Genomic DNA, 567,615 nt, shown 5'->3' on the forward strand with positions numbered 1-567,615 from the left:
TCAGGAAGTTTTTCCTGATGTCCAGCTGGAATCTGGCTTCCTTTAACTTGAGCCCATTCTTCCGTGTCCTGCACTCTGGGAGGATCGAGAAGAGATCCTGGCCCTCCTCTGTGTGACAACCTTTTAAGTATTTGAAGAGTGCTATCCTGTCTCCCCTCAATCTTCTCTTCTCCAGGCTAAACACTTTCCTTACCCTTTAAAATCCTAAAATAAAACCTTCCCCTTAATAAGGCAGGTGGGTGGTGTCGTTTTTTTTAAAAAAAATCTTATTAAAACACTTGAGTCATGCTATTATTTAAGATTAGGTGTAGCCAAAGTTGTTTATGGTCATTTCAAGGAACCTGTTAGATCAGAGAATGTGGGGAGAGAGATAGGGCTGCTACATCCGCCATCTCAGTTGGCTGGGGTTGATGGAGGTTGTAATCCAACATGCATCAGGCGGGCCACACATTCCCCACCCCCTGTATTACATACTTAACTAGGTTCAGTTCCTTAAATAAAACTCATACACCAACTACTCTTTAATTCTCCCTATTAGCTCTTGCACAATGACACAAGAAGCAGCACGAAGTTCTCCCTCTGGTCCACCAGTCATTCACAAAGGACCCCTTAGAATGCTGAAGTCTTCCTTCTGGTCAGTTATTTGAGAACTCAGGAATATAGCCAGGACGTCAAATTGCCTACATCTTCCCCCTTCATCATTTTTCTTAAATCTTCAAGTTAACATAAATCACTAGAGAATGTACATAATTCACAAAATAAAGGAATTCACTAATTAAAAACCTTAAGTCTATAACCAATATGCTTATTGATACATAATGAAAATAAAAATACAAGTTATACAACATACCAAAGGTGAGTGTGTGAGTATTTGTCATTTTGTGTGTATACATCAGAAATATATATATATAGGCAACTGAACATGGTTGGAATTTTATGAGGTTTGCAGTGCTTCAACATAGGAAATAAATTGAAACCATGGTGCCATAATATCACTTTTTCAATTAGGAATCCTTGCTTGTTCATTTCCTCTTCATTTATTTCATAAAAATTACACACAATTTTCCTCCCAAAAATGTTTCAGGGCAAAAAGATATGCAAAACATCTAATGCATCAAAAGCAACTTTTTTAGAAGTGCAATAAAAACAAGAGGCATAAGAATTATTTCAACCACCTTCTTTTAAAAAAACAAAGATTTTAATTTAAAAGGTCTTGAAGCTGCTTCTTAAGGCTAACTGCCTCCCGCTATCACTTTGGCCAAAAGACGTTCCAGAGAACCACATCCCAGGTTTTCCTCTCCTGGATTATTTATTTGTGATATTTATATATTGCTTTTTTCTGCCTCTTCCAGACCTTTAGGCTCTTCAGCTTCTCTCCAACTGACCCCTGACAATTTAAAGCTGCCCCTTTTACACCATTTCAATCTGGACCCTCTGACCAATGACCTGGAATCCCTGGATCTCTGCCAGCTCATTGGCCTATAGCTATGAGCCAATAAGAGCGTGTAGAATGTTCGCAAATGACCTATCAGAACAAGGACTTTTGAATCCTCCTGTCTGGTATATAAACTGGCAGGTTGAACTGTGGTGATATCAAAGCTCATGCCCTCTAGATGTGTTGGGCTGCAAATGCCATCCCCAGCCAGCATGACTTGGGGATAATGGGAGTTGTAGTCCATCACTTCTGGAAAGCACAAGGTTGGGGAATCCTACACTAAGATCATAAACCTTTCTTTGGTAGCAACAATTAAGGGTTTACTGGCTGCTGGTGAGTTGCCCACAGTGGGCCTCAGTCACATAGTAACTAGCCTCAGACTAATCTTTTCACCTCTCTCACACATAAGCTTTTATCATTGTAGCAATGCTACATTACAGATTTACTGATACATTTGGAGACCTGGCTTGGCAGCGGTTCGTATGAAAAGGAGCTGGATATCTTTGTGGATTATGAGCCTGCAGGGCAATGCTAATTTTGGCCTGCTAAGGGGTGACATGATAGAGGTGTACAAAATTATACAGAACGTGGATAGGGCAACGTTTCTCTCTCTCTCAGAATACTAGAACCCAGGGTCATCCCATGAAGCTGATGGGTGGGAGATCCAGGACAGATAAAAGGAAGGACAGATAAAAGGAGGGCTTTCTCCGCTGTGGCACCCCGGTTGTGGAATGAGCTCCCCAGAGAGGTCCGCCTGGCGCCTACACTGTACTTTCGTCGCCAGCTGAAGACCTTTTTATTCACTCAGTATTTTAACACTTAATTTTAACTTAAATTTAAATTATACTGTTTAACTCTGTATTTTAACCTTATATCAATTTTGCTGTGTGGTTTTATCCTGGTTGTGCTTTTTATATTGTATTTTGTATTTGTATTTTTAACTTGTTGGTTGTTTTATGATGGTTTTAATTTTTGTGAACCGCCCAGAGAGCTTCGGCTATTGGGCGGTATAAAAATGTAATAAATAAATAAATAAATAAATAAATAAGGACGTCTTCACACAGCACAGAGTTAAACTATGGAACTCACTGCCACAAGATGTAGTAATTGTTCTTTTAACATGTTGGTTGTTTTATTATGGTTTTAATTTTTGTGAACCGCCCAGAGAGCTTTGGCTATTGGGCGGTATAAAAATGCAATAAATAAATAAATAAATGAATAGTGATGGCCACTGATTTGGATGGCTTCAAAAGGGGGTTGGATCAATTCCTGGAGGCAAAAGCGACCAATGGCTTCTAGCCCTGATGGTTGTGTGCTACCTCCAGTATTCGAGGCAGTAAGCCTGTGTGCACCAGTTGCTGGGGAACATGGGTGGGAGGGTGCTGTTGCACCGTGTCGTGCCTTGTTGGACCCTGGCTGACGGCTGGTTGGCTGCTGTGTGAACAGAGTGCTGGACTAGATGGGCCCTTGGTCTGATCCAGCATCAGGGCACGTCTGATGTTCTTAAGTTGAGTGTCCAGACCATGGGAAGTAATTGTTTTGCTCTCTTCTGAAATAGTCTGCATTTGGAGTACCGTGTCCACAGAGAGTATTAAATGAATAAAAAGTAATTCTCTCCCTCCTCATCACATTTTTTCCCCATTTTAACCAGAGTGACTGCTTCCGGCCCTCTTCATATGGATACTGTAATTTTCATCCTTTACCAAAATGTACCCCAAATGGAAAATGAGTAAAGCGATTGCGCCACCTACTGCCAACTAAAGCAATAGCCCAGCCATGCATGTCAATGTACTTTAGGCTGCCATCCTATATAACAGCCTTCCCAAGCTGGGGCCCTCTGGATGTTTGGGACTTCAGCTCCCATTAGCCCCAGCCAGCATAGTCAATCATAGAATAGCAGAGTTGGAAGGGGCCTACCAGGTCATCAAGTCCAACCCCCTGCTCAATGCAGGAATCCACCCTAATGGATTGAATCCACCCTCAATGGTCAAGAATGTCGGGAGTTGTATTCCAAAACATCTGCAGGGTTGGGGGAAGGCTGCTATGACTCAGAGCAAGTCCCATAGAAGTTGGTGGCACTTCTGAGTATTTATTTATTTATTTAATTTATTTATTACATTTATATAACGCCCCACAGCCGAAGCTCTCTGGGCGGTTTACAACAATTAAAAATCGTAAACATTAAAAGTATACAAAAATTTAAAAAACAGTATAAAAACAACAGTATCCATTTAAAAAACAACAATTCTGGAGTCCATTAAATTTAAAAACAAACTTAATGTTGTTAAATGCTGTTAAAATGCCTGGGAGAAGAGAAAAGTCTTGACCTGGCGCCGAAAAGATAACAACGTTGGCACCAGGCGAGCCTCATCGGGAAGATCATTCCACAGTCGGGGGGCCACCACTGAAAAGGCCCTCTGCCTTGTTGCCATCCTCTGAGCTTCCCTCGGAGTAGGCACTCGGAGGAGGACCTTAGATGTTGAGCGCAGTGTACGGGTAGGTTCATGTCGGGAGAGGCGTTCCATCAGGTATTGCGGTCCCAAGCCATGTAGGGCTTTATAGGTTAAGACCAGCACCTTGAATTGGGCTCAGAAACATATAGGCTGTTAATGGTGCAAAGAAAGACTTCAGCTGATGGAATTTCTACCTGCTACACCACTGTTAGCGACTCAGCAATACAACCTTGGAGAGAAAAATGTGGCGACGGTCATTGCAGGCTGTGGCATTCATGCACCCTGCCTGCAACATAGGGGATGAGATAAATTCCTGGAGGAGAAGTCTATCCATGGCTACTAGGTCTTGATGGCTATGTGCTACCTGCAGTGTCAAAGGCAGTAAGCCTGTGTGCACCAGCTGCTGGGGAACATGGGTGGGAGGGTGCTGTGGCACTCATGAGATTGCTAGTGGGTTTCTCATTGACAGCTGGTCGGCCGTTGTGTGAACACAGAGTGCTGCACTAGATGGACTTTTGGTCTGATCCATCACGGCTCTTCATATAGTCTTACGTGTCAGTCAGTGAAAGTTTCTGAGCCCTGGTTTGATTCAGTCTTATGGTGGCCATGAAGTTCTCAGCCTAATTAAATATTTTGGGATTGCTGATTCATTTAGCTTTGACTTATCAATGTAAACACTTAAAATGCCCATCAAATATATGAATTTATTCCTCCTCTTCTTACTACTAATACTAATAATACAACACCTTTTTTTAAAATCCAACCAAAGAACTAGACAACTAGCATCAATGGTCTTGATACAGTAATCAAACTTCAGACCTTATTGCCAATTTTGTTCTGGCTGAGGTAATTGAATTTGGGGTGAGGGTTGCAGCCTTGCTTGCAAAAAATACATATATATATCTTGATTTCACAGAGGGTCCTGAGTGTTGCAATTGAACAACTAACTAATAAAGTAGCAATACACTTTATTTTGTATTGACAGACTGCTTTGTGTGTGCGTTTTTAACTTGACACTTTAAATGTTTGCAGTGCTAACTCCCAAAGGGAAATAAAATAACAACAACCCTTCAGAAATATCTAGCAATGGTACGAGTTGATAGGTTAAACTTAGGAAATGCTCATAAGCTAGGGTGACCCTATGAAAAGGAGGACAGGGCTCCTGTATCTTTAACAGTTGCATAGAAAAGGGAATTTCAGCAGGTGTCATTTGTATATATGCGGAACCTGGTGCAATTCCCTCTTCATCACAACTGTTAAAGCTGCCCTCTTTTAAATCTGGTCACTCTAGCATAGCTCCTGCACTTTAACTGTTGTGCTGAAGAGGGAATTTCACCAGGTTCTCCATATATACAAATGACACCTGCAGAAATCCCTTTTTCAATACAACTGTTAAAGATACAGGAGCCCTGTCCTCCTTTTCATAGGGTCACCCTATCCTAAGAACATTAAGGGAGGGAATGCAGAATGGCAGGCCAGAAGCAGGCCGGCTTCCTCCTCCCCGTCGCCATGGTTACCAGCACTAGGCCGCAAGCCTGAGAAGGAAGCGAGAGAAAAAGGAGGGGGGGTGGCGTTTTGCATTTCCGGTTCCGGTTGTGGGTCCGTCCGGGTCTGGGGGTCTGTAGGACAAGCCAGGGGGGTGAGTAGTCATTGATGGGGGCGGCGTGGGAGCGTTTCTTTGCCCCCTTCCCTTTGGGGCGCAGTAGGCCGCGCGCATCCTCGGCCTCGATTAGTAGCTGCTGCCCGTGGGGGGGGGGGTAGGACAAGCTGCTCTAGTTTTTATCGTAGACAAAAAATGATGCTTTTGTTTTTTAATGAGACCGTTGCCCTCCTTTCATGGAGAGAGGAAATTAAGGGTACCCCCCATTGGGTGGGTTTCGGATCCCCCCTAATTTTGTCTACTACTGACATTGAGGGAGAAGATGAGGGGCAGCTCTCAATATTTTACTATTCAGCAGCAAGAAAGAGAATATTATTATTATTTATTGCATTTGTATAGCCGAAGCTCTCTGTGCTATCCTTAAGTAGCTCCCATCAAATGAAAGAGGACAGATTTGGGTGTGTGTGTGTCCCTTGTGTAATAATAATAATAATAATAATAATAATAATAATAATAATTGTATAATTATCATAATTTGGTTAGATTTCTACCCTTCAAACAGCTTTTTTTCTGGGTGTCTTGTACTACTTATTTAGTTATTGCATTTCTATACAGAAATGTAGACGAGGCTCTTTGAAGCAGCAATAAAATAACATTTTTACAGCAAAGCTAAAAGTTCTATTTGTAACGGTTGCTCTGCAGTTTTAATTTCCCACTGGCTTTATAGTGCTTTCGAATGTCCAAAGCAGTTCATGTACATAATCTTATTAATAGAGCCACATTTCCAGGTGGATATGTCAGGCTCCTATACGTACAGGTGTGTAATCCAGAAGTGATAATAGTGCAATGTCTTTAAAAATTATTTTGGGTTAAAAAAAATAGTCGTCATAAAGATGTCGTGCTCCTGTTGCAGTATACTGAACCTTATAAGCACTTTTTGAGTTGTGGCAGTGTTATTATCAGCCCCAGTTTGCAGGTGGGAAGACAGGCTGAGAGTGAGTGGCTTGCCCAAGGCAACCCAGTGGGTTTGTGGCAGAGGTGAGATTCGAACTCAGGGCTTCCTAGTCTATAGCTCAGATGCTGGACCCAAGTGGATGGGATAAAGGTTCTCTAAAGGCAGAGAGGAAATGTCCTTAATTATTTTCTTCCAGTGAAGGGTTCTGTAAAAGGATCTTCTCATTTTAACCTTGACCCCTTAGAGGAAAAGTTTGAAGGCCTCCTCTGAAGCTACCCTTTATTGATGAGGGGAGGTGGTGAAGAGTGTTGAAACTCCTGACAATGTTCCCAGGAAGGTGAGGGGATGGAGAATCCTTCATATGGGGCCCTGGGGAGATATTAATTCCTCTAGGCAGAAATTCAACTATAACTAAATGGATCTTAGTCATCGCAATTGATAAATCACGGCTCGCCGCAGCATCCTTGAATTATCCCCATATCGCAGACAGGGAAGCTGAGGTCAAAAGAAATTGTGGCTTGTTTAAGGCTTCCAGTTTGAGTTTATGTCAAAGAGAGGATTTGAACCAGGACTTGCTTGCATGGCTAGGCACTACAATAGCCCTTAATGTTTTTGGTGACATATACTTAGTTCTGTATATGTAGGGTGACCCTATGGAAAGGAGGGCCGGGCTCCTGCATCTTTGACAGTTGTATAGAAAAGAGGATTTCAGCAGGTGTCATTTGTAGGCATACAGCCCCTGGTGAAATTCCCTCTTCATCACCACAGTTAAAGCTGCAGGATCTCTGCTTTCTGACCAGATACTAAAGAGGGCAGGGCTCCTGCAGTTTTAACTGTTGCGATGAAGAGGGAATTTCACCAGGGGCTGCATGAATACAAACGACAACTGCTGAAATTCCGTTTTTTATACAACTGTTAAAGATACAGGAGCCCGGTCCTCCTTTCCATAGGGTCACCCTAGTATGTGTGTGTGTGTGTATGGGGCGGGGGGAAGGGTTCCCTCTTTAAAAGCAGGTATCCAGCTGAAAGTCTCTGTATGGGCCAGAAGCCAATGACCTCCATTTTCTTGACATAGAAACAGCTACACCTAAGATGTCCCACCACTTGAAATTCGTCGCCCGGACAGTGATGGTCCCTAACGGCAATGTAGAAGCCGCCTACAAAGTCCTCAACAGGTAAGGGGGGCTTGCTTTGGTCCTACTCCGCCCCAGAAGCAGCTGCAATGTTTCTGTGAGTTCTGCTCTTAATTGCTGGCTGCGATTTGAGCTGCCGTGTGCGCTTATGTTCCTCCCGTTGGTGCAAAGCAATCTACAGGAACTTGTGTGACCGTGGCTTGCGATCTGTCATGCTGTCTTGCGGAAGCATGGCTGTAACATTGCCCACTGCCAGCCGAGTATCATAAACGGGAGCATTTTCTGCTTTTGTCGGCAAAGTTTCTGTAAGACTTGGAACTAGAGATGTAAAATTTCCAGAAATTTTGAAGCCATGGGAAAAAAACCGTCCGTCCGTCCGTCCCCCGGTTTTTTCGGGGGGAAACGGAAGTTTTCGGAAAAAATGAAATAATGCAATATTCACACTTTTTACAGATTGAAAGTCACTTTGTTACTTTAGGAACATACAATGTAATTATATCCAAGTTGGTTTGACATAAAATTATTACATTTGGTATATTAAAAGTAGTGTATTCAAACAATTATTACAAATTTAATTTACTTTTTTTTAAACTTTTTTTGGTAACAAATGGAGCTACAAGCTCCTGAACTGTTAGGAACACCTGAACTGAAAGGAACCTCTTTGGTTCTGCCAGTTTATGAGGAGCAGGCAAAAAAATCAATTTTAAAAAACGAACAACTGAAGAAACCTCCAACATTAGTAACAAAGAAAATTATGTCTTCGCTAGTCCTTCAGTGTCAAGACATAAAGTCCCCATTCCCATAAAAAGAACTGAGAAAAATGGGGGGTGGGGACCAAGATTCAACGAATATGCATGAAATTTAATCAGACTCATTTTCTGACCTATAGCTATCAGTATTAGTTTCAGTCTCTGCTTCTGTGGCAGTGCTGCCCCCTAGAGGCAGAAATGCATCTTGCTCTTGCATTTGAGCGTTGTAGTCTCAGTTTGCAGCCTAGGACTTGCTTGTCCTTGGTGCACAGACATTGTAATAATCTGATACTGTACAGTTTTTAGAAATCATTTGGAGAAGTAAATATCTGAACACCTTGTCTTAAACATTTTATTCATCATGCTAAAATAAAACATCCCGTAATCCATTTTTTTTGTTTTTGTTTTTTTCAATTTTTCCAATTTTTTTGAAAAAAAAAAGTTTTGGAAAAAATTGTTTTTTTCCCAAATTTTCCCGTTTTTTTCCCGGGCCTTCACATCTCTACTTGGAACGCTTTTAGGATGGTCTCGATTTGTTGTTGTTGTTTACCTGTACAAAAGGCTTCAGTTCTGTTCTTCCGAAGCAACGTCTGTGGTTGCATGAGTATGCAAGCTTTTGAGTCGAAAAGAATCCTTTGGCAGATTGTAATTGGCACACATCGCCTTGGTTGCAGAATTTGAGAGTGGGGGGCATCCTTGGGGGCGGGGAAAGCACAAAAGTCTGTAGAGAAGTCTTCCTCAAGGCCTCCTTAATTCTAAATGCATCCCATAGAAGCAGTTCTGTTCATAATGTGTTTAGAATTGGGGTGTTAATGTTGTCTTAGGGCATGGAAGCTCAACCTTAGGCTTGTGGGTCAAATGTGGAACACTTGGTGTCTGAATTTGGCCCTCCGGAGTCCCCCTGATGGCCACGCCCACTCCCTCTAGCCCCACCCCTTTCTTCCAACCACCAGTCAATCGGTGATTTCCTGCCTTTTGCGCAGTTTTTCCCCCTATCCTAAAAGGTTGAAATGCCCCCTCCAAAGGCTTAATTACTGGCAGTGACAGCTTTAAGCTAAAATATGTGGGTATTTTGGCTCCTCCCCTTTGGCCACACCCACCACTGGAATGCGGCCCCCGAGAGCTTCTCCAACAAGGTTTAACACCCCTGTTCTAGGGTAAGCGGCCTGCAGGGGTCGGCACCTTCTGGCCTTTGAAATAGGACCCCCTGTTTGAGGTAGAGGTCTAGGGATGTGAAGCCTGGTGCGGGGGGAATAGAAAAAATTGGGGGCAGGTGTGTTTGTGTGTGTGTGTGTGTGAACTGGTTTTTCCCCAGTTTTCTCCACTGTATGCCTTCACCTCTGCTTTTCGTCTGAAGTTTTGTGTGACACGCCATGCTTAACTGGATGTTATAATCATAAGGGCAACACACACACACACGCACATCATTTATTTCTTGGCCTCTGGAGGCTTTGCTGAAGTGACTTTTGGGGTGGATCTTGAGGTTTTGAGTGACGTTTTGAGTGAAGAGCCTTGGCGCATCTGGGGCGTCGTTGCGGAACGAGCCAGAGGAGACGGCTAAGGAGCTGTTAGCAGTTCAGCATGTGCGGGGAATGCAAGAAAGGCGACGAGAGAACGAGGGTGGGGCAGAAACTATGGACTAGAAACTTGAGGCTGGATAAAAGTCCCTGTGTGTGCCAGCATCAACTTGAGCCTGCTTTTGAAAGCACCATTAAATGTTGACTGGTGCTGGTTACAGGGAGCACACAACGCCCCTGTTACAACAGCTCCACTGGCTTCCAGTCTGTTTCCAGGCACAATTCAAAGTGCTGGTTATGACCTAGAAAGCCCTATATGGCTCGGGTCCAGGTTATCTGAAAGACCATGTTCTCCCTTATGACCCTGCCCGTGCCCTGAGTTCTTCAAGGGAGGCCCTTCTCTCGGTCTCACCACCATCACAGGCACGCCTGGTGGGAACGTGGGAAAGGGCCTTCTCGGTGGCTGCTCCAGTGCTCCGGAACTCTCTTCCCAGGGAAGCTAGACCGGCTCCCTCCTTGGTGTGCTTCCAGAGGCAGGCAAACACCATTTTTGTTCCGGCAGTCCTTTGGCGAATAGTCTGGACCTCTGTTTTCCCCCCCCCAAGTTATTTGTATTCTAAATGTTTTAATGTTGCAACAGGTTTAATTATATCTTTGACTTTTGTATATGTTTTTAATTGTATCTGTTTTAATTTTGTAAAACCGCCTTGAGTCCCAGTATTGGGGAAAAGGTGGAATAATAATAATAATAATAATAATAATAATAATAATAATAATAATAATAATAATAATGATGATGATGGAGGAGGTTGTGGGCTTTCCCACACTAGAGGCCTTCAAGAGGCAGCTGGACAAGCATCTGTCAGGGATGCTTTAGGGTGGATTCCTGCATTGAGCAGGGGGTTGGACTGGATGGCCTTGTAGGCCCCTTCCAACTCTGCTATTCTATGATTGTATGACTGTTAGACCTAGGGAGGTGGTGAGCTCTTTCACACTAGAGGCCTTCAAGAGGCAGCTGGAGAGCCATCTGTCAGGGATGCTTTAGGGTGGATTCCTGGGTTGGACTCGATGGCCTTAGAGGCCCCTTCCAACTCTAGTATTCTATGATTCTATGAATTAACATTGTTGTTTAGGGCAAGGATAGGATTGTGTGTGTGTGTGTGTGTGTGTGTGTGTGTGAGATGGGACGGACAGGGTGGGAGGGAGAGAAAATACTTCTTAGTGTTTAAGCATCCAAATTGCTAGGAATTTTTTTTTCCTGCCTGGCCGGAAAACGCTGCACGATGTGAGTCGATTGAAATGAAAGCCGCAGCGGAGGGATGTAAAAATCCCTGCCGTGACAGCCCTGGGCGGCAGGCAAGCGAAACTTCTTTTGTTCTTAAGGGACCCGTGTTTTGGGCCTCCTTTATCTGTGACGCATCAGGGGTTTCCCCAGCAAGGCACCAAATGGCGAACCCGCGGGATCGGGTCTGGTCATTAATGGAGCAGATGACCCCCTGGGATGGAGAGGGGGAGACGCTACCATGTGAGGACCTGCTACGAACAGCAGCTATCAGCTGCGACTGGCATCTTCTGTCTCCCTCCCTTTATGTACTCCTGGCTGTTTGACCAACGCTTCTGCTGATTGCTTTAAAAATAGCTCCAACGGCACTTGTGTGCGTTTGTGTGTGTGATTCGCTGAGTCCTCCTCACGTTCTGTCCAAACGCCTGCGTGTCGCCAACAAGCCAAAACATGTGTCTCTCTCACAGCCCCGGCCCATGAGACCGTAAGCAAGGATGCGCACGAAGTTGCATAACTCCATTCCGAGAAACCAGCCGCGTCCGGATTGGCTCTGCCACTGGGTGGGGAAATGCCAGAGCTGCGTCTCGTTGGGTGCCGGGTGCTGGTGGGCGGCGCTCGGAGTCCATTCAGGACTTCCCCCCCCCCTTCACACATGCGTTGCAGGCTGACACACCAGGCCCCATGCGCTCAGGCAGATGCCGGGAATGGTTTTGGACTCGGTTAAAGAGAAACCCACACCTTTTTAAAAACACACACACACAAGTTTGCTTTTCTTTTTCAGTTACATTAGAGTTACCTCTCGCAAGTCCACCCCTGGAGAGCCTTTCTCTTGTAGGCTGTCGAATAGTTTTAGGCTTGACCAAACACCCATGTTTACTCCCTGGTCCTTGTGTCAGATCCGGCAGTGTTGGAAGGAGAGCGCTCGGTTGCTTGTTCTTCTCATTCTGAGGGTTTGTATGCTGCGTTTCAGGTGCTTGAGTGCTCTCTGCAGTATCTTTTTCTCAGTCATCCTCACCACAGCCCTGCAAGGTAGGCCGATAGTCTCTCGGTGCTGCAGGTTGAGGGAGGCGAGTGCCTTCCTTGAGGCTATCTATTGCTCAGGGCTGTGACTGGATTGAGATTTGAACTCAGAGCTCTCTTTCTGTCGGCGTCCAACTCCAAGCCTGCTCCAAGCTTCTAGGCCTTTTTAGCCACAGAGATTTTTTTTCCTTCTGTGTTTTTTCAATAACTCCAGCCCCCCTCTTCCTCATCTGCCCCGTCCTATTCTCATGCAATCATTTTGAGAGAAAACTGGGGGGGGGGAACCCCCAAAACCCACACATGGAAATACCCTTGCTGTTTTTATGTAGAATGTCCTTGCATCTCCACATTGGGTGAACAGTCACTGCAATAATATATCCTTTCAAGGAAAATTGGTGGTGGTGGGAGGAATGCGTATTCTGCTTTTCACTCTTCGGTCTGAACTAATAGCCAAATTTGATACAAGGAAAAAAATGTGGCTGGGTCTACGCAGACCTTTTGCTTTGATAGTGGTAGTTTTCTTACAGTGGTTCCTTTAATGCAGCCTCGTTGCCTTTGCTGTGGGCCTCATCTACACCAAGCAGGAATATTGCATTATGAAAGTGGTATATAAAAGGCAGGAGCCACACCAAGCAGGATATAGCGGTATGAAAGCGGTCTATGGTATACGGCTTGGGACCACAATACCTGATGGAACGCCTCTCCCGACATGAACCTCCCCGTACACTCTGCTCAACATCCAAGGTCCTCCTCCGGGTGCCTACTCCAAGGGAAGCTCGGAGGATGGCAACAAGAGAGAGGGCCTTTTCTGTGGTGGCCCCCCAATTGTGGAACAATCTCCTTGACGAGGCTCGCCTGGCACCAACATTGTTATCTTTTTGGCGCCAGGTTAAGACTTTTCTCTTCTCCCAGGCATTTAGCAAGCCTGGGTTTGTTTTTGTATGTTTCTGTGTATGTTTTTGTGATTTTTAAATTGTTGTATATTGTTTTTAAGTGTTTTTATCCCATGTGAACTGCCCAGAGAGCCTATGGGGCGGTATACAAATGTAATAAATAATCGTAATCATAGAATCATAGAATAGTAGAGTTGGAAGGGGCCTATAAGGCCATGGAGTCCAACCCCCTGCTCAATGCAGGAATCCACCCTAAAGCATCCCTGACAGATAGCTGTGCTTTAGGGTGGAATAATAATAATAATAATAATAATAATAATAATAATAATAATAATAATGATGTGAACCGCCCAGAGAGCTTCGGCTATTGGGCGGTATAAAAATGTAATAAATAAATAAATAAATAAATAATAAATAAATGATGATGTGTCAATGGGCCCCAACAGTTGTCAGTGCACTTCAATGCCGCTATAAAGCAGTCGTGTGTTTCCTGTCTTTTATATACCGCTTTCATAGTGCAATATCCTGCTTGGTGTAGATGAGGCTGTGGTCTTCCATGGGTGCCCTGACCCTGCCACCAAATTCCACCCTGGTTGCAAGCAGCAGTGGGGAAAGAGAAATCTATAGCAGGGTCACGGGTGTGTGTGTCTGTACACATTACGTGCATCTGTGAACTCCGACCCTGCCTCCCATGTAGCCCTTGGGTCCAAAAAAGTTCTGCCCCCATGTTTAAGCCCTGCCCAACTGGCTGTGCTTTTTAAAAGCATGGAACCAGGTAGGCGTGGGAGTTATTATTATTATTATTTATTTATTTATTTATTTAGCACCATCAATGTACATGGTGCTGTACAGAGTAAAACAGTAAATAGCGAGACCCTGCCGCATAGGCTTACATTCTAATAAAACCATAATAAAACAATAAGGAGGGGAAGAGAAAGCAAACAGGCACAGGGTAGGGTAAACAGGCACTGGGTAGGGTAAAACTAACACAGGCAAGTGAACCAATGTGCACTGGGATGCAGTACGAGCAGGTGGCTGTCTTGATTCTGGCCACTTCAAGACTGTGACTCTTTTCCTTGTTCTCTTCAGGATCCTAACCATGGACGGCATCATTGACGAGGCCAAGCGGCGGCGCTATTACGAGAAACCCTGCCGCCGGAGGCAGCGCGTGGCGTATGAGACATGCCGGAGGATCTATAACACCGAAATGGGGCGCAAGATCAACTTCCTCATGCGGAAGAATCGTGCGGATCCTTGGCTCGGCTGCTAAGCTTTGAAGGCTTCCCGGAGAGCAGACGTCTGCAAAATTGACTTTTGCGTTTTGTCCCATTTAGATGGCTTTCTGAACAATGCTGGCTGGTGTAAGTGGAGGAGATGGCACTCCGGTTTTTCCCTTTCAATGAGATCTCTAGGTCTGGTTACCCATCTTTTCTTTAGATTTGAAAATGGGTGAAGTCATTCAAAATAATTTCCTGCAGCATTTGTCAATAGCAAGCTTAATTCACAACCTCGTGACCCTACATGTTCAGCAAAATCACTTCGTAGTCTACCCTGGATCAAACTATTTCTATTTGTCGGTGCTGAATGCTTCTTAAATTACGTTGAGGGGCAGCTCTGAACGATTACATCAGGCATATATATACTATTGTTTAGATTTCTGCATGCAGGTATGTTTGTTTCCATGCATTTTTTTTTAAAAGAGTTCCATTCCTCCCCACTTGTAGTCTGAGGTGGTACAATCCGGGAAAGACACGACCGTGTAATTTTGCCCATTAACTTGAGGTGTCCAACTTTCACCAGTCTATAGGATTTCTGGAGGCCAATAAACGTTTTAAAACAATTACTGTGTTAATAGTGGCTTACTCTGTCCTTGCAAAGCTGCCACATGCCATCACCTGCTGGTCTTACGAAAGAAGGGATGTTCTAGCTTAATAGGTCAGGCTGATGCTAAGTACGCTTATAGGCCCAAAGATCTCCTCTAACAGCTCGATAAGAGTGGCATAAAAAGAGCCGTGCTGGAAGACCCTCAACCTGTTTCCCGCTGATCGAAATTCCACAGGTGTAGCTCTCCATCATTGGTTCAGGAAAAAAAAATGCATTTTTGGGGGGGCATTTCTAACAAGCCCCATCTGCATTCACTAAGAATTTGGGGGAGCACAATTTTTAGACCCCCCCAAAGCCTATTTTATACAAGACACTCTCTCGCTGGAAAACTACATTGAAAACAAAGTGACCAGCTTCGGGGTGGGATATGGGTGTGTATATCTTGCCGTGCGCTATTTAACGTTCCTGAATATTGTGCAAAAGCTTTGTGAGATGTCTGGATTTTAAAGACAAGTGGGCTGCACTCCAAGGTGGTTGTAACCTGCTCTTTTAGCACCACCCCTCCGATAGTAGAATAATCGCTGGCGTCCATTTGAGGACTGTCGTAACCAGCACTCAGCTTCGACCCCCTCCGCTGGCACTAGGATGATAACAACATTGCCCTATGCTGAAGAGCTGTCATTAGCTTCTACCTCTAGCCGGCAATATTAACAGTGGGCTACCTTAGAGGATTATTGCAAGCCATTGCCTCTCAGCACCTCTCCCCTATCCTGTAAGGTGAAGATAATACCCATGGGTTACAGGCCAGTTTGTAATACGGGATTAATCATGGGCTACACTTACAGGAAGCCAGATTCTGGCTGGACATCAGGATTCCTGGATGTTAGAGCAGCACGACAACGGAACCCATGACCTAGGGAATGCCACACTAGAGGCCTTCAAGAGGCAAGTGGACAGCCATCTGTCAGGGTTGCTTTAAGGTGGATTCCTACATTGAGCAGGGGGTTGGACTCAATGGCCTTAGAGGCCCCTTCCAACTCTGCTATTGGCTTAGGTCATTCATAGAATCATAGAATAGCAGAGTTGGAAGGGGCCTACAAGGCCATCGAGTCCAACCCCCTGCTCAATGTAGGAATCCCCCTTCAAGCATCCCTGACAGATGGCTGTCCAGCTGCCTCTTGAAGGCCTCTAGTATGGGAGAGCCCACAACCTCCCTAGGGAACTGGTTCCATTGTCGTACTGCTCTAACAGTCAGGAAGTTTTTCCTGGTGTCCAGCCGGAATCTGGCTTCCTTTAACTTGAGCCCGTTATTCCGTGTCCTGCACTCCGGGAGGATCGAGAAGAGATCCTGGCCCTCCGCTGTGTGACAACCTTTCAAATATTTGAAGAGTGCTCTCATGTCTATACAGACTATACATTCATATAGTCTATTCTCCTGACTCTCCAGGGCTTCAGACAGGTCTTTCTGAGGTCAACCTGGGTGTTGACCCTAGGACTTCCTGCATGTAAAGTGGGTCCTTTACCTCTGAACTTTGATTTCCTTCCTTAAAGTTCACCGGCCAACATTTTAGGACTGTTGTAAGCTGCTGTCTTCCAGCCTCGGTTTACAACACAGGATACAATAATGGTGAACTATGTGTCAGGGCTGTGGTGCGTTGCTCATGCACAGCACACCACACCACCCCCATCGTGCAATGTAGGGATAATATCTGTCGGCTAGATCTGCATTGGCAAAAACAAAACTAAACGTGATTAAAAACATTGACATGTTCACATGCACAATAAGGCCCAAGTTGTAAAGAGCAGGGATTAGTCCAGGAATGGGGAGTGTGTGGCTTGCTAGATATTGTTTGACTACAACCCCCACAATCCTTCAATGTTACATGATGCTGATGATGGGAGTTGCTGTCCAACCAAATCCGCAAGGCCAAACGTTCCCCATCCCTGGATGAGTCAGACAACCTTTCTCAGTCTTCGGTCCCCAGATGGTGCTGGAATACAACCTACGTTCTCGGTTGCTCAGTGGAAGAATCCAGCGGTGGCACCAGAGAAAAAAATTCGGGCAGGGGGGGGGGCACAGAAGGAGCCAAGTAGATTTCTAGGTGGGCGAGATGTTTTCCCATGTGTTAAGACCTCTGAAAGAAAAATTTCACATGAAAACTTCCATCCTAAACGTATTATTTCTGAAATAAATATTGGGGGGGGGGGGGGAGAAAGGGTGCTTTAGGCCTCCACCACAGAAGGGGAATTTTTAATTTTGGAAAAATATTAATTTGTGGCTAGAGTTTTCTTTTTACTAGTATTTCTTCGATTGTAAGACGCCATCGATTGTAAGACGCACACTAATTTCAGTACCAACAGAAAAAAAAAAACCTAAGACACACCTGCGATTAAGACGCACCCCGTTTTTAGAGATGTTTATATGGGGGAAAAATGTGTCTTAGAATCGAAGAAATAGAGTATTAAAAAGTAAAGTAAAATTACTTTTTAATTTTACTATTAAAAAGTAAATTAAAAAGTGAATTCTTCCTCCTGCATGTCTGGGGTTTCCCCTTTTCCTCTCAGTGGCTCCAACTCCATACAAGGCAGATGTTCCATAGGAAGCAGGTCAACAGTGGGGGATGATGGGTGTTGTAATCAGCCACAGTGTCACACACTCCCATAATGAGCCTGGAGCTTGTCATGCAGCTGCCTTCTGCACACTTTGGGCTCCCAGCTGCGCTACAACTCCCATTGTCCCCAGCCAGCATGATCAGGGATGATGGGCGTTGTAGTCCAGCACCATTTTTGAGAAATAGCGTTGGGAAAGGGCTGGAAACGACACCTTTTTCAAACGCCTATTTGAATACGGGGGTGTGGAGAGGCGCTTGGGAAGGGCAGCGCTTCCGCCCAATCAGAGCGCCGTCCTGCCGTCTCCATGGTTTCCTAGGGGGCAACTGACATTTCACCTTCACAAACATGGCGTCCAACGACACCACCTCCGGGTTTAAGGAGAGACGCTCTAGATAGAACAAGCCCCCCCGCTTTACTCTATGGTGAGCGCGACTTCCGGTTCCTCTCTTTCCTCCCGTTTCCTCCCACACTCGCTGCCTCCCTCCTTCGCTCGCCCTTTCCCTCAGTTTCCGCTTCCGCTCCGCGCGCCGACGACGTTCCGTCTCCGTCAGTGGCTGCCTCTGGCGCGGCCTTTCCTTGCCTGGCTGAGGAGGGAGGGCCGCTCGGCCGCCCGCCCGGTGAGTGGGCCACGGGGGGTGTGGGGGAGCGAGGGAAGGAGGGGGGGCGCGATTTGGGGAGGGGGGGGCTGAAAAAGGGGGCGTGGCCTTTTCTCTGGGGGGGAGAGCTGGGGGGCCTCCCTCCGAGCAGCCTCCTAGATCACCTTCCCCTCACGTGGTGCCCCCTAGATTTGTTGGACTACCGCTCCCATTATCCCCAGCGCGCATGGCCATTGGGGCTGGTGGGAGCTGTAGACCAACAGGGCACCACGTTGGGGAAAGGCTGTAAAGCACACACTGGACGGTGTGTGTGTGTATGTGTGTATTGTTGCTGCTGCTACTATTATTGTATTATTATTATCATCCTCATCCTCATCATATCAACACCACCCTCTTCCCAATCTAACCAAAAAACAATGGACTAAAATGCACTCTGGACTTTGTGTGTGTGTGTATTGTTGTTGCTGCTACTATTATTGTATTATTATTATCATCATCCTCATCATCATCCTCATCATATCTACACCACCCTCTTCCCAATCTAACCAAAATACAATGGACTAAAATGCACTCTGGACTTTGTGTGTGTGTGTGTATTGTTGTTGCTGCTACTATTATTGTATTATTATTATCATCATCATCATCATCATCTTCATCATATCTACACCATCCTCTTCCCAATCTAACCTAAATACGATGGACTAAAATGCACACTGGACTTCGTGTTTTTGTGTATTGTTATTTTTGCTGCTACTAATATCATTATTTACCTTGATCATATCTACATCATCCTCTCCCCAACCCTACCAAGGTACTATGGTCTAAAACGCACACTGGACTTTGTGTGTGTGTGTATTGTTGCTGCTGTTGTTGTTATTATTATTATTATTTACCTTGATCATATCTACACCATCCTCTTCCCAGTCCAACCAAAATACTATTGTCTAAAACGCACACTGAACTCTGTGTGTGTGTGTGTTTTGTTGTTGTTGTTGTTGTTGTTGTTGTTATTATCTTGATCATATCTACACCATCCTCTTCCCAATCCAACCAAAATACAGTGGTCTAAAATTTATTTATTTATTGCATTTTTATACCGCCCAACAGCCGAAGCTCTCTGGGCGGTTCACAAAAATTGCACACTGGACGTTGTGTTTTTGTGTATTGTTATTTTTGCTGCTATTAATATTATCATTGCTTATATCATTGTAGCTACAGCATCCTCTCCCCAACCCTACCAAAGTACTATGGTCTAAAACACACACTGGACTTTGTGTGTTTTTGCGTTGTTGTCACTGCTGCTACTATTATTGTCATTATTATTTTTATTTACCTTGACCTCATCGGCAACATCCTCTCTCCAACCCTATCAAAATACTATGCTCTAAAACACACTCACCTGGTGTGTGTGTGTGTGTGTGTGTGTGTGTATTTTTGCTGCTGCTGCTTTTATTATCCTTATTTTTATTATTTACCGTATCTCCTACATCCTCTCCCCCACCTTGCCAAAATACTATGCTCTAAAACATGCACTGGTCTAGTGCATATGTGTGAGTTTGTATTCTCATTCTCTTCCTCCTCGTTATTCTTTCCCTCCTTATTTTATTATGTATTTTTGTCGTATTTCTATACCGCCCAATTTCTAACGGTCCCTGGCCTGTTTACAAAAAGGTTAAAACCTTAAAATGCAATATGATAATGTCATATTCGCACAGCACTTAGTTAAGCTATGGGATTCACTACCACAAGATGTAGTGATGGCCACCAATTTGGAGGGCTTGAAAAGAGGGTTGGATAAAGTCCTGGAGAAGAAGGCCATCCATGGCTACGGGCTGCCTCCAATAGGCAACTGGTGTAGGCTATGTACACAAATTGCTGGGGAACATGGGTGGGAGGATGCTATTGTACTCAGTTCCTACTGGGTCGACAGCTGGCTGGCCACTGTGTGAACAGAGTGCTAGACCAGATGGGTCCTTGGCCTAATCCAGCATGATGACTCTTAAGTTCTTAATATATATAAAAAATACAAAACCAAGAATAAAAATCCCAGGACCATATTTTCAACTTCACATCCCTAGCTAGCTCCACCTTCCCCCAAACGTTACGTCCTGAGTCTGGACTGTTTTTCTTAATGCAAAAAGCAGCTCTTCAAGATACGCAGGCCCCAAGCCCCCTCGGATGCTCAGAACCAGTTGTATGGCTCCCTGGATCTCAGCCAAAGGCCCTGTTCAGAAGTCACCTTAAACCACAGCTTTAACCAAGGTGAATAAGGCAAAAAACAACATTGTATTCACCTTGGTTACAGCTGTGGTTTAAGATCTTCTGAATGAGGCCGTAGATCTCTTCTCGATCCTCCCAGAGTGCAGGGCACGGAATAACGGGCTCAAGTTAAAGGAAGCCAGATTCCAGCTAGACATCAGGAAAAACTTCCTGACTGTTAGAGCAGTACGACAATGGAACCAGTGACCTAGGGAGGTTGTGGGCTCTCCCACACTAGAGGCCTTCAAGAGGCAGCTGGACAACCCTCTGTCAGGGATGCTTTAGGGTGGATTCCTGCATTGAGCAGGGGGTTGGACTCGATGGCCTTGTACGCCCCTTCCAACTCTGCTATTCTATGATTCTATGAAATTAGACCGTTTTGACCAGTCATCCGATAGGTTAAGCGTGTTCTGCTTGAAGAAGCTCCTTATGATACTTATCATGATACTGCACCCCACTGCAATGAGCTTTGGGCTGGGGAGATTTTCCCCAGATCCAGTTGCTTGTGTTTCCGGAGGCAGGCCTAAAAGGTGTGGGTGGGCAATAGAGGCAGAGGCCAGCAACAGATGAGGAGAAAAGCACACTGTTTATGAGGATCTGTCTGCATGCTTTGTTCATGGCTGTAGTTACGATGATTGGATAATAAAAGGCAGAACCCTGTTCTTTTCCTTCCCTCTTGTAAGCTTGGCTCCTGTTGGCTCCTGATGACTTAATGACAGCGCATTGATGGCTGTCTTTTTTTCCTTCCAGGCCAAGTCATCCTCTCCTGAAGATGGCGCTCTCCAAGAGGGAGGTGGACGAGTTGAAGCCATGGGTGGAGAAGACGGTGAAACGGGTCCTTGGCTTCTCGGAGCCCACCGTGGTCACCGCCGCGCTGAACTGCGTGGGGAAGGGGATGGATAAGAAGAAAGCAGCTGGTAGGTCTCTGATGGCATCGCTAAAAGGGGTTGGGTGGGAGATGGGTTCTTATGCAGCTTTTTAATGGCTCACTCCACTGCTTGGTAACTCGTATGTCTGAATATACAAAGCTGTCAGATCCTTACTGGCTGGGGATGCCTCTCTAGGATCACAGCCCTCTCCTGCCTCCTCATCCTTCTAACTGGAAGTGTTGCTGGAGATTGAATCCGAGACTGCCTGCGCGCAGAGCAGGTGTTCTGACCCACAGCTGTGGGCTCCTCCCCTTCCGACTTGTGGGGCAGCCACTAAAAATGTGTGTCCCGTCTTATCCAGCCTTGACTGGCGGTCTGCAAACTCTAGCGCCAGTGTAGGCAACCCGGTGCCCTCCACAGGTTTGGGATTACAGGCCCCAGCCAGTGTGGCCGATGATCAGGGCGGTATTGTCCAAAGCATCTGGAGAGCACCAGGGAGGGCTCCTGAGGGAACACCCTTGTCAGTTCTTTGAAGGGGTTTGTGTGTTATGCCAAGTGCAAGCAGTCAAAGCAAGGTGCCATCAAGAGCTGTTTGAAGGATCTTGGAATTGTCGTAGATCACAAGCTGAATAGGAGCCAACAGTGCGATATGGCTGCAAGAAAGGCAAATGCTATTTGGGGCTGCATTAATAGAAGTAGAGCTTCCAAAACGCGTGAGGTCCTGGTTCCTCTCTATTCGGCCCCGGTTAGGCCTCAACTAGAGTATTGCGTCCAGTTCTGGGCTCCACAATTCAAGAAGGATGCAGACAAGCTGGAGCGTGTTCAGAGGAGGGCAACCAGGATGATCAGGGGTCTGGAAACAAAGCCCTATGAAGAGAGACTGAAAGAACTGGGCATGTTTAGCCTGGAGAAGAGAAGACTGAGGGGAGACATGATAGCACTCTTCAAATACTTAAAAGGTTGTCGCAGAGGAGGGCCAGGATCTCTTCTCGATCCTCCCAGAGTGCAGGACATGGAATAACGGGCTCAAGTGACAGGAAGCCAGATTCCAGCTGGACATCAGGAAAAACTTCCTGACTGTTAGAGCAGTACAAGAATGGAATCAGTTACCTAGGGAAGTTGTGGGCTCTCCCACCTAGAGGTCTTCAAGGCAGCTGGACAACCATCTGTCAGGGATGCTTTAGGGTGGATTCCTGCATTGAGCAGGGGGTTGGACTCCATGGCCTTGTAGGCCCCTTCCAACTCTGCTATTCTATGATTGTATAAGTACAGTTTCCCACCCATCACAGAATAGAAATGTTCTGAGAAAGTAGTCTACTTAAAGCGGCAGTTCCTATTTCAAGCAGGGGGAGGCTGTTATCAGAATCTGCAATTCTGTTTGGTTGCTTTCTGCAAGTCATAGGGACCATTCAGACGACACTGAGGGCTCTGTGGTTAGCTTAACCATGCTTCTCTGTGGTTAGCACTAACCACAAGCCCTACGCTCACACATGACACCGTTAACCCTGTCCAGTTCCTGGTTTCCTTAACCACAAAACCGTTAGATGAGCGCCTGAGTCCTTCGATTGCTCTGCCCTGTATCCCATCAGCCCTTGCACTAAGAGAGCCGGTAGTTGTGCGATTTAGGCCACTCTATACTGCTAGCTCTATGATTTCAGCTTCTTAAACACAGCTGCACCAGCCAAAGTGCCTCTAACCCTGCTGCAGAACAGGGTTAGTGAAGCTGACCACAATGTGGTTAGCAGAGGCACCTGGTTAAGGAAAATGCAAGTCAGACGACACCGTTAACCCTGCCACTTAACCAGAAACCCTTAACCAGCAGGGTTAACGGTGTCGCCTGAACGAGGCCATAGTGTTCACGGACAGTAGTTATAGCTTGTTTGGGTGGAATTCCTCTACTCCCATCCTCCTTCTCCCCTCCTCAGATCACCTTAAACCCTTCCTGGACGACTCCACTCTGCGCTTCGTCGATAAGCTCTTTGAAGCGGTCGAGGAAGGCCGGAGCTCACGGCACTCGAAGTCCAACAGTGACCGGAACCGGAAGAGGGAACTCAAGGTGAGCTAGACTCTTGATCGGATTTGGCTGCTGTAGTATAAAAGTCAGTTGAGTTTTCCCGATTGTGCGTATGGCAATGTTGCTTCACTATGTTTTCTTCCTCCAGAGAGGGCTGCGGGCTGTAATGCCTAAAAGTTCAAGAGAAAAGGGCGTTTTCTCAGCTAAAAGAAAAAAAAAAGCGTTTACCTGGAATTCTTTTCTTAGGGTTCTTCCCGTACCCTGCTTCCTCTTCACCTCAATCCCCAAACCTTGAAGTGTCAGAAAACATAGGGGAATGTCTAGGAGAAATCACAGAATTAGTCTTGGATGTTTGGGGCTGCCCTATTTAATTTTATTTGTTACATTTATATACCGCCCCATAGTCGAAGCTCTCTGGGCGGTTTACAGAGATTGACTGCACCAGTCCCCAAATTGACTGCACCAATCCCCAGATTGCTACGGGCTGTAATGTGGGCAGGAGGAGACTGGGGTAGGGTGGAGGAACTGACGGACAGGATCCGCGTGCACAAGAGGTGCGTGTAGATAGACCTGCTTCAGAAGATAGTATTTCTCCCCCCCCCCCCCCCTTTGGGGTGTGGTGCTTAAACATTTTGGTTGGATTTACTGGAAGCACCCCGATGAACTATTTTATCCTTAGCTGGGACAAAGTGGTCCTTCCTGTCGATTATCTTGAATCATCCGGATGGGTGTCGTGAAGTTGAGCAGGAACACAGCTCCCGTTGCTTCTCGCTGCATTTTTACCCAGCGGCCCTCAGTCTTGAGTTGCGTAAGCTGCTGTCCCTTTTCCTTAGGCTGTAAGGTCATCCTAATCTGTAAACGGATTGATTTCATGTGGATGAGTTAAACGTGTTTTCTGCAAGATTCCCCCACCCCACCCCACCTTGCTTTCTTCCGCTGGGCTCGAGTTGATTTGGAAAAGGCAATGTGGAGTGAGGGCTTTCAATATTGGGCTCTGGAACAGCCGGGCCGGGAAGGGGGTTGTCCTGGCCTTCTGATGCTTCGGCCCACAGTTGCTCTTGCTTGGCATTCACATCCCTCCTGGCAAAAATACCTTGAATGTTTTGTTTCTCAAACTTCTTGAAATGCCAGGACATTTCCCTGTCATCATAAGAGCGGCCTCGTGCTCCCCCCAATGGCCAACCAGCTACCTGTGGGATGCCTACACATGAGTGTAATAGCTCTTCACTGCTCATGTTCCCTAGCAAATGGCAATTGGGAAGTGTGCTTGCTGGCTCTGATAGCGTATAGCCATGAGGACTAGTAGCCATTGAATACTCTGTGAACTTGTCTAATCCCTCTTTAAAATCGTCCAAGTTGGCAGCCATCACCACGTCTTGTGCCAGCAAATCCCACAGTTTAGCTTTGTGAAGAAGCCCTTCCTTTTGTCTGTCCCAAATCTCGCACAAGTCAGCTTCATGGGATGACTCCCATGTTCTAGTATTTTGGGAAAGGGAGAAAAAATGTCTCCCTGTCCGCATTCTCCACACCAGGCATCATTTTGTTTTCTACATCAGAGCAGCATCCGTTAAAAAGAGGAGCCATAAAGCTCCCTGCTTTTAAGGTGCGTTAGCGAAGGCTCTTTTCCCGCCCTCCACTCACCCAGCCTGATTCCAGCTAATATCTGTCATCTTATTAACAGCCACACCTTTATCCCCCAAAATGGCTCCAGTCCAGAACTGTAATCCCGTACCATCCAGCGTCACATCAACCCAAAGTTTTCATTCTGGTGCTGTGCTGAGCAGAGAGTCTGTTTCTGTTTTGCAACATTGCTATGGAGACAGGCCTAAAATGAGGCTCATTGTTCCTGGGAGGGGTACAGGTTTGTGATAACCTTGCATAGCCCAGGCTTAAAAGGTTGTCACACAGAGGAGGGCCAGGTTCTTTTCTCGATCCTCCCAGAGTTCAGGACACGGAATAATGGACTCAAGTGACAGGAAGCCAGATTCCGGCTGGACATCAGGAAAAATGTTCTGATGGTTAGAGCAGTAGGACAGAACATCAGGAAGAGCTTCCTGACTGTTAGAGTAGTATGACAATGGAAGCAGTATGATCTAGGGAGGTGGTTGGCTCTCCCACACAGGAGGCATTCAAGAGGCAGCTGGGCAGCCCCCTGTCAGGGAGACTTGAAGGGGAATTCCTGCATTGAGCAGGGGGTTGGACTTGATGGCCTTAGAGGACCTTCCAACTCTACTATTCTATGATTCTATGGCACCAATTAATGCTGCCTGCTGTATAAAAGTTGGGCCTCATAGTGTGGGTCACAAACGTGGCCACCTCTTCTCCACAGAATGTTGTTTGCCTTCTGGCTGGGTTGGCAGCAGAGTGGATAAAAATCAATGATTTTTTTTTATTTAAATTGGATTTTTTTAAATAAAATGCTTTTGAGCAAAAATCTATCTAAAGATAGTTTTCTGTTTAAGATACATTATAGTCCAAAGGTTATTCATCATGAAATAATAATTTGTTTTTAATTATGTAGCATGAGGCTGTATATTCATGCCATGTTTAAATTTTTGGGTAAATGAATTCCATTCATCCATTCACCATGTCATGCTCTTCCAGAGGTTTCTGTAAGATTATTGGGCAGTTTTTCTATCTAGAAGATATTATTATCACAGCTGCTTGGTTTTGCAGTTCTCAAAACTGTGAATTTGTGTCTGCAGAGATCACAATCCCATTGTGCCTTTGCAAATCTATGTACACAGAATCAACCCCTTACCTCTTAAGTGCTAAGTTTTGAAAAATTCAATGAATAGAGTGCACTTTTTTTGGGGGGGAAGTCACATGATTAAATTGAGTCTTTCTGAGTACTGATTTAAATCATGATTTAAATCAAATCCACCCTGGTTGGCAGCCAGTGAAGCACAGGCCAGGAATTGAAATCTTTGCTCCTCTGAAACAAGAAATCATCTTTATTTGTGGTCCCCATCTCGGACAGTTGGAATAACCTCACAGAAATAGATTGTGTTGGTGGGTGAGGCGCTCATTGGCTCCAAATGCTTGAAATGCTGGGAATTTTTATTCTGAGAAACAGGCCTGTAACGGCACGTCAAGGTTTCAAAGGCTATGTAAATTTATGAAGTTCCCTACCCAGTTGGCTATCGCTCCCGTCTTCGCTTCGGACAGCATTCCCCAAGCTAGGGCCCTCCAAATGTTTTGGACTACAACTCCTACACTCCCCCAGCCATATATCCAGAAACAATATGGGTATATTCCGCTTCTGATGACTACATCTCTATCTAAGAATCCCTTCCTACTGCTGTAGTCAAAAAGGTTTGGCTTCATGTAAAGGATTCACACCCATTTATAAAAACTGCATAACCTCCTAGGGCAAAATTGTCTTCACATGCTCCAAATTAGGACTTAATTGCCGGGTGGATTTGATTTAAATCTCGATTTAAATCACTACTCAGAAAGACTCAATTTAATCATGTGATTCCCCCCCAAAAAAGTGCACTCTTCCTTGCTATAAGCTTAATATATATTTTACACAATTCAGAGTTACCAAAGACTCATTCTTGCTGGTATAATCTTAATATTTACAACCAGATGAAGGTTTCATTTTTAGAATAACAATTTTTCAGATTAGTTTTACACTTACATAAAAAAATAATACTGATTTGGTTATGCTATTAGAAACACATCATAGATAGATAATTATGAAATTATTGCGAGGTGAACAATCTCCAGTTTAATAGGTTAATCGTTCATATTTGGACAACTTTTCTGCTGTACTTTATTGGAAGGAGAAAAATCAATAATCACCTGAACGGATTAACGGAATTCATTTACCCAAAAATTTAAACATTGCCTGATTATACAGCCTCATGCTACATAATTAAAAACGAATCCTTATTTCATGATGTGAATAACCTTTGGACTATAATGCATCTTAAATAGAAAACTATTTTTAGATAGATTTTTCCTCAAAAAGCTTTTTATTAAAAAAAAATCAGATTTAAATCAAATAAATCAATTTATTTTTAAAAAAACAACACATTGATTTTTATCCACCCTGCTTAATTGCAACATAGACCCCCCCGCCCCCAAATACTCATACTGCTTTTCTCTTCCAAATTTATTTATTTATTTATTACATTAAATACCGCCCCACAGCCAAAGCTCTCTGGGCGGTTTACAACAGTTAAAAATGGTAAACGTTAAAAAGTATACAAAATTTTAAAACCATTAAAAAATAAATAAAAGTAGTATAAAAACAACAGTATCCATTTAAAAACAACAATTCTGGATTCCATTAAAATCAAACTTACTCCTGCATCTTCCCTTGGAGTGAGGATCCTGGGGGCACCATGAAAGGGTGCTGTCTCGTACCTCCTCTGTTGGACCATCTCTCTCCTCTTAACTGGAAACCTCTTGTGCGGAAATAGCTCCCTGCGGAGAACAGTTCAGCAACTAAATTGTCACACCTTTTATGCTATGGGCAGGCCTTTTCTCTTGAACTCGTAGGTATGCCACGATGCGCCCTGTTTGTGTACGAGGAACTGCCCTTGTAAGGTTTGAGTAGTGAAGAAGGGAGCTCAGCTAACTCTTGCTGACGGTTTGTATGTACATATATATTTTGTTTCTCTTTGCACGTAGCACTCTCTTCCCACAAGCGGGGCTGCATCCTTCCCCAAGACACGGCAGGTAGGAGCTTGCGTTCCTTGGCTGAGCGCAGTGGGGTAGACCGGACGGGGTTTGGAGGGGGCGTGTGGGGCCAGCGGAGAGGCAGACCACTGGACGGGGTGAGAAGAAACATGTTCCGTTTACAGAGGCACTCCAGAACCGCGAATGCGCGTCAAGGGCAGCGTGCGCGTCGTCGGAAGCGACGTTCGCGAGTGGCGAAAAGCTGCTTCCGGAGCCCTGTAAGGACGTGCATTCGTGGGCCCGGGTGCTTCTAGAAATGATTTTTTTCTTCTTCTGGCACCTCCGTGAGATCCCGGCTGGTTGTTTAGTCTGAAGATTGGTGCTGTGCGCTTTTTGTGCTTCCGGTGCGCCTAGGGCTCCCTTTCCCCAGAACAGTGCGCTCCTTGTCCATGTGCTGAGGGGGTCTGTAGCGCCACTGCTCCCATGTGGGCTAGTATGGTGTCGAAACGCCCCTCCTCTTAAACCTCCCCTCCCCAAAAAAATATTTGCTGACAAATTGACTTTTTCCATTGGCTTTTAGTTGCATTCATTTGCCAGTTTTGACCTATCAGGGAATATTAATTTGCATCAAAGCTCGCTCCCTGCAATCCTCCCCCAACTTAAAAAAAAAAATCCACTCACAAATGTTCCCGGTTCTGCTTTAGCTAAACTGTGGTATCTTTTGAAAAACAACAACGTTTTTAATGCATTCCTATTGGCTCTGAAATACTTTCGCAGGGACCGGAAGCCACGGCAGCTTTAATTTAAAATCTCACACCCATTTTAAATTCAGGCTGCCCCTTTACCAAGCGGTTCTGTGCCGACAGCGATGGGTTTCAAATTGAGGGTCTGCATTGTGTTAGCATCTGTCTTCCGGCTCCTTTAGCGCCTTCCCGCTGCAGTCTCGCCTCTGCGCTCATGAGGACCAGAAACTTGTTTTGTTTGAAAACGGCTCTGATGCCTCAAGAAATTCCGGATTGGTTGTCGCACCTGATTCTACTTTTAAACTCTTCATTGGTTTTATTATATTTTTAGTCTTCCCAATAATCGTTGTTCTCTGGGCAGATTATAAACATGGCCGTTCTTTGCTGAAAACTATCAGGGGCTTTACAAGGTTTTTTTCGTTTTACTTACATGTGTGTACAGGGAGGGGGAAAATGAAATGCATTGTAGAAAACACCCTTTTTGGTGGAAGCACCCTGAAACACGTCTGCCTCCTCCTTGCCTTTTCTGTACTGATTGTGGGATCACTGTTTTCCTAATCAAGTTTTATTCATTGACGTTGAACACTATTAAAGGATAGCAGTGAGAGCGGGGAGCAGGCAAACCAGTGCCCTCCAAATGTTTTGGACTGCAACTCCCATGGGCCCCATCCAGCGTGCCCGGGGATTCTGGGAGTTGGGGTCCAAAACATCGGCAGGGCCAAGAGTCAGAATAGGACCAGGGAAGACCTGGGTTCAAGTCCCCATTCAGCCCATAGAATCATAGAATAGTTGAGCTGGAAGGGGCCTATAAGGGCCATCGAGGGAATCCAGTCTTTCTTGACCTACCCTACCTCGCAGGGTGGTTGTGTGCAGATAAAAATAGGGTGGGAGAAAGCCATATCCCCTGAGCTCCCAGAGGAAGGATGGGATGAAAATGTAATAAATAATACTGTAATGTGGAATCCACATAGTATTGGCTGAGGGGTTCCGGGGTTTGGACTACAACTCCCAGAATCCCCCACCAGGTTGGGGAAGGCTCCCGCAGATTTTTCCTACTGGTTACATGTGGCCTCAGAAGGTGGATATTTTACTGACCACTTCAGACACCTGGGGTGCTCTGAAGACGGTTGGATTCAGGGACCTCATTGGGATGGGCGCTCCTTCTGTTTCTTCTCCACCTGCAAATTTATCCATAAAAAGATTTCCATGGAAAGACATTCAGTCTCAGTGCGCTCGTCACTCCCCCAGTCCCCAAAGGATGCGCACCCTCTTTTCACTGATGTGTGTTTCCACCTGCTCGCAGGAAGGATAGTAAAAGGCACGTCGTAGTCTTGAAAACGTGGCCCCCTGGAATTGCTCCCGCTGGTTTTCTGACTTCAGGGCGGTCCGTTCGCCCTGCGCTTTTGAGACGTACCGGCGCCTGGCTCTTCCCGCGCTCCCTGCCCAAGCTTTCCCCCCCGTTCTGTTCACTCAGGATGTCTTTGGCGATGACTCCGAGATTTCCAAGGACTCTTCAGGGGTCAAGAAGCGGCGCATCCCTCGCTTTGAAGAAGTGGAGGAGGAGCCCGAGGTGATCCCCGGCCCGCCCACCGAAAGCCCGGGGATGCTGACCAAATTGCAGGTGAGTCAAACTGGGGGAAAGCGCCGGGTTCCATCAGGCAGAGTCAGGTTCGAGTTCTGGCCTGGCCGCAGAGCTCAGCCCAACCTGCCTCAAAGGGTCGTGGCCACGGAGGTTAAACAGCATGTGGGCAGGAGGAAGAGAATCGTGGTGGCTGTCGTGAGCAATTCAGAGAGAGAGCAGGGGGGGGGGGAATACCTCCTGGTGGGTTTCAGTCTGTGGGGACCACCTTTTCCAAGGGCTGACTTCTTTTATTAGGTGTTAGGTTTTGGGAGTTGCGTGTGCTTTACGCCTGGATTGCAGGCCCGGGCCTGAGGTCCAGGAATTCATTCCCTGCTCGGAAGGGCCGTAGGGCAGCTTTCCTGTTCTAGTATTTTCACACATTTGAAAGGAATGGTTCTGTCCCTTGTAAGACCTTGGGAGTGGGGCGAAATAGGCAGGCCTGCGGAAGGAAGGTCTGCTTGTCAAGACGGAAACTAGAGGTGAGGCCACCGGCGGCCAAATCGGGATGCTGTGATCACCACATGACTAAACCTATTATTCTTGGCCTGAAATTTCCCCTGTCTGGTTTCATGGCCAGATTTGAACAGATCTGCTCTTTTGCTTGGTGTAGTTTGGCTTGCTGACGGTTCTGCTGTAAGTCTAACCCAGCCTTCCTCAACCTGCGGCGCTCCAGATGTGTTGGACTGCATCTCCCAGAATGCCCCAGCCAGCAGAGCTGGCTGGGGCATTCTGGGAGTTGTAGTCCAACACATCTGGAGCGCCCTAGGTTGAGGAAGGCTGGTCTAACCGGTTTACCAAGCCAGCTCCTTTCTAGGTTGGGACGTTTATTTATTCACAAGAGCACTTCGAGGCTGCTTTTTGGCCCTAAACAAAGCCCGCATCCGACGTGGTTTACAACACATAAGAACATCAGAAGTGCCCTGATGCTGGATCAGACCAAGGGTCCATCCAGTCCAGTCCAGCCCTCTGTTCACACAGCGACCAACCAGCCATCGGCCAGCGATGAACAAGCAGGACATGGTGCAACAGCACCCTCCCGCCCATGTTCCCCAGCAACTGGTGCACACAGGCTTACTGCCTTGAATACTATAACAATGTAATCATTAAACCCTTTAGAACATTATACACAACTTTTAAACATAAGAGCAAAGATTAAAAGCAGAGAAATTGACATTTCAATATTGTAATTCTTGCCAGATGAAATAAAAAAAAAGTGTTTGTTGCCCACCTAAAAACATCAGGGATGGGGCTGGCCTTGTCTTCCCCAATTTGATGCCCCCTAGCTATGTAAGCCTGCAGCTCCCATAATCCCCAGCCAGCATGGCCCACAGTTGTAGTCCAATGTTTCTGGAGGTTGGCAGGTTAGGGAAGGCTGGGGAATAACTTCTTTCAGGATGGTGCTACCACAGAGAAGGCCCTGTCTCAAGTTCCCACTCACTCGACCTCTTGGGTGGTGGGATGCAAAGCAGAGACTCCAGAGAGGAACATAAACTTTGGGGCAGGTTGTTTCTCTCTCTGCATACCTTTTGGTGGCCGTGGGCAAAAAATTGTTAAACAGAAGTCTTCATGCAAGCGCTGTTCATGCAAACGCGGCTGGCAGGAATTCAGAGCATGTGGCCGGTGACTTGCTCTCGAGCCTAAATTGTATGTCTGTAGTGGAGCGGGATTTGGGTGTCATTTAGTCTAACCCAGCAGGGCCAAGGTTTGTTTGGGACGAAGGGGAGACCTTCTGGAAAGAACCCGAACCTGATTTTAACTTCTCTTCTCTTCAGATCAAGCAAATGATGGAAGCGGCGACGCGGCAAATTGAGGAGAGGAAAAAACAGCTGAGTTTCATCAGCCCCCCTCCGCCTCAGGTACAGCCTCCAGCACAAGTGGCAAAACCCCTTCAGTTGGAAACTTCCGAAACGATTCCACACACCCCTCTCTTTCGGGCGGCGTGAACCACAGTACCAGTTGCTCTACAGAGCAGGGTCCCTGCTGAGGTTCAGTTCCCCCAAAGAACTGCTAGCACTCCAACTCGAGCACGGATCGAGAGATACAGAAGAGTTAGCGGATGTTAGAGGGGTGTTTCCGATGGTGTTCTGAAGAACTGTGGGAGACAGGCAGGGATTCTTTGTTGCACGAATGGCAGGAGCCATTCCCAATCTTACCTTCTTTGAAGCTGGGAGAAGGGCTTCAGTTCCATCCACCTTTCTTCCTTGCTTGTTTGCTTGAAGGTTTGTCTAACCCTGATGAAAGACGCTTCTGCCGCACTCCCTGCCAGGTGCCTTGCAAACGGGAGAAACCCACAACTGTCCTCAAAGAGAAACAGACACCTGGGCCTAGCTCCTAGGAGGGAAAGAGTGCAAGCTTTCGTCTTTTTTCAGGATGTACACCTTGCTCCCTATGTTGGGTTCTCGCTTTGAGCATTCATATTTGTTCATTCATTCATTCATTTTAAAGTCCTGTTCCTTAGCTAAAAACTCCCCAGACCAGTTTACATGCAATCACTTAAGACGGTCCCTGCCCACAGGCTTAAAATCTTCAAAAGACACGACACGCAAGGAAAAAAGGACGGGGAGGGCAGAGGAAAATAGCATACGGTCTTTCAGGATGTACACCTTGCTCCCTATGTTGGGTTCTTGCTTTGAGCATTCATATTTATTCATTCATTCATTTAAATGTCCTGTTCCTTAGCTAAAAAGTCCCCAGACCAGTTTACATGCAATCACTTAAGACGGTCCCTGCCCACAGGCTTAAAATCTTCAAAAGACACGACACGCAAGGAAAAAAGGACGGGGAGGGCAGAGGAAAATAGCATACGGTCTTTCAGGATGTACACCTTGGTCCCTATGTTGGGTTCTTGCTTTGAGCATTCATATTCATTCATTCATTTAAAAGTCCTGTTCCTTAGCTAAAAACTCCCGGGACCAGTTTACATGCAATCACTTAAGACGGTCCCTGCCCGCAGGCTTAAAATCTTAAAAAGACACGACACGCAAGGAAAAAAGGACGGGGAGGGCAGAGGAAAATAGCATACGGTCTTTCAGGATGTACACCTTGGTCCCTATGTTGGGTTCTTGCTTTGAGCATTCATATTCATTCATTCATTTAAAAGTCCTGTTCCTTAGCTAAAAACTCCCGGGACCAGTTTACATGCAATCACTTAAGACGGTCCCTGCCCGCAGGCTTAAAATCTTCAAAAGACACGACACGCAAGGAAAAAAGGACGGGGAGGGCAGAGGAAAATAGCATACGGTCTTTCAGGATGTACACCTTGCTCCCTATGTTGGGTTCTTGCTTTGAACATTCATATTTATTCAGTCATTCATTTAAATGTCCTGTTCCTTAGCTAAAAACTCCCGGGACCAGTTTACATGCAATCACTTAAATAAGATGGTCCCTGCCCGCAGGCTTAAAATCTTCAAAAGACACGACACGCAAGGAAAAAAGGACGGGGAGGGCAGAGGAAAATAGCACACGGTCTTTCAGCAGGGCTGGTGGAATGCCCTCACTTCCCATCTCATCTCCCTTGGTGCAGAAAACTCACTGTGTGCATTGTTGGACAGGATTTTATTCATTACCCTGTTCTTCACGGCTGTTGGTTCCAGCATGGTTTTCAAGAACCGCAGATAAAAGGCTAGAAAGTTCTCTGGATTGCAGGAGTAGGGCTCTGGTGCCTTTCTGCTCTGTCTGTGAGTCCTTTCCCCGGCTGTGCGCCCTGCCCCAACCTACGGCGTCTCCCTCTCCTCGGCTGCACCTTGTGCCTGAGGGCAGCTGGGCTTTGTGGGACGCTCCGGAGCCGCCTTGTAACTCCCGGCGGTGACCCGAGCGTTCCTCTCCTCCTCCTCAGCCTAAAGCTCCGACGACCACCCAGCCAGAGCGCCTCCCTATCGGCAACACCATCCAGCCCTCGCAGGCTGCCACCTTTATGAACGACGCCATCGAAAAGGCCCGGAAAGCAGCTGAGTTACAGGCCCGGATCCAGGCTCAGCTGGCTTTGAAACCCGGGCTCATTGGCAACGCCAACATGGTTGGCTTAGCCAACCTGCACGCCATGGGCATCGCACCGCCGTGAGTATCGGAACACGCTGGCAGGGGGCGGGGGCGGGCGTCCTTTAGCTGCCGCTCTGCAAGAGAACGCCGATGACGTTCCGCCGGACGGTTTGTTCTCCCGGGGCAGAGACGGCTCCTGGGGCCGGAGGCATCCAGTCACCAAGGGAGGCTCCCCCCTTTGAAAACATGGTAAGCAAAGTAGTTGTTTAACCTGTTTTAGTAAGGCTGGCCTGCCCAGGGCGGGGTGGGGTGGGGAGGCAGCCGAGGTACCTAGTATCCATGGGACCAGCAGTCCTGTTAGAGCAGGGGTCCAGGACCTCGTCGAATCAGAATAGTTGAGTTGGAAGGGGCCTCTAAGGCCATCGAGTCCAACTCTCTGCTCAATGCAGGACTCCATCATAAAGCATCCCTGACAGGTGGTGTCCAGCTGCCTCTTGAAGGCCTCTAGTGCAGGGGAGCCCACCACCTCCCTAGGTCATGGGTTCCATTGTCGTACCTCTCTAACAGTCAGGCAGTTTTTCCTGATGTTTTGTTGTGCTGCTCTAACCGTCAGGACATTTTTCCTGATGTCCAGCCGTAATCTGGGTTCCTGTAACTTAGGCCCATTAATCCGTGTTCTGCACTCTGGGAGGATCATAGAATCATAGAATAGCAGAGTTGGAAGGGGCCTACAAGGCCATCGAGTCCAACCCCCTGCTCAATGCAGGAATCCACCCTAAAGCACCCTAATGATCGAGAAGCGATCCTGGCCCTCCTCTGTGTGACAACCTTTTAAGTCTTTGAAGAGTGCTATCATGTCTCCCCTCAGTCTTCTCTTCTCCATCCTAAACAGGCCCAGTTCTTTCAGTCTCTCTTCATAGGGCTTTGTTTCCAGACCCCTGTTCATCCTCGTTGCTCTCCTCTGAACATGCTCCAGCTTGTCAGCATCCTTCGAGCCCCTGGGCCAAATTGCATTTTGTGGCACCCTCACCCACTAGTGGGTGGGGCCAGAGGAAAAAAGGAGCGGGGTCAAAATACAAAAATCCCCAGCATATTTTAGCTGAAAGCTCTAGCTGCCTGTAGTGAAGCATCAGAATGGGCATTTCAACCTCTTAGACTTGGTGGGGGTGGGGGGGAAGGAGAGCCAGGAAACTCTCAAATGATTGGTGGCTTGGAGAAATGGGGTGGAGCTAGGGGCAGGGGGCGGGATTCAGTCTACCCCCAGCAACCCAGAGAGGAACTTACCCACTATCCTTTCTTCAGGGCCATTAATTTGCAAATTCACTGTAGCTCATAGAATCATAACATAGTAGAGTTGGAAGGGGCCTTTAAGGCCATCTAGTCCAACCCCCTGCTCAATGCAGGAATCTACCCTAAAGCATCCCTGACAGATGGTTGTCCAGCTGCCTCTTGAAGGCCTCCAGTGTGGGAGAGCCCACAACCTCCCTAGGTAACTGGTTCCATTGTGGTACTGCTCTAACAGCCAGGAAGTTTTTCCTGATGCCCAGCCGGAATCTGGCTTCCTGACTGTCCTGGAGCGAATACTGTGCTCTTGTCATTTAGTGGCTACTCAGCCACTTTGCGCGATGCGTTAACCCTGTTTTGTGGGCGTAGGCAGGAGGCGAAAAGGCCTGGACGCCCTTGCTGTATAGATTTTCCTCCAAAAGGTCTGCCCCCGGCGGGCTGGGGGCGCTCCCCGAGAACTGCGTTGTAACCAAAGTTGTGTTGGGGATGTCTTGGCCCAGGAAAGTGGAGCTGAAGGACCAAACCAAGCCAACGCCGCTGATTCTGGACGAACAGGGGCGTACGGTTGATGCCACCGGCAAGGAAATTGAGCTGACGCACCGCATGCCCACCCTCAAGGCCAACATCCGGGCCGTCAAGAGGGAGCAGTTTAAGCAGCAGCTCAAAGAGAAGCCCTCCGAGGACCTGGAGTCGAACACGTACTTCGACCCCCGTGTCTCCATCACCCCAGCTCAGCGGCAGAAGAGGACCTTCAAGTTCCACGACAAAGGCAAATTCGAAAAAATCGCCCAGAGGTTGCGGACAAAGGTACGGCGCTTTTGAGCCTCCCCCCCTGCCCCCCCCCCCCCCCGGGAATGGTACAGATAGAGAGGTTCAGCTCCAAGCTGTTACCCCATTTATGGTTGGGAAGGTGCCCTTCGTTAACTTGCTGTGTTAGGAGACAACGTCTGTTTAAGACCAACCCAAAAGGAGCAACGACCTCCCAGCTTACACGTTCTGCCGGGTCTGGTCACCTGTGGGCAATCCCTGTTCACCGCAGGTGACCAGGCGATTGTCTCTTTATAAGCCCAGTGCTGAAAAGGGAAGGAACAAGCCCATCCGTTCCCGCACCTCCCACTTAGGACCTTCAGTGTCCTCGCTTTGCCTGCTAGAAACCCCACCCGAGGGCATTGCACCTCTCTGGAAGTTTGCTTTTCCAAGTTTTCCCCCTCCCTCCTTGTGCCTGAAAATGCTTCTGTCGTTGTCAGGCCCAGTTAGAGAAACTGCAGGCAGAGATCTCGCAAGCGGCCAAGAAGACCGGAATTCACACCTCTACCAAATTGGCTCTGATCACCCCTAAAAAGGAGTTGAAAGAAGGGGACATTCCTGAGGTGGAATGGTGGGATTCCTATATCATCCCCAACGGCATCGATTTGTAAGTTGCTGCGCGTGTCTGTTTGCGCGTTCTTGCCTAGAAACGTTTTAGGAACATAAGACGTGCCCTGCTGGATCAGACCGAGGGTCCATCTCATCCGGCACTCTATTCACACAGTGGCCAATCATACGTTGAGTAGGGACCCACAAACAGGACACAGTACAACAGCACCCTCCCGCCCATGTTCCCCAGCAACTGGTGCATACAGGCTTACTGCCTCGGATACTGGAGGATACCTAGCCATTAGAGCTAGCAGCCCTGGATGGCCTTCTCCTCCAGGAGAATTTATCCAACCCCCTTTTAAAGCCATCCAATCTTGTGGCAGTGAATTCCGTAGTTTAACCATGCACTGTGTGAAGAAGTCCCTCCTTTTATTTGTCCTGGATCTCCCACGAATCAGTTTCACGGTTTTTGCCTTTACGAATCCGATTGGTCATTTCAGGGGCCTGTCTCTTTATTTCTGGCATCTGCGTGCCATTCTTCATCAAAGAACTCGAGGGCAGGTTTGCCTTCCCAAATACTCAGATAAAAGATAGCCAATGACAACAGAATGCAACAGCAAAATTAGTGTTTTTTTGGGGGGGGGGGGTCCTTTTTATTTCTTCAGTTTTGTTCTTCAAGGTGTGTTGTTGTGTTCTTAGATCTTTTCCGCGGCTGGTTTGTTCTGTTTTCGTTAGAGGTTTTAGATTATCGTGTTGCATTTTAGGGCTTTTATTTTTGCAAGCCGCCCACAGAGCTTTGGCTGATAGGGGTGGCGTTGGCACGTAACAAATAAAATTGGCCAGAAAAGCACAAAGCAGAGCGAGGAGCTTCCTAGAGGAGGATACGAATTTTTTCATTTTCATTTTCATTTTCTTTTATGTTGTGAGCCGCCTTGGGCGGATCATGCTTTAGCCCTGAAAGGCGATAACACAAATATTTGAATAAAATACAGTTTTTAAATGGAGTGAGCAGTTTGCCTCTTCATCTCGACTCTCTCTGTGAGAGGCATGAACAGCAGGAGGATTGGGAAGAGCGGACGGAAATACCCCCTGAGGCGGCACCCAAATTCTTCCTTCCTTTTTTTTTTTTTTTAGAAAAGCTGCGGAATTGCTTAAAAGAGAAGACTACTTTGGCATCACGAATCTGGTGGAGCACCCGGCTCAGTTAAACCCACCAGGTAACATTTTATTATTTTTATTATTATTATTATTACATTTATATCCCACCTTTTTTCCTCCAAGGAACCCAAGGCGGCGTACGTAATCCTCCTCTCCGTTTTATCCTCACAACAACAACCCTGTGGGGTGGGCTGGGCTGAGCGTCTGTGACTGGCCCAAAGTCACCCAGTGGGCTTCCATGGGCCGAGTGGGGACTAGAACCCGGATCTCCTGGCTCTTAGTCCAACACTCTTGCCACTACACTACATTCTGGTTTTGGCTCTGGAGCAGGGAAGGTGCTTGGCTGAGAGTTGGGAACAGCGGCCCTAGAGTGAAACTGCAGCTCAGTTCACTGGTGCTCCAATGAGGAGTTGAGCAGAGCAGCGAGAGAACCCAGCCCCTCTGTCTGCCGCATGTACACACACGTGCGCACGCAGTAGCCTTTGCCAGCCTGCTGCACTCCAAATGTGTTAGGATGCGGTTCCCCAAATCCCAACATGCTACGCAGTCCCACGCACCTGGAGGGCAACTCGTATGCTCTCACGCTTGATGTTTTCGTCAGGATTCTGAGAACGTCCTGCGGTTAAAATGCCCCAGGCCCGTGCGTGGACCTTGAAGGACCCAGTGGCTATCGGAAACGTGCAGTTGGGGGACAAAGGAAGCTGATGTGCTTAAAAAAGGCTCCTGACCAGAAAGCTGTAGGCAGAACACTAAATATTCTGCACTAACTCCCCACCCCACCGGAATTGCAAGCAATGTAAATCGCATAAATGAAACACACACTTACAGGAAGTGAGAGGGAGCAATGAAGAGTGTATACGCCCCATCCCAATAAGAAGCAATTTTGCTTCCATCTGACTGCATTGCTGCTACTTGAGTTAATTTATCATAGACTCATAGAATAGCCGAGTTGGAAGGGGCCTACTACAAGGCCATCCAGTCCAACCCCCTGCTCAATGCAGGAATCCACCCTAAAGCATCCCTGACAGATGGTTGTCCAGCTGCCTCTTGAAGGTTGAGAGCCTACAACCTCCCTAGGTAACTGGTTCCATTGTCGTACTGCTCTAACAGTCAGGAAGTTTTTCCTGATGTCCAGCCGGAATCTGGCTTCCTGTCACTTGAGCCCATTATTCCACATCCTGCACTCTGGGAGGATCGAGAAGAGATCCTGGCCCTCCTCTGTGTGACAACCTTTCAAATATTTGAAGAGTGCTATCATGTCTCCCCTCAATCTTCTCTTCTCCAGGCTAAACATGAAAGGAAAGTGGTTCATAGAATCATAGAATAGTAGAGTTGGAAGGGGCCTATAAGGCCATCGAGTCCAACCCCCTGCTCAATGCAGGAATCCACCCTAAAGCCTCCCTGACAGGTGGTTGTCCAGCTGCCTCTTGAAGGCCTCTAGTGTGGGAGAGCCCACAACCTCCCTAGGTCATGGATTCCATTGTCATACTGCTCTAACAGTGAGAAAGTTTTTCCTGATGTCCAGCTGGAATCTGGCTTCCTTTAACTTGAGCCCGTTATTCCGTGTCCTGCACTCTGGGAGGATCGAGAAGAGATCCTGGCCCTCCTCTGTGGGACAACCTTTTAAGTCTTTGAAGAGTGCTCTCATGTCTCCCCTCCATCTTCTCTTCTCCAGGCTAAACCTGCCCAGTTCTTTCAGTCTCTCTTCATAGGGCTTTGTTTCCAGACCCCTGCTCATCCTGGTTGCCCTCCTCTGAACATGCTCTCTCTCTTCCTCTCCCTCTGCCGCCCCCCCCCCCCCAATCCTCAGTGGACAGTGACATGCCGGTGACTCTGGGGGTGTATCTAACCAAAAAAGAACAGAAGAAACTGCGGCGTCAGACCCGCCGGGAAGCCCAGAAGGAGCTGCAGGAGAAAGTGAGGCTTGGCCTCATGCCGCCCCCTGAGCCAAAAGGTGAGGACTTGGCAGCAGACGGGTGGTTTGAAAAAGAAAAGGAAAAGAAACCCCCACCCGCACGTTTGGCCGGCTGCTCGAAATGTCGTTTTCTTTTCCTCCGCAGTACGAATTTCGAACCTGATGCGAGTTCTGGGAACGGAAGCTGTTCAGGACCCGACCAAAGTAGAGGCCCACGTCCGAGCACAGATGGCGAAGAGGCAGAAGTAGGTCTCCTGTGTATTTGTTGAATAATTTTATAGTACCCTCCTTTGAGTAACAGCCACTCTTTTGTTGGTTTGTTTATTTATATCCTGCCCCTTCCTCCATGAAGCACGGATCTCATGGGAGCAGGCAGTGTGGTGTAGTGGGTGGTGTATCACTGCCCACTGGGTGCCCCTGGGCCAGACAGCTTAACTTCCTCGGCGGGCGATTGTGCCAGCTTCTGAGTTTCCCACCAGGCGGCTGTATTTGATCCAGTAGGGGCGGAGAAAGTGCATCTCTGGGTTACAGTACTTGGCAAAGTTCCTTTTGTAGGATAAAAACAAAGCCCCATGAGGAGAGATGGAAAGAACTGGGCATGTTTAGCCTGGAGGAGAGAAGACTGAGGGGACACGTGATAGCACTCTTCAAATACGTAAAAGGTTGTCACCCAGAGGAGGGTCAGGATCTCTTCTCCATCATCCCAGAGTGCAGGACACGGAATAATGGGCTCAAGTGACAGGAAGCCAGATTCCGGCTGGACATCAGGAAAACCTTTCTGACAGTTAGAGCAGTATGACAAAACATCAGGAAAAACTTCCTGACTGTTAGAGCAGCATGACAATGGAACCCGTGACCTAGGGAGATGGTGGGCTCTCCCACCCTAGAGGCCTTCAAGAGGCAGCTGGACAACCACCTGTCAGGGATGCTTGAAGGTGGATTCCTGCATTGAGCAGGGGGTTGGACTGGATGGCCTCAGAGACCCCTTCCAACTCTACGATTCTGATACCACAGTTGTACATCTCTCTGCTGTCATCAGGTTGTGGCCTTTTTCCTGGCAAGGATTCAGCCAGTAAGAAATAACCAAAGTAATAAGCTAGCCATGCAGGCTGTGGGGAGAAGCCACTCCAAATGTAAGATAGGGCATGGAGCTGGACTAGTGACGTGCAAATATTGCTCCGGCTCTCCTCTGCACGGCACATACACAAATACGGAATAAAAGGAAGCAATAGCAAGCTACTTGGCTGAAAAGCGGGAGATGTATAATAAGTCCTAAAATGGGGAAACGCTTAGAGAAAGCTGGATGGGAATACAAATGTGAGGAATGTCCCGCTACAGCTTGGCTTGCTTAGGCTTGGGACCAGTCATTCCACCGAGGCGTCAGCGTTTCCCTCTCGAGGTTTATGAAAACATTGTCTTTTCTGGAAGTCCCATAAGCGTCCCTGCCGCTTTTAACGCATGCGCTTTTGTCTTGCTCCCCGCAGAGCTCACGAAGAGGCGAATGCCGCACGGAAGCTCACGGTGGAACAGAGGAAAGCGAAAAAGGTGAAAAAGCTTAAAGAAGATATTTCACAGGGGGTCCACATAGCCGTTTATAGGTGAGTGGTTAAAAGGCCTGATGGCTCTATGCTACCTCCAGCATCAGGGATGTTATGGCTCTACCAGTTGCTGGGGAACATGGGTGGGAGGGTGCTGTTTCTCCTGTCCTGCTTGTGGGCTTTTCACTGGCACCTGGTTGACCACTGCGTGAACAGAGTGCCAGACTGGATGGACCTTTGGTCTGATTGAGCGTCAGGACGCTTTTTATGTCCTCCATCCCCAAACTCAAAGGCCATTCTAGGATAGCTGAGCCGGAAGGGGCCTATAAAAGGCCGTCGGGTCCAACCCCCCTGCTCAGTGCAGGAATAATGCCTCTTCCTCCTGCCTCCTTTGTGCTCTCTTTCCTAACCCCCCCCCCTCTCCTCCCACTCCTCAGAGTCCGAAATTTAAGCAACCCGGCAAAGAAATTCAAAATCGAAGCAAACGCCGGGGAGCTGTACCTAACCGGAGTGGTGGTTCTACATAAAGATGTCAACGTGGTGGTGGTCGAAGGAGGTGAGGTGGCCGGAGCGGGGCGGGAGCAGGCTTGGTTTCGCTGTGAATCTCTTGCGTGTCGTTCGAACCCGGGCTCCTTCAACGGAAAGGGTTGGCCGTCGATCCAGTCCTGCAGGGATGGGCGATCTGCAGCCCCCGGTCTGATTCCAAAACTCCTCTGCAAGCAGTCGTTTCAGGCAGGGTGGATTTGATTTAAATCAATTTGATTTAAATCACGATTTAAATCACTACTCAGAAAGACTCGATTTAATCATGTGACTCCCCCCCCCCCAAAAGTGCACTCTATTCATTGAATTTTTCGAAACTTAGCACTTAAAGAGGTTGATTCTGTGTACGTAGATTTGCAAAGGCGCAATGGGACTGTGATCTCTGCAGACACAAATCCACAGTTTGGAGAACTGTAAAACCAAGCAGCTGTGATCATATCTTCTAGATAGAAAAACTGACCAATAATCTTACAGAAACCTCTGGAAGAGCATGACATGGTGAATGGATTAATGGAATTCATTTACCCAAAAATTTAAACACGGCAGGAATATACAGCCTCATGCTACATCATTAAAAACTAATCCTTATTTCATGATGAATAACCTTTGGACTATCATGTACCGTATTTCTTCGATTCTAAGATGCCATCGATTGTAAGACGCACCCTAATTTCAGTACCACCAACAGAAAAAAAGCTTTGATTCTAAGAAATAATCAACGCACCTGCGATTCGAAGACGCATCCCGTTTTTAGAGATGTTTATATGGGGGGAAAAGTGTGTCTTAGAATCGAAGAAATACGGTATCTTAAATAGAAAACTATCTCTAGATAGATGTTTCCTCCAAAAGCATTTAATAAAAAAAATGATTTTTTTGATTTTTTTTTTTAAAAAAAACATTGATTTTTATCCACTCTGGTTTCAGGCCTCTGTCATGAGTGACCTGTCCTCCTGGCCAGGAGAGAAGGAGATGGCCCACGCACGTTTGGCTCTGACCCTGCTGGAAGCCCACCGCTTCCACGCAGTCCCCGACGGGTTACCCCAGAGGGAATGCAGAGCAAAACCTAGAAGTGGGGTAGAGGGAGGCCCTCAGCTCATGCAACCCCCAAATGATCACGTGGAATTCATAGCTGCAGGAGACTGCAGTAGGTGGCAAGCTAAGCCAGAGAGCTTCGGCTATGGGGCAGTATATAAATTAAATAAATAAATAAATAAATAAAATAAAATAAGCGTTTTTTAAAAAAAGAACGATGTGATAATTTCCAGAGAAGAGGCGCAGCGTGTGGTCGCGATTCAGCGGCAGCTTGTGGGGGAAAAGGGCAAACACAGAGTTGAGTGAGCAGCGCTACCTTCTAAGTGTGTAAGGAACTCAAATGACCCAGGGGCTGGAGCATCTCCCCTAGGAGGGACGGTGACAACAGCTGGGATTGTTCAGGTGGGCAAAAAGGAGGCTGAGGGGAGACACGGAGGAGGTGTACAAAAATGCGCCTGGTGTGACTACTAGTCCTGAAGGCTAATAGTCCTTTTACAACTTCATTGGCTGCCAGTCCAGGACCGGGCCTGATTCAAAGTGCTGGTATTGACATTCAAAGCCCTAAACGGTTTGGGGCCAGGTTATTTGAAGGAACGCCTCCTCCTATATGTACCTGCCCGGACCTTAAGATCATCCTCAGGGGTCCTTCTCCGTGAGCCCCTGCCAAAGGAAGTGAGGCAGGTGGCTACTAGGAGGAGGGCCTTCTCTGCTGTGGCACCCTGGCTGTGGAATGAGCTCCCCAGAAAGGTCCATCTGGCACTTACACTGTACTCTTTTCGTCGCCAGCTGAAGCCCTTTTTATTCTCTCAGTATTTTAACACTTAATTTTAGCTTAAATCTAAATTTTACTGTTCTAACTCTGTATTTTAATCTTATATCAATTTTGCTGCGTGATTTTATCCTGGTTGTGCTTTTGATACTGTATTTTGTATTTGTGTTTTTAGACTGTTGGTTGTTTTATTATGGTTTTAATTTTTGTGAACCGCCCAGAGAGCTTCGGCTATTGGGCGGTATAAAAATGTAATAAATAAATAAATAAATAAATATGTGCTACCTTCCAGTATCGGAGGCCGTAAGCCTGTGTGCACCAGTTGCTGGGGAACATGGGTGGGAGGGTTGCACCGTGTCCTGGTTGACAGCTGGTCGGCCCCTGTGTGAACAGAGTGCTGGACTAGATGGACCCTGGGTGTGATCCAGCATCAGGGCTCTTCTGATGTTCTGAAGTGTCCGCTTCCGCTCCCGTATTAAAAAGCACATTTTCTAGTTGTGAAGATAACGCTTGGGAGAGTTTAGCCGATGCTGCTTCCTTTCTTTGCTGCTTTTTTTTACTATAAACCAGCCTTCCCCAACCTGGTGTCCTCCTGGTGTGTTGGGCGGCAACTCCCATCATCCCCCAGCCAGGGATGATGGGAGTTGTGATCCAGCACGCCGGGTTGGGGAAGGCTTTTAATCGCTTGTATCATTGCAATAGCGCTTTGGGGGGGGGCCTTCACAATCAAAACGACTCCTTATCTTTTTCTTCCTCCCCCGTTGCCTGGTTTAGGCCCTAAAGCACAGAAGAAATTCAAGCGGCTCATGCTGCATCGAATAAAGTGGGATGAGCAGACATCGAATACGAAGGGAGACGGTAAGAAATGTGTGTGTCCTCACGCGACGCTGAAATAAACGCTGGTGGACCGCTGCTCCAGTCGCTCAAAGCGGTTCAGGCACAAATTGAAATGCTCAATCATTATCATCATTCAAACTAAATACACCGAAAACAAAATTAGTCAAAATCTTCCAGGATGCTCGTTGAAAGGGTGTAGAAAGAGTTTTTCTAGGTCCGAATGAGGGGAGCTTTTTTGTAACCTCAAGCAGGGAATTCCAGAGTTCAGGAGCCACAGCTGGGAAGCCCCTGCTCCTAACTGCGGGCGTTTTAATCTGGCATAAGGATCGAACAGCGAATGGCACCTTGGGACTTGAATCCTAGTCCGCAGTTTCCGTGGTCTTAAGCGATGGACCTCCCTTTCAAAGGAGGTCCTTATTTCACTTCTCCAGAGGCTGGTGAAAGACTTCCCTTTTTAGGGAGGTATTTAATACTTAATGTTTAACTTGCCATTTTAATCTATCTCTGCTTTAAAACACACACACACACACACTTGATTGTAGTTGTATTTTGAATTTCTGCTGCTGTTTTAATGTTTATTGGATTCCTTTGCTCGTGTGGCGCAGAGCGGTAAAGCAGCAGTTTCTGCAGCTGAAACTCTCCCCACGGCCTGAGTTCGATCCCAGCGGAAGCTGGTTTCAGGCAGCCGGCTCGGGTCGACTCAGCCTTCCATCCTCCCGAGGTCGGTAAAATGAGTACCTAGTTAGCTGGGGGAAAGGTAATAACGGCTGGGGAAGGCAACGGCAAACCACCCCGCTATAAGGCCTGCCAAGAAAACGTCAGTGAAAGCGGGCGACCCTCCAAGAGTCAGTAATGACTCAGTGCTTGCACGAGAGGTTCCTTTCCTTTCCTAAGGATGTTTTACATGTGTAATCTGTAAGCCTCCTTAAACTCCAAGGAGAAACTGTAGGGTATAAATGTTTTAAGATAAAATATATATATATGGGGGAAACAGAGGAAAAGGGTTTTTTTTAGATATCAACATTTTGGCCTTAAAGCTGCCTTACCCTAAACTGATGCCCTCCCAGCATTCCTGAGCATTGGCCATGCTGGCAGAGGCTGATGGGAGTTGAAGTCCAAAATACCGGGAGAGCATCAGGCGTGAGATGGCAGGATTTGGGCAGCGTAAAGGTTGCTTCTTTTTAATGGAACCGTTTGAAAGGTGTTTATTTAGGGTGTTTTTAGATAGAAAAAACCTTCCAGCATTCCCCATCCAGCCTGGGAGGTGTTAGGACTTTCCCCCCTTTCGAATCACGCATAGGATTGTGTGCTTAGTGATCGATTTGAAATCTCCCTTCCCAGTGGAGCGCCTGTTTTTATACGATTGGCTTTTGAGAATCCTCTCCCCTTCAGCTCCAGTCTTTTAGCCGTAAGCACCCATTTCCTTTCATTTATCTTTCTTCAGATGATGACGAATCCGATGAGGAATCTGTGAAGAAGTCAAACAAATGTTCTCTGGTTTGGGAGGTAAGTTAAATATCCGATTTAGCGGGGCTGTTTTCACTTTAGCTACTGGACCGCACTGATAATTAAGGTCTTGGCCTGGTGCTTGATCATTTTGGTGTCTCTTCTTTTGCACTTTTTCCTACCCTCTCCTCGAGGTGGGACAACCTGAAGTAAATGTGACAATCCAGATGTGAGTGCACCACAGGATTGTCGAGGTGTTGAGTGTTCTCTTAGGGATCTCTTTCCTTGAACTCTGTCGTGTGGAGGGTCATAGGAACTGAATTGCTTTAAGTTCTTGGTGTGGACAAAGCTACTGTGCGTTAATAAGTTGGCAGCCATCCTTTGCATTTCACCATACACTGAATTCTCTCTCTCTCTCTCTCTCTCTCTCTGTCTTTTCAGGGCACGGCAAAAGAGCGCAGCTTTGGAGAGATGAAATTCAAGCAGTGCCCCACCGAAAATATGGCACGGGAGCACTTTAAAAAACACGGAGCGGAGCACTACTGGGATCTGGCTCTGAGCGAGTCGGTGTTGGAATCCACGGACTGAAAGCCTTTCCTGAGCCCGTTTCCAGCAATTTTCAGCGTTCAATTTTGAGAGCAAAGAACTCAGCTGAAACATTGGACTTAGAGCTCCCACCCCCACCCCCTTTCTTCCCTCAAGGTCCCCACAGTATAATGCATATGATTAAAAGAAATATTTTTCAAAAACAGATCAAAACCACAAAGGTTTTTTTTTTTGGTTTTCCTCTTATTTTTGAACGGAAACAGTTTGTGGATTTTGATGTGTGCTCTTTCGCTTTCCTGTTATGCTCTCCGGAAAGAATTCATCTTTGAGGCCACGGAAAAGCAACGAGAGAAGTCTGTTTCCAGCCACGGCGTCTTTCCTCTCCAAACCTACCGGCCTCTAAAGATACACCACTGTCTTCTTGCTTTATTTTTTCCAGTTCTGTAGGGTTGTTCGGACACTTAAGGCAACTCAGCAAGGCGCCTCCGGGACAGGGAGAAGGAAGGAGTAGAGAGAGGAGCAGAGTGCGTGTGGGGTCACCGACTCCCGACGGACACGAGGGAGCGGTTCGCAACGTTGGAAAATTGTACAGCAGTTTAGGAGCTGGGGATTTAGCCCGCATCCTACATTTACATAATAAACTTTTTTTTTTGTAAGAAGTTGAAAAATGAACAACCCTGTTTCTTTACTGGGTGTTTTGAACAGTCTGCTCGCTCTCTGCATTAAGTGTGAGTTTGAGCTTCAAGGTTTGGCATTGAATGGAAATGAACAGCAGTAGGTGAGAATGTAAAAATGTACTCCCGCTGTCAAGGCCAGAGGTCCATCTATTTCAGCATCCTGCTTCTCATGGGGGCTGGTTAGATGCCTCTAGGAAGCCCACAAGCAGTGCCCCAAAGGCGACAGTGCTGTCCTGCTTCTGTTCCCCTTGCACAACAGATATGCAGAAAGAGCGTGTCTAAACGCGGAGGTTCTGCTTTCTGTCACAGCTCCTAGTCATTGGTAGACCTCTCTACCAATGACATCAATTTCTCTCATCCCCCTGTATGCCAGTGGTTCTCACCACAAACCTTGTGGAGTTGGCCCAGTTCGCACGTAACAACAACCCATGGGTTGTCGCGGCCATGCAGAAGCAAGCGAGCACAGTGCTTCCTGCTCCACTTTCACTTTGAAGCAGCTTTCTTCGACAACCCAGGAATGCTTTGTTCCTGGGTTGTTTGATGCATGTAACATCTGAACTCGGATCTCTGCATTGTTGAGGGACAGACAGCCCAAGAGTTTGGAACCCATTGTTGGGTTAAAACTCTTGGGTTGTTTGTCTCTCAACAACCCAGAGGTCCAGGTTGAGACGTCGCATCAAACAACACAGGAATGAGGCATTCCTGGGTTGTTAATGAAACTGATTCAGAGTAGAAGTCGTGAGTGGGCAGGAAAGCACTCACTCACTGCATGTGACCCTGGCAACTGATGGGTGGTTTAACCCATGAATTGGTGTAATGTGAAAACCAGATAAGTGACTTCCTTAATTTCATGTATTTGTTTTCAAATGTTGATTCTCCTTTCCGTGAATCATGCCCAAGGCGGCTAACAACAAGACGTACAAAAATAAGAGTAAAACTTTTGTTTGAAAATACCAGCAAAAACCCTGATCAAATTCAAGAATGAAACCTGCAAGTGTGGATTAAACCTAACAAAGCCGATAAAAATATTGGCAAGACAGAAGTAGAGAAGTAAAAATGCCCTAAGCTAGTTCTGTATTGCCTGAAGGTCTCTCTGTTTTGCCTTGGCTGCAATTCACAGCCTGTGAATTCCATGGGTGATCCCAGTTGAGTTCTAATAATATAAAAGAGAAGTTTTCTTTCGCCTTTTCCCACATAATCTATAATTCTACGAGTAATTCTTAGTAAGGGTTCATCAAGAGCAGTTACTCATTTAATAGCTGCCTCAATTCTATGAGTTGGAGGTGGTTTTTTTTGCAGTAATAACGGAGTGGTTATTACTGCACAGGTAGCAGGAATTGGACAGGCAAAACTACCCTCTAGTAGGGTGGGCAGAAGATACTGGCCTTGTTCAGATGACAAGCTAAGCCACAGTGGCTAAGCATTTTGAGCTAAACATTCTGGCTTAGCATGTTGTGTGAACCATGGTTTAGTGTGTCATGTGAACCATTCCTAACCAGGCTGGCTACAGAACCACAGTTTAAACATGCTTACCATTTGCTGCAAAAGGGTTTGCGGCCTAACTATGGCTTAGCGTGTTGTCTGAACAGGCCCAATCCTGCCTGCATAACTAGTGAGCACTCCTAATAGTTAGACTTATTTATTATCATTTAAAATGCCCAGTAATTGATGTCCTCCAGGCAGATTACAAAAGAAAAAAAATACTAGACAGCACAGGAATGAAAGTAACATTTTATTGATTGATTAGATCTGTACCCTGCCTTTATACCCAAAAAGTGATTTTAAGGCAGCTTTAAAGACTAGCCTTTTCCGGCAGGCCTATCCAGATCAATGTCAAATCAAGAATTTTTAAGATGTATTGATTCCTGTTCTAATGTTGTTCCTCGCCTCGATCCAAAGGGAGAGGTGGGTAAGAATTATTATTATTATTATTATTATTATTAAAAAGTGATACTTAAGGTGGCTTATTTACAGCATTTTATACCGTCCTTTCCTTCAAAAGGTTCCTAGAGCAGCTTACAAAGAATATTAGCGTGATGATCCCTGCCTTCAGGTTTTTGATGTAAATTTAGACACGACACGCAAGGAATAAAGGAGAGGGGATGTGTCAATAAAAAAGGCTATTTGAAGAGTTGGTGACAGTTCTATAAATATGTAAAGGCATCCATAAAATCTTTAAAAACACCCACCCTAAACTGCCTGGGAGAGAAGGGAGGCCAGAATATTCTCCTGCTCTACATTTTGGTGCCTATCTGGTAAAATGTTCCCTAATTGGTATGGTGCTCTACACATGTAATTTAAAAAAAAGAAAAGATTTTAGCCCCCTAGTCAACATGTCTTTTGAAGTCTAACTGGGATGACGCAGGAGGTATTTTGACTCTGATGCCCACCCGCATGTATGTATACGCATGAACTTTAAAGAGCCTTGTGACGGCCAGTTCACAGACTGAGGGAGGCGATGCTGGTTTTGCAACTCAGTAGTTTGATATACTGGAGAACTGGTTATCGCAGAGTAAATTAATGCAGAGTTCAGGGGGCAGATAGATGCAAGTTGTCAGGCTTTATTGGGGTTAGGTGAAGTGGAGTGTCCATTTGAGGGTTTTGAGGGCCCTTTGGCATTGGTCAGCATCAGATCGTGCTCATTTTCCTTCTCACGGTTGTTCCCGCTTGCTTGACAAGCAGAGAAAGTCAGTGAGCAAATAGGCAGTTTCCATCTGTGAAATGGGCCTGTTAGAAATGCTATTTGAAATAATGATTCAAGGACAATGGTGAAAGCACTCTGTTCCTTTTATTGATACAGAATTGCAAGTCTGGGTGTCCAGCAAAGTAGGCACACCCTCCAAGCACATGTTAAGACATCTTATACCCTACACCCGGCCGAAGAGGTCCCTCCCCGTCTCGTGATTGGTGAGAGACTTGTGGGGTTACAGCCTATCCCGGCACGCAGCTTTGTCCCGCCTTTGATTACTTGCTTTTTCATTTCATTTAATATTCCACCCATCTCTATTTACTTATGCCCAAATATAGGTTTGATTTATCTGGGCCTACCCACTTTATTGCTCTTGATCATCCCTCCACCCATCAGGTAACCACAAAAGTCATAAGTTCAAAAACAACAGATGTATGTTTCAGTTTTGTCACTTCTTCTGACCACTAGTCTAACCACAAGTTCCGTATTATTCTCTTTTACTTCAACTGAATAGTCTAACGGCTAAAACACCTGTCTGAGCAGTTTCCTGTCCCTTAACCATCTTTCAGTAAAGATAACAGTACTTTAGCCTGGCTGCTATTCAGCTACATATTTTTAATTATATTATATTTGATATATATATTTTAGCATAGCATTAATGAAAAAGTAACATATCTCTTTATTTCTCACAAATCCCTCCTCTTTATTCATCCTGTGTTATCTTTTTCACCACAGTATATAAAGATGTATTCTTGACTGGACCACATGTTCTTAGACCATTTCTTATCTCTATGCACACACTCTCACTGTTAAAGAATGCCATGGCGTTGTCCTAAGTCGTTTTATTTTTCGTTGCGAGGATTATTATGCCTCGTTATCTCAGGAATATCTCTGATCTGAGTTTACAAAGACAGCCATGCTGATTGACCAGATGTCGTTCCATGGAGGGGGCTCTTCAGCAATCTCCTTCTACTGGACACCTGTCTTTAGTGCTCACAGGGGGCTTTCCAACTTCCTCCTGGCAGCTTGCTTCGTCTTTTAACCTCTTGATCAGATTTGGACAACTCTCAGTCTCTGGTACAGATGGGTCATCTGGATCACTTCCATGGCATCCAAGGTTCAGCTTTTCACATATGTTGCTTGGACTTTTTAGATTTGGGCTATCAGTCTGTGTAGGCTTAGAACACAACAGATTATTTCTTCCTTGATAGAGACAGTCTTACAGCTATAGATTCTCCAAACATTTCTATATGTGTTGGACAGTCAAATACTTGCCAGTTGTTCAAGTGCTTTGAACAATTACAGTGGTCAGTCAGGAACAAGGGTCTAAACTCTCTTGCTTCCAGCTCATAACTTCAGTTGTTTTAGTTTGGTATCAGGCAGCAGACCTGTGGCTTCTAGGTCTGGTGCTGTGAAAACCTGTGAAGAAATCTTCTTGCACACTCATTAGTTTGGGATTTCTCATCAAACAATCTTATGGTTCTAATTATAAATCACTCTGTCTTCTATTCAGTCTATTTTAAGACAGGAAAGAATTAAAACTAGTTTCTTAGATTCAAGGTGGTACTAAAAAAAATCACTTTATACAAAGGTCTCTCTCCCCCCTTGGCAATGTAAGGGAAAAGACTCAGAACAATGCTTGTTTAGATTGTCACAACTGATCCTTCTTCCCTGCCCTCCCAACATGCCCAGATGGGTGAGTGAACCCATCAACCTTGCAAACTTTACCATCACATGATTCTCTTAGCAATGAATCTTGAAACTTTCTTGTCACATACTCCACCATCCTCAACCAATACCTGTTAACCACTCCCTCCCCGGTTTCCCTTTTTGGCGCTTGACATTCTTTCCAATGGGCATGCTTCCTACCTCTTATTTCTCTTCCTGGTTTTCCATTGAGCTGTGGGGAAGGAGAAACAAGAGGTATGTGTGTGTGTCAAGCGCCTGGTGATTTAACCAGCGGCTAGGGCCTGTCCCCAACCCTGAGCAACCGACCCCACCCAAATAGGCAAATGGGACCCCTCTCTCCCACCTGGGAGCAGGGGGTCTATTTTATTCATTTTAAATCACTTAGAAATCACCCAAGGGTGGCATTTTGGGAAAGGAAAATGAGGAATCTTGGAAGAAGGACGGGAGAGAAGAGATTGGGCGAAGGGGTATGGGGAAATCAGTTATTTTACAATAACAAAGGTAGTTAAGGTAACTGAACATTCAAGTCTCTCTACAGCATTAGTAAATTCAATTACTTTTAAAAACTCTATACATATTACATAATTCTTAATTAAGTCTCAGGATGCAATTGGCTTAACACCATAAGATATCCACACACTATTTTTCCATCTTTCTTTGACAACTATATTTTTGAAATTAAGATTCTTTCAAACAATTTCTCAATGAGAGGGCTATTTGGCCCTTGGGCCTCCCACAGCTGTCTTGAAATTCTTAGGTTTACAAATTAGTCTAGCTACGTAGCAAATTGAAAAGGAACATTGAACGTTAGTGTGGATATTTATAGATAAGCCCTTTGCTTTATCAAAAATAATCTATTTTATGCTTCATACCTGGGACAGAACAAACACAACCTCTATTAGGGAGGCTGTGGTCTCTCCCTCATTAGAGGTATTCAAGAGGCAGCTGGACAACCATCTGTCAGAGATGCTTTAGGGTGAATTCCTGCACTGAGCAGGGGGTTGGACTCGATGGCCTTGTAGGCCCCTTCCAACTCTGCTATTCTATGATTCTCTATTACAAGTATCTACTTCCTCTTTTCTGTCAGCTTGACAAAACTACAACATTTCCTGTTTGCAATCTGGTGTTATCAAGGCAACCTCACTCTTGCCTGGGAGTGGTTTTTAAGTTTCAACTTTTCAATCATGTGGATCTCAGATATGTTGCTCTCAACAAAGAAAACAAGATACCTGGATTCAAGGTAATAGATTTATCTGGATTCTCCATGCAATATCTATTCAATCTCTGATTTGATAAAAAAAAAAACTTTCTACATACAAAGCAGATGCAGTACCTGCTCCCAGACAAGGCGGAAACTTGCCACTGGCTGCTGTTGAACAATCACACCGCAGCCATTTCAATAAATCATTCTCTACAAGTTGGTAAGCTCAATGTAGGGGTTTGGGTTGTTTTATTTCAACTTCAGTTTCACTTTAACCCCGTTAAATGCTAACACTCCAAACTGGAGGGTGTAGTTTTTGGGGTTCGGGATTACTCATCTCTAGGCTCTGGGGCTTGTGTCTCAGGACAGTATTTACTTTGACCCCACTTCTCTGCCCCAGCCACCACTGGTTTTGGAAATGGCTTTTCTTTTTAAGGTCCATCTCCTTGGCTTCTTTGAGGCCCCTCTTTCCTCGCATATCTTCCCAGCACCTGGGCAGGATCTACACCACTGCTCCAAAGAGCCTCAAGGTGCCCCCCCCCCAGTTCTGACAACTGCTGGGGTCCAGAACACGCTGCATATACAGTTTTCAAATGAACGTTTTCAAAGTGCTTCAAAACGCCTTAAAAGCAGCAGTGCAGATTTCTCTAAAATTTCACTGAAAGGCTCATTCAGGAGCAAATCAGTTATTTGCTTGATAGCACATTTCATCCAGATCTGTTCTTAGATGTACTTTCATCTTTAAACCGCTTTGTATCTAGTCAGGGCTGGTGCCAGACTAATTTGCGCCTTAGGCAAAGTGAGCTACTGGCACCCCACCCCCCAATTGGTAACTTTGATTTTTAAGAACAGATGTTTTATAGAAAAAATAAATAAAAAGCACAAAATTTAAAACATAAGAACATAAGAAGAGCCATGCTAGATCAGACCAAGGGTCCATCCAGCAGCACTTCTGTTCACACAGTGGCCAACCAGCTATCAGCCAGGGATGAACAAGCAGGACACAGTGCAACAGCACCCTCCTACCCATGTTCCCCAGCAACTGGTGCACACAGGCCTGTTGTCTTGAATATTAGAGATAGCACACAACCATCAGGGCTAGTAGGTATTGATATATTATTATTATTACTTCCAGGAATTTATTCAACTTGCTTTTGAAGCTATCCAAATTGGTGGCTATCAATACATCTTGTGGTAGTGAGTTCTATCCTGGATCTCCCACCACTCAGCTTCATGGGATGACTCCACTGTGTTCTAATATTTTTTTTTAGAGAGAGAGAGAAATGTCTCTCTATCCATATTTTCTATACCATGCGTCATTTTATACACCTCTATGCTATCTCTCCTCAGCCTCCCCTTTCCCTTTTCCCTTTTCTAAACTAAACAATCCCAGGTGATGCAACCTTCCCTCGTAAGGGAGATGCTCCAGACCCTTCATCATTTTAGTTGCCCTTCTTTGCATTTTTGACAGGAAACATATCAGGGGAGCAGGCATTTCCTTAGTGGTGTCTGCTTCTCCTTGAACACTTTAGAAGGGAAAAAGGGGTGGCTCTGCATTTTCCTCCTACTCCATTTCCCTCCTTAAAAACAAAAAGAGTCATGGTGACTTTCCCTCACTTCCAAGAAAAGAATCTAACTCCTCAAAGTCTTGCTCTTAGGGAGACCGGCAAGGGCAGGGGGTGTCGGGTAACACCAGTCCCCTCGCCCTCGATCTGCGAAGGGGATGTCTCCTCGGGAGCTAGTCCCCAAGACCTGCACAGCCCCTGCTCCCAAGGAGACCAGCCCAGGCGCAGAGGGTAAGCGTCCCCTGCCATCCTGCTTTTTGTGCGTGAACACACGGTGCTTTACGTGGCTGCTTTAGATCATTCTATCTTTCAACTTTCTGTAATTTCTTAGCCACGTCTTGCCAATTCTTGGTGACAAAATTGATTTTTTTAAAAAAAGAATATTGTCTCATTCTTTCTCTCGAACGCTGGAGAAATTTTGGGTTTTAGGTGTGGCTTTTTTTTTATTCTTCTTTTCACAAATCTGACAACTGGAGGTCTGCTTCTGTTAAAACAAGTTCTCCAGTGGGGAAGGGTTTTCTAGCTAGACCATAAGGCCTAAGTAATCTCTGTTCAAAATTCTAATTATCAGCTGAATTCTAAAGCTGGTAAGCTCTGACTGGAGCTTGATTTGGGGCAGCAAAATTTTAGCACAGGAAACAATTTACAGGGAGCATTTTTCTCACTTTTTCTATCATGACTCTTTGGATCTTGGCCAAGGACTCCTAAAGGACAAGTCCAAATAGAAAGCTTGCATTTGCTTTTCAAAGTCTTTTCAAGCTCACTGTTCAAGTAGCCCATCACATTTGGTTGGGCCACCTGTCCAGCAAATAACCTAGCACTTTTGTTTCTGGGAGTTGACATGTTGGCTTGAAGTCTTTTTACCTCTGGCCGTCTAACCACAACTGCTGCTAGTACAGGAAAAGGAGATAAATAATGTTTCAAGTGTGTGAGCCTGTCTGTTTCAAATATAACTTCGGCAGGTCACGGTAATGTAAGTTACTTTTGTGTTGGCTCAAAGTCACTAATCTCTTTAATTTTAACTTAGATGCCATCTTATAAATTTTACATGTTTTCTTTATAATGTTTTTACTATTTCTGGGCAGTCTGATTTTAACTTGGTGAATCTAACTGCAATGTTCTTATAACCACAATCAAGCCACATACAGGCCTCTTGCATATGGCAATTTCCAGGTTTTGACACAGGCACACCTGGAGTTTCTATTCTATTCTTTCTCTTCTATTTTTCTCCCTCCTCTTCTGCCCCCCCTTTTGTTCATGGTGCATTTGACACTATGTTACCAGCTTGGTTAGGCAGAATTACATAAGGAGGAGGCAAGCAATTTAACGGTTCCTATTTTAAATTCAGGATTTTAAATTCAGGAGTCTTTGGTATTTTGACTTGCTTCTTCTTCCTGTGGATTTTTAGGGGTATCAACTGCTCCTTATTATCCTTAGTCATCCAACAAGAGGCATACGTTTTCTTGTGATCCTGGAGTTTTATTGTTAACATAGAAGTTTAAAGTCTGACACCCAGGCTTCATCAGACCCATATTTTGGCCAGAAAACACTAGGGGGTTCTATGGTTTTCTTTGGCCATTCCAAACAACAATATTTAATCATCTTCTTCCTATCTTTTCCTTTTGTACAAGATAAATATTCCCAGGACATTAGCATCCTCCCCAACGGACTATCGAGAGGAATGTCGTGGGCCTGGAGAAGACTCATCGTTACATGGTCCTTTCTCCTTTTTAGGCACCTTATTTCCCATGGTAAAACCCCGGACCCTGGACTAAGCAACTCCTGCAAATAGTCCACTCAGGGTGTGGATACTTCTTGGGGCTAAGTGCGAACCGCCAACTGTCTCCCAAGTGGGGCTAAGCGCGAACTACTAAGTGCGAACCGCCAACTGTCTCCCAAAGAATGGGGCTAAGCGCGAACCACTAAATACGAACCGCCAAATGTCTCCCAAGTGGGGCTAAGCGCGAACCACCAAACGTCTCCCAAGGTGTGGAAGTGTCACCCAACAGTCAATCTTTCAATCGCTTCGTCTCTCTCCAGCCATACTTCTCGCGAAGAAATGGAACCGCGGATCCGAGACTCCACATTCGCTTCGTGCCTCTTGGGCACGTCTCAAACATCATTCAGGACTCTCCACTCCCATCCACCCACCATCCCGACCACCAAGGTAATACTTAATAGTCAATTTTCTTACCTTGGTTCGTGCACGAAGTTGCCTGGTCGATCCAGTGCCTACACCTGAATCCCTAAGTGGTTTCACCAGTCCAAATGTTCCAGGATTTTGCCAGTCAGACCACTGACCCTCGGTGTTGGCCAGAGGGGCTGCCAAAACTTCAGCAGGACGCGTCTTCCCTGTGTCTGGCACCGATGGCCAGCAGCCACGATGGCTTGATCCCGGACGAGCCCCCAAATTGTTAGAAATGCTATTTGAAATAATGATTCAAGGACAATGGTGAAAGCACTCTGTTCCTTTTATTGATACAGAATTGCAAGTCTGGGTGTCCAGCAAAGTAGGCACACCCTCCAAGCACATGTTAAGACATCTTATACCCTACACCCGGCCGAAGAGGTCCCTCCCCGTCTCGTGATTGGTGAGAGACTTGTGGGGTTACAGCCTATCCCGGCACGCAGCTTTGTCCCGCCTTTGATTACTTGCTTTTTCATTTCATTTAATATTCCACCCATCTCTATTTACTTATGCCCAAATATAGGTTTGATTTATCTGGGCCTACCCACTTTATTGCTCTTGATCATCCCTCCACCCATCAGGTAACCACAAAAGTCATAAGTTCAAAAACAACAGATGTATGTTTCAGTTTTGTCACTTCTTCTGACCACTAGTCTAACCACAAGTTCCGTATTATTCTCTTTTACTTCAACTGAATAGTCTAACGGCTAAAACACCTGTCTGAGCAGTTTCCTGTCCCTTAACCATCTTTCAGTAAAGATAACAGTACTTTAGCCTGGCTGCTATTCAGCTACATATTTTTAATTATATTATATTTGATATATATATTTTAGCATAGCATTAATGAAAAAGTAACATATCTCTTTATTTCTCACAGGCCCTATGTCTGACTTGGTTTATGCTATGTGGGCTTTAATACAAGGAAATGAGGACTTTAATCTCAGGCCTCGGGTCATTTTCCAGTCCTGTGGCCAGAACAGCAGTAAAGCCAGAGATGCATGTTTCCATGCTAAATCTTGTCTCAATTATTAGATTAACATTGCAGACAACCTGTAACGAGTCCTGCCTTTTGACGTAAGGCTAAAAGTTATTTTAATTCGTTGTATAATGTGAGGATTAGAAAATAAAGTATTTGTAGGCACCATGGCAAAGCTTGGCCTGAACACAGCCAAGGCTGACAGTGTGGACAAGGTGAAGCTTCTCAAGGAATTCTGGGAAAGTGGCCAAGGTGGAGCGCAAAGGCTTCTGGGAATGCGCATTGGCCAACAACCGCGAAGCCAAGTCTCGCGCTTGCGCAGTCATGACGGGCTGGAGACCAGCCTTATATATATTATTTATAACGTTTTCGCGCTGAGCTTCGACTGGAGAACATTGCGCATGCGCCAATCCTCGTTTCCGAAGAGGGCCGCCTCCGGCGCGCATGCGCTCCGGGCCCTCTCGCCGCCTGAGGCAAGACGCGCCTCTTACAAAATGGCGGCTTCGCGTTTATAAGGTCGCTCGCAGCTACGCTGTTTAAAGACTGGAGCCTCTCACGAAGGAGCGGGAAAGTTTTAGACCGGTGGAAAGCAGCGACGGTTGAACCGCCATTTACCTCAGGGTTATAAGGGGGCGGGGTGTGCAACGGCGAAAGGGCCGCCACACCCCTCTCCGTCCCTCCGGGCCGCCCCTTCTCGCTTTCCATTGGCTGCGTCGCGCCCCTGCCGCCCCGTCATTGAGCGTTCCTCGGCTGCTTGCAACTCCCTCATTGGTAGCCTGGCGAGCGCGCGCGGAGGCATCCACCAATGACCACTCGACGAGGGATGAACTTTTGACCTCCCCACACTGCGCTCTTTTGCGCCTGACGTAGAAGGCTCCTCCCCATTTCCTACTTGGTCACGTGGGGAGGGACCAAGCTGGCTGCTCTTGCTCTCTAATGTGCTTTTAGGTTATTAAGAAATAATAATAATAATAATAATAATAATAATAATAATAATAATAATAATAATAATAATAATAATAATGTGGGTCCTTTGACTGCATGGAGCATTTTGCACAGAGAAATAGTTTGCATAAGCAAACAGTGCGCACAGAACACAGGGAGACGTGTTGCACACGCCTCGGGAGCCAGCGGGGATTCTTCCTAGCCTCGTGGCTGGAAACTATTGCAAAAGTGCGGACGAAGATCGAGTGAGCCGCGCTTGCACGTGGCCGTGGCGCTGCACAATACCCCAGAAGCGGTGCTGCCACAGAAAAAGTGGCAGAGTTCGGACGACACGCTAACCAACGGTTGTTTCCCGTTCTGTCCTTATTATTACCCCCTTCCCAGTTGATTAGCGTGTCGTCTGAACTCAGCCAGTGTGCGCGTGGAAGGGGGAGAGGGCCTTAAAAGGCGCACGAGAGCGTCGACTCCGCCTGGTGCCAAGGAACCGGTTGCACCGTAGGGGGGATGGGTGAAGGTGGCTCCCTGGGGGGAGCCGCTCGCGGCGGGGAAAGGGCAGAGCTTGGGGGGGGGTCACTGGTTGCGTCTAAGGGAAGCAGGGAGGGCGAAAGCGCCTGCTCCTCTTTGTCATGGAACTGCCAAAAGCACAGCGACCCTGCTGAGCAACTGGCTGGCAACCCTAGATACCACCCCCACCCTAGTTGCTGTGCATTAAACACTACTGCTGTGCCACATACCACTAAGCAGCGGCCAGCCACCTTTCCATGGACCCAGCTCCTGCTACCAACTGTCGCTGATGAGGCCATCAGAGGCAGAGGAAGCAGCAGCCCTTCCACGGTGTCCATGACCTGCTGAACTTTACAGTGCAGAATCTAGTGCCTCAATTTACTTTTTTTTCCTCCTCCCTCCCGATCCCCTTTCCTTTTGTGTCATGTTTTTTTTTGTTTAGATTGTAAACCTGTGGGCAGGGACTCTCTTAAGAATTATTTTTGCAAGCTGCCTTGAGAGCCTTCTATGGCTGAAGGGCGGGTTACAAGTCCTATAATAAATAAAATAAAGCGGGCCTGGTTTCTAGAAAACACGCAAAGCAAACAAGCAACGTGGCAAAGATAATCCATTGGATGGGCTTCGTTTGCCATGAAAAAGCGGTACAGAACCGTTGCTAGTCCATAGTATAGGGGTGGCGTTGCTCCGCCTGGCGCGACCACCCCCAACCCTTTCCCGGCTTTGCACAACTTCGGAACCGTGTGTGTGTGTGTGTGTGTATATATATGCTATGTATATATAATATATATATACACACTTTCTATAAGTATATATATATAAAGAGTGTATAGATATCTATCTGTATATATATATATATATATATATATATATATATATATGCTATAGCATAATAATAATAATAATAATAATAATAATAATAATAATAATAATAATAATAATAATATATTTATTTCTTACCCGCCTCTCCCTTTGGATCGAGGCGGGGAACAACAGGAACACTGCAGGCGGTGACCAACAGGAATCAATACATCTTAAAAATTCATGATATATATATCTAGAGAGAGAGAGAGAGAGCATTGCGTGGGACAATATATCCCAATTTTTTTAAAAAAATTACATTGCTAGAAAAAACATTTTAAAGAAAAAAAATTCCACTTTCACTTATTATTTATTGTTGTTGTTATTTGATTGCCATCTTGCAGGCAAAGCCCCGCCTCCCTCCTCTTCCTGCTCCTGGACTTTTCCCCCTCTTGCCAACCCCAGCACCTTGAGCGAGCGAGCGCGCGGCGGCGGCGGCGGCCTTGCCAGGTGCGCCTGCGCGGGCCCACCGCCCCGCGCCTGCGCGTGGAGGGAGGCAGCGAGCGAGCGAGCGAGGGAGGTAGGTTGAGGCGGCTGCGCGCGCACCCTCCTCCTCCTCCTCGCCTCCTCCCCCTCCCCCTCCCCCCTCTCTCCCCTCAGCGGCGTTGCTTGTGCGACCGAAGGGGAGGGAAGATGGCGGCCGGCGGCGGCAGTGGCGGCGGCAAGGCCTCGTCGTCGTCCTCCTCCTCGTCGTCGTCTTCGTCGTCGTCGTCCGCGGCGGCGGCGGCCGCCTCGTCCGCTTCGGCCTCGTCGGCCCCGCTGGAGGCGTCGCTGGACAGGAAGCTGCAGGCGGTGACCAACACCATGGAGTCCATCCAGGGCCTGTCGTCGTGGTGCCTGGAGAACAAGCGGCACCACGGCACCATCGTCCACCACTGGATCAAGTGGATGCGCAGATGTGAGTCCCCGCGGGGCCGGGCTGGAGGGAGGGCGGAGGGAGGGAGGGAGGGAGGGAAGGCGCCCCGAGGGGGCTGCAGGAGGGCAGGGGAGGCGAGGAGGGGGTGGGGCGCGCCCCCCCTGACACTCGCCTCCCGGGCCCGTAGTCAACGCCACCCCCCCACACACACACCCACACACACACACACCCCGGTGCCCGGCAGCTGGGTCAGGCTGGGACTACAGCTCCCATCGTCAGCGGCCATGAAGAGACATGGGAGGGAAGGAGGGAGGATAAGCCCCGCCGTCCCCAGCCCAACTTGGTACCACTGTTTCAAAAGAATTCCAGTGAATGGGAAGGGGGACAGCTCCCATCATCCCCAGCTCAGCTTGGCGCCGCTGTTTGAAAAGAGTTTAAAGGAAAGGGAAGGAGGATGGCTCCCATCGCCCCCACTCCAGCAGGGAATAAAATATATGGGGAGGAGGATAGCTCCCATCGTCCCCAGTCCAGCAGGGAATAAAATACATGGGGAGGAGGATAGCTCCCATCGTCCCCAGTCCAGCAGGGAATAAAATACATGGGGAGGAGGATAGCTCCCATCGTCCCCAGTCCAGCAGGGAATAAAATACATGGGGAGGAGGATAGCTCCCATCGTCCCCAGTCCAGCAGGGAATAAAATATATGGGAAGGAGGATAGCTCCCATCGTCCCCAGTCAGCAGGGAATAAAATATATGGGGAGGAGGATAGCTCCCATCGTCCCCAGTCCAGCAGGGAATAAAATACATGGGGAGGAGGATAGCTCCCATCGTCCCCAGTCCAGCAGGGAATAAAATACATGGGGAGGAGGATAGCTCCCATCGTCCCCAGTCCAGCAGGGAATAAAATACATGGGGAGGAGGATAGCTCCCATCGTCCCCAGTCCAGCAGGGAATAAAATATATGGGAAGGAGGATAGCTCCCATCGTCCCCAGTCCAGCAGGGAATAAAATATATGGGAAGGAGGATAGCTCCCATCGTCCCCAGTCCAGCAGGGAATAAAATACATGGGGAGGAGGATAGCTCCCATCGTCCCCAGTCCAGCAGGGAATAAAATACATGGGGAGGAGGATAGCTCCCATCGTCCCCAGTCCAGCAGGGAATAAAATACATGGGGAGGAGAATAGCTCCCATCGTCCCCAGTCCAGCAGGGAATAAAATACATGGGGAGGAGAATAGCTCCCATCGTCCCCAGTCCAGCAGGGAATAAAATACATGGGGAGGAGGATAGCTCCCATCGTCCCCAGTCCAGCAGGGAATAAAATATATGGGAAGGAGGATAGCTCCCATCGTCCCCAGTCCAGCAGGGAATAAAATACATGGGGAGGAGGATAGCTCCCATCGTCCCCAGTCCAGCAGGGAATAAAATACATGGGGAGGAGGATAGCTCCCATCGTCCCCAGTCCAGCAGGGAATAAAATACATGGGGAGGAGGATAGCTCCCATCGTCCCCAGTCCAGCAGGGAATAAAATACATGGGGAGGAGGATAGCTCCCATCGTCCCCAGTCCAGCAGGGAATAAAATACATGGGGAGGAGGATAGCTCCCATCGTCCCCAGTCCAGCAAGGAATAAAATATATGGGGAGGAGGATAGCTCCCATCGTCCCCAGTCCAGCAAGGAATAAAATATATGGGAAGGAGGATGGCTCCCATCATCCCCAGTTCAGCAGGGAATAAAATATATGGGATGGAGGATAGCTCCCATCATCCCCAGCTCAGCTTGGCATCACTGTTTGAAAAGAGTTTAAATGAGTGGGAAGGAGGATAGTCCCCATCGTCCCCAGCTCAACTTGGCGCCATTGAAAATAATTTAAATGAATGGGAAGGAGAATGGCTCCCATCGTCCCCAGCTCAACTTGGTACTACTCTTTTATAGGAATAAAATAGATAGAAGTAATAAGTCCCACTGTCATTCGCAGCAAAACTATTTCATATAAATAAACTAGATAGAATAATAACACCCATCATCCCCTGCCCACTATGGCACAACTATTTCATATAAATAAGATAAATACATAAAATTAATCATGATGTCTCTCCCCATCGTCTTCATCATTGGCCATGCTGGCTGGGGGTGGTGGGAGTTGTGGTTCCAACGCGTCTGGAGGGTTCTGGGTTTGGGGAAGGCCGTTCTACAGGTCTTGTTTGAAAGTGTTGAAAGGCCTGGTACACTTCCCTTGGGTGATTTTTCTGTTCAGCAAGCCTTGCAGGGAAGGTTGAGGAGGGCGGGCGGGTGCAATCACCTGCCACTTGTTGGTGTGTGTGTGTTTGTGCATAAAAAGTTTATAGATAATATATCTATACATAGATAAAGATTTTGGCATTTATATCTGGTCCATCTCAAAGTGTTCAAAGACGTGCAGTGATAATTCCGACAGCCCTTCAGTGTAGCCTGAAAACAGGCCTTATCTTATTATCTGTATGCAGGTTTTAATTGGCATTTAATGTATAATGCATTTATGCTTACGCTGCGCGTGTCTGTTTCAAGTGATCTTTGCAACAGCCCTGCAAGGAGGCTGAGGGTCACTTATGAGTCTTTTTGATAAGAATTACTACTATGGTGATGTTTGGGATTTATAGATATAAGGTGTTTGGGGTTGATACAGTGTACAAATCTGTTCTTCTGCTTATATTGCATGCATGTACTTTGGTGGTCCTTGCAACCATCTTGTAACTTTAAAGAGGCCAGGTGGGATCACCTGTTTAGCATTTTTATATAGCTCATTTCAAAGTGTTGACAGGCAACATATCCTCTCTATTGTGTGTATTTTATCTCTGTGATCCTAGTAGCAACGCATGCAGAAGCAATCGGTTTATCTGTGGTAGTGATGCTTAAAGCTGCTATCGTCTGCCTGTGTTATTTGGGAGTAACTTCAGTCAAACTCTGTGTGGGCTTAACTTCTTTGAGAGCCTGCGCTGTGTGACTACCAGTAACATCTAATGTATTTGAATGATTTTGCTGCTGTTAATCTTAGTGATCCGTGCAGTAGCCAGAAAGTGTGTGTTTGGAGAGGTGGCCCTAATATACTTGCATTTATATAGTACATTTCAGGCGGTCAAAACCCTTTGCATATATAGGCAAAACGTGGTGTGTGTCTTGTGTGCCCAGGTTTTTATAATAATGCTTTTCATGTGTTTGAAGCAATTCATATGCCTTACTAGGTCATTGTAAGAATTACTGAATTAATGGGAATGTTACTGTTCTGATACTGTAGACGTGGGACGGGGTAGGGGAGGCTGAGTTTACTAAGCGTCTGATTAATGCCTCTTGTCTTGGTGGTTTGAATTGAGAGCTTGTGGGCTTGTCGCAATAACGTGAGATAACAAAGCTTGGAGTAATTAGGAAAAGCACTACAGAAATCCTATGTCATGTTATCTGCTTAGGCTACATTGAGAGAACTGGGCTGCAAAGGTCTCCTTTATGTTGAAACAGGGTTGAATCTGGATTTCGCGCCTGATCCAGCATCCGCGGCTGGAGCATCACATTGCCTGTGAGGGCAACTGGTAGCCACATTCTATTAGAGCAGTGGTTCTCAACCTGGGGCACTCCAGATGTGTTGGACTGCATCTCCCAGAATGCCCCAGCCAGCAGAGCTGGCTGGGGCATTCTGGGAGTTGTAGTCCAACACATCTGGAGTGCCCCAGGTTGAGAACCACTGTATTAGAGCGAAGATGAGCAGTCTGTACCCCTCCCCCAGTTGTTGTTGGACTCTGACTCCCAGCCAGCTTGGCCAGTAGTCCACAACATCTGGAGGACCAGATGCGTTATAGCAAAGTTCACAGGGCCCAGTAATGCTTTTATGAGGATCGGCCAGTGTTGATAACGGAGTATGCAAACTTTTGCATTAAACTGGGCTCTTCCTCAGGCTGTATGCCCGTGGTTTTGGTGTCTTGCTTGTGGTTTCTTTGTAAAAAGGAAATTGTCAGCAATGTTTCCGTGTGGGGCCGTGCTGTTTAAGCTGTTGTTTGCAGGTTGTTCCAGTAAGCTATAATGAGACAGGGAACAGCAACCTGGTGCTTTTCAATGCCCATAAGCTCCAGCTACCATGGCCCATAGTTGGGGATTATGTGAGTTATGGTCCAACATCTGGAGGGCACCTGCCTGATAGTTGGAGTTGTTGTTCTTTATTATTGATAATAGCCTTGCAAAGCTGTTTGCTTTTTACAGGTTGGGGGACTGAGGCTGAGACTGGTGTAGGCCCAGATTCACTCAGAGTGTATGAATTCACACTCTGTTATTGAAATGCCCTGCCTCTCTGGCCTTCAGTGTGTGACTCTTCCTGCTCGTCCCCTCCATCCTTCGGTTTTCCTCCTTTATTGGCAGATTGCAGTCAGTTTTAAGAAAAGGGTTCCTTCCGCATCATCTCCGTACAATGAAATGCGTATGGCAGATGTGGACAGCTTCTCAACAAAAAATGGTTCCATTCCAGTTGATAAAAAGTTAATGCTTTGTATCGCTGTGCATTGCCCTGAGTGTATGGACAGAGTGATGCTAAATCAGCTTTATAAACTAAGAGAAAACCTCATAGCTTGTGGCTGTAGTGGTGTTTTTAAAAGGAAATTTAATTCCCCCTTGTAAAATCCAAAGATTGAATGGCGTGCACCTTTCTGCTGGAACGGGCTGGCAGGTAGATATCCGTTTTCCTCTCTCTTTCTTTTGGTTTTTGCAATTAATTGTTTGGAAGGGAAATGTTGGAAGCTAAGGTGGCCTTGCACAGCTGTGCCATTAAAAAGGTTTACTTGCCATCTGTCCATACATGCCAATTTTAGCCATTTGTGGCCTTTAAAAAAAATCCTGTAAATCTTCCCCACTTGCCTTGAGGCAGGTCTATTCTCACCACAGGCTGTTGGGCAAGTGGCAATTTACAAGCCTGTATTAAATCTTTAAAAGGCAGGAAGGGGGTCCTTGTTAACAAGCATATTTCTGCCTCTCTCACTGGGTGAATCCCTTGACCTTGTTAAAGTCCTCGGTATATATGTGGTTTTCAAGAAATTGTGTATGCAATTACCTTGATTTCTCAGGGGCCTTTCGAGTTACCTTTTTCCGTTTTTCCTCCCACCCTGTTGTAATAATCTGCCTCCTTGGATAATGCTGTGGAATTACTGGGCAACTTAAAATGTAGGTTGCGTGCCAAAGCGAGGCTTCTTGTTACTATGCATAGCCCTTAAAGTTCACAGAGGTCTTTGAGCAGGGTGGCAGAATCTCAAGCCCGGGGTGGGGTGGGGTGGGTAAATTTGTGGCCTCACCCACTTTTCCCAGACCACTAATCATTTGATGGATTCCTGGCTCTCTTGCAGTTTTCCCTTATTCTAAATGGTTGAAATGCTTTTGCTAAGGTTTAGTTACTGGCAAGAAGAACTTTCTGCTAAAATATGCTGGCCCTGTGCACCTCCGCCAAAATGCAGCGCCTGAAAGCTTCTCTGAAATGGAATTCATCCCTTGGGCTGAAAGACGTTTTTGCACCCCTGTCCTTGAGTCTGCATGACGGTGGGGTGGATACCATGATGTTTATGATCTGAACCTGCAGCTGAGCTGAAACTTGTTCCTGTGGGGCAAATATTGCCTAACTTGTAATTTAAACGCTTCTGCAAACAAGTTGCCAGGGAAATCCTAAAAGTGTTACCGGTGCAGTCAATCCTGTATTTTAACTTAGTAGGAATTGTTGAACTTAAGTGTGGCCTCTGGAGTTGAAATTAAGAATTGGCAAGGTGATGACATTACAGTGGAGCGGCTTTTGTTGGTTTTGGGAATATGCAAACCCAAGTTATGCATGGGGGCGTTTTGTTATCCATGAATACAGTTGATGATGTCAAATGTCAACAACTCACGGACATTGTACCTCTTTTCCATGGATCAGCTTCTGAACTTGCACCTGATAATATGCTTTGTTCTTTCCTTCTTGTGATTTTTAAATTCCTGCTTGATTCCCTCTTGATCCGGAGTTGGAGGGTGGATTATCTGAGAATGTTAGAGGTCTGCTGATGTCTTTCATTCGTGATAGCTTGGCCCCAAGGCTCTCGTTCTAAACCTGTCTTTCTGTGTGAGAGGCTTGTGCACTAGCGATGGACAATATTTGCACTATTAGGTATTGCGGCATTTAGCAACTGTGGTGGAATACAGAAAATGTGGTTGCATGTAACAAAATTCTTGTGCAGAGAAATGAAAATGGCTTTATCGAAGCTTCAAGGCATGGCCAAGGAACTGCTCAGGAAGGTTTTGTGTTCTTTGAAATGAACTGCTTCTAAGGAATGTTTGTTTAGTGAAAAGACTGCTGCTGTGCATAATATGGGAGCCTCCATCAAGTGTTTGGTCTAGACTAGCCTTCTCTAACCTGGTGCCCTCCAGCTGTATTAGACTACAGCTCCCAGCATCCCCCACCCAGCTAGTGTTGTAGTCCAACACATCAGGAAGATACTAGGTTGGGGAAAGGCTACTCAAGAAGATAACCTTTCAATTTTCTCATGTGCTGCTTATGTGCAGATTCATAGTGAGGATCATTTCTTATCAGTAGTTGCTGAAGGGGGAAGCCCCGCCTGCCTGCCTGCTTGGCTCTGTTGTTCTCTGTACTACAAGTGTGCTTGACACATGGCATGTTTAGACATCCTAGCTAAGCGGTGCAGTGCCATAAAACCTCTGCTCTACCTGAAGAGCATCCAAAATACCAGCCAGGACATACCTCCTATCCAGGGTTGGGTTGAAAGGTGTGAGGACGGGGAGATGGGGGAGAGGTGGCAAAGGGACAGTTTGGGGGTATAATGGCGGTTGCAAGACGGATGGCATTGAGTCCTTCAGCTAACTGAAAGAAGTGGTGCTGGAGGTCATGTAGTTTAGAATCGTAAGACCTGCGTACGTTTTGAAATGGCAGGCTGGGAAGAGAGCAACTTTGCCCAGGGAAAATTTACAATTCTGGGAGAAAAGCAAGCGAAATCTATCCATTCTACGTTTCGCTACTTTGAAAATGCTTTTTTTTTTGGTGCGTTTCTAGTCCTACATGCATTTGTGTCCTCTCCTTTCGTTTCTCGCCGCTTAGCTCCGCCAGAGAGAGGCGTTCGTTGGTACGGTGGGTGAGGAAGGGAAATGTGTCACTGTGAGGTGTTGAATAGTCTGGAATACAGGTGCTTCAGCTTTTGGGCAGCCACTGGGTATCCAAGTGTTAAAAGAGAATAGTGGGGTTGTTGTTTGTGATTGGTTTGGCTGCTTTTACCAGCAAGAGCGAGTGAGCTTGGGAGCACACTGGTGTAGTCAAGTGGTTATGGCTGCAATTCTATGCACGCTTAGTTCAGAGTAAGTCCCCGTTGGACCCAGTGGGCTTTTCTTCCAAATAAACAAGCACAGGGTTTGCGCTCCATGAATGTGAGCCTTGCAGAGGGTTGGACTCGATGGCCTTCTAGGCCCCTTCCAACTCTAACATTCCATGATTGGAGACTCGCCACAGCTGTGAACTGAACTCTCAAAATGGCGTTAAGCAAACCACTCTGCTCCCTGCACCAAAATCCTCCAGTGTCGGCACAGTACTGACGTACCTTGAAGGGTTATTACAAGGATTACTGGCCTAATCAGTATTAAATGCTCTGGATCTTTGGATCACGTGCTCTAAATGTCTCCTCAAGGTGTAAGGAAGCGCTTTGCCGCCCGTCTTTTCCCATGTTGGTTGTGTGTTTGTCACACGATGAGGCAGAAATGGCACGGTTCTTTGTGTCCATGCACCTCTGGTTGTTTATAGCCTATCCTACTTGAAAAGCTCCTCATAATGTTGTTATCACATCAAGGTAAAGGGTTGCCTCACTCAAAGCCCCTTGTCTAATCTACAAAGAGAGACGTTTGGAAACTTCATGCCAGGTAGAGTTGTGAATATAATGCACTGATTTCCATGTTCCTCTTACAAGAGGGGAGAGGCGTGGAGGCCAGCCTGCAGCCTTCTCCAACCTGGTGTCCTCCAGATGTGTTGGGCTACCACTTCCATCATCCCCAGTCATCATGGCCTTGGAATGATGGGAGTTGTAGTCCAACACATCTGGAGGGCGCTGGGTTGAGGAAGGCTCACCAGGTAGAGTATGAAAGTGGATGCCATTAGTTGGAATGTTCCGTTCAGTTAGCTGAGCTCAGAGTTGATCAGTTTGTTTTTCTCTGTGTCTTCAGGGGCTTGATTCTCTGTCAGTGTCTGAAACCACCTCGTTTATGAACACAGGGTGAAGCCTCCCTGCGAGTCTGCTTGGGGCACAGTCAGGATGAGGGTTGGTGGTGGGGGATAGGAATTTTCCAAAAGCTTGTTTCCCCTTAAAGCAGCTATAAAAGCTAATTGCTGATATCCTCATTTGTCATGAGCCACTGGGTGGTGGATTAACCATGGCTGCGTTCGGACAACACAATAGTCAATGGTGGATTAATAGTCAACTCCACAGTTGAATATCGAGGGGATACTCTCCACACGACATGATTATAATCAACCGTGGTGTGGATTAAGGACAGCGTTGGGCTGGCTGTTAGTCAACAGTGTGTTTGATTGACATATCCCCGCTCTCTCTACCCCCCTCAGTCCTCCCTGGTATCCCATCAGCCATTGAGAGTTCTGCTGGCAGGACTAGAGTAACAGGCTTCTCAGCCCCATGGCAAGAATGAAATGGTTTATATGCTGCCAGTCCCATCCCTCTCCAAGACATAGAATCATAGAATGGTAGAGTTGGAAGGGGCCTCTAAGGCCATCAAGTCCAACCCCCTGCTTAATGCAGGAATCCACCTTAAAGCATCCCTGGCAGATGGCTGTCCAGAAGGCCACTAGGGTGGGAGAGTGCACGACCTCCCTAGGTCATGGGTTCCATTGTCATACTGCTCTAACAGTCAGGAAGATTTTCCTGATGTCTTGCTCTACATCTAAAAGCATGGAATTACAGACAGATTGGTATATCTCCCCGGGCCAAGAACAGTCAGGTCAGGGGAATTCAGGGTGGGCTACATGGCCTTATGGCATACTTTAAAGTAGCCTGGGGTTGAGGATTCTAGGGAAATGCCAAAAACCCCAACCCGCCGGAGGTACTCTACTCTCAAACGATATGGGACCCCTCTACATTAAGCGAAGTCCCGTTGTTTACCTGGTGCTGTTGTACTTCCTGTTTCTTTGGCGCGATGGATATGGGAGGAGAGGAGCAATGAGGCAGAAGGTCCTGCTGCTTCCGGGGACGCCTTTAAACAGCAGACACAGTTGAATCGAGGGAACGCCTCCCTCCTTGGCACCAAGGCTGAGTCTTGTTTTCATATGTATCCTTGCAGCCCCCAGGAAAGCCAGGACTTATTTCAAAGTAGAAGTAAGATTGTGCTGTAACGTTGCAACCCTCAGCACACTCACTTGGGAGTTACTTCCATTGAACACAATGGGACTTACTTCTGAGTAGCACATGGGGGTCAGATCTGTCTCCCTTTGTTGTATGGAGAAATTTTATCCTCTTCTCCCTCCATTTAACATCCTTTGTCTCTTCCTTAGCAACTTCATAGTGCAATGCCAGCTTTCAATGCTGCCGATTTCACGCCATTAAGTGTTTATTGCAGCTTTTCTCTGATCTATTTTAAAACAGAATAGGGCGGGGGGACCTTGGGAGATGTCCTGTTTGTTTACAGTGTCATTTAATTGACCCGGAAACTTTTGTGGGTGGCCAGAAATGAGCGTGCTAACAAGGGTGGAGTCATATGGGCAGCCCATATGACACTCTTTCTAGGGCAGGTGGACTCTGAAGTGTTTTCATAGAATCATAGAATAGCAGAGTTGGAAGGGGCCTACAAGGCCATCGAGTCCAACCCCCTGCTCAATGCAGGAATCCACCCTAAGGCATCCCTGACAGATGGTTCTTCTTGGTCCAGCTAAGACAGACATAACAACAGAAGATTAGAGATGTGGGGAGGAATTCCCCTTAGGTCGCCTTGACAATGACACTGATGAGGGCCCATCTTACCTTGTTTGTAGTTGGTTCTGAGAGATTATTTTGGTTCAACTTCTTTGTCTTAAGAAGTTCAGGTGAGAAAGGAGACTCCCTCTTGACGCATGGCAGGGCTGCGCAGAGGGGCTAAATTCGAATTCCTTTTGGGCTCCTTGTGTTTCCTGCATTGCCTTATAAACAGTGTGTGTGTGTGTGTAGGTAATTTGTCTTGTATTAGCATTAAAAGGTGTGCGTGGCTTGAGTTCGATCCGTATCAACAGATGGCCTCCAGAGTGTGTCTGTCCAGCAAATGGATGTGGAGTTTGGTGTTTGTGAACCAGTTTCTATACATGTTGCCAAAGAATAATTGTGTTTTGCTCCAAGGAGCTGAAAGTTCTTCAAATGAAGTAACAGGGTAGTAATTCAAATTCAAAGATGAGTTGTTCAGGGGCCAGTTCTGGGCAGGTTCAGATTCTCAGAGAGTGTCTTCATGGCACCAGGTTGGTGCTGCATCCCTCAGAAACTCCACGCTTTCCTTCCCCTGGGTTGGCGTTGGGTAATCCTGACTCAGAGAAGGGAGCGCGGGGTTTCTGGGTGGCCATCTGGGAACTGGAGCTGCCCCCGTCCCTTCCTGGTGGAAAGTGACCAATCATAGGTTGCTTTCCACTGGCCACATCTCCGCTGTGACTCTGGAGTAAGGCTTTGGGGCTGGCTTGATGCCGTCTTGTGCGTCCTCGCCTCGCTCCGTAGAAAAAAGTCAGGGTAAGTCCTTGACTTTTTTTTCTCCGCGGCTTCAGCGGAAAGCCCCGGGATGGGTGCGCGATTGCAGTGGCGTTGTATAATCGACACAGCACACCCACCCAGGGGGGTTTCTGAGCATTTAGAAAGCCCCTCAGGCATATGCTAGTTGTGTCTAGGAACATTTCCCATCCCCAGAAAGGAGCGGCAAGGACAGGCACTGAGTAGGGAGAACGTTTAGAACAAGAGTGGAAACACCGTTCCAGCCCTTGCAGATTGGTGCTGATTAAATAGTGACCCATGATGGCAGCCTGCCTGAAGGATCCAAAAACTGAGAAGACAAGTATACTTCCCCCCTCTTGATTTTGAAGCTCTGTCTGAGACTTTGTGAGGGTGCCTGGTGCCGCTTATTTCTGGTGGGAAGAAATGCTAAGTAAATAAGTAGCACCCTTGACAAAGCATGTGCTTCTCCTGTGAAGCAAAGAGAGGAGCAGGAGGACAAAAGAATCCTTTTGGGGGGAAACTTGGAAAAGGCGATGCAGTTCCCTTCGCAGCAGAGAGGAATCTTGTCCAGAATGTTCCCTTGCGTGGACGGTGTCCCCTCTTTGAATTCGACAATTTCTTCAGCCAGCGAGACGAAAGAGAACCCAAAGGCTGTAATTCCACGCACGGGTACTAGGGAGTATTTCCCACAGAAGTCTGTGAGACTTCTGAGGAAACGTGCATTGGATCGTGCTGTAAAAGGATGTTCAAGGTTATTTTTGAAAGGAGCGGTGCTTTGTTTTCGACAGCTCAGAAGACTCTCGAGCACATTAATGTGCATTTTGAGAGGCGTTAGAGCAGGAATAGATAACTATTTTGGGCCTGTGGGCACATTTGGCGATGTGATAAAAAGGACAAGTAACCTGCCCAAAAGACTGTTCTAGGCAGAGGTAACATCTGAGACACAAGATCCTAGACAACTCCTTTGAACCCACAGTTTACAATGCCAACAGAAACCTATTTCACAGAAGGTCAAGGTTCCCCCCCCTTCCCCGCTCCTCTGCCAGCCAACTCATTCTCCCTATCTCTTTTTCACTCACACTCTGGATCAACACCCATAGATGCATTACACACACACACACACACACACACACACACACGCACACACACACTTACTTTCATTTCCAAAGAATATATCTGAGTCCCATCATGTAACCCAGAGGCATTCATGGGAAATGAAGATAGCAGCAACTAGAGGTCTTCACTTTGCCTTGAAGTCATTTCAGCTGCCAGTAAGGGCACCTTGGCAGGCACCAAGAAAAGAATTCAGTGTCTGTTGCTTACCCCTGCCTACACGGGGGATTGTGTGTTTCTTGAGCAGCGACTGGGTAGGAGCACAACATATTTGCACATCTCTCTTAACAGATCCATAAGCACTCAACGATGAGGCCTTCCCAGTGAATCAGGTCACTGAACGGGAAGAATGAGGTGTTGAGTCCATGCTATGGGTTGAGTTGCTTCTTGCTGGTTATGGAACTGGGTATTGAGTGAAGCAACCTGGACCGGCAGGGTGGGCGTGGGAGGTGCCTACCTAGCAGCCAAGCATGTCTATCCAGTGAGGTCTCTAGAGTTGGTAGCTGGACCTGGAAGCTCAAGCAAGTTGGTGGTTCTTAGAGGTTCCTCAGGACATGCTTTCCACATTGGATTGTCTGATGAGGAGCCCTTCTATTTCTGCCACTGAGGCCATGTCTGTTGAAAAGCATTGAGGTGTCCCTCCACTTAAGCATTGTGATGGCCCTTGGTGAACTCTGTGTATGTCCTGGAATGTGCCTAATGCCCGTCCATTAGCACCTTTCTGCAGTTGGCAGAGGAAGATCAGTAACTCTGGACAGGCTGCCTTTGTCCACCGTTGCTGGTCTCATTGAGCAACCTCTGATGCCAAAGAACCCACACACCCTCCCGGGTTAGTAAGCATACAGTCAGAAAGCGGCAATGGTAACCTTTGAATGAGAGGTGCAGCTCAGTGAAGGAAGCCTTTTAACTGCACTGGCTGCCTATTTGCTACCGGGCCAGGTTTAAAGTTCTTGTACTTGTATACAAAGCCCTGAACAAGTTGGGACCAGGATACCTGAGAGAGCGCCTTCTCCCTTACCAACCTGCCCGGTCACTGAGGTCATCCGAGGGCCTGCTCCTGGTGGTTCCACATAGATCCATCCTCCGATTGGAATCCACCAGGGGAAGAGCCTTCAGCGTGGTGGCCCCCCTCCTGTGGAACTCCCTGCCTCTGGAGGTCAGGCAGGCGCCAACCTTGTACTCCTTTCGGCTCCTTCTGAAAACATCTTTATTCCGAGAAGCCTTTCCTTAATATGCAGCCTTGAATCTCTGTTTTTGCTTCTTTTAAATTTTGTTTTAACTGTTTTATTCTGTTTTCATTTTCATTTTATTTTGTACACCGCTCCGAAATTTTTCAATGGGGAGTGGTATATAAACATTCTAAATAAATAAATAAATAAATCTTCAAAAGAGCTTTTTGAGGCTCAGCATGGGGCTGTTTGGCTAGTAATGAGGGGTTGTTGGGTTGGGTGCACGATGGGGCAGGCACACTTCAGTAATGACTTTGCTTAACATAATGGGAGGCATCTTTGTAAAACTTCACTAATCAAATTAACTTTTCCCTTGATTCTGCTACTGCCTCAAGTTGATTTAAGTCAATTATTTGAATTGGTCTTTCCCCCCCTTTGTGATTTAAATCAGTCCACCCAGCCTAACACATTGTCTCCACAAAATTCTGTTTGTACTCACAGATCTTGATTCAACAAGCCTGCTGTTTGGTTTGGTTTGGAAAGCATTTATAGTCAATTTGTTGATGAATCAGTGGTAATTGCAAAATATGCTGGTAGGCAAGGCTGCCCCGTTAGAAAATGGAATAATGATGTTCTTTACAGTGTGGTGGTTGTTTTTATGACTTCTTATGAATTAAAATAGAGACTTCTCTTTGTGTTTAATGAGTTGCTGTTTTAGAACATAGCTAGGCCTTGGGAGCTGATAATTGCTTCCTTTTTTGTTTGCAGGGAGAGATGAATGATAACTTCAGTCTTGATGTGTTAAGACAAAATTATTTAGCAGCAAGGCATGATGAGAGAGCAGTTTTGGAAAAAACCTCAGGTGTCTCATTACCTGAACATTAGAATCATAGAATAGTAAGAGTTGGAAGGGGCCTTTAAGGCCATCGAGTCCAACCCCCCCCCCCCCCCCGCTCAGTGCAGGAATTAGATGACAGGGCCTAGAAACTTGAAATGTTCAGCCCTGTTGAAGGACCTAACTTTTTTTTCTTTTTGGGAAGAAAAAAATGATGAAATGAAATAGTATAGTTAGGGTATGTCAGCCTTGAAAAATAACGAATCACCAGTGGCCAATAAACATGCCTGACTGCTTGATATGCCACAAATTATTTCTGTGTGTGTATAGACAGGCTACTAACCATTTTATTGACTTTTAGTCTTGCGGGTCCTTATTGGCAAAGCTGATATGTGTCTGTGGTTGCTTTCAAGGGCCAGTGTTAATGCCCACTTGGTGAAATGTTCAAGCAGTTTTCCTGAGTATTTTCCAGTCCTAAGCCAGGCTTTCATTGTTGATGTTATTCTTTGCAGGTTGTGATAATCAAAATATCGACTCCTTCAGTTCAAGGATTTGGTTCTCAATGAGGAGGCAAAGTTTTTCCTATATCACATCAGATTGTAAGCAGGGAATCACGTGATGGAATGCTAGTATGTCAGGGAGAAGGGTCCTACCCTAGTTTCCTATGTGCAGGGAATTGATAGGGGGTCCTACCCTCAGTTCCTATGAGGCCACCAGTAAGGGAGGAAGCAGCAACCAGGCACCTCTCCATCGTGCCTGGGTCCAGCTCCAACTGAGAGCCCCCTCCCTTCTGCTACCAACTGTCTCTGCAGAGGCCACCAGTGAGGGAGGAAGCAGCAGCCAGGCACCTCTCCATCATGCCTGGGTCCATCTCCAGCTGAGTGCCCCCTCCCTGCTGAACTTTGCAACTAAGATTGTAGTGCCTGAATTTGCTTTCTTTTCTCCCCTCCTCCTCCCTCCCAATCCCCTTTCCTTTTGTGTCATGTCTTTTAGATTGTAAGCCTGTGGGCAGGGACTGTCAAGAAATACTTTTGTAAGCCGCCGTGAGAGCCTTTTTTGGCTGAATGGCGGCATAAAAATGCTTAAATAAATAAATATTTTTTTCTGTGCACAAGAGCATTCCGTCATGGGAGTCTCCATCAGAAATCTGATGTGGTACAGCCCAAGCACAGCTTTCAGTCCTTGGTTGTGAGGGTCTGCAACTTAGTGCAAACCTCAGAATGAATGGAGGCAATTAGAGAATCACAGGATTGGAAGAGATCTTGAAGATCTGGTCTAACCCTCTGCTCATTGGACTAGCTTGGAAAAAAGGAGGGTAAGGGGAGACATAATAGAAGTGTACAAAATTGTGCCTGGTGTGGAGAATGTGGCTGGGGAAACATTTTTCTCCGTCTCCCATAATGCTAGAACCCAATGAAGCTGATGGGTGGGTGATTTAGGACAGGTAAAAGGAAGGCCTTCTTCACACAGTGCATAGTTAAACTATGGAATTCACTACTACAAGATTTAGTGATGGCTACCAGTTTGGAAGGCATTATTTATTTTATTTATTCACTCATTTATTTATTCTAGCACTTTTATTCTGCCCCTTAGCAAAAAAAAGGCTCTTAAGGTGGCTTAACAAAAATATTTCTTAAGACAGCCACAGGTTTACAATCTAAAAAAAAACAAAAAAACATAACACAAAAGGAAAGGAGATTGGGAGGGAGGAGGAAAAAAGAAGAAGCAAATTCAGGCACTAGATTCTTAGTTGCAAAGAAAAGTGGGTTGAATAAATTCCTGGAGGAGAAAGCTATCAACAGCTACTAATCCTGATGGCTATGTGCTACCTCCGGTAGAAGAAGCAGTAAGCCTGTATATACCAGTTGCTGGGGGACATGGGTGGGAGGGTGCTGTTGCACCATGTCCTGCTCTTGGTTTCCTCGTCAATTGTTTTGCCTCTGTGTGGAAGAACGCTGGACTAGATGGACCCTTGGTCTGGACCAATTTAGGCAGCTGCAGCATCTCCGGCAGATGGCCACCCAGCCTCTGCTTTAAATACCCCCAAGCAAAGGAGAGCCCGCCACTTCTTCAGGAATGTCTCTTGCCATTAAGAAGTTTCTTCTAATGTTTAGCCGAAATTTGCCTCCCTGGTTCAAGCCCTTCCTCTGGAGCAACAGAGATCAAGTCTTGCTATTGGTATATAAAGCCCTAAATGACTTGGGACCCAAGTAATTGAGGGAGTGCCTGTCCCTTTCATAGAATCATAGAATCATAGAATAGCAGAGTTGGAAGGGGCCTACAAGGCCATCGAGTCCAACCCCCTGCTCAATGCAGGAATCCACCCTAAAGCATCCCTGACAGATGGTTGTCCAGCTGCCTCTTGAATGCCTCTAGTGTGGGAGAGCCCACAACCTCCCTAGGTAGCTGATTCCACTGTCGCACTGCTCTAACAGTCAGGAAGTTTTTCCTGATGTCCAGCCGGAATCTGGCTTCCTTTAACTTGAGCCCGTTATTCCGTGTCCTGCACTCTGGGAGAATCGAGAAGAGATCCTGGCCCTCCTCTGTGTGACAACCTTTTAAGTATTTGAAGAGTGCTATCATGTCTCCCCTCCATCTTCTCTTCTCCAGGCTAAACATGCCCAGTTCTTTCAGTCTCTCTTCATAGGGCTTTGTTTCCAGACCCCTGATCATCCTGGTTGCCCTCCTCTGAACACGCTCCAGCTTGTCTGCGTCCTTCTTGAATTGTGGAGCCCAGAACTGGACGCAATACTCTAGATGAGGCCTAACCAGGGCCGAATAGAGAGGAACCAGTACCTCACGTGATTTGGAAGCTATACTTCTATTAATGCAGCCCAAAATAGCATTTGCCTTTCTTGCAGCCCTATCGCACCGTTGGCTCATATTCAGCTTGTGATCTTTGTCCACCCACCCATGCCTTACGATTGATGGTAGCTTGGGGCGGATGCCTTGCTTGTCCCACCAATAGCAGAGGCTAGGAAAAGGCATTTTCACTTGTCCGGGTGTTTGGAATCACGTTGTTTCAGTGCGCTCCTAGTGAGAGTTGTCAGTGCTGTTTTATTGTGCTTTAATATACTGTGCTTTTAAGGATGTTTATATTTTGACGTTGTAGTTGTTTGGGCATTTTGTGTTGTTAGAAGCCCAGTTTTCTAGAAGTGGAAGAAGGGCAGGATACAAACATATTGAATCAATAAAATAAGTCTCCTCCGCCTTTTGCTTCACGGCCCTTCAGATATCACATCCCTCTTTAATTTTGGCTTCTCTAGCCTATTTATTTATTTACTGCGTTTCTAAACCCCCCAAAAGCCGGAGTTCTCTACAAACAGCCAGCTCTTTTAACCGTCCCTCATAGGACTTGCTTTCCAGGCCTATTGCCTTCCTTTGAACTTGCTCCTTAATGAATCAGCGCCTGGTACATTGTACCCCGTGATACATACTGAGAAGTTGGGCCAGTTCTGTTCTGCCTTTCTGAAGGCTCGATCCTGTGAATGATAGCAGAGATGGACACCGCCCCCGCCCCCCTTTTCAAGCAAATAGGCTCTTGCTGCAGGCTCCCCCTTTTTTGTGAGGTCAGAAGAGCCTCTTCTCCGTCCAGTCCCCGTGGGGCAGCTGCTAGTGACACCGCTAGCTTTGCGCCTTTGCAAACAGCCAGCCCTGCTGGTGTCGTGAGTGGGGCCAAGCTGTTGTCGTCGTAATTTTATTTATTTATTTATTTCATTTTTATACCACCCGATAGCCGAAGCTCTCTGGGCGGTTCACACAAATTAAAAAAAGCAACATTCGAAATATAAAACAAACAGTATAAAGACACGATATAAAATACAATATAAAAAACACAACCAGGATAAAATGGCTTTATATTTGATTTCTCGCTCTCCTTTATTCCTCATATTGAGGCAGTAGCTAAATCCTGTCGTTTCTTCCTGTATAATATTGCCAGGATCCAACCATTTTTGTCTGTCTCTTCTGCCAAGACTCTCGTTCACGCACTGGTCATCTCTCGGTTGGACTACTGCAACCTTCTTCTCTCTGGCCTTCCTTCGTCTCACATCAGTCCGCTGGTCTCTGTCCACCACTCTGCCGCTAAGATCATCTTCTTGGCCCGCCGCTCTGACCATGTCACTCCACTTTTGAAATCTCTTCATTGGCTTCCAATTCACTCCAGAATCCAATACAAACTTCTCCTGTTGACCTTCAAAGCTTTTCACGGTCTAGCTCCTGCCTACCTCTCCTCTCTCATCTCACACTATCGCCCCGCTCGTGCTCTCCGCTCCTCTGATGCCATGCTTCTCGCCTGCCCAAGGACCTCTACTTCCCTTACTCGGCTTCGTCCTTTTTCTTCTGCTGCCCCTTACGCCTGGAACGCTCTTCCAGAACACTTGAGAACTACAAACTCAATCACAGCTTTCAAAATTCAGCTGAAAACCTTTCTGTTCCCTATAGCTTTTAAATATTGAGTTTGTTCTGACTCTATACTGTTTAGCTTCACCCTACCCAGTGCCTGTTTACACTTCCCTGTGCCTGTTTGCATTTTCTTTCCCTCCTTATTGTTTACTACAACTTTATTAGATTGTAAGCCTATGCGGCAGGGTCTTGCTATTGACTGTGTAATCTGTACAGCACCATGTACATTGATGGTGCTATATAAATAAATAAATAATAATAATAATAATAATAATAATATCAGCAGCAGTGCAGAAATACAATTTTAAAATACAAATTTAAAACAGCAAAGTTAAAATTAAATTTATAAACTGTTAAAATACTGGGAGAATAAAAAGGTCTTCGCCTGGCATCTGAAAGAATATAGTGTAGGTGCCAGGCGAACCTCCTTAGGGAGCTCATTCCACAGCCGGGGTGCCATAGCAGAGAAGGCCCTGCTCCTGGTAGCCACCTGCCTCACTTCCTTTGGCAGGGGCTACCAGGAGGAAGGCCCTGCTGGATCAGACCACGGGTCCATCTAGTCCAGCACTCTGTTCACACAGGGGCCGACCCGCTTTTGACCCGAAACCCACAAGCAGGACACAGGTGCAACAGCACCCTCCCGCCCATGTTCCCCAGCAACTGGTGCACACAGGCTTACTGCCTCCGTTCCTGGAGGCGGCACATAGCCACGTGCTACCTCCAATCCCTTTGGTATGGTCTTGCAACAGCTAGACAGAGTTTTTAATCCAGAATTTCTGACACCATGTCATTGAGCTACAAGTTTGAAGCGGGGTAGTAGTTCGAAGTCAAATGGTTTCCCTCTGGAGACAAATGTTTTGTATTCCTTGTTTAGAAAAACAACCCATGTATTGTCGTCATCATCTCTATACTGCTCCACAGTCGAAGCTTTCTAATCATATTGTCTTTAAGTGTCTATAACGGTTGCAGTGATTTAGAGTTGGTTTTTTAGTGATTTAAAGTTGGATTTTTTCAAGAGAAGGGTTCACAGTGAAGGAACTCCAAGGTAACTTGACCCGGAAAGGGATCTTGGGGTCATGATCGATTGCTCTGTGAAAACCTTGATCCAGCGTGCAGTGGCTATGAAGACAAATTCCTTGCTAGGGATCATTAGAAAATAAATGGAACATATCTCAACGCCTTTCCACACATCTGGGGCATGGCCACACTTGGAATACTGTGTACAATTCTGTCTGCTGCAACTGAAAAGGGATATTTTAGAGCTGGAAAAAGTGCACACGCAAAAAAGACGGCCCCGTTTCTTCTGTACAAGGAAAGGTTACAATTTGGATGGCTTTAAAAGGGGATTAAATGAATTCATAGAGGAGAAGGCTGTCGATGGCTACTAGTCCTGATGGCCCTATGCTACCTCCAGGATCAGAGGCAGTAAGCCTGTAGACACCAGTTGCTGGGGAACATGGGCAGGAGGGTGCTGTTGCACTCCTGTCCTGCATGTGGGTTTCCTGTGACCAGGTGTTTGGCCACTGTGGGAACAGAATGCTGATCTGCCACCGCTCTTAAGTTTTTAATATTTCACTCTTTCGTCGGTGCAGGCACATATAGCCTTGAAGCTGGGCCTCTTAACAGAGATACCTTTCTAGATGGACAGAAAGACATGTGTGACTAGTGCCTCTCTTCCTGATACATCTTTATTCCCTTTTGCTATGAGAAATCTGATGTTCTGTTCACCCGTTCCTTTTAGGATGTTTTTTAGGTTGTTTTAACACTATGTTTTAAATCAGTATTTTATAATTAGAATCGTAGAATAGCAGAGTTGGAAGGGGCCTACAAGGCCATTGAGTCCAACCCCCGGCTCAATGCAGGAATCCATCCCTGTCAGCATCCCTGACAGATGGTTGTCCAGCTGCCTCTTGAATGCCTCTAGTGTGGGAGAGCCCACAACCTCCCTAGTTAACTGATTCCATTGTCGTACCGCTCTAACAGTCAGGAAGTTTTTCCTGATGTCCAGCTGGAATCTGGCTTCCTGTCACTTGAGCCCATTATTCCGTGTCCTGCACTCTGGGAGGATCGAGAAGAGATCCTGGCCCTCCTCCGTGGGACAACCTTTTAAGTATTTGAAGAGTGCTATCATGTCTCCCCTCAATCTTCTCTTCTCCAGGCTAAACATGCCCAGTTCTTCCAGTCTCTCTTCATAGGGCTTTGTTTCCAGACCCCTGATCATCCTGGTTGCCCTCCTCTGAACACGCTCCAGCTTGTCTGCGTCCTTCTTGAATTGTGGAGCCCAGAAGTGGACGCAATACTCTAGATGAGGCTTAACCAGGGCCGAATAGAGAGGAACCAGTACCTCCCGTGATTTGGAAGCTCTACTTCTATTAATGCAACCCAAAATAGCATTTGCCTTTCTTGCAGCCGTATCGCACTGTTGGCTCATATTCAGCTTGCAATCTACAACAATTCCAAGATCCTTCTCATTTGTAGTATTGCTGAGCCAAGTATCCCTCATCTTGTAACAACTTGCTGTTGTTCCCTGCCTCTCGTTGGATCAGAAATATTTTTTAAAAATTATTATTGTTATTATTATTATTATTAAGCATTTTAGCATCTCGGTGCTACACACATCTACGCTCACGATGAAGTTCTGCATCTCCTTCAGTTGTATCTGTAGCTCAGAATGAAACTCTTGCAGAACTGGGGTTTCCTTGTGAATTGAAATTGTGGGCAAATTTACTTTGGTAAGGAACTATTTCTCAGTGGTAGACCGTGCCAGCGTCAAGGCTAGACATCGTTGGGCCCCTGGAGTTGATACTCGTCATTACCGTTGATCTGCTTGTTAGCCTACCTCTTGCTTGGGCCTAGACTATGGTGGTAGTGTGAAGGGGAGCACTCAGTACTTGTCCAGGAAGTTAGTGATAACAGTGATGAGGAGCAATGCGAGCTGATGACAATGGAGGTGAGAAGATGATGATAATAATAATAATAATAATAATAATAATAATAATAATAATAATATTTATTTCTTACCCGCCTCTCCCTTTGGATCGAGGCGGGAAACAACATTAGAACAGGAATCAACACATCTTAAAAATTCATGATTTTACATTGCTCTGGATAGGCCTGCCGGAAAAGGCTAGTCTTTAAAGCTGCCTTAAAATCACACCGAGAGTTAATTTTACGAAGGTAGACTCACTGAGGGCCCTCAAAAACCTGCAGGCAGCACTGACGACAGGGCCCATCCATGGCGTGGTGTAATGTCCCCTGGTCCAACCTCTGACATCTCTCGGTAAAGGATACCTGTAGCAGGTGTGGCTTGGAGGAACTTTCTCTGCTTGAGACCCTGGAGCTGTTGCCAGTCAGCGTTGACAATGCTGGGCTTAAAGAGGCAAATACTCTGACCCAGTATATCCCCTTGGCTGTGGTTTCGCTAGATAGTAGGTAGGGACAGTGGGAATCTCGTTCATCCATTCATGCGCGTCACTAACTGGGAATTCTGGGATGGGTCGGGGTTTTTTTATATATATATCTTGCAAGAAAACTCAAGGGCCATTTGAGAATTCAGCCCATTCAACCCTTTCCTAGATGTTACTGGAGAAGAGAGATAACCCAATGGTCTGAGCTCATATAAGGCAGCTTGCTGAGTTCTCTTCATTGGTAGGCCTGGGGCATTTTTGTAATGGTCTTTGGGACCTCTGTGAACTTAGGCAAGTTTGCTTTAAAGAGATTGCACAAAGAGATGCCTAAAGTGTGCTGATGAGTAGTTAAGGCCATGAGTTGGAGGACTATTTCTTTCGTTCCCTGTGCCTGGCTAAGAGCGCAGGCATGTGACGGTAGGAAATTTCTTCCTAGGTTTGGCATTAGGTGATCTGGTTGGTTTGCCTTTAGACTTGGAGGCTGTGTGTGTGTGTGTGTGTGTGTGTGTGTGTGTGTGTGTGAGAGAGAGAGAGAGAGAGAGAGAGAGAGAGAGAATGAATGGGCTGGCATTAAGTGATTTAATAGGGAAGATCTCTAATGTTTTTGGAATGGCTAGAGTGGTTTCCATTGCATTGCGATGCTTAATAATACTGTGGTGGATGCCGCTGCTCCATTTGCTACTCAGGTGTCTAAACCCAAGACCGTTTTACGGTGCCGTTTTGCATGCGTTCCGTGTGCGAGAGAGAAAGCCGACTAGTTCTGAAAGCTACGGGCGCAAACTCGTATCACATTTCAAGTGCTTTACGCAGCATTTTAGCCTGCTTCTTCTGTTACTGTAACTAGATCTGGGCCCACAACAAACAATTGTTTCTCGTCGCTCCCCTCTGAAACAATACACACGGGGCCCACCAGAAATGTCCGCGCAGCAGCGCTCACTTTGTCAGGGTTTGTACGGGCGAAGCGCTTTCTCCGGCTGTCTGCCCTCTGTTCCCACTACTACCGGATTCTGTTGCACCGTACCGATCTGTTGAGCACCTGGCTTAAATCAGTGCTGGTGATTGCTCTTCAGAAACAAGACGTGATTGTCATGCTTATATATTTGGAAGCCATTGCATCCACCCCAGGATGCACTTGGAGCTGCCCTTGAAAGTGTCAGCTGACGCAGGTGGCAGCAGCTAGTGTGCGGATGGCGGTTTGGGAAGTGAAGGAGGTGCGCCCTCATCGCTGGGGAAACATGGGAGATCTTCACCTGTGAGGGTGATGCTACATAGTTGCCAGCACACCTGGAGTTGCGGCAGACAGCTTCTCCGTTGTGCAGCTTGGCAGGATATACGACGGTCAGCAGCCCCGTAACCCTTTGCCTGCCTCTGTCTTTCCCCACTCTGTAGCATATAGCCACCCAGCTGCAGAGAAGCCACAGGCGTGCTGGGAGAGAGAGGATTAAGTAGCCTCACCTACTTGCCCCTTGCAAATCGCACCCTCCCTCCACCGTTTCACCTCCCTTTGGAAGTGGGGTTACTAAATATTAGGTCTGCTGTCAGACGTCTTCTAAAAATACTTGCACTCCCTAGCTGAAGGATCCCAAACAGAGTGAAGGCGGATTTCTTTTGAGCCACTGGCGAGCCACTGCCAGTCTGCATAGACATTACAGGGCTAGATGGACCAATGGGCTGACTTGGTATGAGGGAAGTCCTTGCAGGCTTCCTAAGCTGTCCACAACCCATCAGCAGCTATCCCAATATCTGCCCTGGCTTCCTTGGGCATTTTGGAGACTCTTGAAGAGGCTGGTTGTAGCCTATGCAGCCCTAAATCAGAGAAGCTCTGAGGATGGCAGCAAGGGAGAGGACCTTTTCAGTGGTGGCCCCCCCAATTATGGAATGATCTCCCCGACGAGGCTCGCCTGGTGCCAACATTGTTATCTTTTCGGCGCCAGGTCAAGACCTTTCTCTTCTCCCAGGCAGTTAACAACATGGGCTGAGTTTGTTCGTTTCTAACTGACCCCAGAATAGCTGTTTTCACAAGGATACTGTTGCTTTTATGCTTATGTTTTTTAAAAATTTTGTATATCTGTTTTTAATGTTTGCTGTTTTAAACTTTTGTAAACCGCCCAGAGAGCTTCGGCTATGGGGCGGTACATAAATGCAATAAATAAATAAATTAAATAAATCACCCGTCCCCAACCTGGCATCCTCTGGCTGAGTTTGACTGCAACTCCCATAATTCCCAGCCAGAATAGAATCATAGAATAGCAGAGTTGGAAGGGGCCTACAAGGCCATCGAGTCCAACCCCCTGCTCAATGCAGGAATCCACCCTAAACCATCCCTGACAGATGGTTGTCCAGCCTCTTGAAGGCCTCTAGTGTGGGAGAGCCCACAACCTCCCTAGGTAACTGATTCCATTGTTGTACTGCTCTAACAGTCAGGAAGTTTTTCCTGATGTCCAGCTGGAATCTGGCTTCCTTTAATTTGAGCCCGTTATTCCGTGTCCTGCACTCTGGGAGGATCGAGAAGAGATCCTGGCCCTCTAGCCATTGGCCATGCTGTCTGGAAGTCACGGGAGTCGTAGTTCGACACCTGTGGAAGGTCCCTGGTTGCGAAAGGTGCTCCTCAGTGTTCAGGCCCTACATTTCCTGACTACTGTCAGGCTGGTCTCCTGAGAGAATGGATTTCCTGATCGTGTCTTTCCGGGGTAGAACAGCAAAGACCCCACCCAGGGGCTGTGGATGGTGGATGCTGTCCAGTTTGAAGCTCCCATCCTCCACACCTATGGCAGGATGCTTCTGTGTAGGAAAGGATAAGCGGGACCTCCTTCTCACATGTGGATTCGTTTTAAATCCTCCAGTTACTCCCAAGTTGGTTTTCTGTTGCATGTTTTGATATCTAAAGCCTGCTCCGGTTGAGCACTTTGGCCTGTGCAGTTGCAGGATATAGATATCGGGGGGGGGGGGGGGGGAGGGCGGGAATAAGAGCTTGTTAAATCTCATTGTTGGCTCTGACTTGCTGGGGCGGAGGAGGATTTAAAATGTAAATAGGAGCATGGGCTGCAGAGTCTCATTGAGCTGAATAGAACTGGACGCAATGCAAATTATTTCAGTATGAACAGCTTTGGTGGCAGACAGCGATGGGAAGTCATCTGCTTTTCCTGATGATGTGCAACTGTAAAACTGAGATGAGAGTCTGAATCAGCCATCCAAGGAGCCGTCAGCTCTCCGAAAATGATCTGTGCTTCCTACTAGATGGGAGGTCGTTGAGCTGCCCCCGCTCAGGCTGAGGCTGCCTAGAGAGCCTTCTTCCCAACATCTTCGCTTCTACTTTGCTCAAGCAAAACTCCCTGGGGTGCTGTGGCTGAACCAAACCCTCTGTCTGTAAAGCAGGCTTCGTTGCGACTTCTGTTCTCCCTAGCTGCCAGATTGGCCCTGCTGGTCTGTGGCTCAGGACTTTGTGCATTGACTGGTGTCTCCTGTTCTCTCTAGCTGCCTTTCCTCATCGGCTGAACCTTTTTTACCTGGCCAACGACGTCATACAGAACTGCAAAAGGAAAAACGCCATTGTGTTCCGGGACACGTTTGCTGAAGTGCTTCCTGAAGCCGCCGCTTTGGTGAAGTAAGTTACTGATTTACCACATTTGTCGTACAACGTTGCATTGTGGTGTGTCTCTCATTTGTTTGTTTGTCTTTGCTCCTTACCAGTCCAGGAAGAAGTGTGCAGGCAGGTTAGAATCATAGAATAGCCGAGTTGGAAGGGGCCTACAAGACCATCGAGTCCAACCCCCTGCTCAATGCAGGAATCCACCCTAAAGCATCCCTGACAGGTTGCTGTCCAGCTGCTTCTTGAAGGCCTCTAGTGTGGGAGAGCCCACCACCTCCCTAGGTAACTGATTCCATTGTCGTACTGCTCTAAAAGTCAGGAAGTTTTTCCTGACGTCCAGCTGGAATCTGGCTTCCTTTAACTTGAGCCCGTTATTCTGCGTCCTGCACCCTGGGAGGATCGAGAAGAGATCCTGGCCCTCCTCTGTGTGACAACCGTTTAAGTATTTGAAGAGTGCTATCATGTCTCCCTTCAATCTTCTCTTCTCCAGGCTAAACATGCCCAGTTCTTTCAGTCTCTCTTCATAGGGCTTTGTTTCCAGACCCCTGATCATCCTCCTTGCCCTCCTCTGAACATGCTCCAGCTTGTCTGCGTCCTTCTTGAATTGTGGAGCCCAGAACTGGACACAATGCTCTAGATGAGGCCTAACCAGGGCCGAATAGAGAGGAACCAGTACCTCACGTGATTTGGAAGCTCTACTTCTATTAATGCAGCCCAAAATAGCATTTGCCTTTCTTGCAGCCATATCGCACTGTTGGCTCATATTCAGCTTGTGATCTACAACAATTCCAAGATCCTTCTTGTTTGTAGAATTTCTGAGCCAAGTATCCCCCATCTTGTAACTGTGCATTTGGTTTCTATTTCCTAGATGTAGAACTTGGCATTTATCCCTATTCAATTTCATCCTGTTGTTTTCAGCCCAGAGCTTCAGCCTATCAAGATCACTTTGAAGTTTGCTTCTGTCTTCCGGGGTATTAGCTATCCCACCCAATTTTGTGTCATCTGCAAATTTGATAAGCGTTCCCTGCACCTCCTCGTCCAAATCGTTAATAAAAATGTTGAAGAGCACTGGGCCCAGGCTCCGTGACGAAGATCAAGGTAGATCTTCACTCGGAGTTTGCTCCTCGGAGGGAAAGCTTTGTGTCTCGAAAGAACCCGTCCCTTTTTCTTCCTTTGTGAATTAAGCCTGGGCTTGCATTAGATGGGCCTCATGAGGCTTAAATGCAGGTCTCGGTCCAATTAGGATCCCTCAGAAGATTCACTGCCGGCTCCCTCACTGGCTTTTGGTTGTTTGTGAAATGTAGTTGACTTCCGTTCACGTTTTATGTTTGAGCGAATTTCGCAAAAGCAAGGGAAGCCTCTCATTTTGAGCCCGTGGTAGAATTCTTGCTGTCAATCTCCTTTCCCCACCCTGGCTCTTGCCAGCTGTTTGGACTTCAACCCCCATCAGCCCCAGACAAAATATCCAATGGCCAGGAATGCTGGAAGTTGTAGTCCAAAAGTCTGGAGGGCACCAGGTTGGGCAAGGCTGTTACAAACTGTTCTTAGGGAGGTTTTTTGGCTTTTCTCAGGAAAGTATCTCATGTTTCAAGTGTAGCTCGACTGAGTAGAGTTAACATTGTTGACAAGCGCCACTATTTCTCATGGTGGGGTTTTAAGTTTTCTGTGGACACTTAAAGCCTGCAATGTTTTGTTCTTTCTTTGCTTTCGGAATGTCATGCGCACGTGTCATAGTATGCATAATCTTAGAAGAGGCATGCCTTCCTATGCGAGAGAGAAGGGGGGGAATGCCTCTTAAGGATGGTGACTGCCGTTCACAATTGTGATAAGTACTTGCATTCTAAAATCTTTTGCCTTCTGCCTGATTAGCAAAGGCACTTTTTTTTGTAATCAAGTTGTTTTTTAAATATCTATTTAACCATTTAAACTTTGCAGCAGCCCTATTTATACCCAAACACTAAAGTTCCTGCAGCAGACCTAAAGCTCTATGCACTCCAGCTTTTTGTCTCCAACGTAGGTCAGCTCACAGGCAAAGCAGGAGAACCCATGGGTTTGAGGACCTCTACCTATAATCTATCTTTTTCAGTGCTGCCTAATTCTAGTGATCACCACGGTATCCTGTGACAAGGAATTCCACAGGCCAATGATGTTGTGTGATACTCATGCCTTGTCCATCCTGAACTGTTGCTAGTGAATTTCCTCATAAATGTTTGATTCCTAGTATTAGAGAGAGAGAGAGAGAGAGAGAGAGAGAGAGAGGATAATTTCATTTCCTTGATGTTTATAACTTCTACCCACTTAGTCAGCATTCCCCAACTTGGTGTGCTCCCCAGATGTTTTGGACTACAAAACCCATCTTCCTTGGCCAGAAATGCAGGGAGTTGGAGTCCAGAGCATTGGAGCGCTGCAGGTTTGGGAAGGCTCCAGTTTGGTCTCCCCACCTCAGTCATAAGCTCAGTTCAGGCAACACGTTAGTCAACACAGTGCTGAGTTTCTAGGGGGTCCTCCCCATGCAGCATGTTCTAACTCCACCGTTGTGTGACTGTGGGCTTCCGTGGAGTTGAGTAAAATCCATCGTGACGTTTGATTGACAGTTCCTCCACCCTCTCTCCTCCCTGGGTCCTCCCGATGGTATCCCATCAGGCATTGCTGCTCTCCTAGAACAGCACTCGCTCTTTTCGCCACTCTTGTCAGGGAACTCTGAAGCCAGTGGGAAACATCCACTCAACACAACGGCTGTGCAGGAACTCTCCTCTGCACAGCATGGATATTCAGCATGGAGTGTTTTCCAAAAAAACTCCACCGCTGCGTGGAGTTTTCCAGCCAGAAAACTCCACGGTAGTGTAAAAACTCCTCCGTAGCGTTCTAAAACCCCCATTGAGAAACGAGTTGTCTGAACTGAATCGTCATTTTCTAAAGAACACTCTAAAACCTGACCCTGTTAAGACACGTTCTGTGGGGGAAATGCTCCAGTCTTCGCATGAGTTTAGTTTATTTATTTATTTAATTACATTTATATACCGCCCCACAGCCGAAGCTCTCTGGGCGGTTTACAACATTTAAAAATAGTAAACATTGTCCTTTTCCAAGCTCCCTCAGCCTGCTGCTTTCCAGATGTTTTGGACTACAACTCCCAGGGTTCCTGGTCTTGGGCCTTGCTGGCTGGGGCTGATGGGAGCTGAAATTCAGAACATCTGGACGACACCAGGCTGGGGGAAAGCTATCTACTGCAGTTCATTTTTCATGGCAGCTAGATCTCATTTAGTAGTGAGCCATGAGTTGCAATTGCATTGTGAGATTAAATCGAGGCTAAGGCTGGTGTGTCTTAATAGTCCTCCAGAGTAGAGGATTTGGGGGAGTGTACTCTTCCGAAACCCCTGTGGCACCTGTGGAATTGGTACACAGGGGAACCAAAGCCTGCTTGTCAAGTCAGGATTTAAGAAGCAAGAACAGGAGAGCCAAATAACAGAGGAGAGCACCCGGCTGCTCTTCTCCTAGTTTGCAGAATCTGTTGCTCTTCAGTCAGTAGAAGTGTATGCTGGTCAGTTGCAATACTTAGATTGAGTTTTGTTTTTTGCCACTTTGAAGTTTAGGGAAAGCAGTTTGGAAATGCACAGTTTCCAGGCGAAGTAGAAAGTGTTGCTTATTACCTTTAAAGCCGTACATGGTTTGGGTCCAGGCTACCTGCGGGATCGCCTTCTCCCGTACAATCCGCCCCGCACACTCAGGTCCTCTGGGAAGAATCTACTTCAGTCAGCAAAGACTAGGCTGACAACCATTACCCAGAGGACCTTCTCTTTTGCCACTCCCAGACTGTGGAATGGCCTGCCGGGAGCGATCTGCCAACAAAACAGTCTTTCTGAATTTAAGCACGCTATAATGATGGATCTCTTCTGGCAGGCCTACCCAGTTGAATTTTAAGATGCCTTTTAATAATGTGCTGCTTTTAATAATGTATTAGTTTTAAATGTTTTAATTAGTTATATGTATTTTATGGTGTTTGTGTTGTACCCCGCCTTGATCTAGAGGGAGAGGCGGATAACAAATGTATTATTATTATTATTGAGGAGCCCTGGTCTGGCACCTCTTGGTAGGCTCATAATTATTTTTTTCTGGGCTTTGTGCCATGGAAAAGACCCAGCTGTTTGTATTTTAGTCATTTGCCAGAATCTGTGCTGGTGACTGTCCCCACCTTGGGCAGTTTATCAAAATGTTTGTGCCGGGTGACCTGGGCGACATTTGTGTTGCTTTCAGTCTTGAAAGCGATGGTAAGGTGGGATCCATCTTTTAAAAATAAAAATAAAATCTGCCCCTCTTGAGTTCTGGCATCTTTGTATGTGCATAGAGGGCGGATTTATGCAACACCAACAAAATCTGTGTTTCTGTATGTCTTTTGCAGAGATCCATCTGTCTCCAAATCTATAGAAAGGATTTTTAAAATCTGGGAGGACCGAAATGTGTATCCAGAGGAAACCATTGTATTACTAAAAGAAGCTTTAAGTAAGTTGCCTTATTCTTTTCATATTTGTGCACTTACGGTGATAACGTACGTGTGTGTGTGTGTGTGTGTGAGTGAGAGAGAGAGAGAGAGAGAGAGAGACTTTAATCTCAGACCTAAGTTTTATTCATTAACATTAAATCAGTCCTTCCCAATTGGTGCCATCTAGATGCGTTGGACTACAAGCCCCAGCATCCCTTCCAAACAGGAAATCATCGGGGTTGTAGACCAGTATTTTTGGAAAGCTGCTTTGTACCCATTAGCTGCTTTCTCTCTATAGTTCCTTCTGCACTGTAGTCAGTAAATGAACATGGGCTGTAGTTTTGTAGGGAAGAGAATTCCAAACTCTCTACAATAGTTTGCGATAGTTGTACTGCTTGGCTTTAAGGCCTGTCCTGTTTAAAGAGCAGGCCTTAAAGATACTTAAAAGTGAGGGATTGAATTCCACTGTTTCCAGTTCTCCCTCCGTCCTTTTTCCAAATTTGTGCCCAAGGCTGTTGCGTTGAAGAAGAGGTGGGGCAAAACTTCCGTTTCCTATAACTTTCCTATCGGATACTGTACATTTTAACTCGGGCAGTTGCTCACACAGGACTAAACTTCACCCCTGTTTCTGCAGCTGATGGTAACTAAGGTTGTGCAAGCCACTGCCCCATGTTGAGCGTAAGTTCAAGCTAAGATGTCACAGAGGTCAATGCTGCAGTTAAATGCTCGGTTGTGAGGAGGACAATTTATATTCCGACATTGTACATTGGAAAACACCTTTAAATGTGGCTTTGATGATTTAACACTGGTGATAGCGATTGCAGAAGGAATTCAGCTCTCAAAGTTCCAGTTCAGCGTTACCAAATTTAAGTGTTTAAAAGCTGAAAGTCCATCCGTTACAAAAGTGACAAATTGTACAACTGTAAGGATTCCTCTTTCGTCCAAACTTCAGGATGTTGGTCCATAGAGTGAACTCCTTGTGCTCAGAAGCCTCACAAGGGATAAATCCTGCCTCACAAATTTGTTTTTTTTTAAAAAAAAAAATTGGGGGTGTTGGTGTTATCCTGCTCTGTTCCACTTGTAATGCCAGCTCTGGAGTCGTGCTCCAGTATACAAATTTCCCTTGGCAACAGCAGGGTAAGGTGTGACGGTCTCTGCAGATTCACTTAGTTCATAGTGGGTTAAGCAGGCCAAGGAAGTAGAAGAAGTTTTGGGGAGGAGACGGTGTCTGTTCAAAAGGCGCGTGAGACTTCCATGTTTACTTTATATGCGCTTGGTTACAAGGGAGTCTCAAATGGGCCATTTAAGATACCCAGTTAACACGGACGTAAAGCTCTCTTAAGCCAGATGAAAGTAGCTTAAACTACGGCCTGCAAACTCAATCGATGTTTAACTCTGTCCCTTGAGATTGCCAACTCCGTCCTTGCCATGTAAAGCCGGAACGGAATCCTTGACAGCCGAGGGTTGTCTTGAAGTGTAAGCTCCGTTTTGATTTAGGTCTCCCGCTGCTTGCTTGTCAGACCTTTGCCAGGCGCACCTTCAAGCCGATTTCTTTTGGCCTCCCTTACCGTGACTAGAGGGAGAGAGAGGGAGCCCCGTAATACCTGACTGCAAAACCAAACCACCCACCCCCCAAAAAATGAAAATGTTTTCCAGGTTCCACTTTCAAAACACAGAAGCAGCAGAAAGAAACTCAGAGCAAACAATCAACTAAGTCATGGAAGAAATCGCAAAGTAAGGAAATCCCACATGTCTGAACTTGCTATGTTTTGAAACTCCTTTGAGGAACGGAAGGGGTGTGCAAGACACCCGCACCAAAAACCCATCGCCTCAGAATCTGGAAGCTCACGGGGCCTCGTCTTCAGGCTTGCAATGTCCGTCTCTAACTGTGCCGCTGCTTGAACGTGTGCGGGGTGCCTGAGAATGTCTAAGTGAGCAGAAGGCATGTAGCAACGAGAGGTGGTCAGTGGAGGAAGGCTTTGGGGACCTGGCGTTAGGATATTGAGAGATGTAGCGTCGGCAGGCGTGACCAGGCTCTGTTTAAGCTTGGCCTATAAGACTTGAAGCCAAGGACTTCCATCCGTCAGCAGCAGATTAGACTAACTAAACCATCACACTCTTAAGTTCAGCGCAGGGAGAGCGAGAAAGAGGGCGAGAACACAGATAATGAACTGGCTTTGGCATTCTCGTGAGAAGCTTATCTAACCGCCTTTGCCGGGTGCGAGTCCCCCGCACAGCAGTGCTGCTTACAGTCAAGTCTCGAATGGCTAAGAGAAGACGGTGATGGGACACGCCAGACTGGAAAGGCTTCTGTCGCTCTGATTCGGGTGGCGCTGGGGAGCGGGGCTTCAGTCCACGTGGGAAACGGAGAACCCGGGTCCCTCGCAGAATCCGTTGTGTCGCTCCGCCAGGAGAAGAGGCTTGATGGATGCTGTAAATCAGCCTTCCCCCACCTGGCATCCTTCAGATGCGTTGGGTTACAGTTCCCTTCAATCCTGCCAGCGGGACTGGGGGTATTGGGAGCCGTACTGTAGCTCATCTGGAGGGCGTTCGGAGGTGGTCATATCGTCCTAACTCCCGCACACAAGTTAACAGCTGGCGAGAAATGAACTGTAAACTGTTAGAGGCTCCCATGAAACGTAAGCCGGCGGAGATCTGCCTGCTGCTTCTCTGCGTGATGCAGCGCTCGGCATTTCTGCCCTGTTTCTGCCTCGCTTTGTGGTTGGCACATCAAGCCGTTCCGAAGGCAGAGCTGCGGCAGAATGCCCTGCCCTTGGAGGAGGGTGCCTGTTGCACTTCCTCACGAGTCACCGCTCTGTTCTGGTCTATTTCCCGTTAGAAGAGCAGCTCACGCAGAGACAAAATGGGGGCATGGAATTCCGACTCGAGAAGATAAATGTCAGGAGGGCATAAGAGCACCAGGTAGTACCTCAGTTCTGAGACGTTTGTTGGGGGAAGTCAGTCATGGAGGATGCAGCAATGCAGTCTTGGCGGAGCGCAGCTGGACTGGGTGCGTCAGCCTTTCCTCATGTGTGAAATGTCCCGTTAAGATTTGAGTGGAGGGAAACCGAGCCACCTGTGGCAGGATTGCAGTAAAGTTGGGCGTGCGTGTTTGCACACTTGCGCGTGCTTTGTGCATCTTCCGTGCCCGAACGGGTGTCATGTCACGTCTCTGCATGTGGGAATGGGGCAAAGGGGTGGGTGGGGATGTTCTCTTCCGAAGTCTTGCTGCTGTTGGGGGAGGGGGGGTTACGCTCTTCTCAGCGGCCACCCTCCTAACCTTGTCCGTTCTTCGTTCCTGCAGCCTCTACAAACCCAAAAGCTGCTTTGAAGTCCAAGATCGTTGCAGAATTCCGAGTAAGTCCGTGTGCTTCCGCTTCCCACAGATTAAACCTGACACGTGTAGCCTCGGAATCGTTCCCTCCGTTTACGGGGAGCCAAACTTGCTCCAGTCTCCGGTAAACTCGCCGTCCTGTAAGACAAGCGGAAGGTAGCTTTAAACGTGCAGGCCTTGACCTTATAGTCTCTTGAGAGGCGAATTTTCTAGCTGGGTGCTGGGCGTCCCTTCCGGTATCCCATGTCATACTTGGACATAAAGCTTCTGCCTGTGGGCAGTGTGGGGGTGAATGTGGCATGGCAGGAAGAGCCCCCACCCCCCGATATTTTTGAGCAGGGATTCTACCTCTGAAGCATCCCTGACCTGTGTAGCTATGAAAGCTGAATTGGGCAAGCCCTTGTTTTATCCGAGGGAGATGCTTGCTTCACTGCTACAGCTAGGACGAGAGAAGACTATCGTCACCATTGCTTCCATATGAGGTGCTTGGAATAGGTTTTGTTACTTGCAGCGGTAGAATAATCCTGCAAAAATGTGCTTTCCAGCCTTGACTTTAGACTAGGAAGGCACCTTTCATCCACCCTCTTCCCGTTGTGTGCTCAGATGCAATGTCATAGTGGAAATAAATATTTTTTAAAAAACCAAAAGATAAAATACGAAATGAAGAGAATATCAGAAGGGAAGGAAAAGGAGTTTGTGCCCAAGCCAGACTTCACAAAAGGCTATTTGTTGTGGGACGTACAATATCCAACAACAAATAGCCTTTGAAATACAGCTCCCTTCCCACGTTAGCCGGTTGAAATACAACTCTGCTTAAAGCTGTAGGGCAGCCTTATCCCTTAAGGATAAGATGTGGTGGACTACAACTCCCATCGCCCCTGTCCGGTTGGGGTAAGGCTGCTGCCAGGCGTAATTATATCTGCTGGAGCCTTGTTAAGAGGTTAAACAGTGATGGGGCAATAAACAGAATGCATTGAATCCTGAGCTTATTTCGTTGCCTTTCTTTTCCTTTCTTTTTTTTGCAAATTGAGCTGGATTTATTTCACTTGCCTCTACTCTTGAGGAGCACTCACGCTTCCCATGTTTGGTAGCAGCATTGTGGGTGTTAGCTTAGAAGGAAGGAAAGGAACCTCTCGTGCAAGCACTGAGTCATTACTGACTCTTGGAGGGACGCCAGCTTTCACTGACGTTTTCTTGGCAGGCCTTATAGCGGGGTGGTTTGCCGTTGCCTTCCCCGGCCGTGATTGCCTTTCCCCCAGCTAACTGGGTACTCATTTTACTGACCTCGGGAGGATGGAAGGCTGAGTCGACCTGAGCCAGCTGCCTGAAACCAGCTTCCGCTGGGATCGAACTCAGGCCGTGGGGAGAGTTTCAGCTGCACAAACTGCTGCTTTACCGCTCTGCGTCAACACATAGCTGTTTTAGTGTGGTGTTGCTATAGTGGGTGAGCTAGCTGTCAAGGTAGGGGAGGGAGGCTACTATAGAAAAAGATGCAAAGTTGGTCAACGTCTGACATATCTATGCACCAGTTCCCCTTGGCCGTCTGTTTCAAGGCAAGTGAGATTTCCTCTCTTCTCCTGCCCCCGAAAAGCTTGATTTTGTAAATTCGCTGCTGCCACAACGTGGAATGTGCTGAACGGCGTGTCCAATGGGTCTGTTCCTCTCTCACCCAGCCGCAGTCCCTCGTCGACGAACTCCTGTTCTACAAGCGTTCGGAGGACCAGATAGAACTGAAGGAAAAGCAGCTCTCCACCATGCGGGTGGACGTGTGCAGTACCGAGACGCTGAAATGCTTAAAAGGTACGGCTGAACAGGGCGGCACGGCAGATTTCCCCTCGCAAGAGGGAGGAGAAGGCAGAGGTCACGTATGTCTTTCTGTCCAACTGGACTCCTTTTAGAGGCCAACGTCAAAAGATAATTTAAAAGACAGCAGGGTTTTCCAAGGGTGTAATGCGTCTGCCTTAACAAAGGCATGAGAATTTAAGAATGCAAGAGCCGTGCTGGATCAGACCAAGGGTCCATGTGGTCCAGCATTCTGTTCCCACAGTGGCCGACCAGATGACCCAATGGGAAGCCCACAAGCAGGATGTGAGCACCGTGGCAACCCCCTGCCCGTGTTTGCCAGCCGCCGGTATTGAGAGGCCCGATCCTGGAAGTAATATACAACCCTCGTGACTAATAGCCATTGCTAGCTTTACTCTATTAATTTGTCTAATCCCCTTGTAAAGCTGCCCTAGTTGGTGGGCATTGCTGCGTCTTCAGGTAATGAATTCCGTAGTTCAACTCATCTTCATGAGAGAATCATAGAATAGCAGAGTTGGAAGGGGCCTATAAGGCCATCGAGTCCAACCCCCTGCTCAAGGCAGGAATCCACCTTCAAGCAGGACCTTGGGTTTAGCATTACGAGAGAACGTAAGAGCCCTGCTGGTTCAGACCGTGGGTCCGTCTAGTCCAGCACTCTGTTAACATAATGGCCAACCAGCTGTCAGCCTCACAAGCAGGACCTGAGTGCAACAGCAGCCTCCCACCCATGTTCCCCAGCAACTGGTGTAGATAGGCTTACTGCCTATATATTATTATTACATTTATTTGTATCCTGCCTTTTGCCCAATGCTGGGCCTCAAGGCGGCCTTACAAAGTTTAAAACATACATTGGGGGGGGGGGGAATGTTTAAAATACACGACAAAATTATAAGTCATTAACATAGATGGAGGGCCAGATTATTCTCCAAAGGCCTGCTGGAACAAAAAAGTTTTCGCCTGCTTCCGAAAGCCCATCAAGGAGGGAGCCAGGGAAGAGAGTTCCAGAGCACCGGAGCAGCCACCGAGAAGGCCCTCTCCCATGTTCCCACCAAGCGCGCCTGTGAAGATGGTGGGACTGAAAGAAGGGCTTCTCCAGAAGATCTCAAAGCACAAGCAGGCTCATAAGGGAGAATACCGTCTTTCAAATAACCTGGACCCGAGCCATATAGGGCTTTATAGGTCATAACCAGCACTTTGAATATACACTAGGAGAGCCCTGGCATTTGTTTATATATTTATTTAATTTCTATACCGCCCAATAGCTGAAGCTCTCTGGGCAGGTCACAAAAATTAAAACCACAAAGGTGCAGCATAAAAATATATAAACGCAGAAGCTTCAATCCACAATCTAAAAATACAACCAGAATGGAACCTGGCCGCAATGCCGAGATTTAAAATTCAGATTTAAAGCAGCTGAAAGACTAGGACCCTAAAATACCGGGGAAATAAAATGGTCTTCCCCTGGCGCCAAAAGGAGTACAGCGCAGACGTCAGCAGAAACTGTCCAGGGACCTCATTCCACGGCTGGGGTGCCATAGCAGAGAAGGCCCTTCCTCCTGGTAACCACCCTGCCATGGACTCTTCCACAATTTTTTAAAGAATAACCCATTAGGGAGGAGCATCATTGGTTCCTTCGGCAGCCATAGCAAAGGACCTGTGCACTTGCAGAGAGGTTTGGATTTTTAATCGAACGAACGAATAACTTGGATTTGCAGGCAGTCTCCTCCTCACCCAGAGAGCTTTTCAGATGCTCGTCTTTGTAGGGAGTTAGGTCTCTTTTGGCCTCCTCCCCTCCCCCCCCCTTTGAAATATTCCCTTTCCCTTTCAGACAAAACGGGAGGGAAGAAGTTCTCCAAGGAGTTTGAGGAAGCGAGCGCCAAGCTCGAGGAATTCGTCAACAGCTTGGACAAGCAGGTGAAGAGCGGCCCTTCCTTGACGGAAGTGCTGGAGAACGCCGGGATATTCTACGAGGCGCAGTACAAGGAGGTCAAGGTGGTGGCAAACGTGAGTACCAAGAGGCTGCCCCGCTTAGTCAAGCCCAGATGCGCAACCTTTGGGGCCCCCGAGGGCCACGTCGGAGGGAGCGCACGCGAGCGCCAACCTGCACACTCAAGGCTTTCCCTTGCTAGCGAGGAAACCCCTTCCTTCTGTCCCGTCTTTGAGGAGAGATTGGGGGGCGGGGGTCAGGAAGGGATTCCCGCGCTAGCAAGGGAAACCCCAGGCAAGGCTGCCACATTGCTTTTCAGCAGCAGCATTTTTGACGGGGTGCCAAAAACGTCCCCCTTCTTGCTCCCCTGAGAGGGGTGGGAACAGGGCAGGGAAATGTGTGGGGCTTCCTCTCTTTCCCCTCCGTAACAGGTTTTGAAGACCTCTTTGTCGAGACACGGTCTTAACCCGTGGTACTTGGCGGTCCGTGCTTGCCGCTGGCACGGTTTTTATTCTTTCATCGCCATATTTATTTATTTTAAACGTTTCTTGGCCGCCTTTCAGGGCAGAGGCCCTCCCAAGGCGGCTTACAACAATAAAATACATTAAACGTTAAAAGCAATAAAAACACGACCCAAATAAAATCGCAACTCATACAATAAAACCAGCAATAAAACTCCCAGGATCAACAATAGCAGTTCTCGTCATTGGAAGGCCATGGTAAAACGAAATGTTTTTAAGGCCTTCTGGAAAGCCTGTAAGGAGGGTGCGTGGCGGACCTCGGGTGGAAGTTTGTCCCAGAGGTTTGGGGGCCACCGCAGAGAAGGCCCTCTCTTGTTTGGACTCTCGTTTTTGGGCACCGCTCACTCTTCCCTGTTTTTCTTGGTTAGGCTTACAAAACATTTGCCAATAGAGTGAACAACCTCAAGAAGAAGCTGGATCAGCTGAAGGCGACGCTTCCTGATCCCGAGGAATCCCCCGTCCCCTCGCCAAGCATGGACGCTCCCTCCCCAACTGGCTCAGAGTCCCCCTTCCCCGGAATGGGGGACGAGGGCAACTCCCCTGCGCCAGAAGTAGAGAGGGAAAAGTCTCCGGAGCCCGCGACGGACAATCGCGACGTGGAGGACATGGAGCTGTCTGACGTGGAGGAGGACCCCCCGAAGATTATCGGTACGTTGCCTGGAGGGAGGCAGCCCTTGGGGACCTCCATTAGGCAGCTTGAAGGTGGCAACGGTCGCCCTGAGCTATTCCTTTCCAGGATGGGGATGCAGACCCTTCCTTGCCTGTGGGAAAGGGTCCCGTCCTGCTCATTTCATAAAATAGAAAATGTAGACGCTTAAATCCACAACCTAAAAATACAACCGGGATAAAACCTAGCAGCGGTGCGGAGATTTGAAATTCCGATTCAAAACAGCAGAGCCAAAAGACCAGGATGCTAAAACACCGGGGAAATAAAAGAAAGGGACTTGTATCCCGTGAGGGGATGCGGTTTTGCTTTTGGGATTAGGTCGCTGGTCTTCTGAAAGAGCCGTTGCCTTCCATTTCACGTGGTTGTAGCGGCATTTGCATGTCATCTGTATTCATAAGAACATAAAACAGAGCCCTGTTGGATCAGACCGAGGGTCCGTGTAGTCCAGCACTCTGTTCACACAGTGGTCAAGCGGCTGTCAGCCAGGTTGACCAACAAAGCAGGACACGGTTGCAGCAGCACCCTCCCACCCATGTTCCCCAGCAATTGGTGCATATACTGCCTCTGATATTGGAGGTAGCACATAGCCATCAGGGCTAGTAGCCACAAACAGCCTCCTCCTCCAGGAATTTATCCAACCCCCTTTGAAAGCCATCCAAATGGGTGGCCGCACCACCACATCTTGTGGGAGCGAGTTCCACAGTTTAACTCTGCTCTGTGTGAAGAAGTCCTTCCTTTGATCTGTCCGGAACCTCCCTTCGATTAGCTTCATGGGATGACGCCAAGTTCTAGTATTAAGGGAGAAGGAGAAAAACGTCTCGCGATCCACATTCTCCACACCAGGCATCATTTTGTCCACCTCTATCCTGTCTCCCCTCCGCCTCCTTCCCCCCCCCTCCAAGCTAAACAGTCCCAGCTGTTGGAACCTTATTTTATTATTTATTTATTTATTTATTTATTTAAGGATTTTTATGCCGCCATTCAGCCAAAAAAGGCTCTCACGGCGGCTTACAAAAGTATTTCTTGACAGTCCCTGCCCACAGGCTTACAATCTAAAAGACATGACACAAAAGGAAAGGGGATTGGGAGGGAGGAGGAGGAGGAGGGGGGAAAGGAAAGCAAATTCAGGCACTACAATCTTAGTTGCAAAGTTCCCTGGATCATTTCAGTTGCCCTCTTCCTGCACTGTTCTTCCGTGAATGGCCCGCTCTTCTCAGACACATGTGCGCACCCTCTTTTTTCATCACATTGGCTCTGCCTCTATAGCAGCTGATTATATTGACCCTACCAAGGAATCTCTTGACAACAGCCTCCTCCAACCTGGTGCCCTGCAGATGTGTTGGATTGCAGAGGGGTTGGAGTGCCTTCTGGAGGGGGCTCCGTTTCAGGAGAGGCTGCTCTGTTGCGAGTGCTTCCCGCTTGTGAAGGGTGCAGCCAGAGCTCAGCCCAGCGATTGCGGAATAGCCAACGCGGTTCCCGTCAGAGGGCCTGGGGGCAGCCGTTTCTAACTGGATGCCTGGCCGTGCAGTTTAGTGCAAAAGCAACTCCTGAATCCAGTAAATTATATGGCGAAGATGGGCGCTGCAGTCCCATGCATCTGGAGGGTACCAGGTTGGGGAAGGCCTGATGTGAACGAACTGGATCCTTCAGGGAGGAGACCAATCCAAAGTGAGGGGGTGGTCATACTCCTCTGAGTACGGGCAGCGTAGAAGCTAGAAGTTCACGAAGAACTTTCTTGTGAACAGAAAGGCTAGCGCAGTGGGGAAATTGCCTCAACTGTGGCTCGCTTGATGCAGATGTCAAACTTAAAACCAGGGTTAACTCCGCATCCCAGCCCGCTTTGAACCCTGGTTAAAATATTTAGGTGTGACGCACCGCAGCGGCTTACTTTCCTTAACCACAGTTGAGTTAAGGAAATGCTGGCATTACAGGAAACACACGAAACTGGGGTGGTGTGGGTGTCCTGAGTGGGACTCTGAGACCAAAAGAGGCTGAACTTGGTCCCTCCTCGAAAGCTAAACGGGGATTTAAAGGGTGCGGTTTGTTTTTGCGCTCCAGGACATTACTGCTGAACTGAGTAACTCTCCTTTCCTCCTTGCCTCTTTTGAACTAGTGGAAGAGAGAAAGGAGAAGCCGGCTGCTTTGACGCCAGCCCCCCCAAAGATGGCCGAGAGCGTCCCCAAAATGTCTCCTCCTCCGCCTGCAGCAGCAACAGCAGCCGGTGCAACGACCCCGGTGGGAGCAGTGACGCTGGCTCCGAGCCCCCTCACTCCTCCGCCCCCTAAGCCAGCCAACCCAGCGCCCCTCCCCCAGTCGCCGGCCCTTGCGTTGCCAAACCTTGCAAACGTAGATTTGGCCAAGATCAGCTCCATTCTCAGCAGTTTAACTTCGGTTATGAAGAACACAGGTGAGAGTGGCATGTTTTCTCTTTGCGTCATTTTTTTTCCTGTTTGATATCATTCTGGCCTTGCTAATTAGAATCGTAGAAGAGTAGAGTTGGAAAGGGCCCCTAAGGGGATCAAATCAAATAACGGGAAAGGAAGCCAGATTCCAGCTGGACATCAGGAAAAACTTCCTGACTCTTAGAGCAGTACAACAATGGAACCAGTTACCTAGGGAGGTTGTGGCCTCTCCCACACTAGAGGCCTTCAAGAGGCAGCTGGACAACCGTCTGTCAGGGATGCTTTAGGGTGGATTCCTGCATTGCGCAGGGGGTTGGACTCGATGGCCTTCTAGGCCCCTTCCAACTCTGCTATTCTATGATTCTATGATACCCCCTGCCTCTAGTGTGGGAGAGCCCACCACCTCCCTAGGTCACTGGTTCCATTGTCGTGCTGCTCTAACAGTCAGGACGTTTTACCTGTTGCCCTGATGGATTCTGGCTTCCTACAACTTGAGCCCATTACTCTGTGCCCTGTGCCCAGGGATGATTGAGAAGACATCCTGGCCTTGCGAGGGCCGAAGATTTCCACAAGCCTAGAATTCTTCTTTAGTCGCCTATCTGGGACCAGAGATTCCCGCAGGCGTTCCCCAATCTACTTCTTAAAGCATGGCTTTGTACCCTTGAGGGCTAGAAACTTGGGAGTTCTCAGGAATGAAAGCTTACACTCTGAGGAAGCTGGATCCTGCACCTAGTGCTGCTTCTTCGGGTTTTCTGCACTTCCATGGAAATGCAGCCCAGCTCCTCCTAACAGTATTTGGCACCTGCTTCCTCACTGTGATAATTTTTTTTTTTTAATGGTGCATGAGCTTGGAACGTGTGGCTAGGGGACGTAAGCGTTCTGTAGGCCGCGCTGCGTTTGGCTGCCAGTCCAGCAAAAATATCGCCGCTGTAGGCACGCTCCCTCTAGTTTGGCATCACTTAGCTTTTCATGCATCGGAAGCATGTCACGTTGTAGCAGACTGGAGCACACCTGCTTTGGGTTTAAGAGAGAGAGGCAAAGGTCCTGTCCAGCTGACACTTCAGGCTCTGGGGTTCGCGAAACTGTGGTTCACTGGGTATTATTATTATTATTATTATTATTATTATTATTATTATTATTATTATTTCTTACCCGCCTCTCCCTTTGGATTGAGGCCGTGAACAACATTAGTACAGGAATCAACACATCTTTAAAATTCTTGATTTTACATTCATCTGGGTAGGCCTGCCGGAAAAGGCTATTCTTCAAAGACTTCGCACTAACCGCAAGCCGTGTTGTCGCACACAACACTTTAAGCCACGGTTGTTATTTATTATTATTGCATTTATATCCCAGCTTTTTTCCCTGCGAGGAACTCAAGGCGGCGTACATAACCCTCCTCCTCTCCGCTTTATCCTCGCAACAACAACCTTGTGAGGTAGGCTGGGCTGAGAGGCTGTGACCGGCCCAAAGTCACCCAGTGGGTTTCCGTGGCCGAGCGGGGACTTGAACCCGAATCTCCCGACTCCCAGTCTGGCGCTCTAGCCACTACGCCACACTGGTTAGAGCCTGCTGTAGATGGTTCGACTATGCTTAGTGAGTGAGCAGGTTTTAGCACAACGCACCGCAGAAGACACCTTAAACCCTGCTGCTTCACCAATAGCCTTAACCAGCAGGGTTTAAGGTGTCTTCTGAACGGGCCCATTGTTGCCTTACTTGCCTTCTGATCCTGAAAACGTCACGTCCACGTCTCCTCCCTCCTAGAAACTTCGCCCCCTCTGATCCGTTACCCCTCTGCGTGTCCCTTCTTTGGGCTGGGTTTTGCAGCCTTCAGCTGAGTGCCAAAGGTTGGCTCTTCTGCCCAGCGGGTTCCTTCTGCACATGCCTAACCTGTACAACCTTTTCTCCCCTCTCCCTCCCTCCCTCCCTCCCTCCCTCCCTCCTCAGGTGTCAGTCCTGCCTCGAGACCTTCTCCCGGGACCCCGACAAGCCCAATGAGTCTTACGGGTGGCTTGAAGACCCCGGCTACAGGGCCCCTGTCCGCACCTCCAAACCCTTTGGCCAATATCCTTTCCAAAGTGGAGATCACCCCGGAGAGTATCCTGTCTGTGCTCTCCAAGACCCAGTCCCAATCTGGGCCGGGCTTGCAAGGTAAATAAACGGGCCGCTGGAGGTGGTGCCGGTTGTCAGGTTAGCTGCTTGAAGCTGTGCCAAGTATCAGCAGACTTGCTAGAATAAACAAGCTGAGCTGGCTGGCACAGGCTGTTCTCCTGAAGAAGAGCCCCAGGCTTAAAATGGAGCAGAGTTTCGCTTTGTGCCAAGCTGGAAAGTTGCCAGCTTGATTCCCCCCCCCACCTCCACCCCCGGTGTTTCGAAACTACCCTCCAGGGCTGCACACAAGACAGAAGCCACGTTGCGGCAAAGCGCCCCTGGGGCTCTGCAGGTTGAGGCTTCGGGCACAGCCGCAGAGCCATTGAAGGGTGGCAGAATATGCTGATAAAAACAGCGAGATAAAATGGGGCCCGGATTTGCTGGAAGAGCGTCGAAAGCTGCGCGTTGGTGCTCTTTGGCAGCGGTTCCCTCGCTGCCTGACTTAAGCTGTTCCTTTCCCACTTCAGGTTTGTCCTCGTTCCTTCAGAGCGTTGCCGGGAACTCTGCCCAGCCCAGTGAGATGGCATCCCAGAGCACATCTCCCTCGCCTGCCAACACGACCGCGGCTCCTTCTGGGAAGGGCAGGAATGTTTCGTCTAACCTGCCATCCTTCGTACCCCAGAGTTTTGGTTATTCGCCAAATTCCTCCTCCTCTGCCGAGGTTTCCTCCACATCGGTCAACAAGGTCCCTGCTGGGCATAGCACGGGGCTCCCCGGCACCAGTTTTAAGCCTCCGACCAACTCCTTGGGGTTCGCCGGCGCCCAGGCCAGCAGCCCTTCCCTGCAGCCAGCGGAGAACCCAATGAATCAGTCTTCCGAGATCTCGGAGACCAAGCTGGAGGCTGAGCCCACATCTCCCAGTCTGGAGATGAAGATACACAACTTCTTAAAGGGGAACCCGGGGTTCAGCGGCTTAAATCTCAATATCCCGATCTTGAGCAACTTGGGATCTGGCATGCTGCCCGAAAGCCATTCGGCGTCGGCGGATTTCAACCGCGGGCCCACGAGCACTTCCATGGACAGCATAGACGGGACGCCCGTCCGCGACGAACGGAGCGGGACGCCCACCCAGGACGAGATGATGGACAAGCCCTCGTCCAGCAACCTCGACACCATGTCGCTGCTCTCGAAGATCATCAGCCCCGGCTCGTCTACTCCAAGCAGTACGAGGTCGCCTCTTCAGAGCCGGGACGACGGCTACCCCCAAGAACTGTCGAATTCGGTGTACAGGTCTTTCAGCCTAAGCCGTGACTCCCCGGCCAGCATGTATAAACAGTCCTCCGACGGCATTGAGTTACCGTCCTCCTTAATGGACTCCCCTCAGGAGAAGTTCTATCCGGACACCTCCTTCCAGGAGGACGAGGATTACCGTGACTTCGATTACTCCGGCCCTCCGCCATCGGCCTTGGTGAACCTGGAGAAGCAGCCGGCCAAATCCATCCTGAAATCCGGTAAGCTCCCCGAGTCTCTGGAGTACCAGCCGGTTATGTCCAGCTACAGTCAACGCGCTCCGGGCTTTGGCTTGAAATCGCCCTTCCCGCAGTCCATGAGGCCTCTCCACGACCCGAGCGAAAGCAGTGATCCCTTGTCCCCTCCCGGCGTGTACGGAAGCTACAACTTACGAGCGAGCGACTCCGGCTCGGACGCCTCCCCCACGCCGAGCAAGAACGACGTCTTTTTCCCGCCCGATTCCAATCACAACAGCTTGTCCAAATCCATGCCCCACTCCGGCCTGTCGCAGAAGCAGTACCCGGATTCTCCTCACTTGGTTCCCCACCGGTCACTTTTCTCCCCCCAGAACGCGCTGATGTCCCCGGCCAGCAGGCTCCCGACGTCCAACGCGGAGAAGCCCGTCGTGTCTTCCATCTCGGCCACGTCCACCATCGAGTTCAAGAACATGCTGAAGAACGCGTCGCGCAAGCCCTCCGAGGAGAACAAGCATTTCGGCCAGGGCCCGAAAGGCAACGCCGGCGATGGCGCCGGCCTGGGCCAGGCTGGGCTCTCCGCGGGAGGAGAGCAACAGAAGCAGCAGCAAGAGGAGCATTACCGGATCGAGACCCGGGTGTCGTCGTCTTGCCTAGACTTGCCCGACAGCACCGAGGAGAAGGGAGCCCCCATAGAAACCCTGGGCTACCACAACGCGTCCAGTCGGGGGATGTCTGGCGAGCCCATTCAGACGGTAGAGTCCATCAGAGTCCTCGGGAAAGGAAATAGAGGCCACGGGCGGGAGACCAACAGAGCAGGGTGGTTTGAGTTGAGCAGCGCGGGGAGCACCTTCGACAACGGCCCTTCGAGCGCAGCGGAGATGCCGGCCGTGGGAACCGGGAGCGGCGGCGGCGGGAGCAGCGGTGTGTCAGGCTTCCAGCCCCAGTACAAGGACCGCGTGCCGCCGTTTCAGGAGAACGTCAACAACTTCCGGGCCGGGAGCTTCAGCGCCGCCTTCGACCGCCACGTCCCGCCGCCTCCCCTCGAGCACGGGACTTCCTTCCCCAGGGACCAAATGGGCCCGCCTCCCGCAGCGCCTCAGCCTCTGCCGCCAAAGGATCTGGGTCCCCTCTTCCCTCGGGACCACTCGGTCCCCCCTCCGCGGATGCCGTCGGTGGACCACGCCGGCCCTTTCTCGAAGGAAGCCTCCTCCCCACGCCCCTTGCCTCACGGCGTCCCTCCCCCCCCCGCCCCCCTCCTTCCCCACCCAGCCGCCCCCTCCGCTTCCCGTGGAGCACGGCAGCGGTCCCTTCTCCAGCCCCCCGCCCCCGCCCGGGGACCGCGGCCTCCCGTTTCCGGCTCCCCCCCTGGCCTCGGAGCATGGGGCGGTCCACCAAGGGACGGTGAAAGAGCGTTTCAGCCTGCCGCCGGGAGCAGCCCGGGACCAAGCAGCCCAGCCGCAGCGCGATCACGGCGGCGGCCAGTCGCTCGGCCGAGCTCGCGAGAGCATTGGCCTGGCCGCCCTGTCGAGGGATCCGCTCGTGGCCGCCCTTAACATCGGCCCCTCGGTCCCCCCTCACCGAGACGGCACAAACCGAGGCGGGTTGGGGTTGAGGACCCCGAGGCCGGATTTCCGACCCAGGGAGCTTTTCTTAAACAGGGACCCCTTTAACAGCTTAAAACGGCCTCGCCCCCCCTTTGCCCGGGGCCCCCCCTTCTTCGCACCAAAACGCCCCTTCTTCCCTCCCAGGTACTGAATGAAGGTGTTCCGGAACGTTCTAGAGAGCAGTGGGGGAGTGGCGCTTTCACTTCCATTTTATTCTTCCCCCTCCCCCCCTGCCCCTTAAAGGGGCCCCGCAACTTTTTTCGTTGTCAATTAAGGTATGTTCTATACTACAATATATATACAACCTATATATATATATTGTTCTGTTGGTTTCATGGGTTTCGTTTGTATTTTTTAGCCGTCAGCCTCAATTATAAGGGAGAGTAAGTTGAAGGGGTGGTTTTCGTTTGGTTTTTTGCAAAATAATTTAAAAAACTAATCGTAAGGTGGTTGTTGAAATAAAAATAATAATAATCAGTAGCTACAAAAACTTCACCGAACGCAGGATTTTTTAAAAAGCCAAGTTGGGACTCCTTCAAACCTATTAAGGAAGATTTTTTTAAAAAGGTCCACGGCTTCCCATTCCTGCCGCCTCTTTTTTCCCCCTTTTCTCTGTCACAAATCTTCCCATTCCTTTCCTCAGCGGCATGTGTTGCTTCTTCTCTGATGCGTTTCTTTTCTGGTTTTCCCGTGGGTCGAGCCAGCCGTAGGCGGAGGAAGGTTGGGTAGGGTGTTTCCCCTCTTTCCTTCTTTTCTTTTTGCACTGCTTTCAGGTTCATAAAAGTTCTCGTGCATTTCTCAGTTGGGGTGAGGACCAGAAAGCTGTGGTAGCGTAATTTGACTTCGCCTGGCCCACTTCTTCCCCGCCCGCATGTTCTGCCTCTGTGCCCTCCCTCCTGAAGCCAGCTCTGAGTTGCCTCTCTCAACGCAACTGTGGCCATAGACAAACTTTTCGTGGAAACTGGAATTCTCTCAATAGCTACACACACACACACACATGCCCTCTTTTCGGCTACCAGAAAGCTGCATTTTTAAGTTCGGAATATTTTGCCGTGCTGCACATTTCTTAAAAGTAATATTGCATAACGTGTGCACGCGCGTTTTAAAGCGAAAATCGTCGTAAAAATACATAGATGCGCCACTTTTATACGTCGGATGGATTTCAAAGGTCCTGGATTTATGTCGGTTGTCTTTTCGTTAAATCCAACATTTCCCCCTAGGCGTTGCAGAAGAGGCAATCTTAAAAGGCCAAGGCTTCCCGAATGATGCTGGACTCCTGCTTCTCCGTTCCCCTAGTTGACGGTTAAGTTTGGTTCGCCGCATAATTTCGTTTTGGAGAATGCCAAAGCCTAACCCAAGTTCCACAGCAATCAGCACATGTCCATTAAGATTTCACTCTGTCCCTCTTCCTCAAAACCGATGTACCCCAGGTGTGTTGTACTACAATTCCCATCACCCCAGCCAGCACGCTCACTGCCCAGGCTGGTGTGAGTTGATGGGAATTGAAGTCCAGCTTCTCCGGAGGCCACCCAGTTGGGCAAGGTGGCTACATAAATGTATGTGAGACGATTTGTGATTAATGCCCCCTCTCTAAAATTTAAAGTCTCCAAAGGTCCTTGAGGATGGCGGGGTGCCCCCCTGATAAACCAGTTTAACAGCATAGGGCGTCTCCTTGGCTTGACCCAGTGTGCTTGCTGTAGAGCGCGAACACGTTTGCCTGCGTGGCACAAGAAAGCCAGCACCGTGGCTACTTTGTACAGCTTCCTTTCCCCCACTTAATTGCATGACTTCTGTAATTCTTGATACGTGTTTCTTTAGACATCTGGGAGGGTTAGTTTCAGCAGCTGGGGCGGGAGAGAAGAAAAGGAAAATAACTTCTTACGCGCCACACAAGTCATCAAAGGTGTGATCTACCAAAGACTTCTCCCACGTCAGCCCCTGTTGAAACTTTTCAGTGGGACTTGCACAGGAGATCTTTCTGGTGGAGTACGCCCTCACCTTGCACCGATATTTTCATTTTCATTTATTTTATTTTTAAAAGACAGGCTTCGGAATGCAAAGGATTGAAACCAATATTGAACAGACAAAGCCTGTTTGCTTTCATTTGTTTGCTTCCTTTCTAGGATACAGAATGTGAAATTTCTTATTTCTGCTGCTCTCTTAGCGGCGATTTTGTTCTTTTTAAAAAGAAAGGGGGGGGGGAAAGGAAAGAAAAATCCGGAGGTAACGAAAACACCCAATTGCTACTGCTGCTCAAGATTGCCACGTAAAATCGGAAAATGGCTTTTTGCAATCAGATCTGGAGTGCCATTTGGGCATCTTCCAAGCCAAGAACTGAAAAAAAGAACGTAACTTGTAAAAAGGCAAAAATATTTTAACGGTGAAGTTCCATGTCTTTTCCCCCACTCCCCTGTTCTTTTTTATACCTGATTTTGTGCTTTTACTTTAAAATGTTCACAGTTAACTAATGGCAGCAATGTACATATGTGTGTAAAAAAAAAAAAATAGAAAGAAAAACAAAAAAGCCAGTTAGTTTGTTGGGCAGGAAGGGATCTTCCTGTCTGAATTTTTTTTCCCCTTCCCTTTACTTTGCTGTTACTTTTGTATTTCACCTGATAAAGAGAGAGAAAAATGGAAAGAAATAAACGTGTATTTTTTAAGGAAAACATTAGTGTCTCTTATGAAGGACAGAATTTCCTAAGAGAGGAAAGCAAACCGCACGCCGCTTTCCAGCTGTTTTGGAAACGCAGAGGCAGGGTTTAAAGTATTACACTTGGTACAACTCTCGATGGTCATGGATGACAGAAATAATTTCTAACGAAGGTTTTATTGGGTCGTTTGAAAAGGCCATCCCTGCGGGGTGACGGGCCAGTCTTCTCAATAGGCGTTCTCCCCACCCCACCCCACCCACCCCAAAAATCCCCATAGATCAGCCTTCCCTGGCCTGGTGACCTGGACTACAACTCCCGTCATGCTGTCTTGGGAAAGATGGGAGCTGTAGTCCAACAGAGCTGGAGGTCTCCAGGCTAGGGAAGGCTGCTACAGATGCACATTTTGGCCTTTCTAGATTAGCATAGCCCAGGAAAATAGTTCTTCTCTCGTTTGGGCTCACGCAGCATGTTTACAGAGTAGACTTCGCCCGTGGAACGCTGTCCGGGTTGGGAAAACCAGGTTTCAGACAACGTGAGCAAACCCAGAACCCGCTGCCCTTGAAAAGAGGGAGCAGCCGCCCGGGCGAAAACCCACGGGGATGACGCAGAAGTGGGCAGCGGCAGGGCTGCCATTTTGAAGACACTGTAAATAATTGGTGTGCTTTTTATTTTTTGTGCCTGTTTAAAAGAGCAAAAAAAGTTGAATATTTGTTGGCTTGGATTTATTTTCAAGTGTTTTCTTGTGCAGGGCGGGGGCGGGGTGGGGGTGGGGGAGAACCGGAGTCGCTTTGGGGCAATGCAGCCTCCAGCCGCTGCAGACCGTCTCTTGAATTGTACATTAATCCATTGAATAAAATAACTAGTTTGAATGTTTTGATATTCTTCTTGTAAATAAAGCCCTCTTTTAAGTGTGCAATAGGTGTATAAGGTTGAGAATACGCCTGAAGAGCCGGACCCAGCTTGTCCCTGCTTCGCAGCCTGCAGTCAAAGCCGGAAGATCGCTTCGCTGTCAACCGAGCGACCAGCCGGAGGAGATGTGGAGGGGCCTGCTGCTTAAAGGGGTGGGGTGGGGGGAGACGCGCCGTCCGTTTTCAAAGGCCTGCAGGCGACGTTTTGCGGAAGTGTTGACTGTTCTCGATTGTGCATCTTTCTCTTTGGAAGGCGGCCTCCGGATGGAAGCCTTTTTGAAGTGCAGCACTTCGATGGTTGAGATCCCAGCCGCTGCCTGCCTGCCTGCCGCCCTGCCTTCCCTTATTTTTGTATTGCATACTAATAAAGTGTTCTTGACTTGGTGTGGCCTCCATTTCTAGGCGAAAAGGGCTCGGAACCATTTCCTCACCTTCCCACAGCTTCAACGGGCCGGTCGGCCTGGCGTTGATCCGATGGGGCCAGGCCGGGGGGCGGGGGTTTCCAATGTGCCGTGGGGTGATAATAGAAGGACTGTAGGAGCAATGAGGCCGTACACCTTCGCCACTCCTACTCTGCAGTATCTGATAATGCTGAAACAAATTGAAATTGAGTGGAGGGGTGTGGGGTTTTGGGGGGGGGGGGTTCAATTGTTTGTCCAGACTGTAAACAAGTTCACTGGCCTGTTTTTCTCCCCGTTCCACTTTTCTTTTGTGTTTTTCATAAAAGGTTGTCACACAGAGGAGGGCCAGGATCTCTTCTCGATCCTCCCAGAGTGCAGGATGCGGAATAACAAGCCACATTCCAGCTGGACATCAGGAAAAACTTCCTGACTGTTAGAGCAGTACGACAATGGAACCAGTTACCTAGGGCGGTGGTGGGCTCTCCCACCCTAGGGGCAGCTGGACAACGCTCTGTCAGGGATGCTTTAGGGTGGATTCCTGCATTGAGCAGGGAGTTGGACTCGATGGCCTTGTAGGCCCCTTCCAACTCTGCTATTCTATGATTCTAATGTTACGGCTGTTAGAACACTCTGGCTTAAAGTGGCGGCTGGGACATTTTTTAGAAAGCTTATTGGAGATGCTGGGGGCTCTCTTCCCAGGTGTGTGCTCTTGCTGGAACCAGACGGGCACTCAAAGCTAGCTGAGCCCGCCCATGGCCGCTGCTGCTGTGTGTTGACGTTTGAAGCTTGTGGCTCAAACTGAGCGAGAAACGCGGGGAAAAGTAGCCCTGAATCCTACTTTCCCTGGTGGAACTGAAAAACTCCTAGTGTAGGATCGTTGGCTTTCGTTGATATCTCCCCTGACGTCAACGAGGCGAGAGTTTTCTTTTCGCCCCTCGAGACGCGAGGCAGGCGCCGAATTGAGTCACGTCCACGCGTGCCGTTTTGCGTGTGGCCTAAGCCCCACCGCTTCATGCAGTAGGTGCAGTTCTGTGTGTAGCATGTGTGTGTGTGTATGTGGAAGTGTATGCTTGTGTGTTTCCATTTATTTATTTATTTATTTATTTATTACATTTTTATACCGTCCAATAGCCGAAGCGCTCTGGGCGGTTCACAAGCTCTCTGGGCGGTTTCCTTTCTGCCCACAGGCACTGAAGTAGCCCTTACTCTGTGCAGCCCTTCTAAGTGAGTTCATGGCTGTTGGCAGAGAAAGGGGGGAAAAGGCATATATTCAAAATATCAGAGCTTAAGTCATTTCTCCGTTTGCATCTAATGGGACAAACGGCCTTCAATTTATCACCCTGGCAAAACAAATGCTTCATGTCTTTAGGCACCATATTGGTTGACTTCCCCTCCACCCTACTTTTATGTTTTGAGAGTTGTCGCAGGTCTCGGGCGTCGCGATACACCAAATAGGTCTGTCTCCTGTGTAAGTGTGCATTAGATGGGCCTGGGAAGGTTGCCCTGGGAATTCCTTTCAGGGGGAAGGGAGGCCTGGATTTCCCCGCCTGTGCTGCTGACTTCAGCATCTTGGCTTGTAAAGGCAGCAGTCCTTCTCACCAGGTTTGCAGCAGGAGGACGGTCAAGAAGTTGAGTGTTGACTTTTTTCCCCCCCCTTTTAAGCAGTGCACTGTCAAGCAGAAAGACCTTATCTGGAACGTTAAGTAAGTGACCCCACCAACATGCCCTCTCTTACGGCTCGAGGGCATCGAAATGCTGCGGGTCGGGTAGTTCTGTCGTTGCAGGGAAAGCTCCAGCAGTGGGCGGGAGAGGCAAACGCCGTCCGTGAACTTTGGTTTGAGCCGTGTTGGGAGTTTGGCTCTGAGCAAGCAGCACTTTTGCCTCCGTTGGCAATGGCTGCTAAAGGAGCTTTGCTGGGATTCCAAAGGCCGTCCAAAGCTCCCCTGCTCATGGCCTCTTCCCTTCCAAAGGTTAGGGTGGTCACAACGAGACTAGGGACGTGTCAGTGGGTGGCCACCTAACTTCACTGGACCAGCAGATTGCCTAGGGCTTGACTAAACGTCCGCAGCTGATGATGGAGCGGCCAGCAAGGACAAGTCCCTTGTAGAGCTGGCCAAGCAGAAACCAGCATCCATTGGAGGCCTGCATACAATTCCACACCAAGGCTAGCACTGGGACCTGACTTGTATATGGCTAACGTTTCCCCCCTGTGGGCTAAGCATTTCGGCTCCATCCCACTGGCACTCAAATGCTCTCCCTGCTGTGCTTTCAAAAATTATTTTGTCTATTTTTGATCTGTCGTTCGGGCCCGATTGGATCCCGGTTCAATCTTGGGACAGTGTAAAACCATTGGGCAACATTTCCTGTACCTAACGGCTGCCCGGCCTCAAGCATGGCTCTCCTATAATGTGTTGTCCCATGAAGCTGAATGGTGAGAGATTCAGGGCAGATTAAAAGGAAGTTCTTTATGCAGCATGTAATTAAATACTGGGCCTCATTAACAGGAGGAGGAGGAGGATATAAATGGTTACTAATTCTGGTAGCTCTATGCTGTCTCTGTACCAGTTGCTGAGAGACCAATTGTTCTCATGCCCTGCTTTGGGGGGGGGGGGTGTTCCCTGCAGGCAGCTGGTTGGACATCGTGTGAACAGAACGCTAGATGTCATGAACCTTTGGCTTGATCCGGCGTGGCTGCTCTAAGTGTCCTGGCCCCTGTGCGGTGACTGCCACGTCATACTGGAGGGGGCAGATTAGATGGGCCTTTGGCATGATCCATATTATGGTTCTTACGGTCATAAGACAAGGAGATCTGGGTTGTATTGCCTCAAGGGGCAAGTTGAGGAGACTCACATGCTCAGTTGCATCTCCCATCACCAAGCAGAAAAGCTGTCAGCCTCATGGGCTTCCTCTGGAACCCTGGGTCTACTTCTCAATGGCTTTCCACTCCATGGGCTCATTGCTTGTGCAGCCGGCCCACCTTGATCAAAAATGCTTCATGCCCCTTTTATCAAGGCAGCTGGTGAAGTTTTTTTTAAAGTGATAGCAATATCCAACAACCTTTTTTTTTTAAAGCCACTAAACTTCTAACCTTACCTACTCAGGACTAAATCCCATTGAATGATTTACTTTTAAGTAGGCATGCATCGGATTGCACTAAGCAAAAGCGTCTGTGCGCCTTTTTGCAGTTGGAGTTTCTCCAGAACGTATAGCAGGAAAAAGAACTGACCGTTGCGCGTCTCCGGAAGGCTGCTACACGTGGCAGTAATATTAAGCTTGCCGGAAGGGGAGGGTATTCAGGTACTGGTCACTGTGTCCTGATGCTGAGTTGCATGCACATCGAAAGGGCACACATGTGCTAGGCCTTGAGCACTCTTTAGAGGACTGTTCTTGGGTGTGTTGATGAGAAAGTAGCAAGTGACTCCTATGGTGTGGGGTGGGCATGTGGTCCTCTAAATGTCGGTGCACTGCAAATCCCATTGCCCTAGCCATCACAGTCGCTCATGATGGGAGTTGCAATCCAATATCTGAAAGACCACATGTTTACTATTCCTGATTTAGAGGGCTTTTAACCACTGAATTGGTGTGGTGACCATTGCTGAGAAATCCCCATAAGATCTTTCCATCTTTTGCCTTGGTTTGCAAGGAAGCGGGCCGGAGTGGGTGGTGGCAGCGAGATTGATAGTATGTATTTGTAATGCCCTGAAGTGTTTTGTGGGTTGTGTGACGGTGCAGCCTCCAGCTTGTCGCACAAACATCTCTGACTATGTTTAGTTATTATTATTTACAATATTTATATACCGCTCAGTTATCAAACAGATTCCAGAGCGGTGAACATAGGTATAAACAATAAAGAAGATAAAAAGCAAATTAAAATTGTTCAATTTAAAAACAAAGGGCCCGGAGAAACAGTGGCTGGTCAGTTAAGGAAGGCTTCTCGAAACAGTTGTTTTCAAGATGCACCGGAAGCAGTGTAGTGTTGGTGCTTGCCTGACCTCCAGAGGCAGAGAGTTCCACAGAGGAGGGGCCACCACACGCAAGGCTCTGCTCCTGGTGGGTTCCAGTCGGTCCACGTGGAACCACCAGGAGCATACCCTCCAACGACCTCAGTGATGCTCTCCGGTAACCTGGTCCCAACTTGCTGACTTGGACCCTGTTCAGACAACACACTAAGGCACCAATGGTAAAGCATCTTAAGCGAAACGTTATGGCTTCGTATGGTGTGCGACCCATTCCTAACCACTGTGGCTACATAACCATAGTTTAAACATGCTCACTAACGATTTGCTGCAGAAGAGTTAGACTAGCCATGGCTCAGTGCGTTGTCTGAACAGGCCCTTGCTCTCATAAGAATCTCCTTACCAGACCGAGGTGAAGGTGGTGACGAGAGAGAGAAAGTGTTGGAAGGAGAAAAGCCCTGGGGAAAATTGCGATGTGGGCCTTGTGGTTGAGATGCTGCTGACGCTCTGCGAGTGGGGTGTGTTTTGTGATAACTTCTGTTCTCAAGCCATTACTATGATGCTATAAGCTCACTAAATCATTGACTTGACCCGTGTGTGTGTGTGTGTGAGATGGAAATCGATTGAACAAGATCGGATTTAAGCGAGGGTCGTGGGAGCGATGCTGGGCCTGTAAGAGTGAGTCGTAAGCTTTGCTTCTGTGGCAAATCTCTTGACAATGGGAGACTGAGTCGGGTGCGTTGATGTCTGTGGCATCTCTAGCTAAGGAACCTGGTCCACTGTGGGGGGGGGGTTTGTTATTTTTTTGCGGGGGATAGGGAGGTGTTGCACTTTTAAGAAAGCTCTGCCCCTTTCTGGAAACTGGGCCCATTCCACACAGTGAGTGCACCCATGTTCCAGTATCAGAGACCGCATGCTTATGTACACTTTTTGCTGGGGAACATGGGCGGGAGGGTGCTGTTGCACTAACGTCCTGCTTGTGGGTTGCCCATTGGCAGCTGGTCAGCCAATATTTATTTATTTATTTATTTAATTTCTATACCACCCAATAGCAGAAGCTCTCTGGGCGGTTCTAGATAGATCCTTGATCTAATCCAGCAGGGCTCTTATGCTCCAATTTTGTGGAAGAGCAGATTCCCCCATTCAAATGAGATTCATTCATCCTGCTTGCGTGCAACCTCTTTTTTGGGGGTGGGTGGGAAGGCTACAAATCGTGCAAGCCGACCAAATGTGTGTGCTGCAAGAGACCAGCCCTGGTTCTCTTCCATGTGAATTGGAGCACCAGCTCCCTGGTTTGCTTGAAAGGGAGCAGCCCCAGCCGAGTTGTTTTGACGCTGTTTTTAAGTAGGCACATGCCCTCGGCCTAGATTGGCTGGCTTCCTTTGATCGCGTGAACAGAATCTTTAAAAGGCTCTTTGCAAGACTGGCGACTCTCGCATCCTATCATCACGCGATGCCTGCTTTTGCATTTTCTTTTGGGGTGTGTGTGTGTGTTTTTACACTTACCAACACTGGGGATAATTGCATTGCCTTTTGCCAAGGTAACAACCAGGCTTCTGTTTTAATGGCATGCTGTACCTCTCTCATTGCAATTTCTTCCTTGACATATGGGTACCTCCCTCCACTGCAATTCTTGCTGGCCCATCGTTTCTTGCAGCAGCAGAATTTATTTATTTATTAATTATATTTATATACTGCCCCATAGCTGAAGCTCTCTGGGCGGTTTACAGAAGGGATTTAGCAGTTGCTGCGCTTAAACAGGCCGGTGTGGCTCAAACCTGGCATGAGGAAGAGAAGATTCACAGCAGAGTTGAAAGGCCTGCCCTTGGCTATATGCAAATCAAATCCCACCACCGCCAAAAAGTAAAACCAGCAAAGAGCTTTTACTGCCACATTGCCTGGCTACCCCTCTGGAAATCATTAACAAAAAAGAGTGACCCATGTTAGGCCTGTAGGGTTTTTTTAAAAGAGTCGAACAGGGTTTGGCAGATGTTCTAACATTTCCTGGTGTCTGGGATCAAACAGGTTTCGCAGGGATTGGAAACCGCAACCCCCTGCCAAATCTGCTTAACCAGAGGTGAAAGATGTGTGTGGGCATGTTACTAAGAGCAACCTTTCTTTCCATCTGCTTTCATCGCTTTGAAAGGATTAAAAATAATAGTCACTCTATCTTTTTTTCAGCCTGAAAACATTTGTTATGATGGACGTGTTAGCAGCCTTCCTCAACCTGGGGCGCTCCAGATGTGTTGGACTGCATCTCCCAGAATGCCCCAGCCATGGGGCATTCTGGGAGATGCAGTCCAACACATCTGGAGCGCCCCAGGTTGAGGAAGGCTGTGTTAATGTCTCCATAACTGGCTTAGGAAAGTTAGCAACCCAAACTGGTTATTGTTTTTTTCAAGCAAAGGGATTTGAGTTTTCTGTAGACAGCCCAGTTAATGGTTTCTAATGGAAGTCATACCATGGGCCAGTTCAGACGACACGCTAAGCCATGGTTAAAACAGCTAACCCTTTTGCAGTAAATGTTTGGTGAGCGTGTTTAAACTGTGGTTATGTAGCCACCATGGTTAGGAATGGTTCACATGACACACTAAACCATGGTTCACACGACATGCTAAGCCATAATGTTTAGCTCAAAATGCTTAGATAAGCAAAAGAGCTATCCAGGCCCCTTAAAGTAGGGTGACCAACTGTCAGGATTTCCCCGGATTTGTCCTGGTATTTGTTCTTTCCATGGTGTCAGGGGGGATTTTCTATAATTTTCAATAATGTCCTGGAATGACACACCTTCCTCTTTAAGGCTGCCATTAGCATGGCAGGAGGGAATGACATGCTCTCTTGAGGCACATCATTCCCTCACCCCGAGCTCCAATTGAGGCCTTAAAGGGGAAAGTGGGTCGTTCGTGGACATTATAGAAAAGGCCCCAATTGGAGTGGATGGTGGTGGTGCAGAATGAAATCCTTTCCCCTCCTCCACTCCAATCGGGTTCTTTAAGGTGGCGGGGGAATCACGTACTTTCTGCAGGACTCAGAAAGCTGCTTCCCCACACACACACACTAGGTGTCCTCTTTTTTGGTTTCCCAAATATGGTCACCCTACTTAAAGTGAAGACAATAAAGTAAGAGAAAGGGTCAAATCGTATCACTATCCGTGTTCACATATACTACAAAAGTGGATAAGTATTATAAAAGCTTTTTAATACATTAATAAGTTTCACTAGTGCAGAAAAAAGTATATTGCCACTGTAGGGCTGTGTAGTCTGACATTTAAAAACACATCAACAAATACTAGGAACCCATTCAAAGACTCAAAGTCAAGGATTTTTTTTTTTAAAAAAAAACACCAAATGCGTTTTGACCCTAAAGGAGGGTCTTCAGAGATACTAGGTAGTTATTTACAACTTGCCAATGCCGCTAGATGTAACCTTGCTTTTTAAAAAGTAGGTATTGGGCTAGTATATTTCAGCCAGTATCCCAGGTTTGGGATACAGCTTCCTGTCCCAGCTGCCAAGGTGGTATTCTATCTGCAAGGAGCCTCTTTATTAAGTTCTGTAGCGAATGCTGGCCCTAATTTCGCTGGTTTTTTCACATGTATTTCTTTTGTTATTAAAAGGTATTTGGGAAACTTAAGTGGAAAATGTAAATAAGTGATCCTGACCTTGTTTTCTTTACTCACCTTTTCCAAAAATTGACAGATAGGTGTATTTTATTTTTCTTCTCATCTGGGGCTTTTTGAAGCTGGGAGTGTGGGGTTGTCAGGTGTCCTATTTTACAGGGGACAGTCCTTTATTGGAAGGTGTCCCACTGTTGGATGGGCTGAGGGGTTTAAAGATAAGTATAAGGCGGGAGAGCAGGGCCTTGAAGTTCCCTTTCCACAGTTGGCGCCTGGACAGGAGACTGAGCAGACCCACAGCTCACCTGGTCAGACTTCATTATGGCGACATGTATTGCTTTTTATTTACTTTTTAGTTATTTTTTCTACATTTCCGCCTGCACACACACACACTTGCAAATACAAATGTCATTCAAATTGTGTCCTCTTTTTGGTGATGCGCCAGCAACCATCGTATGGGTACCAATACACAGAGGCAGTAACCTTGCCTGGTAAGCCTGTACTTTTTAGATGGGAGCAAGTTTCGTTAACCACATTTGGTTTTACATCTGAAGACAGGGCTGCAGGGCCCTGCTCCTCTGATGTATGTTTACCCAAGGGCAAGCCCCACTGAATGCAGTAGGGCTTCCAAGTAAGCAAGCTGTCACTATATGTGCAAACATTTCAATAAAACTTAAAATAATCCTAAAAGCCAGGTCAGTGCTTCAAGTTTTGTATTGTTATTTTTAAAATTGTAATTATAAGGCATTCTTAAGACAGAGCAAACAAACCACAACTTCTGAGTAATTTTAGTACCCTATTTGTCAAGATGGTGATATCAAATCTCTAGCATTAGGGGCAGTATGACCCTGAATACCAGTTGCAGGATGTGTGCATGTCCCACCCATGGACTTCCCATTACGATATCTGGTTTGCCACGTGTGAACAGAATCTTGGAATAGATAGATGGATTCCATCCATCTATCTAATGCTAGATTATCCAGCATTACGTTCTTACGAAATGTGTGGAACCTGGAGCCAGGTTTATTGGATTTGGCCATTCAAACCGGAAAAAGACAACAAAATCTGAATAATTTTTGTGGGGTGGGGGTGGGGCAAAGGGATACATTTTAATTTTAATTTACAGTATTCCTTCCCCCGGCAAAAGGAGCAAAATGCAATACAGTCCTAGTAAGCCCTTTGTAAATCACATTGGTTCCAGCAGAAGAGATACAAGTCCTATGCTTCATTTGCCCACTGAAAAGTAAATGGAATTTAGAAATGCTTCACTTGGGATGGATTTATCAATTGCGTGTTGATACACCATTAATATTAGATACAATTGGAGTGTGGATTGCAGCAACAAATTGTATGGATTGATATTTATTTATTTATTGCATTTATATACTGCCCCATAGCCGAAGCTCTTTGGGCGGTTTACAAAAGTTTAAAACAGTAAACATTAGGAACAAATATACAAAGTTTAAAAACATAAGAAGCATAAAAACAGCAGTATCCTTATTGATGTCTTAAAAGAAGGGGGAAAGATAGCAAATGGCTAGGATATGCGTTGAAGGGTCTCCCTGATTACTTTTTAAAGTGTGATTATACTGAATGAGCTGCCCTTTCTTTGCTGTCTCTTGTATGTGAGCACTGGTAATCTGGTTTATTGGATTTTCTGGAGCTGGGTGGGGGTGGGGAGATAATCGCCTTTCACAGAAAGACTTCTGTCCCTTTAAGAGCTGCAAAAACAGGCAGACCTTCCTAGCTTTCCCAGCACGGGGCACGCAATGTTGGAAGCAGCTACACCTGTTGAATTTATACCTTGATTTACTTGGTTGTGTGTGTGTTCCCCCCCCCCCCCCCGCCCTCAAACGAGTCTGTATGCAATCCTCTCCCTTTGTGTAATTTCTGAGCGGCTCTGCTCCCCCGCCCCACTCCCTCCAAGCATCGCCTGCCACCATGGCTGCTGGGTTGCCAACTTTTCAACTGGCCCCTGTAGCTCTGCGGCTTGGCAGGATTGCGTGGTAGTGGCGGGTGGGTGGGTGCGTGGGTGCTTTTTCATCTCCCTGCTCTGGAAAAGCCTTGGCCGGCTGCTTCCTGCACATCCCAGCAGCGGGTTTTTAAAAGGCACAAGAGCAGTTCTGTATCTGGTCAGTTGGCAACCATACACGCATGCAATCTAAACATTACTCCCCCCCCCCCAGTTTTGCATGGGAAGCGGGGGCTTTTGGAGGTGGTGGTGGGGGGTGAGACTGCATCTTGGGTCATGCAGCCACTGCGGCGCTCTAAACCGGGGGGCGGAACTTAATGTGCCCGGGTTTTTGTTGCAGGAGGGAAGAACAAAAGGACGGGACCGCTTCCAGAGGAGGAGGAGGTGGAAGCCCATTGGCCGGCCCCGCGACCAATCCGCACTCTCTTCCTCTTTGCAGAGCCGGCCAATCAGCGCGCGCCCCGCCCACGCAGCCTGCTCCTGCCTTTGGAGTCGCAGCCAGCTTGCAGGTCAGGAGGGATGCGAGGTGGGCAGCGCTTCCGCACGTGGGAATTGACGGCTGGACACGTGTCTTTCCTAAAAGATGAGGATTCTTTGGCCCTGGAGGAAGATCTGGGCTGGGAAGAGCCATCTCTGCAGGACCTACAGGGTCTGTTTTCACTTCTTTTAAAAATTCTTGTCTATATCTTTTTTTGGGGTGTGTGTGTGTGTGTGTGTGTGTGTGTGTGTGTGTGCAGATATCCCATCCTTCTGGCGGCCTTTGCCTTTCTCTCTGGTCGCTCCTCGGTTTTGTACTGGGTGCAAGGCTCCTGTTGGATTCAGTATCCAACAGGCATTCAACAGGTGAGGAGCTCTGTGCCTGGGCAGGTCAAGAAGGCCTGTCCCTTACTCGCGAGCAACTGCAGCCTTTCCCCATGCACACGACTTTCCTTTCTTCGCACTCAAAGGTCCACCCCCCCAATCTATTTACTGTTTTACTCTGTACAGCACCATGTGCATTGATGGTGCTATATAAATAAATAAATAATAATAATAATAATAATAATAATCTTTTAAAGTTCACCTTCAGTTTATTTAGCCAGTACAGCAGACAACATCTTCTAACATTTATTGCTTTATAACGGCACTCCCATGCCTGTAACGCGCCATTACCCAAACCTGGGGCACGCGCACTTGTGGGAAATCGAGGCAAAAGCCCAAAGTGTCCGCCTTCTCAGGATGCTCCTGTTGTATCTCTGTGGGCCTGTTCAGAAGACGTCTTAAACCATGGCTTTAACCAGGGTGGTTAAGCCAGAAAGCCGGGCTGTGTTCAGAAGACACCTTAAACCATGGCTTTAACCACAGCAAATAAGGCTTTTTTGCTTTATTCACTGTGGTTAAAGCCATGGTTTAAGGTGTCTTCTGAACTCAGCCTGGCTTTCTGGCTTAACCACTGTGGTTAAAGCCGTGGTTTAAGGTGTCTTCTGAAGGGGGCCTGTATGATTCAGTATCCTGGTCTCATCTTCATTGGGCGGTAGGTTATTTTGTTCACATTATTTCCATATGTTTTACATTTCTAGTCGTTTATAAAAAGGGTTCTTATTACATAGTTTTTAGAAAGGCTAAATATATAAATACTTTATTTTAAATTCTAAAAGAAAATATTTTATCATCCAATGCAGTTTAATTTTTTCCCGTTTTTGGGGAAAAAAGAAAATCAGTCCTGGGGGTGGGTGGGGGGAAGATGGAAAAGAAATGGCTTTTTCTGAATTAGTCCTGTTTTTCTCAGGCTTTCACGTATCTAGTTGCAGTATTTATTTATTATCCAACCCACTGCATTGAGCAGGGGGTTGGACTCGATGGCCTTGTAGGTCCCTTCCAACTCTGCTATTCTATGATTCTATGATTTATTACATTTATATACCGCCCCATAGCTGAAGCTTTCTGGGGAGTTTACAAAGGTTAAAAACAGTGAACATTAATAACAAATATACAAAAATTTAAAACCCTCAAAAGGATAAAAACAACAATATCTGTTTAAAACAACTATTCTGTGGTCAGTTAAAAACTCAGCATATGTTAACTGCAGGGAGAAGAGAAAAGTCTTGATCTGGCGCCGGAAAGATAACAGTGTCGGTGCCAGGTGAGCCTCGTCGGGGAGATCATTCCATAATTTAGGGGCCACCACCGAAAAGGCCCTCTCCCTTGTTGCCATCCTCCGAGCTTCCTTCGGAGTAGGCACTCGGAGGAGGACCTTAGATGTTGAGCGTAGTGTTCGGGTAGGTTCATGTCGGGAGAGGCGTTCCGTCAGGTATTGTGGTCCCAAGCCATGTAAACCTTTATAGATTAAAACCAGCACCTTGAATTGGGCTCGGAAACGTACAGGCAGCCCATGCAAGCGGGCCAGAATCGGTCTCTCAGTATCCTTTCCTACCTCTTCCCCGACCGTTGAATTTTTATTAAACTGTTTGGTGTCTTGTCTCTTAGGCAGGTGCTCTCCCCTCCTACATCGACGAGCGTTTGGCCCTTTATGAGAGGCTCAGATCCGCCGCTGCGGAGCGCTGCGCTGAGCGAACCCGTAAAGAGAAGCGTCCGATTTGGATTTCCCTGCCAGGCAGCAAACAAATTGAAGGAGAGGCCTGGGCATCCACGCCGTACCAGGTGGCCTTGCAGATCAGGTGAGTGTTTTAGCGTTCGTCCCGCGCTTTCTCTCTTCCAAGGGGTTTCCTCTCGAGCGTTGTTGGCAAAATATTTGGGGCGAAGCGGGGGGGCTGTTGGCCGTGGTGGAAAAGTGTTGGACGCTCACAATGGCGGGATCTGAGGTCCTGCCTTCTCCTTGGGGGGGGTAGTCAATTCGGAGTTTTCAGGATACTCCAGGATTGGCGGATGATTGGTCACGATCCGGTGTCCGTGGGCTGAATTCTGTTTTGGAAGAGCGCTTGTAGCGGTGGGCGGGGCCGAAGGTGAAGGGGTGGAGCAAAACCCACCAAAAACTTCCAGCATAGTTGAGCTTAAAGCTCTTTACTGGCAGTAACTAAGACTTACAGGAGTTACTTGAACCATTTCGGTTGCGGATAGAGGAAGTGCAAAAGCTGGGAGACCAAATACACGTCATAGAATAGTAGAGTCGGAAGGGGTCTCTAAGGCCATCGAGTCCAACCCCCAGCTCAATGCAGGAATCCACCCTAAAGCATCCCTGACAGATGCTTGTCCAGCTGCCTCTTGAAGGCCTCTTGTGTGGGAGAGCCCACCACCTCCTTAGGTAACTGGTTCCATTGTTGTACTTCTCTAACAGTCAGGAAGTTTTTCCTGATGTCCATACTTTTACTATGCAAACCTAAACAGATTCAATCAATGAATACATCCAGAAGGGCAGAACTTCTTTCAGCACAAGGGCCAAATTCCATTTGAGAGAATAGAATAGTAGAGTTGGAAGCGGCCTACAAGGCCATCGAGTCCAGCCCCCTGCTCAATGCAGGAATCCACACTAAAGCATCCCTGACAGATGGCGCACCAGCTGCCTCATGAAAGCCTCTGGTGTGGGAGAGCTCACAACCTCCTTAGGTGGTAATCAAGGTGTGGATCCCCTTACCCAGAAGACATAGTGAAACTATGGAAGTTGCTACCATTTTGCGCACCAATTTGGATGGCTTTAAAAGGGGGTTGGATAAATTCCTGGAGGCGAAGGCTATCCATGGCTACTAGCCCTGATGGTTATATGCTATCTCCAGTATTCGAGGCAGTAAGCCTGTGTACACCAGTTGCTGGGGAACATGGGTGGGAGGGTGCTATTGCACCATGTCCTGCTTTTTGGGTTCGTGGTCGACAGCTGGTTGGCCATTGTGTGAACAGAGTCCTGGACTAGATGGATCCTCGGTCTGATCCAACAGGGCTCTTCTGATGTTCTTACCCTGTTCAGATGACACCCTAAGCCCTGTGCTTAAACATTTTTGAGCTAAACACTATGCGTGCTGTGTGAACCATTCCTATCTGTGTTGGCTACATAACCATGGTTTAAACTTGCTCACCAGCCATTTGCTGCAAAAGGGTTAGTGGCCTAGCCATGGTGTAGTGTGTTGTCTGAACAGGCGGGATGTTGTTATTGTGTGCTGCAAACGTCTCCTTCTGTTTGGGGGGCTGTTTCCGATCCGTGATGCGTCCTGACTTTCCTCTGCTGTCTCAGCCAGAGTCTGGCCAAGCGGGCAGTGACGGCACGGGTGAACGGGCACTTGCATGACCTGGACCGCCCGCTGGAGGCCGACGCCACCGTGGAATTCGTGGATTTTGATTCTCAGGCGGGGCAAGCGGTGAGTCTTAATTCACCTGCATCCGCTCATTTGGCAGCGGGGGACAGGGCTTTGCACGAATCTTCGATGGTGTGGAGTTAGCAGGGGGACGCTTCGTCGTCCCAGAACGCAGGGGTTTTAAGGCAGTCCTCCAAAGAAATCTGTCAACATCCTCAGGGCTGGTGCGTCAATTGCGCCCATCCTGGTGTCTGATTCGGCCACAGTTGCGCGTCCTGGTTGGACTACTGCAATGTGGTCCATCTGGGGCTGCCTTTGAAGAGTGTTTGAAAATGTCAGCTGGTCCAGAATGCTGCAGCCACACTGTCGACCCGGCTGGTGACAAAGAGCAACGCAGCTCCCTTGTTTGAACACCTTCAGTGGCTACTGGTCTGTTTCCGGGCAAAATTCAAAATGCCTGCTATTAGCTCTAAAATTCAATATGTCTTAAATTCATAGTGTCTATTAGCTCTAAAGCCCTCTGGGGCTTGGGTTCAGGCTACCTGAAAAATCTCCTCCTTAGTAGTAATCTAGTCATAATAAAGCTTTATGGTTTCAATCAATGGTTACCACAAGCATAATTAAAACAATGCTACCCAGGGGACCTTTTCTTCTGCTGCTCCCAGATTGTGGAATGCCCTGCTGGAGGAGATTCATCAACTTAACAGTCTTTAAGCATTTAAGAAAGCTATAAAGACTGATCTCTTCCGGCAGGCCTATCCAGGGGGATTTTAGGATGTGTTTAGAATGTTTTTAGGATGATTTAACAATGTATATTATGTTCTTAATTCAGTTTTATGTATTTTATATTTACTGTTGTTGCCTGCCTCGATCAAATGGAGAGGCGAGTAAGAATTATTATTATTATTATTATTATTATTATTATTATTATTAAAACAAATCATACAGGCAACGTCAGAAATTTTGCTCTATACATTTGGGCTGTAAGATCGAAGTTGGCCAGAGCCGATATGACAGTCTTGTTATTGCATGGAAACAAAAAGTATATCCTTTCTGAATCGGGCCGGCTGGACTTATTCACAAAAAACCTGATCTAAATTCTTATGATGAAGGTGAAGGTGAAAGAAGAAAGTGCAAAAGCTGGGTTGCAGTTAAACCTCAAAAAAACACCCAAGATTATGGCAACCAGCTTGATTGATAACTGGCAAATAGAGGGAGAAAACGTGGAGGCAGTGACAGACTTTGTATTTCTGGGCGCAAAGATTACTGCAGACGCTGACTGCAGCCAGGAAATCAGAAGACGTTGACTTCTTGGGAGGAGAGCAATGACAAATCTTGATAAAATAGTTAAGAGCAGAGACACCACGCTGACAACAAAGGTCCGCATAGTTAAAGCAATAGTATTCCCCGTAGTACCCTATGGCTGCGAGAGCTGGACCATAAGGAAAGCGGAGCGAAGGAAGATAGAGGCTTTTGAACTGTGGCGTTGGAGGAAAATTCTGCGAGTGCCTTGGACTGCAAGAAGATCAAACCAGTCCATACTCCAGGAAATAAAGCCAGACTGCTCACTTGAGGGAATGATACTAAAGGCAAAACCGCCCAGAGAGCTTGTGAACCGCCCAGAGAGCTTCGGCTATTGGGCGGAATAAAAATGTAATAAATAAATAAATAAATAAATATTGCTGAGGGGAGTTCTTTGAGGGCTTCTTCCTGGGCGCCATCCGTCATCCGCCATCTTGGTTTGTGGCAGCTGTTGCCCACGGACCGCCCCTGATGTGTGTTTTTTAATCTCTTGCCAAGGATCCAGGAATGCCCTTCTAACCAGGCCTCGCCATCCCATAACCTCTCCCCCCATCTCTTCCCCAGCTCTTCTGGCATTCCAGTGCCCACATCCTTGGGGCCGCTGCTGAGCGTTTCTACGGCGCCCTCCTGTGTCACGGCCCCAGCACTGAAAATGGCTTCTTCTATGACATGTACCTGGATCAGAAAAGGTAAGCTGGACGCGCGGTGCTCGTGGCAGCAATCGAACATTACTAATGTTTCGTTTTTATGAATTAATAATTATTTATTTATTTGCTCATTGATTGATTTAAAGTAGTTCTTGCCCACTTTTCAGGACAGCGTTCAAAAATACAACCCGGAACCGATACAATATTAAAAGCGATAAAAACACAAGAAAATGGTAGGAACGCAATCAAATTAGCAATAATAAAACAGCAATAATAATAATAATAACAACAACAACCCGAGAGCTACCAAAAATACATAATAAAAGTTAACAGTGTAACAACAGATATATGTCGGAAATGTCATCAATTCCAAGAAACAATAGACCATGTAACGAAGGTGTAAAATCCTGCCAGGAATGGACTATACAGACAGGCACAGTACAGCTACAAAAATAATTCACTAACAACTGGCCATCAAATCCAACCTCATCAAACAACCTGCATTTGTATAAGGATGCAACCCTATGCATCCTTATACAAAACAATCTTGGAAAATGCAGACCATGAAATATACTGGGACAGAACAGGACAAGACAATACCTTGTAATCATTCAAACATAACAGCTATAGACAAAAAAGAAAAACGCACGTACCTCATTGACATAGCAATACCTAATGACAAAAATGTGGTAGAAAAGGAAGAGGAAAAGGGGGGAAATATACACCACTGGCTCTTGAAATTAAAGCACTATGGCGGCAGGGAAAGGTCACAATTATTCCGTTAGTCACATCTGTTACCGGCATCGCAGCAAAAATATATACAGAAAACATTTAGAAACTGGGCCTACCAAAATACACCCACACCAACATCCAGAAAGCAGTTGTACTTAAAACAATCTCCTGATATTCATGACCGTGTCTCGGTATGTCTTTCAGATATCTCAGCTTGGTTGCTTCATTGTTGTTTGAAACTTAATATGGCAAAGACTGAATTGCTTTGTTTTTCCTCCTAAACCTTCTCCTCATCTCTCATTCTCTCTTACTGTCAATGATGTTACGCTTACTCCAGTCAAGGAAGCTCGTAGTCTTGGCTTTATATCTGACTCCTCGCTCTCCTTTATTCCTCATATTGAGGCAGTAGCTAAATCCTTTTGCTTTTTCCTGTATAATATTGCCAGGATTCGATCCTTTTTGTCTGTCTCTTCTGCCAAGACTCTTGTTCATGCATTGGTTATTTCTCGGTTGGACTACTGCAACCTTCTTCTCACTGGCCTTCCTTCTTCTCACATCAGTCCGTTGGTTTCTGTTCACCACTCTGCTGCTCTGATCATCTTCTTGGCTCGCCGCTCTGACCATGTTACTCCACTTCTGAAATCTCTTCATTGGCTTCCAATTCACCTCAGAGTCCAATATAAACTTCTCCTGTTGACCTACAAAGCTTTTCACGGTCTAGCTCCTTCCTGTCTCTCCTCTCTCATCTCACCCTATTGCCCCGCTCGTGCTCTCCGCTCCTCTGATGCCATGTTTCTCACCTGCCCAAGGGTCTCTCCTTCCCTTGCTCGGCTTCGTCCATTTTCTTCCGCTGCCCGTTACGCCTGGAACGCTCTTCCAGAACATTTGCGAACTACAAGTTCAATCGCAGTTTTTAAAGCTCAGCTCAAAACTTTTCTTTTTTCTAAAGCTTTTAAAACTTGATTTTGATCTGACTTTTACACTGTTAGTTTTACTCCACCCTGTGCCTGTTTGGTGCATTCTCTTCCCCTTCTTATTATTTTATTATGATTCTTTTAGAATGTAAGCCTACTCGGCAGGATTTTGCTATTTTATTGTTTTACTCTGTACAGCACCATGTACACTGATGGTGCTATATAAATAAATAAATAATAATAATAATAACATGCTCAATAGTCAGGAAATTCCTGAATCAGTAAAAGACAGCATTACTTGGAAAAGCCCGCCACGTCCATCTGGAAAAAACGCCACGTCTGAGAAAAGAGAGATGGCGATGATAAATGTGTGTGTTGTTTTCTACTGCAAAAGCAATCCCAAAGCAACTTACATGCACAAATGCATAAACGTGTAATTAATATAACCGGGGGGGGGGGACCCACATTGGTTTTGACTCATTTGTGTTGGGGAAAGGGTGTAGACATCGGATTTGCATGTGCACAATTCTAGGTTCAATTCCCGGCATTCCCAGGTAGGCTGATAAAGAATCTACAGCCTGGAAACCCTTGGCAGCAGCAAGGTTTCAGCTGAAGGAGAAAGAACTGGGCATGTTTAGCCTGGAGAAGAGAAGATTGAGGGGAGACATGAGAGCACTCCTCAAATACTTAAAATGTTGTCACACAGAGGAGGGCCAGGATCTCTTCTCGATCCTCCCAGAGTGCAGGACAAAGAATAACGGGCTCAAGTTAAAGGAAGCCAGATTCCGGCTGGACATCAGGAAAAACTTCCTGACTGTTAGAGCAGTACGACAATGGAACCAATAACCTAGGGAGGCTGTGGGCTCTCCCACCCTAGAGGCCTTCAAGAGGCAGCTGGACAACCATCTGTCAGGGATGCTTTAGGGTGGATTCCTGCATTGAGCAGGGGATTGGACTGGATGGCCTTGTAGGCCCCTTCCAACTCTGCTATTCTATGATTCTATGAATTCGATGGGCTGAGGGTGTCGGTTTCCTTCTCTAAGTTGTCTTTTGCTGAAAAAGAGAATACCAGGATAAAAATGCAAGAGGTCTCTTCTTGCGTTGGGCATGTCTGTTATATCTTTACCACCCGCTAGGTGTCCTCGCTGGCTAAGTGATCATTTGAGCATACCGCGGTGGCCAAAATTATGGACACTTTTTGAAATTTTCTCGTTTTGCAACTTTTCAGGCTTATAGAAAACGTGCTGTGTCACGAAATTCAAATGTTTATTGAATTGAAAGAGAATTTAATGCTGAATTCAATACAAAAAACAACAACCCCAGAATGCAACTATCTGCAGTACAAAAAAACTTATGCTTGCTTTAGTCTAAAAACAAACACAGGCGTGATTGAGTGAAGAGGCGGATTGGAATTGCAAACCCTACTGGCCAATCACGGTCCTCGTTCTGGGGACCAATCACACGGCGGTAGCTGCGATACGTCATGTTTCAAGTTGGGGGAAGTCAGTTTTGTGGTTTGTTAGCGGTAAAGCAGCAGTTTCTGCAGCCGAAACTCTCCCCACGGCCTGAGTTCGATCCCAGCGGAAGCTGGTTTCAGGCAGCCAACTCGGGTTGACTTAGCCTTCCATCCTCCCGAGGTCGGTAAAATGAGTACCCAGCTAGCTGGTGGAAAGGTAATCACGGCCAGGGAAGGCAACGGCAAACCACCCCGCTATAAGGCCTGCCAAGAAAACGTCAGCGAAAGCGGGCGTCCCTCCAAGAGTCAGTAATGACTCAGTGCTTGCACGAGAGGTTCCTTTCCTTTTTCCTTCTGTAAGTGAAGTGCAATTGGAGATTGTGTGAATATTTGAAGTATTTCTCAAAAGTGTACGTACGTACATCGTAAATAGAACAATGGCACCAAAGAAAAGAGTTGATTGGACCTCCAGGAAAAGAAGCAGGGTTGTTGCATTGCATGAATCAGGTCTTTCAATTGAGATATAAACATTTGAATTTCGTGAAACAGAACCTTTTCTATAAGCATGCAAAGTTGCAAAACATGAAAATTTCCCAAAGTGTCCACAATTTTGGCCACCGCTGTAGATGTTTGCTAGGGGTCTTGGAGGAATCTGTTTGGGGGTTGCAGATCAGCAGGGGGTTGCCAGCTGGGCTCCCCGGATGCCAGCTCACGGATCCCTGAGTTGGACCGACTCGGTTTCCCGCCTTGTGGATGTGGGCGCAAATTGTGATTTGCGCAAATTTGCGGCTGGCAATGTTTACGGAAGTCACTATTGGCAGAACATCGTGGCCGTAAACAGCGCACTTGCGCAAAATCGGGCCTTTGCGCCTGGATTTTTATGCAAATTGCACTGCGCACGGCCACGATTTTGCGGAACTCGTGATTTCCCTAAATATTCCCAACCGCGAATTTGCGCGAATCGTGGTAAAAAAATCAGATGAGAATTCTTGCCAGGCGCCTGCAGAGCCGTCCACACTGCAACCCTTCCTTGCAGGCCCAAATTTCTAATTGGACGTTTTGGTGTCAACAGACAGGAAAGCAAACCAACCCGTAATGGTGCGTTGGGTGATGCCATTACGTTGTGTCCGGCGGATGGCTCCCCGCGGGCTGGGCTGTCCGTCTCTTTCTCTCTCGGCTGCCTTTCGCTGCTTTCCCCTGCTGTCTCCGCATTTGACCGAGAGCTTTTCCCCCTTCCCTCTCAGGACTGTGTCTGGGAAGGACCTGCCAGCGTTGGAGGAGATTTGCCGGGCGATCATTGCAGAGAATCTCCCCTTCGAGCGGCTGGAGGTGTCCCGGGAGGATCTGACGGAGCTCTTCAAGGTGACGAAACCTTAGACCAGACTCTCCCCAGGCGTGGCTGGGGACCACGGGAGTTTAGCCCAAGCTGTCTGGACAGCATCTGCTTGGGGAAAGGGTTGCCTTAGACCAGTGGTTCCCAATTAGCTAAGTACTGCGGACCCCTTGTTTTTCAAATGCCAAGCCATGGACCCCCTACTTTTGGGGAAAAAAAATTGTTATCTCTATGGTAGTTACCTGTCCGAAGCAATTTTTTTGAGAAAATAAGGGGTAGCCCCTCATAAGCAAAGGATTTTAAGTATACTAAAAAACAGACCATAAAATTTGTGTTATTTGTGATATTACCATGCAAAAATGACAATGATTTAGGACTATAAAGATGAATTTTATTTTACTAACGTCTAGTTTACAATTGAACAAATTATGACCTGTCGAGCAGCTCCTAAACCTAAATGTGATGGGAGAAATCGTGCCTCTTTTTGTCCCGAACAATCGCTTCCACATCTGCTTCAATATTTCCTACTTTTAATCTCAAATCTGGATCAACGTCGAGCCGATTTCTGTGCTTGTTCTTCGTATAACAAAACGTCAAAAACGTTTGTTCCCAAAGATATGTGGAACAAAAGGGAACTAGATGTTTCAAAGCTTTTTCATCTAACTTCTTATAATCAGGAAAAACCTTCACCCAGAATTGGTCCAGTCTGTATTCTTTGAAAAACGATTTCAGTGAACCATCACAAGTCACGTCAACGAGTGCATCTTGTTCTTCCGCAGAGAGAGTTGTTCGTTTGTACATCGCCACGTTCAAAAGGATTCCTTCTCCATGAGTTTTCAGGGTTAGGTGCAAGGAAGTCATCTCTGAAGCTAGTTGCTAAATCAGGCAGGCGCTCAGTGATGTTATATTTTACTTCTGGTAGGAATTCGTCATCAGTGGACTCCAGAAATGAATGGTGAATATGTGAATGGTGCCGTGGACCCCCGGGGTGGGTTACGTGGACCCCCTGGGGTCCGCGGACCACCAATTGGAAACCATGGCCTTAGACTGTGGACATGTGGACTGTGGACACCCAACTTTGTATTTTTTTCTTCTTTATGCAGTCCATCCTCTGTTGAGTGATGAAATTGAGAAAAGCTTAAAAATAGGACTGTGCAAGGTTCGGAATTCCGGAGCGTTGGCGGCCGTTTTACGGAGAATCCGCCATTTTGCGCACAGCCCTAGTAGCCCCCGAAGAAAGGCCCTAAAGCTCCCAGCATGCTTTGTGAAGGAGGGAGGGCCTTACTGGAGTCTGGAGACAACGGGTGCTTACGGCCTTGTCACTGCTGATGCCTGCCGATCGCCCGCCTGCGCAACTGGGGCCGCGTGAGTCCCTGCATGGTTTGCCGCAGGGTCTGTGAGCGCCCTGCAGCTGCCCGCTGGGTGTCCCCTCGTTCTTTCTGCTCCTTGTCCATGCTGGGCCCCTGAAAGTGCACAGACAGGGTCTTGCGGTCAAGGGCCGTAAACGAAACAGCCAGTTCCGCAAAATGAGAAGCCGCGAACCTCAGTGTGTCCGTCCCTCCCTAGCAAAGCAGGCTGGGAGTTGCAGGTCCTCTCTTCGGCGGACACTAGGGCTGTGCGCGGAATGGCGGGTTCTCCGTAAAACGGCCGCTGCTGCCGCTTCGGTAGGCCGAAGCTGAAGCCGAAGCGTGTACGGCTGTACTTTAAATGTATTTAGCTAAACCGAGGGGCTTTTGCCTCGCTCGGGAACGCGGTTGAGCTTCAGTCGCATCTTCCAGATATACGAGTTCAAGAAAGCGTTGACATAGTATTTGAAGCGATGGGGAAATGCTGCGTCTTCTCTTCTGAGCGAAGCCCACAGTTGTTAAGGTGACCGTTGATGGGTTGGCTTGTTTCAATTTTTGCCCACGTTTTCAAAGATTGAAATGCCTCCCCTGCGGCTGCGTTACTGGCAATAAAATCTTTTAGCTAAAAGATGCTGGTATTTCCAGTGTTTCAGCCCAAGCGTCGGAATATGTGCCCCACCTCACCCCAACCCCCAGGGCAAAAAAATATTCAACACTCCCCGCTTAAAGTGTTTTCTGCACGGGTTACCGTCTATCCTGCTGGAATTTCCATGCCTGGAAGGGTTATGCACATTTGAATTACAATACCTGACAACAGGTTGTTCAGGCTTTTTTTGCTTTGAAGGTTGACCTAGTTCCTCAAATGAGCACCGATTATTTAGTTTAATAAGGGTTTTTTGGGGCTTTGCAGCCACAGGATGTGGTGATGTCCACAGGCGTAGATGGCTGGCGAGAGGCATTCTGGAAATTTCCGGAGGCCGAGATCACGCTATTAGTCGTGACGGCGAAATAGAGCCTCCGCTCTCAGGAGCGGTATATCTTAAATACTTGGCCACTTACAAGCCGATTGGTAAAGCAACACTATCGTAAAACGACGAGCCATTAAGACAGTTTCTACAGAAAGCAAAACAACGTCATTAAGGGTCATTAAAATGAGAACGGCAGATAAAATCTCATCACGGCTTTGAGGACTGTGGGACACAGGATGCTGTGTGAAACAGGCCTTGGCTGTGATCCATCAGGCTTCGTCTTCCGTCCCTGTTCCCCCAGCCAAACCCCAGATGTGGCACCTAGGATGTTTTTTGCATTCTGCCGCAAATTCGACGCTGCTGGACTCTTAACATGGGCCTTGATAGCTGCTCCGCTTATTTGGGGAAAGCGAGCGTTTCCCTAAGAGGAAGGCAAGATTGAGCACCTTCAGTTCAGACGCCCCTGAAAATAATTTGTGGAGGTTTGAGGGCTCGTAGGAAGACCTGTTGGAAGCTTTTCCATGGTGTTATCTGTTGGGTGTTGAGAAACAACTCCATAATAATAATAATAATAATAATAATAATAATAATAATAATAATAACATATTTCTAACTCCATAAATGATCGTTGGACGAAATCAGTCTGATCCTACCCCGGCCTTTCCCAACCTGGAGGCTTCCAAACGGCTCAGACTACCACTCCCAGCATCCCCAGCCAGCGTGGCTGAACGATGGGAGTTGTAATCCAACACATCCGGGGGACTCCAGCTTGGGAGAGGATGCATTCCCCCGTTTTCTCTGGATGTCCCTTGCCTCTCGGGGTGGGATTCCCTGGGCGGACTGAGAGCCCTGTAGCTGCCTTCGCAGTCCGTGACCCCCAGGATCGCCCCGACGTGAAGATGCTTTTGCCGGGGGGTGTTGTGAGGCCCCGTGAGTCACCTGACGCAGACGTATCGAACCCCAGGGCCTGAACGCCGTGCGACGGTTTTTCCTTGCCGTTTGCACGTTTAAGGAGAGCAGCGTTCCATCTCCAGGAAACGGGATCGTCCTGATCAGTGACTCACGGCTTCTTTTCAAGACCTTCCGAGAAACCTGTTATGGGGTGGGGCATCCGTTTCGACGTCTTCGCCATTGGTGGGCCGAATCACAAAGACCTCTCTCTTTCGTTCTCCCTCCAGCACAACCAATTCAAACTGCAGATCATCCAGGAGAAAGTCACGTCTCCGACCGCCACTGTGTACAGGTGAGACCTGCTCTTTTTCGGCTCACCTGCGACTCACAGAACCTCCCCTGAAGTTCCCTCTTCTCTGCATCTGAGCTTCTATCTCAGGTGATTTCCAGGGAGAATTCTGCGTGGTCCTGTTTGAGAGACAGGCTGGGATGGAGCTCTCCCCCCCCCCTTGCAGTCTTACGGGCCAGGTTTTATTTCGGAAATTTCCCTCTCTAAACCTTTTGGGCGGGGTGTGGCGGGTGTACAATCTGCCTTCCCTTCTGCTTTGTGGCTTGGCTCACTTCCTAGAGTTACCTGAAGCGATGATTTACGGTTCACGTCCTAGATTTTCGGCTCACTTCCTAGAGTTACCTGAAGCGATGATTTACGGTTCACGTCCTAGATTTTCGGCTCACTTCCTAGAGTTACCTGAAGCGATGATTTACGGTTCACGTCCTAGATTTTCGGCTCACTTCCTAGAGTTACCTGAAGCGATGATTTACAGTTGCATTGATTTACGGTTTAATTTCTATCTCATCTTTCTGCCGGAGGCCTTGCTGGGTTGGCTCAGCAAAGACGTTTCTCCATTTTTGGCCAGGAGTCGGGCCTAAATGACCCTTTTCGCCTTCTATGGGATGACCTCGAAAGACCCGGGGAGGAAGGAGAGAGACCATTCGTTGCAGGAGTTCTCTCCTAGCCCTTAAAGCCATTTGCGATATATCTGAGCCGATGCTGCCAGTGTGGCATTGAGTTTCTCTGTGTGTGCATGCTCATGAGGGTTAGCGACTTGTCTAGTTAAGAACATCAGAAGAGCCCTGATGCTGGATCAGTCCGAGGGTCCATCCCGTCCAGCGCTCTGTTCACACAGTGGCCAATCATATGTTGAGTAGGAATCCACAAGCAGGAGACGGTGCAACAGCACCCTCCCGCCCATGTTCCCCAGCAACTGGTGCACACAGGCTTACTGCCTCGAATACTGGAGGTCGCACACAACCATCAGGGCTAGTAGCCATGGCTAGCCTTCTCCTCCAGGAATTGATCCAACCCCCTTTTCAAGCCATCCCAATGGGTGGCCATCACCACATCTTGTGGCAGTGAGTTCCATGGTTTAACTCTGCGCTGTGTGAAGAAGTCCTTCCTTTTATTTGTCCTGAATCTCCCACCCATCAGCTTCATGGGATGGCCCTGTTGGGTTCTAGTATTATGGGAGAGGGAGAAAAAGGTCTCCCGATCCACGTTCTCCGCGGCAGGCATCAAAAGTTTTGCACACCTGCTCAGCTCGCTCCTTTGTCCTCCTTGTTGTAAATGACAGCTCTGATTCCCGTGCCGCTTTACGCTGCTGGGTTCCACGCTAGCTGCTGTACCACGGCAGTGTGATCGCAGCCACGTGGGTTTCCGTAGCCCCTGGCGATATTTCTCCCAGCAGAACCCTTGGGGCCGACGCGGGGGGGGGGGGTCGTGCGCGCCCCATGTGTGAGCGACTTTGCTCCCCCGGCCGTCTAGCCGGCCCACCATCCCTGCTGGTCTTCTTCTTTCCAGATGCGGGCCCTTCATCGACCTCTGCCGCGGGCCCCACGTCAGGCACACGGGGGAGATCCGCGCACTGAAGCTGCTAAAGGTGAGTGGGAGGTGCTTCGGAGCGGGGATGCAGCGGCCAAGTTTGCCCCGTTTCGAACACAGGGCAGGGGAAATGGGGAGCAAAACACCCCTAAATACTGGGGCACACAGAGAGATCTCCCGGAGGCTCCGGCGACCGGCTTCTTTCTGGCCCAGGCGATGCTGCCCAGGTCCTAAATTTCTCCCCCCCCCCAACCCCCTTTGCCCTTCCCTTCGCAGAACTCCTCTGCCTCTTGGCAAGGAGACCCCTCCAGGGAATCGCTGCAGCGCATCTACGGCATCTCCTTCCCCAGCCCCAAGCAGCTGGCTGAGTGGGAACGCGCCCAAGAGGACGCCGTACTGCGGGACCATCGGCGGATTGGCAAGGTGGGGGGAGAATTGGCCTGCGTTTAGTCTTGGATGTAATCTTTCCACCGCGTCCTCCACACAGACAGCCACTCTCTCTTCCTCCTCTTTTTTTCTTTACTCTTTCCGGCTTCTCTCTCTGCTTTTTCTCTCTTCCCCTCTCTCCACAAAGCCCTGTCCTCTAAACATTGGTGGGCTGCCCAGTGTCCAGCAGGCCGTCTAGCCCCTGGCGATGGCTGGGATTTATTCTAGGGGGTTTCACGTCGCCGGTGGACATGAGTCAGCACCCTCCCGCCCATGTTCCCCAGCAACTGGTCCACACGCAGGCTTACTGCCTCGAATACTCATGATCGGGGGTCTGGAAACAAAGCTTTTTATTATGTATAGTTTTTATTATTTGTTTTATTTTCCCCCATGCCGGTTGGCCTTTCCCCTCCCTGTTTGTTCGTTACTGTGATTTTAGAATGCAAGCCGTATAGCAGGGTGTTTTGTATTCTGTTTTATTTTGTTCTGTACAGCACCATGAAAATTGATGGCGCTATATAAATAAATAATAATAAAGCCCTATGAAGAGAGACTGAAAGAACTGGGCCTGTTTAGCCTGGAGAAGAGAAGATGGAGGGGAGACATGAGAGCACTCTTCAAATACTTGAAAAGTTGTCAAACAGAGGAGGGCCAGGATCTCTTCTCGATCCTCCCAAAGTGCAGGATCGAGCCCAATGCAGCCCAAAATAGCATTGGCCTTTCTTGCAGCCATATCGCACTGCTGGCTCATATTCAGCTTGTGATCTACAACAATTCCAAGATCCTTCTCGTTTGTAGTACATTTATTGTGACAGAGCTTTGCATGGGGCTAGAATCCGCTGCCGTGGGCTAACCGGTTGCACCTGCTGGTGGGGGATTTGCTTTGCCATATCTTATCCCGAAGGCCTGAGAATTGCTTCTCGGTTCGTAAACATCACACTTGCCAGAATAAACCCCCAGGAAAGGTGGTTGCTTTTTTTTTCCGTGAAAGGATGCTGCCCAGACCTTCCCCACTCCTGGCTTCTGAGATGTCGCTGCAAACACCTCTCGACTTTGAGGGCTAGAAACTTGGTGCGTGTGCCTGTGTTTTAAGTGAAAGCTGAGACATGTTAGAACGCTAAACTGAAGTTAGCGTAGATCCCCGCTGTGTGTTTTTTATGCGCTCTGTGTCCGGAATCGGAATTCCCAGCCAAGCGCCGTTCAATATCAATGACTCATCGGCTCCCGTCTTTTTTTTCCTTTCCCCTACCAGCACCAAGAGCTTTTCTTCTTCCACGATCTGAGTCCTGGGAGCTGCTTCTTCCTCCCCAAAGGTGCCCACATCTACACCACCCTCGTGGATTTTATTAAGGTGAGCCTTGGTTCCCGGGGCATTGGGTTTTGGGGCTGGGGGGCAGGGCGGTATTTGGAAGTCGAAAACAATGGCTCATCCCAGGTCACCTCCCCCTTTCTTCCTGCAACCTACGGAATTATCCTGCTATTGCTTTTCCTGCAAATGTACAGAATTGCAGATGTTTCATAGAATCATAGAATAGCAGAGTTGGAAGGGTCCTCTAAGGCCATCCAGTCCAACCCCCTGCTCAGTGCAGGAATCCACCTTCAAGCATCCCTGACAGATGGTTGTCCAGCTGCCTCTTGAAGGCTTCCAGTGTGGGAGAGCCCACGATTTGAGTCACGACTCAGAAAGACTCGATTTAATCATGTGACTCCCCCCCCCCCCCACAAAAGTGCACTCTATTCATTGAGTTTTTTGAAACTTAGCATTTATTTATTTATTTATTGCATTTCTATACCGCCCAATAGCCGAAGCTCTCTGGGCGGTTTACAAAATTAAGACAATTGAAATATAAAACAACAGTATAAAACCATAATATCAAGTACAATATAAAAAGCACAACCAAGATAAAAATAGCAGCAATGCAAAGAATACAAATTTAAAATACAAATTTAAAACACCCAAGTTAAAATGATAGTCTGTTAAAATACTGAGAAAATAAAAAGGTCTTCACCTGGCGTCTAAAAGAATATAATGTAGGTGCCAAGCGAACCTCCTTAGGGAGCAAACTTAAGGAGTAAAGGGTTGATTTTGTGTACGTAGATTTGCAAAGGCACCATGGGACTGTGATCTCTGCAGACACAAATCCACAGTTTGGAGAACTGTAAAACCAAGCAGCTGTGATCATATCTTCTAGATAGATTGATGGTGCTATATAAATAAATAATAATAATAATAGAAAAACCGCCCAATAATCTTACAGAAACCTCTGGAATGGATTAATGGAATTCATTTACCCCAGAATTTAAACACAGCCTCATGCTACATAATTAAAAACGAATCCTTATTCCATGACGAATAACCTTTGGACTACAATGTATCTTAAATAGAAAACTGTCTTTAGATTAAAAAAAAATTATTAAAAAAATCCAATTAAAATTTAAAAAATCCAATTTAAATTAAAAAAATCTAATTTTTTTTAGATTTTTTTTTTAAAAAATCATTATTTTTATCCACCCTGGTTTCAGTAGATTTTAGACCGGGAGCTGTTTTTTAATTAAGAGATGCAGGGGGAAAACTCTGTTACCGTCCGTCTCTTCGCGAGGAAACATTTCTCTAGAGCAGCTAGGGTTTGGGAGGCTAAAACCTGACAAAGAGAAAGTTTGTAGCCTTGATAGGAGACCAGGAACTTGTCTTAGGTTGCACAACTTGCGCTGTTCTAGTCAAATTCACCCGCTAAATGCAGGCCTAAGAGATAAGAACTGCAGGCTTTATGTCAATTACTGGGAGGTTAAAAGTGGTCGTGTGTTCAACCGATTATCAGGGGTTCTAAAAGTAAGGATGGGGGATTTTTTATAAAACGATTTTGAACGTGTTTGTTCTATAAGAGGATGCACTCATGTCCTGCTTCTGGGTTCCCTGTAGACAGCCGGTTGTCCCCCATGTGAACAGAACGCTGGTTTAGATGGACGCTTGACTTTCTCAAGAAGGACGTAGACAAGCTGGAGGGGGTTCAGAGGAGGGCAACTAGGATGATCAGGGGTCTGGAAACAAAGCCCTATGAAGAGAGACTGAAAGAACTGGGCATGTTTAGCCCGGAGAAGAGAAGACTGAGGGGAAACATGAGAGCACTCTTCAAATACTTGAAAGGTTGTCCCGCAGAGGAGGGGCAGGATCGCTTCTCGATCCTCCCAGAGTGCAGGACACGGAATCATGGGCTCAAGTGACAGGAAGCCAGATTCCGGCTGGACATCAGGAAAAATGTCCTGACTGTTAGAGCAGTATGACAATGGAATCAATGACCTAGGGAGGTTGTGGGCTCTCCCACTCTGGAGGCCTTCAAGAGGGAGCTGGACAGTCATCTGCCAGGGATGCTTTAGGGTGGATTCCTGCATTGAGCAGGGGGTTGGACTTGATGGCCTTGTAGGCCCCTTCCAACTCTACTGTTCTCTGATTCTATGAGTGCAGCAGTTCTTATGTTCCCAACAACAAACCTGTCTTGCTCCCGTCCTGGCAAATCACCCCGCTTGGTGTGGCTCTTCCTCATTCTCCTCTTTCCTCCAGAGTGAATATCTGAAGCGTGGATTTTCCGAGGTGATCACCCCCAACATTTTCAACGCCAAGCTTTGGGAAGCCTCCGGTCACTGGCAACACTACGCAGAGAGCATGTTCACCTTCCGGGTGGAGGACGAGGCCTTCGCCCTCAAACCCATGAACTGCCCCGGCCACTGGTGAGTCGTTGAGGGAGTTTTGAGGCCCAGTCGATGTGCCTTGAAGGACACAAGCAGGTCACACTCACGCTGGAAGGTGGCCACTAGCTTAGCCGGCTTTGAAAGGTGGGTCGAGTCATCCTTGGTGGACAGAGAGCTCCAGTGGCAGCTGTGTGCTGTCGAGCCTCCATGTTCCGTCGCAGTCTACCACTGAATGTCAGCCGCAGGGGACGTGCAACCCAGGGAGGCTGTCCACTTCTTGCCCTGATCATTGGCTGCCTGGAGTCACCTGGTTGGCTGCCGTGGAAAGCTGAATCGCGGAACCACACGGATCTGTTTCAGCAAGGCCCTGCTTCCATTGTTAGACGTGTCTGCCGGTAATGATTACCCATGAGAGAGAGGTTGGAATCTTCAGGCCGTGCTATTTTGGGCTGTATTAATAGAAGTCTAGCTTCCAAATCACGTGAGGTCCTGGTTCCTCTCTATTCGGCCCTGGTTAGGCCTCATCTAGAGTATTGCGTCCAGTTCTGGGCTCCACAATTCAAGAAGGACGCAGACAAGCTGGAGCGTGTTCAGAGGAGGGCAACCAGGGTGATCAGGGGTCTGGTAACAAAGCCCTATGAAGAGAGACTGAAAGAACTGGGCATGTTTAGCCTGGGGAAGAGAAGATTCAGGGGAGACATGATAGCACTCTTCAAATACTTAAAAGGTTGTCACACAGAGGAGGGCCAGGATCTCTTCTCGATCCTCCCAGAGTGCAGGACACGGAATAACGGGCTCAAGTTAAAGGAAGCCAGATTCCAGCTGGATATCAGGAAAAACTTCCTGACTGGTAGAGCAGTATGACAATGGAATCAGTTGCCTGGTGAGGTTGTGGGCTCTCCCACACTAGAGGCCTTCAAGAGGCAGCTGGACAACCATCTGTCAGGGATGCTTTAGGGTGGATTCCTGCATTGAGCAGGGGGTTGGATTCGATGGCCTTGGAGGCCCCTTCCAACTCTGCTATTCTGTGATTCTATGATTAGCGTTTTGGTGCTTTTGAAACATTTCAATTCACTGTTAAAAGAACTCTTCTTAAATGGTATTAATACATGTGTGCATTCTTCCCCTATATGGCTTGGGACCAAACTACCTTCTCCCACAAAAATATCCCTGGGTTTTAAGACCTTCTGGAGAGGTGCTTCTCGGAAAAGACCACCTTGAGCGCCCCCCTTCCACTCCCTTGCCTCTTAACGCCCCCCTAAGCAATCCCACCCACCCCAAGGGGGCGGTACCACCCACTTTGGGAACCACTGTTTTAGAGTATCGAAATTTTTAGCTAAGTCTTTGCAGATACGTTCTACACAATGCATGAAGGGTTTGGGTAGTGACCCCTTTTATGATGCTCAATTATTTTTATTGTAAACTGTTCTTTTTTATAACTTGTGTATAATGGCTAACTGCTTGTAACACAATAAACTGACTGACTGACTGACCAGTGGAACTAATTATATTCCAGGCTACGCTGTGTATCGCTTTAACGCCACGTTGACGTAGGAGAGTAAACTATGAAATAAAAAGGGAAGGGGGATAAATGCTCCGGCCCAAATTATGAAGATGGTCAAAATAATGAAGAAAAGGAGGGCGTTGCCGTCATTAGTCAGGAGTTTTAAAATATTTAAATACTTAAAACGTTTTTTATATGGTAAAAAATTGTATTTTGTATTTGTGTTTTTAAATTGTTGGTTGTTTTATTATGCTCTTCATGGTATTAATTGTTGTGAACCGCCCAGAGAGCTTCGGCTATTGGGCGGTATAGAAATGGAATGAAATAAATAAATAAATAAATTTTGGAAAACAGCAACCATGAAAGCTGAGATTTGCATCTCGACAACAATGAGGACTAGGAGCATTGTTAACAGAGAGAGACAGAATCATAGAATAGCAGAGTTGGAAGGGGCCTACAAGGCCATTGAGTCCAACCCCCTGCTCAATGCAGGAATCCACCCTAAAGCATCCCTGACAGATGGCTGTCCAGCTGCCTCTTGAAGGCCTCAAGTGTGGGAGAGCCCACAACCTCCCTAGGTCACTGGTTCCATTGTCGTACTGCTCTAACAGTCAGGAAGTTTTTCCTGATGTCCAGCTGGAATCTGGCTTCCTTTAACTTGAGCCCATTATTCCGTGTCCTGCACTCTGGGAGGATCGAGAAGAGCTCCTGCCCCTCCTCTGTGTGACAACCTTTTCAGTATTTGAAGAGTGCTGTCATGCCTCCCCTCAATCTTCTCTTCTCCAGGCTAAACATGCCCAGTTCTTTCAGTCTCTCCTCATAGGGCTTTGTTTCCAGACCCCTGATCATCCTGGTTGCCCTCCTCTGAACACGCTCCAGCTTGTCTGCGTCCTTCTTGAATTGTGGAGCTCAGAACTGGACGCAATACTCTCGATGAGGCCTAACCAGGGCCGAATAGAGAGGAACCTGGACCTCACGTGATTTGGTCAGGAAGTTGAATTCGGTGCCTGAGTACAATAATACGAGTGGGTTTTTCCCCTGCGGTCAACCTTGGCACCCAGAGCTTTAGCTTCTCAGTAACCCCATTCTCTTTCCTTCTCGGTAGTCTTATGTTCGGCCACCGTCCCCGATCCTGGAGGGAGCTGCCCCTCCGGCTGGCCGACTTCGGCGTCCTGCATCGTAACGAGCCCTCGGGAGCCTTGACCGGGCTGACGCGGGTCCGTCGGTTCCAGCAAGACGACGCCCACATCTTCTGCTCCATGGATCAGGTGAGGGACAGGGTGCCAGCATGACTGAACCGAGAGGGCTCTACCTCTTCCCTCCTGCTCAGAAATGCCGCCTCCCTGGCAGCTTTCTAGGGCTGTGTTGGCATAAGTAGGGCATCGTTTCGAAAGGGGAGTTGTCCGCACGAACTGGGAAGTTACATTCTGTTCTGAACCTTCTCCGTCTCTTCTGTCTCCATCCCCGACTCAGCTGGAAGGCGAAATCGGAAGCTGTCTGGACTTCCTTCAAGCCGTATACTCCGTCTTTGGATTCACGTTCCGCTTCTTCCTCTCCACCCGCCCCGAAAAATTTCTGGGGGAGCCTCATCTTTGGGATCGGGCTGAGCAGGTAAGGATATAGCCGGTTGAAATGCAGCTCAGCACTCCAAATTGAGACCCTGACTGCTATCTTAAATATTTGTCGCTTCAAGGATGGGCCTTGCGAGAGACCCTTGCTGTCTGTTGCTCCACCGTGACCCTAGCCCAGTCTTGACTACTGCGGTACACTCTGCATGGGACTGCCCTTGAAGGCTGAGCTCATACTCTTTATACCTGTCCAGTTACCCTGGCTTCTAATTGGCTTCTGGGCCCAATTTAAAGTGTTGGCTAATTTCCTTTTATGTCTTATGGGGACATCTCTGCCCCGTGGCATGCTGAGATAATCTGGCACGTTTCATCCATCCCTGTGGTGCCTTGGATACTTGACTGTAGCAGGGCCTTCTTGGTGCTGGCATCACGTTCCTAGAATTCCCTCCTGGGGCTTTCAATATAGTTTGTATTTTGTCGAGAGTTTGGCATTAAAGGAGTCAGCTGAACCTTTGCTTTCGAATCCATTTTTTAAAAATTCATCCCACGTGTATTATTATTATTTTTACTATGTGATTCATTGAGGGGCGGCAGATAAACTGCTTCAGGCAAAATAACGATTTATTTTCTTGATTACGTTTATATCCCAATTTCCCCCTGAAGAAACAGTGCCCAAGGAAAGCAGGCTGTAAATATTGAATGCAGAATGCCGGGGTTCACTTCGTTAGTTATTTGAGTGGCTTGCCGCATTAAGTAAGGTTTGCTGCATTGGCCCTGGTGGCTGGGGTTGATGGGAGATGTAATCCAACACACCCTCTCCCTCCTTTCCTTTTCTCTCTCTCTCTCTCTCTCTCACACACACACAATATCCCAAAACTGGCAAAGTAGAGCAAACAACAGAGCTTGAAATCCTATTTCCTTCTCTGCCCGCCAGTCTGCGGTTCATCCCTCTCCGCGCGGGAGGGGATCCATTCTGTGCATCTCATCAAATCTTTGTGAGCCAGGGCCTGGCCTCAGCGCTCTTTGCTGGGCAGAGAGAGGTTTGGCTTGCTCTCGCCTCGCCCCAGAGGTTGGGCCGAATGTTGACTTCCTGCGCCCTCCGACGGGAAGCGACCGGCGCGAGGAGCCGGATGGCGGCGAGGAGATTCCGCCTGGCGTCACCTCGTCTTCCTTTTGTCTTCCAGCTGCTGGAGAAGAGCCTCCAGGACTTCGGTCTGCCATGGGAAGTCAACCCCGGCGATGGAGCCTTCTACGGGCCAAAGGTCAGTGGGGTACCCTCCTTGCTAGGAACACAGCCAGCTGCCTGAGATTGGTTCCTCTCTATTCTGCCCTGGTTAGGCCTCATCTAGAGTATTGCGTCCAGTTCTGGGCTCCACAATTCAAGAAGGACACAGAAGCTGGAGCATGTTCAGAGGAGGGCAACCAGGATGATCAGGGGTCTGGAAACAAAGCCCTATGAAGAGAGACTGAAAGAACTGGGCATGTTTAGCCTGGAGAAGAGAAGATTGAGGGGAGACCTGAGAGCACTCTTCAAAGACTTAAAAGGTTGTCACACAGAGGAGGGGTCAGGATCTCTTCTCGATCTTCCCGGAGTGCAGGACACGGAATAATGGACTCAAGTTAAAGGAAGCCGGATTCCGGCTGGACATCAGGAAAAACTTCCTGACTGTTAGAGCAGTACGACGATGGAATCAGTTACCCAGGGAGGTTGTGAGCTCTCCCACACTAGAGGCAGCTGGACAAGCATCTGTCAGGGATGCTTTAGGGTGGATTCCTGCATTGAGCAGGGGGTTGGACTTGATGGCCTTGTAGGCCCCTTCCAACTCTGCTATTCTATGATTCTATGAGTCGCGCCGTGGGTCCTCCTAGCCCAATATCAGCAACTCTGACTGGCAGCCATGTGTCGTGTTTCTCAGAACACTCCTGCTTTCGATGGGAGGCAAATGACGAGGCTTGCTGAGTAATCCACAAGGCTTTTATTAAGCAACAAACGTCTCTGCTACCTGAAGAGAGTCTAACCTCTTGGAAACGTCCCCCTAGGCAAAACAATGCAAACTAGGAGGCAGGTTCTGGTGTAGTCGAACCGACTTTCTCACACCTTCCTTCCATGCTGTGCGTTCCAGCTTCCAACGGACCCTAGCATCAGCTAGCTTGTTGGGGTGCTCTCCTCCGGAAGAAAGCTCACTTCCCACTGAGTGTGTGCCATCGAGTCCAACCCCCTGCTCAGTGCAGGAATCCACCTTCAAGCATCCCTGACAGATGGTTGTCCAGCTGCCTCTTGAAGGCCTCTAGTGTGGGAGAGCCCACTACCTCCCTAGGTCACTGATTCCGTTGTCGTACTGCTCTAACAGTCAGGAAGTTTTTCCTGATGGCCAGCTGGAATCTGGCTTCCTGTCACTTGAGCCCGTTATTCCGTGTCCTGCACTCTGGGAGGATCGAGAAGAGATCCTGGCCCTCCTCTGTGTGACAACCTTTTAAGTCTTTGAAGAGTGCTCTCATGTCTCCCCTCCATCTTCTCTTCTCCAGGCTAAACATGCCCAGTTCTTTCAGTCTCTCTTCATAGGGCTTTGTTTCCAGACCCCTGATCCTCCCGGTTGCCCTCCTCTGAACACGCTCCAGCTTGTCTGCCTCCTTCTTGAAGTGTCAGGCCCAGAACAGGACGCGGTACTTCCCATGAGGTGTGAGCAGTGTGGAACCCTTGCTTTCCGTGGCTTAGAAACGATGAAGCTCTTCATGCAGCCTGGAATCGCATTTGCCCTGTTGGCAGCTGCATCACCCTGCTGGCTCCTCCTCGTCCGCAATCCTGAGACCTTTCCCCAGAGTACACAGTCACTGCAGACGATAAACAGCTAGATGGACTGACAGGCTTACGCAGAGTAACGGATACGTGAATCATGTGCTCCGTGGCCCCGTTGCAAAATATTTTTTTAAAAAAATCATTTGTCATCCTTCCAATGTCCCGTGGAACTTTTACCCAACACATGCAAAGTTTCATAGCCAGGCGCACCTGGAGCCGGACGTTCCTGGACGTGTTTATCTTTTGCCTCTTTTTTTTTTTGGTCACGGTCACAAGACAGTGAAGAGAGACGAGGGGATGCTGTTCAGTTGACCCTTAAAAAAATAACTGCACGCAGTCTGCAGAACCCACAACCTGTTTGCTTGGTTTGTCAGGCTGCATCGGAGTGACACGTTGTACATCCTGTTCTGTCAAAAGGTTTGCTATATTGGTAGCAGCAAGCACAGTCTCTTTTCCTCTTCAGGCTGCTGCTTGCCCCTTGGCAGCACCATAGAATCCTAGAATCGTAGAGATGGAAGGGGCCTACAAGGCCATCCAGTCCAACCCCCTGCTCAATGCAGGAATCCACCCTAAAGCATCCCTGACAGGTGGTTGTCCAGCTGCCTCTTGAAGGCCTCCAGTGTGGGAGAGCCCACCACCTCCCTAAGCAATTGGTTCCATTGTCATACTGCTCTAACAGTCAGGAGGTTTTTCCTGATGTCCAGCCGGAATCTGGCTTCCTGTCACTTGAGCCCGTTATTCCACGTCCTACACTCTGGGAGGATCGAGAAGAGATCCTGACAACCTTTCAAGTATTTGAAGAGTGCTATCCTGTCTCCCCTCAATCTTCTCTTCTCCAGGCTAAACATGAAAGGGAAGTGGTTCATAGAATAATAGAATAGTAGAGTTGGAAGGGGTGTATAAGGCCATCGAGTCCAACCCTCTGCTCAATGCAGAAATCCACCCTAAAGCATCCCTGACAGATGGTTGTCCAGCTGCCTCTTGAAGGCCTCTAGTGTGGGAGAGCCCACCACCTCCCTAGGTCACTGGTTCCATTGTCGTACTGCTCTAACAGTCAGGAAGTTTTTCCTTATGTCCAGCCGGAATCTGGCTTCCTTTCACTTGAGCCCATTATTCCGTGTCCTGCACTTTGGGACGATCGAGAAGAGATCCTGATCCCTCCTCTATGTGACCACCTTTCAAGGACTTGAAGAGGGCTGTCGTGTCTCCCCTCAATGCCACCTCCAGTCCTTGGTCGCTTTGCCACGCAGGACAAGGTGGCTCTGAATTGGGGGAAGAATACTGTGGCTCAGTGCAGACCACGCGTTTCTCAACGGTAGTTTTGGAAGTCCACAGTGGAGTTTTTACACCACCGTTGAGAAACGTGCTGTCCAGCTGGAAAACACGCCACACAGAATATCCACGCTGTGCAGAGGAGAGTTCCTGCATAACTACTGTGTTGTGTGACTGGCTCTGTGGAGTTTCCCGTTGCGTTGAGTGGACTTTTCCCACCGGCTACAGAGATTCCTGGCAAGAGCGGTGAAAGGAGCACGTGCCGCTCTAGGAGAGCTGCTGGGATTGCCTTTTCACAGCAATGGCTGATGGGATACCATCGGGAGGACCAGGGGAACAGAGAGGGCGGAGGAACTGTCGATCAAACGTCACGATGGATTTTGCTCAACTCCACGGTAGCCCACAGCCACGCAACGGTGGAGCCAGAACATGTGTGAGGGGTACCTCCGAAAAACTCCACCGCTGAGTGCAGTTTTCGCACTGCGTTGACTGAACTTGTTGTCTGAACTCAGCCTGTATGTTAAGGCTGGCCGGATCCTGCCAAGAGCAGTCTTTGAATTCTAGACTGATGGAAGTTGAAAGATTTCGGTTCGTTCTGGTTGAGTGTGAGCCTCACTTTGAGGTCCACTTCTTTCCTTCTTTCCCTCTCTCTTTTTTAAATGGCCATGAGTTTCGGGTTCTACGCTGCTTTCAATTGTATGGCTTTATACCCTGGGATCAGGAAGGTCGTATGATCTCTGCTTGTGCCTCTTGGCCTTCATGGCCAGCTTGAGCTACGTTTGTATGCCTGAAAGTCACCGAGGCTGCCTTGCAAAGGCTCCTTATTGAATAGGAATACTCCGGAGCAGGTTACGAATTTAATTCGCATGAATTAAAGTTTGCGGCCTTTCTGTAATGTTACGTACGCCCCATTGAGTACCCTTCTGGAGGAACGACGGTGTATGCAAATTTAAAAATAAGACACTCCTGTGCAGATCTCAAGTGAATACGCGATAAGCACAATGACTCCTCAACACCTGTGGTTGGTGGTCGTGGGGAAGAGAGCATTGTTCTGGGTTGAGTCCTACAGACAAAGAATCAAATTTACTGATAAATTCTAGCTCGGCGATTCTACGCCAGGCTGTGCGTGTACGCAAATGTACGTGGGTTGCTACTTTTCTCCTTTCATGTCTCTTAGGTGGAAAGTTTTGACCAGAGTGCTGAGCACCTGCCACCTTGGTGGTGTCACACGCAGGATTGACCGTAGGAGTCTGGTGTCCCTCAGGCAAGATTCGGTCCTGAGGTTCGCACTGTTGGTGTTTCCTGGTTTCTTTTACAGAGCCAGTGAGAATGACAGAGTAGCCCAAATAATCCTGGTGTCCCATAGATCTCTTTCTCTCCGCCCTCCACCTCCTCCGGCAGGGTTTCCTGTGACTTTAACAGCAGTGTGGCAGGCAGGAATCCCGCAGGCGGAGTTTTCTCTGGAAGAGATGCAATGGAGGAGGAAGCTTCACCAGGAGAGTTTTGGCCTGACATTTAGCAGTTTAAAGACTCAGGCAACCTGCCAGGCTTGTAGGCCAGTTGCGCTGGTGACAGAATGCCGGACAAAATGGGTTTGATCCAGCTTCCGGGCTCTTCGGTCGTTCTTACGTTTAACGGCAGCCGTGGGCCAAAGAACTCGAGGCGTGTGTCCCTGACGCGTCTTCTCCACCTCTGCCATCCAGGTTGACATTCAGATCAAAGACGCGTTGGGCCGGTACCACCAGTGTGCCACGATTCAGCTGGATTTCCAGATGCCCATCCGGTTCGACCTTTCCTTCGTGAGGTGAGCTCTGTTCTATTATTTATTTATTTATTTATTTGTTACATTTATATACCGCCCCATAGCCGAAGCTCTCTGGGCGGTTTACAACAGTTAAAAGCAGTAAACATTAAAAGTATGCAACATTTAAAAACATAAAAACAACAGTTCTGGGGGTCCGTTAAAAAACAAACTTAGCGTTGTTAAATGCTGTTAAAATGCCTGGGAGAAGAGAAAAGTCTTGACCTGGCGCTGAAAAGATAACGTTGGCGCCAGGCGAGCCTCATCGGGAAGATCATTCCACAGTTGGGGGGCCACCACTGAGAAGGCCCTCTCCCTTGTTGCCATCCTCCGAGCTTCCCTCATAGTAGGTACTCGGAGGAGGACCTTAGATGTTGAGCACAGTGTACGGGTAGGTTCATGTCGGTTCTAAAACTGCCAGTGGGCAAATAAGTTGCTTTCGCACCAAACCCGGCCACCCTTCCGGCTGGTCCACTTCCTGCCCAGAAAGGCGACCAAGAAATCTTTTCAATAAAATAAATACTGGAGCTGATGGGCAGCCAGCCACCCAGGGCTTCGGAGAGGTTTGTTCCCCTGTCCCATGTCGCGATGCCGGGAATCGAACCCGGGACCTTCCGGTTCCGAGCTGCTCCCAAAACTTGTGTGTTGCTCCAGGCGGACAGCACCCGGGACCTTTCCGTACGTCCTGCGTCTGGAGCTCGGAGGAGTTGTGCGAAGGATTAGTGATGAATAGGTAGGCGTTGTGTTTTTTGTATCGAGACACTTGAATCTCGGTGACCCGCTCCTTCGTGAATATGTCCAGGGGCAGAGGAGCGTCAGCGACAGACGGGCAGCTGAAACTTGCTCTCAGCATTATTCCCGAGTGGGTTGTGTTTTGGTTTTATGACCGTGCGAATGGCAATAATGTAAAACGATATGCAGAGTTTGACACGGGGGTGGGGAACCTCCGAATTCCATTCCGGAGAAGGGCTCGGGGGCCGCATTCCTGCGGTGGGCGGGGCCAAAGGGGGCGGAGCCTAGAATCCCAGGACGTTTGACTTTCCTGCTCTTGCTGCCGGTAGCTAAAACTTAAGAGAGGCATTTTAACACTTTATAGAGTGGGCAGAAAGCGCCAAAAGTTCCGTAGGAAAGGGGAACGCAAGAAGGTTGGATTGGGACCCCGAGGTAGGGTAGGTTCTGCTCCGCCCAGGACCTGAGGTTCTATACCCCTCCGGTGTAACAAAAGCAGTCGTATTTATGAGAAATAAAACAAAATAATCAATTTGGACTAATCAAAAGCTAGTGAAGTTGAAGTGCAACTTGGATTTTATTTTTTACATTCTGGCACGTTGGCCTTCCTCAAATACATCTGGGTGTGTTTGACTACAGATCCCATTTTCCCCAGCCTGCGTGGCCATCGGCTCGTCTTGCACAGGACGCGGCCATTCTCTGCCTTTGTAACGTGCCGCTCCGTCCTCCGCAGCGGCCTGGCGTGTTTTTTTTTAACGCAATGCATCGTGGGAAATCCACGGGCCGCCTCTGCTCTTCTCAGCCGCAAAGCGTGGCTACGGGGCCGTGATAAAGCGCTCGGCGGCGCGTGCTGGATGAATGGGTGACTTATTTTTTGCCTCCGGAGGACCGACGCAAATGCCGCCAGGCGATTCCGTCAGAGACGTCTAGCGCACATCTTTGAGCTGAAGTTTCCCGTCTTTGCTCTCTCTTTCCTTCCTTCGCCCCAGATTTTCGTAACCGTTCCCTGCAGCCCGTGTGACCACAGAACGAGAAAAGAGGAACTGCTGAGGAATGTGGAGAAAGCTGTGTTTGCACGCTGGTTTTCTGGGGATCAGATGGTGGGGGGTTGACTGAAATCTCTACGGCACCTGGAAGGCCAGGCCTGGGCGGTGTCAGACCTGAGCTGGGGAGGAGGCTTCCCCCAGGGATCTAGAGGCAGGCTAACCCTGTCTTTGGGATAGGGAGCTGGGTTTCTGCAGAATTTGAGAGATCTCCCTCTTAGAAGTGTCCAGATGTGTAGCAACTGCTTTCCAGATGCTTTCAGAGTGCTGGAATTCATTGTCATTCCTTTTTCAAAGTTTTCTCTTTTTTCTGTTCTGGAAGGATAACGTTTGACTGATTTTTTATATATATATCCTTCAGTTTCACAGCTTCCCGAAGCAATTTTCAACTGATATTGCAAAACAAGGGTATTAATACCTTTCAGGGCATCCCCCCTCCCCAATTCTCAAAGGGTTGAAATCGCTTTCCCAAGGGTTTAAGCTACGCCACGCGGGTATTTTGGCCCCGTCCACCGCTCAGATCTGCGGCGAGGGCTTCGAGGGCGTCTCTGGAATTGAATGTGGCCCTTGGACTCCAAAGAGGTTTCAAGACTTTCAAAAATGTACAGAACAAAACTTCACGACAAAATTGTAACTCAAATCGCAGGACCGCAAAAGCGCAAGTGTAAGGTTACGACGGTCCGGTGCATGTTCTGTGTGGTTTGGGACTCCGATCCTGGGATTTTTTTTTATTTTAAGAACATACGAACATAAGCAGAGCCCTGCTGGATCAGACCGAGGGTCCATCTAGTACAGCACTCAGTGGCCAACCAGCTGTCAGTCAGGGACCCACAAGCAGGACACGGTGCAACAGCACCCTCCCACCCATGTTCCCCAGCAACTGGTGCACACAAGCTCACTGCCTCGAATACTGGAGATACGTAGCACACAACCATCAGGGCTAGTAGCCATGGATAGCCTTCTCCTCCAGGAATTTATCCAACCCCCTTTTAAAGCCATCCAAATTGGTGGCCATCATTATATCTTGTGGCAGTGAGTTCCATAATTTAACTCTGCGCTGTGTGAAGAAGTACTTCCTTTTATTTGTCTTGGATCTCCCACCCATCAGCTTCATGGGGTTTCTATGAATCTGACCTGACTGCCTTTTTCCAAATCAGGTAGATTCTGCAGAGTTATGGACCGGTTTTTCACTATTCTGGGGGAGGGCAGCAGCGAGATTTACGTTAAGAACATCAGAAGAGCCCTGATGCTGGATCAGACCAAGGGTCCATCTAGTCCAGCACTCTGTTCACACAGTGGCCATGCAGCCATCGGCCAGGGATGAACAAGCAAGACATGGTGCAACAGCACCCTCCCGCCCATGTTCCCCAGCAACTTTTAAAAATCAAGTCTGGGACTTTTAGAAGCCCTTTTATAGCTGGCCACACGGCTTGTTTATCCAGCTCAGTATTGTCTGTTCTGACTTACAGCAACTCTCTGCTGTCTCAACCCGAGAGAAGAATTTTCTATTGCCGGTGCCTGCTTTTAACTCGAGACAGAGTCCCAGCTTTTTACAAACAACTTCCTAGCCCTTATGGTGGTGAAGGAATGCTTCAAGGCATGTGGGAGAAGGCCTGGTGAAACCAAAGGGGTGGAGGCATTTATCAGAATGGCCGGGGGGGGGGGGGGGGGGAGGCAGGAACCTTTCCCGCTAGCAGAAGCAGGCTAGATCGTCTAGATCACGCAAGGACAAGGCAAAGTTTTCGTTGTTCGCCCAGGCTGAGGAACCGGCCTCTCTTAGTACAGAAACACTCTGGCCCCTAAGGATGGCGGGAAGACCGGCTGGACATCAGGAAAAACTTCCTGACTTTTAGAGCAGTCTGACAACGGAACCAGTTACCTAGGGAGGTGGTGGGCTCTCCCACACTCAAGGCCTTCAAGAGGCAGCTGGACAAACATCTGTCAGGGATGCTTTAGGGTGGATTCCTGCATTGAGCAGGGGGTTGGAGTCGATGGCCTTGTAGGCCCCTTCCAACTCTGCTATTCTATGATTCTATGATTCTGTATGTTCAAATGCCCACTGTCTGTCTCCCACGCAGCAAAGATGGCGGAACGCCGGAGAGACCCGTGATGATCCACCGGGCGGTACTTGGCTCCGTTGAAAGGATGATGGCTGTGCTGGCTGAGAACTACGGTGGGAAGTGGTGAGTGGATTTTGGGCCTTGCTTTGGATCCGTTGAGAAGGACAGCACACCTGGCTAAGGGGCTGGAGCAGCTCCCATGGGAAGAAAGGCTTCCTTAGGGATGGCGCAGGCTCAGCGATTTCTTGCCGGCTCGGCTCCCTGGACTGGGGTACGCGGGCGGCTGCACTTACACAACTGTCATTGTCTTATGAGATGTTATAAACCACCCAGAGACCTTGGGCTATTGGGCAGTATCGTAGTAGTAGTAGTAGTAGTAGTAATAATAATAATAATGATGTTGATGACGACAAGACAATACTCTGCAACCGACCAGACGTAACAGTTATAGACAAAACAGAAAAGCACACTTACCTCATTGACATAGCAATACCTAATGACAAAAATGTTATGGAAAAGAGAGAAAAATATACACCAAATAATAATAAGGAGAGCTACTGCAACCTTTTTAGGAGGGGAAAAGCCATGCAAAAGTTGGGAAACCACAGAATGATCAGCGGTTGAGGGGAACTGGGCCATCCAGAGTGTGATTTTGATGTTGGCTTTCAAAGCGGCCAGTCTTGAAAGAGAAAAACTACGCAACAGTGGGGGACAATGATCATCTCCAGAAAGCAGCGGCTAAGTGGGCTTGGCATGCCGGTCAATTGACCACCAGTTATTTGACCACGTTGACCTTGGACCATGGCCTTGCCGCCTCATTAGCTCAGCTCCTTTTAAAAAACTGATTTAGGGCGCAATCCGGGGCAAGTTTAGACAGAAAAAGAAAACCCTACAACTCGCTGCAATCCCCAGCCAGCCACGCAGTGGGACTTTTCTTTTTCCTGTCTAAACACAGATTGTGCCTTCCTTCTTTTTTAATAGTTGCTTTGGGTTTGCTTCATTTCTGCTTTTTTTTTTTAAAAAAAAAATCAATTTAAAATGCTTTTTGCAATTGTAATCTGACCCCAGCGTTCCAGGATCAAAGCCGCACTGAAGAATTCAGCTGCCTGGTTCCTGTTTTTTTCATAAAGACCTTTGCTTAACGTTGTTAAATCTTCGAACGGTGACTCGTTCGTGTCTTTTTTTAAGGCAGCTAATTGTGACAATAACAATTGCATCATTTTGCTTTTATGATCAGCCGGTTGATGATTCATCTGCCTTTCTCGGTGTTGCAGTTCGGCTGCGATTTTACAATGTTTGAATGTTTACGTTGAGTGGATCGTTTGACGGCAGGCAACCGCTCCTTCGCCCCCAACCCTAAGGGCTAAGCTTGCGTCCCTCCTGAGGAGAGAGCTACCCTGTCCGGTGTTCCTTGGGAAAGGGAAAGACTTTTGGAGTTTTAGAAGGGTTTGGAGGCGATGAAGATGCTTTGACTGTAGGAATGAAGAAAGTTGCCCTATAATGTCAACACTGGCTGGCAGCAATGTCCTTTTCTCTACAAATAAAGATACTAGTCCTCATGGTCCTGAATGGTTTAAACAGGGACATCAGAAGCTGCCTTATACTGAGTGAACATAAGAACGTAAGAAGAGCCCTGCTGGGTCAGACCCTAGGTCCATCTAGCCCAGCACTCTGATCACACAGGGGCCAACCAGCTCTTGACCAGCGATCAACAAAGCAGGACATGGTACAACAGCACCCCCCGCCCATTTTCCCCAGCAACTGGTGCGCACAGGCTTACTGCCTTTGATTCTGGAGGTAACGCGTAGCCACCAGGGCTAGTAGCCGTTGATAGCCTTCTCTCTGAATTCATCCAACCCCCTTTTAAAGCCATTCAAATTGGTGGCCGTTACCACATCTCGTGGCAGTGAATTCCATAGTTGAACTATGTGCTGCGTGATGAAGCCCTTCCTCTTAGCAGTCCTGGATCTCGCACACATCAGCTTCCTGGGATGACCCCGGATTCTAGCATTATGGGAGAGGGGTAAAAATGTCTCCCTATCCACGTTCTCCGCACCAGGCATCATTTTGTACACTTCTAGCATGTCAGCCTTCTTTTTTCCAAGCTAAACAATCCCATCTTCCCTCCTAGGGGAGATGCTCCAGCCCCTGGATCGTTTGAGTGCCCTTTGTTCATTTAGCCCAATAGTGTGGGCACTGATTGGCAGCAATTGCTCTCTAGGGTTACAGGCCAGACCTTTTCCTGCCCTACCTGGAGATGCCAGGGATCAAACCTCAGACCTTCTGCACGCAACGCCGGGGGTTTAGCACGGAGCTACAGCCTCTGTAGCTACGTGCAAAGTTTTTTGGGGGGTGGATCACCCCAGGAACTGCAGGAGGAGAAGCAAGACCTGAGCTGTATTGAGGGTGTTCTGGAAGTCTAGAAGTCTAGCTTCCAAATAACGTGAGGTACTGGTTCCTCTCTATTCGGCCCTGGTTAGGCCTCATCTAGAGTATTGCGTCCAGTTCTGGGCTCCACAATTCAAGAAGGACGCAGACAAGCTGGAGCGTGTTCAGAGGAGGGCAACCAGGATGATCAGGGGTCTGGAAACAAAGCCCTATGAAGAGAGACTGAAAGAACTGGGCCTGTTTAGCCTGGAGAAGAGAAGATGGAGGGGAGACATGAGAGCACTCCTCAAACACTTGAAAGGTTGTCACACAGAGGAGGGCCAGGATCTCTTCTCGATCCTCCCAGAGTGCAGGACATGGAATAATGGGCTCAAGTGACAGGAAGCCAGTTTCCAGCTGGACATCAGGAAAAGCTTCCTCATTGTTAGAACAGTACGACAATGAAACCAGTTACCTAGGGAGGTTGTGGGCTCTCCCACACTAGAGGCCTTCAAGAGGCAGCTGGACAAGCATCTGTCAGGGATGCTTTAGGGTGGATTCCTGCATTGAGCAGGGGGTTGGACTCGATGGCCTCAGAGGCCCCTTCCAACTCTACTATTCTATGATTCTATGGATTGTATCCGGTGGGTTCTACCCAAATGTTAGTCTAATTCTAGCCTCATTCTTTGCAAAGGGTCTATTCTAACTGGGACCAACGTTGCTTCCATTGCAGGCCCTTCTGGCTGTCCCCGTTCCAAATCATGGTGATCCCAGTTAGCCCAGATGTGGAGGGCTACGCTCATGAGGTGAGATCGATGAAGCGCTAATGATATTTGGAGTGGTTCTGACTGCCTTCTTGTCGCACACAGCCCTTTGGGCGTGCATGCTGAAGTTTGGCAGGGGCACAGAAGGAGTGGAGGAGGTGGTCCTAGACACACAACTCCGCTCCCTGAAGATTTCAGCTCATTAAAAGAAAAATTCTTGTCCTCATGGATGAAAAATGCTGCGCTGAAATCTCGCAACCCGAGTGAATTTTCCCAACAGATGTGGAAAGAGCTTGAGTGCTCTGGAGTAGAGAAGACTGAGGGGAGTTATGATAGCACTCTCTTCAAGTCCTTGGAAGGTTGTCACATAGAGGAGGGCCAGGGTCTCTTCTCGATCCTCCCAGAGTGCAGGACATGGAATAACAGGCTCAAGTTACGGGTAGCCAGATTCCCATTGGACATCAGGAAAAAATTCCTGACAGTTAGAGCAGTATGACAAAACATCAGGAAAAACTTCCTGACTGTTAGAGCAGTACGACAATGGAGGCAATTATCTAGGGAGGTCATGGGCTCTCCCACACGAGAGGCCTTCAAGAGGCAGCTGGACAACCATCTGTCAGGGATGCTTTAAGGGGGAATTCCTGCACTGAGCAGGGGGGTGGACTTGATGGCCTTATAGGCCCCTTCTAACTCTACTGTTCTATGATTCATGTTGATAGTTTCCCATCTACGCCCCTAGTACAATGATGCCAAAGTGTTTTTGTGTTTTGTTCTTAGTTTAGTAAATTTATGCAAGGTGACGGAATTCATGCTCGTTGGGATAATTTGCATCATTCGGGTTGTTTCGGTGAGAATCCTTGATTGCCTTGGCAAAGAATTTTAATGTGTGCTTACACTTTTATATTGATTTTAAAAAACAGTTTAGTAGGGTACATGGTCCCCCCAGCCCCAAGCATCCTGGGGCTAGTTGCTTCTAGCAGTGGTTGCAGTAGTCTGAAGCCCCTCTGTTCGTGTTTCAGGTCCACCGGTTCTTCTGCCAGACGGGGTTCATGACGGACGTCAACGTTGATTCGGGGTCGACCCTCAACCGCAAAATCCGGAACGCCCAGCTGGCCCAGTACAACTTCCAGTTTGGTAAGGTGGCGTCGTACAGCGGATGATCAGGCAGACAGCTGAGGTGCCTTCTGTTGAATCAGTATCTTCTGGTCTACAGCCGCTAGCAGTAGGTCTTCACGTATTCAAACAAGGGGCCCTTTTCCCAGCCCTACTTGAAGAAGCTGGGAATTGAATCTGGAGCCTCCCGTATGAAACGTGCCTCTTCTCCATCCTCCCAGAGTGCAGGACATGGAATCATGGGCTCAAGTGACAGGAAGCCAGATTCTGGCTGGACATCAGGAAAAACGTCCTGACTGTTAGAGCAGTACGACAGTGGAACAAATTACCCGGGGAGGTACAACAAAACATCAGGAAAACTTCCTGACGGAGAAAACAATTTCCTATCCCCTGCCCCACAACTAAACCTGGGACGTTCTTCATGCAACGTCTATTCTCCACCGAGCTGCAGTTGTAGATCATGAGCTGAATAAGAGCCAAAAGTGTGATGCGGCTGCAAAAAAATAAAATAAAATGCTATTTTGGGGCTGCATTAATAGAAGCATAGCTTCCAAATAGTGTGAGGTCCTGGTTCCTCTCTCTTCGGCCCTGGTTAGGCCTCATCGAGAGTATTGCGTCCAGTTCTGGGCTCCACAATTCAAGAAGGACGCAGACAAGCTGGAGTGTGTTCAGAGTAGGGCAACCAGGATGATCAGGGGTCTGGAAACAAAGCCCTATGAAGAGAGACTGAAAGAACTGGGCATGTTTAGCCTGGAGAAGAGAAGATGGAGGGGAGACATGAGAGCACTCTCTTCAAGGACTTGAAAGGTGTCCTCCCAGAGTGTAGGACATGGAATAATGGGCTCCAGTTACAGAAAGCCAGATTCCGGCTGGACATCAGGAAAAACTTCCTGATGGTTAGAGCAGTATGACAACAGAACCAGTGACCTAGGGAGGTGGTGGGCTCTCCCGCACTAGAGGCCTTCAAGAGGCAGCTGGACAACCCTCTGTCAGGGATGCTTTAGGGTGGATTCCTGCATTGAGCTGGGGGTTGGACTCGATGGCCTCAGAGGCCCCTTCCAACTCTGCTATTCTATGAATCTGTGATGTCAGCCCGTTGTTTCATGTGGCTCATTGTTACCTGAACTAAATTAAAACAAGTTCCTGGCCCTGACGGTTTCGAACGCATGCTGGAAAGGGGCTTTATTATTGGCCCAGCCTGGTTTTCTGTCCTCCATGAAGGCCCGTAATCCTTCTCTCTCTCTCTCATTTCCGCCCTAGTGGTCGGCCAGAAGGAGATGGCCAACCGCACCGTCAACATCCGCAGCCGTGACACCGGCCAGCACGGCCAGTGGGATTTGCACAAGGCCCTGCACAGGCTCCGGGAACTCCGGGACGCTCGGGTCGGAAACGCCGAGGAGCTCTTCTGAGGCCGTCGCGTGCCCCTCGCTGGCCGGGGAACCGGAGGTGTGCGTGCAAGAACGGTTCAGTGAGCCAAAGAAGGGGCGATCCTTTCCCTGTGGACATTGGGGCGCAGGAGAGAAATGCTTATGGTTTCCTGCCTGTCTCGTACCTCGTGGCATCTCAAGCTGCTAGTCCTCACCAACTGCATCTCGGCCAAGAAGCAGCTGCAATAACTGGGAGGCCGGGCCCTCCTGTGAGACAGGAGTCTTGTTTGTCCGGCTTCTGACCCCTCTGCAGGCCAGAACCTGTCCTGACTCGGCACCAAAACCCTGAATACTTTGCTGGCCTTCGGGGGTCATTGGTGGAGCGGTATGTACGGCAACGACTAGGCCAGCTCTTGACACAGAGGCAGGAGGGGACCTCGCTTCTCAGGAACGGATCTTCATGGAAACGTGTCCTTGGCGGGAGGCCCGGCTTTTCCAGGTGGTTTGTCTACCTGCCTTTCGCGGTCACCGTCTGGTCCGCAGGGGCCTGTAATTAAAATACTTCTTCCTCGAGTAATTGCAGCATGTGCTCCGTGACTGATGGCTTGGCGTTCACAGGCTCTGCGTTCCCTCCGGGCTATTTGGCGGGGGCGAGGTCAAGGTCAGGGTAAACAGGTTGGGGGTTTTGATTTTTTTTTTTTCCCCCTTGTGGATGCTTACGGCGTGCCTGAAACTGCTACCTTGGGGGTATTCTTGGGTCGGTTGCTATGTGTGTAAATGGCTCAAGTGATAGAGCAACCTGTCCATTGAAAACTGCATAGGTTGGAAAGAGAGACTCTGTGTGTGTGTGTGTGTGAGATAGAATCATAGAATCATAGAATAGCAGAGTTGGAAAGGGCCTACAAGGCCATCGAGTCCAACCCCCTGCTCAATGCAGGAATCCACCCTAAAGCATCCCTGACAGATGGTTGTCCGGCTGCCTCTTGAAGGCCTCTAGTGTGGGAGAGCCCACAACCTCCCTAGGTCATGGGTTCCATTGTCATACTGCTCTAACAGGAAGTTTTTCCTGATGTGCAGCCAGAATCTGGCTTCCTTTAACTTGAGCCCGTTATTCCGTATCCCCTACACACACACAATGAGCCAAAAACTACTCATACCCCCCCTGGTTTATCAAATGCAAATAATCCTCTGTAAGGGAGGGGTGAGTAATTACTGGAGGGGCTTGCTGAGCAGCAGGCCTGTCCGCCCGTGTTCTCAACAAGCACGGCGAAGCCTTTTAAAGCTTATTTATTTGTTTAAAATTTTGGGTCGTTTTTGCTTTTTATCCCGCTCTACAGCCAAAAGGGCTCCTGGATGCGGCTTACGTACTTCCCATCAAACCAAACGGTCCCTGCCCCCGCAGGCTTACAATCTAAAAAGACACGGCACACGAGGAAAAAGGGATGGGGAGGGCAGAGGGGAAAAAAGTGAAGCAGCCGGACAGCTTACACGGCTGTCAGAAAGGATGGGAGGCAATCGTGGAGGACCAGCCGCTACCGACCCGCTCTGAGTTTTGGTGGCTAAATTCAGCATCCCCTGCTCAGAGGTGGTGTCCATTGGGGCGTCTGGCTAGCCACTGGGAAACAGGATTGCGGACTGGACGAAGCGCGGTCTGAGGTCGCTCCTCACGGGAGCATATTTCTTAAGGGCGACAGGTGACACAGAGCCAAGTCTGACTCAGTTTGTCTTTGAACGGATAAATAACTCTTTTTAGTTGTGCTCTCTGTCATTTTCTCCTTTTTTTTAGCTCTTCAGAATTACTTCCTGTGTTGAACAGGGCCGGGGTGCCGGGGGCATTCTTTCAGCTCAAATAACCTGTTCAGGACAGCCGCGGCGTTGCTCACGGGTGAGGTGTTGCCTCAAAACGTGGAGTTTTCGTGGGCCAGGTCGTGAAGGCTTGTGGCCCTGTTGCCGCCGAGGAAGAAGGACTTTGGCCACATGTCCCAGCATGCATCGCTTCCCTATACTCTCAACGCTGTGCCGTGGGGCGCAGGGATAAAACGGATGCAGGTTGGTAGTTGAAGGATCATAGAATCATAGAATAGCAGAGTTGGAAGGGGCCTACAAGGCCATTGAGTCCAACCCCCTGCTCAATGCAGGAATCCACCCTAAAGCATCCCTGTCCAACTGCCCCTTGAAGGCCTCTAGTGTGGGAGAGCCCACAACCTCACCAGGCAACTGATTCCATTGTCGTACTGCTCTAACAGTCAGGAAGTTTTTCCTGATGTCCAGCTGGAATCTGGCTTCCTGTAACTTGAGCCCGTTATTCTGTGTCCTGCACTATGGGAGGATCGAGAAGAGATCCTGGCCCTCCTCTGTGTGAGAACCTTTTAAGTATTTGAAGAGTGCTCTCATGTCTCCCCTCAATCTTCTCTTCTCCAGGCTAAACATGCCCAGTTCTTTCAGTTTCTCTTCATAGGGCTTTGTTTCCAGACCCCTGATCATCCTGGTTGCCCTCCTCTGAACACGCTCCAGCTTGTCTGCGTCCTTCTTGAATTGTGGCGCCCAGAACTGGACGCAATACTCTAGATGAGGCCTAACCAGGGCCGAATAGAGAGGAACCAGCACCTCACGTGATTTGGAAGCTATACTTCTATTAATGCAGCCCAAAATAGCATTTGCCTTTCTTGCAGCCATATCACACTGCTGGCTCCTGTTCAGCTTGCGATCTACACATTGGAGCGTCTTTATTTGAAAAGAGCATCCGGCCGAAAGTTTTTATTTATCTATTGCATTTCTGTACCCTGGGCGGTTCACGAAAATTAAAGCCATTCAAAGTATAAAACAAACAGTATAAAACCATCATATAAAATACAATATATCAACCAGGATAAAATCAGCAGCAGTTCGGAAATACAAATTGAAAACAGCAAAGTTAAAATTCATTTACTGACTGTTAAAAAAAATACTGAGAGAATAAAAAGTTACGCTTTGGGGACATGCAAAGCTGTCTTTAGAACAAGTGAGAACTGGATTTTTATTTTCGCTATTTAAAACATTTCTTAGCCACCTTTAAAAGGCAAAAGCCCTCCCAACGCGGCTTATAAACAGACATAAAACAGTATAAACATTAAGAGCAATAAAAACATAGGCAGTAAAATTTCAGTTAAAAACAATAAAAGCTGACAATTAAAACAAGAAGGGCAGTGGCAGCAAAACAGTATTCATTCATGAGAAGGCCATAGTAAAAGAAAATGTTTTTTTCATAGAATCATAGATTAGCAGAGTTGGAAGGTGCCTACAAGGCCATCAAGTCCAACCCCCTGCTCAATGCAGGAATCCACCCTAAAGCATCCCTGACAGATGGTTGTTCAGCTGCCTCTTGAAGGCCTCTAGTGTAGGAGAGCCCACAACCTCCCTAGGTAACTGATTCCATTGTCGTACTGCTCTAACAGTCAGGAAGTTTTTCCTGATGTCCAGCCGGAATCTGGCTTCCTTTAACTTGAGCCCATTATTCCGTGTCCTGCACTCTGGGAGGATCGAGAAGAGATCCTGGCCCTCCTCTGTGTGACAACCTTTTTAAGTATTTGAAGAGTGCTCTCATGTCTCCCCTCAATCTTCTCTTCTCCAGCCGGAATCTGGCTTCCTGTCACTTGAGCCCTTTATTCCGTGTCCTGCACTCTGGGACAGCCTTAAAAGCCTGTAAGGATGGCACATGGTGGACCACCGGTGGGAGTTCTTTCCGCAGGCTTGGGGCCGCTGCTGAGAAGGCCCTGTCCCACCTAATTTCTCTCAGTGGTGGGCAGGTGAGAAGGGTCTCTCTTTTGGATCTTAAAGTGCAGGCAAGCTGAAACAGGTGAATGCATTGCTTCAAGTAACTACGTCCGGAACCGTTTAGGCCTTTAAACTATGAGTTGGACTCCTGGGACAGTGGTTCTTTCTAGTTTGGCCAAATGGCTAAGACAAAGCGCTCAGAACTGGAAGCTGGAAAAATCCGGTACCCGTCCAAGCTGCACACAGGGATGTTTAAACTCAACATAATGATCCCTACATCTCTTTAAAGCAGCCTTCCTCAACCTGGGGCGCTCCAGATGTGTTGGACTACAACTCCCAGCTGGCTGGGGCATTCTGGGAGATGCAGTCCAACACATCTGGAGTGCCCCAGGTTGAGGAAGGCTGCTTTAAAACTTGGTTTGGTTCACTCCCATCTCCGTTTGCAACCTGTTTTCCTTTAAAGGGGAAAATGTGCATTTTCAACAGGAAAAGGGCACGCTTCCTTGCACATTTTTCAAAGGTTGTGTGCTTCCCCCACCCTCATTGACTAAAGTGTGAATATGGGCCTGTTCAGACGACACGCTAAGCTATGGTTAAGCCGCTAATGCTTTTGCAGCCAATGGTTCGTGAGCGTGTTTAAAACATGGTTATGTAACCACCATGGTCAGGAATGGTTCACACCACACGCTAAGCTATCACGTTTAGCTCAAAATGTTTAACAGTGTGGCTTAGCGTATTTCTCTGAACGGGTTCAATGCATATTTTTCGGAAAATGTTCATTTCAAAGCTTATTTTTTTAAAAAAACACAGTTTTTTAATGTGATTGCAAGTTTGGAAATATGCGAACATTTTTCAAATAAATGTGCTACCTCTCATGTTCACGTTGGGGGTAAATTCAGATGATTTGTGTGTTTGAATAAAATTCTTTGTACATGCCTAGTTCTGGATGCTTTGGAGACTTTGGAATGTTAATTTCACACCTGAGAGCGGCAAAAATTAGTTTTAAATAGGAGCAAAACCTTGGATATAGCACCTGCGTTTTATTTATTTTATCCTTATTTTATTACATTTTTATACTGCCGCTAGCTGAGGCACTCTGGGGAGTTCACAAAGATAGTTATATAAGGAAGGCCTCAGATTCATAGAATACTAGAGTTGGAAGGGGCTCATAAGGCCATCGAGTCCAACCCCCTGCTCAATGCAGGAATCCACCCTAAAGTGTCCCTGACAGATGGTTGTCCAGCTGCCTCTTGAAGGCCTCTAGTGTGGGAGAGACCACGACCTCCCTAGGTAACTGGTTCCATTGTCGTACTGCTCTAACAGTCAGGAGGTTTTTCCTGATCATAGAATAGCAGAGTTGGAAGGGGCCTCTAAGGTCATTTAGTCCAACCCCCTGCTCAATGCAGGAATCCACCCTACAGCATCCCTGACAGAGGGTTGTCCAGCTGCCTCTTGAAGGCCTCTAGTGTGGGAGAGCCCACAACCTCCCCAGGTAACCGGTTCCATTGTACTGCTCTAACAGTGAGAAAGTTTTTCCTGATGTCCAGCTCATAGCGCTTATGATAGAAAAGGATCTCAGGATGGAAAGATTCTTGCCGGCAGTATCAAAAGTCTCCCAGTGTTAACTATCAATTTAAAAAACCCATTAAGAACCCACGTTCCTAATGCTGGATTGGATGAAGCAAGGACAGGGTGCATCTGGGCATGGGCAGAACGCCTTTCGCTCGCTTTTGAGTAACTGCATCCACCTCGTCCTTCCGGCATTCCAGATCTTAACAAGTGTTGGCGTTGACAAAGCCCTACGCGCCGTTTCTTTTGTCGAAAGAAACGCTCCCTTTTGATTTCGAGCCAGATAGTGAGGGGGAAATATGAAACTTCTGGCAGTGAGTCAACTTTTACAGGTTCCTTTCTGATGCAGTTTTCGAGGCTCGTTAAAAATTGAGGGGAGGTCCGGGTGGTCTCCGTGGGAATTCATTTCCGCTGCAGGTTTGGAAAAACCTGTTTGAAAGGATGTCTCGCTTGTGTGTGTGAGAGAGTGACTAAGTGCTTTTAAATCTGCCCGGGTCGTTAAATCCCAACAACAACCTGAAATAACTCTGGAACGCGGCCCAAACAGAACTCCGCATTCATCGGTTTTTTAAGAAGAGGAAAAGTGTGAAAGCTGGAGGCTTTTCTCTTCTTTGCAACTTGGCTCCTCAAAGCTGTAACTTCTAAACCCCAAAGAGGAGAATTAGGGTAGGGTGTAGCCGATTGATGCACTTCGCCCATGCTCAGAAGCGAGCTGGTATTGCTTGACATCAGGGTATGGGCAGAAGTTAGCCGTACTGCAGGCCCGGCTCTACCATTAGGCAATGTGAGATGGCTGCCTCAGGCAGCTGGTTTTGGGTGTCACGAAAGTGCAGCAGATGGTTAATTTGAAAATATTGTTTTACTACTAGGGGGACAGGTGCTCAGGGGAATTTTTGCCTCAGGTGACAAAATAACTTCACTGGCTTTGCATACTGTGTACCTTTACCTGAATGGCTACCTTTTGTCGCTGGGCTTCAGGAAGCAAAATAGTTTGGTTTGAGGTATCTTTAACCGTTGCATAGAAAAGGGAATTTCAGCAGGTGTCATTTGTATGCATGCAGCACCTGGTGAAATTCCTGATTCATCACCATGCTTAAAGCTGCAGGAGCCTTGCCTTCTTTTGTATCTGTGGTGATGAAGAGGGAGTTTCACCAGCTGCTGCATGCATACAAAGGACACCTGCTGAAATCCCTTTTTCTATGCAACTGTTAAAAATACAGGAGCACAGTCCTCCTTTCCATAGGGTCACCCTACAGTACATTAGCAGGGTTTTCTAAGTCCCAGTTAAATTTAAGAGGAGCAACAACAGAAAGGCAACAGGCATAGGCAAACTTACTTGCGTGACAGTAAGTGGGACAAATTGTGTTTATTTACTTATTTATCACATTTCTATCCCCAGCTGCAAAACGGGACTAAATTCGTAAGTGTGCTGGTTGCCGCCTTCTCCACCACCACCGTGTCTGGCCTTGGACTAACCGCTTGTCACTTTACCTCAAGTGTTTCCTCAGCTGTATCAATTGGTTGCCTTTTAACCGATTTGTACTTTATTCATTTGTGGGGTTTATATATACCGCTGACTATATTGAAATCCCTTGGTGGTTCACGACACATTTTAAAATGCATTTAGGAGAAGAGAAGGCTGGGGGGAGACATGAGAGCACTCTTCAGGTCCTTGTAAAGCTGTCACACGGAGGAGGGCCAGGATCCCTTCTCGATCCTCCCAGAGCACAGGACACGGAATCATGGGCTCAAGTGACAGGAAGCCTGATTCCGGCTGAGCAGCAGAAAAAACTTCCTGACTGTTAGAGCGGTATGACAAAACCTCAGGAAGAACGTCCTCACTGTTAGAGCAGTACAACAATTGAGCCAATGACCTAGGAAGGTGGTGGGCTCTTTTAGGGTGAGCAGATGCACCGGGAAACCCCAGAGACCTCCGGAAAAATGGAGGTCTCTGGGGCAACTGGGACTGGCCCCCAATTTTGGTTTCCAAAATATGGTCACCCTAGCTCTCCCACACAAGAGGCCTTCAGGAGGCAGCTGGACAGCCATCTTTCAGGGATGCTTTGAGGTGGATTCCTGTGCTGTGCAGGGGGTTGGACTAGATGGCCTTGGAGGATCCTTCCAACTCTACTGTTCTATGACTCTATGATAGATACGATATTAAAAGAGCGACGTTAAAACAACTGGAGGCAAAACAATTCAAGGAGCAGCAAAATGGATGAGCGTGATTAGTTTATGAAAAGGTGGGGGGGTTAGGGGACATTTAAAAGATGTCCCATTTTCTGCCATGTACAGAGAATTTACTTATGCAGGGGTGTGCAATTTATGGCTCTCCAGATGTTTTCGCCAGGCCCTGGGCTTTATGGGATGCAGTAGGTAACGCTCTACTTCACCTGAGCCACCATTTTGCACCTGTCTCATGACCTCGGATTCTAGTAAAAGAACCAACAACCTCAGAGGAATTCCCCCATGACTGAGTCTTGACATACAACACAGGCTCCACAGCTCAAACCCTGATCTAAAATTGCACCTCAGTTTGGAATCCACTGCTTTGCATCTTTTGGCTTTTTTTTTATTTTAAATATAGCCTCTACTCTAGCGAGTTGCAAACTCCCAGAGGTCGCAGTGCGCTCACAAGTTGATGTGGGGCACTTATGGAGTCGGGCCTGTCCGTGATTTAAAAAAACGGAGGTTAGGGCATGGAGAGGGGAGAGAGAATTCAAGACTGCCTGGAGCCGGTCTCAGCGGTGCGTGTGAGCAGGCTGTGGTTCTGTGGTAACTTTGAGAGGTGCGTTTGACCGCCTTTCCTGGTTGCCCCTTCTTTTGCCGGCTCTTGAGACCTGGCACACACCCATCAACGCCCCAGAGCCAAGCCTTGGAAGGGGACCATCCAGGAAACGGAGGAGGCTTAGCTGAGGATCTTAACAGCCCTCTTGTTCCTCATGCGGTTTGTGTGCCAACGGAAGAGCCATCTTTCACAATGCCTTTCTCCCCTCCGCTCCTCTTCTCCGGCGAGCGGGGAATACTCATGCGAGGAAAAGATGACTTGGACACCCTTGCGCAATTTCGCCTTTCTTTCCGGACTGGAGTGCTTGGAGCTGAAGTGCCTTGTGGTATCGGTGCCTTGTGCAATTGTGCTTCTGGCAACGACTGCTGTGTCCACCAACCGTGCTCTTTTGAGGTTAAAACACACACACACACACACACACACACACACATCTTTAGCACGACTGATATAATCTATGGGAGGTGGGAGAGAGAAGGCCTGAAGAAAATGCACCCTGTAGGAAAGCATTCCGAAAGCAAAACGTACGGAAGGGTTCAAATAGCCATCTGATTTGGTATCGGCTTACTCTGCCTCACAGTTTTATTTTGGTTGTCAGCCGAAAAGACTCCCAGGCCGACGGACGTGCAATCAGTAAAACGAGAGAGTCTCTGCCCCTGCAAGATTACAATCTAAAAAGACGCGGCACGCAATGAGAAAGAGAGAGAGAAGGAAGGGCCCTGTCTAACCCCCATAGTCTGATGGAATAACGGCTGGTGGTAACCGTTGAAGGAGACATCTGAATTTATCTACGTGTCAGACCTCCATACAGAGAAAGTGGGAGCGAGTGTGTATTACTTGCTTTAATAATAATAATAATAATAATAATAATAATAATAATAATGAAGAAGAATTAATTTCTTGCCCACCTCTCCACCCCGATCAAGGCGGGGAATAACAATAAAATACATAATACTCAATTAAAACATAATTTACATGGCCTTGGAAGCCCCTTCCAACTCTGCTATTCTATGATTCTATGATCCTAAAAACATTTTTAAAACATCTTAAAACTCCACTGGATAGGCCTGCCGGAAGAGATCAGTCTTTAAAGCTTTCTTGAATGCTAGTAGACTGTTAAGTTGTCGAGTCTCCTCTGGCAGGCCATTCCACAGTCTGGGAGCAGCAGGAGAGAAGGTCCTCTGGGTAACCGTTGTTAATCTAATTTTTGTTAGCTGAAGTAGATTTTTCCCAGAGGACCTGAGTGTGCGGGGTGGATTGTACGGGAGAAGGCGATCCCTCAGGTAGCCTGGTTTTTCGAATGTATTTTTAAGGGTTTAATCTTTGTAAACGCCCAGAGAGTCTGAGACCCCACTTAGAATACCGTGTACAGTTCTGGTCATCGCACATAAAAAAAGAAGAAGACATTCTAGAGCTGAAAAAAGTGCAGAAAAGAGCAACTCAAATGATCCAGGGGTTGGATCATCTCCCCTACAAGGGAAGGTTACATCAGCTGGGATTGTTTAGCTTGGAAAAAAGGAGGCTGAGGGGAGACAGGATAGAGGTGGACAAAATGATGCCTGGTGTGAAGGATGTGCATGGGAGACACGTTTCTCTCTCAGAATACTAGAACCCAGGGTCATCCCATGAAGCTGATGGGTGGGAGATTCAGGACAAATAAGAGGAAGGACTTCTTCACACAGCACAGAGTTAAACTATGGAACTCACTACCACATGATGTAGTGATGTCCAGCAATTTGGATGGCATTAAAAGGGGGTTGGATAAATTCCTGGAGGAGGAGAAGGTTATCCATGGCTACTAGCCCTGATGGTTGTGTGCTATCTCCAGTATTCGAGGCAATAAGCCTGTGTGCACCAGTTGCTGGGGAACATGGGTGGGAGGGTGCTGTTACACCATGTCCTGCTTTGTGGGTCCCTGGTTGACAGCTGTTCAGCCCCTGTGTGAACAGAGTGCTGAACTAGATGGGCAACCAGGATGATCAGGGGTCTGGAAACAAAGCCTTATGAAGAGAGACTGAAAGAACTGGGCATGTTTAGCCTGGAGAAGAGAAGATGGAGGGGAGACATAACAGCACTCTTCAAATACTTGAAAGGTTGACACACAGAGGAGGGTCAGGATCTCTTCTCGATCCTCCCAGAGTGCAGGACATGGAATAATGGACTCAAGTTAAAGGAAGCCAGATTCCAGCTGGACGTCAGGAAAAACTTCCTGACTGTTAGAGCAGTGCGACAATGGAACCAGTGACCTAGGGAGGTTGTGGCCTCTCCCACACTAGAGGCCTTCAAGAGGCAGCTGGACAAGCATCTGTCGGGGATGCTTTAAGGTGGATTCCTGCATTGAGCAGGGGGTTGGACTCGATGGCCTTGTAGGCCCCTTCCAACTCTGCTATTCTATGATTCTATGACCCCTGGTCTGATCCAGCATCAGGGCTCTTCTGATGTTCTTACATTAATGTCGAGTCTCGGCAAGTTAATGTAAGTGTAAGATCGTCCATTCGATAACTTGGTCCCAAACTGGTTAGGATTGCATACATCCATGTTTCACCTGTAGTTAACCTCTCGCAGCTACACACAATGGGGCGTTGTGTGAGTGGATTCCAAGGCCTCTCCTTCCAGCTGGTTGCACTCTCCAGTTGCACATACCTGGAGTTTGCTACATTTGAGGATAAAGGCCGGGGTGTGCTGTGGTTGTTTTGTTTTACAAATGTACATGTTATGTTCCAGATGAAGTGTCTATTTCCGTATGAATGTTGCTAAATGGATTAGCACCCAAGTCCTTTCCCCCACCCCCCCTTGCCATTTCGTTGGGAGATCCCTTTCTCATACATGCATATTCAGTACATAAGATGTTTCCTTATACCTGAACGGTGATGCCATGGTGACTGTTTTGGGTGTAGGTCTGTTTCATGTCTTGCAGCCTCTTCTGGCTTTGTGTCCAAAACCCACGGAGCGACAGTGGGTTCTTTTGTCCCTTTGCTGTTATACACCCCCCCTTCCCCACACAAGTGTTTCACCTAAAATAAAACCCTTCGCAAACATTGCAACAGATTTTCTTTTTACTTGGAAGATGACGAGATTGTCTCATCAGTGCTCCTGTATCTTCTTGTAAACATTCCTTTTCCTTCGGTGAGATGCAACCGCTTCCTCTTCGATAATTTGGGAGATCAGATAAAACGTCTGACTAATGTTCTCACAGGCCAAAGGTGCGGCCACACCCTTTAGTTTTAATCTCTTGACGGTCTCACCTGAACTTGTTCCCGGGAGTTGCGCCTAGAGGAAAGTCTTTTGGCTACATTTCCCCGCAGTCTATTTTCATACACCTGGTGCAAGGTTAACTCTCACCTGGCACTGAGGTTCTCCTGGTGACGCAGTTCTCTTTTCAGATACAGAAAAAGGTACATGGACAAGGTGCAGCTGTTTAAACACATAGTGCTTTGTTCTTCTACTCGATCGCACCAAAGGTTCATCTAAGCATCCTATTCCAGCAGTGACTGATCACATGCCTCCAGGAGTGGGGCTGTACCCCCCTGGGGGGGGGGTGTCCATCACACCTACTTTTTCCCCAGGTATGATCCGTGGTTTACACCTCCGTTTCATTAGCGTGTCAAGCACTGGTCCCTTTCATGTGCCTTTCTGCTATCGCCATTGTATCAGTGAAATCTCTTTTCACTTGTTCGCTCTTCCGCTATTGCGCCCGCCCCACCTCGTCCCCTTTCCCTCCCCACTCCAGTTCATTGGTTCTTGTGGTTGATTGACATTGTGATGGGTGTGGCCACCTCCCCCCCCCCCCACTCTGATTTAATTGTCTAGCGTTTTAGCGTTTCATCGGCTGGGCGCCGTTTTTGCCTTTAGAGGTGAGATGATGCTCCCTTCTGTGCAGGGTCTTCACGCACACGCGCTCCTTCCCTCGCCCTTCCTAGTTGAGTGGTTCTACGGACTGAAGGAGAACCACTCTGCTCTCCTCTTTCATCGGCAAGACCGCCCTTCAACACACACACACCCCAAGAAGGGACGTTCTGCGACACAGCGCCAGGATGGCAATACATGGGGACAGAAAGCTGTTTTTTATCCTGCGTGTAGAAAAAAATACTGCACTTTCCCTGCCCCAGAAAAACACGGAAAATGGAGGAGAAGAGGCAAGATGACTGCAGGACAGGGACAACTTCGTGTGAAGGACGCGGCCAGGGCAAAACAATAAACAAGGCAGGTCGAAAGTGCAATAAAATATCCCTGACATCTCCAAGTAAGGCTAGGGAAAAGCCCTGCCGTACACCCTGGAGAGAAACACCTACAACCCTCATTCTGGCCAGATCTGCAATGGTAGGGCTGAATTCCCATCCTGCTTCGGACCTCCCAGGATAGATTTCTTTCTCCTCCAACTGTTGGACAAGATCTGTGGCGGTGACGGCGGAAATGAATATTTTGTCCGCTGCTGCTCAGAGTTTTTGAAACCTGTGTTGGCGGAAGCCCCAAAGCTTGCTGAACAGAACATCCCTGGGGCCATGCCAGGAACACCCTCCGTCGACTCGCGCTATGCTCATAGGAGGAGACAGAGCATAAATGCACATCTGTTGGGTGTGTTTTGCCTTGCAAGGGACGAGCTGCTTTTGTGGCCAACCCACTGTCAGAATCTTTACACGGCCTTGAACGATTTGCACCTCGCTTTTCAGGCTTGTAGCGGAGAACCGAAAAATGAACTGTGCACCCATGCCCCACCAGGAACTCTGAGCACTGAGGAACGCAAAAAATTTTATCCGGGTCTTTTCTTACAAATGGAAACGAATAGAAAGCATCTGGGGGGGTCGAGAAATTTGGAAATTGTTGAAGCAGTGCTTTTGCGTGGCTCCCGTTCCATTTGGCGGGATTTGTGCAAAAAAGAAAAAAATGCTTTCCAAGTGGATTGTGGCCCGTGTTAATTAGTGACAGTAAAGGGGGGGGGCAGTGTTGTGGATTTTCAGTTTCACACACATTCCCCAAATCTTTTAAGGATCCTTGACAGGGCTGTCCCATCTTGGACATTTCTGCAGCCCGGACAATATTCTGAATGATATGAGCCTTTATCACAGTTCCTTTGGGGTGTTGCGTCCTCGGCACATAACCTTGATGTGCTGATAGCTCTGAAGGGGGCTTTAGCCAACCCAAGTTTGAATCAGATTGGTTCATCCTTTGATTTTAAGGAACTTTTTAAATGGAAATTTAAAAAATGCTTACTTCTGCATAATTTATCAAAATTGGCACAGTGATAGCTCTTAAAGAGGGCTTTCAGCATGCCAAGTTTGAATCAGATTGGTTCATCCCTTGATTTTTTAAAGGATTTTTTTCATTTTCCCCTCTTAAACTCTTTTCCTCATAATCCACCAGTGTGATGGATCGCTTTTCCTTTCCTTTGATCATGCGAAGCTCTGCATCTCCAAGTTCATAAACTACAGATCTGCTGGTTCCCTTACTCAAGAGTAAATCCCATTGATTTCAACTGCATTTACATCCAAGTCATACTAAAATCAGATGCATGCTTCCTTTTGAGTAAACCCTATTGAACAGAGAGAGAGAGACTTACTCCTGACATATAGAACTGACTTTTAATAGTGTGGTCACTCAGAAGCTTTTTTAAAAAGAAGTCTAAAACAGCAAACTAGAAAGAAGTGCTCTTCAACCCTATGCTTAATGTGAGAACATTTTTGTTCTCCCAGGCAGGGAGCCAAAGCCTTTGGGAGTGTCCTAGAGAGATTTGTCACCATTTCAACATACTCCTGGTCTTTGCGGGGGATTTTGTGTGGAAAGGGTGCTTGAAAGGGAATAAATGTAAATCATTGTGTGTAGCATTTGGCTTGAGCTGTCTTTGACTGCCACTTCCTTTTTCCTGGCTGCACCTCCTCTGCGTTCAGAAACTGCATGCCAGGAAGAAATTCTGCAGGTGCAGCCTTCGCCAGCAACAGAGAAATGTTCTATGTTTGATTTCTTCTTCTTATTATTATTATTTATTTATATAGCACCATCAATGTACATGGTGCTGTACAGATTACACAGTAAATAGCAAGACCCTGCCGCATAGGCTTACAATCTAATAAAGATTTCTGCCTTTTGTGCAACTATTAAAGGCATTATTCAAGTTCTATCTGGAAATCACTAACTGACACTTGTTCTTCCCCCAAATTGTTCACAAGCTACATTTTCAGAGGAGGGAGATCAATTCATTCAAAATGTGGTGTTAGAGGGGAGTTTGCGGCTACTGCAGACCGCGAAATAAGCGGGTTCTAAAACAAATTAAGCCAGAACTCTCATTAGGAGCGAAAATGTTGAAACGGAGGCTACCATACTTTGGACATATAATGCGAAGAAATGATTCATTAGAAAAGGTTGGGGTGGGATCTACTCTAATGGTTTAAAACGTTAAGGAAGGGTTGTGATAACTTATTGCGTCACATGATGCTATGTTTATAACATTTTACCATCGAAGTATTTACCTTCCTTCTTTCGTTGTATTTTTCCATTGTTACGTTTAAATAGCGTTGCAAGTCTTCTTATGTGCCTCCTTACATCATTATTGTTTTGACACACTGAATTTTCAAGCCTTGATGGTCAGCCAATCGCTTTCCTGGGGGCGTGGATACTTCCTTTGGGCACCTAAAACTAGTGCACTATAAGCTCCAAAGGGCTTGAGGGAGGAAATTTTAAAAATAACAAATCAATGGATGACCCAATCTGATTCAAATTTGGTGTGCTGAAAGCCCACGTTAAGACCTGCCACTGTGCCGATTTTGAACTCTTTATCTTTAAAACTGACGCAGAAATAAGCATTTGTTTAATTTCCATTAAAAAAATCATTAAAAATCAACGGATGACCCAATCTGATTCAAATTTGGTGTGCTGAAAGCCCACATTAAGACCTGCCACTGTGCCGATTTTGAACTCTTTATCTTTAAAACTGACGCAGAAGTAAGCATTTGTTTAATTTCCATTAAAAAAATCATTAAAAATCCACAATTGTTTTTGCTTGGACTCAGGGATGATCAATTTAAAGAAAAAAGATTGTTATTTCAACATATGGTGACAGTGGAAAGTCTACTATATGCGCAATATTGGGGGAAAAACACAAGTACCAACAATGGAAGAATGGCTCCTCAAGGTGATGGACTTGGCAGAGATGGCGAAATTAACGGCACTAGTACATGAAAGAACAATAGCCTCGTATGTATTGGACTGGAAATCTTTTATCAAGTATATACAAGGACAGCAAAAGGATTTATTTGTTTGTGGGTTTTATATATAACTTGTACCTTTGCCTTTGATATACATACATTAGCTTGTTGTTATGAATTCATACCTGGCAATCTGGAAACAACGGATGTTTGCCGTCTGACATGAAGATCGCTTTAAATGAAATATAGCCTTATGTATTGTGTTTATTTTAGTAGATGTATGCGTGGTGTAGTAGTTTGTATCGTTTGTAGTGGTACCTTATGTGTCTGTTTTTTGTGGAAAATAAATAAAAGTATTAATTGAAAAAAAATAATTAAAAATCAACGGGGTGGGGCAAAGCCAGGCGATCAGGAAGTGGGCGGAGCAAAGAGACCAGCCTCGAAGAGGATGTCCAATCTACAACGTTAAAACAAACAGCGTGTCCTGCTCTAATCAATGAAAAGGTTAGTAACGTGACATTACAGCAAAAGGTTAGTAACGTGACATTACTGGAGTGTGCCCCCGTTACGTTTAAAAACGAAACAAATTAAAACATTTCCAGTGATAGGGAAAAATGTAATGAGCGCCAGTGTAGATCCGCCCTGGGAGAAACAGAAGGTAGAAGGAAAAGAGGAAGGCCATACAAGAAACGGATGGACTCCATAAAGGAAGATACAGACATGAAGTTACAAAATCTGAATAGGTTGGTTTACAACAGATGCGACTGGAAGTCACTGATTCATAAGGTCGCCATCAGTCAAAGCCGACTTGAAGGGACATAAATATTAGTACTACATTTATATATATTATATCATTTATTCCAATTAACCACATCTTTGGAGCCAAGTTAGGAAATTTCAGGGAAGGGAGGCGAATACTAGCTTGTGTCAGAGGATGAGAAACAGGGTGTTTGGCTCATCAGCTGACTTGCATGTCAGTGTTGTATCTCTGCTGAATCATTGTTGTCTCTTTATCCTCCCGAAATTGCGCTGAGCTGCATTTTTCTCACCAGCTGCTATTTATTTTAAAATTGTTTTCTTGGTTGCTGGATGAGAAGGCATCTAACCAGATGAATCTGCATAGAGAGCAATCCCATGCATGTTTACTTTGTAAGGCCCTCTGCATTCACTTATAGTAACTCCCAGGGTAATGTGTGTGGAATTAAGAACATCAGACGTGCCCTGATGCTGGATCAGACCAAGGGTCCATCTAGTCCAGCACTCTGTTCGCACAGTGGCCAAACAGCTGTCGACCAGGGACCAACAAAGCAGGACATGGTGCCACAGCACCCTCCCACCCATGTTCCCCAGCAACTGGTGCACACAGGCCTATTGCCTCGAATACTGGAGATAGCACACAACCATCAGAGCTTGTAGCCATTGATAGCCTTCGCCTCCAGGAATTTATCCAACCCCCTTTTAAAGCCATCCAGATTGGTGGCCATCACTACATCTTGTGGCAGTGAGTTCCATAATTTAACGATGCGCTGTGTGAAGAAGTCCTTCCTTTAAATCTGTCTTGAATCTCCCACCCATCAGTTTTATGGGATGACCCCACTGTCTCCTTATCCACATTCTCCTTTGCAAGGAGGTAACAATGCTACGAAGAGCTGATTTTTGCTTCCTCTGTAATTTAGGAAAGTTGAGTGTAAATTCCTTTATATTTGCATATGTTTCTGGATGTACTACTACTGTGTCTCAGTACAAGGACAATCCATATTTTCTAGTCTCTTGACAAATCTGGTGAAGTTACACAAACAGAAATGACCCAGCAATAGAATCGCATGTAGTTTACCTTTTCATAACATTAATAGCTTTATAAAACATTCTATTAATAAATACTTGTATTTGTTAAGAGATATAGCTGGACGTAAAGAAAAAAAACATACATGGTTTTTAAAAGAGCTAAAAATTTAGGGGGTTGGTCAGTCAAGAGTGACACTTCAGAAAAGACCGTTTCTCTTATCAGGATTAAGACCTCCAATTGTAACCGCTGTGAGCATTGATTTAGACTGAAACACTTTGTGAACCTTACAGATGGGAAAGGATACGCCCCAAGAGATTTCACAACATGCAATAGCAAATTTATGGTGGTCTTTGTCATACTGTGTAGGAAAAAAACACAAGGAACCGTAACATCAGAACGGAGGAACATCTCAGTAATAGGGTGACCATATGAAAAGGAGGACAGGGCTCTTGTATCTTTAACAGTTGCATAGAAAAGGGAATTTGAGCAGGTGTCATTTGTATATATGGAGAACCTGGTGAAATTTCCTCTTCATCACAACAGTTCAAGCTGCAGGAGCCCTGCCCTCTTTTAAATCTGGTCACTCTAGTATAGCTTCTGCACCTTTAACTGTTGTGATGAAGAGGGCATTTCACCAGGTGCTACATATATACAAAAAAACCCTGCTGAAATTCCCTTTCCCATGCAACTGTCCAAGATACAGAAGCCCTGTCCTCTTCTTCATAGGGTCACCCTAGGTAACATCAAACAGGAAATTGTGGAAACCTTGTTAATGCAACATTGGAAAGATGCTTCCTGTACAATTAAGAGACTTTTCATTTTGGGTGATACAAATGATTGAAAAAAGGACAGACAAGATTCTTTTAGAAAGAGAAGCCAGGTGGATTCTGAGGTTGAATTCATTCACTCCTATTGGTCTAAATGAATCTCTTGACCTTGCAGTACTTATTTGAAAAACAGCTGTTTCTAATTATCCTCTGTGTGTTTAAATAAATACCCACCCTTTCCCTTTGGAGTGAACTTAGTATAAGATACTGGGGCGTCTGGAGTGAATGATATCCATTGCAGTCTAACAAGTGAGTCAGTGTATCTTCTAGATATGTGAACATTTGTAAATAAGTTGTATGTTTGGAGCCTTTTCGTGCTTTATGCATTGTCCTTTCGTGAGTTTATCGTTTTATTACGCCACGTTCCAACAATTGAGTCCGTTTATCTCTCAGATAGGGGGATGTTTGTAAATGCGTTTGAGCATTTATGTGTTAATCTTTTTTTATTATAATTTTATGTAATGATTTATGGTTTATGTGAAAGACACAGGGCGGCATGTGAGTGCATAAACACTATATATAAGGACCTGGGGGTTGAAACACATTGGAGTTCTTTCCCCCCCCCTGCTATGTCCTTGGGTTGTTGTTTTTTGGACACCTCCAGATATTTTACCTAGAACTATCAGCCCCAGGCAGCATAGCTAATGGTAAGGGATTCTGGTAGTTGTAGGCCAAAACATCTGGAATGGTTCTGGTTGTTGTTGTTATTATTATTATTATTTACTTGTTGGTGTGTTGTCATTTAGCTTCAGCGGTCCACTCCTCCTTCTGGAATCTCCAGAAGTCAAATCTCTGAGCACAGCATCTTTCTCCTGGCACACAAGTTTGGACCGTGCAGAGCCCTGCCCAACATTTCACATCCCTCAACCTGGTGCCTTCTAGATATTTGGGACTAAAATTCCCAGCCATGACAGTCAGCATGGCCAATGGTCAGAGAGGATGGCATCTGTAGTCCAAAACAGCTGGAGGTCATCAGATTCAAAACAGCTGTCTCAGCTCAAGTATATTTTGTGCTCTTTCTGGCATCAGGTGAAAAGCCTTTATATCGTCCCAAACGATTTGGGCATTTTAGCATTCCAGTTTTCTGCTCTGCTGTTTTTAAATCTGCTAGTGCATTTCAAACCTCTGTGCTGGTGCTAGGTTTGATTCTGATTGTCCTTTTGTATTGCAGTTTTAAGCCGTTATTTATTTATTTATTGCATTTATATACCACCCCATAGCCGAAGCTCTCTGGGCGGTTTACAAAAGTTAAAAACAGTAAACGTTAAAAACAAATATACAACATTTAAAAAACATGAGCCTAAAAACAACAGGATTATGTGTTATATTGTATTTTGTGCTGTATTTTGCAGTTTCAATCTTTGTGAACGGCCCAGAGAGCTTCGGCTATTGGGCGGTATAGAAATGTAATAAATAAATAATATTTTATTTATTTATTTTAAATTTATTATTGCATTTATATCCCGCCTTTTTTCCTCCAAGGAACCCAAGGTGGCGTACATAACCCTCCTCCTCTCCATTTTATCCTCACAACAACAACCCTGTGAGGTGGGTTAGGCTGAGAGTCTGTGATTGGCCCAGAGTCACCCAGTGGGTTTCCACGGCTGAGTGGGGACTAGAACCCGGATCTCCCGGTTCCCAGTCCAACACTTTAGCCACCACACCACACAGTTGCAAACTCTGTCCCCACTGCATCATCATCATTATTATTATTATTATTATTATTAATATTATTATTATTACATTTCTATACTGCCCCATACCCAAGGCTCTCTGGGCGGTTCACAAAGATTAAAAACATGAAGCATTAAATTACAAATAAAACGAAACAAAACATTAAAATACAGTGTATAGTTTAATTTTTTTTTTACAAACCACACCCCCAAACATTTGGGATGCACAAAGACAACGTAGATCTAAAACCAGCATTGAGCAACCAGCCATAAAAGGAAACTCCAGGACTGATTAAGCAGTCATCATATGCTCCGAAATGCCTGAGAAAAGCGATAGGCCTTAACCTGGCACCAGTAAGATAACAATGCTAGCGCCAGGCAGGCTTCCTCAGGGAGATCTTTTCGCAATTTCATTTCCACAATATGCTTTCTGGTAAATTTTTAACCAAAAGTCTCTCGTTGCTTCTAAATCAGCACTGGACAAGCGAACGCTGCCATGAGGGGTTAGCGTGTTGTGTGAATGCACCCTCTTGTCTGCATAGAGTGTTCATTTTACACCTGTGAAATATTTGGAGGGGTCAGATTTGGCCGAGACCGTGGGGTAATGGGATACGGTTTGCACCATTTGGGAGGTGTTCCCACAGAAGTGAAGCCGGGAATGATTTTAAGCGTGGCTTTCAATTTCAGTCGGAATATTTTGATTCTGTTGTTTCAAGGCAAATCAAAAAGGGTGGATTCCTGCATTGAGCAGGGGGTTGGACTAGATGGCCTTGTAGGCCCCTTCCAACTCTGCTATTCTATGATTCTATGAACTAATCCTAATATTGTAGCTGTTTCTATATCGTTTCGGTTGCACAGTTGTAAACCGCTGCTCCGTTTTTTGGTTTTTAGGTTGTATCTTATACTTGCTTTTCTTGTTGCTATGTTAAGCGGCTGCATAAGACCAACATGTAAACACAGGAAGAGGCAGAGAAGTAAAACAAGATGGCATTACTAAAAAATTCTGATTAAAAAAATATATATTTCGTCTTTCTAGATGCTCGCCTCATTCTCAGATTTTTTCAGTATCTCTGAAAGAGATGTATTGAGCAGTGCAGTGAAATGAGAAGTTGGTTTTCAATGTAATTGATTAATAAATCTGACTTTGAACCGGTTAAAAAGTTCTTTGATCACTTAACCCACATTTCAGGGAATTAGGAAAATGGGTGGCAGGGAGGCTGCAATCCTTTCTACCTTTATTAGGGAGTCCTACTGAACACAGTAGCGCTTACTTCTGAGTAAATATGTTTAGGATCAGGCTGAGTGTCAACTAAAAATCCCCAAACAGTCTCCATTTGAACATTATGTGTGCCAGCACTGGAACGGCCTTTTTAACCAAAACTGAGGAATTGATGCTCGATCCAAAACCACTTTGTCCCTCTGGTTTTGGGTGCGACTGAGGTGCTGCAATCCTGTTAGGAATAACTTTTCCTGGAAGCGAGTCCTTCTTGGGAAGCGCGGTTTGACATTTGGGATGGGTCTGGAGCAGTTTTGTGCGAACGGGTTTCGTGCCGGGGAAGCCAAGAAATGGGCGTTGTTTTGTCAGCAATAACAGTTGTTTTTCTCTCCTCCTTTTTCTCTTCTCCATTCTCGGTGGGGAAGTAGTCAGAGCCTTAACACCTCACCTCTGTTAAAAGGGAAACCGAGGCGTCAAACAGGGAAACTGAGGCATGCAAATTCTCTGGAATTTGTGATTCTTGTAACCAGAAAAACACCTCGTACTCTGTCAGACAACCTCACCATGTGCCTTGCATCATGTGCCAGAGGTATAGATCATGACAGCTAAGGAAGAAAAGCCACAGAGGAAGTCAAGGATGGGGAACCTCTACCCTTCCTCATTTAGTTCAGTTCCCATCAGCCCCAACTAGCATGGCGAACAGCCAGGGACAATGGGAGTTGTAGTCCGGCGATATCTGAAGGGTCCTCATTCCCCACCCCGATGAAAATGTCCACCCAGTGTGCGGCCGCTGTAAAGAAGGCAAACTCCATGTTAGGCATTATAAGAAAAGGGATTGAGAATAAAACTGCCAGTATCGTACTGCCTTTATACAAATCTAGGGTAAAACCACGCTTAGAGTACTGTGTACAGTTCTGGTCACCACAGCTAAAAAAGGATATTATAGAGCTGGAAAAAGTGCAGAAAAGGGCAACTAAAAGGATTAAGGGGCTGAAGCATCTCCCCTATGAGGGAAGGTTGCAAGAGCTGGGATTGTTTAGCTTGGAAAAATGGTGGCTAAGGGGAGACATGAGAGAGGTGGACAAAATCATGCATAGTGAGAATGTGGATCGGGAGACATTTTTCTCCCTCTCTCAAAATACTAGAACCCGATGGGGTCATCCCATGAAACTGATTGGTGGGAGATCTAGGACAAATAAAAAGAAGGACTTCTTCACACAACGCATAGTGAAAACTATGGAACTCACTGCCACAAGATGGAGTGATGGCCACCAATCTGGATGGCTTCAAAAGGGGGTTGGATAAATTCCTGGAGGCAAACGCTATCCAGGGCTACTAGCCCTGATGGTTGTGTGCTACCTCCAGTATTCGAGGCAATAAGCCTGTGTGCACCCGTTGCTGGGGAACATGGGCGGGAGGGTGCTGTTGCACCATGTCCTGCTTGTTCATCCCTGGCCGATGGCTGGTTGGCCATTGTGTGAACAGAGTGCTGGACTAGATGGACCCTTGGTCTGATCCAGCATCAGGGCACTTCTGATGTTCTTATGAAAGCAGTGTCACCAACATGAAAATGCAAAATTGGCATTCCTGGGATCCTTTTTTCTTGCAATTGCTGGAGACTGGCATGCAATTGCATTCAAAATGCCCTACATATTTTGGCTCCCAAATTAAGCTGTTCTCCCAACAAAATACTAAAAACTTCCCTTTTTATTTTCTCTCGCACAAGGCAATGGGCCAGCCCTTGGCTCGCCTCAGCTCAAGACTGAGAGAGATGATTAGATTTCTACTCCACTCTTTTTAAAACAGAAAACAGCCTAAAACAAAACCGAATTTTCTGTTGTGTGTGAAGCGTGCTGGTAATTTGTTTTTAATAACCGTAAAACGAATCTGGAGGGCATTTTTTATTCTAGAAAGCGATGGAGAAAATCAATGCATTTTGAGAAGGGGGAAAAGACAGACTTGTCATGAGGTAAAAGTTGAGGTGGCCACTTTAGACAGAACAATTAAAAGCCAACAAGATGTCAGTTAATTTAATTATTATATCCTACTGCCCGAGATAAGGCAGGGATATACACACTTATTTGGATTTTTTTTACCTCAGGCACCCAATTGTTTTAGCCTGGAACCGAATGGGAGCCTTTTTCACCCCCTCATCTTAAAGACAGAAGATGAGGAGAATGGGGGGAGATGGCAGAGTTTTAAATTCATTTTGCCCTCAGGATTTTACTCAAGATGGACAAAAGTGTCGCTTCAGAAATCGGTTTCCAAGCAATGGTTCTGATTTTCTCTCCTGCCCCATAGCCCTTCCGCCAAAATATGTTTTTCCTCTCCTCCACCATGCTTCCTTTTATTTATTTGTTTTTATTTATTTATTTATTGCCGAAGCTACACAATAACCCTGTCAGGTAGGTCTACCTGGCCCACAGTTACACAACCAGTGTGAACAAGAAATCCAACCTCGGTCTCCTAGGCCAAATATCACAGCTGAGGTAAATCTACCACGACGCAATTTGAGTTCAAGGAAACACCTGAGGTAGTCGTCCTAAAATGTGTGGAAACTTTATTTTAAAACTCCGTGTCTCTGGCCGTGTGCAGACTGCCCCGTGGAGTAACTACGGACATTCCCCGCACACGTGGATTTTGGGTGTAGTTGCTTGTTGTTTTAACAGAGGATGCAACGTCCAGGCAGGCCTTACGTTACTTATTTTTCTGGAGAAGTGCCGCCAACCACGCAGCTTACAAAACCGCCGGCACCCTTCCTCCAGCCTTCTGTGTGAGCAACGAATTTCCCAAAGTGCTGATTTTAATCTTCCTCTTTTGAGGATGCTAGCAACAACCAAAAAACCCCTAATGGCTGCTGCTGCTGCCCTGCTGCAATAGAGGCCCAGGCTTCCGACTTTGCCATGTGGGCCACGAGAAGGGCTGGTGGGAGTCGGCGCTTAAGGGCTCAGCGTGTGGCCCACTGAAAGGCCGGGCCTGGGCCTCCTTGGCGGGCCCCCGGGTCCTGGCAGGGGCTTCTCTGCTGGGATCGGAAACTGCTGGTTTCTCAACAGGTGCAAACAATGAGCTCACTCAAGTTCCCCCGGGTCTCAGGGGCGGAATTGAACAGGGTTAACAAAGCTTTTCTAGCATCCTGGTCACTTGGTATTCTTTCTTTCTTTCTTTCTTTCTTTCTTTCTTTCTTTCTTTCTTTCTTTCTTTCTTTCTTCCCCTTTCTGAATTCCTTCCTTCCTTCCTTCCATCCATCTTTCCTTTGATTCTTCCTTTCTTTAGTTCTTTCATCCTTTCTTCTGCCTGCCTTTTTTCATCCTTCCTTCTTTCTGCCTCTCTCGCTCGCTTCTCTCCCTTCTTTCTTTCTTCTTCTTTCCTTTCTTCTGCCTCTCGCTCACTTCTTTCTCTTTCTTTATTTCTTTCTTTCTTTCTTCTGCCTCTTTCTCTTCTTCCTTCCTTCCTTTCTTTCTTTCTTCTGCCTTCCTTCCTTCCTTCTCCCTTTCTTCCGCTTCTCTCTCTCTCTCGCTCACTTCTTCCTTCCTTCCTTCCTTCTGCCTGCCTCTTTTCTTTCTTTCTTTCTTTCGTCTTCCTTTCTTCTGCCTCTCTCACTCGCTTCTTTCTTTCTTTCTTTCTTTCTTTCTTTCTTTCTTTCGTCTTCCTTTCTTCTGCCTCTCTCTCCCTTCTTTCTTTCTTCTTCTTTCCTTTCTTCTGCCTCTCGCTCACTTCTTTCTCTTTCTTTCTTTCTTTCTTTCTTTCTTTCTTTCTTTCTTTCTTCTGCCTCTTTCTCTTCTTCCTTCCTTCCTTTCTTTCTTTCTTCTGCCTTCCTTCCTTCCTTCTCCCTTTCTTCCGCTTCTCTCTCTCTCTCGCTCACTTCTTCCTTCCTTCCTTCCTTCTGCCTGCCTCTTTTCTTTCTTTCTTTCTTTCGTCTTCCTTTCTTCTGCCTCTCTCACTCGCTTCTTTCTTTCTTTTTCTTTCTTTCTTTCTTGCTCCTTCCTTCCTTCCTTCCTTCCGCCTCTCTCTCTCTTCTTTCTTTCTTCTGCCTGCCTCCTCATTTCTTTCTTTCTTTCGCCTGCCTGCCTCCTTTCATGCACAAGCATGTACGCACAGATGTAGTCATGCCTGATTTCAACGGGCGGCACATTTGGGCATTTGCCGAGGGCCGACCTCCCGGCAGAGGCCCACTGACAGGAGTGACCTGGAGTCGCCCCTCCTGTCCTCCACCACAACCTCGTTGTTCACCTGCTTCTCACTCTGGCCCCGACAAAGTGGTTGTGAAGAGGAGCAGTAAAAATGCCGCTGCTTGTTTGCTCTCTGCCTGTCAAACAAGTAAGCGGCAGCCATGAGGAGGAGGAAGAGGAGGAAGAGCAGCAGATGACAATGGTGCTGAGAAAGTAGACTTGGTGAGGGAGGGCCCCACAGAGGGTGACTTGCCCAAGGGCCCCCCAAAACCGACCCTGGCTGTGATAATATCACAACATCCTTCCGTGCTGTAAATCATGGGTTATTTTGATGTCTTCTGATGGCACTTAAAATGGGTTTCCCAAGTTCACCAACTCCGTTCTGCCGCATGATAGGGCAGGATTTGCAGATCTTTGCACGTAGCAGCAGGGTGCATGGCCTGTCCACGAGATCGTCCACATGCTCACCCAGTAAACGGTTGGTGGTTGTGGTTCTGGCAGTGATGTAGGTGGGGGATGCATCCAGGAAGATTGAGGAAGTCTAGAATTGTGTGTAGGTGGGAGTGGAAACTTTGAGAAATGCAATCGTGTTCTAGGTCAGTCCGGCTAAATGTCAACCCCACCTGTATGTCCATACCCTGTAAGCAAAGCTGCATATGTTGTTGTTGTTGTTGTTGTTGTTGTTGTTGTTGTTGTTATTATTATTATTATTATTGGTACAAAGACTTGGCGAAACCGTAATAGGTCACCCTGTATACTTTGCACTCAAATCTCAATTCAGGGCCAAGAGAAACCGGCCCACAACTTTACTTGTCCAAATGTGCATTTATGTTATCTCTTCTCATCATTTATTTCTACTTCCACTGGTGGACCGAAGAGCTATTCAGTGTCTTTACAGTGCCACTTTACTTACTGATTCCACCCCCAAACACTGCAACATGTTGATAGGGTTACACGGCAGGAGTGAGCGTGTAAAATTTCCAGTGCTGCTGTCACGTGGTGGTAATGGGCAGCAAAGATTGAGGGACCGAAAACTGCCCAAACCTTTCTGGTTTGGTTTTTGTTTTCTGCGCAACTCTGCGCAACATCGTAGCTTTGAAAGCCTGTATCTGTGCATCTGCGTTGCTAAAGTTCATTGATTTTATGCATTATACATAATAACTCCTTCCTTGTGTTCCAGATTTTCATAACCCTTTAGTAAACACTCATCTAGGACTTCTTTAGCCCACCCCCTGCTCTGCATTCCCGCGCCTGGCCTGCACTGGGATTGACATAGCTACACCCAGTTTCTGAACTGAAGCCACCACTGACATGAACAAACAACCATGGTGACATCAGAGCAGTGTAAAAAGGCACGGTAAAACGACACATCAAAACTGTGCAGCTTTGCGGGGAATAGCACGTCGCTGCGAGTTGGCGGCTGCATCATATAAACAACAGGGCGCAACTGCGCAGCTACGATGGAGCGTGTTCAGAGGAGGGCAGTGAGGATGATCAGGGGTCAGGAAACAAAGCCCTATGAAGAGAGACTGAAACAACTGGGCATGTTTAGCCTGGAGAAGAGAAGATGGAGGGGAGACATGAGAGCACTCTTCAAATGCTTGAAAGGTTGTCACACAGAGGAGGGCCAGGATCTCTTCTCGAGCCTCCCAGAGTGCAGGATGTGGAATAATGGGCTCAAGTGACAGGAAGCCAGATTCCGGCTGGACATCAGGAAAAACTTCCTGACTGTTAGAGCAGTACGACAATGGAACCAGTTACCGAGGGAGGTGGTGGGCTCTCCCACCCTAGAGGCATTCAAGAGGCAGCTGGACAACCATCTGTCAGGTATGCTTTAAGGTGGATCCCTGCATTGAGCAGGGGGTTGGACTTGATGGCCTTAGAGGCCCCTTCCAACTCTACTATTCTATGATTCTATGGAGTATATAGAGCATAGAGACAAGCCCCTGGCTATAAGAAACTTTAACCTTCGTTTCTGGTTGCAGGGTTTTCACCAGTAATTCACCACAGTTTATTCAGGACTATCTTGATGACTTTAAGGGCTAGTAACTTGCTGACCTGTGTTTGTGTGTGAAATTAGAGTTGGATTCTGTGCCCACTTTCTGCACTTCAGCAGAATAATGTGAGAAATACAGAATATACACATGTTGCTGTGTCACAAGGTGTAATCAACACTACAGATTTCATAGAATCATAGAATAGCAGAGTTGGAAGGGGACTCTAAGGCCATTGGGTCCAACCCCCTGCTCAATGCAGGAATCCACCCTAAAGCATCCCTGACAGATGGTTGTCCCACTGCCTCTTGAAGGCCTCTAGTGTGGGAGAGCCCACAACCTCCCTAGGTAACTGGTTTATTTATGTAGTAATTTATTTATTTATTTATGTGGGTCATTCCCTTTTCCCAGGGAACCCTGAGGGCTGTAGTTCTGAGAGAATGATTGTCAGCATTTCCATCAAAATAGAATTCCCTGGATGCTTTGAGGAGGAAGGTCATGACAGTTCACCTGGCCCAAAGATGATGCCAGGTTGTAATGTTGACCGCTGTGCCGTTGTACTGTGCTGTGAACTCCAAGCTGTCATGAAGAAAAAATGGATGCCCTCAAGCATGGCTGTTCTGTGTGTCACCCTCACGTTAGCCGTGTTTCCTTGAATTTGCAAGGCAGGGAACAATCTGAGTTAATAGAATCATAGAATAGCAGAGTTGGAAGGGGCCTACAAGGCCATGGAGTCCAACCCCCTGCTCAGTGCAGGAATCCACCCTAAAGCATCCCTGACAGATGGTTGTCCAGCTGCCTCTTGAAGACGTCTAGTGTGGGAGAGCCCACCGCCTCCCTAGGTCATTGGTTCCGTTGTTGTTCTCACATTTAGTTCTGTATACTACAGCTCTCCCTCGGGCAAGCCTTCAAAACCTGCCCTTATCTTCTCAAAGTTATCCTTTGATGCCTTTTGATGTCTTTTCGTCTTAGAAGCAGCTTCTGATTCTCTTGGGACCAGATTACAGGAGTACGTGCTAGAAGGCCTGGGATGGAGCAATACCGTTCACCCCAGTTCACAAAGTTTTGCTGAGTATGGCTGTTTGCATAGCACTGTTGACATTTTGCTGTCAACAGATCAGGTGCTTTTTAACACAAGTTAATCCAAAAGAACTTTACGGCTTGAAAAACGCCGGGCTTTCAAATTGAACAAACAGAAAACCCAGAGAGAGAGGGCAGCGTAGGTGCTAGAGCAGGTGAAATAAAGCGTCCTTGGCTGGTGGATTTTGACTCTCAACCAGGTCTGAATCCTTACCTAAAAGGAGTTCTTTCAGCAACGCTGCCGTATTTTTTCTTATTATTGTATTATTTTTTTGCGAAGCAAAAAAGATTGCGAAGAAGGGACAGATAGGTGGGTGAGGGGAGAAATTAGTATATATACAGAGGGAAATTCAACCGGTTGCAGGTTGGTAGAAAAAGTGGATCCTAGGTCTCAAAAAGGGTAAAACATACCAATTAATTGCATATATAAAAACTACATCGTTCTTATCTCGGAAACTTTAGATTCCCGCTGGCAGGATGTTGAGTCGTATGTGCTTTTTCGGTACAAAAATGGCCAGCGTTAAGAAAACTGCCTATATCCTAATGTTTTTATATAAATTTTGGGTACAATCATAAGTGGAGTACTATAAAGAAAATTGTAGAGCTGGAAAATGGACAGAAAAGGGCAGACAAAACAATCAAGGGGTTGGAGCAACTTCCCTGTGACAAAAGATTACAAAAAATGGGGCCCTTTAGCTTGGGGGTGGGGAAGGTGAGTAAGGTTTATATAATAGAGGTATAGAAAACTTCTGTCTGAGAGCTTTTCTATTTATTTATTTATTTATTTATTGCATTTCTATACCACCCAATAGCCGAAGCTCTCTGGGTGGTTCACAAAAATTAAAGCCATTCAAAGTATAAAACAACAGTATAAAACCATAATATAAAATACAATATAAAAGCACAACCGGGATAAAATCAGCAGAAATACAAATTTAAAATACAATTTTAAAACAGCAAAGTTAAAATTAATTTATAGGCTGTTAAAATACTGAGAGAATAAAAAGGTCTTCGCCTGGCGTCTAAAAGAATATAGTGTAGGTGCCAGGCGAACCTCCTTAGGGAGCTCATTCCACAGCCGGGGTGCCACAGCAGAGAAGGCCCTCCTCCTGGTAGCCTTTCTACACAAGGCATTTATTGTGCACATGTCATTCCCTACTCAGAGTTGTTTGTGGGTTCTTTAAACAACATCATGGCCTTCCAATTTCATTCCTGTATCTAAGGGCACTTTGGATGAGATTTTTTGGAGCAGGGAAAATGTGACGTTTAATTGTCAAAGTGAGAGAAACAGGTTTTTCCCCTTGTGTATTTGCACTATTCTGCTGTACTACAGTGCCACCTAGAGGTTGTATAGCAGAAAAATGCTCCTCACGTGGTGCTTGGATCTCAATTCTTTACCCGAAGCAAATGCGACAGATTAACAACCTCTTGTAGAAAACCACTGAAACCCTGCAGAGGCATTGCTGCCCGTCAGTGTCGACAATACTAGTTAGACAAAGGATCTGACTCAGTGACTGGCTTTGCATAACAACAATCCTTGCATACCCCTAAAACAGGCCGTGAGTTGTGCGATGGTTGTTTAACCCTCGGATAAGCCTCCCTCACCGGTTTTTACAACATGATAAGCCAGGGCGGCTGTCTGCTGCAGCTTGAATATTCGAAAGGGCGGCTGCCGCACTCTGCAGCCCACTGAGACTTAAATGTGGGGATTGTACAGGTACATCTGCAGCCTGCCAGAGGCTGGGAAGGTGGGGTGTGTTTGGCTGGTGGGGGGGAAAGAAGAACAGGGACTGCTGGGGCTTCCCTCTGCAGTCTCTCCCCTCACCTGCTGGGCGTCAGCTGACTGAGTGCTCCACCTCTCCCTAACAGGTACATCTGCAGCCTGCCAGAGGCTGGGAAGGTGGGGTGTGTTTGGCTGGTGGGGGGGAAAGAAGAACAGGGACTGCTGGGGCTTCCCTCTGCAGTCTCTCCCCTCACCTGCTGGGCGTCAGCTGACTGAGTGCTCCACCTCTCCCTAACAGGTACATCTGCAGCCTGCCAGAGGCTGCGCCTCGGCGCGCGCCTCGGCGACGCGCAGAGTGCGGCGCCGAGTGCGCACTTTGCGGCGCACATAGGAGATACCATACTACTGTACCTGCAAGATCTCCAACCAGCCAACCAGCAGCAAATTGTAAAATACATTTTAATTACTTTTTAATATGTGCCTGGGGAGCTCTGGGGGATACGGGGATGCCCACATAACTGTGGTCACGGGTAGGGGGAGGTATGGTGCTAGGGGAGGAACAGGCCAGATGAGGAGAAGAGGGGATAGATTCCTTACAGCTATTCCCTCTTCTGGTTCCTACCCCAACCGGATAGTTCCTGGTGGCCATATCAGCTTGCTCTCGGGTCTGGTGGTGCTGCTGCTGAACGCCAGGTCAGTCCAGAATAAAATCTCCCTCATCCATGATTTGATTGTGGATGAGGGGGCTGACCTGGTATGCATCACTGAGACCTGGGTGGGTGAACTGGGTGGGGTTGCTCTCACCCAGCTCTGCCCTCCTGGGTACTCGGTGCAGCACCAGCACAGACTCGAGGGCCGGGGAGGGGGGGTTGCCGTGGTCTATAGGAATACAATCTCCCTCTCTAGGCTTCCTGTTCAGTCGAGTGCTGGTCTGGAGTGTTTGTACTGTGTGTTGGGTACTCGAGACAGATTAGGGATTCTGCTGGTGTACCGTCCACCCCGCTGCCCAACAGTCTCCCTGCCTGAGCTGACGGAGGTTGTCTCGGACCTGGTGTTGAGGACCCCCAGGATGGTGGTTCTGGGGGATCTCAACTTCCATGCCGAGGCTGCTGTATCCGGAGCGGCTCAGGACTTCATGGCTGCCATGACAACCATGGGGCTGTCTCAACATGTCATCGGCCCAACACATGCAAAGGGACACACACTTGATCTGGTTTTCTCGACTGGACAGGAGGATGGTGATCTGGAAGTGGGGGAACTAACATCTACCCCCTTGTCATGGTCGGATCACTTCCTACTGAGGTTTAGACTCTCGGCGGCCTTTCCCCTCTGCAAGGGTGGGGGGCCTATTAAAATGGTCCGCCCCCGGAGGCTAATGGACTCCGATGGATTCCAGAGGGCTCTGGGGGATTTTCCTGCTGATATGGCCGGTGCTCCTGTCGAAGCCCAGGTCGCTCTGTGGAATGCAGAGATGACTCGGGCGGTTGACACGATCGCGCCCAAGCGTCCTCTCCCTCTGAGCAGAGCCCGGTCAGCTCCTTGGTATACATCTGAGCTGAGGGCGATGAAGCAAGAGGGGAGACGGCTAGAACGCAGGTGGAGGAAAACTCGTGCTGGGTCTGATCGAACACGGGCTAGAGCTCACTATCGAGCCTACTCTGTGGCGGTGAGGGTGGCAAAGAGGCAGTTCTTTTCCACCAGCATTGCGTCTTCTCGGTGTCGTCCGGCGGAGCTTTTCCGAGTGGTTCGTGGCCTGTTACACTCTGGGCCAGGGCGTGAGATAGTTGAACCCTCGGTAGCACGCTGTGACGAGTTTGCACGGCACTTTGAAGATAAAGTCGCTCAGATTCGTCATGAATTGGACACCACACTTAATGCAGCACCACTAGTAGAGGCGTTCAGAGCGCCGTCCTGCTCAGTTTTATTGGATGAGTTTCAGTTATTGAGGCCCGAGGATGTGGACAAGGTGCTTGGCCAAGTCCGGTCGACCACCTGTGTGCTTGACCCTTGCCCCTCGTGGCTCATTACATCAAATAAGGAGGGGATCGCCGGCTGGGTCCAGGAGGTTGTAAATGCCTCCTTGAGAGAGGGAGTGGTGCCGGCCTCTTTAAAAGAGGCGGTAATTAGACCACTCCTGAAGAAGCCTAATCTGGACCCGGAAGATGTTAACAACTACAGGCCGGTGGCTAATATCCCTTTCCTGGGCAAGGTGCTTGAGCGGGTGGTTGCAGGACAACTCCAGGCACTCTTGAATGAAACGGATTATCTAGATCCATTTCAATCGGGTTTCAGGCCTGGTTTTGGAACGGAAACTGCCTTGGTCGCCCTGTGGGATGACCTCTGTCGGGAGAGAGACAGGGGGAGTGCGACCCTGTTGGTTCTCCTGGACCTCTCAGCGGCCTTCGATACCATCGACCATGGTATCCTTCTGGATAGGCTGTCTGAGCTGGGAGTTGGAGGTACTGCGTTGCAGTGGTTCCGCTCCTACTTGGATGGCCGATTCCAGAAGGTGGTGCTGGGGGATTATTGCTCTGTGCCGTGGCTCCTAAGCCATGGGGTTCCGCAGGGCTCTATTTTATCCCCTATGCTGTTTAACATATACATGAAGCCGCTGGGGGAGGTTATCCGGAGATGTGGACTGAGGTGTCATCAATATGCGGATGACACCCAGCTCTACCTTTCCTTTTCATCAAACCCAGGTGAGGCAGTGACTGTTCTGAACCAGTGTCTGGGCACGGTAATGGACTGGATGAGGGCTAACAAACTGAGACTCAATCCAGACAAGACGGAGGTACTGTTAGCGGGTGGTTCATTTGTCCGGCGAGGTGATGTTTGCCCTGTCCTGGACGGGGTTGCACTCTCCCTAAAGGATCGGGTCCGTAGTTTGGGGGTGCTCTTCGATCCAGAACTGTCACTTGAGGCACAGGTGAACTCAGTGGCAAAGAGCACCTTTTATCAGCTTAGGCTGATATACCAACTGCGCCCTTATCTGGACAGTGATAGCCTAGCTACAGTTATCCATGCTCTGATAACCTCTCGTTTGGATTACTGCAATGCGTTATACGTGGGGCTGCCTTTGAAAACGGTCCGGAAGCTTCAGCTGGTACAAAACAGGGCAGCCCGTTTACTAACAGGGACTGGCTGGCGAGATCACATTACGCCAGTCCTTTTACAACTTCATTGGCTGCCAGTCCAGGTCCGGGCCCGATTCAAAGTGCTGGTATTGACATTTAAAGCCCTAAACGGTTTGGGGCCAGGTTATTTGAAGGAACGCCTCCTCCCATATGTACCTACCCGGACCTTAAGATCATCTACAGGGGCCCTTCTCCGTGAGCCCCTGCCAAAGGAAGTGAGGCAGGTGGCTACTAGGAGGAGGGCTTTCTCCGCTGTGGCACCCCGGTTGTGGAATGAGCTCCCCAGAGAGGTCCGCCTGGCGCCTACACTGTACTCCTTTCGTCGCCAGCTGAAGACCTTTTTATTCACTCAGTATTTTAACACTTAATTTTAACTTAAATTTAAATTATACTGTTTTAACTCTGTATTTTAACCTTATATCAATTTTGCTGCGTGGTTTTATCCTGGTTGTGCTTTTTATATTGTATTTTGTATTTGTATTTTTAACTTGTTGGTTGTTTTATGATGATTTTAATTTTTGTGAACCGCCCAGAGAGCTTCGGCTATTGGGCGGTATAAAAATGTAATAAATAAATAAATAAATAAATAAATAAAAATTGTGCAAAGCAGCTTAGTCTAAGGCTACCATTGTTAAAGACACCTCTCTAGAGAGAAAAATGACAAACCTTTGAAGAGAGAAATTAGAACATTCATTGCCTCTTTTTATTTATTTATTTATTTATTTATTTATTTATTACACTTATATACCGCCCCCATAGCCAGAGCTCTCTAGGCGGTTTACAGAAATTCTAAAATTGAGATAAAAACAAGTATAGAAAATTTAAAATTCTAAAACACAGAACATACACACACAAAGCATTAAAAACCATTTAAAAAAACTAAACATGTGGGTAATTAGGATGTGCCGCCATATGCCTGGGCAAAGAGGAAAGTCTTAACCTGGCGCTGGAAAGATAGCAGCGTTGACGCCAGGCAGATTGTTCCATAGTCTGGGGGCCACCACCGAAAAGGCCCTGTCCCTTGTTGCCACACTCCGAGCCTCTCTCGGAGTAGGCACCCGGAGGAGGACCTTAGATGTTGAACGTAGGGATGGGGTATATTCACGTCGGGAGAGGCGTTCCGTCAGGTATTGTGGTCCCAAGCCGTGTAAGGCTTTATAGGTCAAAACCAGCACCTTGAATTGGGCTCGGAAACATACAGGCAGCCAGTGCAAGCGGACCAGAGCAGGTGTTATACGGTCGAACCTTCTGGTTCCCGAAATCAATCTGGCCGCTGCATTTTGCACGAGCTGCAGCTTCCGAACCGTCTTCAAAGGCAGCCCTACGTAGAGCGCATTGCAGTAGTCTAACTTGGAGGTTACCAGAGCATGGACAACTGAAGCCAGGTTATCCCTGTCCAGATAGGGGCGTAGCTGGGCCACCAACCGGAGTTTGTAAAAGGCACTCCGTGCCTCCGAGGTCACCTAAGCCTCAAGTGACAATGATGGATCTAAAAGAACCCCCAAGCCACGAACCTGCTCCGTCAGGGTGTTTGTGTGTTTGATCTGCTAGAGACGGCTATGGGGCAGGGGGCAGGAAATTTCCCCCTAGAAATACGATGACTGAAATAATATGAATCTTAATTCATGCCCTTCACTGTGTGTAGGAATTGCAGTTTCGTGGCCCAGCAAAATAAAATCTATCAAAGCGCTGTGTTTTTTTCCCATGCAGAAACACCAAGTCTATTTATTTTTATTTTTTTTTGGTGGCAGAGAAGAGATTATTTTGAAACTTCAATGCTTATTTTGAAACTTCAGTGCTAGATTGGGGCTTGCAAACCAGTACAAAGATCAACACAACGTGGACGGATAAAATAACAAAGAGAAAACCACCCTGTCATCAAATACAGATCGTTGAATAGGCTGTATTTGCGTATGTTTCGCTACAGTTCTTCTTTTCCGTCCCGTTTCCATCCCCGCCAGCGCCGGTACGCATCACATTATGAAATTGACTAGCCGCAATTTCACAACAGGCAGATGATATTTCTTCTCACCTCGTCCCTTTTCTTTCTTTCTTTTTAACTGGCTTGCAAGCTGATCTTGGATACATAAAATGTCTGTTTTTAGGAAGAGGGGAAGTGCACAGGGCAAAATGACTATGCCTTTCCTTCTTGTGGTTTTGATGGTGCTATGGTTTGCTCATGCTTAGGGCGTGCCTTCCTACGTAAGGCGGTGACTCAGTTTTTTGCTGGAGGTATGGCCAGCCAGAGTGTCTTATAAAAGAGCCGAAAGCAAGCAGCAGCAGCAGAGCAACACACCAGAGGAAGGAGGAGAGAAAACTTCTGGCACAGCACAATCCTAGACGCGACTCCGTCCGGCACAACATGGCACTGAAGATGTTGTTCGTCTTTCTGGCCTCTTGGCTGGTCTTGGCAAATTCGGCCACTGTTGCTCCCAAAGGTAAGGCGCAAGGAACAGAAATGGTAACTTACCGTGACAATTTGAGCTCTCCCTGCCTGCTTCCCCCGTTCTTTTTCCTTCTCCCAAACTACAGCAAATGTGTTGGAACTCAGGCAAGGCGTGAGGGAGTTGTTGAGCAAGATTTACACGCTGGCACGGGGGTGCGAAATGCTCCAAATTGTCATGCTGGCTGGAGCTGCCTTTCTGGGTAGACGGGATGGGGAATCTCCAGAGGTCTTTGGATTCCCAACTCCCATCAGCCCCAGCTAGCATGGCCATTGGTAAGAGATGTTGGGCATCGTAGTCCAACATCTGGAGTCCATTCCCCACCCCAAAAACACTACTTAGAGATTGCTGAAGCCCCAAAGATTCTTGAGTATCCAGAGGAAAAAGGCAAAAAATCTTTGATATGTTTCACCCTCCAACATATTGAAGCGCAAGAGAAGAGCGAGAAGTATTTAAACATTAGATTCAAATCGGACACATCTTAGAATCATAGAATCGTTGAGTTGGAAGGGACCACAAGGGTCATCTTGTCCAACCCTCTGCAATGTGCCAGAAAACCAGTTAAAGATCCTCAAAATTCCACTGGATAGGCCTGCCGGAAGAGATCAGTCTTTATAGCTTTCTTAAATGCTAAAATACTGTCAAGTTGACGGATCTCCTCCGGCAGGCCGTTCCACAGTCTGGGAGCGGCAGAAGAGAAGGTCCCCTGGGTAATACCTGTCAGCCTAGTTTTGGCCACCGGCTCACCAGCTGTTTTTATCCTGGAGGTTCTAGTTTAGTTTTCTCAAAGTCTTGTGTTCCCAAAATCCCTTCCTTAAAACTTCAGGAGGAGGAAGGAGAGGTTCAGTTTTAATTACCAGGAGTAGCAGGGTGCAAACCTCCAGAGTTACTCTGAGCTCTTTGTCAGGCAATGTAGAAGTCAGCGAATTTGCATTCCTGTGTGTGTTTGTGGCTGAATGCTCTCCACTTTGTTCATGATATGTCTTCTTCTTGCTCAGCTATCTGTAGAAGTTCTGCTGTTTTCATGGTGAAGGCTGCATACGTTTTCAAAACAACCCCTCTATGTAGCATCATGCGTGAAAACTAGCTGTTTACATTTTTAGCCGATTGTGCAAACGTTTGGTCATTTTCACGCCCTGCCTCCTGCGGGCAAAACAAATTCGAGATTTATCGCCAATGGAGTGAATTGTTCTTTTCGAAACCACAAACATCTCGGTGTCATTCCCATCTGCGCGCTGAACTTTGCTTTCATTCAGAAAATGTGCCACCCGGTTTGGAACGAAAAGGTCTTGTAACTAACCGCAGGATTTTTGCTTTCTTAAATGTCACCCGGGGGGTGGGGGGTGGATTTTAACACTTTGGTTTGTTTAAGCCAAACTGTTTTGCAATGTTTTAATGACCCTTGAAAAAGAATTCCTTTCCCTGGGAAGATGAATTTGAACGTGGCTTGAGTTTCAGCTGCTCAAGGTTCCATGGAAAAGGCAACCCGTGACTGAAGACAGAACAGAAAGAAAAACAGTGTAGCTAATTGATATTTCGGTGTCCCAGATCATTTGAGAGAGAAGCAGCTATGTATTTCTGAGTTACAGAGCTTTGCCAAAATGCAGATCCCCCAAACTATGAAGTACCTTACATTTTTTTAAAAACAAACTACCTGTCTGCTCTTAGAATAACTCTTTTGGCTAGATCGTTATTCCCATTCTACAGATGATGGAAACTGAGGCAGTAAATAAATTGTACTGGATTTCACAAGGAGTCCACAGGTAAAGTCAAGCCTAGGATACGGGCCTCTTAGATCTCCAAGTTGTGTTTTCTCTGTCCGTTGGACCTCTGTGGTTCTGGTTTCCCAGAATGAGCTAGGAGTGTGCCCCAAAACCAGGGGTGGACAAATTGTGGCCTTCAAGATGTAGTTTGGGCTGCAAGATTTGCAGTCCCAACAACATCTGGAGCATCACAAATCTATCAAAAAAGAGAGAGAGAGAGCTTTTCTCCTTTTTTGAGTGGTTTATTTATTTATTATATGTCGCCCCATTTATTATATAGCTCTCTAGGCGGTTTACAAAAGTTAAAAACAGTAAACATTAAAAACAAATATACAAAGTTTAAAAACATAAAAAGCATAAAAACAACATTATCCTCATAAAAACAGCTATTCTGGGGTCCGTTAAAAACAAACAAACTCAGCATATGTTGTTAAATGCTGTTAACTGCCCGGGAGAAGAGAAAAGTCTTGACCTGGTGCCGAAAAGATAACAATGTTGGCAACAGGCGAGCCTCGTCAGAGAGATCATTCCATAATTGGGGGGCCACCACTGAAAAGGCCCTCTCCCTTGTTGCCATTCTCCGAGCTTCCCTCGGAGTAGGCACTTGGAGGAGGACCTTAGATGTAGAGTGCAGTGTTTGGTTGTTTGGAGGACCTGAAAAAATCTAGTTTTATTCTGTTTCCCTCTGTTTGAGAGAGACTTTGGTCCTTCTGAGCAGGCGAAAATATGGCCTAGAGTGGGCATTTTCAAAAGCAGCCGTGTTTAGCCCAACCTTCGCCAACTTACTGCCGCCCCCAAATATTTTGGACTGCAACCCCCAGCGTTCCTGACCATTGGCTGTGATGGCTGGGGAAGATGGGAGTTGGAGTCCAAAACACCTCAAGGGCACGGCCCAAACCGACAGAAGACAGCAAAGTTTGCTTGTGCAAAACTGCACATGAAGCGTATGCCGGGTTGATAGTGGGAGTAACCAGCGTGGCTTTTAAAAAGGGTGTGTGTCTAAATGCACATGGAACCGGTGCAGTCCCAGTGGGTGGTGTCTGTCGGATCTCTTTATCCCCATGTGCATGATCAAGTATTTACCTGCCGTACAGCAGGTCCGGGGTGTGTGTGTGTTCTGCAATATTTTTATCAGCACTTGGTGCCAGAGGACAATGCTTCTAATTAGTCTCAACTGGTCTTGCTTTCTATTAGAACCCAGCTAGAGGATGCTACAGGGGACGTATTATGGCCAGAAACTCTGGTCTCCTCCCGACGTCGCCTCAGTTGAATGAGGCAATGCTGTTGCATGATCCAAGCCCCGTCCGGAAGTGCCCGTGGCGTTACCTGGGAGGCAATATTTATGGGGAGATTAGATTAAGCTTTCTGAAATTCCTTGGGGGCGCGGTGCCGCCTGGGAGAGGATGCCTCCCTGTCTGGTCCATTTATCTCGCTTCCTAATGGTGAGGTTGTGTAAAGACACATTTATCTCCTAGTTTATCCTGAGCTGGGCCGGTGACGAAATAGTGCCTTCAAGGGATGCCCGTGGTGGCTGCCAAGTATATAAACATGCCTGTTCAAAGGAGGGGTCTCTGTAAAGCCAGGGTCTAAAATTATTTAGCTCCGTCACTGACCAGTAGATCCAGGTGTGCCTTCTGACCATGCCTGAGGCACGTGATGGTACAGTTTATGGACTTGTCCCTGCCTCAGAACCTGCCCGTGAAGGCAGAAAAGCCAGGATGTGCCGGCAATGTGTTGATTAGGTATTAAACAACTGCTGAATCCCAAATCCTTCTCCAAGGAAGGAAATGAGCATATCAAGGAAGTAGGCCAGGCTGCCGGCCAGCTCCTATTCATCTGGGTTTGTAATACAGAGAGGAAGTAATTGAAGCTGATTAACTGTAGCAGGAATGAACTGTAGGCAGGAATGATTTTCCTCCCAAGACCACTTGGAATGTAGCCAGCACCAGCCAAGGAGGGGTGGCAGGAATGCATTTAAATTTATTTATTTATTTTATTTATTACATTTTTATACCGCCCAATAGCCGAAGCTCTCTGGGCGGTTCACAAAAATTAAAACCATCATAAAACAACCAACAAGTTAAAAATACAAATACAAAAATACAATACAAAATCATTCTTAATCATTTGTTTTGCTATTCATCAGTGTTCTGGTCTCTCGACTTGACGCCCTGGAGCCAAGTCACAATCCCCCCACCCCACCCCAGTGTGGGCTGCATATTATTTTTAGTAACGTCATTGGGTCATTTCTTTGCAAATATGCCTTAATTTTATTTATTTATTTATTTATTACATTTATATACCGCCCCATAGCCGAGGCTCTCTGGGTGGTTTACAAAGATTAAAGTACAGAACATTAAAAACCGATATACACTATTTAAAACCATAAAAACAGATTACATACAATAGCCATCTATTCTGGCTCAGTCAAAAACTCAACATATGTTGTTAAATGCCTGGGAGAAGAGGAAAGTCTTGACCTGGCGCCGAAAAGGTAACAATGTTGGCGCCGGGTGAGGCTCATCGGGGAGATTGTTCCATAATTGGGGGGCCACCACTGAGAAGGCCCTGTCCCTTGTTGCCATCCTCTGAGCATCCCTTGGCGTAGGCGCCTGGAGGAAGACCTTAGATGTACGGGGAGGTTCATGTGGGAGAGGCATTCCGTCAGGTATTGTGGTCCCAAGCCATGTAAGGCTTTATAGGTTAAAACCAGGACCTTTAATTGGGCCCGGAAGTCACATATATGCTGATGAGGTTCTAAATTCTCTAAAGCCCTCTGCCGTTTCTCTCCCTTCTCCTTCTTTGCTTGTGTGGCTCCACTCCCAAAATTAGATTGTGAACTCCATGGGGCAGTTGACAACCTACCCCCTGTAGACGTACGGTCCTGTATTAATCCTCGTCCACTAAAAGTAGAAGCAGGACACAGCTGTCTAAGCAGGGCATATAGTGTGATATATTGTGTTCATTTCACAAGACCAGGCAGGCGGCTGCGAAAAACAGGGCCTTTTAAATGGTGATGCCCACACCTGTGGAATGCCTGGCCCAGAGAGCTTTGCCTGGTACCTACATCAGGACATTTTCGGCCCCGGTTGAAGACCATTTTATTCTCCGAGCCATTTTAAGAACCTTTTTAAAAAGTACTTTTAATTCTTTGCACTTCATTTTTCCTTCTGGTTTTCTGTGTTTGGAGTGTTCTTTGCTACTTGTTTGTTTATATTTTATGTTTTTAATGTATTGTACACCGCCTGGAGAACTTGGGTTATTCAGTGGTGGAGAAGTAGAATCATAGAATAGTAGAGTTGGAAGGGGCCTATAAGGCCATCAAGTCCAACCCCCTGCTCAGTGCAAGAATCTACCCTAAAGCATCCCTGACAGATGGCTGTCCAGCTGCCTCTTGAAGGCCTCTAGTGTGGGAGAGCCCACAACCTCCCTAGGGAACTGATTCCATTGTCGTGCTGCTCTAACAGTCAGGAAGTTTTTCCTGATGTCCAGAATAAATGAATAAAATTTGAAAAGCACGTTAGCATGTTAGGCATTATATCTGGATGGAAATTATATATAGGGGATTGGTTGTACACATTTGCCTATTTGTATGCAGAGTTCCATCCAGTATTGTTCCTTAATCCGAGCCTTGCTTTTTCTCTTTCCTCTTTCTTCTTCCTTCCATCCCATCTTTTGCTGTCTTACGCTGAGTTGTCCATGGAGGGGGCATCTCCTTGCTTCTCAGATCTTTGCATCTTTTTATAATACACCTTGTCTTATGCTGGGCAAACTTAGGGGGGGAAACCCAGTTAAACAAACAAAAATGTTCAGATGTTGGTCCAAGTTTTGAAACTCTTCCTTCCGCTTTTCTGACCCTTCCTTCTAGGCGACGGAGGTGAAGAACGACCCCCACCACCTTCTGGAGACCTATCTCAGCACGAAATCGACCTCTCTGCGATGCGGCCGGATATCCCGCTTCAAAAGATTATGGATGACGATTTGCCCTGTGAGAACAAGCGAGAATCCATTGTACTTTTGACACACACCGGGGATACGGGCTGCTTCTAAGGGAAATGGCTGTTCAAAACCTCTCTTGAGCTGTGTGGTCGAATCCATTGGTGCCGTGCCGAAATTTGTCCGGCATTTTTTCCCCCTTCTCATTCAATTTGATTGAAAAGAAATAGAAAAAGAAATTCAGCGGCGAAGACAATCTCGGAGAAATTCTCGTGGGTTGGGCTTTGGATTTTTGTGTTTACTTTACTTGAGGAGACGTCCACAAGCGTCCTGTTTTTCATTGCACAGTCATTTCCCCGGCAGCCTCCTCAGCTGCCCACACTTCAATTAAAGCCTAGGAGAAGGCATCGTAATAATTCCTCCCCGAGGGCTTTTTCAAGTTAGGAGGCGCAGGCTGTAAAGCAATGGAGGGATGTGTAATAAAAACGGGAGAAACACACATGCAACAGCCTCAGCCATTTCACAGTTCATAGAATCATAGAATAGAGCTTCAGCTATGGGGTGGTATATAAATTAAATAAATAAATAGTAGAGTTGGAAGGGGCCTACAAGGCCATAGAGTCCAACCCCCTGCTCAATGCAGGAATCCACCCTAAAGATTCCCTGACAGATGGTTGTCCAGCTGCCTCTTGAAGGCCTCTAGGGTGGGAGAGCCCACAACCTCCCTAGGTCACTGATTCCATTGTCGTACTGCTCTAACAGTCAGGAAGTTTTTCCTGATCATAGAATCAGAGAATAGCAGAGTTGGAAGGGGCCTCTAAGGCCATTGAGTCCAACCCCCTGCTCAATGCAGGAATCCACCCTAAAGCACCCCTGACAGATGCCTGTCCAGCTGCCCCTTGAAGGCCTCGAGTGCGGGAGAGCCCACAGCCTCCCTAGGTCACGGGTTCCATTGTCGTACTGCTCTAACAGTCAGGGAGTTTTTCCTGATGTCCAGCCGGAATCTGGCTTCCTTTAACTTGAGCCTGTTATTCCGTGTCCTGCACTCTGGGAGGATCGAGTCTTCACGTGTCTTTGATACCCTGCACAACAGATGAGATGAATGTGTCGGGTGAGATTTATACCCTCTATTTCCTCCATTCTTTAAGTCTCGTTTTCCCATTCTTAGTCGCCTTCAGCCCCAGAGGCAGAAGACCCTTCTGTTACGGCGGTCTTTTGTGCAACCGGCAACCACCCTGGTACAGGCTAGAGGAATTCCCCCCTGCCCGCCCCACCCTCAGCAACATTGACAACATCTGTGCAGGAGAAAGGAAGAAGGTGTCCTACGGTCCGTGGAACTTGCCCCAAACAGGCTTCAGCCATCTCTCTCGCCAGGGAAAGGCCCTCAACAACCTGGAGAAAGGTTTCGACCGGTGTTGCCGGCTGCCCAGGGATGAGAGATTGTCTTGCTCCAACACGGTGGTGAGTTGCTGCCTTTTTCCATTGCTGCTTTGACAACTGATTGCTCTCACATTAGCTGCATTACGGTGATGGGGTGCTGCTCTTAGGTGCGTTATGGTGATGGGGCGTTGCTTTTAGCCTTCTTTTCCAGAGGTGATTTTAGCACAAATTCTTCCCAAGTTTTTTGTTTTTTGGAAGATTTAAAGAACTTCCTTGCACACTAAAGCACAGCTCATTCAAGGACTGAGAGCGTTCACATATGGGTAGTGTTTAGGACATTCAATTGGGTGCTGCCTTTTCTGCCCCAACATTCGGACTGTCTCTGGAAGATCTCCTCCCAATCCTTAAAGCCTGACCTTTCTCAACACACACACACACACACACACACACACAAAGGAAAATGATGTTTCTGGGATGTACACCAGGACCCTTCTTCTCCCTGCCAATTTTTAAAAATTATTATTAAAACACATTTAAGGTTTTTTATTCTCGCCTCAGCTCCCTGCAAAAGTGCCGAGTTTCCCTCTTCCAACCTCTCCCTAAAAGATAGGTAAAATGTAGTGGGGTTGTTGTAGAAATAACCTTCTATATTCAGTTGCAATAACAGGAAGAGTGCTCTCATGTCTCCCCTCAACCTTCTCTTATCCAGGCTGAAAGAACTGGGCATGTTTAGCCTGGATAAGAGAAGATTGAGGGGAGACCTGAGAGCACTCTTCAAATACTTGAAAGGTTGTCAAACAGAGGAGGGCCAGGATCTCTTCTCGATCCTCCCAGAGTGCAGGACACGGAATAACGGGCTCAAGTTAAAGGAAGCCAGATTCCGGCTGGCCATCAGGAAAAACTTCCTGACTGTTAGAGCAGTACGACAATGGAACCCGTGACCTAGGGAGGTGGTGGGCTCTCCCACACTAGAGGCATTCAAGAGGCAGCTGGACAGCCATCTGTCAGGGATGCTTTAGGGTGGATTCCTGCATTGAGCAGGGGGTTGGACTTGATGGCCTTAGGGACCCCTTCCAACTCTACTACTCTATGTTTCTATGTTGCCATAGAGCTGTTCTCCCATGGACAATTCATCCACCTGTCACACTATCCATTAGAATTTAACCCCTGCCTTTTCTCTGGCTACTTCCACCTGCAAATTGGGTCTGGTCATATTTTACCTTGGCTTCGCGGAGAGAGAAAGGGACGGACACTGGCTGGGCTTTAGCGAAAGTTTTAAAACTGCCAGGCATTGTAGGGAACACTTATTTGTAGCCGCCTAGCCACCTTGGAGGCTTGAAGGCTCACGTCTTCTAGTGCAACAGTACTCCGCTTTACGCCCAAGCATGTCGCTGAGTTATATTTGTGGCGTGCTTAGACACTGTGGTGGCGGTGAGGCCCGCACAAATGACAAGCGAAGCCTTTGCCCCATGCGAGGTTCAAATCGAACGAGAAGCTGTCCCAAAGAGCGGCAAAGTCCCGCCATTGCGACGCTGTGACCCTTTCCAACAGATTTTGGGACTGCCCCGGGCTGGAACTGGAAGCTTCTCCTCTAACTCTCAATGTGCGACGGGGGCATGCGGTGGTCTCTCTGTGGTGAAGGGGAAGCGCTCTGCACGTGACCCAAGGCTGCAATCTTTCCAGCCGCTTGCTGCTTCGCATCTTCCAGGCATCGAAAGCGGGATCTGAGTTTGGGCTCGGGTTTTTAAAAAACACGAAACCCAATGGGCTGCCTCGTTGACTGTTCGTCTCTCCCAATCCTGCTCCTCAGTGGTTGGACGCCCTGGAGAAGTTCTGCTACTCCGAGGGCACGATCAAGACCAAGCCTTTCCACTGCTGCAAGCTGAGAGACCTTAGGAGGGAGCTCTGTTTCGCCGACGAGGCCCCTTTTCCAAATTACGACTTCAATGGCACTGACGACGAATGGCCGGACAAGAAGCCGAGTACCCAAGTCCTGGTGCTTCCGACCCTCTCCTTCCCTCCCAGCGAACCCACCGCCGCCAACATCAAGGACGTTTGCGAGCTGCGCAAATTTCGGCTCACTTACCCCCCCAGCAGTCTCCCGCAGCCGTTTTACGACTGGTTCATGCGCCAGGCCCGGACCATCAACCGCCTGGGAAAAGCGCTCAAGAAATGTTGTCGCAAGGCGGACGTGGGCTGTGCCCACAGAGGGGTGAGTCGAGACAGAGGATTTCCGGGAAGGCGGTGTTGGAAGACTTTGCGAATTTTCTGCCCAGGTGTGGCGGCACCTCCCAGAATCTCTTTCTCTCCCAGCATTCCGCTCTTTCTAGTGGCAACCAAAGTATCTGAGCTCTTCGCCATGAATTGTTCTTGGTGACCCATTCAGTGTCGTCGTCCCCCCAGGGGGTCGGCCACTACCACAGGCCGGGCTTTGCCCCTTTTTCTCTCACAGAGGCTCTGTATCTTTTAAACCAGCTACCCTGTCTGGGGGATGATAGGCGTTGTAGTCCAACACACCTGGAGGGACTGCCATGTCGGGGAAGGCTGGTTTAAACAGTGACCTGTCAGCCCACAATTCAACAGGTGCAGCTTTCTTCGCCTTGGCGGTATGGCGGTGAGGAAAGCTACACCTGTGGGATTTCAGTTTCACTGACTCAGCTCAGAGAGGGTCTTCCCCACTAATTCTGTAGATGGAATTTGGGAGCAAGGAGAGAATATGACAAGCTTTGCTCTCCTAATTCCATTTTTGTTTTGTTTTTCTGTGGCGGGTGGGCAGTTCTCAGCCGTCAATTCTTACTGGTTTTGCAAGGCTTTGGCGTGGGAGGGGTGTTTAGTATAGCATGTGACACTTCCTGCCTTCATGCTAGCATTTCTGATTTTATGTTTTGAGAAGTTGAACAACTTGTGGTTTATTTCACAGTCGGAGCACGCACCGTAAAGTGACCCCTGTTCCTTTAAAAACAAATTGGACCTCCCCAGTAACGCACCTGCCATTCACACATTCCACAAGGTTGTGATTTCAGACCTCCAGGCGTTGTCTATCCGAATGCTGTACATATATTGGGTGGGTGGGATTTTCCGCTGGATATTCTGTGGCATAGCAATACACTTCGTGCATGCCCAGGGACACAGTTGTCTTTGTTCTGTGATAGACTGTGCTGAACACCATTTCCAGACTCCTCTTGCTTTTACTTTTTTCTGAGGCTTCCAGATGGAGGGAATTCTGTTCCAAACAGGAACAGGTGCAGGGCCGGTGCCAGACTATTTTGTGCCCGAGGCAGGTGAGCTGCTTTCACCCACCCACCCCCACCCCAGCGTACCTGGGCGCGGGGCACCATCTCGCCCGCCCAGCCGAAGCAAAGCCAGGACGCTGGGGTGGGGTGGCTGGCAGGCGGGTGGCTTCGGAACGGTGCACCTGGCCGGAAGCCACTCTGAGAGAGCAACTTCCGGGCGCGATGTTCCAAACCCACCCGCTTGCCCCCCTACCCCAGCGTTCCGACTTCGCTTTGGCGCCCACCCAGCCGAAGCGAAACCAGGACGCTGGGGCGGGTGGGTGGCTTTGGAACGGCTCTCCCGGAAACCGCCCTCTCAGAGCCGCTCTGGGACAGCGGCTTCCAGGTGCGGCGTTCGGCGCACCCCCTTACCTTGGCGCTCTAGGCGGCCGCCTGAGTGGCCTCTATGGTAGCGCTGGCCCTGGGCCTGTGTAAATTTCAACATGGACTCATAGCCACACCCCCAAGGAGAGTCCAAAAAAGCTGGTCACTGTGTTGATTCATTCATCTTTCTGCTTGTGTTATATATGTTTTTTGTAAGGCTTTTGTAAAGTGAATGAGTCTTAATTACCTCTTCCAGACTGCACGACAACAGGACTAGCTCCCAACAATATAGGAAAATCCATCTCCCCACCAGCTAGGGCTTGTTTATAGGCCCTGTGTAACCCACCACAGCTGCGCAGTGATGCTGCGTTGTTTAAACGACACAGCCACACTGGGCTTTTCTCTCCGAAACTGCGCTTTTTTGCAGTGTCGTTTCGCCACGACTTTTTCAAGCGCTCCGAAGCAACCCAGGCCACCCAGCAAAACTCAAAACAGGGCAAAGATTTTAGGAACAGGCTCTCCCCACACAGTGGGGTGAAAAAGATGAGGCTCTACCTGAAAACGCCTCCCTTGCTGTGTAAGTCTTTCAGCGCTGCTTCGCAGCGGCGATGCTGTGAGGCTTGGAGGGGTTGTAAGGCAAAGCCACGGCGTATAGACCAGGCCCTGCTGTGAGGACTGCAGCTAAGCTCAGAGGCTACACGGAAACCTGGGAGGGTTGGCTCTATTTATCATCCAATTTTCACCCCCTTTCTCTTGCCCCCCTTCCTTTTGGGGGCAGAGGTTGACTCTCCTCCTTTGACTCCGTTTCTCAAGTGTTTCGCTTTCCTCTCCAGTGGGAAAAAACCCTGACGCAATACTGCAAGGAAGAGTTCGCGGTGAAGGACAAACGCGACCACTGCTGTAACGTGGAGATGTCGGAAGCAGACTACAGCTGTTTCGCCAGCCAGACTCCATACCCAAAGTACAACGCAGAGATTGGCTTGGTCAGTTTGGCTGAGATCACCCCGGCGCTCCTGGACACATTCTGCGGTCAATACACACTTCTTACCAAGCAGTAAGTAGATCTCTTTCCTGGTCCAGTTCAAATTCCTGTCGGGGGCATGGCAAAGCACAAGAGCCATTCCAAGCTCAGGGTAGGATCTCACGGTGTCTCAGCGCTAATGGCGTTGTGCCAGCGGAAACCACCGCTAGTGCGACTTCATTAGCCCTTGCTTGTACAAAGGGGGGGAAGCGCATAATGGAATTGCGTCAACGTTGCTTTTGCGTTAGCGCAATGTCAGGGAGCTACAAGAAGCTGATTGGTGGGAGATTCAGGACAGCTAAGAGGAAGGACTTCTTCACACAGCGCAGAGTTAAACTATGGAACTCACTGCCACAAGATGTGACGGCCACCAATTTGGATGGCTTTAAAAGGGGGTGTATCAATTCGTGGAGGAGGCTATCTATGGCTACTAGCCCTAATGGCTATGGGCTACCTCCAGTATCCGAGGCAGTAAGCCTGTGTGCACCAGTTGCTGGGGAACATGGGCAGGAGGGTGCTGTTGCACTCATGTCCTGCTTGTGGGTCTCTGAGCTGGTCGCCCACTTTGTGAACAGAGTGCTGGACTAGATGGACCCTTGGTCTGATCCAACAGAGCTCTTCTGATGTTTGGCCCTGGTTAGGCCTCATTTAGAGTATTACGTCCAGTTCTGGGCTCCACAATTCAAGAAGGATGCAGACAAGCTGGAGCGTGTTCAGAGGAGGGCAACCAGGATGTTCCAGGGTCTGGAAACAAAGCCCTATGAGGAGAGACTGAAAGAACTGGGCATGTTTAGCCTGGAGAAGAGGAGATTGAGGGGAGACATGAGAGCACTCTTCAAATACTTAAAAGGTTGTCACACAGAGGAGGGCCAGGATCTCTTCTCGATCCTCCCAGAGTGCAGGACACGGAACAACGGGCTCAAGTGACAGGAAGCCAGAAGCAAGGAGATGCCCCCTCCATGGACAACTCAGAGTAAGACAGCAAAAGATGGGATAGAAGGAAGAAGAAAGAGGAAAGAGAAAAAGCAAGACTTGGATTAAGGAACAATACTGGATGGAACTCTGCATACAAATAGGCAAATGTGTACAACCAATCCCCTATATATAATTTCCATCCATATATAATGTAGAACATGCTAACGTGCTTTTCAAATTTTATTCATTTATTCTGGACATCAGGAAAAACTTCCTGACTGTTAGAGCAGTACGACAATGGAACCAGTTCCCTAGGGAGGTTGTGGGCTCTCCCACACTAGAGGCCTTCAAGAGGCAGCTGGACAACCATCAGTCAGGGATGCTTTAGGGTGGATTCCTGCATTGAGCAGGGGGTTGGACTTGATGGCCTTGTAGGCCCCTTCCAACTCTGCTATTCTATGATTCTTACGTTAGAGCCCTGCTTTGCGGGCAGAAGTTCCGAAGTTCAATGGCCATCATTTCCTCAAGTTCAAACCTGGCTGAAACCCTGGAGAGCCATTGCTATCAAGCGGTATGCATGATCTAGATGGTCTAAGGATGCAGCTCAGTATAACACAGCTTCTGACGTTCCAGATGTCATTGGCGCTGGGGTTGACACACCACGGAATCCCATCCAAACAATCCAGGTTCAGAGATTTGGTTGTTGTTTATTCGTTCAGTCGTTTCCGACCCTTCGTGACTTCATGGACCAGCCCACGCCAGAACCTTCTGTCGGCCGTCGCCACCCCTAGCTCCCCCAAGTCTGCCCCCTCCAGAATATCATCCCTCCATCTTGCCCTTGATCGGCCCCTCTTCCTTTTGCCTTCCACTTTCCCTAGCATCAGCCTCTTCTCCAGAGTATCCTGTCTTCTCATTATGTGGCCAAAGTACTTCAGTTTTGCCTTTAATACCCTTCCCTCAAGTGAGCAGTCTGGCTTTATTTCCTGGAGTATGGACTGGTTGGATCTTCTTGCAGTCCACGGCACTCTCAGAATTTTCCTCCAACACCACCGTTCAAAAGCATCTATCTTCCTTCGCTCAGCTTTCCTTATGGTCCAGCTCTCGCAGCCATAGGGTACTACGGGGAATACCATTGCTTTAACTATGCGGACCTTTGTTGTCAGTGTGGTGTCTCTGCTCTTAACTATTTTATCGAGATTTGTCATTGCTCTCCTCCCAAGAAGTAAACATCTTCTGATTTCCTGGCTGCAGTCAGCGTCTGCAGTAAGCTTTGCGCCCAGAAATACAAAGTCTGTCACTGCCTCCACGTTTTCTCCCTCTATTTGCCAGTTATCAATCAAGCTGGTTGCCATAATCTTGGCTTTTTTGAGGTTTAACTGCAACCCAGCTTTTGCACCGGTCACAAATTCACACACGCACACAAACACGGACCAAAGGGAGCCAGGAGGTTGAGAAAGGGCAGGTATATCCACAGCCACGTGGCCTACTTTGCATGGTTGCTTGGAGGGCGACTGAGCATACAGTAAGCGCAGCCCTTTGAAAACGTGAAACTGCGCCGTGGACGTGGCCTTTTAATTCTTATTAAAACGGTCATTATTCTGACTGGGCAGGACGCAGATGGAGTCGGGTGCAGCTCTGGACGCCGTCTCTGGTGTACAGGGCTTGCTAGCAGGCCATGAGCTGGTTGACCCTCCAAACACGATCACCACCATCAACTTTGCTGTTATGGAATTGATACATTTACAAACGGCTTAGAAGGGATTGAACGAGTGGGTATGGTTTGCCTCCTTGTGGTTGACACCCAAACTGCATTTATTTATTTATTTATTTATTTATTTATTGCATTTCTATACCGCCCAATAGCCGAAGCTCTCTGGGCGGTTCACAAAATTCAGACCATTCAAAGTACAAAACAACAGTATAAAACCGTAATATAAAATGCAATTTAAAAGCACAACCAAGATAAAAACAGCAGCAATGCAAACATACAAATTTAAATTGCAAATTTAAAACAGCAAGCAAAGTTAAAATTGATTTATAGAGTGTTACAATACTGGGAGAATAAAAAGGTCTTCACCTGGCATCTAAAAGAATATAGTGTAGGTGCCAGGCGAACCTCCTTAGGGAGCTCATTCCACAGCCGGGGTGCCACAGCAGAGAAGGCCCTGCTCCTGGTAGCTCCCTGCCTCACTTCCTTTGGATGGTGGCTACCCCACAACCATCCCTTCCTATTCCCTGCAGTCTTGTGCAAAATACGTTTCCTACAAAAGAGCTGCTGTCGACCCCCTGGGACCCCCTTGCTCGGCTCCATCCATTTTCTTCTGCTGCCCCTTACGCCTGGAACGCTCTTCCAGAACATTTGAGAACTACAAGTTCAATCGCAGCTTTTAAAGCTCAACTAAAAACTTTTCTTTTTCCTAAAGCTTTTAAAACTTGATGTTGTGCAGACTTTATACTGTTAGTTTTACCCTACCCTGTGCCTGCTTACCCTACCCTGTGCCTGTTTGCATTCTCTTCCCCTCCTTATTGTTTTACTATGATTTTATTAGATTGTAAGCCTATGCGGCAGAGTCTTGCTATTTACTGTTTTACTCTGTACAGCACCATGTACATTGATGGTGCTATATAAATAAATAATAATAATAATAATAATAATAATAATAATAATAATAATAGAAAACCATTAGGATCAGGAGGAAGAGAAATATTTAACGTCGAAACATTCGCTGTGTTGCATGGCTTTAAATGTATTCAAGATCTGTGGGGTATTATATTTCCACCAACAACCCTGCTTTGACATGAATAATAAAACGTTTCTTGTTGTTTTCCAGGAGACATATACCTGCTTTAGTCCAGAACATCACAGAGACCTGTTGCAAGCTGCAGGGCACTGAGAGGACTCAGTGTGCTGAGGAAGTGGTGAGTAATGGGTTGGAAGGAAGTTGGTTACTCATGTGTAAGGAATGAAATGGGGAGGGAGGTTGTTGCATTGAACACTGAAGTGCCTGACAGCTTGTGGTCTATCTATCTGAAATTATTCCTAGCCCGCCTTCATGGGCAGAACATCCTTAACTGTTCCTCCTCTGCCTGTTGTCATATCTAGCCCTGTTCTCCTTGGGTAGGAGGTGATTCTGATTTCAGGTGATCAATCAGAATCAGATTCTGAATTAGAGGAGACAGTGCCAGAAACAGGCCAGCCTGTACCAGTGAGGGAGAAAGCTCTCATGGGCTCTTCACCAGCTGGGAGTGAACCTTCTCCAGAGCTTATCTTGTCAAGGGCAAACAATACACAGTCAGTGGGAAGCCAACATTCTTCCAAAGGAGAGAGCACAGAGAAGTTAGCTGATCCTAGAGTACTGAAACGGGCGGAGCTAAAGGTAGGTGAGAGAAAGTCAACCCGGCTCGCGTCCCAGCAGAAGCTGCCTCGTCTGGGGAAAAGGTTTTCCATCCTCCCTGAATGGACAATTGTCTCGCTTAGTTTGCATAGTTTTACCTAGAGGAAAGTTCCTAGGAATTAGACTCCCTTCAGGTGGGAAGAGATGTTTATTGCTTGACTAAAGCTTTGTGGATTACTTAGCAGGTCTTGATATTGTCTCCGAAGAAAGCGGGAGTTTCTGAGAAACATGACACCTATAAATCAAAACATGTGACCGTTCTCTTCCGAGGGAGGAAAATTGCACCCCAAACTTTAAAAAAAAAACTAGGGGGGGGATTCTCCCACCCTTATCTACCTTGTTCATCCTTCCACTTGAGGAAAGAAAGTGATACGATGACGATAAATTCAATTTATACCCCACCCCATCTACAAGACATCCTATTTATTTATTTAAAACATTTCTTGGCCACCTTTCTTGGTCACAAGGCGGCTTACAACAGGAAAAGACATAAAATATTAACTGCACTGAAATATGAAAAACATTAAAAGCAATAAAAACATGATAGCAATAAAACAGCAATTAAAACAATAAAACCAACAACAAACCCAATTAAAAGCAATTTAGACAAGATCAAATCAATCAATAAAATACCATTGTTAAAAACCATTTATATATTTTTTTCCCAAATAAAAACAGTTAAAACCAAACAGCATTAAAACAATATATAGCAAATTATTTTTGTTTGCTCTGACATGCCGCCCCCCTAAAATTATAGTGTTGGTTCTCCTCAGAAATCCCAGTTCATCACCGCCCTCTGCGGCACGCAGAGAAATACGTGGAGGGACTCCAAGGAATGCTGTTCCCAGTCTGAAGAGCTGGCCCGTAACAACTGCTTCAACGTCAACTACCTGGCCAGTGTGCCTCTCGTCAGTGTTATACCCACTGTTCCGGTCCCCAGCGCTGCACCCACCGCCCGCCCAGCAGAGCCGGCCGTGTGAATCCGGACAGACTTACTTGTGTCTTGCTAAAACACACCTTACCCTCCACCTCCCCCAGACTGTCCTTCTCTTTCTGGCTGGTTCCAGTTCTGTGCTTGGGGAGTGGGTTAGTTGCTTTCTTGGCCTACAGGCTGTCGTAAGACGTTGCCCCCAACCCAAGCCAAGGAGGGGGGAGACTTTAAGCACCCTGCATGCACCGAATTTCCACTCCAAGAAGGCCTCTTGAAGCCCTCGCTTAAACGCACTTTACCTCCTAGGCAGTAGCGATAAATGAAAAACATCTGAGGTTCTGAAACGAGGGTCGGGAACCTACGGTCCGCGAGTCTCATCCAGCCTGTCTGACCTACTAGATTGTGCCTTGCTTTCTGTTTTGATTTTGGTCTTCCGTGCTTGAAGCACTAAAGGGTGTTTGCTTTCAACCTGGGAATTTGCGGGGGGAAAGGGCCAAATGTTTCTCTCGTCCCTGAGCATCACTCCCCACGCAGCATAAACCTTCACCAATTGCCAAAGTTTATTTCATGCCTTTCAGATCTCAGCGAGGTCTCTGGGGAGGTTTCTGTGGGCAGTGGGTGGGGAGACGGTGCTGAAATCCTTCCTGCAAAGAGGAAAGTTGCTTTTCGATCTGTGCTAAAACTAAATGGATCCAACTGGTCTCCAAGGACTGGAATGGCGGCCAATGTATTTTTTTAAAAACAACAACAACATTGTAAGCGGAGCAAGGAACTCAAAGCCTGAAGGGGTTGGAGAAAGTGTATTTATTTCTGAGCCACTCTTCTGCTGAATTCAAGAAGTGCAGATTTGCCACCAGCATCCGTTAGAGTCCTGAACCAACAGTGGCACACGGTGATTGATGAAAGCTGCCTGGCGCCTGCTGAAACCCTAAAGGCAACAATTCTGACAAAATTGCATTTCAGCATCTTGATCTTGATGCCCCAGTTGTAACTCCTTGCTCATCTTGTAACAAAATGCTTGTACAGATCTCTGCCAGAGGCAAACAGGCTCCAATAAACCACTTTTTGGAAGAATACTCTACATTTTGTCTGACTTCTTTACGTCTCGCTGCTTCTCCCACGTCACGGCTTGTAGGGTTAGGCCACTTGCCTGAGATGATATCGACATTAACCAGGGTTAATTGATAACATATGAATTCACTCCAAAATTAAAAACCACAGCTTATGCTGGTTATAAAAGTTTAAACATATCTGAAATACTTTTCTTTAGAAAAATTATTATTATTATTATTATTATTATTATTATTATTATTATTATTATTATTAAATAATCTCAGGCATGCCATATTGGTCATCCCATCTGTTTATCCTCACAACAACCCTGTAATGCAGAGGTGGGAAATATATGGTCCTCCAGTTCTTTTGGCGTACAGCTCCCATCAGCCTTCACCATTGACTGTGCTAGCTAAGTCTGATGGGAGGTGTAGTCCAAAACATCTGTTACCCATCACTGGCTTTAAGGTATGTTAGGTTGGGAGAGAGTGATTGGCCCGTTTCAGCGAGCAAGTCCCATGGTTCTTGTGGGTTCAAATGCAGGCCAGTCCCGCTCAAAATCCAACACTCCATCCATGGCAGAAAATGTACACAATACATAACTGGAGTTCATAAAACTATCTACACAGTAGGAACTTTTCTACAGGAGGTGTTTATTGTGTGCTCGTCATACCTTACTCACAGTTGTTTACAGGTTGCTTAGACCATGTTGTGACCCTCCACTTTTGCTTTTGTTTGAGAACGGCACCTTTAGTGAGTTTTTTTTTTTTTAAATGGGATATTATTTCAGATGGCGGATAGAAAATGTGGTTCCTTCCTGTGTATTTGCACTATTCCTCTGCATCACAGTGCCACCTAGAGGTTATATAGCATAAAAGCAGGAAAGGAAACGCTCCTTGTGTGGTGCTTGGATCTGAATTCTGCAACAAAACAAAGTAGACGCAGCATATTAACAGCCTTGTGTAGAAAAACATTAGGGGTACCGGAGATGGAGAAATTTATGTTACCTCCTCATAGGGCTTCTCCACGTTTAGCAAAAATCCTGCCACCTTTCCAGGGCTTTGTCTTCCAGAGTCTCCGTGGGTTTAACAATTGGCACCATACACCTCCCTTATTTTTGCCGGTTCCTTCCCATATGTTTCCATTCTACCACCAGCAGATGGTGCCATTTTATTGTGCTATTTCATAGAATCATAGAATCGTAGAGTTGGAAAAGGCCTGTAAAGCCATCGAGTCCAACCCCCTGCTCAGTGCAGGAATCCACCCTAAAGCATCCCTGACAGATGGTTGTCCAGCTGCCTCTGGAAGGCCTCTAGTGTGGGAGAGCCCACAACCTCACCAGGCAACTGATTCCATTGTCGTACTGCTCTAACAGACAGGAAGTTTTTCCTGATGTCCAGCTGGAATCTGGCTTCCTGTAACTTGAGCCCATTATTCCGTGTCCTGCCCTCTGGGAGGATCGAGAAGAGATCCTGGCCCTCCTCTGTGGGACAACCTTTCAAGTATTTGAAGAGTGCTCTCATGTCTCCCCTCAGTCTTCTCTTATCCAGGCTAAACATGCCCAGTTCTTTCAGTCTCTCTTCATAGGGCTTTGTTTCCAGACCCCTGATCATCCTGGTTGCCCTCCTCTGAACACGCTCCAGCTTGTTCGATTTATTACTGAATTTTCAGGGCTTTCTAAAATGACGGATTCCTGCTTGAAAATGGCAAGAAAGGCGTAGGAGGTTGACAACATCATGAAAAGGCCCCACAAAGTTTCATGAGTGATCAATCACAAGCATGCAATAAATTCTTTGTGTGAGGAAGCTCAGTCAAAACTGAAAGGCAATCAGGTTTAGGAAACACAGGAAAGTATTTCTTCATGGAGACGGAATGCTGGCTTTCGATGGATCTTAGGCCTGATCCAGCAAGACTTCTCTTACATTCTCCAGGACTCCAGAGAAACGTGTTATCTAACTTATTCAAGCCACCAGATAAGCAAATGGTGTTCTGTTCCCATGGCTTTAAAAGCCATCATTCGAACGTGCTCAGATGCACCAGTGTGGGTGTTTGTGTGTGCGCGCGCCAGGCTACAGGGCCTTTTTGGTAGTGGCCAAGCTTGCAGAAATGTGTTCCAATTGACATCTGCCGCTTGCCATCATTACAGGCTATAAGGCAGGTCCAAAACACTCCCCTGTTTATCTTACCCTGTTATTTATTTACATTTCTCAAAGCATTTTTGATTCTGTTCCTCTGCCAAAACTTACAATTAATAAAAACAAGACGGTACCCAGCCCACCAGCTCACGATTTAAAAAAGGCACAACACAAGAGTAAAAGGAAATGGGGAGGGAAGAGGAAGAAAATCAGAGCTACGGATCTCGCAGGGTTTCGTATGTGGCGCGATTAGGTTTTAGCTGTTTGTGATTTTATTTTCGCCTTTTTAAAGTCGTCGCTTTATTCTGTTTTGTGGTTTCCGAAGTTTTGTTTTACACAAAGGTTATACTCAGATGCAGCTGATAAACCATTTAAATCAATAAATGCAAATAAAGCCACCAGAGGGCAGCAGACAATTCCGGCCAGTTGCGACTGGGTCGCCATCCGCAGTGCCAGAACTTTACTCACACTTTAATTAACTCCTCAGCATGACCTGTCCTTCCTTGGCTCCATCTGCCTCTACAAGATGATTGGAGATAGGAACTCGGCCCGAGTGTTTTGGAAAAGAGCGCTGTCCTCTCTGCCTCCGCCCCTCAGCCGGAGGATGACAGAACACATCTGTCTCTTTTCTGGCTGTAGGACGGGCATTAGTCAAGAGATTGCCCTGGCTGAAGCTAAAGAGCAAGTCCTGGGAGATATTTTTTTTTAATCTGAAAGAGGTTTGGAAGGATTGGTTGTTTGGGAGGGACTGAGGCAGTGCAGCGTTTGCTCTGAGCTTTGAGGAGGAGAACACTGCTCCCCCAAATTCTTCATTGGGATAGCCCCATTTGTTGTTGTTATTATTAATTATTATTTTTATCCTGCCCCCTAGCCGAAGTTCTCTGGGCGGTTTACAACAATGGATCTTCTCCTTAGGCTGTCTTCTCCTATTGGTTAGCTATTTTTGTTTTTGACGTCACTGCTCTAAATAATTGCATAGAAGCACAGCTATAGCATTCCCACAAGATCTTTAGCCATGATTATAGAATCATAGAATAGCAGAGTTGGAAAGGGCCTACAAGGCCATTGAGTCCAACCCAATTCCAGCTCAATGCAGGAATCCACTCTAAAGCATCCCTGACAGATGGTTGTCCAGCTGCCTCTTGAATGCCTCTAGTGTGGGAGAGCCTACAACCTCCCTAGGTCACTGGTTCCATTGTCATACTGCTCTAACAGTCAGGATGTTTTTCCTGATGTCCAGCCAGAATCTGTCTTCCTGTCACTTGATCCCGTTCTTCCATGTCCTGCACTCTGGGAAGATCGAGAAGAGATCCTGGCCCTCCTCTGTGTGACAACCATTTAAGTATTTGAAGAGTGCTATCATGTCGCCCCCTCTGTCTTCTTCCTGCTGACTTTTCCCCTTCATTTTTCCCTCGGAGAATAAGTTGGAGAATGGTGTGTTTTTCTCCTCTGTCATAACATGACAGAGATATTGCCATTGTCTTCATTTGATGGTATCTATTAATTCTGGTTTGTTTACCCTACAATGTACTTTCTCATTTCTTATTCGGTCAGTCCATGAAATCTTCAACATATCCCGGTATATCCACATTTCAAAAGATTCGATTTAGCTCAGATTGTTTTTCTTTCGTGTCCAAGCCTCCACTCCATAAAACAATATTGAAAACACGTAGCCTCTTACCATCCGAGTCCTTAGTGTAAGATTAAGATCCCGATTACATAGCAGCGGTTTCATTTTGACCAACGCTGCTCTTGCCAGCTTCATTCCTGTGTTTATCTCTTGTCATTATTCATTGCGTTCATTGAGCCAAGTTCCTAGGTGTTTATATTTTGTGACAAAGATGGGTAAAAATACAAATACAGCATAATAAAGACACTTTAAATGTAGAAAAATTAAAAACAAATAGGAACTTAAGAAGAGTCATGCTGGATCAGACCGAGGGTCCATCTAGTCCAGCACTCTGTTCACACAGTGGCCAGCCAGCTGTCAACCAGGGACCCACAAAGCAGGACATGTTGCAACAGCACCCTCCCACCCATGTTCCCCAGCAACTGGTGTTTACAAGCTTGCTACCTCTGATACTGGAGGTAGCCCATAGCCATCAGGGCTAGCAGCCATGGATGGCCTTCTCCTCTTCCAGGAATCTATCCAGCCCCCTTTTGAAGCCATCCAGATTGGAGGCCATCACTACATCTTGTGGCAGGGAGTTCCATAATTTAACTCTGCGCTATGTGAAGAAGTCCTTCCTTTTATTTGTCCTGGATCTCCCACCAATCAGCTTAATGGGATGACCCCATCCGGTTCTAGTATTTTGAGAGCAGGAGAGAAATGTCTCCCTATCCACATGCATATTTTGACACCTCTCTCCTGTCTCCCCTCAGCCTCCTTTTTTCCAAGCTAAACCATCTCAGCTGTTGTAACCTTCCCTCACAGGGGAGATGCTCCAGCCCCTGAATCATTTTAGTTGCCCTTTGCTGCACGTTTTCCAGCTGTATAATACCTTTTTTCATGACACCTTTTTTAGGTGTTCTAAATTAGCGGACAGAGATGCCTCATAATATACCATTAAATGCCTGGGAGTAGAGGGCGGTCTTAAACTGGTGTCGATATGACGACAGTGTTGGCATCAGGCGGGCGTCAGTGGGGAGTTCATTTCATAGTCGGGGGGCCACCACTGGGAAGGCCCTCTTGCTTGTTGCTACCGTCTGAGCCTCCCTTGGAGAGGTGGTGCTTAAAGCCCCCCCTGATGTTGATCACAGTGTCCAGGTATGTTAAGGTTGGGAGAGGCGTTCCAGCAGGTATTTTGGTCCCAAGCCGTGTTGTGCAACTGGCAGCCCAACAACATGGGGGCGGGGAACTCTCCCCAGGTTTTCCCACAAAATCCAGAATGTTGACCAGGGCTGGTCACAGGGAGCATATAACGCCCCAGACCAGCCAATTTTCTGTACCACCAGGACTAGAAACTTGAAGTCCCTGCAACCCCTTAACAGTTGTCATCATCTTACATGATACAGCATACAACTCCCCTTTTAAAACTGCTCCGCTGGCTTCCAGTCTTTTTCCGGGCACAATTCAAAGTGCTGGTTAGGACCTATAAAGCTCTATATGGTTCGGGTCCTGGTTATTTGAAAGAACGTATTCTCCCTTATGAGCCCGCCCGTGCTTTGAGATCTTCTGGAGAAGCCCTTCTTTCAGTCCCGCCATCTTCACAGGCACGCTTGGTGGGAACATGGGAGAGGGCCTTCTCGGTGGCTGCTCCGGTGCTCTGGAGCTCTCTTCCCAAGGAAGCTAGGCTGGCTCCCTCCTTGACGGGCTTTCGGAAGCAGGCTAAAACTTTTTTGTTCAAGCAGGCCTTTGGAGAATAAGCCAGCCCTCCATCTATGTTAATGTCTTATAATTTTGTTGTGTATTTTTTAATTGTTTATGGTTTTGTTTCCCTCCCCCCCCCCCCATGTATATTTTAAACTTTGTAAGGCCGCCTTGAGGCCCAGCATTGGGCAAAAGGCGGGATACTACTACTACTACTACTACTACTACTACTACTACTACTAAGAATAATAATAATAATAATAATAATAATAATAATAATAATAGGAAAGGAAAGGAACCTGTCCTGCAAGCCCTGAGTCATTACTGACTCTTGGAGGGACGCCAGCTTTCGCTGATATTTTCTTGGCAGGCCTTATAGCAGGGTGGTTTGCCGTTGCCTTCCCCGGCCATTATTACCTTTCTCCCAGCTAACTGGGTACTCATTTTACCGACCTCGGGAGGATGGAAGGCTGAGTCGACCCGACCCGGCTGCCTGAAACCAGCTTCCGCTGGGATCAAACTCAGGCCGTGGGGAGAGTTTCGGCTGCAGAAACTGCTGCTTTACTGCTCTGCGCCACATGAGGCTCAATAATAATAATAATAATAATAATAATAATAATAATAATAATAAGTAGTTGCATGCCTTCCCAAGTGCTACACCAGCCAAGGCTCATAGAAGTTGCATTCCGGCAACATTTGGAGGGCCACCAGTTGCCCACTCCTGAGCCCCAGCGTCGGGCTCGATGCCTGCAGAATTACTTCGAGATCTCCTGAGATCCATCTCTTTTTGCCTCCTTTCAGGGCTGCTTCGGATCTTCGACCACGTCAGATGCAGAACCGTCCTGTGCAGACTGAACAGATCGGGAATTGATTCCGGAAAAGAGGTGACGGTGAGCCGCCTCTTGTTGGAGGTTGACACCCCCCCCCCCCACTTGGTGATCGAACCTCATTCCAGTTCCTTCGGCTTTGGGAACAGCAACAGACCGAGCTTGGGTGGGTGTTGGGGAAATGGACAAAAACAGTGGAGAGGAACCTGGCACTGGCCATCTTTAAAGCAAACAATCCCAGAGGCTACTTATCAAGGCTGGCGCGTTGGGCAGGCCGGCCAGAGGGTGGGCAGCCATCCCAAGCAAACAGCTAAGAGCTGATACAGGGGCCCTTTGAACAACAACAACGGGCGCGCCCCCTCCCCGCATTTTCGGTCTGCGGAGTTCACTGGGGAAAGAAAAACAGAGTACGTTTGAAAAGCCCGGCTTAAGATCACAGGCCAGGGGCCTAGACGAGCCCAGACAATGGGGCTGTGCTGCCCCCCACCCCACCCAGCCACGTCCTACTTTTGAACTCGGGCAAAACGGGGCGCTCATTTTGAGAGAGAGAGAGAGAGATGCAAGGCCATCTCCGGGTTTTGGAGGCCCCATGGGTAAGGCACTGACCCCCAATGGCCCTGCATCCTTCAGTGAGTCGACCTCCAAAGTGCCGCTGCCGCTCTTCCTCCTCCTCTTCCTCTTCCTCATCGTGGCCGCTTGCTTGCTTGAGAGGCAGAGGACCACGGAGCGAGCGGATCCTGGCATCCTGCTCCACCTCCTCACCACCACCACCTGCTCCAGGTAAATACAGGTAAATGTGCCCCCCTTTTTGCAAGAGGAGGAGTGACTCCGGGGTGTTCCCCTCAGTGGGTTTCCCCCTTCACCCCAAATCCATGCAGTTATTCACTGCGGCGATGAATAGAGGGCAAAGATTTTTTTAAAAAAAAGATACTCTGCATATGCTCAGAGGAAGAGGGGAGAGGGGGAAAGCGGTGTGATTACGGTTTCAGCTCAGTCCTTCTAAACGTTTTCAACATTTTCATGTTACAGCTGGCTTAATTATATTTTTAACTTTTGTATATCTCTAGTTATAGGTTTCAATTGTATATGTTTTCATTTTGTAAAGCCGCCCTGAATCCCGGTATTGGGGGGAAAGGTTGGGATACAAATAAAGACAACAACAATACGCTACATCCTTAACACGCGGTACACTGCTGTGTCCGGTGTAAATAATAATAGGGTGACTTTTGCTACACCAGGCTGTTCATCGCCGTATCTCCGTTCGGTTTCGCCTCCTTCGGCCGCAGCCGTGATCTCCGTTTCGGGGCTTGCGCCGCGCAGTGCAACGGCATGGCGTCGCCACCCGGCCTCACCTCTCCAAAAACGGAGCCTCTCGTGTTTTGATTTCCAAGAGGAAACGGGCAGGGGAAGCGGGGAGAGACCGAGGGCAGCTTGCTTTTGGCACATATCTGCCCCCTTTCCCAGCCCCAGTCGCAAGAGACAAGGTTTGCTTTGGCCAAGACGCCACCAGGCCGGATGCTGAAGCACGTCCCTGCCGTCCGCCACACCTTCACAACCCGGCCACATTTCTGTTCACACCTGCCACGGCCCCTACGGCTGCCAGAACCTTCTCCGTTTCCTCTCTCTCTCTCTCTCTCTTGTTCCCCCTTCAGTTTGGTTCATGCTTGAGTGAATGAAACAGAGAGGCCGACACACACACACACAAGAGCATGGGGGGGGGGGATGCTCAGCCCCCCCCCCCGCTACCTGCGCCAGGTGCAGCGCTCGGCCTTTCATGGCCTGCCAAGCGAACGCCGTGTGGAATTTCTGTGCGTAGTTTGGAACGGGGAGGCGGTGGCGGAGGAGTGCAGCCTGTGGGTTGGAGGAACTGGCGTCTCCTACGGCCACGGTATGAGCTCCTGGCTGAGTTTTATCGAGAGGCCCTGCCAAAATTCCCGCTTTGAACCTCCAGTTATTGGGGCTAGTTTTCTGGGAGGTGTTTTTGTCTTTTCTTTACGGCTGTTCGCTCCCTGCTGTTTTTTCAAGCCTCCCCGTTCTGTTTTTTTAAAAAAAAAAGGTATCACTTTGCCCACGCTGCCTCCATGCCACATGAATGTTCAATTTTGGTCACGTTTGGCGAGGAAGAAGAAGGCAAAATGAGAGTAGAATCATAGAATAGCAGAGCTGGAAGGGCCCTACAAGGCCATCGAGTCCAACCCCCTGCTCAGTGCAGGAATCCACCCTAAAGCATCCCTGACAGATGGTTGTCCAGCTGCCTCTTGAAGGCCTCTAGTGTGGGAGAGCCCACAACCTCCCTAGGTAACCGATTCTATTGTCGTACTGCTCTAACAGTCAGGAAGTTTTTCCTGATGTCCAGCCGGAATCTGGCTTCTTGTAACTTAGAATCATAGAATCATAGAATAGTAGAGTTGGAAGGGGCCTAAAAGGCCATCGAGTCCAACCCCCTGCTCAATGCAGGAATCCACCCTAGAGCATACTTGACAGATGGTTGTCCAGCTGCCTCTTGAAGGCCTCTAGTGTGGGAGAGCCCACCACCTCCCTAGGTCACTGGTTCCACTGTCGTACTGCTCTAACAGTCAGGAAGTTTTTCCTGATGTCCAGCCGGAATCTGACTTCCTATAACTTCAGCCCGTTGTTCTGTGTCCTGCACTCTGGGATGATCGAGAAGAGATCCTGGCCCTCCTCTGTGTGACAACCTTTTAAGTATTTTAAGAGTGCTATCATGTCTCCCCGCAATCTTCTCTTCTCCAGGCTAAACATGCCCAGTTCTTTCAATCTCTCTTCATAGGGCTTTGTTTCCAGACCCCTGATCCTCCTGGTTGCCCTCCTCTGAACACGCTCCAGCTTGTCTGCCTCCTTCTTGAGTTGTGGAGCCCAGAACTGGACGCAATACTCTAGATGAGGCCTAACCAGGGCTGAATAGAGAGGAACCAGTACCTCACACGATTTGGAAGCTATACTTCTATTAATGCAGCCCAAAATAGCATTTGCCTTTCTTGCAGACATATCGCACTGTTGGCTCATATTCAGCTTGTGATCTACAACAACTCCAAGATCCTTCTCATTTGTAGTATTGCACCGCCATGAAACTGAGCAGGACACCCTAATTTATAAGGATTTAATCTTTTTTTTTAAAATGCTTTTTAGCCTAGTGTCCTGTTTCCAACAAGGGACTGCTACGTGCTTCCAGAGCAGCCCATGAAGGCAAGAAACTTCACTTGTTGCTTGCCCTCCTGCCCTTGCAATTGGCTTTCAAAGTTACACTGCTCCTGAACAGGGAGGATCTATTTAGCCCTTGCGGCTAAAAGCCCGTAATAGATCTCAGCCAGCCCGGCCCGAGGATTCAGCTGGGCCTGGGCGGGCGAGATGGTGCCCCGCGCCCGCCCAGCCGAAGCAAAGCCAGGGACGCTGGGGTGGGGGAGCAGCTCCATGTTCGGACTTCTGCCCGGAAGCCGCCCTCCCAGAGCCGGGAGGCCGCCGCCAGAAGAAGAAGGAAAAGCATGTGGCGAAGGCGACCCTGGCCCAAGCCAGCCTCTGCCTTACTCCCGAGGAAAGGGCACCGGGTCGCCTCACCTCTCTCCTCAAACAGGCCGCGATGTCCAGGCAGGCAGGCAAGCGGGACTCCCTCTCCCTTCCCCCAGGACAGCGAGGGACTTGTGGACTCCTCGCAAGGCAAACTCTCCTGCTTCCCGATCCTGCACGCGTGGATCGATGGGACTTGCATCCGAGAAAACGTTGCACCGGGAGGCACCAGTGTGGCCCGATCCGCCTATGCCTCCTTGCTCAGAAGCCTTATTCAGAAGAGGAATTTATAATGCCTGAAGATTCAGCAACCTCTCTATAAATGCCTCTTTCGGCCGTTACATGCGTACCTGGGAGAAAGCCCTATGGAACCCAGCGGGACTTGCTTCGGAGTAAACGCGCATAGGATCGCGCTGTTTTAATACCTTTCGTCTCAGCCCTCCAAGCTGTGTTGGCCGTCGGCATGCCTTGTGGCGGAGGGTTCCGTGCGTTAACGAGGCATTTTGTATGAGACTGCTTCAGCCTTCCGCAACCTGGCGCTTTTCCATATGGTTGGACTACGACCCCCATCAGCTGATGGGGGTTGTAGTCCAACCATATGGAAAGCACCAGGTTGAGGGTTCCCCCCCCGCCCATCCTAAATCACATTGCACCATGCACAATCAGTTTCTAGCCACCTTCTCTTCCTCCTAAACCAAAAAGCCCCAATAATGATTATTTGGGTAAAAATATTAAAACATAGAGCCTGTACCCGTGCCGCGAGTCTCTGCAAAACCTCGGCCTTGTCCACGCCACTCAGGACCGTCCAGCCCTCTGGGACCCCCGACTCCAGAGATGGGGCAAAGGGAGAGAGCGCAGTCCGACCCAGGGTACGTAAGCCTCACCTCAGCCCTCCAACAAGAAGGCAACTTTTCTGCCTTCGCCGCAGCGCATTTGCTTAACTGTTTGCACATGGCGTGCGGCGAGAGATGCCAGGGACCAGAATCCTGCCCCCGTGCCAAATCTGGAAGCCACCGGATCGCTTGCCAGAGGGGTGAGGTTACGAGAAAACAGCAGGGGAGCCAATCCAGGCAGAACCGAGGCCCGGACGACACAGGACGTGGGTGGAGAACTGGGGGGGCTTTGCTGTGGTTTGCGTGGGGGCTGGCTGGCCGGCCGGGTTTTACGCATATGTGTCTCTTGGTGAACTGAACGGGTCTGTGTGCGAAACGCAGGCAGGTGGGGAGCAAAAGAGCGCTCTTTAGCGTACCCAAGGTCCCCCTTGGCCGGCTGAGGTTGTGAGGCATCCCAGAGGGTGACCCCAAGGTCAGCAGGAAATGGACACCGTGCCCGTGCGGTTTTGCATTCGCTCCACTCTGAAGGCGGCTGAATGTCTGCCGACAGCCAGGCGTACAAGGGGTCTTTTTCATTCCTTCGCTCCGCGTCCCTTCCTCTTCCAATTCCTTCGGTCTCCGCACCGTTGTCCATTCTTCCCTGAAGTTTGCGAAGGAAGCCAGAGGCCGGCCCACCTGCGCCTTGGTCTGAAGACGGCTTTGTGCCCGTGTGTGCTGCAGAAAGCGCTCCTATGAAAACGACACAGATATTACCCAGAAAGAGAGTTGGGTTTTTTAAAATCCCGTTTTCTTCCTCGCCCCGGGATGTCAGCTTTTGAGAAAAACCCATGTGTGCACACACGTGTGTGTGTGTGCGCTTTCCAGCCAATCGAAACGAAGGTGTTACGTGGGTCTGGTAAATGAGATGGAATTATGTAGGATTAGTTAGTTGTTAGGTTATCCGATTTGATGGTTTGAGGGGCAGTGCGGTGTAGTGGTTAGAGTGTCGGGCGAGCCAGGTTCAAGTTCCCTCTCAACCATGGAAGCTCACTGGGTGACTCTGGGCCCATCACAGACTCTCAGCCCAGCCTACCTCACAGGGTTGTTGTTGTGAGGATAAAATGGAGAGGAGGAGGATTATGTATGCTGCGTTGAATTCCTTGGAGGAAAAAAGGCAGGATATAAATGCAATAAATCAATAAATACATGATTTTTCTTGTTTTATTATTTAGTGAGTTATTTGTTATTTTCCTCCTTCTCTCCAGTTTTACGATGAATGTTTGATTTAACCAAATCAAGATTGATTAAAGATGTGCACTTGAAACACACACACTCTTATAAGCTCAGTAACCACAGAATGCTCAAGATCTCGTGAAATGGTAGGAATGTACGTAATGGAGTATTATGCAATGCGCCATGGCTGGCTGGAACCCTGACATGGAACACCCCGCGCTGCAAAATTTAATTGCAGTCCCACTGGTTTCTTTATTTGGATTAGGACTGGAGAGGGCTGGGTTCAAATCCTCACCCAGCCATGAAGGTCATGGGCCATCCTCATCCACCTTCTGCCTTACCTACCTTCAGGGTTGTTGTGAAGATAATTGGGCGTGGTGGGCACCCCTTGGCCATGCTGGCTGGGGATGGTGTAAATTGTAGTCCACTGGCTTGGAATCCGAGGAGAAGATATTCTGGCACTCAAGTGGGCGCTGCAGCTGGCTTCAATTAAAACCAGGGCTTCGTATCTTTCAGGATTTCCTCCACACCGGGGAGGAAAGTTGGGTGAGTTTTTAAACCTTCAGCAGGTTTAAAAATGAAAGCCGCCACATCTATCCCCTCCCTGAAGGGCATTGTACACAATCTCTCTCTCTCTCTCTCTCTCTCTCTCTCTCTCTCTCTCTCTCTCTCTCTCTCTCTCTCAAAAGAACCTAGGAAGAGCCTTGCTGAATCAGACCAAGGGTCCATCTAGTCCAGCACTCTGTTCACACCAGCTACTGTCAACCAGGGATCCACAAGCAGGACATGGTGCAACAGCACCCTCCCGCCCATGTTCCCCAGCAACTGGTGCACACAGGCTCACTGCCTTGGATATTGGAGGTAGCACATAACCATCAGGGCTAGTAGCCACGGATAGCCTTCTCCTCTTCCAGGAATTTATCCAACCCCCTTTTCAAGCCATCCAAATTGGTGGCCAACACTCCATCTTGTGGTAGTGAATTCCATAATTTAACTCTGCACTGTGTGAAGAAGTCCTTCCTTTTATTTCATAGACTCATAGAATCATAGAATAGCAGAGTTGGAAGGGGCCTACAAGGCCATCGAGTCCAACCCCCTGCTCAATGCAGGAATCCACCCTAAAGCATCCCTGACAGATGGTTGTCCAGCTGCCTCTTGAAGGCCTCTAGGGTGGGAGAGCCCACAACCTCACTAGGTAACTGATTCCATTGTCGTACTGCTCTAACAGTCAGGAAGTTTTTCCTGACGTCCAGCTGGAATCTGGCTTCCTTTATCTTGAGCCCGTTATTCCGTGTCCTGCACTCTGGGAGGATCGAGACGAGATCCTGGCCCTCCTCTGTGTGACAACCTTTTAAGTATTTGAAGAGTGCTCTCATGTCTCCCCTCCATCTTCTCTTCTCCAGGCTAAACATGCCCAGTTCTTTCAGTCTCTCTTCATAGGGCTTTGTTTCCAGACCCCTGATCACCCTGGTTGCCCTCCTCTGAACACGCTCCAGCTTGTCTGCATCCTTCTTGAAGCGTGGAGCCCAGAACTGGACGCAATACTCTAGATGAGGCCTAACCAGGGCCGAATAGAGAGGAACCAGGACCTCACGCGATTTGGAAGCTCTACTTCTATTAATGCAGCCCCTCTTCTCCAGGCTAAACATGCCCATGTCAGCCTCCTTTTCTCCAAGCTAAACGATCCCAGCTGTCATAACCTTCCTTCATATGGGGAGATGCTCCAGCCCCCTGAATCATTTGAGTTGCCCTTTTCTGCCCTTTTCCCAGCTCCATAATATCCTTTTTTAGGTGTGATGACCAGAACTGTACACAGTACTCTAAGTGTGGTTTCACCTTAGATTTGTATAAAGGCAGTAGGATACAGGCAGTTTTATTCTCAATTCCTTTTCTTATAACGCCTGACATGGAGTTTGCCTTCTTTACAGCTGCCGCGCACTGGGTGGGCATTTTCATCGGGGTTGGGAGAATGAGGACCCATCCGAAATTGCCGGACTACAACTCCCATTGTCCCTGGCTGTTGGCCATGCTAGTTGGGGCTGATGGGAACTGAACTACATGAGGAAGGGTAGAGGTTCCCCGTGCCTGACTTCTTCTGGGGCTTTTCTTCCTTAGCTGTCCTAATCTATGCTTCTGACACATGATACGGAGCGGTGAGGTTGGCTGACAGAGTCCGAGGTGGACTTTTTCATCGATCTGTTCACCACAACCCCAAGAACTTTTTCTTGTTCGGTCACCGCCAGCTCAGATCCCATCAGGTTATACTTGAAGTTGGGTTTTTTTGGGCCCAACGTGCATCGCCTCACATTTGCTTACATTGAACTGCATCTGCTATTTGAATGTCCCCCCCCCCTCTCTCATTGTGGTATTTTATTAGCATTGTCCTCTTTGCAATATTGAGGACTAGAAACTTCCCCTTTCAAAAACCAAGGCTAAAAATGCTGTTTACCCCGCACCTGTTCCCCCAGTTCCTGGCTTGTTTGTGCTACGATGGTGAAATCGTGCAAGACTGTAAGCTTGAACCACAGCGGCGAAGCGTCTATATTCAGAAGTTAACTCCTTGCTGCCTTTGTCTGAAATGAACGCTCAGCGTCAGCTGAAGGACAACTGGCAGCTTGTGTTGTCTGAAGTGTTGCTGGAGTGGTGTAGCGCAGCCTTTCCCATCCTGGCGCTCTCCTGGACAGCGGGGGAAGATGGGAGTTGTGGTTGACCAGGTCTGGAGGCCACCAAAGATTGTTGTAGTACCTCAGGGAGCTGATCGTCTTTCCCGTGATCACCTGTCCCACGGCCTTGGAGTTCTCCATCTTCAAAATTCAAGGACGTCCGCAGCAGCCAGGGTCGGTGTTCGAAACCCCCCTCTGTGGGGTGTTCGTGCGCCAGCCGCGAAGGCGCGGCTAGATTAGAGCAGTGGTGATAAAGAAGCTTTCAGGTCACCTTCAGGTCCCCGGGAGGGGGGATTGGGTGGGTTGCTGGGAATTGAAATAAGGCGATCAAGGGATTAAATTGGGGATACGAAAGGCGCGGGTCTGGGCGTGGAAGGAAGGATGCTGAAATGGTTCTGCAAAAGGAGGCTGCTTCTTCATTTATTTATTTGTAATATTGATATCTAGACATTGTAATTGTAATATTCCCTTGAATGCCTCTGCCACACTAGAGGCATTCAAGAAGCAGCTGAACAATCATTTGTCAGGGATGCTTGAAGGTGGATTTCTGCATTGAGTGGGGGGTTGGACTTGATGGCCTTAGAGACCCCTTCGAACTCTACTATTCTATGATTCTAAGATCCTGGAGCAATGGACAGAGAAGATAAAAGAGACAAAATTTTTGTATATAAGATACTAAATAGTGTAAAAGAATAGAAAGTCTCGTTAAAATAATGGCTTTTTTAAAAAATGAAAAGAAAACAGAATTCTGATAAAACTGTGAATGGTCACTTGAGGAAGACTTCTGGAAATAAAGACGTTTTGGGGAGGCACCAGAAACCGTACAAATTTGGGCACTGCCCGACTTCCAAAGGAAGGGGGCCCCCACAGCGAAGGCTCTTCTCTAGGTGGACTCTTAATAGGCCCATGTGGAACCACCAGGAATATGCCCTCCAGTGACCTAAGTGACCAGGCGGGTTGGTGAGGGAGAAGGCGCTCTCTCGGGTATCCTGGTCCCAAGTTGTTTCGGGCTTTGTACGTACAAGAACCTTAAACCTGGCCCGGTAGCCAATAGGTAGCCAGTGCAATTCCCTTAGCAGAGAGTTACATGCGGAAGTTACATTCTTTTTCTTCTCTTTCCACGGAAATCTTATCAAGGAGGAAAAGACGGAATAGTTGCACGAGGCCTTTGGATAGGTAACGCTAGGGGGGAAAAACAGGTGGACGCCTCCGGGAAGCTCATGAGCAGGCTGTCATGATGACGGCTACTCCTTCTCTGTCCCCCCCCAACATCTGGCATGTGGAGGTACACTGCTGTTGTACATGGAGGTTCAGTTTTCCCACTGTGGGTAACACGCCCCCGTGAGATCTCCCCTGTTTGGTTTGGTGTTTGAACGCCTTTCCGCCTGAGGGCCAAATCCCATTTCGGAGAACCTCTTGCAAAGCGCAGTGGTTAACTGAGAGCGTTATCACATGGGGGGGAACGTGTTTGCTTACCGTCGCTTCTCTGCCTGCGCGTTTTTACCTGGTTACTTCCTCTTTCAAAAGATCTCACTCTGGATGCAGTTCTGGAGCGGATCGGGGGAGGTCCGGATCGACCCGAACCAAGTTGGGTCCAATCTGGGAGGTCCGGATCAGGATCTAAAGTGGTTCGGGGAGGGCGTGCACAGCCCTATCGCTGAGTGTGAAGTGCTGGGAAGGAAATTCATGGTGGGTTGGTCTCTTTGAACCATTAACATCTGAACTGAGCTTCTATATTCAGAGGCAGTCTATCTTGAATGTCAGTTAGCCAGTAGCAGCAGGCAAACTCTGGGGCGAGTCTGTTGTGGTCTTTTTCTGCTTTGGCCTTCGCGGTGGGTGTGGGGTGGGGAGGTTCTCTGTCCACGGTCCACGACAGAATACTATAGATCTTTTGTTCCAAGCGCTGCTGGGATTTTAGAGCTGCACTCACTTTATAACCCAGCAACCTTCCCGCGTCGCCGGCCAAGAGGCACTGGAGAACGTTTTGGGGGAGGCGAAGGGGGTGACATTTTGCGAAAATATTAATTGGTGCCGGTTGGGATGGAAATCTATTTTTAGGAAGCCAGGCTCAGCAGGTTAAAAATAGCCGAGGGGGGATTTTTTAATGTTCCATTCGCTCTGATGGATGGCAAATTGACGCTGGAGTATTTTTGATGCTTTTGAGCGCACGCCGGGCCTGTGGGGAGCTCCGAAAGCCAGCAGGCAAACGTTTGGTAGTTATTTACCATGGGCAGTTTTCCCCGACCGTGTGTGTTGAGCTGCAACTTCCATTGTGGCTGACTGGGGTTGATGGAAGTTGTAGTCCACCACACCTGGAAGACACCAGGTTTGGAGGAGGCTGGTTGATGAGAATTTAATTTTCATGTCATACATGAGAGAGATAGAAAAAGACATGGCAGGGGGGATAATCACAATGGAGTTGGATTACTCATGGTGTGTGTGTGTGTGTGTGTGTGTGTGTGTGTGTGTGTGTGAGAGAGAGAGAGAGAGAGAGAGAGAGAGAGAGAGAGAGAGAGAGAACATGCTTTCCAGGGCCTCCAGAAAGTGCATAATTCTCCCCCATCACACTAATGAGGGCTGCCATTAGCGTGGTGGGGGAACTACACATTTTCTGGATGCCACAGAAAACATGATTTCCCCTTCTTCACTCCAATCAGAGCAGTGGGGGGTGTGGGGTGTGGGGGAAGGAAAGTGGAGACGTACTTGGGAAATTAGGGTGTACCTGGCACACCTATGGGATTACTGTGCAAAGGAAGAAGCTGAAATAATGTTAAAAACTAAAGAAAGAAAGCTCTTAGTCGTTTTTAACAAGGCACATGCAAAACAGAATATGATGGTTGTTATTATAAATATTACTGTTATCATTTTTGCTGTCATCTAATTTACATAGTGCTTTCACATGTTGGAAGTGTTCCACCTCTGTGATCTTGTTGCTATTCTTAAAGCAACCCTGGAAGGTAAATCAGTATTTTCATCCCCATTCCTGAGATGGGAAGACTGAGGCTCAGTGTGGGTGTGGGTGTGGGTGTGATCTGCCCCTAAGCCACTTCATGAGTTTGTGGCTGTGGGGAATCTCGATCTGTAGGCACCCCGATTCATTAGCTCGGTTGTTCCGTGTTCTACGCCCTGCTAGCTGTACCACGTGGTACAGGCAGGGCCAACCCAACCAGGGAACAGAGGTGTGCACAGCACATTTCATTAGGGGGTATATAACGGGCTCAAGTTAAAGGAAGCCAGTTTCCGGTTGGACATCCGGAAAAACTTCCTGACTGTTAGAGCAGTACGACAATGGAACCAGCGACCTGGGGAAGTGGTGGTCTCTCTCCTTCAAGAGGCAGCTGGACAACCATCTATCAGGGATGCTTTAGGGTGGATTCCTGCATTGAGCAGGGGGTTGGACTCGATGGCCTTATAGGCCCCTTCCAACTCTACCATTCTATGATTCCATGATTCTAGATTTGCTTGGCATACGTCGACAGATTCCATGACGTGCAGACTTGCAGTACGATCCCCACCATGTTGACTCAAAACGTAGCCCTGCTGAGTTGATCTCAGACGGAGTTTACTCCGAGGCACGCATGCCTCGGATTGCAGCCCTACCTGTGCTTGGCTCTCCACCACATCTCATGTGATGTATGCCTTTATTTTTTTTCCGTTTTAACTTGGTCCCATGTCCTCCTGTGCCAGGTTGCGATGGGGTGCAGGGAGAGAGAGAGGCATTTGTCCAGCCTGATAATCTCAGCTGGCTGCAGCAACAAAGAGAGATTATTTTCAGTCCTTGCTTGCAGGTTCGCTTCATTTGAAAGAGGCGAGTGTGTGCTGAAACAGGGTCATGGATCAGAAGGATACTTGATCTCGATTTCAGGGCACACCCAAGACAGTCTCGTGCCGGCATGTTGGGGGGAGCGAACAGTGCCCCTTCCTCCCCAGGTCAAGGTACCAAGTACTCAGGACTAGCCAAGGCAGACAATCCCATGAGCCTCTTCTGCCTGTCTGCCCCCCTCCACTCCCTGCCAGTGAAAATACAGTGATAATAAATGGAAGAGCAAACCATCTGCTGCCCTTCCAAGGTGCCGTCTGAGGCAGCTGCCTTGCTCCACCTTATGGTAGGGCTGGGCCTGGAGATCTTGCTAGTACGTTACCCTACGCTTTGGGTGATTTGAGTGGACCACCTCTCAGAAGTCTAAAGGAGTTCTCAAAGGTGCAGGGTGAGTGGGTGCTGAATCCGGTCCAGGTTTCAGTCAGAACTCTAAAGAAGCCATTGTGGTGTAGAGGCTAAGGTGTTGGACTTGGAGTCAGGAGATCCGGGTTCCAGTCCCCACTCGGCGACTTTGGGCCAGTCACAGACTCTCAGCCCATCCTACCTCACAGGGTTGTCGTTGTGAGGCTAACACGGAGAGGAGGAGGATTCTGTTCGCCACCTTGGGTTCCTTGTAGGAAAAAAGGCAGGATATAAATGCAATAAAGAAATAAATAAAGGAGGTGTGGCGGTTTTCTGCAGTCGTTTCCCCCGTCTGACCTGGTCTAGGTTTCAAGCTTGCCCTGCTGACCTCTCCCAGGTCCCCGGGAACCGAGGCGACCTCAAGCCGCCGGAGGGGGAAGCCCGAGAGTGCGCAAGGACAGGCCATGGATCCAGCCTATCCTATCAAAACCGGCCGGCTTCTTGTCTGGCTCCCTCTCGAAACTGTGGCCTCCTTTGACCTGGCCTTTCCCTCTCTCCTGCCAGGTCTATCTTTAGACAACTAAGCAGTATGACCTACAAAGGGCTAATTCGTCAGGTCTTTAGCAGCCCCATCCTGGCGTGCTGAGGGCCGGGTAATTCTGGCAGGATGGAGATGGATTGTGAGGCAGGTCCAGGGCAGAGCAAAAAGAAAGCCCTTTTCCTCCACGGCGCAGAATTAACGCGCGGCCACCCCACCTAGGGTGGCCCCACGTCTTCTTTTACAGAGGGTTGTCCTCTCTTGGGAGGCGGGCCTCTCTTTGAAGGGCTGTCTTGTCCTAACCCTATCACCAATAAGCAGGCTGCAAGGTGGACCTGCAGCTCACCTGGGGCGTGTCTAGACATGGTATTTATGCCGTCGCGGCTGCGAAGTTGCGCACCTCTGTTTATTTATTTATTCTAAAAAAAAAAAATTCAAAACACAACCAACTTGCAAACACACCATACAAAAGAAAAAAAAACCATATAGAAAGATTTTTAAAAAACCACACAGCACATAAAAAGCAGACGAAGTTGAGATGGACTTCCGATTTTCTCCACAGTGACCGTATCTTCTCTGACTCTATAATTACAAAAATCAAAATTCCCCTCTTTCTTTTATCTTGAACTTTTCTTCTTAATCGTTGAATCCACAGATGAACAAATCATTTTTTTCCTAGTCCCTGCAAAAAGTCTGTAAGAGGTTTCCATTCAGTTAAAAACATAGCTGTTGGTTTTTCTCTAATTATTGACGTGAGTTTTGCCATCTCCGCCAACTCCACCGTCTTCAATAGCCATTCATCCATTGTAGACAATATTGAGCTTTTCCATTTTTGTGCATATAATAATCTCGCTGCCGTGTTCAGAGGAGGGCAACCAGGATGATCAGGGGTCTGGAAACAAAGCCCTATGAAGAGAGACTGAAAGAACTGGGCATGTTTAGCCGGGAGAAGAGAAGATTGAGTGGAGACGTGATCGCACTCTTCAAATACTTGAAAGGTTGTCTCACAGAGGAGGGCCAAGATCTCTTCTCGATCCTCCCAGAGTGCAGGACACGGAATAACGGGCGCAAGTTAAAGGAAGCCAGTTTCTGGCTGGACATCAGGAAAACTTCCTGACTGTTAGAGCAGTACGACTTATGATTTTATTAGAATGTAAGCCTATGCGGCAGAGTCTTGCTATTTACTGTTTTACTCTGTACAGCACCATGTACATTGATGGTGCTATATAAAATAATAATAATAATAATAATAATAATAATAATAATAATAATAATAATAGTAATAATACGACAATGGAACCAGAGACCTGGGGAAGTGGTGGTCTCTCTCCTTCAAGAGGCAGCTGGACAGCCATCTGTCAGGGATGTTTTAGGGTGGATTCCTGCATTGAGCAGGGGGTTGGACTTGATGACCTTTTAGGCTTCTTCCAACTCTACTATTCTATGATTCTATGATATATTAGAGTCTCATAGTTCCTTTTCATCTGATCATCCAAAGGAAGTATTCCAGCTTCAGTTGTGCACCTCTGTTTAGACAACGCAGCTGCCAGCTCACAGCTACATCCGGTCACGAAGTTGTGTATTTTCCCGGTCCTGTTTTACCACATATTTTCACTTTGCTCCGCTGTTGCCATGGTTCTCTGTGTGTGTTGTCATTGGTGGGATGAATACAGCTTTAGGATGGTGGGCATAATTTGGGTGCCGATTGACAGAAGGGAAAGTCCATGGGGTGGGTGGGTGAAGGGAGAGCAGAGGTCTAGCCATGTCTACTCGGAAGTAAGTCATTGTCGTCATTTGGTACTTTGGGAGTACAGAAGTAGAGGGTCTGCAGTTCAAAACTGCTATGTTGGGATCATAGAATCATAGAATAGCAGAGTTGGAAGGGGCCTACAAGGCCATCAAGTCCAACCCCCTGCTCAATGCAGGAATCCACCCTAAAGCATCCCTGACAGATGGTTGTTCAGCTGCCTCTTGAAGGCCTCTAGTGTGGGAGAGCCCACCACCTCCCTAGGGAACTGATTCCATTGTCGTACTACTCTAACAGTCAGGAAGTTTTTCCTGATGTCCAGCTGGAATCTGGCTTCCTTTAACTTGAGCCCGTTAATCTGAAGTAGGGATGGTCACATTCTCCCACACTAGGGAGAGATATACTGCATTCCTATTTAAATGGTAATAATTCTTTCCAAATTTGCATCTAGGCCTAGGCAAATAGGCCTAGGCAAAGTTTATGTAAATCGCTGCCTTCTCTTGTCCTTTTTTGTGTGTGTGTGGGGGGAGTGGTTCATAAGTAGCCCCCGCCCCAAGATGTGAGGTGTGGCAACCAGATTTAAAATGGGGGTTAGAAAAATCCCCGGCGGAGGAGAGGAACTGTTGGCAGCTGAGGGCAGATAGCTCTGTAGAGCCTCCAAGCTCAGGAGCAGTTTAGCTCTGAATCCCCGTTCCAGTGGTGGGCGGGACCAAAGGCAAAAAGGGGCGGGGCTGAAATAACAAGGTTGTTGTTATTATTATTATGGCTCTTACTGCGGGTAGCTCTTAAGAGAGGCTTTTCAATAGTTTATGATTGGGGATGACGACCCAAAAGTTTCGATTCGCTGAAACTAGGGTGGGACCAAGAGAAACTGAAATCCCATCTGGCTAACTCCAGTTGGACCTCAGATGGAGAACTCTAATTATTATATTTATTTATTTATTTATTTATGTATTACATTTTTATACCGCCCAATAGCCGAAGCTCTCTGGGCAGTTCACAAAAATCAAAAACACGAAGAGCATAAAAGCAACCAACAAATTTAAAACATTTTTAAACTTGTATACCGCCCCATAGCCGAAGCTCTCTGGGAGGTTCACGCAAGATGAAACATTTAAAAACAATATACAAAAATTAAAACCCACAAAAACACACAAAATGCGCATACAATTAAAACCACGGTAACAACTTTAGAAACGATGAGCCCAGAAAACAGACCCAGGCTCATTACGTATCGCTAAACGCCTGGGAGAAGAGAAAAGTCTTGACCTGGCGCCGAAAAGATGACAATATCGGCGCCAGGCGGGCCTCGTCAGGGAGATTGTTCCACAGTTGGGGGGCCACCACAGAGAAGGCCCTCTCTCTTGTTGCCAACCTCTGAGCTTCCCTCGGAGGAGGCACTTGGAGGAGGACCTTAGATGTTGAACGTAGTGTTTGGGTAGGTTCATGTCGGGAGAGGCGTTCCGTCAGGTATTGTGGTCCCAAGCCATGCTGGATCTCAGGTGGCCCAAATTATTGGGACTCCAGGTGGGTTTAAGAGCCAACACCTCTGTCCTAGAAACACTACCAAAAGATCTACAGCAACAAAGGGTGTAATCGTTTACACAGAAACAAGGACTACAACACCCAGCGTTCCCTGGCTTGGCCTGGCTTTGTAGGACTCCCCCCAACCCCATCTAAATGTGCCTAGGATTGCACCCTGAGACACCTGTTCTTTCTGTACAAATTGTTGAAAAAACATCCCAGAGGGCGTTTAATCTTTAAAGTACCATGTTGCGAAAGGGTTGCCTTCGTCATAAAACGAGATCAAAGGGGATTGACTTTCATTGTGAACGTTTAATAAGGGAGATGTTGTTGTTTTTCCCCCCATTTTAAGGGGTTGTTTCCAACCTTCTCTTTTGTCTCGGAATAAACCTCTTTGCCGGAGGATGCTTCTCCTGAAACTGGTCAGAACAAAAGCAGAGTCGGGAGATCAGGTTTCAGGGCGGGAAGAGAATTTGCCGCTCAGCCGGAATCTTTACCGGCTTAATCAGAATTTAATTCGCCTGGCCTAAGGCCAGAGGTGAAAAAAATGAAATAAGTAAAGTGGAGTAGCAGGGCATAAATGCGGCTGTTGAGTCAACTTTATTTTTATTCTTGTTTCTCTGTTCTTTCTGGTTTCTTTCAAAGGGCTCCACTCTGCATATACTCAGAGGAACTCTCTCCCTGCATCCATCGCTCCCTCTAATTCCAAAGTCCAGGCGTGGAGTGCCGTTGCTTATGTAGACAGGACGGCCCATGCACAAAAAGAAGACGTATCGGTGTGCCCAGGAGAAGGTTTGTAGAAGCACCAAGAAATCTTTAGGAATAAAAATCGAATGGGGGGTGGACCCCCTCAAAGAGCGGGGGCATTTACCATGGGGGCAGGATAAAGGCCAGCCAGCAAACTGGTTGACGGAAGAAATGGAATATTATCATAGAATCATAGAATCATAGAATAGCAGAGTTGGAAGGGGCCTACGAGGCCATTGAGTCCAACCCCCTACTCAATGCAGGAATCCACCCTAAAGCATCCCTGACAGAGGGTTGTCCAGCTGCCTCTTTAAAAGCCTATAAATAGAGATATACAAAAGTTCAAAGTATATTAAACATATTCCAATATTAAAACATGTAAACATTTAAAATGACAATTTTAAAAAGTCCTTGACACAGACGGAGGTCCAGTTCATTCGGCAAAGGTCTGCCGGAACAGAGAAGCCTTTGCCTGCCTCCTAAAGCACATCAGGGAGGGAGCCTGTCTGGCTTCCCTGGGAAGAGAGTTCCAGAGCACTGGAGCCACCACCGAGAAGGCCCTCTCCTGCGTTCCCACCAGGTGTGCCTGTGATGGTGGTGGAACTCAGAGAAGGGCTTCCCCTGAAGATCTTAAAACATGGGCAGGGTCATATGGTCTTTCTGATAACCCGGACCCGGACTGTATAGGGCTTTATAGGTCCTAACCAGTGCTTTGAATTGTGCCTGGAAACAAACTGGAAACCAGCGGAGCTGTTTTAACAGGGGAGTTGTATGCTGTATCATGTGCAGGGCTGGCGCTTCCATAGAGGCAGCTCAGGCGGTGGCCTAGAGCGCCAAGCAAACGAGGGTGCCGAACAGTGCACCCGGAAGCTCCTTTGAAGCCAGGACGCTGGGGTTGGAGGCGGAGGGTTCAGTATGGCGCGCCAGGAAGCCGTGCTGTACTGAAGCCTCTGCCCCGCCCCCCAACCCCAGTATCCTGGCTTCAAAGCCAGGAGCAGGCGCGGGGTGGGGCGGAAGCTTCAGTATGGCGCGCCAGGAAGCCACTTCCGGGCGCACCGCTTCGAAGACTCCGCCCCACCCCCCAACCCCAGCGTCCTGGCTTCAAAGCCGGGAGCGGGAGGGAGTGGCCGGGCAGGCAGGTGAGCGAGCGGGTGGGTGGTGAGCGAGCGGGCGGGTGGGTGAGCAAGTGGGCGGGCGGGCAGTGAGCGAGCGGGCGGGTGAGCAAGCGGGGCGAGCGAGCAAGCGGGCGGGCGAGCGGGCGGGCGAGCAAGCAGTGAGCGAGCGGGGCGGGCGGGCAAGTGGGCGGGTGGGTGGTGAGCGGGTGAGCAAGCGGGCGGGGTGAGCAAGCAGGCAGGCAGGCAGTGAGCGAGCGGGCGGGCGGGCAAGTGGGCGGTGAGCGGGTGAGCAAGCGGGCGGGTGAGCAAGCAGGCAGGCAGGCAGTGAGCGAGCGGGCAGGCGAGCAAGTGGGCGGGCGGTGAGCAGGTGAGCAAGCGGGCGAGCAAGCGGGCGGGCACGGGGTGGAGGCTTCAGAATGCGCCTGCCTAGGGCGCAATATAGTCTGGCGCCGGCCCTGATCATGTAAGATGATGGCAACTGTTAAGGGGTTGCAGGGACTTCAAGTTTCTAGTCCTGGTGGTCAGAAAATTGGCTGGCCTGGGGTCGACAATGCAAGGAGTCAAAACCAGGGGATGGCCTGGGTCTCATTTGTCCCTCTTCCGAGCTGCAATTTACACCCACGCTCCGTCCTGGGAGGCTGGTGAGCATCAAGTCAACCACCTGGGGTTGTTGACAGGTCCTCTGACATCGCGGGCTGTGCTGGTATCTGTAAGCAGCTGCAGGAGAGCAACGTTCTTTGGGGATGATTCGTGGCCGTGGCGATTTGGGGATGCAGAGAAGGAAGGAGAGGAATTAATCGGCGGAGTCCTGTTTATTTCTCCTTTTACGGCTGTGTATTTTCATGGCGTGGTTTGGCTTTTCCGTTTTAATGGAGATTCCGTGTTGGACCTGTGTTTTATTACGACCAGGCAGCTCACGTGCTGTTTGAAGGGACAAAGGTGGGATGGAAATTTCAATCGTAATACTCTCGTATGGTCGTGTAAGGCTTATTACTCGAGATCTACCGGCCCGATTTTGCTCATCTTTGTTTTAAACTGGAGCTTTGGCAGTGCGGTCCTGCAGGAAAGTTTGAAAGTTTGAAAACGTTCAAAGCGCGCGCTGCAACCGCCATTTATTTCCTCCACCCCAAACAGGCCGGGGGAGGCTCCTCCGCCAGCAGGATGATGGACAGCCCTGCTCGGCCAATCCGTGTGGCATGGAAGCAGGCTGTTGCCACCAGCAGGGAGGGGCGAAGGCAGCCCTTTGGGGGCGCGTGAAGAGAGGGGGCAGGGCCACACCGCATTCAAATTTCAGGGGGGGGATTCACTATGCACGGGCCATGTTGGCATTATTCATGGGGGAGGGCAGAAAACAGCAGGAAAGGAGCAGGACTATGTGCTTTTGTTTTTGAAGAAAGTGTTTAAACTCCCCATGGATCGTGGCCTCACTTCGGCTACGATCACGGCCATTTTTCAGCGCCGCCAAAGAGCATTTATGGAGCAGTGGAGAAGCAGGGCATGGGGCATGTTGCATCCATGCGCAGGCCTACGTGCGCCCACATTTAATTATTTTATTCCCCCCCCCCAAAAAAAAACCCACAGTCACAAACAAAAAGCAGGCCTCAGAGTCAAGGCCCTCTTCTTGGGGGATTTTACTTCTGGGGAGCAGAAGTGGGTGCTGTACAGTTGGTGCGCCGTACTCCAACTTATTACACAAGGGAAAACCGAAGGAAACGATCCGTGGGGAGAAGACGAACAAGATGTAGGGATGGCCCCCAATCTGGATGGCTTGAAAAGGGGGTTGGATAAATTCCTGGAGGAGGAGGCCGTCCCTGGCTCCTAGCCCTGATGGTTGTGTGCTATCTCCAGTATTCGAGGCAGTAAGCCTGTGTGCCCCAGTTGCTGGGGAACATGGGTGGGAGGGTGCTGTTGCACCATGTCCTGCTTGTTCCTCCCTGGCCGATGGCTGGTCGGCCACTGTGTGAACAGAGTGCTGGACTAGATGGACCCTTAGTCTGATCCAGCATCAGGGCTCTTCTGATGTTCTTAAGTTGAATGTTGAGAGTTTTCTCCCTCTCTCAAAGTACTAGAACCCAACAGGGTCATCCCATGAAGCTGATGGGTGGGAGATCCAGGACAAATAAAAGGGAGGACTTCTTCACACAGCCCATAGTTAAATTATGGAACTCACTACCACAGGATGTAGTGATGGCCACCAATTTGGATGGCTTTAAAAGGGGGTTGGATAAATTCCTGGGGGCAAAGGCTATCCATGGCTACTAGCCCTGATGGTTGTGTGCTATCTCCAGTATTCGAGGCAATAAGCCTGTGTGAACCAGTTGCTGGGGAACATGGGTGGGAGGGTGCTGTTGCACCATGTCCTGCTTTGTTGGTCCCTGGCCGATGGCTGGTTGGCCACTGTGTGAACCGAGTGCTGGACTAGATGGACCCTTGGTCTGAGCCAGCATCAGGGCTCCTCTGATGTTCTTAATGGTATAGCTGTGCTTCTATACAATTATTTAGAGCAGCGACGTCAAAAACAAACACAGCTGTAGTGATAGCTCAGCTCCGATCAGAGAAGGCACCCGAAGATATCTCTGTTTTAAATTTCGTACGCTTATCCTAAGGGAAGTGTGCTGAAAGTCCGGGTGAACGTTTCTTAACGTGAATGATCTACGGACACTTTGGGGGCTGGTATTAGTGAGTCCTCCCCCCCCCCCATCCACCCCATTAATTCCATTTCCGCTGGCGTAGGAATCCCGTAAGAGCCTCCTTGAACTTGCTGCAACTTGTTGAAAGAGTTTTTCTTTGGAGAAGGGCAGAAACGGCGAGTGAACCCATGGGTTGGAAAAAAAGCTTTCTTGTCGTTTTGGGAAGGGGGGGGGACTGCGCATTGGCGCAGAAGCGGAGCAGTAAGGGAGCATTTTTGATTTCGTGGCCGTTTTAACGAGACTTTTGATCTCATCCGAAACTTCCTCTCGATGAAGAATTTCATTCACTGTTGCACCTCTGCGTTAGGAAAAGCATCGCCTGTTGGATTCCTGCCTGCTGTCGGGGAAGCCCTACTGGGAGGAAATAAAAAAAAATCAGCAGACCTCCTGCAACATGAAAATAAGTCCTGCCCACCCACACACCCGGAGCATGTGCAAAGTGCTTCCCCCTTTCACCCTCGCAACCAGGACTGGTGGGAGCAGGCTGACCTCAGCGACGTTCTCGTATTTAGCAGACCTGGCGGGCTTGCTTCCTGGATCTCTTGTGGGAGCACCCAAGCCGGCGGTTCAGAAGCGACGGCCGACTGATAAAACAATTCACCCACCCACTGTGTGTACTCTGGGGCTAAACTTAGCACATTTTTGGCCTGGTTGCTTTCCTGCTCCCATTGAAAGGAAATATGGACAAAGTGAGTCACAGGCACTGAGAGAAGATATATACAGAGAGAAAGACAAGAAGAGGGAAAGGGGAACCTCAGGGCTCAGTTTGTGCCAAAGTTCTCCGAGACAATCTCTTTTCAGTGCCAGATCTCAAACCCAGAACATAGGAACTAAGAACCAACGAAAGCACCTCTGGGCATGTGCAGAGTGCATTCCTTTGCACCCTTAAGGCTGGTACATGCAAAGTTTTTCTATATTAGGGTTTGGGTCATAGAATCATAGAATAGTAGAGTTGGAAGGGGCCTCTAAGGCCATCGAGTCCAACCCCCTGCTCAATGCAGGAATCCACCCTAAAGCATCCCTGACAGATGCCTCTTGAAGGCCTCTAGGGTGGGAGAGGCCACAACCTCCCTAGGTCACTGGTTCCATTGTCGTACTGCTCTAACAGTCAGGAAGTTTTTCCTGATGTCCAGCCGGAATCTGGCTTCCTTTAACTTGAGCCCATGATTCTTTGTCCTGCACTATAAGATGATCGAGAAGAGATCCTGGCCCTCCTCTGTGGGACAACCTTTCAAGTATTTGAAGAGTGCTATCATGTTTTGTCAGGGAGGCGATTTTCAGACCGGAAGGTGGCGTTTCTAATGAGATTCGAACTCCAAACCTTTGAGATAGAAAGCGCTCCTCCCCCACCCCGGTAATTTATTTTCTCTTTGAAAAACTCCAAGTATATTATTCTGAGAGCCGGAGAATGTCCGGAGGAAAAAGGCGATTTCTCCCTCCTTCGGCGGGTAGAGCTGAAATGAAAGATCAATATGCCACCAGCTTCTGGGGCACACCTAAAAACGTGTAAACTTCTAGATAGGTTTTGGGGGGGGGTGCTGTGGCAGAAAATCCAAACGGCAGGACTGCCCCCCTCTCGCTAACTAAACCAGGACACAATCCCCCCTCGGAATACGACGCTGCGCAAACTCCATTTCGCTGGACAGGCGCCGTGCAGTCGCAGAATCTAGACGGCGGAATTGTCCACGGCCTTTTGGGAGATGTAGAAAAGGAGGAAATGGTCTCTATCAGACTTTCTCCCTCTTCCTCAATATGGCCAATTCTTTTCCCCCCCTCTGCCCGGCCTCTCGCTTCTTTTCTTGCCATTTCTGTACATCTCAACTGTAATCTTTTAAGAGCAGGTATTATAAATATTATTATTAACATTCCAGAAAAGGGAAGAAACTTTTTGCTAGAATAACCTTTCTTTCTTTCCTTTTTTTCTTCCTTCTCTCCCTCCAAGCCACCTGTTCCCCCAAAGTCTTCACGGAGGGCTCTCCAAGGCTTAACCCGCAAGCCACGGAGGTTCTGGGGTTTTTCTTGAACTAGCAATTGCAGAGCAATCCGTGCGCCACAGGCGATCACAAGGTCCGCCTTCTCACCCGCTCGCCACCCCTCCCGGCAATGACAGATGCAGGCAACAAAATATTCACGCTCCCCCAGCTTTTCTGCCCACAACGACAGGTTAGAACTGCCAAGAATCCGCCCCAAATGTTTAATCGCAGTACAGTGCAGAACGGGGAAAAGAGGTGGTTTTGTTATGATTAGAGATGCCTGGGGTCTTTTTTTGGTTAAATTACTCTGGATTTCAACAAGTGTGGTTTAAATCTTGATTAATAACCCTTTCATTAGGGTGATGGTGAATTGAAGCGAACCACGACTCCTCTTCTTGGCCAAAACGGCTCTCCGAAGCCCTGCATCTGGTCACTCTAAGTAAAGAGGGCAGGGCTCCTGCAGCTTTAACTGTGGTGATGAAGAGGGAATTTCACCAGGTGCTGCCTGCATACAAATGACCCCCTAATGAAATTCCCTTTTCAATACAACTGTTAAAGATCCAGGAGCCCGGTCCTCCTTTTCATAGGGTCACCCTAGTTTTAATTGTGTGTTTATCTTATTTCTATTTACTTGGGGAGAGCTGCACTGCTTCATCAGTAAGGCGTGGGCCGCACGGAAAGCGCACTTATGACCAAAATGCACAGCCATTCAAATATGCCACGCGCACCGGTCAGGATGGGACCCGCTTTGTCGCGCTGGACAGCAAAACAGGTGACATTTGAAGCACTCACAGGAAACCCAGGGGTGCCTAAGCATATATGCTTTTTACTGTATGCTTTTTAGCTGTACGCCGCCCTGAGATCTTAATGATATAGGGCGGGATATAAATGTTATAAATAAATAAGCCCCCAAAACGTGGCAAGGAAAACAGCAAATATAAAGGCATCACATTGTTCCGTTCACTTCTATTTCATCTTGCAGCCGATTCTTTGGACGACGGGCTCCAGGAAAAAGGGCCATCTTTGTGCCACGAAAACTGAGATGGATGTTTGACAGAGTCCCCAGCCCCGTTTTCGGGTCCCCGTTTTGAATTGTTGGAGAGGGGCGCAGTGCCTCCTGTCCAAATTCCACTGCTGCTTGGTTTGCCGAGCAAAGGAGACGGCGCTGCTCCAGTCCGGCCTTTATGCACAGAGGTGCGTAAGAACGGATTCGCCTTGCGTCCAAAACACACAGCACCTCGACCGGGTGCAAGGGGTGGGGGATCAACATGGAGAGAAGCCCTTGACCCAAGGGGTCATTTGGAGGACTTCGTGACTAAATAATTCTCAGGGACTCTGTCTGCCTAGCAGCATCCCAAATTCATTTTCCTAAGCCCAGATCCCCGAAGGCCTGGTTTTCATCGCTGAAGGCACTCTGTACATGCTCTCAGCTGTTCTCTTGACAGTGCGGATGGCCTGGTCAAAGCGAGTGATTGAGAGAAAAACCTGGGCGGCTTCCAGGCAGTGATTGATGATGGATTCGGCACGGCTGGTTTGCTGACTCATATTTTGCACAAGTTCCGCACGACGGCGTCACCGTGTCATGCTCAGCTCATCCTTTTTCCTGAGGTTTTCTCCGTCTTTTGTCCTGACGTGGAAAATCCATGAAACCTTCCATGTGCGGTCGTCCTTTGGTGCCATGCTGGCTGGGAAATGCCGGGAATTGCCGGACTTTTTCCAAACATACGTAGGATCGCGCCTTTAGCTGTCTTTCCACAAGCACAAAGACGAAGGCAAACCTTCCTAATCTTCTCTGTATGTGTAAAAAAATAAAACTCTGCCATATCAGGAAGTGGGGGAAAAGAATGTCTGGTTTTGATTGTCCTCTACTTAATGTGTTAGTTTGGGGGCTGCAGCGCCGTGCCACAATTTGGGATGCCACATTTTCTAAACCTTTGCTCTTGCTAAGTCCTGCAGGCGCTCTCCTGAGTTTGACCGGCGCCTTGTTTATTTGTAAACTCACTTAAACGTTGCAGAAACGGTTTAAGTTCTTCTGTGAGCTCTTCCCCCAGAGGAAAAGAATCCCAGATAGGGGCTCAACCCTGGTCGAAAAAGTGGGGGCGCGTGTAATGCTATCTCCGCTAACTCCTCCATGGAGCCCCTTGGCTGGTCACGCAGGAACGTGACCAAGAAACTTAGCCTGGGAAATGTTTTTAGCTAAGAATGCCAAGTCTTCCTCCTCCTCTTCCTCCTCCTTTTTAAAGAAAGTCAGGCAGGGTAAGAACTTGGAAGGCCGATGGAATAGAGGATTTCCCATCTATGTCATGAAAGACAGTGTGGTGTAGTGGTTATAGTGTTGGAGTAGGACTCGGGAGATCTTGGCCATGAGGCACACTGGATGATTTGTTGAGCAAGACCCTGTCTCTCAGCCTAGCCTATCTCACGAGGTTGTTGTGAGGATAGAAACAGAGAGGAGCATGACCCGGTTAAGACGTCAGAACATCAGAAGAACCTTGCTGGATCAGACCGAGGGTCCATCTAGTCCAGCACTCTGTTCACACAGTCATCGGCCAGGGATGAACAAGCAGGACATGGCACCAGAGCACCCTCCCACCCATGTTCCCCAGCAACTGGTGCACACAGGCTTACTGCCTCGAATACTGGAGGTAGCACACAACCATCACGGCTGGTAGCCACTAACAGCCTTCTCCGCCAGGAATTTATCCAACCCCCTTTTCAAGCCATCCAAATTGGTGTCCGTCACCACATCTTGTGGTAGTGAGTTCCATAGTTTAACTCTGCGCTGTGTGAAGAAGTCCTTCCTTTGATCTGTCCTGAATCGCCCACCAGTCAGCCTTTGGGTTCTAGTTTTTTTGAGAGAGGGAGAAAAATGTCTCCCTGTCCACCTTCTCCACACCAGGCATCATTTTGCACACCTCTATCCTGTCTCCCCTCAGCCTCCTTTTCTCCAAGCTAAACAATCCCAATTAATGTAACCTTCCCTTCTCGGGGAGATGCTCCAGCCCCTGGATCGGTTTAGTTGCCCTCTTTCCAACTCTATAATATCATATATATATTTAGGTGTGGTGACCAGAAGTGTACACGGTATTCTAAGTGTGGTCGCACTTTGGTTCCTTGCGAGAGGAGAAAAGGTGGGATATAAATGTAAGAATTAAATAAATCAGACGTTGAAAAACCAGGGCACAGCTGTAGGAATCCAGCCAGGTTGCCGGGGAGGGGGACACCCCCAGTTTCGCCAGCCACGAGTCAAATTAATTGGGTCTAAAGTGCCCCGAGCGAGAGACGTCCAGCGAATCCCTGGGGCGCAGCACTCTGTGTTCCCTCAGGCGACCATGAACCCTGTCAGGGCTTATTTGAGGCCTAGTCAGAGTCGCTTTCATCGGCTGATGGAGCGTGAGACCAGCCAAGTCGAAATTCGTACACAGAGCCTCTTAGCAAAAGACTAATTAACGGCTACAGAAAATGCCAGGGCAGGAGGACAGGAGTTGCTTCCAGCCCGTGGGAGATAATTCTCTGTGGCTTTTTTCAGCCGGGCAGACATAACAAGTGTCCGCGGAGTCTGGCCAGGCCAAATTTGGCAGCTTCCTTTTGATTTGTGGGTTTTAGCCGGGATTAGCAGCACTCCCCCACCCTCCACCAGCCAGCAAATATTCCAGTATAAAAAGGGGACGGGAGCGAAAGTCTGCCGGTGTCCCTAGGTGGGAATTGGCAAGCCGTTTTGCCAGCGCCGCCGAGGTGTGTGTATACGCATGGATCTGGCCCGTGCCCGTCCTCATGCCAGGCGGCTTTCTTTTAGAAAACGCACCAATGCATGACGGCTCCGGTAATCCATCTCAGCCAGGTCTTAATTATTACATATAAACAGCTTGGGACCTCGATACTTGAGAGAGCGCCTCTCCTTATATATGCCTGCCAGTGACTTGAGATCTGTTGCAGGAGCCCTTCTCTGCATCCCACCAATGCAACATATACGCTATGATGGGACAAGGGAGAGGGCCTTCTCTGTGGTGGCCCCCCGACTGTGGAACGCCCTCCCCTTGGAGGCCCGATTAGCGCCAACATTGATTGCATTTTGACGCCAAGTAAAAACATGGCTTTTTAACAAAGCCTTTGATGGTTAAACTCACTGGCACATTGTTTTAACTGCTTTTAAATTATATATTGTTTTAACTTGGATCATTGTTTAATTTGTTTTTAACTGTGCATATTTATTGTTTGATACTGTGTGTTTTTATCTGTACGCAGCTCTGAGATCTTAATGATATAGGGCGGGATATAAATGTTTTAAATAAATAAATAAATAAATTTCTAGGAAACGAGGTTTCTGAAAACAGGAGAGAGATAGGATTGAGTTTCTGCTTGTGGGTCCCTGGCCAAGAGCTGGCTGGCCACTGTGTGAACAGAGCCCTTTTCCATCTATAAGGTTCACAAAGTATTTCAGTCTCTAAACCAATGCTCACAGCGGTTACAATTGGAGGTCTTAATCCTGATAAGAGAAACGGTCTTTTCTGAAGTGTCACTACAAGAGAGGGCAGGGCTCCTGCAGCTTGAACTGTTGTGATGAAGAGGAAATTTCACCAGGTTCTCCATATATACAAATGACACCTGCTCAAATTCCCTTTTCTATGCAACTGTTAAAGATACAGGAGCCCTGTCCTCCTTTTCATATGGTCACCCTATTACTGAGATGTTCCTCCGTTCTGATGTTACGGTTCCTTGTGGTTTTTTCCTACACAGTATGACAAAGACCACCATAAATTTGCTATTGCATGTCGTGAAATCTCTTGGGGCGTATCCTTTCCCATCTGTAAGGTTCACAAAGTATTTCAGTCTAAATCTATGCTCACAACGGTTACAATTGGAGGTCTTAATCCTGATAAGAGAAACGGTCTTTTCTGAAGTGTCACTCTTGACTGACCAACCCCCTAAATTTTTAGCTCTTTTAAAAACCATGTATGTTTTTTTTTCCTCTTTACGTCCAACTATATCTCTTAACAAATACAAGTATTTATTAATGGGATGTTTTATAAAGCCAGTAATGTTATGAAAAGGTAAACTACATGCGATTCTATTGCTGGGTCATTTCTGTTTGGGGAACTTCACCAGATTTGTCAAGAGACTAGAAAATATGGATTGTCCTTGTACTGAGACACAGTAGTAGTAAATCCAGAAACATATATATGCAAATATAAAAGAATTTACACTCAAGTTTCCTAATTTACAGAGAAAGCAAAAATCAACTCTTCTTAGCAGAGTTAGCTCCTTGCAAAGGGGAATGTGGGTCGGGAGACATTTTTTTCCCTCTCTCAAAATACTAGGACCCAAAGGGGTCGTCCCATGAAGCTGATGGGTGGGAGATTCACGACAGATAAAAGGAAGGACTTCTTCACACAGCGAAGAGTTAAGTTATGGAACTCACCACCACAAGATGTAGTGATGGCCCCCAATCTGGATGGCTTGAAAAGGGGGTTGGATAAATTCCTGGATCCATGGCTCCTAGCCCTGAGGGTTGTGTGCTATCTCCAGTATTCGAGGCAATAAGCCTGTGTGCACCAGTTGCTGGGGAACATGGGCAGGAGCGTGCTGTTGCACCATGTCCTGCTTTATTGGTCCCTGGTCGACAGCTGGTTGGCCACTGTGCGAACAGAGTGCTGGACTAGATGGACCCCTGGTCTGATCCAGCATCAGGGCTCTTTTTACGTTCTTATGCTGGAAAATTTACTTCTAGGGCTTGTCTATATGCCATAAATACCCTGTCGAGGCTGTTCAGTTGCGCCAGGTCATTTACGTGACGCCAAAACTGTGCTGATGTACTGTGACGTTTTCCATTGCTCCGATGTCACCGCAATGGTTTCCCGTCTGTCAGGGGTGGCTTCAGTTCTGGTTTTGGAAACGGGTGTTCCTAGGGGCGGATCCCAGCACAGGAAAGGCGGGGCAGGAGGAGAACTTCACAATGTAATAATGGCCACCGTGGCGCTGTGAAAGTTGGAGAACGAAAGTAAATGAAGTTCAGATATTTGGTTGTTGTTTATTCGTTCAGTCGCTTCCGACTCTTCGTGACTTCATGGACCAGCCCACGCCAGAGCTTTCTGTCGGCCGTCGCCACCGCTAGCTCCCCCAAGGTCAAGTCTGTCACCTCCAGAATATCATCCATCCATCTTGCCCTTGGTCGGCCCCTCTTCCTTTTGCCTTCCACTTTCCCTAGCATAAGCCTCTTCTCCAGGGTATCCTGTCTTCTCATTATGTGGCCAAAGTACTTCAGTTTTGCCTTTAATACCATTCCCTCAAGTGAGCAGTCTGGCTTTATTTCCTGGAGTATGGACTGGTTTGATCTTCTTGCAGTCCAAGGCACTCTCAGAATTGTCCTCCAACACCACAGTTCAAAAGCATCTATCTTCCTTCGCTCCGCTTTCCTTATGGTCCAGCTCTCGCAGCCATAGGGTACTACGGGGAATACCATTGCTTTAACTATGCGGACCTTTGTTGTCAGTGTGGTGTCTCTGCTCTTAACTATTTCATCAAGATTTGTCATTGCTCTCCTCCCAAGAAGTAAACATCTTCTGATTTCCTAGCAGAGTTGCCATAAACAAATAAATAAATCCCGATTTCCCCAGTCCCTTGATATTTGCGCCTCATTCCCACTGTCTAACAACGGCGCTGTGGTTTTTCCCAGGCTGGGCAGCCCACGCTCCTTCCGTGTAACTTTTTCCATGCTACTTCGCATGAGCAATGCTGTGGTTTTGTGGGAAATCCGGAGTTGTATAGACATGGCCCTAGACAATGCCTGCAGTGGCTGTGGTCATTCAGGTGCAAGGGACATTACCAGAAGCACATTTTTCTTCTATTATTCGTTCATTTATTTAACTTGTGAGTCACCTTGGGTGATGCGCACGAATACCAAATAAATTGCAAGAAAACCCAATGAAAACCCTGGGCGTGGTAATGGACTGGATGAAGGCTAATAAACTGAGACTCAGTCCAGACAAGACGGAGGTACTGTTAGCAGGTGGTTCATCTGTCCGGCGAGGTGATGTTTGCCCTGTCCTGGACGGGGTTGCACTCTCCCTAAAGGATCGGGTCTGTAGTTTGGGGGTGCTCTTGGATCCAGAACTGTCACTTGAGACACAGGTGAACTCAGTGGCAAAGAGCACCTTTTATCAGCTTAGGTTGATATACCAACTACGCCCTTATCTGGACAGAGATAGCCTAGCTACAGTGATCCATGCTCTGATAACCTCTCGCTTGGATTACTGCAATGCGTTATACGTGGGGCTGCCTTTGAAAATGGTCCGGAAGCTTCAGCTGGTACAAAACAGGGCAGCCCGTTTACTAACAGGGACTGGCCGGCGAGACCACATCACGCCAGTCCTTTTCCAGCTTCGTTGGCTGCCAGTCCAGGTCCGGGCCCAATTCAAAGTGCTGGTATTGACATTCAAAAGCCCTAAACGGTTTGGGGCCAGGTTATTTGAAGGAACGCCTCCTCCCATATGTACCTACCCGGACCTTAAGATCATCCACACGGACCCTTCTCCGTGAGCCCCTGCCAAAGGAAGTGAGGCAGGTGGCTACTAGGAGGAGGGCCTTCTCTGCTGTGGCACCCCGGTTGTGGAATGAGCTCCCCAGAGAGGTCCGCCTGGCGCCTACACTGTACTCCTTTCGTCGCCAGCTGAAGACCTTTTTATTCTCTCAGTATTTTAACACTTAATTTTAACTTAAATTTAAATTTTACTGTTCAATTTCTGTATTTTAATCTTCTATCAGTTTCTGCTGCGTGGTTTTATCCTGGTTGTGCTTTTTATACTGTATTTTGTATTTGTGTTTTTAGACTGTTGTTTGTTTTATTATGGTTTTAATTTTTTGCGAACCGCCCAGAGAGCTTCGGCTATTGGGTGGTATAAAAACGTAATAAATAAATAAATAAATAATCTGGAAACAGAGGAACACGAGGATAACGGGGCGAAAAGCCTCAGAAATGGCCCTAAAAAACCAAGGTTGTAAAAATATCCACAGAGGTCCAAACTGCTGTAAGGCACAACTTTGAAGATAAAGCCGGGGGAGCGGAGTGCAGTGAGCAAAGCAAAAGGCCTGAAAGGCTTAAAAGAAAGTTCTTTGCTGGTGGACTTCTCTGGGGAGAGCGGTTCACAGTTAGTAAGGCAGGAGGGGCTACGACTGAAAAGGACCCGTCAGGAGTAGCTGGTGGACGATTCTCAGGCTGTGAGAGCCCTGCTGGAAACAAACCAAGAAACACAAGTTTTGAGGGTAATCCCTGATGATAAGCTTTGGCTCAGATTAAAATCTGGCTCACTGTCTGTTTCCTTCTCCTCCCCAGCTCTTAAAATCATGAGATAGTAAGGAGATCAAAAGAATCCCTTCCTTCCAGCCTCCTCCTCTTCCTTCTCGCCAACCTGCATCAATCAAAAGGCTGACCAATATTTGTTTGTTTGTTTATTTAGTTAAAGTACGTCTCGCCTGCTCCACAGCCCCAAAAAGGCTCCTGGAATGGCTAATAATAATAATAATAATAATAATAATAATAATAATAATATACTATATTTATTTCTTACCTGCCTCTCCCTCTGGATTGAGGCGGGAAACAACATAATATTTTATAATACAAAACATTATAAAATGCATAAAACTGATTAAAACATATAACAACTAATATATTATTAAAATAACAGTCCTAAAATTCGACTGGGTAGGCCTGCCGGAAGAGATCAGTCTTTATTGCTTTTTTACATTCAGAAAGACTATTGAGATTGAGTTGGCGGATCAATCCCGGCAGGCCATTCCACAGTCTGGGAGCGGCAGAAGAGAAGGTCCTCTGGGTAACAGTTGTTTCTAGTTTTTGATGGCTGGAGTAAATTCTCCCCAGAGGACCTGAGTGTGCGGGGTGGATTGTATGGGAGAAGGTGATCCCGCAGGTAACCTGGACCCAAACCATGTAGGGCTTTAAAGGTAATAAATAACACTTTATACTTCGCCCGGAAACGAATTGGCAGCTAGTGTAATGATTTTAAAACTGGTGTAATATGGTCACCCCTAGATGTACCGGTGACCAACCTGGCTCAGTCAGTAAAATGAGGGAGTCTCCCACATGCAGGTTTACAATGTAAAAAGACACGATGCGAAAGGAAAAGGCAATGCGGAGGGCAGAGGAAAAAAAGCGAGTGGTCTTTCAGTGTGGCTGGTGGAAAGGCCCCATTTCTTCCCTCTCGTGACTGTACGACGCAAAGCAGCACACCTGTCAACATTATGAAGGAGTCATCCCATGCCACTTTTCTTGTTTCTGCCTGCCTGGCAAAACTTAGCTGCTGAAATACTCTCTTTTACACACACACACACACGGAAAGTGCAAGAGCTCTGCTCTCCTTCATGGTTCCATGGTCTTAGCACTTGGAATTCTCTGAAGGGGCGGGCGATTGAAGCTTAAGATCGCACATCTCCTGGTGAAATCATGCGATCTGCTCCTACAATCTGTTCCCAATTATTGCAAGGCGGGAGGGGTGAGGATTTGAACAAATCTTTGCAAATCTCACGGAACTGCTAGGAATGTTACCGGACTTAAGAAAAGTGAAAACTTGCCTGACTTAGCTGAGAGAGAGAGAGAGAGAGAGACCCGTAAAAACAATGGGATATATGTCTGAGTAACCATGCCAAGGACTGCGTAAAAACACACCCACCCAAAGTGTTCTTTAAAAATATGCTGCTCCAATTCTTTGATTAAACATTGCAGCTTTAGGTTAAGAGTGCTTTCAGATGAGGTTTTTACATTCCCAGACAGGCTTCAGAATCATCCGAAGGGCTGCGGATCAATTTGACCCACTTTGGATTCAGACCGAAGCAGTCTGAATCCCAATTCGGTTTGGAAGTCAGATCTGGAGCTGAAGTGGTGCACAGCCCTATTTTATATGCCATCATCGCCTTGTTTCATTCACAGAATTTGACGACAGGTGGAGATGATGACGTCGACCTGTAACCTTTTTTGCATTTGCCCAGAATCTTTTTCTGTCTTTTTTCTGAATACAGGGAAACTATCAAGAAAGACAAAACAGAATAGTGGCACGTTGTCAGGAATGCTTTAGGGTGGATTCCTGTATTGAGCAGGGGGTTGGACTTGATGGCCTTGTAGCCCCCTTCCAATTCTGCTATTCTATGAGTCTATGATTCTATGAATTGGTAGCGCTAGGAACCCTCTGTCTGGAAGGACCCTAAGAGCATCAATCACACGGAGAAAAATCGTGTTTGCTTACCGTCGCTTCTCCGCCCACGTGTTTGTCCCTCATGAAGTAAACAATGTGGGCGGGGCCCATTCAGTGGGCCGTTTTGATCACTTCTCCTGCACACAGCAGGAGATACCGGCAAGTTCCATCCTTAAAAATAAGTTGGAATTACCAGGGTCTTTCTTTGCCGCACTGAGAAGGCTAGAAGGGACGGGAGGCGTGCGGGAGGCAGACGTCATTTGAAGCACCCGTGAAAATCCGTGAGTGCCCAGGAACGAGCGTGGAATAAAACGCTTGTCTGATGGCGCTCTAAATCTACCACGATATACCAGTCCTTCGGTTGCAAATGTAGCTGTTGGCCTCTGTTGACACATCTTTTAAATTTAGCCTTTTAATTGTGCAATCCTATGCACGTTTAGACAGAAAAAAGCCCTACAACTCTCAGCATGCTAGCTAGGGAGTTCTGGGAATTATAGGACTGGTTTTTTTTTTCTTGACTGGTCAGTGCTGGGAGTGGTAGGACTTTTTTCTCTCCAAACATGCATAGGATTGAGCCCTATATTAAGGAGTCGTTTTAGGCTGCAATGCCACACTGACTTACTCGAGAGAAAGACCCAGGTGCTTTACGTGGGGCTGCCTTTGCAGGAGGTTTGGAAGCTGCATCATGGGGAAAAGGGAGTAGCTAGAATGATAATTCAGACCAAAAGATCCCAAGATATAATACGGATCCTGGCCTGCTTGCACCGGCTGCTTGGATATATCTGATTCAAGGTACCGGTTTTAACATATAAAGCTTTATACTGCTCAGGACAGGACCACAACACCTGACATAGCGCCTCTCTTGGTATGAACCTACCTGTAATACTACAGTCAACATCAGACACCTTCCTTGGAGTGCTTCCTCCTACGGAGGTTTGGAGGGTGGAAACAAGTGAAAAGGCCTTCTCTGTGGCGGCCCCCCAATTGTGGAATGATCTCCCAACTACCTGGCACCTGGTTAAAACTATCCTGTACTCCCAGGCGTTGGACGACATGTGACAGGATCTACACCAAGCAGGATATAACACTTTTAAAACAGTATGAAAACGGCATATGTAATGTGTCCTGGGCCTGAACAGTTGTCAGAACCCTTATAAACCGTTATAAGCAGTAGTTTAGATCCTGCCTCAGTTGTTTTATCAGATCCCGGGTTTTCATTGTACCTTTTTTTTTTTTAGCTGTTTAAACTGTTTTTAACTTTCATGGTTCTTTTGTATTTTTTGTGAATTGACCAGAGAGCTTCGGGTACTAGGTGGTATAGAAATAAAATACATAATTAAAATCACATCATCATCTAGCAGGGACTTACTTCTGAGTAGGCCCATAGAAGATTGCGCTGTTATTGTTTTAATGTTTACTATTTTGAATGCTCTTGCTTTTTACAGTATCTTTTTAAATTGTGGCACACCGTTTTGAAGGCTTTTTAGCAAATAAGGCCAAATAAATATTACTAATAAATAAATGCAGTCCTATTAAAATAATCTTTCTTTTCTTCTTTGGTTTACATTTCTTTCTTTTACCATTAAATTGCTCTGAAGTGACCCCCTCCGTTCCTTTTGTGGACAACTTCGAATTTTCAAAGGGGTGTGACTGAGTTTTATAACTGCTTTGACATCATGGGACCCCCCCTCTCTATCTTCTTTTCCTAGTACTTTTGTAAAACCTTCACACATGACTGTCACAATTCCTCTTGCCAAGAGCCTGGACATATTCCGGAAATGTTGTAAAACCACCTTGCTGGGAATGATCGTCGGTGAGTACAAGATGTTTCACTTTATTTTCAGCGGTTATTTCCTATTTCCCTTTCTGAGTCAGTATTTGAATTGTTTTGAATTCTGTTTTAATGCATTTGTTTTATTATTGTTTTAATCAAGTTTTATTTGTGGTTGTCAGCGGCCTTGAGTGCCATTTTTCTTGGTAGAAAGCCAGGGCACAAATCAAGTAAATAAATTATAATATTAAGTGAGGTTTACATTTGAGTGAGGTTTTGGCCCCAAACACTTAAATTACTGCTCAGGAATCTGCCTACTTCTGCTTTGCTAATTACCACCATTCCCAAGTTACGTGTTTCCCTGATTTCAATTATTTTATTTATATCCAAGAATTAATAAAACCTGCTTCTCTACCTGGGGATAAACAAAGCATTTTACAGCCGAGTAAAGAAAAAAAGGAAGGGGGGAAAAAGCGAAAGACAAGTCTTAAACTTTTTAGAATCACAACGACATCAATAATAAACCGGTTAGAAAAACGATGGCAGAAATAATCCCATGAGTTAAAAGGAAAAGCACAATTCGAAACACAAAATATTTCTTTGTTAAAATACTTACCTCTCTTGGAAAGAAACAGCCTTTATGTGTAAAATAGTGAAAAACAGCAACAGGCAGAAAGGCAGGAAAACAGCAAACACCAGTAATAAACACAGAGATAATTAATTATTTGCGGATACGCTGTCACTGTCATCTGCAGATATATATAGAGAGATCTCTACATGGCAGGGACTTTCATAGCTTGGGTCCCACTGCTGAGAAGGCCCTGTAGTTAACGCTTATCAATCTCACATCAGATGATGGGAAATGCTTTAAAAACCAAAGGGTGTGAGAAAGATCGTGCCATGTCCTTTCCAACAAGTATATGAGAAGACACCCCATCCCCACATAGAATCATAGAATAGCAGAGTTGGAAGGGGCCTACAAGGCCATCGAGTCCAACCCCCTGCTCAATGCAGGAATCCACCCTAAAGCATCCTGACAGATGGTTGTCCAGCTGCCTCTTGAATGCCTCTAGTGTGGGAGAGCCCACAACCTCCCTAGGTCACTGAACAACCAATGCTGCATCAGACCGAATCCAGCACTCTGTTCACACAGTGGCTAACCAGGGTCAACACAGGTGTCAACAAAGCAGGGCACGGTGCAACAGCACCCTCCCGCCCATGTTCCCCTACAAATAGTGTACAGATAGGCTTACTGCCTCTGATATTGGAGGTGGCACATAGCCGTCAGGACTAGTAGCCTTTGATAGCCTCCTCCAGGAATTTATCCAACCCCCATTTCAAGCCATCCAAATTGGTAGCCTTCACTACATCTTGTGGTGGTGAGTTCCATTTATTTATTTATTTATTTATTTATTTTTATCTTATTATTGCATTTATATCCCACCTTTTTTCCTCCAAGGAACCCAAGGTACATAATCTGCCTCCTCTTCATTTCATCCTCGCAACAACAACCCTGTGAGGTAGGTTGGGCTGAGAGTCTGTGACTGGCCCAAAGTCACCCAGTGGGGTTCCCAACTCCCAGTCCAACCCTTTAGCCGCTATGCCGCACTTCCATAGTTTAAATATGCGCTTGTTGTGGATTTTGGCCCCAGATACAATTTCATGGTATGCTTCCATCTCATCCTGGATTCTCCTTCAGTGTCTGTGCCCAGTGAAATTGACAAGAGTCAAGGGGAAAGGCCTGTCAGTTTCATTTTTAAATTCTCTTTTGCCCTGGCTTTCACACATGTTCCTTTGAAGGTAAAACAAAAGTGCCCTCTCTGCCCAATCTGGAGCGAAAGCAGCATCACTAAAAGTATCAGCTGAGTTGTTTAACACAATCCTGATGTTCTTATTATTTTATGGGATGGTTGTATTTTAATGAATAATTGTTTCAGCTGTTTTTAATTCTATGGCATGTGGCTTTGAACGCTTGCCGTGGTTGCTATTGAGAAAGGCGCCGAAGAAATTTAATTAATAAATAATACTCTCAGACGGTAGTTTTACATGTTTTTTCTCCCGCTACACGTCTGGACAACCACTGTCCCTGGATGCATTATGGCTTAAAAATACTTCTTTAGAATTGATTTCGGTAGGGTGGACAGGAAAGGGAAGAAAAAAATCAATAGTCTTTTGGGTTTTGTTATTGAGAGTCAAGCGAAAGAGAAGAAAAAGGCGGTGTGAAAGGACCTTCAGTTTCCTTGCTGTACAAGTTATACCTCTTTGGTTGCACGCTGGTCAAGCAGGTTTTTGGTTGCACTGTGGTCAAGCAGGTTTTTGAAATGATACACTCAAATCTGTTTGACCAGAGGCCTGGCTGGCATGACCGTTCACGCGATGACCCAGGAGCGATCCCTTTTTCGTACGGCGTCCCACAGGGTGGCCCCAAGTCATTTTGCTACCTGAAGTGAAAGACAAGATCCCCCCCCCCCAAAAAAAACAACAACAACCCACCACCACTCTGGCATTCCACGTTACAGAAGCCAACTAGAACAGCGGTTGAATTTTTCTTTTCACATTGGTGATGGGACCGTATCTTTCTGCCACCCCCAGTATCTGCCACCTGAGTCAGCTGCCTCACTCTGCCTCATGGCAGGGCCGGCTCTAGCCTCCAACCTAGCTCAAAGTGGGGGCAGAAGTAGAATTAATTTCCTTGTGGGTGCAGGCTGCAAAATAAATGTTTCTTACGCTTCCCTAATCTGAGTCTGACTGCATTTTAGGCATATGTTCTTTCTGTCTTTAATTAAGAACATTAGAAAAGCGCTGACGCTGGATCAGACCAAGGGTCCATCTAGTCCAGCACTCTGTTCACACAGCGGCTGACCCCTCCAGCTGGACATGAGGCAACAGCACCCTCCCGCCCATGTTCCCCAGCAACTGGGGCACACAGGCCTACTCTTAGGTCAGTGTGTGTATCGGATTGCCGCTTTCAGTCCCGTGGATTTCAAGCAGGAGAGTTAAGGCTGTGATCCCTCATGTGCTTATCTGGGAGCAACCTAGAGGGACTTACTTCTGTGTAAACATGCCTGGATCTCCCTTCCATTGAATGTAAAACCCCTGAGAACAACTTGGGAGTGGCTTAAATTGAACTGAAACCAGTGAAAAAACATGCATTAAACCTGTATCTTTAGGTCGGCGCTTAACTTGGATGCATACTTTGACTCGGAAGGAATCCCCTTTGGGAATTCAGCCTTCTTCAACTGGGGAGCGGAGCAAAGGGTAGGCTAGACGCTGTAGGTGCCTTTGGCTTGTTTGGTGAAGCCACCCTTTTATAGCGGCCTGTGAAAGATGCAATGCTGGCTGGGGATTATGGGACCTATAGTCCTACACATCTGGAAAGTGCCTTAAGTGTTTTTAAGTTCCACTGATTTCAAGGGCAGAGAGGTCAGGCTGGGTGTGAAAGTTTGTTCTGAAGTAATGATCCCCCCTCTCTCCTTCTTCCCCTTCCTTTTATTAATTTGTCTGTCTCTTTCTTTCCTTCTATTTCTCTCTCTTTCCTTCCTTCTTCTTTCCTTTTCTTTTCCCTCCCTTCCTTTTCTTAATTTTTATGTGTTTCTCTCTTTCTTCCCCCTCCCTTCTCTTCCTTTCTTTCCTTTCATAATTTCTGCCTGCTTCTCTCTCTCCTTCTTCTGCTTTCCTCCTCTTTCCTCCTTTCTTTCTTTCCTTCCTTTCTCTTTCCTTCCTCCATTTTCTTAATTTCTCTATTTCCTTCCTTCCATCTTTCTTTTCTTCCTTCTCCTCTTTCCATCCTTCCCCTTCCTTAATTTCTGTTGCTCTCTTTCCTTCCTTTGCTTTCCTTCTCTTTCCTTCCTTCCCTCCTTTCTTAATTTCTGTTTCTCTCTCTTCCCATTCCTTTCTTTCTTTCTTTCTTTCTTTCTTCTTCCTTCCTTCCTTCATTCTCGTTTTTCCTCTTCCCTCCCTCCGTCCCTTTCTTAATTTCTCTCTCTCTCCTTCCATCTTTCTTTCCTTCCTTCCATTTCTTTCCTTCTTTCCCACTTGCTTAATTTCTGATTCTCTCTCTCTTCCCCCTTCTTTCTTTCTTTCTTTCTTTCTTCTTTCCTCCCTTCCTTCTCTTTCCCCCCTCTCTCCCTCTTTCCTTCCTTCTTCCTTCCTTCCTTCATTCTCGTTTTTCCTCTTTCCTTCCTCCCTCCCTTTCTTAATTTCTCTCTCTCTCCTTCCATCTTTCTTTCCTTCCTTCCCCCTTTCTTAATTTCTGTTTCTCTCTCTCTCTCCCCCTTCCTTTCTTCTTCTTTCCTTCCTTCCTTCTCTTTTTCCCTCTCTTTCCTCCCTCCCTCCCTTCCTTAATTTCCCTCTCCCCCTCCTTCTTTCTTTCCTTCCTCCCCCCTTTCTTAATTTCAGTGTTTCTCTCTCTCTCTCCTTCCTTCCTTCTTCTTTCCTTCCTTCTCTCTCTCCCCCTCTTTCCTTCCTTCCTTCTTTCCTCCTTTCTTTCCGATCCACGTGGAGGCGACGGCTTTCTCCTCCCCCCACCCCACCCCACCCCCCCTGGGCCGGGGAGGAGGGGGGCGGCGGGGGAGGAGCTGGCGGGGCGGCCCGGGGGCGGAGGCGCGGCCGAGGGACCCATCCATCGCGGGCACCGGCGAGGGGGACGACGCGGGGTCGGCGGCGGCGGCGGCGGCGGCGGCGCAGCAGCCGGGACCCAGCCCAGCCCAGCCGGGACCCAGCCCAGCCTCCGCCAGCTCAGCCCCAGCAGAGCCAAACTTCGCATCCGGCGGCAGCAGCGGCGGCGGCGGCGCCTGGCTTGAAGCAGCAGCAGCAGCAGCAGCCCCCCCCCCCCCCGGGCGTCCCGTGGCTTCTCTGCGCCCCCGCCTGGGTCTCCGCGCCCGATCCCTGCCCACGGGGGACGCGCCCCCCCCCCCCCGGGACACGTGGAGAGGGAAGGAGAGCAGCAGCCGAGCCAGGTGTGTGGTTGGGGGGGTGTCCCCCTCTCTACCCCCTCCCTCCGTCCCTTCTCCTCATCTCCATCCACCCACCGGCCCTAACCTTTGGTGCGCACTGTCCCTGGCTCAGCCCCCCTTCCTCCCACCCCTCCTCTCCATCACCCCTTCCTTCTCTGCCCCCCCAAAAGTCGCCCCGTCTTTGAGACCCCCTCCCTTCCTCTGCGCCCCCCCTTGCCCTCCACCCCCCCCCTACGGCTTGGCACACCTGTCCTCCCAAGGTGCCCCCGGAGCTCTGCCTTCTCCCCCCTCCCCTCACACGCCTGCCTGAGCCCGTCCCTCCCAGTTACCTTCATGAAACCTCTCCCCCCCTTTACCTGCCGCACACCTGTCTAGTCCCATAAACAGACGAGGGCCGCATCCCAGACGTGCACACTTACCTGGCAGTTTCGCGGATCGGGGCCCCGGGCTTTAACCCTAAGCTTGTTCCGTGGCAACTTCTCCCGAGTAAATCCATGACTCCTCCTGGGTACGTGTTGAGGTCTGTTTCACCGCCGGATCCTTGAGCTTCTTTTCTTTATTCTTGGTTTATTTACCATATTTCTATACCGTTCCCCCATCCCCAAGATTTCGGGGCGGCGAACAACAAATAGAATAAAAGAATAAAAACACTGCATTAAAAACAATTACTATTCTTTAAAAGAACCAAGTTTTCTCTCTCTCTGCTGTATCTCTTCCCAGCTCAACCTGTCCGGAGGGACTTTCTTTAACCAGGCTTCCCCAACTCACACTCCAGATGTGTGAGATCACAGCTCCCATAATCCCCGTCCAGCATCATGCTAGCCAGGGGAGATGGGAACTCTAGTCCCATATTATTTCTTATTGTGTTTTAATGCCGTTGTTTTCATTAGGGGGTTAATCGAGTTTTATATATGCTTTAAGTGCCATTGGTGTTTTTTTCCTTTTCTCCTTTCCCCCCAGTAGATTTATTTACCTCTTAATTTATTTGTCCTTTTTTCTCTAGAATATAATATTTATTCCTGAGGGTCCCAACAGTTTTGAGAGCAACGGTTTCCACCAACTCTTCCTTGTCTTCACCCTTGGATCTGTTCCTCCAAATCCAAACTCTGCCAGGTAAGTTCACTTATATTTTAATTCTTTTTGAAATGAGGGGGAGGCACGAAATTCATTTGGAGAACGATTTATAAATGCCCGAGCAGCGGGCGGCGGGGTGTGTGATTTCTACAGGGAAAGTTGATGGAACTCAGTTCGTCCTCGAATGTCTCATCCGCTGGGTGTCATTCGGCTGTTGTTATTCAGCGGTTCAGGGGAAACACTCTGCGTATCCTCAGAGTTGGTCTTGTTGTGTGGTTTGTGCCAGGAATCAGGGCAGCATTTCTTCCGAGCTCTGAACGGTCCTTCGATTGCTGCTGCCGCCATGAATTGCATAGATGGCTTATTTAAATGGCACCTTATTTTAAACTCGTGGGGGGGCGTTTTTCAGCCACTCGTGCGTGCCCTGTGACCCCGTGGAATGAAAACCGTTCGGGCGTCCGAAACGAACTTTAATTTTAAGCCTTGCCGGTTTCAGTAGGCGAGTTTAGCACATGCTTAATTCTTTCTGCTTTAGATCAATGGGACATTATTTCTCTCTCACACACACAGTCTCTCTCTCTCTCTCTTGTTCCTGTGTTTGGAATCATTCTGGCTCCGGCCGGACCACCCACGGCAGAGGCTGCGTTAAAGGGGGAGAGGGGGTGGTATATATGGGGAAAGACGTCCAGCGTAGCGGACGTGGAGCGGAGCAAAGGGTAGGCTAGACGCTGTAGGTGCCTTTGGCTTGCTTGGTGAAGCCACCCTTTTATAGCGGCCTGTGAAAGACGCAATCTCGCGCTATTGTCCCATCAGCAAAGGGTTGGTAACGTGATATGGAACGGGATCCTCAAAGGTTTAGTCAGCCACAAGCGAAGGACTGAGAAAGGGCAGGGAAAATGTTGTGTACTGTGCGTTCTTATATAAGAACGGCCCTGCTGGGTTTTGTCCAAAGGCCCATGGGGTCCTGGGTGAGGTGTCCAGCAACAGCTGGCCAGATGCCTGCAGGAAGCTTATCAAAGGCAGAAACATTTTGTGAGATATCACCATTACCTGGCGTTGCAGAGGTAGACTGCTGGTGTACCTGGAGGTTTTATCTAGCTACCATTTAGCTGTGATGGAAGTTCGTAGAACAAAGACAGCGGTTTGAGTGTGGAGAGATCTGGGTTCGAGTTCCCCCACTTGGTTCTGAAGCTCCCTGCTCTCCGCCCTCGCCCGCCTCACAGGGTTGTGGTGAGGATAAAAGGGAGAGCAGCAGGACCGCACGAGCGTCCTGAGAAACGAAATAAAACGGCTGAATTGGGGCCAACGGCTCTCTCGGTAGCCCTAGACGTCCTCCAGGGAATTGATTTAATCCGCCGTGAAAGGCATCTGAGCCAGCGTCCGGATCGCCGGATCTTGTGGGAGGGGAGCTGCCTCCGTCGAGCGCAGACGTGCGTTCTCACCATCCACCACCCACCGGTCTCCCCCGATACAAGAATGAAATGCATCATCTCCCCTGGATCGGGCCTCTCCTCTGAGCCTCCTTTTGAGGTCTGCAGCGTTCCCCGACGCCTGCCTTTCGCCCCGATCTGTCCCAGTTAAGAGGGAGAGAGCCTTCTCACCTGCATTTGGTGGCCTTTGCCCCCAAACTGCGAGGGGGAGAAAGCTGGGGCGGGGGCATCAATTTCACATTCCGGGGGCCCCGCGGGAAGAAGGGTGCATCTGAGGTTGGACGCGATTGCTTCTAGAAGCACCGGGTGAACGAAGGCTCAGGTGTGACGCGGTGGGTTCAGCGTCTCGCGGTGCGACCTACGCCTGTTTTACTCCTTGCTCGGTGGGGCTTACTCCCAGGGAAGCCTGCCCACCATCACAGCCTTGCTGTCCTAAGTAAAGTTGGGGACATCTGTGCAGTGGAAGGGCTTTGGAGGATACCCCGGAGCGATTGCGTTTACTCCGAGGGTTGCAAGCTGGGACCTGCCATGTGCATAACTGACCAGAGAGCAGGGAAAAGCCGGCCTGGAGAAAGTTCAGCCACGTGACCTGGGGAGACAGAGATTGGGGAGGAGGTGTATAATTCGTTAATCGAAGGTGCACTCCCCTGCATGCTTAGAGGGGGGGGGGGAAGTCCTACATTTCCCAGCATGAATTAATTAAAGGTGCAATCCTATGCATTTTTAGACATTTAAGAGAGAGAAAAGGACTCCAATTTCCACCATTCTCCACCCAGCATGTTTGGACAGCTGGCGAGATTTAATTAATCAATTTAATTAATTAATTGGTGTCGGCTGTCCAAACTGTCGCCCTGTTTTGCAGCGCCAGACAAGAGGAAATGCATCACACACCCCCAGCCCCCACCCCCAAAGAGGACACCGATTTGCATAAGGTCGGTGCATGTGCATTTATAATAATCTTGGGTGCAAAGGGAGAAACCACGATTGGGGTTTGAACAAAACTGCAATGCATTTAACTGTGGTGGTGAAAATTGACGGGGTCACCTAAGTGCAGGCTAAGTCTGCTGTCCAGGTAGTAATAGAGCCATTTTGGGGTAGAAAGGCAGGGTATAAATCAAATCAAATCAATCAATCAATCAATAGTGGATGGATAAATTCAAGATACCTGAGCTGCCTTGCTGTGGTTCTATATCTTTAAACTGGAAGTCTACATCTGTCTACATCTGTAAGGAAGGGGTGTGGCCAAAGAGGGGAGGGTGCTGCTAAGTGGGCGTGGTTACAGCAGGAGGGGAGGGGCTCCAGTTTTTGAAGGACCACCCCCACCCCATTCCCTTAGAGCCTTTGTCCTAACCTTTTTATGCATTTTAGCAATTTACTCTCCTGGTCTTTTAACTCTTGCCGTTCCAAATCTGCGTCTTTAAATCTGTCTTTTAAATCTCCGCGTTGCTGCTTGGTTTTGTTCTTTTAGTACTGTGGTTTTATATTGTGGTTTTAAGCTTTTAAGTATTCTGTTTTATGCTGTTCTTATGGTTTTAACTTTTGTGGACCGCCCAGACAGCTTCGGCTATTGGGTGGAATAGAAATGAAATGAAATGAAATGAAATAAATAAATAACTCTTTTGCATAAGTAAGGTCAGCTCAAATGTTTCCCTGTGGTGAACCCAATCCCCTCTCCCACTCCAGACTGTGTTTATAAATCCTGTTGCTTAGCAACTCAAAGTTCTTCACATAGCATGGAACCTCCAATGTACAAAGTTCTTCATATAGTTCAGAACCTCCGTGCCACGCATTGCCACGCATCACCTTAGCGTTTTATATCTATATATCTATAAATATCTAAATAATAATAATAGGTGGATAAAGATTATTATTGTTGTTATTCATACACCTGTTATTGTTGTTAGTATTATTGGTGGATAAAGAATCTTTCACTGGGATCTGTGGTTTTGTGGCTTGGCCATCTTATCTGTCTCCAGAAAACCGTTTTTGCGGTGGCTGGTGGAGCCTTTTCACCCAGAGGGCGTTTTAGAACATGAAAGACATTTCAGCAGCATTTTTCCTTGCAGTCTTATTTGCTTTGCTGTGGGGTTTTGCGTCCTTAAGTCGCTCTGGCTGCATCGCAGAGAACGCAGCCCAGACGACTGGTATGGAACACACAACGGTCCAAGACCAACAGCATGTGTTGAGGGAAGGAAAAAGAAATGTTTTCCATTTACGCTGTTTGGCATTGAGGAAAGACTCTCCCGATTTCCAAACAACACTTAGCAGCTCAGTCGTTTGTTCTGTGAGCAGTTCTTACACACGTGCACTTCTGTGTCAGCCTTCCCCTGAGTCTGGTTGTCTTCAGATGTGTTGGACTACAACACCCATTATTGTCATGGGGATGATGGTAGTTTAAGCCCTATGCTAACGTACACGGTGCCTCCAACGCCGTCCTTGCTTTCTGGACCAGCCAGGGAGGTGTATCCGTGACAGCCCAGGAGCTAGCCAGTAGGTTGCAACGCAGTTTTGAATTGGCATTTCAAGCCGAAACTTTGTTGAATTCCTGCAGGGAGCGACAGAAGCGCACGGCTTCGGGTCTCTCCTTCACGTGAGACCTTCCGAGTCGAGGTGCCGTCATCCCGATGGCAGGCAGAATGCCTGTCACAGTTGCCGATTCAAAAATTCGGGCCCTTCTCAATAGGAGGGAGAAGACGGTTGCCTGCAAGCAGACCATATTTTGCTCTGTGGGAAGCGCTAATTTTGCAGGAGCCAATGTGGTGGATTGTGGTCTAGATTTGGCAGAATAGCGTTGACGTATGCTGGGCAGCACATTTTAAGGTGGAGATGTCAGAGCATTGAGCAGGGGGTTGGACTTGATGGCCTTGTAGGCCCCTTCCAACTCCGCTATTCTATAATTCTATGATTCAGGAGCGGGCAGCTTGTGGTCCTCCAGATGTTTCGGCCTACAACTCCCATGATCCTTCACCAATGGCTGTGCTGACTGGGGCTTTCGGGAACTGATGTGTGAAGTCCGTATTCCTCTCTGCTCGGCACTAGTGAGGCCACACCTGGCATCTTGTGTACGATTCTGGGCACCCTGTTTCCAGGAGGACCTGGACAGGTTCAGGACTGGTTCAGAGGAGGGCAACGAAGAGGGTCCGGGGACTTGAGGACAGACAGAAGGAGGAGCTTGGGATGTTCAGTCTGGAGAAAAGGAGACTGAGGGGAGACGCGTGAGCAGTGTTCAGAGACATCAAAGTTTGCCACAGGAAAGATGGCCAAGAACCGTTTTCCATGGCCCCAGAAATTAGGACCCGAAATCATGGGTATAACTTACAGCTCTCTAGATTTCGATTAAATAGAAGGAAAAACTTCCTGACGGTAAGATTTGTGCAACAGTGGAACAGTCTCCCTACAGAGGTTGTGGGTTCTCCATCTCTGGGGCTTTTTAAGAAGAGGCTGGGCAGCCACCTCTCATGGATGGTTTAACTGCTTTTCCTGCACATTGCAGAGGGTTGGACTAGGTGACCCTTTTGGTCCCTTCCAACTCCAAAATTCTACGCTTCTGTGATGCTAGTATGGCTTATGGATGCTAATGGAAGAAGTTGGGGGATTTTCTCGCCTTCGAGAACTCCCGTTTGCCTGCATGTTTCTCAAAATGTGGCACAGGTGGTAGTCCAAGCTGTGACGCCCCAAAAGTGGTTGGAGAAAAGGAATCCAGAAAACAGAGGAAGAAACCACCCCCAAATTGCAAAAAGTTGTAGGGGTTGCTTTCCTGCACTCAGGACCTCCTAGAACGTTGTCTGCTCTGGAAACGCTGATTTCCTATGTGCGCGTATCGGCTTGCGTTCCTTGGCGGCTGAAGGACGAGCACTTTGCACGTGGCTAGAGGTGCTCTCGGAAATAATATTTCAAGGCTGAGGACTGAGACTGGGCATGGAAAAGTAAGTTTGGGGGCTGAGCTTTGATTCGCATTGAGCCCTGCATTACAGACGTTGTGGGCAACGGCCAGGATCAGGGGGCAATTCCTCTCCCCACCCCCCAGATAGTTGGGCTGAATTCAATTTCAGAGAAGCTATTGTGTGGGTGTCTACTTTCTACTGGTGGGTGGGGCTTAAGGTATGGAGGCGGGGCCAACATACCAAAAATGCTGGCCTAGTTTAGCTTGAAGCTCTTACTGCCAGAACGAAGTTTTAGGAGAGGTGTTTCAACCTTTTAGAATGGTGGAAAACTGCACAACAGCTGGGAAATCACAAAATGATCCGTGGTTGAGGGGAAAGGGCGGGGTCATTTGGGGAACCCCCGGGGGGTGTATTTGGCCTGTTGTGTTGCACACTTGCGATAGGCAGGGTATGTGGCCCATGGGGCCACCACAGAGGGCAGGGCCTTCTCAGGAGTGGCACCCCGACAGTGGAATTTTCTTCCAGTAGCTGTTATTCAGCTAAAGATGTCTTTATTTGTTCAAGCTTCTCGGGCGCACAGGCAAGAGTTTTATATGTTTTCCGGTGTTGTGGTGATGGTATGATTGCGTTTTTTAGCACGTTCGTCATTTTAGAGTTACGGATTTTACTGGCGATCGTGGGTTGGCTTGTTTTTTATGTGGGTCACTAGCCACCCTGGGCTCCTGGCGAAGAAGGACGGGCCACAAATATAAATCAAAACCTACGTCACCGGAGGCATCCGGCCACATGTGGATACGCACGGTGCGGGGGAAACCCACACCCTACAGCTGAAAAGCATTGCTAGCAAGCCACACAGTGTGGTGTAGTGGTTAGAGTGCTGGGCTGAGACTGGGAAGACATGTCGTCATGGTGGCCATGAAACTTGCCTGGCGACTTTGGGCCAGCCCTTGGCTTTCACCCTCCCACGCCTACCTCGCAGGGTTGTTGTGGAGGTCAAATGAAGACGAAGAGGACCTGGCGAGTTTTCCCTTGTCAAGAGGGGGAAAAGCCAGGATCTAACTGTCATAATAAATAAAGAGCAGCGAAACCCAGGAATCCCTGGGCATGAGCTGTTACCGCACAGGGCTCCGGGTCGACACCTAAAACGAATCCCCCGATTTCAGGAGAAGAAACGGGTCGTGTTTTCCGGGTTATTCGAAAACTGACGTGTTGCCAGTGCGTTGAGCCGACTCCGAATTCGCTTGTGATACAGTGGGGAAAATCCCTTCCACCGCTCGCCCCACGGCCTCCCAGGGTGTGCGTTGACAAGCGAGAGACCCTTCATCGAGGCTCTCTGGAGCGCGGTGGGCAGATAGTTGCCGTCTAAGGCTCCCAGTCTGGGGTGTTTGCGTGTCGGATGGAGACGGCGCATCGAAGGAGAGGGGGAAATTTCCCCTCTCCGTCTCTCTGTTCGGTTTGGTTTCAATCCGGTGGTGATTAAAATCCTTCCTTATTCCCGATGGTCTTTGTTCCTTGCCTGCTCTTTTCAATTTGTCCTTTTTGAAAAGAAATAAATCGCTCTTTGATGCACCCAGAGAGTTCGAATTATCGTGCGCAGCCTGTAAGATCGTGGAAATGAATCATATCAGAAAGGTCTTGTAGGGGGGTCAGGAGGCTGTGGTGTCATCCCTGAGAGACATCTATGGGGCAGGATGGGGGAATAGCAGCCACCAGCCATTGAGGAGAGCTGGCAAATTTGCCACCCCCTGGAAATTGCCCAAATGACGCCCCACCCACCCCCATGGATGGCCATGGATTGATTTTTTTTAACCATTTCTTCGCCGCCTTTCGGGGCAGAAGCCCTTACAAGGCGGCTTGCAGCAATAAAACACATAAAAACAGTTAAAATACTAAAAGCAATAATAAAAAAATAAACACAATAAAATAGCAAGGAAAAACAGTAAAAACCAACAATAAAACCAGCAAGGACAGCCAACAGCAGCAAGAGCCGTACTCATATCATGAGAAGGCCGCAGTAAAATAAAATATTTTCAAGGCCTTCTTAGCCTGCCAGGAGGGAGTGTGGCGGATTTCCGGTGGGAGCTTGTTTCGAAGGCGTGAGGCCACTGCAAAGAAGGCCCCGCAACGTGTAATCGCCCACCTAATTGCTTTCACAGGTGGGCAAATGAGAAAGGCTTCTCTTTCTGATCTTAAATAAATAAATATGGGTGAAGGCGGTCCTTCAAGTAGCTTGGTCCCCAAACCGTTTAAGGCTTCAAAACGATCTCAAGAAACGTTAATTCTTATTGTAATTAAATAACGTGCAATTGTTATTTTAAATAATAATTAAAACAATTATTTTAATCAATAATTATTCTTAACTAACTCAAATGATTTTAATTATCATTTTACCTCTAGTTTGCTCCCCTCCCCCCCAAAAAAAAACCTCAATAAAAAATGTCATCAGGTCACCTAGCGGCATTCCTGAATCGCCACTGGCGATTAAGTGTGCGGCTCTTTCAAAACCTTCCGCAGTAGGGTGAGTTTGACATTTCCCCTCCTGTTAAGCGATGGAGATCGTACAGCCAAGGGGAAGGGTTGATCCTGACCCAATTTTTTTGTGTGTGTTTACAAAGCATTACTCATCTCATGGGCGATGCGTGCGTGTGTTTGTGCTCTAACAAAGAGCCCTCGTTTTCACTTCCCGGGTTTTGAGTTTGCTGCTGCTGGGTTAGGTTTAACCCCCATCTCGTCCCTGCTGCGTGCCGTTGTTTTGCGGGGAGAAAAAAAGCTGGCTTGCCCTTCCCAGGGGCGCAGGGCAGCCACGGTGGAGGCTCACACCTCCCCCAAATCCTCTCTCTGTCTTTCTTTCTTTCTTTCTTTTCCTGGATGGACCCGGAGTGCTGACGGCCGCCCCACATTGCTTCATCGCTTAGCAATGCACAGATGGACGTCCCCGTTGGAGGGATCCTCCCGTTTGCCGGAAGAGCTGAAGAGTGTGTGTGTGTGGGGGGGGAAATGGGACTTCGACCTGACCGGAATGTTTCTTGGTTCCGTTCTTTCTTCGTTGCGAAGGTGGTGTCGTTGCACCGGCACTGAAATGGAGCATGCGTGGTCAGGAAGAGAATATCGGTAGATAGGAACGTACGAAGAGACATTTTGGATCAGGCCGGCAGTCTATCTAGTCCACGCAGGTGCCCCGGTGCGAAACCCGCACACGGGACATGAGTGCAACAGCAACTGGTGTCCGCAGGCGTCCTGCCTCTGATACTGGAGGCGGCATGTAACCCTCAGGGCTAGCAGCCCCTGATAGCCTTCCATAAGTGTGCACAGCTCATTTCATTAGGGTTTGCACCTTAAAGGCCGCAACTGGAGCACAGGAGGGGAAATTGGGCTTTCTCGGGCTCCCTCCCCTGCTCCAATCGGCTGCCATTTGCACGCTCTGGGGAATTATGCGCTTTCCGGAGAATTGCTTTTTCATCCTCCTTCAAAGCCCTGATTCGAATAGGGTGGCTGTAGGAAAGTGGAGGCGGCTCCGGGAAATTTGGGTGTGCCTGGGCACATCCGGCACACCCCGTGCGCACACCTATGTAGCCTTCTCCATGAATTTGCCCAGTCCCCTTTTAAAGCCATCCAACTTGGTCGGCATCGTTACATCCTGTGGCAGTGAATTCCACAGTTTAACGATGCGCTGTGTCAGGAAGCCCTTCCTTTGAACTGCCCCCAAACTCCCACTGTTCAGTTTCATGGGATGACCTCTTTAGGTTCTAGTTGACCTCTTTGGGTTCTAGATATTCTGATTAACAAACTAGCTAAAAGTGGGCTAGATGGAACAACTATTAGGTGGATTCACAGTTGGCTACAGAATCGGACTCAAAGAGTACTTATCAATGGAACCTTCTCAAACTGGGGAGAGGCAACGAGTGGGGTACCGCAGGGATCAGTCCTGGGCCCAGTGCTCTTCAACATTTTTATGAATGATTTGGACGAGGAGGTGCAGGGAACACTTATCAAATTTGCAGGTGACACAAAATTGGGTGGGATAGCTAATACCCTGGGAGACAGAAACAAACTTCAAAGGGATCTTGATAGGCTGGCGTGCTGGGCTGAAAAAAACAGAATGAAATTTAATAGGGATAAATGCCAAGTTCTACATTTAGGAAATAGAAACCCAATGCACAGTTACAAGATGGGGGATAGTTGGCTCAGCAATACTACAAACGAGAAGGATCTTGGAATTGTTGTAGATCGCAAACTGAATATGAGCCAACAGTGCGATACGGCTGCAAGAAAGGCAAATGCTATTTTGGGCTGCATTAATAGAAGTATAGCTTCCAAATCACGTGAGGTCCTGGTTCCTCTCTATTTGGCCCTGGTTAGGCCTCATCTAGAGTATTGCGTCCAGTTCCGGGCTCCACAATTCAAGAAGGACGCAGACAAGCTGGAGCGTGTTCAGACGAGGGCAACCAGGAGGATCAGGGGTCTGGAAACAAAGCCCTATGAGGAGAGACTGAAAGAACTGGGCATGTTTAGCCTGGAGAAGAGAAGATGGAGGGGAGACAGGATAGCACTCTTCAAATACTTGAAGGGTTGTCACACGGAGGAGGGCCAGGATCTCTTCTCGATCCTCCCAGAGTGCAGGACAAGGAATAACGGGCTCAAGTTAAAGGAAGCCAGATTCCGGCTGGACATCAGGAAAAACTTCCTGACTGTTAGAGCAGTATGACAATGGAACCAGTTACCTATGGAGGTTGTGGGCTCTCCCACACTAGAGACCTTCAAGAGGCAGCTGGACAACCATCTGTCGGGGATGCTTCAGGGTGGATTCCTGCATTGAGCAGGGGGTTGGACTTGATGGCCTTGTAGACCTCTTCCAGCTCTGCAATTCTATGATTCTATGATTCTAGTATTATGGGAGAAGGAGAGAAATATTTCCCCGTCTGCTGTTGACACACTTTTCTACACATGTACACCTCTGCCATGTCTTCCCTCACTCGCCTTTTCTCTAAGCTAAACAGTCCCAGATGTTAACACCTTTTCCTCGGACCAGAGGAAGTGATAGTGTGAGGCAGCCAGACACAAATGTAAGCGCTAAGCTTTAGAAGTGTGAGGCCCTGCGTTCTCTGTATGCATTCCAGTGGCTCTTGCTTTCTCCAGAGAGAGGTGTGGGGGCTCAATCATGCTTTGAACCACGGAAGGAAGCCGAAGTTTCATTTGTTGCAAACTTGTGGGGCCGGACACCCAGATTAATGGAGCAGTTTTATTAAATTTAGATCTCGCCTTCCCACTCAAGGATAAAATACAAATGAATTTTTTTAAAAAAAGTTACAACTAGATTCGAATGATTATAATAAGCGAGCGCCAATTGCACACGCGTTTTAATGAGTTATAATTCAAACACGCTCATCAAATCAAAGCATGGCCCTATAGAAACGTTGAATAAAACCCACATCCGTTAAAAGGGGGGGGAGGGAAATGGCACCCACACGAGTAAAACCTGCTTCAGTAGTGCATCAAATATTCTGAGATATTTTGGACTGCAGTTCCCATTGTCTTGACCAACCATGTTGGTTGGGGCAGATGGGAGTTGTAGTTCAATCCGCCTGAAGGGTGCAAAGGTTCGGAAAACTACCTTACGTGAGTGCTCCTAAATAAAAAGCCCTTTTCCCACTGGGGCTAGCCTCAGGATTATCAAGGGAGGGGAAATGGCGCTCGGTGCATGCTCAGAGGTGAAGGAGCTGTGTGTGGAAGTAGATAAGAGAGGGTTTTTCCCTCTATCCCCTCAGAAGATTAGAAATTGGTGGTCATCCAGTGACCGATAACTGTATTTGCATGTGTCGAGAACAAAATGCCCTGCCGTCCCAATCAGACCGGCTCGTGGTCCGGGCAAGTATTTTGTGTTCCCGGGTAATACGCAGCTTGGCTCACTTTCTTGAGCATCCTCTGGAAGCATCTTTCTGGACGGCCCCACTGGTATGCTGTGGACCGTGTGGAGCTGGTCTGAGAAGCTCAGGATTGATTCTTAGGGTTTCGCTTCTGGGTGGGGATGTGTGCCCCAAATAGGGAGCTCTGACGCAAACTGGTGACACACGCCATCATAGAATCATAGAATAGCAGAGTTGGAAGGGGCCAACAAGGCCATCGAGTCCAACCCTCTGCTCAGTGCAGGAATCTACCCTAAAGCATCCCTGACAGATGGTTGTCAAGCTGTCTCTAGTGTGGGAGAGCCCACCACCTCCCTAGGTCACTGGTTCCATCGTCGTACTGCTCTAACAGTCAGGAAGTTTTTCCTGATGTCCAGCCGGAATCTGGCTTCCTTTAACTTGAGCCCGTTATTCTGTGTCCTGCACTCTGGGAGGATCGAGAAGAGATCCTGGTCCTCCTCTGTGTGGCAACCTTTTAAGTATTTGAAGAGTGCTCTCATGTCTCCCCTCAATCTTCTCTTCTCCAGGCTAAACATGCCCAGTTCTTTCAGTCTCTCTTCATAGGGCTTTGTTTCCAGACCCCTGATCATCCTGGTTGCCCTCCTCTGAACACACTTTCTGAACATCATTTCAGTTTCTTTTCCTGAGCAAAAGAGAGAGAGAGGGGTGTACAGGACGGACAGGTATTCTTTTAACCGTCACCATTTCCTGGGGATTGTACCTTGATGGAAAGGCTGAGAATTCTCTAATAATAATAATAATAATAATAATAATAATAATAATAATAATAATAGAGTTGGGCACACACACACCCATGAGCCACAGTTCTCTGAGTTGCAGGAGACAATCAGCTGTTTTGACCTCTCAGTCTATGCTTAGAGAAAGATGGGTGGTTGCTCTGTTTATCGATTTACTTTTTTTAAAAATCATGGTTCCCACGTTGGAGGCTTAGTTTCAAAAGGCGTTTCCCTGGTTCGAAAAGGTTGAAAGCCAAGTGGCCTTGAGACTCTGTGACTCTTTGTGTTTCTCCTGGGTTTTAATTTGATTTAATTCCACCGCCCCTCGCCCCACCCGCTTTGTGTTCCTGCAAGAGGAGAGTTGTGCATTGCCTTTTCCTCCCATGTCTCTTTGGGCCGGTGGGATCTGGAAACTGCCGGTACTCAAAGAGTTAAGACCCCTTAATCCTGAACGCAAACCTTTCAGCTCTCCTTCTTGTGTCTGCCGAGCCCCAAGCGAGGAATACAGCGGCTGGCTTGGGTGCTTGAACCTCAACCGAAGCCAGGGAGCCGGGTGGGAGGTAGAGAGAGAGAAGGAGGGAGAGAGAGAGAGATGAACTCTGCTGGTTTGCTTCTGAAAGGACTGAAGATGGAGGGATTCATAGGTCAGCAGAGGCGCTCCTGCTGCGCGGGCAGAAGGTGCCAGGTTCGATTCCTGGCATCTCCAGGTACAACTGGAAAAGCTTCTGCCTGAATCCCTAGAGATTCTGCTGCCAGTCAGTGTCAGTAATATTGGGCCAGATGGAGCAAGGGTCTGACTCAGTATAAGACAGCTTCTCGTGTTCCTATTTAAATCTCCCCTTTATTCAAAACCACAAGGACTAGAAACTTTATTCAGAACCACAAGGACTAGAATCTCTGTTTTTGGAGAAACAGCCATTGCTGCCAGTCAGTGTCAGCAATATTGGGCTAGTGTGGCCAAGGGTCTGACAGTATAAGGCAGCTTCTTGCGTTCCTATTTAAATCTCCCTTTTATTCAGAACCGTGAGAACTAGAATCTTTATTCAGAACCGTGAGGACTAGAATCTTTATTCAGAACCGTGAGGACTAGAATCTTTATTCAGAACCGTGAGGACTAGAATCTATATTTTGGGAAAAGGGCACGGATCCAACCTTGGCAGGGAAGCTGACTTATCACCTTTTGTGCGTACCTGGATGTCAACGCATCAACGTGCTCGGGAAAAGCTACACCGGTTGGTTTATGCCTGTTTGGCAGCCGCTGGAGCAGGGGTTGACCCAGCGGAGGCAAAAATCACAGGGAATCACGCTTGGAAATCAGGTGTGCAGGGAGTTTGCAAAGAGAGTGAGTTCCTGGAAGACCAATTCTGCTAGGAAACATGTGTGACTCATTTTGTTTCATGATTCCCTTTCTGTGCCACTCAATAGCGATTTACACCAGGCGATTTGCAAGTTGAAAACCCTAAACGTAGCATCTCATAGAATCTGAAACCAATAGAACCATTTTAAACAATCAACGGTAAAATCCCCGAACCCATTTCTCTGGAGGATTGGAATTTCTCCCGTCTTGTTCCAAAAACTTGTGCCGAAATAAAGCTGGTGTCTTTTAAGCCAAGGATGTACATCTTTATTTGGAGAAGCAGAACGAAAGCCAAGGTGTAACCGATTGGGGAGTGGGTGGGAGTTACGTACACTGAGCCCACCGTTGAACGGTTGGTTGAACGGAGGGGAGGAAAAATGGATATTTAGGGGTCCTGTGTACAGTTCTGGTCACCACACCTAAAAAAGGATATTATAGAGCTGGAAAAAGGGCAGAAAAGGGCAACTCAAATGATTCAGGGGCTGGAGCATCTCCCGTATGAGGGAAGGTTACATCAGCTGGGATTGTTTAGCTTGGAAAAAAGGAGGCTGAGGGGAGACAGGATAGAGGTGGACAGAATTAGGCCTGGTGTGGAGAATGTGAACAGGGAGACATTTTTCTCCCTCTCCCATAATACTACAACCCAGGGGGAATCTACATGTCGTACTGAAGGCGCATGCATGCGCCCCCAGTACTCCCCCAAAACGATGGTGTAGATTCTACCTACCTGCAGCCCAGAAGAGACAGAGGAAGCGGCGGCTGGGGAATCCGGCCACGTCCTTGCCGCCGCCGCCTCCCCGCCGGCCTCCTGCTGCCGGCGAAAGAGCCACCCGGGTTGGAGAGCTCGGCGGAAGCCGAAGCCGAGCTCTCCGACCCGGGTCGCTCTTACCACGGCAGCAGGAGGCCGGCGGGGAGGCGGCGGCGGCGGCAAGGACGCGGCCAGATTCCCCAGCCACCGCTTCCTCCGTCTCTTCTGGGCTGCAGGTAGGCAGAATCTACATCATCGTTTTGGGGGTGTACTGGGGGCGCATGCATGCGCCTTCAGTACGACGTGTAGATTCCCTCCCAGAGGGGTCATCCCATAATTGGTGGGAGATTCAGGACGGATAGACGGGACTCGACGGCCTGTTCTATGATTTTATGATTCTGTTATTATTTATTTATTTATTTATTTATTTCTATAGCACCATCAGTGTACATGGTGCTGTACAGAGTAAAACAATAAAATAGCAAGACCCTGCCGCATAGGCTTACATTCTAATAAAATCACAATAAAACAATAAGGAGGGGAAGAGAATGCACCAGACAGGCACAAGGTAGAGTAAAACTAACAATATAAAAGTCAGATCAAAATCAAGTTTTAAAAGCTTTAGAAAAAAGAAACATTTTTAGCTGAGCTTTAAAAACTGCGATTGAACTTGCAGTTCGCAAATGTTCTGGAAGAGCGTTCCAGGCGTAAGGGGCAGCGGAAGAAAATGGACGAAGCCGAGCAAGGGAAGTAGAGGCCCTTGGGCGGGTGAGAAACACGGCATCTGAGGAGCGAAGAGCCAGAGCGGGGCAATAGTGAGAGATGAGAGAGGAAAGATAGGAAGGAGCTAGGCGGTGAAAAGCTTTGTAGGTCAACAGGAGGAGTTTATATTGGATTCTGAGGTGAATTGACTTCTTCTATGACTTCTTTGCACAGCGTGGAGTTAAACTATGGAACTCACTACCACAAGATGTAGTGACGGCCACCAATTTGGATGGCTTGAAAAGGGGGTTGGGTAAGTTCCTGGAGGAGAAGGCTAGCCATGGCTACTTGCCCTGATGGCTCCAGTATCCGAGGCAGCTAGCCTGTGTGCACCAGTTGCTGGGGAACATGGGGGGGAGGGTGCTGTAGCATTCATGTCTTGCTTGTGGGCATCTGTGGAGCATCTGTGTGGCTGCTGTGTATAGGTCTTAGGTCTTATCCAGTCGGGTTCTTCTGATGTTCTTCTGAGCTCTCTAGCTGGCAACTGTATACCTCAGTCTTCCCTGAACCAGAGTTGAGGGACTACAACTCCAGTCATCCCCAGCTGGCCTGCCAAGGGAGATCTCATGCCAACCCTGCTTTGTGCTCTGTGTAAGGCAGGGGTGGTCAACCTGTGGCTCTCCAGGTGTGGTGGATTACAACTCCTATCATTCACGACCATTGGCTAGGTCTGATGGGAACCGTAGGCCTAAACAAGTTGTCCACCCTGGGGGGTAGGGAGATGGCCCTGCTGGGACGCAGCCACATCGTGGGAGGAATTGGCCATGCTGGCGGAGGAAGATAGGCATTGTAGTCCCACACATCTGAAGGGTGACCAGGCTGGGGGAGGCAGGTGTTGTTCCTTCGAGACGCCCAGCGCCGTGCGAAATCTACAGCTCAAGGCGGGGGAAACCTTCCCTCTCGCGAATTCTCAAGGGCCGGCGGGGCCGGAGACGTGCCAGGGCCGGGGCGTCGTTCGCCAGGACCTCTAACCCAGCTGGACAGCCCCACAAGGGAAGCCACATTCCTGGCGGCCCCTCCTCATCGGTGGAATGTTGACCCCGCTGGCCGGCTCCCCCCCACCCCCCAGCGACCGTAGTGGCGAAAGCCGCCCAACTCCAGCCGGCCGGCCGGCTCGTGCCTTCGTCCTCCCCTCTTTCCTGCGTAGGTCAGCAAAGTTTGCTCCCGGCGGATCCTGGGACGAGCTGGAATGTTCCGCCAGGCCTGCGCTATCCCGGGAGAGGCTCCCTGAGCCAGCGAGATGCTTTTGAAGCTTCTCGGTCCTGCAAACATAACGCGCAAGGCCTGAAAAGACACCGGGGGGGGGGGGGGGATGTCCTGTCCCAAGTTCGCTTTAAGCCCAGCCAGACGTGCTCCCTAAGGGTGCACCTGACACCTGGAAGGAGAGGCGCCGGCTTCCAGGGACCGAGATCTTGCAACGAGCCGGGCCAGAGCGGCCTTCTTCGGGTGACACCTCCACCCATGCTGCGAAGGAGCAGGGGGAATTGAGGATCCCCGGGTTGCAGGAGCTTCCTGCTCCATGCCCGGCTGGTTCCTTTCACCATCCAGGCTCAGATCCACAGATCCCTGTGCACAAAGGGAGGTTGCGGGGGACACGGATGCTCAGGAATGTTTGGAGGAATGCGACACTGTTGCGAGCGGGTGGGTGGGTGGATTAGATCCTCTTTCGGTGACCGGGGGGGGGGGTCAGCCCGGGCTTCGTTCGCAACCCCACCTTTGCAAACTGCCTCGTTTTGGCGGAGCTCAGCGCTCGGGGTTGGGTCATTCGCGAGCCCTTGTCCTGCAGCCAGTCCAGCTGTTCTCCGCCCCGAGATGCGTGTGCGGTTCTGGGAATGGGGAATGCTGGAAGGGGGATTGGACGAGGCGCACTGCGGATACACGGTGCGCTGACGTTCGGGCTTCCAAGGGAGTGGGGAAGCGCTGGTGCTTGTGGTGAAGCGCATGAGCTTTGCACGTGGACGGGTTTGATCTCCCGACCCCTGCAGATAGGACCGGGAGAAACTTCCCCACCATCTGAAACAAGGGTCAGCAGGCGCCATTTTAGATAGAACAGGGGCCGTTTCCTAGGTTGCTGTTTAAATCGATCTTTTATTCCAAACTATGAGGACTAGGAGCTTACTGTTTTGGTTTAGGGAAGGGGCTGTCGCTGAGTGGTAGTCTACATACTCTGCATCCAGGAGGCCCCAGCGTCGATTCCTCCTCCTCGCCCCGCCCCCCCCGCTTTGGAACACGGGGCATCTGTCCTGTCTTCCAGAAAAAGCTCAGCGTGAGCGCTCAGAGGGCATTGCGCGAATAATGGTTTTGCAACCGGGGCGCGGAATTTCTCCGGATGAGCTGGGATGGGGGCTGGAGGTTATAGAGGCAATGGTTCCTCTCTATTCAGCCCTGGTTAGGTCTCATCTAGAGTATTGCGTCCAGTCCTGGACTCCACAATTCAAGAAGGACGCTGACAAGCTGGAGCATGTTCAGAGGAGGGCAACCAGGATGATCAGGGGTCTGGAAACAAAGCCCTATGAGGAGAGGCTGAAAGAACTGGGCCTGTTTAGCCTGGAGAAGAGAAGATTGAGGGGAGACATGAGAGCACTCTTCAAATACTTGAAAGGTGGTCACGCAGAGGAGGGCCAGGATCTCTTCTCGATCCTCCCAGAGCGCAGGACACGGAATAACGGGCTCAAATTACAGGAAGCCAGATTCCAGCTGGACGTCAGGAAAAACTTCCTGACTGTTAGAGCAGTATGACAATGGAACCAGTGACCTAGGGAGGTTGTGGGATCTCCCACACTAGAGGCATTCAAGAGGCAGCTGGACAACCATCTGTCAGGGATGCTTTAGGGTGGATCCCTGCATTGAGCAGGGGGTTGGACTCGATGGCCTTGCAGGCCCCTTCCAACTCTGCTATTCTATGATTCTATGATTGGCCCGAGGTTATCCAGTGAGCTTCCATGGCCGAGTGGGAACTAGAACCCGGGACTTCCCAATCCAACGCTCTAACCACTGCACCACATTTCCTCTTTCTCTGTGAATAAAACCTGGGTCTTCTAACCTGTGGATACTTATTATATTGTTGTGTAATTTATCTGTACGCCTCTCTGAGATCCTAGTGATACAGTTTGGGGTACAGATGTTTTAATAAATAAATAAATTAATAAAAATAACCACTGCACCACACTTCCCCTTCTCTGTGAATTGCTCTAACGCCCTTCCTTTTAAAGTCATGTAAGGTGATGGATGCCACCACATCGTGGTTCTGCACGCCATGTTTTAGGAAGGTGATTGACAAACCGGATCCTGGGTAGAACTTGAACCAATAGGTGGAAATGGCCGGGAGCAGATTTCGGCTAAACGTTACGAGGAACGGCCTAATGGCAAGACCTGCCCAACAGTGGAACAGGGGAGGTGGCGGGCTCTCCCTTCACTGGAGGCGTTTACATCATCATTCCCCAATCCTCAGGCCTTCCAGATCTGTGGAACTCACTGCCACAAGATGTAGTGACAGCCACCAATCTGAATGGCTTTAAAAGGGGGGTGGATAAATTCCTGGTGGAGAAGGCCATCCAGGGCTACTAGCCCTGATGCTTGTGTGCTATCTCCAGTATTCGAGGCAGTAGGCCTGTGTGCACCAGTTGCTGGGGAACATGGGCGGGAGGGTGCTGTTGCACCATGTCCTGCTTGTTCATCCCTGGCCGATGGCTGGTTGGCCACTGTGCGAACAGAGTGCTGGACTAGATGGACCCTTGGTCTGATCCAGCATCAGGGCACTTCTGATGTTCTTATTCGACTCCAACTCCCATCAGCCCCAGAAAGCTTGGTCAATTATAGTCAGTGGAGGGTGGTTGTTCTGAAGTCAGTGGGTTGGTGAATCCGCTCCGGGTTTCAGTCAGAACTCTAATGAGCATCCATGTCAGTGGGTCAGTGAATCCGCTCCGAGTGAATCCCGGAGCGGATTCACCGCTCCACTGACATGGATGCTGCAACTTGGATAGGTCCGTTAGAGTTCTGACCGGTTCTGACTGAAACCCGGAGCGGATTCGGCGCCCTGCTGACATCGGCCGCGCCAGCCTTGAAGGGCCCCGGTTTGGGGAAGGCAGGTTTTAAGCCGAGGCTGTGGACTGTGTTTGCAAGAACCCTTCGTGGAGCAGCGGGCTGGACTAGATGACCTCTCTGGACCACTTTGCACTCTGAACATTTCTGTGTAGGTCAAAACTGGGGCTTTGAACGGTGACCAGACAGCAGCAAGGGAGCTAGTATGTGGGTGGGAAAAACATATGTTTAAGGATCTATGTAAATTGGCGTTATGCGCGTTGAAGTCACGGCACATCTGTGCCTACGGACCGAGTTCGCTAGCTCTGGCCCGTCTGCCGTTTGCCAAATCGCAGAAGGGCGGGGTGTGGGGCTGTCTCTCCGTGGGACGCAGCCAAGCGGGGCAGCTTGGCTTCCTTCGGCCGAGAGGGAATTGCGTGGTGCGTTTAACCTTGGCTTCTTAAAGTTTCCTTCGGCCTCTTGGTCTCTTTTCCCAGGGATGCGCCCATCTTTTCTTTCCAGAGCCGCCTGGGCCGGCCAAGCAGCCGAGAGCAGCTCAGCGATTTTTATCTTCTTTTATTTCGCTTTGTTTTGGTTTTTAATCATGAAGTAATAAGTGGAGAATTTTACTGTAATCGCCCGAGCCAACGGGAGGGTCGTGCTTGTGCAGAGCAAAGTTGATTTTGCAATGCAAAATAATAATAATAATGTATTCGCAAATAGTTTTTTTAATGATAGAGATGGTCCGGGGCTCGTGTTGTACTGACTTTGCTGCCCCTCTGCCCCAATTTCAGGCGCTGGAAGGCGGCGGTTGCCCAGTAAAGAAGGGAAAGCACTCTGCACATTGTCAGAGGCTCTGTCTTTTTGTGTTTTTTGTTGACACTTTGCAGGAAATTCTGGTTCTGAGTTCAAAATGACCCCTGCCTGGGATCTAGCCTTCCCTCCTGCCCCCTGACGCAAACCACAAAGGCCAAACTTCGCCTCTGTCTAAATCAGTCGAAATTCGCACCTGGGGCCTGCTGGCATGACAGGGTGGAGGAAAGAGAGGACAAAGCGAGGCCCGATTCCTCTTCTACATGCATTCCCAGCCTGCCTGAGCATCCTGTCAGCTGACCGGCCAGGGCCAATCCCTGCCCTCCAAGGCTTATAAAAGCTCCAGCTGGCTTCCCAGTCTGAGCAACTGGTGTCTCGGGTGAGGACCAGTGGTGTGGTGGGAAACGCTGAAAGTCCCCCCATAGCCTCGCCTGCAAGGAGAGTCCAAAATTGAAGGCAGCTGTGCTAGAACCCAAATGGGTCATCCCATGAAGCTGATGGGTGGGAGATCCAGGACAAATAAAAGGAAGGACTTCTTCACACAGCGCAGAGTTAAATTATGGAACTCACTGCCACAAGGTGTAGTGATGGCCACCAATTTGGATGGCTTTAAAAGGGGGTTTGGACAAATTCCTGGAGAAGCTTACCAATGGCTACTAGCCCTGATGGCCATGTGCTACCTCCAGTATCTGAGGCAATAAGCCTGTATGCACCAGTTGCTGGGGAACATGGGCGGGAGGGTGCTGTTGCACCCGTGTCCTGCTTGTGGGTTCCTGGTCGACAGCTAGTTGGCCACTGTGTGAACAGAACGCTGGACTAAATAGACCCTCGGTCAGATCCAGCAGGGCTCTTCGGATGTTTTTCATTCTGTTGCTCGACAGCAGGGCACGCTATATTGTTTTTGGAAAACCCGTTTGCTCCCAGCTACTGTGAAGATCGCTGCTCAGTTCAGAGGGAACAGGGACGTCTGTGGGGGGGTGGTGGTGGTGGCGTGACGCCAGCGTCCGTGCTCATCAAAAAGTCGTGGTGTGGCCTCCCTGTGAGCCCTGGGTCCCCTAGGATGCCGCCTTTTCCTGATGGATGCCTTAGATCCTTGGGGTGGAAAAATATTTGCCTGCTGCAATCGCCCCCCTAATTTAGTTTGTGACATTTTGGGGGGCGGGGACGGGAGACAGGGCTTTACTTTTTAATATTGGTTTAGCTGTTGGCCGTAACAACCAGCATTGATTGTGCGTATTCACAAGAAGGTTGCTTCCAGACCCACCTTTATTAGACCACCTTCAGAAATCTTCCCCTTTCAGGTGGGTTCGTCTTGCTTGCTCCTGAGACGCTAAGCTGTTCCCCATCTCCAAAAAAACCGTTTTGCAAAAGGAGCGCCGAGGCCAGATCGCAGCTCAGACACAATGTTCCCTGCTTCTGCCTCCTTCAAAATAAAATTAAAAAATACACAAATCCCATCCCAGCTTCAGCTGTCTTGGCAGCCCCTCTCTGTTCTATTCATTGTTCTTCTTAAAAGCGGTTTCTTGGACCCGCTGGCCGTGTCTAACCTGATCTGCGATTCGTCTCGTGGTTTTGGGATGAGGATGCATCTGTTGCTTTCGCGGGATGCTCAACTCCGCAGGGACGTTTTCCTCCGCCGTTTCCCCTCCCCGGAGAGAGTTCTTGGAGATTCTCCTCTCCCAAATAATCCCAGATCCCAATCTTAGAGCAAATTTGGCATGCCGGGGAAAATCTAAGAAATATATCCACCCCTCTCCTTTTTTTTATTCCTAGTGTAAGCTTGCCAGTTCTTAAGTTATGTTTATTACGACCCAGTGATCTAAAGAAAGACTGTTTCATACGTCAAGTGGGGAGGCGGGAGGCAGAGAAGGAGGAGCGCGCTCAGGAATTTGTTCTTTTGTTTTTAAAAATCAAGCGTCTAGTCCTCAAGGCTGCAACGGTAAACTCATACAGCAGGCTGGCAGTGAAATTAGAATCATAGAATAGTAGAGTTGGAAGGGGCCTAGAAGGCCATTGAGTCCAACCCCCTGCTCAATGCAGGAATCCACCCCAAAGCAGGGGTCCCCAACCACCGGGCCACGGACCGGTACCAGTCCGTGGCCTGTTAGGAACTGGGCCGCGCAGGTGAGCTGCTTTTACCCACCCACACCCACCCACACCCCAGTGTACCTGGGCACAGGGCACCATCTCACCTGCCCAGCTGAAGCAAAGCCAGGATGCTGGGGTGGCGTGGGTGGGCGTGGCTTCCCAAAACCATCCCCTCAACCCCTGCCCCAGTCCGTAGAAAAATTGTCTTCCACGAAACTGGTCCCTGGTGCCAAAAAGGTTGGGGACCGCTGCCCTAAAGCATACCTCCCTAGGTAAATGGTTCCACTGTCGTACTGCTCTAATAGTCAGGAAGTTTTTCCTGACGTCCAGCTGGAATCTGGCTTCCTTTCACTTGAGCCCGTTATTCCGTGTCCTGCACTCTGGGAGGATCGAGAAGAGATCCTGGCCCTCCTCTGTGTGACAACCTTTTAAGTCTTTGAAGAGTGCTCTCATGTCTCCCCTCCATCTTCTCTTCTCCAAGCTAAACATGCCCAGTTCTTTCAGTCTCTCTTCATAGGGCTTTGTTTCCAGACCCCTGATCCTCCTGGTTGCCCTCCTCTGAACACGCTCCAGCTTGTCTGCGTCCTTCTTGAATTGTGGAGCCCAGAACTGGACGCAATACTCTCGATGAGGCCTAACCAGGGCCGAATAGAGAGGAACCAGGACCTCACGTGATTTGGAAGCTCTACTTCTATTAATGCTGCCCAAGATAGCATTTGCCTTTCTTGCAGCCATATCGCACTGTGGGCTCCTATTCAGCTTGTGACCTACAACAATTCCAAGATCCTTCTCGTTTGTAGTATTGCTGAGCCAAGGATCCCAAGAAACCTAAGGGGATCAGTTGGGATTTCGAAAAATGGCAGCACCTGCGTCGACTCCCTGCGGCTAGGAAAAGCAGTATAAACGATGCCACAATATGGCATTGCGCTATAAAGCTGCAGAATTCCAGGGCTTGCAAACTGTAAAAAGGCCACGAGCAGGGAGAGGCTTAGAACCGGCTCACCTACGTGCCTGGAGTTCGTGGCAGGAGCGGCGAACGCGATACCTTCGTCCAGGCTTCGGCGCACGGGTTGTTTGCATACAATTCCGTCCAAGTTACCCACGGACCTTCACTTTCCCTGTCGTCTCCTGCCAAGCTGTCATCCTCGCCTTCTCAACCCCTGATGGGATTATCTCGGAGAGGGAAACATTATCATGTCTTCAAGGTTGCAGGCGACTTGTCCCAGAAGCTAATCTCCTTTCGTGTAAGCAGAAAAATGCCCCCGCCCCGAGCAAGAGTATTTTGGCTTTAGACCATAACTGGGGTTAGAAGTTGGTCTTCTGCATGAAAGGCCTTGTTTAACTGGAGTTCAGTCAAGTTACTAGTCCTCATTGCATGTTAGCCACGTGGTTTAAAAGGAAAGCAGAGGAAATGAGAGACCCAGAGAGAGAGAGAGAGAGAGAGAGAGAGACCCAACTTCTGGGGAGCATCTGTATTTGACCGGCCCTTACTCATCAGGAGAACCAGAAAGTGGCCATTTTCCAGTCCTGTGATATAACCTGTTAATCCAGTTCATTAAAGAAGCCCGCTCCAATGTGAAGTTGTCATGTGTCCCACGATTGCCACACAGACTTGTTGAGCTATTCAGAGGCTGTGGGTTCGAGTTGCACCAGAGGGTGTAACCCAGTGATAATCCCTCTGTTGTGAGCAAAATTGGTTAGAAGCCTGGGGTCAGATCCAGACTTTGTCATCCTTAGAGTAGACTCATTGAAATCGGTGGGAATTAAATTAGTAGCAACTAACTCTGGCTCGGTGTGAATCGATTGCCGTCCCTTGACTCGCTTGCCTGGTCTGCCAATGTCAGCCTTTGCGATTGGCAGGCAGTATGCACTTCTTTTATTGGCCAAACCTCATATAAATGCAGGGAACATCGGCTTTTGATCTTGCATGTTGTGTTTTGAGCTCCTATGAAGTCCCCAATTCTGGGAATATACAGCAGAGACCCTGTGTTGGAGAACCTGCGTCTTTGAGTCTGCTGCTCCTGGGCTGGGCCCGATGCGCTGAAGTGTCTTGCATGATGTATTTCCATGTACGACACATGGTGTCAGCAGTGGGATATTGGTGCAAGTCATGTGGGAGTTTGAAACTGGAAACGTTGCAGTCAACCGGACGTGGAGCACTTCCAGATGGAGGGATCTTGTGAACCGCCCAGAGAGCTCCGGCTATTGGGCGGTATAGAAATGTAATTAATAAATAATAAATAAAGAAATACTTATGAAAAGACATTGTGCATCTATTTCACCTTTTCTTCCTTAACAGGTGTGTGTGTAAAGAAACAGTGAGAAAATATGGGGTGGGTTACAAATGGAAGATGCCATCATCTGGAACACAGAATTCTGTGAATGCGGCAGGGTGATTCCATGATAAAAGCCTCACTTAGGGGGGAAAACTGGCCTGTTGAAAGCCTGTGACAAGAGATCTCTCAAGGAGTTGTATATATCCCTGAAAATAAATGTGTTCGCTTGACTTTAATGTAGAACCTGACTTGGTGGCCTAGGTTCAGCAGACACTTTTTTCTATTTCTATTGGCAGACTTGACTTGTGTAGCTCAGTAGATGACACCCTTTTTTTCTTCTGGTGGTCGTGATTTGTGTCGCTCAGCAGACACACTTTTTCTTCTGGTGGTCGTGACTTGTGCAGCTCAGCAGTTTTCTTAAACTTACTTTGTTTTCAAATGCAGCTCAGCAGATGACACCCTTTTTTCTTCTGGTGATTGTGACTTGTGTAGCTCAGCAGACGGCACAATTTTTCCTTCTTGCAGTCGTGACTTGTGTAGCTCAGCAGACGACACACTTTTTTCTTCTGGTGGTCGTGACTTGCACAGCTCAGCCCATGACACACTTTTTTCTTCTGCCGGTCGTGACTTGTGTAGGTCAGCAGACGACACAATTTTTTCTTCTGGCGGTCGTGACTTGTGTAGCTCAGCAGACGGCACATTTTTTTCTTCTGGCGGTCGTGACTTGTGTAGCTCAGCAGACGACACACTTTTTTCTTCTGGCGGTCGTGACTTGCGCAGCTCAGCACATGACACACTTTTTTCTTCTGGCGGTCACGACTTGTGTAGCTCAGCAGACGACACACTTTGTTTCCTTCAGGCCATCGCGACTTGTGTAGCTCAATCTGCCCGGAGTTGTGGTGAGGGAAGCATGGATCCGCTCTCTTGGGCGTGTTGACCTTTCAGCCATGTTTGGATCTGACAAAGCGGCGAGACCTTTCCCACACGACTCGGAGCCAAAGATGCTATTTCTAAAGCAACCGCCTGGTCCCTCCGGCTGATTTGGAAAGATAAACGAGGGTATATTTGGACTGGCCATCTGATACGGGGCCACATAAGAAAGATGTGGACGGTTTCCCAGCGGGATAAAAATACCCAGGGCTGGATTAAAACAGGGCCAGGCAGACAAAGGGAGTGAGGCCCGAACATTGCCGAGGTGAGAATCCTTGTGAGAATCCATGGTGACCCCTAGGCAAGCCGGAAGATGTCTCTGGTTTCTTTTTGTTCGCCATGGCAACCGCAGCGGCAGGACCGGTCCATGCGTGTGATTGAGCCGTCTTTATACAACTTGGGTGTTGCTTGCAGGACGATGAGCAGGAACAGAAATGAGAGGGGGGGACAGACTTTGTATTGTTTGAGACTGGGGGACATCACCCCATAGCTGTCAGTTTTCACTCTGGCTGTTGATTTATATCAGCCTTCCTCAACCTGGGGCGCTCCAGATGTGTTGGACTGCAACTCCCAGAATGCCCCAGCTGGGGCATTCTGGGAGGTGCAGTACAACACATCTGGAGCGCCCCAGGTTGAGGAAGGCTGATTTATATAGTGTCGCTGTGCGTATCGTGCTGTATGAGGTTTGAAAGGTCTCTGCCCCCACCCCCACCCCCCAGGTCTCACGGGGTAGGAAACTGCACATCCAGCAGTCAGGGATGATAGGAGTTGTATTCCATGTTTCCTGCCCCTGCAGTATGGCCTGGGGACTACGTCGATCAGCAAATGGGATATTTGTTGTTGTTATTATTATTACATTGACGGCCTGCCTTTTTTCATCTTCCAAGAAGCGCACGGTGGTATACATAATCCTCCGCCTCTCCACTTTATCCTCACAACAACCTTGTGAGGTAGGTTAGGGAGAGATTCTGTGACTTGCCCAGAGTCACCCAGTGACCTCAGGGCCAAATGGCGACTAGAACCCTGGTCCCAACACGCATTATTATTATTATTATTATTATTATTATTATTATTATTATTATTTACATTTAAATAATATAAATAATAATAAGGCCCAGTGTTGGGCAAAAGGCGGGATACAAATAATAATAATAATAATAATAATAATAATAATAATGTATTTCTTCGATTTTAAGACGCCATCGATTGTAAGATGCACACTAATTTCAGTACCACCAACAGAAAAAAAGCTTTGATTCTAAGAAATAATAAACGCACCTGCGATTCTAAGACACACCCCGTTTTTAGAGATGTTTATATGGGGGAAAAGTGCGTCTTAGAATCGAAGAAATACAGTAGTAATAATAATTTATATACCGCCCCAAAGCTCTCTGGGTGGCTTACAAAGATTAAAAGGCTGAACATGAAAAATCAATATACAAAATTTTAAAAAACATAAAAACAGCTAGCATTTAAAACCATTTTAAATCTCTCAGCCATGCCAAAGACAGTTCTGGAGTCAGTTAAAACTCAACATTTGCTGTTAAAAGCCTGGGAGAAAAGAGGAGTCTTGATCTGGCACTGAAAAGAATCATATCATAGAATGATAGAATAGCAGAGTTGGAAGGGACCTACAAGGCCATCGAGTCCAACCCCCTGCTCAATGCAGGAATCCACCCTAAAGCATTCCTGACAGATGGTTGTCCATCTTCATCTTGAATGCCTCTAGTGTGGGAGAGCCCACAACCTCCCTAGGTAGTTGGTTCCATTGTCGTACTGCTCTAACAGTCAGGATGTTTTTCCTGATGTCCAGCTGGAATCTGGCTTCCTTTAACTTGAGCCTGTTATTCCATGTCCTGCACTCTGGGAGGATCGAGAAGAGATCCTGGCCCTCCTCTGTGTGACAACCTTTTAAGTCTTTGAAGAGTGCTCTCATGTCTCCCCTCCATCTTCTCTTCTCCAGGCTAAACATGCCCAGTTCTTTCAGTCTCTCTTCATAGGGCTTTGTTTCCAGACCCCTGATCATCCTGGTTGCCCTCCTCTGAACACGCTCCAGCTTGTCTGCGTCCTTCTTGAGTTGTAGAGCCAGGGCCGAATAGAGAGGAACCAGTACCTCACGCGATTTGGAAGCTATACTTCTATTAATGCAGCCCCAAATAGCATTTGCCTTCCTTGCAGCCATATCGCACTGTTGGCTCATATTCAGGTTGCGATCTACAACAATTCCAAGATCTTTCTCGTTTGTAGCATTGCTGAGATAACAATGTCGGCGCCAGGCAGGCTTCGTCGGGGAGATCGTTCCGCAATTGGGGGGCCACCGTAGAGAAGGCTCTCTCCCTTGTTGCCATCTTCCAAGCTTCCCTTTGTAACGGCTAACCCACTCTGTCTCTCGGCGTTTTCCTGTGATTTGGGGTGGGTACGACCTTGTGACATGGGAGATAGATGGGCTGGAAGCCCTTGGACAAAGTCCAGGCTGCTTTTTGGACAGCGCCTGGCACGCTCGTGACAGAGCAACCTTTTGGGTGATCATACCGATTGGAAAGGCCTCGAAATTCCTGCTATCCGTCCTTCCCCATCCTGGCTTGCTTTCCTTCCTCTCTAGCCAGCATAGGTAGGGGCCGTAGCTCTGTGATGGAGAGCCTTTCTTCGCGTGCAGAAAGCCCAAGGTTCAATCCGTTTCTCCAAGTAGGGCAGGTGAACTCCCTGCCTGAAACCCTGGAGAGCTGCTGCTGGTGGTCAGTGTTGACATTATTGGGCTAGATGGACCAAGGGTCTGACTCGGTAGAAGTCAGTTTCCCGTGTTCCTATTTCAATCCGCCTTTCTTCAGAACCATGAAGACTAGAGCCTTTATTTTTAGAGGAAAGGGCCTTAACTCCGTGGTAGTGCCCTTGCTTTGCCTCCAGAAGATCCCCAGTTTGACCCTTGGCAGCATCTCCAGGCAGGGCTGAAGAAACTCCTGCCTGAATCTCCGGAGAGCCGCTGCTGCCAGTCCGTGTTGACGCTATAGGGCGATATGGACTAGTGTTTTGATTTGGTAAACTGTTCTTACGGCCGGCGAGAGTGCTGGCTGAGAAGGGTAGGAGTTGTAACCCGACACGATCCATGCTGCCTGTGGATTATGGGAGTTGTAGTCCAACGTATCTGGAGAACACCCGTTTAGGGAAGGATGTTCCCTTCCCGCCCACCGATCCCCTTTGCCCGATGGCAGGACTGTGCAGGGACTCTCCCATGCCGTCTATCCATCCTGCCCCCATCGGTTTGGGTTGCTTCCAGAGTATAGCGGGGTGTTTTTGAAGTCCCGTTTGAGTTCTTGTTAAACGACGACACCAAATTATTTAAGGTTGTTAAAACGCAAAGGGGTTGTGAAGAGCTCCAAAGGGATCTCTCCAAGCTGGGAGGGAGAGCGTCCAAATGGCAGTTGCGGTTCAATGGAAGCAAGTGTAAGGTGATGCACGTTGGGGCAAAAAAACCCCAACTTCAAGTATAATCTAACGGGATCTGAGCTGGTGGTGACCAAACAAGAAAGAATTCTTGGGATTGTGGTGGACAGATTCATGAAAACGTCTGCCCAGTGTGCGGCCGCTGTAAAGAAGGCAAACTCCATGTCAGGCACTATAAGAAAAGGAATTGAGAATAAAACTGCCGGTATCGTACTGCCTTTATACAAATCTGTGGTGCGACCACACTTGGAATGCTGTCTACAGTTCTGGTCACCACACCTAAAAAAGGATATTATAGAGCTGGGGAAAGTGCAGAAAAGAGCAACTAAAACGATGAAGGGTCTGGAGCATCTCCCCTACGAGGGAAGGTTGCATCAACTGGGATTGTTTAGCTTGGAAAAAAGGAGGCTAAGGGGAGACATGACAGAGGTGTACAAAATGATGCCTGGTGTGGAGAATGTGGACAGGGAGACCTTTTTCTTCCTCTCTCAAAATACTGGAACACAAAGGGGTCATCCCATGAAACTGATTGGTGGGAGATCCAGGACTTCTTCACACAGCACATAGTTAAGTTCTGGAACTCACCACCACAGGATGTGGTGATGGCCACCAATTTGGATGGCTTGAAAAGGGGGTTGGATAAATTCCTGGAGGCAAAGGCTATCCATGGCTACTAGCCCTGATGGTTGTGTGCTATCTCCAGTATTCGAGGCAATAAGCCTGTGTGCACCAGTTGCTGGGGAACATGGGTGGGAGGGTGCTGTTGCACCATGTCCTGCTTGTTCATCCCTGGCCAATGGCTGGTTGGCTACTGTGTGAACCGAGTGCTGGACTAGATGGACCCTTGGTCTGATCCAGCATCAGGGCACTTCTGATGTTCTTATGAGAGAGGTTGGATTTGGCCGACTGTAAGCAGTGCTGCACTTGGAAAGTATGACCCAGCCTAAAGTTCCAGGTGTCGAAAGTCCCCTTGAATCAAAGGATCGGGGAATCGATCTGATGGTCTGTTGAATCTGGGTCTTGCTTCCCTTGTGCGCAAACGCGCCCAAGGCCACTTCCAATAAACACTGCAAAAATAAAAAACTGCCCGCACTATAATTGAAAATGGAAAACCACATCAAAAATGCAGGCTGCAAGGAACAGTGCAGAGGAAGAGACGATTAGTGGGTTGGAAATGCCTCGGGGTCATTTAACTCACTTCTCTCCACAACAGTCCTGCGGGGCAGGCCGGTATCGTCACCTGTACATTTATTTCTTTATTGCGTTTCTACACTGCCCAATAGCCAAAGCTCTCTGGGCAGTTCACGAGAATTAAAGACCGTGAAATGCAGTTTAAAATATAAAACTCCAACCGCCGTATAAAAACACAAGCTAAAAATACAATATACAAGTACAGCCAGATGTAAGGTCAAGCAGCCATGAAGAGATTTAAAATGCAGATTTAAAATATGGATGTGAAACAGGATAGTTAAAAGACGGATAAAATGTTTAAATACTGGGAAAATAAAAAGGGCTTCACCTGGCGTCGAGAGAGTATAACGTAGGTGCCAGGCAAACCTCTCTAAGGAACTCTTTCCGCAGCTGGGGGTGCCACAGCAGAGAAGGCCCTGCTCCTGGTAGCCACCTGCCTCACTTCCTTTGGCAGGGGCTCACGGAGAAGGACACCTGAGGATGAACTATGGGTCCGGGCAGGTACATATGGGAGGAGGCGTTCCTTCAGGTAACTTGCAGCTAGGAGAGGAAGACAGTGCCTTGCCTGAGGCCGTTCCTAGCTGGTCTAGGGCCATGATGAGATTCGAATTCGCCCTCTCCTAGATCCCGTCCAGTCTTTCAGCTGCTACGCCAGCTTTCAATAAAAGAACAAATAACGATATAATAGAAAACCTTTAAAATTAATTCAGGACTGAATGGTTGGCACCAGAGTTCATCCTGGAACTCTGTTGTGGTTTTTGAGGGCTAGAAACTTTTTTAAAAAGAAAAAAACCTGAACTGCTCTGCCTTGTTTTGTATTCTGTATTTATACTTGCAAATCGTGCTCATAGGATAATTCGACCCGGGCACGCCCAGATGGGCTTATCTGGGTCTCGGGAAGGGTTCCCCAAGCAGATCTGAGCCGTGGGGCACGGAGGCGAAATTTAGCTGGCAAAATGAAGGAAGGAACCGCCGCTCGTTTTATGAGCCAATTTCCTAATTCACTTTCCTGTTTCTCCCCCCCGGCCCCCTTCCCTTTAAGTAACAAATGGCTAATTATGCGTCACCAGGTCCAGATAAGCGAAGTCGACTTTGCTTTTCCTCTTATTCCTTTCGAAAGGTCAGGGAGGGGGGTTAGAAGTTCAGAAAGTCTTCAAAGGTTTTAATAGAGAAGCGCCCCCCCCCGTTCCCCAGTATCGCCCCGTTCCTCTTACAAGCCCACTTCTGTAAGCAAATATTTAAAGGGGGCCGGGCGGGGTGGATGGGGTGGGGATACAGGCTTTCCGTTGTTTCGGGTGTTGACTTTTATGCTGATGTTGACTTTTCTTTAAAATGTTCCTTTAAGGTGCTGGAAAGGCCGTTAAACGGGGGGGTCTCCCCAGGGAGAGAAGGGGTTTGCGGCCAAGATGGAGAAGCGGAGCGGACGCTGAAGCTGCCCCGGGCGGTTCCGTTTTTCCAAGGGCAAGGCACGGTTTGGAAGACGATGGAGACGTCAAGTCGAAGGTGGATTGGCAGGTAAGGCTGTCCTTCATTGGGATTTGTTCATAGGCGTGCACAAGGGGTGTGCCAGGTACACCCTAAATGACAGGACCATTGAGTAGAGATCCAGATGCAGTGGGAACAATTCTCCAGCTGTTCCGCTGCTGCCATCACCAACAGCACGCCGTTACTCCAGGCAGCAGGAACGAAAAAGAATCGCTCTGCCAAGAGCCTCTCCCCACAAGCCATACTACCAGGAGCAGGGCCTTCTCTGCTGTGGCACCCCGGCTGTCGAATGAGCTCCCTAGAGAGGTTCGCCTGGCACCCACGATATTCTCTTCAACGCCAGGTGGAGGCCTTCCTATTCTCCCAGTATTTTAACAGTTTATCATCATAGCCTTCTAACCTTACTGTTTTAAATCTGCATTTTAAATCTGTATTTTAAACCTGTATAAATCTGTCCATCGCTACTCGGTTTTTCCCTGGTTGTGCTTTTATATATATATTCTTGTGTTTTTTATACTGTTGTTTGTTTTATACTGTTCTTTGTATACTTTGATTCATGTCTGATGGTTTTAACTTTTGTGAACCACCCAGAGAGCTTCGGCTATTGGGCGGTACGGAAATGCAATCAATCAATCACAGTCCAGGGAAAGCCTATGTGAAAAGGTATGTTTTCAGGAGGCGTTTAAAAGATGTTATGTTTTCCGCCTCCCGAACCGCACGAGGGAGGGTTTTCCGGAGGCTGGGTGCCGCTACAGAGAAGGCCCCGCCATTGAGGTTCTTCGTGGCCAGTAGGACCTCCTCTGAAGATCGTAACTGTCGTCAGAGTGTATATAAGGAAAGGCGGTCTGCTAGCTACGCTGGTCCCAAGTTGTTTTGGGCTTTATAGGATAATAGCATAACCTTGTACGTGACTCAGTAGCTAACAGGAATCCAGTGCGGTTCTTTTAACAGTGTTTTTATATGAGCAGAGCTAGGTGTCCCTGTGAGCATTCTGTGTTAGCTGCAGCTTCCGAACCACACACGGTAGCCCCATATGGAGCACGTTACAGTAGTCTAGTGGTGAGGGTGTATGTCTCTCTCTCTCTCTCTCTGTCTTTTTCATTCTTTTCAATATCTGTTGTATTCAGCCATGATCATTTCTTTACATAGCGTCATCCACGTACGTTTTTCAAAGAACGAGACCGTGGGTCTCTGCCCCGAGAAGCTTACAATGCGGCAACGTTTATTTTTCCTTTGGCATCATGCTTTTCAAAAGCAGCTTCGTGTACAATAAATGAAATTTGTTTTTCTCAGAGTTCAGACGGAGGGCTGCATCCCATCCTTCTCCTCTGCGCTTTTAACTCCGCTTTCCTCAACCTGACGTTGTCCAGATGTATTTGTCTACGTTTCCCATCGTCCCCTAACCAACATGGCCAATGGCCTTGTTAACAGGGGATGAATCGAGGCGTAAAACCACACATCTGAGGGGCACAGATTGGGGAAGGTTCCGTTAGCTTGTCCAATTCCTCAAGTTTCCAAGGTTTTTATGTTGCATCCTTCAATTGCTGGAGTTTGGGCCTTTTCCCAATCATTATCCCGTGCTCTCTTAGCTGCCAACAGATGACTCATAGTAAAAGGCCTAGAAGCACAAGGAAATAGTCCCGTGGAGGAGATACGGTCCTATAATCAATAGATCGGAATTGAAGCCAGGCCCAAGTTATCAAAGAAGAATAACTTCTAATTCAAGGATGTCCGGGTGGGCAAATCTGGCCATACGGCGTTCCTCAGAAGGCCGCGTGTCATCCCCCTGGCTCCGCCCGCGTTCCCGGAACAACCAATTGTGTGGTCCTTTGCCAGTGCGTGGAGTTTTTTCCCCATTCTCAAATCCTGAAATGTGTCTCCGAAGGTTTAGTTATTGGCAGTGAGAGCTTTAAGCGCAAATGTGCTGGTGTTTTGGCCCTCCACACACCCCGCATGACTGGACTGGGACTCCGGGCAGGTCGGGGTTTCAGTACCCCTTCTGGGATTGGTGAACTCCGCTGACTTCTGTTCGTGCTCTGCTCGCTGGATTCCTGGCAGTTGCCCGAACACGGCGTGCATGCAGAGGAAGCCGCCAGACGGTCCACGGGCGTCCAGTGAGAGCTTGTGTCTTGTGTGTGTGTATGTGTGTTTGTACGAGCTGCGATTTGTGCAAATTTGCAGCTGGGAATATTTACAGAAATTGCAATGTGCACAAAACCGTGCCCATGAATAATGCAATTTGCGTAAAGCTGCTGGCGTGAAGGACCATTGATGCTTGCATAGGGCGACCCTATGAAAAGGAGGACGGGGCTCCTGTATCTTTAACAGTTACATAGAAAAAGGGGATTTCAGCAGGTGTCATTTGTATATATGGAGAACCTGGTGAAATTCCCTCTTCGTCACAACAGTTAAAGCTGCGGGAGCTATACTCTAGTGACCAGATTTAAAAGAGGGCAGGGCACCTGCAGCTTTAACTGCTGTGATGAAGAGGGAATTTCACCAGGTTTTCTATATATACAAATGACATCTGCAGAAAGGCTCCTGTATCTTTAACAGTTACATAGAAAAGGGGATTTCAGCAGGTGTCATTTGTATATATGGAGAACCTGGTGAAATTCCCTCTTCATCACAACAGTTAAAGTGCAGGAGCTATACTAGAGTGACCAGATTTAAAAGAGGGCAGGGCACCTGCAGCTTTAACTGCTGTGATGAAGAGGGAATTTCACCAGGTTCTCCATATATACAAATGACATCTGCTGAAATTCACTTTTCTATGCAACTGTTAAAGATACAGGAGCCCGGTCCTCCTTTTCATAGGGTCACCCTACGCTTGCAGTTTTGTGCAAATCTCACCATTTAAGGCCGTGATTTTGCACAATGCCCAATTTCCGCAAATGTTCCCAGCCGTGAATTTGCGCAAATTTAGATCTGCTTATACAAAAAAGCGGGGTGGGGGGGAGGCAAACCTTCCCGAGTCGGTGTGCGCCAAATTGAGCCAGTTCAGGGATTTGCAAGTTCGCATCCAGGGGACCAAGCTGGTAAAAAACTCATGAAGCTCCATCCCCAAACCAGATTCCTCTGACTTCCCTATTCAAAAGTTCAGAAATAACGCTTCACTGTGGTTAAGCATTGGGTCTGCATCAGGCCGTGGAGTCAGTCCTGAGCACGCTTCCTAAAACGTTGCTCTTTTCCATAAATCGGGAATAAGGTCATTATTTCCCCTTCTTGTGTTCATGAACGCTACCCCTAAACCCCAGCTCTTTGCACCTTCTGTTAGGGACGTTGGATCAGGAACTACACTCGTGCCTCCCAAGGTTTTGTCATCATGAGGACCAGAAACTTGCCCTAGAATCATAGAATAGCAGAGTTGGAAGCGGCCTACAAGGCCATGGAGTCCAACCCCCTGCTCAATGCAGGAACCCACCCTAAAGCATCCCTGACAGAGGGTTGTCCAGCTGCCCCTGGGGTGGGAGAGCCCACCACCGCCCTAAGTCACTGATTCCATTGTCGTACTGCTCTAACAGTCAGGAAGTTTTTCCTGCTGTCCAGCCGGAATCTGGCTTCCTTTCACTTGAGCCCGTTATTCCGTGTCCTGCACTCTGGGAGGATCGAGAAGAGATCCTGGCCCTCCTCTGTGTGACAACCTCTTAAGTGTTTGAAGAGTGCTCTCATGTCTCCCCTGTACTTCCACGCTCTCTCCTGCCCTCCCGTGACCACGTTTGAGGCTTTCGTATCGGGATGGAAAAATTCCTCGTCTTCTAAGCATTAGAAAAAGAAAAGGTTATTTGGTCGGATCAAAAAGAAATCCTCTCCTGCTTCCCAAAACAGAGGCTGACCAGGTGCAGCCTGGAATGTCGTCAATTTCCTGTGTGTCTGGAGCATTCAGGTAACAACGTTCCCCGCAGGGCTTCAGTAGCAGAGGAGAGGAGGGAACTGCGCCGGGCTACTGCTGCAGCTCCATTCTCATTTTGATTTGTCGCCCGGATGTCTCTTAATGGTTGTGAAGCCATTAAACAAACAAACAAGCCTGGAATCTTAGCCGCAAACAAAACGGGGTCACCGGTCGCCAACGGTGGAAGGCCACAAGCACTACAGGTGGGCGAGTCACACGAAAACAGACGCCTCGCCAGAGCACTGTGGGGGTTTTGTTTAGGCAAAAGCGGTCTGTGTGAGGATGGGGGGCTCCCCAAGGAAACCATAAGGACTGTGCAGGAGGGGGGGGGCGGGCACCCCGGTTTTTCTGGGAGTCGTTTTCTGGGACGGCCAGGATCTCTTCTCGATCCTCCCAGAGTGCAGGACACGGAATCATGGGCTGAAGTGACAGGAAGCCAGATTTCGGCTGAACATCAGGAAAAACTTCTGGACGGTTAGAGCGGTACGACAATGGAAACCAAGACCTAGGGAGGTCGTGGGCTCTCCCACACTAGAGGCCTTCAAGAGGCAGCTGGACAGCCATCTGTCAGGGATGCTTGAAGGTGGATTCCTGCATTGAGCAGGGAGTTGGACTTGATGGCCTTAGAGGCCCCTTCCAACTCTATGATTCTATCTGAGTGTCTCTGTAGGGCAGGGTGGAGAACTCCAGAGGGCCACACGCAGCCTTCCCCTAGTCCCACCTTCCTTCCCCTGACCAGTGATCACCTTTGTCATAGTCACCCTTCGGTGGGCATTTTGCACATTCAGAACAGGGAAAATGCAAGGCTACCAGTGTCCCAAGGCTGCTGCCCTGTCGCTGAAGACAACACTGCCGCCTGCCAGAAATGGTTCATGGCACAAAATGGCGGACGGCGTGGCTTTCCAAAGCTCGCCCACAGCTCTGGGAGGTGTGGGTTTGTCGGAAGCTTCTAGAACCTTTGCCTGCCTACGACCCACAGTTCAACTCTCAGCTGGTGGCTTTCAATTCCCTCTCAGGAGAACGCTTTCCTCCAGTGCGGCCAGCCGGCCCTCGTGACTACCAGCCGCCTCCCTCCTGACAGGGAGATGCGGTTTCCTCGTCCTTCAGACCTCGGCCTTGGGGGCTCCATCTTTGGAAGGCCAGGCGTTCCCCTGGGGAGGATCCTGGCTGCATAAACAGGTGGAACCGGAACCGGAAATGCGGGCGGCAGTTTAGATGGAGACAGAGATCCATCTCGGTTCTGAAAAGGCTCGGGGGAATTGAAATGGGTTTAGCAAACCTCCTCCTTCTCACCACAGCGAGGGGCAACAGGTATTAACACTTGTTGCAGTGGGGATAGAAGAAGAAGAAGAAGAAGAAGAAGAAGAAGAAGAAGAAGAAGAAGAAGAAGAAGAAGAAGAAGAAGACCTGCACACGGATTTTAATTTCCTTTCCAAGTGTTTATTTGCCCTTCCTCCTGGCTTCTTCGTTGAGTGTGCTGGCGATGTTTGGTGACACTTCGGTGCCAGTTTTGACACGTCGGCTGCAAAGTTTTCTCGGAAGGCCGGCATGGGCATCTGCCACCCGGGTCAACATTTCTAAAAATAGGGCTTTGCTCCCTAGGCCGTTTCTGGGGGATGTTCAGAGGGCTAACAACTTGAAACGTCGGCACACAAGATCCCTGCTGGGTCAGATCAAGGGTCCATCTAGTCCAGGATTTTGTTCACTCAGCAGCCAACCAGCTGCCCACAGGACATGAGAGCAACAGCATCCTCCTGCCCATGTTCCCCAGCAATGGGTGTACATAGGCTTACTGCCTCTGCTACTGGAGGTAACACATAGCCATCAGGGCAAGTAGCCGTTGATAATCTTCTCCTCCGGGAATTTATTCAACCCCCTTTTAAAGCCCTCCAAACTGGCGGCCGTCAACCACATCTTGTGGTAGCAAATTCCAGAATTTAACTCGGCACTGGGTGAAGAAGTCCTTCCTTTGATCTGTCCTGAATCTCCCACCCATCAGCTTCATGGGAATGACCCCCGTTGGGTTCTAGTATTATGGGAGAGGGAGAAAAATGTCTCCCTGTTCACATTCTCCACGCCAGGCCTAATTCTGTCCACCTCTATCCTGTCTCCCCTCAGCCTCCTTTTTTCCAAGCTAAACAGTCCCAGCTGTGGTAACCTTCCCGCATAGGGGAGATGCTCCAGATAGCAATAATGGCGCCAGGCAGGCCTGCTCAGGAAGATCATTCCAGAATTGTGAGGCCACCACAGAGAAGGCCCTCATCCTTGTTGATGTCTTCCAAGTCTCCCTCGGAGTAGCTCCCAGAGGAGGACCTTAGAAGTTGAGTGAACTGATAGGTTCATGTCAGGAGAGGCGTTCCGTCAGTTACTGTGGTCCTGAGTCATGTAAGGCTTTATAGGTTAGACGCAGCACCTTGAATCGGGCTCGAGAAGTTAAAATAATGACGTTGGTCGCTCTGTGCGTGGATAGCTGAGCGTGAGGGATGGGGGCACAGAACTGAGCAGAGAGGTGGTGTGTGTGCATGCATGTGTGTAAAGCTGTGAAATTTTGTCATCTGGGCTGCTGTCCCAACCCTGGACAACCTGGACAAAGCATTTCGAACAAATTCCTGTCCCGACTTTTTTCTCGCAATCTCCCTCTGCCCTTCTGCGCTCCCCCCCCCCCGGGAGGTGATTCGGCAGCTACCTGCCTCCATGCACCGCCTCCTCCTTCTTGGGCATGCCTGCTTTCTGCTGGCGATTTCGACGGGCGCGGCCTGGCCTCCAGTGCAGGGCGCCTGTGGGTGTTCGCCCCGGTGCAAAAGGCGATAGCGCTGGCTGCACTCCGGGCCCTGCAAAGCCAGCTTCTGACTCATCCTTGGCTTGATGGGAATGTTTTTTGGCGGCCGCGCAGGGCCATAAAACCCCGGGCTCTGATGCCGTTCCCCCCTTCTCCCCCCTCCCTGTCCTGGCTCGTGACTTCCTTTCGTCCAGGACGGAGAGGTTATTTTTCAGGCAAGGACGGGGAAGTCCAGAGCGAATGAGTCGCCTTGGTGAAGTACACAGAGCAGTCCGCCGGTCGCCGTGCAAAAAGAGGCCTGTTGCCAAAAATGTTGGGACAGGGGAGGGGGCGGAGGCTGTGTGCATGTATTGAGGGTAAACTGGAACAGCTAAATCCAGGGGGAATGGCAAAATAAAACAGCACATGGATTAAACAACACTCTCTCCCCTGCCAACACACACACACACACACACACACACACACCCTACTTTGCTTTTTTTAGATCTGCACACTTGTGTCACGTCAGGCGGCGTTTAGAAGAGGAGTGAGAGAGGGCTTCTTTGAAAACGGTATTAGAAGAGGCATCCTCGTTCGTTTGGCCGGGAAGGAGAGAATGCTTCTTCTCAGCGGGAGCTCAGCCATGCTTTCAGGTCAAATCAGAGCCAGTGTGGCCTAGTGGTTAGAGTGTTGGACTGGGAGTCGGGAGATCCGGGTTCGAGTCCCCACTCGGCCATGGAAACCCACGGGGTGACTTTGGGCCAGTCACACTCTCAGCCCAACCTACCTCATAGGGTGGTTGTTGTGAGGATAACATGGAGAGGAGGAGGATTATGAACATCGCCATGGGTTCCTTGTAGGAAAAAAAGTGGGATGTAAATGCAATAATAACTAACTAACTAAAAATGAATAAATTTGGAGCCAGTTCAACCAGTTAAAAGCCAAACATAAAAATGGATTGCGTGTTTTGGGGTGGTAGTGGAGATGAGGCAGAGAGAGTCCAGATGTGTGGGGAATACAACTCCTATCATTCCCAGGCAGCACGAACATGTTTTCACTGGGGATTTTGGAGACGCAGTCCATAATCGAGTCGGCAAAATCAGATGTTAGGGGTTTGGGGATAAGTTCTATTAGATTATTATTATCGTTGTTGTTGTTGTTGTTATTATTATTATGTTTATAAACTGCTCCATATCAAAAGATATGAGTGGTGTACACATATTAAAAATACAGAAAAAGTGACACTAAAACAGGGAGCATCAATAAAACGGTGGCTGGAATTTAGTTATTAGTCTGGAAACGTTTGCCTGAAAAGGTGGATCATAGAATCATAGAATAGTAGAGTTGGAAGGGGCCTCTAAGGCCATCCAGTCCAACCCCCTGCTCAATGCAGGAATCCACCCTAAAGCATCCCTGACAGACGGTTGTCCAGCTGCCTCTTGAAGGCCTCTAGTGTGGGAGAGCCCACAACCTCCCTAGGTCATAGAATCATAGAATAGTAGAGTTGGAAGAGGCCTCTAAGGCCATCGAGTCCAACCCCCCCCCTCTCAATGCAGGAATCCACCCCAAAGCATCCCTGACAGATGGTTGTCCAGCTGCCTCTTGAAGGCCTCTAATGTGGGAGAGCCCACCACCTCCCTAGGATGATCAGAGGTCTGGAAACAAAGCCGAGAACAAAGTCGTGTGTAGGACGGCGTTCCACGGGGAGGGAATCAACACAGTATAGGCCCTGCTGCTGGTGATGGGACAAGGATATTATGGAGAAGGCGTACCTTCAAGTATCCTGGTCCCAAGTTGTTCATTTGAAGATGGTATTAGAAGATAGCATCTTACGTTCTTCAGATGCATTCCTGCCTCTGTGTGAGAGAAGAGAACCCTCCTTGCACAGGGTTTGGCAGCTTCTGGACTACAACTTCCATGTGCCCCAGCCAACATGGCCAATACTTGGGTAGTGTGGGATTTGCAGACCCAGAGGTTGTTGCCTAGCTGCATTCTAAGAAGACCCCTGCCACGAACAATGGATGCCCGTTCGTCATAAAAATAATGAACCTTTTTTTTTTTAAAAAAAAGCAAGAATTGTCCAGGCTCCTGGTTAACAGGAACTGCTTTTTCGTCTGTCAGAGGGCTTTTTTTGAACAGATCCGCTCGAAGGAATGTCTTTATTGAAGGCTGCATCATAGTTTTTTGCGTGTTCAAGGCAAAGATCTTCATAGGGTCCTGTGACCGCATCCAGAGGAACGCGGTTACAGAGTCCTTTTCGGGGGGGGGGGCTTTTGAGTATATGGGTCCCTCCAGATGTTTTGGACTTCAACTCCCATCAGCCCCAGTCAGCTGGGCCCATAGCCTGGAATTCTGAAAATTGTAGGTCAAAACATCTGGAGGGTACCGGATGGAGCAGAGAGACTTCCTGAGTGCAGCATTGGAGTTGGGGGGTGTCTACATTTAGCAAAATGTAAGCTTCGTAAATATTCAAACAAACAAATAGAAGGAAGTAGTTTTTAAATGACTAATATATATAAGGTGCCTGAACGCACACAACTACCCAAACCATGAGATGATTAACAAGAAACCCATTTATTATTATACAAAAATTACAAAAAAGCTGATGTATCCCATAGTTGTTAAACCATAGTGGTGTTTGTACTATAATGCAATAAACCAATAATTGGAATGATATTCCTACTATAAGACTATGCAAGTCTATAATACAGCCCAAGAAAAACACACTAACACACTTTAGTATATTAAACACATTTGGCAATACATCAGTACATAAACATATATTCACGGATATATTATAAATAAGGTTTGTTCTTATTATATTTTGTTCTTTCCGGCGTTGTAAGTTGTTGACAGGATTTTGCAATAAATTTCCCGTTTTCGCTGCTCAAGCTTCCTCGGAACAAACGCTAAAGAGATAAGATAATATTATTTGTATAATCATCACATTTAGTCTAGATATCTCTATAATTATAAAATCCAAGCACTCATTTCTAATTCAATCTAAAAATCACTCACCCATATCAGGTTAAACCGTCCATTATAGAATATTCATCCTCAAAAACTTTCTCGCGGGGGAGAAAACCCCTCCAATTGAAGGCTGTGGAAAACCATAAATTTGGCCTTTTAGAAAATAAACATCATCTTTCTGTTTCGAAGAGTTACCAAGAGCTCCAAACAGTTATCTTACCGGCCTGTCTGTGTATGGTCTGAAGCCAGTGTCAGGGTCAGTGCGAAAGGAGGCCGGAGGGGGTGACGTTTGCATTTCTCCGAAAGTTTTGTGTTAAAAGACAGGTTAAAGACGGTCAAAAACAGCCTTCCTCAACCTGGGGCGCTCCAGATGTGTTGGACTGCATCTCCCAGAATGTCCCAGACCTGGCTGGGGCATTCTGGGAGTTGTAGTCCAACACATCTGGAGCGCCCCAGGTTGAGGAAGGCTGATCAAAAAGAAGTGGTTCTTTCCAGAGGGAATTAGGACCCTACAGAATCCATTTCTGTTCTCCCAGCGTTAATCTGTTTTTTCCGCCCTTTGGATGCTCCGTAAACGTGGCCGTGCGGCAGTTTTAACGTGGGCTGTGTTTTCTTTTAAAAACGAACGGACCTCTCTTTTAAAGGAAAAGCTGCCCTTGGGAGTTTTTTGGAACTGAAGGATCGGGAACACGCAAGGTGTCGAACGAAACGGACCAGCGCGCTTGGACACGGGCGTGGGCTTCAAGCGCCGGGTGTCGAACCTTTTTCAGTCCAAGGGTCGAAAGCCACCTTGCGGCGGTGGGCGTGGCTAAAGGAAAAAGAGGAGGAGCCCCAAACCATTGCATGTTGCAGCTTAAAGCTTTTGTCTCGGTTTGTTTTGCTTCTGACTCTTCGTGACTTCATGGACCAGCCCACGCCAGAGCTTTCTGTCGGCCGTCGCCACCCCGAGCTCCCCCAAGGTCGAGTCCGTCCCCTCCAGAATATCATCCATCCATCTTGCCCTTGGTCGGCCCCTCTTCCTTTTCCCTTCCACTTTCCCTAGCATCAGCCTCTTCTCCAGGGTATCCTGTCTTCTCATTATGTGGCCAAAGTACTTCAGTTTTGCCTTTAATACCATTCCCTCAAGTGAGCCGTCTGGCTTGATTTCCTGGAGTATGGACTGGTTTGATCTTCTTGCAGTCCAAGGCACTCTCAGAATTTTCCTCCAACACCACCGTTCAAAAGCATCTCTCTTCCTTCGCTCAGCTTTCCTTATGGTCCAGCTCTCGCAGCCATAGGTTACTACGGGGAATACCATTGCTTTAACTATGCGGACCTTTGTTGTCAGTGTGGTGTCTCTGCTCCTAACTATTTTATCAAGATTTGTCATTGCTCTCCTCCCAAGAAGTAAACGTCTTCTGATTTCCTGGCTGCAGTCAGCATCTGCAGTAATCTTTGCGCCCAGAACTACAAAGTCTGTCACTGCCTCCACGTTTTCTCCCTCTATTTGCCAGTTATCAATCAAGCTGGTTGGCATAATCTTGTTTTTTTTTGAGGTTTAACTGCAACCCAGCTTTTGCACTTTCTTCTTTCACCTTCGTCATAAGGCTCCTCAGCTCCTCCTTGCTTTCAGCCATCAACTACGCCTTAATGGAGGTGTTTTTTCTTTTTAAAATGGGGAAAAGGGTGCCAAAGCTGGGAAAATCACTGAACAAATTTGTGGGCAGGGCTCCAGGTCTTGAGTTTCTTTACCACTGATTTAGCGGCTGACCTGAATATCTGAAGTCCACCCTCCTCTTATCTATCTATCTATCTATCTATTTATTATTATTATTATTATTATTATTATTATTATTATTATTTACAATTCCATACCGCCCCATAGCCAAAGCTCACTGGGTGGTTTACGTAAGATTAAAGCACTTATAAACAACACACAAAATGTAAAACTACAAAAACATACAATGTACAAAGAAACATACGTTTAAAACAACTATAAACAGCTTTAAAAACAAATCTAGGATCAGTAAAGCTCAACATATATTGCTGAATGCCTGGGAGAAGAGAAAAGTTTTAACCTGGTGCTGAAAAGATATCAATATTGGTGCCAGGCGAGCCTCGTCGGGGAGATCATTCCACAATTGAGGGGCCACCACAGAAAAGGCCCCCTCCCTTGTTGCCATCCTCTGAGCTTCCCTCGGAGTAAGCACCCAGAGGAGGACCTTAAATGTTGAGCATAGTGTACGGGTAGGTTCATGTCAGGAAAGGTGTTCCATCAGGTATTGTGGTCCCAAGCACCTTGAATTTATTTATTTATTTATTTATTTATTTATTTCATTTCATTTCATTTCATTTCTGTACTGCCGAATTGCCGAAGCTCTTTGGGCGGTTCACGGGACTTAAAACCCGAAGTGTACCTCTTGCCCCTCTGATGACGAGGGGCTCCAATAGGGATATTCCCATCATGCTTTGCTGCTGAAGCATCTGGCCGGCCTGTGCTGTTAGACGCAGTACCAGCTGCATCACCCGTCCTGGCTCAGTGCTGACTCTTCCTGCCTACGTGCGATTTCTAAAAAAACGGGGACATGTGTTATTTTGGAGGGCCGACGTGGGTGGAGACCCAATGTGAGCCCCCTTTTTCTCCTCATCTCGCCCGCAGCAGCAGCAGCCTTGACCCAATGGAATCACGTTCTTGGGTGTGTGTTTTTCCCCTTCTTTCTAGGTTTTCCTTGGCTGGCTTCTCCTTGACTCTCTCTATGATGACAGCGTGCCTCGGCCAAGGCGTCGGAAAGGTGAGTCACCGTGCAACAATGGGCTTACTCAGGAGTTGGCTGGAGAAACCCAGAAAGGGGCCCTTGGTGATTCGTTTACCCACAGAACTGGACGCTGGGGCTGTGTCTGGCGTTTGCTGCCCGAGGAAGAGGTCTTCGATTCGGGGTGGAAGGAAAGGACGAGACTGTGTGTGCCAACTCCACGTGATCAGGAAAGGAATTGGAAATAAAACGGCCGCGATCCCACTGCCTTGATACAAATCTATGGTGCCTGTGTACACTTATGGTCACTGCGCCTAAATAAAAGAGTTTGGAAAAGTACAGAAAAGGGCAACTCAAATGATCCAGGGGCTGGAGCATCTCCCCTATGAGGGAAGGTTACAACAGCTGGGATTGTTTAGCTTGGAGAAGAGGAGGCTGAAGGGAGACATGATAGAGGTGTGCAAAATAATGCCTGGTGTGGAGAAGGTGGAGAGGGAGGCATTTATCTCCATCTCTCATAGTACTAGAACCCCATGGGGTCATCCCATGAAGCTGATAGGTGGGAAATTCAGGACAAATACAAGGAAGGACTTCTTCACACAGCGCATGGTTAAACTATGGAACTCACTGCCACAAGATGTGGTGATGGCCACCCATTTGGATGGCTTGAAAAGGGGGTTGGATCAATTCCCGGAGCTACTAGCCCTAATGACTATGTGCTACCTTCAGTATCCAAGGCAGTAAGCCTGTGTGCACCAGTTGCTGGGGAACATGGGTGGGAGGATGCTGTTGCACCATGTCCTGCTTGTGGGTCCCTGGTCAACAGCGCCTAAATAACAGTTTGGAAAAGGTGCAGAAAAGGGCAACTCACATGATCCAGGGGTTGGATCATCTCCGCTATGAGGGAAGGCTACAACAGCTGGGATTGTTTAGCTTGGAGAAAAGGAGGCTGAGGGGAGACAGGATAGAGGTGGACAAAATGTTGCCTGGTGTGGAGAATGTGGACAGGGAGACATTTTTCTCCCTCTCTCAAAATACTAGAACCCAACGGAGTCACCCCATGAAGCTGATTGGTGGGAGATTCAGGGCGGATAAAAGGAAGGACATCTTCACACAGTGCATTGTTAAACTATGGAACTCGCTGCCACAAGATGTGGTGACGGCCGCCAAGTTGGATGGTTTCTAAAGTGGATGAGACAGATTTATGCAGGAAAAGTCGGTCAATGGCTACTAGTCCTGAGGGCTCTGTTCTACCTCCAATATCGGAGGCAGTAAGCCCATGTTCATCTGTTGCTGGGGAACATGGGCGGGAGGGTGATATTGTGCTCATGTCCTTCTTGTGGTTGGCCGGTTGGCCAAAGTGGAAACAATGTGGTGCTAGAAACATCTGATCTGGCATGGCTCTTCTTACGTCCGGATGTTTGCTTCATCCTGTGCCGAGGGCAGCCCTTTCCTAACTTTGTGTCACAAGAAATTAATTAAAAGTTTGTGGGGGAGCCCCAGAATTAAAATACCCACACCTTTACCAGGGTTTCTTCTTCTGGAGTCTTTCCGTGTTTACCACTGGCGACCACGTGAATTGAAAACTTACCCACTTGGCATTCTGTTCTATTCAAGGAAACAGCGGCATCTAGTGGCAGAATTATAGTGCCGTGTTGGCTTTACACACCGGGGACATCCCGTGAAAATTTAAATACTGCGTTGACTCCGATTTTTTTTTAAAAAGAGTGATTACCGGGGGGGAAAGCGTGGGGGACGTCCTGGAGGTGGACGGCATCATGTAAAGGACCCACAAACTTCTGTGAGTGGCCAATCATGAGTGTGGAATAAATCGTTCATTTAAGGCGCTCCAAGAGCTGTGTCTTTGATTCACTGTCCTAGGCTTACTGCCTTTCAGTCATCAGGAGCAGGTAAAAATGGACCCATTTTTGTATCCGCTGTAACCGACTCATTCAGTTGTCCCTACCGTAAAGAGGCGGAAGGTTTACCTGCCCTCACATTCAGAAATACACAGATGGGGCGGTGGTGGATTGGATTCCTTTGTGTATAGTTTATTAAAAGCTTTGCAAGGTATGCACATAGGGCACACTAGAATCATAGAGTTGGAAGGGGCCTCTAAGGCCATCAAGTCCAACCCCCTGCTCAATGCAGGAGTCCACCTTCAAGCATCCCTGACAGGTGGCTGTCCAGCTGCCTCTTGAAGGCCGCTAGGGTGGGAGAGAAGGACATGAGTACACTAATAGGAGGCAGGGATTGAGAGTGGCAGGGTTTTGAAAGTGAGGACTAGAAACTTGGGGCTGATTTGGCATGTGGCAAGCCTCCCAAAATGACTCTTGATACTGGGGAGCCCCGCCATCCAATTCTGTTCACATTTCCAAGTCTGCTACTTTCAATCCTAGGAAGATTAACCTGCAGCAGACCGCCTCAGTTTTCCCCATCTGTAAAATGGGCATAAGAAACAGCTGTAGGGGGGCGGTTATTGAAATGGGACGCTTGCTATTCCATCCTCCACCCCTGCCCGGCAGTAAAGTAATACCTTATTTGCCTGCACATGTTTGCCATGTGGTTCTGTGGACTTTTGTGATATTAAAAGATATGTATTTTTTTCTTTTCACGTTTTGTTTAAAAGGTTATTGTTACCTTTGGCTTGTTTATTTTTCCTGCCCTGGTGGAAGCCAGAGCAGGACAGCCAGGAAACATTAACGGTGGAAGCAAACTAAAATAAACAGGCACAAGGCCACCACGCCCCATGCAATGGGGGAAACTAGTGCAGTGATGGGAAAATAGCTTCCAGCTATTCTTGGGGTTGGCAAATGCAAGCGGCGTTGATACCCTGGCTTGCACGTTTAGCCTGATCGAGGCCTTGTTGATTCGGTCTCAAAGGAAGCCCGTCTTCAGCGTCATTTCCCCCCTTCGCCTCATTCCCTCGGTCTGTGAAATGGGCGCATTCCAAACCTATCTGAAACCATTCAGTTGTGAAGGAACGCGGCTTGGTGCATAGGAAGGAGGAGGAGTGTTTCTGATTAGGAAATGCCTCATGGGGCTGTGCAAAAACGTTAAAAAAAAGGCAGTAGTTGAATGATCTGATATATACAGAGTGCCCAAAGCACACAACAACAGGATATACAGCCAAGGATGGACAGTGATAATTAAACTTGTTTATTCACAGATATGGTGGTTATAAGGGATGCAGCCACCCGCCCGGCGAAATGACACCGTCATCAAAGGCAAACTGCTGGTTGCCGAACAAAACTGTACATGAAAATTACTCCTAATACAATACATTTCCACGTTTTTATAATGAATATTTTCTAATGCATGAAGTACATAAATCGAAACCTCAGTCACAGTTTATAGTTCAATGCAGTGCTGGCGATGACATCAGTATAGTAACTTTGCAAGCTATGTTTATAATGCGAGGTTATGTTCACTGTTTCCTTTTTTCTTATCAGCGTTGTAAACTTTATAACAGGCCCCCGGGTTGCTTGTGCTGTGTGCACGGTCGCTTCTTCGGAAGAAACGCAGCGACGGGTCGGCTGAAACCCGTAGATTATTGCGGGGTTGACGCCTCCAAAATGAAAAACAGCCGGTGTGCCTTGAGCTTGGAGAAGTGCAAATAGCAAACCAACATTGGCTCAGGGCAGACAGTACATTTCTCAACGGTGGTCTTAAAACTCCACGGTGGAGTTTTTACACCACCGTTGCGGAACGTGTTGTCTGGCATGAAAATGCCACCCCAAGGTGGAGTTTTTTTTGGAAAACACGCCACGCAGAATATCCACGCTGTGCAGAGGAGAGTTCCTGCACAACCGTTGTGTGGCGGGCTCCGTCGAGTTTCCTGTTGCGTTGACGTTTCCCACTGGCTACAGAGCGGCGAAAGGAGAGAGTGCCATTCTAGGAGAGCCATCAAGATTAGGTTTTTTTTGCAGCAATGGCTGATGGGATACCATCGGGAGGACCGGGGGAGGAGAGAGGGCAGAGGAACTGTCAATCATAGAATCATAGAATAGCGGAAGGGGCCTACAAGGCCATCTAGTCCAACCCCTTGCTCAATGCAGGAATCCACCCTAAAGCATCCCTGACAGATGGTTGTCCAGCTGCCTCTTGAAGGCCTCTAGTCTGGGAGAGCCCACAACCACCCTAGGTAACGGGTTCTATTGTCGTACTGCTCTAACAGTCAAGAAGTTTTTCCTGATGTCCAGCTGGAATCTGGCTTCCTTTAACTTGAGCCCGTTATTCCGTGTCCTGCACTCTGGGAGGATTGAGAAGAGATCCTGGCCCTCCTCTGTGTGACAACCTTTTAAGTATTTGAAGTGTGCTATCGTGTCTCCCCTCAATCTTCTCTTCTCCAGGCTAAACATGCCCAGTTCTTTCAGTCTCTCCTCATAGGGCTTTGTTTCCAGACCCCTGATCATCCTGGTTGCCCTCCTCTGTGTGACAACCTTTCAGATATTTGAAGAGTGCTATCACGGTAGCCCACAGTCACACAAAGGTGGAGTCAGAACACGTTGTGTGGGGAGTGTCCCTTAGGAATTCAACCGTTGTGTGGAGTTTTCATACTGCGTTGAAAATGTGGTGTCTGTACTGAGCCATTTTCTATCATACATTTCACCGCAAATAAATCTGGCTATCTTTATGGAAAGTCATCTTTTCCCCCTTTTTTTACGGCAAGGGAGAATCCAGAGGTTCTCCAGATGTGTTCCGACATTTTCTGTCCCATTTTGAGTATATGTCCATAATCACGGAATTCCTCTTATGTCCCGTACTTCGTGCGAGCCAGAGGGTAATGTATTTTGGCATAGCTTTGGCAAGGATCGTTGCGTTCCCAACCAAGTCTTCATCCTTTGGATTAACTGTACCTTTACAAAATCCAAGGAATTTTGTTTCTGGTTGAAAGGGTGTTCTCTATATCTTATCGTCCCGATTCTCGCTCGTATTTCCACCACTCGGAAAAGGCTATGTCTAAGAACGTTCTCTCCCCAAACTCCAAATATAATAAATCCTGCACGATCACATCATACCGCTTACAGAACCTTGAGCTTCAGGCAGTCCTTTATGCAGCTCAGAAAAAAAAAATGTGCTGGTGAAAATAACATGATGAGGCTCGATGGACGTCCTCCGTCGGAGGCAGTAGACCAGTTGCTGAGGGGCGGTTGCCTTCACGCCCTCCTGGTGGAGCTCCCCGGAGATACATGGCTCAGCTGTGTCTCAGAGAAGACGCATTGCATGTTCATCCGGCGAACGCAAGGTTTATTCTCAGCATTTTATTCAATTGCACAAAAAGCCAGTGCGGTATCCCATCCCGAATTTTTCCATTTCTTTCTAATGGAAACATTAAAAAATATGGAAGAGGGAAGAGTAAATGAGAATGATGAGAGAAATTAAGAGAGAGACAGGAATTATGGTAGAATTTTGCAGTTTTCTTTGCGCTTGTGTGCCGCTGTTGTAGATACACTTACACTGCTGATATGTCCATGAGTTAATCAATGATTTTTACTAGTCAAGCAGTCGTTCCCAAAGCTCTATGCCGTAAGAATAAGAACATCAGAAGAGCCATGGTGGATCAGACCAAGGGTCCATCTACTCCAGTACTCTGTTCACACAGTGGCCAGGCAGCTGTTGACCAGGGACCAACAAAGCAGGAGATGGTGTAACAGCACCCTCCCACCCATGTTCCCCAGCAACTGGTGCACACAGGCTTATTGCCTCAAATACTGGAGGTAGCACATAACCATCAGGGCTAGTAGCCATGGATAGCCTTCTCCTCCAGGAACTTATCCAACCCCCTTTTAAAGCCATCCAGATTGGTGGCCATCACTATTATTATTATTATTATTTATTTATTTATTTATTTATTTATATAGCACCATCAGTGTACATGGTGCTGTACAGAGTAAAACAGTAAATAGCAAGGCCCTGCCGCATAGGCTTACAATCTAATAAAATCATAGTAAAACAATAAGGAGGGGAAGAGAATGCCAACAGGCACAGGGTAGGGTAAGCAGGCACAGGGTAGGGTAAAACTAACAGTATAAAGTCCGCACAACATCAAGTTTTAAAAGCTTTAGGAAAAAGAAAAGTTTTTAGTTGAGCTTTAAAAGCTGCGATTGAACTTGTAGTTCTCAAATGTTCTGGAAGAGCGTTCCAGGCGTAAGGGGCAGCAGACGAAAATGGACGAAGCTGAGCAAGGGAAGTAGAGGCCCTTGGGCAGGCGAGAAACGTGGCATCAGAGGAGCGAAGAGCACGAGCGGGGCAATAGTGTGAGATGAGAGAGGAGAGATAGGAAGGAGCTAGACCGTGAAAAGCTTTGAAGGTCGACAGGAGAAGTTTATATTGGATTCTGAAGTGAATTGGAAGCCAATGAAGAGATTTCAGAAGCGGAGTAACATGGTCAGAGCGGCGAGCCAAGAAGATGATCTTTGCGGCAGAGGGGTGAACAGAAACCAACGGACTGATGTGAGAAGAAGGAAGGCCAGAGAGAAGGAAGGCCATATCCTGTGGCAGTGAGTTCCATAACTTAATGGTACCGTAAGTCTTATTACTCGAGATCTACCGGGCCGATTTTGCTCATTTTTGTTTTAAACTGAAGGCTGAGCAGTGCAGAAAATCCTGAAAGTGTGAAAAAGTTCAAAGCTCAAGCTGTAATAGCCATACATTTTCTCCGCGCCAAAGAGGCAGAGCGGGCCCTCCACCGGTGAGATGTCGGACAACCTTGTTCGTCCAATCAGTGTGGCGTGAATTTTATTTATTTATTTATTTATTTATTTATTTATTACATTTTTATACCGCCCAATAGCCGAAGCTCTCTGGGCGGTTCACAGAAATGAAAACCATAATTAAACAACCAATAGTCTAAAAGCACAAATACAAAATACAGTATAAAAAGCACAACCAGGATAAAACCACGCAGCAGAAATTGATATAAGATTAAAATACAGAGTTAGAACAGTAAAATTTCAATTTAAGTTAAAATTAAGTGTTAAAATACTGAGAGAATGAAAAGGTCTTCAGCTGGTGATGAAAGGAGTACAGTGTAGGCGCCAGGCGGACCTCTCTGGGGAGCTCGTTCCACAGCCAGGGTGCCACAGCAGAGAAGGCCCTCCTCCTAGTATCCACCTGCCTCACTTCCTTTGGCAGGGGCTCACGGAGAAGGGCCCCTGTGGATGATCTTAAGGTCTGGGCAGGTACATACGGGAAGAGGCGTTGCTTCAAATAACCTGGCCCCAAACCGTTTAGGGCTTTTGAATGTTAATACCAGCACTTTGAATCGGGCCCGGACCTGGACTGGCAGCCAGTGAAGCTGGAAAAGGACTGGCGTAATGTGGTCTCGCCGGCCAGTTCCTGTTAGTAACCGTGCTGCCCTGTTTTGTACCAGCTGAAGTTTCCGGACCGTTTTCAAAGGCAGCCCCACGTATAACGCATTGCAGTAATCCAAACGAGAGGTTATCAGAGCATGGATCACTGTAGCTAGTCTACCTCTGTCCAGATAAGGGCGTAGTTGGTATATCAGCCTAAGCTGATAAAAGGTGCTCTTTGCCACTGAGTTCACCTGTGCCTCAAGTGACAGTTCTGGATCCAAGAGCCCCCCCAAACTACGGACCCGATCCTTTAGGGAGAGTGCGACTCTGTCCAGGACAGGGCAAACATCACCTCGCTGGCGGGCTCTGGGCGCAACTGCGCAGTTGGGCTGTCTCCACCAGCAGGGAGTAGGAAAGGAACGGAGGCGGCCAATCGGGGCACACAAGGAAGGGGGTGGGGCATGCAAATTTGGGAACCAGGATCCTTATTAAGGGCCATATTCCCAACTGCGCAACGGCGTAGTTTCAACTGTACCATTTCCCCCCGAGATGCACAAAATGTGTCCAGCTGCATATTAGAATAAATTCTGGGTTCTAGTTCTCTGGTTCTGCTTTCTGGTTTGCCATTTGCTCCTGATGTGGCACGGTGCCCAATTCCTGCAACCTGTCTCAGTTCACACTCACAACACACACGCATATAGGTGCACATGCACCATAGCCAAGTTGCGTGGACTCTGCATTTTCAGAGGAAATCAAAACCTTGCATTGAAAAGCTAAATGCTGACGATGGTTTATAAGTTTGCCCAAATTCGAATAGCCTTTCCTATGAGGAAGGAGAGAGAGCGAAAGAAGGCGCCTAAACCAGCCTTTTCTGACTTTAAGTCCCTAGATGATGGGGATTATGGGACTTGTAGTGCTTCAATGTGTGGGTAGACCCAATGCTGTACTAAAGCTTTATTAACCCTTACCACTGAAAATCCCTCTGGGGCAGGATCTACAATACTGGTTTATAATGGTATTGACTGCTCAGGCCCAGGACACATTCTATATATCCCGTTGTCAAACTGTTTTCAAAGTGTTATATCCTTTTTGGTGTAGATCTGGGGTTCTGCCAAGCATTTTTGTAGCCTTTCTTCAGCCAAAACTAAAGGCTCCTGGGGTAGCTTTATATAAAGTCAGTAAAACCAGAGAGTCCCTGCCCGGAAGCTTACAGTCTAAAAGGACACAACACAGAAGGAAAAAGGAAAGAGGAGGGAAGAGGGACATTTCCTATTTCCAATCTCTTTTTGCAGTCATAGGGTTTAGCAACTTGTTTCTTTTTTTTAAAAAAAAAGAATTTAAACCATGAAAACAGGAATGCCCAGGATCCCAAATTTTGTGCCCAATGCAAAATTTTGGAGCGTCTGTCCCCCACCCTCCGCTTCTGCTTATTTACTAAATGGGCAAAGTTTATTGTCTGTAGCTGATTCCTCGGAAACGTTTACCACTGTATCCATATTTCTTGGGCTGAATACTTGAGCAGAGGAGGGTGGGAAGTGTTTAAAATAATAATAATAATAAAATCCTTCTTTTCGGTCAGCCGCCAGATGGTGTGAAAAGAAGCGTCCTCGTTCAGTTCTCCTAGAGGGTCAGAGACACATGTTCGCTCGGAACTGACCCAAGACCAACATAATTTTTGACCTCGGGGCACCAAGCAGCTGCATTTGATTTTCTAGGCGGATAATTTTGTAATTCTAGCTGGAGTCCCCCGAGGGCAGAGGGCTGGGTGTTGTATCGCTAATAAAATACCGAACACTTCTAATTGCAGTGCCATGTGGGATTTGAAGGGGGAGATGGTTCCACCCGAAGGTCAAAAAAGCATTTCCTCATTGTGGCAGGAATACTTATCACCAGGCTTCCACAAACCTGGGGTCCTTGGGATCGTTTAGACTACAACTCCCATGCTCCCTACTGTGGGCAGTGCTGGATGAGGATGTTGGGAGTTGTAGTTTCCCCCCTACTTGGTAGCTTCCAGATGTGTCAGACTGCAACAGCCGTACCGGTTGGGGGATAATGGGATTTGTAGTCTAACACACACCTAGAGGGTGCAGGTACACGGTTTTGGGTGATGACCATGATTGCTAAATAGCTGGACGTAGTAGAAGCCAGATTTCTCTGTTCTTTGTACCCATAGCACGCTGGTGAGTTCACGGCAGAGGTAGCTCTTGAACCCGGAGCCTACTGGTTCCTGGGCTGTAGGACGGGCTGTAGTGGCTGTCACCACATCTTGTGGCTGTGAGTCCCATAGGTTAACCAGAGCTTCTGTCCGTCCTAAATCCACCGACTACAGGGGCTCTATTTCTGAACGGCACGGGAATGATTTTGGGAGGAGAGTTGGCGTGTTGCGTGTGGGCTTGCGATTGAGGAGTGTGCCTGCGTGTCTCTGTATGTGTATCAAGGGAGCAGAGAAGAGCTAAACGCATTTCTGTAGATGAAGCTGTTTTCCTTTCTTTGGGAGGCAGGCCTTTCACTTGAGAAGGCCGAGTCTCCAGTTCTAGAGGCGGGGCTTCCCTGGGCCAAAAGGTGCCCTAAACTCACCTCCTCGTGATCCTTCCAAAATTCCTCGTCTCTCTCTCTCTGCAGTCCTTTTTAGCTTCTTTACAGAGAGCGGAAGGGAACTGGGTCCCCTTTTTGCCGGACAGATAATCAGTGCCTCCGTTACTGTCTGAGTCGGTACTATCTCACCCGCCGCTGCCTCCCTGAAAATGCCAAGGAACAGGACTGCTGAGCAGAACCGCCTTCGTTTTATTAAAAAATGCCCTTTTTTGGCTGAAAAATGTGCCCCTTCTGGACCTCTTCTCCTTGACCGGCTTCCGACGTCACCGCCCGGCGAGGAAGGAAACGGCTGTCTGCATGGGCTCACCAGCTGGGAAGCATCTCCTGACACTCAGGGCAACTGCGCAGGGGAGAATTCTGGGAAACGGGCACACCGTCCGGAATGGGGACAGGAACTCTTCGCCGCTTCTCCAGAAAGGCAAGACTTTTATTTACGTGTGTTTTTGTTCGGAAGAGTGGAGAAAGAAGGCCCTGACCAAACGTAGCTGCTGCGGCTGAGGAACGGGAGCTGAGCAGGCTCCTATTTCTCCTCTATCAACACTCCTGGGTGTGTTTCCACGCCAGCCTTTTCTTTCCTTTGTACCAGATGCCTGCCACGAAAGCCACGAGCAGAGCCTGAAGACAACAGCAGCCTCCCGCCATCCTATTGTTGCTCTCCAGCAAATGGCCCTCTGTGGTAGAGTGCCACTAAGCATGGAGGTTCCATTCCTAACTTTCAAGGCTGATAAGAACGTAAGACGTGCCCTCAGACCAAGAGTCCGTCTAGTCCAGCACTCTGTTCCCATAGTAGCCGACGAGCTGTCGACCAGGGACCCACAAAGCAGGACATGGTGCAACAGCACCCTCCCACCCATGTTCCCCAGCAAGTGGTGCACACAGGCTTACTGCCTCTGATACTGGAGGTGGCACACATACCCATCAGGGCTAGTAGCCACGGATAGCCTTCTCCTCCAGGAATTTATCCAACCCCCCTTTAAAGCCATCCAAATCGGTGGCCATCACTACATCTTGTGGTAGTGAGTTCCATAGTTTCACTGTGCGCTGTATGAAGAAGTCCTTCCTTTTATCTGTCCTGAATCTCCCACAGATCAGCTTCATGGGATGACCCCGTTGGGTGCTAATATTATGGGAGAAGGAGAAAAATGTGTCTCTCTCCACATTCTCTACACCTCTATCATGGCTCCCCCCAGCCTCCGAAAACAATCTTGGAAGCTCAGACCCTGCTAAAAGATCTCAACTCTGTGATTTTGTCTTAATCTCCTACTTAAAGCCATCTAGGTTAGTGGCTGTCACCACATCTTGTGGCTGTGAGTTCCATAGGTTAACCAGGGCTTCTGTCCGTCCTAGATCCACCGTCCATCAGGTTCGTTGGGTAACCCCCGAGATCCAGTGCTAAAAGAAAGTTTGGGACAATGTTTTGAAGGGTTGGGACGTGATGGCCTTATAGGTCCCTTCCAACGCTCCTATTCTATGATTCTTTGAATGGTGCCAGGCTGAAGGGGTGCCGGAGTTGAAAATGGGGGACATAGGGCGGCAGGCGGGCCGTTGATTTCAGAGCTGACGCTGCGCGTCTCGTGTTGACCGCTCTCTGTTCCCTCGCAGGTCCCCCAAAGGATACCTCGGCAGGCCTCCGAAGACGACGGCACCGGGGGTCGTGTGCCGGGGGTCTGGAGCCCCTGGGGTTCGTGGTCGGATTGCTCTCAGCCCTGCGGCCTCGGCGTCTTGGAGCGGAGCCGCGTGTGCCAGTCTCTGTATCAACGGGTTCCCTGGGCGGGGAGGACCGAGTTGGGCCCGCAACCGATCCATCCGCAGCAAGAGGAGAGGGCCGCCAGCCCGTATCCGGCCCGGCCGGCCTACCCGCTCCATCCTGAGAGGAACGCCAGGCCGGCCCTGTCCTTCCACGGCGGCAGCTCCGTGCTCCCTCTGCACAGCCTGCCCCGGCCACCTCACGCCCCTTACAGCCCGCAGAACCGCTACACCCGCCACGAGGCCTTCCCGCCTGAAGAGTCACCCCTGGCTCAGTCCCGGGATGCCGGGGTCGCCCCCCACCCCAACCCTCGGAGGGACTCTTCCCCGTCCCGTGAGGCTGCCCGACCGCCAAGGCCTCAGGGAAGCCAGCTGGGTCGGGAGCGATACCCCAGCCACGCTTCGTCTCAAAGACCACCGCACGGCGCAAACGCTGCGCCTACCAGGCGGGGCGGGACGGGGCGGCCTCCTGCCCGTGACTCCATCCCCTTGTTCAAGCCCCTGAGGCGAGACAGCTACGAGGCGGGACTCAGCCCCGACAGGCCCCGTCACGGCAGCCAAGCGGATGGCAGCCAAGCGGACGGCAGCCGATACACCTGGGCTGCAGCCCCGACGCCTGAGGCCCAGGCAGCCCGGAGGTAAGAATTTGGGATCTTTTCTTGATCATTCCAGAGTACAGGACGTGGACTAATGGGCTCACGTGACAGGAAGCCAGATTCCAGCTGGACATCAGGAAAACGTCCTGACTGTTAGAGCAGTACAACAAAACCTCAGGAAAAACGTCCTGACTGTTAGAGCAGTACGACAAAACCTCAGGAAAAATGTCCTGACTGTTAGAGCAGTACGATAAAGGAGCCCATGACCTCGGGAGGTGGTGGGCTCTCCCACCCTAGAGGCCTTCAAGAGGCAGCTGGACAACCATCTGTCAGGGATGCTTTTAGGTGGATTCCTGCCTTGAGCAGGGGGTTGGACTGGATGGCCTTGTAGGCCCCTTCCAACTCTGCTATTCTATTATTCTATGATTCTACCACAGTGGAGTGGGATTTGGAAGTCAGAGAGGGGGGCACAGGTAGACGAAACGGGCCTATATGAATAATAATATCTCCAGGCCACGTCACGGTGTCATTTGCCCGTTCTGTCATGTTTCCACGTTGAGCTGTGATTTAGAAATTTAGTTATTTATTTATTACATTTTCATACCACCCAATAGCCGAAGCTCTCTGGGCGGTTCACAAAAAAATGCAGAAAAGAAAAATCTGCGTGAATAGTTAAGTAATATTTAGTAGATTTCATGTATTTGCAGATTTCCAAATGCAGGGTCTCTGAAAACACACATTTCTGCCGGGATTGGCTCTCAAAAATTAGCATTTTTGAAATGCATTTTGATACGTATTTTTGAGCGGGGGGTTGCGTGCGAATGTTCAGGAATGGCAAAAGAATCTAATATTGATGTCGGATTGCAATTCCCACCACCCCTAGGACTGATGGGGGTTGGAGTCCAAAACATCTGAAAGCCTGGGGAAATTTGCCTTATCTTGTCACAGCAGTCCTGTGAACTAACTCAGTCTTGTAAACCCGCATGAAATGGGGGAGCTGAGGCTGGGCGTGAGTGGCTTGCCTAAGGCAACCAAGTGAGTTTATGGCAGAATCTCTCTTGTGAGTCTGTAGCTTGGTCTCTTAACCGCTACACAACACCAGCTCCTACACCGGGTGGATCACTAAATTCCCACCCAGGCATTCAGTCCAGGAGGTGCTGTTCTGGTCAGTTGATATTGGAACGGACCATAATCTAGATTTCACAAGCTTCCCAAATCACGTAGTCAAGGTTTAGGATCAGGGTCAAAACACACGTGGTACGGGTCCCTCCTTTCCTATGGAAACTAGACTTCCCCAACCTGGGGTTCTCCAAAACGGTTGAACTACAACCTCCCATCATCCCCGGCCAGCCTGCCCAATAGTCGGGGATGATGGGAGTTGTGGTCCAAAACGTCTGGAGGACACCACGGTCAGGGGAGGTTGATATAAATATTTTACAGGCAAACTGTTGCAAAGCGCTCGGAGAACTTTCGCTGTGGGGCGGCATAGAAATTAAATATAATGGAGGGGAGAAAGGTATTTCCCACTGGCCTTTGCCCATTCAGCCGGTAGTATTGATATGATTGCCCTGGCAGCTAATTGGCCACCCCACATGGCATGCATTTAAATGTGTTGTGTCAGACTACGATTCCCATGATCCGGTTCTGAAAGACGGTGAGAACTCTCTGTTTGAAATCTCGAGCCGTTTTTATAAAACGACGGTTCCCGTGGGACTTCGCAAACTGGGCATGTTTCGCCTGGAGAAGAGGAGATGGAGGGAAGACATGAGAGCACTCTTCAAATACTTGAAAGGTTGTCACACAGAGGAGGGCCAGGATCTCTTCTCGATCCTCCCAGAGCGCAGGACACGGAATAATGGGCTCAAGTGACAGGAAGCCAGATTCCAGCTGGACATCAGGAAAAACTTCCTGACTGTTAGAGCAGGACGACCAGTGACCTAGGGAGGTTGTGGGCTCTCCCGCACTAGAGGCCTTCAAGAGGCAGCTGGACAACCATCTGTCAGGGATGCTTTAGGGTGGATTCCTGCATTGAGCAGGGGGTTGGACTGGATGGCCTTAGAGGCCCCTTCCAACTCTACTATTCTATGATTCTATGAACAAGCCGTTTTGAGCTGGGTTGTGTTCTAAAGAGTGTGTGGTTTTTTTCTAGTGGGGGGAGAGAGGGAGGGAGGGAGGGGAGCTAAAATCGGAGCAACCCCTTCCTTGTATCCCCACCAAAACTCGCCTTGTGAAACCTTGTGCCTTCCAGGTCTCGGGTTCGAGAATCTATCAAGCCCGGCAAGTATGGCTACGGGAAAGTGCCCTTTGCTTTGCCCCTCCACAAAGATGTGGCCCAGGGGTCTGCGGGCCGCTTTAAGAGGCACCACGGGGACCGAGCCGGTGAGCTGCCCCCTCCTCCTCCACCACCTCCTCCTCCTCCGAAGAAGCAGAAGCACAAAGCCATCCACACTCGCTCCCACGAGGAGGCCACGGGCCCGGAGAAGGAGCTGCCGACCTCCAGGGTTGACCCCGGGACCCCTCACCACCCGAAGCAGGTTCTGCTAACCGACGGCACTGCTCCGCCCTCCCTGCAGGTGGACGAAGGGGTGGAGAACCACTCAAGACACGGCCACGCAGAGAGCAATAGGCACACCGCAAATGGAGGCGGTGGCGTAGGGGACGCGTCTCGCCCCACGGAACCTGGGACAGCCACAGAGCTGATGAGTGGGTCCTCCGGAGGAGCCGTGCATCATGGTCACCCTGCGGCGACCTCTCCGGAGTCCCACAGCAGCGTTCACGAGACGGGCCGTCCCACGGCACCTGCGGAAATCCAGCCACGGTTGCCTGCCCCCAGCGCCCGCGGAGTGTCCAAAGAGGACCCCCGCTCTGAGAAGTCGATGGGCAGCTCCATCCTGGCCAGGCACGAGGCAGACAAAGATGGGGGTTCCCCCGCCACCGTGGGTCTCCCCCCGTCTCAGATGCCCTCCCCGGGTGGCAGTCCGCTCCCCCACGCAGAACTCCGCCTGACTCACCAGGTGCTGAGGAACCACAGCTCTGCTCCTAAACGGAAAGGCCCGGGGACGGGAAAGAGCCACCGGGCCACCCCAGAGCCTTCTCACCGCCTGGAGAGCAGCGGGGCGGCCCCGCCAGACAGAGGGGGGCACGTTAACCGCCCTCCCCCCCACGGGCCACCCCGATCCCGAAACCAGAGGCAGAATGAGTACCGGACCGGCAGCTACGGCGGCCGGACATCCCATAGCCTCTTCGTGGAACAGCCCACGGCGCCTCGCCCAGCGGAGCCGGACATTTGGCTGCTGCATCGGGGCCGCCCCGTTCAGTTCCACCCCAGGGGGCAAGGGTCACAGAGCGGGGTGCGCCCGGGAAGCGAGATGTCACAGTGGAACCTGTACTACCCGGGCACGGAGACCTTCCACTGCGAGGGAGAAAGCAGGCAGTTCAAAGCCTGCCGGCAAGAGGTAAGGGCAGTGGGGCTGGTTTCGCCGAACTGGTAAAACTCCCGTCGAGCGTGGGTGTGATTGAAGAAACCCTTTTTTGCGGGGTCTGAAGGAGGAGACCTCAGTCCTGATCTCCTTTTGTTTCCCCTTTCTTTTATTTGTCTTTTATGAAAGGAGAATTAAAAACATGGAGGAATAACAGAGGGGACTGCGCTGATGAATTCCTAGGGACTAGAACCTTAGGGCGTTTACTCGGCATGTTCCAACCTTTCCTGATTGGCCCATTGGGCTGCCTTATATGGGGAGTGGGGAAAGCACTTTAGAAGAGGGTGCAGATAGGCGGACTTGGGAATTAAATAGACAGTGATCCTGTCCGCCTGCACATCTGTTTACTTTATTCCCAGCTTTGAGATAGTAAGAAACCCTTAGTGATTAGAACGGGGGAGGAGGGGACCTGGATTCCGTTTGCGGCTTTTTGAGATAATTTCGGCCAGATTTAAGACATCTGAAAATGGTTTCCCCATGTTTGCCATGCTTTTTCTCTCTCTCTCCCCCCCCCCCCCCGCGGTCAAACAGATCCAGCAGGTTTTGGAAGCACTATAAAAGCCTGCCAAATCTGTTTAGCCGAGTATAGCCAGAGAAGCGACCTTTCTTTGAAATCTTTCGCTTACTGAAGGGGGCGGGGAGCTTCCTCTTTCTTTCTCTCCAGCCTCATATGACCCCCGGAGGTTTCGGCGTCTTTGTGTATAAGGCATATATTGTTCCTGGCCCTTTGAAGTGGACATGAGGCATGTCCTTGATTGAACTTCCTGCTTTCCCAAACGCCCTTTATTGTTAGCACAAAGGGGACATTTCCACGTTTTTGCAATGGATAGCTTAGAAAGTGGTTTGTCTTGGACTGAGTTCCTCTGATATATTTGCACCGGTCTTCCTCAACCTGGTGGCCTCGAGATGTGTGAAATCACAACTCTGATCACCAATATGCTAGCTAGGCACGATGGGCGTTGTAGTCCAGTGTGCAGGGGTTGGGGTAACCTGATCAACATGATGAATTTAAATGCACTTGGCAGCGGTTTCATTGTTCTTTCCTCCCAATCCCGATGGATCCGGTTTGATGTAGTGGATCGGAGCTGGGTTCAAATCTTTTTGGTTACCTGGGATCAGCCCCTTCCTCTCTCTCTCTCTCTCTCTCCCTTTCCTACCACACCAGGTTGACGTGACAATAAAAAACGGAGAGCACCCTCTGTGCTAAACCTTAGGCCCAGTGATTTTGTGTGAGTGTTCTGACTTGTGGGGTTCTCTCTGACCTGAACACTCGTCCCGAATGACGTTTCCTGAATCCCAGTTCGGGAGCCAAAACGGTCAAACAGGTTCGAAACGGGTTGGCAAAGATGGCACAATCTAAGCCAGGCCTCGTGTGCCAGCGACCCAAACCCAGCTGTGTATTTCGGCCTGCCAGAACAGGGGTGTTGCACTTCAAGCCCCCGGGTCAAATCTCTCTGGTTACCTTTTCCTCAGACAGACCCGCTGTGACCACCGATAATTCGGGGGATTCCCAGCTTTTGTACAACCCCCCCTCTCACATTCTAAAAGGCCGAAATGCCTCTCCTGAGCATGAGTTGCACGCAAGAAGTATTTTAAGCTAAAATAAACTGATAGTTTTGGAATGTAGGCCTTTGTTTGGGATTCCGTCCCCAGGGAGCTTGTCCAAAATGGAAACCGGGCCTCTGACTAAAAGGTCTTTGACCCCTGCTTTACGGAGCCAGGATAAAAAGATCACCTTCTTAGATGAGAGGATGATTTGGGAATCCTTCTTTTCCCCTCTGCACCCCGCCCCGGCTTTTTTTTCTTCTTCTCCCACAGCCATGCCCACCTGATCGCCCCGACCCTCGCGCTGTCCAGTGTGCCGCCTATAACAACCAAGAGTTCATGGGCCGCCTGTACCAGTGGGAACCCTTCACAGACGGTAAGAGTTCAGACAGCGCCTTCGGATTTACGGTTGACGAACGTACCCCTCCTACCAGGAGTCCCTTTGATCTTCAAAGCGCTGCAACAGGGAGGAGGAATCCCCCAGGTGAAGGTTTCCTTATGGTGACAATCATTGCTATGTATTGACCCTCCAGGGCGCCTACTCTGTGGCTGTTGGATGCTCGACTTCTTGGGCTTTACAAGGCTGCATTTGTGTGTGGGGGGGTGAGCACTGGCTTCTGCCATCTGTACGAAATGGGGCAGGTTCACATGGTCTCTCCCATTTTGCGTTATTCATTCTGATTTTGCTCATCGGGTACGGACCCGGCCAGGGGTGGCCCTGGGTCGCGTTTCCAGATTGCCTGAGGATTCGGCTCTCTGAAATGGCAGGGTCCAGATCCGCATGCCGAGGAGGACGGCGAGGCGGAGGTCGGACGTCATCTGCGGAGGAGAGAACGCCGTGGAGAAAGCTCATCGCAAGGGAAGGGTCTCTGCGATGAAGCCGGGGCCGGGGGCAGGCAGGGTTTTGGGAGAACTGAAAAAATCCATTTCCTTGTTTAGGCTTCGAACAAGCACCTAGTCCTCAAGGACAAGTGGACATGGTGAGTCAACAAGTCATGTGGTGAGGGAGCAGGAGTTTGGCTGCAGTCATGCCCCCCACCCCTGGCTGAATTGTGGGGGGATGTGGGGAAATGACGGTATACCCCCTGATCCTATCATGGGTCTCCCCCACCACCACGAAACTGGCCACATCCACCCCTGCAATGCCGCAACAGCTGATCCTCCCCAACCGCACCTGGTCACACCCTTCCAAGCTCCCTTTGCGACCTTGAGGACTAGATGCTTGCTCCAAGTTTTTCCCCAGGATCCTGTGGCCCGTGCTTGAATTAAAGAATAGTAGAGTTGGAAGGGGCCTCTAAGGCCATCAAGTCCAACCCCCTGCTCAATGCAGGAATCTACCTTAAAGCATCCCTGACAGATGGTTGTCCAGCTGCCTCTTGAAGGCCTCTAGTGTGGGAGAGCCCACAACCTCCCTACGTTACTGGTTCCATTGTCGTACTGCTCTAACTGTCAGGAAGTTTTTCCTGATGTCAAGCCGGAATCTGGCTTCCTGTAACATGACCCCATTAGCCCGTGTCCTGCCCTCTGGGATGATGGAGAAGAGATCCTGGCCTTCCTCTGTGTGACAACCTTTCCAGGACTTGACGAGTGCTATCCGGTATCCCCTCAGTCTTCTCCAGGCTAAACAGGCCCTGTTCTTTCAGTCTCTCCTCCTAGGGCTTTGTTTCCAGACCCCTGATCTTCCTCGTCGCCCTCCTCCGAACCCCCTCCAGCTTGCCTGCATCCTCCTTGAAATGTGGTGCCCAGAACGAGTTTGCGCGGTGTCTGCAAGCTCGTCCAAGACCCTGCCTGCTGCCGGTCAGTTTTGCCGGACGGCCCCTTGCATTTCGGGGGGAGGCCCTTCTCTGTGATTAGCTCGCTCGGCCTCTCCGCCCCGCCGTGCGCAGACCTTGGCTCTGCCGGTTAGAAAGAGCACCGGCTCCTCAGGCAATGTAGAAATACAATCTCAAAGCTTCTGCCGGGGGTCTGATTCCACTCCCCCCCCCACGCCCGCCCGCCCAACATTCCAAAGCAGCAGCTGAGCTCTCTAGTAATCTCAAGGGATGCATAATGAGTGCCCCCGCCTCTGTGTTTTAATGAAGAGTTTATAACAGTGGGTGGTTAATGGTGAACTTGACACTGGCACTTCCATAAGCAGCTTTGGAAAGGTCAGGGAGCCGAGAGCCCGGCAGTGCCAAGAGAGTGCCAGCCCATGGGTCAGGCGTGGTCAGGAGCCAGGCCCGGTGGACCACCTTAAAAGACCTTCTCCCGGCGTGGAGGCCTCACTCGTCCCTTCTCACCGGCTTCGAAGTGAGCTTGCCCAATTTGTCCCGGACAGCGACGTTCTCGGGGCCGACCTGCGGGACTCCTCGCTGCAGGGGGTTGCAAAGATGACTGCCTTTAGATCAGGCAAAGATGTGGAGGGGCCGTCAACCTCTCTCTCGGCTACTGGAAGCCCAAAGGGTAGCCTTTGCCGTCCAAGACGGCCCTATCAAATGGATCATAGAATCATAGAATCCTAGAATAGCAGAGTTGGAAGGGGCCTACAAGGCCATCGAGTCCAACCCCCTGCTCAGTGCAGGAATCCACCCTAAAGCATCCCTGATAGGTGGTTGTCCAGCTGCCTCTTGAAGGCCTCTAGTGTGGGAGAGCCCACAACCACCCTAGGTAACTGATTCCATTGTCGTACTGCTCTAACAGTCAGGAAGTTTTTCCTGATGTCCAGCTGGAATCTGGCTTCCTTTAACTTGAGCCAGTTATTCCATGTCCTGCACTCTGGGAGGATGGAGAAGAGATCCTGGCCCTCCTCTGTGTGACAACCTTTCAAGTATTTGAAGAGTGCTCTCATGTCTCCCCTCCATCTTCTCTTCTCCAGGCTAAACCTGCCCAGTTCTTTCCGTCTCTCCTCATAGGGCTTTGTTTCCAGACCCCTGATCATCCTGGTTGCCCTCCTCTGAACACGCTCCAGCTTGTCTGCGTCCTCCTTGAAATGTGGTGCCCAGAACTGGACGCAATACTCTAGATGAGGCCGAATAGAGAGGAACCAGGACCTCACGCGATTTGGAAGCCATACTTCTATTAATGCAGCCCAAAATAGCATTGGCCTTTCTTGCAGCCATACCGTCCTGAAAATTGCGGCCCACAGCAAGGACTTTCTGGGGTGCGTCGGCCCCCAAACCTCTCCCCCTTCACAACGAGAGAGAGAAGTTCCTACTGTACCCGTTCCTGTAATTTGGAAAACTCGGGTAAACGAGCCAGCTTTCCCCAAACCAAAATATTCTTAAATAAACAGGAGCGTGTAGAGTTTCCCAGACGGAGGGATCTCGTGCGCCTCCCCCCCCCCCCCCGCCGCCTGCCTGCCTCGTTTATATCTAGAGCCAATATTTATGGGGGTTTTAAGCGCGATGGGCCGGGGTGGGGGGGGTGGAGCCGTTCGCACAAAAAGACCCTTTGTCTCTCGCTCGGCGGCCTCGTTCAGCACGGCGTCTGCCGGGCAGGGGTCAGCGGCCCCGGCCGGCCGTGCAAGAGCGGCCAAGCCAGAGACGCTGCGTGCCGCGGCGGGGAACGGCCAAGAGGCAGCTCAATTGGGCCTCCGTTTCCCATCCGTCCTTGGCAGGCCCTTTTAAAACAAACTCTGGAAAATGTGCAAAGATCTTGGCCGCGAACAGCTATTCGCCTCCCAGAAGACCGGTTTCAGCTGGGTAGAAGAGGAAGCCGCCTTTTCGCCTTTCCTGTGAATCCGGCCCTGTTTCAAGGCTCTAGTCCTCAGTTTTTAAAGCTGTGCCCGTCGGCCTTCTCCATAGGGGCACCTTTACCGCAGGGGTACAGTTGGTTTGATTGCTGTTTTCTAACCCAGAGAGCTGTGGGTCTGCGATGGGCACCTATAGACAATTTGGACAGAGATTTTGACTGCTTCCAAAGGAGTTGCATTAATAGAAATATAGCTTCCAAATCACGTGAGGTCCTGGTTCCTCTCTATTCGGCCCTGGTTAGGCCTCATCTTGAGTATTGCGTCCAGTTCTGGGCTCCACAATTCAAGAAGGACGCAGACAAGCTGGAGCATGTTCAGAGGAGGGCAACCAGGATGATCAGGGGTCTGGAAACAAAGCCCTATGAGGAGACACTGAAAGAACTGGGCATGTTTAGCCTGGAGAAGAGAAGATTGAGGGGAGACATGAGAGCACTCTTCAAATACTTGAAAGGTTGTCACACAGAGGAGGGCCAGGATCTCTTCTCGATCCTCCCAGAGTGCAGGACACGGAATAACGGGCTCAAGTTAAAGGAAGCCAGATTCCAGCTGGTCATCAGGAAAAACTTCCTGACTGTTAGAGCAGTACGACAATGGAACCAGTTACCTAGGAGGTGGTGGGCCTTCCCACACTAGAGGCCTTCAAGAGGCAGCTGGACAACCATCTGTCAGGAATGCTATAGGGTAGATTCCTGCATTGAGCAAGGGGTTGGACTCGATGGCCTTGTAGGCCCCTTCCAACTCCGCTATTCTATGATTCTATGATTCTATGAGTTGTTAATGCAGGATGTTTAAATTGCTGTGAAGCCAATTTGTAGAGCAGACATGCCATTATATGTCTTTAAACCAGCTCCTTGTCAATCACTTGCACCAGTTTCAAGGTTCTAGTCCCTGCTCTTTCAAGCTCTTCATGCCCCCCCCCCCCATTTTCACACCCTTTCAGACCATCCTTTGTGAGGGGGAAGTCATAATGACAATTACATCAGGATATAATTTTGTAGTGCAGATATGCCCAAACTCTGTACGCTGGTTCCCTGTCATCACGTGGCCTGCATTTCAAGGTGCTAGTCCTTACTGTTTAAGCTCCTAATACCTACCATCTCCAGCTCTTATCTTTTTTTTATCTTCACATACATCCTTTCCTTCCGACTGTTGATAGATCGTCCACGAATGAATCCTAAAACAACAAATGAAACACGAAACGAGAGATGTGATGGCCCGGGAAAACCCCATAAAAGGAGGCAGGGCAGAAAAATTAGAGAAGAAACATATAGATAGATTTTTTGGAAATTTGGGTGAAAAGGTGGGTGTTTTTCTGGCACCCCTCCCCATATTTATGGGATCCCCTCCCCAGGACTTCACATCTTTAAACAAAACCCATGTTGGCTGTTATTCCATCCTGTGGCAGGCAGTTCCACAGGTTGCTTGTCCGTCGTGTGAAAGAGTGACATGGCAAAAGGAAAACAAAATAGGACATGCGGGGAGAGAAGGGAAGGAGAGAAAGGAACGAATATATTTTGTGAAAAGGCAGGCTGGGGGTGGGCTGAATCCGAGCCTTGCAGGTAAGTTTTTTTAACCCCAAAAGTTTAGGGCTTCCTGGATCTACCTGTTCATTTTACTTTGGGCCCATGAATGGCCTCAGAAGACTTTCTGTTAAATTGCCAGTGCTTCTCCGGTCGCCTGGAAAAGGCTCTCGATTCGCCGCAGGCGACCGAGCGAGCTGCGACTTTGCGATCCTGACCTTCCCTGCCGTTTTTGTCTTGCAGTGCGCGGCTCCCAGCGCTGCGAACTGAACTGCCGCCCCATCGGCTACCGCTTCTACGTGCGCCACACGGAGAAGGTGCAAGACGGCACGCCGTGCGAGGCGGGCTCCCCAGACATCTGTGTGGCCGGCCACTGCCTCGTGAGTCACCCGTTTCCTCTCGTTTCCTTGGAGGGCGGTTGGACGTTTGGGAAGACTTGGGGATGAGCTCTCCCAAGACGGCGGAGATATCATATGCGACACTCGGATACGGGTGCCAGTATCTCCCATGTATTGTTCTTCTTGTCCGCTGCCTCGCCAGACCCCCGGCTGCGACGGGATCCTGGGTTCGAATCGCACGTTGGACAGCTGCGGGGTGTGCGGGGGCGACCACACCACTTGCAAACTGGTGGTGGGCAACTACAGCGAGACAGACGTCCCGATTGGATACCACCGCATCTTGGAGATCCCGGCGGGGGCCACTCGGATCCAGGTCAAAGAGATGACTCGTAGCCCCAATTACCTGGGTATGGACTCTCTCTCTCTCTCTCTCTCTCTCTCTCTCTGTGTGTGTGTGTGTGTGTGTGTGTGTGTGTAAAGGCACCCTCCTTTTGCTCCAACAACAATTTGAAACCATTAGTGAAAAGACTATCAGGTCTCAGGTTCAAGTCCTGCTTTAGGGAAGCAATGGCTGACGCTGCTCTCTGTAGTAAACTCACGCACACGATGGGTGTGCACACGTTTATTAAGAACATACCAAGAGTTTATATACCATTCTGTACTCCTTCAATTTCCCCCTCCTCCTTGGGTGAGTCATCATTAATTGTCACTGTTTGAGTAAGGTAATTAACTTTTCTCATTACCGGTGTTTGCTAAACTAGCTCTCTTACCCTGTTTGTTCCCCGGATTAAGCTGGAAGTCAACAGGACGCTCTGCTCTTAGACAATTAACAATAGGGAGATTAAGGGGTCTGTCACTTCCACCCTTTATCTCCAGACAGTTTGCTGTCTGCAAAGACTCCAGGCGTTGTGACATCCCCACAGCTCTCAAACAACAACAACAACAATAATAAAATAAATTATTGCATTTCTATACCGCCCAATAGCCGAAGCTCTCACGACGACGATGATGATGATTTATTTATTTATTACATTTTATATCGCCCAACAGCCGAAGCTCTCTGGGCGGTTCACAAAAATTAAAACCATGAAAAGCATAATAAAACAAACAACAGTCTGAAAACACAAATACAAAACACAATATAAAAAGCACAACCAGGATAAAACCACACTGCAGAGATTGATATAGATTAAAATACAGAATTAAAACAGCAAAGTTTAAATTTGAGTTACGTTAGGTGTTAAAATACTGAGAAAATAAAAAGGTCTTCAGCTGACGACGGGAGGAATACAGTGTAGGCACCAGGCGAACCTCTCTGTGGAGCTTGTTCCACAGCCGTGGTGCCACAGCAGAGAAGGCCCTGCTCCTGGTAGCCACCTGCCTCACTTCCTTTGGCAGGGGCTCACAGAGAAGGACCCTTGTAGATGATCTTAAGGTCCGGGCAGGTGCATAAGGGAGGAGGCGTTCCTTCAAATAACCTGGCCCCAAACCGTTTAGGGCTTTGAATGTTAGTACCAGCATGTTAGTACCAGTACCGTGCATATAATCCATGATGCATTATATGGACAGACACAGTACAGCTGCAAAAATAATTCACCAACAACTGCCCATCAAATTCAATCTCATCAAACAACCTGCACTGTACTATACATACTCACCCGAAACAACCTTGGGAAATGCAGATCATAAAATATGCCGGGACAGAACAATTCATAGGGCAAGACAATACTTTGCAACTGACCAGACATAACAGTTATAGACAAAAAAAGAAAAACCAGACCTCATCGACATAGCAATGTCTAATGACAAAAATGTTGTAGGAAAGGAAGAGGAAAAGAGAGCGAAAATTATACACCACTGGCCATGGAAGTTAAAGAACTATGGCAACAGGAAAATGTCACAGTTATTCTGTTAGCCACATCAGTCACTGCCATCACATCAAAAACTATACAGAAAATCTTCAGAAACTGGGCCTACCAAGATACGTCCACACCAGAAAGCAAGACATACTTAAAACATGCTCAGTAGTTAGGAAGTTTCTGAATCAGTAAAGGACAACATGACCTGGCAAAGGCCATCACGTCCATCTAGAAAAGCGGCCATGAGTGAGAAAAGACATGATGATGATAATAATATCTGGAGTATCTATCTGCATTGTCATGAATTCCAGAGATTCTTTCAGCATTGTAGAGGCAGATTAATCTCAGAAGATTTGTGTCTCTTTTATTTGTCTGGAGCTAAAATGCAGCAGTCAGAAGCTGCTTTTCCATTGAGCAAATGAAATCTCTAGGGTTGCTGCTGCTATTTAATCCGGGGCCTGGCCAATCCGGAGGCCGCATCCTAATGCTGGCCAATTGTAAAAGCCCACACGGACTGCCACGTACACCCTTTGATTCCCCGAGAATCCACGCTGGAAGCGCCTTCTCCTGGTCCCAGAGCAACCAGGCATCATCTTTAACCAGTTTTATGTATTGTATTGTGATATTTAATGTGGTTCTCCGCCTCGATCCAGAGGGAGAAGCACATTAAATACCACAATACAATACATCAGTGGTTCCCAATTAGCGAAGTACTGCGGACCCCTTGTTTTTCAAATGCCAAGCCATGGACCCCCTACTTTTGAAAACTTTGTTATCTCTATGGTAGTTACCTGTGCGAAGCAATTTTTTGGAGAAAATAAGGGGTAGCCCCTAATAAGCAAAGGATTTTAGATATACTAAAAAACAGACCATAACATTGGTGATATTACCACGCAAAAATGACAATGATTTCGTTAGGAATATAAAGACGAATTTAATTTTACTAACGTCTAGTTTACAATTGAACCAATTATGACCTGTCGAGCAGCTCCTAAACCTAAATGTGATGGGAGAAATCGTGCCTCTTTTTGTCCCGGACAATCCCTTCCACATCCGGTTCAATATTTCCTACTTTTAATCTCAAATCTGGATCGACATCGAGCCGATTTCTAAGCTTGTTCTTCATATAGCAAAATGTCGAAAATGTTTGTTCGCAAAGATATGTGGAACGAAAGGGAACTAGATGTTTCAAAGCTTTCTCACCGAACTTCTTATAATCAGGAAAAACCTTCACCCAGAATTGGTCCAGTCTATATTCTTTGAAAAATGATTTCAATGAACCATCACAAGTCACGTCAACGAGTGCATCTCGCTCTTCCGCAAATAGAGTTGTTAGTTGTACATCACCACATTCAAAGGGATTCCTTCTCCATGAGTTTTCAGGATTAGGTGCAGGGAAGTCATCTCTGAAGCTAGTCGCTAAATCACGCAGGTGCTTTCGTTCGTGATGTCACCGTCGAAGCAAACAGAGCGCGGGAGATGGCGTATTTTCTTTTATTAAAACGCAGGCCTTGCAGAGCGAATAGGTGAATGGTGCCACGAACTCCCTGGGGTGTGTGCGTGTCCGCGGACCACCAATTGGGAACCACTGCAATACATAAAACTGGTTAAAAGAGCACGTAAAACTGGTACAATATTAAAATAACTATCACAGCATCTTAAAACTCTCAGGTTTAAAATCCACCTGGGTAGGCCTGCCGGAAGAGATTAGTCTTTTGACTCTGTGGCGACACAAATGCACTCTGTATGCGCTCAGAGGCACCCTTTTGTTCCTTTGAGGTTCGTTCCAGGGCAGAGGCTTTAATGGGCGGAAGTGTGGCCCTCCCATCAGCCCCGGCTGGCATAGGCACTGGTGAGAGATGATGGGAGGTGTAATCCAACCCCATCTGGAGGGCTACCAATGTGTCCATTTCGCTTTCTCTGCCTTTCTCATTTCTCCAGTCTTCAATTTGGCTTGTCTCGAATGTTGAGTCGCTTTGGGTGAAATTGCGCACGAATTCATTTTTGTGTGCACGTTTCTCCCTCCTGGGTGCATTTCTGCCTAATAAACACTTTAATTTGTGTGTGCAAGCAATTACCCAAATAATTGCCTTTTAACGCCATCTCCCCGACCTGCGTTTTCTGACTGGAGAACTCAGTCGCCAGATTCGGAGAAGCACGAACGCTGAACCATCACGGTGTTTCCTTTTGCGTGTCAAAAAGTCACATTAAACTGCAAACTAAGCAAATTATCTCCCCCTTTCTACACTTCAGGGGTTCGCTCTCTTTCGGCCTACATTCGCTTTGCTTAGGGGGATGGCCGGTTGAAAGGGGGGGCACGGGAGGCGATTCGGGACTGGAGCCCCGACTTTGAACCAACCGTGGCTCCGTGTTTTTCTCTCTCTCCCCCACCCATGTCAGCCCTTCGTAGCCACAACGGCAAATCGATCATCAACGGGAATTGGGCAGTGAATCCTCCGGGGCGCTACGAAGCAGCCGGCACTGTCTTCGTATACACCCGCCCGGGAAGCGACAGGCAGGAGGGCGAATCGCTGACCGCTGAAGGCCCCACCACGGAAACTATAGATGTGTATGTGAGTACGCAGTGAGAGGGGAGGTTGAGGCGTGTGCCCTTTGGAGGCTTCCGGGCGGGTTGTGGAATTCTACATCCTGATTAATTTTTTTTTAAAAAAAACTCAGCTTTAATTATTATGTTCAAAAATCAAGTTTCTAGCCCCTAAGGCGGCGAAATGTGTTGGCGATGGTTCACGAAACCTACAGAAGGGCCTTACAGGGAGAGTGAGCTCAGTTTCCATTAGTTTGACACGATGGTCTGCTCCGCTCATCTCGGTAACTCCAGGATGCATCGTTCCAGATACGCAAATGTATGCAGACGTCCGTTGTTTAAACAGATTCCCTTTCCTTTCCTTTTTGAGTTAGGGTGTAGCTTGATAGACTCTAAAGGTTTTATTTATTTATTTATTGCATTTATGTACTGCCCCATAGCCGAAGCTCTCTGGGCGGTTTACAAAAGTTAAAACCAGTGAAGCTTAAAAACAAATCTACAACATTTTTAAAGCATCAGAAGCATAAAAACAACAATATCCATTTAAAACAGCCATTCTGGGGGCAGTTACATACTCAGCATATCATAGAATAGCAGAGTTGGAAGGGGCCTAAAAGGCCATCTAGTCCAACCCCCTGCTCAATGCAGGAATCCACCCTCAAGCATCCCTGACAGGTGGTTGTCCAGCTGCCTCTTGAATGCCTCTAGTGTGGGAGAGCCCACAACCTCCCTAGATAACTGATTTATTTATTTAGTAATTTATTTATTTATTTATTTATTTATGCGGGTCGTTCCCCTTTCCCGGGGAACCCTGGGGGCTGTAGTTCTGAGAGAATGATTGTCCGCATTTCCATCAAAATAGAATTCCCTGGATGCTTTGAGGAGGAAAGTCATGACAGTTCACCTGGCCCAAAGATGATTCCAGGTTGTAATGTTGACCGCTGTGCCATTGTACTGTGCTGTGAACTCCAAGCTGTCATGAAGAAAAAATGGATGCCCTCAAGCATGGCTGTTCTGTGTGTCACCCTCACGTTAGCCGTGTTTCCTTGAATTTGCAAGGCAGGGAACAATCTGAGTTCATAGAATCATAGAATAGCAGAGTTGGAAGGGGCCTACAAGGCCATCGAGTCCAACCCCCTGCTCAGTGCAGAAATCCACCCTAAAGCATCCCTGACAGATGGTTGTCCAGCTGCCTCTTGAATGTTGTGAACTGCCTGGGAGAAGAGAAAAGTCTTGACCTGACGCCGAAAAGATAACAATGTCGGCGCCAGGCGAGCCTCGCCGTGGAGATCATTCCATAATTGTGGGGGCCACCACTGAAAAGGCCCTCTCCCTTGTTGCCATTGGAATATCGGATGCAGAGTGGGGCCCTGGGTGGTGTTGGGGAGAGGAATGAGAAACGTGTGTGTGTGTGTCTGTACTCTAGGTGGGTGGAGCTTTGGAAATGGGAGGAGCCTTCTGATGGTAGCCCAAGGAGATACTCATGCGGTTGTGAATGGGGTGTGTTTGAGCCCTTTTCATTGCACGAAGAGCAACTTCCTTCCCAAAACACATAATTTAAATTTTGGGACACGCTGCCACAGGATCCCATAGCTTTTGAGAGGGACAGAAGCAAATCTACGGCTGTGTCCCGTGATACCAAAACAGTGCTAGGTTTTAATGCTGTGAACCACTGAGAGATTTTATTATATTCAGCGATATATAAATGTTACTAATGCTATATAAATGCTACTAATAACGGCATAGGAAGGGCGAGCTATTTCCTGAAACAGAAGGATTCCTAATAGCCATACAGGATACAGGGTATAGCAACCAAGAACTACCAAAAACACATCATAAAAGGTAACAGTTTGCTACAGATTTATGTAGGAAATGTCATCAATCCCAAGGAACAATAGGCCATGTAACAGGAGGATGTGAAATTTTGTCATGATTGGACTATACAGACAGACACAATACAGCTGCAAAAATAATTCACCAACAACTGGCCATCAAATCCAACCTCATCAAACAACCTACACCATACTGTACATACTCACCTGAAACAATCCTGAAAAATGCAGGTCATAACATATACTGGGACAGAACGATTCAAGATAATACTTTGCAACTGACCAGTCGTAACAGTTACAGACAAAAAAGAAAAACACGCTTACCTCATCGACATAGCAATGCCTAATGACAAAAATGTTTTAGAAAAGAGGAAAAGAGAGAAAAAATATACACCACCAGCATCACATCAAAAAGATATATACAGAAAACCTTCAGAAACAAGGCCTACCAAAATATGTCCACACCAACATCCAGAAAGCAGTCGTACTTAAAACATGCTCAATAGTCAGGAAATTCCTGAATCAGTAAAAGACAGCATTTGACAAAGCCCATCATGTCCGCCTAGAAAAACCACCATGAGTGAGAATATAGAGATGATACTACTAATACTACCAATAGATTCTGTCCTGCTCGTGGGCTTTCCTTTGGGACATCTGGTTGGCTACTGGGAAAACAGGATGCTGGACTAAATGGCTGTGTCTGGGATGATGGGCTTTGTAGTCCAAGGCACTTGGAGGCATTTCCGTTCACCTTTTCGCCCCATCTTAATGCCTTTTGCCGCCTTTGTCCACAGATGATCTTCCAGCAAGACAACCCTGGTATCTCCTACCAGTTCTTCCTGGCCTCGGCTCAGCCGGAGAGCAGTGGCCAAGACCAGCGCGGAACTCGTCAAGAGTTCGGTGAGCAAACCCGGCCCTTCGGATTCGGGCGTATGCCGTTGGGAGGCCTGGGGTTTTGGTGAACGGGAACGGCAATCTGTGTGCCGCCCGGTTTTCTGTCTCTTTCGGTTCTTGAAAGAGCTCTGGTTTGCGTTTACACGTTTAAACTGGTTGCAAACCGGTTTAAAGGTCGGGATATGGCTTCCCTGTCTCTTGGAGCATCTTGTCTGTCCCCCGTCCCCCTCTAAATCCCAAGACAGCCAGTGTGGTGTCATGAGCAGGATGTCGACTTTTATCCAGGCAGCCCGGATTCCATATCTTGACGTTCATTAAATGTTGCATCTCAGCTTGACCTACCTCACAAGTTCGTTGTGAAGATACAGTGGAGGGGGAACTCCCCTCCCCAAACCCTCTATGCCAGTGAGCTTCTTGAGGGAACTGCACCCCCTATTTTCTCTCTCTCTGCCACCCCTTTTCCCTCTCTTTTCCCTCCCTTCCCTCTTTCGGCTATTCGCTCTCTCTGTTTTTGTCACCCTTTTCTCTCTCTCTCTTTCTGCCACCCTCTTAAGCAGTTTCTACACCAGCCCGAAAATCCGGGGTGGTCACGGCCGAGTCCCTGTGCGTCCAAATGACACATAGGGACTCCCAGGGGCAAAGGGGGATCCCGGGGATAAATAATCCCTGGGAAAACCCAGTTCTTCTCGCGGTCTCGGGATCGTCCCAAGACCGCAGGACGTGTGGTCGCCCATCCCGGCTTCTTCCCTCCTCCCTCTCCCGTTTACATTTTGCTGGAGCACAAGCACGCTCCAGCTCCTTGCCCTTTTTTAAAAAAAATCGCCGCCATGACTCGCGCAACGTCCCTCCTCCCATCCCGGATGTCGCGCTGGCCATTTGGACACGAGGGACGATGCCGGAAGAAACTAAGTCTGGGATCGCCCCCCTCCCTCCCTCTACACCCGTCTGGTGTAGAAAAGGCCCAAGTCTCTCTTTCTTCCACACCTTTTCTCTTTCTGCTATCCTGTTACTCTCTTTCTCTTTCTACCACCCTTCTGCTCTCTCTACCTGCCATCCTCTTTCTCTCTCTCTCTGCCACCCCCTTTGTCTCTTTCTCTCTCTGCCACCCCTTTGTCTCTCTGCCACCCCCTTTCTTTCTCTCTCTCTCTGCCACCCCTTTCTCTTTCTCTGCCACCTTTTTCTCTCTCTGCCACGCCCTTTCTCTCTCTCTCTGCCACCACTTTGTCTCTTTCTCTGCCACCCCTTTCTCTAGTTCTCTTTCTCTGCCACCCCCCTTTCCCTCTCTCTACCACCCCTTTCTCTCTTTCTCTGCCACCCCCTTCTCTCTCTGCCACCCCCTTTCTCTCTCTACCACCCCCTTTCTCTCTCTACCACCCCCTTTCTCTCTCTCTCTGCCACCCTCTTTGTCTCTCTCTCTCTGCCACCCCCTTTCTCTCTCTGCCACCCCCTTTCTCTCTCTGCCACCCCTTTCTCTCTTTGCCACCCCCTTTCTCACTCTGCCACCCCCTTTGTCACTTTCTGCCATTCCCTTTCTATTACTGCCATCCCCCTTTCTCTCTCTCTTCTCCACCTCTCTCTCTCTCCCATCCCCCCTTTTTAATCTCTCTTTCTGCCAACCCCTTCTCTCTCTCTCTCTCTCTTTCCCCCTCTCTCTCTCTCTGCACCAGGGAGGGCTAGTTCACTCTTGTCAAAGGTCCAAACTGGTTGCTTGCCAAGGGCTTTTGTATACAGGCCAAGGGCTGCAAGTCGCCCACCCCTGTTCTTTTTCAATCCTTTCCCGTCACAGAAATTCCTTGGTTTGGGGGTCCTTGACAATCAAACAATGATCACGGTGCCTCCCCTTATTTATTATGTTTTTATACTGCCCAACAGCTGAGCCTCTCTGGGCCGTTCACAATTCTTTAAAAAAAACCTTATGGAGTCTCTTGCTGAAACCCCGCCTTTCCTTCCCCCAAACCAGGCGCCTTGACCGTGGTCTCACCTGGACGCCAAGTGGAGCCCCCCACCAGCCATAGGCGCCCGGTGCCGGCCGATGCACGGAACCACGTCCCGGCTCGCCTCCCGGCCTCGTCCACCCAATTGGAACGGAGCCGCGGCATGGCCCCTCCCCCCGCCTCAGCCAGCCAATCGGGCAGGAGCCCCGGGACCCTGCAACGGAACGTCCGCGTCCCGCCGCTGCCGCCTCCGCCGCCTCCCGCCCAGCACAACGCCGAAGCGCTGCACGACGTCTCCTGGAGGCGGGTTGGCAACACGGAATGCTCGGCCACCTGCGGGAAGGGTGAGTTGGCGGAGGGTAGACTGCTCCTGGACATGGAGGCTTCGCTCCGGCTCTAGTCCTCCATGGATTTTCCAAACCCCTTTTTCCAGAGAGGTGGTGTAGCGGAGCAGCGAAGAGGCCGAGCTACGGATCGGCACGTTCCCGGTTCGAATCTCGCTTCAGCCATGACCTCGCTAGGTGGCCTTAGGCAAGCTGCTCCTTCTAAGCCTCAAACTTGCCCATCTGCAATATGTGTGTGTCTGTCATGATATTTATTTATTTATTTTATTACATTTCTATACCACCACCCCCATAGCCGAAGCTCTCTGGGCGGTTTACAAAAGTTAAAAACAGTGAACGTTAAAAACAGATATACAAAAATTTAAAACCATCAAAAGCATAAAAACAATATCGATTTACAACATTCTGGGGTCAATTAAAAATTCAGCCTATGTTGTGAACTGCCTGGGAGAAGAGAAAAGTCTTGATCCGGCGCCGAAAAGATAACAATGTTGGCCCCAGGCGAGCCTCGTCGGGGAGATCATTCCACAGTCGGGGGGCCACCCCTGAAAAGGCCACCACGACTCATCTTGCACGGCTGTCGTAAGGGTTGTGACCAGTTAATAAGCGTGAAACGCTTTAAAGATGATCATTAGCAGTATTAATTTTATTATTATTATTACTGCTATTTTGCCATCAGTGCTGATGACCGTCACCAGATCTTGCGCTGGGTGAATTCTGTAAATTAATTCTGCCCTGCAGGAAGACCTCTTCTTTCTTTCGTCTGTCCTATTTAGGACCGGGCCGTTTGCCTGATTTTGGGGGGCTGTGAAAACAAGAACCCCAACCTCCGTCTGGTTCTGCACCAACGGACATGGTGCAAAATTGATCATATTTGCGTTTCGGTTTGGAGGGGCAAGTTGCTACAGAGAACACTCAGCCCCTTCCATCTGGATGCTAGACAGAATTCTTGCTAGGCTTGTAGCTTTTGAGATTTTACTAGGCACGCTTTCTTAAAACACACACACACACACGCAAACTCTGCAGCCTTAAGGACTAGAAACTTGCTTTTATCATTTTAAAAAATCAAATCAAATGACCAGGATGCTGAATGGTTGGTTTTTGCTGTGGGCGCTGTTTCCCTTCTAGGATTCTGGCAGTCGGTCTACCGTTGCTTCTCCCGCGTGTCCCACGAAGAGGTGAGCGAAGAGAAATGCCATCTCATTCCCAGGCCGATCGCGCCGGACGAGGTCTGCAACACGGATCCCTGCCCGGCCTAGTGAGTGTTTCAATCCCTCCTTCTCGGGAGCCTTCTTGCACTCTGCGTTTGGTCCGGAGAGGCGCCGGCGTCCGTGGCAGTCCCAAATGAGCCACGTAAGAGCTCCGTGGTTCCCCCCCCCCTTGCTCAACGGAGGGTTTCGCCACCGCTCAGCAACATGGCAGCTGTCACAAGAGCGGCTAGAACGAAAAATCGAGGAAGCGCTCCTCGCCGTGATGCAATCTCGCAGGCGCCTCTCTGGAGCAAACGTTTGCAAGCAACTTCGGAAATGAGGGACGCGATTCTGTGCAGGTTTACAGAAAGAGGCCAGGAGAAGCGGGACATTTTTCTGTCTAAACCTGCATAGGATTTGCCCTCTTTCGGTGCGTGAGCACCCAAGGCGACTTGCAACCCAGTCATCAAAACGCCCAAACAAAGAAACACAAAAAGCTAAAAGGAGCCCAGTGAAAACGACAGACACAATAAAACGGAAGACCCCTTTAAAAGTATTACCTCCGTTTCTTGCGCGCGGCGGGTTTTTCCTAGACAAACATGGCGGGCTTTGCCAAGTCAGGCCGTCTTTTACGGACTCAGAAATTTCCTGGCAATTGAGCATGTTTTAAGTAGGGCTGATTTCTGGATGTGGGTGTATTTTGGTAGGCCCAGTTTCTGGAGGTTTTTTGTAAAATAATAATATTTTTTTTTCTTGCTCGTGGTGGTTTTCCTAGACGGAGGATGACGGCCTTTGCCAAGTCAGGCTGTCTTTTACTGATTCAGGAGTTTCCTGACAATTGAACCATTAATAATACCCTGTTTCTTCGATTCTAAGACGCACTTTTTCCCCATATAGACATCTCTAAAAATGTTTAGAATCCCGGGTGTGTCTTAGGGTGTTTTTTTTCCTGTTGGTGGCACTGAAATTAGCGTGCGTCTTACAATCGATGGCGTCTTCCAATCGAAGAAATACGGTAATAATGATTTATTACATTTCTAGACCGCTGCATAGCCAAAGCTCTCCGGGCGGTTTACAAAAGATGAATACGTGAAGGACGATATACAACATTTCAAACCATCGGAACAGACAGCGGACAATATACACAAAGACGACATAACGTCTAAAAACAATACCTTCCTCTGACCTGGTACCATTCACCTGTTGGACTACGGTACCCAGCCAGAATGGGCAACGGTCGGGAAGGATGGGCGTTGCAGTCTAAAACGTTTTGGAAGTCCGGGTCGGTTATTTTTACAGCCTTCGCCGGCCTGGAGCCCTCTGGCTTGCGGCGGTCGGCAACGCCCGGGGTTGCGGAGAGCGGCGAACGGTTTTGATCAAATCCAGCTGGTGGATTCTTGTTCTTCGCTCATGTTCTCTCTCTCTCTGTCTCCTCCTCTCTCTTTCGTCTCCCTGGCCGCTCCAGCTGGGAGGCGGGCGAGTGGGCGGCCTGTAGCAAGTCCTGCGGCTTGGGTACCCAGCACCGTCAGGTCCTGTGCCGGCAGACCTACGCCAACCGCAGCACCATGGTGCACCCTCAGCGCTGCGGCCACCTGGAGAAGCCCAATGCCACCCAGGACTGTCAAGTGCAGGTGTGCAGCCACTGGGAGGTCCGCACCAACTGGAGCTCGGTAAGGAGGAGGCTGGAGAGGTGGGGCAGGGGTGGGGTGGGGTGGGGACACAGGTCTGGAGTGAGCTGTGGTTGCGGAAGGGGGAATTCGTTCAAAATTCACTCTATAAAGTGCCGCATGCTTTGCATAAAAACACATGAGGTGCTGGTTCCTCTCTATTCGGCCCCGGTTAGGCCTCATCTAGAGTATTGTGTCCAGTTCTGGGCTCGACAATTCAAGAAGGACGCAGACAAGCTGGAGCGTGTTCAGAGGAGGACAACCAGGATGATCAGGGGTCTGGAGACAAAGCCCTATGAGGAGAGGCTGAAAGAACTGGGCATGTTTAGCCTGGAGAAGAGAAGATGGAGGGGAGACATGAGAGCACTCTTCAAATACTTGAAAGGTTGTCACACAGAGGAGGGCCAGGATCTCTTCTCGATCCTCCCAGAGTGCAGGACACGGAATCATGGGCTCAAGTGACAGGAAGCCAGATTCCGGCTGGACATCAGGAAAAACTTCCTGACTGTTAGAGCAGTACGACAATGGAATCAGTTACCTAGGGAGGTGGTGGGCTCTCCCACACTAGAGGCCTTCAAGAGGCAGCTGGACAGTCATCTGTCAGGGATGTTTTAAGGGGGATTCCTGCATTGAGCAGGGGGTTGGACTCGATGGCCTTGTAGGCCCCTTCCAACTCTACTATTCTATGATTCTATATGAAGAGGTAGCACACACCCAGGCGACATGGGGGTGCACTGCCGTTGAAGGAGCAGGTTGGGAGCTTGCGGGGTGGTTCTCCTGGATCTGTCTCCATCACTGGAAGCTCAGGGGGCCTTGGAGTGTCAGCACCGATTAGGTCTCGTCTTGGTATTGCTGCGTCCAGTTCTGGGCTCCACAATTCAAGAAGGACGCAGACAAGCTGGAGCGTGTTCAGAGGAGGGCAACCAGGACGATCAGGGGTCTGGAAACAAAGCCCTTTGAGGAGACGCTGAAAGAACTGTTTAGCCTGGAGAAGGGCACAAGAGACGGGCCCTTCTCGGTGGTGGCCCCACACTTATGGAACTCCCTGCTGGGTGATTTAATGCTTAGTCCCTTCAATACAGGCACCAACACTTCTGTCTTCACTTGCAGCTTTTCCTGAATGTGAATTCACAGCAGTTTCCCTCTTAGGAAGGGTACACCCAATTGTCCCTGGTATCATTCCTCTTTGTACGTCGCTTTGTGAGGCCTTGGCTCTGAACAGCAGGCTTATAAATACCATGACTAAGTAATAAGCACATACCACTGAGCTCTTAGGTCAGAAGTAGAGGTCATCTTGGCAACTCCAGGTTAGGGATCTCCGCTAACAAGGCTGGCCAAAGCCTCTCTCTTGCCTGGGGCTCTGGAGCGGAGGAAGTCCGGGGCTCAATGGGCCGATGGACTGACTTGGTAGGAAGCATCTTCAAATCCTCATGTGTTAGTTTGGGGAGGCTTTGACTATCTCCCAATGAGAGGGGGTTCAGGGAAGGACAATGCGGATGATCAGCAGTCTGGAAACAAAGCCCTAAGAGGAGAGACTGATAGAACTGGGCATGTTTAGCCTGGAGAAGAGAAGATTGAGGGGAGACAGGAGAGCACTCTTCAAGGACTTGAAAAGTTGTCACCCAGAGGAGGGCCAGGATCAGTTCCGGAGAGACTGCTTGGCCTCAGAGCAGGGAGACACGCCTACACTTGCCTATTCAGCTACTACTACTAAGGATCTCTTCTCGATCCTCCCAGAGTGCAGGACACGGAATAACAGGCTCAAGTTAACGGAAGCCAGATTCCGGCTCGACATCAGGAAAAACTTCCTGACTGTTAGAGCAGTACGACAATGGAACCAGTGACCTAGGGAGGTGGTGGGCTCTCCCACACTAGAGGCCTTCAAGAGGCAGCTGGACAACCATCTGCCAGGGATGCTTCAGGGTAGATTCCTGCCTTGAGAAGGGGGTTGGACTCGATGGCCTTGTGGGCCCCTTCCAACTCTACTATTCTATGTCTTCTATCAGCTTTGGCTGGCGGCCCAGCAACGCCCCTATCTGGACAGGGATGGCTTGCCCCGCCTCTTTGGCCCTGCCCACCCTGGGATTCAAGCCCCGCGGGCGTCTCCAAAATGGAATCTGGCCCCAGAGGTCCAACACCCCTGTGGTACAGTCATAAGAAGTGTAGTTTCAAGGCGGCATGCAGGGAAACCGAATTGCAGCTTGTTGCCGGTTTAAGGTGAGGCCAGCTGTCTGGCAAATCTAAGCGCCGGTTGGCAGCGTCTCATTGGCCTGCAGCCTAACACAGCAAAGTGCATTTGGATGCCGGCTTTTATTTTAAACGCTTGCACAAGAGCTTCTGAGCAGGCGCAGTCTATCTGAGCAATGAGAATGTGGGAGCGTCTCCCACCTGGTTTTGTGCGATTGCTCGCCCCCGTTTCTGAGATGATCTGCCTCTTTTCTCTCCCCCCCCGCCCCCCCGGCCTTCTTCCAGTGCTCAGTCCTTTGTGGCATGGGCCATCGGACGCGCCACGTACGTTGCGTCAGTAACCACGGGGACTTGTTGCGTGATGGCGACTGCCCGGGCAACCACCGGCCGAAAACCAGCGAGGCTTGCGACATGGGGCCCTGCGTCCGCACCTGGTTCTACAGTGACTGGAGTAACACAGTAATTATGATTCTCTTGGGTCCTTCCCTCTCTCTGTTCCCCTTTTCCAACCCTTAAACTAACATTAAGCCTCCCGTCCCCCCCTCCATTTTTGGACAGGTGATCATTTGACGTCCTTCAGTTCACTCAAGTGTTGCTCAGTTAACTCTACGGCACTTCCTTTAACCTCCTTGAAAAGGCAGGAGAACGAACCAAATGGTTAAGGCTGGCTGGGTGAGGCCAAAATGGGTTAATTCATTCCTACAGTTTTCAGTTGCATTAAGCCTCCTGTTTTGGATCATTTGACGCCCTTCAGTTCACTCAAGTGTTGCTCAGTTAACTCTACGGCACTTCCTTTAACCTCCTTGAAAAGGCGGGAGAACGAACCAAATGGTTAAGGCTGGCTGGGTGAGGCCAAAATGGGTTAATTCATTCCTACAGTTTTCAGTTGCATTAAGCCTCCTGTTTTGGATCATTTGACGCCCTTCAGTTCACTCAAGTGTTGCTCAGTTAACTCTACGGCACTTCCTTTAACCTCCTTGAAAAGGTGAGAGAACGAACCAAATGGTTAAGGCTGGCTTGGTGAGGCCAAAATAGGTTAATTCATTCCTACAGTTTTCAGTTGCATTAAGCCTCCTGTTTTGGATCATTTGACGCCCTTCAGTTCACTCAAGTGTTGCTCAGTTAACTCTACGGCACTTCCTTTAACCTCCTTGAAAAGGCGGGAGAACGAACCAAATGGTTAAGGCTGGCTGGGTGAAGCCAATCCAGGTTCTGCAAAAGCACGTCATTCCTCCAGTTTTCAGTTGCAAATATTGACTTAAGAATCCTGCAGAGAGACGTTCCCAAAATTGGTGCCTTGTAAAATAATATGAAACCTAGACCTCACTCACCAAAGATCAAGGATCTACGTCCTCACGATAACTCACCACAGCCGGTTGCAGGTGGTGGGTGGGACCGCAGCAGTGTAGAAGTATCTAGCCGTGACTTTTAACTGCTCGCTCAAAGACAAACTTCCAGATGTTTTGGACTTCAGTACCCATCATCCCCCAGCTGTCACGAGTCCTGGACAGGTCCTTTTGTTCTGAGGCACCTTCCAGGAGGGGATGGGGAAACAGAGGGAGTTGTGACGACAGCAAAGACTCCCCCCGGTCTCCAAACGTACGTGGGGCATTTTCCCCGTAGCTAACGGAACGCCTCTTCCAACATGAACCTCCCCATACACTACACTCAACATCTAAGGTCCTCCCCTGGGTCCCTACCCCGAAGGAAGCTCGGAGAATGGCAACAAGGGAGAGGGGCTTTTCAGGGGTGGCCCCCCAATTATGGAATGATCTCCCCGACGAGGCTCGCCTGGCACCGACACTGTTATCTTTCCGGCGCCAGATCAAGACTTTTCTCTTCTCCCAGGCAGTTAACAACATACGCTGAGTTTTCAACTAACCCCAGAACAGTTTGTATTAAATGGATATTGCCTGTTTTTGTTTGTATTTTATACTTTTTATGGTTTTAAGTTTTGTACTTTTGTTTTTAACGTTCCCTGGTTTAAACTTTTGCAAACTGCCCAGAGAGCTTTGGCTATGGGGCGGTATATAAGTGTAAATAATAATAATAATAATAATAATAATAATAATAATAATAATATGCCGAATGCCAGTGGTCTTTGCGTTCTCTTTCCATTTGCCCGTCCTAGTGTTCGGCGGAGTGTGGCACCGGGATCCAGCGGCGTTCCGTGGTCTGCCTCTCCAGCAACGCCAACGGGCCGGCCGAGGAGAACTGCGCGGGCACCAAGCCGGCTGACATGAGGGCGTGTAACGGCGGACCCTGCCAGCGGGTGACCCGGTGGTACCGGGGACCCTGGAGCCCGGTGAGCCTGCGTGGGTGTGCAGGGAAAGCTACGGACGGCGGTCATGGTGTGGCAGTGGTATACCACCTACACCGTAGCGATAGACCAGGCGTTTGGGACCTTTCTTTTTCCGCCTGAGGGCCAGTTTCCGTCTTGAAGAGCCTCTTGGGGGAACGGATTCCGGTGATGGGCAGAACTAAAGGCCAAGGGGGCAGGGCCAGAAACACCGGCATCTTTTAGCTTCCATTGCTTACGGCCAGGAACTAAGCCCAGGAGAGGCGTTTTGACCATTTAGAAGTAGGGGGGGGAGGAAGTACTCAAAAGCCATGTTTGGTGGTAGGGGCAGGGCCGGTGCCAGACTATTTTGCGCCCTAGGCAAGGTGAGCTACTTTCACACACACACACACACACACACACACACACAAAATGCCAACTTTGATTTTTAAGAACAGATGTTTCCTGGAAAAAATAAGAGGCACAAATCTTGGAACTGCTCAATTTATTTTAAAGTGCAAGAAATACGTCATGCCAATTCTAGCAAACAAATTGGAAAGGAACGTCTATGGGTCTAAAATGCATTATTTAATAGGAATGTCACCTCCAACTCATCCCCTCCAACTCAGACACGTGCGTGCACACACACACACTCAGCCTCACTCACTCCAAACAAACACACGCGTGAACACATGCATTCACTCAAAGACCCCCATGCACCCATACATTCTCTCTCTCTCTCTCTCTCTCTTCTGGGCATATTCTGGAAGTCCAAACGTGGAGCTGCCCCAGCCCAGCGTCCCTGGCTTCAGCTGGGCGGGCGCGGGGTGCCATCTCACCCACCCAGGCCCAGCTGAATCCTCAGGCCAGCCCGGCTCACAGCCAACGCGCGTGAGTGCTGTGCTGTGCCCGGCGCCCCTCTTAGCTTGGCGCTCTAGGCGGCCGCCTGAGTGGCCTCTATGGTAGCACCGGCCCTGGGTGGGGGGAAAGAGGTAATGGGCCTCTAAGAACATAAGAAGAATCATGTTGGTTCAGACCAAAGGTCCATCTAGTCCAGCACCAACCAGCTGTCGATCAGGAACTGGCAATCAGGACACGAGTGCAACAGCACCCTCCCGCCCATGTTCCCCAGCAACTGGTGCACACGGGCTTACTGCCTCTGCTACTGGAGGGAGCACATAGCCATCAAAAGCAGTAGCCATTGATAGGTTGTCACACACAGGAGGGCCAGGATCTCTTCTCGGTCATCCCAGAGTGCAGGACACGGAGTAATGGGCTCAAGTGACAGGAAGCCCGATTCCGGCTGGACATCAGGAAAAACTTCCAGACTGTTAGAGCAATACGACAACAGAACCAGTGACCTAGAGAGGTGGTGGGCTCTCCCACACTAGAGGCCTTCAAGAGGCAGCTGGATAATCCTCTGTCAGATGCTTTAAGGTGGATTCCTGCATTCGGCAGGGGGTTGGACTTGATGGCCTTAGAGGCCCCTTCCAACTGTTCTATTCTGTGATAGCCTCCTCCTCCAGGCATTTATCCAACCCCCTTTTAATGCCATCCAAATTGGTGGCCATCACCGCCTCTTGTGGTAGTGAATCCCATAGCTTAACTATGCACTGCGTGAAGACATACTTCCTTTTAACTGTCCTGCATCTCTAATTATTTATACGAAACTGAAAGGAGGTACGTTCAAATTTATTTATTTGTTACATTTATATACCGCCCCATAGCCGAAGCTCTCTGGGCGGTTTACAAAAGTTAAAAACAGTAAACATTAAAAGTATACAAAATTTTAAACATAAGAACAACTGTATAAAAACAACAGTATCCATTTAAAAACAACTGTTCTGGGGGTCCGTTAAAAAAACAAACTTAGCGTTGTTAAATGGTGTTAAACGCCTGGAAGAAGAGGAAAGTCTTGACCTGGCGCCGAAAAGATAACAGCGTTGGCGCCAGGCGAGCCTCATCGGGGAGATTATTTCACAGTCGGGGGGCCACCACTGAGAAGGCTCTCTCCCTTGTTGCCATCCTCCGAGATTCCCTCGGAGGAGGCACTCGGAGGAGGACCTTAGATGTTGAGCGTAGTGTTTGGGTAGGTTCATGTCGGGAGAGGCGTTCTGTCAGGTATTGTGGTGCCAGATGCGCCGAGGGCAGTAAGCTCTTCAGTCCACTGAATGAAATTGAGCGAAATTTGCGTAATGAACCCAGGACGTGGAATCCAGTATTTCCTGGAGCGGAATTATGTTTGTAAAGATGTATTTTAGCCGCTTTAAAGGCGGCTCTTCTGGTCACTTGTGCGGTCAACGCCGTGTCCCCCCCCCCCCTTTTCGTTTTGATGATCTCCACCCATTTCCTCAGTGCTCCTCCGATTGTGGCACTGGCACCCAGCGGCGTGACATCATCTGCGTCAGCAAGCTGGGCGCGGATTTCAACGTGACGGAGGCCTCGGAGTGCGCCCACCTGGAGAAGCCCCCGTTGCTGCAGCCCTGCGTCGGCACCGTGTGTGAAGCTCGCTGGTTCTCCACCGCCTGGAGTGCAGTGAGTGTGAGGTCGAAACGCTTTCCCTGAGGACGGGGGCGGGGGCGCGATGCCGTTGGACGGTTACGGGGAAACCTCCCCTCTGACCTGCGAGGAGGGCGAGCGAAAGCGCTCCGGAAAAGCCGCGGACGCCGTTCGCGCCGCTAGCGGAATTAAGTGCGGCGATGGGTGAAGTTCGCGGAGATATTTCGCGTCGGATGGAGCCGGCGAATCGTCCAGGAGCCTGCCCGAAAAGGAAGGGAACTTCTCAGGGGGCAAAGGTCGTATCTGCGGAAAGCCCCGACCCGTTTTCGGTTTTTAAGGCCGCCTTCAAGAGGTCATGAAAACGCCGGCAGAAATTCTTGTATAAAAAAAATACCGCCTGCTGTGATCCACTGGCTGCTGGTTTTTATAACCCTGTGAAGAAGGCCTTAAAAATAAAGAGTCCGAAACGCGTGGGGTTTTCGGCAAATAAAATCATTTGCACGCCGAGACTTTTCTCTCCTTTTGGGGTCTTCTTTAGATGTTTACCAGCCTTCTGCACCCTCATCCAGAAGTTTACCTTTCTAGTCAGGGGACTTCTGCACTTCCTGGACATCAGGAAAAACTTCCTGACTGTTAGAGCAGTACGACAATGGAACCAGTGACCTAGGGAGGTGGTGGGCTCACCCACACTAGAGGCAGCTGGACAACCATCTGTCAGGGATGCTTGAAGGTGGATTCCTGCATTGAGCAGGGGGTTGGACTAGATGGCCTTGTAGGCCCCTTCCAACTCTGCTATTCTATGATTCTATGACAGCTACTGCCAGGGACCCTCTGGGAATACTCCTGGGCTCTTGTGGTGTCTACAAAATTCCCCTCTCTAATAGCCGAGGCTAAATTTCCATCGTTCTCATCACCAGCTTAAAAATTGAGTGTACTCACATATTGATTACACCTACATTCTCCTTCTCCTCCAAGTTGCTCATGGTGGGCGGGCTACGGAACTCCCCCTCGCCCCCACGTCTATCCCCACAACAACCCTGTGAGGTAGGTCAGGTGGAGAAGCAGCCAGTGATTGGCCACCTGAACAAAAGCTCCTACCTGGACCTTTCCAGCCCTACTCCGACATGCTGACCGAACTGTGGCTCTCCAGGTGTTGTTGGATGACAAATCCCATCATCCTGGTTCATTGACCATGCTGGCGGGGATAATGGAGTTGCAGTCCAACTCATCTGGAGGTCACTATTTTGGGGAAAGCCAGAACAAAGAGGGAACTGGAAGGACGATGATATTATTATTATTATTATTATTATTATTATTGAAGGATATTATTATTATTATTATTATTATTATTATTATTATTGAAGGATATTATTATTATTATTATTATTATTTGTATTATTATTATACTGCTGAATATAATAGAATCTCTCAGCAGTTCACAACATTAAAACACAGCGTTAAAACACAGCCGACTAAATAAAGGAGCAGTAAAATGGAATCTGCTAATTGATTAACTTACGGCCCAGGGAAAGCCTGGTGAACAAGCCTTCAGGAGGCGTATTTATTTATTTATTTATTTATTACATTTTTATACCGCCCAATAGCCAAAGCTCTCTGGGCGGTTCACAAAAATTAAACCCACAATAAAACAACCAACAGGTTAAAAGCACAATTAGTGCAAAAGATGCCACGTTTTCTGCCTCCCGAGCTACACGAGGGAGGCTTTTCCAAACGGTGGGTGCCGCTGCAGAGAAGGCCCCGTCGCCTGGGTACTTCATGGCGACATTCCACCCGTTTAGAAATCGAAAACGGCTCCCGCTAACGGCGCTGTAACCCCCTTCCTCTTGGTCTTGTAGTGCTCCAGGTCTTGCGTGGGGGGTGTCCAGGTGAGGGAGGTGCAGTGCCTGACGCAGAACAGAACCCTGAGCAGCCTCTGCCCACCGGACCTCAAGCCGGTCAAGAAGCAGCCGTGCAACATGCAGCCCTGCCTCCCGGAACTCGGTAAGGAAACCCGCCCAGCACCCGTTGGCGGCCCAAGCCTGCGCCATCAACCTTGAGAAACTGACCTGCTTTCCTGCGCTTACCTGATCCGCCCAGAGCTACGCTGAACCAAGGCCACCACTGACACACGAGAAAACGGCGTGGTGGCCTGGGAGCAAAGGGGAACGTCTCTGTAAATTGAGCCTTTCAAAAAGTGCAGTTTCAGGGGGAGAAACCCCGTCGGGGCTGCGAGTCGGCGGCTGCGTCATATAGACAGCGCAGCGCCACTGCACAACCACGACGGGATAAATAGGGCATACAGACACCCATTAGAACACACAGAGAGAGATCTCACCTGCCCTTTTCAAAACGCTGGTTTCATTCCTATGGCAAGGATATTTAATCCAATTGATGTAAACCCACCCACGCTTAAATCGACATAAGATTGCTTTAAAGGGGTCCGCGGCCTTCATTTCCACCGGCGACCGCGGTGACTGAGCCGGGGACATCTTGCATGCAAAATGGCTGCTCTGCCAATGAGCTGCGTCGTTGGCTGGCCTTGGCGGTTCCCATTGTGTCTTTGAACTTCTGCATTCTGCTTTGCGGCGGAAGGTTTTCGATAGCTGCCGTCTGGAATGTGACCCTTCCTTTCTCTCTTCTCCCCCCCCCCCCCCAGATGAGAACTGCAGGGATAAATACCACAACTGCCCCGTGATCGTGCAGGCCCGTCTCTGCGTCTACTCGTACTACAAGGCGGTTTGCTGTGCTTCCTGCACTCATGCCTTGGAGAGGCGCCACGCTGGACCGAGCCGGTAGCGCCGGCTGACGGTGGGCTGGTGGGACCCTGGGCTCGCCTCTGACTTGAACCTTGGGACATGCCGAGGGGGGGTTCGTGGAGTACAGGAGTTCCCCCTGGTCATCCACAGTGCCGCTACTCCAGCAGCGGTGGACCGGGAGGAAGATCACGGCACTTCCTAGACAAAACATGGACCGGACGGTATTTGAACTCGAGACCGAGAGGCCCTCGCCAACGTCCTGTACTGTACCCTTTCCGGAGGGGAGTATCCAGTACTGTATGCAATATTCCTGGGGGGAGATCCCACCCCCTTGAAGGCCCGAGGTAGAGCGTCGGACTCTTCATACACTTACAATTTTAGATTGTCCCCTTTCACGGCGGCAAGGAAGCAGGGACGATCCACTCTTCGGCCATCTGGGACAGCGGGGAAACGTTTTTAGCAAAGACGCTCAGTTTTGGTCACAGCTGTGCAGACGTTCGATAGCCTAAAAAGATCCGCGTCGCCGAGATTCTTGCCGCGTTCCAGCACCCAACCTCAACTGCATTCTGGGATAGTTGGCCACAAGTTGGCTAACATTTCCCCAGTGCCGGCTTAAGCCTCTATCCGGACGACAGTAGCCACTGGTCTGGAAAGGTGCTGTCTGTGGATTCAGATGTCAGGAGAGCACGACCAATACGTCCGGACAATGCAGGATTGGAGAAGGCTGGTCTAATGCCTGCTGGCAAAGTGGCTGCTAAAGGCGCAGGAGCAGGGCCCCATAAAATAGTTGGCAATTTCTACAAATAGGAGTTATATTGGCTCCTTTTCTTTGGCAACCCACAGCCACGTGCTGGGTGGGAGAGAATACTGGAGGTAATTGGTCATTTACTGTCACTTCTTGGTAGAGTTGCCAACTTCCCTCCCTGCCTAAGTTCCTGCGCCTTTAACAGCGTCAGGACTGGCCAAAATCCAGGAGCTGTCTTTGGCTCATCGCTGCGTCTCCATGCTTCAGAGAAGCTTCGCTTGTTGAATTTCTGTCTGTCACGTAGCCGTTAACCACGCAGGAGTCCCGTTGGAGGGAAATTTGGCGAACACCCCAAAAGAACATCTTCCCCCCCCCGAAACCGTGACGCTTCAGTGAAGAGCCACCTGGTGGGGATTAAGATATCGGCGGGGTGTCTGCATGCTTTCCCTAAACTCGACACCTCAGGATTAACGTTGCCACCTTTAAATCTCCGGTCGGGCTCCTGTGCCTATCTACAGCGGGAATTTTAACAACTGAGATTCTCTGCGCTGTTGTGTCCCCAGTAACAATAGCAGCCAGGCATGTCGTCAGACATGCAGGTCTAGCAGTTGGGTTTTGGCCTTGTTCCGCGAGGGTTTAAAGACGCAGGAGCCACGGCTGAAAGAAAAGGTGGCAACCTTGTGCTTTTTTTTGATAGATCGGCTGCCGGTGGCTGAATGGCAGCAAAAGGCAAGCTATTAGCTGAGGCTAACGCAAAAGGGCTCCTGTACCTTCTGGAATATATAAAGGAGGAAAAATGACCCCGTGATTGTGGGTTTACTGCAGCACTCGGAAGACGAACTGCACCTGTTGAATGTCTGTCTTCTATGCCCTCTTAGGCTGTAGATTTGGCCCCTTCCTGAATTGCAACGGCGGAACAAAACAAAAAACAAAAGCATTTATATTAAAGGCATTTTATAGAAATGGTTCAGAGTGCTCAGATTATATAAATATATATAAAATATATATATTATATATAAATCTCTATGATAAAGCTGAATGTATCTAGGTTTGTTCCTCTCCCCGCTATTTTTGTGTGTGGTCCAAATCTAATTTATTTTTATTAAAGATTATTTGATGTTTCCACGTGGCGTTTTTGTCTTTCAGCTCCTTGCCCTTTGGTTGCCAACTGACTTGGGACCAAATACAAAAATAAAGCCATGCTCCCCTGGTCTTGGCTTTTTAGCAGCTGCCGGGTACGATGCTGAAATCAGTTGGCAGCACTGATTACATCATGGAGATAAATTTTCTCCCCTGCACAGATCTGCACATCAAGCTGTTGCTAAAAGCGTGGGAGCTGCGTACAGTAAAAAAAAGAAAAGTTGGCAACCTCTGGGTTTTTTTTTTTTTTTTTTTTAGACCTATGCTTGGAAGCCTAGATTCAATTAAATCTCCACTTCTGGGAGTTGTTTTGCTAGTAGACAAGAGGAAACCTATCAAAATGAGCATCATTTAAGTGTTGTTAATTCGGGCGAGGCTTGTAAATAGCTTTCATACTCCCTTCATGGCAAAGGCCAAATTCCTTCCAGTTCAGCAGGTAAGGGAAGATTTTTCTAAACTGGAAGAAAAAATGGTGTTCTCCCCACCCACAGCTGTGGCTACACAGCTAATGAATGAATGATGTTAATGCCTTGACGAACTGGAAAGACCAGGACCCAGCAGGCTGGGGATAATGGGTTTTCTAGTCCCAACACATTTGCAAGGGGCGTGTGCACGGGGTGGGAGAAGGGCGGCTATGGACCTGGCTACCCAAGATGGACCGCCAGCCACTTGAGAAGGTAATTTGTTATGGAGGTGTGTTAGCTATTCACTCGGGTCGTTCGGGCTCGGAGTGATTTCTTTATTTGAAAGCATTTTTATCGTGCTCCGCAACCAAAAAGGCGCCTCCTGGAATGGCTTATGTACAGTTAGTAAAAAAAGAGGCAGCTTCCAATCTAAAAAAAAAGTCACGACACGTGAGGAAAAAGCGATGAGGAGAGAAGAGGAAAAATAAATGAAGTCGTCTTTCAGCTGGGCTGGGGGCATGGGCCAACTTCCCCTGTGGAGAGGGTGCTGTGGGCACACTCACAAAATGACTGCCGTGGGGGGGGGGGGGCTTACCCGTTCACAAAACGTCCTGTGTGTGGCTATGCAGAGGAGCCCTGGACCTGATCTGGTTGGGATCTTCCGTCACTAGTCAGTGTCATCTCCGGGATCTGCCAGAGTCATCTCCGGGATCCGCCAGCAGAGGGCTCTTGCATCCCGCGTCAAAAGCATCCCGGACTGACCTAATTTGGAGAATTCTAATCGCTAAAGAGCATTAAAATAGTATTACATGCAGAAGGCCAAAGGAAGGGTGCTTTACTGGGCGCCGCCTTCCTGTGGAACGGGGTGGGGTGATGGTAGGGGGGAGAGGATTAACTCTGGCTCAGTTTTCTTGCAGGATGGAGGGGCGCCACTCCGCCACGGAAACTGTACAATAGTCCCGAAGCCAGTGTTTCAACGATCACCGGGGGCGATCGAAGCCGTCGCCCAAAAGATCCGGACAGCTCGGAAAAAGACGGGGAGGCAATCCTCGCAAAGTGTTGCGTCCGGATCACGAGGGGCTCCCGGTTTACTTGGAAAATGACAACCGCGATTTGTAAAGCTCTTACCTTAAAAGCAAACTCAATTAACAAATCGGCCTTGGTCCCTCGAGCTGCGAGATCTTCGAGGCGGGGTGTGGATTTGGGTTTGGCTGTGTTTCAGGGGGAAATGTACAACGCCTATCATCCCCAGCTAGGGCCATCGCCCCCTGCTTCCGGAGCTGCAGTAGTTGGGGAAAGCATATTTCCCGTAGAGGGACGGGACCTGCTGAAAGCTCCGTCTCCTGAATATTCTCTCCGCAAACTGAAAAAAGAACAATCCAGGCAGAAGGAAACGGTCCCCAGTTCTGACTGTATCATCGCTCCAAGCTGGGCTCTGGCAGGAAATTGGCAAAGAGCCTCCTCTATCCTATGATCGACTGGTCACTGGTCACGGAAGGGCCTCGCATGATGTGCAGGTGGGAGGAAGATCTCACGGCTGGCTGCCCTTGTAGTTCCCATAGTTTCAGCATTGTGTCATGTCAATGTTTCTGTACACCGCCCAGAGAGCTTCAGCTAGGGGGGGCGGTATATAAATGTAATAAAATAAATAAATACATAATGCAACGGTAACCAGGAGTAACACCAGTTACAAGATGGGGGATACTTGGCTCAGCAATACTACAAACGAGAAGAATCTTGGAGTTGTTGTAGATCACAAGCTGAATAGGAGCCAACAGTGCGATACGGCTGCAAGAAAGGCAAATGCTATTTGGGGCTGCATGAATAGAAGTATATGACCGTGTGGTGCAGAGTGGTAAGCGGCAGTTACTGCAGCCGAAACTTGCTGGGGGAAAGGTAACCACGACTGGGGAAGGCAATGGCAAACCACCCCACTATAAAGTCTGCCAAGAAAATGTCAGTGAAAGCAGGCGTCCCTCTAGGAGTCAGCAATGACTCAAGTGCTTGCATGAGAGGTTCCTTTCCTTTCCTTAATAGAAGTATAGCTTCCAAATCGCGCAAGGTACTGGTTCCCTTCTATTCAGTACTGGTTAGGCCTCATCTCTAGAGTATTGCGTCCTGTTCTGGGCTCCACAACTCAAGAAGGACGAAGACAAGCTGGAGCGTGTTCAGAGGAGGGCAACCAGGATGATCAGGGGTCAAAACCCTATGAAGAGAGACTGAAAGAACTGAGCCTGGAGATGAGAAGATGGAGGGGAGACATGAGAGCACTCTTCAAATACTTAAAAGGTTGTCCCACAGAGGAGGGCCAGGATCTCTTCTCGATCCTCCCAGAGTGCAGGATACAGGAAGCCAGATTCCGGCTGGACATCAGGAAAAACTTCCTGACTGTTAGAGCAGTATGACAATGGAACCAGTGACCTAGGGAGGTGGTGGTATCTCCCACACTAGAGGCCTTCAAGAGGCAGCTGGACAAGCATCTGTCAGGGATACTTTAGGGTGGATTCCTGCATTGAGCAGGGGGTTGGACTCGATGGCCTCATAGGCCCCTTCCGACTCTGCTATTCTGTGATTCTACATCACTGGGGTCCATGTCCCCGCATGGTTCCCTGCCAAGAGAAAAGGAGCCATTCGATGGATTGCAGGAAGCGGGTCGGTGTGTGCAGTGGGGTTTTGGAGAGGATCGTAGCCTTGAAGCTCGATCCTGCGCATGTCTACTCGGAAGTAAGCGTCGCAGCGCTTGCAAAGTGGCTTACTCGCGAGTACATTTTGCAAGGGATTGCAGCCCGATCCTGTGTGTGTCTACTCAGGAGTAAAGCAGCGCCGTAAGAGGGCTTGCTCGCAGGTGACTTTTGCAAAGGATTGCCGCGCGTAAGCCTCCTTGCAAGCGCTGCGACGCTTACTTCCGAGTAGACCCACGCAGGATCGGGCTTCAAGGCTGCGATCCTCTGCGGAGCCCCGAAACTCACACCACAATCGGGCCACAACCCCACGCCAACTTCCTCGCGAGTAAACCTTCCTTCCCGAGTAGACCCACAGAGCACCCTAAGTTACTCCCGGGTAAAGCCGCCGCCTCGCGTCTCAGCCACGCGCCCGATGCAGGGCTGGAGCTTGGGGGGGTAGGGGGGCGAACCGCGCATGCGCGCCGCGGCTTTTCCGAGCAGGCACTGGAGCGGCCACCTATATCCTTCCTCCATTGCCACCAACGGTCGCTGCGAGGGGTCCTTCTCCTCATATTACGGGGAGAGGTAGAAAAAGAAAAGGGAGGGCGAGCGAGGGGGGAAATAACCCCCCAATGCTCCCCGTGAGGAAAAGGGAGTCTTTTTCCGCGGGTCCCGCGGCGGCTTTATTTTTATTGCGTGGGTGTCGAAGGTTCCCTCAGGCATCGCGGCGGGCAGCCCCAGCGCTGGGTCCTGCGGCGGCTGAAGGAGACGGCTGAGGCGGCGGCGGCAGCAGCGACAGCGACGACGACGACTCTGTGGGCCGCCGGCTCCGCTCCGCTCGGCCCGTCCCCGTCCCGGCTCTCATGGGCCCGGCTGGAGGTGAGGCGGAGGCGCCGCGAGGCAAGGCAAGGCAGGCACTGGCGAGGGCACCCCTGGGGTCCTCTCCCTCCCCCCTCACAGCAACTGCCCCTTGGCCCCCCCTCCTCTTTGCCCCAGGGGCTCATGGGAGATTTCTGTGCCCCCCCTTGCTGACACTGTCTGCCCCCCTCAGCCATTCCTTCCCTTAGTGCCCCCCACGAAAGAACTGCCTTTCCCTTCTCCCCCCCACGCTCTCGTGCCCCCCATGTCTTCCTCCTCCCCATGGCTTCCCCCCACCCTTGTGTCTGCCCCCCTCATTTGCCCCACTGACTCATGGGAGTTCCTCCCCACCCCCTTCCTCCTCCCCCCACCACCTAACACCCCCATTTCTTCCCCCCTCATTTCTTTCCCTAAATGACCCCCCTCCACCCCCACCCCCACCCCCTTACCTCCTCCCCCCTTTTCCCCCTGCCCCACTGATTCCCAAAGGCTTCTCCCCCAGCCCCCCTCTAATGTCCTGCTCTGCATTTCCCCTCCTTCTCCCCCCACATCTCTGTGTCATTCCCCCCACCCACCAACCCATTTGCCCCACTGACTCCTGGAAGTCTCTCCCCAGCTCCCTTCCCCCCCCCCCAGCATCTAATGCCTCCATTTCCTATCCCCCATATATCCCCCCAAGTTATCCCTCCCCCACACCCAGGTGCCACCCCTCTCCCCACATTTGCCCCACTGACTCCTGGGAGTATCTCCCCAGCTCCCTTCCCCCCCCCCAGCATCTAATGCCTCCATTTCCTATCCCCCATATATCCCCCCAAGTTATCCCTCCCCCACACCCAGGTGCCACCCCTCTCCCCACATTTGCCCCACTGACTCCTGGGAGTTTCTGCCCTAGCCCCCTCTCTCCCTCCAACCACCCCATACCCCCATTTCCTTCCTTTAAGTAATCTCCCCCCCCCCGCACCCATGTGTCATCCTTCTCCCCATATTTCCCCCACGGACTCCAGGGAGTTTCTTCCCTAGCTCCTCCCTCCAGTGATCTCATGCCCCCATTTCCTCATACCTTTCCCTAAGTGATCCCTTCCACCCCCCACCACCCATGTGTCATCCCTCTCCCCCCATTTGCCCCACTGACTCAGCCCCTGGCTATCCCCCTCCCCTCACTCCTAATAGCTCACTACCCTCCCTTCTCCTATCCTGGTCTCCCTTCTGCCCTCTTTGCCTCACAGATTTCCAGGAGTTCTTGTCCTGGGCTGCCATCCCCCTAAACCCCTCGTTCCAAGACCCTAATTTCCCACCGCCCCCTTCTTTCTCCCCTCTTACCAACCCCATCCCTGTTCTCATCCACTCCGCTGAAGTTTCAGCCCCAGTTTCCTCCTCATTTCTTTACCTAGTGCGCCCTAACTTCCAGAGTCACTCCAACTTTGTGCCTCCCTGTGGCTTACACCCTTTAAAAAAAAAAGTATACAGGCAAAACTTTAACAAATGCCATACAGGTGAATGTCCCCACTGCTCTGCATCGCCCCTGCTTTTTCCTTGCTCACTCCTGGTAGCCTTTTGCCCCGGTTGTGACGATCTGCCCCATGGTTTCACCTCACAGCACTATTCTTCATTCCCTGCCTCTTGCTAGTGACCCATTTACCTCCCTCAACTCAGCCCCCTTTCCCGTCTGCTATTTCTGCCCCACTAAACCTGAAGAACCCCACTCCACTGTATTTTTCCGTTAGGCTGATATTTACTCCACCACCACCACTGGGAGATTTTTTTTCCATTCTTGCCCCCCTTGTAGACCTTGGCCTGAATGTCTGTTGCTCTGCAAAATGGCATCTGTCTGTCTCTTCCCACCTCTCCTTATGTACTTTTTTAGTGGCTGCTTCTTCCCCTTGAAAAGCATTGTCAGACCTGCCTGTCTGGGTCAGCCTGTAGCACTCGTGGTTAAGTGACGAAAGGGGTGAATTGGGGTACATTTTATCCTCTTCCGCAGTGGGGTGGCAGGGTGAGCGGAGAAGTTTGCCTTCGTTTCCTGTTCTGAGCGTTTAAGAGAGAGCAATCCCTAAATTGGAATGAATACTTACTTATTAATGTCAGGTGCTGGACAGCAAGCAGGTAAATTGGACACTTCGCTGCTCACCTGTGGCGGATGGAAATTGCCTCTAGGCTAACAGGCAAAGGAAGGCTTTGGACAAAACGTGATCTTGCTATTAGGCTAAGATACAGATGTCTCATCAGCCTGGTTAAACGTTTTTGTAGGCTAGTAACTTTTTATACGTATATTTACACATCAGTCCGTCCGGCACCACAACTCCCCAAATGCCGCTTCTGCCAGTTCTTTGTTTTGAATTTTAGGGAACGGTTGTGTTTAATGCCTCTTCTCTCCCCCTCCGCCCCCTTCTTCCTTCCTTCCTCTGGGATTTTTGGAGTCTGTTTTTGCTGCCCTAGCTGAATTGCCAAGGACCGAGTGTGACTTTACAAGCTTTGTTAATTATAATCTTGCTTCCTCGTAAAGCCGAGAAGATGTGGCTTTGCCTGCGGGGTGGGGAGAACCGAAGCGCGTTCGCCAGTGCCCCCGCCCCCTCCAAGCATTTCCCAGGGAGATGCTGGTTTCACAGATCTCTCTGTGGGCTGGGCCTTATTAAGCGAGCGCTTCCAGAGGCATCTGCTTTGTATCACGGCCTATTTTGCATCTCCTCTGCCTCTTTCCACTCCCACGGTAAAATTGGGCACCGAGGATGGACGCGCCAACCTTGTGATCCCTTAATGCTTGAGGGCAATACGGCACCGCAGCGATTTAACATTCTCCCTGCCCGCACACCCCGTGAGCGCAGGGTTAGAGCTTGAATCACGGAATTGTGTTGTGAATGTGCGTCTTCCGTCCTGATTCCTCAGTCTTCACGGCAGAGGAGTCGTGTGGCACGATGCTCACGCCTGCCTCAAAAACGGGACGCGCCTGGAGCTTGGGACTATGAATGGTTCCCCTCCAAATTTCTACGTACTGAACATCTTTCCGACACTTCAGATCGCGGGAGGCTTTGTGTTAGAAGCTGGCAAAATCCTGCTGATTAGGTGAGATGACTGTGTCCTCTTTTCCTCATGTATTTCACGTCTCCTCCTCCCAACAGCTGCGAAGGATTGTTGCGGAGAATCCCTGTGAGTCCCCATCTCCCGAGATGGCTGACTCCGCTGGTGTTGTGAGCGGGCGTCTGAGCAGGGGCAAACTGCCCAGTCGGAAGGGGACGAGACAGGTAAGTGGTGGCGTGACCGCCTTGTTTGTGTAGCGCCTTCCTTGTACTTTCTCCTAGATTTTCAAGATGAGGAAGGAAGAGTTGTACTCAAGATAACTTACGATGTAGTTATCTCTCATACTACTTCAGCTTTCTTTTTGCCTTCCTTATCTGGCATCCCACCCCAGACAGGCAGCTACACACACACACACACACACACACACACACACCTTTTTCATCTCATGGTAACCTGCCTTTCCCCTGCCCCTTTGAAACCTACATTCTGAGTACCCTAGGAAGCCTGTTTTTAATTTAATATTTAATATTTATACAGAAGTCTGTTAACCAGTGAGATGCACAGAATTGTTTGATGGGCCCCCAACCTCCCACGAGAACCCTGCCTCGACAACTTACATCTCCCAATTAAGTTAGTTCAAGAGTATGGGCTCAAGTGACAGGAAGCCAAATTCTGGCTGGACATCAGGAAAAACTTCCTGACTGTTAGAGCGGCACAACAATGAAACCAGTGACCTTGGGAGGTGGTGGGCTCTCCCACACTAGAGGCTTTCAAGAGGCAGCTGGACATTGATCTGTCAGGGATGCTTGAAGGTGGATTCCTGCAATGAGCAGGGGGTTGGACTCGATGGCCTTGTAGGCCCCTTCCAACTCTGCTATTCTATGGGCCTGTTCAGAAGACATCTTAAATCATGGCTTTAACCACAGTGAATAAAGCTTTCTAGTCTGTCTTTCTAGGCGTGCTTAGGGGCAAAACGGCAAACTATGATTAGTAGGATGAACCTTTTTATGGCTGCTGTTCTTCCAGGAAACTCAGGGCAGCTTATGCGGTGTCAGCCTTCCTCCGACCCACCCCCATTTAATCCCTGCAACAACCTCGTGAGGTTGACTAGGCTAAGGGATGTAGAATCATAGAATAGCGGAGTTGGAAGGGGCCTACAAGGCCATCGAGTCCAACTCCCTGCTCAATGCAGGAATCCACCCTAAAGCATCCCTGACAGATGGTTGTCCAGCTGCCTCTTGAAGGCCTCTAGTGTGGGAGAGCCCACCACCTCCCTAGGTCACTGGTTCCATTGTCGTACTGCTCTAACAGTCAGGAAGTTTTTCCTGATGTCCAGCTGGAATCTGGCTTCCTTTAACTTGAGCCCGTGATTCCGTGTCCTGCACTCTGGGAGGATCGAGAAGAGATCCTTAGTAGTAGTAGCTGAATAGGCAAGTGTAGGCGTGTCTCCCTGCTCTGAGGCCAAGCAGTCTTTCCATTGCATCGCACTGGCATATTATGATCATTTTATTTAAAATTTCTATACCCCCTGTCAAGTTAAACATATCCAGGCAGTATAGAGCAGTATATAAATATACAAATAGCTAAACCTTAACCAATGGCCATGTATTTAAAAATACCGTTGTCAGCGTACTCATTAAATCCTGCACTTGGGCAATTCACATGCTGTGACGACGGAAGCTAAATTCTGCAACCTGTATAAATTTGCGTAATTTATATCTTGCGTGCATTTTTTTGTCTTTTACCTAACTTGCTTTGGGTGTGCTCCTCAGGGCGAGGGCTCTGGGACACTCAACGCATCTCTTTCTCGAACTTCTAAAAGTTGAGCAGGTGTGACGCGTGTCCTTTTGGGTGTACGTTGATATCCATAGGGCCTAGGAACTTGACTTCCTTTTTTTAAAAAAGAGTTAAGATTCTGGAATGGGGTGTGTGTGTGACTTTTGCTCTAATGATCATCACTTCAAAGAGATATAAAACTAGGCCCCTTCCTTCAGCCTTACCATCTAAAGCTTGATTAATGCCTTAATTCGTATTTTGCTGTGTATATTTATTGTTTTATCTGTACGCCGCCCTGAGAACCTTGTGATATCCATTCATTCTGGATGAATGCTTGGAGGCAGTAATGGGCTGGATGAAGAAGAACAAACTGGAGCTGAATCCAGACAAAACAGAGGTGCTTGCTGTCAAGGGCTCTGACCTAGGTTTGGAGGTGTGTCAGCCAGTTCTGGATGGGGCTACACTCCCCCTGAAAGACTGTGTTCGCAGTTTGGGGGATGCTCCTGGATCCATCACTCCAAATGACAGCCCAGATGGATGCGACGGCCAGGAGTGCCTACTATCAGCTTTGGCTGATACGCCAGCTGCGCCCCTTCTTAGAGTCAGAAGACCTAAAGACAGTTGTGCACGCGCTGGTAACCTCAAGGCTTGACTTCTGCAATACGCTCTACGTAGGGCTACCATTGTACCTAGTTTGGAAACTTCAACTAGTTCAAAATGTGGCAGCCAGGTTGGTCACCGGTACATCTAGGGGTGAGCATATTACCCCAACGTTAAAATCACTCCACTGGCTGCCGATTAGTTTCCGGGCAAAGTACAAAGTGTTGGTCATTACCTTTAAAGCCCTAAATGGTTTGGGTCCAGGTTACCTGCGGGATCGCCTTCTCCCATACAGTCCGCCCCGCACACTCAGGTCCTCTGGGGTGAACTTACTTCAGTCAGCTAAAACTAGGCTGACATCAGTTTCCCAGAGGACCTTTTCTTCTGTCGCCCCCGGATTGCGGAACGGCCTGCCGGAGGAGATTCATAAAATTAACTCTGTGTGTGATTTTAAGGCCGCTTTAAAGACTAGCCTTTTCCGGCAGGCTCTCCAGATCAATGTTAAATCAAGAATGTTTAAAGATGTATTGATTCCTGTTCTAATGTTGTTCCCTGCCTCGATCCAAAGGGAGAGGAGGGTAAGAAATAAATAAAATTATTATTATTATTATTATTATTATTATTATTATTATTATTATTATTATTATTATTATATAGGGCGGGATACAGATGTTCTAATAATAAATAAAGTAAGCCATTTTCCTATTTTGCAACAAACCCCCATGATTTAACTTTTGCTCTTGATTACTGATCTTGGTTGGTGGAGTTTTCTGTTGCCTTCTCAACTTCTGTCACCCCCTACTTTGTACATGCTCTTGAAGCGCTCAGAGAGCTCATCTCCTTAATCCTGGGTGGTTGAGAAGGGTGTGTGTGGAGGCCTGCGGAAGAGCTGTGTGAAAGGCGAGGAGATTTTCCAGCATCCATGAGCCGTGTGTGTGTGTGTGTGTGTGTGTGTGTGTTTGCACTCACACCTTTGCACGGTAACCCCTGGTGACAAGGAGCATGGGCGTGAGGACTCGTGTCGCTCCCTCAGAAGCAGCCCTGGCCTCTTTCCGCCGCCCCCGTGTGACTCAGTGGCTGCGGGGTCCAGTTCAGACTTGCCTCCGTGTGTGCATTAAAAAAAAAATGACACAAAATCCCGTGTTTGCTCATCCCTGCCAAAGCAGTTTTGCTCTGCTTTGAGTTCCCAGTTAGACGCTTTGCAGGCAGAGCTCCCCTGATGGCAGAAGATTGCTTAGCTCAGCCCTGTCCCCAATCTGGGGCCCTCCAGACAGGCTGGACTACAATTTATTTATTTATTTATTACATTTATATACCGTCCCATAGCCAGAGCTCTCTCGGCGATTTACAATTCCAGCAACCCAACCCAGCACGCTGACTGACTTCCTCTATATATCCCCACTTCACTTAAAATGAAAACCCAGCAACCTCCTGACGTTGCTCGTCTCTAAACTGAGGGTCCGTCTAGCCCAGCCGTCCAACACCGGGCATGTTGGACTGCAACTCCCATCATCCGTGACTTTTGGCCACGCTGGCTGGAGCTGATGGGAGTTGGAGCCCAACATCTTTGCAGGATGTCAGGTTGAGGAACGGCTGATCTAACCCTACAGCGAGCAGGGCCCCAAAAAAGACAGCCTCTGCACCTTCTTCTGTTCCTAGCATCTCGTCCCCGGTGATAGACTGCTTCTCTACATGGAGGCTCTATCCCGACCCACCGTGGCTTCATAAACCCACCAGAAGTGCTGTGTGCTGGATCAGCTGAAGGTCCCTCTAGTTCTGTGTCCTGCCTCCTGGATGCTTGCCTCCTGGATGCATCTGTCAGGGATGCTTTAGGGTGGATTCCTGCATTGAGCAGGGGGTTGGACTTGATGGCCTTATAGGCCCCTTCCAACTCTGCTTTTCTATGATTCTATAAGGGCAAGAAGGCAGCAACCCACATCGGGGTTCTGCATGGCCAGTATGTCCACTAGTCCTGGGTAGACCTGTCCTCCGTAATTGTAGACTGCTGGTTTCTCTCTGGGCGCACTTCACAGTGCTGACTTGGACTTTTTGAAACCTCAAACAGCCTGAGGTCGGGGTCATGCCAAAGAACACCTACAATATCTGACTTCACATGCTTTCAACTCCCGTCTCTGGACTCTCTACTCCAGGGATAGGCAGCCTGGTGCGCTCCATTTGTTTTTGGCTACGACTTCCATCAGCCCCAGCCAGGGTGGGTTTGATTTAAATCAATTTGATTTAAATCACGATTTAAATCACTACTCAGAAAGACTTGATTTAATCATGTTAGAGGAAGCCAGATTCCGGCTAGACATCAGGAAACACTTCCTGACTGTTAGAGCAGTACGACAATGGAACCAGTGACCTAGGGAGGTGGTGGGCTCTCCCATACTAGAGGCCTTCAAGAGGCAGCTGGACAACCATCTGTCAGGGATGCTTTAGGGTGGATTCCTGCATTGAGGAGGGGGTTGGACTTGATGGCCTTGTAGGCCCCTTCCAACTCTGCTATTCTATGATTCTATGTGACTTCCCCCCCACCAAAAAAGTGCACTCTATTCATTGAATTTTTTGAAACTTAGCACTTAAGAGGTAAAGGGTTGATTCTGTGTACATAGATTTGCAAAGGCACAATGGGATTGTGATCTCTGCAGACACAAATTCACAGTTTGGAGAACTTTAAAACCAACCAGCTGTGATCATATCTTCTAGATAGAAAAATTGCCCCATAATCTTACGGAAAGCTCTGGAAGAGCCTGACATGGTGAATGGATTAATGGAATTCATTTACCCCAAAATTTAAACATTGCATGAATATACAGCCTCATGCTACAGAATTAAAAACGAATCCTTATTTCACGATGAATAACCTTTGGACTATAATGTAGCTTAAAGAGAAAACTATCTTTAGATAGATTTTTCCTCAAAAAGCATTTTATTAAAAAAAGCAACCCGATTTAAATTTTAAAAATCTGATTATTATTTTTTAAATCATTGATTTTTATCCACCCTGCCGCCAGCCAGCCTGGCCAACCATGGGGGCATCTGGGAATTGTAGTCCCAAACCTCTGGGGAGCTCCTGATTGCTTTCTTCTGCACCTGCTCCGCTGAGGGAAGCTAGATAGCATCTATTTGGAACAGGGCCTTCTCAGTAGCAGCACCTTTTCTCTAGAAACGCCTTTCTAAAGGAATAGGAGGCAGCGGCCAGGGAGAGTGAATGAACTCATGGAGAGAGGAGCAAGAAGGTACCCTAGTCGAGATAGCGAAGGAGATACCGGCGGGCTTGAAAACTCAAAATTACCGCAGAGTGCAAAGCAGGAGGGGGATTGAGTTTGAGGATTGGTCACCACAGCGCCGGAACCTGTATAAGCTTTCTGCCATGTACAGAGTGCTGCGGGCAGTGTGGAAAGAAGGCCGGTATGTGCGTGGGGTTCATGATGGATAAATGATGCGTGTGTGTGTGTGTGTGTGTTTTTCCCCAACTGCAACATTAATTTCAACCGGGATTTTTATTTTTATTTTGCTGGCTTCATGTCTGTAACCACGTTCTCCCCACACACCCCAGCCCAACCCTCTTGGTCTCGTGAAGGAAGCTGCAGGACAGCCGTGTCTGTCCTCGGCCTTCTAATCTTGGAAACGGTTTCTTAACGAGGAAATAGGGGTTGGGCGACGTTGCAATGCTTTACCGTTCGCATTTTAAGCAACTCACCAGAATTCCACGTTTAGTCTTCAGGGGGTGGAGAGGGGTGTACAGCAAATCTGCAAAAATGCTGAGCATGGGCGGAAAAAAAGCAACGCGGCATAATAGTAACCAGATGTCTTCCGTAGCTTATCCAAGGGGGTGTTTGTGCTGGCTTATCCAGGACGTAATGAACTTAAGAGGACTCCCTAATACCCTTCCCGAAGTGGCTGCTAGCTAGAGGGTCTTTAAAAAACCACACGATTTGGTAACTTCACGCAGAAGGGTGGTTCTGTTAAACTCTTCTTCGTCACAACAGCCGGGTCAAGCCTCCCCATCCAGACGCAGTCTAGCTCTGCCACTTCTGTGTGTCCCTTCTGAACTTCCCGGAGTCTGGCATCTGGGGAACGACTCTGGGGGCTAAATGCACAACCCGTTGTTAAATGTGTGAATCTGGTCTTTTGGTTTTGCGTAATGCTGGCATTTTGAGGATAGAAGGTGCTTTGAGGTCTGACCTGGCTTCACCGGTCTCTGTGGGCCGATGGGCTAGTGAGTGTGAAGAGGGAGGGCCGCCTGGGGGGTGGCCCCGCCGATCTGGAATAACCTCATGGAGGAGAGCCGGTCATATTATTATTATTATTATTATTATTATTATTATTATTATTATCTTATTATTATTATTATTATTTGCATTTATATACCGCCCTATAGCCGAAGCTCTCTGGGCGGTTTACAAAGATTAAAACACCGAACCCTTGGCTGTTTTTTTAATAGGCAGAAACTGAAAACACTTCTGTTTTGACAGGCTTTTATTCATAACTTCCGCTGCTGGGTTAAATGGGTCCTCGATTTGGCTGCTTGTAGATCCCTCTGCCCATTTCCAGTGGCCCTCGGGATGTGATCAGTTCAGATTTCAGGCAAAAAACTATCTTTTCCTTCCGTGGCAGCCTTTCCTTCTGAGCAGGATGGGGCAGGCAGAGAGAGAAAGAAGGAGAAGGGGGTGGCTATAAAAGAAAGAAAAGGGGCAACCCCCCCTCTGAGCAAAATGGAAGGGTAAACATATTAATAAATTGGCTGGTGTTGGAGCCCCCCCCCCCCCCGACTGCTCCCCTGGGATTTCAGGGGACAGTGTGCAAATTGACACATCTTCAACCCATCCTGGTGTAGCCCGGTAGTAAAAAGTATGAGCTCTGAGCTAGAATCCATCTCCCCTTTGCTCTTGCTTTCTGTCGGACAGGATCTATGACTTCGGATCGTGGCCTCGGCCTGGCTGTCCCCTGCCATCCCAAAACATGCGGCTATGCCACCATTCTACCGTACAGGGTTGTTGCAAGGCAGGGTCAGGGAACCTGGTGCCTTCCAGGCGTTTTAGACTACGGCCCCAGCCATCATGGCCAGTGGCCGGGTATCATGGGAGTTGTAGTCCGAAATATCTGTCGGGCTCTCGGTTGCCCACTCCAAGCACAAGAGAGCATTCGCATGGAGCGCTTGTGCAAGCTGGGGCATGGTCCTGTGGTTTGGATCGCTTACTCGAGCCGCCTAGAGAGATCCTCTTCAGGGTTCCCTGTGGAAGGATGCTGCAGAAATAAGCTCGCTGGGCGAGCGCTGTGTTTCTGGGTCGGAGCTGCGTGCTGGACTGCGGCCTTAGCAGCACCAGGAAGTTCTCTCCCTGAGCTAGTTTCGGGATTAACTGGACTCTTCAGAAAACAGGATCTCATCTCCTTTATTTTAAGCGCGCGCGTGTGTGTGTGCGCGTGCGCGCTCAGGTGGAGAGAGATCTCAGAGGGCAAGGTGGTTTGGAAACGTGTGATGAAAGATGCTAACCACGTAAATTGCCCCACCTCCGGCAGTTTGCCTCACACGTTAAGCAGATAAACCGGGCCGGGGTGAGGTGGGGAAGGTTCATTCTTAATAAACCGTGCCCTTAAATTAGCAGGGAAGCATTTAATTTCAGACTCCCGCCACCCCCACCTCGGTGACCTGCCGGCGTAGGCTTTTCAGGCTGTAAATCCTCTTCTGTCTCTCGCTTGAGTTGGAATTGTTATTGGCAGAAAAGTATTAAGTGAAAGCTTCCCTTTTAAGAAAAAGGGAGATTAATCCTACGGCTTTCTGCACCATGGATTTTCCCCGGGGTCGTGCCTGTGCGTCCAAATGACGCACAGGGGATCCCGGGGGCAAGCAGGGATGAGCCCTACATTTTCCCGGGATAACCGAGACCTCGGTTATCCCGATTTTACCCGCGGTCCTGGGGCGATCCCGAAGACTGCGGGCGGTGTGGACACCCATCCTGGCTTCTTCCCACCTCCCCGCGAGTAGCGGGGGTCAGCAGAGGAAAGGATCTGGGCCAGGGGGAGTCCAGGGACATCGAGGTCAGGGGGTCAGGACTTCTTTTTGTTGTTTTCGCTTAAGTTTCGCTGGAGCGCAGTTGCGCTCCGTCTCCTGCGTCTTTAAAAAAAAATGGCGGGCGCGACATCCCTCTTCCCTTCTGGGATGCCCAGGGAGGATTGTGGAAGCAGCTAAGTCCGTGATCCTCCCCCCTCCCTCCCTCTACGCCAGCCTTCCTCAACCTGGGGCGCTCCAGATGTGTTGGACTGCATCTCCCAGAATGCCCCAGCCAGCTGGCTGGGGCATTCTGGGAGATGCAGTCCAACACATCTGGAGCGCCCCAGGTTGAGGAAGGCTGCTCTACACCCTTACGTCTAGAAAGGCCCTGCGTGTTTGGTATTTTAATCTCCAGATGTGGAGTTAGCCTCGCTCTGTTGCGGTGGCTTTCAAAGCTAACATTGACCGGAGGGTGCTACTGATACGTGGCTTGGCTCAGCCGCCAGCCATTGCCAGGGGTCGCCACTGCTGGTTCCGCCAACCCCCCAAGTCCTCGGCACACGTGAGAGGACTGGGAAGGGAGGACGCTCGTTTTTGGAGCAGCTAGCGATTCGCGGAGGACTCTGTCCGCTGCTGAGCCTCCCTCGCCTCCGCACCAGGGCAGTGGTTGCTCTCCCTGTGCGCTCTGTCGTGCGTCCCCAGTCGTAAACGGACCTCCTTTTGGTTCTGCAAAAGTCTCCATCCTCGTGAATTTGCTTAAAGAAATCTTACCTAAATTTCCTTCCTTCCCCTTTTTCCCGTCATCTGTGCTGCAGACGCTAGAGAGCTTTGCTCTGCGTCGACTTCTGTTTGCCAGGCCTTCAGTGCCTAGGTTTCAGCCCTTGATGTTCATGCTCTGTTTCTTGGCTTCCTCTATCTCAGTCTTCCTGAACCTGGTATCCTCCAGATGCCTTGGCCTACAACTCCCAGCATCCCCCAGTCAGCCACTGGGGGATGCTGGGAGTTGTAGGCCAAGACATCTGCAGGGTACTAGGTTTGCAAAGCTCACGCACACACCATAACTTATTAAGGTTTTTCATTAACTATGGCACGATCAATCAGTAAGAAGACTGAGGGGAGACATGAGAGCACTCTTCAAATACCTAAAAAGTTGTCACCCAGAGGAAGGCCAGGATCTCTTCTTGATAATCCCAGAGTGCAGGACACGGAATAAAGGGCTCAAGTTACAGGAAGCCAGTATGACGGCTGGACATCAGGAAAAACTTCCTGACTGTTAGAGAAGTATGACAATGGAATCGGTTACCTAGGGAGGTGGTGGGCTCTCCCACACTAGAGGCCTTCAAGAGGCAGCTGGACAAGCATCTGTCAGGGATGCTTTAGGGTGGATTCCTGCATTGAGCAGGGGGTTGGACTCGATGGCCTTGTCGGCCCCTTCCAACTCTACTATTCTATGATTCTATAATAATAGAAATTCTGCTTCCTAGATACATACATTCTTTCATTTGCAGGATGTGGTTTATACTTATGAATGTCTGATCTATCCGTCTTCGTTGCGGCTACTTTGTGGCTCCCTATAAGTAAACACAGAAGTTGAAAGCAACCAAGGAGTAAAACCTTCCATGTGTCTGGGATGGTATCTGTTAGCAATCCAGCACAGACGGAGCCAACGCTGAGACCTCAAGCTAAATCCCTTAATGGTCTCTGTTCTTCCTAACCTCCCTTAATCTCCCTGCACCCAACTCCAAATCCTATGAAATGGGACGGTGCTGCTGGAGGGGAGGGGAGAGAGGCAGCTCTTGCCACGAAGGTTTGTGCTTCGTCTGGACATTGGCAAGGAAGCGGTGCAGTTTCCCACAAGGGAAATAAAACGAAGAACCCCAAGTAGAAATCTGTAAGCCGCTTGCAGCAAGCGGAGAGGGCTGTCAGCCTGTGTATTACTCCTGACCCGGCCCTGTTGAATTAATCTCATAAAGGGCTCCTCGGCCTGGAAGAATCCCTGTTGTGGAGGGATTGGCTTTAGTGGGTAGCGGCGTGTACAACTTATTCATGGTTGTCTGTGCTCAGGCAATGCTTAGTTTCGGGATAGATACACTTCTGATAGATTTTAAAAAATACGACTAATATTAATAATTCCCAAGCTACGTTTTTTGTCACTAACTTAAAATCTTAAGCTAGTGACAAAAGTGGATCAGACTGAGGGTCCATCTAGTCCAGCACTCTGTTCGCACAGCGGCCAACCAGCCATCGGCCAGGGATGAACAAGCAGGACATGGTGCAACAGCACCCTCCCTCCCATGTTCCCCAGCAACTGGTGCACACAAGCTCACTGCCTCGAATACTGGAGATACGTAGCACACAACCATCAGGGCTAATAGCCATGGATAGCCTTTGCCTCCAGGAATTGATCCAACCCCCTTTTAAAGCCATCCAGATTGGTGGCCATCGCTACATCTTGTGGTAGTGAGTTCCATAATTTAACTCTGCTGGCATAAGGGCTGTTCTAGGGCCGACATCTTCAGGAGGAGGTGGCCATCTGTAGCCTCTGCCCATGCAGAGTATCCCCAATCCCTGCCACTTCTGAGTCTTCCCAGGTTGCTGAGTATTTGGGAAAGCTTTCCGTTGAAATGCGTGGCCAGAGGTCACAAAGGAAGAATTCTTTGTGCTGAGTTTTGAAGCATAGTGTCGGGTCGTGAAGCTGCAGAGCAGGTCTTGAACCAGTGACCTGGGGATTGCTGGCCAGGGTTCAGTCTGTATGCCACCAAACAGCTCTGGTCAAAGGAGGTAACTGAAACCAGGATAATTAAGAAAACGTCCTTAAAACATCTAGTGCCCCATCTGGTGTCTTGGACTACAACTACCAGCATTCCTGATTATTGGCTATGCTGTCTGGGGTGGATAGGATTTGACATCTGGGCTGCCAGTAATCCAGAGCAAAGCAGGCCGTGCTTCCCAAACTGTGTTCAAGTGTAGAGGACCTGGGTTTCCACCTGCTCGTTGAACCACAGTGGCTTTCGCAAAGGCCCTGTTCAGACAACACACTGAACATGATGGTTAAGCATTTTGAGCTAAACATGATGGCTTAGTGTGTCATGTGAACCATGACTTAAGTGTGTTGTGTGAGCTATTCCTAACGATGGTGGCTATAACTACGGTTTAAATGTGCTCACTAACCACTTGCTGCAAAAGGGTTAGTGGCCTAACCATGGCTTAGCGTGTTGTCTGAACAGGGCCATAGTATGAAAGCAAATCCACATTAGCCAGTCTGGTTAATAAACAAAACAAAAAATAAGGCTTACCAGTGGTGAATTGAAATTACTCTAGGTAACCAAGCAAAAGGGGCACTACCCTTTTCCCCTTCTTCTTTTAGGCTACAAATGACCGATCTGAATCATAGAATCATAGAATAGCAGAGTTGGAAGGGGCCTACAAGGCCATCGAGTCCAACCCCCAGCTCAATGCAGGAATCCACCTTAAAGCATCCCTGACAGATGGTTGTCAAGTTTATGTGGGTTGCAGTGCTAGTCATTCTGTGACCCAAAAGAATGGTCTTTCAGTCAGCCTTAATTATTGACACTTGGATGTGGAAAAAGGGTTTTGTTTTGCTTTTTCTTAAGTGCCGAAATAGGGAACGCCTGTTGAGCGTGGGCACTCAATTCCCTCCTCCCTGCCTCATTTGTATTCCAGCTTTGAAAGTGCACAGACCCACCTTGGCTATGAGTGACTCCGCCGTAGACACGCCACAACCAGGGGAAGCGTTGGAGGAGACGGCAGTTGCGGCGTCACCCCAAGGAAATGGAGGGGCGACAACGGGTCTCGGGGTCATCACGGAAGGCATCAGCGAGCTGTCGGTCATCGACCCAGAGGTGGCCAAGAAGGCCTGCGAGGAGGTCCTGGAGAAGGTCAAGCTGATGCACTGCATCTCGCCCGACGGATCCATCCGGTTGAGGGACGGCGGGGGGGCGGGGGGCGCCCGGCGGCCTGGCCAGGTCCTGCCCAACGGGGAGTGCTGCGAGATCAAGTGCCTGGATGACCCGCCTGAGAAGATCCGGGAGGAGGACGAGCCTGTGGCCAACTCCGTGAAGAGTGCCCGGCGGCGCCAGAAGAACAACTCGGCCAAGCAGTCCTGGCTCCTGCGGCTTTTCGAGTCGAAGCTCTTCGACATCTCCATGGCCATCTCGTACCTGTACAACTCGAAGGAGCCCGGGGTGCAGGCCTACATCGGGAACCGGCTCTTCTGCTTCCGGAACGAGGAGGTGGATTTCTACCTGCCGCAGCTGCTGAACATGTACATCCACATGGACGAGGACGTCGGGGACGCCATCAAGCCCTACATCGTGCACCGCTGCCGCCAGAGCATCAACTTCTCCCTCCAGTGCGCCCTGCTGCTGGGGGCCTACTCCTCGGACATGCACATCTCCACCCAGCGCCACTCCCGCGGGACCAAGCTGCGCAAGCTCATCCTCTCGGACGAGCTGAAGCCGGCGCACCGGAAGAGGGAGCTGCCGTCCCTGAGCCCGGCGCCCGACACGGGGCTCTCCCCATCCAAAAGGACTCACCAGAGATCCAAGTCGGACGCCACCGTCAGCATCAGCCTCAGCAGCAACCTGAAGCGGACGGCCAGCAACCCCAAAGTGGAGAACAGTGACGAGGTAACCAGGGAGGGAGGGTGGCTGAGTGTTTCCTCGGCCACTTCTGTTCTGGGCTTGATAGAACTGGGGCGTGACGGGGAGAGGAAGGGTTGTGAATGCTTTTTTGGTCCAGATTCCACCCAACTATTGTTTCCGGCATCTCCAATGTGGTGCCCGTGGGCCTCGATGTGCCCATGGATCTCTCTCTCTCTCTCTCTCTCTCTCTCCTGATGCCTGCCAGGCTCCGCTTCTCTTCCTTATTTTTACTTTATCTCTTAAGTTCTTCTTTAATTACACTCCTTTTTCTTAACCGGTATGCTGCGAACAGCCCCGTGTGGCAGCCGAAACTCTCCCCACGGCCTGAGTTCGATCCCAGCGGAAGCTGGTTCTCAGGCAGCCGGCTCGGGTCGACTCAGCCTTCCATCCTTCCGAGGTCGGTAAAATGAGTACCCGGCGAGCTGGGGGAAAGGGAACCACGACTGGGGAAGGCAACGGCGAACCACCCCACTACAAAGTCTGCCAAGAAAACATCAGCGAAAGCAGGCGTCTCTCTAGGAGTCAGCAATGACTCAAGTGCTTGCACGAGAGGTTCCTTTCCTTTTCATGCTGCGAACCTAAGTGCTTTCCTGTAGCACCAAATTCATTTGGGTTCCACTTGGAGCTCAGCCCCACCCCCCACCTCAGCTTTGTACTCAGATTTTTTTGGCCATGTTACTTTTCCTTTTAGTCTCGTCAGTTTCCCTTCTGGGAAAGGAATGCTTTGTGACTGCCCATGGTGGCAATTTTGTGATGTGCCCGCTGGCTCAAAAGGGTGGAAACCCCTGTATCATTTGTTTACCATTATATTTAATTATATCCTGCCTTTTGCCCAATGCTGAGCCTGAAGGCGACAATCATTTGTTTACAATCTTATCTTTATGTCCTGCTTCTCTAAGGGGGTTGCGGTTAAAAGACACACAAGGATTAGATATGTCAGGGAGGTATAGATGGAGCTGTTTATGGCGGTTGATGTCCTAGTCCGGGGTCTGGGCTTTTTCTGTCCATTGATGTCTGTCCATTGATCTGGGGGAGCCTTGTGGTCCCTGGCAACTGATGGTCCAGGTAGTACCACGGCATCGTGGGCACCTGAGCCACGGCGTGGTCCCATTCACATAGTTGATAAAGTTGCGTTGATACTATATCCTCCTCCTCAGCATAATCCTGCCTCTCCTTCACCCTGAGATGTCGAGGGCATGATTTCCTTTTAAAAAACAAAATCCGCGGGAAGGTACGAAAACCGAATTATAAAAATAGAAATATCAATTTACTTGGTTGTGGGCTGAGAGATGATGCATCAAGTTAGCCCCCTCCGCTGTCTGCTTATGTGTGTGGAAACCCCTGCTTCTTTTTGTTTTCATGGAAGCGAATGTATTCAGGAGTACTTTTATGGAATTACGCTTACTATTGATTTACGTATTGATGCTTTCATTGTGCTTGTCTTCCAAGGAGCTCAGGGAGGGTGTATAGATCCGCCTCCCTCCTTTCACCCCAACAACAGCCCTGGCAAGTAGACCAGGATAAGAGATGGGAGACCTGCCCAAGTTCTTCCCTTGAGTTGGTTCAGTAGGAGCATATGAGGAGAGACTGAAAGAACTGGGCACGTTTAGCTTGGAGAAGAGAAGATTGAGGGGAGACATGAGAGCACTCTTCCAATACTTGAAAGGTTGTCACACAGAGGAGGGCCAGGATCTCTCCTCGATCCTCCCAGAGTGCAGGATGTGGAATAATGGGCTGAAGTTATAGGAAGCCAGATTCCAGCTGGACATCAGGAAAAACGTCCTGACTGTTAGAGCAGTACGACAATGGAATCAGTTACCTAGGGAGGTGGTGGGCTCTCCCACCCTAGAGGCCTTCAAGAGGCAGCTGGACAACCATCTGTCAGGGATGCTTTAGGGTGGATTCCTGCATTGAGCAAGGGGTTGGACTGGATGGCCTTAGAGGCCCCTTCCAGCTCTACTATTCTATGATTCTATAGAAACCAGGTCTCCCTAAGGGTCCCACAACAGCCATATTTTATTTAGTTAGCTTATTTAAAATGTTTGTATACCACCTTTCATCTCAAAAGATTAAGGAGCAGTGGGCAGCAAATTCATCACAATACAATTAAATCCCAAACACAAGAAAATGAAGCTGCAGCCCCCTTACCTCCCTGGAATGGTGTCCAGTCCTTTAAAAGATACAGGTTTTTATTTATTTATTTATTTATTTATTTATTACATTTCTATACCGCCCAATAGCCGGAGCTCTCTGGGCGGTTCACAAAAATTAAAACCATTCATAGTATAAAACAACAGTATAAAACCATAATATAAAATACAATATAAAAGCTCAACCAGATAAAAACAGCAGCAATGCAAAATTACAGATTTAAAACACCATGTAAAATGTATTTATAGACTGTTAAAATGCTGGGAGAATAAAAAGGTCTTCACCTGGCGTCTAAAAGCATATAATGTAGGTGCCAAGCGAACCTCCTTAGGGAGCTCATTCCACAGCCGGGGTGCCATAGCAGAGAAGGCCCTGCTCCTGGTAGCCACCTGCCTCACTTCCTTTGGCAGGGGCTCGCGGAGAAGGGCCCCTGAGGATGACCTTAGGGTCTGGGCAGGTACATATGGGAGGAGGCGTTCCTTTAGATAGCCTGGCCCCAAGCCGTTTAGGGCTTTAAATGTTAATACCAGCACTTTGGATCGGGCCAGGCCTGGACTGGCAACCAATGAAGCTGGGAAAGGACTGGTGTAATGTGATCTCGCCGGCCAGTCCCTGTTAGTAAATGGGCTGCCCTGTTTTGTACCAGTTGAAGTTTCCGGACCGTTTTCAAAGGCAGCCCCACGTATAACGCATTGCAGTAATCCAAACGAGAGGTTATCAGAGCATGGATCACTGTAGCTAAGCTATCTCTGTTTTTCACTATTCCTCTCATTCCCAGTCGAGGATTGGGGCCGTGCGCTGCTCCTAGTGTGGCTGGTTCTCTGTTTGCCCTGTCAGGACAGGATTTGACCCCTCTTATGGCTGATGTTGGCTAAAAGGGTGGCCTGAGGTTAAAAGGTCATTGAGGGCACAGGCTTTTGCAGGGTTGTGGATGCATGCGAATACTCAAGCTCTCAGTTGGAATTGATCGCCCTGCCCCGGTTCATTTTTACACTGCGCTGTGGGTTAACGCTCCTTCATTTTAACCCTCGGTCTATTTTAGCCAGGGCTGTTAACGGTAGAGGGAGAGGAGCAGGCAATCCGGGGTCCCCATCGCTGCACCCAGGCTGCCGCTGGGTCTTGCCGTCCGAACGCCAGTTCGTTTTCATCGCCAGGGTTGGTCATGCTGGGAGGAAACGTCTCAAGGAGTCCCTGTCGCTTTCTGCCCGTCTGTCTTATTTAAGAATGAAACACGCCCCTCCTGTCTCCTCAAAGAGTTGAAAAAAGGGGAAAAAAACCTTGAAAAGAGAGGTCCAGGGGCCAAGGACTACTCTGGAGGCAGCCAGTGTTGCCGCCCTAGGTAAATTGAAACATACAACGAAGGCTCCATCTTAATAGATATATGTGTGTGTGTGTATATATATATTAAAATTAAGAGCTGGGAATCTCTGAATGCATCAGGCCCTTTACGGCCCCTCTGACTATTTTCCTGGCGTTCTTGTGAACTGGCCTGGTGCTTTGCCAGGCTGCGATCAATCTTCGTTCGACGCCTGACCTCCCTTCTGGCGCTTGAGTTCGTAATAAACCCAAGCACCAATTGGAGAGTGGTTTACTTTCCCTTTCTCCTCCTCCTCCTCCTCCTCCTCTCTCTCCCCCCCCCCCCCACCTCACCCCGCAAGCGGACGCTCGTGCCTGGAGTTGGCCTGCGTTGGAGGCCTCGGGAAACCATTGGAGCAGAAATGCTGGGTGGAATTTCAGTATCACTGGAGGAGCCGATGAATATTTCATGCCCTGGCCGGAATTTTCCTCCTTTCGTAGACTCGATTTGCATCTGGAATGAAGGAGATCGGTATTCTTGGAGTGGCGTTTGAGGGGGTGTGTGCTACGAGATATGTAGGGCCCCATAATATAACCCTAGGGAACCTCCCCCCCCCCCCAACGCCCTGGTTGGGGGTTGAGCAGTCACTCCAGACTTTTAAGACCAGACTAGAAACTTCTGTGGTGCTGCATCACTGAGTGGTTTCTTCTGCGGAGGTGGCCTTCTCTGCCTGCCCAGTAGCTTATGGGCAGGACTGTACCATATACAGGGCCATACGGCACGAACTGGCAGTCTCTGCAGACCTAGCAAGAGAGGGCTGTTGCATTTGTAGTTTTGTTTGCAGGTGAGCAGCTGTGGCAACTGGGGTGCTGAACTACGTGGGCCTTCAGTCTGGCCTCGTTCTCTACGTCCACGTCATTTCTCTGAAAGAGCAGCTCTGCCTTGCTTGCTTGCCGCATTTCCATCATGTAGCGTACATCAGCCGCAATAGCTAAATGGAACCTCCACTTACAGGGGTAGTCTACCTCCAATCACCAGATGCTGGAGGCAAACTGCATGAGAAGGCCACTGTCAGGGTGGATTTCTTTAAATCAGCAAGAAAGAAAAAGTAGATTTAAATGCTGTAAGGCCGCCTTGAGGCCCGGTATTGGGCAAAAGGCGGGATACGAATAATTAATACTACTACTACTACTACTAATAATAATAATAATATCACTGATGTAAATCAAGTTATCCATTGAAACTTTTTCATATGTTTCCTGAGCAAGGACGCAAATCTGACCTTATTAATTTACAGCTAAATAGGATATTATTTATACTGTTCCATTCTTACAGGCGCGCTTTGCATCTTTTTCTCACTGTATGCATTTTGCATGCTTTCCTTTTTATCTGCAAAGGGAATGTGTTTAAATATTCCCGTATAGGGTCTTTCTTATGAACAGCACCCATGGCAGTTTGAGCTTAGCAGCACGACCCTATACACGGCTCCTCATAAATAAATGCCACTGAGTTCAGTAGGGCCTTGCTCCCAGCTAAGTGGGTATAGGATTGCAGCCTTAGTATGAAAAGATGCGAACTGGACAATTCTCTTTTTATTTCCAGTGTTGCTCTTGTCTGCTTCTCTCTGCCTTGACCTCACAAACATCCAAATAGCAAACTGAAATGAAATGCCCGTGACTGATAGAGAAAAGCAAGATTTGATAGTTACTGATCAGGAAAAAAAAATCTAATTTGATTTTTTTTAAATGTAATTTTCTGATTTTGGGTAAGCGACAGTTTTTATCCGGCCGGTGTCGTCTTTCAGTCTTAACGAACTCCTCCGCCGTGCTTGGCCCAACTCCGCCACCGCAGAGGCACAGAACGACAGCAACCCTATCTAAGCTTGTGTCTTGCACATCTGGCTTTAATCAGAGAAACTTGAAATCCCCGAACTTTCAAGAAACAAGCGCTGGTAGTTGGCCTAGACAGGGCCATTTTCACGAGAAGGAAAAGCCGGAATTAATGCAAGTTAGAGAGAAATTTATTTATGATGGCTTTTTAAAAAAATTAAAAATGATTTAAATCTTTAAAAATCTGATTATTATTATTATTTTTAAAAAATCACCCGTTTTTATCCACCCTGGCCTCTGCCTGCCCTTCCTGTGAGCTTCCTGGAGGCTTCTGATTGTCCACAGTAAACAATAGGATGCTTAACTCAACAGGCCATTGGCTTTAATCCAGTTCATTGTGACCGGATTAGCCGTGATTGGTAGAAAAAGAGCCTCCATGTTTAAGGGCAGTATGCCTCTGATTTCCAGATTCTGGGAGCAGGCAAGAGGGGAGTGTGGTTGCCTTCAGACCCTGTCTGCAGTCTTCCCAAGAGCTCACCTAAATGATGGCTGAGCTGCTCTCAGCCCCAGCCAGGATGGCCAGTTATTAGGGAGAATGGGAGATGTAGTCCAGCAGCATCTGGAGAGCTCGTAGGCTCCCCAGCCCTGAACTTCATGGCCCTTTGGCCTGATCCAGCAGGGCTACTCGAACGTAAAGCCTCCTCTTTACTGCGGCTGGGGCTTGAAGTTGATTCCGAGAAGATCCAGGAAAAGTAAGCGGTCGCGTGGAAAGTGTCTTAGGCAGAAAGAGCCTGGTGGGAGTAACTTTCATCCAAACCGTCTGTCCTGTTCCTCTCTTGCTGGAAGGGATGTGGGGTAACTGCTCCTTTCTGTTTCCTGCAACGGAGGGAAAGCAGAGAGAAGCGGCCATAGAAATGCAGCCTAATAGGGCAGCGGGCTCCTGTTGTTCAGCTGAAAACTGGCGAAGAACATGTTTGAAATGCCCAGGGGCCCAGGGTCAAGTTCCTTTACAGCCAATTTCAAATTTTTAATCTGAATACGGCTAATACAATAAACTCCGGGTCGAAATTAGTGTTTGGGATTCTTCCAAACTTGAGCATGGGAGAAGGCAGAGAGGAAGACTTTCCCCGCCTGCATTCAAGAGACGGGCTGTTCTCTTTGATCACACTTCTGTCCCATTCTTCCGCCAAGGAGGTTTGGGTGGGATGCGTGGGGGCTGTCCATTTCCCCCCACAACAGCCTTACGAAGTAGGCCAGGCCCAGAGATGGCCAGCCCAAATCAGTTTCATAGCTGAGCAGAGCTTTTAATCTGGCTCAAACATAAGAGCACTGTTGGATCAGATCAAGGGTCTGTCCACGCCGTAGCCGACCAGCTGACGACCAGGAACTCACAAGCAGGTCACAAGTGCAACAGCACCCTCCTGCCCATGTTCCCCAGCAACTCGTGCACACAGGCTTACTGCCTCTGATACTGGAGGTAGTACATAGCCATCAGGGCTAGTCGCCATGGATAGCCTTCTCCAGGAATTTATCTTCAAGCCATCCAGATTGGTGCCATGACTACATCTTGTGGAAGTGAGTTCCATAGTTTAACCATGCGCTGTGTGAAGAAGTCCTTCCTTTTGACTGTCCTGAATCTCCCACCCATCAGCTTCATGGGATGACTCCATCAGGTTTTAGTATTTTGAGAGAGGGAGAGAAATGCCTCCCTGTCCGCATTCTCCACACCAGGCATAGTTTTGTCCACCTCTATCCTGTCTCCCCTCAGCCTCCTTTTCTCCTAACTGAACAATCTCCGCTGTTGTAGCCTTCCCTCATAGGGGAGATGCTCCAGCCCCCTGATCCATTTAGTCACCCTTTCCTGCACTTTTTCCAGCTCCAAAACATCCTTTTTTAGGTGCAGTGACCAGAACTGTAGACAGCATTCCAAGTGTGGTCGCACCATAGATTTGTATAAAGGCAGTACGATACCGGCCGTTTTATTCTCGATTCCTTTTCTTATAATGCCTGACGTGGGGTTTGCCTTCTTTACAGCGGCCGCACACTGGGTGGACCCAGCATGCTGTCATTGACCTGGCCATTTCTGGGCCGCCCCAGCCAGGCAGGAACAATCGCCAGCCCCTGTACTCAAGATTCCTGCGCCTGTCTTCCAGCTGGCACAGAGCGGAGGATACGCTGGCTCTGCAGTGGGCTGGCTCCCACCCCTGGCTACTTCATTGTTCGCTAGAGAACAACGGGCTGATAGAAAGCTGGACGCCGCGAGGCCTCCGGTCGCCCGCGATGGGAGCAGCCGCTCGCCAGCTGGAAACAGGAGCTGCAGCCTGTGATTTATGCCTGAGGCCATCTGAGGCGTTTTGAGCAAACTACGAAAGCGCTTTAGCTGTCGGAACACGTAAAAATAGAGTGTTTTTCCCCCTGTCCCTTGAGCGGGGCAACGCAGACCTGAAGGCTCGCTGGGCCTCGCGGAAGTTAGCAGTGTGGCGTACAGTTCCTGCCTCCCCCCCCCCCCAACACACACTAACAATGCACTCTACATGGGGCTGCCCTTGAAGACCATTCGGAAGTTGCAGCTGGTGCAAAACGCAGCAGCTAGACTGCTGATCGGTGCATCTTACAGAGACCACATAAGACCGGTCTTAAAAGAATGGCATTGGCTGCCTATACGCTTCCGGTCGGAGATCAAGGTGTTGGGAATGACGTTTAAAGCCCTGAACGGTTTGGGACCTCGATACTTGAGGGAGCACCTCCCTCTCTATATGTGCCTGGCCGAGATTTGAGATCTGTTGGAGGAGCCCTCCTTCACGTCCCACCAACGCGAGATATACATTATGGTGGGAGGTGGGAGAGGGCCTTCTTTGTCGTGGCCCCCTGCTTGTGGAATGCCCTCCCCTTGGAAGCCCGACTGGCGCCAAGTTAAAACATGGCTTTTTATCAAAGCCTTCAAGGCCTAAATTCTCCATGGTTACACTTAGTTTCAATTTATTTTAATTGTTTTATTGCTTTTAAATTAACGATTTAATACGTTTTTAGCTGTGTAAATTATTTATGTTTATATTCTATTATTATTTATTTCATAGAATCATAGAATAGCAGAGTTGGAAGGGGCCTACAAGGCCATTGAGTCCAACCCCCTGCTCAATGCAGGAATTCACCCTAAAGCATCCCTGACAGATGGTTGTCCAGCTGCCTCTTGAAGGCCTCTAGGGTGGGAGAGCCCACAACCTCCCTAGGTCACTGCTTCCATTGTCGTACTGCTCTAACAGTCAGGAAGTTTTTCCTGATGTCCAGCCGGAATCTGGCTTCCTTTAACTTGAGCCTGTTATTCTGTGTCCTGCACTCTGGGAGGATCGAGAAGGGATCCTGGCCCTCCTCTGTGTGACAACCTTTTAAGTGTTTGAAGAGTGCTATCCTGTCTCCCCTCCATCTTCTCTTCTCCAGGCTAAACATGCCCAGTTCTTTCAGTCTCTCTTCATAGGGATTTGTTTCCAGACCCCTGATCATCCTCCTTGCCCTCCTCTGAACACGCTCCAGCTTGTCTGCGTGCTTCTTGAATTTATTTATATAGCACCATCAACGTACATGGTGCTGTGTTCTGATTTTATCTGTGTGAACCCATTGTGAGATCCCTGAGATCCCATTGATAATAGGGCAAGATGGAAATGTTTTAATAAATAAATTAAATAATAATTCATCGGTGCAGAACCAACTGGCCCTGCTCATCTTTTCTTCTGGTTTCTAAGCAAGTTTCTAGTCCTCGGGACTGCGAAGGTGAGCTAGAGACCAACCAGAGAAGTTTGGATAGTTGCTGAGCAGGGCCTCTGAGTCTTGAGGGCTCGTCTACAACCTTCAGCCCTTTGGGGAGTGGGGAGGGACGATCTCGGGGTTTTCCACTTCTGGGATCGTTCCTCAGGGGCCGCACACCAGTGAGCTGTCTCGGAAGTAAAAAGGGACGTTCCAGGGCGACATATATGTTTTTTAAAAGAGGAGACGTTTGCGCAGTTGCGATCCTGCGTGAAAGAACGATTTAAAAAAACAACCCTAACAAACTCTGTGCTGGAAGACGCCGAGCACCATCCCAAAGATGGCGAAAATGCTCTCCCCCTCACCCCCCCCCGCACAGCTCTGTGCCCGTTGCCTGAGCCCCACTACTCGTGGGGAAGTTGAAGGACCCCAGGAGGGAGGGCCACACCGCCCGCTGAGCTCGGAATGGTTCCGAGACAGCAGGGGACGGATGGACAGGGGGACAGGACAAAAGCAGTCCCAGCTATCCCAGGGGAACTGAGTTCTCGTCCCCGGTTTACCCTGGGATCAGCTGTGCTCGTGAACACCCCGGGATAAATGGCAGGTGGAGACAAGCCCAGGAAGGTGCTGTGTTGGTTTTCATTTCTACCTCAGCTCTCCTCCCCTGCTTAGTTGGCACCTTGTAGCAAAATCACGTTTGTATAATTGAAAGTGGGGAGTCCAAAGTGCCTCACCCTCACCCCTAAAATCTGGAAGCCAGGACTTTGAAACGTGTGTGTGTGTGTGGGGGGGGTTTCCCCTCCAGATGGCAAGATTTTGCTTTTTCCTGGGCGGCAGGAGCTTGGGATCGCGGTGCTTCGGAATATTTAAGGCACTCCGTCCGTAATGCTGTTGACCGTGTTGCTCTTGATGACTTCTGGAAGCGTCCTCACGGCACGCTTTTCTTTTTAACCACGGGGCTCAGCAAGTCTCCCCCTTCCCCGCCCCCCCCCCAAAAAGAGTGGGTCTTATATTTTGCACCTGTAATAAACCACAGGTCTGCTTAGCTGCCGTAATGTGTTCCCTTTTCAGCTTCCGGCAGAGTGGCAGTGTGTTTGCTGTGCAATATCCAAGGTTTCTGGCACTAGCATGGTTGGTCCTGGTTTGCTCTGAACCAGGCCACTAGCTTCTCAAGGTGGGGAGGTGGAAACAGAACGGCTGTTTCCCTTCATGTCCTGCTTTGGCCTTTCCCACGAGCTTCCCAGAAGCTGAACTGGACAGACCTTTGATCTGATCCAGCCAGGCTTCGCTTCCCCTCCTATTGGGACACAAGTCAGATGAGCTGTGTCGTCAGGGATGCCACCGCCTCCTTTTTCAGGTTAAATAAGCCCTTGTACGCAGAAACTCTCAGCGCGAATGCGTTCTGGTTGACACGGGAGAGGAGACGAATGAAGTGCAATAAAAAGTTATTTCAGCTGCCCTCGTAATCCCAGCAGCTTGGCTGGGGGTGGTCCTTTGCGCCCACTCGCCCCCAGATCTCTTCATCCCTGCCAGCAAATTCCATCCGTGAAGGCAGCCTTGTGAGATGGCATGTAGGGGACTGACTGGCATGCCTCAGCGGTCTTGTTTGCCGAGTGGCTGTGATGGGTGACAGCGGATCGCTGGGATCTTTGGCCTGGCCTGGGTGGGGAGCAACCCTATGCCAGTGTCTTCCAAAATATTGAATATCTGGACTTACGATTGGAGACCGTCCATGTTAATAGCTGTAGTATTACCATGTTCCTCCTGATCTTCATAAGAACATAGCGCCCTGCTGGATCAGACCAAGGGTCCATATAGTCCAGCACTCGGTTCACACAGTGGCCAACCAGCTGTCGGCCAGGGACCAACAAAGCAAGACATGGTGCAACAGCACCCTCCTGCCCATGTTCCCCAGCAACTGGTGCACACAGGCTTATTGCCTCGAATACTGGAGGTAGCACACAACCGTCAGGGCTAGTAGCCATGGATAGCCTTTGCCTCCAGGAATTGATCCAACCCCCTTTTAAAGCCATCCAGATTGGTGGCCATCACTACATCTTGTGGTAGCGAGTTCCATAATTTAACTATGCGATAATCTTCCCCTTAGGGGGGGTCCCTTTTATCTTAGTTGAGACATTAAATGTGCTGTTCTGATGGGTTATACTTTCTGCAGACTTCTTATTCTGAGCCAAATTTGAGCTACAATTCTGTGTATTTTGAGGCTTACCCCATTTAAAAGAGACTTTGAAGTTACACAGCAAATTCCAAAAAAAAGTCTGACAATTGCACTTGACTTGTGAATGTCAATTGAACTATGCCTTTATATATTTTTTGACCCGTTGGGATACAGGCAAGAGTGTTTTAAAACACCCCTGTCTTTCCAATCACTTCCAGTTTGGGCTCGTATATCCTTCAGAACCTCTTGACATATTTTTTCCCCAGGTGCCATTTGATCTTTTAAGAGGCCAGTTATAAATGGAGATGTAGAATTCACAGTTATAAATGGAGATGTAGAATTCAGATGTAGAAGAATCTGGACTCTGAAAGTCCCCTTGGGGGGGGGGGTCCTTTTTAGCCTCACAATAACCCTGTGAGATCTAAAGGTGCCAGAATAAGAATCCTTGTTTTGGTCTCATAGATATCCAGTTGAGCCTCAAGGTGCGCAAGCAGAGCATGTCAACCCCCACCCTCCCAAGCGGCATTTGCACCTGAGCAGGTAGTATTTCAGGGCCTGGTTTCCTGGTGGTTGGTCTTCCTGCCTGGCGCTCTCCCTGCCTGTAACTTGAGAGCAGAGAGCCGGCCCTGTGACGACACGCGCCCGGCAACCTTTGTGCAGGGAACGTTGCCCCCTTCCCTTGGTTGTTGGGTTTCTGCAGCGACTGAGGGAGAGGCCCGGGAGAGAGAGAGAGCTGATTCAGAATGACTCACCTCAGCGGAAGACGGAAGGGTGCCCTCGTCACCGTAGCGGTTTCCTCTTGGGTTTGGAAACCAGGTGAAATTTAGATGGGGGCGTCAGTCGAACGGATCCACGCCCGGAAGGCCAGGCTGGATCCCACCCCCTTTGAAGAGTGCTGTGCATCAACGCATAACTGAGAGCCTTTTTTGGCTGAGGAGCGGGGTATAAGTATGATAAATAAATAAATAAATAAATAAAAATAAATAACTCTGCCTTCCCCAACATGGCACCCTCCAGGACTACAGTACCCATTCTACCCTGCCAGCTTAGCCAGTAGGAGTTGTAGCCCAGCCTGTTTAGAAGGCCTCTGGTTGAGGAAGGCTAGCTGAGCTGCAGACAAGGCTCAAAGGAATCATAGAATCATAGAATAGCAGAGTTGGAAGGGGCCTACAAGGCCATCGAGTCCAACCCCCTGCTCAGTGCAGGAATCCACCCTAAAGCATCCCTGACAGATGGTTGTCCAGCTGCCTCTTGAAGGCCTCTAGTGTGGGAGAGCCCACCACCTCCCTAGGTAACTGATTCCATTGTCATACTGCTTTAACAGTCAGGAAGTTTTTCCTGATGTCCAGCTGGAATCTGGCTTCCTGTCACTTGAGCCCATGATTCTGTATCCTGCACTCCGGGAGGATCGAGAAGAGATCCTGGCCCTCCTCTGTGTGACAACCTTTCAAGTATTTGAAGAGTGCTCTCATGTCTCCCCTCAATCTTCTCTTCTCCAGGCTCAACATGCCCAGTTCTTTCAGTCTCTCTTCATAGGGCTTTGTTTCCAGACCCCTGATCATCCTGGTTGCCCTCCTCTGAACACGCTCTAGCTTGTCTGCGTCCTTCTTGAATTGTGGAGCCCAGAACTGGACGCAATACTCTAGATGAGGCCTAACCAGAGCCGAATAGAGAGGAACCAGGACCTCCCGTGATTTGGAAGCTATACTTCTATTAATGCATCCCACGGGGAGAGGCAATCCAGAGCCCCGTTCTGCCCTTCCCCAAACCCACCCTCTTCCCCTTCAGCCAGCCCAAGGTGGGCTAAGTAAGAGCTTGAGGAGGAGGATTTCACTGAGTCCCTAGCCCACAGGGAGAGGCAACCCTCCAAATGTTGTGGACTGCAACTCCCATAATCCCTGACCATTGCCCTGCTGGGTGGGGCTTAGGGGAGCTGAAAGCCAAAAGAACAGGACATTGAGTTGCATGCACTGAGCTGTGTCCAGAGGCCGTGTGTGTGTGCGTGTGTGTCACTGGGCCAGTGTTCCTGTTTCAATTCATTCCTTTTCCATCTCCGCAGCGGACCCAGGCGCCCTGGCTCCCCCCACCCCTCACCCCTCACTCAGCTTTTGGGCCTTTTTCAAATGCAAACCAGCATTCCAACCATTTCTGCCCTCTCCGTGACTTGGCCAGACAGTCCCCCTGTCTGTGGCTTGCCTGCCTCGTTCCTTCTGTTTTCAATAAACTGGGCTGCCGAGGGTGCGCAGGTTGGGTTTCGATTGTGTGATCTGGCCCAGTTATTTTGTGTGATTGGAAAGAATGCAATCCTACTGTGTGTGTGTGTGTGTGTGTGTGTAACAAGAGCGATCTCAGTACTGGGAGAAGCAGGCTGTGCAGATAGGGTTGTGGGGAGGAAACAGTTGTCAATTCATCCCTTCCTCGCTGCCCCCGTCCTTGTGGGATTGCAAGCGGAAAAGCCTCATTAATCGCCAGTTAATAAGAGTGGGTCGAAGTCCATGCAGTGGTTTGCTGCGTCACTCGCTCAAAGGCTCTGCAGATAACTCCAGTATTCGCACCCTTGCCCTAGAAGCATCTTTGTGGCTTCTCGTCTGCTGCTCACCCCACATTTCCCAACTTGGCCCATTTTCTCCTCATCTTCTTCTCCTCCACATTTGGAATCCCGCGCCCAGATCTGCTTGCTCCCCCCCCCCCCATCTCCAAAAGGAATATCGTAGAACGGAGGGAGGTGTGGAAAAGAACAATATTTGCAGCGTTTGGGTTTTAATAAATATAAAAGCTGTGCAAGAAAAGGGCTTCTGGGCTTTGGCCCGCTGAACCGGCGCCTCAAACCGCCTTTCTAGCCTGCTTCTCCGTGTGTTAGGCCACGCTGTGCTTCATCTGTTGCGTGTGGCCTTGCAGGGATTGGGGCGAAGCAACTTCTGCAAAGCGTCTCTGTGTCGATCGCCTGGAGGTGGTTGAGAGTTACCCAAGGCGACCAGGCAAGTGGCTATTGAGAAGCTTCTGCCTGTCGTTAAGGGCCTGGCAGTCTTGACTTAGCAGAATGAGTCTCGGATTTTCTGGTGGCTGGATGGAGGGCGGGTGCGGGGAACTTGGCGGGGTTAATTCTTCAGGAGAAGGAACAGGATTCAAGCTACTTGCCAGCCACCCACGCGGCCTGCTTTTTGGATTTCCTTTCCCTTTTCTATTTAAAGATGCACTTAATAAATAAATAAATTGAATTTCTATGCCCTGCTGAGCCACGGCTCAGGTAAAACGCTGGCCCTTTTAAAATTTCTTTTTGGAGAAGTGAAGCAATTGACTTGCAGTGTGCAGAATGGGTGGGGTGGGTGAGTGTGGAACTCTGGAAGTTGCAAAAGAGGTTGTGTGTGAGAAACAGAGAGGATGAACTTAACGGTGGGGTGTGTGTGTGTCCGTCCGTGACTGTTCCTCTCTTATCACGCAGACGTTCTCGTCCTTCTCGTAAACTGCTGCCTGTTAAGTAACAACCCGTTTTGCCTGTCGCAAGCCGGTTGTTCTGGAGTTTTATTTATTTATTTATTTATTTCTGTGTTTTTATCATGCGCTTCCTCCGGAAAGTTCAGGGCAGTTTGCATAGTTCTCTGCTTCCACCACGCTGTCGTCGTCGCCCCGCAAATGTTCTCACAACAGCCCAGTGAGGTAGATCAGGCTGAAAAGATCTCCCACCTTTGACGCTGTGTGAGGGAGGCTGTTCCCCTCAGCCGTCAAATTCTGCACGGATCTGGCCGCTGACCCAGAGAACTTGAATTCTGGAGATATACCAAGTTTTTCCTGTAAGAAAAGTGAAGTTTTAACCCTCTTGAGTTTTGAAGACTGGAAACTTGCAAGTAGCATTTTCCCCAGCCCATATCTTAAAGCAGCCTTCTCCAACCAGGTGCCCTCCAGATGTTTTGGACTACACCCCCCCCAGCAAAACATCTGGAGGAGATTGGGATGGGAAGGTTGTTTCAAAGGCATGGTTGGTTGCTATCTTTACACCCACCCCACCACCTGTGTTCTCTGCTTCTCTTCCTCCTGCCAGCTGTGCCCTCCCAAGTGTCCGTCTTCTTCCCGAGAACGTACGGAACTTGATTTCCACGTCATGTGGGGAAGTGCCACCCGCTTAGATAACCTTCGAATAAGCTAGCAGGAATCGGGAGGGCGAAATAGAGCTTCCCATGCTAGTGCAGTCTACCAGGCGCCAAGGGATAGAGGCTTGCAGGAGTTCAGATTCATCCACCTCTTCTGTGTTGGGAGCAAATGCTGGCTTTGATCTCCTGGGCACAGGCAGGAGGACAGAAGGATCCAGTTGATTTTCTGGGGGGGGGGGAAGAGAAAACAGCTTCTTCCAGTACCTTGATCTGTGTTAAAGGGAGGGTGGGGGGAAGAGGAAGTACATACAGCTGGTTTTAAACTCTTGCCTTTTTTCTCCTCAACTTTCCTCCCACCCTTCCTTCCTTCCTTCCAAAAAAAAAAAAAATACTCTACCTCCCTCCCTACCTGTCATTCATTTCCCAGGAATTGTCATCGAGTGCGGAAAGCCTTGATAGATCATTTTGCTCCGTAAGTGGCCCCGTGTTTAGCTTTCCCTTCTGCCCCAGCAACTGGGCTGACTGCCTCTTCTTCTCTCCTCCCTCTTGTGATGATGATGATGATGATTTCAATGTCCTCCTTTCTTCAGCAGCAGCATTTCCTCTCTGTCGTCCTCTCAAGCCGCTTGGCTGAGCCGCCGGTCACCGCGGCAAATGCCTCTCGCACAACCGCAAAGGCAGATCCCTCCCCCCTCTCTCTGTCCACCCACGCTGCCGGCAGGCCGAACGCTGCACTGCCGGGCGTCGTTTCTGGCTGGGCCTTTGGCCGATCCAACGTCCTTCACTTCCATGCCTCTGTCTTCGTCTCCGCTCGCACGCCACCACGTGCATGGCCAGCTCCGTTTGAGCCGCAGCTGCGGAAGGGGAGGTCTGGAGCTCTGCATGCCACAGCAGGAAGTGTCTTCCTTATCATAAAGATGTCTTAACTGTTTTTTAGACTAGGGGGGCCAGGCGTCAAGCCTACGGGACGACCCCTCCCCCCAGAATATCCGCCTGGCCCCCTTAGGTTCCTGAGGTGACCATGCCTCTTTTTGCTAGCCGACAGTAGTTTCTTGTCTTTTATGCTTTTTCTTCCTTCATTCTAAACAGTTGGCTGCTTCTAAGTCTGAGTAACTGTCAGTGAGAGCCTTAAACTAAAACAGCCTGGCGTTTTCGGCTCTGCCCATCATTCTACATCTAGGAAATAGAAACCAAACGCACAGTTACAAGATGGGGGATACTTGGCTCAGCAATACTACAAACGAGAAGGATCTTGGAATTGCTGTAGATCACAAGCTGAATAGGAGCCAACAGTGCGATATGGCTGCAAGAAAGGCAAATGCTATTTTGGGCTGCATTAAAAGAAGTAGAGCTTCCAAATCACGGGAGGTACTGGTTCCTCTCTATTCGGCCCTGGTTAGGCCTCATCTAGAGTATTGCGTCCAGTTCTGGGCTCCACAATTCAAGAAGGACGCAGACAAGCTGGAGCGGGTTCAGAGGAGGGCAACCAGGATGATCAGGGGTCTGGAAACAAAGCCCTATGAAGAGAGACTGAAAGAACAGGGCCTGTTTAGCCTGGAGAAGAGAAGATTGAGGGGAGACATGATATCCTCAAATACTTGAAAGGTTGTCACACAGAGGAGGGCCAGGATCTCTTCTCAATCCTCGCAGAGTGCAGGACACAGAATAACGGGCTCAAGTGACAGGAAGCCAGATTCCAGCTGGACGTCAGGAAAAACTTCCTGACTGTTAGAGCAGTACGACAATGGAACCAGTGACCTTGGGAGGTGGTGGGCTCTCCCACCCTAGAGGCATTCAAGAGGCAGCTGGACCACCATCTGTCAGGGATGCTTTAGGGTGGGTTCCTGCATTGAGCAGGGGGTTGGACTCCATGGCCTTGTAGGCCCCTTCCAGCTCTGCTATTCTATGATTCTAGGCTGCGCCCCACCCCCACAAAAGCTTCTCTGCAGGTGAATTTTGGCCCTCGGCCTGAAAGAAGTCCCAACACCCCCCCTCTTCTAGACAGATCTGCGCCCAAAGTGACTTTGCAATAACAGTCATGACCGGAGCAGCAGCAAATTTGTAGGGTTTTAAACCGCGTCTTTTCATTTAGTTGTTGCTTGTCTGTTCGGGTGCTGCCCAGCCATCCTTTTCTCTTGTGCCTAGAGTTTGAGGTCTCTGTCAAAGCAAACAGTGTATAAAACATCCCTTTTCCACGTTGTTCCCTCCCCTCAAATTTCTTATAAAAAGTCATAGCCTAAAAAGGGGCTCCGGGCGGCTGACCGATCAGAAAATGCCATGCAGCGTTGAAGCACGTGGCTGTTCCGTCACCATCAGAAGTAAGAAGCTGGTAACGGTTTCATTTTTCATGTCACTGGGCTTGCAGGAATGTTCAGCTAGTGATAGGGCTGAAAACAACGGAACGAAATTCAATAGAGATAAATGCCAAGTTCTGCGCCCAGGAAAAAGAAACCAAATGCGCAGTTACAAGATGGGGGATCCCCGGCTCAGCAATACTACAAGCGAGAAGGATCTTGGAATTGTTGTAGATCACAAGCTGAATATGAGCCAACAGTGCGATATGGCTGCAAGAAAGGCAAATGCCATTTTGGGCTGCATTAATAGAAGTATAGCTTCCAAATCACGTGAGGTACTGGTTCCTCTCTATTCGGCCCTGGTTAGGCCTCATCTAGAGTACTGTGTGCAGTTCTGGGCACCACACTTCAAGGATGCAAACAAGCTGGAGCGTGTTCAGAGGAGGGCAAAGTGGATGATCACGAGTCTGGAACCAAAGCTGTATGACCAGAGACTGAAAGACCTGGGCATGTTTATTTATTTTTTATTTAAAGCATTTTTCTAGCGCCGCCTCACCATTTCTGGCATCGAGGCGCTTTACAATAACATATAAAACAATTCCATTAAAACCCTCAACCCACATTAAAACAATTCCTTTAAAACCCTCACCCTCAAACCATTAAAAGCCCTCAACCCCAATTTAAACCACCCCCTGCCCAGACTCTTGTGAAAATAAAAACGCCTTACAAAGGCGTTTGAAGCAATTGAGAGTGGGAGCCTGTCTAATCTCCAGGGGCACATTGTTCCATAACCGGGGGCCAGCCACTGAAAAAGCCCTGGCCCCCGCACATTCCAATTTGTAGCGGGGGACCATCAGGGCACCCTGCTCCTGAGAGCGAGTCTGCCAATGGTGAGGTACAGGAGAAAGGCGAGTGCTCAGGTATCCAAGACCCAAGCAATGCAGGGCTTTATACATGGTCAACAAAACCTTGTAGCGCACCCTAGCAGCCACCGGAGCTCTTGAAGCACCAAAGTGATAGAAGACCACTTCGGGAGCCCCTTGACCAACCTGGCTGCTGCATTTTGAACAGCCTGTAGGCGTTGGATTTGCTTCAAGGGAAGCCCTGCATACAACAGGTTGCAATAGTCCAGTCTGGAAAGACCCAGGGCCTGGACTGCGGTGGTAAGATCAGCCTCTGACAGAAAGGGGCGAACTTGGCGGAGCACATGGAGTTGATAAATGTTTAGCCTGGAGAAGAGAAGGGAGACATGATAGTGCTCTTCAAATACCTGAAAAGTTGTCACACAGAGGAGGGCCAGGATCTCTTCTCCATCATCCCAGAGTCCAAGACATGGAATAATGGGCTGAAGTGACAGGAAGCCAGATTCCGGCTAGACATCAGGAAAAACTTTCTGACAGAGCAGTACGACAAAACATCAGGAAAAACTTCCTGACTGTTAGAGCAGTACGCCAATGGAACCCATGACCTAGGGAGGTAGTGGGCTCTTCCACACTAGAGGCCTTCAAGATGCATCTGGACAGCCACCTGTCAGGGATACTTTAGGGTAGATTCCTGCATCGAGCAGGGGGTTGGACTTGATGGCCGTAGAGGCCACTTCGAACTCAGCTATGCTATGATTCCGTGATAGCTGGAAACCATACGTTTCACGGGCTTTAAAAGAAACGGATCTCTTGTTTTTAAAACCAGAATTTGCTTGTCATTTTATTAGTCCCCCAAACTGTAAAGCTTTCCCAAGCTGGTGCCTTCCAGATGTGCTAGACTGCAATACCCTAGCTAGGATAGTCCAGCACATCTGCCTGTGCGCACCAGGTTGGGAAAGGAAGCTATAAGGCCTGTCCCCCCCCCTCTCTATACGTGAGAGCCATACGCATGTTTGTACACAAAGAACAGCCCTGCGTGCGTTCAGATAATTGGTACAGCGTTGACTGCCTCAGGTTTCATTTTTGTCTTTAAATAAAGTTGCTAGTCCTTAATGCTGCAAAGTTAGACTTGAAAGGTCTACACTGCATTCCAGTATTACTACTATTCGTTCATTGCTAAAGCAACTACAATGTTCTGAGTACTTTACACAGGTTTTAAAAGGCAGACAGCTCCTGCCTACAGGAACGCAGAGGGGAAAGCAAATTTAGCTTCCAATTCTTCAACTCCCAAGAGTTTACTCCTCCCTTGAGCTTGCAGAAATGGGGTTGGTTTTGCAAACTGAATTGTGTTGCAGAGTTTTGCAACCTGAGACACCCACCCACCCACACACATTGTGGAAAGATCGCTGTCGTCAAATGCAGCGTACCCTCAGCCCTCTCTCTGGGGGTGCGATGTGGGGGGATCTTGTCAAAAGTGACCTGCCTTGAAGATGCAGCCTTTAAATAAGCAAAAACCGGGGGAAATGAATGAAAGAAAAAAGCACGTACCTGCAATTGAATATTTTTCCCCGGCCTCCTCTTCTCGTTGCTCAAGTTCCAGATGAAAGAGGAAATGCTGTTCTCTGCTGCTTTAAACAAATTCTTTTTTTTAATTTAGCACGTCATGTGTTGGTATGGATTTGCAGCTGTTTCTGTTTTGCACATACAGCAATTAAAATCAGTTTTTTTCTCTCTCTTTCTGTTCAAATCTTGCTCTTCCAATCATTCTTCATGTCCCGTTTTCCCCCCCTCCCAGCAGATTTCTCCTCCTTACACCTTGTGTCGGAGGGCAGAGTGGACAAATGAGTTTTGGGGAGGGCTTTGGGGAGCCTTTTAAGTTACTCTGCTCGATAATGTCTCCGTGGCCTGGTTCGCACGATCGTTTTCGTAACTCAATCCCGGCTTGTAGGGTTTCGGGTCATCTGAACCCGGCAAGCATGGGTTGATGGCGTGGTTAACAAGCCTCTCCCAATCCTAAAATATCCCACGGGTTCTGGACAGTTTGTTGAACACCACCAATAACACCCCCTCTCCGGGGTTCGGACAATGCAGCAACTTATGAGTGAGGGATGGGTTATGGAACGGAGACCTGTGGGCACCCAGCATACGGTGCAAACCACGGCGGCTTGTTTAAACCATCGTGGTGGCAGGGGCAGGGGGCAAATTACCTTTAAATCCATTCTTTCAGTTGTTCCAATCAGCAACATCTCCCCGTCGGCTGAATTCTTCTTCCTAATGTGGGAGTCTCAAGGCTTTGCCATGCATGTATGATAGTATTCCATAATCTAGGGTGACCATATGGAAAGGAGGACAGAGCTCCTGCGACTTTAACAGTTGCATAGAAAAGGGGATTTCAGCAGGTGTCATTTGTATATAGGGAGAACCCAGTGAAATCCCCTCTTTATCACAACTGTTAAAGCTGCAGGAGCTATACTAGAGTGACCAGATTTAAAAGAGGGCAGCTTTAACGGTTGTGATGAAGAGGGAATTCCACCAGGTTCTCCATATATACAAATGACACCTGCTGAAATTCCCTTTTCTATGCAACTGTTAAAGGTACAGGAGCCCGGTCCTCCTTTTCATAGGGTCACCCTACCATAATCAGTCTGGTTATTTAGCCCTCTGGATGCCGTGGCCTGCTAGTTATATGGGTGGGGGGTGGGGGAGAGAGGAATTGGGGTTTTCTTGCTTCCTGTTGGTGGTTTTTGGTAGCTTTCCATGCTACCAGCGTCCTTCGTGCTATCATAAATAATACAAGCCCCAAGGAGCTTACAATCACCCTTTAGAGAGGGTGAGCAAGCTGCCATTGGCCATGCCGGTGGGTAATATATTCCCAGTCCACCTGGAGGGGAAAGCGTGAAATAAAGGATAATTTTAAGCAAACGCAATTGTGCATAGTTCCATCGCTGTGCAGCTTTTGGCTTAAAAAGCCTTCAATCCTCATCCCCAACGTAAACGTATTAGTTATTATTAATAGTTGTTGCTGTTATTTACAGCGCTTAGAGCTTTCTTTTTTAAGCACATGCCCTGCGTGCCCAGTCTGCTAACCGAAGCCTTAAACACGTGCAATTCCGTACGCTCATAATTATTCCACATTCACCTGCTCCTTTCCGCGCTCTGCTTTCCCCCCCCCTAATACAAGCAGGGACGGCTGAGAACGCGTTTGCTGCGTTGGAGCCTGGGCGGAGGGGTGCACCGGATGAAACCCTGCAATAATGTCCGTGGCTCTAAGCGTTCCTGTTCCGTCAGGTGTGGCCACGTCCCTCGGACGTGGTTGCTTGGGGGCGGGCCCAAGCCTTGTTGCTTCTTTAACGTGGACTGCGAGGAACTCCCTGCCACCAAACAAGGCAGGCTTGCTTTCTTTGTCTTCAACGTCTTTGCTCCTTCGCTCCCTTTTCCGCTGCTTGATTCGGTTGTGGCCTTTCCTTTTTGTGCATGACTCTCTGTTCGCGCCGCTTGGTTTTGGTGGTGGCAGCGGGAATGGCTCATTTTATTTATTTATTTATTGCATTTTTATACCGCCCGATAGCCGAAACTCCCCGGGCTTATCCGCGAACTGCTTTTCCTGGGATAAGTGAAGCGAAGCCGGGTCTCGCCTTAGAAGGATTAGGACGGGGTCGGGTGGGGAAACAGATCTCTGCCCGAAAAGCGGACGTAAATTCCAAGCTCCATAGGTGTTCTATGCCTTGATTAAGCCAACTCGAAGGTCGCCCCCAAATAAGCAAGCTTTTGAGAGCTCCAGGTCTCTTCGTCAAGAGACATTAGCCTCAAGCCAGGGGTAAGGAGGCTGACGGCGTTGAAGCCATGAGGTCTGCAAGGTCGGAGTCTTTAGACTCTTCAGACTCTGCACGTAAGAAGAAACACGCAAGCAACGGTTGATCCCGTTTTTAAAATTATAAAGTCCAGTTGTTGCTCGAAGCTGCCCTCAATGTTTAATAATCATCCGTAGTGATATTTTAACATTTGTATAAGTGGTTTTCCATTGTCCAAAGCGCTCTGCTTCTATTCTTTCCACTGTGTTGCAGGGAGACGGTGAAGGTCTTCCTTTCAGCCCCCTCCCCGCTAAGGATTTGGCTGAGCTGACCTTTGAACCAGGAACCTGTTCAATTCTGTTAGCTGCTCCTGTTCTCTTTCTAAAAAGGCGTATGCAGGAAACGGGCTTTTGTGGTGGCGGTTTTAAATCACGGGCCCATGTCTTTTGGAACGGGAGTTACGGACCCAGCAGGCTGGAATAAGGAGCCGCCTTCCAGATCAGCCTAACTGGCATGGATAATGGGGGGGGTTGTAGTCTGAAGAATAGTGTGCACGCAGTTTTCTCTGCCTTGCTGAGGAGCGGGGTGAGTGGGTGGAAATAGATGCTGGCACATATGAACAATTTGGACTCCTCATAACCCCACACAGGTCAGCTCAGCGTTAGTTCAAAAGATTCCTAGCTTTTTTGCACCCTCTGCTGGCTGTTCAAGAGACGGACGCCATTCTGCACTAAAGCGGAGCGGCGTGAGTGGAAGAGGGTCAGCAGCCCTGGGAAGGCTTTTGTCATTAACGTCAGACCCTGGCTGAGTTTGAGGCGGCGTGGGTGGTGGTGGTCTTCCGGTTTTGCAAGAAAAAGAGTGCAGCTCCAGTGAGCCTTGAAACAGGGGTGGCCGAGGACGTGCTTAAACCTGGATGCATAGTCTAATCAGTCCCCCCCCTTCCAATCCCATTTCCTCTGCCGTTACTAAACACCCACCCTTGTGCGCTACCTGACAAACCGCAGCGTTTGCGTGTTTTGTTGCACGAGGAATGCTCTTTCCGCACCGTTCAGGGGCCAAACCTGTTTGCCCCGCCGCCCCAACAAGCCGCTGTGGGACAGTTAAGTCCTGGCTTCCTCTCTAGCCGCTCAAAGTGCAGAGAAGCGGCCCCACGGCCCCACGATCCCATCTAGAACGGCCAATGGTCAGACCCGTGCCAAGTGTCTCCCCCCCCCCACACGCACACGAAGGGTCTAACGTAGAGGCAGCCTCTGAGCCAGAAGCTGTACGAGGAAGCGAGCTTCTGAATGAACGCATCGCGTTCAATACGGCTCCGAAGAGCCGGGCTCGCTGTATCCCCGGAAGGCAGAGGGATTCACGGCTCTGTGAGGCATCTGGAGAGGCCTTGGTGGCAGTTAGAAGACGGATCTAGCCATGCCGTTGTCTCTCCGCTGCCTGAAAATCGTGATGGCTTTGATCAGGGCGGGGAAGTGCTCTCGATGTCCGGAAAAAACGGGCGGCCTCTTCATAGCTCCGGAGCGAGAGTCCTCTAGGCAGGCCCCTTCCGCACACGTACTTGGTTCCAACGTCTCTCTTTCATTCTCCCTCCCTCCGATTCTTCTTTTAACCCCTCCTCCGTCCCGTTTCCCCACCCCCCCGCGCAGCCCATCCGCCTCGCCCCCGAGCGAGAGTTCATCAAGTCGCTGATGGCCATCGGGAAGCGGCTGACCACGCTGCCCACCAAAGAGCAGAAGACCCAGCGCCTCATCTCGGAGCTCTCCCTGCTCAACCACAAGCTGCCGGCCCGCGTCTGGCTCCCCACCGCAGGATTTGACCACCATGTGGTGCGGGTGCCCCACACCCAGGCGGTGGTGCTGAACTCCAAGGACAAAGTAAGTCCCCCCGACCTCGGCCGGGACAGTGGATGTGTTTCAGTCGAATTTACGTTAATCATAGAATTGGAAGAGTTGGAGGGGACCTCAGAGGTCCTCCAGACCCACCCCCTGCTGGTGCAGGAAGACAGTGGCCACAGCACCCCTGGTAGGGAGGTAGCCAGCCCCTGTTTGAAACCCAGCTCCTCCTCATAGCCTGTTCTCACGCCACGATATACCTCCCGTAAGGGCAAAACGGCAAAAAGAAAGCGCCTGGGAAGCTACCTTTAGGCCTTCTCTTCCTCTAGCCCAGTATTGTAGACACAGACTGGCAACAGCAGGTTTCCAGGGTTTCGGGCCGGCTTCTTTCCCAGCCCTGCCAGGGATTGAATGTAGGACCTTTTGGATGGGAAGCAGGGGCTGAGCTACAGCCGTCCCTTTAAGGCCGTAGAGCCAGGACATTACGTCAAAAGCTGCAACTTAAAAGAAGAATGTTAAACTTAGGACGGTCAAAGCTGCGAGTCCGCCCGTGAAGGTCAAAAGAAGCATCGCCCACTCCCCCCCCCCACAAAGATCACCCCCAAATTTCCTTTCTGCCCCCCCGAAACGTTGTAAATTCAACACATCCGGATTCCTCCCCTTTCTCCTCTCTCCTTTCCCAAGGCTCCTTACCTAATCTACGTGGAAGTACTTGAATGTGAAAACTTCGACACCACTAACGTTCCGGCCCGGATCCCGGAGAACCGCATCCGCAGCACGCGGTCCGTGGAGAACCTGCCGGAGTGCGGGATCACGCACGAGCAGCGGGCCAGCAGCTTCACCACCGTTCCCAATTACGACAACGACGACGAGGCTTGGTCCGTGGACGACATCGGGGAGCTGCAGGTGGAGGTACCCCTTACCCCGCCCCCCGGCCTCCCAAAAGGAAATATTAGGGCGGGTTGTGGGGAGAGAGGCAGGCTTTTCAGAGGCCGTGTGTGAAGCTGTGTTGACACAAGCAGAGGGCTCAGAGGGTTAGGCTCTGGCTGACAGCTTCTCCTCCCTTCCCTTGTATCTCTCGCTTGCTTCTTCTCTAGTGGCGAATTCTTCCTGCTCCTCTTCCTCATAACTCCTAGGGAAAACAGGCCGCTAGAAATCAACTTGCAGAAGCAACGCGTGGAGGAAGGCAGCCCAGAGGCTCAGTTCAGGCAACGCGTTTCTCAACGATGGTTTTGGAAACTCCCCGGTGGAGTTTTTTACACCTCCGTTGAGAAATGTGTTGTCTGGCGGGGAAACTCCACCTCGCGGTGGAGTGTTTTTTGGGGGGAAACGCTCCATGTTGAATATCCACGCTGTGCACAACTGTTGTGTGGAGTTTTCCGTTGCGTTGAGTGGACTTTTCCCACCGGCTACGGAGTTCCCTGGCAAGAGCGGCGAAGGGAGCGAGTGCCGCTCTAGGAGAGCTGCCGGGATTGGGTTTTTTTCTGCAGCAATGCCTGATGGGATAGCATCGGGAGGAGAGAGGGCGGAGGAACTGTCAATCAAACATCGCGATGGATTCTACTCAACTCCATGGTCGCCCACAGTCACACAACATGTGTGTTCTGTGTTGTGTGGGGAGTGGAGTTGAACAGAGCCAGAGGCTGTTTTTTATACAAGTAATGTGTTGATCCAGCTTTCTCCAGCCTGCTGCTCTCCAGTTCTTTTGGACTTCAACTCCCATCAGCCCCATCCCGCATCACCCATGGACAGGGATACTGGGAGTTGCAGTCAAGCACATCTGGAGGGCACCGAGTTGAGGAAGGATGGTTTAGGGAAACCAAAATGGAATTTGTGGGGCAAGCGAGGAAAAGATCTAATTTCACAGCATTATTCCTGAGGATTTTTTTAAAAAGTTGTGAACATGCTTTTAATGCTTTTCGCTTCGCCGTAAGTCTTGCGTGATTCCCACAGAAATTGCTTCCTAGGCAAGCGTAGGATTTCAGCCGTAGCTTGAACGTAGATCTTTCAGGCAAGGGTTGTTCCTTCAACGGCGCCTCCTGCAAACCGAAGCTGAAGGAGCCCACCTTGTCTCCTCTCCCCTCTAGCTTCCTGAGATCCACACCAATAGCTGCGACAACATCTCCCAGTTCTCCGTGGACAGCATCACCAGCCAAGATAGCAAAGAGCCGGTCTTCATAGCCGCCGGAGATATCAGGTGAGCCGGAGCCCAGGAGAGAAACGTGCTCTTCCTGGAAATGAGGGTCGACGGAGGAGGGCCTGGATTTCCCATCCTCCTCCTGGGTTTCCCTCAGGGCTGGGACAGGAAAGTTCCACCAGGAGAGACACCAGATTCCGCAACTGCATCTAGCATTCCAATATAGTGAACGCTTGCATAACTTTGTGAGAAGGACAAAGGAATTTCCCCTCACTGCCAGAGTTTTTCCTCAGAGGTCCCCCCCCCGCCCACCCCTGGCCTTAAGCTCTAGAATGTCCTTCCCTTTAGGAAAAAACACAGAAAGCCCTGATTCTCAGAATGCTGTTCGCACATAATGACGGCAAATCGCGGGGTCAATTAAATAATGCTGCCACTGTTTTGAATGCGCACCCTCTGATTGGGCTGATCAGCGGTTGCTCTGTGATGTCTGAACCCAGGCATTATGGGTTAATCGTGGATTAAACAACCCACCGTTAACCTAACAGCTAATTATAGGTTAGTTGTAGGTTGTTTCATCCACAAATTCGGACGTCATAGAGCAACTTCCGGGTGGTCCAATCAAAATGGCAGCCACACGCACCTCTGCAAATTGTGTTTTAATTAACCCACATTATTAATCCACACTGCCGTTAAGTGCAAACTGGGCCTTGGTCTTCAACATCAAAGGGGTTTTTCTACCTTAAAAGCCAATCATCAGTTTTCCGTGGTCTTCCCAAGAAACCTTTTTGCTGCTTTGCATGAAAAAGCCCTCATATGTTTTCACTCCCCCCCTCCCTCCTCAGCTGAATTTTGTTATAATCTGGAAACAAGTTAACTATTCCTATTTTAGAGAGAGAGCCATTAGTGTGCACGTTGTTTTAGAGTGATAAGGCGAAAATGACTGCGTTCGGAAACATAACAGTCAATGTTGGGTTAATAGTCAACTCCACGGTTGGTTATCGAGGGGGTGCTCCCCACATGGCATGGTTAGAATCAACCGTGGTTGTCGTGCTTCTCAGAAAGCTCCTGCTTTCTATGGGAGGCAAATGACGAGGCCAGCTAGGTAATTCACAAAGCTTTTATTAAGCAGCGAACATCTCTTCTACCTGAAGAGAGAGTAATCTCTTGGAAACGTCCCCCTAGGCAAAACTATGCAAACTAAGCGAGACAATTGTCCGCTCAAGAAGACTAGGAAGCCACTTCCCAAATGCCCGTAACTTCAGAGCACCTGGGGCGGAGGCAGGTTCTCGCGTAATCTAACTGACTTTCTCACACCTTCCTTCCGCCCCGTGCGTTCCAGCTTCCGGCGGACCCTAGCATCAACTAGCTTGTCGGGACGCCCTCCTCCGGAAGAAAGCTCACTTCCCACTGAGCGTGTAGGATTTGGCCTTGAGGAGATAAGCTCTGGAGAGGGCTAACTCCCAGCTGGGGAATCGCCTGTGAGAGCTTCCTCTCCCACTGGTACAGGCTGGCTGGTGTCTGGCGCTGTGTCTTCTAGTTCTGAACCTGATTCTGATTGATTACCTGAAACACCTTCTCCCAAAACAGAGGCAGTAGGGTTAGAGAGTGGTGTGGATTCAGGACAGCATCGAGCCCCAACGGCCACAAGGTCCAGAAACGTAACCCCTCCCCCCATTTTAAACGACAGCCAAAGGACGACAGGTGTCCGGTTCTGCGCGGGAGCGGGTTCCCGAGCCCACGGAACTCACCCCACCCCGGTGAAATCTGCTGAAAGGCAGGGCTCATCTTACACTCCCCACCCCTTTCTGCAGGAGACGCCTCTCAGAGCAACTCGCCCACACTCCGACGTCGTTCAAGAGAGACCCCGAGGATCCGTCCGCTGTTGCCCTGAAAGAGCCGTGGCAGGAGAAAGTCAGGTAAAGGGGTGGGTGGTGGGTGTGGCAAGCGGCGACCCCTATGAGGCTCAGGCAGGCCTGTCTTTACCTGAAAAGGGCAGGCAGCTTTGACCTCCGAGGTGGGTGGTTCAGCCCACGAATAAGCCGGCGATGGACAAGCAAGTGGGATTAGCTCCCAGCAGGGTGGCGAGCCTCGGGTGGGGCGACCGGCAGGCCTCGGCCCGGTTTCTCTTACGGAGGAAATGGGTCTCAGCAGAGCCATCACACTTTACACGTGGAAGGCTCCAGACCCTAAGGCACCTATAGGGAGGGGGGGGGAAACCCTCTCTAGAAACCCAGCTGAGCCTCCGCCAGTCAACGTCGGCCATCCTGAACTGGACAGATGTTCTGACTCAGGATACAGCAGCTTCGGAGGATCCTGAAGAAAGATCTGAGACTTCCTAAAACCTTTCGCCGGGCTAGTTGCTTTCATAGAATAGTAGAGCTGGAAGGGGCCTCTAAGGCCATCGAGTCCAACCCCCTTTAATGCACCTTCAAGCATCCCTGACAGGTTGCTGTCCAGCTGCCTCTAGTGTGGGAGAGCCCACCACCTCCCTAGGTCATTGGTTCCATTGTCATGCTGCTCTAACAATCAGGAAATTTTTCCTGATATCCAGCCGGAATCTGGCTTCCTGCAACTTGAGCCCGTTATTCCGTGTTCTGCACTCTGGGATGGCCGAGAAGAGACCCTGGCCCTCCTCTGTGTGACCACGTTTCACGGCCTTGAAGAGGGCTACCATGTCTCCCCTCGGTCTTCTCTTCTCCCGGCTAAACGTCCCCAGTTCTTCCACTCTCTCCTCACAGGGTTAACAGGAGCAGCAAGAGGACATGTCGTCTTGCTCCAAGACGCTTACAGTCTGAAGCAGTCTTTCCCATCCTGGTTGTCTCCCCACCACCACCACCACCGATTTGTTGGACTACAATTCCCATCACCCACATCAGGGGGGAAGCCAGCTTGGGGAAGACTGGTGTAAAGTTTTGATGGGAGATTAAAGAGGCCCGGCGAAACATGGGCTTGGTTGTGATTGTTGATTTTTTTTAAAAAAGGTGTTAAATGAGGGGCTGACGCTAGAGGGAGCTTTAGCCACCCGTTAGATCTGTCTCCTCGGCCTACGTTGCCATTAAAATCAGACGCCAGGTTTTCCAGCCTCCCGGGGTTTGAGGTTTCCAGGCCGACAGCCCGAGCGAGGAGGGCAGGCCGGAGGCCAGAGAGCTCAACCCGTCTCTCTTTGCCGTTTCTGCACAGGAGGATCCGGGAGGGGTCTCCGTACGGCCACCTGCCCAACTGGCGCCTCCTCTCCGTGATTGTGAAATGCGGCGACGACCTCCGGCAAGAACTGTTGGCCTTCCAGGTTCTCAAGCAACTGCAGGTAAGGCGGAAAGGCGCCGGCCAGGGTGCATCGCCGAGCCGGCTCCGGTGGAATTATTCCCCCTTCCCCCCCCCCCCCCCCCGGCTCTGCAGCGACGGAGCTCCGAGCGAAATCCACCCCAGATAACGGCGGCAAGAGCAGCAAGCTCAGTTGCAAAAACGGATGTCGCCGAAACTGTTTCGATAAGCGATGCGACACAAAATTCCAAACAGTGCATCGCGCTGGAACAACTTTCCACCAATCTGGTGCGCCCCCAGATGGCTGGAGAGGATATGCGGGTTCCAGTCATATAGTAGTAGAGTTGGAAGGGTCCTCTTAAGGCCATCAAGTCCAACCCCCTGCTCAATGCAGAGATCCACCTTTAAGCATCCCTGACAGGTGGCTGCCCAGCTGCCTCTTGGAGACCTCATGTGTGGGAGAGCCCACCATCTCCCTAGGTCAGGGGTTCCATTGTTGTACCGCTCTAACCGTCAGGACGTTTTCCCTGATCTTTTGTCATACCACTCTAACCATCAGGACGTTTTTCCTGATGTTTTGTCGTACCGCTCTAACCGTCAGGATGTTTTTTCCTAATGTTTTGTCGTACCGCTCTAACCGTCAGGATGTTTTTTCCTGATGTTTTGTCGTACCGCTCTAACCGTCAGGACGTTTTCCCTGATGTTTTGTCGTACCGCTCTAACCGTCAGGACGTTTTTCCTGATCTTTTGTCGTACCGCTCTAACCGTCAGGACGTTTTTTCCTGACGTGCCACAGGAGGCCCCCAGCTGCCCTTTCCCTTCTCTTTCAGTCCATCTGGGAGCAGGAGCGCGTCCCCCTGTGGATCAAGCCCTACAAAATCCTCGTCATCTCGGCCGACAGCGGCATGATCGAGCCGGTGGTCAACGCGGTCTCCATCCACCAGGTCAAGAAGCAGTCGCAGCTGTCCCTGCTGGACTACTTCCTGCAGGAGCACGGCAACTACACCACCGAGGCCTTTCTGACAGCTCAGCGCAACTTCGTGCAGAGCTGTGCCGGCTACTGCCTGGTCTGCTACTTGCTCCAGGTCAAAGACAGGTGAGCGGTGGGGGCGGAGGAGCGGGTGGGCAGGAGGCGCCCGAGGCCTCAGGATTATTTGGAAGGGATCGGAGGAGAGAGGGAGAGAGGAGAACCACGGCTGCCCGTTTCAGAGTGAGAAGGAGCTCTGGATGCATTTGGGGTGTGGTGGTGCAGAGAAGAAACGGGTTTGGGCCACTCTCGTTGAACAGAAGGGGCAGGAGCTCTGGGGGAGCAGGCCCTGGCTTCAGCTTCTGGGCGCAATCCCACGCGTCTTGAGACAGGGGCGGGGAAAGTGCTACGACTCCCGGCCTGGCTGGCTGGGGAATCCCGGGAGGGAGGGGGCATTTTTCTACCTGCACATGCCAAGGATTGCAAATTGGATTAGGTGGTTCCCTTTCTGCAGGCTTTTGTTGATGTAGTCTCTGACTCCTGATTCAACAAAACAAGCTTCCTTCCCCAAGCTGGGGACATAAAGCATGAAGACCTGTCCTAGTGTTTGTGGTTGCGAGGCGGAGGTGTGGACCAGTGGGGCTGTTTGCACGACACGGCAGCCCGCCGTGGGTTATTTAACCCGACGGCGAGGCGTTCTGGGACGCAGCTTCCGCGCAGCTGCCGTTTTGAACACTCAACCTTCGCTCGCGGATCGTCACGGCGTGTGAACCTGGCGAGCGTGGGTTGTGCGAGGGTTAAGCAACCCTTGCATATAACCCATGGTCTGTTGAGGATTCAGTCCTCACGTAACCCACGCTTTCTGGGTTCGCATGACACAATATGCAACTTGGCGCCCTCCCGCACTTCAGCCGTGGGTGCTCCGGCTTGTTGCGGGTTAAATAACCCACGCCAAGCTGCAGCGTGTTGTCCGAACCCGGTCAGTGAGTCCCCAGGTCTGGACTCACCTCCTGAGTGTCAAGCCTCCCCCAACCTCTGGTGTCCTGGGTTGAACAGGCTTTTTTTCTCGGCTCCGTGCCGCGCAAAATACGAAGGACAGCCCAAGAGGGAGGAGGTTTAGAAATTACGACGAGGCGCTTACAAAACGCAGCACAACTGATTCTCCCCCCCCTGTTCTCCAACCCCTGCAAAAAAGGCACAATGGCAATATCCTCCTGGATGCAGATGGACACATCATCCACATAGATTTTGGGTTCATCCTCTCCAGCTCCCCCCGGAATCTCGGTTTTGAGACGTCGGCCTTCAAGCTCACCTCGGAGTTCGTCGATGTAAGTTGGGAAGAGCAAAAAAAAAGGACCTCTAGCAGGTCTAAGGCCTGTTGTGGAAGGGGCACAGCTGAGCAGAAAGAGTTTCGGCATGAAAGAACCCGCCCCCCCGAAACAGTAACCTCTGGTCCTTACGGCCGATAGCGCCGAAACGAGCAACGTATTCGGGCAGAGAAACGTCCCCTCCTTCCTCCCTTCGTCCTCCTCTCCCACTTCCCCTCCTTTTGAAGTCCGTCTCCTTGCTTTCCCAGGTCATGGGCGGCCTGGACGGAGACATGTTTAACTACTACAAGATGCTCATGTTGCAAGGCCTCATCGCCGCTCGGAAGCACATGGACAAAGTCGTGCAAATTGTGGAGATCATGCAGCAAGGTACGGGCGGGTCGTTTTTGCTTCGGAGGACTCCGGTGGGTGCAGCTCAGCAAGCAGCCCCTGTCTTCTCCGGACGTTTCCCCCGGCGGTTGATCGACCAAAGGCAAAGGATTCTGGGGCCTTTGGGGCTCGGCCACCTCCAAACCCAACTGGCTAGCTTTTGCCCAACCCCCAACAAATTTTAAAGCCGATTTTAAAGCACTTTTAGTTGTTGAACCTTCCCTTTAATTAAACCTCGTGTGCTGCTAAAACCTCAGGGGTAGGAGTTCTTCAAAACGGCACCTTTTCTCGCCCTTCCTTCAGTCAACTGCCGAAGCGTGCTAGAGCTGCAGGTTCAGAAAGGAGCGTTGAAGTAATGAGAGCCCCTGTATCAGTTTGTCCTCCAGGTTGCCAGCGATCCTTGGGAGAAACGCAGCGGAGTCAGGTTCCCACTGTAGCACAGGTCATCAGTGAGTGTCGAGAGAGAGAGAGAGCAGCGGAATCGGATAAGTTACTAGTCCATAAGAAAGGAAAACTGCCTTGCTCAATCAGGCCAAAGGTCTGTCTAGACCGGCATTCTGTTACCTGTGCTAGCCTAACCGGATGCCTCTGGAAGCTGACAAACACAGCACATGACGCTGATGGTTAATCCCCTCTTTACCCCCAGCATATCCGGCGCTTGGAGATACGCTAGGGTGACCCTATGGAAAGGAGGACTGGGCTCTCGTATCTTTAACAGTTGCATAGAAAAAGGAATGTCAGCAGGTGTCATTTGTATATATGGAGAACCTGGTAAAGGGAGGGCAACCAGGATGATCAAGGGTCTGGAAACAAAGCCCTATGAAGAGAGGCTGAAACAACTGGGCATGTTTAGCCTGGAGAAGAGAAGATGGAGGGGAGACATGAGAGCACTCTTCAAATACTTGAAAGGTTGTCACAAGGAGGAGGGCCGGGGTCTCTTCTCGATCCTCCCAGAGTGCAGGACACGGAATAACGGGCTCAAGTGACAGGAAGCCAGATTCCGGCTGGACATCAGGAAAAACTTCCTGACTGTTAGAGCAGTACGACAATGGAACCAGTGACCTCAGGAGGTTGTGGTCTCTCCCACACTAGAGGCCTTCAAGAGGCAGCTGGACAACCATCTGTCAGGAATGCTTTAAGGTGGATTCCTGCGTTGAGCAGGGGGTTGGACTCGATGGCCTTGTAGGCCCCTTCCAACTCTACTATTCTATGATTCTATAAATTCCCTCTTCATCCCAACAGTTAAAGCTGCAGGAGCTATACTAGAGTGACCAGATTTAAAAGAGGCCAGGGCACCTGCATCTTTGACTGGTGTGATGAAGAGGAAATTTAACCAGGTTCCCCATATATACAAACGACACGTGCTGAAATTCCCTTCTCTATACAACGGTTAAAGATACAGGAGCCCGGTCCTCCTTTCCATAGGGTCACCCTAAGGTACACTGCCCCTGAAGATGGAGGATTTGGTTTAGCTACCTGCCGTGGCACATTTATCCTCTGTGAATTTGTTCGTGGAATAATTCTCCTAGGGGTGCATGAAAAAGCCGGGTGTCTCTCCTGGAGTGAGCGTTACCAGCACCCCAGTTCTCCTCTAGAAGGTTTCATTACTCCATTAATGACCTCTTCGAGCAGGGCAGTTTTATTATTTATTTATTTATTTATATAGCACCATCAATGTACACAGTGTTGTACATAGTAGGAGAATAAAAGCAGCAACGCCCTGCCACGTAGGCTTACGTTCTAATTAAATCATAATTAAAAATAGAGGGAAAAGGACACACCAAATAGGCACAGGGGACAATAAAACTAACGGCGTGAAAGTAAGAACAAAGTCAAGTTCTACAAGCTGTAGAAAAAGTTTTCAACTGCGCTTTAAAAACTGTGATTGAACTCGTGGCCCGCAAATGCTCTGGAAGAGAATTCCAGGCATAAAGGGCAGCGAGAGAAAATGGACGGAGCCGAACCAGAGAAGTAGAGAAGGCCCCTTGGGTGGGTAAGAAACAGGGCATTTGATGATCGAAGGGCACGAGCAGGGGGCAATCACGTGAAATGACAGAAGAAAGATAGGAAGGAGCCAGACGGCGACGAGCTTTCAAAGTCCGCAAGAGAAGCTTATATTGGATTTTGAAGTGAGTTGGGAGCAAGTGAAGAGTTAAAGGCTTCTAAAGCATCACCTGCAAATTCTTCCCCTCTGGGGAAAAAAACATGAATTGTGATTGGTCAAAAGAGGATGGACATTTGGAAGGTATCGTCGGTATGAGTTAATTTAGCCTTACGTCAAAGCTGGGGAAGTTGTGACCCTCAAGGTGTGATGGACTACAACTCCCATGATCCCATGATCCTATGCTGGCCAGGGCTTACGGGCTAAAACATCTGGAGTGTCACAAGTCGCTCATCCCTGCTGATTATTCAGGTGGGAGAGTTGGGTGAGAGGTGGTGACAATATTTATTTATTTATTTATTTATTACATTTTTCTACCGCCCAATAGCCGAAGCTCTCTGGGCGGTTCACAAAAATTAAAACCATCATAAAACAACCAACAGGTTAAAAGCACAATTACAAAATACAGTATCAAAAGCACAACCAGGATAAAAACATGCAGCAAAATTGATATAAGATTAAAATACAGAGAACAGTAAAATTTAAATTTAAGTTAAAATTAAGTGTTAAAATACTGAGAGAATAAAAAGGTCTTCAGCTGGCGACGAAAGGAGTACAGTGTAGGCGCCAGGTGGACCTCTCTGGGGAGCTCATTCCACAGCCGGGGTGCCACAGCAGAGAAGGCCCTGCTCCTGGTAGCCACCTGCCTCACTTCCTTTGGCAGGGGCTCATGGAGAAGGACCCCTGTGGATGATCTTAAGGTCCGGGCAGGCACATATGGGAGGAGGCGTTCCTTCAAATAACCTGGCCCCAAACCATTTAGGGCTTTGAATGTCAATACCAGCACTTTGAATCGGGCCCGAATACAAAGGTTTGAAAGTTTATGGCTCTGTTCAGACAACACATTTCTCAACGGTAGTTTTTGAACTCCACGGGGGACTTGTTGCACCACTGTTGAGAAATGTGTTGGCTGGCGGGGAAACACTCCACGCTGTGCAGAGGAGAGTTCCTGTACAGCCGTTGTGTGGCGTGCGGTGTGGAGTTTCCTGTTGCGTTGACGTTTCCCACTGGCTACAGAGTTCCCAGGCAAGAGTGGCGAAAGGAGCGAGTGCCGCTCTAGGAGAGCCGCTGGGATTGTTGCTTTTTTGTTGTCGTTGCAGCAATGGCTGATGGGATACCATCGGGAAGACCGGGGGGAGGAGAGAGGCTGGAGGAACGGTCAATGAAACGCAGTCACACAAGGATAGAGTTAGAACATGTGTGGGGAGCACCGCGTAGAAACTCCGCCGTTGAGTGGCGTTTTCCCACTGTGTTGTCTGAACCGAGCCAATGTGTGTAAAAAGCCCAAGGTCTACTGCAGCTCTCGCTCCACAGTTCTCCCAGATGTTGTTTCTGTGTTCAGAGGCATGGCTTGGAGTGGATGAGCGAGAGCCATGGCAGACGGGGTGGGGTGGGGTGTCGGCTCTTGTTGGGGCCTTTCAGCCCCCCTGGTCCAGAAACCCTCCTTCCCTCTCCTGGAAATCACGGTTCAGAGGCTGGGCAGCAGATCTGCGCTTGGCAAATACCGGGGCTCTTCCCTTCTCTGTCTCTGCCGTGAGAACGCCCGAGGCTACCTGAAATGCAGCACGCACACACCCTCCGGTGATCCAGGTTGGGCCATCCGGTGTGTTTCCAGCCTGTGGGGTTTGCCCGGTGCAAACCGCGTGCCCTGAACGCAGCCCGCTGCACGCTCCGGAAAGGCAGAGAAGCAGCAGGAGGCCGCGTCGGGTCACCGGCTTCAGGTGGAACGTGGGAGGAGGCTGCGGACATCCAAGCTGCCAGGCAGAAGTGATGGTTTCGGGTCGCGCCTCAAAGCCTGCTGGGGCGATGAAACGAAAACCCCAGCGGATTCCCCCATTTCCGAAAATATAAGATCTGGCTCTTCCTTGGAACGGTCTTTTACCTGTTCAGAAACGGGGCATCCTCCCTCGTCGGTCCGTTTCTTCCTCCTCCCAGCAGGGAAGGGTCCCTGGTCCAACCTGAAACCGTCTCGGTGGCTGCTGGAGCCTCATTCCGTGGCCTGCGGCCTCCGCCCCCGTTCCGTCTCAAGACCGTGGCCCAAGGTGGACTCCACGGCTCTTTCTCTCCTCCCCATGTTTTTCTTCGTTTTACCAAAGCGGTCTGGAGAACCCGAAAGCTTGCGTCCTCTTTCGTGACCTCTGCGTGGGCCTAATACAGATTCCGGAAGTTTCCTTTTATTGCCCCCTCTACCCTCAATATGCATCCCCCCCTCATTAAATACTGTACGACAGACGCCTCTCGGACGCTTTTCCTGTAGCCTTCGTCATATACGGGGAAGCGGAGTGTTCGAACCCGGCCCTCTCAAACGGTTTCTGCGCCACCTCTTCTCCTTCCCCGCCCCCCCCTCCGCTAAGCTTCCCGGACGCGGCGCCGGTCGCGCCGAGCTCAACGCTGTCCCATTGCTCCTCCCTGCAGGTTCCCAGCTTCCCTGCTTCCACGGCTCCAGCACCATCCGGAACCTGAAGGAGCGTTTCCACATGAACATGACGGAGGAGCAGCTGCAACTTCTCATCGAGCAGATGGTGGACGGCAGCATGCGCTCCATCACCACCAAACTCTACGACGGCTTCCAGTACCTCACCAACGGCATCATGTGACCGCTCGCCCTGCTGGCCGCCGCCTCCCCGCCGCCCGTCCGGAACTTTGGAACTTTTCCCGGAGCGCGTAGGGTGGGTGGGTGGGCGGGTGGATAAAAGGGTGGGCGTAGCTCCCCGGCCACCCCAAGCCGTTCCCTTGCTCCGTCGGCCGCGCGCCCCCACCCCGCCACGACCACAGTGGCGGCTTGAGCCGGGCGCCGCTTTTAACCGGATCCTTTTAGACACTCGCCGGGGGAGGAAGGAAGAGAAGTCTTGAACTCGTCGAAACACTTTCCGTCATGTGAAATGCGGAGGATCATGTGGACAACTCGCTGAGATTTGCCTTGGGAGCCACGAGCAAAGGCCGGAGCCTTCGATCTCCGGACATCCGGAAAGCCGTGTCGTGCGCCTGTCTCCCCTCACGCACCTCCTTCCCTCCCATCCCCCCCCCACGGATCTTTTTATTTCAGTATTATTATACCTCTTTGCACCCTCTAAACTCTCTCCCAAATGTTCTATGGGTCCAGGTGAGAGGGAGGTTTCCCCTTACAGCGGGGCGAAGAAATCTTGGCACTGTGCACCTCCTCCTCCTCCTCTGAAGGTCCCTGCAGCCGAGATGCATCCCTTCCCACCCACCCCGTCACACCCCCGCGTGTCTCTGTGTGTGTCTGCGTCTCTGTCAAGGCGATTAAATTCCCAACCCCATTTTTTCTTTCCCTGCACATTTTAATGCAAGCTGTAAAGTCGCAAATTGCACAAATCTGGATTTTTAATTTTTATTTTATTAACAAGCCCGGCGTTTGCTCCCCGCCGCTGCTCAGAACGCAGCTTCAACGTCCCCTTGAGCATCAGGGCGTGCGCGCGTCTAGGGAGGCGCTGTCTCTTGCCTTCCACAAAAACGCCTCTGGGTTTTCCCTTTCGCCTCTTGATAACGTCCGTCATTTTCACGGTTCACGTCAACGAGGGAGGGGTTGGGGAAGGCGACGGGCAAAAAGAGCCGGGCCGTTTCACGTGCTTTCCTTGGGTTGGGTTGAAACCGCCTCGTGCTGCGGCAGAAAAGTCCCCCGCCGCAGTTCGAGGTTAGTCAGAGGAGATTGACGTACCAGGCACCAGACTCCTTAACTTAAACGTTCGTTCTTTCTGGAGTGTTTGGACATGGGGTTTCCCACTCGTATGACTGGGCGACCTGGCTTCCTCTCTCTCTGATTGGCCAAGTAGAAGATTCTTCGGGATCTCTCTCTTCATGGTAACAATTGCCCCGGTCTGCAGCTCCTGGCAAAGAGAAGCAAAATATTTGGACCGCTACTGTGCTCTTGCCCGTACTAGGATACTCAAGGAATTGTATCCTCTTCATTAGCAAAGCTTCCTCTTCCTGTCCCCCCCACCTCCATCGTCCTTGGGGTCTTCGACAGTGCCTTCTCCATCTTTGCTTACCATAGCAAGTGCGCAGCCATCCGCCATCTTTAAATTAAAAAGCATTTTCCCCGTCAGCGCGAAAGGAGCTCTGCACACAGCTCCCCTGAAAACGCGAATGTTTTGCAATACGAATTTCATAAACGATTCTACCAGTGTATATACATGCGTGTGTGTGTGTGTGTAGGGGGGTGCCTTTACCCTAACCACTCACCCCAATTTCCCAAGAACAGACTTTTGGGTGGTACTTTTGACCCACAGAAAACGTGATGGTTTATTTGGTGCATTTCTATGTATGCAGATCTGAAATTTGCCTCTCCTTTTGGGGGGCGGGGTGGAACGCTATGATTCCGGTGTGTGTGTGTCCCCAATATCTCATTTTCCCTCCCGATCTTCCTCTTAGCCTGTTCCCAAACCTCCTTTCTGAACATGATTCCCCCCCCCCCACGCAATACAAGGTTTGTGTGCGTCCGTGTGTAGCACTTAATTCCTGCAACTCTGAAAAAAAACCACACCACTCTCTCTTTTTCCTTTTAAAAATTGCTGGTTGTAAAAGACAATTTGTGGTTGAGGGGGACGACGAGGAGAATCGGCATAGAAATGGCGCATAAAATGAAAAGCGAGTTGGCACAGCATCTGTGTGGTTCTTTCTTTAGTTTCTTAACCTCCTGAGCTCTTCCCCCCCCCCAAAAAAAAGTGACAGAGGCAAAATCTGCCATTTGGCTGTTTGACCCTTTCACGTAGCCTGGCTGTGAATCAAGATATATCCAGAGAGGTTTCCGACCATGTTCTCCACCGGGTTGCAAGACGATTTAAGAAGTCTGTTTCGTTTTGTTTCCTGAAAGGTGTGAGTGTCAGAAAGAGAAAGGTGTGTGTTTGTTACAGCTTTGCGTGTGTCCGTCAATAACACGGAGTCCCCGCTACAGTCTCGGAAGTATATTTCACGATGGCCATCCTCGACGCTTCCTTTGGGCTTTGTTTGTTGCGTGCGTCCCTTTTTAAATCCCCGAGGGGCTACGCGGCCATCCTCGGTCGCTCTCTCGGGAAAAGATGGGACTCTGCGAAGAGAGAAGGGAGCAGCCACAGAAATACGCAGAAATGGAATGTTGTTGTACCTCTTAAGTCTGCAAGCTTTCACGGTTGGACTCAATGTACTAGGAAGGAGATGCCTTCCGACTGGTTAATGCTTAAAGGTATGGGGGCAGGGGATGAGGGGTGTTCTCTGGCCACTTGGGGGGGGTGACCCTCCCCTTTCTGCAGTTCACCCAGCAGCAGAGAAATTCGCCATCCCCTCCCCCCGCCACGGAAATCCGTCCCTTCTCGCATGGAGACAATTCCTACAAGCAATCCATGAAGCCACCAGCTTCCGTATGCTCGGAAGCCTCCCAGTGACTGCAGCAGCCATGCGTGCTGGGATCCTCCCCACGTTGCCACCTGCTCAACCACACAGCTTGCAGGGAATCCTGTGGGGCCTTTTCCGATGGGGAAGGAATGAGCAGAGGGTGCAACGTTGGGCGAATGGCCGGCCAGAGAGGCTGGGTCTTGGCGGTGCTGAAACCAGGGGCTACTACAGTCACCCGGAGGCTTCCCAGTTTCCTTCCTGTTTTGATTATTTTATAATAGTAATAATAAATTTATTTCTTACCCGCCTCTCCATTTTGATCAAGGCGGGGAACAGCAGTAAGTATAAAATACATACTTGAAGAAGGCCCTTTTTGGGGGTGCACCTTTTTGGGGGTGCGGAGGAGGCTAGTGAAATATCTCGTTGCTAACCCAAGGAGGTGGATTGTCTTACTGTAGTTAAGCTGACCTCTCCTCAGTGGTACCCATGTTCCAGTGTGCTGCTAATGTCTCCCAAATGGTGTACGTATGACTGCACATGCGTGTGTGTTGGCTGGGATTTTTTTAAAAAAAACCCACACCCTTCCAATTGTGTAAGGACAGGCCAAACCCCAAAATAAAATCTATGAAAGGAACTTACATTTCTACTAGAAGTTCCTTCTTATAAATCTGGGGAAAGGAAAAAAGAATATCCATGCAAGCCCACTGGCCATAAGTTTTCCGTGGAGGAGACAATGATGAAGCCTCTAGACGTGATTGGCTGACCTGCTGTGATGTCACAGAGGGAATGGCTGGCTGGGGAATGCTGGGAGCTGTAGGACTCCCCCCCCTTCATCTAAACGTACATGGGATTGCGCCCTTAAAAGCTGTTCCAGGTAGCAAAATGTCCCAGTAGCAAATCCTCAGCAAAGATGCTGGGATTAACTGCATGTGGGATTTTCCTGGGGCTACATTCTGTGTGTGGAGAAGGAGGTATATATATTGCCCTGAGGTCATCAGTGCAATTAAAATGGTGATAAAAACCATTTTAGCTATTAAAACGGTTTACAGGCCGTCCTATGACCAAAGTCCGCTTTAATCTCTGTGCAACGGCAATGCAATAATAAACACGTGCAGTGTGGCTATCAACTAAAAATGGTCGGATCAAGGTTCAAATCCTCCACTTGGCCATGGCTTTGAACCGGTTCCTTTCACTTTCGGCCTAACCTACCTTGCAGGGTAGTTGTGAGGTTGGGGGAGAATCAACTACACCACTCGGGTCCTTGAAGGAAAGTCAGGATATGATGATTATTTTCTATCACCTTCCTCGGCCAAAAAGGCTTACATGCAAATAGGTAAAACGAGACGGTCTCTGCCCCCGCCGGCTTCCAATCTAAAAAGATGTGACACAAGGAATAAAGGATGGAATGGGAAAAATGGGGTGGTGGCAGTGAATTAAGCAGTCCTTCATCAGGACTAGTGGAATGGACCCGCTCTCCCTTTCATCATAGGGTAAACATGTAATAAAATAAAGCAGAAAGCAGAGACTTAGAATCAGAATAGCAGAGTTGGAAGGGGCCTACAAGGCCATCGGGTCCAACCCCCTGCTCAATGCAGGAATCCACCCTAAAGCATCCCTGACAGATGCTTGTCCAGCTGCCTCTTGAAGGCCTCTAGTGTGGGAGAGCCCACAACCTCCCTAGGTAACTGGTTCCATTGTCGTACTGCTCTAACAGTCAGGAAGTTTTTCCTGATGTCCAGCTGGAATCTGTCTTCCTTTAACTTGAGCCCGTGATTCCGTGTCCTGCACTCTGGGAGGATCGAGAAGAGATCCTGGCCCTCCTCTGTGTGACAACCTTTTAAGTATTTGAAGAGTGCTCTCATGTCTCCCCTCCATCTTCTCTTCTCCAGGCTAAACAGGCCCAGTTCTTTCAGTCTCTGAAAGGACCCTTTTTAGCACTGAAAGGGCAGAATTTTTTATTTTAAGCCGTATAAAAGCCACGATGTAATTTAAAGCGTCTGGGGGCGGGGGGGAGGTCTTGGCACTAGAAGGACATTAAAGTAACTGCCAAGTGGCCAGACAGTATTCTGTAGCCAAGGGGCCACCACCCAGAAGCCCCTTTCCCTAGTAGCCACCTGCCGTACCTCATTCGGCTGGGGTACTCGAGAAAACCCTCAAACGACCATCTCATGGTTCGGGTGGCAAACATCACGGTTTCACCATAACAGCTATCTAATCTAAATTTAGCATAATTGTCCAACGTGTGTTGATGGTTTTCTTATTTTCTTGCTCTTGTATTTCTTTTTTTAAAAAGTACTTGGCTATTCCTTGGAAATATTTGAAAGGTCAAATGCTAAACCGGACTCTGTTGTCTATGTCAGACTATGTCTTTCTCTTGCTCCTGAATTACTCTTGATTCATCATGCTCCAAACTGATTTTAAAATTTTGGATTTATTATTATTATTTATTACCTGCCTCTCCCTCTGGATTGAGGCAGGGTACAATACAAATACAAAATAGCTTCAGCTATTGGGTGGTATAGAAATGTAATAAATAAATAAATAAAATACATCTGATTAAAAACATATAAAACTAATACATTATTAAAAGGCAGCACATTATTAAAAGGCATCTTAAAATTCAACTGGGGAGGCCTGCCGGAAGAGATCATAACTGGTCAATTCCTGGCCGGTACATCTCTAGATGGTAGTTGATGTCTTGGGTGACAGCCTCGCCTGTTGAATTCCTGTCTGCAGGGTATTCTTAACAACAACAACAACAAAAAAAAAAACATGGAGCTTAAAGTTGCCACTTTTATTAGTTTGACAGGCAGAAATCCAACAGGTGGTGTGCTCTTCCCCAGGCATGGGAGAAAGGCCCTTTCCACTTGCTACATGTTGGCCTGTCAGGCCGCTGTGAAAGTGTCCATGGTGAAATAAAGGAGGCTCCATCCAGCCTCACGCGCTGGAGGACTGTCCCCTATTTGAAGCGTTGTTCTGTCTAATTCCAGATCAAAGATAATGAAACCATAACTGTGGCCCGTTCACCGTTTGCAGCACCTGTGCAACAGCAGCCTGAACACCCAGGCATAGAGCTCACCTGGTCGCCTTCTTCCACAACACACTGAGATGTATTGTATTTCTATTTAAAATACAATAATTATTTCTAAATCGGCAGCTACATATATAAATTCACTGTCCTCTCTTCTTTTTTTGGCCTTTCATAAGGGCACGTTAAGCAGGCTAGTCCTCATTGAGGAAAAGACTGGAATTGGGAGCGACACACATAGGTGGTAAAACCCAGCGGGGTCTACGCCTTGAGACAAAATGGGACTGTTGCCCAAAGTGTCCATTAGCCCACGTGTAGCCACCGCCCCAGTTGCCACAGAGGCTCAAGAGACTGCAGGGCAAGCCATGGGAAAAGGCTCGGCCACTAGGCCGGTCCGAAGCCACGTTTTACCGATCCACGGCTTTGAATTGAGCTCTCCTCTGTCAAGAGACTATGGTAAAGCACTCACACGAGTCCACAAGCTGCTGGACTCCAATCCTTTATCAACCCTGGCCACCCACACTCAAGAGTTGGGGATGATGGGAACTGGAGACCAAAACCACCCCGGGCCACACAACACCTTTGAGGCAAATCGCACCCCGTTCAACTGAATAGGGCTTAAACCCAGCTCAGTGCATAGAATCATAGAATAGTAGAGTTAAAAGGGGCCTAAAAGGCCATTGAGTCCAACCCCCTGCTCAATGCAGGAATCCACCCTACAGCATACTTGACAGTGCAAGGATGGTCTACTTGGGGCCCCCTACAAGTTGCCCCCCTAGTTTACAGGACTCCAGCCTTAGTTATATGGCTGGAGCACTTGCTGGAATTCACCCGCCCCCCCCTTCCCGGCAAACTGGGGTTGTCTGAACCCAGGGGTGCAGCTCCTCCTTTGCCCAGGAGGGGGCAGGCTTGCATTAGCCGCGCGCCCGCAGCTGCGCGGGTTTGTCTTTCCGCTCCACCAGGGGGCGCCTCTTTCTCGCCTGCTTCGCTTTGCATTTCATTGCAAGGCTCCAGCGTTTTTCCCACCCCCAGCCTGAGAATGCGAGGAAGAAACTCAAGCTAACAGCTACCTGTCGGTGCCTGCCTGCCTTCCTCCCTCCTCTGGCCCAACCCATCTGCACAGGAAGAGCAGGAGGGAGGGAGAGAACACAACAGGATTTCTTTAATTTTTTGGAAGCTAGCAGTTGGCTCACCCTCCACCCACCCCCGATCCCATCAACCGGGGAGGCCACCTTGCTTTGGGAAAGGTCCCGCCATCGAAGGATTTGTCCCAGCACTAGGAAAAGGAGGTTTTGTGGACCTGTTAGCCCACGATGTGGCCTTAACCGTCTTCACCTGCAGGGCTTCATAGGAACCAGGAACTGCGGGCGAAACTGGCAGTAAAATTCCACCATGGTGAGTGTTTTGCTTTCTCCTTGGAAACAACTTTAGGGTCGTCTTTTCAGCCAAACCAACAAAGAGTTTGGGGGGCACTTTGAAACGCGATTTATTCTGGCAGAAACTTCTGTGGCTTAGAGCCCGCTTCCTTGGAAACATGGGGATATTATGGAGAATTCCAGGTGTTATATGTGTAATATACATATGCAGGGGTGACATTGGGTTGCAAACTTCAGGAGAATCGCCTCTCTGCGCCTTTGTATTCTTTTTGCGTCCGAGTAGAACCCAAACACATCTTGGAGCAGCTGAACTGTTTCCCCTTTCCTGCTCAACAGATCCTTTTCATTTCTTTCTAAAAGTCCTGCCGTGGCACTTCCAGGTTGATTGAACCCAGGCAGATATGTGTGCGTGGAATGAAAGAATTGATAAAACAATTAATTGGCTGTAGATCTAACGTGCTTTAGAAAGAAGAATAAAACCGATGCATTTGCTATTTAAATGCCTTATCGAGGAATTGATAGTAGATTTTAGGTGCTTTAGAAAGAGTAAAATAATAATAATAAGCCACTTGCAGTTTAAATACCTCACAAAACTGGAATAAATAACACTATCCACATTATTATTATTATTTGCATTTGTATACCGTCCCATAGCCGAAGCTCTCTGGGCAGCTCAAATAAGAGAAAAACACTTAAAACAATATACAAAGATTAAAACCCACAAAAACAAGCAAAATACACATACATTTTGTATATACATACCTGACGGAACGCCTCTCCCGACATGAACCTACCTGTACACTACGCTCAACATAGAGAGGCAACAAGTGGAGTACTGCAGGGCTCAGTCCTGGGCCCAGTGCTCTTCAACATTTTTATTAATGATTTGGACGAGGAGGTGCAGGGAACGCTGATCAAATTTGCAGATGACACAAAATTGGGTGGGATAGCTAATACCCTGGAAGACAGAAACAAACTTCAAAGTGATCTTGATAGGCTGGAGTGCTGGGCTGAAAACAACAGGATGAAATTGAATAGGGATAAATGCCAAGTTCTACATTTAGGAAATAGAAACCACATGCACAGTTACAAGATGGGGGATACTTGGCTCAGCAATACTACAAACGAGAAGGATCTTGGAATAGTTGTAGATCGCAAGCTGAATATGAGCCAACAGTGCGATATGGCTGCAAGAAAAGCAAATGCTATTTTGGGCTGCATTAATAGAAGTATAGCTTCCAAATCACGTGAGGTACTGGTTCCTCTCTATTCGGCCCTGGTTAGGCCTCATCTAGAGTATTGCGTCCAGTTCTGGGCTCCACAATTCAAGAAGGATGCAGACAAGCTGGAGCGTGTTCAGAGGAGGGCAACCAAGATGATCAGGGGTCCGGAAACAAAGCCCTAGGAGGAGAGACTGAAAGAACTGGGCCTGTTTAGCCTGGAGAGGAGAAGATTGAGGGGAGACATGATAGCACTCTTCAAAGACTTAAAAGGTTGTCACACAGAGGAGGGCCAGGATCTCTTCTCGATCCTCCCAGAGTGCAGGACACGGAATCACGGGCTCAAGTTAAAGGAAGCCAGATTCCAGCTGGACGTCAGGAAAAACTTCCTGACTGTTAGAGCAGTACGACAATGGAATCAGTTACCTAGGGAGGTTGTGGGCTCTCCCACACTAGAGGCCTTCAAGAGGCAGCTGGACAAGCATCTGTCAGGGATGCTTTAGGGTGAATTCCTGCATTGAGCAGGGGGTTGGACTCGATGGCCTTGTAGGCCCCTTCCAACTCTGCTATTCTATGATTCTATGATCTAAGGTCCTCCTCCAAGTTGCCTACTCTGAGGGAAGCTTGGAGGATGGCAACAAGGGAGGGGGCCTTTCCCCACATTCCCCCCGACTGTGGAATGATCTCCCCGATGAGGCTCGCCTGGCACCAACATTGTTATCTTTTCGGCACCAGGTCAAGACTTTTCTCTTCTCCCAGGCATTTTAACAGCATTTAACAATGTTAAGTTTGTTTTTAATGGACCCCAGAATTGTTGTTTTTAAATGGATACTGTTGTTTCTATACTGTTGCTTTTATGTTTTTGATGGTTTTTAAATTTTGTATACTTTTTAATGTTTAACATTTTTAACTGTTGTAAACCGCCCAGAGAGCTTCAGCTGTGGGGCGGTATATAAATGTAATAAATAAATAAATAAAATAAATATTTTTTTAAAAAAACCCACTATAACAACTTTAAAAAGAAAAGGAAAAGAAACAAAGGCAGCCATATGAAAAATGCCCAAATCCGTAGAGTGTAATACTTTGATTAGGCTAGCTCAAAGATCTCAAAAACTTGCACATTATTATTATTATTATTATGTTGGTGATCTTTGAGTCGTTCATGTGAAGGTCTTGCGTTATACGGATCATGAATTTCAAATAACAGACGTGTTATTTTTTAAGTTTTGAAGGTCCAAAGATGATGGTTAAAAAAAATGTTATGGAGATGCAGTGATTAAGATATTGTGTCTTCCTAATGGCCCACGCATAAGCTGTGCTGAATCACCCTCCAAACTGCACTTTAGTGAAACGTAAGATCAGAAATAGGAGGAGGTTATTTCCGTTCTGAGTTGTCTTCGGAGGAGTGGCAACTGTGAATGTTTGCTGTTTGAAAGTTAGAAATGCCTTCAGGGAGGTGATAATTCTCCTGCCAATTCTTGAGGACTAGTGACATGCCAATCAGAATGATGGATAAGGGATGTGGTGGAGGCCAGTATGTTCATCCCGTCCAACAGTCCAGCAGGAGATTAAACGTTCTATGAAACATTTAAAATGTTTGTTGAAAATCATCAGATATTTTGGACTTCAGCTCCCATCAGCCCCTGCCAGCATGGCCAATGATCAGGAACGCTGGGAGTTGAAGTCCAAAGGGCATTCTGTTGAGGAAGGCCAATCTGCTGCAGCGTACAAGACATGGAGAAAATGGAGTGAGGACAGGGGTGTTGGAAGGACTGCAAGAATCCCGTTGTGTCTCTGCGTGTGCATACAAAGAGTGCGCAGAGACACATTGGCATATTCCATGGTGTCGGCCCAGCGACACTGTGGGTAGGTTTTCCCTTTCTAGGTTTTCCCTGTCTTGCAATATTTTGGCTTGCCGTGGAGTGCATAATGCGCCCACCCCAATGTTAGTGTTATACTATTTATTTATTTTTATTGCATTTCTATATTGCCCAATAGCTGAATTTATACAGGAGAAAGTTGTGGAGGTGGGGTTCCAGAGTGGAGCCAGGAGACACCTTCACCCTGGTGATACCACCCCTCAAATCTAGCCTGCTCCTAATTTGCATAGCCACACTCCCTTAATTGATACATAGCCCTAGCCCAGGTTATGCGCCGTCACGCAACAGTGTGACATTCCTTTTGGTGTCTGGGATGGAGCACCTAAATTAACCCTTCCTTCTCTGCATTAATTCTCTGCATTAATTCTCTGCTTTGTTGGCTGTCTATTCATCCGTCTGTTGTTATCAAGTGGATTTCCAAAAATGTTTCGTATTGCTGGGAAGGGTTGACATCTCTCATTTTAAATGGCGTCTCTTTAAGCCTATGCGGCAGGGTTTTGCTATTTTATTGTTTTACTCTGTACATGTACATTGATGGTGCTATATAAATAATAATAATAATAATAATAATAATAATAATAATAATAATAATAATAATAATATAGAACATACTGCAGATTCTGAGGACTGTTTGCTTGTCCAGCCTGAACATATCAGTAATTCAAATTTCTAGGTGACTGAAGAAGAATTGTAGGAGTTAGGTCTAAAATGTAAAACACAGTGTTTTCATTTAGACTGTGCTGCCAGTATGCAATTAGACACTTTGCAATCAGCAATAAAAACACAGGTCTCTGCCCGCAAGGAGCTTACAATATAAAATAAGGAAAACCGAAACAGAAGGAGTTAGAGACATAGGAAGGGAGAAAAGAATACGGGCAAATGCCATAATACCTTATTAGTCTTCTGGGCATTGAGCAGTAGCTTGATTCAACAGGTGAAGCTTTCTCCACCATGACTGTGCCATGATAGAAAAGCTTCACCTGTTGCACAGCTGTCAGAAGCGCAGAAGTCCTGACTGCAAGGCGGGAAAGGGTGGTAACTTTGCAACTCTCACACACAGCGGGTGAGAAAGTCAACATTTTAAGCTGCAAGTTGGCAACCTCATGCCTGCCAGATCTTTTGGAATACAGCTGCCATCAGCCCCAGCCAAGATGGACAATGTTCAGGATTTGTGGGAGTTAAGAACATAAGAAGAGCCGTGCTTGACCAAAGAATTGTGTTTACAGTTAACTGTGACCGCAGTTAGGACTTTAGCATGACTTTTTGATGCTGCTAAGGCGAAAAGCACAACCTGTTGAGTCATTTGACTCTCTTGATCGGACCAGCAGGTAACATGTCTTTCTTAAAACACCTTCAGGCTGCAGCGCGAGAGCTAATATTCCCAAGAAATTTTGAACAGGATAATCAGTATAAGGGTCACATCCATAGATAGCGTACCAGATCTTCAGTTTGCGGGGAATCCACAAATACGTATTCATTACTCGTAAGGAATTTGATGGTATCTGCATTGAATTCTGCTGTCGGCGTACTTTGAAAAGGGGTATTGTAAAAACTTGTCCAAGTCTGAGAAAGGTCAGAAGGACCAGGTATGAGGCGCTCGAATTGGTTACACGAATAAAATCCATAAAAGCTCAAAAATTTCCTCCATGGCTCGCCAGTCCAGCATAACGTTTTGTTCATAAATCCATTTCTCCAGGGCTCTTTTAGAAAGCGAAACAGAGAGGTCCTCAGATATGGCAGTAGGGTAAGAGAAGATAATTAAATTCTAGAGACACATTGGTGTGCAAGACTGAAGGGTGATAAAAAGTAACTTAGAAAAAAACTTGTCTGATGCATTTTTCAATTTTCTCAGGCAATTGGGGATAGTATAGGGTTCATTTTCACCCAGACCAAAGCAGCTGGGATGCCTGAAGGTAATGCCATGAGAACATCAGAAGAGCCATGCTGGATCAAAAAGCCTTATTCACCCTGGTTAAAGCCATGGTTTAAGGTGTCTTCTGAACACAGCCTGGCTTTCTGGCTTAACCACCCTGGTTAAAGCCATGGTTTAAAGTGTCTTCTGAACACAGCCTGGCTTTCTGGCTTAACCACCCTGGTTAAAGCCATGGTTTAAGGTGTCTTCTGAACACAGCCCGGCTTTCTGGCTTAACCACCCTGGTTAAAGCCATGGTTTAAGGTGTCTTCTGAACACAGCCCGGCTTTCTGGCTTAACCACCCTGGTTAAAGCCATGGTTTAAGGTGTCTTCTGAACACAGCCTGGCTTTCTGGCTTAACCACCCTGGTTAAAGCCATGGTTTAAAGTGTCTTCTGAACACAGCCCGGCTTTCTGGCTTAACCACCCTGGTTAAAGCCATGGTTTAAGGTGTCTTCTGAACACAGCCTGGCTTTCTGGCTTAACCACCCTGGTTAAAGCCCTGGTTTAAGGTGTCTTCTGAACACAGCCTGGCTTTCTGGCTTAACCACCCTGGTTAAAGCCCTGGTTTAAAGTGTCTTCTGAACACAGCCCGGCTTTCTGGCTTAACCACCCTGGTTAAAGCCATGGTTTAAGGTGTCTTCTGAACACAGCCCGGCTTTCTGGCTTAACCACCCTGGTTAAAGCCATGGTTTAAGGTGTCTTCTGAACACAGCCTGGCTTTCTGGCTTAACCACCCTGGTTAAAGCCATGGTTTAAGGTGTCTTCTGAACACAGCCCGGCTTTCTGGCTTAACCACCACGGTTAAAGCCATGGTTTAAGGTGTCCTCTGAACGTGCCCAAAGTTGTGAATGCAGGCAGCCTCCAAATTGCTGAGATTAGCAAGGGTCTTTCCGTCCACAAGACGGTTTGATATTTGCAGGTAGCTTCTTTCAGTTCTCATATTTGTGGGTTCTGGGTCTCTCCCTTGTGCCTGGGTTTCTTGGCAAAAGGGGAAGAGGCGGAAATACCAGCATGTTGTAGCTAATTCAGCTCATTGCTGGCAGTGCAGTCCAGCGACTGTTTTTTTAACAAACATCTGTTTGGGCAACGTTCAGTCGTTGCTCCTTTTCCAGGGGAGATTATCGTTACACAGAAATGTGTTGGAACCTGGGTTCATGTTCACTGTGCCCAGGTGCTTCCACCTTTGGGTGAGCAAATTTCGGTCCCCTTTTCTGCTCTCTCTTCTTAGGGTTCTTTCTTTTTAAATTGGGACTGGACTAGCCAGTTCTTCTGAGAATAGACACCTTCTTCAAACAGAAGAGCTATTGAAGGGGGCAGGAGCCCCCCCCCCAGAGAAATAGGGTAGAAAGAGGGACATTAATGAAGAGGAACAGCCCAAGAGATAAAGGCAGAAAAGGCGCAATCAGCTGCGACCTCTTAAATGGAGCCTCCCTGGGCAGGAGCAGTCTAGCTCTGGAATCCTAAATGCTTTGGACGAGCTGTGCTTCTGGGTTTCCTGGAAGCAGAGCAGTTTATTTATTTATTTATTACACTTATATACTGCCCCCCTGGCCAGAGCTCTCTGGGCAGTTTACAGAAATTCTAAAATTGAGATAAAAACAAGTATACAAAATTTTAAATTTTAAAACACAGAACATACACACATAAAGCATTAAAAACCATTAAAAAAACTAAACATGTGGGTGATTAAGATGTGCCGCCATATGCCTGGGCAAAGGGGAAAGTCTTAACCTGGTGCCGGAAAGATAGCAGCGTTGGCGCCAGGCGAGCCTTGTCAGGGAGATCGTTCCATGGTCTAGGGGGCCACCACCAAAAAGGCCCTGTCCCTCATTGCCACACTCCGAGCCTCTCTCGGAGTAGGGCCTTAGATGTTGAATGTAGTGACCGGGTATATTCACGTCGGGAGAGGCGTTCCGTCAGGTATTGTGGTCCCAAGCCGTGTAAGGCTTTATAGGTCAAAACCAGCACCTTGAATTGGGCTTGGAAACATACAGGCAGCCAGTGCAAGCGGACCAGAGCAGGTGTTATATGGTCGAACCTTCTGGTTCCCGAAATCAATCTGGCCACTGCATTTTGCACGCGCTGCAGCTGTCGAATTGTCTTCTGAACCTCTTCCCAGTTGGCCCTGGGAAGAGGAGTGCCAGTGAAATGGACCTAGCTTTGTTGATCAGATGGACTTTTCTTTTTAATTTTAGTTCTTTCAGTAATGGAGTAGGTCCATAAAATAGAAACAGCAAGCCCAACACTCACAATCACGTATGCAAGCTGCTTTTCTTCCTCCTTTTCTTCCTTCCTTCCCCATTGCCATGATCTAGCCCGCTTTATTCATTTATTCATTTCGACTTTGATCTCCCGCCCGCCCGATGCAAAAACACCGCTCTGTACAAGACAGCTTCGACTGTTGGGAGGTACAGAAATGCAATAAGTAAATAAAAGTATAAATAAATAACATGTAAACATTACAGTTCCGTTAGAATAAAAGACAAGACAATATGAAGTGATCAACCAAGGACAGAGGGCCAGCAGTTTAAAAACAAAAAATCCCTGAAACATAAAAATATTAGCTGCTGCATACATTGAAAAGCCTTCTGTGGTGGTGGTGGTGTTCTTTGGATAGCGCCCAGAGAGGAGGCCTCAGGTAATTCCCGCAGGTTGGTGGGCGGGAATCCGACGGAATCCCATTTGGCCTTGCGCCTGGCTTCTCCAGGCTCCTGCGGAAAAGCCGGAAAAGTATGATACTGAACATTAAAGCACTGGCACACAGATGGTCTACACGAGTCGAGTTAATAATAATAAAAATACAACATGATCTACGAAAAGAGAAAAGTAGATCAAGACAATAAAAAAAGAACTGAATCCGGTAAAATCTCTTGAGTGTTAAAGAGAGACTCCGGCCATCTTGACCTTGTGTTAATAGTCAACTCCACAGATGGCTATTTAGGGGGTACTCCCAAGACTCTCAGCCCAACCTACCTCACAGGGTTGTTGTTAGCATAAAAATGGAGAGGAGGATTATGTACGTTGCCTTGGGTTCCTTGGAGGAAAAAAGGCGGGATATAAATGCAACAAATAAAATAAATAATAGTCAACCGTGGAGTTGAGAATTAACACAAGGTTGACTGTTGAGGACCTCCTGCCCAGCCACTGAATAGCGGTGCTGGTTCAAATGAGAAACACCCTCCTTTGTGCCAGGCACTGACAGTGAGGAGACCAGCACGAAGAGGGATTCTCAAGGGAACCAGCACACGCCGCACAGGATAATTGCACCGTCCCCATGGTCCCTGGGACATGAGTGTCCCGTCCCTGGGTGGGGCACCCCGTGCACGTCCCGGTTCCTGAGAGCTGCAAGAGAGATTATTCCACACATACCATCGCTATCCATTTGGATATGGGGTCAGGGGATGCTTCCGTCCCTCCCCCCAAACCCATATCCAAATGGATAGTAGGGCGGGGGCAGCGGAATCATCTCACCTGCTTCTGGTAGCGACAGGCGAGTGTCTTCCACCGCGCCGCACTGTCCATTTCTGGATATCAGGATGGCGACCATGAGCGTCCGTTGTGTATTCAGTCTCTTTTGAGATGCAGCAAGACTGATCTGCCCTCGGTGGAGGCAGTCCCACCGTTGCCTCATCTGCTTGAGTTACTTCCCTGGCCTTATATCTCATTCTCAGAACCATGACTCATGCAGAAACCTGAGCAACAGCCTCTTCTGTGGGACGTTTTTCAGTTGCGTTGGGTTTTGCTGTTTTGTCTTGCTCCCTTCTTTGGCGCTTGGAGGGTAGAATTCAGCCCCGCACGTATCTACCAAGCGTCATCTTGATAACTCAACGTTTAGACAGAGTTATCTCAAGGCAAACGCGCCAACCGAATGCTGATCCACGTAGCTAAAACGGAGCCCTCATTTCGCTCTGCGAATGAATGCCAAGCTAAGAATTACTGGGGAATGACATTGCAAAAGGAGGGGGGAAAGGTAGTGGCAGAATTTCTAAGCCGTGCTACATCTTGCCTGCCCGAGTGCAGCATTTATTTAAACAATACTTTCGTAAACAAAATTTGGAATCTAGGATGCCTTGGCATGGGGACAAAACGAAGGCGACCAACAGTAACTTCAGTCACCCTTCTTAGAAGCAGCTGTGCCAACCGGGCGTTGCAATTTGAAAATGGTAGGTGTGCGAACGCCCCGTAGGGTGGGGCGTGTGTGTTTGCCCTGCAAATAAATCTTACATTCCTTCCAGTTGCCTGGAATTGTGGGAAGAATGTTTAAAACATTCTTTCCCGCATTTTGCAGTTGCTTTTGCAAACCGAGGTTGAAAAATCTGAAACTTGGGAGCGACTCAGGAGCATTTCCGGTGTCTGAAGAGGAGGTGCTGTGGAATCTTTTTTCTCCCATCAGATTTTCCCCTGGGAGTTCTCCCCGCTCCTCTGCCAGACGGACGGACGGGAATCTTGAAAGCACCCAACCCTAGTTAATGAACAAGACCTGTTGGATCAGCTGGTTTTGCAACCGATAGAGTGAGTTTCCTCACCCAGGCCGGGCAGCAATGCAAGTAGCAAAATAAAAATAAAAATGGGTGAGGTTGCCCAGCCTGGAGGAAAGAAACCGTGCAGGTCTGGCGTGCAAAGAAGGGAAAACTGAGTGATGCCATGGTGTTATGTAGAAAGAGATCTTGGGGTTGTGGTGGACGGCTCGATGAAAACGTCCGCTCAGTGTGCGGCCGCTGTAAAGAAGGCAAAGTCCATGTTAGGCATGATAAGAAAAGGAATTAAGAATAAAATGGCCAGTATCGTACTGCCTTTATACAAATCTAGGGTACGACCACACTTAGAATACTGTGTACAGTTCTGGTCACCACACCTAAAAAGGATATTATAGAGCTGGAAAAAGGGCAGAAAGGGAAACTCAGATGATTCAGGGGCTGGAGCATCTCCCCTAGGAGGGAAGGTTACGTCAATTGGGATTGTTTAGCTTGGAAAAAAGGAGGCTAAGGGGAGACATGATAGAGGTGGACAAAATTCAGCCTGGTGTGGAGAATGTGGATTGGGAGACATTTCCTTCCCTCTTTCAAAATACTAGAACCCAACTGGAGTCATCCCATGAAGCTGATGGGTGGGAGATTCGGGACCGATAAAAGGAAGGCGTTCTTCACACAGCGCGGAGTTGAATTGTGGAACTCACCACCACAAGAAGTAGTGATGGCCACCCATTTGGGTGGCTTGAAAAGGGGGTTGGATAAATTCCTAGGAGGAGAAGGCTATCTCCATGGCCACTAGTCCGGATGGCTGTGTGCTACCTCCAGTCTCAGAGGTAGTAAGCCTGTGTGTACCAGTTGCTGGGGATCATGGGCGGGAGGGTGCTGTTGCAGTCTGATCCGGCAGGGCTCTGCTTACGTTCTTATATATATTTCCTTTGAAGTGAGGCCTCTTGAGTTCAGTAGGGTGGGGTTACACCCACGGAAAGTGTGTATAGGGTTGCACCCTAAAATTTCTAACGGAGGTGCTGGGACTCCCAGGAGTCCCTCTGCTGTAGAAGAATTGCTCCGGTAAATACCCAGACATAGGAGGAAGTAGTGTGGTTACCTAGTAATGATAGGACATGGAGCAATTTCCCGTCTGCAACGGAGGGGCAGTGTGGTGCAGGGGTTAGAGCTGCGGTACAGTTTTCTGGAAGGAGGCCAGCCCAGAGCGGCGACTCATCCGGGGATGCAATGGGCAGCCTCTTCTCATAGGGGTTGAATGATCCGGTCTCATGCGATGCAGAAACGGGTCAGAATGACAGCTAGTCAAGCCCGCAAAATCTTAAGGGATCCCTGAAAGGCAAAACTTTGGTTTTTATGGGCCCAGAATGTAGAGGCTGCCCATGCAACTCTTGACAATTGGGAATGTGTGCTTTTAGGCAGAAAATCCATTTCCCAAAGCATCAAGTGAAATCCGACACATTATTATTATTATTATTTATTTATATAGCACCATCAATGTACAGAAAGCAGCCCAGACATAGTGGGGCTTAATTGGTTTAAATCAGGTAACCTGTGGCCCTCCAAACGTTCTTGGATTCCAACTCCCATCAGTCACAGCGAACAGGGCTGATAGGGATAATGGGAGTTGGAGATCAGCAACGTCTGCAAGGTCACAGGGTCCCCGCGCCAAGTTTAAACTGTGATCTGTTTTGATACCAATGTATTTTTCTGGGGCTGACATTTGAATCATTTGGCTTAGTGAAAAATTTGCTAGTGAGCTCACTGTGGGTAATTTTCGTGTTTATATTTATGAAAGGAATTCTTGGCGGCTTTGAAAGTGCATTTAGGCACATTTTCACTGTTTTTGTTTTGTTGGCTAGCTGATGTGGATACAATGTTCCAGTTTATGGGATGTTTGCAACGTACACATCCAGGAATGTACACATTCCGGCTCTAGCAATGTTTTGCTCCACGCACAAAAAAAAAATCCACGCTTTGAGCAAGCATGAGAAAGTGGCACAGATAAATCAATTTAATCAGTAGTAATGAGGCACAATTTTTGGAAGAGAGGAGGTGATTTTGGCCAGCACTGCTGAGAAAAATCTCTGGGCTTGGGGGGCGGACGTGTCCCCAAACGGGCTACCATCTTTTTCTTGTTGCCTTCGTTTTGTTGACTTTATTTCGGAATAAAATAAGAGTTTCATGATGCGAGAAGGGGGATTTGGCTGGGCCCTGCTTTTGCCAGGCCATTCAGCCCATTCACAAGCATGGCTGGGCCTATTCCGTTGCCCACGGCAACCAAGCCTGGATTTGGAGTTGAGCCTGTCTCTTGGCAACTCTGGACCCGTGGCTTTGCCATTGTGTGTGGCTCGCAGTTGCCCACTTTGTGCCATTATGCAGTGTGGGGGAGGGGGAGGACTGCACCAGTTGAATGTCTGCTGCAGCCCCCCCCCCCCCCTGCACACACTTTATTTATTTATTATTGCATTTATATCCCGCCTTTTTTCCTCTAAGGAACCCAAGGCAGCGTACATAATCCTCCCCCCCCCACCATTTTTATCCTCGCAACAACAACCCTGTGAGGTGGGTTGGGATGAGAGTCTGTGACCGTCCCAAAGTCACCCAGTCGGTTTCCACAGCCGAGTGGGGACTCGAACCCGGATCTCCTGACTCCCAGTCCAACACTCTAACCACTAGGCCACACTGGCTCTTTAACTTTATATATTTTCTCATTTATGAGTGTAACCAAAAAAAAACCAACAGTTTAAAAAATAGCAGTGTCACAAACCCCTAGGAAAGGGGCTCCTTCTGTATCTCTCTCCCTGCCCCAATGAAAGGGGTGGGGATGGCGCAGAGGAGTAGTTCCTTCCTGAAAGGTGTGGGTCAAAAGTGCCCTCGGCCCATGCTCAGATGAACTGGTTCTCAGGAGGTGTATTCCATGGGTGCAGATATGTGCTGGAAGCATTAAGCCTGAACGTTGGCAGTCTCGCTAGAGAAGGACGGCCCGCAGGGTTTTATTTGCAGTGAATTTGACCGGCTGTATTGCACACCGTCACAAAGATAGTGGCAGGCTATATAGAAGTGTACAGATGTAGGGTGAAGGGGACCCCAAACTCTTCAACTTAAGAGGACATGCCTGAGAAGGAAGGAGCGTGCATGAAACTTGTGTGCAGGAAGCAAGTTCCAAATTCCACTCGCCCTCCGAGGCTGAGGGGGCCAAGTGGCGGCATTCGAACTCGCCTCTTGACCTTCTTGTGCCTGCTCTCTCCCAGGGGTGGAAATTGCACCCCTTCTTTTGCCACCGCTCCCGTCAGCCCCTCCTCGCTGGGACTGGAGCCTCGGAGGGGGGAATTGGCCCCTTCTGAGTTGCCCACCGGCCCCATTTAAAGGGTCTCGGTCTCTCTCTCTCTCCCCGGCGTGCCCATCCTCCCTCGGCCTCTGAGACGGCCACTGTGTCCCGTTTTCTTTTCGTCCCGGCATGTCGCTTGGCAACCGGCAACCGGCATTGTCTTTGCTGGCTTGGGAGGAAAAGATCTCGCCTTTTCTATAGTTTTGCAAAAATCTGCAAAGAGACAGAGAGAGCGAGAGAGAAGAAAAGACCACCCGGGTTTTGTGGTGCAAGAGAGATTTGTAGCCCCTGAATTTGGTGGGGTAGGAGGAGCGGAGAGGGGATCAGAAATGCAACTTTGAAGACGTTACGGGGACAAAATCATTTGGGTTATTTAAAACACCAACGGGGCTGCGTTTCAGCCGAGGGTGGGGGGAAATGCCGGGAGAACTCTTTGCCAACGGCGAAAAGCCCCCAAAGTTTATCTCAGGATTCCCCCCTGAGAAGCATGTAAACAAGTTTATCTGGACCCCGTCAGATGCATTTGTTGAAAGCCTTCCCCCCCCTTCCTCTTCAGCCGAAAACGCCCGCCAAATTGTACTCGAGGTGTGACCAAACATGATTTCATTCGCCAGGGGAAGAAAATTTGTTTGTGAGGGTCATTGTCATTCCACAATTCCCCGTCTCCTGCTGCAGTTGGTTTCTTTCATTGTTGGGTCCAACTGAGAATATTCTCTTTTCTGCACTTGGTTGGACAGTTCGTCGCTAAAAATGTTTCCTCGGTGGCCACCGATGGCTAATTGACGCTTGCGTTGAGCAGCATTGATACCTTTGGGTGCCTGGTAGCTACTAGCTATGACACAACCAACCTAGCTACGCATGTGTACACATGCACACAGCCGTGCACGCATGAAACGACCCCTACGTTGCTTGGTGTGTATACGAAGGGAGCTGCTACTCTAGTTTTTACAATTGTTTTAGATACCTTTCTTATTTATTTATTACATTAATATCCCACTTTTTTCCTCCAAGGAACCCAAAGTATAAATATATCCTCCTCCTCCTCTCCATTTTATCCCCACAACAACAACCCTGTGAGGTAGGTTGGGCTGAGAGTCTGTGACTGGCCCAAAGTCACCCAGTGGCTTTCCACGGCCGAGTGGGGACTCGAACCCGGATCTCCCGACTCCCAGTCCGACACCTTAGCCACTACACCACACTGGCTTCTTTTTCTTGTACTTTTATTTATATTTCTTTCCTTTCCTCCACTACCGTGTTCTTAACAAAAATGTCACGAGCCGCCTTTTAAGCTTTGGCAAACTTTGGCTCGCGGATTTGTTTTGTCTGTTGGAGAATAACCCGTATTTGCTGACGTGAGCCGCCATCTTGATTCTCCATTCCAGGGCAGCAAAGAGCGTTACCACTGGCAGACCCAGAATGTCAAGCAGAGCGGGGTGGACGACATGGTCCTGCTCTCGAAAATCAGCGAGGACGCGATCGTCGAGAACCTCAAAAAACGGTTCATGGATGATTACATCTTTGTATCCCTTTTCCACGTTTGGGGCAGCGGTGAAAAGTTCCAAGGAAGCTTTGAGCAAAGTCTCTGCCCCATATCTCTTTTTTTTGTGGGGGTGGGATTGCCTGCAAGGTGCGTGTCCTTTCTTATCCAGAAAGGCGCATAAAAGATTCGGTGCACAGCTCCATGAGACGCAATCTACATAAAAGTTGCAGGTGCTAATTCATATTTATATATGCACATTTAGACATAATTACTAGGATCTAGGTAACAGTCATAGAAGGCAATGCCAGCTAATGAATTTCTCACCCAAATTGAATAAACTCTTGGGTTAATTTGCACCCCATCCCAGTTCACGATCCGGTTGCAATCCCATCCCTCCCCCTGAAAATCACCCCCTCTGACATGGCAATTGGATGTGGCTGCAAAAAAAAGCAAATGCTATTTGGGGCTGTATTAATAGGAGTAAAGTTTCCAAAATGCGTGAGGTACTGGGTCCCCTCTCTTCGGCACTGGTTAGGCCTCATCTAGAGTATTGCGTCCAGTTCTGGGCTCCACAATTCAAGAAGGACGCAGACAAGCTGGAGGGGGTTCAGAGGAAGGAAATATAAGTATCTCCAGGTTAAGAATCTCAGCTAACAAGGCTGACCAAAGCCTCTCTCTTGCCTGGGGCTCTGGAGTGGAGGAAGTCCTGGGCTCAATGGACCGATGGACTGACTTGGGAGGAAGTATCTTCAAATCCTCATGCATTAGGGGAGGCTTTGACTATCTCCCAAGGAGAAGGAGTTCAGAGGAGGGCAACGAAGATGATCAGGGGTCTGGAAACAAAGCCCTATGAGGAGAGATGGAAAGAACTGGACATGTTTAGCCTGGAGAAGAGAAGATTGAAGGCAGAAATGAGAGCACTCTTCAAGTCCTTGAAAGGTTGTCACACAGAGGAGGGCCAGGATCTCTTCCCGACCATCCCAGAGTGAAGGACGTGGGATCATGGGCTCAAGTTACAGGAAGCCAAAGTCTGGCTGGACATCAAGAAAAACTTCCTGACTGTTAGAGCAGTATGACAAAACAGCAGGAAAAACTTCCTGACTGTTAGAGCAGTACGACAAAACAGCAGGAAAAGCTTCCTGACTGTTAGAGCAGTACAGCAACGGAACCAGTTACCTAGGGAGGTGGTGGGCTCTCCCACATTAGAGGCCTTCAAAAGGCAGCTGGACAACCGTCTGTCAGGGATGCTTTAGGGTAGATTCCTGCATTGAGCAGGGGGTTGGACTTGATGGCCTTAGAGACCCCTCCCAGCTGTACTATTCCATGATTCTATGATAAACAGAAAGAAAGCTTTCCATTAGCACCAAGGGATGCTCAGGGATATAGGAATTAGAGTTGGCGCTTGGCACCATGGGCCAGGCCTAGCAACGCCCCTGTTTCTGGCATAATTTGTGTATTTTTCTCCCTCGTTTTCCTCTCCAGAAAAGTAGAGGGTGCTGAGTGTTGTGGAGTTGCACACCAGCCATTTAGGGAAGGTGGGTGGCAGTCCGGCCCGTCTATATTTACTTTTCCCCCCAGTGGATTCTTTTCCCCAGTGGATCTAGAACTCCGTGATTTGCACACTCAGGGTGCCTCTTACCTAACTGCCTTCCTCTAAATGTGCTGGCCTACGATTCCCATCTTCCTCTATCTCAGCTGGCCAGCGGTAGCTTGTCGTAGATGTCGTAGCCCAGAATATCTGAAGACCTCGTTGAGGGAAGCTGTTATATACAGCGAAATGGGTGCGTATGTCAAAGCACCCAATCACATATAGCGGGGTACAACACAAATAAAATACATACAACTAATTCAAACGTTTAAAACCAGTGCATCATTAAAAGCAACACACCATTTAAAAAGGCATCTTAAAATTCAGCTGGGGAGGCCTGCCGGAAGAGATCAGTCTTTATGGCTTTCTTAAATTCTGGAAGACTGAAGTTGACGAATCTCTCCCGGCAGGTCATTCCCCAAACTGGGAGCGGCAGAAGGAAAGGTCCTCTGGGTAATACCTATCAGCCTTGTTTTCGTTGGCTGGAGTAGATTCTCCCCAGAGGACCTGAGTGTGCGGGGCTGATTGTACGGGAGAAGGCGATCCCGCAGGTAGCCTGGACCCAAACCATGTAGGGCTTTAAAGGTGATAACCAACACTTTGTACTTTGCCCAGAAACTAATTGGCAGCCAGTGAAGAGGTTTTAAGACACCAGAAAAAGTGGATGCTTTTGCCCTGTGTTGATAACATGGGTGCAGTTATTAAGGGATCATGGCTAACGCCTGAGGATTGGGCAGGCAGAGGCAACTGTCCCACCCACCCCAGCTTGACACCTAACTCACCCCTCTGATATTTACGATGGGAGCATTCATGTGAAATATACAACCCAGGGGATTCTGGTAAGGTTCCCCCCCAATTTTCAGTTCAGTTTCAAAGATGTCCAGTGGGTCTTTAAACCTTGCTAGAATCATAGAATCATAGAATAGTAGAGTTGGAAGGGGCCTATAAGGCCATGGAGTCCAACCCCCTGCTCAGTATAGGAATCCACCCTAAATCATCCCTGACAGATGGTTGTCCAACTGCCTCTTGAAGGCCTCTAGTGTGGGAGAGCCCACCACCTCCCTAGGTCACTGGTTCCATTGTCGTACTGCTCTAACAGTCAGGAAAGAAGAGGTTTAGGGAAGGAAATTAGACCATGTGACTAAGGGGCATTATGGAGGCCATGTTGGCTAGGAATGATGGGCATTGTAGTCCAGATCTGGTGGGTGCTTGGTTGAGGAAGGCTCATTTGGGGGGTTGGCTTCACAGCGCCAGTTTGGAGGAAAACCTGCGAATTCTTTGCTGTGGGGTGAAGGGCCATTGAGAGCTTGGGGCCCGCCTTCTGCCCTCTGCCTGCCCCTTCCGTGCGGCTTGATCTGCCCCCGGAATGCCCCCAACTTTGAGGTGCAGCGAGGGCACCATCAACAGACAGCGTGAAGGAGGTGGTGACCTCGCATTAAATGTAAAAGCCGCAGCGAGCCAGTGGCAGGGGGTTCCGCGCAGTTTCGCCATGGTGGGTGCGAATTCGCAGCTGCGTCGTATAAACAGGTCCAGCGCAATTCTGCTGCCACCATCGGATATACGGGGGGCGCGGACGGCCTCTTAACCCGATGCAGCTTCAGTGCTCTTTGAACCTGCTTTATACCTCCCAAGCTGGTGCCCCCGGCTCCAAAACCTTCTGGAATCGAAATCTCCCTTGGGAAAAGGTGCTGGATTTCGACTGCTATTTAAAATTTTATTTGCCCTCGTTTCGTTGCTCAATCCTTATCTTGGAAAATGAAAAGACCTACATCGGCCCCGTCCTGATTTCCGTCAACCCCTTCAAACAGTTGCCGTACTTCACTGACCGCGAGATCGATATGTACCAGGGAGCGGTAAGTGCTGGGGCCGGGCGTGACCTCTTTCATTTATGCAGCATGCCTCTGAGTATGTGCAGAGTTCCTTTTCCACCTAAGGAAAAAGTTGTCTTTCTCCCGCTTCCCCAAAGGGATACAGGAACCCGGGGCATGTCTAGAGTGAGTTTCCTTTGCGGAGGAGATGATCCTGCACCAGTAGTGCAGCTCAGGCTGAACCATGGGCCAAAATCCAGGGCCCTGCATCCTTGACAGTGACAGGTGATGATGGCAAACTCCCGTTTTATTCGTGAAATCATGGTGATGCTATGATTTACGTGAGTCTAAAACGCAAAACTGCACATGCTCAGAGACGATCATCTTTATTGTATCAGGGTTAGCAAACGGGTTATCAGGTACGTTGAAATAGTTGGAAAGTGTGGGGTGGCAGCGAAAGGTGAAGAGAAATGTTAGCTGTGCAGTTCAGAATGGGAGTGATATACTTTAACATGGTATAGCTTCCAAATTGCGTGAGGTGCTGGTTCCTCTCTATTTGGCCCTGGTTAGGCCTCATCTAGAGTATTGCGTCCAGTTCTGGGCTCCACAGTTCAAGAAGAATGCAGACAAGCTGGAGCGTTCTCAGAGGAGGGCAACCAGGATGATCAGGGGTCTGGAAATAAAGCCCTATGAGGAGAGACTGAAAGAACTGTTTAGCCTGGAGAAGGGCACAAGAGACGGGCCCTTCTCGGTGGTGGCCCCACACTTATGGAACTCCCTGCTGGGTGATTTAATGCTTAGTCCCTTCAATACAGGCACCAACACTTCTGTCTTCACTTGCAGCTTTTCCTGAATGTGAATTCACAGCAGTTTCCCTCTTAGCAAGGGTACACCCAATTGTCCCTGGTATCATTCCTCTTTGTACGTCGCTTTGTGAGGCCTTGGCTGTGAACAGCAGGCTTATAAATACCATGACTAAGTAATAAGCACATACCACTGAGCTCTTAGGTCAGAAGTAGAGGTCATCTTGGCAACTCCAGGTTAGGGATCACAGCTAAGAAGGCTGGCCAAAGCCTCTCTCTTGCCTGGGGCTCTGGAGTGGAGGAAGTCCGGGGCTTGATGGACCGATGGACTGACTTGGTAGGAAGCATCTTCAAATCCTCATGTGTTAGTTTGGGGAGGCTTTGACTATCTCCCAATGAGAGGGGGTTCAGGGAAGGACAATGAGGATGATCAGCGGTCTGGAAACAAAGCCCTAAGAGGAGAGACTGATAGAACTGGGCATGTTTAGCCTGGAGAAGAGAAGATTGAGGGGAGACATGATAGCACTCTTCAAGGACTTGAAAAGTTGTCACTCAGAGGAGGGCCAGGATCAGTTCTTGATCATCCCAGAGTGCAGGACACGGAATAAGGGGCTCAAGTGACAGGAAGCCAGATTCCGGCTGGACATCAGGAAAAGTTCCCTGACTGTTAGAGCGGTATGACAATAGAACCCATGATCTAGGAGGGCTTCAAGAGGCAGCTGGGCAGCCATCTGTCAGGGATGCTTTAAGGTGGATTCCTGCATTGTGCAGGGGTTGGACTCGATGGCCTTGTAGACCCCTTCCAACTCTACTATTCTATGATTCTATAATCTTAAAGACCCCCACCCCCCACGGAAGACCATTATTTATTTATTTATTTATTTATTTATTACATTTTTATACCGCCCAATAGCCGAAGCTCTCTGGGCGGTTCACAAAAATTAAATCCAGGGTCTAAAATTACCAAATCACACCACTGTCCATCACCTGCCTGAGCTGCCGGTAGGATCCATATCTTCTAGCTACTGTTCATGAAGCTGCTGTATCCCACATTGGACTGTTATCATCTGCTCTCACTTGGGGTCATTCTCCCAGGTCTGGGGCAGAGAAGAAAATTAAACCTGGACCCTGTCATTGTGAGACACGTGCGGTCAGATTGCGTTACAGCCCTTGCCTTTGAAATAAAGTATAGTTGAAGGCCTTGGTGTTCTTTGACATGGGAACCAATGGCTGTGCTAGGGGGATGATGGGCATTGCTGTCCCCAACACATCTGGATGGCACTGGGTTGGGGAAAGGCTGCCCTGTCGTTTGGATGTAGACCTGGCAGGAAGCATGGGAATGCCTTCCTTTTGCTCCATGACTCTGCGGAAGACGTGGCCGAGCGGTGAGTCAAAAGGCCTGGGGAGCCACCCCCGCGGGGCCACGGCGACACCACGGGGCAAGGGTGGCGTAACCGGAGTCCGGGCGTCCAATCAAAAGCGCCGGGAATGAGGTTACCCAACTCTGCCCACATGGATGCCCGGGTCTTGCTCTGATGCTGCCATCTAGTGGCCGTCCCGTTGGCAGCCAGGTGTGCAAACCAGGTGTTGAGGATGTTTCTCACTCCTTATAAAGATGTCCCCTCTGTGACCGTCCTAAGCATCGATTTCTCATTTTCCGGTGCCTGCCAGAGAGAGTCCTCAGTTCAGACATGTGCTTTTCTTTCTGGCGCTGGTATTTCTTAACCACCGCCCAGGTAGCAAAATCAAACAAACAAACACAATGTTATTTCAGTCCATCGACCTTTCCAGCAAAAGTTACGTACGAACGGACTGAGTGTACATTTAGCGATTAAAAAGACAAGTAATCATGGAAGATCGAATAGAAATCACTGGCTCGGTGAGTGACTTGTCTGAGTTCGGAAGTAATAGGGACGTTAGGAATTCATTTGGGTGACCAGGAAAAGATTGTAAAATGGGGTTCAGGGGATCCTTCCTAGCCCCTTGATAAAATCTACAGAACAGTAACACCTGTGATACAGTTTCCACCTCGGTATTTTTACTGGGACAGCATGTGTTGAGCGGTGGAATTTTATTGTATCTGCCAGCTAAAAGTTTAGGCAGCCTTCCTCAACCTGGGGCGCTCCAGATGTGTTGGACTGCATCTCCCAGAACGCCCCAGCCAGCAGAGCTGGCTGGGGCATTCTGGGAGTTGTAGTCCAACACATCTGGAGCGCCCCAAGTTGAGGAAGGCCGGTTTAGAGGGAAGGACGTTAAGGCTGGCTAGTGAGAATGCTCTCCTGTATTTGGGAATTGTTAACCTGCACAGATAGGGCACCCTGTCTTTGCAAAAGGAGACCATTAAGCCTAAAGACTGCGGGGAGGATGGACCCCGAGCAGCACCTGAAAGGTCCTGTGTATCTGTGTTGAGCAGCCTCGGTTTCACAATGGACCTGGCACTTTCTAGATCCCTTGATAGTAACATCAGCGATGAGAGCCCTGCTGAGTTGATTTTGCTTGCCGCGGCCTTTGACCAGGGAGATTCAAAATGGTCTGACAGGATCTTGGATACCAGGGGATTTGTTGGAAGTGCCAATCTGCAGCGAAGCCAGACAGTTTACAGAATTCAGTCCAGCCTCTAACTTAAGGGCAGCACCGGAGACACACTTGGGAACGCCAAATAACTCCCTAAGGAGGTAGCAAAATTTGCAAGGAAAATACGTCCCAAATCCCAAATTGCTGGTTTTTTTTAAGGGGGCGGGATGATTCTGACCCTGTTAGATATGTGCATTTACATATCTCTGAACATGTGATTGTATTTTACCATTTTTATGTGTATTGTGGTTCCAAACGAATAAAGTGATTCATGAATGCTTTTTCGCTCTTAATTCTATGACTCTGGGCGACGAGGTTAAACAGGGGGTCTTGCTTCCTTTGGCAGGCGCAGTACGAAAACCCTCCGCACATCTATGCGCTGGCCGATAACATGTACCGCAACATGCTGATTGACGGGGAGAACCAATGCGTCATTATCAGGTAAAGGCGAGAACGGGAGGACGAGCGGGGAAACTGAGGCAGGGAGTTTAGGTTCGCTCCGTACACTTCTCTTGTTTTCTCTGCCAGTGGGTTGATGTGTGCGGGTCTGGTTAATGTGTGCGGGTCAAAGAGAGGCACGTAGCAGTGTGCAGAAGCTGTAATGCAGTCAAATTCCATGCTAGGAACATGACTGAAAAGGACTGCAGAAGCCCCAGAGGAAGGGTTTGCTACCCCTCGCCACACTGCAGGCCCGAGATGCCATTTTTGAGTGAACAAAAGAAAAAAAAAACTCCCTGCAGCCGGAAAGCTCACACATCAGGGAGAAATATTCTAACTCCTTGTCGTGCTTGTTTTCTACTTGCAAGCAATGTTTATTGTTGTTGTTTTTATATTATTACAAGGAAGCCTTCAAAAATGGAATTTCACACTTGCTGCTGAGGCAAGACAGTCCATTCCACCACAGAAAGATATCGTAGAACAGGAAAAAGTGCAGAAAAGGGAAGGTTACATTAATTGGGATTGTTTAGCTTGGAGAAAAGGAGGCTGAGGGGAGACAGGATAGAGGTGGACAAAATGATGCCTGGTGTGGAGAAGGTGGAGAAGGAGACATTTTTCTCCCTCTCCCATAATAACAGAATCCAGGGTCATTCCATGATTGGTGGGAGATTCAGGAGGGATCTTCTTCACACAGCACAGAGTTAAATATGGAACTCACTACCACTAGAAGGACGCAAATTTGGATGGCTTGAAAAGGGGGTTGGATAAATTCCTGGAGGAGGAGCCTATCCATGGCTACTAGCCCTGATGGCTATGTGCTGCCTCCAGGATCAGAGGCGGTAAGCCTGTATACACCAGTTGCTGGGGAACATGGGCGGGAGGGTGCTGTTGCACTCATGTCCTGCTTGTGGGTCTCTGAGCTGGTCGGCCGCTGTGTGATCAGAGTCCTGGACTAGACGGACCCTCGGTCTGATCCAACAGGGCTCTTCTGATATTCTTATGAGATGACCTGTATCTCTAACGCCATCTTTCCCCAACACATAGTAGTTCAGATCTACACATCTGGAGGGCACCAGGTTGGGGAAGGTTCCTAAATGCCGTCATTAAGCAGCCGTAACGATCAGCAACGTTGTCAATGTAAATTGCAACGCCCCCCCCTTCCTGCTAATTCATAGAATCATAGAATAGTAGAGTTGGAAGGGGCCTATAAGGCCATCGAGTCCAACCCCCTGCTCAATGCAGGAAATTGATGTGGGCCTCAGTGCCCCAGTCTCTTCCCGTGCTTCAGCGTCATGAAAACAGACGGGCGCAACTCAAGAGCCCATTTCCCCAACAAGAATCGCAGGCCATCCTGACCCCCCTATGGATTCTATGTGGATTTATTTATTCATTTATTTAATTTATATACTGCCCCATAGCCGAAGCTCTCTGGGCGGTTTACAAAAGTTAAAAACAGTGAACATTTTTTAAAAAGTATACAAAATTTAAAACCACCAAAAATATAAAAACAACAGTATAAAGCAACAGTATCTATTTAAACAACAACAGTTCTGTGGTCCATTAAAAAACAAACTTTCGCATATGCTGTTAAATGCCTGGGAGAAGAGAAAAGTCTTGACCTGGAGCCGAAAAGATAACAATGCGAGCCTCATTGGGGAAATCATTCCAGAACTGGGGGGCCACCACTGAAAAGGCCCTCTCCCTCCTTCCCCTCTTTCCTTTCCTAGCGGGGAAAGCGGAGCTGGCAAGACGGTGGCAGCGAAATACATCATGAGCTACGTCTCCAAGGTCTCCGGCGGCGGTCCCAAAGTGCAGGTAACGTTCAAACAGCCTTTTCCAACCTGGCACCCTCTAGGGGTGTTGGACTACAATCCCCATCATTCCCCTGCTGGCTGGAAATTACAGGCGGTGTAGTCCCCACACGCCTGAAGGGCATCAGGCTGAGGAACATTTTTGGCTTCAAATGAGGAAAGGGTGTTTTGCTTTCGGCAACGCCGGTGCGAATTCGGGGGCGGAGGAGGCGCCCCAAATGGAGAGGGGCGCTTAATTGCATCGTGCGGTGACGGCAGAGGCGCAGCACCGGTTTAACGCCAGCCTTGTTTTCGTCCCAGCATGTGAAGGACATCATCCTGAAGTCCAACCCGCTCCTGGAGGCGTTTGGAAATGCCAAAACCGTACGGAACAACAACTCTAGTCGCTTTGTGAGTGCCGGCCGTTCAAAGCCAGGATATATGTGTGTGTGTATCGGGGCAGGGGAGGCGGCGGGGAGATGTTCAGACCCTAAATCCTTCCAGCGATGTGATGGAACTCCCTGGAACCTTTCCTGTGGTGTCTCGTCCCTCATACCAGCCCCATAAGGACTGGAAGCTTGGAACGCTCTTTAAACGAAAACGTGGGAAACTGCTTTTTTTTTGCGTTTCTGAATTCTGCATTGGTTTGGGAGGCGTTGGGGGTTCTCCTAACAGCATCCCCTTCTGATCCGCCGCTAGGGCAAATATTTTGAGATCCAGTTCAGCCGCGGCGGGGAACCGGATGGAGGCAAGATCTCCAACTTCCTGCTGGAGAAATCCCGCGTGGTGAACCAGAATCCAGGAGAGAGGAGCTTCCATATCTACTACCAGGTGAGCCTGTTAAAGCGTCAGAGCACGGACCCTGCCACGAAGGTCTTGGCATGCCACGGGGGACGTCAAAGGTCTTCTAAGACTGACAGCCCTTTGTGCAGGTGTAGGCAACCCCGCTACCTGCTAGGTATTTGGACTGCAACTCCAAATATCAGGGCTGGGGGGAACAACTTCACCAAATTTCTCCAGAGAGAGGAGACCTTCTCCGCAGTTTTTCACAGGTAGGGCTCACCATTGGCAGAGGGACCGTAGCGTAGCTTTTTCTTCTTTCACGATGCTTTACTATTTCTTTTGGGGGTCTTATTTATTTATTTATTTATTTATTTCTAGCTGTACCCGGCGTAACATACGCCGTTGCAGCATATCTTAAAGTTTATTAATTAAATACCATCGCGGGGGCGCGGGCTGCTTGGAGGCCGCCAATACAGTGCCGTCTGGTAGACCTGGGGGGGGCAAGGAGGGTGGGGGGAGGGGGGCAGGTGTCCCCCTCTCCCCAGGGTTCCTGTCAGCCTTGGGCCGGCCGCCCAGCTCCCATGAGATTAGGCCGGGGCTCGCCCTGGCCGTGCCTGGCTCATGCTCCGGACTGTGGCGCTGCCCCCTTTATGGCCGGGGGGAGCGAAGAGGCAGAAAGGAAGGAAGGATTACCTTGGAAAGCCCGGAGGAGTCTGGTGAGGGTCTTAGCAGCCTGTATCAGCTGACATTACACGTTGTTACTGTTGCTTAGCAACCTGTATCAGCTGAAGCCTGTACGGAAACATTCCTAAGCGTTTTATATAGATAGATAGATAGATTGCATTTATATTCTACCTTTTTTCCTCTTAAGAAACCCAAGGTGGTGGACATAATCCTCCTCTCCATTTTATCCTCACAACAACAACCCTGTGAGGTGGGCTGGGCTGAGGGTCTGCGACTGGCCCAAAGTCACCCAGTGGGTTTCCACGGCTGAGTGGGGACTAGAACCCGGATCTCCCGACTCCCAGTCCAACGCTCTAGCCACTACACCACACTGGCTCTAACCGAATAATGTTGAGGTGGCAAGGATAATGTGAATTCCCCCCCCCTTTCTGTTCCACATCTGTCTGTTGCTTTGCAGCCTCCCTGGCGGCCCACGCTTTTTAACTTGAAAAAGCCCTAAGGGAGGAATTCTTACGATGCCTTCCCCTGGGCTTTAATTGAAGTGTGGGTAGCCAAGGAGGCTACAGGTTGCCGGAGAGATTTACTTGCAGTGAAAGGCAGCACGCTCGGGCACGCTCTTCTGCCACCTCGTGAGCAAGGCCAACGCAAAAAAATACAAACCCAACCCATCCTTATTTCTCCGAAATCGTCTTCGCTACTGAATTTCTTTTCGAAAACAATGTCTTTTCTATCGAATTGAACGAGGGGTGTGTGTGTGTGTGTGTGAAACGTGGGGGGATTTTCCGCGCAGCGCTAACGCCTACCTTGCAGGGTTGTTGTAAGGCAGCCTTGCTCAACCTGGGGCGCTCCAGATGTGTTGGACTACAACTCCCAGAATGCCCCAGCCAGCTGGCTGGGGCATTCTGGGAGATGCAGTCCAACACATCTGGAGCGCCCCAGGTTGAGGAAGGCTGTTGTAAGGGTTCCTGAGCGAATGCAGGAAAGGTGTTTTTGAGTTCTGAGTGTGCTGTATCCATACTGGAACGTACGATTGTTACGAATGGTCTCCTTTTCTTGCCTGGCCCGGCTTCTCAACAGCTGCTGGAAGGAGCCAGCCCGGAGCAGCGGGAGGAACTGGGCATCACGACTCCAGATTATTACTACTACCTCAACCAGTCGGCGGCCTACAAGGTGGACGACATGAATGACCATCAGGAATTCCAGGAGACTTTGGTACAGAACCGTGGCTTCAGCAAGAGCTTGGGGGGGGGGGGAGGGTGAGCCCCGGCACCTCTTTGTTGGATCGCTCAAGGGTAGAGATGCAAAATTTCCGGAAATATTGAAGCCATGGTGGGGGGGATGTGTCAGTCTTTCGCTGTTCGTATGTGTAGGTCTTTCTAGGTGCTATTCTGGTCGTTTGAGTGTCCAATTCAAACTTCTCAAGGAGCCGTTTAGACACAGTGTAGATTTGGAAATGCGGTGGAGAAGAGTTAATTACTGCTTCCAATGTCAGAAGTGACCTCTGAAGTGCTGCATGCTGTAAATGCAAGTTTGGGAGTTAAATAGCATTCCTTGATAGAATCATAGAATAGTTCAGCTGGAAGGGGTCTCTAAGGCCATCCAGTCCAACCCCCAGCTCAATGCAGGAATCCACCTTCAAGCATCCCTGGCAGATGGCTGTCCAGTTGCCTCTTGAAGGCCTCTAAGGTGGGAGAGCCCACCGCCTCCCTAGGTCACGGTTTCCATTGTCGTACTGCTCTAACAGTCAGGAAGTTTATCCTGATGTTTTGTCATGCTGCTCGAATAGTCAGGACGTTTTTCCTGATGTGCAGCCGGAATCCGGCTTCCTGTAACTTGAGCCCATGATTCCGTGTCCTGCACTCTGTTTCCACTCTCCCTCCTCCTCCTTCTCCAGGCAGCCATGGAGGTGGTGGGTCTCTCAGGAGAGGAGCAGGCCCTGGTGCTGCAAATCGTGGCCGGAATTCTACACTTAGGCAACATTACTTTCCGGGAGTCGGGCAACTATGCCGTGGTGGAAAGTGAGGACTGTGAGTATAGTGGTGCGGACGGGGGAGGTGCGTTGTGATTGGGAAGCGTGTGATGTCTCCAAACCAGATGCGGAGAAAATTGGGGCAGGGGTGGGCGGTGGGATCCCGACCAATGCTAGGCGGTCACGCCCATTTCTCACGTGGCAAAGGTGTCAGGCGTGGCGTTCTCCCTGCCGCGTTTGTGTGCACGGCGGCGTTTTCCTTTAGGCGCGCCTCCATGTGGCCGACGCTTAACACTGAAAGATCAAGCCCTTGAAGGACACAGTGCTTCTGACCATGTGCAGAGCACACTGCTGCCCCTGACTCCTCTGACTTAAAAGGGGAAAGTTTCCAGATCCTTGACCGCCTTTCCCTCAGGTGCCATGGGTCTGTTACTGAACGGTGCAAACTGAGAGGTTATTTAATTTATTATTCAATGTGAATTATTATTATTATTATTATTATTATTATTATTATTATTATTATTATTATTACCTAGAGGGAGGTCTTTTGTATTATTTTCTTTCCAAGGAGATTTGAATCCCGGCGTGTTTTTATTCATTTGTATCCCAATACATTTTTTCTTCCAAAGAACCTTTACGCGGTTCTCCTCCTTCTCTCCGTTTTATCCTCACAACAACAACCCTGTGAGGTAGGCTGGGCTGAGAGTCTGTGGCAGGCCCAGAGTTAACCAGTGAGCTGCCATGATCAAATAGGGACTCGAACCCGGCTCTCCCGACTCCTAGTCCATCACTTTTGCAGTGTTACCTTTTTCTTTTTCTTTTTGGGGTTAGACACAATCTCTAGCATAGCAAGTCTACCTTACTGGGTTGTTGTAAGGATTACTGAGATAAATGATGTAAGGTGCTGTAGGCGTCATTTATCTCAGTAAGCGTTACAACCACCCTGTAAGGTAGACCCATAGCATCACCCCCTCCGCTGTGATGACGCCGACAATTTTTTAAAAATATTTATACTCTCCTTTCCATGTCAAATGCCCAGGGCAACTAATAATAAAACACATCCTTCAATAAATAAATAGGATGAAGGTAACCAGTCTATTAAACGTTAAAGAGTGTCCCGTCAGTTTCGATGTTTGGGAATGAGTGCCAATGCATTTGCAGCCAAAATGGCACCACCCACTGGCAACAAGGAGGTACCAGCAGCCTTGGCGAAGCCCTGAGGTTTGGGGAAGTACAAAAATAATATAGTGTGTGTGTGTGTGTGTGTGTGTGTGTGGGCGGGGGACCCCAAAACCAGCCAATGAAAATTGAGCGTGCTCAGGGCACCCAGACCGGCGATTGGGTGAGGGGTGTGTGGAAAACAGGGTGGGAAGAGGCGGAATGGAAGCTCTTGGAAAAGGGCATGCCTGGCTGGCTGGCTGCAACTCGGACCCGGCGCACACCACCCTGCACCGTCTCGGCCCAGCAAAAAGCGAAAGGCTCCGAGCTGAGCCCGGCAGCCGGCTAAAGGGACAGCGTTGCCGACGGCTCCTTTCCCCCGCTGCAGTCCTGGCATTCCCGTCCTACCTCCTGGCCATCGACCAGCAGCGCCTCAGGGAGAAACTGACCAGCCGCAAGATGGACAGCAAGTGGGGCGGCCGGCAAGAGGTCATCGACGTGACGCTGAACGTGGAGCAGGCTAGCTTCACCCGCGACGCCCTCGCCAAGGCCCTCTACACCCGCCTCTTTGACTACCTGGTGGACGTGAGTGTCGCGCTGGGCCGGCCGCAGGGGAGGGAGGGGACGGGTGTGTTACCTTGCGACGAGGGCGTAGGCCGGGCAGGCAGCCAAATTCTCCTGGGGCGATCTCAGTTGTCTATGTACCTCTTTGCCCGGTGGTAAGAAATATGTTTTTCATGCATCGGGGAGGCCAGGCTGTGGGGAACCTCCTGGCCAAAGCGTCACCTGGGTCCACTCCGCATGTGTGTCGTTTAGTGAGCTCTGCACGTGCCACAGAAGGAAGTGGTGGTGGAAGAGCCCTGCCGGATCAGACCGAGGGTCCGTCTAGGCCACCACTCTGTTCACACAGTGGCTAGGCAGATGTCAACTGGGAACCCACAGGCAGGACATGGTGCAACAGCACCCTCCCACCCATGTTCCCGAGCAACTGGTGCACACAGGCTTACTGCCTCAGATACTGGAGGGAGCACACAGCCATCAGGGCTAGTAGCCATGGATCGCCTCCTCCTCCAGGAATTATCCAACCCCCTTTTCAAGCCATCCAAATGGGTGGCCATCACTACATCTTGTGGTAGTGAGTTCCAGAGTTTAACTCTGCGCTGCGTGAAGAAGTCCTTCCTTTGATCTGTCCTGAATCTCCCACCACCCAGCTTCATGGGATATGAGCCCGTTGGGTTCTGGTATTTTGGGAGAGGGAGAAAAATGTCTCCCTGTCCACCTTCTCCACACCAGGCATAATTCTGTCCACCTCTATCATGTCTCTTCTTAGCCTCCTTTTCTCCAAGCTAAACAGCCCCAGCTGTTGTAACCTTTCCTCATAGGAGAGATGCTCCAGACCCTTAATCATTTGAGTTGCCCTTTTCTGCACCTTTTCCAGCTCTACAATGACCCCATTCAGAAGACACCTTAAACCATGGCTTTAACCACAGTGAATAAGCCCTTTCGCTTTATTCACCATGGTTAAAGCCGTGGTTTAAGGTGTCTTCTGAACAGGGCCAGTATCTTCCTGTGGTGGAATGGACTATCTTGCTTCAGCAGCAAGTGGGAAATTCCGTTTTTGAAGGCCTCCTTGCAATAATTTTAAAAACTCAACAGCAACAATAAACATTCCTTGCAAGCAGAAAACAAGCACAACAAGGAGTTAGAACATTTCACGTATGAGCTTTCTGTCTGCAGGGAGCCTCCCCCCCTCCCCTCCCCTTTCTTCTTCTTCTTCTTCTTCTTCTTCTTCTTCTTCTTCTTCTTCTTCTTCTTCTTCTTCTTCTTCTTCTGTCCTTTGGGGCTTCCCTAACAGCTGGCTGTGGTTGGGCTGAGAGTTACGACATGCTACAGTTTCTTGCGACAATTAACATCCTAATTCTCCAACCCCTCGCCCAAACAACCGGCTTATAAATAAAAGGACAAAAACTGAGTATGTTTATGCAAGCGGTTGATCGGTGATAAAGATGTTAGCTATATATATAAAACATCCTTTCATTCCAAATTCTGCTTTATTTTCGTGTCACCAACCGTGAACGCATTCGACAAAACCATTTCATGAGATCCTTTCCCTTTATATTTCTTCCTCTCTTTATTTTTTTCTTTTCTCTCCTTTGGTTACTCCCTTCCTCTTATCCTTGCATTCCCAGGCTGTGAACAAAGCCATACAAAAAGACCATCAGGAATTCAGCATCGGCGTTCTGGACATCTACGGCTTTGAGATCTTCCAGGTAAGTCTCCCAAGGACCTGCGTGGCGCACCCACTACTCATTTCCGTGGGCCTCGCTTGGCGAACTGCACCGATAAATATATTTTTCTCCTCCAGCGCCTCTCCGTCTTCCTTGTCTGACCTTGACATCGGTGTACGTGGAAAAGCTCCATCCGGGGCAGAGTTCTATGGGCTGTCATTCAGTTAGAGAAGCCTTCAGTTAATCAGTTTAATGTATTTATTACATTTATATACCGCCCCATAGCCGAAGCTCTCTGGGAAGTTTACAAAAGTTAAAAACAGTAAACATTAAAAGTATACAAAATTTAAAAACATAAAAAGCAACAGTATAAAAACAACAGTATTCATTTAAAAACAACAGTTCTGGGGACCGTTGAAAAACAAAGTTAGCGTTGTTAAATGCTGTTAAATGCCTGGGAGACGAGGAAAGTCTTGACCTGGTGCCTGAAAGATAACAGTGTCGGCGCCAGGCGAGCCTCATCGGGGAGATCATTCCACAGTCGGGGGGCCACCACTGAGAAGGTCCTCTCCTTTGTTCCCATCTTCTGAGGTTCCCTCGGAGTAGACACTCAGAGGAGGACCTTAGATGTTGAGCGCAGTGTACAGGGTAGGTTCATGTCGGGAGAGGCGTTCCATCAGGTATTGCGGTCCCAAGCCGTGTAAGGCTTTATAGGTTAAAACCAACACCTTGGATTGGGCTCGGAAACGTACAGACAGCCCATGCGAGCGGGCCAGAATCGATGCTGTATGCTCAAACCTCCCTGTTCCAGCTATCAATCTGGCCGCCGCATTTTGCACAAGCTGCAGCTTCCGGACCGTCTTCGAAGGCTGCCCCATGTAGAGGGCATTGCAGTAATCTAATTTGGAGGTTACCAGAGCATGGACGACTGAAGCTAGGTTATCCCTGTCCAGATAGGGGCATAGCTGGGCCACCAACCGGAGTTGGTAGAAAGCACTCCGTGCCACCGAGGCCACCTGGGCCTCAAGGGACAGAGATGGTTCTAGGAGAACCCCCAAGAATTGGTCAAATCTGCAGCTGTTTGCATATGATGAGGGTTGAATCTGATGCCACAAGCTTAATGCAGCCTTCCTGGGGTCACAATCCTGCCCTCCTGAGTTCCACGCCTCCTTCCTCTGGCTCCACCTCCGCATATGAACGCAAGGATAGTTCTGAGGACCAAAGCCTTTTCTCTCTTTGATTTTCGAGAATGTCATCTCAGAAGAGAAAGGAGGAATGCCTCTTCTCAGGTGGACCCAGAAGAGGCATCTCTTCCTATCTGAGCAAGGAGGAGGAAGGGCCTCTTATAACAAAAAGCCTGCCGCAATAGATTTTTAAAATATTTCCTGTTGAAAATAAGGAACCGCGTCTTTCAAAGTCTGTCGACCGGTTAATCGACTCATCCCAGCGGCGTTTCAATATAAGCAGGTTCTGTGGTCCAACCTGGAATCTCTTCTTTGTCGAGGGAATAGCACTTTGCGCACGCTCAGAGACCCCATTATTGTTTCCCAGGTTGCGGGGCTGAATCTCAGAACTGAAAGCAGGCTCGGAGGCTGAAAGGTCTCCCGAGTTTTGTTGAACAGTGGGAGGAAAGGTTCAAAGCTCAGAGCATCCCCGCTGCTGCTCCGGGGTCCCGCCGCACCCGTGTGATTTCTCCCTTCTCCCTTTTTTCCCTGCAGAAGAACGGGTTCGAACAGTTCTGCATCAACTTCGTGAACGAGAAGCTTCAGCAAATCTTCATTGAGCTGACGCTGAAGGCCGAACAGGTAAGCGACGGGGCGGGTTTGTAAACAGGTTGCCCATTTGGGCGGCCTTGCAAGCAACAGAAAACGCTTTATTTATTTTATTACATTTTTATCCTGCTCTGGGCAAGTCACCATTAAAACCATAAAAACGAACAGATGAAATCAGATAAAATCTGTTTGATCAAGCTTTACAAGTTTAAAAAATACCACGTGAAACCCAAATAACCCCAGCAGCAGTTATAGCCCAGGGAAAGCTTGCGTGAAAAGACGTGTTTTCGGGAGGCGTTTAAAGGGTGTTACATTTTCCACCGCCCCAGAGCTCTGGATGGATTTAACTTTACAAAGCTCTGGGCAGATTAATCTCGTAGTAAGAAGTCACGGCTGTGGTATCTCCTGAATTGGTGGGATCAGCTCAGAAGAATTGCTGTGAATACGGTTTTCTTTTCTTTTCTATTTTTCAGTGTGGAACAACAGCTAGTAAATGCACAAATCATTGCTAGATTTGCCACAGGGCGTTTCCAAATGGTGGCGATCGTTGTGATGCCTGTAAATTCGGAGACAGACTAGTGAATGCTGATAGTTACCTTAGGAGCACCTGCAAACCGCACTGCAGTTGGACAAGCAGTTTTGTAAATATTCGTTTTGAAACAGAAAAGGAAGACAGCAGTTTTTATCTAGCGCATTTCTTCTGATATTGCAGTCTTCCCTAGGTGCAGATTTTCAATGCAGCGGGGCTGGAATGAGGAAAATCTGTCTATACACAGTGCCTGTTGGCTAGTGCCCGTGATGTCAGAAACACAGTTGACACACAGAGAGCGTTTTGCCTACGGCCAGCAAACGAGTTTAGGGCTTAGATGAAATCATAGAATCATAGAATAGCAGAGTTGGAAGGGGCCTACAAGGCCATCGAGTCCAACCCCCTGCTCAATGCAGGAATCCGCCTTAAAGCATAGCTTTCTCTTTCTGTTATTTATTCCTTGGGTTTCCCTCTCCCGCTTTTCCCTTCTGTGTCCCCGGCTCCCTCTCATTCCATTCCCATCTGCAGGAAGAATATGTCCAAGAGGGCATCCGGTGGAATCCCATTGACTACTTCAACAACAAAGTGGTGTGCGACCTCATTGAGAACAAAGTGGTGAGTGAAAGGGCTGCGCTGTCGAAGTTTTACATGGCTTTTAACTCCCGTAGCTTCCCTGACAGAATTCTGGGAGTTGTAGTTTAGTAGCTCCGTAGCCCTTCTCTGAGATCTTTAGCGCCCTCTGCTGAACACAGAGAGAACGACAACGCTCACGGTTTCTTGGGGCGAGGCAAAGACCGCTCCCCCAAAACAGCAGTTGTCAGGGCTTCGGGGGGGGGGGGGGACGGACTTCCAAACCAGTTTAAAATCTGCTTTTCCCCCCTCTTCCCCCCAGAATCCTCCAGGGCTCATGAGCATCTTGGATGATGTGTGCGCCACCATGCACGCCAAGGGCGAAGGGGCTGACCACACCCTGCTGCAGAAACTTCAGACAGCGCTCGGCGTCCACCCCCACTTCAACAGCTGGAATAAAGGCTTCATCATCCATCATTACGCCGGCAAGGTAAGGTCCCCGAAAGGGAAAGAGAAGGAAAAAAGAGCAGACCCAAGCATCCATGTGGACCAGTCTTCCTCAACCTGGTTCCCTACAGATGGGTTGGAACCAGGTTGGGGGATGCTGGGATTTGTAGTCCCAATCCATCTAGAGGGAACCAGGTTGGGGATGCTGGGAGTTGTAGTCCCAACCCATCTGGAGGGAACCAGGTTGGGGGATGCTGGGAGTTGTACATAGAATCATAGAATAGAAGAGTTGGAAGGGGCCTACAAGGCCATCGAGTCCAACCCCCTGCTCAATGCAGGAATCCACCCTAAACCATCCCTGACGGATGGCTATCCAGCTGCCTCTTGAAGGCCTCTAGTGTGGGAGAGCCCACAACCTCCCTAGGGAACTGATTCCATTGTTGTACCGCTATAGCAGTCAGGAAGTTTTTCCTGATGTCCAGCCGGAATCTGGCTTCCTTTAACTTGAGCCCATTATTCCGTGTCCTGCACTCTGGGAGGATCAAGAATGCATTGATACCTGCATTGAGCAGGGGGTTGGACTTGATGGCCTTAGGGCCCCCTTCCAGCTCTACTATCCTATGATTCTATGACCTTTCAAGGGGGTGGCTGTATATCTTTTGAAAGGAAGCCAGAAAGAAGAGGGAGGGAGCCGGGGAAATTGTGGTGTTGGGAGTGCCAGGGATGTTAGGACTTCAGAAGAGGCCTGCTGGATCAGACCAAGGGTCCATCTAGTCCAGAATTCTGTTCACACAGTGGCCGACCAGCTGCTGGAAAACTCATGAGCAGGACATAGGTGCCACAGCACCCTCCTGCCCATTTTCCCCAGCAACTGGTGCACACAGGCTTACTGCCTCGGATACTGGAGGTAGCACAGAGCCACCGTGGGCTAGGAGCCGTTGATAGCCTTCTCCTCTGGGAATTTATCCAACCCCCTTTTAAAGCCATCCAAATCGGTGCCCCAAATGGTAGCAACTTCCATAGTTTCACGATGTCTTCTGGGCAAGGGGTTCCGCACCTCGCACCTAGACTACCACCTAGGGAGGTGGTGGGTTCTCCAGCACTAGTGGCGTTCAAGAGGCACCCATCTGTCAGGGATGCTTTAAGGCAGATTCCTGCACTGAGCAGGGGGGTTGGACTGGATGGCCTTAGAGGACCCCTCCGACTCTTCTGTTCTATGGTTCTATGACCCCAACAGCCTGAGTAGCCTTCCTTCTGATTTCGCAGGTTTCTTACGACGTGGAGGGCTTCTGCGAACGCAACCGTGACGTCCTTTTTACTGACCTCATTGAGCTGATGCAGAGCAGTGAGATGTGAGTGGGGGTCTGCTTAGAGACTGCTGGTGTCCCCCCCTTCCCAAACCAGCATCGTCCTCCATCCCCCATCTCCACCTCATCCTTAAATTCGTTCGTTTCGTTTCCTCTTTGGCTGCTGTCTGATCCTCAAGAACAGGGTTTTGTTCTTGCACACCGGGAAGGGGCGGGTTCAAATCCCACCTCAGTCACGTGGCCCTGGGCGGGTCTGTGCCTCAACTTTCCCCGTCTGTAAAATGGGAACATTCGGGACGGACTTTCCCAGCCTCATCAGGCGAAGGTCTGAAATATTCTTTGTGTGTTGTTGCGACCCAAATGCTTCTCAGTGCAGGGGAACCCTAATGTTGCTTCTCTTGCTGTTAAAGCCCTTTCATCCGTGACCTCTTCCCCGAAAGCCTCAACGCAGAGAAGAAAGGGCGTCCGACCACAGCTGGCAGCAAGATCAAGGTACGGCTGGGCGAAGCCGGTGGGAACAGGGAAGGAGGGGTGCTGTGGGTTTCTCTGTCCGCAAAGGGCCACATTCTTTTCTTAAAGAAATGCAGACCCCTTCCAGTGTTACCAGCCAGAAAATCCATCTTCTGCTCTTTGCATATATTTGCATATATTTGCGATTGCAACCCAGAGACACGGATAGGACTAGCTGACACGGGGCATTCATTTCTAACACCTCCTGGCGATACATTTTAATTAGGGTGACCCCATGAAAAGGAGGACCGGGCTCCTGTGTCTTTAACAGTTGCATAGAAAAGGGGAATTTCAGCAGGGGTTCGTCTGTACGCATGCAGCACTTGGTGTAATTCCCTCTTCATCTTGACAGTTTTAAGCCGCAGGAGCCCTGCCCTAGTGGCCAGATCCAAAAGAGGGCAAGGCTCTTGCAGCTTTAACTGTTCTGGGCTGCGTTAGAAGCAGCATTGTATCCAAGACGCGTGAAGTCCGTCTTCCTCTCTGCTTGGCCCGAGTGAGGCCACACCTGGCATCTTGTGTACGACTCTGGGCATCCCGTTTCCAGGAGGACGTGGACAGGTTCAGGACAGGTTCAGAGGAGGGCAACGAAGAGGGATTTGAGGACAGGCAGAAGGACGAGCTTGGGATGTTCAGTCTGGAGAAAAGGAGGCTGAGGGGAGACGCGTGAGCAGTGTTCAGGGACATCAAAGTTTGCCACAGGAAAGATGGTCCGGAACTATTTTCCATGGCCATAGAAATTAGGACCTGAAATGATGGGTACAGGTTCCAGCTACCTAGCTTTCAATTAAATATAAGGAAACACTTCCTGACGGTAAGATCTGTGCAACGGTGAGGTTGTGGGTTCTCCAGCTCTGGAGGGTTTTAAGAAGAGGCTGGACGGCCGCCTCTCAGGGGTGGTTGAACCGTTTTTCCTACACATTGCAGAGGGTTGGACTAGGTGATCCTTGGGGTCCCTCCCGTCTCCACCATTCTATGATTCTGTGAACGAAATGAAAATAAGCACAACGTGTCTCTTCCCTTTCTTTCCCCCTACAAAAAGAAACAAGCCAACAACCTGGTCGACACGCTGATGAAATGCACCCCGCACTACATCCGATGCATCAAGCCCAACGAAACCAAGCGCCCCCGGGATTGGGAGGAGAGCAGGTTTGGGACCGGGGAGCGCCGCGCCCTGGGGGGTGGGGGTGGGGTGGAGCTGGGGGGCTTCTGTCGGAGACGGCACTGCTGGATTCTCAAGGAAGGCCTTGCGATAGCGACAGAAACAGGTCGCGGGGATTAATTTCCCTGCCGTTTCTTCTCCTGCCAATGGCGGCCTTCCGCGTGTTTGGCCTACAACTCCCATGATCCCTCACTGTTGGCTAGTGCGAATGGGCCTTGCAAGCCAAAACGTGTGGTTGGCCACTGGGTGGACTGAAAGAGTTCGTTTTTGAGGATTTATAGCCACCTTTCCCAAACTGGGATACTCCAAACGGATGGGAATTGTAGTCTCACGCACCTGGCATTTGAGGCAATAAGCCTGCGTGCACCAGCTGCTGGGGAACATGGGCGGGAGGGTGCTGTTGCACCACGTCCTGCTTGTGGGTCCCTGGTCAACAGCTGACTGGCCCCTGTGTGAACCGAGTGCTGGACTAGACGGACCCTTGGTGTGATCTAGCATCAGGGCTCTTCTTGGGTTCTTATGTTCCAGGTTGGTTATAGTGTTGTGAGGGAGGTCGGCAACTAGACACTGCCTGGGCCAAATCCGTTTTGCCCATCGAGAAGTGAGAAGCGGAGAGAGGAAATGCTTTATTTATTTATTTTTGTAACACGGGTACCTTTACGGCAGAGAGCAGGCCCTCCGTCCCCCACCTCGAGATGTGTTGGAATGCCACTCCCATCATCCCCAGCTGGCACATGTGGAGGGCACCGGGTTGGGGAAGGATAGCAGGAAGAGAAAAATCACTGTCAGCTTAGATGTTTCGGAGGAGGACTGGGCAAATCCGTGGAGCGGTGGTCAGGGAGAGATCTATTAATAATAATTGCTTTTGAGAGAGAGAGAGAGAGAGAGAGAGAGAGAGGCCGTATATGAGGTGCCGAGATAAACGACAAAGGAGGGATCTTGCTTTCATACCTGGCTTATGAAGCCCCTGGCTGTCCCCTGCTGGAAGCAGGACACTGGGTGGACCCTCGCTCTGATCCAGCAGGGCTTCCCTCTCCTCTAAAGGAGCAGCTCCTTCCAGCGGAAACCGGGGGCCCCTTTTACGACTGCGCTTGTTACAATAGCTCAGTGGAACCTCCATGTCCGGGCGCAGTCTGTCTTTGAACAGCAGATGCTGGAGGGGGGTGGGACAGAGGACAGGCGAGGGGCGGTGGATCATGGCCTTCCCACAGATATCTGCGTGGTCTCACCTTGACCTGACTTCCTCTTGCGTTTCGATGACAGGCCGTTTGGGGGTGTGGCCCCGTCCTGTTCCCCCTCCCTGCCGTATAAAATTGGAGGGGTTTCCACCCAAGTCCTCTTCCTCCTGAGTCCCCCAATCTCCAGGTGGACCTGTGATGGGAGGGACGCGAAGAGTTCACTGGGGGGGGGCATGGCGTTGCTTGCTCTTGTACCCCCCTCAATTTCTGGCTGTCTCCCAGGGTGAAGCACCAAGTGGAATACCTGGGCCTCCGGGAGAACATCCGGGTGCGGAGAGCCGGCTACGCTTATCGGCGGGTCTTCCAGAAATTCCTCCACAGGTAAAGAACCACTGTGGTCCTAGGTCTAAGCATCCTTCCTGAGTGCAGAGAAGAGCAATTCAAATGACCCAGGGGATGGAGCATCTCTGGGATGGTTCAGCTTGGAAAAAAGGAGGCTGAGGGGAGACAGGATAGAGGTGGACCAAATCATGCCTGGTGGGGAGAAGGTGGACAGAGAGACATTTTTCTCCCTCTCCCATAATACTAGAACCCGAGGTCATCCCATGGAACTGATTGGTGGGAGATTCAGGACAGATAAAAGGACTTCTTCACAAGCGCAGAGTTAAGCTATGGAATTAGTGAGGGCCACCCATTGGGATGGCTTTCAAAGGGGGTTGGATAAATTTCTGGAGGAGAAGGCTATCAAGGGCTACTAGCCAGTGTTCAAGGCAGTAAGCCTGTGTGGACCAGTTGCTGGGGAACATGGGCGGGAGGGTGCTGTTGCACCATGTCCTGCTTTGTCGGTCCCTGGCCGACGGCTGGTTGGCCACTGTGTGCTCAGAGCACTAGATGGACCCTTGGTCTGATCCAGCATCAGGGCTCTTCGTATGTTCTTAAGACCTCACCAACTGACCGGAGGGAAACTAGCCTGCTTTGCGCAAACCCCGGCGTAAGCTTTCCTTCGCGTGGGCCATTGTCACCCGCTAAGAGCCGCAGAGGAGGAGCCAGCTCCAAACGCCCTGAGAGCTTCCAAGCCCAGCCCGATTCTCTCCCCTTTGCCCCCGCGCGCCTACCCAGGTACGCCATCCTGACCCCAGAGACGTGGCCCTCTTGGCGTGGGGATGAGAAGCAGGGCGTGGTGCACCTGATGAAATCCGTCAACATGGACCCTGACCAGTACCAGCTGGGCCGGACGAAGGTCTTCATCAAAGCCCCCGAATCGGTGAGTGCCAGAGAGCAGGGGCTCCTTGGGAGTAAATTGGGGGCACTGTGGAAGTCGGCAAAAGGAGTTCCCCAGTCTTCCTTCCTTTTCTCTCTCTCTCTCTCAACATTCCTTCCATCTCTCTACCTAAACTCATGAATTAAGGTAGGGCAGGGTGGCTGACTCAAATCGTGGCAAGGCCTAGCTTTAAACATTTTCACAGCCGCACTAAAAAGTTAACTTGTCCCTTGCCTGCTCTGAACTGGAGCTCATTCTATTATTATTTTTAAAAACGGTGCTCACGCAGAGAGAGAGACTGGAGGTAGGGAAATGCCCCCCCGGCCGCATATGCCTCCTTAAACCACGGCCCCATTCAGAAGACACCTTAAACCATGGCGGTTCTGCCAGAAAGCCAGTTGTGTTCAGAAGACACCTTAAACCATGGCTTTAACCACGGAGGTTCAGCCAGAAATCCGGGCTGTGTTCAGAAGACACCTTAAACCATGGCTTTAACCACGGAGGTTCAGCCAGAGATCCAGGCTGTGTTCAGAAGACACCTTAAACCATGGCTTTAACCATGGTGGTTAAGCCTTTTGCTTTATTCACCGTGGTTACAGCCATGGTCTAAGGTGTCTTCTGAACACGGCCCAGCTTTCTGGCTTAACCACTGTGGTTAAAGCCATGGTTTAAGGTGTCTTCTGAATGGGCCCCACGTCTGGTGGTGAGACCGGCCGTGGCTCAGCGATCAGTGGATAATCTGCCCCTCCCTTGCGTCTCCCCTGTCTCTGTTTCTCTCTCACACACTCTCTCCAGCTTTTCCTCCTGGAGGAAATGAGGGAGCGGCGTTACGACGGCTACGCCCGCGTCATTCAAAAGGCCTGGCGCAAACACGTGGCGGTCCGGAAGTACATCCAGATGCGGGAAGAAGGTGAGTTGATCCAGGTTGACCCGGCTCACGACGGAACACCAGTTTACAGTGCAAAAGGGGGGGGCGTGGCTCCCGGTGGTGCAAGCTGCGTGGACGAGGCCAAAGTCACGCAGTTCCTCCCCGTGCAAAATACCTGGGAAGGGGCTGCGTCGTTGGCCAACACTGTCGTGATGCTTTTCTACTGACGTGACGGGAGCCACGTGGGATCGTGTCCAAAGGAAACCGCCCCGCTGTGGCTGCTGCTAAGGGCTCCGTCCGCCCCGAGGGTCCCAAGAGCTGCTAAAGATTAAACCTTAACTTTCCCCATGTCCTCAGTTATTCTTAGCTCAGCTCCAATGGCCCAACTACGTAAGTTCCCGCTGCGTCGTCACGAGGCGATTTGTCCCTCTGTAGTGGCGGAACGACGCAGCAGCGTATAACGCCAGTTCTTGGATTACGGAATGTAGCGAGAGAATGAAGCTGATTGCCTTTTGTGACAAGACCCCCCCCCCCCCCAGTGATTGCTTTTAGAAAGCTATAGGTGTGTGTGTGTGTAGGGGGAGTTATTTGGTTAAAATTTGGAGGGTAACTGTCCTTGTATATTTCACTAACGGCCCCATACTTTCCTCTGTGCCTCTCGAACCCTTGCTAACACCCAGCCCAAACAGTTCAATTCTGATCCGGGGCTCAGTCCCAGATCCTATTTCGGTACAGCGGCGCTTCGCCACTCGAATGTGCGAATTCGTTTTCGGAACGTGCTCCCTGTGTTTCTGCAAAGCTTGCCTTCCTTCGTCGTCACTGAATGGCGGCAGCCGGGCCTAAACGAAAGTTTGCCCGTCCCGGGGTTTTTTCCCGCAGCCTCCAACATCGTCCTGAACAAGAAGGAACGGCGTCGGAACAGCATCAACCGCAACTTCGTAGGCGACTACATCGGCTTGGAGACCCGCCCCGAGCTGCGGCGTTTTGTGGGCCGTCGGGAACGCGTGGACTTCGCCGACACCGTTGTCAAGTACGACCGGCGGTTCAAGGTGAGTTGCGGAATCCCTAGAGCTCAACTCCTTTTCGGTTCGTAGCAGGACACGGGTGTGCTCGCCCGCTTCCTAAGTATCGTCATCCTTCAAGAAAATTAAGAATTGACCGGATGGGGGGGCAAAGAGCGAGAACTGGCTTTTCCGTTATTCTGCTCTCTGCTGCTCCTCTTGTAGACGGTGAAGCGAGACCTAATCCTGACCCCCAAATTCCTCTACCTGATCGGCCGCGAGAAAGTGAAGCAAGGGCCGGATAAAGGGGCCATCAAGGAAGTCCTGAAGAGGCAAATTGAGGTGGAGCGGGTCCAGTCGGTGTCTCTGAGGTAAGGGACAGCAGGGGTTGATGAGTGGGGTGGGGAAGGTGGATGGATGGGGCGGGCAGGCGTTCCTTCTTCCGCACCGGCCTCCCTAGGATATCAAGAGCCCTTGCACAGGTCCCTGCAGCAAGTGCCAGGCCTTCTCACTTTTGCAACCCAAACTGCAGGACTTTCTCCCCACCCCTTCGGAACTGGACAGCCTCTCAAGATGGGCTTTTATTTTGGGTGGGGGGCTGGGGGAACAGAACAGGATGCACAATGTAAGGAGAGCCATGAAGCTGGATCAGAAGACGGGGTAATTTGTGCCCTCCAGACAGGTTGGACTGCTCCTTCCAGCCGCTCTCCTCTCAAAGAAGAGCAAAACACATAATGCGGTTTTTTTATTGTTATCAGTTCTGTTTAGCAAGAAAAAACCTCCCAGTTTATTCTCGGGGCTCATTTACAGTGGTGGCTTTCAGGAGGAGACTTTTTCTGAACCCAGAGCTTCTGTCTAGCGACTGAGGCCTAATAACCAGCCTTCAGTTGCTCCTGGGAGCAGCAGAAAACCTAGAAATGAACAGGAACGGATGTGGTGGTTGGGGGAACGGAGGCCCACTCAGCCTTGTGGCCTGCCGGGGTCCTGATCTCTGCTCCCCGCTCCATCTCCCCCCCCCCCAGCACCTTGCAGGATGACTTCATTATTATTCATGAGCCCCAGTACGACAGCGTCCTGGAGTCCGTCTTCAAGACAGAGCTTTTGAGCTTGCTCTACAAGCGCTACGAGGAAAAGACCCAGAAGCAGCTGACAGTCAAGTTCAACAACCAGTAAGTAGCTGTGAAATATAAGCTGTTGGCCATGCCGGTTCGGACCCAGGTGGTGGTGGTGGCTTTCCCCTGGGCTTTGGTTTCCAGCAAGATTGCGTCCAGTTCTGGGCACCACACTTCAGGAAGGACGCAGACAAGCTGGAGCGTGTTCAGAGGAGGGCAACCAGGATGATCAGGGGTCTGGAAACAAAGCCCTATGAAGAGAGACTGAAAGAACTGGGCATGTTTAACCTGGAGAAGAGAAGATGGAGGGGAGACATGAGAGCACTCTTCAAAGACTTAAAAGGTTGTCACACAGAGGAGGGCCAGGATCTCTTCTCGATCCTCCCAGAGTGCAGGACACGGAATAACGGGCTCAAGTTAAAGGAAGCCAGATTCCAGCTGGACATCAGGAAAAACTTCCTGACTGTTAGAGCAGTACGACAATGGGAACCCATGACCTAGGGAGGTGGTGGGCTCTCCCACACTAGAGGCCTTCAAGAGGCAGCTGGACAACCATCTGTCAGGGATGCTTTCGGGTGGATTCCTGCATTGAGCAGGGGGTTGGACTTGATGGCCTTAGAGGCCCCTTCCAACTCTACTATTCTATGATTCTATGAAGAATGAAGGCACAAAGGGTAATCGCCTTTTCTCCTTGTTTGCTCCATCTGATTGCCCAGGGTGGAATGCCCCAGGACGTGGAGGTTTTATTGGGGGACGTAAATCGCTGGTTGGCCTCCCAGGGAACATGCATTACAGAGCAGCTATATCAGTACATAAGATGGAGTCATCTCCTCTAGGTTCCTGTTTGCAACAGTCGGCTAGCCCATGCCTTCAGAAATGAAGGCAATAATCCTTCCCTGTTGCTTGCTGCGGCTGATACCCCAAGGTAGACTGCTCCCAGATATGTAGGTTTTATTGAGCTATCGTGAGTCAGAAGCTACTGGAAACGCATCTTAAGAAAGCATGAATTGCTCTCAGTCACTATCTTGAGCTCCTCAAGGAAGGAGTGGGATTTTTTTTTTAAATGTAATAAAGAACTTTGGATTTAGTTAATTGATTGTGTTTTAACCCTACTGTTTGAAATCCCCTGTTTCCTGTTCCCTGTGAATTTAGCTGCAATCTTCACAGCAGTTGGGGGATTTGGGGATGGACCTTTCCAGAAACTATAGATCTGAACTATCCCTGTTGTCATGCAAACTATGTAGGTCTGTTGTTGAATGGGTAATTAAGACCCATTTGCTTTCCAAAAGACCTGAAATGGGCTAGAATTGGTTTGCTGATCTGGATTATAAATTGTTTCTGGTTTCTGGGTGTGGTGGCACCTTCACGTTGTGTGAGAAGGAGGGGTGCGTGGAGTCCCACCCAAATTCTGGAGCGGAGAAGACCGCTGCCTTTCCGAGTCCTAGAGTAGCATCCTAGCCGGCTTTGATAAAATATAAGAGGAACGGGAAAGGAGGTAACCGAAAGACAGAAATCTGTGTTTAACTCACATGCTACTGCAGGGGGTTAAAGGAAGTCCTAGCAAGACTTGCAGGGCCGTTTCAAGCAGAAGTGGTTGGCCCCATCTCTGCTTGGCTGGAGTCCTTGTCAGGTCCGTTGGAGGAAGAAAGAATTCACTATTGCAAGGTTTGCCACGAATGGGATCCGAGAACCCCTCCCTCCCTCCCTCCCGCCCGCCAGCTCGCTCTCCTGGAGTATCAGAAGCATTTTATTAGCAAAGGCCCGTTCATCAGCTCCATCCCATCAGCCTTCTTCTGAGCCACTTAGCAGCTGTAGGAAGGATCGCAATTGATCTGACTGCAGGGAAGTTGCCCTGAATTTCAGCAATTCCCCCTTCCTCATCATTGTCTTTGTCCGGGTCTTTTAAGCCCCCTGCAAAGGTGTTTGGTTTCAGGTGTAGCTTCCAAATTGCATGAGGTACTGGTTCCCCTCTATTAGGCACTGGTTAGGCCTTATCTTGAGTACTGCATCCAGTTCTGGGCTCCACACTTCAAGAAGGATGCAGACAAGATTGGAGTGTGTTCAGAGGAGGGCAACCAGGATGATCAGGGGTCTGGAAACAAAGCCCTATGAGGAGAGACTGAAAGAACTGGGCCTGTTTAGCCTGGAGAAGAGAAGGCTGAAGGGAGACATAATAGCCTTCTTCAAGTCCTTGAAAGATTGTCACACAGAGGAGGGCCAGGATCTCTTCTCGATCCTCCCAGAGTGCAGGACGCAGAATAATGGGCTGAAGTGACAGGAAGCCAGATTCCGGCTAGACATCAGGAAAAAGTCCTGGCTGCTAGAGCAGTACAGCAATGGAGCCCATGACCTAGGGAGGTCCCACCCTAGAGGCCTTCAAGAGGCAGCTGGACAGCCATCTGTCAGAGATGCTTGAAGGGGGACTCCTACATTGAGCAGGGAGTTGGACTCGATGGCCTTAGAGGCCCCTTCCAGCTCAACTATTCTATGATTCTGTGATCTATCGCTACGCTACTGGTTGTGGCTGAGCAGGGATTTGCACCCAAATCTCTCCAATCCTGGTCTGAGGCCCTGACTTCTCACTCTGCTCCAGGGAAGCTCAGAAGTGGAGAGTGAGGGTAACACCCTTCCTGGCACCGGGTTCCAATGTCTCAATTCTAATGTCTTGCTCTCCTCTCCTCTCTTCCCCCAAGGCTGGAATTCAAGGTGAAGAAGGACGGCTGGGGGCCGTGGGGTGCTGCTGGCTCCCGACAGATCCAGTTCCAGATCTGCCAAGGGGATCTGAGTCTACTCCGCAACAATGGCAAAGTGCTGGTGGTCAGCATTGGACCTGGCTTGCCCCGAAACGCCCGTGAGTCTTGCTTGAGGAGGAGGAAGAGATACGGGGAATACCTAGTCTTGTTCAAAACAGAGACGGCACCGGGGGGAGGGCGCTGTTGCGCTGTGGCCACTGATCAAGATATTTATCATTTTAACGACAATGGTCACTAAGATGGAGAAAAGATTTGCACGCTGCCTCGAGCTAGGAATTGCAAAAGGCATCGTAGCAGTGAATTACAAACAGCCAATAGTACTGACTGCGGTCCCCAGTCACGGCTGGCTATCCTGCCTCAGGGGGTTGCTTTTGGAGCACATGGGGTGGAATTGGGCGAACGGATCTCTGGACCGGATCTCTCAACACTTTTTGAGTCCTTTGGCCCACTGTCCAAAACAGACTGAAAGTGCAGCTGTATATTTCCCATCTTGCGCTGACAATATCAGAATACAAAGGTCTACCCTGATGGTCTCGTAGTGAGGATAAGTCTCCAACGAGTTTCTAAGGGGGACGGAGTTGAGGACTGCTCTCACGCTGGGTGGGGGCTGGTGGTATCCAACCTTGCTTTAGAGAGCTCACTGTGGGTGCTACCATTTCAGGACCGACCCGGAAGGACACCAGGAAGAGCCGATGTCTGAGTGGGGGTACCGCCCTGGGGTGGAACACCCCCACCAGTGCAGGTAAACCGCAAGAGGGTCCCTGGGAAGAAGGAATACATTTACCCGCATGGACTCCAACGTATGAAACTCTTTTTGAGATCAGACCAGGGGATTATCTAGCTCCGTCTCATCCACTCTTGACTGGAAGCAGCTCTTGGGGGACTCGTAGAATGAAGGAGTTGGAAGGGACCCCAAGGATCAACTAGTCCATCCTCTGCAATGTGCAGGAAAACCGATTCATCCATGCCTGAGAGGTGGCTGTCCAGCCTCTTCTTAAAAACCTCCAGAGCGCCTGTCACAGACTCTCAGCCCAGCCTACCTCACAGGGTTGTTGTTGTGTGGCTACAATGGAGAGGAGGGTTATGTCCGTCAGCTTGGGTTCCCTGGAGGAAAAAAGGCGGGATATAAAGGCAATATTTATTGTTGTTACGTCTGTTCGTCCTCGCTTTTCATCCAAGGGTCGCTCCCAAAGTGGCTGGTGGCCCTTTAAGAGCCAAGCCAAGAGGGCAAGAGCTCAAATAACAATGTACTACGCACCACCAGCCAACCGGGCTCTCTTCTTTTTGCCTTCCTTGCCAGGTTCGAAGTGGGACGGCCGTGGGGGCCGCGGGGGCACAGGGACGAGGCCCCCCTTCCAGCACCGCCACTCCATGCCCCGCCAGGCCAGCATGGAGCAGCCCAGCCTGCCCCGCCAGGGAGCCAGCCCCAGGGCTAAAGCCCTCCCCGTGCAGCTCAACTTGGATTTCATGAACGTCCCGGACCAAGGCGTCGCTGGGTGAGTGAGCTGCGTGGGCTACATTTCTGGCTTTCCCCAGGCACCTTCCCAGCTCGAGATTCTTCTCCCTTTCGCTCTCTGAATTCTGATCTTGTAACGCTGCTTTTGCTGCGGTTACGTCCACCGACGCCGTGTGTTTTCCAAAGCCATCTGACAAGCGCTTTTAAGACAGCAGGAAGGGCTGAGCTCCTAGGTCAGGGGGGGAAGCGCTTTGCCTCAGCGCTCCTTCGCATGTTTCCTTCGCTGCGCTGGGTAGCAGGACGCACGGGAGACGGCAACGCTGCTCCCCTCCCACTGCAATAAGCGATTGCCATGTTACACGTCGGTCCGTATTGAGTTTAGTTTAAAACTGGGTCTTCTTGTTATAGATCTACGGTTTGGTAAGTATCTCTCTCTCTCGGGTGAGAATGGTGGGTTTGCATGTGTGAGTTGGTTGGTTCAGTGAGCGAGAAGAAAGGGGTGAGTTGTGTTGTGTGTGTGTGTGTGTGCTTGTGTGCTACATAAACAGGGCGCTGGGCCTGTGGGATGAAATAAGAGACAGGGATTTGTTGCGAGAGGGTTTAGATCAGAGTTGGGGTTTGAGGATTGAGAGAGAGGTCTGTGATGATTGTGCAGGGATTGTTTGAGAGAGTGATTTTGGAGTATTGTAACATAGAATATAAAGAACATAGAATCATAGAATAGTAGAGTTGGAAGGGGCCATCGAGGCAATTCTGGTCACCACACTTAAAAAAGGATATTATAGAGCTGGAAAAGTGCAGAAAAGAGCAACTCAAATGATTAACGGGCTGGAGCATCTCCCCGATGAGGGACGGTTACAACAGATGAGATTGTTTAGCTTGGAGAAAAGGAGGCTGAGGGGAGACAGGATAGAGGTGGACAAAATGATGCCTGGTGTGGAGAATGTGGACAGGGAGACATTTTTATCCCTCTCTCAAAATACTAGAACCCAAAGGGGTCATTATCCCATGAAGCTGATGGGTGGGAGATTCAGGATAGATCAAAGGAAGGACTTCTTCACACAGCGCAGAGTTAAATTATGGAACTCACTGCCACAAGATGTAGTGATGGGCACCAATTTGGATGGCTTGAAAAGGGGGTTGGATAAATTCCTGGAGAAGGCTATCCATGGCTACCAGCTCTGATGGTTGTGTGCTATCTCCAGTATTCGAGGCAGTAAGCCTGTGTGCACCAGTTGCTGGGGAACATGGGTAGGAAGGTGCTGTTGCACCATGTCCTGCCTTTTTCATCCATGGCCGACGGCTGGTTGGCCGCTGTGTGAACCGAGTGCTGGATTAGATGGACCCTTGGTCTGATCCAGCATCAGGGCACTTCTGATGTTCTTACACACTTTGTATGTTCTTACACATCGCCCCCTTGCACGGAGAGGTTCCGGTGTGGAATTTGACTGCTTCCCTTGTCCCCCTCTGTCCTTGCCAGCCTCCAGCGGCGCCTCTCCAAGGAAGCCAAGCCCATCCCGGGAGGAGGCCGGGCCAAGCCAAAGCCAAAGCCAAAACCTCAGCCACGCCTTCCCCAGTGCCGGGCGCTGTATGCCTACGACGCGCAGGACACGGACGAACTGAGCTTCAATGCCGACGATTTCATTGAAATTATCAAGGAAGGTAAACTGGGGTGGGTGGGAGGTATTTTTGGAAGGGGGTTAGGAATCTTAGAATAGTAGAGATGGAAGGGTCTCAAAGGCCATCTAGTCCACCCCCCAATCAATGCAGTGATCCACCTTAAATCATCCTTAACAGATGGCTGTCCAGCTGCCTCCTGAAGGCCTCTAGTGTGGGAGAGCCCACCACCTCCCAAGTTCATGGGTTCCATACTGCTCTAACAGTCCAGACATTTTTCCTGAAGTTTTGTCATACCACTCTAACAGTCAGGACATTTTTCTGAAGGCAAAAAGAAGAGGGCTCATCTGGCTGACCGCTGTTGGTAGCAGGACACTGGGCAAGGGTAACCCCTCCCTGTCTTCCTCTTCCTAGATCCTTCTGGGTGGTGGCAAGGCCGCATCCGTGGCAAAGAAGGCCTGTTCCCGGGGAACTACGTGCAGAAAATCTGAGACGGGAGGACGCCGCTGACGCTCTCCCGGGCCGTGACGGGAGGCGAACAGGGGCTGCTCAGCAGCTGCTCCGGACTGTGTCTCGAGGCAAGGAAGCTCCGGAGGTTACTCCAGGAGGACGCTGCGGGCTGGAGAAGAGACTCCGGCCACCGAAAGCGCTTCTTTGTGGCCGGCGCTGATGAGAAGCCCCCGGTGTCCCCTGGACAGGTTAGCGCAATCCTTTTTTAAAATCCCGAGAAAGCAGCCAGGATAAAATGACCGCCTTCGCTTCCGTTGTGCGAGGAGAAACCACGTGCATCTCGTCTGTTAAGGCCTCGCTGCCTTAAAAGTCAGCATGCCAGAACTTGAGATCAGGAGTGGAGGGAGAAAGCCTTGGACCTGACTTGTACCCATGGCAGAAATATACCTCTGAAAATCGACAACGCCAAGCTGCAAGTGTCCAAGGGACAGGGGGAAAATGTGGGTTTAATAAGAGCAGAGCTTTTTTTTTTTTAATCCTCTACTGTATAGAGTGGGGTTTGCATTCTGCATTTGCACAGATAATTTGTGTGTCATGAGGCGTTTCCTGTAAAGACAACCCCCAGAGTCAAGCAACCGCTGTGATAAAAGTCTGGACGCTGGCATTTTAGCGGGTGGAGGGAACGTACAATCTGCAGATGAAATAAATTATGTCCTTCGGGTCCCTTTCTGTGGATGGGTTTTCATCTGGAGCTTTTATAAAACGCAAGATGCGGTTTGGACTTCGCGGGCAAAACGAATCCGAGACGAACGGACGTGGAATTCACTTGCGGAACTCGCAACGGCCCTGGTTGAGGAGGTTTTAAAAGAGGGTTGGCCAAATCCGTGGAGGGAGAGAAATCAACAGCGGCTAGTCATGATGGTGGTGTGGAACCTCCACAGCCAGAAGCAATATATCTGAGTGGCAGACGGGGCGCAAGGGATAGGCAAAAGCTGGTGCTTTCATGCCCTGCTCCTCCGAGGTCTCTGCTTGGGGATGTTGGACTAGATGGATCTGCGGCCTCATCCAGCAAGGTACTTATGTTCTTAGGTGGGACACAGAGCACAAGGTGATGGTTTACTTAGGTGTAAGTGCACATGCAAACACGCCCCAGAACCTCTTCCGTGATGGATCCCGTCCAGAAAACGGCAGTGGTGCATTTTCTTGAGCAAAACTTTTGAATTCCACGTGTCCTTTTGAAGGTGTCCTTCGACCTTAGGAAGGACAGGCATCCCTTTTGGCACACTCAGCCCAAAGCCACAGAACACGGCTCACTTTAATTCACTGGGAAGTGGAGGGCAGGTGTATAATTTTGAGGCTCGGGCTGGTCTGGAACGTTTTTTACAAGTCCGCCGCCGCGCAGGTGACGCGGTGAAAAACGCGTGTTGCCTCTGAACATCAGCTCGTGGTTTGCAAATGTCTGATGACATGCAAATATGTTGAATACGAAACGTTTGCTGCCAAATCTGATCTTCAAAGGCTTTAGCGTTATTGGCATCCCTTGCTTAAATTTTGGCAGGTGTCACTCAGGGGAGCTCACCAGCTCCCGAAGGTGTAATGTTAGTTGTCATTCCATATCCAGTGTCAACTGGGATGATACCAAAATAATCAAGGGGGATTATTCTGTACACGGAACGGCTCAAACTTCGGGGGGCTTTTTAGTTAAATCAAAACAACACCCCCCTTTTTCTTCTTTTTGATACTAGAACTTGAAGCCCCCTACAGCATTAGAATCATAGAATAGTAGAGTTGGAAGGGACCTACAAGGCCATCCAGTCCAACCCCCTGCTCAATGCAGGAATCCACCCTAAAGCATCCCTGACAGATGGTTGTCCTCTTGAAGGCCTCTAGGGTGGGAGAGCCCACAACCTCCCTAGGTAACTGATTAGCAACTCATTCTCAGGACCGACCAAACGAAGCGTAATCAATTTATGATGGATGGGAATTGCAGTGCAAACACATCTGGAAGGGCGAGCGTGAACTGTTGGTCTCATCCAGGTCTTCTTAAAGCCAACATATTCAGTGGCTCAAATTAAGGGCCATCAAATCGCAAATGCCGATACTGAATATTCAGAACATATCTGCGCATTTCGCATCAAAAATGCCAGAGTAGAATTTTAGGAAATAAATATTTTGCACCCTATATCTGCCCCTGCCCTCAATGAAGTGACGTGACGATCATTTTTTTCTTTTCTTTTACCTGCAAAGCAGAAACCAGTTCCTGTCAGTCCCTGGTTTAGACCTCAAAGCCGCAGGATTTGTTTCACTCAAGACAGGGGTTTAAACCACTAGAAGTTTTTTTTAATTGCATTGTTGCTACAGCCAAAAGGAGTCACCTGAGACACATTTTCAGTGAGCAATATTTTTTTTTAATGTAGCATAATATTCAGTTCACAGTCGTGACTGCTTCCCCACCCACTGCCCTCTGTTTTTCACCCGCTAGAAAACAAATATACAGAATTCATAGTCTTCTTTTTTGTTTCTTTAAAAAAAAAAGGGGGGGGGAAACACCCACAAAATATACCTAAAGGCACTGAAGTGCGTGCAAGGGAAAACAAAACAGAATAATAATAAAAGGTTTGGAATTCAGTCATCAATAATTACAAAGCAATTTTTTTCCAGCCCTAAAACGATAGACATTTTCTATGAGACATCATTTACACTTTCAGCTATTTATTTTTTTAAAAAAAATCTTTTTCTTTAAATTAAAAAAGGGGTGGTGGTGAGTGAAGTGTGAATCGGTAGGTTTGTTTCGGCAAAGTTGCCAAAATAAATGAACTTTACCTGGGGGTGGGGGTGAGCGTATGGAATAGTTGAAGATGAAAATTCCTCCATGGGGGTCCCCACCCCAGTGATCCTGGCCTGGCAAAGTTTCTTGCAAACGTGCCCCATTGAAAACCAATGTTTAAACGAGGCTTTCTGCAGGGAATTAATTGCAACCGGTACCAAAAGAAATTTTTGGAAGTAATTTGTTCATTTCTTCCCTGTCTCCCTCAGTCCTTCCAAACCTCCCTTCCTTGCCTTGATTCTTCTGAAGATGGGTGCTCATTTATTTATTGCCTTCGTTTATTCATCACCTTTTCCTCTCCTAGGCTTGAGATCCCACTGGGATCTCTCACCTTTGATTTGTACCTTGGCCTGTGCAAACTGCTGCAGCCTCTTGTAGTCCATCTCGGTTTTTATGTTGAAACTAAATTTGCTGCCCCAAACCCGACTCCAATGGCGTTCAACGGGACCGGGTCTCGTTTAACTTGGGCGTCCTGGGCAGCGGGAAAGGAAGGCGGTGGAGGAAATATTCTTGGCCACTACCGCACCCATCCTTCCCTGGGCACAGCAGCGTCCCGGGATTCCGAATGGAAATTTATTTTGACTAGAGATCCACGCGCTCCTTAATCCTGCATGGGCTCCCAAAGATGTGGTGCATTTATTTGATCTATGCATTTAGGGGTAAAGGAGAAAGCTCAGTGGTGACGACTCCAATGTTTGGAAGTTAGGGGGGAATTAATGAATCACCATGCCAGGCAAGAGATGGGAAAGGCTTGTGCTATTGTTCAATTCCCCCAATAATTCAGACTAGATGAAAAACCTGCTTTAATGATCGATTGCGTCGTTTTCAGGATGTGCTTCCCTCATTAGCTGTAATGCCCTGACTAGGCTAATTATAGGCTGCGAGTTCAAATCCACTCCGTTGGGGTGGGTGTGTTGTTTTTGCTTAGTGAGACCATTTGAGGATTTGAGTCTAGAACAACCCTCCAAGGTCCATGTTTGTAACTCTTGGTATGGCTGCGTAGAAAGAGTAGAACCCACAGCTGGGGTTTTTAGTCCCCTCGTCCCTGCGAAAAATAGCTGCCATTCATTTGAAGAGCCGTGAGAACAGGGCAGTTGCATTTTGGAAACAGGTTTCATAGAATCACAGAATACTAGAGTTGGAAGGGCCCTCTAAGGCCATCGAGTCCAACCCCTTGCTCAGTGCAGGAATCCACCTAAAAGCATCCCTGACAGATCGCTGTCCAGCTGCCTCTTGAAGGCCTCTAGGTCTAGTGTGAGAGCGCCCACAACCTCCCTAGGTCATGGGTTCCATTGTCGGACTGCTCGAACAGGAAGTTTTTCCTGATGTTTTGTCGTACTGCTCTAACCGTCAGGATGTTTTTCCTGATGTCCAGCTGGAATTGGGCTTCCTGTAATTTGAGCCCGTTATTCCGTGTCCTACACTCTGGGAGGATGGAGAAGAGATCCTGGCCCGACTTTGGACATTCCGTTTTTTGCAACCAGAATGTCCAAATTCTGCAATTGGGGTTGAGGACTGGTGACGCAAACGTCTCTGGTCATGCAGGAGGGCGGGCTTGATGGGAGTTGTGTTACAACCGGAGGGGCGTGCGGGGCTGCCTCCTAGCGGTTTGCTCCCATCCCTCCAGACTTGACAACAGCTTAAAGCTTTCCCCCATTTAATCACTTCCTTTCTCAGCATGTAACTCATTTTTGGTACAAGCTGGTTGAAGCGTCAAATCCTGTGTAGTCCAGCCACACGAACCTAAAAGGATAGCCAGTGTTCAGCAAGCCCCTGTGTGAAAGGAGGTGGGGTAAGACAGCGCAGTGGGCAAAAAGGATGGTCGAACTCCTTGATGTAGTGAAGTCTAAGGGCTCAGTGGGGTCTCCCATTGTGATCTTCCACGACTGGATCATTCCTATGCTCCACGGCCCGTAGCCCTCCTCTCACAGATGCGTAGAGCCTGATCTGGCTTTTCGTTTCAGTGCAGTCCAGGTTCACCTTGGAGACAGTTTGCTAGATGAATTTTTTCCTGGAGAAAAAATTCTAGCAACCCCAAAACCCACCAGAAACCCAACATTCGGGATATTTGCACTGATGGCAGGATTTTGACCCTCCGACTGCGGAATTGGGAGTCCTTCTTGTTGCAAAAGCGGTTTCCTTTTTGCCTACATCAAAAATTCCATTACACCGAAGTGGTTTCTTTTCCTTGCAATTGGTCACGATGAACAAAAAGGCCGTGCGTAACGTAAGACTGCTATACCACAACACGGTCAAGGATAGTTGGGCCTACAGCTTTCGAAGTTCAGCGTTTAGGAGAAGCACCTGTTGATTTGGGATCAAACTCAGCAGTCATTAACAGATGAGAGCAATGTAGCCGAGAACGTTCTGGGAGGAGGAGACCTTCCTTTTCTCATGAAGGCTTGCTCTGGATCAGACCGGCAAATATAAGCTCCCAAGATACTTCTCATGGTAGCTGTGCAGCAGAGAAAAAGGGCCCGCTGGTGTCTCCCCTACCAGAGGATGTACATTCAAGTCCTCTCAGGTGAGTAATTTTTTTTTGCCTTGCCGCAATCATTTTGCGGTTAGAAAGCCTAGAACGGGTGTCCCTGATTTATGTTCTTGGTACGGCTGAGTGGACAGCTGGTCACTTAGAACCTGCATCCAGCTCTGGGCACCATACTTCAAGAAAGGTTGCAGAGACCCTAGAGTGGGTTCAGAGGAAGGCAACGAGGATGATCAGGAGTCCGGAAACAAAGCCCTATGAAGAGAGACTGAAATGTTTAGCCTGGAGAAGAGCAGACTGAGGGGAGACGTGATAGCCCTCTTCAAATACTTGAAAGGTTGCCACACAGAGGAGGGCCAGGATCTCTTCTCGATCCTCCCAGAGTGCAGGTCGCGGAATAAGGGGCTCAAGTGACAGGAAGCCAGATTCCGGCTGGACACCAGGAAAAACTTCCTGTTAGAGCAGTACGACAATGGAACCAGTTACATAGGGAGGTGACGGGCTCTCCCACAAGAGGTCTTTGAGATGCAACTGGAAAGCCTTCTATCAGGGATGCTTTAAGGGAGATTCCTGCATTGAGCAGGGGGCTGGACTTGATGGCCTTATAGGCCCCCTCCAACTCTACTATTCTGATTCTATGAACACACACAATGTTGGTGTATGTAGCTCTGATTGGGATCTTGAAGGATCCTCTAGAGAAATGAGTTAGGGAAAGCTCCAATGCCTTTAGAGAATGGCGAGAAGCCAGGGGTGTCAACAGTTCATGATTGGTTACTTCAGCACCACTGTTTTATCCCCAAAGGCTGCTGAAGAGGTAAGCCTCAAATAGGAGTACTGAAGAGATTGCCCCAACAGCTAGTGCATTCCAGTGGGGAAGGATACCCAGCTGCAGAGCAATGGTTGGGAGATCAAATGCCCTCCTGGGCCTGTGTTCTTTTTGCCTTCTGAAGAGTTAGGCCTCAAATATAAATTCCGAAGAGCTTTGCCCAACAGTTGTTATTGACCAGTGGGAAAGGGTGCCTGGCTGCAGCGACCGAGTCCCTGAGTTCAAATCCCTGCTCGTGTCCTGGGAGGGGGGCCAGTGAGAGATCACCTAGTAGCCAGTGGCTGATGGGATTAAGTACCCGGCCACAGGTACAGCCTTGGGGAAACCGCATTGCTCTTAGTGCTCAGGGGGGGTCTCTCCTCCCAAGTTGGGGAGGGAGGGCAGTAGGGTAAAAAGGGGGGGAAGGAGAAAGCTTTCGCAGTGGGTGGGTAGGATTTTATTTTTCTAAACAGGCTACACAGGCATGTGCCTTACCCACTGTGCTGCACCAGCACTTGGGAGAAGTTCTTCGGTCAAATTTTTAGCGGCCTGGAGGAAGCCAAAAAGACATTTACTACCGCTAAGGGGATTTGAACTCACAGCCTTGGGCTCTGCAGCCAGACACCCTTCCCCACTGGGCTATAGCAGCTGTTGGGAGCAGCTCTTTGGAACTTATATTTGAGACTGAACTACTCAGGGGCCTATCAAAGCAAAAAGGATACAGGCCAAGGAGTGGATTTGAACTCCCAGCCTCTGGATCTACACCCGGGAACCTTTCCCCCGTTATGCTAAACCAGGTGGTAAGGGAGTCTCTTTAGAAGTTACATTTCAGGCTTAACTCTTCAGCGACCTTTAGAAGGCAACAAACGAATCCCACTTTACCCATCGAAGGGTATTTGAATGCTCAGCCTCTGGATCCACAGCTGGGCTTCTTCCATGCTCCAGTCTAGGGGTTGTTGGGAACTCCCCAGAACTTCTATTTTGAGGCTCCGCTCCTCAGCGTCTTTACAGATGTGAAATCAAATTCACTTAGAGGTGCTGCTAAGATTTGTGCCCGCTATCATAACCTTTAAGGAGGAGCGGTCTTAAAAGCATGAATTCAAATCCCCTCTAGTCATTTGGAAGAGTGGGAATGGGCATTTATTTTAGAATAAATTAATGTCTTTGAACCAAATTAATCTCAAGGTTGCGGGCTGGCCTTCCTCTTCGCATAGTGTTCTTCACGAGAGGCAGGGAGTTCTTGGACCCCAGGGCCAGCGGATCAGGCCCCAGTTGATTAAAATGATTAATAACGCTATTGCCATCACGGAGCCAAAGTTTCAGAGGTATCTGCTTGCGCCCATAGAGTTGTGGGCTTTCCTTCCAGCAAGAACGAACAAGCCCAGCTGTTAAGAACATAAGAGAAGCCCTGCTGGATCAGACCAAGGGTCCATCTAGCCCACCGCTTGGTCCACACAGTGGCCAACCAGCTGTCGGTCAGGGAAACACAAGCAGGACATGGTGCAATAGCACCCTCCCACCCATGTTCCCCAGCAACTGGTCTATACAAGCATACTGCCTCAGATAATGGAGGTAGCAGAGCGCCACCAGGACTAGTAGGCATCGATAGCCTTCTCCTGCCTGAATTTGTCCAACCCCCTTTTAAAGCCATCCAAATTGGTGGCCATCACTGCATCTTGTGGCGGTGAGTTCCACAGTTTAGCTGCGCTGTGTGAAGAAATCCTTCCTGAACCTCCCACCCATCAGCTTCATGGGATGACCCCGTTGGGTTCTAATATGGGAGAGGGAGAAAAATGTCTCCCGCTTCACATCGGGCAGAATTCTGTACCCCTCTATCACGTCTCCCCCCAGCCATCTTTTTCCCCAGGCTGAACAATCCCAGCTGTTGTCACCTTCCCTCGTAGGAGAGATGTTCCAGCCTTTGGATCATTTTAGTTGCCTTTTTCTGATGGCCCCTGCCAAACTGAGAGGCTGCTCACGCACTCTGCAACTTGGCTAACGTGACGAGAAACTAAAACCTATCACCGAGAAAGCACGGCAGAAAGCGAGTTTCCCAGCTACAATTTAAGTGTCCGTCTAATCGCTAGCGAAGGCATTACTAGGACAATCAGACCAGGAAGAGATTCGAGGGTTCGGCGTTTTGTTACCACTGAAAACTTTCTCCAGCTTTTCCCACCGGGCTATTCCAGCTGTTCAAAGCTTTTCGTACTAGGCTATATGGATGACCCTTTGGTTCACAGGCAGCACGTCCGTGAACACGAATTGCCAGGGAATGACAGAGGCACAGGGCTCTTGCTTGTGGGATTCCCACTGGGGCATCTGAAAGGCCTGTGGAGACACAGGACCCAGGACTCAGGTCTGACCCAGCAAGGCTCACTCTATGCTAGAACCACCTTCCTCACCAATGCCCTGCAGATGGGTCGGCCTTACAAATCCTGCCAAGCCATCGATGATGCAGGTTGTCGTCCCAACACATCCGGAGGGTTGGGGAAGGCTGTACAGGAGGCCTCTCCAAAGGGGACATTGCCTAGCTAAAAAGGAGGAAGGACCCCAAACCAACCAGGACGGATTTGAAGATGCAACCAGTTAGCTCACACCGGCGACGTTCAGAAGACACCTTAAACCACGGCTTTAACCACAGTGACTAAGGCAAGACGCCTTACTCACCGTGGTTAAATGTGTCTTCTGAACATAGGCACTGTTTTTTTATTCCTGGTCTTGTCTTTGGACCTTGAAAACCAGAGGATCTAGTTTGAGATTCTAGAATATCCCCTTACCCTTTCCTGCACTCCAGCACCCTCAGTTTGAGTGTTCAAATCCATGTCGATTCCACCCCACCCTTTTCATTCCTTCGTCTGTTAGCACGCAGATGCCCAATTGTACGGCCAACCTCCTTTTACCACTGAGCTATGGATCCTACCCAAAGTTCATTCCACGGACATCGCAGTCAACGCGGTATGGAGCGATGTGCCAGTGTGTGGGTTACACACACCGGCAGTCTTTTTTTAGAATTATTTATTTTTTACAGGCCTTAGGTGTGAATGCACACCAGCAAGAACTCCCTTGCTGGCTTTTGAGGACGAGATCCTTTCATAGCAGATCCTTTCGTAGCGTCCTATTTCTATTTAGTCCTTGTGTATTCAATTCAGGCGGTTTGGCAGATGAAAGTGAATCAAAGGGCAGGGTTGAGGAGGGAGGCGAAATGCGTTTAGCAAGCGAAAGAGTATGCAGATGGGCAAGTCCTGAATGGTTTTGCAGTTTGGTCACAGCTGCCGTGAGCCAAACAGAACCAGGGACAGGGCTTGGGCCTGGGTTTTGGATCCCCGTTGGGGGGTGGTTCATGAGCCGTGAGGAATGGCTACTGCAGGCCCAGCGCCTGAAAGGAGCAAGAGAATTCTAGCAGCTCTGATCTGTACCTGTAACGCATTGGCCCGAAACGTAGGTTCTTTTGTCTCATGGGACAGAGTGCCGCCTGTCTTATGAGCATTCCCCCCTCGGAAAAGAAAATCCCTGTAATTCCAATTTCCAAGGTGAAAGGGAACAAAAAGCCCAACGAAGAGGTGAACTCGCAGCTCAGGCTACCCCGTTCAGCTGCTGGGTGATGGAAGCTAGGGAGTCAATCCCTCTGGATGTGGTGGGACTTACCTCCCCGGAGACAGAATTCGCGTTGGGCCGAAACTGTGGAAGGGCACAGAAGAGGGCAGAAAAGGCATTAAAGGCGGATCCAGGGGGATTTGAACTCACAACTGTCGGTTCTGACAGCCCACCAGAGGACAACAGCTAGTTAAGATGTCTCCCTGTCCTCCCGCAACCATTTGCAGACGGGCATTTTGCACAACAACCCCGACGGAGAAGGGGAAACCTCACCAAAGAGGTGAAGTCTACCTTGCAGTAATTCTACGAACTGTCACTCACCCTTTTGAGCGAGCATCATGCACAGTAATAAAACACTTATTCCTTTGCATAACCTACTGTCTGATATGTTACCCTAGGATGTAAATTTGAAAAGGGGGGGGGGAACCTCAGTAAAAAAGAAACGGTAACTTTGACACACACACCGGTCCCCACACACACACACACACTTCAGACCTCGTATCCTCGCTAACCACTTTCCAAAGAGAAAACAGTCTCCAAAATGAGTAATAGATGCGTGACCAATATTTTCCAAAAATAAGAAGTTACAACAGTCATTGGACCTCGTCCTTTCGTTTGTTTTTAAACTTCTATGTTACAAGATTTGTTTAAAGGACACACGCTTGGTTAATAAGAATTAGTGACGGGTTGAAAACAGAAAGAAAATTCAAGTTACTAAAATAATCACTTGGGTCACAAATTAAAGAGAGTGAGACAGACAGGACACTGTTTCTCGCCCCAAACTGAAATCCCTTAAGAACAGAAATAAATCCCCCCCACACCGTCCAGGCATGATTTGATGATGGGAGGGTTGTCAAAGTGGAGATTAAAGTATAGCAATATGTCTTTCCAAACCATTATCAACATCGGAAGTTCAAGGTCGGTTAGAGCAGCCTTCCTCAACCTGGGGCGCTCCAGATGTGTTGGGACTGCATCTCCCAGAATGCCCCAGCTGGGGCATTCTGGGAGATGCAGTCCAACACATCTGGAGCGCCCCAGGTTGAGGAAGGCTGGGTTAGAGTAAGGAAAAGGTGACAGGGAGCAACTTATGTGCCGATTTGCCAGATTTTGGTCACATGATTTAGGAATGCTTGGTCTGCCGGAGAAAGGACAAAGGATAACTTAGGGCAGGAGGTGTTGGTAGTTGAAGAGAGAGAAGGGCAAAGACTCAGAACCATGATTAATTTCAAGGTTAGCCGTGAAGGTAGATGAACACCCCCGTTTGATTCACCGGTGGGTCTGACTGTAAGGCAAAGCTGGCTGTGGTGTGCCGTTCAGGGTGGCAGAGACGGGTGTGTGTGTGCAATGCACAATCCTGATGGAATTGAGCAGGAGCGCTATGTGAAAGTGGCTGGTTCCCATTCATTTGAAAAGGATCGTGTGTTAAGCAATGGAACCCTTTGGGAGGGTGGGTGGGTGTCTCCCACCCCCACTAAGGGCAAGGTTTTAAGCCCCAAGGTCTGCTGCTCACACCATCCATTGAAATGCACGCGATGTTGGGGTACGGGGTGTGTGAGAGAGGCAAGGAAACCAGGCACCAAAGCATTTCGTCATGGGGGGGGGGGACACACACGGTCATTTCACGGCAAAAGCCTCCCCCAACATGATGGGTCTGTTCCGGGTTGCGAGCGGAAAACAGCGCGCTCTTTTCTACAAGAGTCGCCCTTGTAGAAAATGCTCCCCAAATAAATAAATAAATCCTTGCCTGCAGTGGACTCTAGAACCTATGCTCCTTAGAACACACCATTTGTGTGGTTCCACAGGGGTGTGGAACCTGGAGTCTTCCAGAGCTCGGGACTCCAAAACCCATCAGCCTCAGCCGGTATGGCCAATGATCATGGGTGGAGGGCGCCGGGTTGCCTAACCATGAAGAAGATGGAGCCACCAGACCTGATGTGAAGCACAGGCACTGGGACTGTCTCTCTCATCCGCTGAAGCGTCGGGTGGATTGGGTCCAGAAGAACCATTCCCCGCCACCACCTTGATGCAAGAGGTTCCCAGCTACTCCAGGGTAGGAAACGATAGGGGTCCCTCTAAACTAGTCTTTCCCCAACCTGTTGCCCTCCGGATACGCTGGAGTAGAAACTCCCATCAGCATGGGCAACGGAGGACGAGGAGTCCAAAGCAAACGGAGGGCGCCAGAAAAGGGTACTCTGAATTATCCGGAGTGCAACGAACTTTCCTTAATTGGACCCTCTCAGGTAGGCTGTTCTGAGCATTCAGAGTCCCCCTCGCCCACGCAATGGCTTTCCTCTCTGGCCATGGCTTCCCACAGTCCTGGGGCAGGCCGGCTTGGCCCAGTTGCTGACCTGGTTCCAGCAATCAGCCCCCTCCCCAGGCACGCGTGGACTGCAACTCCCACCCACCACACTGGCTGGGGATGATGGGGGTTTAGTCCACAGATTTCTGGAGGGAGCTGGGCTGAAAGCGGCTGGGGCTGGAGGCCATCATCTCTGGAGTTCACCTGGTTGGGCTAATGCAGAGACGGACCCAAGTTGACAAATATCAGGGCCACTACAAAATAACGTGGTGTTCTTTGTTTCGTTTACCCCATGGAATGGCTCGGGGAGGTTAGTACAAACACAGAAAAGAAGCGAGGTTTTTACGGTCAGCAGGTGAAGCAAAAGAAACGAAAAGCGTCTTCAGAGATACCGAACAATTAGCCCATGATTCCGATTGAAAGAAGAGAAAAAGGTGACACTGACCTGTAGCGAACGGCGACCTTCTTTCCTACGTGTCAAAACAAAACAAAACCACGGATGGAAGGAAGCGCTTAAAAGAAAGAGAGGCGGCCCGGGCTGGAACGGATCCTCTTTGAGGGTGGGAGGAGTGGGAAGCGTTCGATGGAGGGAAGGAAGAAACGGTGGTTCTATAAAGAGAGTTCCCCCACAGGACACTGGCAACGGAAAAGGCGGCGGCGGAAAGGCGCAACACAGCTGCTCAATCGTAACACTTCGTTAGTGTTACCGTAAGGGAAGCGGAATAAAGGAGGGGAGGCATTACTCTGTCATTGTGACCAACCGAGCCCGATGTCTTGGGACTACATCTCCCATAATCCCCCATAGGTGGCTGGGCGTTTATGGGAGATGTTGTCCCACACAGCTGGAAGGCGCCCGGGTTGAGGGAGGCCGGCCAGAGGGATTCCCGGACGAGATCCGTACGGCTGAGTCTCTTCATCTGCGCGCAAATGGGTCAAGAGTCCGCTTCCGGACCGAATGTTTTCACGACTGCTCCCCGCCCACCCCCGGCTACTGAAGTCCTGCAACCGTCCCCAAACCAAATCCCCCAAGGAGTAAAATAAAATAAAAAAACAACGAAAGAGGAACCCAAAAGAGACGCGCTCCGCAAACCCACACTGACCGGGCGAGGCTTCGGCGCCGAGAAGCCAGCAGCAGCAGTAACGGCTGATCAGGGATCATAAATAAATCTGCTGCCCCCCCGCCCGCCCCCTCCCTCCACGTCATCACGGCTTATTGAACTCCACCTATGAAAAGCGGGGCGTGGGGGCGTCCTCGCTGCCCGTGCTGGGAGCTCAGGGCACGGATATCTATCTACGGCTGTGGTCCCCGGGGCGGGTTGGCTAAGGCGGGCAGCCGGCTCCAGACGCGCCCCGGCTAGTTTTCGCCCCCCACGTTCTGCCGGGCTTTGATGAACGCCATCCCGTGGGTGCGGAAGTGAGTCTTGAGGTTGAGCTGGGTGTCGAAGCCTTTGCCGCAGACCGTGCAGGAGAGCTTCCCCTCGGCGGACGGCGGGGAGCCGTCCTCGGGCTCGCCCGGAGGGCTGGCGCCCGCCGCGTCGCCCGCCCCGCGCTTCTTCTTGTGGGTGATGAAGCGGTGGCGGTTCAAGGAGACCTGAGAGGTGAAGCAGAGGCCGCATTCGCGGCACTGGTGGGCGCTCTCGCCTGTCCTGTGCTGGGGGATGTGTTCCTGGAACTCGGCCGCCGTGGGGGCCACGTAGCCACACTTGCGGCAATGGTAGGGGGATTTCCGGTCGCCTTTCAGGGTCTTGGACGGGGGCGTGGTGCTGTCCGGCTCCTCGCTGCACGAATCCCCGTCGTCCGAGGAGAGCTTGTGTTTCCGGCCCGACGTCTGTGGGGGTGGGGAGGAGAGAGAGAGAGGAAGAGGTTTTTAAATGTTCGCAAACTCGGGTTGTATCCAGCGTGATGAAGCGATCCCCCCACCTCCTCACGCAGGACCAGCTTTGGCTTCCATGTGATAAGGGGACAGCAGCAAAATTCTAGTCCGCGGGGGGTGGGGGGGCGCGTGGGGAAAAAAACCCTGCAAGGTGTGCAGCCAAGGTTCAGAAACCAGAATGGCCTGGAAAGTTTCCAGGGCAAGAGAACCCGACCACGCACCCCGTGGCGGGTGTGAAAAAGCTACGGCCCAGCCTTCGCTCGACCTGCCACCTACTCGGCTCTCCCTCTGCTCCACCCATTCCACGGCGCTCCCTTCAGTTTAGAATAGGACGCGAGTGCTCTATTCTTTGCTCAGCACCCAAGGGCTGTTTCCCCGTTGGTTCTAGGAATCTGTCGCTGTTTATCACCAGTTCGGTGAACTGAAGCTTTCGGCACTGAACCGAAGAGGGTTCAAGGGCAAATCTACACGTCGTACTGAAGGCGCTTGTGTGCGCCTCCAGTGCGGCCTGAAAACGATTATGTAGATCCTGCCCTGGAAGAGGCGAAGGAAGAGGCAGCTGGGGAATCCGGCCGCGTCCTTCTCCCTGCCGGCCTCCTGCTGCCGGCGAAAGAGCCACCCGGGTCGGAGAGCTTCTTCCGCTCTCCGCCCCGCCGTCTTCCGCTGAGTGGCTCTTTCGCCGGCAGCAGGAGGCCGGCGGGGACAAGGACGCGGCCGGATTCCCCAGCCGCCTCTTCCAGGCAGAATCTACATAATCTACATAATTTTTGCAACTAAGATTGTAGTGCCTGAATTTGCTTTCCTTTCCCCCTTCCTCCTCCTCCTCCCTCCCAATCCCCTTTCCTTTTGTGTCATGTCTTTTAGATTGTAAGCCTGTGGGCAGGGACTGTCAAGAAATACTTTTGTAAGCCGCCGTGAGAGCCTTTTTTGGCTGAATGGCGGCATAAAAATGCTTAAATAAATAAAATAAAATAATCGTTTTCGGGCCGCACTGGAGGCGCAGGCAAGCGCCTTCAGTACGACGTGTAGATTTGCTCCTAGCCTTCGCTGACGCAGAGAGAGAGAGAGAGAGAAAAAGAAAGGACGATCCCTTTCTCACAACGCGCAAACCGAGGGTTACGCAAGGGTTGTTTAACCCTCAAATAACCCTTGGGGACCAGGTTCGCATGACACGGCAACGCCCCACCGCCGCCTGGCACGAGCCGCAGCTCAAGGGGGTGGCGAGTGTCGTGAAAACTGGGCCAGTGGCTGTATCCCTGTCCTTTCCTACCACCTCGCCCCCCCTTGAGTGTTCCGAAATACCAAAAAGCTTTCGAGTAACCCCCAAGCTCTACTGAATTAAGTGAAGGCAGGGGCTGTGCGGCCCAGGATACGTTCCGCCCTCTGCTCCGGAAGGCGCAAACGCTTGCAAGCTGAACGGGTTGGAAATCACAAATGGAGAAGGGGAGGGAACAAGGCGTGCCAGACCGACGGGGCTCTTACTGCAGCGTTCCAGGTCTCCCGGCCAGGGGAAGGGCCTCCCGCCCCCGCCCCCCCCTGTACCTGTGAGTTCCTGGAGCCCATGCGGGTGATGAGTACCTCCTGGCTCCTGGTCTCGTCGGTCACCTTGATGCCGTGACGCACCTGGATGTGTCTCTCAAGGATGAGGCGGCTGCTGAAGGTGCGCTTGCCTTCGGTACAGTACCTGGGGGAGCGGAAGCGATGAGAAGTCAGGAGAGGGTCTGATGGGACACTCGAGGGGACCGGGGGGGGGGGATCCTGGCTGGGGAGGGCAGAGCGCCGGGAGGTCTTCACAGGCAACGGCTGCGTTGCGCAGCAGGCACGGAAAAGAGGCCTGTGCTGAGGATGTAGCAAAGGGTCCAGACTGAACCTCCTCCTCCCATCACAAACTGGATGTGTAAGGAGGAGGCTGTCCATGGCTGATGGCTATGTGCTCCTTCCATTATCCCAGGCAGTAGGCCTAGGTGCACCAGTTGCTGGGGAACATGGGCGGGAGGGTGCTGTTGCACCGTCTCATAAAATCATATTCTAGAATAGTAGAGCTGGAAGGGGCCTCTAAAGCCATCGAGTCCAGTCCCCTGCTCAATGCAGGAATCCACCTTAAAGCAGTGGTCCCCAACCTTTTTGACACCAGGGACCGGTTTTGTGGAAGACAATTTTTCCACGGACCAGGGGTGGTGGTGGCGGTTGAGGGGATGGTTTTGGGAAGCCCCCGTCCCGTCCTCCCCCCACTCCAGCATCCTGGCTTCGCTTCCGCTGGGTGGGCACCCTGCCGAAGCGAAGCCAGGACGCTGGTGCGGGCGGGCAGCTTTGGAACGGCGCGTCCGGAAGTCGCTCTCCCAGAGCGGCTTCCAGCCGGGCGCACTGTTCCGAAGCCCCCAGCCCAGCGTCCTGGCTTCGGCTGGGCAGGCGAGATGGCGCCCAGGTACGCTGGGGTGGGTGTGGGTGAAAGCAGCTCACCTGCGCGGCCCAGTTCCTAACAGGCCATGGACTGGTACCGGACCGTGGCCCGGGGGGTTGTGGACCCCGAGGGGTTGGGGACCCCTGCCTTAAAGCATCCCTGACAGATGCCTGTCCAGCTGCCTCTTGAAGGCCTCTAGGGTGGGAGAGCCCTCCACCTCCCTAGGCCATTGATTCCATTGTCGTACTGCTCTAAGAGTCAGTGAGTTTTTCCTGATGTCCATCCGGAATCTGGCTTCCTGTCACTTGAGCCCATTAGTCTGTGCCCTGCTTTTCTGGTTCCCTGGTCGACAGCTGCTCGCCTGCCGTGTGAACAGAGTGCTGGACTAGATGGACCCTGGGTCTGATCCAGCATCAGGGCTCTTCTGAGGTTCAACAACAGCACTAAATCGATCGACTGGTGTGTGTATTGCACAGCCCACGATGTGTGTTTTGTAGAGCCTGAGGATGACCTCTCCACACTGGTATTCTCCACACGTCTTGGATAACAACGCCCACCAGCCCCGACGCCTGGTCATCCTGGCTAGAGGTGACGAGACTTCTCGGCCAACGTATCTGCAGGATGCGACACGAGGGGCCGCTGGAATACCGCCTCCGTTAGAATCCGAGCCATGCTCACGCCCTAATTCTGTGCCACCTGCGGCGTTTGTCCCAGAAAGGAACGCCCATTTATAAAGTTTGTGGGTTTGGTGGTTTTTTTTTTTAAAAAAAAGCAAGTTCCGAGTCCGGAAGGGTGCAAAAAATATGATTAAAAGCATCTGGGAACCGCTGGAGTAAGCTGGGAAGCGGTGTGTGTGTGGGGGGAGAAGAGACGGAGAAGGCTGAGCCGTAAGAGCTTCAGCTAAGAGCAGTAAGAGCACGGATGTCAACAGACCCAGATGGCAACAACAGCAACGTCATCAGCGTTACACACCCTTTGCTCTTACACACACAAGAGCGTCTGGCTTAGGCAATGGGGCCCGAGCCCGAGAGATGATGATGAGGAGGAGGAGGAGGAGGAGGAGGAGGATTATTACCTGCCTCTCCCTCTGGATCAAGATGAGGAACAACACTACGTAACATATAGGGTCTCCGCTGCCCACCTTTTTATCCCACCCCCACCTTAGGGTGCTTTATTATCAGTTTGTTTGACAAGCCAACTGTTCTGTGTGCAGAACCCCGCTTTTCTTTCAAAACAAGCTCCTTGCCCTGATGAACAGGGAAGAAACCTCCCCAAGGCTTTTCCCTCTGCGAAAAGCTTAAAATCGGGGCAGCCGAATCAAACACACGCAAGCCTGCGTGTCCCCGCCAAGGCCACTACTGCCAACCCCTCCATCGGGAGAGGAGAGGACGGAGCAGGGCCTTCCCACCAGCCGAAACAATCTCCTTCATTTCCTTTTTATTTTCTCCCTCTTCCCTCCCCATCGCCTTTTCCTTGTGTGCCGTGTCTTTTTTTAGAATGTAAGCCTGAGGGCAGGGATGGTCTTCTTTATTGATACATTGTAAGCCGCTCCGAGAGCCTTTTGGCTGGGGGGGGGGGGGGCGGGATAAAAATACTCTAAATAGATAAATAATAAATAAACCCTGCCCCCCCACAACGGTTGGTCCGTACCGGCAGGGGTAGACGCGCTTGATGCCTTCGTGGTTCACTCGGACGTGTCTCCGCAGGCTCGGAGCAGAGCAGAAGGAGCGCTCACACAGGTTGCATGGGAACTTCTTCACACACTGTTTGTTTGGGGGGGGAGACAGAAGCCACAGAGAAGCACACCAAAGTGAGTTCCCACCACCAACCTCAGCCCAGGCGCTCCCCTTCCTTGGGCTTGGCTCCTGCGTCCTGCGGGGACAAACCTCAGGGATGCAAGCCCAGAGTATGGCTCATATCTGACCTACATTCTCCTGGTCCGTGCCGCGCTTCTCCTTGTAGATGCGGCGGCTTTGGTCCAGGGCGACCCCATGGAAAGGCGGACGGGGCTCCTGGATCTTTAACAGTGGTATAGAGAAGGGGATTTCTGCGGCAGTGAAAGTCCCTCAGTTCAAGCTGCAGCAGCCTTGCCCTCTTTTGTACCTGGTCATGCTAGGCAGGGCTCCTGCAGCTTTAACTGTTGGGATGAAGAGGGAATTCCCCCAGGGGCTGCATGCATGCATGCATGCAAAGGACCCCTGCTGAAATTCCCTTTTCTATACCACTGTTAAAGATACCAGTCCTCCTTTCCATAGGGTCACCCTAGCTTTGTCACCTTTGCTTCTCTCTCTGTGTCATCTCCCTCCACCTATCTCAATTTGAGATACTCTGATGCTACGGATTCTTTGGACTTCAACTCCCATCAGCCCCTACCAGCAGGTGTAATGGCCAGGAATGCAGGGAATTGTAGTCTCAAACCCTGTGAGGGTGAACTGAAGAGAGGCTCCTTGGGGCAGGGAACCCATTTTTTTTTTCCAAAGGCTCTATCACTCCGCAAAATGCCATGTGTGCAGACGGTGCCACATCGACACGACACTAACAACCAGCGTCCTGGCTAAATAAATAAATAAATAAATAAATAAACTAACTAACTAAATAAATAAACCTGGCCCGGTAGGCAGCCATCTCCAACTCCCTCACCTGTTTAACCAATGGGGCTGCCAGGATCACCCCCCCCCCGCCTGCCAAGCCAAGGGGACCCTTCTCTCCCAGTGCCTGCCCCCCCCGTGCCCCCCCTCACCTTCCCGTGGATCTTCTTCATGTGCACGACGTACTCGTCCCGCTCGGGAAACCAGGAGTGGCAGATGCCGCAGGTCCGCGAGCGCCCGCCCGTCTCCGTCTTCCGCTGGAAGCGGCCCCGCTTGCTCTTGCGCAGCTCCGGGGAGCTGGGCGGATCCTCGTCTTCCGAAGAGGAGGACGACGACTCCGAGAGTTTGGCGGGGGCCGGCGGGGGGGGCTCTTCCTCGGCCGGCTCCTGCTTGGGAACGAGCGGGGCGGGCGGCGGCTTCTTGACGGGGTCCTCTTTGGCCTTCTGTGGCTGGTGGGTGTTCTGCCGCCGAGAGGAGAGAAAAGGTGGAGGTGGGGGGGGGGCTGGTGGAGAGGCCAGCCTCGGCTGGTCAGCAGCCCCTCCCGCCGCACAGCCTTGTCTTAGAATCATAAGACTAGTCGAGTTGGAAGGGGCCCACAAGGCCATCCAGTCCAACCCCCTGCTCAATGCAGGAATCCATCCTAAAGCATCCCTGGCAGATGGTTGTCCGGCCTTCCCCAATACCCTCCCGGGGTGTTGAACTGCAACTCCCATCATCCTCGGCCATGGTGGTTGTGGCGAGCCAGTGTGGTGTAGTGGTTAGAGTGCAGCTTGAGACTCGGGAGATCCAGGTTCTAGTCCCCACTCAACCGTGACACTCAGTTGGTGATTTGGGGCCTGTCATAGAATCATGGAATCGCAGAGCTGGAAGGGGCCTACAAGGCCATCGAGTCCAACCCCCTGCTCAATGCAGGAATCCACCCTAAAGCATCCCTGACAGGTGGTTGTCCAGCTGCCTCTTGAAGGCCTCTAGTGTGGGAGAGCCCACAACCTCCCTAGGGAACTGGTTCCATTGTCGTACTGCTCTAACAGTCAGGAGGTTTTTCCTGATGTCCAGCCGGAATCTGGCTTCCTTTAAATTGAGCCTGTTATTCCGTGTCCTGCACTCTGGGATGATTGAGAAGAGATCCCGGCCCTCCTCTGTGTGACAACCTTTAAGGGCTTGAAGAGGGCTATCCTGTCTCCCCTCCGTCTTCTCTTATCCAGGCTAAACATGGCCAGTGCTTTCCGTCTCTCCTCCTAGGGCTTTGTTTCCAGACCTTTAGTTAAAGCTCTTAGTCACGAAGGGAACTCAGAGCGGAGCGCGGAGAGGCTGAGAAGAGGGGAAATGGTCGCTGTGACGCGAGGGCTGTTTGAAAAGAGCCTGAACGACACCGATACGGCTCTGAAAAGCCCCCCTCGCCGCCATCACAGCAGGAAACGCACATCTCCATCCATGCTCAGCTCTCCCGTTGGGCTTGCAAAGCGGCCAGCCAGTTTGCCCAAAAGGGCTCTGACTCTGCCGCATTTTATCCTGCCTGCTTTCACTCATCATGGGATAGGGACACGATTCCGACGGCTGGGAATCTTATTTAACGTCTCTCCCGAGTTCTGAGATTTCGCAACAGTGAGGACTAGTAACTGCTTTTTATTATTACTAAAAAAAAATAATGAAAAAATGAAAGCTATGATTCTTAGGAACTCAGATTCTGCAGCCATTAGTCAAAAGGATTAGAAAAGTTCCCAAAGAATAAAAACTATGATCCTAAAAGAAAAACTGAATCCTGTTCACATCCTAGGATATTTCTGTGCTCCTGTAGGATGGCAACAGACAGACCTAGAAATGCTAGTTCCTAGCGGTCTGAAATGCGTCCTTTTCCCAAATGGCTTATGGGCTCACGCAATCCATCTCCTGTCCCTTATTCTGCTGCCGGCGGTGTTTTAAAGTTTTCAAAGTTGGGTTTAAAGTTTTAATTGGGGCCCTGTCTGAGCTGAAAGGCGACTCATGCATTTATAAATAAATAAAAATAAAATTTCCAGGGGAATAGCAAGTGACGCCTCCTGTCAGTATCCAGCCCAGCTGAAGTCACAGGAAACAGGGGGGCGCAGATTCACTGGTTCCCGCCTCTGGACTTCGCCGTGCTTTTGCCGTAAAGTCTCACCTTGAGATGCTCGAGCATCGTCCGCTTCTGAGCGAAGAGAAGAGGGCAATCCGGGCACTTGAAAACGCTCACCCTCTGATTGAGGAGATGCTGGTCGAAGTGAGAGGAGAGCAGGGGCTTGTGGGTGAAGACGGTGTCACACATTGCACATTTGTAGATCATCCTGGAAGAAGACGGACGAAGAGCAGTGTTAACAAACAGCTCTTCAAGCCACAAGCCAAACAAAAACAATTCCGTCGAAAAATAAGAAAAATTAAACATCTCTCAATATAAAACGCTCACGCAACGTGCGGCGTGGAGGTTCTGAGCTATGACATGCTGAAGGTCCCGAGCTATGAGAAGAACTTTGTACACTGGGGGTTCCAAACTACGAGAAGAACTTTGTGTGGTTAAGCAACAGGATATATAAACATAATTAGGAGCGGGGTTGGGGGGAGAAGCCTAGAGAGGAGGCCGGGCGAATCACCAGTGTCCACAGAGGCCTTCGGGTTGGCAAGCCGGGGTGGGGTGGGGGGAATGGCTGCAAGGAGAGTCCAATGGAATCCTGCCCAGCTTTTCCGGGCACTTGTGGAAAAGCATGATACTGAGCAATAAAGTACTAGCGTGCAGATGGTCTGCGTGAGTCAAGCTAGTGTTTAAATATTACAGTTACCTTCTCTTCTGCTGCTCCCAGACTGTGCAATGGCCTGCCGGAGGAGACTCATCAGCTTGACAATCTTTTAGCATTCAAGAAAGCTATCAAGACTGATCTCTTCCGGCAGGCCTATCCAGTGGAATTTTAGGAGGCTTTTAGTATGCTTTTAACAGTGTATACTATGTTTTTAATCAGTATTTTATGTATTTTATGCTTGCTGTTGTTCGCCGCCTCGATCCAATCGGAGAGGCAGGTAAGAAATAAATTATTATTATTATTATTATTATTATTATTATTATTATTATTATTATTATTATTATTATTATTAAAATGTCTAGGCCAAAAGAAACATTTTACCTTGAGTCCAAAAAGAAAATAAAGTCAGTGCCAATCGTATCTCCTTTGGGAGGGAGTTCCAAAGTTGGGGTGCCACCATAGAAAAGGCCCTGTCCTTTAGAAACGCAAGAGCATATGCCTCCCACGGATGGTACTAGAGAAGGGCCTCCTCTGAAGATCTCCATGCACAGGCAGGATAGTGTCATTTAATTCTGCCTTGTGCACAGAAGTCCTTTTGCCTGTCCTAGATCTCCTGCCCGTAAGTTTCATGGCAGCGAGCTCCAGTATCGTGGGAAACATCTCCGCTCCCTCCATGGATGGACAACCCTCTGTCAGGGATGCTTTAGGGTGGATTCCTGCATTGAGCAGGGGGTTGGACTCGATGGCCTTGTCGGCCCCTTCCAACTCTGCTATTCTATGATTCATGCCAGGCAGGATTCTACAGTTCGGCTTTCATGCCCCTTCCTCTGGTTCCAATCGGTTTTTGTCAAACAGACAGGATAAACGTACTGGCAAAGGTGAGGAGGACCTCTTACTTACTTGGACTGCTGGTTGCTGAAGCCCGGATGCTGGGTGTAAATGTGGCCGTGGGCGCTGGGCGCCGACTTGAACGCCATGGGGCAGATGGGGCACTTGTGGAAAACCTCGCAGTGGGACGTCTGAATGTGGGACTTGATGGAGTTCACGCCGCCGAAGACGACCGAACAGCTCGGGCACCTGAGGATGAGAGCGGGGAGGTCAAGGGGGTGCCCCAAAGTTTGGGGTTGCCCTGAAGGGCTGCCAAACAGCTATCAGACCCCACATAGTCTCACGAGAATGGAATCCGTGCTCCCTTTTCTTACGAGCCAGCTGGGTGCTCCCCGTCCTCTTCGGCTCAGCACCTGGGCCGAATGCAGGAGACGGAATAATGGGCTCAAGTTAAAGGAAGCCAGATTCCAGCTGGACATCAGGAAAAACTTCCTGACTGTTAGAGCAGTATGACAATGGAATCAGTTACCTAGGGAGGTTGTGGGCTCTCCCACACTAGAGGCCTTCAAGAGGCAGCTGGACAACCATCTGTCAGGGATGCTTTAGGGTGGATTCCTGCCTTGAGCAGGGGGTTGGACTAAATGGCCTTATAGGACCCTTCCAACTCTACTATTCAATGATTCTATGATTCCTTTTCTCATAAAACAAGCTGGGAGATAAGGGAAAGGCACCATCCTAGCAGAACTGCACATGACGATCCCTTTCTATGAGCTGTTCCTGCAAAAGGAAGGAACGTTGGCCGGTGGGGCGGGGGTGAGCAAGGGGAGGGAAAAGCAGCCCCTTCCTGACAGGTTCTAAACAGAAATGACGCTCTGCCTTCCTCCCACCTCCACCACCGGCAAAAGAGGCGGAAAGAGTCATGCGCTGAACTGCTCTTTGTTTATTCCAAACACTACCCAAATGCAAAACACACCAGCCAGGATCCAAAACTGTATGTGGGAGATGAAACACCGTTTGCTTACGCTTCGGCTGCCAGACCAGAGGCCCAGGGGTGGGCAATTGGTGGACCTCCAGGTGTTTTGGCCCACAACTCCCATAGGGTGGATTTGATTTAAATCAACATGCTCAGTTGTCTGAGGGGTTTGGAAACAAAGCCCTATGAAGAGAGACTGAAAGAACTGGGAATATTTAAGCTGGAGAAGAGAAGATGGAGGGGAGACATGAGAGCACTCTTCAAATACTTGAAAGGTTGTCACACAGAGGAGGGCCAGGATCTCTTCTCGATCCTCCCAGAGTGCAGGACACGGAATAACGGCCTCAAGTTACAGGAAGCCAGATTCCGGCTGGACATCAGGAAAAACTTCCTGACTGTTAGAGCAGCACGACAATGGAACTAGTTACCTAGGGAGGTTGTGGGCTCTCCCACACTAGAGTCATTCAAGAGGCAGCTGGACAACCATCTGTCAGGGATGCTTTAAGGGGGATTCCTGCACTGAGCAGGGGGTTGGACTTGATGGCCTTGTAGGCCCCTTCCAACTATAGTATTCCATGATTCTCTGATTTAAATCATGATTTAAATTACAATTTAAATCACTACTCAGAAAGACTCGATTTAATCATGTGCCTTACCCCCCCCCCCAAAGTGCACTTCCTCGCTATAAGCTTAATACATATTTTACACAACTCAGAATTACTCAAGACTCATTCTTGCTGGTATAATCTTAATATTTACAACCAGATGAAGCTTTCATTTTTAGAGTAACAACTTTTCAGATTAGTTTTACAGTTATATCAAAAAATACTGATTTGGTTATACTATTAGAAACGCATCATAGATTAGATAATTATGAAATTGTTGCGAGGTGAACTATCTCCAGTTTAATAGATCATTCATATTTGGACAACTTTTCTGCTGTACTTTATTGGAAGGAGAAAAATAATCATTACCTGAATGGATTAATGGAATTCTTTTACCCCAAAATTTAAACATTGCAAGAATATACAGCCTCATGCTACATAATTAAAAACTAATCCTTATTTCATGTTGAATAACCTTTGACTATAATGTATCTTAAATAGATTTTTCCTCATAAAGCATTTTATTTAAAAAATCAGATTTAAATTTTAAAAAATCCAATTTAAATTTTAAAAATCCGATTTCCTTGATTTTTTTAAAAAAAATCATTGGTTTTTATCCACCCTGATTATAATAGAGACGTATGACGTGTGTAAAAATGCGTCTGCTCATGCTACGTAATTAAAAACGAATCCTTATTTCATGATGAATAACCTTTGGACTATAATGTAGCTTGAATAGAGAATGATTTTTAGATGGATTTTTCTATCTAAAATGATCCCAGTTTGAATACGCCCCAGCCTCTAGGGACCAGTGGGTTCACGCGCTCAACTTGGTCCCGGGTTCGAATGCCCGCTTCCTCCATCAAGGCATTAAAATGGGATGAACTGCGATCTGGGCTAAACGACGCAAGAGCGGACAACTTTTCACTCACACACACACACACACACCCTACCTGTAGCCTATCCTCCGGGAGAAATGGAGACACGCCTCCTTCAGGTGGGCCTCGAAGTTAGCCCAGAGGAAGTTGCCCCCACACTCTGGGCAGACATGAGGCGGGCGGTTCTTGTGCATGCGCTGGTGGGCGCCGAAGCTGCAGCGGTTGGGCATGATCATGGGGCAGACGCTGCACACCTTTCGGGGAGCAAAGGAAAAGCACAGACACACACACGCGCACAGGGTTAATTCCTGGTGTGGATGAGGTAGGGAGCAGGACTCCCAGAGTGCAGGACACGGAATAACGGGCTCAAGTTACAGGAAGCCCGATTCCGGCTGGACATCAGGAAAAACTTCCTGACTGTTAGAGCGGTACGACAAGGGAACCAGTGACCTAGGGAGGTTGTGGGCTCTCCCACACAAGAGGCAGCTGGACAACCATCTGTCAGGGACGCTTTAGGGTGGATTCCTGCATTGAGCAGGGGGTTGGACTGGATGGCCTTGTAGGCCCCTTCCAACTCTGCTATTCTTTGATTCATCCTGCTGCTGCCTGAGGGAATCGTGCCCCGTCCTGGTCTTAACCAGCGGTTTGCTAACACGAGGCAGTTCCGCTTCCCCGGATCAGCGCTATTTAGTCACCACACCAATTTATCTACTGCTTTCTAGTGAACTCTAGAAGCGTTGAACGGGATCAATAAGAGCACAATAAATTATCACTGGAGATTCTAGCCGCCTCCCGCCACCCTCCCCGGACCTGGGTCCTTTTCCTAGGTCCAAGGAGTTCTGGAAGGAAAAGAGCATTCTAACGTGAGATCCCCACAGCCTCCACCTCCCTGCCTGCGTTTTGACGTGACGCGGTCCTCAAGGAGGTCTGTCCCACCCGGCATTTCTGAACCCGTGCCCCGGGCGCTTTGCTCTCTTTTACCACCCGGACAACTTCCGGAGCGTTTACCGTGGAGGTGGAGGCCTGCTGGAAGTGAGCGGCGAGTCCGGCTTTATCTTTGCACTGTTCCTTGCACTCCAGACACTGGCAGGAGTTGGTAGTCGTCTGCTCGGCCGTAGCGCCGCTCAAGGGCAGGACGGGCAGGTCCTGAGACGCTGCCCCGGCGCCGGCGGTGGCGGCCACGGCCTCCTGGGTCGTCCCGGCGGCGGCTTTGCCGGCGTTCAGGGAGGCCAAGGAGACCAAGGGCGTGATGTCGGGCTGGCCGATCATCTGATCCAGAGCGATGGGCCGCATGACCAGGTGGGAGCACTGCATGATCAGGCCCTTGTCCTTGTGCTCGCGGGCGTGCAAGAGGAGGCTGCACTTGTTGAAGAAGACCAAGCGCTTGGTGCAGTGGTTGCAGGTCACCTCGATGCGCATGCTCCGGCGGTCGTAGTGCCGGGCCAGGCTCTTCTCCAGGGCGAAGGCGTCGCCGCACTCCAGGCAGCGGTAGCCCAGCGGCGGCAGGGCCAGGCTGGAGTCGGCCGGGGGCGCCAGGTTGGGCTTGTAGGTCGGCAGCAGGTTCTTGCTGTTCAGGATCTTGTTGAAGGCCTCCACCAGGCTGGACTGGCTCCGGGAGATGACTGTGCCGGCGATGGCTTGGGAGGACTTCTGCGGCTGCATCACCACCACCGTGGTGCCGTTGACCTTCTGGTTGGCCGCTGCGGTGGGCGCCGTCTGGGCCGCTGCCGTGCCGCCGGTCCTGGCGTCGGCGGCCTTGGGCAGGGCCTGCGGCACCAAGCTAATGATGTTCTTGGCCACGGCTTTGCTGGGCAGCACCACGGCTTTCTGCTGGGCCACGCTGGCGGCCATGAGCATGGCGCTGCTGGCGTTCTGGATGGTGGACACCGGCAGCACCGTGCCCTTGATCTTGGTCCCGTCCCCCAGCTGCACGCTGACCACCTTGGGGCCCTCGACGACCTTCAAGGGGCTGGCGGCCACCGTCTTCGGGCTGGGGGACTCCGCGGCAGCCTCGTCTTTCTCCGTGACGGTGGGGAGCGGGACGTCCATGGCGGCGGCCTCTTGCGAGTCCTGCTCTGAAGGCAGCTTGACGGCGCCTGGCTCCGAATCGGAAGAGACCCTCGTGACTGTCCTGGTGATGCTTCCCGAAGAGGTCTTGATGGTCTTGATCCTCACCTTGAGAGGCCGCGAAGAATTAGACGAGGGAGAACCGGTGCTCTCATCTTCTTCTTCTTCTTCTTCTTCCTCCTCCTCCTCCTCTTTCTTCTCCCCCTCTTCCTCTCCGCTGGATGCACCCGGTGGGCACGGTATGGGCTTCTCAACGGGCTCTTCCTTCAGGCCCCCACTGCTGGGATGTTTTGGGGAGGCGGGAGGCCCGGGGCTCACTTTCGTCAGTGGGGGGCTTTTTAAGAGCTGATGGGGAGGGCTGGAAGGAGAGCGCTTGACATCGGGAGCGCTGCCGCTGCCTCTGTCGAGGTCTGCATCTGAAGCAGGCCTGGGAGCTGTGGGGGAATTGTCCGTGGAGTAGCAAACGGAAGCCAAGGGGCTGCTCCCCGGACAGGACACCTCGCAATCGGGTTCCTGCTTAATGACCGGAGGGGCAGGGGGTGAAGGAGGCGGCGGAGGAGGAGGGGTCAGGCCTGCTCTGCTCACTGGGCAAGCGTCAAACGGTTGCGGGAAAGCCGGAGGGAGCTTCCCCGCGCTCTCTCGCACCGGCTCGCGGCAGTCCAACGGAGGGACGGAAGAGAGCACAGGGGGTGGGGAGAGAGAAGGCACGGGGAGGTTCTTCTCTTTGGCCTTGCACTCGCGCGGCTGGTCGATAAGGTTGGCTTCACCGTCCTCGCGAGGGTCGGGGCTGAAGTGGGAGAAGAGGTCCAGGTTTTTGGCTCCCTTCTCTTTCGGCGCCCAGCAGTCCCCATTCGCAGGGGCCGTCACTTCGGGCGGGTGACCGGGGGAGGCGTGGGGGGCCTCGGGCGCCGCGAAACCGTTCTGCAGCAAGCGCGAGCCGAGGCCGTCTTTGGGGCGCCCGTCCGTGGGGTCCAGCTGCTCGGGACAGACCGTGTTCTTCACAATGACGCTGACCGTGGTGATGTCCGCATGGGGAAGGGCGTGGTCGGGGACCACCGTCTCAACGGGGATGGCCTTCATGTGAGGGTCCGCCTCTTCGTGGCCGGAGTGGATCGCCTCGTTCGTGTCGATGTCGGGAATGTCAAAAGCCGCTAGGAGGTCGTCAAAATCCGGGGTCTTCATGTCGCCCATGGCGGAGGTTTCAGAAGGTTCTAGAAGGCAAGGGGTGGGTGGGGAGAAAAGTGATTAAAGGGGAACATAAATTATCGGTCCTTCTACCTTTCTGCTTTGAATGGCGGTGCGCCGGGGATTGAGTGCAAAACACAAGTTTTACTACTGAGTTATGGCCCTTTCGAAGAATGAGGTATGCAAAGACAGTGGTTAAGGTGAAAGCACACAGACAAAACCACATGGTATCCAATATTAGTAGCCTCCAACCTTTCCAAACCAGGGAACCTCCTTTCATGCCAAAGTTTAACCTTCCTTATTTCCTTTTTATGCTTCTCCCCTCTTCTGTTTTTCCTCCTTTCTCCTCCCCCCTTTCGTTTTAAAAAAGGGATCTCACACATTTCTCTGGAAGGGAAAGGCATGCTACAAGTACAGTCAACTGGTGAAATGCTGGCGTGACCCACTCTTGACCCGGACACAGCCTACTTACAAGTCCTAACCCATCCATTTATTCAGGACCATTCAGGAGGCCGTACCTTGCCTCTGTACAGACACAACATACGCTTCATACCTAGGGCTCCACTGCGTCACACACCCATAGTTAAACTATGGAACTCACTGGCACATGATGTAGTGATGGCCAACAATTTGCAAGGATTAGAGAAATTTACGGAGGATAAAGTTTTCAATGGCTACTAGTCGCGGTGGCTACATATTACCCTCCGTACCAGTATGTCTCTTGGCACTAGTTGGAGTGGAACGTTCACACATACACATTGCCTCCAGAAATAAACAAAAGAAGTCGATAAATACATTCATTAAAAGGCCTGTTCTGGTTGGTGCTATAGTGGTCGAGATACTGAGGGAAATGTCTTCCAAGATAGGGGAAGGTGGTATTTTTATTTATTTTTGTTCATGAGATCCCTCGGATATTTTTTGCTGCATTTTGTCACAGCTGTTTCTGGCTAATTTGTTTTTGGGGGTTGGGGTGAGTTGGTTACTTAGAGATTGCTTCTTTGAAGAGGAAGAAAAACAGCTTTTCCTCTTTCCTTTCTGACCTACAAGAGAGATTTTCCTGCACAAAGGTTTTGCTTTTAAAGAACCAAGCCGAACGCAAAACAAAAAAACTGTCCTCAGGTGCATTTTCCTATCGCTCCAAAATGAAGCCACTGGACACGCGTTTGGAAAATGTTCCCTTTCTGGCGGCTTCCCCACATCTCAGACCCGGTCACAACAGAGGCCAAGAGGAATGGTTGCCTTGCCAATAATTGCGTGACGCAAATGGATTAGCGTCTGCAGGGAGGGAAGGGAGAAGAGGAGGAGGAGCAGCACTTGACAAAAGGCACCGGCTGAGTCTCCTGTTGTTCCAGGCTGAGAGCGCATGGCTTGTTTTCAAGCAGCTAGGCCGAAAGGCCCAGACCAGACCTAGATTAGCTAGGCCAAGAGGGATTGAGAGGCCCAGACCAGGCCTAGATTAGCTAGGCCAAGAGAGTCCGGGAGGCCCAGACCAGGCCTAGATTAGCTAGGCCAAGAGGGACCGGGAGGCCCAGACCAGGCCTAGATTAGCTAGGCCAAGAGAGTCCGGGAGGCCCAGACCAGGCCTAGATTAGCTAGGCCAAGAGAGTCCGGGAGGCCCAGACCAGGCCTAGATTAGCTAGGCTGAGAGACTGGGAAACCTAGGACAAGGCCCAGACCAGGCCTAGATTAGCTAGGCTGAGAGACTGGGAAACCTAGGACAAGGCCCAGACCAGGCCTAGATTAGCTAGGCCAAGAGTGACCAGGAGGCCCTAGGACAAGGCCTAGATTAGCAAGCCATTTCAGGTTTTCAAACAGCCCTTAACGCCAGGCGGACTGAAGGGAATCTTTTTCTGGCGCAGAAAAGGGGGGAAAACTTTGCCACCCCCCTTTCTAGCTATACTGCTACGGCCATTAGAAAGAAGGGCAGGGAAAAAGAGGGCTGCCCCACTCTCCACAGCCATCTAAACCCTTTTGGTTTTTCCATCCTGACTAAACTGTTTTAAAGCAAGTGTTTTGGCGCACAAAAGTGGTGGTGCCCATGCCATGGACCTTGTAGAACGACAGCTTGTTCTCTTTAGCAGTTAAAAAGGCACAGCAACCCTGCCAGGAAGGCCGGGGGGGGGGGGGGGGGGAGAGAGAAGGAAAGGTGGCATTTTTAGCTGACTCCACAGGAAGTAAAAAAAATAAATTAATTAAAAATGTTCACATGCAACATGATCCGGAATTCACACAAACACAAGCGATGAGAACAACACGTGCCTCAAGGAATAAAGTAACATGTCCTTCACCCACATTCAACTTTTTCAACTTATTTACACAACTCGCTACCTCAGCCAAGCGTGGGTTGTTGCTGAACCGTGGGTTATCGCGCTGTCTGAACGCAGCACGTTTTCAGCTGGGTGGGTTATCGTGTTGCCTGAACGCAGCGCGTTTTCAGCTGGGTTGCTTGTTAACCATGCCCTGTGGGGCTTGTTAACTACCCTGAACAAACCCCACAATGTGAATGTGGGTTTTCAAGCTGGCTTGTTCGAGAAAAATAAACCACCCTGCATGGTTAAACAAGCTGCCTTGTGGAAAACGTGCAGACAATACAACTCACCCTTGAGAGGTTTATATCTCAGATGAGATACTCATGGGGTGGGGTGGGTCTTTCCCACCTAAGTACCCAACTCTGTGTGTGTATGTGTCGCTCTGCTTCGCTGATCCACCTGGAAGTGGCTGACACACCTAAGTGTCTTATGGTGCCACTTTTAAATGGCTATTTTAAAAAGGGACAACTATTAGTTGCACTAGCTAAACGGAGCTGTCCCGTTTAGGGGCAGCATACCTGAGAAGACCAGATGCTGGAGACGAATCGGGTCCTACCTTCCCACCACCTTGCTGGTCAAAGTTCCTAGGGGCACCTGACTGGCTGCTGCTGGAAACAGGATACTGGGGTGGATGCTTAATGGTTCTTTGTTCTGATCCAGCAGGGCATTCCTTACGTGTTTATGGGGGGTTGGACTTGATGGCCTTGTAGGCCCCTTCCAACTCTGCTATTCTATGATTCTATGTCTCGTTTCTAGGACACAGTCGGGTTTCACCAGCCAATCCCATCCTCCACCCGAATATACACAAGATTACGCATTAAAAGTTAGAAGCAGGAAGGGAGAAGGCCCACGGATGTGCGAAGGCTGCAGAGTTTATGGGGCAAAGGCGAGAAAAGGGGGGCATTTGGGGGTCCCGGCACCTCGAAACGCCAAAGGAGCACCTGGAAAGAGGGGCGGAGAGGTGTGTGCACGTCTTTCCAGCCAAGTTGCACGAGAGGAAACTGCTCAAAGCAACACTAACCTGAAGACGGAAGCGGCTTGGGAGAAGGCGGCGTAGGAGCCGGGAGAGCAAAGGCCAGGGCGGGTGTGGAAGAAAAGGGATGCGGCGTCCGGGAGAAGAAAAGAGAAGGCGGAGATGGGCGGCCGGGGGCGTGCAGATGGCCTCGCGTTTCCGCCAGGCAGGCGTTCCTGTTGCTGCGGAACGACCAGGGCCCACGGCAGCCGCCTGGTTCGGCTTCCCGGCGTGAGCTCACGAGGTCAGGGCTCGACGGGGACAGCTGCAAAGGGAGGGGTGGGGAAAGGGGGGGGGTAGAAGGATGGAGGAAAACAAGCACCCAAGTCCCGCGGGGCCAAGCCCAAGAGCAGGAGACGGGCCTCGCTTGGCCGCGGCTCTCCTCCACTCCACCCGCCCGCCCGGTCGGTTGTGCCAGCCCCGTGGGATAATTGGCAGGTAGCGCATGTGCCATCTGGCAACGCTGCAGGCCCAGAAATCTGGCACGGCCCTGCTGAGCCGTCTTGTGTGTGTGTGTGTGTGTGTGTGTAGGCCTCACAGGTTCAAACAATTCGCTGGGGTGGCTTGGAACGCCAAGCCCCCCTTTCAAGACTCTGGTTAGCAACTAGTTCCGTGGGTGGGGCGGGCAGGGGACCTGGGGGGTGGGCAGCAGGCCAAGCCCCCCCCCGCACCCCTTAAAAGACACCAATGACGTCCCATTGCTGCATCCACTGCCTCTCTATGCCCAGTTTTTGCCTCCACAAAGGGGTGTGCAACAGCCACATGCTTGGAGGAGCTGGGCAGGGATTTGGCCCAGGGATGTCCGGTTGCAGACCTCAAGACACCTTGGCCTGCTTTCTCCTGCGTTGCCCCCAAATGGCGCAAGGCCGAGCGTTACGAATGGTAGAAAGGCTGCGAAGCTCTTCTAAAACGTGTAGCTTTACCATTTTTTTTAACGCTCTTGCTTTTATTGCAGCCTTCCTCAACCTGGAGCACCCCAGGTTGAGGAAGGCTGGTTTAGAGGGTTCGTTTCCAAGTGTTGCCCACCGCCTTGATGGGTTCTTAGCCGATAAATGTAAGTCGGTCTGGACCAGGACGGACCAGACCGACGGAAAGGCAGGTCTGAGAGTTATCCAAGTGATCAAGATGAAAGGAGCTGTGGCGGGCGCCCCGGGAAAGATTAAACAAAGGCACCCCTGTTTAGTGGCCTAGCTGAGTCACCGCAGCCACGAACTCACTGCCACAAGCCCCCGAGGGGAACCACTAAGCTACCTTGCAAAGCTGGTGTGATACTAATGGAGATTGCATTCACGAAGCCCTCTGAACTCACCGCACCATGCTAGGACAGCTGCGCACCCTCGCCCCAGACCTAAAAAGTTAGTGGGAGAACTGGCCAGGGCAGGCTTTAGCAGTAAAGCGCTGGACTAGGAGCACAGAGTAGCTTAGGATAATCCAGACGGCACACAAGTCCCCCAACTTTGAAGGGGTGCGAGAGGTCATTGGTCCATCCCAACCAAGGATCAAATCCTTCGCTCAACGGCAAGGCAGGACTGACGGCTCTAACTAGGTAGATCAGTCAAATAAGGCTGAATTTAATTGATTTATGGGGGCCTGCTGAGCTAATTTTAGACCTAGAGGCCTAAGTTCAGGGCACACCGGTGGAAACTAGTTTTGTTTCGGTGTGTTACTGTAAGAGGAAAGGGAAAAAAAATCATTGTTGTGACCGTCTTTCCTTTTAACAACGGCCGATATATAAACCTCTCACACGAAGAGTTTGAAAACCTTTGTGATCTGCGTTGGGAACAAAATTAGCTCCAAGCCCTCGCGCTACGATTTTGTTATTGTGAACTGTTAACACATTTCTTGAAATGCAACAAGAATATTTTTAATACAATGGTTGGACGCTTTCATTCCCACCTCCTGACAGTTCCTTCAACATTTGCGAACGGCTCCTCAGTTACGGCTGTGGAACTATACACATATGTCTTTAAACCGGATTGTTATAATTTAGCAGATCAAAAAAAGGGGGTGATTAGATTAGCCTTTCTTTTTTCAACAACCCCAAATGGGCAAAATCCAGTCTGAGTTGACACTCTAGCCAATTCTTTCCACTGCTTTGGAGGACTAAATCCTAGAAAACTTCCTGCAGTTGTTCACAATGACCTTCCACACTGGTTCCAAACACACACGCTTTCTGGATCCTTGCAGCCCAGTACTAAACAAGATCAGATTAACAGGAAGAAGCACAAATCCTCTTGTTCCAGCAGCGACAAAACAGGGAAGCGGAAGTGATTTAAGGGATGGAAAAAAGAGTAATCTGGGGAAGTCCAGAGCAAGTGGCTTCATTTCCCCAACGCTGCCAGCTTCTTGGCAGAACTGGGCATTTGGTTTTGAAGGGATTTCTAAATCGACCAGGAAACCCAACATCTAAAAACACAAAAGGAAAGTCAAGGGGTGGGAAAGACCTTTTTCCAACCTATCAATTCTGGTAGCTGAACTATTTCCCCTTGAAAGATTTACTGTTTAAAGGAAGGCATTGTTAGGTTAAACGTGTGACACACACCTCCAAAAAAAGAAGCAAGAAGCAGGAAATCATCCCTTGTCATTCCAAATTCTTTCTTTTTGGGGGGAGAGGAGGAATGGAAGGAGAGAGAGAGAGAGAGAGAGAGAGAGAGAGAGAGAGAGAGAGAAGGAAACCATAGAATACAAAGAATGTGACAGAAGGGCACTTTCTAGCAGGCAAGGGGAGGCATGTTCTGGACGGGGTGGTAGAGGCATGTTCTGGACGGGGTGGTAGAGGCATGTTCTGGACGGTGTGGTAGAGGCATGTTCTGGACGGGGTGGTAGAGGCATGTTCTGGACGGGGTGGTAGAGGCATCATGCCCCCTACAGCCCACCTGCTGGCAGCAGCTGCACCACAGAGAATGCAACCCAACCATTTCAGGAGTACTTGCACACACGTATATCGGACTGTGAGGGCGAGCATGGGTCCACACAGGCGCGCTTCTCTTACGCCACCTGTTAAACCATCCTGCAGTTGACACAAGTCGAGGGAGGGAGGCCAGACATCCCCCACGCCCCACTGAAATAGGTTGCGAAGGCTCAAGCCGCTAAAAAAACAAAACACGCCAATGTCCCTGCACAGTCGAAAATAAGGTTTGCAAATTCCATAGGATCAGGGGCCTGCCACTTTTTTTTGCTCAGGGAACTTAAGCAAACACACACACACACACACGCACGCAGACGTGCAGCAGTGGGGATGGATTCATGTCATTATTAAACCGCAGTCACCACCCTCTGCAAGGCAGAAATGGACAAGCCTTCCATTCCCCCAATTTTTATGCTCCTTCAGCTCCATGAAGCAAGATGCAACACGCTTGGGAAGGGTGGGAATTTCATTTCATGGGCAAACAGCAACGCCGCCGCAGTCTGGAGCAATGGCCCGGCTACGGATCAACGAACCTACCCTCGCCTGCTGCGAGGGCCAAGTCAGATATCAACGGAGCCACTTTGGAGAGTCGCCGAACGTGGGGACGACCCGAGAGAGCCGCAAAATGTGCAACGGACTCACTGCTGTCTTCTCTCCTGGCATCTGGGGGGGTGGCAGGGTGGGGGTGGCTTGAAGACAGCCCCCCCCCACGTGCACACGCACCAATGCAGCGCAACGGCATTTCGCAATCTCGGGAAATCCACTCCTGTCCCAGGAGCTGAGCTGGTTTGGGGAGGGGCCACGGACCAGTGGCGGAGATGTTTTGCGCGCTGAAGGTCTCAGATTCAAATCCCGACAGCATCTCCAAGTAGGGCTGGAAGGAGGCCCTGCTTGAAACACCCCCACCCCCACCCCAAGAGCTGCAGCTGGGCAAGAATTGAGCTAGAAAGCAGGGACAGCTTCCCAGGCACTCCGTCGTGGGAGGAAGCTGCTACCTCCTGTCTCGGATCAGGTCTTCCGTCAAATCTAGAGTTCCTTTCCTCCATCCCTCTCCTTGCATTTGGCTTTGTCCTTCCGTCCTCAACTTTTACCAAAAGGCACGCTAACTACACGCAACTGCTCCTGCCTGTGTTGCTCCCTTGTTACTCTCCCTCCCTCACGGCTTTTGCGTCTCACCACCACAGACAAAATTTAGACTGGAAGCCGCTTGGGACAAAGAGCTGTAAAGCAATGCATGTTTTATTTTATTTTCAGCTCTGGCTAGGGCCTGCCACCTTCTTTGCAGAGGCTCTAGCGGCCTTCCCCAACCTGCGTCCCTCTAGATGGGTTTATTTCATTATTCCATTTATATCCTGCCTTTTTTCCTCTTGCAAGGAACTTGAAGCACCTTACAGAGTCCTCCTCTTGTCCATCTATGTTGGACTGCAACTCCCAGCGTCCCCCAATCAGCCAAGGGAGTTGCAGTCCAACCCATCTGGAGGGCACCAGGTGAGGGAAGGCTGAACTATATCCTTGCTTCGTCAGTGCCTCTGAGCATGTGCAAATTCCTCCTCCTCCCTCTGCCCTGGTCAGACCCCACACCTGAAGGGACAGCGTGGACACAGTAAATTTACAAGCAACTTTAAGAACATCAGAAGAGCCCGGCTGGATCAGACCACGGGTCCATCTAGTCCAGCACAGTGGCCAACCAGCTGCTGACCAGGGACCAGCGAAGCAGGACATGAGTGTAACAGCACCCTCCTACCCATGTTCCCCAGCAACTGGTAAACACAGGCTTACTCCCTCAGATACTGGACCATCAGAGCTATTAGCCATGGATCGCCTTGTCCTCCAGGAATTTATTCAACCCTCTTTTCAAGCCATCCAAATTGGTGGCCATCACTCTGTATTGTGGCAGTGAATTCCATAACTCTGCACTGTGTAAAGAAGTCCTTCCTTAGAGTTCAGACACCTCTCGACGGAATTCAGCCTTGCCTTGCAATGCAGAGGATTCAAAATCCCGGCCCAAATGGGTCAGGCTAACCGTCTTCTCCGCTGCCTGCCACCTCAACAGTTTAATATTTCAGATTAAAGCCCAACTGCAGCTGCCTGTCCCAGCCGAGCCAAAGTCTGGCAAGCGATTAAATTCCAGTGTGTTTAACAGAATTAAGCCTTCACCATCTGCTAACTTTAAGTAAAACACCAAGCGACTAAGCAAAAAAAAGAGAAGAAAAGAAACGAGGGGGCAGGAGCTACATTGTGGCAAAAAAGTGATAATATATATAATATATAAAAGAGTTGCCAGGCATATGCTGGGGCTGTTTTTAAAAACACACAAGATGGTCTAGATGTCAACAGTGGAGGAAGAGAGGTGTGGGATGGGGGCTTATAAAACCTACAGTCTGACTACTGTCTGGTCTCAGGGCCAACACACCAAATGCTTCCATGTCTGTGCATCAAGGTCTCGAAGCACTTTCGGCAGGACCACATGGTAAAGCCTTCCCTGGACTGTACCAATTCAAGGCATGGGCGGCGGTGGTGATGGGAAACCACATTTTAAAAAACAAATCCCTGGGACTAGAAAGCTAGCATCTCAGGGAAACACCTTATAGTTCCCTGACCTGTTATTTTTCTATGTTTAGGGCAGCTGTTGGGTTTGTGCCCACTCCTCCCAGCTTTCTTCATAGTAAAGGACCTGGGTGAAACAGCCACTAACCCTGAATCACGCCACTCCCCTCAGACAACTTGGTTCCACAGGAAATCTGGCCAAATCTTGGCCCAAAGACCAAGAAAACCCCAGCATGGAATCTCCCCATGTCTCACTTAGGAACTGTGTCTCTCTGAATAGAACCGCTCCTTACACTTCTGCTTTGAGCTTCAGGAAAGAGACATTAAGAGGGGGAGGAAAAGACAAATAATAAATACCTGGTAAGTCTCTCAAGACGTTCAGGGGTGCCCTGCATGAGGAAAGTTCCAAAACTCAGAAAGCTTTTCTATCTAACGAAAGGCCTTGGGATGCTTCCATTTGCAATAGGGTGGGAAATGACAATTTAAGAAAAAATTCCTAGTGGTTGTTTTCCCAGTTATTCAGGTGTTCTATTTTGACTCTAGGATGGTGAGTGGAAATACCTGCCGCAGAGTTGATGTCTTTTTGTCAAGACTGCCAACTCAACTCTTCCTCCAGGGTTTGGAGAGGGGGTGCAGCACAACTTTACGTTGCCACACACCTCGCCCCATCCCAAATATAGGAACTCGCCAATCCTCACTAAAGGCTTTGTCTGTGGAAGTGGGGAAGAAAGGACGGAAGCCTCATTCTCCCAGAAACTTTGGGGGAGCGAGAATCTGACACAGAATGGAGGCCCTCAAAATGCAAGTGTTAATTACACTCCCACCCCAATTGAGAGCTCAATTTCCAAGCACACTTTTTTTCAGGGGGTGGGGGGCGGCTTTTATTCCTCCAAGATCTTGAGCTCCAGTGAAGACAAAGGTACATGTTAGTTACATCCCTGCCAAATACAGAAGCTCCACATTTCGACTCAAACTTTGTTTGTGGTGGGATGGCAATGACTCACAACACACACAACTCTAAAAGGCTCTTTTGAGCCACTGAGGACCAATACAAATATGAATTCTCATCTACCACCTGCAGAAACGCTTAATACCCATGCAGGGTTTGTGAGTGAGTGAGTGAGAGAGAGGGAGGGGGGAAGAATGGAGTTTCCGCCCCACCTTATTTCTAATAAGATTTCCCCTCTCTCCCAATCCTCCTCCATTTTCATCCTCCCAATCTTGTTCTTTTTTGCAGAGAGGCAGCAGGTTCTTGTACCGAACTCCCTCACTTGCAAAACAACAACTTCTAAACACCTGCAACACAGAAACGGAGAATTCTCAAACCCACAAATGGCTTGTGCAGGCTTGTTTGCATCTGCCAAATATTTGTGGGGGAAAGGACTGTGCCTCAACTGTAGGCCCACAAAACTGTTAAATGTCCCCCCCTGCCCCCCCCCATACAGAAACTCCACATCCCATACAAAAATTTAGGAGGAGAAAGAAGAAACAAGGAGTTTCTGCCCCCTTCTTTTGTTTCTTCCAAGTTTTAACAGGAGAACATCAGAGGAGCCCTGCTGGATCAGACTAAGGGTCCATCTAGTCTGGCATTTTGTTCTCACAGCGGCCAACCAGCTGCCCATGGGGAAACCCACACGCAGGATGAGTGCCACAGCACCCTCCTGCCCATGTTCCCCAGCAGCCCATGTTCCTTCCAAACAAGATCCTACAGATATGAATTGCCCCATCACAAAACACCCCTCACCCCATATTTGTCTGAGCCATTAAATTCAGGAAATCCAAAACGCCCAAAGTCACTCAAGAGGGCCTTTTTTTGGAGTGGGCAGAAGTCATTTTTCTGGGCTTGTGGGGTAGGAGGAAGGGGAAAAAAGGCAGCCGGGAATCCCTCCATTATCCCCCCCCTTTCTTCAATCAGGATTTATTCCCAGTTTGGGGGAAAGGAAGTTCCTTCCACACAACATCCTGCAAATATGAAAACGCCCCAAACAAGAAAAAAAGAAAAAAGGCTGTCCTCCCTGCAAAAAATGTTTATTGGTTATCTACACACACAAACCGTATGCGAGTTTGAAAATCCCACGCTTGCGTTCTGGAGGTTTTTTAATTTTAAGATGTTCCATCTCAATTCTCAAATGCATTTGGGATGTGATCAGGGAGGGTGGGTGGAGGGGGGGAGCTTCACATAGTAATTCACAAACACAATCTAGAAGCTCCCATTTGTATTACAGTTTTTTTGGGAGAGGGGAGCAGGAAAGCGGGATTGGGGGGGGGAATGAAAAGAGGAACCAAGGAGTTTCTCCATCCATCCTTTTTCATTCTCCCAGGATTATTGTTATGTAGGAGAAATCCTGTTCCTTCAAGTCCAGACCCTTAAAAATATGAACAGCCCCATTTAAATACCCCCCCCCACAATATATAAGGCACCAATACTTACATATGCACACATATATATAGGTGTGAGTGTGCCTCAAGGGGGCAGGTGGGAATTAATACAAAAACCCAAAGGATAAGATTCACTCATGCTGCATTTCTTTTTAATGTCTGTGCTTGGGGGGCAGTGAGGAAAAGGGGGGGGGAAGGGAAGACTTAATTTCCCCCCAGGATTTTTTTTTGGGGGGGAGGGGGAGGAAGGAGGGGCTTGAAAGAGAGAAATTGAGGAATTTGGGAGTTTCTCCTCCCCCCCTTTTAATTCTTCCAGGATTGCTGTTGGGGGGGGAGGAAGGAGGATTTATTTAAAAAGGGACACACGAATCGCACACCCCTGATTAATAATAATAATAATAATAATAATAATAATAATTAATAATAATAATAATAATAATTTTCTGGGAGGGGGAGGCGAAAAGGAACCAAGTTTATCCCCCTCAAGAGCTTTATTTATATATAAAGCATTGATGGGAAAGGGTCAATCGACCCCCCCTCTTTTTGACAATATTTTATTTATTTCAGATTATTTATGTGGAGATTATAAATAGATATGTGGGGGGGGGAGGGAGGGAGAGAGGATTCTGCACCAGGGCCTCCCCCTCCCCACAGGCCCCTTTACTGCCCCCCCAGGCGACCCCCCCTCAGGCCCGTCTCCCATTTTGAGGGGGGGTCTCGGTCTCTCTCTCTCCCCCCCCCATGAAGCGAGGCCTCGTGGGCGGGCCCTGTGGAGGCCCCACCCCCTTAAAGGAGAAGGCGCTCGGGCCTACCTGCGCGGCTCCGGTTCCTTTGAGCGCCCCGGCGGCGTGGCGAGAGGGGGCGTCGCCGTGGTCTGAGGGGGTCCGGCGGCTCCACAACCCCCAAGGCCCCTCTCCTGACTGCAGAGCGGCCTCCGCCTCCTCGGCCGCTTCCTGCTTATCACCCCCCCTCCTGCCTTCGGATTGGCGCGGGCGCCTGCCACTCCGAGGATTGCCTCCTGACTCCGCCACGCCCCATTGGGCGGACGGGACGTCGATCACCAGCGGGGCCCGGCTCCCTCGCTCGCCGTTGGGCCGAGGCCGCTGTCGCTCAGGGTGGATGTCCCTCCCTCGCCTGCCTCGCTCCTCATTCGGGGCGGGGGATGGAGGGGGCAGAGCCGTTCCAGTCGTCGCCTAATTCTACTGGCTGTGCCAAGTGCCGCTCAATAGTTCGGCCCGCCTCATCCGCTGTCCATTTCTTCGTTCTGATCAGCTGGGGGAGCCTCCCACCGGCCGATTCCCATTGGCTAATATCGGTATCATTCCCCGAGCTCTCCTTCTGACTCTTGCCTCTAGCGGCTGTCACTCTTCGTGTTGCCAAATAGCGTGTTTCAATTGGCGGAAAGCACCAGGAAGGCGGGACTTTAAATTCATTGGCTGGTTGCCTGAGGGAACCTAGAAACTGCAGCAGGTGTTCATTTGCTGAGGCAACCAGTCTCGGAAACGAACCGCCTATTAGTGTTCGGCGGGGGGGAGGAGCTTTAGGGGTGGAACCGCTCACATGCTGCTATTCCTATTGGCTTATGTCCACCTCTGCTTAAGTTTGATTGGGAGAGATCTTCGTCACTCAAAAGCGCTCCTCCTTCTTCTTCGTTCCTTTCACTCTACCTTTCACGTCATTTTCCTATTGGTCAAACAACAGATGGGAAGGCGGGTACTAGTCCTGTTTTTCAAACGAGTGACTTCGCCTTTGAATGCACGCCGCAGATCGAATATGGGTGATGATTGGCCAAGACAAGCGTCCGTCATAGTTTCCCCCCCCTAGGAAAAGACTGTGCCGCAAGGGATTCTGGGACAGTGGCCCTAAGAAGAGTCGCGCAAAGGACTATGGGGGGGAGGTTCTGAGAACCAGAGTATAGGGTGGCACAAAGGATTATGGGTAGTAATGAGTCAGGTTGACCACAAGACAAAAGAATGGTTAAACTGTGGCCTGTTTTAATTCATACAATTTGCCACTGGGCTGTTTCATTTTTATTTTTATTTAAGAGGCAAGCTTTTGATTGAAAATTCACAAATTTAAAATTCATTCACTGTAGCAAAAAGCAGGCCCACATAGCTCCACGCGCCTCAAGCACAAAGTACATCGTTCCTCACAACAACCTTGTGAGGTAATTTGGGGTATGACGGGTCAAAGGACACCCAATGAGTTTGGGGGCTGGCTGAGGATTTGAACTCAGGTCTTCATGATCTAAGGTTGCAGTCCTGAACAAGTTAACTAGGCACTAGATCTGATTGTGTGGAGGTAGGATTTACTTCCTAATAAAATAAACCAGACTTGCTCAAACTGATACCCCTCAGTTGGGTTACTACTCCCATCATCCCTCCGAAAGCATAGCTGGGAATGATTGGAGTTGTAGTTCACCACATCTGGAAAGCACAAGGTTTAGGATTACTGAAGTATATACTTGGACTAGGATTCCCATTTTTAAGCCAAACACATTGTGTTGGTTCTCCATTGTAAAAATAAAATAAAATATACTATATTAAAAAAAATTCTAAATGCAAAGACAAACGACCAAAATATATAAAGTTTAAGTCTAGTTGTTGATGGGGTAGTACATTTAACACACACACACACCCTCCAATTAACAGGCAAACATTTGGGTAGAATCCATTGGTTTCTTGGGAGATTTTCTTTACGGTTCTTCATAACAGCACATTGAAGGTACAACCTGATGCATGTTTAGACAGAAAAAAGTCCTGCAACTCCCAGCCTGCCACCACCAGTTTTTAAACTCATGGGTTGTCCTTACGTGTGACTCAGGTTTTAGTCGCAAGACAGCACACGGCCAAGAAGCATATTATAGACCCTGTTCAGACGATATGTTAAGCCACGGCAGTTAAGCACTTTGAGCTAAACATGGCCTAGCGCATCCTATGAACCATAACTTAGCGTGTCGTATGAACCATTCCTAACCGTGGTGGCTCTATCATCACGGTTTCAACAAACTAACCATTTGCTGCAAAAGGGTTAGCAGCCTAACCATGGCTTAGCGTGTTGTCTGGACAGGCCCATGCGGCGTTCTCAAAAAGGGCACGATTTCTGCACAGACCTCCCGATTTGGTTCCTTTGGCATTAGCTGTACCTCAGTTACCCCTGTCACCTCAACAGCTGAGAGGGACTCGTCCAGTCTGACCCCTTTGCCAAGAACTGTTCTCCGAAAAGGACAACGGATTTCTTATCTAATGTGTCCTTTTGCAAACAAGGTCAGCTCCAGATTTGGGGGGTGGGGGGTTAGTCCAAAGCGCCCTGCGGGGCTCCCAGAATCAGAAAGCATCTCCCTGTTGTAGTGGAAAGGAGGACAGGGCTCCTGTATCTTTTAACAGCTGCATAGAAAATGGAATTTCAGCAGGTGTCCTTTGTATGCATGCAGCACCGGGTGAAATTATTATTATTATTATTATTATTATTATTATTATTATTATTATTATTTATTTATTTATATAGCACCATCAATGTACAATGTAAATCCCCTCTTCATCATGTCACCTAAAGCTGCAGGAGCTACACTAGAGAGCAAAATAGATTGAAGGAAACTGATAAAAACACTCTATTAAATTTTGGTCTAACTATGCCTGTTAAAATAAAGCCAAGCATCTGTCGGGGATGCTTTAGGGTGGATTCCTGCATTGAGCAGGGGGTTGGACTCGATGGCCTTGTAGGCCCCTTCCAACTCTGCTATTCTATGATTCTATGTGTTCACAGAAAATATATTTAATCTTAAAACAAATATCATAGAATCATTGAATAGCAGAGTTGGAAGGGGCCTACAAGGCCATCGAGTCCAACCCCCTGCTCAATGCAGGAATCCACCCTAAAGCATCCCTGACAGATGGTTGTCCAGCTGCCTCTTGAAGGCCTCTTTGCTTAAAATCTAAACAGCATACAATAAACATCAAACAAATCCCAAATGTGTTTTGACCATAAAGGTCTTCATCAGTCTTCATCAGTGAGGAAAGAATTATATTGTGCATGTGCCTCTGAAGTTAGTGCAGTTCACAAGCTTACATGAACCAGAGATATCAGTTATGAATCAGCTATAACTTGGGAACCAAGAGGGGATGCCTAGTCACATTTTTGCCACATTTTTTAAGACTTATAGGACCCAACGTTTGGTTGGTCCTATTAGAAATCCCTGTATCTGGGGCATAAAAAAAGTTGTTTTAAAATTTGAAGAGTAAGTTTTTTAAAAATCTGCATATAATTCTTTCCTCACTGATGAAGACTGATGAAGACCTTTATGGTCGAAACGCGTTTGGGATTTGTTTGATGTTTATTGTATGCCATTTAGATTTTAAGCAAAGAGGCCTTCAAGAGGCAGCTGGACAGCCATCTGTCAGGGATGCTTTAGGGTGGATTCCTGCATTGAGCAGGGGGTTGGACTGGATGGCCTTGTAGGCCCCTTCCAACTCTGCTATTCTATGATATACAGATTTTTAAAAAACTTACTCTGCACATTTTAAAACAACTTTTTTTATGCCCCAGGTACAGGGATTTCCAATAGGACCAACCAAACATTGGCTCCTATAAGTCTTCAAAAATGTGGCAAAAAAGACAAGGGACTAGGCATCCTCTCTTCAAGAGGTTTGGCCCCCAAGTTATAGCTGATGCATAACTGATATCTCTGGTTCATGTAAGCTTTCGAACTGCACTAACTTCAGAGGCACGTGCACCATGTACACACAAGTGACACCTGCTGAAATGTCCTTATCTATTCGGCTGTTCAAGATACAGGAGCCCGGTCCTCCTTTCCATAGGGTCACCCTATTGGGCCCTGGCAATTGCCCTACAAAGCCAACTTTTCGCAGGCTTTTAAAGATGGCTCTCATCGGGTTAAAACAAGCAACGTTGTCCAGGGCTCCTGTTGCCTCTCCTTAAGAGAGCCTTTGTCTTCCCGCCTGGCGAAAGGAGCACAGTGATTTTTTTATCTCCCCTGATCCAGGGCCCCGTCCTTGCTGATAATTGCAACTCAGCTCAGGCGCAACCTCGCATAAACAATCTTCCTTTTGTGCTCGTTTGAAAACCAGGGTCTTTCTTCTCCTCCCCACCACCCGGCCGCCTAAAGCAGAGGCCCTTTTCTTGGCCGTTTTCCGAGCAGATCCTGACGTGGCACTTTCCCTGGGACACAGGGCCTCGTTTGTAGAAGACCTTGTGCATTTGCGACGGCTAGGTTATCAGGCTGCGGCCTGCCTTTTGAAAAGGTCTTTTTCCCCCCAGGATGCTGGATGGAGGAACCTGAGCGGGGCGGCCGAAAACCGAGAAGGACGTTGGCTAGCCAGCTGAAACAAAGCCGGAGAGGCAAAATGAAGTTTATCAGGTAAAGCTTCTCCAGGCATTTAAGGCTTGGGGGGAACGCTTCACCTGATGAATACCTGCCTATCACATAGCTGCTGTGCTGGGGAAGCTGCACTAGTTGGACTTCTGCCTGCCACATAGCCTCAAAGCACACTCAAGCCTTTCTTACAGAGGACTAAGCTGCTTAAATCATAGAATCATAGAATAGCAGAGTTGGAAGGGGCCTACAAGGCCATCGAGTCCAACCCCCTGCTCAATGCAGGAATCCACCCTAAAGCATCCCTGACAGGTGGCTGTCCAGCTGCCTCTTGAAGGCCTCTAGTGTGAGAGAGCCCACCACCTCCCTAAGTAACTGATTCCATTGTCATACTGCTCTAACAGTCAGGAAGTTTTTCCTGATGTCCAGCCGGAATCTGGCTTCCTGTGATTTGGAAGCTCTACTTCTATTAATGCAGCCCCAAATAGCATTTGCCTTTCTTGCAGCCATATCGCACTGTTGGCTCCTATTCAGCTTGTGATCTACAACAATTCCAAGATCCTTCTCGTTTGTAGTATTGCTGAGCCAATCATGGGATTCTAGCTACCTTGGTAATTGCTGGAGTGCCTTTTAATGGCTTATAGTCTTAAATAAATAAATAAAATATGTTATGTACACTCACAACCACCCAGTGAGGTTTTATTCCTTTGCTTTTATCCCACTTTTCCAACCAACCATGGCACTAAGGCAGCTAACAATAATACCAAGGTTAAAATAAAAATGTAATTAAAATAAAAAGCAAATAAATTTAAAGTACCATTGAAACAACAATAAAAATAAAGAACACCCAACTATTTATTTTTTAAAGCCTCTACAGCAACAGGCTAGTTTTCATCTAACACCGTTGTTCCCATTTTATAGATGGGAGGCTTGAGACCAAGAGAAAGACTTGCCTAAAGCCACAGAGTTAGAATGTCCAAGACATAAGAGGATTCGAACCTGGCTCTGCCGGCTCTCAAGTCTAACTTGATATCCTTTGGGGGAACTGACGGTTTGAACAAAAATCCAACCTGCCTCCCTTCCTTTCTGTCTCTCCATCTCCTGCATGGTTGAAATTTAGGTCACGAATTCCTGGGCTCAGGGACCTCGTCTATTGTTTGTGCTCTCCTGTAAAGCTGTACCGTGTGTGTTGATTGTGCTACGTCTTAAATCTTTGCAGAGGTGCAACTGTGCAGGTCTGTCTCGTCTTAAAGGCTAACGGATTTATGGAGGCCGACATTTTTGTGGGCTAGAAGGGGTGAGACAGGGCTAGAAGAGTCGGGACAGCAAAACAGTGGCACCCAAAAGGCCATACGTAAGAGTGCGCGATGCGAAAGCTGTGATATTTCTACATAGTGCCCCAAACGTGTACAAGTGCACATAACAGCGGGAACGGGCAATAAATCAGCAACACCAAGTTAGGATGAATTGCTGTGTTCGGATAGGAAACCTTTGCTCTCAACCCTTCGAAAGGGAGCCACCTCCAATGTGAAATTCCTGGATTACAATTTATCAGCAAGTTCGATTTGATCATTTCAGGGCTTAATGGGGATCAAGGTCATTTCTCTCTCTCTCTCTCACTGGAGGTGTTAGATGAGCATTGGAAGCTTGGATGATTGTCTCAACCACTGCAGCAGCAGAGGAAAACTCAGTCTTGACTCGAAGCCTCCTCTGTTGTGAAATTGCCGAACTGGAATGTATTAGCGAATTGGAATTCTATCCGTTTGGGACTAAATCACAACTAAGGCTCTCCCTCCCACTACAGGTGTTAAATTACCAGGAATATTGCACTGAACATTACTGCTGGTGTGAATGACCACTGTGCTGATCTTGTATACATTTGAAATTTCCACAGAGCAATCACAAACTGTATATCTTGCTCTGTATAACTATGATACCACAATAAACCTGTCTCTTTTAATTAATTGTTGCTAAAGGGTACGTCTTGCTTTGTTGTTCTAGGAAAAAATAACATACAGAAGCCAAAGGTAGTTTCCAGTTCCAATTTCAGCCTCATAAATTGGTTGATGGTGCCCCAAGGAATTGACGGATATAACAAGAGGAGGCACTTATGCATCCCAAAACAGGAGAGAAAATATTCTGGGGTGCCTGAAAAGACTTTTATTATGCCCAGTGCATTTATGAAAGGACTTTCCTTCCTCAGGGGCCTCTTATCTTTCTCCAAACATGTTGCAAAAAACCTTCCCAATGTTTCCATCTTCAAAGCGCGCCAAGGAATATACAAACACAAAAGGAAGTGGTTGACAAGTGGAAACAGAATTAAGTCCATGGCTGGACCTTTCACGCCTGTTGGGCAGCAGGTATTTTTGTGGAGGGTGGGGTGACACCAAAGCTCCTCTCCCTCAAGGAAGGCCAGAATTACTCCGGCTAAGGTGTGGGGCTGGAAAATGCACAGAAAGGTATTGTTTGATTTGGCTCCGGGCCAGGCAGGCGAGGGACTTTATAAAAGGCGCTGGGGGAACCGCTGTCCTCACTCCGAGTCCGCTCGGTTCCACCTTCTCCCCATCAAGAGAAAATGGCAACGGAGGAGAAGAGCCCCGATTCGTGGCCAGGAGGGCTGCACCTCAAAAGCCCCCCCTACGTAAGTAGATTTAACAGAGCCATGGTATAAAGAGAGGAGGCCACCACCTTTTCTGTTAGGAGTCCTGTAATGGTGTGACAGGCAGAAATCCACTGTGGGAAGCTGTCCCCATCACTGCGCTGGGGGAAGTTACACCAGCTGGATTTCTGCCTGCTGTTGAAAGTGTCAAAATCTTGCCGGTGTGTGTGTGTGTGGAAACAAAATCCAAAGCAGCGTCAACACATACAGGTGCCGATGTGCCAACGTTCATTTCCAGGGGCTTGGTTCTCAAACAGGCAAAGAGTGCTTTTAAGCATGCACAGAGTGGTTTTCTTTTGCTGCAGAGCGGCCACAGACGTATCCAGATGTCTGGGATCAGAAAGAAGGCAGAGAGAGAGAGAGAGAGAGAGAGAGAGAGAGAGAGAGAGAGAGAGAGAGAGAGAGAGAGAGAGATGGCCACTGAGACGGGGTTGTGCTCAGGAGAAGGAGAAACCAGAAATCTCAAGTTATGCTACTGATGTTTCTCCTTTTGGGGGAAAAAAATTGTATTGGTTTTTGGACTGTGGGGTTCTGCAGGGGAAAGTGCCCATCCTTTTAGGATTTTACCTTTTTGCATTCAGTCATATTCAAAAAACCCATACGAGTGTTAATAAATCAGTTCTCCCAGTTTTGGGGAGGTGAAGTTACCCCCAAATCTGGAGAAATCCAACATTTCGCTAGTTTAAACAGATTAGGATCACTGCGGTGTGAACCAGTGAAAGCCCATTAAAAGAAAATTCTTCCAAAACACTTCCCCTCTCCGGTTTACCAGGAGTCGAGAAATGCATCATTCTTGGGATGGATAAAGTGAGTTATCTGTTTATAGAGACGGCGTAGAATTAGTGCTCTGAAATCAAATAAGAGTTAAGAGTTTTACTTGCATCGTTGCATGATGAAGCAACAAATTTCTGCTTTCCGAAGAGAGTAGGTCCTCGTAGCTCAATCGACAGGTGATTTCCACAGGTAGCCAAGTCACAATCTGTACTTCAGACCAGCCCTGGCGTACAAGGTAGAGGTCCCTTGGATACCTTTTTACAGGTGTGTTCATAACATTCCACCCCAAGTTGTGTCAGAAATGATGGTTTGCCTTCCTGGGTGAGAACCAGCAACACCCCACATCATCCGAATAACATTATTGAAATCAGTAACTATGCCAAAAAAAAAAAAGGCCAACATATTTTAAATCAAAGCTTTCACTTCGCGGCGTCGGAGAAATCCTCAACGGAATCAAATGAGCTTGGATTATGAATTCGAACTGTGGATTCCCCAGCAGACCGGATTTTCCCAGGTCGCACAGATTCCGTAGCCTTGACCGTTTTGATTTTTTTTTAACCTTTCTGGAATTTTACGCAGTTTTCATCACGGAAACATACGCAAAATAATAATAATAATAATAAAAAACACTGGACAAAAATGTGCATTTCCCCCAGAGGCTAAAAGCATGGGGGTTGCACATTTTCGCAAGTGTGAATTAGCGCGAATTCAGGAAATAGAGAAAAATCCAGTTCCACCAATGAGGGGAGGGCTGAAAGAAAAGCACCTGTCAATCCGTGAAACACAGACGGATCGGATGTTCCGAACTCCATGCGAACTCCACACACTTCCAGTAATTAAGTCTCTCGGAGAGGTATTCGAACCTTTAGAATGGGGTGGAGGGGAAGTTAACAACATCCAAGCAGCCTTTGAGATACTAAATTTTCTTGCTCTCTTCTTTCCCCGCCATCTTTTCCTTCAGACCCTCCATTCGAGTCTCGAGTTGGCCGAACCGGCCGGGGCGTCAATCCGCAAACTGGTGATCATGACGGTGGGAGCTGTCTCAGCACTTGCCATCAGCATTGTGGGCGTCCTCCTGGCAACATACCTGGGTCGAACAGCCTGCATGCAGGTACGGGAACCAGGTGAGGGTGGTGGTGGAGTTTTGGGAAGGGGGATTCCTCTTCCTGATGGTACAGTCTACCTCTGGAGGTTGGTGGTTTATTTATTTATTTATTTATTTATTGCATTTATATACCACCCCACAGCTGAAGCTCTCTGGGCGGTTTACAAAAGTTGAAAACAGTAGACATTAAAACAAATGTACAAAGTTTAAATATCCTTCTAACAAAGCGCAATTAGCAGGATCTTCGTGAGTATTTGTTTTATAATGAGGATGGAATAGCTCGTTCCCCTAACTCTTCCCCTAACACTTCGTAGAACTGTGTTTCTGAATTCTTATATGATTTACTTACTGAAATAGCTTTTAATGTCTGAAGAAATGGAAGATAGAACGCTGAAATGAAAGCCATTATCTGGCAAGAACTGTTGCCCCTTCTGCTTCCTTTTAATCTGAAGAAAGTTATGCAGAATTTGTCTCTGGACATAGAGTTTCACTTCTTAATATCAATTCAAACGTAGATAGCAGAAGCAAGACTTTTTCCACAGGCAAAATGCCTTACAATGCAGAAGATAACCGCTTCCACTGTAGTTCTCCAAATGCCTTTTTCTTACGCATATATCGCATCTCACTGGTTTTATGCAGTGGTGAGAAATGGCAGCATTACTGCAATGAGTGGACATGATTAATCACAACAGAAATTCTAATTCTAGGTGTCATATTTTGACAGATCTCTTATTACACCAAGAGTAGGAGAAATTATATCTTTCTTCACTCTCTAAGCAGCATTATACCAGGCCCAGGACAAAGTCACGAAACAGACCCCATTCTTCATTGACACACACATTGCAGAATTCACTGGTTCGCCATCTCTGGAGGTTTCTAAGAAGAGGCTGGGCAGCCACCTCTCAGGGATGGTTGAATTAGTTTTCCTGCACCCTGAAGAGGGTTTGACTAGATGATGCTTGGGATCCCTTCCAACTCCGCCATTCTATGGTTCTTGACCGATAAAAATTCCCAGCCCGCGTAATGGTGGCGAACTGGACACTGATCAGCGATGGAGGTGGACTTTATCACAAAGACCATCACACAGGTGCGATGGGAAGCCATCGCGGATTGCGGCGTCTCAAAGATTCATCACATTGGACGAGGAATAACTTTCAGAGCAGGTGTGGGCGACTTGCGGCCCTCGTGTTTTGGCTCACAACTCCCATCATCCTCACCGTTGGCTCTGCTGGCCTGGGCTGAAGGGAGTTGTAGTCCAACCGTCAGTTGCCTCACTGCTTTGGTTCGTTTCTTACATTTCTATGCCGCCCGGTTGCAATTTTAGCGTTTTGTGGCACCTTGAGGACTAGCAGATTGATTTTTGAAAATAAGCTATAACAGAAAATAGAGAAGTCCCCTAACAGCTGGGGCTTAATAGGCTGTTACAAAAGACTTGATGAATACGATTTTGGAGAAAAAGAAAGAAAAATAACGAATTAATAAGCGTTTGTGGACCAGAGTGCCTTCTGGATTCACCAGTTGTATACCATCATGAACTGGCATTCCCATAAGGCACTACATTACACGTTCTGCTTTTATTTTGCTACAACATGTTAATCCAGCTAGTCCCTGGAAACTGACTGTTAGAGAAGTACGACAATGGAACCAGTTAACTAGGGAGGTTGTGGGCTGTCCCACACTGGAGGCCTTCAAGAGGCAGCTGGACAAGCATCTGTCAGGGATGCTTTAGGGTGGATTCCTGCATTGAGCAGGGGGTTGGACTCAATGGCCTTGTAGGCCCCTTCCAACTCTGCTATTCTATGGTTCTATACCCGCACTGTTCAGAAACTTGGAAGAGAGAGAAAACCTCTCTCTACTTTTGGCTATGCTGCATCGTTTTCTAAACCTCTCTCGTCATGCCCTCGTTGTCCTCCTTCCCCTTAAAGTAAAAAAAGTCCCAAATCCTCATCACAGAGAAGTTGTTCTGTCTTATATGGTAATTTCGGACACCCTTTTCCTCACCCTTTTTTGAAGCTGTCCAACGCCCTCCTGAAATCACCAGCGCTCGTTCAATTTCAGGGAACGGGTCCCCCAACAACTAACAAAGAGAAGAGCCCTAATGCTGGATCAGACCAAGGGTCCATCTAGACCAGCCTTCCTCAACCCAGGGCGCTCCAGATGTGTTGGACTACAACTCCCAGAATGCCCCAGCCGCTGGCTGGGGCATTCTGGGAGATGCAGTCCAACACATCTGGAGGGCCCCAGGTTGAGGAAGGCTGATCTAGGCCACCACTCTGTTCACACAGGGGCCAGCCAGGTGTCAACCAGGGACCCACAAAGCAGGACATGGTGCAACAGCACCCTCCCGCCCATGTTCCCCAGCAACTGGTGCACACAGGCTTACTGCCTGGGATACTCGAGGTAGCACACAGCCATCAGGGCTAGACGCCATGGATGGCCTTTTCCTCCAGGAATTTAACCAACCCCCTTTTCAAGCCATCCAAATCGGTGGCCATCACTACATCTTGTGGCAGTGAGTTCCATAATTTAACTCTGCGCTGTGTGAAGAAGTCCTTCCTTTGATCTGTCCTGAATTTCCCACCAATCAGCTTCAAGGGATGAGCCTGGGTTCTCGCATTATGGGAGAGGGAGAAAAATGTCTCCCTATCCACATTCGCTGCACCAGGCATGATTTTATAAATCTCTGAGCCTCCTTTTTTCCGAGCTAAACGATCCTAGCTGTTGTAACCTCCCCTCATAGGGGAGATGCTCCAGTCCCCTGATCATTTTAATTGCTCTTTTCTGCACTTCCACACACGCCCCCCCCCCCCAGCTTCCTGTTCCGCTTTTGAAATTTGAAAAGCATAATTAGTTAATGGAGTAAACTCAATTTAAAGAGGAGGCGATTATTCCGGGGCAGGCGGGGTTTTGAAACATAGGTGTGTTAGAGCACATATGTTGTACTAGGCTGGGTTCCCAGAACCACCTCTCCATATTTAGCCATCCTGGGATTTCTGCACCTTTCACAACAATAACCTTATCTTAAACTGCCCCCGTTTCTTCTCCCCACGCTCCAGAGAGACACCTTCAGCTACCTGCCTCCCCAAGTCAACGTTCAGAATGAAGCTTCCCTCTTGCTGGCTCTCAGCGAACTGGGGGAGCAGGGCGTGGCACCAGGTATCACCTGCGATTTGAGAAACGTGAGTTGTGCCATCCACAGCAGGGCCAGGTTTAAGGTGTGTGTGTGTGGGGGGGTCATTGAAGGGGCTGACGAGGGCGCTGCTTTTTGGTGGCGTTTCCTTAAGGTTACCTGAAGTACATTAGAGTTAATTGAACCACACTAAGGTGGACTGAAGTGCATGGAATCATTTCCCTTAACTATTGCCAGGGCTAGAGGTTATTTTCCAACATAAAAAAATAACCAGATGCATCAGGGTTAGTTGAATTGCACTAAGGTGGATGCAGACTTTATATATTCAAAAACTATATCGTGCTTGATCTTCAGAAAGAAACCAAAGTGGCTAAGATTTTTTTTTTTAAAAAAAAGAAGACAGCGATAATACATGTACAAAACCAACCCAAGAATATGAAAACAGCAGCTAGCTAAATAACCAAGAGCAATAAATAGGAAAGGGATTGATGCAGCAGGTCAAAAGCCCTGCAGGGATAAAAAGAGAAAGAAAAGTCTTTGCCATTCATCCAAGCAGAAGGCCATACCTGTTATCAGGTGACCCACACCGTGGAGGAGAGTTCTTTTACGCACGCTCAAATCACTTTAGTGCAGCTTAAAATCTTCCAGTGTAGCTCAAATGAATAATCAAGGCTGAGATATAACAAACCCTTGACAAAACACATCAACGTGTGATGCTGTTCAAAATGCAGCCGGCACGGTCCTGGGCGCCACCGCAAAATGGCTGCCACGGCACGCGTGGCAAAGGACAAGTAACCTGCCCAAAGGAATGAGTCCAAGAGAAGTCCTTTAAACCCGGTTCTCAGCACCAGCCAAAACCTGTTTCACAGCAGTCCCAGTTGCCAGTAAGGTATCTGGGGGCACCACGTTGACTGCCCCCCCTGCCTTAGAGGTTATTGAACAGCACAGGAGTGCATTTACTTCTTCACCCAAGTGGAACGATAAGAGTGGTTTAGCTCGTATTTGCTAGGACAGAAAAGCAGCATGGCAGGAGCCACTAAAAGTGTAAGGGGAATGAGAGGACAGATAGGATACCTAGACAAAGTCAGTCCTTACGGGGGAAGAGGAAAAGACAGAGACCTAAAAGATTTGGCTATTGGACCAGAGTGACCACTTCTCCTCTTTGCTCCCCCCTCCCCAGCACCTGATGGTATATCACGGCCAACCAGAAGGCTGCGTGGCCCGGAAAATGGAGGCATCTGAACCGCTCCCCTCCTGCCAGGAATTAGAGAGCTATTTCCAAGCTGTCTTGGTATTTATTTATTTATTACATTTTTATACCGCCTAATAGCCGAAGCTCTCTGGGCGGTTCACTGATGTTCTGGGTCAGCGTTGGCTGGCATGGGTGAGCGGGTGGGTTCTTGCCCTACGGCAAAGCTGCGGGAAACTTTCTGCGAGCAGGGAGTCGCGTGCCGGAGCAAGCCACCAAAACGAACACCGGTTTTGCTCACCCGCGTTCCAATGTCGCCCCAGAAAAACGCCACGCTGGGGGTGACCTCGGAGGTGCAGATTGTCGGGACCGGATCCTTGGGCAGCCTCACCACCTTGCTGTGCAGCAACAAACCCACCTACCTGGTCAACAGTTTCGCACGTGAGTCAGGCCAGAGCATACCTGGTTCACAGGTGGGGAGAAGAGGGGGCGCTATGCCAGTTTAAGGGATGCCGGGCTCTGCCAACCCAACCCCCAACAGATGTAGTTTGTAAAACGCTGGTTTTCTTTTGTACGGCGGCGGGGAGGCCCCAGAAGGCCATCTAGTCCAGTTGCAAGACAAAATTAACGTGGTAGCAGCAGAGGCTGGTGACTCTCATGTCAGTGGGGCGGTGAATTCGCTCCAGGTTTTGGTCAGAACCAGACAGAACTCTCAAAGGAGCTGGCCAAGGTGCGGAGCACTGGCTTAGAAAGGGGATCAGACCGACCGGGGGAAGAGATGGTCTGTTGCCACAATGGCTATATGGAGCCTCTCAAGTCAGTGGCAGTCTAGCAGCACATTCCCAGTGGCTGGGGAACGAACGTAAGATAGCTGCTTTATTTATTATTTATTTATTTATTTATTTATTACATTTTTATACCGCCCAATAGCCGAAGCTCTCTGGGCGGTTACATTTTTATACCGCCCAATAGCCGAAGCTCTGCGGGCTTCCCTGGGGTGTCTCGTTGGCTGCCGTGGGGACAAAGCGATGGAGCTGTGGTTCGAGCCAGCGGGATCCCCTCAAAGCTTTCGCTCACGACCCGGGAGCCCGTTCGCGTATTTCTATGCAGAAATCACAGCTTCCCGCAAGCAAAAGAGGTGTGGGCCCCACAGAGAGGAAAGTGTGGCAGACTTTGCCAAGGGGCAAGAATCCGGTCCCAATCCTGAAAAGAGCTGGGGCGAGTAAATGCACAAAGATTCTCTCTCTCTCGCTAGCTGGGCAGGCTGAGGTGGGAACTCATTTCACCTAGCAGCATCCTGGCCATGGCAGGGCCGTCTCCGAAGTTCCCTCGTGGCAAAAGCCTGAGCTCAGAAGAGGTGGATCAGACCCAGGGTCTGTTCACACAGTGGCCGACCATCTGTCAACCAGGGACCCACAAGCAGGACACAAGTGCAACAGCACCCTCCCGCCCATGTTCCCCAGCTCCCGGGACGAACGCTCATGAGGCCTTCAAGGTGGGGTAGAATAAAAATACAGTCTTCCAAACCTGTACACACAGAACATTCCGCCTGATAGAACCAACGTATTGATTTAAAAATAAAACAAGCTTGAAAGCGCAACAAGCAGCATTAAATCTTTTAAAGCTGCCCAGTGAATCTCGACTAAAACAGACTTTTCCAGCTCTTATCGCACAGCGGTTCGGTGTTTTCCTTCTGCCTTCTCTGCAGTGCAAGCTGATAAAAGGAGGCGGCTAATTTCAAGGAAAAATTAGCTCAAGTCCCTGCTAGAATTAAAACCACCCTGCCATTTGCAAAGATGGGTGCAAAGGGACTCTTACCGCTGTGGTATAGACCCCTCCAAAGTCTCCCCTATTGGATGGGACATGCGCCCCCTTATGGGGAAAGAGAATTGCGTCACGCCTCTCCAACATGGCACGCGTTCCACACTGAAGTCCTCGGCTCTCACATATTCAGCTGCCAGAATTAAGTCCGACCGTCTCTTATTTACTTCTTCATTTCTTTGCAGCTTCTCCAAGGCACCCCATGGGCAGATTTGCTTAGAACGAGTCGGAAAGTTACACAGACCACCGTTAACCCCACCACCACCCAAAAATTCCGGCACGTGATAAAAGCTTCAGCTCTTGTGCGTGTTCTTGGCACAAATGTAAGTCCGTCGCCGCGGACTATGCCTTGGCCATTGGAAGGGGTGCGTCAGCTCAAGTGTTCCTGCTCCTTGACCCTTGTAATAACCAAACCAGTAGCAATAAAAATAAATATAACGAAGGCGTGTGATCCGTTTGTTATAAAATAGGGGTTGGAGGAGCCACAAATCTTTACCAAACTCAGAATGTGGTTCAGCTTAAGAGAACCTGGTGTTCAAAAAAAAATAATTAGTAAACACACACATTTTTAGCTCTGAATCGAGCAAAGGATAACTTCCTTTGTATTGATACAAGTATCTCCCATCTTGTAATTGTGCATTTGGGTTCTACATTTAGGAAATAGAAACCAAATGCACAGTTACAAGATGGGGGATACTTGGCTCAGCAATACTACAAACGAGAAGGATCTTGGAATTGTTGTAGATCACAAGCTGAATATGAGCCAACAGTGTGATAGGGCTGCAAAAAAGGCAAATGCTATTTTGGGCTGCATTAATAGAAGTAGAGCTTCCAAATCATGTGAGGTACTGGTTCCTCTCTATTAGGCCCTGGATAGGCCTCATCTAGAGTATTGCGTCCAGTTCTGGGCTCCACAATTCAAGAAGGATGCAGACAAGCTGGAGCGTGTTCAGAGGAGGACAACCAGGATGATCAGGGGTCTGGAAACAAAGCCTTATGAAGAGAGACTGAAAGAACTGGGCATGTTTAGCCTGGAGAAGAGAAGATGGAGGGGAGACATGATAGCACTCTTCAAATACTTAAAAGGTTGTCACACAGAGGAGGGCCAGGATCTCTTCTCGATCCTCCCAGAGTGCAGGACACAGAATAACGGGCTCAAGTTAAAGGGAGCCAGATTCCAGCTGGACATCAGGAAAAACTTCCTGACTGTTAGAGCAGTACGACAATGGAACCAGTGACCTAGGGAGGTGGTGGGCTCTCCCACCCTAGAGGCCTTCAAGAGGCAGCTGGGCAACCATCTGTCAGGGATGCTTTAGGGTGGATTCCTGCCTTGAGCAGGGGGTTGGACTTGATGGCCTTAGAGGCCTCTTCCAACTCTGCTATTCTATGATTCTATGATTCCTGGGGGCAGGAGAAATGGGTGGACGATTCCAGCAGAAGCGACCTACGCCAGTTGGCCAAATATTTCCCTTGGTTAGAGACTACGGTTCAGTGCTCAGTATCCCCCCTCGAGAAAAAGGAATAATCCCAATTTGCATTAATTACATATAGACTTGCGGGATGGAGAATGTAATTATTTTCTCTCTTTCGTCCAAAAGCCACAAGGTAGTAGTAATTCATTCTGCAAAAGCAAACTAGATTCAGAAAATTCTAACGCCTGCAGGAGCACAGACAATCGCCTGGGAAGGATCCATCAGATTTTCCCTGATAGGGTCTGAGCGACCGCTATTCCCCACTGGGAAAGAAAAAAAAGGTCGTAAACGTGACGAAATATAAAAGCAGGTCAAGCACTCACTCTTAGCAAACCCACTTAGGTTGGTTTATAGCAGGGGACCATTCCAGTAGTGGGCGGGGCCAGAGCCAACACTGGGCGGAGTTACAGATGTGACGGTCTTTTTCAGTTCCACACTGAAAAATGGTATTTATGAGGCAATACATGAGCTCCGGAGTTCCTAGAACTCTTCATCAGACGCAAGGGAGACTCTTAGACCGACGCAGATCAGCTCACCTGTCGCCGGAAATAATTTCAATTAGGAATGGCCAAATCTCTCATTTTCGCTTCCTCCCACGTTCGATTTAAAAATAAATATCTCAAGTTCTTTCCATTTTCGAAGACATTTGCAAATGTCTTCAACCAAACGTTCCTATCAAACAACCAAACGAAACCAGAGTCTCATTCATCTGCACTGGCCAGATTCAATAGATAATGGTTATTGCCAGCGTGGGAAGGATCATGTTGAGTCCTGCCTGCCATGTAGCTGTTAAGGAAGAACAGCCTGATGTGGGGGGGAAAGGAGGGGGCACTGTTGAACGGGCAGGGATTCAAAGGCAGGCTTTTAAGGCCGAAGGGCTCCAAGACCTCAGCTCGGATGGACAAATCCGTCAGGGTCATTTGGGTTGTCTTCACGGTGCTGCGTTGGTGCAGCTCTACCACTTAACCCCGCAATCTCGCTGGTGCGAAGCAGCGGCAACTTGTCCTAATGAAGAGAGGCTGAGGTTCGCCGTGCCCACCCTCTCCCCGTCTCGCGGCTTTTGGCGACCAATACGAGGTCGCCTTCCGCCCGGGAACGCCCCCGGAGCGGCTCCGAGTGAATGCAGACTGGCGAAGAGCCGGGCTGACCTCGCTCTGGCTGGAAAAGTCACGGTAAGCCCCCGACTTTTCAGCCGTGCGTCTTCGACCCTTTGCCCCGGGAGGGGGGCCAAGACGGACCCCATTTCCTCCCGTAAAATCGCCTCTCCGTGCAAAAACCTGCAAAACCGGATGACGTTCTCCTGCAACGGCGAAAAGAACCGCGATTCTCAACCGTCCAAGCTGGGATCCCACACAGAAAAAGAACGGAGTTTGAGGCATTCGCTTAAAAATAAAAGGGGAATGCATGGGGAAAAGGTTTGTGTTTTTTTATTATCTGTTAAACCACAACCCCCCCCCCAAAAAAGATCCTAGCCACCCACCCACACCAACGACTGTCCCCCCCACCCACCCCCGATCCACCAGCTAGCCCGGAGAGGAAAGATTATGTAACGAACGGTTATGAAGCTGCGTGAACCCTGGTCATGCAGAAGAGAGAAATGCCCTGACTGCACCCGGGGGGGTGGGGTGGGGGGAGACGTGAACAAAGGGCCGAAGCCCACTCCCCTTATCATTTCTTCTCCTCCTCTTTCTTGTCTTTGTTCTCCTTGGAAGCCTGCGAGGCCAGGGAGCCCATGGCGTTGCGGATGGCCTCGTTGTTGGGGTCGACCCCCGGCAGGTTTTCCAGCACGCTCTGGAGGAACTCGGGGTCTTGCATCACGTCGTAATCGTCTTCTTCCTGGGGGGGGAGGGGAGACGCGGGAGGAAGAGCTTGAAATACAACGGAACAAAATAAGACCAAAGCACGGTGATTTTTTGTTGCGGGGGGGGGGGGGTAGAACTGGCATCAACCCCCAAGGCCGTGTGTTTCAGCGAACGGTTGCCCTGAGACAGCGTGGCCCCCTCCGTCGGCCGGGCTGGGACAACCGTTACTAGCACGGCTTTGTCCTGCAGCCTGGCTGCACCTGAGGGAGAGGCGAGTCAGGGAAGCCTCCCCCGTTAGCCAGGCCTGGACTGGCTTTTAGTCCTGAAAGGGATGGAGCCATCATCGATGGCCACCCCACCCGGCTGCATCCGAGGGAGAAGCGGGGCCGCGAGGCCTCCTCCGTCGGCTCAGTCGGGACCGGACACAACGTGCCTCCTGGCACAGGACGGCCACGTCAGCCACGAACCTACCCAGGTTGTTGTAACGACAGTGTAGAAAGAATTCGTACCCAAATTTGCTCTGTCTTTTTATCCTCTTGTATCACTGCCTGGGAACCGATGCCAGGATCAGGCAGCTTCCTACGTTTAGCTCCCTTCGCACGGGGTCACACTTTGCGGAGGCAGCCCTGGGAAGCGCCCACGGAATCAAACGCCCTCGGTGCAGGCGTGGCTCTCGTCCCTATGCGGCTGCGGTGCGCCGGAGGCCACATATTATTTAATTATTTATTTATTTAGAATATTTATATACCGCTCCCCATTGAAAAAAATTCGGAGCGGTGTACAAGGTAAAATGAAAATAAAAACAGGATAAAACAGTTAAAACAAAATTTAAAAAGAAGCAAAAATCAGAAATCCAAGGCTGCATGTTAAAGAAAGGCTTCTTGGAATAAAGATGTTTTCAGGAGGCGCCGAAAGGAGTACAAGGTCGGAGCCTGCCTGACCTCCAGAGGCAGGGAATTCCACAAGAGGGGGGCCACCACGCTGAAGGCTCTTCCCCTGGTGGATTCCAATCGGAGGATGGATCTAGGTGGAACCACCAGGAGCAGGCCCTCGGATGACCTCAGTGACCGGGCAGGTTGGTAAGGGAGAAGGTGCTCTCTCAGGTATCCTGGTCCCAAGTGGTTTAGGGCTTTGTACACAAGTACAAGAACCTTCAACCTGGCCCGGTAGTGAACAGGCAGCCAGTGCAGTTCCCTCAGCAGAGGAGTTCCATGCTGGAAAGGGGCAGCTCCAGACAACGGCCGAGCTGCAGCATTCTGCACTAGCTCCAGCTTCCGGAGCAGCTTCAAGGGCAGCCCCACATAGAGCACGTTGCAGTAATCCAGCCTTGAGGTTACCAATGCCTGTACCACCGTGGTCAAGCTCATAAAATCTCGGGGAAAGAATTGCTAGCCAGAATTCCCTGCAGTGGGGAGACTTTGCTGCTTTGCGGGATTTTACCCACCCCCGCAACTGCAGTATCAAAGCTCTGCAAAGCCGTCAAAATACACGAAGTTCCACCTACGGGTGGCACCTGCTGAAATTCCCTTTTCTATACAACTGCTGGAGATACAGGAGCCCTTTACTCCTTTCCATATGGTCACTTTATATTATTATTATTATTATTATTATTTGCTGCTTTACATTATTTAAACGTCATCATCATTAAATGCTAATTGTTATTTAAACATCATCATCCTCGTTATTAAATTCTATTAGTTATTATTTAAACATTGTTATTATTAAATATAGATATTAGTTAAACTTCATTTAATCCGAGTAGATCGTATTTAAATATCAATACTATTATTAAATGCTAATTGATATTATTTAAACTTCATTTTTATCACTAAATGCTGTGTTACTTGAACATCATCATCATCAGATTCTAATTGATGTTATTTAAGGAAAGGAAAGGAACCTCTTGTGCAAGCACGGAGTCATTACTGACTCTTGGAGGGACGCTGGCTTTCGCTGACGTTTTCTTGGCAGGCCTTATAGCGGGGTGGTTTGCCGTTGCCTTCCCCGGCCATTATTCCCTTTCTCCCAGCTAACTGGGTACTCATTTTACCGACCTCGGGAGGATGGAAGGCTGAGTCGACCCGAGCCGGCTGCCTGAAACCAGCTTCCACTGGGATCGAACTCAGGCCGTGGGGAGAGTTTCGGCTGCAGAAACTGCTGCTTTACCGCCCTGCGCCACACGAGGCTCATATTATTTAAACATCATGATTATTATGATTAATAAATGCTAATTGTTAAACATTATGATTAATAAATGCTAACTGATATTAAAAAAAGTAATTAAAAAAATGCACGAAGTTGCACACCGGCCATAGCTTCTGCGAAGTATTTAAAACTCAGACTGGGGGTCCACGAAATGTAGGTTCAAGATCCGAGCCGCGGTTTCGTGTGGCCAACGGCACTCCCCTGAGCCCTTTGGCAGGCACAGTGGACTTCGGGAGGGGGGTGGTGATGAGGACCCTTTCCGATTTACACAGGAGGGGCGGAGAAGCCAGGAAATGGCGGCCGAGGGGCCCCAGGCTGTTTCTCAGCTTCTCCAAACGGTTGCGAGAAAGAGGAGCCCCAGGGAGGGCCTCTGCCCGTGTGCTGTCAGACGCCTTCGCCTCTGGCAAGCGGATTTGGGGTGTGTTTGTGTGCTGGTGCCAGGCGCTTAGCCTCCACCCAGTTTGGCCCTCCGTAGCCACAAACCTTGGTGGGCTCTGACGTGTCCATGTCAGCGGTGCTGTCCACCTCGGCCGACTCGCCTTGCCCGAACTCTGAAGGCAAAGAGAAGACGCGGATTTAGCTAGCGGTCCCCTTCTGCAGCAGAACCCGCAAAGACGGGCCAACTTTCACCAGCGGAACGAAGCGCGGGCCGTGAAGGTTTCGTTTGAAGAAAGGAGGGTTCCCTTGTTTCTTGCTGGGTCCCTGGCCGCCCCCCTCCCACCGATCTCTATACTTGAACCTCTGCTCTTACCCTCCAATCACCCCCTGTAAACAATAGTCTCTGAAGGACACGGCTTTGCTAGATCTGATCAGCTGCCTGTCGAACCCAGTGCGCTGTCTCCAGCAGCTACGGATGCCTGGGGAACCTCACAAGCACGGCATGCAGTATGTGGTAGACTGCCCCCGAACGTGGAAGCTTCCTATCAGGGCTAACAGTCCATTGTCTATCTGGGTGGGTGGAGGAGACAGCTAGGCCAATGGCCATTGGAATTACACTGTTGCTGAGTAGTGTGAGTGTGGTCTTTTTTTTACTATTAGCTGCCTTGAATTACTAAGAAATGCGGGCAATATATCTGCAACATAAAATTGCAATTGAAAATCCAAACAATCAAAGGTGTGGTCACAGCTCCCAGAACTCTACATAGAATAATAGAATAGTAGAGTTGGAAGGGGTCTATAAAGCTATCCAATCCAACCCCCTGCTCAATGCAGGAATCCACCCTAAAGCATCCCTGACAGATGGTTGTCCAGCTGCCTCTTGAAAGCCTCTAGTCTGGGAGAGCCCACAACCACCCTAGGTAACTGGTTCCATTGTCGTACTGCTCTAACAGTCAGGAAGTTTTTCCTGATGTCCAGATGGAATCTGGCTTCCTTTAACTTGAGCTCATTATTCCGTGTCCTGCACTCTGGGAGGATCGAGAAGAGATCCTGGCCCTCCTCTGTGTGACAACCTTTTAAGTATTTGAAGAGTGCTATCATGTCTCCCCTCCATCTTCTCTTCTCCAGGCTAAACATGTTCTTTCAGTCTCTCTTCCTAGGGCTTTGTTTCCAGACCCCTGATCATCCTGGTTGCCCTCCTCTGACCACGCTCCAGCTTGTCTGCGTCCTTCTTGAATTGTGGAGCCCAGAATTGGACGCAATACTCTAGATGAGGCCTAACCAGGGCCGAATAGAGAGGAACCAGTACCTCATGCGATTTGGAAGCTATACTTCTATTAATGCAGCCAAAATAGCATCTGCCTTTGCCTTTCTTGCAGCCATATCGCACTGTTGGCTCCTATTCAGCTTGTGATCTACAATTCCAAGATCCTTCTCGTTTGTAGTATTGCTACAAACCCAGTTTGCACACAACCCAGTCCCCCCTTTGCTTGGTGCAGGGCAATCTATTTCGACTGACATGGGCCCACCCAAACCCAGCAAGATGTTCCCTGAACATGGCAGCCTTCTTCTGTCTTACATCCTGAACTATTTTTTTAATTTTACAGGGCGTTGAGTGGAGGAGTTCTTCACCCACAGAGAGAGGACCCGGCTTCCCTGTGTTTCACTGTTCTGGGCACGACCTCGGACTGCTCGGAGATGAGCCAAGAACAGTAACAGGCACCTGTTGGTGGTTCACTTCCTTGCCACGCAGGACTTGTGGATAACTGCTCTAGTGTTTTGCCAGAGGAGAAAAAACCTGACTACGCCATCCGAGGGCCCCAGCTGCACACACATCCAACGGAGAAGCCGCCTCAGCAGCCGGGCCTGCAAAATGTGAAACCGCCCGCCTCGTCACGCTGCGGCAAACGTGCCGCTGCTGGTCTGGGGAGGGGCGTGCCCTGACCCGCTGCTCACCGGCTCCTTGGAGAGACATCTGCATGGCGTAGGCGATCTGCTCCTCTTCGGTCATGGTGCTGAGGTCTGGCAGGCCGGCTCGGCCGAAGTCCTGTTGTCCGATGGTCATCTTGAGCAGGGCGTCGTCTGAATCTGGCACCGGGTTTGGGGGAAGAGGCATACATCAGTAGCGTCCCCCGATAGATCAGCCTTCCCATTCTGGTCCCCTCCACAGGGGTGGCGCTACAACTTCCATCAACCCCCGGCAGCACGGCCATTGAGGTCCAGGACAACCTAGAAGGGCCGGCTGAAATCAAAAGGCCCGGCTTCGAGTTCGAATCCTGCCTCGCCAGTCTCAGCTCCCCAGATTATCAGCTCCCAAGAGGTATGGGAGCATAGAAATGGGACTGCCCCGCCCCACCCGTATATACGCACAGGGGCTCAGGCAGATCCCAAGCGGTTGATAAAAGACGTGCAAAGAAATCACGTCAAGGGTGCTTTCAGGTTTCCCCCCCTTGAGTATTTCAGATCAAATGGTTGTGGGAGAAAAAACCGACCGTAGGGTAGCGTCACCTCTTCCTATAGGTCTACCCATCGTGAATTTTAAACCTAAGAATTTTAAGATGTCCCAATTGTTATTTTAACATTGTACTGGTTTTATAGGCTCTTTTAATTAATATAATACCGTATTTCTTCGATTCTAAGACGCACTTTTCCCCCTAAATAAACAGCTCTAAAAATGGAGTGCGTCTTAGAATCCAAGCAATACGGTAATAATAATAATTCTTACCCGCCTCTCCAACTGGATCGAGGCAGGGAACAGCAGCAAGCATAAAATACAGATTAAAAACTTAGCATACACTGTTAAAAACATCCTAATTAATTCCATGTACTTGATTTATATTGTACTGTTGTACTAACGTTGTTCCCCGCCTCGATCCAAGTGGAGAGGCAGGTAAGAAACGATCCTCATCATAGAATTGTATTGGTTTTATAGGCGCTTTTAATTAATTTTACACATGTGATTTATGCTGAATTGCCGTACTAATGTTGCCCCTCGTTCTTGATCCAAAGGGAGAGGCGGGTAAGAAATTATCGTCGTTATCTTGAATGTTGAAGAACAAGTAAAATAAAGGCACTACGTCAGAACACGCCTTAAGGCTGAAAGCAACGGCCCCTTCCCTCACCGCACCCCGTTTGCCCCCACAACTGATCATTTAATGGTTCCTAGAAGGTTCTAGAGCAGCCTTCCTCAACCTGGGGCGCTCCAGATGTGTTGGACTGCATCTCCCAGAATGCCCCAGCCACTGTGTTGTATACATCCTGACTAATCGTGCACCTCCATCCCAGAGGGAATGGCGAAGGAATGCTTCCCTGATGCAAGAAGCATCCTCCACCACTTCAGAGAGTGGTATCATAGCATGCTCTAGATCAGCCTTCCTCAACCTGGGGCGCTCCAGATGTGTTGGACTGCACCTCCCAGGAGATGCAGTCCAACACATCTGGAGCGCCCCAGGTTGAGGAAGGCTGCTCTAGAACCTTCTAGGAACCATTAAATGATCAGTTGTGGGGGCAAACGGGGTGCGGTGAGGGAAGGGGCCGTTGCCAGCTGGGGAACCCCAGAGCGCTGGACCGGGGCCCCAGGCCTGAGGTTCTGCAGGCCCCACCCTAGAGAGCATCAGAAAACGTTTCGACGCGAACCAAAATTGGCCCGACGTCAACAGAAGCAGCAAGATTTCAACGCGAGATTTTCCCGGGAGACCAGCGAACGACGCCGAACGAGAGAGACGATATTCTAACGGTGTTCTCTGCAGAGGAACTGATAATGTACGGGTGTGACCGTATTTAACGAATTGAGCCTGTTCTGACGACACGCTACCCTGCGGCGGTTCAGCATTTTGAACCGCCACGGTTTGAAGACGGTCACGAACCGTTTTTGCTGCAAAAGGGTTAATGGCCTAACCGTGGCTTAGCGCGTGGTCTGAACAGGCCCGCTGTTACAATGACTTCTTCGTGTTTGGGATTGGCTTGGTTTGTTTTTAAAAGAGTTTCTGGGATGTAACATTAAAGTGAGAAGAGGTATAGCAAAACCGAACGATTTTGAGGAAATTTGGAAACAGCTCCTAACATTTGTGTTTTCTAAGGGAAGTGGGAAACCGCCAGCAGAAGAGGTCTTAAGATTTTGGAAACAGGAATGATCCTGGAGGGAAGGGGGAGCACTTGTTATTATGTTGAATTATGTTGGATTATGTTATGATAAAGTATTATATGTTAATAATTATATATTCAAGTAATTTGTTAGGTATTGGGATGTTAATTGTTATGTTGGTTTGTATTTTATGTAGTAATAAATAAAATCATTAAAAAAATAAAAAATAAAAGAGTTTCTGGGAAACCCACACGACTGGGTTCATGACAAAACTGTTTGACTCAGGAAAGGAAGGTCACCTCCCGGGCCGTTTCCTTACCATCCCCGCCGGTGGCTGGAATTCCAGCTTCAGCGGCGGATGCTGCCGCGGCTCTCCGGGCCTCCTCCTCCTGCCTCTGCCGTTGCTCCTCCATCGAAACTCGGAGGGCCTGGAGAAATAAGAGGGGGCCAATGAGATGCAGGCCCTGCCTCCTCAACGTGCTCTTTCTCCAGCCACTTGCTGCCTGCGGCACTTACCAGAGCTAGTTCTGGGTCGGCGCTGGGGTCCACCCCGAACTCGAAGTCACTGGCCCCCAGGCCCAGCATGGCACCCCCCTCCCCGGCGAGGATCGGGGAGCTGATGAGGGCATCGGCAAGGCTGGGCCCTGGAGGCACCGTCACCAGGTGGGAGCCCGTGCCGTCTTTGCCATTCAGGGTGTTGATGAAGGCTGTCAGCTTATCGGTGTTGGCTTCCTGGAAAGAGAAAAAGTGGGTGGCTGGTTCAGAAAGACAAGAGAGAAACCACAGGGTATCCCTGCCAACTTCAAGAGCCACAGACCACGGGGGACCGGACAGATGCAGCCCTCTGGAAGTTGGAGGACTGCAATTCCCATCAGCCTTGACCATCGGCTATGGTGGGCCACACAGCACAATTAAAAAGTAAAAAAAAAGGAAAGGAACCTCTCGTGCAAGCACTGAGTCATTACTGACTCTTGGAGGGACGCCAGCTTTCGCTGACGTTTTCTTGGCAGGCCTTATAGCGGGGTGGTTTGCCGTTGCCTTCCCCGGCCGTTATTCACTTTCCCCCAGCTAACTGGGTACTCATTTTACCGACCTCGGGAGGATGGAAGGCTGAGTCGACCCGAGCTGGCTGCCTGAAACCAGCTTCTGCTGGGATCAAACTCAGGCCATGGGGAGAGTTTCAGCTGCAGAAACTGCTGCTTAACTGCTCTGCGCCACACGAGGCTTATTAAAAGTAAAGCTTTACCTAATATTATTTATTAAATTGTATCCTGCCCCATATTGTTGGGATCTCAAGGCGCTGGACAGATAAAACCAAAGGTTATAAAATAATAAATAACGTACACAGCTAAAAACTTATTAAACCATTAACAGTAGGGAAAAAAGCTGCAGGAGAACATTTTTTTTATTATTAGGACTATTATATTATTTGGTTTTATTAGCTCTGGCTCCTTTAATGCTCCTTTACTGTAAATTTTTATATTCTGTTTTATTGGCTAGGTAACAATTTTCGTGGCACTTCGTATAATTTGCGTTTGCTTTCCTCGCCAGATCGGTGAAACAACTTTAAAGGTGAAACCCTATGCATAGGTAGGCGGTGGGGGGGAAACAAGAATAATTTTAAAAAGGAAAGAAACGCTGCAGGGAACTGGATTCTCCTGGATCAAATCTGTGATTTTTATTACAAAGCCGACAGGAAGATAGAAGTGTGAGTAGAAATTTGACAAAATTTGAATGTGTTCCAGTGGAAGAGATGGTTTATAGAGAAGGGTCCACTTCTAACATTTATTCACGGCTTCGTGACACAGATACAATTTCATTTATTTATTACATTTCTATACCGCCCAATAGCCAGAGCTCTCTGGGCGGTTCACACCAGGATGTCAGGAGGATGGAAAATATGGGGAAATGACGTCGAGCGCAAAATGTATGAGGTGAAGAAATGGATGACTCAAAGGAAATTGCATTGACTACGCTTAGGGAGAATTCTTTAGGGTACAATCCTATGCATGGGTAGACAGAAAAAGGTGCCCTACAACTCCCAGCATCCCCCAGCCAGCTGGCTGGGGAATGCTGGGAGTTTTAGGACATCTTTTTCTGTCTACCCATGCAGAGGATTTACCTTTAAAGTTGCTCGACTTCTGCAACGCGCTCTACATGGGGCTACCTTTGTGCCTAGTCCAGAAACTTCAACAAGTTCAAAACACGGCAGCCAGGATGGTCTGTCTACGGCACACCTACGGCTGACCACATTACACCAGCTTTAAAATCTCTTCACTGGCTGCCAATTAGTTTCCAGGCGAAGTAGAAAGTGTTGCTTATTACCTTTAAAGCTCTACATGGTTTGGGTCCAGGTTACTTGCAGGATCGCCTTCTCCCATACAATCCGCCCCGCACACTCAGGTCCTCTGGGGAGAATTTACTCCAGTCAGCAAAAACTAGGCTGACAACTGTTACCCAGAGGACCTTCTCTTCTGCCGCTCCCAGACTGTGGAGTGGCCTGCCGGCAGAAATTCGTCAACTTAACAGTTTTCTGGAATTTAAGAAAGCTATAAAGACTGATCTCTTCCGGAAGGCCTCCCCAGTTGAATTTTAAGATGCCTTTTAATCATGTGCTGCCTTTTAATAATGTATTAGGTTTAAATCTTTTTAATCAATTATATGTATTTGTGGTGTTTTGTATTCGTGTTGTGCCCCGCCTTGATCCAGAGGGAGAGGCAGGTAAGAAATTTATTATTATTGTTCTTGTTTCACCGATGGTAAATTACACGGGTAAATCTAGCAAGGGAGGCAGATAACACATTGAACAGAGCGTCACAAAAAATGTAATCTAGCCAATGGTGACAGATAATGGCAGATGGAGTCCTGTGACATCCGGAGGGCCACGCGTCTCCCTCGTCCCTGCCCCAGGCTCAGCCGCCTCACCTCTTCTCCGAAGTTGATGATGTCCACGTTCACCTTCTCCTTCTTCAGGCGCTTGGCCAACTTCACCAGCTGCAAGAAAGGGAGCCCGTTACAAACCGGAAGGAAGAGACTCCGGACGAAGGCGGGGCAGCGGCCTTGGAGCGATGCTGGGCGTTTTGCCAATTTGGGCAAAAGGGAAACTCGTCTGTGTCGCTCGCGCACCTGAAGGACTACCCCCTCCCGTGCTGCTGGGGATCTTGGGCCATCGCGTCGTTTGCTTGCATGATCAGGCCGGCCCTGGAGCTACTAATTTCAACACAAGGGAGCCCGGAATGAGGCTTTCGGCAGCAGCAGGGATTAAGGATAGGTAGGGCGAGAGAAAGCTGAGCGAAGGAAGAGAGATGCTTTTGAACTGTGGTGCTGAAGGAAAATGCTGAGAGTGCCGTGGACTGCAAGAAGATCAAACCAGTCCATACTCCAGGAAATAAAGCCAGACTGCTCACTTGAGGGAAGGGTATTAAAGGCAAAACTGAAGTACTTTGGCCACATAATGAGAAGACAGGACACCCTGGAGAAGAGGCTGATGCTAGGGAAAGTGGAAGGCAAAAGGAAGAGGGGCCGACCAAGGGCAAGGTGGATGGATGATATTCTGGAGGTGACAGACTTGACCTTGGGGGAGCTAGGGGTGGCGACGGCCGACAGAAAGCTCTGGCGTGGGCTGGTCCATGAAGTCACGAAGAGTCGGAAGTGACTGAACGAATAAACAACAAGGGCGAGAGAAACAGTACGCTGGGCAGAAGACCAGGGAGGCGCCCCCCCCCCCCCGCCACCCCAAATATTTGCAAGGTGGCCCCTCCCGGAGAGGCCCGTACCATTCTGTGATTTTTCACAGCGCTTGGTACATGGCTGACGCGAAAGGAAGATTAAAACTGCAGCAGCAGGAGCACCCGCTAGCTTCCACACACCTGCAGAGGTGGACATTTTTAGCGGCTAGAGAATTGGACTTGTTGGGATTGAGATCTGGTCTAAACCGTTGCTTAGCCATGAAACTGTGTTTGACCTTCAACCAGTGTGCGTGTGTGTGTGTGTGTGTGTTTCGCCCACCCCACAGGGCTGCAACGAGGGTCAAAAGGTACAATTGCGCTCCCACCACGAAGGGACAGGGCAGAAAATGTATGTTTTTTAAAAAAAAAACGGAAAAGGCACCCAAGGAAAAATATATATCAGACGCTCTGAAGGCCTCCACGGTCTGAGAATCACTCACGTCTTTCTCGTTATCCTCCACCGGGCTCCCCACGAAGGCAATGATACGCATTTTGTGGTTCTTGCCTTGACGGTGTTTCAAAGCCAACTGGAAGAGAAGAACCGAGTTACACAAAGAGTACTCAAAAACCTCTCCGAATTTATTTACTCTTTATTTCATTTCTTCCTTGCTTTTTTTTTTAAAAAAAAGCCAGAAGGATCTTCGCATCCCAGAGTGGCTTATCAAACACAGAACATAGACGCCGATGTCCACAGCTCTGGTTGATTGTGTTTTATTTTAGGGATCGTTGGCCCTGCCTTTCAGACCCCCGACAGGCCCATAATTCAATCCAAACCCTTTAATCTAATCCGGTTTCTGGATCAGATTAAAAAACACAAGAGTAGAATGAAACCGAAACCAAAGGGTGTGTGTCAGTGAACTCACTCAAACAGCAGCCTGAGCGGGCAGAAAACAACTGGATATGTCCAAAACTAGAATGCCGCAATGGAATAGTAAGGTTTATTGTTTTGGTGCCAGTGTCTGGATACCTTCTCCACTACCAACGTGCCTGGTCACTGAGGGCATGGTCCTGGTGGATTCCTCATGGACTTATGGTCCCACTTGAGTCTACCAAGAGCAGAGCCTTCAGTGTGGTGGCCCCCTTCCTATGGAATTCCTTGCCTTTGGAGGTCAGGCAGGTGCCAACGTTGTATTCCTTCCGGCGCTTCCTGAAAACAGCTCTATTCCTTAACCGACCAGCCACATTTTTTATTGGCGTTCTGTTTTTCATAAAGTGTAATTTTTATGGTGTTTTAAACTTTGTATCTTTTACTGCTTTGCTTCTTATGTTCCCTGCTCTGGAATCCATTTCAGATATGGAGGCAGAATACACATTTTGTAAATAAAGAAACAAAACAATAACTCCATTTACCCAACCAATGCAGTTTGGAAGACTCCCGCACCCAAAACCGAAACTTAAAGATCAATTCAAGAATCGTCCGCTGGCGAACGGAGAGGAGGCAACTTACGTGAGCCACGCGAATCCCTGTGCAGAAGGTGATCTTCCCCTTGGGCTGCACCGAGTGCAGCTTGGACAGGATGCGGCCCGTGTCCGGGGTCAGAGTGGTCAACACCTCGCAGTTACTGAAAGAGACGCACACGGGGGTGTTGGTCTCGGTGGAGCGTCTCCAAACGAGGAGCTGCTGTGAGGGAAGTCCCCTGAAACATTTCTCCAAACGGATTGTGGTTGAATCAGCGGCCCCGTTCGCACATGACGGGCAAGCCAGGATTGCGGGCGGATCCTGGCTTACCAGCGACGAGCTGCGTCATGGCTGGGGCTGATGGGGGTTGTAGTCCAAGCCATTTCAAAGGCTTTGAGATTGGGGAAGGCTAGCCGAGGGCATCTGGGGCTTGAAGGAGGCCGGGCGCCTTGCCTTTCTCTCCTGAAAGACTCAGCTTGACAGCCCGGTTAATAACAATAACAATAATAATATATTTATTTATTACCCGCCTCTCCCTCTGGATCGACACCAACCACAACATAATCCATAACATTAGTTAAAAGAGCATATAAAACGAATACAATATTAAAATTACAAGCACAGCATCTTAAATTTCTTAGCTTTATAATTCCTCTGGGTAGGCCTGCTGGAAGAGGCTAGTCTTTACGGCTGTCTTAAACTCTGAGAGAGCTTTAAGCTGACGAATCTCCTCCGGCAGGCCGTTCCACAGTCAGGTTAAGGGGTCTTGCCCAGCCTAGCGCCCTTCCGATGCATTGGACAACGTGTCCCAGTGACCCCCCTGCTGCACCGCTCCGCTCTTTTTTAAAGCGAGGCCTTTGCCTGGAACGTACTTGGCTAAAGTGATGAGGCCGACGTTGTTTTCGGGATTGCTGCGGGTCTTTGAGTGACAGACGATATTGACCGCGTCCTGCTGAGCCTGGAGGCGGGTCGGCAAAAAGTCCCCGTTCCTCATGAACTCGCTGTTGTCGACACTGAAGGGGGGAGAGAGAGAGAGACACGGAGATCGCCCGTTTGCATCCTGTGCGCTCCACGGAGTTGGGGGCAGGGAACAGGCCCCCATCCCACCCTTCCGCGACAACCCTGCAAGGTAGATCGGGCTGAGAGAAAGGAGTCAACGCTTCAAGGGCACCGGAGATTCAGCCCTGAGCCTCCCTGCAACCAAAATAGTCTCGTAATCACTACAACAACCTTCCCTCAATGTGGTGCCTTCCAGATCGGCTGGATTACATATCCCATCATTCACCGACAATTAAGCATGCCGGCCAGGTCTGATGGGAGTTGGAGTCCAACACAGCTAGAAGATCCCACGTCGGGGAAGGCTGCTTTATGCTACACTGGCTTTTCATCGCACATGCAAAGCTGTTCGATGCAATTCCCGTACGGGATATCCATTCCAGCCTTTACAAGCAACCCTGTAAGGTAGACCCGTCTTTTTTATCTGTGTTGCAGATGGGAGTCCTGAGGCAGAGAAGGGAGGCGGAAGGAGAGAGAGAAGATGGAAATTATTTGTCTTATTTGGTGAGCTCATGATATAAGACAGGGGTGGGCAAATTGTGGCCCTCCTGATGTTTTGGCTCAGAACTCCCATAATGCCTCAGCATTGGCTATGTTGGCGAGGCCTCATGGCAGTTGCTGTCTAACACAACCTATTCCTGGTATAAGGGAAATTTGAGCCAGGGACATCCAATTTTGTTGTTACAAAAGTTTCGCAAATAACCCCCCCCCCCCCCGCCAGTCCAAAATGCAAACTGTTTGGCCGAACACCCCTTCTTATCCGAGAGAACAGACCTGGGCAGGATCTACACTACTGCTTTAAAGCGCTTTATAACAGCTTTGACAACGGTTGAGGCCCAGGACACACTGCATATACAGTTTTCAAAACGTTTTCAAAGTGCTTTAAAGCGCTTTAAAAGCAGTAATGTAGATCCCCTCCTGGAGGAACTCAACTATGCCCCAAAGAAAAGACACACATTTTAAATCCATTTTGTTGTCTCCAATGGCAGAAGGAATCCCACCCTTAAAAACTGGATTCTGGGTTTTGACACGTGATTTAACACATAGCTGCATTCCACGTACAGAGCATTGAGAAGTCTCCGCCCCAATGAGTTTACAGTCTAACAAATCTTCCATACTGCGTGAGGTATTTGTTCCTCTCTATTCGGCCCTGGTTAGGCCTCATCTTGAGTATTGTGTCCAGTTCTGGGCACCACACTTCAAGAAGGATGCAGACAAGCTGGAGGGGAGCAACGAGGATGATCAGGGGTCTGGAAACAAAGCCCTATGGAAGAGATTGAAAGAACTGGGCCTGTTTAGCCTAGAGAAGAGAAGATTGAGGGGAGACAGGATAGCCCTCTTCAAGACCTTGAAAGGTTGTCACACAGAGGAGGGCCGGGATCTCTTCTCAATCCTCCCAGGGTGCAGGACACGGAATAACGGGCTCAAGTTACAGGAAGCCAGATTCCAGCTGGACATCAGGAAAACCTTCCTGACGGTTAGAGCAGTATGACAATGGAATCAGTTACTTAGGGAGGTTGTGGGCTCTCCCACACTAGAGGCATTCAGGAGGCAGCTGGACAGCTAACTGTCAGGGATGCTTTAAAGTGGGTTCCTGCATTGAGCAGGGGGTTGGACTAGATGGCCTTATAGCCTCCTTAAAACTCTGCAATTCTATGAAGAAAGAGGCTAACGAGCCAAAGTAATAAAAAGAAAGCTTGAGCAAATGCAGTTTGGTGGATTTAGCGCCCAAAATGGCAGAGAAAAACACAGACACATGAAATCCTGGGCCCTGATTTATTTAATTAGGGGAGCAACCTGTCTCCCCCTCCCCCATCTATGGTTGAGAACAAGGCTTGGAAAATTTGCGGTGGCATCATTTGGAAAAGAAAGAAAAAAATCGGGCCCACAAAGTGAGGGCGCTTTTAAGAATCATTTGGACGGGGATACTAAGAATGCATTAAGTTTACCAAAAGTTTTGCAGGGGCAAAACAGGTGCTTAAAGGCCATTCCTATTTGTTTATTCAATTATCACCCTATTTCGTTGGTTCTAAGACACACTTTTTTCCCCATATAAACATCTCTAAAAATGGGGTGCGTCTTAGAATCACGGGTGTGTCTTAGTTGTGTGTGTTTTTCTGTTGGTGGTACTGAAATTAGTGTGCGTCTTACAATCAATGGTGTCTTACAATCGAAGAAATACGGTATTAAATATATATTATATATTCCATCTTCCCATCAAAAATGGGGCTCAAGGGCTCAGGACAGGAGGGCAAGAGCTCTCTCCCGCCAGTGTCCCCCAACAACTGGCATTCAAAGGTAGGCTGCAGCTGTAACTGGAGGTTCGACTCCCTAAGTATAATGGCTAATAAAACCTTCTAAGCTTTGCTAGCTCAGACTGAAGTGGGGCAACCTAGTCCAGCACTCTGCTTCTGTCGGCCGCCGAGCAGGGGTCCAACTGGGCAGGCCACAAGCCGGGTGTGAAGAACAGCCCCTGACACACACACAAGCACACCCCACCGGTATCTAGAAGTCCTTGAACGTGGAGCCGTCACGACCAGCAAGCCACGCAGACGGGGTGGGCTGCTTGTGGCCCTCCAGGTGTTCCAGCCTGCCATTCCCATCACCCTCAGCTGCTGGCGAAGGCGGATGGGACTTGCAGGACCGCCAGTGGCCCACCCACCCCCTGGGAGCAGGATGATGGGCTTTGCTCCACGCCCAGCCGGTGGTCTCCAACGCTGCAAACCGGAGCCCCCGCGGGTGTCACCTTGCCCCCCCCAAAAACCCTCCCCAATGCCTGTAGGTCCCCCCACCCCACGTGTCCTGCTTTAACACCCAGTTCCTCTCCTTAGATCTATTCATTTGCACCCCAGCCCCTCCCTTTGCCCCCCGACACTCAACCCACCCAGGAGCCCCCCAAACCCTCCCTCTTTTAGCCCCCCCAGCCCCTCCCCCTCTTACCTCCCCCACTTCCTCTCCTCTTCAACGCACTCCGTCGCTCCTCAAAATCTCCCCCTGGGGCCATCGGCGCCCCCCGAGCAGCCCCCCCAAACCTCCCCCTTTAGCCCCCCCAAACTCTCCCTTCAGCCCCCCCTCCCTGCTCCTGTCCCCCCGGAATCGGCGCAGTCTCCCCCCCAAACCCTTTGGCACCCCTCCCCTCCCCCTCCCATGACCCTCCCCCCACCCCGCGAAAGAAGCCCCCCCCATTCCCCTCCCCCCACTAGGCCCAAGCATGACTCAGGGAAACCTCCGCCCCTCCCCCCCCAGCATCTCCTCCTCCCCTCCCCCCCAGAGACCGCCTCCCCTCCCCCCCCCCTCGCTCACCAGACCATGGTGCTCTCCAACACCATCGTGGCCGCTTCCCCTCGGCACCGGCACCAGCAGCCCCCGGACACACCACGGCGGCCGCCTCCTGCCTTCTCGCCTTCCTCTGCCTGCTCCGCTCTGACGCTCCCTCTCGCCCGACTGGCCGCCCGGGCTCGCCCAATCAGCGGGGCCCTTCTTGGCAGGCCGGCCGGCGCGCGCGGAGGCCCACGGGAGGCGTAGTTCCCGCTTCCTGCCGGGTCTCCAGGAAGAAGCCGGGGAGGCGGACTCTGAGCACGCTTCCGGCTTTCTGTTTGTCGTCCCTCCCTCCCTTTCTCCCTCTCTCTCCTCCTCCTTGCCATCCTCCCTCTCTCTCGCTTCTTTCTGCCCCTCTTTCTGCCCTTCCTTCCTACCTTACTCGCTCTTCTGTCCTTCCTTCCTCTTCCTCCCTCCTTTCTTTCTTCCTCTCTCTCACTCTTCCTTCCCCCTCTCTTTTCCTTCCTTCCATCCTTCCTCTATCTCTCTTTCCCCTTCCTTCTCCCTCTCTTTTCCTTCCACCCCCTTTCCTTCCTTCCCCTTCCTTCTCCCTCTCCCTCTTCCTTCCCCCTCTCTCTTTTCCTTCCTTCCATCCTTCCTCTATCTCTCTTTTCTTTCCTTCCTTCCCCTTCCTTCTCTCTCTCACTCTTCCTTCCCCCTCTCTCTTTCCTTTCCTTCCTCCCTCTTTTCCTTCCACCCCTTTTCCTTCCTTCCCCTTCCTTCTCTCTCTCACTCTTCCTTCCCCCTCTCTCTTTCCTTTCCTTTCCTTCCTCCCTCTTTTCCATCCACCCCCTTTCCTTCCTCCCTCTTTTCCTTCCACCCCCTTTCCTTCCTTCCCCTTCCTTCTCCCTCTCCCTCTTCCTTCCCCCTCTCTCTTTTCCTTCCTTCCATCCTTCCTCTATCTCTCTTTTCTTTCCTTCCTTCCCCTTCCTTCTCTCTCTCACTCTTCCTTCCCCCTCTCTCTTTCCTTTCCTTCCTCCCTCTTTTCCTTCCACCCCTTTTCCTTCCTTCCCCTTCCTTCTCTCTCTCACTCTTCCTTCCCCCTCTCTCTTTCCTTTCCTTTCCTTCCTCCCTCTTTTCCATCCACCCCCTTTCCTTCCTCCCTCTTTTCCTTCCACCCCCTTTCCTTCCTTCCCCTTCCTTCTCCCTCTCCCTCTTCCTTCCCCCTCTCTCTTTTCCTTCCTTCCATCCTTCCTCTATCTCTCTTTTCTTTCCTTCCTTCCCCTTCCTTCTCTCTCTCACTCTTCCTTCCCCCTCTCTCTTTCCTTTCCTTCCTCCCTCTTTTCCTTCCACCCCTTTTCCTTCCTTCCCCTTCCTTCTCTCTCTCACTCTTCCTTCCCCCTCTCTCTTTCCTTTCCTTTCCTTCCTCCCTCTTTTCCATCCACCCCCTTTCCTTCCTCCCTCTTTTCCTTCCACCCCCTTTCCTTCCTTCCCCTTCCTTCTCCCTCTCCCTCTTCCTTCCCCCTCTCTCTTTTCCTTCCTTCCATCCTTCCTCTATCTCTCTTTTCTTTCCTTCCTTCCCCTTCCTTCTCTCTCTCACTCTTCCTTCCCCCTCTCTCTTTCCTTTCCTTCCTCCCTCTTTTCCTTCCACCCCTTTTCCTTCCTTCCCCTTCCTTCTCTCTCTCACTCTTCCTTCCCCCTCTCTCTTTCCTTTCCTTTCCTTCCTCCCTCTTTTCCATCCACCCCCTTTCCTTCCTCCCTCTTTTCCTTCCACCCCCTTTCCTTCCTTCCCCTTCCTTCTCCCTCTCCCTCTTCCTTCCCCCTCTCTCTTTTCCTTCCTTCCATCCTTCCTCTATCTCTCTTTTCTTTCCTTCCTTCCCCTTCCTTCTCTCTCTCACTCTTCCTTCCCCCTCTCTCTTTCCTTTCCTTTCCTTCCTTCCTCTCTTTTCCATCCACCTAGGGTGACCCTATGAAAAGGAGGACAGGGCTCCTCTATCTTTAACAGTTGCATTGAAAAGGGAATTTGAGCAGGTGTCATTTGTATATATGGGGAACCTGGAGAAATTTCCTCTTCATCACAACAGTTCAAGCTGCAGGTGCCCTGCCCTCTTTTAAATCTGGTCACAGTTTAGCTGCAGTATAGCTCCTGCAGCTTTAACTGTTGTGATGAAGAGGAAATTTCACCAGGTGCAATATGCATACAAATGACACCTGCTGACATTCCCTTGTCTATGTAACTGTTAAAGGTACAGGAGCCCTGTCCTCCTTTTCATATGGTCACCCTAATCCACCCCCTTTCCTTCCACCCCCCTCTCTCTTCCTCTTTATTTCACACACACACACTTTTCATTTTCTTTATTTTAACGCATTAAACAGCTTCTTCTGGAGCAGGAAAGGATGCAGTTAGTATCCAAAAGGAGATAAGACGCAGGGACTAGCAAAACAGAAATGTTAAAAGTCTTAAAGCAAAACGATACCACAGCTGAAGGTGCAGATCGAAGGGTTTTGCTTAAAATAAATAAAATTGTGTGTGTGCATGATACACACAGACAGACAGACATGGATCTCTAATAATAAAGAACATCAGAGCCCTGATGCTGGATCAGACCAAGGCTCCATCTTGTCCAACACACTATTCACACAGTGGCCACCCAGCTGTTGACCCAGAAGCAAGACATGGAATCCTAGAATAGCAGAGTTGGAAGGGGCCTACAAAGCCATCGAGTCCAACCCCCTGCTCAGTGCAGGAATCCACCTTACATGGGTACAACAGCACCCTCCCGCCCATGTTCCCCAGCAACTGGTGTACACAGGCTTACTGCCTCAGATATTGGAGAGCACACAACCATCAGGGCTAGTAGCCATGGATAGCCTCCTCCTCCTCCAGGAATTGATCCAACTCCCTTTTCAAGCCCTCCAAATGGGTGGCCATCACTACATCTTGTGGGAGTGAGTTCCAGAGTTCAGCTCTGCACTGTGTGAAGACATTTTCCCTTTTATTTGTCCTGAATCTCCCACAAGTCAGCTTCATGGGATGACCCCCTTTGTGTTCTAGTAACATGAGAGAGAAAATGTATCCCTACTCACTTTCACCCACACCACGGATAATTTTGTACACCTGTATCGTATCTCCCTTTAGCCTCCGATAGCATCATCATCATAGTTTCTGGGACTCATGATTGCTACAAAACATGAAACTGTCCCCCCAAACCAGAGCTATCTTCCTAAAGGATCCCTTCCTGGGATTAGATGACTCAAATGAAAACCACTTGGGTCGTTTTTGGCATCAGTAGCTAAAGGGAGCCATTTTCGTTTTGGTTAGATGTGCCTGACTTAGGATCCCACAACAATTGGGTTTCCAGAAAGTGGGATAGCGGCTTCCACAATGAACCCAAATCCCAGGTGCAGAGAGCAAAGGAACGAAACCAACCACAATTCCGGCTCCCACATGAAGTAGGATAAAAGTTGAGAAGAACCCATATCTACGAGGGTTTAATATCAAACGATGAGGGCCTAAGAATTACCCTGACTTGGTTATATTCAGCTTCTCTGCAGAGGTTTTGGACTACAACTCCCAGCATTCCTTACATTTGGCCATCCCAGACGGGAATGATGGGAGTTGAAGGCCAGACATCTGAGGGGGCCCAGAGCAGAAGAGGCTAGTTATATGTTCTGTTCAATGGTTAAAAATTTGAGTTTGAGGTAAACCATGAGGTAAAAGCACCTCTGATTTAGGCCTCAAAGCTCTGTGAAGGTTCACAATGTATATTGAGGGCCTTGACGGCTAACAGAGGCCTTAGTTATGCTGCCTGAGACCAGCAGTATTGTTGGCCGTCCTGAAAGTATCCCTGGTATTTATACAGTTCAGGGGGATTAGAAGGGGTGAAACGGATTGGTGTTTGGGGGTTCTTCAGAAAGGCTATCTATTGGTTCTTGGGTAAGGACCAATAGAAGGGGGGTCTTGCGAGGTGGCCACGTGTTATTGGCCAGAGGCCGAGGCCAGGAGAGGATAAATAAGCCAGACCGCAGCCCTCTTGAGCCATTTGGAGGTGGAATCTGACCGGCAGGAGCTTGGAGAAGAAGAGAGAAGGCTGGAAGGACACGAAGAAGAAGAGGAATATAAAGGGTTGGAGGAAGAAGAAAGGTGAATTGACAGCAGGAGCAAAACGTCTAAAAGAGAAGGCAGAAGATGGACTGGGAGATACTAGCTGGTACTGGAGAGCTTCAGAAAGTCCAGTTTGAGGAAGCAGAGGTAGGCTTGAAGGCAAGGAAACCACATGAAAGGCTAAAGACAGAAGAAAGGGCTGGACCTGAGAGAAGACTACAGCCTAGAAATGGCTTTGAGTGACACCTGCAGTGGAGAGAACGGAAGAAGTAGGTGCCTAAATAAAATAGCTCAATAAAGGTTGCTATGAACAGACCAAATAAATGTAATTTTGCGGCAGTGTGTTCTGTGGTTTCTTGCGTCTTGTTTTATTTAAGCGGTCTTGGGTTGTGGGCAGGGCCTGTAAATGGAATTAAGAGTTTCAGTGATTCAAATGGTGTTTCTGTTCAATGAAGTAAAACCTTGGTTTTGATGCTACACGGGTTTATAGGAGTTTAGTCCCAAGGTTGATTGAGCTGGAAAACAGGATTTGGTACTGGCCATTAAAACAGTAGCATGTATGCAAAGCAAAGTAATATGGGCACAGATTGAAGTCTGCATCCTATCTGACATGAGGGATGAGGGATATTCTAGCTCAACTTTAAGGGCCTTTGGTGCGAAGGAACCGTTTTTAACACTAGTAGAATTTGTTTGGCTTCTTCCTGACTTGTCCTATCATTTAATAAAAGGGTTTTTTGAGCTTTGCTTATTGCAAAGAATTCAAGTATTTGTTACTTTTGGGTCTGTTGTGTCATATTGGAGTTTGATATTAGAAATTAATAAAATTGTATCCCCACCACCCACCCAACAAGTTCATGGCAACGTCTTAACCTTGTGAGGAATGTTGGTAGAAACCTGACTACTCAACACTGGCTCTCGGAGTCTGCAAAGGTCAACATATAATACGATGCTACAACTTGGGGGTTGCTTTTTAAAACCTTGGCAAGTGGCCCTACAGATGTTGGGACAGCAACACCTATCAGCCTGAGCCAGCAGAGCCAGTGGTGCGATAATGGGATTTGCACTCTTGGAAAGTGAATGAATTAAAGACCACTAGGTCTGACTCTGTGAACTTGCTTTTCCTGTGAGGAGCTGGACAAAAATAGGTTAAAGCATGGTTGATGGTAACCAGGGAACGTGTTTATGTTTACATGTGTGTGTCAGGACCCAGATTGCAAAAATGTCATTTACGGACTTCTTTGCCACCACAAAATACCATTTTTAACTGATCCTATGGCTTTATTTCAGTTCTTGTGATTTTGCTCTTAAAAATATCTTGGTATAGACTCAAGTTCTCTTGTAAGTGAAATGGCAGAATAAAAATGCCTGCCCTGACATGTCACACCTCAGTGGGGCCCAGATGTTTGGGACTACAATGCCCACCAGCCAGCCAGCATAGTATGGGCAAGGTCAGAGGTAATGGGAATCATTCCCCCAAAATTGCTTAAGGACTTTGGGGAAAATGCTATTCTACATTGTCCTACATGCCAGCCTGGGGTAAAATCTAACCTAACTGCTGCTTAGAGTAGACCAGTTAATTTTTTTCAATGGGGAGCGGTATATAAATATTCTAAATAAATAAATGGGAGTTAACAAATTTAAGTTCCATTCATTTCAACGGGCCTACTCTGAATAGGACTTAGGTTGGATTTTACCTGTTTTTAAACTCTCCAACTTGCATGGTGCACTGCTTAAAAACAGGATGCCATGGGTTGGCCTCACTACTGAGCCCTGGAGTTTCTAGGTCTTGTTGCTCAGGGCAGGAGCAGGCCCCCATCCCATCCTTCTGTGACAACCCCATGAGGTGGATCAGGCCAAGAGAAAGGGGTCAACACTTCAAGGGCACCGGAGATTCAGCCCTGCGCCTCCCTACAAGCAAACTAGTCTTGTAATCACACCAGCCTTTCCCCAGTGTGGTGCCTTCCAGATGGGCCGGATTACACTTCCCATCATTCCCAGCAATTTGGCATGCTGGCCTGATGGGAGTTGTAGTCCCACACAGCTGGAGGATCCCATGTCGGGGAAGGCTGCTTTATGCTACTATGCCAATGTAGGGGGGGGGAACGCACCAATAAGCGTGGATGCTAAAAAGAGAGATCAACCCTGGTGCTTGATAAACGTGTTAAAAACTTTTATTCTTTAAATCAAAAAATGCTCTGTTCAACGTTTCACCCGCAGTTATGGCTGGCAAAGGCAGATGGAAACAGCAACTGTTTTCAGCTCCTGAGGAAGGACGGTATGTCAGAAATGTTGAGCAGAGCATTTTTGGATTTAAAGAATAAAATAGTTTTTAACATGTTTATCCAGCACCAGGGATGATCTCTCTTTTTAGCATCCATGCTTTATGCTACACCAGCTTTTTTTAATCATACACACAAGGCTGTTTGATGCAATTCCTGTCCATGATAAAGCAACCCTGTAAGGTAGACCAGTCTTTTCTAGCTGTGTTGCAGATGGGAATCCAGAGGCAGAGAAGGGAGGCGGAAGGAGAGAGAGAGAAGATGGAAATTATTTCACTTTGGTGAGCTCATGATAGGAGACAGAGGTGGGTAAATTGTGGCCCTCCTGGTATTCGGGCCGTCAGTGTCCTTCACTTCCCAGGTGCTCCGGGCAGTTGTGTGGACTGGGCTCGGAGGAAGATGTGAAGTGGATTGGCAGCTGTGACATGGACCTGATGAGGCCATTTGGCCATGAGCCCCCGAGTCTGAAATATCTGGATCCCCAAATCACGGCAAAACGCTTACAGTAAAATCCTACGATTGAACATGCCATCACTCTTAAGGAAAAAGAAATGAAGACACCTTTATTGAACCGAGTAGCATACTGTGTGTTATGTCTTACTCCAACAGACAAGGCTGATAAAACAGGTGTGGGGGTTTGGTAGTGATGGTGGGAAATCAACATCCATTTGAATAGGCAATAATGTGCTTAAATTAATTTTTAAAAAAAGGTATTACATGGTTCAAGTGACAAAATCCACGACACGGTGAGATGGATGGATGCCTGGAGATCTCGAATGCCCTCCTTCTGCGCTAGAAACGTGCTCCAGATCCTGCTGCATGAAGTGGCGACTCACAGGGTGGAGATCCGTCGCAGCGCTGAAGAAGAAGCCGAGGTCCATTTCCGCTTCTAGCATGGCTCCATTGCAAAGCTGACGTGAACTCCGCAACCCGTTCCAAGGTGTCGTAGTTTTCTTCTTTAAAAAGCAAACCAACCATCTTGCCTGCTGCTTCCATAAAGCCAGTCAAAAAGCAAAGTCTATAATAATACGCTATAGAAAGAAGTCCATTCCCTCCCAAACTTCATCTCGAAAAGCTGATTTCCCCCAGCGAGTGGGGTGGAGGTGGGGGGAAATACAATTAAATACAACTTCATAAATAGTAACATCGTGAAAAGAAAACAGAACGAAAAACTGAATTGAGAAAGTTCTCTTTTTCCTCCTTGTAGGACAAAAATAGTGGGGGCATTTCTGAAGTCACGGGTGTCTAATATAGACAGCTATTTAAAATATAACTCTGAGAGAATTGGGGGCATAGGAGGCGGGGGAAGAAAGAGGAAGGGTGGGTTTTTTAAACTTTACAAGAATACTCCCAATTCTGAGTCCTGGACTTGGCTTCACGCTAGTATTTTTCACGCCACCGATCAAAAACTACTGGAAAAGATCTAGGTCCCTGCTTATGTCTCTGCACTCAACACCAGCAGGCAATGGCATCTTTTTAATAATAAAATAAATAGAACCATTTACGCCTGGGGTTTCCTGATCTCTTAACTATGTTTTCAGAAGTCTCCTCAGTCTTTTTCAGCATTAAAAAAAGGTATGTTGTTTACGCCTCCACTGAGATTCAACACGAAATCCCAGTTGCTGTTAGTTGGCAATGTGCATTCCAAAAGCTCGTTTGAAACTCTGGTTTTTAAAGCATTGAGCTAATAGGGCAAAGTCTGCTCCTGGAGGGGGAGAAAAATAGCTTTTCGCTTCAACCTGAGATCCTGCTGGTAGGGCCGGATATTCAGCTATACATAGAATTTGAGTGGAAGAAATCTCCCCCTCTACAGAGCTTATAAACTGCTTATTGTAGGCAGATTTTTTTTTCCAGATAGAAAAATGTTCAAAACTGTGGTTGGGAAGGAAAGGAAGAGAATTTCTTTCCCCCCAATTTTTTTAAAAAGGGGTTTAGGAGAGTTAAATATAAATTCTATGGCGGGGGCAATGGCTATTATTTCAACTCATTATTTTTTTTAACGTAGACAAAGTATTTTAAAAAATATATCAGTACATCACACATCCCAAGAGCTGAGAAGCACCTTCCTTCCTTAGGGATATACAATTGGCGTGTCCTCTTTCCTCCTAGTGAAAAGAAGTTGCAATTTCCAAAACCAAAAAGCATCACAACAGGAAAGTTCAAAACAAAACACGCCTGTCATTATATAAAAAGGAAGGGAAGAAAACGTTGGCCGTTTGTATAAAGCGACAGTGAAAGGAGCTGAAATTAGTCAAACCGAAGATGAGTACGGCTATAAAAAAAAAGAAGAAATCAGAAACTAGGGGATTTTCAGATTTTTGTTTTTTTTAAAAAAGGTATTATAAGTTTGCGTCCTTTAAAGAACTTAATACTGAGAACAGGAATAGTTTTCCTCTTCCTCAAGGGGTAAGGGAGTTTGGTCCGCTAGGAAAATACTAAAGGTTTAAAAATGGTATCTGTTTTTGCAGACCTACATACAGTGTAACTTAAAGGCTGAAGAGCTGGAAAATTCCTCCTATGAGCCCCAATGGGTAGAGCACCGCGTTTGTGTGTCTAGATGGGGGCAGCGGGGAGATTCCTTTCCTGTATCCCCTCAAGATGGGCATCCAGCTAGATTAACGGTGGATCTAAGATTAAAAACAAGGAAGACGCCTCCCACGTTGTGTCACCATGGAGGAGGAAGCATCTCCTCGAGACTATTTTTGGTGGGTTCACTCAAAGTTTTCTTGGCCTAAAAACCACGTACTTAAACCAAAAAGTGATATGGCAATTCGGGGAGGCTGTTGGGGGTTTAAAAAAAAAAAAAAACGTCGTTAGAAAGCTATAAAATCAAAAGACGGCGTTCCTCTTCGCCAACGGTTCTGAGCGGGCGACGCGCCCCTCTCCGTGGAGGAACAGGGGCACGGAGAAGAGTTATCGGCACTGGTGGCAGCTGCGCTGAAACGTTCGGCCCCCCTGCGGGTTTCGGGCCATGAGGAAGGGCGCCGGTCCCTTCTCGAGTGGCGGCCTGAGAAACTCCTCCACGCTCAGGGCTTGTTTCCCGTAACAAAGCTGGGGGGCTGGGGGGCTTCGGAGAGCTAGAGGACTTTGTCGGGAACAAACACTACACAGCTGGGAGGGGGAGCGGCAGCCCAGCCTTTTCTCTGTTCAGGTCGAAGGACAGTTCCGAGTTCATCAGCGTCCTCCAAGGGCTGCAGGTCCGTCGCCCCACGGACCACGCCGAGGGAGCCTTCCGCTCACGCCCAAAGCGGTCGACCCTGCGACCGTTCACTGTAAAACAGAAGAACAGGAGACTCAGGCAGGTTTCGAAGAGGGAAGATCACACACCCGCTGTGGCGTCACACCCCACAAGTCAGTTCCCTAATGTATGTCTAGGATTTGGAAGTCTATTGTGTTTAGAATGTGGACCTGAGTGGGTGGAGATTGAATATTTTAGGAATCATAGAATAGCAGAGTTGGAAGGGGCCTACAAGGCCATCGAGTCCAACCCCCTGCTCAATGCAGGAACCCACCCTAAAGGATCCACCCTAAAGGAGGACATATATAGGGAATGACTGAGGTGATAAGGGGTGGGGGGTGTTGTTTTTAAAGTACTTTGGTTCGAGGGGAGAATTAGAGGATCAGGGTAAAGAGAATTGTCTTTTGAGTGTAGGGTGCAGATAGCCAGTTGGTGTATATTAACCAATCCGGATAATAAAGTTCAAGAGTGAAGGTGTGAGAGACAGGAAAGCGTGTATGAGAAGAGAGAAAGGATTGGATGAGAGGTTTGAACAAGGGTCTGAAAAGTTGTATTATGAAACAAAGTTTGTGAACTTTATTTTATTCCTGAAATGATTCCTGTTTAACCCCTTTCTCCACATAGTTTGTAGAAAGGTGGCGTCGGTCCCTCCCCTCAGGCTCATAAAGTGGTGGCGCTTAGCTTGAGCAGGGAGTGTCCGTGGACAGGCCGGTTGTAAAGAGCCCGTGTCGTGGCACACCGCCCCCCCCAGCTCAATCAAAAGAGAAAAGGTAAGGCTACTCCAGCTCCCTCTATCTCAAAGCAAAAGGCAACAGCCCTGGAGATAAGACGGGAGATTTTAAAACATGGAACGGGTCTCTTCGGGCAGAGAGAATTGAGAGTTTGAAGATGTTCCCTTGGAGTCCCCAGCAGCTATGATTTCCAGGGAGGATTGTGAGGGGTTGGCTTAAGCCCTGCGGGCAAGAGACGGTCCCTCTTTCCCTTAGCTGAAAACATAGAACGGCGTCAACGAGGCAGCTGTAGGCAAATCGTGGCGTGGAGGGGGGGGGGCACAAGAAACTTACAAAGCTGATCTCGGTCTCTGGCAAATCTTCGAACTGCTCCGTCAGCTCAGACGGCCGTCCGGGGACGGAGGGTCCTGGAGAAGCACTGGAGGAAGGAAAGAAGACCTTAAAAGGTGTTCTCGGAGAGGACGTGCAGCCACCCCCGGCTTACGGTTGCAGGCAACGGGCAAAAACGACCGAGGGTTCACGGAGGCCGTCGGCAGGGCTACTTTGCCAGAAAAGGAGAACGTCGCTTGTCTTAGTTGCATGAGCGAGCCCTCTAAAAAGCAGGCTACACCTTGTGGCACAAGGCCAGCTAGATTGCGGGGGTCCGGAGGAGCAACGCCTGGAGGAAATCCACTTTGAAGATATTTAATCATCCACACATTTCTATCCCAGACTTCTAGTGCCTTTGCACGTCAACGGGCTACCAAAAAATAAAATAAAAAATCCCCCCACCTTCCGCGCACCAAGTTTCATGGCGGCAATCCGGCCAAGCCGCTTGCCCTGGCTCCAATCCCGGGGCCCCCAGCAGGGGCTAACGCTGGCACCAGCGCCCCCAGAGTTCCCGGACGGGGCGCTTGAATGGCAAACAGCCTGCCACTCCGTCACTGGCAGGATTTACTCAATCCGCTGCGGCCCCCAGAGTCCGTGCACCCAAAGAGATCGGTCGGCCAAGGCTTCCGGCTGGGATTTTTTCCAGCCACCGTTCCCAAAGCGGCGTTCCGTTTGCAAAAAACGCAGCCCTGGAAAGAAAAGCCGCTCTCGAAATGTGTCGGGATGACAGGCACTGCCTCATTCAGCCGTCTCTTCGGTTTTCGTGACAGTTGTAGGGTCCCCTTCCTGCCTGTTGTTTTGAACTTGGCCCCATTAAGCCGGGGGGAGGGGGGATGGACCCCCAGCCTGTGGGGCAATGGGGCCCACCAAGCTGGCCCAGAAAGGCCGTGGGACTTGGGTGGCGTAAAACCCACACCCCTAGTCAAAGCTTTGGCTGGAAAACGAACGACGCCGGGCGGCGTGAGACGGAAGCCAAGCCTGCCTTTTCGCTGCACCACTTCCGTGGATGGTTAAGCAAAGGCCGTCCCTGTGTTAGTGGACGTGCCTCTTTTCTGCCCGTTTTGCACAGGCTTCCCGCCTACCCGAGCAGGAATTCGGCCTCGGGGTGCGGGGATCGGCGGCACCCCCTGCCCGGTTCCCAACGCCCCTCGCAGGCTGCACGGGCGTCCCGGGCCACCGCTCGCGGGCCACGCAGCCCTGCCAGCCGCTCCTTGGTCTGACTAGATTAGGTCTCACCTACTTGGAAGCATGCTGAACTAGCTACCTCCGCAGATAAGTAGTCTGACCTGAGAAGTTCTTCACCCCGTGACCTACGTGTAGGATTAAGAGACAGAGCCTCTGTCATTGACGAGCCGGCTGGCTGTACGGGAGAAAGACACACACACACACACCGCCCCGCAAACGTTTTGCATCAAGGACAACCCTGTTTTTGAAGGCTGAGTTACGCACCTTTGCCTGCAGCCTTTCCCAGCTGAAAACAGACAAAACACGTCGGGGTAGCCAAGAAAGGAGACGGCAAGGCAGAGGGCACGGGGGCGGCACGTTTGTGACATAACACAAGAGGGAACACAAGATCTACACGAGAAATCGATGGTTGCTTTTCGCAAATGTCTTCTTTTTTTTTTTTTTTACCTTGAGGACTAGAACCTTATGCTATTACCCTAAAACAAACAGCACAGGAAGCTGCCTTATACGGGGCAGGACTATTTGCTCTTCTAGCCTAGTTACGGCCGGGTTGGCAGGAGCCGCTACGGCAGAGGGCTCTCCCGTTCCCAAGGCCGAGAACCAGGGAGCGGAATGGCACTTGGGGGTCCAGTGCTGAGCCTTAGAAGCGGTGGCGGTTGTAAAGGGCAATGCCATTGATGGCCCCAGGGAGAGGTTTCATCTCTCTGATGAATGTAATGTGTCAAGGGTTAAAGATGGCTTCTCTGCCAAAGGGTGGCTACCTATGGCTATATGCCAGATTTGCATTCCTTAACCAGACAAAGGGGAAAACTTTCGACCAATAGAGCATCCAATGTAACCTATGACTCGTTGAGATTGTGCACCTTAACTTGAAAATTGAATGCAGCTTGACTTGCTAATCCAGAACTGACCAATAGAAGGGTTAGAAAGGGACTAACACTCTCTTGTAGTCAGGGCCTATATATACTGTGAGATTCCTTTGTTCTGGGCGCCTCCGTCTTGTGGAACCGGAGAGCACCCCCATACTGCAGTATCGGAAGGAAATGGATGAAGTGTATTCTCCAGCCCCGTGTGTTTGATTGGCTATTAACGCGCCGGGGAAGCGGGCCTTTAAATCCCTGGTTGAGGGACAACGCCATCAGGGCAGGACTGTGGAGCTGAGGGCCAGGGCTCTCCTAGCTTAGCAGAATGAGCAAGGGAACGCCCAATGCAGCAGGTCATGTGATTTAGTTCCGTGCTGAAGTCATGCACAATGCCAAAGGAAGAGGTCCCGCCCCCCCTCCCCGGAAGACCAGAGTCCGAAATGTCCGGAAGTGAAAACGGGGGGTAAAGAGGCAGGGCAATGGAGGGCTGTGGGTGATAGCAAATATTCGGTGTCTTGCTGCCTTAGCCAGATCCTCTCCACCCCCCACCCCCCCAGCAGGGCTTTTCAACTCCATTTTTCTCTTTCCCTTCCAATTTCTGATCATTTAAATCCGCCTTCCTCAACCTGGGGCGCTCCAGATGTGTTGGACTGCATCTCCCAGAATGCCCCAGCCAGCTGGCTGGGGCATTCTGGGAGTTGTAGTCCAACACATCTGGAGCGCCCCAGGTTGAGGAAGGCGGATTTAAAGCCAGTCTCCCCCAACCCGGTGCCCTCCAGATAGGAAGGGCGGGGGTATATGGGAGTGGTAGTTTTAATCCACTTGAAGAGCAGGAGGTTGGGGAAGGCAGGACGAGGCACCCCTGAGGCCGAGAAAGCTCAGAGCGGAGAATCGGAACGAGGCCAACGCCAGGCCGTTCTGAAACGATGCTTCTCCCACCTGGCCTGCTGTTTTGGCTCAGCAAAGAGAGGCCATCGGCTCTGGTTTCGGAGTGGAAAGGGTTAACGGCGCAAGAGCTGCCGGCCGAAAAATAATTACGTGCTTGTTGCGGTGCAGGCTCACCCCAAAGATGGGCGCATCACTTCAAAGGCGAAGGCAGCGGGAAACCCAAGTCGTGTCCAGCGCCCGTAACCTATTTGGGATCTCCCCCCACCCCCCGGTCCTTTTGCAGGCTTTTAACTTGTGAACAGTCGATCCTACGGCACCAGCTGGCCGGCCTCTGTCTCCTCTCACCTAAACGTAGGGGGGCTGAGCATGGTCCCAGAAGAAAACGATTCTGACGCTAACTCTGCCTGTGACCTAAGCGGAGATCGAAAAAGGGTTAGAAGGCTTCCCCCCACCACCACTGTCGGGTGGGCCAGGCCGTAGAGCGCTCCTAGGTAGGCAGACGCGTCGAGCGGAGGGAAACCGGGGCGGTGGGAGCTGCCACAGCCGACCGACCGAACGGCCCCCCTGCCTTCGGGGTTTGCTTTCTCCACGGCTTGACTTGAAGCGTGGTTTGTCGGAGCCTGACAGCAGTCTGGCTGCTGTGTTGGCTCAAAGGCCGTATCTCAGGGGTAGGCAACGAGGTGCCCATAGGTACCAGTGTGCCCGTGGGCCCCTTCCTTAAAAAACAAAGATGTTTTGCTTGCAGCGCAGGGTGGCTTCAAAGCAAAGTGAGGCCTTTGGGCTGCCCCCTTTCACCGATGCCTCTGGGTCTCACTGAGGGCTCAAGAGACATCCTTAGAAAACGAAGATGGCTGGCCAATGTTTTCGCCTGCAGCGCGCTCATTTTGTGCTGGCGGGCAGGACAGCTTCTCAACGGGCCAAATGTGTCCACGGGCCCGTAAAGACGCCTCCCCGTGCCTTATCGGGTCCAGTAGCCCAATTTCCACTGGTCAGCCAGAATAACGGGACGTGGAATTAACGGGCTCAAGTGACAGGAAGCCAGATTTCGGCTGGACATCAGGAAAAACTTCCTGGCGGTTAGAGCAGTACGACAAAATAGCAGGGAAAATATCCTGATCGTTAGAGCAGTACAACAAGGGAACTTGTTACCTAGGGAGGTGGTGGGCTCTCCCACACTAGAGGCCTTCAAGAGGCAGCTGGACAGTTATTTGTCAGGGATGCTTAAAGGTGGATTCCTGCATTGAGCAGGGGGTTGGACTCGATGGCCTTAGAGGCCCCTTCCAGCTCAACTATTCTATGATCCCCCCAGGATCCTGACCTCAGGTGAAGTTTTAATTCCAGCCAAACTGACAACTGCCCCTTCCCTCACACTTGGCTGGGCCGCAGGAATTTGGACAGCTTTATTTCCTGAGCAAATGGAACATTTGGGAACGTGCCACGGCATCATACACTGGTGGGAACAGCTTCACTGTTTGAAGTACAATACGATATGGGAATGAAGGGAAGAGCAGAGCACTTTGTATCGGAAGACAAAGTTGTGCCCAAAGTGGGTAGCTCTATCGGCAGGTATCTGTACGATGGGCGGGGGAATGAAAATGAGAACTGTACATCCTGCCATGGACAAGCCTTCCACAGTGTGCGGGGACACCGTTGTGTACCACGCGCAGCTGCGTACTCACACAGGCCCTTTGGCAGTATGTAAACATTGCCGAAACACTGTTCGCTTGTACCCTAAAAGTCGCTTCTGCTAAAACACGGCTTTGCCTTTTTGAGTCCTAACCCAGCCTCTCACCTAGGGGAACAGCTTTCCAGAACGATTAGCGTCGAATCCGCTGAGGTACCTGACTTGCAGACTTCAAATCCTAGCGACCTAAGCAGAGAAATACGTGTGAGCGTGAGAGAAAGATCCTTCCTCTCATCGGTGAGTAATGAACTTGAGCTTCTTTGCAAACAATTTGCAAAGCTTCTTTGGGGGCGGGCGAAGCAAAAACGTTGACCCGCTAATACAACAATAATTTCTCGCTCTATTTTGGGGGCAAAAATTCAACGCAACCGTTTGCAGCCCAATTCCTGAGCTGCTAATTTAGTAAAGAACAAAGCGAGCCCCAAATTAGGTTGCAATCCCATAACCCCTTGCCTGGGAAGGAGACCCGTTGAAACCGACGAACTAGTGTTTAGGGACCGTGTTGACAATTTAGTTGTTTTCTTGGGCTGTGGTATTTTAATGTGAACTGTTGTATAACTGTTTTAAATCGTTTTAAGTGTTTGCCGATTTTCATTTTGGATGCCGAGTGGTTTCCTTCTTCTGAGAAAGGCATCTAAGGGCGCAATTCTATGCATATTTAGACAGAAAACAGTCCTATAAACATGCAAAGGACGGCAGCCGAAGACATTTCATAAAGAAGAAGAAAAATATGGTATTCCGGCTGGAGCGTTGCTTGCGTCCGTATTTTAGCTGCCGGGCCAAACTCCTTAATCCAGAGAGAGATTTTTTGCCAATGAATAGGTATGCAGACAGCGGCTGTCATGAAAAGGTAAGGCGGCTTACATAATCCTCCTCCTCTCTGTTTTATCCTCATGACAACCACCCTGTGAGGTAGGCTGCATTGAGAGACTGTGACCGGCCCAGAGCCACCCCGTGGGTTTCCATGGCTGAGCGGGGACTAGAACCCGGATCTCCCGACTCCCAGTCTGACACTCTAACCCAGCCTTCCTCAACCTGGGGCGCTCCAGATGTGTTGGACTGCAACTCCCAGAATGCCCCAGCCAGGGGCATTCTGGGAGATGCAGTCCAACACATCTGGAGCGCCCCAGGTTGAGGAAGGCTGCTTTAACCCCTACACCACACTGGCAAGGGAGGAGCAAACTGGTGCATCTTCCTCCTTCACACTGTTTGTGCCTTTCTCTTTCTTTCGCAATGGGAAGGCATTCAATGGAGCTTCCCTGTGGGACGATTTAGCCTTGGGAAAGGAGACGGAGAAGCACGGGGAATTCCAGCAAGCCAGTCCGCCAACATGCCCAAGCGCATCCACAGAAAGTATTTGGCTCTCGGACAGACGCCGACTCAACAGAGCTCTTTCGAAACACGAGGGCCGACGTGGCAAGGGGCGGAGGTGGATAAAGAGGATTTCAGGAACCGTCGAGAGTCTGGTGGGCACAGAATAGCCCACAGGTAGGCAGCGTGGTAACCGCGGGCAGCAGTGTGTTCTTGAACTGAAGAACGTAAGAAGTGCCAGGCTGGATCAGACCCAGGGCCTGTCTAGTCCAGCACTCTGTTCCCACAGTGGCCAACCAGCTGTCAACGGACAAGCAGGACACGGTGCAACAGCGCCCTCCCACCCATGTTCCCCAGCAGCTGCTGCAAAAAGGCTTAACTGCCTCTGATACTGGAAGTCTCTCTTTCTGGATGCCTGCTGAAATGCCCTGACTGTCCCACTTCTTTTTTAAAAAAATAAAATAAAAAATAACCACATTTCTTGCTGGCAGCTGGAACCTCTTCAAAGCAAAGTGAGGAGGGCCAGGATCTCTCCTCGATCCTCCCAGAGTGCAGGGCATGGAATAATGGGCTCAAGTGACAGGAAGCCAGATTCCGGCTGGACCTAACTGTTAGAGCAGTATGACAAAACTTCAGGAAAAACTTCCTGACTCTTAGAGCAGCACAATAGAACCCATGACCTAGGGAGGTCGTGGGCTCTGCCACCCTAGAGGTCATAGAATCATAGAAAAGCAGAGTTGGAAGGGGCCTACAAGGCCATCGAGTCCAACCCCCTGCTCAAGGCAGGAATCCACCCTAAAGCATCCCTGACAGATGGTTGTCCAGCTGCCTCTTGAAGGCCTCTAGTGTGGGAGAGGCCACAACCTCACCAGGCAACTGATTTCATTGTCGCACTGCTCTAACAGTCAGGAAGTTTTTCCTGACTGTTAGAGCAGTCTTCAAGGTGCAGCTGGACAGCCATCTGTCAGGGATGCGTGAAGGTGGATCCCTGCATTGATCAGGGGGTGGACTAGATGGCTTAAGAGGCCCCTTCCAACTCTACTATTCTATGATACTATGAGGCCTCTAGCTGCTTGCCTCTTCTTCCTTCATGAATGCCTCTGGCCCATCTGTGACCCTCAAAAGCGTTCTTAGGAAATGAAGATTGCAGGCTGCTTTCCTCAGCAGTACGCCCATTATGTGCCGGAGCCCAGGACAGCTTCTCAAATGGCCAATGCTTCCCTGGCCCATAAAGGGTTGCTTTCTCCTGGAATAGCCCAATACCTCCAAGTTAAAGTCTGTAGGCCGCTGTGGGAGAGCAATCCCAATTCCCCACCGCCACGAAAGGAAATTTGACTCTTTGCTATCTTTTTGCACTACAGTCGCCTGTGCAGAAGACGCAGTTTTTTTTCTGGAGAGCCTAATATCCCCTCGATACTAAAAAGGCACTGAAGTTAATTGAACGGCACTGATGTCCGCTGAAGGGCACTGCAGCAAGTATTTCTTTAAAAAGCGCCGGCAGGTGGTGCCATCACGGGTAATTTGGTAAAAGGAGAGCCACACACCTGGAGAGGGATACACTGGTACATGCAGCACAGACAAGAGGAAAAGCAGGCTTGCGGAAAGAAAAGAATCAGGCAAGGCTGCCTTTAAACGGCACCTGGTTTTAGTAAAACTCAAATTAAGTGCGCTCAGGTTTGGGCTACGCCTGGGAAATCCCCATTCTCGGCTCGTTGACGCCATGCAAATGTGTGGTGTGCGGGTTTTTTTTTTTTAAAAAAAGAGGAAGATTCCCAGATCTCTCGGGGCCTGCAGCAAAACTGCTTTTGGCTGAACCCGTCGCAACAAAGTGATCTTCAAAAGCTCGCCAGGAAGAGCGAGACGGAGCCGACGGTGCCATCCGAGGCTGGCGGAAGAGGGTGAGCCCGGGACAAGGCAGCTATAAAAAGCTTCGAGGCGGGGAGACTCTCGGAGCTCTTGCTGGAGCAATAGAGATTGCCTGGGGTTGGGTGCCACACACCGTCCCGAGTGCGGCTGCCAGGACACTTCAAGGCCTGTGGGGACATCCGCTCCTCCGCTTGCCCTTCCACGCTGTTGGTGAGGAGGCAAGAGCCCTCCTGAAAATGGTCTATAGCTAGTAGGGATGTGCTCCGCTTCGCCTACCCTTAAGGCGGAGGCGAAGAGGATTGGGGGGCCGGCGGAGCGTGGCGAAGAGGATCGAGGTGAAGGCGGATCCTTCGCCTCGATCCGGAGCTCCGCCGGAAAGGTAAGTGGGGTTTACCGGGCCCTGCCGCTGTCGCCCACGCGGCGACAGCGGCAGGGCCCAGTAACCCACCCCCCTCCTCTCCCTTACCTGCATCCGTCTGCCGTCCCTCGGCTTCTTCAATTGAGCCCACGGCTCAACCAGGAAGTCTAGGAAGTCAACCTTGAAATTTTCGGATCGGCCCGCGGGGCGGATCGGGGGGTCCGTGCACACCCCTAATAGCTAGATGCTGCCCCTGGACCTGGGCCCAGGGGTTTATTAGCCACCCTTGCCAATGCCCAGATTCGGGCCGTCCAAGGGCTACATGCAGCCCCCGTGGCTTCACGTTGTGCTTGAGCTTATCAGCAATTCAAGACAGCACCTTCTCCCCTACCAACCTGCCCGGTCACTGAGGTCATCCCAGGGCCTGCTCCTGGCGGTTCCACACAGACCTATCATCCGATTGGAGCCCAGCAGGGGAAGAGCCTTCAGGGTGGTGGCCCCCCTCCTCTGGAATTCCCTGCCTCTGTCCCAGGAAGCCTTCCCTTCATGACCAGCCGCGCTTTACTTGGCACGCGTGTTTCTTTTTAAAAACATACTTTTATTGTGTCTTTCTTCTGCTTTTCTTTTGTCCACCGCTCCGAAATTCTGAGTGGGGAGTGGTATATAAATATTGTATGTAAATAAATAAATCAACTGGAGGGCCCCGGGGGCCAAATCCGACCCTGAGGAACGCTGGCGGGGCCCCGCTTCGCGCGCCAGCTTCAGAGGCGGCGAAAGACGCGGTGCGGCGAAGAGAAGGAGAAATGGGCTCCGCTCAGGGGAGGTCCTGGGAGTGCAACACCACCACACACACCCCGGCTTCCTCAAAGGGCCCCTCCCTGGTCCTGGTAAGCCAGCTGCCCATCAGGGTCCAGACTGGGGCCAGACTGGGCCGTAGCTCTATCCAGACGCTGCACCAAGGAACCTTATGACGTAGCGACGTGAGGAACCAGGCCCACTTTGCAGCATTTTCCCTGATCCGGTCAGTGACAATGGCGAGGAGGCGTGCGGCAGCCACGAAGCGCCACTTCCGGTTTTATTTTTATGTTTATTTATTACATTTTTATACCGCCCAATAGCCGAAGCTCTCTGGGCGGCTCACAAAAATGGTTCCTGCCAGTCCTCCCGGCCCGTGGGATGTGGCCTTGTTCCATCCTCATGTCCCACAGAACCTTCCTCAACCCCCCATTTCCCCCCCTTCCTCCCTCCACGCCCCGGAAGGGCACACTGACGACCTGCCAGGGTAAGGAGATACCTCATCCTCCCAGGGACGAACACATCCCCTTCTACCTTGGATGCTGGACAGCGCACACGCACGCTGGGGAGAAGGAAAACCTCCGTGGCCACAGTGGAGCCTTCAAGGAGAAACAGCTGAGCGTCTGGGAGGGGTCTTTTTCGACTTCCCCCGCTTGACGCCTTCCTACGTCAAGCCAGCCTCGAAGAGGAAGCCTCTTTTGTTTCTGCCGAACGCTCCACAGTGATTTTCACTTATTGGTCGTGTGACCAGGCAGGAAAGGCAGCCGTTCAGATGTTCTTAAAGCAAAAGCCGAACCCCTCGGCAGTGAAATTTCCACAGGGCCGCGCAACTCAAGCAACGCCCGCGCGCGCACGGAGAAACCACGCAACTCAAGCAAGGGCCCTGTAGCCGCGCGTCACCACGCCGGGCAGAGACGTACCTGTTGGCCGGGGAATCGTGGCCTCTGCTCCCCAAAGAGGAAGTGGAGAGGGTGGTGGCCGCCGAGTCGCTGTTGGCTTCCTCGACGGGGGGAGTGCGAGGCAGAAGGTCCGGGCGGCCCAGCTGGGAACCTGGAGGAGGAGGAGGAGAAAGGGGAAAGGAGAAGAAATAAGCCGTGGAGCTTAGCCATCTGAACCCAGCCCAGACAGGATGGAAAAGTTGGGCTTCCAATGCCACATGCTGGAAACGAAACCCAAATATTTCAGGAAGGGGGAAGTGGATGACCGGCAGCCAAAAGGTCAGGACGGGGAGTTCCTTTCGAAGGCCGGCTTTTTAAGAGCTCCTGTCAGGACCGAATGGCAACGCCTCCCCTTCCCCAGGGCAAAACCAAGTACAAATGCCACCCCCAAATTGAAGGACCACGCCTGAACCTTCGCCTTCCGTTTGCTCCCTCGGATCTTGCCATGAGGATCTACCCTCGGGCGAAGGCTGCCTCCCGGCCGCCCCTCGTGACAGGCGATCCTCCAGGCAGGCTTAGCTTTGCTCGGTTCCCCCAGAAGGGTCTTGGAGAGACACGCGGAAGCCCCCGGCTGATAGAAGGGAGCCCGGCTGGAGGGCGCCGTGTTGGATGGCCTAGAGAGGATTTAAACCCAGGGAGCATCGGGAAACACCTGGCTCCCCGCTCCAAGCGCGGAGCGACACGGTCCGGAGGTTCCGCTCGCCAGCCCAGAGAATCCGCTCACCTTGCTCGCCTTCCGCCTCCATCGTGACCTGCACTTTTGTTTCGCACACGGCCTGCGTCTGGTAAGGGGCTCCGCTTTGGCCCGGCCGCCGGGGAGGTGCTGCGCCAGACCGGCTCTTTTTCGAAGGGGAGGATTTTACTTTATAAAAAGGGGGGGGGGGAGAAAAAAAGCACACACCGCCACGAGTCAGCAAAGCAGAAGCCTTTATTTGTCCAGAAAGCGCGTCAAAGCTCAGGTACGTCTTATAAAGTAACCGCCAAACAAGAACCGAGCCGGAACCATTCCAAAAAAGGCGACACGGAAAATTTCCAAGACACCCTAGCTAGCAAGATGAAAATCACGGTCTGGGGGGGTGGGGGTGGGCTCAAATTCATGCCTCCAGCGTTCCGCCCCTTCCTCTGGTTCCACCCTTTCCCCAACAGCTCCACTGCTGGGCGGTTCCTCAGCTTTTGAGCAGGTTTTCCCCCCCTCCGTTCTCCAAAGGTTGAAATGCCGCTGCCCTCCAGATCGGATGGACTCCAGTTCCCAAGTTCCCCAGCCAGCGTGGCCGCCAGCTTCTCCATGGACAGGGTCCGTATCTTTTGAGAAACTCCTTAGTCCCAAGTCAGACCACGCTACTCCATCCAGCGCAGTGCTGTTTACCCAAGCAGGCTGTTGCTTTCCTGGATCGTTCCCAAGATGCCAGGAGTTGAATCCAGGACCTCTGCCGTGCAAAGGTAAAGAGCCGCCCCCGCCTGCCCGGCTCTGGCCGACACTACATGAGCGGACTGACTGGTTGGGATCGTTTAGCTTGGAGAAAAGGAGGCTGAGGGGAGACCTGGTAGAGGTGGACAGAATTATGCCTGGTGTGGAGAAAGTGGACAGAGAGGCATTTTTCTCCCTCTCTCAAAATACTAGAACCCGATGGGGTCATCCCATGAAGCTGGGTGGTGGGAGATCCAGGACAAATTAGAGGAAGGACTTCTTCACACAGCGCAGAGTTAAATTATGGAACTCGCTGCCACAAGAAGTAGCGATGGCCACCACTTTGGATGGCTTTTAAAGGGGGTTGGATAAATTCCTGGAGGCGAAGGCTATCCATGGCTTCTAGCCCTGATGGTTATGTGCTACCTCCAGTATCCGAGGCAGTAAGCCTGTGTGCGCGAGCTGCTGGGGAACATGGGTGGGAGGGTGCTGTTGCACCAGGTCCTGCTCTGTTGGTCCCTGGTCGACAGCTGGTCGGCCACAGGACTAGGTGAACCCTCGGTCTGACCCAGCGGGGCTCTTCTGATGTTCTTATGACACACGGAACCGTTTTAAGAGCACTTGGAAGAGGCAGCTCTGCTCGACCACGTGCCGTCCAAGACAACAGCAGGGGCCGACCGTTCCGTGCGAGGGAGCGGGGCGGCCTCCTCAGCCAGCCGACGTCCAACGCCACGGAAGGGCAGCACGTCATTACCTAATTAAATTGTGACGACTGTATTTTTACTGCCGGGGAGGGGAAGAGGTGTTCCCCGCCTCCGGGGCCACGGTTACCAGGCGTGGGTATGACTGCACCTCAACGTGGAAGGGGGCGCGCCGTTTGCCGCACCACCTCAGGTGGCAAACTGACGTCGGCCACCCTTGTGCGGTACGGCTGTTCTCTCAGCCCACAGAGGAGTCTTCGCAGGCCATAAGCTGCCTACCCTGGAAGTAAATGGGAAATCCTCCCAAGACACAAACGTGCTAATCTGGTGTAGGTATATCGTTTTAGTTTTTACTTTGGTAGGCTTACCCAGATGTCTTTTAACATCTTCAATTGTTATTTTAATATTGTATCCGTTTGCATGTTTTTTAACCCGTTTTATGCCTTTTATTGTGGTTTCGTATTTAATGTTATTCCTCACTTCAATCCAGAGGGAGAGGCGGGTAAGAAATAAATATTATATTCTGTTCTATATCAAAATCGTATCCTATTTCTTCATTTTATTACGGATTTGTTACTTTTCTATACCCCGCAGCAGCCGAAACGCTCCGGGGCGCTTCCCAACACGGTCTGTGGGTGGTCTACAGACTGAAATAAATTAAGATCTCCCATATTTTCAGGGTGGCGGTCCAGAAAAGCCGGCGAGAACTCCACCCACGCCCAACGAACCGGATAAATTCACGAGCTGCGAAATCAAAAAGAACTTACAAGGGATTTTCTTGAATACGACGTTACACATGAACCGCTGGAACCTCTCCGCGTAAAAACTGGGCCTGTGAACCGACACCGTGTCCTGCGAACGGAAAACACCGCGAGAGTCACATGGAGAAGAAAGCGAGGGCTAAAGGGTTATATTGAGAGGCTGTTCCTGCTGCTACAAAACTTGGGACAGGTTTAAAAGATGGCCATCAACTAAGGCCTTAGCTAGACCTAAGGTTTATCCCGGGATCGTCCCAGGGTCATCCTTGCCTGCTCCCGGGATCCTGTGTGTCATTTACATGAACAGGGATGACCCCGGGATAAACCTTAGGTCTAGCTAAGGCCTAAGTAGTGATTTTTTGTTGCTGATTATCATCTGCCTTCACCAGTTTAAAATACATTGGAAAGTTACCAAAACCTTCCACACTTGGGCGTCCTCAAGACGTCTTCAGAGAAGTGGGGTGACCCCAGCCAGCCACAAGACCTGTTCAGCCTCCCTCCTGCCAGCTCTGATCTTAAAACACCCACAACGGTGCTCGCTCTAGAACCTGAGACAGTAAGCCTACATGCACCAGGTGCTGGGGAACATGGGCGGGAGGGTGCTGTTGCACCATGTCCTGCTTGTTCATCCCTGGCCGATGGCTGGTTGGCCACTGTGTGAACAGAGTGCTGGACTAGATGGACCCCTGGTCTGATTCAGCATCAGGGCACTTCTGATGTTCTTATGGTAAGCAGGGTGAGAGTGGTTTCTCCCTCCTTTTCTCTCTCAGTCTCTCTCTCTCTCTCTCTCCCTACCTGTTCTTGAAAAACTTCCAGACAAAGATGACGGCATTTTATTAGTCAGTGCGTGTTGCGGCAGGGACTTGCTGTTTGATTCTTGTTTTGTACAGTGCCATGGGCGAGGATGGCGCTATATACATGACTCAGCAGGCAACAGGCAGAGATTTTGGCTGCTTACCCCATCGTGAACAAGCGCTTTCCACGAATGCTCTAGCTTCTTAATGAACCTAGGGAGTTTTGAAAGGGGGGGGGGAGAAACAAATTAGCTTCGCGATTTTAAAACCGGGGAAGAATATCCCACGAACACCTTCCCATCACCCAGTGCTCGCTCCGCCCACTGACCTGTCGCCCGGCAGCCTCAGCCTCATTTCAGCGGAATGTTTTAGGAGTCAACGGGGGGACTCGCTTGTCTGCTCCACGGAGCTTGCGAACGCTTCCTGTGTTCGCTAACGCAGCCGGGCGCGTCTCTGGTGAGCAGCTGGAAGAACTCGCCTGTCCAGCTACCCTTGCACCGAATGACCCAGCCCACACAACGCTGGGCTTACGGCACTGCCGTGCTCGGAGGCTAGCCTTCCCCCACAACCCCCATTCCGTGGCCGTGGGGAATTGAGAGCCAAAACACCTGGTGGGGGGCACCAGGTGTGGGACGGGCTGCTCTAGGCTTTGCTAGGAAGACTCATGTCTGGACTAGACTTTGTCCTCCCATGCTTTCGGGTCTGGTTTTCCTTTTTGGACAGCTGAAAGGCCCGTTTCCCCCGGTATGTTTTTAATGACAATTCTCTTTTAATACATGCACAAAGAGACATGAGTGCACTCTTCAAATACTTAAAAGGCTGTCACACAGAGGAGGGCCAGGATCTCTTCTCGATCCTCCCAGAGTGCAGGACACGGAATAACGGGCTCAAGTTAAAGGAAGCCAGATTCCAGCTGGACATCAGGAAAAACATCCTGACTGTTAGAGCAGTACAACAATGGAATCCGTTATCTAGGGAGGTTGTGGGCTCTCCCACACTGGAGGCCTTCAAGAGGCAGCTGGACAACCATCTGTCAGGGATGCTTTAGGGTGGATTCCTGCATTAAGCAGGGGGTTGGACTCGATGGCCTTGTAGGCCCCTTCCAACTCTGCGATTCTATGATTCTATGACCCTGCCCCACTTCGAAGCCAAAGGCGCTCCCGTTCCCGAACGTGCGGTTTGTCATCCCAGCGCCACAGAAAACGGCTCGTAAACAACGCAAGCTGTCAGGAATTCCTGGCGACGGCGAGCCGACGCCTGCGTTCTTTCCCCGCTCTCCCGGCTCACTTCCTGAACCTTCCCCTCCGCGCAACGACCACACCTGACGCACAGCCTGAATCCGCAAGGGCTTGCCCGCAACGACGGCTTCGTCAGCTCTTAATGACTTCCCGTGAGCAGGGGAGCTTCCCTTTCGGGTGCGGAGGACCGCTCTGGGCTCTTAGCATTCCTCCCTGAGTTTAGGGCTGTCCCAAGAGACAGAGGTTTCACTCTCAAGGCTTGAATGCACAGAGGGTGCAATCCCGTGTGTATAAACGCGCGGGGGGGGGGGGGATGTCCTACAACTCCTAGCATTCCCTAGCCACCTGGTTTATGTAAAGGGAAGCCACCGCCAATCCAGGTTTGACGGTATCAGAAACAGAAGAGCGAAGGAGAAATGGTGGGGCTTGAAAAGGTGGGCGTTCGAAGGATGCACGAAGGGGACGCACCGCACCGCACGGAACTGTCACGCCGAAGAACAGCCACGTGGCTTCGAAGCCTACGGCTGCATCCTGACCTGTTCGGATGAGGCCAGGGCTCCCTAGGGTTTGGTTTCAGGTGCTGGGTTAAGACTCAGAGGCAGAACTAGAAGGCGCTCAGCTAAGATGGGGAGTGGGGGGGGGGGGAGGGGAGGAAATTCTTCAAGACTCCCCCAGGAGTCAAGTAGGAAGTTTCTCAGGAGCTTATTCAACAAGAGGCTTGGGTTCAGAGATAATTCCCCCCCTTCTTAGAATCAAAGAATAGCAGAGTTGGAAGGGGCCTATAAGGCCATCGAGTCCAACCCCCTGCTCAATGCAGGAATCCACCCTAAAGCATCCCTGACAGATGGTTGTCCAGCTGCCTCTTGAAGGCCTCTAGTGTGGGAGAGCCCACAACCTCCCTAGGCAACTGATTCCATTGTCATACTGCTCTAACAGTCAGGGTGTTTTTCCTGATGTCCAGCCGGCTTCCTGTCACTTGAGCCCGTTATTCCGTGTCCTGCACTCTGGGAGGATCGAGAAGAGATCCTGGCCCTCCTCTGTGCGACAACCTTTTAAGTATTTGAAGAGTGCTCTCATGTCTCCCCTCAATCTTATCTTCTCTAGGCTAAACAGGCCCAGTTCTTTCAGTCTAAGGACTCAGCTATTGTCGGAGGGGGGAAGAAGCAACGGAATTGTCAGATCTTACAGTCCGCCGCAAGGGCAAGCGGCCGGAGTTGAGAAGAGGTAGGAGGCGGTTCGCTAGATGAGCTACGCGTTAGAAGTGGGGTCAAGAGAACCCTCCTCGAAGGAGGAGTCCAGGAAAAGCCTGTCGGGCACGTTGGGAAACCGTCCATTGAGACGGTTTCCTGGGGGCTGCTGGGAATTGAAGTCTGATACATCCAGAGGACACCAGGTTGGGGAAGGCTGTTATAATGACGACCCAAGGAAAACAGAGATGCAGATGCCTCACACTGAGGACAAGAACGCTTTTAATACATTGATGTTTCGCCCTGTCCTTGAGATGCCTCTCAACGCGCCGCCGATGGCTGCTCACCTGTAGGACTGCAGAACGTCGATGATCCCCACGTAAAGAAGCAGCCTCTCTCCCTTGGCGTTTCGGGCCGGGATCCCGCCCATCCTAGACGAGAGGACAAGGACAGGTGAGCCGGGGGGGGGGGCATTTCTCCTACACCGCTGCCGCCCCCCGCGGTTCAGCCCCACACCGCCCGGGAGCAAAGAGCTGGGCCGGTTCGCTGCCTTGGCTGCGTGGCCACCCACAGACCACCCCCCAAAACCCGTTGGTGGCACAAAAGAGCCGAGCTGGCGGCTCTGGCGAAGAATATTCAAACGCTCTCGATGAGGGCTGTTGCCAGGTTTGCTTGTTGGGACAAACGACCACCGCTTGGCTTCATTTAAGGCAGACTTGATCAACCCAGAGCCCTCCAGATGTATTGGCTGGGAATGATGGGGGCTGCAGTCCAGCATATGTGGAGGTCCCCATATGGGAGAAGGCTGGTTTTGCACAGCGGGAGGGAAGAACTGCTGAACCACAACACCCCCTCCTGCCTTAGCCAGCCAGGCGAAGAGTCAGGGATTGCAGCCGGAAAAGTAACCAGCTTGAGTGCCATTTTTGGTGGAAAAGGTGGGGGATCAATCAATCAATCAATCAATCAATCAAACAAACACTTGGAAGGTCACAGGTTCCCCCTCTGGTTTAAGGCCTGACCTGATAACCACCCACCACCACCAAGGCTGAAGCAGAAGCTCACAGCATCTAGTGTCTGGATCCCAAACGCTGCCGTGGGAGATGCGAGATTACAGGGCTCTCACCCCGCCCCCACGCCAGCCCCTGCTCTGCTCTCCAATCCGTGCTATGGCTGTAAGTCCGACAGGTGGAAGGACGGGTTCTCTGAACATCACCCCATGCGTATTTGCATTTCTATCCCGCCCTTTTTTCCTCCAAGGAACCCAAGGCGGCGTACATAATCCTCCTCCTCTCCATTTTTATCCTCACAACAACAACAAGCCTGTGAGGTAGGCTGGGCTGAGAGCCTGTGACCGGCCCAAAGTCACCCAGTGGGTTTTTCCATGGCCGAGTGAGGACTCGAACCCGGATCTCCCGACTCCCAGTCCGACACTTTAGCCAATACACCAGGACCCGTTCACCGCCTCCCTGGGCAATGCCTGGCTGCACGGGCCGTCCAGGATGGCACAGGGGTGGCCGGCGCTAGGGCCGAGTGCATCTCGCAGGTGCCTAGGCTTTGACCCGGGGGGCGGGGGGGGGGGGAGGCGGTCAGACGCCAGATGCCAGACGCATCCCGGGCCCAAGTCCAAGTCTCAGAGACGCACGCCCTGGGGCCCCTCCCTTTCCATTTTCGAAAGCTCCGAACCGCTGCCTCGGAGGCGGCTCGACTGATCCCATAAATCGCACCCCGAGACACAAAACAAATAGCAGAAGGGATAAAGGCGCGCCCGTTATACAAAGCAACAAAAAGAGAGAGAGAGAGAGATAAAAGCATCAATTAACTAGTGGGGTTGCCAACCCTAGAGGGGAGTGGGGAGCGTGGCTCAGGGGCGAAGCACATGCTTCGTAGGCAGAAGGCAGAAATGGGCCTCGTAGGCAGAAATGAAGGTGGAGCTTTGCAGCAGGTTACTTTAGGGCAGCGGGGGGGGGGGGGGGAGAAACTCAGGCCCGCAGGCCACGCACGGCCTCCTGCGGTTCCCCAGACGGCCCAACGTCTCTCCTCTCCTCTCCCTGGCCGGCCCCCTCCCTAGCTTCGGCACAGGTTCAAAATGATTGAAACGCTTCGTTTCCTTTGAGCGAAAACCGGCTGGCATTCCGGCGACACCCCGTTGGGATTTTGCCGGCGGCTTTCCCAGAACTGAACTCAGCCATCGGGCCGGAAGGGGTTGGACTCCCCTGCCTTGGGGGCAGGAGTGGAGGCGCGGCCTCTCCTCCCCCCACCCCCCCGCGGGCCAAACTTCCCCAGGGCATCCCTCTGAAATGACATCCCTTTGAAGACTGAAAGGGGCGCTGGCAATGCCCGCCCCTCCTCAAATTCATAGAAACATTGGCATAAAGGGGCGGGGAAGAATAATCAGAAACCTTAAGGGTCACCACAGCTGTTTGGGTGCCTCCTCCCACCTTCTCCAGCTCGAAAACTGGAGCGAAGTAATCCGATGCGCAGACGTGCCTCGTCCGCGTAAGAAAACGTGGGTCTCCTCCGGACGTCGTTTGGGAGATTCGGTTCACGCTCCCCCTCCTGGTGCCCCAAACGCGCCTCCTTGGGGGCTGCCGTCAGACTTACTGGTCGTCCGTCTCGATAGTGCCGCCTCGCCGGGCCTCCCCTTGGATGGATTCCATCGCCGTGGAGTAGAGCGCCTTCTGGGCCGCCGGTCGCCGCGTGTCGGCTTGGGCCGCCCCGTCCACGATGGCCCGTTCCCGCTGAGCCAGGTCAAGGTTGTGGACTGCCACGAGCAAGCTGTAATCCATGATTTTGAAACTCTGCAAAACCTGAGATATTTGGGGAGGTTGGGGGGAGCGGAGAGAGGAGGGGAAGGAACACACAGAGGCTCAGTTCAGGCAACACAGTGCGAAAACTCCACTCAACGGCTGGATTTTAAGGAGGTACTCCTCACACAGCGTGTTCTGACTCCACCGTTGTGTGACAGGGCTACTGTGGAGTTGAATAAAATCCAGCGTGACGTTTGATCGACAGTTCTCCCGCCCTCTCTCCTCCCCCAGTCCTCCCGATAGTATCCCATCAGCCATTGCTGCAAAAAACAAACAAAAAAAACAATTCCGGCGGCTCTCGTAGAGCGGCACTTGCTCCTTTCGCCGCTCTTGCCAGGGAACTCTGTAGCCAGTGGGAAAAGTCAACACAATGGAAAACTCCATGGAGCCCGCCACGCAATGGTTGTGCAGGAACTCTCCTCTGTACAGTGTGGATATTCAGCGTGGGGTGTTTTTTTAAAAAAACAACACCATGGGGTGGGTTTTCCCGCCAAACAACACATTTCTCAACGGTGGTGTAAAAACTCCACCGTGGAGTTCTAAATCCACTGTTGAGAAATGTGTTGTCTGAACTGAGCCATAATGCAGCCAATCTACTTTAAAGCCAACTTCTAACTAAACCGGGCCTTCTGCAATCTCAGGCCCTCCAGAGGTGTCTGCAGGCTGGGGAAATGTGGCCTCCACTGGGCCACGGAAGTCCACGTTTGTACTCTCTGGATACAGTCAAGCCAGATTCCGGCTGGACATCAGGAAAAATGTTCTGACTGTTAGAGCAGTATGACAATGGAACCCATGACCTAGGGAGGTTGTGGTCTCTCCCACACTAGAGGCAGCTGGACATCCATCTGTCAGGGATGCTTTAGGGTGGATTCCTGCATTGAGCAAGGGGTTGGACTCGATGGCCTTGTAGGCCCCTTCCAACTCTGCTATTCTAGGATTCCATATCATTTTAATCTCCAGCCTGCCCCTTCCCAAAGATTCGTCTAACTCAGCTAACTGTTGGAGGGGTCATACATTTAATGCTTCTTTTGTTCATAGGTTCTGGAAATGCCCAATAGTTGCCTCCTTTTGAGAGGCAATCATCCGACGGATAAACTTCGCATTGGAAAGCTCTTTAATATGTTCTGATGAACGTGTTCTCTTAAATTATGCACCGGCTTCTTGGAATGTAAACGCACGGTCAGCGTAAATGGATTTTTCGTGCCCTCTTGACTGCTAAAAGACCGACAGGACAACATTGGAAAGATAAAAGCTCACTGCCTATAATGCAAGGGATTTGAAAGAGTGATATATAGGTTCACGAATGGACTTATAGTTGGATTGTGTTCCCCCTTTACTGAAGATTATGTGTAATTTACTTCTTTTTTAAAAGAAAGTGGTAATATTTGAAACGGAGACCATTAAAATATGTAGCTACACTTGCATATTTAAAATTGTTTTGTTAAAACTTATTGGGGGGGGGGAAGAATGAATAAAAAATGGGCTCCAGTGACAGGAAGCCAGATTCCGGCTGGACATCAGGAAAAACTTCCTAACAGTTAGAGCAGTACGACAATGGAACCAGTTATCTAGGGAGGTTGTGGGCTCTCCCACGCTAGAGGCCTTCAAGAGGCAGCTGGAGCATCTGTTAGGGATGCTTTAAGGTGGGTTCCTGCATTGAACAGGGGGTTGGATTCGATGGCCTTGTAGGCCCCTTCCAACACTGCTATTCTATGAAAATGACACACCTTTCTAAAAGGCTAACACCTTAGAGACCCCTTCCAATTCTATGTATTACTTATTTATTTATAATATTTATAAACCGCTCCCCATTGAAAATTTCGCAGCGGTGTACAAGATAAAATGAAAATAAAAACCAGAATAAAACACTTAAAACAGATTTAAAAGACAATACAGTGACTCCTGGCGGGGACATTAAGGAAAGGCTTCCTGGAATAATGCCGTTTTCAGGAGGAGTACGAAGTCGGCGCCTGCCTGGCCTCCAGAGGCAGGGAGTTCCGCAGGAGTGGAAGCCACCACGCTGAAGGCCGCACCCTACCTTAGAGGGCCAAGGGTGGAAAATTTGGTAGTGGTTAAACACACGTATTTCTTCTTTTAAAAAAGCTGGCTGGGGCATGCTGGGAGTTGCACTTCAACTCTGCCGTATTTGATTGGAAACGCGAGGGGGGGGAAGCATCCGGCTCTTTGAGCCCACGGACCAGACGGACGCGCTTCTGTCGGAATCCCTTCCGCTCCCACTCCCACCTACCAGGCAGTCCCTCTGTAGCGTCTTGCACAAGGCACTGTACATGTCGGCGTCTAGGAAAAGGCCATCATGGAGTTCTTGCATGAAGTCCAGGTCCTTGTAGGTGGGGAAGACTTTCTCGCGCTCCTTCTGGGACGCCCGGCGTTTGTAGGTGGAGCCTTTCAGGTCGTACTTCTGGTGCATGCGCACCGACCGGGGCAGCAGGTTGTTCATCACCACGATCCGGATGTTCTTCCCCCCAGCCTGCACGCAGTAGAGGCCAAAGAATTTGGGCAGCAAGGTCCGGGGGTTCTGATTCAAGTTCTAGGAGGAGGAGGAGGAGGAAAGGACAAGGGGGGGGGGCGGATTAAGGACTTGGAATTGGATCGGATCAAAAAGCCACCTTGATTCAATGCGCCTGCCCCAAACCAGGACCCCCGCTACCCCATTCGCCTCCCTACAGGCTTTCGACTTATGGCATTGGCTTTTGGGAGAAACTCTTCTCCCAAAGTCCCCCGTGAAGGCTCCTCGTCCCTCAGCTGTCACCACCAGCAGCCGTTCCAGCCGGAGAAACCAGCCCTGCCGAGTTAAGTTCAATTCCTCCTCCCTCCCCTTCCTTTTTCCTTGTGTGACATGTCTTTTTGGATTGTAAGTCTGCGGGCTGGGACTGT

General features: G+C 49.1%; 11 protein-coding genes across 22 annotated transcripts in view; 8 read left to right on the forward strand and 3 right to left on the reverse strand.

The window, feature by feature from the left end:
• Positions 1–5,456: 5,456 nt before the first annotated feature.
• MRPS21 (mitochondrial ribosomal protein S21) lies at positions 5,457–14,877 on the forward strand. Its single transcript, XM_063145785.1, has 3 exons — positions 5,457–5,527; positions 7,519–7,618; positions 14,127–14,877. Exons 2-3 carry the CDS (start codon positions 7,536–7,538, stop codon positions 14,305–14,307), a joined length of 264 nt encoding a protein of 87 aa, XP_063001855.1. The 5' UTR covers positions 5,457–5,527; positions 7,519–7,535; the 3' UTR covers positions 14,308–14,877.
• A 3,128-nt stretch (positions 14,878–18,005) lies between these two features.
• Positions 18,006–47,275, forward strand: PRPF3 (pre-mRNA processing factor 3). Of its 6 annotated transcripts, none has more exons than XM_063145580.1 (17): positions 18,006–18,091; positions 21,080–21,246; positions 23,124–23,254; positions 27,854–27,901; positions 30,059–30,205; positions 31,978–32,061; positions 34,041–34,261; positions 35,890–36,274; positions 36,715–36,881; positions 37,958–38,040; positions 39,792–39,935; positions 40,042–40,141; positions 41,381–41,494; positions 41,872–41,990; positions 44,553–44,636; positions 46,060–46,121; positions 46,503–47,275. In XM_063145580.1, the coding sequence occupies exons 2-17, from the start codon at positions 21,102–21,104 to the stop codon at positions 46,647–46,649; spliced, it is 2,181 nt and encodes a 726-aa protein (XP_063001650.1). In that variant the 5' UTR covers positions 18,006–18,091; positions 21,080–21,101; the 3' UTR covers positions 46,650–47,275. The 6 variants fall into 6 exon arrangements, with proteins under 6 accessions (XP_063001650.1, XP_063001652.1, XP_063001653.1 ...); XM_063145582.1 differs by having other exon boundaries at positions 35,962–36,274; XM_063145583.1 differs by having other exon boundaries at positions 35,968–36,274.
• A 13,231-nt stretch (positions 47,276–60,506) lies between these two features.
• On the forward strand, positions 60,507–109,690 carry RPRD2 (regulation of nuclear pre-mRNA domain containing 2). The gene is given in 12 exon segments (XM_063145709.1): positions 60,507–60,797; positions 85,867–85,996; positions 90,381–90,481; positions 92,118–92,195; positions 93,766–93,818; positions 95,469–95,595; positions 97,427–97,602; positions 98,415–98,694; positions 100,827–101,120; positions 103,063–103,266; positions 103,734–105,931; positions 105,933–109,690. Coding segments are annotated over 12 exon segments (4,422 nt in total). The 5' UTR covers positions 60,507–60,532; the 3' UTR covers positions 106,449–109,690.
• A 10,611-nt stretch (positions 109,691–120,301) lies between these two features.
• TARS2 (threonyl-tRNA synthetase 2, mitochondrial) lies at positions 120,302–158,564 on the forward strand. The gene is made up of 18 exons (XM_063145719.1): positions 120,302–120,447; positions 122,265–122,455; positions 123,961–124,084; positions 125,888–126,012; positions 130,317–130,434; positions 133,898–133,962; positions 135,469–135,547; positions 135,766–135,912; positions 137,168–137,266; positions 139,475–139,641; positions 142,212–142,374; positions 142,580–142,717; positions 143,859–143,936; positions 148,447–148,547; positions 152,395–152,499; positions 155,477–155,549; positions 156,527–156,641; positions 157,881–158,564. The coding sequence occupies exons 1-18, from the start codon at positions 120,382–120,384 to the stop codon at positions 158,027–158,029; spliced, it is 2,103 nt and encodes a 700-aa protein (XP_063001789.1). The 5' UTR covers positions 120,302–120,381; the 3' UTR covers positions 158,030–158,564.
• Positions 158,565–192,804: 34,240 nt separating this feature from the next.
• Positions 192,805–211,292, forward strand: ECM1 (extracellular matrix protein 1). The gene is made up of 7 exons (XM_063145949.1): positions 192,805–193,273; positions 198,911–199,030; positions 200,147–200,439; positions 202,169–202,570; positions 204,788–205,008; positions 208,722–208,809; positions 210,059–211,292. Exons 1-7 carry the CDS (start codon positions 193,198–193,200, stop codon positions 210,263–210,265), a joined length of 1,407 nt encoding a protein of 468 aa, XP_063002019.1. The 5' UTR covers positions 192,805–193,197; the 3' UTR covers positions 210,266–211,292.
• Positions 211,293–217,968: 6,676 nt separating this feature from the next.
• ADAMTSL4 (ADAMTS like 4) lies at positions 217,969–348,307 on the forward strand. The gene is made up of 22 exons (XM_063145710.1): positions 217,969–218,321; positions 227,299–227,460; positions 234,388–234,534; positions 252,179–252,282; positions 258,199–258,308; positions 289,195–289,364; positions 301,656–301,725; positions 313,182–313,963; positions 316,170–317,376; positions 319,219–319,321; positions 324,439–324,575; positions 324,736–324,940; positions 328,793–328,965; positions 331,564–331,669; positions 333,624–333,941; positions 335,070–335,199; positions 336,597–336,801; positions 339,271–339,444; positions 341,117–341,290; positions 343,619–343,798; positions 345,619–345,763; positions 346,419–348,307. The coding sequence occupies exons 6-22, from the start codon at positions 289,333–289,335 to the stop codon at positions 346,556–346,558; spliced, it is 4,281 nt and encodes a 1,426-aa protein (XP_063001780.1). The 5' UTR covers positions 217,969–218,321; positions 227,299–227,460; positions 234,388–234,534; positions 252,179–252,282; positions 258,199–258,308; positions 289,195–289,332; the 3' UTR covers positions 346,559–348,307.
• A 3,953-nt stretch (positions 348,308–352,260) lies between these two features.
• Positions 352,261–407,282, forward strand: PI4KB (phosphatidylinositol 4-kinase beta). 2 transcript variants are annotated; one of them, XM_063145717.1, is made up of 13 exons: positions 352,261–352,349; positions 355,445–355,567; positions 367,402–368,366; positions 384,091–384,135; positions 392,255–392,482; positions 393,125–393,352; positions 394,528–394,637; positions 396,389–396,493; positions 397,758–397,881; positions 398,669–398,934; positions 400,001–400,133; positions 400,382–400,502; positions 405,079–407,282. In XM_063145717.1, exons 3-13 carry the CDS (start codon positions 367,431–367,433, stop codon positions 405,258–405,260), a joined length of 2,478 nt encoding a protein of 825 aa, XP_063001787.1. In that variant the 5' UTR covers positions 352,261–352,349; positions 355,445–355,567; positions 367,402–367,430; the 3' UTR covers positions 405,261–407,282. The 2 variants fall into 2 exon arrangements, with proteins under 2 accessions (XP_063001787.1, XP_063001788.1); XM_063145718.1 differs by lacking the exon at positions 384,091–384,135.
• A 4,969-nt stretch (positions 407,283–412,251) lies between these two features.
• On the forward strand, positions 412,252–460,860 carry LOC134411979 (unconventional myosin-Ie-like). Its single transcript, XM_063145714.1, has 28 exons — positions 412,252–412,417; positions 426,602–426,739; positions 430,051–430,140; positions 433,819–433,913; positions 435,638–435,725; positions 436,022–436,111; positions 436,400–436,531; positions 438,245–438,379; positions 439,062–439,194; positions 440,683–440,879; positions 442,484–442,564; positions 444,241–444,327; positions 445,352–445,438; positions 445,716–445,883; positions 447,107–447,192; positions 447,558–447,639; positions 448,697–448,803; positions 450,277–450,375; positions 451,114–451,258; positions 452,051–452,165; positions 453,003–453,172; positions 453,350–453,495; positions 454,147–454,293; positions 456,930–457,087; positions 457,651–457,731; positions 458,290–458,485; positions 459,926–460,107; positions 460,477–460,860. The coding sequence occupies exons 1-28, from the start codon at positions 412,415–412,417 to the stop codon at positions 460,551–460,553; spliced, it is 3,315 nt and encodes a 1,104-aa protein (XP_063001784.1). The 5' UTR covers positions 412,252–412,414; the 3' UTR covers positions 460,554–460,860.
• Positions 460,861–473,605: 12,745 nt separating this feature from the next.
• Positions 473,606–500,763, reverse strand: ZNF687 (zinc finger protein 687). 2 transcript variants are annotated; one of them, XM_063145713.1, is made up of 9 exons: positions 500,638–500,763; positions 486,427–488,696; positions 485,494–485,672; positions 483,035–483,211; positions 481,525–481,687; positions 479,537–479,845; positions 478,447–478,559; positions 475,974–476,079; positions 473,606–474,350 (listed from the first exon to the last, which is right to left on the reverse strand). In XM_063145713.1, the coding sequence occupies exons 2-9, from the start codon at positions 488,674–488,676 to the stop codon at positions 473,877–473,879; spliced, it is 3,771 nt and encodes a 1,256-aa protein (XP_063001783.1). In that variant the 5' UTR covers positions 488,677–488,696; positions 500,638–500,763; the 3' UTR covers positions 473,606–473,876. The 2 variants fall into 2 exon arrangements, with proteins under 2 accessions (XP_063001783.1, XP_063001781.1); XM_063145711.1 differs by having other exon boundaries at positions 475,938–476,079.
• Positions 500,764–518,770: 18,007 nt separating this feature from the next.
• PSMD4 (proteasome 26S subunit ubiquitin receptor, non-ATPase 4) overlaps positions 518,771–567,615 on the reverse strand; it is a 331,723-nt gene continuing 282,878 nt past the window's right edge. Inside the window, exons 2-11 of one of the 2 annotated variants that reach the window (XM_063145734.1) lie at positions 535,263–535,294; positions 531,776–531,916; positions 530,952–531,066; positions 529,945–530,031; positions 528,702–528,770; positions 526,293–526,508; positions 526,096–526,204; positions 523,649–523,780; positions 521,798–521,865; positions 518,771–519,143 (exon numbers count right to left, since the gene is read on the reverse strand). In XM_063145734.1, the coding sequence (XP_063001804.1) occupies positions 518,976–519,143; positions 521,798–521,865; positions 523,649–523,780; positions 526,096–526,204; positions 526,293–526,508; positions 528,702–528,770; positions 529,945–530,031; positions 530,952–531,066; positions 531,776–531,916; positions 535,263–535,288 (1,131 nt within the window). In that variant the 5' untranslated portion in view covers positions 535,289–535,294 and the 3' untranslated portion in view covers positions 518,771–518,975. Of the gene's footprint in view, positions 519,144–521,797; positions 521,866–523,648; positions 523,781–526,095; positions 526,205–526,292; positions 526,509–528,701; positions 528,771–529,944; positions 530,032–530,951; positions 531,067–531,775; positions 531,917–535,262; positions 535,373–567,615 lie in introns of those variants that run through there. The other variant, XM_063145733.1, reaches the window with a different exon arrangement.
• PIP5K1A (phosphatidylinositol-4-phosphate 5-kinase type 1 alpha) overlaps positions 542,144–567,615 on the reverse strand; it is a 62,321-nt gene continuing 36,849 nt past the window's right edge. For 2 of the 4 annotated variants that reach the window (XM_063145722.1, XM_063145725.1), the window contains 10 exons: positions 566,969–567,268; positions 564,515–564,720; positions 562,261–562,344; positions 559,653–559,701; positions 558,704–558,788; positions 556,552–556,689; positions 555,810–555,939; positions 550,668–550,745; positions 545,904–545,988; positions 542,144–544,871 (listed from right to left, as the gene is read on the reverse strand). In XM_063145722.1, coding sequence (XP_063001792.1) covers positions 544,869–544,871; positions 545,904–545,988; positions 550,668–550,745; positions 555,810–555,939; positions 556,552–556,689; positions 558,704–558,788; positions 559,653–559,701; positions 562,261–562,344; positions 564,515–564,720; positions 566,969–567,268 — 1,158 coding nt within the window. In that variant the 3' untranslated portion in view covers positions 542,144–544,868. Of the gene's footprint in view, positions 544,872–545,903; positions 545,989–548,774; positions 549,287–550,667; positions 550,746–555,809; positions 555,940–556,551; positions 556,690–558,703; positions 558,789–559,652; positions 559,702–562,260; positions 562,345–564,514; positions 564,721–566,968; positions 567,269–567,615 lie in introns of those variants that run through there. The other 2 variants (XM_063145724.1, XM_063145723.1) reach the window with 2 other exon arrangements.

Source organism: Elgaria multicarinata, chromosome 21 (assembly GCF_023053635.1).
Source record: "Elgaria multicarinata webbii isolate HBS135686 ecotype San Diego chromosome 21, rElgMul1.1.pri, whole genome shotgun sequence".
In the NCBI taxonomy this organism is placed as follows: Eukaryota; Metazoa; Chordata; class Lepidosauria; order Squamata; family Anguidae; genus Elgaria; species Elgaria multicarinata.

Excerpts from the sequence above, each read along its gene's own strand:
- PI4KB (XM_063145717.1), top strand. The coding sequence starts at position 367,431 with ATGAGTGACTCCGCCGTAGACACGCCACAACCAGGGGAAGCGTTGGAG. Across the intron at positions 384,136-392,254 it reads TTGATAGATCATTTTGCTCC|CCCATCCGCCTCGCCCCCGA; the intron begins GTAAGTGGCCCC and ends CCCCCCGCGCAG. Across the intron at positions 398,935-400,000 it reads TTGCTCCAGGTCAAAGACAG|GCACAATGGCAATATCCTCC; the intron begins GTGAGCGGTGGG and ends CCTGCAAAAAAG.
- ECM1 (XM_063145949.1), top strand. The coding sequence starts at position 193,198 with ATGGCACTGAAGATGTTGTTCGTCTTTCTGGCCTCTTGGCTGGTCTTG. Across the intron at positions 193,274-198,910 it reads GGCCACTGTTGCTCCCAAAG|GCGACGGAGGTGAAGAACGA; the intron begins GTAAGGCGCAAG and ends CCTTCCTTCTAG. Across the intron at positions 208,810-210,058 it reads CTCAGTGTGCTGAGGAAGTG|AAATCCCAGTTCATCACCGC; the intron begins GTGAGTAATGGG and ends GGTTCTCCTCAG.
- TARS2 (XM_063145719.1), top strand. The coding sequence starts at position 120,382 with ATGAGGATTCTTTGGCCCTGGAGGAAGATCTGGGCTGGGAAGAGCCAT. Across the intron at positions 120,448-122,264 it reads ATCTCTGCAGGACCTACAGG|GCAGGTGCTCTCCCCTCCTA; the intron begins GTCTGTTTTCAC and ends CTTGTCTCTTAG. Across the intron at positions 130,435-133,897 it reads ATCTGACGGAGCTCTTCAAG|CACAACCAATTCAAACTGCA; the intron begins GTGACGAAACCT and ends TTCTCCCTCCAG.
- MRPS21 (XM_063145785.1), top strand. The coding sequence starts at position 7,536 with ATGTCCCACCACTTGAAATTCGTCGCCCGGACAGTGATGGTCCCTAAC. Across the intron at positions 7,619-14,126 it reads GCCTACAAAGTCCTCAACAG|GATCCTAACCATGGACGGCA; the intron begins GTAAGGGGGGCT and ends TGTTCTCTTCAG.
- ZNF687 (XM_063145711.1), bottom strand. The coding sequence starts at position 488,676 with ATGGGCGACATGAAGACCCCGGATTTTGACGACCTCCTAGCGGCTTTT. Across the intron at positions 485,673-486,426 it reads AGCAGGCCTCCACCTCCACG|GTGTGCAGCGTCTGCCCCAT; the intron begins GTAAACGCTCCG and ends GCTCCCCGAAAG. Across the intron at positions 479,846-481,524 it reads CGATGCTCGAGCATCTCAAG|AACACCCACCAGCCACAGAA; the intron begins GTGAGACTTTAC and ends TCTCGGCGGCAG.
- LOC134411979 (XM_063145714.1), top strand. Across the intron at positions 457,088-457,650 it reads TGGCTTGCCCCGAAACGCCC|GACCGACCCGGAAGGACACC; the intron begins GTGAGTCTTGCT and ends CTACCATTTCAG. Across the intron at positions 458,486-459,925 it reads CCGGACCAAGGCGTCGCTGG|CCTCCAGCGGCGCCTCTCCA; the intron begins GTGAGTGAGCTG and ends TGTCCTTGCCAG.
- PRPF3 (XM_063145580.1), top strand. The coding sequence starts at position 21,102 with ATGGCGCTCTCCAAGAGGGAGGTGGACGAGTTGAAGCCATGGGTGGAG. Across the intron at positions 30,206-31,977 it reads GGATGCTGACCAAATTGCAG|ATCAAGCAAATGATGGAAGC; the intron begins GTGAGTCAAACT and ends TCTTCTCTTCAG. Across the intron at positions 36,882-37,957 it reads ATCCCCAACGGCATCGATTT|AAAAGCTGCGGAATTGCTTA; the intron begins GTAAGTTGCTGC and ends TTTTTTTTTTAG.
- ADAMTSL4 (XM_063145710.1), top strand. The coding sequence starts at position 289,333 with ATGGAGACGTCAAGTCGAAGGTGGATTGGCAG. Across the intron at positions 289,365-301,655 it reads AGTCGAAGGTGGATTGGCAG|GTTTTCCTTGGCTGGCTTCT; the intron begins GTAAGGCTGTCC and ends CCTTCTTTCTAG. Across the intron at positions 313,964-316,169 it reads GAGGCCCAGGCAGCCCGGAG|GTCTCGGGTTCGAGAATCTA; the intron begins GTAAGAATTTGG and ends TGTGCCTTCCAG.